General features: G+C 36.5%; 1 protein-coding gene across 14 annotated transcripts; it reads right to left on the bottom strand.

Moving 5' to 3' along the window:
- Positions 1–62317: 62317 nt before the first annotated feature.
- On the bottom strand, positions 62318–364874 carry ADGRL2 (adhesion G protein-coupled receptor L2). Of its 14 annotated transcripts, XM_044944803.2 has the most exons (23): positions 259701–260126; positions 257884–258014; positions 225586–225758; positions 148992–149205; positions 121623–121732; positions 114888–115688; positions 106739–107032; positions 106097–106200; positions 105078–105263; positions 104216–104254; positions 101182–101365; positions 88548–88673; positions 88078–88283; positions 86568–86741; positions 85429–85638; positions 84321–84541; positions 82943–83009; positions 74846–74937; positions 72862–73030; positions 70122–70250; positions 69479–69575; positions 67676–67804; positions 62318–64357 (listed from the first exon to the last, which is right to left on the bottom strand). In XM_044944803.2, the coding sequence occupies exons 3-23, from the start codon at positions 225656–225658 to the stop codon at positions 63603–63605; spliced, it is 4380 nt and encodes a 1459-aa protein (XP_044800738.1). In that variant the 5' UTR covers positions 225659–225758; positions 257884–258014; positions 259701–260126; the 3' UTR covers positions 62318–63602. The 14 variants fall into 14 exon arrangements, with proteins under 14 accessions (XP_044800738.1, XP_044800729.1, XP_044800726.1 ...); XM_044944794.2 differs by lacking the exons at positions 104216–104254; positions 257884–258014; positions 259701–260126 and adding exons at positions 303502–303542; positions 364756–364874; XM_044944791.2 differs by lacking the exons at positions 104216–104254; positions 259701–260126 and adding an exon at positions 260900–260915.
- Positions 364875–576716: the final 211842 nt, after the last annotated feature.

Here is a 576716-nt window from a genome sequence, read left to right on the forward strand (position 1 = left end):
TGCCATGGCCTTCTCCAGAGGATCTTCCCAACCCAGGGATCGAACCCAGGCCTCTCACATTGCAGGCAGATTCTTTACCAGCTGAGCCATGAGGCAAGCCCAAGAATACTGGAGTAAGTAGCCTATCCATTCTCCAGTGGATCTTCCCAACCCAGGAATCGAACCGGGGTCTCCCTCACTGCAGGCAGATTCCCAAACCAGTAGTACAACCACCCTATTCTAGACTCATTCCTATAGGGGGGTTTCCCACCCATAACACACACTTTAATTCTTTACTTAATTCAGCATCATTTTTCCTGCACTCACTCACTATATGATACTTCGATCTACAGTGTTCAATTCACCTGTGTTCAAAGAAAACCTGTGCAAACTTTGTGGTCAAATGTTTATGGATCAGTTTTTTTCCCCCAGAAGTTGCTTTATCTGGGACTGTGATGCCACTATCAATTTTCAGAACTGAAAACATAATGTCATATTAAAACCCTCTGCATTTAGGAGCTCAGTTCCTGCCCTGGTACAGTTATTTTCAAACTTTAGTTACAATTTTCCCGGAGGTGACTGAGTTTTCCTCAGTCCCTGGGGGAAGCTGGTGTGAATGATTTCCCAAAAAGCTTTAAGAGTCATGGAGTTCACTTTTTGCAACCTAAGTGTTATAGGCTTAAATGCTTGCCAGGGGCATTCACATTGAAGGAATGAATGAAAATTCCAAATGGAAAGTTTTAAAATGAATACAGAAACAGGGAAGGCTTAATTTAGAGCGGTAATAAAGTAGAAACAAAGCTTAGAGTTCCAATTTCACCCTGAGCAGCAGGACCCCAGTCGAGCTACTCTGGTTTTCCATTCAATAGCCTGGACATCAGGACATTCTTTCAGACATGAAATGAATTAACAAATGTAATTCACTTCTTGCCTTTAGCTTTTCTGATATCTAACTAGCCGGCATGATAAGACAAGGAGTAACTCATGTTCTGTTTTTTCAATAATCTAATGGAGATTCATTGATTTATGCAGCCAATTATAAATGTGGGCAACAGCCAAATAGGCAAGTTACTTGAAGGGAAAAAGAAAAAAATCCTCAGGTCACTGAAGCAACAATTAGCAAGTATTATGGGGAAAAGGAGGGGAAGAGAGAAAAGGAGGAGGAAAAAGGCCTGATGAGGCAAATTGCTTTTAATTATCCTTAAACATTTTCTCATCTTCTTTTGATGCCATAAGACCCCCTGCAGTTGCAAAATAAAATAAACCTGAGTTTTGTTTTGCTCTTTTAAATAGGAACATAATAGCCACTGTGGAAATGTGTTCTTAATCAAAGGTATTAAACTCCTGACTGCTCTCCTTCATTTGAAATTGCCTGGGTTCATTATTATCAAGGGGAAGAGAAGTCTATTCACCATTTAGCTCCCTTCTTAGTAAATTAAAATATTAATTACAAAATATGTTATTTTTATCTTATATCTTACGCTATTAGTTACTGCGGCTGGAAAAAAAAAAAAAAAAAAGAGGACTCATTTTGTGTTGAAGTAATTTTCCTAACAGAGCATTCATCATTACTTCTAGTTCTTGTAAATCAAATCCATACATGAAATGCTGTATTTCGAGGGCCATCTGAATAAATTAGATAGCAACTTCATTTATTTTTTTGTCTCAGAGATAAGTGTGCAATTATAGTTGCTGTGTCCACGTGTTTGGGACATGAGACCACTCAGACAAGGCTGTTTGCTGCAGCCAAAGCCAGGCAGAGCCAGAGAGGAAAGAAAGAATGTTTCCTTTTCATTTCTGCTGCACAATGCAGTAATCGATCTTATGCCCATAGACACAAATGCCCAATCTCTGGGAAAGAGACAAATAAAGCCACAGAATAGACATCAGAGCCAAATAAAACCCTTACGGTCCACCTCTTCAAAGACTCAAATTACCAGTAAGGTATTGAGGTGACAGGAGAAAGTCTTAAAAACACACACACACACACACACACACACAGACCAATGGCCAGCAAACCCACTGAGCATATGCAAATTACCTGAGCCTGTGGTGCCACATATCAACACAAAATAAACCAAAGTTGGGGTCTCTTTTACAGTTGAGAACTATATGCAGTAATCATGCACTTAAGGGGGTTATTTGGAGACAGTCTAAAAGCCACCATGCCCTTTCCTCCTTCTCCTACTACCTGCATGGTGCCTGAAATGAGATATTTTCCCCCTTACATTGGGAGAATATTCTGTTTAAGGAGTCATACTTAATTTCAGGAACAACTAGAGAGATAAGACTTAACAGCCAACACTGTTTATTATGTGCCCACTCCTTACTAAGTACTCTACATATATTATATTCATGAGTCATTACAATAATCTTGTGATGTAGACATTTTTTATAGCACCATGTAACTCAAATGAAAACCAAGGCTTAGAAAGATGAAGCAACTTAACAATTGGCAAGTGATACAGGGAAGATCTCAGTCCAGGTGTCTGATTGCAAAGCCCTGGTTCTTAATGTATCTGTTGGCTAATATCTGATAGTATGTGTTGGAGTGCAAGGGACAGAGTACTGGACATGACAAAATGGAAAAGGGTGCAAAACCAGGAGGAGAAGGGGCATCAGAGAGAACTGAGAGTCAGCCCTTGGTGTGGTGAGTCTCAGAGGGAGACCCCAGACCTCCAGACAAAAGCATTAATGCTCAGCCTCTCCTCCCTCCCACTAAGCTTTATCCAAGCCAGCATCCTTTTCAGGTCTTTGTACATATGTCTTACTGAATTGCACAATACCCACAATCCCTGTGGAAGTGCAAGGCAGCTTTAATGTGTTCACATATACTTTTCTGTGTTCTTGGTGAATTTTAGTCATATATCCCTTGCTCTCTGAAAGAGGCAGCCTCACTGATTTCAACACATTAAAAACACGGGAGGCAGGAGAGTACAAATCATAGGGCAGGGCATGGTCTTGCTGTCCATCTGTGCAGCTTAGGGCAAGTTACTTAATGCCACCTCAGATTTCTCATCTGAAAAATAGGATCATTAATAGTGCATTACAGTGAATAGAAGATAGAAAGCATTGAACATATGTTAGCTATTGCTTGTAGTAATATACCACCAATTGATTTAATTGGGTAGGATAGCATTCCTAAAGGAGTACTGTAAAACAATTCCAAAGCCTAGGAAGTTTAGAAAACATAACTACTTGTCCTGTTCTTGCAAATGCAAAATACACCTTAACATACAAAAGAATCTTCCAAACTACAAAAAAAAAAAAAAACTATTTTAATATATTTGACATGTACAATCCCTGAAGTACACCTGAGGGATTCATGTTCCAAAGAATTCTCTAGGGAACATGAACTAGGACAAAGTAATGTGAACACTAGTACATGTAATTGTGCTGGTTTCAGATTCATATTTTGTATGAAGACTCATTTTTTTTTTTTTTTTGGATTCAAAACTCAGCTGGTCACTTAGGAAAACCGTCTTGAACAAATTGCTCATATTTAAATTTCTTGGTGTTCAGGATGTTTGTAGATGACAGAATGAAGGCTCAGCTTAGAAGCTGATAATGTGAAATGATTGATCCGATGGAAAACTTGTCACCCACTTGATTCAATCCCGTAAAGTTTCGCTGAGTCCATGCAAATCCTTCTGGAAGCAGACACTCAAACTTCATTAGGATTGAAAGAGGTTAAGTGGAAGGTATGTCTATGAAAGACATAGGAGGAGGATGTAGGATTGGACAGGAGAGTCTCAACTGCAAATGTGTATCTGATACTCAGCCAACCTAATGAGGAGCTCCAGAGCAAATATTGCCCTTAAGAGGTATCTTGCAAACAGCAGAAATGGTCAAGCCCTGGTCTCCCATACCATGTACCTTCAACATGCTCAGTTGATTGGGATTGCCCAGAAGAGTCTGGCTTTGGCTAAAATGGTGCAATGATGGCAGATCCCTAAATCACTGCAACTAGGGTCTACCAGTTAACTGCTTCCTCACACCTGAAAGCAAGTATCTTTATTGAAGGGAGATTCAGCAGTGCAGCTCTGTCATCACCCAATGGGCCCCTTCTAGGTGCCTAACTCAGGAGGTTCAGAGATAAACATGGCTTAGCTTTTATACTAACTGTAGTGTAATAGGAAAATAAACCAAGTACTTATAATTAACTTAAAAAGCAGTACATAGGTTAGTTCTCTAAGGACACCAAAGTCTGCTCTTCAGCGGTTGATTAACAATGTCTGCAGCGACAAAGGAGAAGACAGCAAGCACACAGACACATGGACTTGCTATCACTACCCCATCTCCTGGGCCAACTGAAATCTTACTCAAGATTCAGCTGAAGTACCTTATTTTTCAGAATTCTCTTGACTATTTCTAGACATGACTGAGTGACTGAGTATGTGCACATACGCAACCCTTACACTGTAGAGAAAATAGTAGCTGGTCAGTTTGGTTATATGGATCAACTGAAAAACCTTGTTACAGAAATGTATTCTTTATTTCCTTCAGCATTAATGTTTAAAAAAAATAGTGGACATCATTCTTAGTTGGGATGTGTCTGTGTGTGTAACTGTTGCTTATATTCCTTTTATTGGTCCCAGTACACACTGGCAGCTTGTCGGGTATCTAAGAGGGAAACTGGAAGCTATAGAAACATTTCTATAACCTCTGTCAAACTGAAGCGTCAAACTGCTCACCATCCTCTAAAGTATCTAATTTTAATTTTGATGTAAATTTCTTTGTGAGCAAAACTTGAAGCATCCTTGCCACCAGTACCCCGTCCATTGATACTACCATCACTGAAATGCACAAACAGAAATTCTGGAGTTTCTTCTATTGCTTTCCTCTGAAATTCATGCAGATAATAGAATGTAGCCTCTAGTTCTATTTTCTCCAACAAAATCCTCCAGGGACTGGTGTAGTCAACTCTACTTCCCTTAACTCTTCACTTCTGCTACTTTGGTTCCCATCCAGCCTCTCTCCTAGGATCAACTTTCCAGTTAATTCTAAATAGAAAGAAATGAGATGTACCAAGTGGGAAAAAAAAAAAAAAAAACAAGGTTAAGAAGAACATTTTTTTCCTATAAAGCAGTTTGTCTTCTATATATCTGGCTTTATTTACCAGAGGAAAAAAGACATTTGCTTCTAAACTTACTGAAGTTGAATCTACTTTTTCAAATGAGTTTACCTTTTTTTTCGGTCTTAGTTAAGACCAGTTTGCCAATTCATAACCCTCACAACATTTAAAGTAAGTAAGAGATTTCAAGAAAATCTCTTTAAACTCTATCCTAAAAATTAATCCCCATCACATTCCACATGTTAACATGCTCATAATTGCCATCCTTACTTTAAAGCTCACTTAAAAGAGCGTCAGAAAGTAAATGATTTGCCGGAGGTCACGGTGAATCTGGACTGAGTCGGGAATAGAAGCCAACTGTTTGGATTAGTTGCCCCATGCTCTAATCACCTCAAGAGCATTCATTCCCACACACCCCATTATTAGAGACACTTGTCCCAGACTCCTACCAGACTCACCTTCTGTAAAAGGGACTGTGAACATGTTCAATTCTCTCAATTCTCTCCAACCCTTCTCAGTTCTCACATTTGATTCTGATTCATTGCAAAGTCTCATGACTAAAGAAGCCATTTGGTAACCATTTGGTCATTTTTAGGGCAAATAATCTATTTAGTTAATTGAGAGGATATATTCTTAATTAATATAAAACTTCACTGCAAATACTAAACATTTTGCAAAACCAAAGGTGTGGAATTTTTTCCCACTTCGTATCTTGCTGATGTGAGTTCATTAAGTGCTCTTGGTGTGCCAGACACTGTGCTAACTAATAGTGATACAAAACACAGTCCTTGGCAACTTACCACTTATTGTAAGCTTACCGGAAACAATTAAGCAGGTGACACAGTATATTAAGCCCATTATAGGGGGAAATTCCAAGTACATAAAAAGGATATTTCAGCTCAGCTTGGGGATCACAAAGACTGCTCGAAGTTGAGTTCTCAGAGAAGATACTTGCCAGGAGTTATGAGTTGAATTCTGCCCTCCTAAAAAAAGACATGTTGAAATCCCAGCTCACAATATTTCAGAATTTGACCTTAGTTGGTAGTACAGTCTTCACAGAGATACTCAAGTTAAAATGAGGTCATTAGAGTGGACCCTTATGCATTGTGACTGGAGTCCTTATCAAAAGGGGAATTTGGGGGCACAGAGACAGTCAGGCACAGAGGGGAGATGATATAAAGACGCAGAGAGAAAACACCAAATGAAGTGAGGAATCTATAAGCCAAGGAGCACCAAAGATTGACAACAAACCACCATAAGCTAGGAAGAGACAAAGACTTCCCCCACAGGTTTCAGCAGGAGCAGAGCCCTGCCAAAACCTTGATACCAGACTTCTAGCCTCAAGACTGTGAGACAATCTATTTCTGTTGTTTTAAGCCACCCAATTTGCAGCACTTTGTTAAAGCAGCCTATGGAAACTAATACACCAGTAAAAGAAAAAAAAAAAAAAAACAAAAAAAAACAAAGGAGAATTCAAGGCAAGGAAGATCAAAGGCAGAAATGCCTTGAGACTAAATGTTTCCCTATGGCTGATGGTTTGAGTTCACTTACAGTGAAAACCTGCGAGTGGGGCCAGAAACCGAAGGAAGCTAGGGCATGGCAGGAGTCAGACATCAGTTCTTGAATGCTCTGTGTAATATATTTAGTCTGTCCTGTGCTATCATGGAAGCTGTGGAATCCCCAGTATTTCTACTGTGTGGGGAAAAGTTTCTGGATGTTGTATGTTCTGTACATCTGCTGATAATCTGTAAAACCCTGTGTTTCCTCTGCAGTCAGCAGCTTGAAGATTCAGTGTTTGTTTCAGCACCACATCAAAACTCAGGAAGCTTTAAAGTTCATCCAAACACCCAGCTCTTGTTGAAAGAAGGCATTGGGACTCTGGAGACAACCAATGAACTGTCTCAAGGATCCCTTTGAAATATATCCAATAAATGGATCTTTATTATGCCAGTATTCGTGACTGGGAAATCCCAAGGACAGAGGAGCCTGACGGGCTACAGTCCATGGAGTTGCAAAGAGTCAGACACGACAGCAACTAAACAACAACAATATTTACATCCTGGAATATCCTTTCCTGGTCCAGGTCTACTCCAGCCAGAAATACCAAACACTATGTCAATTTCATCTAAGGGAGAGCAGAACCCATGGCAGCCACAGGATGGGGTTTGGGGGAGGCGCCTGACCATCAGCCCACAGACAAGCCCCACTGCCTTCTGTTTTGTAAAGAGACATGTGAGGCCATCAACCCAGACCATGCACACATGTTCTCTTGGAAATGGGCTAAAATTAGCAGCTTCTATTCTTCTTTGAAATATCCCCACACTAAAGAAGATATTTTTAGCAGACTTCCCATAAAGTCCAGTTTCCTGCATTTCCTGCTAGACACTTGAATGGAGAAAAGCCGCTGTGATCTACCAAATGAGGAAGCCTGGTAAGTGAGGCAAGGCTTCAAAGTGCCATAGCTCAACAAAACTGAGAAAGGGATTGGAAAGGAGGAGACGCCCTTCATGAAGGTGTATGAACATTCAAGGGCTTGCTTTTTTCCTTTGATGTGGGAATGTCACCTTAATGAGAGGAGCTGCCTTGTGAAAACACAACATGCCAATAAAGAATCAAATGCCTGCACTGTTTCGCTTTATAGTTTGGTGACAGTCTGTTCAGAGTGAAAGTGTCATGTTTCAACTTTATTCAGATTAAACTCCCACTTGAGACAATGAAGCCTGGAGGAGAAAGGAATGGGGACAGAAAACTGAATGTGTCCCCTTCCTTTACACACGCTCTCAGTCGTGTCTGACTCTTTACAACCCTATGGACTGTAGCCCTCCAGACTCCTCTGTCCAAGGGATTATTGAAACAAGAATACTGGAATGGGTTGCCATTATTTCCTCCGGGGGATCTTCCTGACCCAGGGATCGAACCCTCATCTCCTGTGTCTCCTGCATAGTAGGTGGATTCTTTACTGTTTGAGCCATTGGGAAGCCCATCTACATACATAAGAGGTTTGAATTTTCACAGGTTTTGGTTGTAGTTGTTTTTCTTGCTTTGTTATCTCTGAATTGAAGCTAAGAAACAAATATGAGTGAGTGCTGTGTGCAGCATCCAACTGCACAGCATCTTACCAGCAGTGAACTTTATTTTATTTTAGTTTTACAGTCATTTTTACTCATAGTTATCTGTATTCACTTTCCCTAATATTCATGATTAGACTTTTCCCGTGAGTCTTTGTCCATAGTTTAGTGAAGAGCTCACCACACTTTATTGTAACTTGTTGTCATATTTCTCCCAAGGCAACAACAGCATCTTAATCATTTTGAATCTCCAGCTGCCAAGACAGAATAGATATACCATTAACTCTTTCTAGATTAATAAATAGTACACATCTTGGACAACCACAACACTGCCAAGATAAATTCGCTATTTCAGCTCATCACTGCTTGGCCTGACGGTTGCACTGATATTCCTGCATGTGATTGCTGATAACACAAAGGGGAACAGGTGTGGCCACCCAGAGAATGCTCTGTCACTCAATCCCAGTCTTTCTCAAACTATTCCTTAGTACACAGAAAATAGCTAATTATAGCTAATTAGGTAAGCAGCTTAGAAGAGGTTATTTTAAAACACAGAAGCTGCAACCTTATAGTATTTTATATTATACAGTTGTTCATATACACATAGTTTAATGCCTCATTTATATAAACTGCATGTTAAACATAATTTCTACTCCTTATTTAAATATGTTTTTTGCAAAATGCAATAAACTTCTCAATAATCATAGTAGCTTAACTTAGAATAGTTTGTCTTAGGAAGTCAAGACACTTAATTGGCTTTTCCATCTACTCACTTAATACTCTCATCATCAAAGGACATGAGCGGCAAGGCATTGTCCTCATTTGCCTGAGGGGAAAAAGAGTCTGAGTCAAGGACTGAGTTTAAAAAGCAGTGATCTGGAAGCCCTCTGGAGTGAATATAGTAGATTTCAGTACAAGGCTGGTCCATCTTGGATTTCATCCAAAGGGGTTTTGTTAGGAAGTAGAGTGAATACATCTATTAGCATATTTTACTGTCAGAAACTTTACTACCAGAGTTCAATGTATATGAGGCATTAGGGAAATATTCTGTACATCAGTAAAGGAGACAATTATGGTCTGATTATATCATCAACATTAACTGAAATAATATCATCTATTTCAAAAAATAAAATTATAATTCAGAGACTCTTATGGAAAAAAGGAAGGGCAAAATTTGGGTTTGGAGAGTCTGAAAACAGAACAGTTATTGGATAGGCTTCTAGATGTTGGAAGAAATATATGTAAGAAGTAAGTATGTATAGGGCCCAATATCTCCATCTTAAGACATCCAGTTTCCATCCAGAATCTGAAAATAAGTCACCCAGAAACACAGCTATAACTAACCTTCTCATTTTCTCCCATAAAGTTATTAGTCATCCAAGAAAAAAGGTCATGAAGCAGTTTTTAAGTCCAGCCACTAAACAGAAAGACTATGGGAAGGAGAAAACAGGTTTTGTGACCAAACAGACATAGTAGACTCCCAATAACTTCAAATTTGGCTAAATTACCTCACCCACTGGAGCCTCAGTCTTCCTCATCAATAAATTAAAGGCAATAGTATTTACCTTATAGGATGTTTTTTTGAGATTATGTAGATAAAGCACTTAGCATGGTGCCTAATAAATACCAAGTTTTCAACAGAAGAGAGCTATTAATACAGCTAAAATATTAAATTACATTTACCATCAGCACAGACTTGAAGGAAAATGAAATTCAGTAGAATTTATGCCCCTAAGTGATTGGTCCTGTATTAAAAGGATTTCAAATGTTAGCCAACAATAGGGGAGGAAAATATTCTTTCTCTATAATAGAAAACCAGAAAATGATATGTAAAAAATAACTGACTGAAAGACTAAAACTACATTAAAATGTAATAAATCAATCTTTCATCAAGTGTAAATCATTGATACTAGACTCTTTTCAATTTTTATTTTACCAAGGAAGAGAAAGGACAGTTAAAAGCAGGGAAATAGAAGGAAGGAAAAAAGGAAAAACAACCTGAAGAACAAAAGGTACCAGAAATAGGAAAATGAGGATGCTTAAATTAAGTTTAAATGATTTAAAGGATTTGAAGATAAGTTTAGAGGGGAAAATGGGAGGCAACATTGCAACATTAAAAGGACTATATTTCTGTTTCTTAAATTTTCCTGATTGAAACTATTAAGATGCTAGATAAAATATAAAATAATTTTTAAATGTATTAAAAGCTAGTCTGATTATATTAAATTCATAGGACTAAAAACAAAGTAACAAGATCCTGGAGTGAAGTGGATTCCAAATCTGGATTTTGCACCTAGAGTTTCTTCCAGCTTTGGAAATCTTGGGCTTCATCCTTGACAGATACAGTGTGAGCAGCAGACAGAAGATAAAATCAATTGAGAGATTCAATATGTAGGATCTAATAGAAGATGTCTGCATTGAATCAAATCTCAAAGGGATCTATTCTCAATGTAAGAGTAAACTTGAAATAAAATATTCCATTCTCTAGTCATTAGCATGGAGAATTTCTTGCCTAGTTTTCATTCATGGTGGAGGAAATTGAAAAAAAAAAAAGTCTAATAGATTGTCAATGCAACTGGGCCACATAAAGATTACTGATCCAAATTTGTGTCACTTAAATGATCATAAAATAAAGAAGTGGGTAATTCGTACAATATAAAGTGATTCAGAGTTGGTAGTGCCAACAGAAACAGATAACTGCCAGAAGGAAATATAAATCTTCTTTAAAATAATTAAAATTCACCTGGTTCTCAGAGAAGAGCATGGAATATATCAGGATTAAGGAAAATAGACACTCACAGGGAAAAAAAAGGAAAGAGAAAAAAAAAAACCAACAACAAAAACTACAAACAAATCTGTAGAGAAGGAACTATGAACAAGAATCAGGAGAAACAACAGAGAGAAGATATAAGCCTCTAAGGACTTCAGAAATTGACAGTAATGTAAAGAATATAAAATAAGTAACATTGATCTGTTTACATTTTAAAGTAAAGCATGAAAATCGACCAGTGAATGAGAAATTTAAAAGAATGCCCAAATATATTTGAAAAAGAATCAAAACAGAACTCATATAACTGAAAAAAATATAATGATTTAAGTTAAAGGAACCATTGAATGCTTTACAAAATAGACAGCACTGGAGACAGAATTAGTGAACTAGAAGATAAGAAACACACAGAATGTACTCTAGAAAAACAAAGAAATCTAAAGTGGACACAGGTTGACAGAAGTAAAAAGGAGACAACCTAACCAAAGCTCCAGTTGGAATTATTAGAGAAAATAGGAAAGAGGCAATATTCAAAGGAATAATGCCTGAGAAATTCCCAGGATTAATGAAATAACTCTAATGATCATTAACTGGAAGCCCAAAAAATCCCCAACAAGCAGTTATAAGGACAGCATACCTAGGTAAAACAGAAAGAAATTGTACGGCACACACACACACACACACACACACACACACAAACAGAGAAAAACAACATCTCCTCTACAAAAGAACAAGGCAGTTAAAATGTTGGCTGGCTTCTCCATACCACCAACAGAGGCAGAGACAGTGAAGCAATATCTTCATCATTTTGAAAGAAAATAACTTTCAGCATAGACTTCTATTTATTTAAAGCCTGGAAGAAATTTTCTCAAAAACTGGGAAAGATGGAAGAAATAAATATTCTTAATAAAAAAAGTATATTTTTACCGTAAAAAACATCTTCACTGAGGGAAACTACAAAGAATAATTTTTTCTAGCAGAAGGAAAGGATCCAAGAAGCAAGAAGAAAAATGTTGAATTGCATATTTCTTCTGTTGTTCAGTCACCCAGTTGTGTCCAACTCTTTGCAAACTCGTGGACTGCAGTGCCTCTTCAAATCCTCCTTGGCCATACCTTTGATCCAGCTATAGCTGCACCAGCCAGGTCTACATACAGACTTCAATCAACTTCACACAGCTACAGCCTGGCAGCACTGTACCTTTCTCTACCTACCCTAGCAATTCTCACACCTGCTCAACAGAAGACTGCTGCTGCTGCTAAGTCACTTCAGTCGTGTCCGACTCTGTGCGACCCCAGAGACGGAAGCCCACCAGGCTCCCCCGACCCTGGGATTCTCCAGGCAAGAACACTGGAGTGGGTTGCCATTTCCTTCTCCAGTGCATGAAAGTGAAAAGTGAAAGTGAAGTTGCTCAGTCGTGTCCGACTCTTAGAGACCCCATAGGGGTCTGCAGCCTACCAGGCTCCTGCATCCATGGGATTTTCCAGGCAAGAGTACTGGAATGGGGTGCCATTGCCTTGTCCACAACCTAAGACTAGCAAGTAATTAATGTCTCAAAGAATAACCAGAGCTTTTGACCAATAGAAACTGGGAGCCAATGAATAATGCCCCCTATTTCTTCCCCAAAGTGAACAGTCTGAGATTCATTTAGTAAGGTTCATCTTATGGTCTAAAAGACTGCACACTCAGTTACCTCTAACCATGGTTAACTCAATAAGTCATCTTTGTATTGGCTCTCCTGCCTTCTCTATTTCACTCCACTATCCTTCAGTTGGGGCTTCCCTGATAGCTCAGTTGGTAAAGAATCTGCCTGCAATGCAGGAGACCCAATTCTCTTCCTGGGTCAGGAAGATCTTCTGGAGAAGGGACAGGCTACCCACTCCAGTATTCTTGGGCTTACTTTGTGGCTCAGCTGGTAAAGAATCCACCTGCAATGTGGGAGACCTGGGTTCGATCCCTGGATTGGGAAGATCCCCTGGGGAAGGGAAAGGCTACCCACTCCAGTATTCTGGCCTGGAGAATTCCATGGACTGTATGGGGTCACAAAGAGTCAGATATGACCAAGTGAATAGACATAGACATCCTTCAGTTAACATACTCTCAGATAAACTACTTACTTGTAAACTCTGTCTGAGGCTCTGCTTTCCAGGTTAATGCAAAGCTATGTAGAACAATGATAATAACTAATTTGCTTAAGGTGGGGGCATCAAAGAACAAACTAGGTTGAAAATATTTCAAAACAAATAATGCCCTCTGAAGTCCTTCTATTTTTTGAACAATGGGAAAAACATTGAACAACTTTAGATTTGGTTAGGTATGCACTTTACAGTAGGTATGATATCACTAAAGGAAAAGACATAAAGCTTAAAAATTCCAATGAAGGGAGAGAGAAGGAAGATTGCAGGAGGGGTGAGCAGAGCAGGCTGGAAACTAATCCAATACAAAATAAGGCAACAAAGGAGTAGGAAAAGTGTAATAGACTGACACGTGGCATTATATATTTGTCCAAACTCATAGAATCTACAACAGTCAGAGCGAATAATAATGTAAACCGTGGACTTTGCGTGATTATAATGTGTCAGTGAAATTTCATCAACTGTAATAAATAAACCACTCTGTTAGGGAATATTGATCAAGGAAAAGACTATGCCTGTGTGGGAACTGGAGTTGTACGGAAAATCTCTGTCTTTCCCTGAATTTTGCTGTGAACCTAAAACTGCTCTTAAAAAAGTAGTCTTAATTTTTTAAAAAAAAGGACAAATGGCACAAAATAAGGAAAAGAAAAAAATTTAAATATACCAATATCATATACATACCTAAACTCCCAAATAAAACTAAAATACATGAATTAAAATACAGAGATATGCAGTTTACATGAGGCATTCCTAAAACATACATAGACAAGAAGCAAACATTTAAGAAATAAATAAGAAAACCAAGTCTGAGATAAACTAAATAATGTGCCGAAGGTTTCAGGTTTCTAGTGTTCTTTTTTTTCTGACCCCAGCACCAATTGTTTTCCATTATGCCATGCCATTTACTGAGGCTAGAGCCATGATTTTATTCATCTTTATTTATCTATCATTCAGCACAGCAACAAAGCAATATCTACTGAATTCATGAAATCAAAATTGTACAAGTGCACAATCCATCAGAAACATGTTGAGCATTCTCACAAAGAGCAACAATGTTTCTTATAATTAATGAAGATTGATGTCTTCTGATATTTCTAACATAATAAATGAGCTTTATTTCTCCCTAGAGGATAAAATAAAGGCATAGCTCAACCTAGGAAATGTCCACATGTGTGGTCATTTTATAAGGTGACAGGCATGACCATGAACGATGACTTTCATTCATTCATTTATTCTACTTATATTTATTCACCTAATTTGTGCCAGGCACCATGTAAGCATGTGGATACAATGATAAATGAGAGGAACAGGATTCTTAACATTTTGGAGACTGCAGACTAGTTATTATATAGCAAAATTCTAAAGTATTTTAAATTTCAATCAGTTTAAAAAGTTTAAATGTTATTTTAAATAGGAAATTCCTTAACTGCAGTGTAAAATAATTTCAGCTAATCTTAATTTATTAAATAAGTAATCTTGAACTCATCATTCAGTCAGTTAGATGATTTGCTGCTCTGAGGCTCAAGTTTTTTATCTCAAAGTCTGAAAATAATCTCCATGTCTCATTGCAGCAATTATCTGAGATGATGTGCCAGGCATATTGATGTTCAATAAATGCCAATTCTCTTTAGAACCAAATTGTTACTACCATGTCCAAATTTAATATATACCATATCCCATGTGTAAACATTGAACATTATGCAGTCCAGGAATCAGGTTTCAGAAAAAAGGAGCCATCAAGATGCAGCAAGTTTGCTATTTATTAGAAACAGGTTTATTGAGGTTCAAACAGGAATGTAATGTATGTATATTTATTCATACTTTGTATCTATTACATAGATGGTTGACCAGCCACTCTGATTTGAATAATGTACTGGCATTTACTTGTAATAATGATCCTATTATATGCTGTATTGTTAACACACATAATTTAGGGTTTTGCCTCCATCCCCCTACACCAACCAAAAGGATAGGACCTAATGAAAATTTGCAAAGCACTGTTTTGACCATTATTTCCAAGCTTGTTCTTAAGCAGATGGAGAAAAGTATTATCGGATATGCTGCATACAGCTAAAGACTTTGAAATTAATAGAGACCTGTTTGCCACAGGATGCGACTATACCTAATAGGCTATTAAAAAAATGATTAATATATGTCCCAGTGGGCCAACAAAGAGAAGGGCCATGATTGTGCATAAAAGTGAATTAATTTGACTTATCACAGCCATGAAAAGGGCTAGTCCAAGTTGCAGAGCACTGACTGTGGGAAGAGGCTAAAAGCTTTGGCTGGTTTTCTTAGCTTTGTAAAAAACAAAAATTTTTTAGGAAAAAATAGCAGAGTTCCCTGGAATGAACTGCATCGGGCCTTGCTGTTGGGGCTCAGAGTTCCCTGGAATGAGCTGCGTCGGGCCTTGCTGTTGGGGCTCAGTCTTTCAGAGTTGAGCGGTGTTTTGCCTTTGATTCGCTATGCCGGTGTGTTGTAAGTCAATTGCATGAGAGGAGCATTAAATGGTGCTTTTGGGAAAAATACTAGTTGGGATGAAAGATGCTTTGTAATTGCAAGAATTTATTATTAATTATTATTATTCAGACTCTCGTTTTCCAATATTTCCCATTATAGTGAACAGTATAAGGTTCCATCTCTGACTTCCAGAATGCAAACTAAAGATGACTGAATTATTACAAAGCTTTGTGGCTTTACTATTCTGTATTCAGGGCCACATATGAATAGATTATCTGTTCCTTCTCAGCAGCTATAAGGTGAGCCGTTAAATCCCTCACATAGTTTGGATGCTTTCACTGTAGAATGAAACATTTTAAAAATTGATTCATTTTATTGTTTATTTTAAAACACTTCCTCTCTAGCTTCATCTCAAGTATTACTGATTATTATTATTATTACTTTATAAATATTGTTAGTCAAATAATGAACATTTCCAGAAGCCACACATGATAGACTTCACCTAGAGCCGGACATCCTGACATCCAGAATGTGAAGTCAGGAGGCCCTTAGGAAGCATCACTATGAACAAAGCTAGTCGAGGTGAAGGAATTCCAGATGAGCTATTTCAAATCCTAAAATATGATAATGTGAAAGTGCTACACTCAATATTTCAGCAAATTTGAAAAACTCAGCAGTGGCCACAAGACTGGAAAATGTCATTTTTCACTCCAGTCCCAAAGAAAGGCAATGCCAAAGAATGCTCAAGCTACTGCATAATTGCACTCATCTCACATCAGAGAAGGCAATGGCACCCCACTCCAGTACTCCTGCCTGGAGAATCCCATGGACGGAGGAGCCTGGTAGGCTGCAGTCCATAGGGTTGCTGAGGGTCGGACACGACTGAGCGACTTCACTTTCACTTTTCACTTTCATGCACTGGAGAAGGCAATAGCAACCCACTCCAGTGTTCTTGCCTGGAGAATCCCAGGGACAGGGGAGCCTGGTGGGCTGCTGTCTATGGGGTCACACAGAGTCGGACATGACTGAAGTGACTTAGCAGTAGCAGCAGCACATGCTAGTAAAGTAATGCTCAAAATTCTCCAAGCTAGGCTTCAGCAATACATGAACCATGAATTTCCAGGTGTTCAAGCTGATTTTAGAAAAGGCAGAGAAACCAGAGATCAACCAACATCTGCCGGATTATCGAAAAAGCAAGAGAGTTCCAGAAAAACATCTATTTCTGCTTTATTGACTATGCCAAAGCCATTGACTGTGTGGATCACAATAAACTATGGAAAATTCTGAAAGAGGTGGGCATACCAGACCACCTGATCTGCCTCTTGAGAAACCCATATGCATGTCAGGAAGCAACAGTTAGAACTAGACATGGAACAACAGACTGGTTCCAAATAGGAAAAGGAGTACATCAAGGCTGTATATTGTCACCCTACTTATTTAACTTATATGCAGTGTACATCATGAGAAATGCTGGGCTGTAGGAAGCACAAGCTGAAATCAAGATTACCAGGAGAAATATCAATAACCTCAGATATGCAGATGATACCACTCTTATGGCAGAAGTGAAGAAGAACTAAAGAGCCTCTTGATGAAAGTGAAAGAGGAGAGTGAAAAAGTTGGCTTAAAGCTCAACATTCAGAAAACGAAGATCATGGCATATGGTCCCATCACTTCATGGAAAATAGATGGGGAAACAGTGGAAACAGTGGCTGACTTTCTTTTGGGGGGCTCCAAAATCACTGCAGATGGTGATTGCAGCCATAAAATTAAAAGACGCTTACTCCTTGGAAGGAAAGCTTTGATCAACCTAGACAGCATATTAAAAAGCAGAGACATTACTTTGTCAACAAAGGTCCATCTAGTCAAGGATATGGTTTTTCCAGTGGTCTTGTATGGATGTGGACTATAAAGAAAGCTGAGCGCTAAAGAATTGATGCTTTTGAACTGTGGTGTTGGAGAAGACTTGGATTGCATGGAGATCCAACCAGTCCATCCTCAAGATCAGTCCTGGGTATTGATTGGAAGGACTGATGTTGAAGCTGGAACTCCAATACTTTGGCTCCCTGATGAGAAGAGCTGACTCATTTGAAAAGACCCTGATACTGGGAAAGATTGAGGGTGGGAGGAGAAGGGCACAATGGAGGATAAGATGGTTGGATGGCATCACTGACATAATGGACATGGGTTTGGGCGGACTCTGGGGTTGGTGATGGACAGGGAAGCCTGGCATGCTGCAGTTCATGGGGTTGCAAAGAGTCGGACACGACTGAGTGACTGAGCTGAACTGAACTGAACATGGGAAGTTGGAGCAGATCAACTTTCTCATAGTGAAATTGGATCCACTGATCCTGTGCACAGTTTGAGCACATACTTTTAGCACCAGTGTACCCTGAGATTTTAGCAAGGGCTGAATTGGCTTTGAGGCAGTCACTCGAGATATATGAACACATTACTGGAAATAGGGAAGACCCATGAAGGTTGTATAGTGTTGCATTCCTATTTGTAGGCTCTCAACAGAATGGGAAAGACTAGGGATCTCTTCAAGAAAATCAGAGATACCAAAGGAACATTTCATGCAAAGATGGGCTCGATAAAGGACAGAAATGGTATGGACCTAACAGAAGCAGAAGATATTAAGAAGAGATGCCAAGAATACACAGAAGAACAGTACAAAAAAGATCTTCATGACCCAGATAATCACAATGGTGTGATCACTGACCTAGAGCCAGACATCCTGGAATGTGACGTCAAGTGGGCCTTAGAAAGCATCACTACGAACAAAGCTAGTGGAGGTGATGGAATTCCAGTTGAACTATTCCAAATCCTGAAAGATGATGCTGTGAAAGTGCTACACTCAATATGCCAGCACATTTGGAAAACTCAGCAGTGGCCACAGGACTGGAAAAGGTCAGTTTTCATTCCAATCCCAAAGAAAGGCAATGCCAAAGAATGCTCAAACTACTGCACAATTGCACCATCTCACACACTAGTAAAGTAATGCTCAAAATTCTCCAAGCCAGGCTTCAGCAATATGTGAACCGTGAACTTCCAGATGTTCAAGCTGGTTTTAGAAAAGGCAGAGGAACCAGAGATCAAATTGCCAACATCCACTGGATCATCGAAAAAGCAAGGGAGTTCCAGAAAAACATCTATTTCTGCTTTATTGACTATGCCAAAGCCTTTGACTGTGTGGATCACAATAAACTGTGGAAAATTCTGAAAGAGATGGGAATACCAGACCACCTGATCTGCCTCTTGAGAAACCCATATGCAGGTCAGGAAGCAACAGTTAGAACTAGACATGGAACAACAGACTGGTTCCAAATAGGAAAAGGAGTTCGTCAAGGCTGTATATTGTCATCCTGTTTATTTAATTTATATGCAGAGTACATCATGAGAAATGCTGGACTGGAAGAAACACAAACTGGAATCAAGATTACCAGGAGAAATATCAATAACCTCTGATATGCAGATGACACCACCCTCATGGCAGAAAGTGAAGAGGAACTAAAAAGCCTCTTGATGAAAGTGAAATTGGAGAGTGAAAAAGTTGGCTTAAAGCTCAACATTCAGAAAACGAAGATCATGGCATCTGGTCCCACCACTTCATGGGAAATAGATGGGGAAACTGTGGAAACAGTGTCAGACTTTATTTTTCTGGGCTTCAAAATCACTACAGATGGTGACTGCAGCCATGAAATTAAAAGACGCTTACTCCTTGGAAGGAAAGTTATGACCAACCTAGACAGCATATTCAAAAGCACAGACATTACTTTGCCAACAAAGGTTCCTCTAGTCAAGGCTATGGTTTTTCCTGTGGTCATGTATGGATGTGAGAGTTGGACTGTGAAGAAGGCTGAGCACCGAAGAATTGATGCTTTTGAACTGTGGTGTTGGAGAAGACTCTTGAGAGTCCCTTGGACTGCAAGGAGATCCAACCAGTCCATTCTGAAGGAGATCAGCCCTGGGATTTCTTTGGAAGGAATGATGCTAAAGCTGAAAGTCCAGTACTTTGGCCACCTCATGCGAAGAGTTGACTCATTGGAAAAGACTCTGATGCTGGGAGGGATTGGGGGCAGGAGGAAAAGGGGACGACAGAGGATGAGATGGCTGGATGGCATCGCTGACAGGATGGACGTGAGTCTGAGTGAACTCTGGGAGTTGGTGATGGACAGGGAGGCCTGGTGTGCTGCGATTCATGGGGTCGCAAAGAGTCAGACACGACTGAGTGACTGATCTGATCTGAACCATCCCCTCTAAAGTGGGCAAAGAGTCACTCCACCCTAGCATGACGCTAGCTACACTTCCGTGTGCCTTACAGATCCATAAGAGACTGTCCATAAAGCCTGTGAGGCTTCCCTGGTGACTCTAACAGTAAAGAATCCACTGCAATGCAGGAGACCCAGGTTGGATCCCTGGGTTGGGAAGATCCCCTGGATAAGGGCATAGCAACCCACTCCAGTAATCTTGCCTGGAGGATCCCCATGGACAGAGGAACCTAGCGGGCTACAGTTCATGGCGTCACAAAGAGTTAGATACCACTGAGTGACTCAGCACACACACACGGGGTAGCCTATGGGACTCCCTCTTGGTCTTTTAGCTTAATCTATGCAGTGGTGATAGGAGGAAAGAATGAGTTGATGTATCCTGATTAGGATGCTCTGAATGGAACTCCAGATTGGAGAAACCACTGACAGATTGCTTCAAATTTGACTCCATGGGATCCTTACCAGAAGCTGCTGCAATATTCTCTTCAAATGCCATGATTCCCAAGCTCTGATGAGATTCCCCAGGCCAGCCTGCGTGAGTCAAGCATTAGCTGGATTTCACATTGGTGAGCTGCAGCCTTTGGGTTTTAGGTAAACCACTGAGGTTCTTTTTCACTTTTCATTTATTTTTCAAATCTTCTGTGCAGATGAATCCAAAGATGAAGAGTGGTGAACAGACTGACATAACAAATTGTCCAAATATATATGCTTAATCATATAATAACCAGAAATGGGAATCAGGCCACCAATCACATTCAATTTATGCTAACTTGGCAAGGATTGTTCAATTTATCTTCAGAGCAAAAATCAGTCTCTCAGAAGCTTACAAGTAAGATTTTTTTTCCACTCCCTCTCTCTCTCCATCTCCCTCTCACTATCTCCCTTGCCCCTCTCTCCTTTTTTCCCGCTCTCTGCTTTTGTTTTCTCTCCATCACTCTTCCTTGGCCTGTTTCTCTTTCCTTCTCTCTATGTTCAATTTCTCCAGAATTCAGCTATAATCCTTTAAGATGTATCTAGGTTTATAACATTAGAGCAGCAGATTCATTTGATAGTAAGATGCCAGTAGATTCTTGACCCAAGTAGGATACACACTTTCAGAATTCAACTATTTCTAGCAATAAAATGAGCTTCAAACATAAATTCTTCTTATGGCTCTTTAAAAATTAAGGGAAATAAACAATCTCTGACAATGACTTTTTGTGTCAAAAGATAAAGATGTTGATCAAACAATGTCACAGAACCTTCCCATTTCTTTCAAGCAGTATTTCTTTGTGCCAGATTCTCTTTTGCTTTTTTTGGAAAGGTGGATGTTAGCAAGCTGCCAAGCGCAAACATTGTTTCCCACACATGGGAAAGAACTTTCTTGAGCTGCACACATGCCATATTAAAAAAAAAATTAAAAAAAACTTTTAAACTTGCCTCTTAAACTTTATGAATGAACCCATTATACACCTAATTCTGTACCTTCTTAAAAACAGTTTTGTAATAAGTTATTTTATGCCCCTTAAATAATTTAAATTCCCATTGATGCAGTTTTCAGCAAAGCTTTAACATTCACATCGGTGCTTGCTGCATATATTTGATTGCACTTATTTTGCACATTCAGTCACAGGTACATTTCAGTATTTTGATATTCTCTGCATTGGTTGAAAGAGCTATTTATTATCACAGAGTCATCTCACAGTAAATATTTATAGGCATCTTTATTTCTAGTTTAGGGTTTGAGTATTGTATCTTACAATACGTAAAATAGGTATTGTTGATTTGCTATTTTAGCTTTTGATAGAGAGTGTGTTAATGGCATGGCTGTGAGAGGTTTTTTCTTTAATAATTTACAAAATTACCTGCAGTAAAATCTTCACCTGTTCTTTGTTTTCTTAGCACCACAAAATTGGAATTACATATAAAATCTTTCCTCCAGCAGATTTATGTCTACCCCAGCAAGAAAATCTCCACTTAAATTTTTATGAAACATCAAAATTACGGTCTGCTTTAGCAAAACAATACAAAGGAGGCTTTTGTTGCATGAGGAGTATTTCCAACTTTCGAGGACATCATTCTTTATCTCCCATTTAATTTTTATTTTCTTGTGGCAGTTTCCTTTCAGTTTCTTTGATTCCCCTGTTTGTATGTGCAGTGTGCTAATTTGTCTTTCATTATAGAAAGTTCCAGTGCCAACCACAGAGGCTAACTCTAGCCAGAGAATAGGTCTCACAGACAGTAATGCTTTTCACAGTTTAATTTGAAGTTGTTACATAAAAGAACGGATGACTGCTTGCTTCTCTCGTTTCCCCGGGAGTGGTCACCCAATCCTTGGAGAGGGTAATGGTCCCTACCTGGTGGCCCCAGTTTGGCTGCACATGGAAGAAAAGAGGCCAAATGCTGTCCTTCACTTGATTTGAACTTAAATCTCTCTTTATTGAATTATGTGTTTTAATAAAGGGTTTATATAACATCCATAGAGCAGTTATCAATTAATTGCCCATGGAAATTTAGGGGATGTTACACAGTGGTAGTTATTACACCCAGGGCATTAGACATATGTTACATAAAAGATGTAGTCACCTTGAAATTATATTGGCAAGACTGCCTTTTTTTTTCCTAGAGAATATCATACATTCTAATGCAAAAAATTGACTTTAAAAAGCTATTAGGAAATGGGAACGGTATGTTCCAAATGGCTTAAGTCAGACTTATACACATTTCAGTAAGCGCAATAGAAATGTAGGAAATTATACCTGCTGTCTAAGAACTTTATAATTGTTTAGGACATTCTTGCCTCCCATGGATTGGGCTTTGTTATTTGAAAATAGGCAGCTCACTTAGAGGGCTTCCCTGGTGGCTCAGATAGTAAAGAATCTGCCTGCAATGCAGGAGACCTGGTTTCGATCCCTGGGTCAGGAAGATGCCCTGGAGAAGAATATGGCACTTCAGTTCCATGTATTCTCACTCCAGTATTCTCGCCTAGAAAAATCTAATGGACAGAGGAGCCTGGTGGGCTATAGTCCATGGGGTCACAAAAGAGCTGGACATGACTTAGCAACTAAACAATAACAATAACAAGCTCACTTAGAACCTTGGCTTCATCTGATTGCACCCGTAGATTCATCCAGAGAAACCGCTTAGGAGCAGGAGAAACTGTGTGGCCCTCTTGGTAGGTACAGTCCTAAGTCTGAAAACGTCGACTTTACGCACCAGCATGTGCATGCAGGGGTCAGAAAGGACAGAGAACAGTGAGTGACGGGGGAAGGCAGATGAACAGCGACAGGGACCCAGGATGTGAGGACAGAGAAGGGAAGAAAAGAGACCTTTCCGGTCTCAGCAAAGTGGGAGCAACCATGAGTCAGTCAGGGGTACAGGGGAAGGGAGGCAGACAGGAGCCCCAGTTGGCCCTCAAGTCAGAGAGAAAACTGCCAACAGGTTTAAAAGGATTATCCTACTCTATATCTGCCTAAGGACAACTGAGATGCTCAGCATCCATCCAATTTTCTCTATGTCTGGGATAAAAGCTTATCTCCTTTGGGAACATAGGCTGTTGCTGTTTGTTTGTGTTTTTATCAGGGCTGAAAATTATCTTCCTTCTTGACTGAAGAAGTTAAGAATTTGCACTATTTCTGAAGCTCTACTTTAAGATATCACAAATGCAAAGTCATTGTTTTGGGGCATCGTACTACACTGATTTTTAGAAGAATTATCTCCATAGTTACAGTTTAATTAAAATATTAGAAGCCAGTAAAATATTTTCATTTAGCTATTCACTGAATGTATTTAAATAAAAGTGAAATCAAAGATTTACCCTAATACATTGTTACTATAAAAGTAGAAGCAATCCATTCATGCATTCCCACATTCAGTTTGGAGTTCATCCCTCGAGAGTCATTGTCTGGAAACAAAAGCAAAGGACACAACCCCTGGGCTCAAGAGTAAGGAGAGAGGCAGGATGAAAAGGAATGATTATAATCAAGCTGACGAGTGACCCACCGTACACATGGGTTCCTAATTCCACAAGGCAGATGAATGGTGACAGGGATCCAGGATGTGTGAGGAAGAGGCATGGGAACCTAATTCCACAAGCAAAAGCTGCTCAAGGAACAAGGAATCACAGCTGAGCTCAACAGACTGACAATTCAGAAGGTGGAAGAGGAGGTAGATGACACCCCATAAGAGGATACACAAGTCACATAACCCACACCCCTGAGTGCATTCTCCCTTCCTAAACCATGCTGTGAAAGGCACCTGCAGTGACGATAGGGCTCATCTCCTCTGGCTCATGTTTCCGAGGATGGCTAGAATATTGAAGAAGCCCAGACTTTTCTGGGGGCCAAAACTTTCTCTGAAAAATCCACAAACTCTCATTTGAGGGTGAATATTAAAGGTACTGGGGAATACCATAGATTTTGGCAAAAAATCTTTTCATCCAAGGCCTAATTTGTTCTACTGAAATTTTAGTTACTCGCTGATGTCAAAAGCGCTTAAATGAAAACTCAACTAGGTACTTGTTGTTTCTAAGTGAACTACAATTGACATTAAATAAAGAAGATCATCACACTGAGAATGAAATAAGTCTGAGCGGAGAGTGTTCTGAAGGGCAAGTACAACTGCAATCTTGTTACACAGGCAGATTAGCTGTCAATCCCTAATATTCAATAGGGCTGTCACATCCGTTGCGCTCTTAGTATCTTAAAAAAATTCTTGGAAGCTAGGAAGACAGTACTATCACTGCCGGTTAACAATGCAAAAAGGTTTGATGCTTTGCCTAAAGCAACCTTGATTATCAATGGCAAAATTACCAAAAGGTCTGGACTCCTAAATCTGACATTTGAACCTCTATTCTGAGGTACATCCATCATACAAAAAGCTGTGCCAAGCTTTTCCAAATGCAAAATTTTAAATTTGGAACTGTTTCACATATAATTCCATATTACATGAAATTGAAGATTATCCCCTAACTTAATCGACTTTTCTTCTGCATACAAATTTGATGTTTTCTTGTCAGTTCTATAGCATGGAATGATCTGAAATTTTTAATATAACTCAGAGCATGAAGACATTGTGAGGGTGCCCTAGAAAGAAGCTGATAAACTCTTATCTATAATATTTAACAGAGATTTGGAAGATGGAAGGAAATTACTGCTTATGTTAAAATGGAAAAACAATTGATATATAAAATTAGAAAAAGTCAGGAAAGAAGTATAGCTCAAGTAGATAATAAATTTTAATAATTTGGATTACCAAAATAACCCATATATTCTTGGCAGCATTAATTATTCAGATTTCTCTTTTATTTTGTGTTTATTAAATAATTGTCAAAATTGTACTTATTTTTGGTTCATATATTTATGGTTGATATTAATTGTGAATTTTAAACTTTCATCTTTAACAAGTTTTAAATATTACTTTTGGTTCCAAGGTTGAAATGTAAATACATTACCAATATTTAAATAACCCCTGATCCTTATTCCACATTTAAAAAACACTTATTTGAGAATTCAAAGACACTAACGATGTTTTTAAAGCTCTAAGATATTACAAAGGTAACATTTTGTGTAGTACTAAGTAAACGATAGACTTACTCTTCTTGTCTTATTGTTCTGGCTTTTTATTTTTGATAGCACATTGTATTCTTTGTGCTGGCATTAAAACAATAAGCTGAAGAGTTAGTATCTAGGGCTGGAGGGACAACTGCGCCAGAAATCTGTGAAAGCAAATGTATTAATACATTTGATAGTATAAGGGGATATGTAAAAGATGACTTATCTTCATTGATATGGTCCCTGCATTAGTTTCTAGGGCTGCCATAACAAAGTAGCACAATCTTAGTAACTTAAAAAAACAGAAATTTATTTTCCCACATTTCTAGAGGGCAGAAGCTTCAAATCAAGGTGCCAGCAGGGCTCTGCTCCCTTCAAAGCCTCCAGAGAAAAAGACTTCCTTGCCTCTTTCAGTTTCAGTGATAAGTATTAGTCACTTCAGTTGTGTCCAGGTCTTTGCGATCCCGTGGACTGTAGCCCACCAGGCTCCTCCGTCCATGGGATTCTCCAGGCACGAATCCCAGAGTGGGTAGCCATTTCCTTCTCCAGGGAATCTTTCCCACTCAGGGATCGAACTCATGTCTCCTACATTGCAGACATAATCTTTACTGTCTGAGCCACCTGGAAAGCCCTCCAGCCTAGGTGGCTCCAAGCATTCCTTGACTTATAGCTGCAGCACTCCAATCTTTGCCCCAGTCTTCACATGGCCTTCATCTCTCTGTTCATCTCTCTTCTGTGGGTCTCTTACAAGGACACTTGTCATTGGACATAAGGCCCACCCAGATAATCTAGGGGCTTCCCTGGTGGCTCAGTTGGCAAAGAATCTGCCTGCAATGCAGGAGACCAGGGTTCAGTCCCCAGGTCAAGCAGACCCCCTGGAGAAGGGACTGGCAACCCACTCCAGTATTCTTGCCTGGAGAATTCCATGGACAGAGGAGCCTGATTGGGCTGTCATCCATGGGGCTGCAGAAGCAGACACAACTGAGCAGCTAACAAAGATATACTAGGACAGTCTCAAGATCCTTTATATTAACTACATCTGCAAAGACCCCTTTTCGAAATAAGATCACATTAACAGATTCCAAGAGTTAGACTACAGATATAACTTTTGAGAGACCACCATTCAACCTGTTACAGTCACCTTCCCAAGATTTCTGGGAAATGTATTTTCATCCAATGGTTATTCTGTACAATTACTGGAGGGATAGATAGAAGCGAAAATACACTGAGTCACTGATCCTATGACAAAGTCCAGTCACAGTGACCATGTAAGGGGAAGAAAGAGTTCCATGAAGAGTAACCTGAAATTCACATTTGTCACAGTCTAATTGAGGAACACCTATGTCAGACTGCTGATGTCCTGGGGCGTTAATCACCTCTGATTTCTTTGGCACAAGTTTTATCAAGGAATTTTATCAACTCTTTCAGCCTCTTATTATGGGATCCTTCAGATCAACTATTAAAATCATGTCCCCTCTTACTTGTTCCTTCCTTGAAAATATCTCTTTCCTATTAGGTTAGTTTGAGAGGTTTGTTTGTTTGTTTTTTTCAGTTTGAGGTTGTTAATTCCACCACCGTACCCCACCCCCACAAGTCTGGGCTTCAGTCAGATATCAGGAAGCCCTTACTATTCTGGGACTTTTTTCCCTGCTCATAAATCCTTTAAAAGTACTGTTACCTCTTCTTCAAATAAAGAACTCACAGTGGAAAAAATCTATAGCATTTGTTCAAATTTAAGGATATTTCCTAAGCCTAAAGCAGATAAGGTTTTTCTAAAAAAAATATGAGAGGATTCAACATTTTTCACTACAGTTTTGCTACTACATACTAGTATGTAGTTTACTACTATAAGATTTTATATCATTTTATATGTCAGGACACTTTCAATGAAGGGATTCATCTCTAAGGACTGATACATAAGACAGAGAGCAGGTAAGGGTGGGCCTACCTACTCATGTCATAGCTCCCCAAGATTTAACTGTTCATCTATTTCCTTCTGAACTTTTTGCCAATCTGAGCCAAGACTGGAAGATCAGTGCACTCTCCAACTCCAAAATTAACCTTGCTGCCATAAATCAAGTTAATTGTTTGTTTGCTTTTTAAAAAATTATTTATGTGGCTGTTCTGGGTCAGTTGCAGCACACAGGATCTTTTAACTGTGCATGTGAACCCTCAGTTGCAATACGTGGATCTAGTTCCCTGACCAAAGATTGAACTCGGGCCTCCTGACCAGCAGGGCAGAGTCTAGGTCACTGGACCACCAGGGAAGTCCTTAAATCAAGCTTCAGTATTCCTGAGATAGACACAACATCACTCATCTGAAATACTGTGCTAGACCCCAGGGGCACAGCATTTATCTCATGTCCATGTTGACATAGGCTTGGTATTTCAGGAGTAATTTTAGGCAAAGTTCCTTTGTAATAAAGAATGTGGCTGGCTTATGTCCCTGGTTCCTGATAGGAACAGAATTCTTAGAATTTTCTGAGTTACTCCTGGTAAACTTGACCACACCTGAGTTTATGCTAATGAGATGGCTCATGGTGGGCTGGTGAGCCCCTAGATAGTTCCTGCTAACAAGATGACTCAGAATGGGGGCTGGCCACACCAGAAAGAGCAACCATGTGATTAGAGGATTGAGGCTTTGAACCATATGATATTAGTCCAACCTCTGAGGCAACTGAGGGTTGAGTTTAACCACACAGCCAGTGATGCAATCAATTGTGCCTGACCCTGATGCTGAGAGGGATTGGGGGCAGGAGGAGAAGGGGACTACAGAGGATGGCTGGTTGGCATCACCGACTCAATGGACATGAGTTTGAGTGAACTCCAGGACTTGGTAATGGACAGGGAGACCTGGCATGCTGCAATTCATGGGTTGCAAAGACACAACTGAATGACTGAACTGAACTGAACTGAAGGAGGATCCAACAGACACCCTGGACACTGAAGTGTGGGTGAGTTTCCCTGGTTGGTGATGCTTTGCTATTGTCCCACATCGATGTGCTTGAGGTGATGCACCCTGGCTCCAGGAGGAGAAGAGGGTAGCCTTCTCACATTTTGGGCCCTCTCACACTTCACCTTGTACATATTTTCCTTTCAGTTCAGTCAGTTCAGTTGCTCAGTCGTGTCCAACTCTTTGTGACCTCATGGACAGCAGCACGCCAGAACTCCCTGTCCATCACCAACTCCCGGAGTTCACTCAAACTCATGTCCATTGAGTCAGTGATGCCATCCAACCACCTCATTCTCTGTTGTTCCCTTCTCCTCCTGCCTTCAATCTTTCCTAGCATCAAGGTCTTTTCCAATGAGTCAGCTCTTCACATCAGGTGGCCAAAGTATTGGAGTTTCAGCTTCAACATCAGTCCTTCCAATGAACACTCAGGACTGATCTCCTTTAGGACAGACTGGTTGGATCTCCTTGCAGTCCAAGGGACTCTCAAGAGTCTTCTCCAACACCACAGTTCAAAAGCATCAATTCTTCAGTGCTCAGCTTTCTTTATAGTCCAACTCTCACATCCATATGTGACTACTGGAAAAATCATAGCCTTGACTAGAGGGACCTTTGTTGGCAAAGTAATGTCTCTGCTTTTTAATATGCTGTCTAGGTTGTTCATAACTTTCTTTTCAAGGAGTAAGCGTCCTTAATTTCATGGCTGCAGTCACCATCTGAAGTGATTTTGCAGCCCCCCAAAATAAAGTCTGACACAGTTTCCCCTGTTTCCCCATCTATTTGCCATGAAGTGATGGGACCAGATGCCATGATCTTCGTTTTCTGAATGTTGAGCTTTAAGCCAACTTTTTCACTCTCCTCTTTCACTTTCATCAAGAGGCTTTTTAGTTCTTCTTCACTTTCTGCCATAAGGGTGGTGTCATCAGCATATCTGAGGTTATTGAGATTTCTCCTGGCAATCTTGATTTCAGCTTGTGCTTCATCCAGCCCAGTGTTTCTCATGATGTACTCTGCATAGAAGTTAAATAGGCAGGGTGACAAGATACAGCCTTGATGTACTCCTTTTCCTATTTTGAACCAGTCTGTTGTTCCATGTCCAGTTCTAACTGTTGCTTCCTGACCTGCATACAGATTTCTGAAGAGGCAGGTCTTTCCCTTTTATCAGTTCTAATTTGTGTCTTTTTGTATCTCTAATAAAATTGTAAATGTTCAGTGGTGTCCAACTCTTTGTGACCCCATGGACTGTATTCTGCCAGGCTCCTCTGTCCATGGAATTCTCTAGGCAAGAATACTGGAGTGAGTTTCATTCCCTTCTACAGGGGATCTTCCTGGCCCAGCGATGGAACCTGAGTTTCCTACATTGCAGGCAAATTCTTTACCATTTGAGCCACCAGGGAAGCCCAGTCATATATATAATACTTTTCTGAGTTCCATGAGATTTTTCAGCAAATGATCAAAACAGAAATTACTGAGAACTCCTTAATTTGTCATCAGTTGATCAGATAATATTGATCTCATACTAGATCAGGGGCGGTAACCGAGAGTGCCAGGCTGCAATGGCACAGGAGCGGCCTAGAGAAGCTACTCCACATCCGAGCTCACAGGCTCCGAGAGGAGCAGCCCAACATCCAAGGAGGGGCAGCTGCATGGGTGTTCAAGGTCAGGAGGGGCAGCCGTGAAGAGATACTCCTCGTCCAAGGTAAGGAGCAGTAGCTGCGCTTTGCTGGAGGAGCTATGAAGAGATACACCACGTCCAAGGTAAGAGAAACCCAAGTAAGATGGTAGGTGTTGCAAGAGGGCATCAGAGGGCAGACACACTGAAACCATAATCACAGAAAACTAGCCAATCTGATCACATGGACCACAGCCTTGTCTAACTCAATGAAACTAAGCCATGCCCTGTGGGGCCACCCAAGATGGGCGGGTCATGGTGGAGAGATCTGACAGAATGTGGTCCATTGGAGAAGGGAATGGCAAACTACTTCAGTATTCTTGCCTTGAGAACCCCATGAACAGTATGAAAAGGCAAAATGATAGGATACTGAAAGGAACTCCCCAGGTTGGTAGGTGCCCAATATGCTCCTGGATATCAGTGGAGAAATAACTCAAGAAAGAGTGAAGGGATGCAGCCAAAGCAAAAACAATACCCAGCTGTGGATGTGACTGGTGATAGAAGCAAGGTCTGAGGCTATAAACAGCAATACTGCATAGGAACCTGGAATGTTCGGTCCATGAATCAAGGCAAATGGAAAGTGGTCAAAGAGGAGATGGCAAGAGTGAATGTCAACATTCTAGGAATCAGTGAACTAAAATGGACTGGAATGAGTGAATTTAACTCAGATGACCATTATATCTACTACTGTGGGCAGGAAACCCTTAGAAGAAATGGAGTAGCCATCACGGTCAACAAAAGAGTCCGAAATGCAGTACTTGGATGCAATCTCAAAAACAACAGAATGATCTCTGTTCATTTCCAAGGCAAACCATTCAATATCACGGTAATCCAAGTCTATGCCCCAACCAGTAATGCTGAAGAAGCTGAAGTTGAATGGTTCTATGAAGACCTACAAGACCTTTTAGAACTAAAACCCAAAAAAGAGGTCCTCTTCATTATAGAGAACTGGAATGCAAAAGTAGGAAGTCAAGAAACACCTGGAGTAACAGACAAATTGGCCTTGGAGTACAGAATGAAGCAGGGCAAAGGCTAATAGAGTTTTGCCAAGAGAACGCACTGGTCATATCAAACTCCCTCTTCCAACAACACAAGAGAAGACTCTACACATGGACATCACCAGATGGTCAACACCGAAATCAGACTATTTATATTCCTTGCAGCCAAAGATGGAGAAGCTCTATATAGTCAGCAAAAACAAGACGGGCAGCAGACTGTGGCTCAGATCATGAACTCCTTATTGCCAAATTCAGACTTAAATTGAAGAAAGTAGGGAAAACCACTAGACCATTCAGGTATGACCTAAATCAAATCCCTTATGATTATACAGTGGAAGTGAGAAATAGATTTAAGGGATTAGATCTGATAGACAGAGTGCCTGATGAACTATGGAGGGAGATTTGGTTCCTGACATTGTACAGGAGACAGGGATCAAGACCATCCCCATGGAAAATAAATGCAAAAAAGCAAAATGGTTGTCTGCGGAGGCCTTACAAATAGCTATGAAAAGAAGAGAAGCAAAAGCAAAGGAGAAAAGGAAAGATATAAGCATCTGAATGCAGAGTTCCAAAGAATAGCAAGGAGAGATAAGAAAACCTTCCTCAGGGATCAATGCAAAGAAATAGAGGAAAACAACAGAATGGGAAAGACTAGAGATCTCTTCTAGAAAATTAGAGATACCAAGGGAACATTTCATGCAAATATGGGTTCGATAAAGGACAGAAATGGTATGGACCTAACAGAAGCAGAAGATATTAAGAAGAGGTGGCAAGAATACACAGAAGAACTGTACAAAAAAGATCTTCCCGACCAAGATAATCACGATGGTGTGATCACTGACCTAGAGCCAGACATCCTGGAATGTGAAGGCAAGTGGGCCTTAGAAAGCATCACCACAAAAACAGCTAGTGGAGGTGATGGAATTCCAGTTCAGCTATTTAAAATCCTGAAAGATGATGCTGTGAAAGTGCTGCACTCAATATGCCAGCACATCTGGAAAACTCAGCAGTGGCCACAGGACTGGAAAAGATCAGTTTTCATTCCAATCCCAAAGAAAGGCAATGCCAAAGAATGCTCAAACTACTGCACAATTGCATTCATCTCACACACTAGTAAAGTAATGCTCAAAATTCTTCAAGCCAGGCTTCAGTAATACGTGAACCGTGAACTTCCAGATGTTCAAGCTGGTTTTAGAAAAGGCAGAGGAACCAGAGATCAAATTGCCAACTTCTGCTGGATCTACAAAAAAGCAAAAGAATTCCAGAAAAACATCTATTTCTGCTTTACTGACTATGCCAAAGCTGTTCACTGTGTAGATCACAATAAACTGTGGAAAATTCTGAAAGAATAGGGAATACCAGACCACCTGACCTGCCTCTTGAGAAACCTGTATGCAAGTCAGGAAGCAACAGTTAGAACTGGGCATGTAACACAGACTGGTTCCAAATAGGAAAAGTAGTACATCAAGGCTGCATATTGTCACCCTGATTATTTAACTTATATGCAGAGTACATCATGAGAAATGCTGGGCTGGATGAAGCACAAGCTGGAATCAAGATTGCTGGGAAAAATATCAATAATCTCAGATATGCAGATGATACCACTTTTATGGCAGAAAGTGAAGAGGAACTAAAAACCACTTTATGAAATTGAAAGAGAAAAGTGAAAAAGTTGGCTTAAAGCTCAACATTCAGACAACAAAGATCATGGCATCTGGTCCCATCGCTTCATGGGAAATAGATGGGGAAACAGTGGAAACAGTGTCAGACTTTATTTTGGGGGGCTCCAAAACCACTGCAGATGTTGATTGCAGCCATGAAATTAAAAGATGCTTACTCCGCAAAGCAAATTTATAAACAACCTATTAGCATATTAAAAAGCAGAGACATTACTTTGCCAACAAAGGTCCATCTAGTCAAGGCTATGATTTTTCCAGTGGTCATGTATGGATGTGAGAGTTGGACTGTGAAGAAAGCTGAGCACCAAAGAATTGATACTTTTGAACTGTGGTGTTGGAGAAGACTCTTGAGAGTCCCTTGGACTGCAAGGAGGTCCAACCAGTCAATCCTAAAGGTGATCCATCCTGGGTGTTCATTGGAAGGACTGATGCTGAAGCTGAAACTCCAATACTTTGGCCACCTGATGGGAAGAGTTGACTCATTGGAAAAGACCCTGATGCTGGGAGGGATTGGGGGCAGGAGGAGAAGGGGAGGACAGAGGATGAGATGGCTGGATGGCATCATTGACTCGATGGACATGAGTTTGAGTGAACTCTGGGAGTTGATGATGGACAGGGAGGCCTGGTGTGCTGTGATTCATGGGGTCACAAAGAGTCGGACATGACTGAGTGGCTGAACTGAACTGAACTGATCAGATGCAAGAACAGCCTGTGAACCCCAAGCTTTCAGCTGAAGTGAGGGAAATCCTCTAGAAGACCGTAACCTTAACTGTGAAGTTTGGTCCAACTCCTGGTAGTCAGTGTCAGAAATCACTGAGCCCTGAAGTCACTACTTATACTAGGTATTTCATATAATGGTTTTCTTTTGTCACTGTCACCAATCACCAGAAACTAAATGTCTAAAAGCAACACAATTTTATTAACTTATAGTTCTGAAACTTAGAAGTCTAAAGTGAGTTGGCAAGTGCTGCCTTCCTTCTAGAGGCTTTAGGGGAGAAGCCATTTCCTTGTCTGATGCAGCTCTTAGAGGTGGCTTGCAATCCTCAGCTCAGTGTACTTAATGTCATATCTCCTTCATTCCTTCTTTGTTGGTTGGAAAACTGGCCCACATACACAAAGGACAGAGAGATCAAAGAAAGAGGTAGACCACTCCAGATTGGTAGGTGGCAGAGTTAACAGTCAAGGGAACTTACAAGGCTTATCTTGGTCAGCCACAAGACGAGTGGATCTCTGTCCATGCCTGCCAAATTATAAAAGTTTACATAGAGGCCTTAACCAGGTACAGGCTCTCTGCAACATATTACTATGCTATTTCAAGGCTGTGTTCCTGGAGCAACTTCCAGCCTGGGGTAGGTGAGTGGGAAGACAGAGGGGTTCAGGAGTCACCTAATGCCCAGGTCCAGCTTGTGGGTCACCTGGTGGTCGCATCATCTCGAAGACATTATACAACACTCTGCTTCTATTGCCACATCACCTTCTCTGATTTTGACCCTTCTGAAACCTTGTCATAAAAACTCTTGCAGTGGCTTTGAGCCTATTCGGATAATACAGGATAATCTCCCATCTCAAAAGCCTTACCTTAATCATGTCTGCAAAGTCTCCTTTGCCATGGAAGTTAACAAATTAACTTATGTTTTGGGGATTAGGACATAGGCATATTTTGAGCCATTACTCTATCTGCCATAAATGGCTTTTGCCAGGGAAAGTGACACACAGGCAGTAGTCTCCACTAGGTTTGTGTTCAGAGCCAAAGCAATACTTTGAAATCATTTCAAAAGGCCCAAGTATATTTTGCTAAATGTAATTGGTTTCTGTCTACATAGACCTTTCTTGTTAAAATTTAATTATTACTATCCTTAGGGTTGTCTTTCCTTAATTTTTCTTTTTATTTCCTCCTACATACCTATTATTATTAACCCAGATCTCTCACAACAAAAGTTTATATCTGAGAACAGAGAATAGGATTCTAAATCTATTGTACATTCATTATATTTATTCTTAAAATGGCTTCTGATCCTAACACCCTCATTTTCTCAATAGCAATATAACAGAAAAGCAATAGCGGGTAAGACAATGAGCAGAGGAATTAATTGCATGTGAGTTATAAATTTGACTCCCCTTTTTGTTAGTTGTATGTTCTTGGAGAAACCACTGAATATCTGTAAGGTTCGGTTTCTTCATCTACGTAATGGAAATAATAGTTTTGTTGTAATCATGTTAATATCTAGATTGCTTTCAGAATGAGATTCGGCACAGGGCCTTGCACCTAGGTCCAAAAAGCCCCCTTCTTTCCTTCACCTTCACTTACCATTGCACACCGAAGTAGGGCCTATCTGCTCTTAACCAAGTCACATAATATCATGACATCATATATTCCATCCTAAGCCTTTCCGTCTACATACACACATTATTGAACCTGGGCAAGGTAGGTCTGACCCCAAGTTAACACTAACAGGCTTTTATAAACCATTTAGGCATGCCTTGTGTGACTGTGGATGGGGGGATGAAACATGAGAGGACCTGACCTTCACTGCATTCTTCTACCATCATCTCATTCTACTCTGCAGTCAGCATGACTTTGTCAAGGTTACCTGAAATCTCCACGATAAAGGAAACCATGTCTGTCCTGACTCTTCAGCAGAATGTGGGGCACGTAGGTACACCTCGTTCCACAAATATCTGCTGAATTGAGTAAACTAACAAATGCCCTGTTCCCTCTTGTTTTTTCATTTGACCTTTTTCTCTGCCCTCCACAATCCACTGTTACTTCTCCTCCCTGAAATATGATCATAATTTAAGGACTATGGTCAGTGATTTAAGTCCAAATTATGATAAGTATTTAAGCCCAAATACTACTCAGATCTCAGTCTTTGCCCAGTCCACACTGTCTCTTCTGCTTCAAAGTTCCTCCTCATGAAATACAATCATGATCGTGGTTATATCACAACTAGTTTGATCCTTTTGACTGAATGACAAAATTGCTTAATGAAATTGCTTTTTTTGAACAATGTGACTGGTTGATATACTGAATTGACTATACAAAATCCAATCGCAATTCACATTTGTAGTTTGAAACTATAAAGTGATATCCAGCGGGGGCCACCAAAAATGTTGCTGGGCTACTAATGACACTCCAAGGTCACATTTTATAGAATTTTTGTCTCAAGTTTTAGGGTTTCTCATTGTTTCTTTCATAAAGTAATCATGCCAAGGTACGGGCAGGGACTGGGTGGTTATAGCAAATGGCAAACTGTGTTAATGGGAGCCAGGGAAGAACTTAATTATTCTCCCAATTTCCAAAGGCAATGATGTATCACATTAATACTTTTCCTTTGCTTTTCCTGCATACGAATGGCTGAAAGTGAAATGATGTCCCAGTCCCCAAGGTGTTTGCAAAGGTGTCATAAATTGCACCTCTGTACCTTTTCAATGGAAGAGCTGTTTTCTCCTGATGCTGCTTGTCTGCATAGACCATGAACTAATGGTATGGGCTATGAAAATAATGTAGACAATGTGTTATTCCAAATTTATTTTAGAAGCCTTTTTTAAAAAGATTTTTCCTGAATGATTTCCATTAGGCAGTGCTGATGGCTGTCTTCTAAGGGCGTGATTTCTTATTAGCAAATCTGTCAATTTTACTAGGATTCTTTTTTAAAAAAAATTTAACGGATTATAGTTGCTTTTTAGGGGGGACTTCCCTGGTGGCTCAGACAGTAAAGAGTCTACCTGCAGTGTAAGAGACCTGGGTTTGATCCTTGGGTCAGGAAGATCCTCTGGAGAAGGGAATGGCTATCCACTCCAGTACTCTTGCCTGGAGAATTCCATGGACAGAAGAGCCTGGCAAGCTACATAGAGTTGGACATGACTAAGTAACTAACACACACACACAGACAGAGTTGCTTTACAATGTTTTGTTAGTTTCTGCTGTACAACAAAGTGAATCAGCTATATGTATACATATTTCCCCCCTTTTTTGCATTTCTCTCCCATGTAAGTCATCACAAAACATTGAGTAGAGTTCCCTGTGCTATACAGTAGGTTCTCATTAGCTATCCATTTTATACATAGTACTGTATATATGGGGCTTCCCTGGTGGCTTAGATGGTAAAGAATCTGCCTGCAATGCAGGAGTGTGTGTTAGTTACTCAGTCGTGTCCAACTCTGTGACACCATGGACTGTAGCCCACCAGGCTCCTCTGTCCATGGAATTCTCCAGGCAAGAATGTTGGAGTGGGTTGCCATTTTCTTCTCCAGCAATGCAGGAGACCGGGTTCAATCCCTAGGTCAAGAAGATCCCCTGCAGAAGGGAATGGCTGTCCACTCCAGTATTCTTGCCTGGGAAATCCCATGGACAGAGGAGCCTATTGGGCTATAGTCCATGGGGCCCCTAAGAGTTGGAACGACTAAATGACTAATCCCACCCCCTCAGCCACCCTCCACACACACACTGTAAATATGTCAGTCCCAATCTCCCAATTCATCCGATCCCCTCTTTGCCACTTGGTGTCCACACGTTTGTTCTCTACTTCTGTGTCTCTGTTTCTGCTTTGCAAATAGGTTCATCTGTGTTGAGGTCCTTTAATGGACTGGAACCTGGTGGTCCAGAGTCGACGATAAGAAAGTAAAGGAGAGAAAGGGCTGATATTCCTTGGTTTACTCAGAAAGCCAATAAAGCCCCTGGCATGGGGCTTGCTCTGTTCACGGAGGCCTGAGGCACCCTCTCAATGGGGTGAAGGCACAGAGCACCTTCTTGAGAGGGTCTTAGAAGCCCAGGCAGGAAAGTGAACTCAGAGGGCCTCTGCGCTCCAAAGAAATAAATAGCCTGAGAGAGAGAGAGAAAAAAAAAGAGAAAAAAAGACACGGGGACCAGAGCTCTGATGGAGCAAAGGTGTTTTAATCAACATGGTATGGGCATATATACTGTAGTTATTTTCAGCAAAGATAAAGATTAAAATTCCAGACTTACAAAACATAGGCGATCCATATGAAAGAGAGAGAGAGTTGTAAATAATCACTTTTACCATATGGTTCACAAGAAGGAAGAAGGCACTTATCACAGTATAGAAAAACTAACAAAGGAAATGCCTGGATCCCTCAGCCCTGGGAGAGACTTGCCTCTCCTCTTAATTCCTGAATATTCAGGAATTAATAAGGAACAGAGGATTCCTGACAGATCCAAAACAGCACACAGGAAGCCTCCTGTTAAATGCTTTCTGACATATCTGTACCATTTTTATAGATTTCACATATATGCATTAATACGTTTTTCTCTTTCTGACTTACTTCACTCTGTATGACAGTCTCTAAGTCCATCCACATCTCTGCTTCACCTCGCTCATTCCAAATGGTACAGCTTCATTCCTAGGAGCATTCTTGAAATCTCTGAAATTTCAAAAAGGATACATCTGCAACTACAACACTGTGATTGGGCAACTCAACATTTCATCATGAAGAATGTAAATTCCCAGGGCAATGCCTAATGATGTGTGACAAGGGCCAGCACCTCTGTGTGTCACTGCACGGTGCACATGGGGAAGGGGGAGTCAAGTGAACTTAGGATTCTCACTGAATCTCAGCTGAGTCCTTAGGATATCAGACTATATCGCCTTTGGGAAAATAAGCCCTGCGAGCAGGTTGTACAACTGTCAGGTGGAATCCTCCAATTGGAAATGTTCTGAGAAAGACTGGTAAAATTGCCAAGCAATAGAAATTTGTAGAAAGTAAATTTTCCTTTGAATTCCAAATTTTATTTGAGACTATAATGTTTAATATAAAATGCCAGTTACGGGGGCTTCCCCAGTGGCTCAGACAGTAAAGAGTCTGCTTGCAGTGCAGGATACCCAGGTTCGATCCCTGAGTTGGGGAGATCCCCTGGAGAAGGAAACAGCAACCCACTCCAGTATTCTTACCTGTAAAATCCCATGGATGGAGGAGCCTGGCAGGGTACAGTCCATGGGGTCGAAAAGGGTCGGACATGGCTGCGTGACTTTCACTTTCAGAAACAAAATAGTTTGTATGGGAAAGAGAAAAAAAGGGAAAGAAGCAAGGATGGAGGGAGAGCTTGAGGGGGAAGAAGAAGACAGGAAAAGAAAAGGAGGAAGGGAGGGAGAGTGGAAAAAAAATTGATTTTGAGATAGATAAAATTAATTCTCACTATTGAGACTGTCAGTTTCTTTTCTTTTTGCTTATATTTTGAATATCTTATAACCAAAACAGTTATATTTTATGAACATTTTTATTTAGAAATGTCCACAGTGCCAGACATCTCATTACCTATTTTGCCAGACAACCAAGATTTCTATCTGTTTACTTGTTCAAAACAATAGTTCTTGATTTCTTTAGTTTTTTTTTTTTTTCATGAAAAAGTGAATCAAAAATAAATCTGAATTTTACTCTTTTACACTATTTATTGTTTTAATCTCTCCAAATGCTTCAGCCTTATATATCAGATATAAATCTATGGTTCACCTATTCTTCAGTTATTAAAGGAATAAAGGAATTCTTTCTTTTTAGGAAAGTTCAGCTCATGATGGCTACCAAAAGTCAGGTAAAAGATGAAACGCTAGCTTAATAGTCATGCTGGTCTTCTGTTGCTTGCCTCGCTCTTTCAGTTCTCAACTAAAATGTTAATACTGGAAAAAATCATCATGACTTAAGAATGAAGGTAGTGTAAAATAAAGAGAACCAGACATATTGGTCTTGGGAAATTTGGCTTCTGCTCTTGGGTGTCCCAGCTCTACCATCCAATCCTGCCTGTTGTCTCTATTTCCCCAAAAGTACGATAGGAATGAGAGCTACCCTTTCTACTGCTCAGCAATCTAATAAAAGGATGATGGATAATAAGTATGCATAAGTCTTATACATTTTTAGCAAGCTATATTATTACCACATTTATTTTTAACCTCCAACTATCAGTTAGTTTGTGCCAGGCCCTATGCTAGGGACATTATATACAAAATGTGCCTCTTTGCAACCCCATGGACTGTATCCCGTCAGCCTCCTCTGTCCATGATATTTCCCAAGCAAGAATACTGTGGGTGGGTTGCAAGAACAGACCATCCTAAAATCTCAGTTCCTTAAAACAGCTTTTTTCATCTTTAGACAATTCTCCAGAGTAGCTAATAACCCACATGGTGACTAAAGAATCCCAGTTGCTTCAGTCCTGTGGCTCAGCCACCTCAACTCACTGCCTCCCCTTAGACAATGAGGGAGAGAGAGTGTGTGTGATAGAAAAACCATGCACATGTTCACTGCCTGACTTCAGAAGAGACACACAGGACTTTTTGTTTCACTCAACTGCAAGAAGGGTACTATTCAGTGGTCTTTGGAAGAGAAGAGAATTTCATATTCAAAAACACTGGTAATGTCTAATCTATTCTAATTTGCACATATGAAGTAGCTACTGATTGTCAACATTTTATGTGGCAAAAAAAGTGTGTATAGGGATAAAATAAATCAAAACCTGAAATGTTTATTGGAGTTCACTGATGCTCCTTAACCCAGCAATCTAGCACAGAAGTCAGTTACTCAATTCCCATTTTTACTCAATTTCCAAAGTCACTTGGGCAAGCCACATCTACTCAAGGGCCTTGGTTCCTTAAACTATAAACAAGGCCCTGAAGTAGTTGCCCTTGGTAAGTGTCCCTTCCAGATCTTCATTTCATAGTATTTGCCTTGGTTGCACTGTGGACTACGGAAGTGCTACAGAAGAGACGGTCCAAGGAGTTTTGGTTGGACCTCTACTGCCATCTCGCAGGCAGTGCTGCAGGCGCTGCAAGTGCAGTTTGAACTGTAAGATCCTGCCGATTCCTATTTCAAGACTGAGGATGCTGAGGTCCCACCTGCGTGAGTTTCTCGCTGTGCTACCATAAGTGACTGAATGTCAGAGAAAAAGTTAGTACATGACTCCCAACACTGAAAATGGCGCACTAAATTTTGTCATTTTTCCCACTGTTTTATTATCCTTACCTGTTGAGAGAAAAGTGATTAAGCAGCGAGTGTTAGTTTTACTTGCAGAGAGAGAAGAAACAGTGCATGCGGGTGGAACAACTCCTGCTCTATGATTAGCTAATGAAGCGGAGGGGGAGTGAATGAGAAGAAATAATAGCAGCAGTCCAAGCCAGGGTGTATTTTGGCCACCTGATGTGAAGAACTAACTCATTGGAAAAGACCCCAATGCTGGGGAAGATTGAAGGCAGGAGGAGAAGGTGACAGAGGATGAGATGGTTGGATGGCATCACCAACTCAATGGACATGAGTTTGAGCAACCTCTCGGAGTTGGTGATGGACAGGGAAGCCTGGCGTGCTGCAGTCCATGGGGAGGCAAAGAGTCAGACATGACTGAGTTGACTGAACTGAACTGAAGCCAGGGTGTAGGGGAACTAATACATTTCCATCGGGATAGAAACCAGACTGACTTACTGTAAGGAGTTTCATAAAATACACATGATTTTCATCTTGTTTTTTTTCTTTTTTCTTGTCCCCTAATCCTTGAATTCAAGAGAATCATTACGCCATTGGTCCAAACCTTACACCATGAAACACAAATATACATAGTCAGAACATGGCCATTCAGCTTATAGTCTTCATCTGATTCTTAGTAGTAGTGTTACAAATGGTATTCACTGCCATACTTAAATATATATAATGTCTGGAGAAGGAAATGGCAACCCACTCCAGTATCCTTGCCTAGAGAATTCAATGCACAAAGGAGCCTAGCAGGCTATCACCTGTGGGGTTGAAAAGAGTCATGTATGACTGAGTAACTAACACACACATATATATGTAGTAGTTTGCTTCTTTAAATCCTCACTCCTATCTTTCCTCACCCCTCTCTCCCTGCAATGGAAACCACTAGTTTGTTCTCTATATCTGCGAGTCTGCTTCTCTCTTTTACATTCACTAGTTTGTTTCATTTTTCATATTCCATGGATAAGTGATAGCACACTGTATTTGCCTTTCTCTGTCTGACATTTCACTAAGCCCCACAGCCTCCAAGTCCATCCACTGCAGCATTTATTAATAGTGCATTTAGTCTCATTGTTCTGTGCATATGCTTTTCTAAGCAAATTAAATAGAATCGATTCCTCTTGTCTACATGCCTGCATTTCAGACCACACGATATTAATGTTGTCAAAATAGAATTATCCAACCTGGGTGATATTAGAGCAAAAGCATACCCATTCTAAATAAGTATTACATTATGTTTTGAGTTCAGCAGTTGTGGTTTTTGTGGAGTGAGTGGCACAGTAGAATAAAAGAGAGATTCAATATCACACACAAGTTATTGTTGCAATGGGCTACAAGGAGGAAGGAAAATGAAAGAGATCTTTGAAGGCTGTAAGGGAAGTGTTTGGCAGATCAAGCAGGGGAAACACTCTAGACACAGGGAGGGAAAGGCAAAAAAGGTGTGCAATTAGAAGAAAATTGAGATGTCTCCAGAATGAAGGAGAGCAGGAACTGAAGGAAGGGTGAAAAACTGAATTGAGTGGTAAGAAGATTAGTATGGGAGGAGAGAGAAGAGTGCATGAGGGTGCCAAGAACAACTAGAATGAATGAAAGAAGTTGAGAGTTTTATTGCTTTGCTCACACCACCTATTTGTATGGTGCTGTTTCCTTGAGTGCATAATTGGAAGTACTGATTCTCCAATTTCTTCTCTTCTTCAAATTTCTTGACAGTTATAAGCACAGTACACACACTATGACTAGTGTTTTTGTTGTCTGAACTTTTGATTAAGCTCAAAAATTTGCCAAGAAGTCCTCAGCTTTAGAGGAATTCACAATAGTCTGGAAGAGATAGCTTACCTGCTTAACCCGCTCATTTGAGGATCATTTATTGAGCTACTGTATTTGATTAACTGCCCGAGTCTATTTGAATCTTTGTCATTTAGTCACAAATTCAAGAATATGCTTGGCTTTGGTTTTTATGTTTGAAGAGATGGGTTTTTGACAAGATCTTAAAATCTAAACAAACATTAAAATTACAAAAGTTAATAACGTGTATAACCAATTCACTTCAGAACTTATGGTCAAGTATGTGTGGATACTATTCATGAAAATTTCTACTTAAAAATATATATTAATGAAGACAAACTTAGTCTCAACTTCCCTTTGCTTCTCCAGGACATAAAATTAGTGATCCAGTCCTGTGAATCTCATTCCCACTCATCTGTCTCCTACCTAATATCTAAACCACTTTAACCTTTCTAGACTGAAGTTCTCTCCTCTGCCACCTTTTACCACTGGAATAAGAACTACACACAAGGCTCTACGAACACCTGTGGTTGGTCATTCCTCACCTCAGAAACACACAAAGTCCTTTGTAGAATAAAAAACAAATTTTCTTACAGCATCCTAAATCCCCCACAATTTGTCTTCAGAATGTTTTCCAACAGGATCATCCCCCTCTTCTATTCACAGTCCACATTGCTTATAATCTTCCTGTGCCTTAGTTTCTACTTGGTACTGGATAATAATGGCGCCTCCCTTACAGCAACACTGAAGGAGTAAATAAGTGTCCAGCACATAATTAGCATTATCTGAATTAAAGCTCTAAATATTTTTATTTGTAATACTAATGTGGGGGCTTTCCAGGTGGCACAGTGGTAAAGAATCTATGTGCCAATGCAGGAGACACAGGAGATGGGAGTTGGATCCCTGGGCTGGGAAGATCCCTCGGTGGAAGAAATGGCAACCCACTCAGTATTCTTGCTGGGAAATGGTATGGACAGAGGAACCTGGAGGGTTACAGTCCCTAGTGTCACAAAGAGTGGGACATGACTGAACGACTGAGGATTCACAAACAGTGCTATGTAAGCCCAACTTTGAATACTTGAATGTAAGAGTATATATTTCCCAGTTCTCAACTATATGTTCTGCTTATATAACGAGTTTTATTTGCTGAGATGTCCCCCATGATCAGGCCCTGGGTTAGGCACTGTTATGCAGTCCATGGGGTCGCACAGAGTCGGACACGACTGAAGCGACTTGGCAGCAGCATATATATATATATAATATATATATTATATATATATTAGTTATAACAATAACTAACATTGTTATTTCATTTAATCTAATTTATATGAGCATACATAAGAACTCTGAGAGAAAACTTAATTTTCATACCCCAGAGAGTTCTTTTGGTGGAGAGAATAACTTGCTCCATTTGCTTGATCTTGTAACAAATCAAGTCCCATGTGTAAGTGGACTCTGCAACATTACAGGACTATTTCAGCATAGAGCATGAGACCTGGTTTCATCAAGCTGCTGCTGCTGCTGCTAAATCGCTTCAGTCATATCCAACTCTGTGTGACCCCACAGACAGCAGCCCACCAGGCTCCCCCATCCCTGGGATTCTCCAGGCAAGAACACTGGAGTCGGTTGTCATTTCCTTCTCCAATGCATGAAAGTGAAAAGTGAAAGTGAAGTCACTCAGTTGTGTCTGTGACCCCATGGACTGCAGCCCACCAGACTCCTCCGTACATGGGATTTTCCAGGCAAGAGTATTGGAGTGGGGTGCTATTGCCTTCTCCTGCTAGCGTGTGAGATGAGTGCAATTGTGCAGTAGTTTGAACATTCTTTGGCATTGTCTTTCTTTGGGATTGGAATGAAAACTGACCTTTTCCAGTCCTGCAGCCACTGCTGCTGGCATATTGAGTGCAGCACTTTCACAGTATCATCTTTCAGGATTTGAAATAGCTCAGCTGGAATGTCATCAGCTCCACTACCTTTGTTCATAGTGATGATTCCTTAGGCCCATTTGACTTTGCATTCCAGGATGTCTGGCTCTAGGTGAGTGATCACACCATCCTGGTTATATGGATCACGAAGATCTTTTTTTTATAGTTCTTCTGTGTATTCTTGGCACCTCTTCTTAATATCTTCTGCTTCTGTTAGGTCCATACCATTTCTAACCTTTACTGTGCCCATCTTGGCATGAAATGTTCCCTTATTATCTCTAATTTTCTTGAAGAGCTCTCTAGTCTTTCCCATTCTATTGTTTTCCTCTATTTCTTTGCATTGATCACTGAGGAAGGCTTTCCTATCTCTCCTTGCTATTCTTTGGAACTCTGAATTCAAATGCGTATATCTTTTCTTTTCTCCTTTGCCTTTTGCATCTTTTCTTTTCTCAGCTATAAGTGATCTTAGCTGCTACATAACCATGCAAAGTCATTGTTTACAGGTTTGAGGTAAGAGGGTGTGAAAGCGTGGGGCAAGAGAGCCTGACTGATGCCAAGGGTATTTCCCATACCCTTATAAGGTCTTTCTATATCTGAACCTCTTTATCTACATTTTTAAACTTAAAAAATCCTAATTTTTATACTTAACTCTTTTATGTTCAGTCTTTTGTTTTGTGCATGTCACCCCAGATGAGATGCTATCCATTTTTCCCCCAAAGGTAAAAATATTTCCTACAGTTTTTTGATTTTTTTTTACACATTAAAGTACTATATAGACCAAGAGTCTGCTTTAGGAAAAACTCTTTCAATTGGTCTCTGAGTCTATTTTATATCATCTGTAGATAGGTTAGGTAAATGTTTAATTAAATAATTGATATTTTATAATAAATGGGGAATTAAACATGGGACAATAGTCCAGAGAACTTCTGAAAATTATGGTAAAATATACATGACATAAATTTTATCATTTTCACCATTTTGAAGTATACAGTTCAGTGGCATTAAGTAGATTCACATTGTTGAACAATCATCACCACCGTCCATCTCCAGAACTTTTCTCATCTTCCAAAACTGAAAATAAGGGGCTTCCCTGGTAGCACAGTGGTAAAGAATCCATCTGTCAATGCAGCAGACATGGGTTCTATCCCTGGGTCAGGAAGATCTCACATGAAGTGGAGCATCTAAGCTCATGGGCTATAACTGTTAGCTTATGCTCTAGAGCCAGGGAGCCACAATTATTGAGACCATGTGCCACAGCTACTTAAGCCTGTGCACCCTAGAGCCCATTCTCTGCCACAAATGTAGCCATGGCAATGAGAAGCCCATGTACCACAACTGGAGGGTAGCCCCTCTTGCCACAACTAGAGAAAAGCCTGAGCAGCCACAAAGACCCAGTACAGCCAAGATAAATTATTTTTTTTAAAAAACCTGAAAATAAGAGAGAAGCCGTTTTTTGGGGTGTTTTTTTTTTCCTTTTGCTTTAACATTTTATCATAGTGCCACATTATTCTTCTCATATGCTAACTGGCATGTATGACTGCCAACCACTATCATTTGCCTTTCTAGAAGCCATTTCTTGAGCTCCTCAATTGGTGGGCAGGTTGATACAAATAATTCCTAGCCCAAATCCCAATGATTACATGTATTCTTGAGAAACAACTCTCCCAAGTTGAGGCAAGATTAGGTACTACCAGGACCTTTTTTGTTTCAGCTTGGTGCATGCATGCTAAACACACTTCAGTTGTGTTCAACTCTGTGACCCCATGGACTGTAGCCCACCAGGCTTCTCTGTCTATGGGATTCTCCAGGCAAGAATATTGGAGTGGGTTGCCATGCCCTCCTCCAGGAGATCTTCCTGATCCACGAATCGAAGCCATGTCTCTTACATCTCCCGCCACCTAGGAAGCCAGTGCAATTCATGAAAAGCAACTGCTTCCAGGATGTACTGATATGGTTCTTCCTGTCTCTGGCTATAAAAAGTGCATAACTTATATACATATGCATTGTACCTCCCAGAATGCAATGTACTGGTCATTTCAATATTCTCTTTGCTATTTGCTTTCTTTGATGGATTTGGAAAGAGAAACAATTGTGCATTTAGTTCTCAAGCCGCATGCAAAAGCAAGGCCCAAACAGTATACGATAAGCCCATTGGTGTTCTGAGTGGTTTAGGGATGCATATTTAAAGAGTATTAACTTTTCATTATTTTATATACTCACACCCATTCTAAAATAATTTCAGACTTGAGATTTCCCAATAAAAGCTTGAGGTGCAAACCTACATAAGATCAAACTTGCAGGCATTCGTTCTAAGGAGAGGCCTTTGGGTATTGCCTCTGATGCCTGTCCTCAGTGTACCATGACAACTGAATGGCCCAGGTTCAGTATTAGCCCATGTTTTAAGCATTCAGCTTGGATTAGTTTATCTCTATAGATTCTTTCTCTTAGTTTTTTGCTTTACTTTCTGGCTAGCTCATTCATGCATTTTTAAATATTTTGTTTAGTGTTTTGAACTATGTTCAGTGAGATAACATCTTAGGATATCTAGACCTCCACTGCAAGAGACCAAAGTTTATTAATATATATGTTCCATAGATGGGGTTTCCTCAATTGCTCAACTGGTATAGAATCTGCCTGCAATTCAGGAGACACAGGAAACACAGTTCAATCCCTGGGTTGGGAAGATCCCTTAGAGGAGGAAATGGCAACCCACTCCAGTATTCTTGCCTGAAAAAAAATTTCATGGACAGAGGATCCTGGCAGGCTACAATCCAAAGGGTTGCAAAAAGTTGGACATGACTGAGTGACTAAGCACGCATGTTCCTTATATACAAATATTTAATGTGTGTTCAGTTTGCAGCAAGAACTTTGCTAGAAACTTGGATACCAGGAAGGAAAGGTAGGCAAGATACTTGCTCTAATGGAAATCATATTCTATTGGAGTTAAAAATCACAAATAAGAAATACAGATATTAAAGTGTTTAATTTTCACTTATACTGAAACAAAATCCCTGGCACAGATAATAGTAGGTTGGAGGGTTCATTAAACTGTAGATCATGGTGTCTGGAAGTCAGAGAACCTTCTGAAGTAGGATGGTGGGCAGGATTTAGGGTGAGGCAGCATTCTGGGCTCGGGATGAGACACTGAGTAACTTAATTAGAAACTAGTGGGAGGCAGGCACGGAGCTCATGTCAACAGTTTGTCTGGGGCGAGTGGGGTCAGACCATGAGACCTTTGAATGTTAACCCTCAAATTTTATTTTGCTGTTACTGAGAAGTAAGGGAAGTGGGCTCTATCCACGTCAGCTGAAGGTGCAAACAGAGCAAAAAATGGACCTCTCTGGAACAAGAGGGAATTTTTGAGCCTGATGACCTTCTGACTTAAAGTGCAGCATCAGCTTTCCCCTGGGTCTCCTGGTTGCCTGCCCACCCTGTTGATTTTGGATTTTCCAGCCTCCACAATCATATGAGCTAATCCCTTAAAATAAATATCTTCCTATGTATATTATATACACATCCTATTGGTTCTATTTCTCTGGAGAGGCTTGCCTAATACAACAAATATCAAAGCATTCATTTTAGTTAGAAAAAAATCTTTCCTTACCTGGACAGTTTGTTTAGGGAAAAGTATACACCAGTTTTCTGATAATCAAAAGCTCAACTCTATGATAAAACAGTCTTCTCTAAGATTTAGTGGGTGTTAAAAATCCTCAAGGATATTCTATGTCATTTCAAACATCTTTCATTTCATGAAAGTCTTTCTTACAAAATTCTGTTAAAGCTGGGTTGAGGAACATTTACAGTGCATCAACTTGTTACCGTTAAATATTCATACTTGCACTGCCAAGCAATATTATATTTTAATACCAATTGCATTTTCAGGAAGAAAAGAGTTTGAACTCCATGAAACAGATTGCATTCTTGAAACTTCCAAACTTCCATCAAACTCCTCTCAGCTGTTTTATTTTTCTTCAGCATACATTCTCACTTTTCCGCTTTCATTGGCACCGTTTGTATATTAGTCGATGTATGTTGAGGCGATGATAATTAAATTTCACTTGAAGTTAAGAGACGGAGTGATTAAATTTGAACTTAAATCTTTCTGAAATAGGTAGCTCTCTTGTATTTCACAGAGGGAAAATTCTACTTGAATATTGGGAAGAATATAATTATCTTGTTCAAGATACTAGGTCTTTCAAGAAACAATATGGTATTATCTTGAGTAGAAAGAGGATAATCAGAAATTCAAAGGAGGTTTTCTGTAGTTATTTTCAGGAAGAAATTGTACTTCCCTCTTACCCAGACATTTGCCACAAAAGATAAGAGAAATGCCAAGGAAGGCTCTGCTTGCTTCCCCAAGTGTAAAAGAAAAAAGGGAGAACATGTGATGTCTCTGTGTGGCAGGTGGAAAGATAAGGAAGCAATCTATGCAGCAAAAGCTGCTCCAGTGATGGCCACGATTCCCTTTCTTCAGAAGCTGCAAGCAACAGCAAAGGCTCACAGCAGAGTTCCCCAGTGGCACTGGGCCCGCTGGGGGTCTAGTCACGTGCAGTTGGGTTAGACTGTGGGGAGAGGAAGAGCTACCCAGAATTGGGCCTGGTAGATAAGGATTGTAAAATTTTTACAACCTGGATTGTAAAATTCAGCTTTGCCTATCAGGAATCTAGTTCACCCCCTAAATAGAAGGGCTAGTGAGTTTCCCTATTGCACTGGGACTTTAATTCAGCAGTTTCCCTTATCCTACATCCCACATTGATTAAAGAATCTGAATGCAAAAGTCAAAGCTGCATTACAAGCTCAGGCTGTACTTCAGTGCCGGATTGACAATCATCCCTATTCTCGGTGTGAACTGGGAGCAAGCACTAATTAAAATTATAAGCTAGAGAGAACATGCATTGAAAAAAAGAAACCATCCCTAACCAATAATTCCAGGGATAAATCACACTTGATTTGCTAACTTACAGAAGTGTCCAGGAACTATGATCTACAAATGTCTTGAATATGATTCTAATCAACCTGCCGAACAACAATCAAGGAAGCATATAATTAGAACAGGTTCACCCAACGAACAGCACATAACATTGTCTCACCTTGAAACAGTGCATCCTGTCTCAAAAGTAAGAACTCCCAAACAGAGGCAGTATTCTCCTTTGAAATACCCAGACAGATTCCTAGCAATTTGGGGCTGCAGACCTGTCCTGGTAAAGATTCACTGGGCCTCCTGCTCTTTCTGTCCTCCTCTCCTGCTTTCTGACCCTTGTCACATCTGCTACCTGAAGGCGGAAAGGATTCTGAACTGAGATGCCCTTTGTGATGATGCAAATCCAAGTTGGTGCTTTGCAATCAGTAATGACAAAGAGCAGGCAGGGAATTCCTAGAAAATATGAGTCAGTCACATTCTTTCACAAGCTATTGACACGTCCAGCAGTTCTTGGTTGCACATCTCTGTAGGTGTAGAAATGGCTGTTCTTGTTTTCCATGGGAGAGCAAGGACAAGAAAAAACAAAGTTTTGAACACTTACTACTTGTCTTGTCAGACTTCTAAGTTTTTATATTATGGTTCAACATTTACCTCATCAAAGATATTCTTTCTTGATAATTCCAGGTAATTCTATAGCAAATAGCAGAGAATCCATGACTATGACTTGTTTTATCAAAGGTTTTAATAATTGATGGGTCATTGGATTGCTTTAAGCAAATGACTGATTGAGATTAAATATAAGAACCTGCCTTTCCTATTTGTGTCTTACTACTGCGGGGCAGGAGCACGCCGGCTGTGACAGACCATGCAGAGCCGTGGCCGAGAGGAGTTACCACTTGCCCAAGGTCAGGGGCAGCAGCCGTGAGGAGTTACCCCATGCCCGAGGTCAGGGGTGGCGGCAGTGAGGCGATACCCCTCATCCAAGGTAAGGAGTAGCGGCTGCGCTTTCCTGGAGCAGCCGAGAAGAGATACCCCACATCCAAGGTCAGAGAAACCTAAGTAAGATGGTAGGTGTTGCAAGAGGCATCAGATGGCAGACACACAAACCATAATCACAGAAAACTAGTCAATCTAATCACACGGACCACAGCCTTGTCTAACTCAATGAAACTAAGCCATGCCCTGTGGGGCCACCCAAGACGGGCGGGTCATGATGGAGAGGTCTGACAGAATGTGGTCCAATGGAGAAGGGAATGGCAAACCATTTTATTATTCTTGCCTTGAGAACCCCATGAACAGTATGAAAAGGCAAAATGATAGGATACTGAAAGAGGAACTCCACAGGTTGGTAGGTGCCCAATATGCTACTGGAGATCAGTGGAGAAATAACTCCAGAAAGAATGAAGGGATGGGGCCAAAGCAAAAACAATACCCAGTTGTGGATGTGACTGGTGATAGAAGCAAGGTCTGATACTGTAAAGAGCAATATTGCATAGGAACCTGGAATGTTAGGTCCGTGAATCAAGGCAAATTGGAAGTGGTCAAACAGGAGATGGCAAGAGTGAATGCCGACATTCTAGGAATCAGTGAACTAAAATGGACTGGAATGAGTGAATTTAACTCAGATGACCATTATATCTACTACTGCAGGCAGGAATCCCTTAGAAGAAATGGAGTAGCCATCATGGCCAACAAAAGAGTCCGAAATGCAGTACTTGGATGCAATCTCAAAAATGACAGAATGGTCTCTGTTCGTTTCCAAAGCAAACCATTCAATATCACGGTAATCCAAGCCTATGCCCCAACCAGTAATGCTGAAGAAGCTGAAGCTGAACGGTTCTATGAAGACCTACAAGACCTTTTAGAACTAACACCCAAAAAAGATGTCTTTTTCATTATAGGGGACTGGAATGCAAAAGTAGGAAGTCAAGAAACACCTGGCGTAACAGGCAAATTTGGCCTTGGAATACGGAATGAAGCAGGGCAAAGCCTAATAGAGTTTTGCCAAGAGAATGTAATGGTCATAGCAAACATCCTCTTACAACAACACAAGAGAACACTACACATGGACATCACCAGATGGCCAACACCGAAATCAGACTGATTATATTCTTTGCAGCCAAAGATGGAGAAGCTCTATACAGTCAGCAAAAACAAGACCGGGAGCTGACTGTGGCTCAGATCATAAACTTCTTATTGCCAAATTCAGACTTAAATTGAAGAAAGTAGGGAAAACTACTAGAACATTCAGATATGACCTAAATCAAATTTCTTATGATTATACATTAAAAGTCAGAAATAGATTTAAGATATAGTGCCTGATGAACTATGGATGGAGGTTTGGTTCGTGATACTGTACAGGAGACAGGGATCAAGACCATCCCCATGGAAAAGAAATGCAAAAAAGCAAAATGGTTGTCTGTGGAGGCCTTACAAATAGCTATGAAAAGAAGACAACCAAAAAGCAAGGGAGAAAAGAAAGGATATAAGCATCTGAATGCAGAGTTCCAAAGAATATCAAGGAGAGATAAGAAAACCTTCCTCAGGGATCAATGCAAAGAAATAGAGGAAAACAACAGAATGGGAAAGACTAGAGATCTCTTCAAGAAAATTAGAGATACCAAGGGAACATTTCATGCAAAGCTGGGCTCAATAAAGGACAGAAATGGAATGGACCTAACAGAAGCAGAAGATATTAAGAAGAGGTGGAAAGAATACACAGAAGAACTGTACAAAAAAGATCTTCACGAAGACATCCTGGAATGTGAAGTCAAGTGGGCCTTAGAAAGCATCACTACGAACAAAGCTAGTGGAGGTGATGGAATTCCAGTTCAGCTATTTCAAATCCTGAAAGATGATGTTGTGAAAGTGCTGCACTCAATATGCCAGCAAATTTGGAAAACTCAGCAGTGGCCACAGGACTGGAAAAGGTCAGTTTTCATTCCAATCCCAAAGAAAGGCAATGCCAAAGAATGCTCAAACTACTGCACAATTGCACCATCTCACACACTAGTAAAGTAATGCTCAAAATTCTCCAAGCCAGGCTTCAGCAATACATGAACCATGAACTTCCAGATGTTCAAGCTGGATTTAGAAAAGGCAGAGCAACCAGAGATCAAATTGCCAACATCTGCTGGATCATCAAAAAAGCAAGAGAGTTCCAGAAAAAGATTTATTTCTGCTTTATTGACTATGTCAAAGCCTTTGACTGTGTGGATCACGACAAACTGTGGAAAATTCTGAAAGAGATGGGAATACCAGACCACCTGACCTGCCTCTTGAGAAACCTATATGCAGGTCAGGAAGCAACAGTTAGAACTAGACATTGAACAACAGACTGGTTCCAAATAGGAAAAGGAGTACATCAAGACTGTATATTGTCACCGTGCTTATTTAACTTATATGCAGTGTACATCATGAGAAACGCTGGGCTGGAAGAGGCACAAGCTGGAATCAAGATTGCCGGGAGAAATATCAATAACCTCAGATATGCAGATGCCACCACCCTTATGGCAGTAAGTGAAGAGGAACTAAAAAGCCTCTTGATGAAAGTGAAAGAGGAGAGTGAAAAAGTTGGCTTAAAGCTCAACATTCAGAATACTAAGATCATGGCATCTGGTCCCATCACTTCATGGGAAATAGATGGGGAAACAGTGGAAACCGTGTCAGACTTTATTTTGGGGGTTCCAAAATCACTGCAGATGGTGATTGCAGCCATGAAATTAAAGACGCTTACTCCTTGGAAGGAAAGTTATGACCAACCTAGATAGCATATTAAAAAGCAGAGATACTACTTTGCCAAAAAAGGTCCGTCTAGTTAAGGCTATGGTTTTTCCAGTGGTCATGTATGGATGTGAGAGTTGGGCTGTGAAGAAAGCTGAACGCTGAAGAATTGATGCTTTTGAACTGTGGTGTTGGAGAAGACTCTTGAGAGTCCCTTGGACTGCAAGGAGGTCCAACCAGTCCATCCTCAAGGAGATCAGTTCTGGGTGTTCATTGGAAGAACTGATGTTGAAGCTGAAACTCCAGTACTTTGGCCACCTCATGCGAAGAGTTGACTCATTGGAAAATACCCTGATGCTGGGAGGGATTGGGGGCAGGAGGAGAAGGGGAGGACAGAGGATGAGATGGCTGGATGGCATCACTGACTCTATGGACATGAGTTTGGGTGAACTCCAAGAGTTGGTGATGAACAGGGAGGCCTGGTGTGCTGTAATTCATGGGGTCGCAAAGAGTCAGACATGACTGAGTGACTGAACTGAACTCACTAGATTTATTCTTCAGGAGAGACCAATGCAGTTGATTAGGAAACAGCAACATAGAAAAACAACACCTACAAAAATGTGAAGGTGATATTTCAACCCACGTCTCCATAGTTCCCAGCCTGGAATTGGCCAGGATCTCAGTTCTCTTCATTCCTCCTTTTTGAACTTAAACACTCCACGCTCATCCCTCATTCTGAACCTTTTGACTTGCTGCTCCTATGTGTGAGATCATCTCTCTCAAGATCTTCAACCGAATACCTCTCCTCACCAGCCAGGTCTTCATATTGGGAGGGCCTTCACAGGGAGCCTTTCCCAGCACCCTCCCTCTCCCCGCCTTCTTGCTGTAGAGTTCTCTGTCATTCACCCCTCAGATCACTGTGTTATGTGCACAAGCTCTGGAGCCAAACTGTCTGGATTTGAACCCTGATTTCTCTGTTTACTGTTGGGTACAGACAGGGTAATTGGTCTCTCCATGCTTCAGCATTGTTGTTGTTTAGTTGCTAAGTCATGTCTGATCTTTTTGTGACCTCATGGACTATAGCCTTCCAGGCTTCTTTGTCCATGGGATTTCCCAGACAAGAATACTGGAATGGGTTGCCATGCCCTCCTCCAGGGGATTTTCCGGACCCAGGGATGGAACCCATGTCTCCTGTATTGACAGGAGGATTCTTTACTACAGAGCCACTGGGAAGCCCATGCTTCAGCATCCTCATCTGTAAAATTAGGGTCATGAGAACACCTATGGTACCTAACTCTTGAATGTATTTTGAAATTGCATGAAGTAATACAGGCAAAATGCCTAGTACAGGGACTGCTATACAGACACTCAGCATGCTATATTTGTTTATCTTCTTCATAGTACTTTTTGGTAGCTGATGTATGTTCTGCTCTAAAAGTTTATTAGGATGGAGTCTGCTCTGCTCCTTACTATGCCCTCACCAGCTAGAAAAGCACCTGGAAAATGATAAATTGTGTAATGCACTCAATCAATTATTGTCGCCTAGAGATTGGATGTTTCAAATTCCATATTTCATTGCCTTTTGGGCTTTAGAATAAGATGATACTGGATCCAGTTCTTAGTTCTGGAACTTTCTAGCTCCGTGATTTAAAACTCATTACTTAACTTTCCAAGTTTTATCATTTGTGAAAGACAGATAAAAATAACTACTCTTAAGCTGGATGAATAATTTATGATACAGTCATCAAGGGAACATTATGCAGCAATGAAAAGGAATGGACTACAGCTGCATGAATGTACTTCACAAGCATTGTGTTGAACAAAGGAAACCACATAAAATATTATATATTGCAATATTCCACTTTATAACATTTAAAAACTGTCCAGGTTAATCGATGGTGTGAGAAGTCAGGTAGCATTACTCTTGGGGGGTTAATGCCTGGAAGAGGAAACAAGGCAGCTTCTGCTCTTCCATACTGTTTTCTGTTCTGGGCATTAATTACATTGGTGTGCTCATTTTGTGAAAATTTGGAAAGAGCTACCATTGTAATTTGTATATTTTAGGTAAAGATGATGATGGTAACAATGGACTACTTCCTTGTATGATTGTGAAAATTAAGTGAAATACCGTATAATAAATAAGGCATGAAATAATACAATAAAGCACATAGGAGAACTCACTGTACACTAGTACTAATCCCCGTTCCCTCTTTCAACATGGGCATAAAATAGCAGACTTCAGGTTCAGCACCCACAGGGTACTCCAGGCCCCTCTCAATCTGGCCTTAATCTATCACCCCAGACTTTTGGTACACAGCGTTATACTTTTCCAGCCTCACTGGACTTCTCACTCCAATCATCTCCTGCCTTTTCAAACCTGTTTGCCTTTCATAATTTTCCATCCATCTAGAACACTTTCTCCTATGTTCTCTTAGCAAACTCTACTTAACCTTCTAAACACACCTCCAGTACTATCTCTTCAACAAAGCTTTTCTCAGTACACAATAGTTATATCTTTATCTTACAGTGTTGTAATTATCCTTTTAAATATCCCTTTAATTTTCAAGTATGTTACTTCATTGTACTAAGCCTCACTTTATTCACTTATAAAATGTAGACAATAATAGTTTTTATGTCATGGAATTATTATAAAAATTATAATTTTAAATGAAATAATATTCATGAAGGGTTTAAATTCAGAACTTTGCAAACAGTAGGTACAGATCAATACATACTAGTTATCAACATCATTAATTTAAGGGCAGGGACATCCTTCACTTCTGTGTTCTACCACTTGCTTTTATGCATGAACATGTAGTAAATACTTAATCAGTATTTATTAAGGAAAAGCAAGAGACTTGTCTATGACTTTGTAAGAAAGAATGACAATACAAAAGAGAAAGTGGAGAAGTATAAAAACTGAATGATTAACTTCTTTGCATAAGATAAATATTTCTTAATTAACTAAAATATAATAATATTCCAAGAGACTCATTCCCTTGGCTCTCATCAACCTGGATCCCTGCAGCCCGAGTGCTCCTTACAGTCATTCATCCCCTAGAGCAGGAAGCCTGGTGGCTGTATCTGCATTGTTCATGAAAGTGTTACTGATACATCCTGTCCACATGGCTTGAGGCAGATAATGACAATCCAGTTGAAGTCCTGATAACTGATTACTTTTACAAAACTCAAAGTCAGGAGATGTTTATGCTACTCACAGTATCTTCTGAAAGAAAAAAAAAAAAAGCTACTATCTATTGAGTGCCTATCACACGCCAGGAGCTGTGCTAAGGCACTTTACATACATTACTTCTAATCCGCACAGCAACCCTTGGCAAGGTAGGCTGATTCCAATTTTACGGAGGAGGAAACAATTTGAGAGAGGTTAAGTAACTTGCCCAAGAGAGAGCAAAGGCTTAAACCTATGTCTGTGTGAATCCAAAGTTTCCATAACCGTTAATACCTCTACTTCATTAAATTATTTATATGAACATCTTACCATATAAAATGAATACTAAAATTGGGATAAATATATGAGTAACAAGTAAGACTGAAATACTGGAGAATTTTTCAGTGCTACTATCTTTGTGGTTATAACTCTTGCTAACTATTAAAAAAGAAAAAAGGAAAGAAAAATTAAAAAGAAAGATTTTCAAAATTTTTAAAGAATGTGAAGTGTAAGAGGAAAACTAGAAGGAAACTGAAAAGTAAAATTGAGGAGAAATTTGAATGTAAACGACCTTATATTCCAATAAAGAGTAATGGTTAAGACTAAAAAATAATATAAAACACATGGGATATTTTTAAAAAGCTAGATTTTTAAAAGAACCAGAAGACAAGGTGATGAAAGAGGAAATCCAGACTAAAATACATTCTAGTAAGAAAAACAGCTAAAATCTACGAAATGACGTTAAATAAAAGTAGATAAAATGTTTTTAAATCAAGTAAATAACACACACTCACAAAGCAAGGGAAAATTAAAAATAAAAACCTTGAGGAAAGAAACAGAGGAGAGAAAAAAATAAAGGGGGACAGGAAGGAGCCAGGGACAGGAGTAAGGCCTAGCAAGGCTGTGCAGACAGACAGTCCTCAGCTGCAGCGGTGAGGGCAAGGGGTAGAAACCCACAGCACAAGGTCTCCTGTCCCCCGTGCTGCCTCCCTTATCACTGTCCCCCAGAGCCAGCTAGGTAATGAGCAGTTCCTTAGAAAGTGGGAACACACACCTTTGTGGCCCCGACTGTTGGAGAGCCCCAGGGAACTTGGGTGGGCCAGGTGCTCCCCAGACGCAGAATCCAGAAGAGCCTGGCTTGGGCACCCAGCTAAGGTCCAATTCTCACCCACAGCTGTGCAGTTGGTTAAGGTGACGTACGTAGGGGCTCAGCTTCCTCACTTGTAAAAACACTTACCCTCCATAGCTGGGAGAACAAATGCAATAAATCATAAAGCTCAGTATAATGACTGTCTTTAAAGGACAGTGGACAACTTAACTCACAGAGAATCCCTAATCTGCTTGTCCTTCTGAGCTCGAAACACTTAATTCCAAGGCTCTGCAGAACACTTTTTTGGAAAAAAAAAAAAAACAGAAAAAAAAAATATCTATATATATACTATTTTAGTCCAAACACTTCACTGTTCACAAGAAAGGTCTCTGGCCAAATGTTAAAGACAAAGTTAGACTATGAACTTGAAACGTCCTGTTTGAAATGCACACATACGCATCCTCTCTCTCTCAAACATACACACGATTTAACACAACTATTAATTTTTAAAAGAATTGAAGAGAAATCAAATATTGTGATTTTCATATGCCTTTTCCATTATAGTTATGGCTCAGTTGTGAAATAAATAAAAAGCATGTAGATGAATAAATTGTTTCTCATTTTTTGTGGTTATTGATCAGATTGGGTAATCAGTATTATTTTATTGGTCAGGTAAGGATTAAAAATGTAACATCCTGACTCAAAATCTTGTGATTTTTTTTTTTCCCCTACTACAACTGCTTCATGACTGTCTAAGTTAGTTCCACAGGGAGCAAATCAGTAACTAATAAACTACATCTGACTACCACCCAGCTAACAGCCCCACTTCTAAAATCTGAGGTAAATAATTATCTTTTAGCCGGGGTATCTTCCTCTGAAACTCTTTGACCTATTTAAACTTTTTTTTTTTTTTTTACTGCACTTCTTTTATAACTCTATGGATTCAAAACAAACAAACTTCTCTACCAGCAGAGAAACAGTCCACGAGGTGCAAGAGATATGCTTGGGACCCTGAGTGAAACCAGAGGTGGTACAGGTTGGTTAAATGCTCAAACTCTGGAGCCAAACAGATGCTAGTGCAGGTCGGCAAGGCCTTGAGCAAATTACTTTTCTTTTGCAAAAGTGGATAATGAGCACCCTTCTCAGAGGATTGTTAAGAGGATTAACTGCAATAAAGTATTTAGTATTTAAAGTATTTAGTTCAGAGTGTGGCATGTATGAAGCATTTATTAAATGGTAGGTGCTAGAACTTTTAACCTTGTTGCAATATTATGAAAAGTATTAAATGGAACAAAATCATTGCGTCTGAGATATCTTTAAAAATTAGGCAGCGATTTTGTTTTGTAGCTTCTTTATTACAGTGTTAAAAGGCTTTACTATGTACTACTGCTATGTTTTGGTTAAAAGCCATCTGTTTATTAAGATTGATATTTCAGGAGAGAAACATAAATGAGTCTTTCATCTAATCAATCTCTGATACCTATCATTGTTCCTGGGTGTTCTATACAGTAGCTGTCAGTTTTCCAAGAAAAGAACAAAAGATTAGTCATTTTTTGCCTAATAAAATCAAACAAAAAAAGCCATGTTGCTGCAACTGCCAAAATGCTTTTTAAAAGCTTAGTTCTGACATACAATATAAAAATGCTTATGAAAAACATATTCAGTAAACCACTCAAAAATTGATCGTTCATCACTAGTCTCTTATTCTCACCCAACATTGGTTTACTTAATTATGCCTTTTAAACATTTCTAAGAGCTTTAATAAACACGTAGTAGAAAAATGTGTGAAAGACTCATGGGGCAATTTTTTTTCCCATAGTAAAGGGTTTGGTTAGCTCTGTTATACTGAGTTACCTGTTTTGTTGTTTCGTATTTCATAGAGTGATTTATAATGTTAGTGCCAGCATACCTAACAGCATTTCACAATGCATGAATTCAGAAAAAAAATATACAAGTTAAAACAATAGGCTTTAAAAGTCAAACTGACATCTGAAGGCTTCTTTCTGAGAAACTTCACACTCAGTAAACAGTAACGCCACCAGGAGAAGGATGGAGACTAAAAAAAAAAGCCTTATTAAGAGATGAGGGGTGGTCTATTGCCAATATTTGAGAAACACTTACAGTATATTTAATTAGTCTAATTACATGGTGCACTTACAGCTTCTTATTAATGCCCTCTGATAGAGATATATGGCCTTGAAAGCTCAGTGCCCATAGCGCCTTGAAATGAACTTGGATAATGTCCAGGAATTTCCATTAGTCCCCATACATTTCGGAACAAAGTACTAGTAAAGTACTTTGGCCACCTCATGCGAAGCAGTTGACTCATTGGAAAAGACTCTGATGCTGGGAGGGATTGGGGGCAGGAGGAGAAGGGGATGACAGAGGATGAGATGGCTGGATGGCATCACTGACTTGATGGACCTGAGTCTGAGTGAACTCCGGGAGTTGGTGATGGACAGGGAGGCCTGGCGTGCTGTGATTCATGGGGTCGCAGAGAGTCGGACACAACTGAGTGACTGAACTGAACTGAACTGAACTAGTAAAGTACACAAAACACATGGTGGTCAAAAATGTGGTATCTTTAAACATTCAAGTTTTTCTGTTTGATGCATTTAGCTAACATAATATGTCTCTACGATCGTTTGGAGAAAGACTAAGAGTGACATGACAGAAAATTTGTATTTTATACCTTCAAATGATAATTAGGATGGTCATAAGTTAACTTCCAAACCCACTAGTATTCACTCATCCTTGGGCACTAATGCTCCAGGCTGCCAACACATGCTATCAAAGGACTATTCACAATCAACGTGATACTCACTAGCAGGAAGCATGTGATTTTCACCAAAAAGCATACTGATTGTATTACCCAGTGAAGCAATGTTCATCTATATTCAACCTTCCATACTGTTTGAGATTTAACACAACAATTTCATGGAAAGAGAAATATGTGGAACGCAGAACCATGTGAAATCTTGGTACTAAGTTTTATTTTTAAAACACTGCAGGGATTATTGCCTTTAAAGAAAATTTCAGTATCAATAAAATATGAAGAGCTGTTTCATTTCAGAAATTCAACTTGTATGCATTCTTTTAAGTTTTTCTACTTAGAAGGGTATAACTGCAATAAAAATTTTACTAAGTTGAAGTTTTTTACAAAACACTCTATCCCACAAGAACATCTTAAAGGTCAGCCTTAAGCGTGAGGTTCAAAATTGAATTGATGGAAAATTACATTTTCTCATTTATCATTTAAATACATACATAAATCAGGCATCCTGAATACACCCATATAACAAGTGCACACGAATTTTTCTCTTAATATTGGGCAGTGAACTTGTATCTGATGCTTCTTCCAAGGGGAAAGCATATTGACAGTGACTTTCTGTCAAATAATTGTTGCTTCTGTTATTCTGGTTAATATATATAATTACGCTCAAATGAATGTGGATGAGTTAAGCTGCTGACATATTTAACTAATTTATGGGCTTTTAAGGGATTGTCTTCCACATAAATAATTTTGAAAGCCTATAAGATGAATATATACTGATATATAAGCAATAATTTTTGTCTATTGGTGAAGAGAACAAACACAAGCCTATATTTTAAAATAAAAGCGATCAATCTGGACTAACATTTATTATGCCAAATCTAGAATAAATAAAAACCATTCCTTATTATTAATAGGCCAGTTGAGTAACTGTCCCTGAGATAAGGTATAATAATGTAACTTTATAAAAATTCACGGTTTTTACTACCACAAAGAGAAACAAGAATGTGGAAATTATATATCCAGGTTAAGTCTGGACAGACCCAAAGAAACTACTGGGTTGATAATACATCAGTCAACAGATTAATAATTTTAAACCTAAGAAATTAATCTGTACGGGGGAATCCTGGATAGAATTTAAGGCAACATTTATACATTTTTAAAAGAAAATTCATTTTAAAGAGATTCTTTCAGTAGGAAAGATGAATGATAGCTTCCAAATTGTATTCTCTAATATGAAAACTTGTAAATTACCTATGCTGAAGAGAACATTAACCATTTAGGTACCAAGTACTTCTGCACTAGTTCACGTCATACCAGTTTTAAAACAGCCTCAAGAGAAATACTATGAATTGAATATCAGTGCTGCCTTTTTTTTTGGCAACTCATCACTGAACCAACCTAACCATAGTTGGCCTGTATACTAGGAAGTACAGATCATATTACATTGTAAAATTTCACTTGCACAGGATAATATATAACAAAGCAGAAAATTAAAATGCTTGATTATATAATGTTCTCTTCTAGCAGATAAAGGTTTATAAATTCCTGCAAAATTTTACCCAAGGAACTATGAATACCCTTCTCAGAGGACTGTTAAATCTGTTTGAATATTAATATAATTTTTATGGTCAATTTCCAACTTGTTAGGAATTAACCATATGTGAATACACTCCTCCATTGTGACCCTACTAAATACTGATAATATTTTATTACATAGTATCTACCTTAACTACATTCACATTTAGATAAGTATACTTTAAAATGTTTTTCTTATTACTCTTTTTAAATAGGCATGACTAAGCGTGTCCACATGAAATAAAGTGATTTCTAAGTTGGTGGAAGCACTTGAGAGAACCAATAAGGTTTAGAAGAATTTGGTATAAACGCTGATGATGTAGACAGGAAAAATCTATTTGATGAGATTCAATTATATGATTTTTGAACCTTCCCACGATAAAAAACATCGTCATCTGTAGCTGCCTATAGGAATACTTATAATCTTCAAACTCTAAAAGTACGTTTTAGAATTTTCCTCTCAATACTGCTGAAAAGTTTTTCTTTTGTTTTTTTTAAAGATTTGGAGAATTTCCAAAGCATCTTTTTTCATTTGTTTTGGCTCTGTTGCAATGCAACAAACACAAGTACTTTCAGTATACTTCCCTATTGAAATCTATCTGCCAGATTTTGTGCATTGGTAATTGGTAATTAGAATACAAATATATTCTTTTCAGCATATAGAGCCATCAGGCAGCTGAAGTATATTCTTTTGCATATTTGTGGGTTATACTGTGAAAGGACCTAGTATACCCAAGGTGAGCTGGGTGGCAAAGTATTCATATATTAAAGCCAATTATATGTCATACATAAAAGGGCACATTAGCTACTTGAAAAAATTCACATTTATTTACTGTCAAACCGTGTTAAACTTTACACTGGATATTAGTGATGGGCTCATTATTAACAGGTTTACACAAAGGGATGAAAAGAAAGGCAGAATTTTGCTGAAACAATTTACATTTCATTAGAACTTTATCATAAAATAAATTAATTACTAAATATAGGCAGAAGGAATATGGAAGAGTAATATTTATGTTTTATTTCATTTTTTAAAAAAGAATAGGCACCTTTTGTTCACTAGAAAGTTTGTGAGAAGTGCCCAGTGCCCTCGCTGCCCCCTGTTCAAGAACAAACAGAGGGGTGACACACCACTTTTTCTAGATTTCACCACATTTGTGCAAGGCATGGCATAACTGGCTTCAAAGAGTTTTTTCCCCCATAAAACACGCTCTTTTGGCAATAAGAAATTTAAATGTAAGAATAAGGACTAACATGTCAAAGCAGAACACTGTATACAGTGGAAAATAAGTGAAAATGGGAAGAACTTACCATGACAAAGTGTAAGGAAAAACATTTCATAACATATGTGCAACCAAGAGCTTTTCACAATATTTTCTTCAAACTCTTTAAAATTATTTTTAATGACAATTCTATTTCAGTTGGACACAAATGTATTTATTTTACCCTAGCAATAGAACAAAATATAATTTCTTTAGCCATTTTTGAAGAGTTCATTGTACAGTTGAGGAAACATATGAAATAAGGCCTGTGGCTTGATTGCTAGTGGTTAAACATGTTTTCAATCTTTGCCTTAATGTAAAAGGTTTGCAGTCAACTGCAAACTGCTGCAGAATATCTCTCCTGCTTTTCCAAGTCTTGTCAGGAACAGTAAGGTACAGTAAATTTGTCCCACAGGATTTTAAAGCCTACGTCTTGTATATAATACAATGCAGGCCTACAAAAATGGTGCAGCCATATTTACAAATTTAGTTCACAAACTGCTGCAGTAAAATGGCTGGAAAGTTCTGTTTTGCTTGTTTCACAATTTCTCTAAACAGCAGCAGAATCTTAAAATACCTGGTTGGCATCTCTTTTCTTTGTAACAAATAATTCATTTTAGTATACTCTGTGTATATACAAAGTTTTTTTATGTTTTATAAAAATTCACAGAACTGCAAGGTTCAGTCATCTTTTTTTTTTTTACACTGGAGAACCACAGGTCAACAGGGCCATCTTTTCAAGCGGAGTTTGAGGGAGCTGCATAGGGCCAATGGAGTCTGTCTGTATTCACTACTTGCACGTGGCCTCTGGAATTCCTTAGTGGCACTATTAGAGACTTGTCACCAGCTGCATTTGTCCTTCTCTGACGTCTCCTTCTGGAATACACCCTTCTTTGTTAATGGGGATTATGTAACCATCGCTATTGCCCCTGCTGATCTGGTAGCACATCTGAAGCTGGTGGCCAGCTCCAAGGTTTGGCATGCTCTTATAGTAGATGTCCTCATTCTCACTCCTCCGGGACGGAGACAGGTCTTCTTCCATGTCGGGGCTGCTCTCCTGATAGGGAGAGTCCCTAAGGTTGGGCATACTTGTGTACAGAGAGTCTCTGTTGGGGGACTGGAGATGGTCCTCGGCCTCGGCTGTCAGCTGGGATACGTAGCTGTCAGTCCCCTCAGGCTTCGCTTTCTTCTGGGGTTGGTACAGAAGGGAGTGAGTCCTCTGAGGGATGAGCGGGGCCTCGAGTTCTTTGTGATGGAGCTCCAGTCCAGGATTGTCACCATGCATTAGAGATGAAGCATCTGCCACAATAGCATCATCTTCGCTGCTGCTCCCTCCAATCACAGGCTTGACTGGCAGTGTGAGCTCGAGGTTGTGAGCCTTGCTGCTGCCCCGTAGGTTGTTGTGCACTAATTCTGAAATGATCATCTTCTCAAAAGCGGTATCATTCAGACTTAGTCCACAGTCCACAACCTGCACGCTGTCATTATAGTCCCCCTTGCGCAGTGAGTAGCTGTTGTTAAAATTACCATTTAGCGGTAGAGTATCCATGGCACTTGTATCCCTGGCATTGTTCAGTGAATGTCCTAAAACAGAAAAGGAAGGGATCCCATTACTGTCTCTGTTCCTGATGAGAGGATCGTTACTTCTTTAGAACAAAACTTTTTAATGTCGTTCAGGACAAAGTTGTATTCGAAAGCTAACACTTGGGAAGTGTCAGGCTTTCTCGCGTTCCCAACTGTAAACAGTTGCAACCCCTTAGATAACAGGAACAAGTGTGAAAAAATAATACTGTTTTCTGGGGAGGGAAGAGGGCATACAGAATATTGGTTTATCAATTTTGAGGAGACAGTATTTATCAATTGATTTTTGGTCAAATCTCTGACACTCTTACAAAGAAGACTTCACTCCATGCCCTTGCATAGTTAATGCAAAGCAATTCATTAGTGACATTTACATTTTAAAGTACGAGACTATGGTTTATAAAAATAAAATTAACAGAATTTGTCCTAAACAACACTAAATTAAAAGGGAATAAGTCACATACAAAAACTGAAGGCAAATGTACAACATAAACCCACAAAACTGGCAAGCAACTCTTTAAACAACATTCTAACATTTCCTTTTTCTGGAGATGAAGTAAAAAAAAAAAAAAATAATGAAAAAATGGACAGACACAAAGATTTCGTGTTAAACAAAGATAGCCATCTCTCACACTGACTGGACCAGGGGCCCACAAGCACCATCCAACAACATGATAGACAGCAGGTGGAATGACTCACTTTGGACAACTCACATCATGTCTGTCTGCTCAGGCTATCTGGCCTAAGAGTAGCTGATATACAAAAAAAAGTAAAATGATTTATTGTAACATGATGAAGAATTTCTGAGCTTCTCAGCAACTTAGTCAGAGCAAGGGTTCAACAAATTAGATTACCAGCAATAGCAGCCTTTTGCTTTTTCATTGAATATTTCTTATGATTTTGAACTTTTGTTTTGGTACTAATACTCTAATAGCAATGGCCCCAGGCTTCTAATAGTCAAAGTTTGCCTGCAGCCCTGCAGTCTGCATCAGTCACAGTGACAGCTTCTAATGAACCAGCAGAGTCTACTGTACGAGACTGGCCCACAGACACCATGGGCATGGAGGTTAAACGCAGAAATGTTAGGAGATTTCTTAAATATGGGTCACAGAAATTAAACCAAGAGTAAGTATTAACTGTGGAATGGGAAAAGGGTGTCAGCCTTGGCTAATATATTTTTATCTCTAAAGGAATGAAAGATTGGATACATCTGCTGAAGATATGAAAAGAGGTTTAGGAGGAAAAAAAATATGATAACATGCTCTCTTTGTATTTTTCTAGACACATAAACATGTAAACTAAGACATCACAGTGCTTCTCAGGCAGATGAAAAAAAAAAGTTTAAGAGAAAATGAAATGGTCTGTACCATGGAAAGTTAGGTTATTCATTCTCAAAATCCTAGAGAAAAAAATCACTTGTCTACAGATAGGTCTGAAAAAAAAAAGAATGAAATGATGTTACTGAAATGAAACTGACCACTGTGAGGCTGCTGCATTGTATGCAAGGCTTGGAGGAGTTTAGGAAAAAAAAAATAATTCTTGGAAAAAATAGGAAATTTCCCTTTTTAGTGCTCACTCCACTTATGAAGCTGCAGATTATCCTAGAAAACTCATTGTCACAACCAATAAATAATTCATAATTGCTCAATTAATTATTAGCAGAAAATAAGAAAATAGGAGGGATCATATTGTTGACTCATGCGATTTTAAAAATTCTGATCCAACTTCTACATTTGAGAAATTGACAGTTCGGTTCGTATTATGCTCCGTGGCACATATAACAAAATGAAGTAATGACAATTCTTTGCAAGGCTTCCTTCAGCCTGGCTGACATGATTCACTAGCTTTATAAATTCATATATGTGCCACAAATTTTAGAAGATCTATTACTAGGAAACATCTGATGTTTTAAATTACAGTGACACAGGATCGGTCACTAGCATTTGTTTCCTCCATAGAGTGTCATTTTTCTTTCTTTGTATTGTTGTTTAATAAATATAAGAATATATACTGGATAATCCAAAAGGTGTTTTCTATGATATACTGCAGATCTAAGCACATCTTTGGCTGGTTTTGAAGAGGCAACTTTTTCTGCCCAAGTTCAGGTAATTCACTGGAAGACTTTCCACAGCCTGTAGCAAGATTACTGTGGGAATGCAGAAATGATAAGTCAATTATTCAGCATTTGGGTTGACAGTACCTCAGGCTTTAAGAAGCAAATTATTTCAGCATTGCATGTACTTAAGTATGAACAGCATTTGCTACAGACCTCTATTACTGACAAAAGGCAGTACATGTAAATGTACTGTTTCAATTTGGAAACATGTGAGTTGCAAATTGTGAACCACTTGCCCGCTGAGTCTACTTCATGACTGCTACTTATGTTTTAATTGTGCCGGTTAAAAATCATGCTGAAAAAATTTACATTTGATAGGCAAAGTTAAGTTTTACTCCCATACTTGTCTCTCTGTAGGTTGCTAGAGGAAAGCATAAGGAAAGTAAGAAAAACAAGAGAATGAAAAGAGAAGCTGCAGTTACGTTAAAAAAGAATTTCAAGAAAAAAAATGGAAACGAAGTTCTGTGTTTAATTTAGTGACAAATATCAATTGCAAATAAAAATTTTATGCTAATAGTAATTATGTAATAACTTTCCCCCAAATCTTGCAAATTCTGTTAATATTAAATATATTTTTAAAATAAATAAGCTATTAAAAAACATAATAAAATACAGGATGGGTTAGTGACAATCTCTCCTCCTCCCCCCCAAAATAACTACAGATAGAAACTAACTAATATTAACTTTATTCTCAGAGTTTTTTAAGAAAAAAAGAAAAACTACCATAAAGCTGCACTATACTATAGTTTGGTTAGATTGATAATGCTGGATGCAGTTTTCTATACCTAGGCATCCAAATTATCTTTATTAGCTAAGTCATGCCAGAAACAAACTCTCTCAGCAAGCTTTAGAGTCAACTGAATAGTATATTACATAGATAGGATACCTCTAAATGATATAAATCTTGAAGATGGGCTCTCGGACCATGTGATGTCAGTCCTGTAATAATATATTAAGATTTATGCCACCTGTGTCAAAAACATGGATAATTATTTGTAAATACTATCACGACTGAATTTTTACTATACTATAATATAGTGCAGTTTTAGAAGCCTGGCATGGGCAATACCATAATTCTTTTTAATTGAGAAATTAAGGATATAATAATAAATATATGGCAACTTGAGTATTCTAGAAAAAGGGTAAAGATCAGAGCTCTGTTTAGCAGCAAAGAAAGGTAGTTGTAGTCGTAAGTATAAGCACACCTGGTGAGTTAAACACAGGAGCTGAAGGGGCATTACATACAACTGTTTCAGCGAGCAATGTGTTATAGGGGTTGTTAGTGCCGTGGGGTCGAAGAAGAGGGTTTGTTAGTAGGTAATTGCCAGTCATTCCTAAAGCAAAGAAACAGAAAAAAATACATCAGTTCTCTTGTTTTAGTGTTACAGTTGCAGTAAAGTACTTTTTGTATTCATCAAGGGTAGTGGATAAGTTGGCAAAGGAAAATCTGCTGAAATTCTCTGACTGTATTTGAACTACTAATTTGAAGGAGAAAGGGGAGAGGAAAGTTAAATTTCAATAATTCACAGGTGCTTTGTAAGTCCCCCAAGTAAACACCTGCTGAGGATGACATTTACTAATTTATACAAAATCACTGTTAAACAAAAATGGCAATTAAATGCACAGAGATCAACATTATGTTTCGACATGTTACTGCTTAATATTAAAAACCTAACCACTGAAGCCCAGAAGAGGGAATCTCAAACTTTCAGGATTTACAGGTGTGGGATTATCCCTCATGAAAACATCTGTGTTAATACCAACTTTGACACAAGCAGGAGGAAAAACAACTTTCACAAACATGTAAAAAGTATGACGCATTGCACCAAGCTTCTCTTAGTAAATGCAAGAGCACACATGCTGAGGGGAAAAAAAGAGACTGCGTATAATGAATTATTAGACCGTTCACCGATTCTATGTAACAAGACTTTGCCTTCTATGATCTTATTTGCCAGGTTTCAAAAATGAATCATTGAATAATTCATTTCCTTTTTGATAGTCATCTTAACAGAATTAGGTAAAACATCAGAGCAATGGAATAAACACACATTTCACTCATTCTAATTGACAAATTACAAACCTTTCAATACTTATCAAACATATGTTTTGCATAGCTAATGTAATTTAGCTAAAAATATTTTAAAATTCAAGTTGGCTTTGATGCCATACATATGCTTTTTTCATTTTAAAACAGAATCTCATCAGAATAATGCCAACAATGAAAAACGTCTTTAATATTTCATTGTGATAAAATATATTAAATTATAACAGTACATCAAAACTGAAATTACTTGATAAGTTACCTCTAAGAACATATAAAATTTTTTTCATAATACATTAAAATTTACTAAGCTTGTACTCAGGAATATGTGTCTGTAGATGCACTTGTGTCCTTATCTTGCTAAGTTATTTTATTTGCCATATTAATTTAAGTTAGAATTATACTGATTATGTGATAAGGCTATAATTGTAGACACATTAAAAATAACAATTCAAATGTAAAAATTACTTCATAAGTTCTCATGTATTTTAATTATTTATGAAGAGTTGCTATGTTTTAACATTTACTTTTTGAAAGAAACATAAAACAGAAGAATTTTACAAGTAAGATTTTTTACTACAAAACTGGCACTGTTTAATGTGAGCAGTATTCTAATTATATTAATTTTTTAAGAAGAAAATTTTCATAAATGTACATTTAGAAAGGAATAATTTGTATCCCTAGGAACATATTTTAATCTGTGGCAAAGTATGTTCTCAGAAATTACATTTTCCAGCCTTATTCTATTAACGTGGAGTTTGAAATTATACTTTTTGCATTACATTACTGAATAAAAAGAATTTATATGTACTTTAATAAAGGATAAAAGATGACTCAGCAGGTTTAAGAAAGAGCTTATGATATAAACTCATTTGAGAGAAAAAGTCAGTGTTTCCTCTAGAATTATTGTAAATTGGCAAAAGGCACAAAATTTATATAGTAAACTCAAATTTTCCTAGTAACTGACCTTGATTAAGTGTTGAAGTGCTATTGATGTCACCTGAGATAAAAGAAGATTCAGATTGTTTTCTCACAGTGTCATTCCACATCCTTCTTATACGACTCTATTAACATAAAATAGCAAGACACATGTTATGTTAGCTTTCCCAAGCTTACCTTACATTAAAGAAACACAAAGATTTACCTTAAACAATCTGTGCAGGATTATCTTTTGACTTAAAAAAAAAATGTGTATTGATTCTGTTCTTAAACTAAGGAAGTCTATACTGCTGTGTTTCTTTATTAAGGAGTATTTAATTTTCTAATCTTAAAGAAATTTTCAATTATTGTCTTTGTTTAAAGTGGAGATGATGGTTGACTAACAAATGTTTATTGAATGTTCCCTGAGTCCTGTATTATGTGAGCTTAGGATATCAAACTATTGTGATGTACTTCTTAAAGAAGTATACCTCTCGAAAAAGGATGTTTATACCTAAAGAAACATCTTGCAGAAATACTTAAGAAGATATTAAAACCAAAAAACTAAGAGGGCAAGTATTTTCTACCTAGATATTATACTGAGAAGACAATTAGTGCATCTGAACAGAACATGTCTCAGAAGGCATTCTATAAAGAAGGTTAATTAAAGATGCTGTCAAAGTCTTTGTTACCTGTGTGCCAGAGGAATAGCGAGCACTGGTTCTGGTGGTGGATGCCTTCACTGAGCTGTGGGGACTCTCAGTCGGGAGGCCGCCGCAGCAGTATGAATGTCTGAAGCACTTGCCATATTCTTTTCGTACCTGCATGGAATAACCGCGAGACCAAGGGATTAATATAAACATACTTGCTCCTCTTGCTCTCTAATTAAATGAGCAGAGGAGATGAAAAGTTCCACTAACCCTTTTCCGTGGAGATTACAAAATCAAATTCAATTGAATTGGTAATCGGAAAAACACCTCTGTCCACTAGACAGTCCAAGAGGATTTTAAAGTGTGATATAATATGTAGATATATGCTTTCTACCCCGTTATTATAGTGCAAATGTTATTAATTAATACAGTGGTAATATTTTAAAAGCCTTATTCTAGCAATAGCCTTAGTCAACCCAATTTTCTATCTCATGCCAAGAAAATAGGATAAAAATTTAGTATTTTCCTTGCTTAATTACATTTAACCACTCGTAATTCAGTCATTTAAGTTTCATATGCTTTATGTCCTCTTAGGTAGGTCAATACATAAACTTTAACTGGACTGCACAGCGTTGTGGGTAACTTCTTTATAATGAAAGACTACATTGGCATAAGAGTAAAGGGGAAATAATGTCCTTTGATACATATGCCGTTAATTAGGATGGAATGTTTTCCTCATTTTCTGATGTGTCTAGCTGTTATAACACTTAGTGTAGAGAGTCTAAGATGCTTATTCACTTCATTAGCACATAAGGGAACTATTTATGCAATTTCCACTCACATTAACGAGTTACCCACGTAATTTCCCTTTTCCCCTGAAGCCTGGATATATGAATAGATAGAAAAGTTCTTAGGCCTAAATGAAAGATTACACTTTAAAAAGTGGAGTCCAAGCAATACTAAATAATAGGGCCCCACTTAGGTGGTCAAGAATTGGGAGAAGTGGGGGATATTTCTGGATTCTGTGCAGCTATATTTTGGCATACAAATATGCTTCATGTAGCTAAGAGCCAGACTTTGAAATTATAAGAAGGAAGGATGAAAGGCTGCACATGAAATTATTTTTTTCTGGTAGGTTTCAAAAAACACTCAAAGCCCCCTGACAACCCTCCACACCCCCTCCCTGCAGATCATAGTTCTATGAGCACTATCACTGCAAAGACCAAAACTCTTGACACTTATTACTTGGGAAATTAGAGAATTAAAGTCACTAATGACCCTTTAGATCTAAGTGCACTTGCATTTTCATTCTCTTAGCTTTATTTAATTATAGCTATTAGAACAAATAACAATGTGGTTGAACTTTTAGACAAAGTATTTCCTTTGTCTAAATATATTCACTCAAGCAGTCAGAACCATGATTTTAACTAAATCATCTTATATTATGTTCTAACAACTCATCATGGCAATATCCAATACAACGTATCCAAGACTAAGTAGAACTTGTTCAAATGAAGTGTAACACAATAACTTAAAGAGATAATTGTTAATTAACAAGCACAGCAAAATCTCTGCAAAATTAATATGCAAACCCTATGAGGAAATAATGACAATGTCCTTCTTTTTCTGCTAAGTTTATGCTTTATCAGAAACATCTGACAGAAGTTATGAATATGTGATCATCTGCATGTATATAACCTGTTCATCTATGTAGAAAATATATAAAAGCCAAAGTAATTACAAGGTCATACCTGTATAATGTTTAGCAAGTTAAAGTTCAGTGTTATTAAATAAGACATGATACATCAAAAAAATTTTTGCACCTTTAATGGCTATTAACTGCTCTGAAATGCTATATAACCAAGACAATGGCAATCACAATGGTATTTTATCCAAATAATATACCCTCTGGTGTTGGTTTTGCCTAATGCCTATACTGCTATGAATGTATATTATCTGTCAGTATTGCACATTCCACTGTCATTATCTCAAAATTATAGCTTATTCAGAACTGATGGAAGTAACAACACTATCATCTTGTCAGGACTGAAAACTTAATAGTTTTCACTTTCACAATTCTATTTCTCTGTTCAATTTAGTGACCAACTAATAATAACAGAATAAAAAGACTACATTAGATATGCAGACAGGGAAAGGATGATACCTAGTGAAAGGCATGGAAATTTTAAACTTAAATGGCAGCTAGTTTATTCTCTTAGGTTTACATCTTACAATAGATTAAAAATTTTCACCTGCAACTTTAATTTTTGAATCATTTTGGAGGACTCCACTTAACATTAAATCAGGACAAAATAATAAGATGTGAAATATGAAATTATTGGGTTTTAAATTCTTTCAAAATTACTCAAAAGGCAACATTAATATTCATATTTATATATCTTATGCTTTTAAAATTTACACCACTTAACCTTATACTCAAATTTTGTTCTGAACTACTGCATTCCTTATATTGAGAAAGAACAAGATTATTTAAATTCATTTTTATCTTGTATACCCTCTGCACAAAGCATTTTTGTAGACTTTGAAGAAAAAATCTTACAAGTATCTAGTTTATAATATTGCCAAATTGAGATTCAAGAGATGACTGGTGTTGACATATCTTATATGTGAAGCCTGAACCTCCTGACTTGCATTACAATTAATTTATGAGTAAAATATGATGCTATTCATAATATGCCAGTGGTAACTTAAAATCTCTATTAAATGTATTATTTTCAAATCAAAGAACAAGTAAGCAGAGCCTCCAAGTGTTTTCACTTACTTTCTTTTGGAGAGCACAGTGGAAGATGAAAATGAACACTCCCTGGAAAGCATTAAAGATGGTGAAGAGATATGCCATCACAACAGTCTCCTCATTAATAAAAAGCAACCCGAATGACCAGGTTAGGCCAAGAAGACAGAGAAGAGCGAATGCGCCAAGCACCCAAGACCTGAAAAAATAAAGTGAGTTTTATTAACAGATTCAATGAGAGAACAACACATATCACACTTAAATATTAGCACATCATTAGTAGCAGTTGACTTTCTCTATGTTCATATTCAAATTCAACAGCATTTTGGCTTTACCCTTCCATTGATTAAAGAAAGAACAATAGCATTTAGTACTGCAGTCTCCAGTGAAAACAGCAACAGCAGGTATGACCTTTTCTTATTCAGAATAAATAAGTATGAAAACTATATTAAAATACAAGGTGTAAATTAACCCCCATGACTTTATTGTCTTTTATGTGCATTGTGGTAAAAGAAATTAAGGAGTCCTTAATTAGTTTACTCCTGTATTTTTATTCCTGTGGTGCACTCATGACACTGAATAATGTGATACATACAGAAAGGTTAAATGGCAGATAATCACTTAACACCTGAACTTCAGATTCTAGGAAACTAATCTTAGGTGAACCTAAGGTTTTATAACTAAAGCATGAAGAAGCCTAGCTGAAATGGGACAAAAACATGAGAACAACTTCAAAATAAAATAATTTTGGAGAGATTTCATCATGAATAGCTTAAGGAGAAAAGAACTGTAGAAAATAGGACGGAATGAGAGGATTTAAAGTCAGTGCATTCCATGTCTAACTAATGATCTTACTTGATAAATGGCTTATTATCTTCATAGCTAGAAAGCATTATAAGCAGAAAAGAGAAACAAAATTATTAGACAGAATTAAAATAGAAAGTAATAAGAAAGCATTTATATATTTTATAAAATTAGTCAAAATTAAGAAAGTCAAAATGCAGAGGCAAGCAATTAAAAAATAAAGGCATATTATAGTTTAAAATACTCTAGCAAATAAGATATTCCAAAATAATTATAGAAATTAAGGGCAATTCATGATATTGACAGATTTGTAAAAATATAAATCATGCCATATATTTGTTAATGTAGGATTCTACCTTACCCAGGTAAGTCCGTATTATAGTAGCCATCACAAACACGGTAATTACTGGTGTAGATGAGAAGACAGAAAGAGGAAAAGGAAGAAAAGAGAGAGATGCTAAAGATTAGCTCTCTCTCTTACCATGCAACATGCAATGAAGCTGGCACTAACCTATCTAAAACATCTAATTTAAAACAATTACCTTTACTATAAGATCTGCCATTTTTAACATTTAAAATATTTTCTACACCCCATTGTAACCAACGTGAACAATATCTCCTCAGATTTTAAATTAACTCATATTTTAAAAAATAACTCTGAAAATGCTATCAATTTTTTTCAACAGCTATCGATTTTTTCTCATTAGACAGCACTTTTTCCATTGATATTTCCATTTTTTCAATCCTGAATTAAAGTAAACATTTATTTAATTATCATGAAAGCAACAGATAATCTCCAAGTTAACAATAGTAATGGAGCAAATTCTCTTAGGAAAACAGGATTAGAAGTAGAAACTGCTCAGAATCCTTAAATCAAAAAGTCATTTAACAAAACAAACTTAATATAATCATATCAGTCATGCAAACAGGAACATCATTTTGAACTGCATTTTAAATTTAAATGAGATTGCTAGTTTATGGAATTTCCATAAAGGCACTAAAACAGTTTTTTGGCTCTAGATCATGACAGAAATTATTATCTAATTTCTGACCAATGTCTGTGACATGGTAACAGTGAGGTTCAACCTTGATAAGTAAAATTTCATTCTGAATAATTTCTACAGTTGAAAGATGGTATTCATGAATTTGCTGTGGGGAATATCTTTCACTCAGTTTGTCAAGCACTAAAATTAAAATACAAAATACTTACTTAATGTTTTCCAACCTGCTAGAATCTGGTTTTAATGTGTTCGAGTGCTTCACCATTTTGCATAATGTGATCACCAGAAAGATAATATTTAGCTGTTACAACAAATAAAGAAGGAATTAGATAACTATGAGAAAAAGTTAAATACATCATTACAATATACTTAATGGGTTGATGCAATTAAATATCAAAAACATGAGTATGTGGTAGAAACTGACTCAATTTTAGTTTACTTATCATTACTTATGCAATAATCAAGTTGAGTCTACATGAAAAATTTTCTGGCCATGTATGACTGATTTTTTAATAGATCATTTGACATGAAATTGCAACCTCATTAAATAAGTATCATGTGGTGATGATTAAATAAATTAGAAAGCCTAGTGTCTTTAGCTAGAGGTACCCCAGGGCCTAAAAACCACCTAATGAAAATATGAAGTCAGTTCTTTAGAAGGGGCATTTATATTATGCAGTTTATAATGGAAATATCTCTGAATTTGGGACCCTAAATCTTAGTTAAGAGTCTAGTTCTTGATTTTGACTGATAAAATGAGGAAAATAACATTTGAACAATCCTTTTGTAAGGTAATGGTTAAGAATCAAATGAGATAACATATGAAGTATGGTCCCTGGTTATATAAACTAAGATAGACTTTTAAAAAATATAAATGTATTTGCTATTTTAGTGTTAAAGGACATCATTTCTTTTTTTCCTGATGTCTCTACACTGAATGGAAGTAGGTAAATTCTAAAGAAAGGCTGTTTCGAGTCCCTCTAAACACTCAGTTATGCAACAAATAGTAACTAGGGAAGATGGAACCTGACATGGAAGAACAGTCTGGGGAGGCAACTTGAATGAACTTCAGAAGAAAAAGGGGTGTGTTCTGACTGAGAAGAGTTAGAGATCTGTAATTTGCATTTGCTTCTACGGAAGCCTGGCAGAATGCTACATTGAGTGAAGGCAGTTCCACTTTTATGCTCCAAAAATAAAACTATGCTAAATTGCTCTTGGATTTTTTTTTTTTTTGACATTTTATTTCTTGAGAATACTACTTTAAAAAAGACAAAATGAAGTTATTTTGTGAGCATTGTAATTAAGTGCAAGCACAAATGGTATATTTAGAAGTATGTTAAGACAAAAGCAATTCCTTAGTTTTAAATAATCCACATAACTCTGTTATAGTAACATAATTTTTACTGAGTCACAAACCATCTGATAAAGTGATAAGACTATTTTACTCATACATCACTACTTCCGATTTTATAATTAGGAAAAATGATGTAAGGCGATAAAGAAAATTTCCAAGTCCTTCCTAATGAATTTAGGAACAGAGCAAAAGCTTTAATTTAAGCTGTATATCAGTCATTTTGCCTACTGTGCCTTGTTATTTCTCTTAGATGTAGAATTTCCTCTTAAGGACTAAAATGAGGTTAATGGGAATAATTTGCAAGTGCTGGCAGATTGCATTCCATTGTTTGATGTTAATTACTTGAAGACAAAAGAAGCTCTTTGCTTAAAAAAGCACTTAAAAATTAATTTCTTAAAATATTGGTCTAGAGAAAAAAGTAAATAATTTTGTAAAAAAAGAAATTTCTAGCTTTGTATTCTGGAGGTTATAAAGTCCAGTTAGTCATATATAAATAAAAGCTTACATTTTCAGGGATATTACAGTATCATGCATTTCATTCAACTAATTATTTATTGACCTTACTGCTCTACACAAGAACATGCTTATTGTATTGTGGGTAAGACACAATTTTTTGCCTTTGAGAAATTAGGGACATCTTTCTGATAGTACAATAAATATTTAATTTGGTTTTTAAGGAGTCATGGTACAGTTTACCTCTATAATTTTTGTAAAGGCAAAATCAGCAATGTTTTTATTTTTTATTTTATGTAACAGTAAGCCTTAACCAGGACAATTTAGGAATGATTAAAAACAAGTACTCTACATATCCTAAAAACAAACAAACCAAAACCCATTTAAAGAAACAAACTGATTACAACTCTTAGGTAAGAATGGCTGCCTTAACAGCTTCAAAGTTAAAATCATTTAAACGTTTTGACCCTTCTTTTTGAAGGTCCTGATGAAACCATTTATTTATTACCAACTTACAGACTTAGGGTTGCCCCTCCACTCTAACACTTTTTCTTAAATAATTTTCCAAAGCACAAAGGGCCACAGTTTGGAGCTAATTATTTTCTAAGCATATTAATTATCCCCTCAGGAATAAAATAGTAGTACATTTAAGGAAAGAAAAGATATTATCCACTGTCATGTCAAAACTACTAATACAAGGAAAGAAAAGAATGTGAATGTGAAAAAATATGGATGTATCAAGTATTATGCCATAAAAAGAAAATGAGTAGAAAATGTGAAATTGTGGGGGTGAATCCATCCAAACATATTTTTCAATGAAGAAAAACCAAGCAAAAAAATCAGTTATTTAAGAACTAGCTCATTTTCTAATAAAATTGAAATAAAAATGAAGTGTACCTATGTAAAATTAGAGCTTAAGTATGATACAAGGACATTTTTTTCTTGTTAAGATAGAACTAACCAATTTGGAACTGCCACAGAAAACATATTTCATTTAATCCTTAAAAAATATCTCCCCTTCTTTTCCCTTACCCTACTGAGGGTTTCTTAATATATATATGTTCAGTGTTTCGTCCTAGCTGCAAACATGCGCAAAACATAAAGTTCAGACAATACAGAAAATTACAGGGAAAAAGAAACAGCACCATGAACCTATAATCCTATTCCAGAAGTGCGTGCGTGCTAAGTCGTTTCAGTTGTGTCCACCTCTGTGAGACCCTATGGACTGTAGCCCACCAGGCTCCTCTGTCTATGGGATTCTCCAGACAAGAATATTGGAGTGGATTGCCATGCCCTCCTCCAGGGGATCTTCCTGACCCAAAGATTGAACCTGCATCTCTTAGGTCTCCCGCACTGGCAGGTGGGTTCTTTACCACTAGTGCCACCTGGGAAACCCATTGAATTGATTATTTTACAAATTTGTGATGTTGAGTATATGACCAAAGACTACTTGGCTGCAATTAATATAGCGTCAATGCTGAGATTCAATATACTATCTTCTAGCTCCATGGCCCAATCTTGTCAATAAAATAAACCAGTTTATTCTGGTTGAGAAAATTAGGAATCTCTAGCAAAACAAAGATAAACTATACAAAGAGTTTTGTAAATTTTTTAAAAAGGTTCCACTTCTCTATAGAGTAATCTAATTTACAAATCAATAAGAGATGATAAATGAAGATATAATATTAATATATAAAATTAATACATAAAATCCTGCATGAATGACATAAGAAGGTGTGCTCTTCAAATGATTCCCACTTGATGGACTTGCCCTAATAACCAATTCTCCATTCCCTTTGCAAAATACAACCATCCATAATCAGCAAATGGCTAAAATGCCCACATGCTATTCCTACTAGCCAAACTGTACACCGAATAGTTAGTTTTGTTTTCTTAAACCTGATTGTGCTAGTTATATGCACACACAGATAAATATCACACAAACCAATAAAATCCTGGTGGGGAAAAAAGCTGTTGTTTCTAACTTATTTAAAATTGCTTCCAAAAGGTGTTTTTAAAGTGAGTCTATTTAAAAAAGAAAATCTAAAATCCTAGAAAAATAATCATAAAACCACAGTAGAATTCTTGTATCAAATTCTTTCACAAGTACCTGTGAATTCTCCAATTTACAGAAACTGAAAATAAAAATTTAACCAAGGCACTAGCAGTCAGGTTGCTAAGAAATTTAGTTAAATCTGAAACTCATTTAGTCTATGAATTATGATGATACACAATTAATGAGACAATGGTATCTTTATTAGGATATATTATCATTATTTTAAGACAAATTATGAAAAAAGACATGCAGGAATTATTGTGAATCATATAAGTAAAAATGCCAAGTGTGAAATATTTTTCTTCAACACCACATTAAAAATCACTAATATATATTATTTCTGAAAAAATATGTCTACTGTCGAAGAATTGAACATTTTAATACATTATCACCAAATACATGAGTGAAATATTTTCTGAAATTAAACAAAATATTTACTGAAGTATAAACAAATTTTTTAAATTTTGGTTTAAAGTTCTTGTATTTTCTCCAGTGTCTAAAACTGTAAATGCTAATTTTTAGTGTCATTGATAAAAATTGTTCCTATGATCTTTCTCAAGAGACAATGCATTCAAATAAGTCATAATTTTGTATAATAATACATTTCAATAGATTTTTTTTCCTTTTCTACTCTTGTTCTTTTAAAATATAACTATGCGAATCAAAACAAGAAACAGAGCAGCAAAAAGAAACATCTTTGACAAAATCTATTGTTCAAAATAGTCACTTGAAGACTGATAACCTTAGCTTCAAATGACATACTGAGTGTTTTCGTCTTAGCATTTTGCCTATGACATAAATGGCTCTTTCCAGCCATATACCTTTGTGCCTTTTATTTTTCTATTTAGAGTAAGTGATTTCTTTCTCCTCGCTTTTTTCTTTCTGACTTATTTTCCTGCCTTTCGTATGCATTTAACAAATAAAAGAAATCACAACCATCAATGAGGATTTCCCTACTGGAAGGCAGGCAAAAAAGATGAGAAGAATTGTCTTCACCATCCAACCACTATTCTTATCTCTTCAAGTCCAATGAAACCATTTTTTGACCTCATGTTCTTTTTCTTTCCAACATAAATGCCACTAAGTTTAAACATAGTATTTTGGGATAAGTTGAAAGGTGTTATGCATCAGTGAGAAACGAAAAAGATGGAGTTACAACTATGTACATAAAGATTTGTCTATAGCTGGTATATATGTCAGTAATCATTCATGTAGAAGCCTCTAGTAAGTACAAAGCAAAAGAGTTGTGTTACATGTTTTATGTTAATTCACCAGCCTAAATGTCCATAATGAAGATTAAGTTTGGAGATGAAGCAACTCATCCAGGAATTAATCAGATTTTAATTCTGCTCTCTCTATCTGTGTGTACACAGGTAAATAGATAGGTATCTCTTAATAGAATTCTATGTGAAAGAGTGAAAGCAAATTGAAAAGAATTTCAGCTAAAAAGTGTTAAATCACTAAACAGGGCATTTTCTCTACTAATAACAAATAATACTCTCCTCCCTATCCCCCCAAAATATTTCATAAATTACTGCTAAAACACTCTGCCAGTGTAATTTGCTGATAGAATTCATCACTACTTGATGATATAGCCTAGCTAATTCTCACTCACACTGATGATCATGAAAATACAAAGAAGTTTAAAGAAAGAAAAAGGTACCATAGATTACAGAAGTGCACGGTTTGTTTTATAGCCATCCACCTGCTCAACTGAATCATATCCGTCTGAGCTTAGCAGCTTAAAATTCATTCCACAGCTTGCAGTGCTGACATGGATATGATAAGACAGAAGAACAGAAACACCACTCTGAAGTAACCTAACTGAACTGCACATGTTCTGACCCTTTTTGTCCTCCCTAGAGCTTTTGCTACCTAGCAAATGCAACTCTAAAACTGCACTTGTATCTCCAGATCTTTGCTGTTAGCCAAGCAGAAACCTATTTCTCCCTGGGACTAGCAGCCAGAGAGGTGTTCTCGGAGGAAGACTTCTAAATCAGTGTGTGAGCTGAACTCTTACTGAACTGAATTAATTATTAATGATGCAGATGGAGCTGTCCAAATGATAAGAACAGCTCCTGATGTGTCATGATCCAAGCTTTCATTAAACTATTTCAGGCATACTAATGGTTTCCCACTGCTCATTACTTACAAGCACTTTTCTCATAGATATAATAACTCTAGTGCCTGTAGGCAAGACATCCTATAGAAATACAGAAGTAGCAAGCTTTATCTCCTATAACATGGTTTTTTTTTCCCTTCATTGAAAATGATTAAAAATGTACACTTATTTAATACTACTAAAGTTACATAATTTCAATTCAGAAAGCTGGAAGTACAAAACTATGCTTTCTAGGAATATCAATATGTAATTTTTGTTACTCCTTAAAAGGGTAGTGTACAGTATAATTTATTTTGTGTAATTTGCTAAACTGTGTCTGAACTGATTTTCAAATGACCTATATATCCCTATAAGGAGATATATATATATATATATATATATATATATAAATACATTAATACTAAACAAACGTGCTGAAAAATCATATATCTCACTTTAGGTTACATTTGAGATAATGTTTTACACTTCAATACAATTCTTTGTCTTTCTATGTTGGGACGATTAGAGGGCAAAGAAATTGAAGGAGAATTACTCCAAGGATCTGTACTGTGATTGCAACCTGCTGTTTTGTTTTGTTTTTTAAGTTGAGAACACTGTTCCCCAAAGCCCTTCACATCTCAATATAAATAATTTGGTAGAGGATAATAAGGACAAGGCTATAAAATAATAGTAGGCTCTCACTATAAATGGGCAACATAATAAAACATCCTTTATTTCTTTTCTTGCTGGAAGCTGAGGATAAATGAACATTAACTCCTTTTGCCAAGTGAAAGGTTTTTTAACATTCTAAAGTCAGTATTTATCTTCTGATATAAAAAAAAGAAAAATAAAGAAAAACTGCAGTAAGACAGACATATAGATCAAATATCCCTACAATGGTCTTTACAATTTTCACGGTATCAATGTTTGGCCAACAGTTCAGGGAAAAAAGAAGCTTGTGTTTTTGAGAACCATACCTTTTTAACTCAGCTGTTTGTCATTTAAATTAAGACAGGCTCAGGCTGTGTTAACTTAAGTAAACCAAGAACAAACACTGGGGCAATCATCTCGATTGAATAACTCTGATGAGAAATCAACTTTCCAAGGAACACTTAGGAGTGTTTTACTGGTGTGCTTCCTACAGGCATTCATCTCAAATTTTCATTTTACTTTTATAAGTAACTGTATAAAATAATTCATTTTAATGACAAAAGTATATACACTTGAGATAGTTTTAAGTGTCCTTGAACTACTAAAATTTTTTCTTAATTTTATTAAAATACTAGTAACTATAATTATAATACTACTAACCATAGGAAATATCTTAATAAGCTTACTGTGTCATTTTTTTATAGAAAAAAAATCTTAATAGAAATAAAAAGACATAGGTGATATGTAAAGTTGATTATGCTTCATTTTCAATCTTACAATAGTCAGAAACCATTATTTGTAACAGCATGATGTTAAAACTGAGTGAACAGCTTTGAAATGCTGAAATCCAAATATTTTAGCTTTTATAAAAATTTCAAATATATTTCAAATATTTGATTAGCAATAATTTAAGTAAAGAAATTTTAATGTCTTTTACTTAAGTTGTATTAAGTTTATTTTAAAACTAAGTTTCTTAGAAATCAATATGTGCATTTGGTATTTTAAGTCTCAGAAAAATAATTTTATTTCTGATGAATTTAAAATTTATTTAATATTATTTTATTACTCTAAGCTTAAAAAAAACTGTTTCGTCCCTTAAAAAGAATCTGGGTGTGGAATTTATTTAAAAGTACTAAATTACTATGTAGAAATTATGATACTAAACATTAACTTAATTTTCTTTTACTTCTATAAAACATTTATTTAATTCATAAATGCTATACAGGCTTGGTGCAGAGCTAATACTATAGATTCTGAAGACATAACTACCTAAACTAAACCTCTTAGTAAAAAACTCCACTAGTCAAAAACAGAATATGCTACACATATTATCCCTTTCTAATTCTCAAACTACTTTCAAATCATACAATCTTAACATGGCTTTTATATATACACTTACATATATACATAGATTAGATTATGACATCACATTTCTGCAAACTAAATTACAAATGAAGAAAAAAGTACTTCTTAAAAGAAAGAGGGTTTTCAGAAATAGTACCAATTAGCATGTATATAAACTCTCAATAACTATATCATAGGTAAAATATACTACATTATTTTGTAAGCTAGACATGTTGATAAAATCTTTGCATGTATAGATAAATAAACAGTAAAACAAATTATCCCTACTTCCATTGTACAGCTAAAAAGGCAAGAATAAAAAGGAAAGCAAAGCAGAGTCTGCTTACCAGAATAATGAAGGCAACAGGTCCAATGAAACTCCATATAAAATAGTTATCAACATGAAGCCAGCAACTATTATGAAAAGAAAAGAACATTAAGTGGATCCTCAAATCACAAATAAGACAGAATTTTAAAAATCTAACAAGCAAAACTATCTTTACAGTTGCCTTTAAAAATTAATTTATCATGGACAAGAACAATTTAATAACTGAGTTGCCTCTGACTTAAAGAGTAGTAATTATTTACCTCAAACTACTGTTCTTCATTTCAGGTTTTAAATTTGATAAAGACATATTAATTGTGTTGGGAAAACAATAACTCCCACCCCAATCCTGAAATGTTAAAACCTCTAAGTTTACTAAGAAAAACTTGAAACTCAGCGTTCCAAATTGTCTCATTGTTCTACAGTTCTTATCTTCAAAATTTGCCTTTCGGATCTACATCTGAGCTAAAATGTTTCACCCTATGGCACACAAAGGATAAAAAAAATAAAATAAGTGTTCAGATGTAATGTTTGTTGTAAAACAGTATATCACAAATATAACACCTCAATTGGGAATGGATGAATACTAGGGGAAAAAATTCCAAGCACAGAATTCATACATCATTAGAGTAAATGATGCATAAACTTATTAAGACAGACTTTACTTAGTAGTTCATTCTTCATACAACATTGAATCCCCAACGAATTTCTTTTGTCTTTCATCGTCTGTGTAGTCAAAAAGCTTTCTTTAGTCCAAAGAATCTTTATATAACTAATTTTATCAAAGGAAAAAATAAACAATTGGAAGGCAAATTCATGCCTCTAGCAAACAAAATCCTTAGAAACATGGCTATGTCTACCTTCTGTCACTTTCCATAAATATCTGTATTTTTTTTTATAAATGAATGACAGTCACTTATTTTAATCCTTTCAAACTGCCTGATAAAATATTATCAAAGTAAAACATATGGGATGGAATGTGGTACTGTCACAATTCAAAACGAGAGTTAGCTAGAGGGTCGGCTGCACAAAGAGAGCTAATGAAGCATTAGCTTAAAAACTCAGTAGTTAAACCTGTCAGATGCTTTAAGTTCACAAGAATTTTTTGCTTAATATCTTTCTAAGGCTAAAAAGTTATTTACTTTTTCAATTTGTTTCAGGTCAATCTTTTGTGTTAAAAAGAAAGTCCATAATTTAGAATCTGCCTCACCAGAGTACAAATCCTCTGAACCTAGAAAATTACAAAAGACTTGATTGTAATTTGTGCACGGCATGCCCATTCTCTTACCAATAAAGCTTTCAGATGCTATTTTAGTCTGTCAGGGACCCTCACTGACAGCTAACAGGCTTTAAAAAAATTATTCACTTGAAAAACACTCAGGTCACTTGCAATTACTTACGCTTTTTCTGTTCCATAGCTCTTATAGTCAATAGCAGCTGAAACTCCAACCACTGTGGCAGGAAACAAGTAACCGGCAACATAGTAGTATTTCTTTCTTGAATATTCACTTTCAAAGACTTCAACTAACATTAGATAGAGCTGTACACCTTCTAGACACATCCAAGCAAAAGCAGCCAAAAAGAAAAAGTGTAATAGTCCTGCAAATATTGGGCATGCAATCTATAAAGGAAAGAAGCAAAATCCCAAAAGGGAACATGTGAATACAAACAACCCACTCCAAAACTATACAGTATTCACTGATAATGTCTATAAGATACATCATTATTTAAATGACTGCTTCTTAAAAACCTTTTAATAAGTGAAAATACTGCTAAATATGACTCAATGCTTTTGAAGGGTAATGGTAGGTGCGCTAAAAATCTCATCACTATAAGATATTTATATTTTTAGTAAAACTAAATGCAAATAAGAAAACATTAATTTCTCTTCTAGAATTACATATTTTAAAATCTGATTCTATTTGTAGATAATTTGTTTTAAAAATCTTTAGAAAAATTGTTTCCAAAAACATAAGTTCTATTTTTTTCTATTATAGAATTTTAAAAATTTTGCTTTAATGGTAAATATACTAGCTCTAATTAGTTAACATCATTTTCCTGTCATATGTGGAGCATTCTCAAATTCATTCTATAGTGTAAAGCATTAACTAAGTTATCTTTCTTACATTGAGACCTCACGATAAAGAATAAATTGCTCAGGTTATGAGGAAATGATCACTGGTCAGAATGACTAGGTAAACAAAATGAAAAATTTAATATTATCTTTTCATTTTAGTGTCCCCAGCATTCTTCGACTCAAACTACGTGTTTTATTAAAACCCAGAAAAATGCAACTGTACCTTAACATAAGAAATGAATTAATCCACAATATTACTTAATGATTGGGTTGTCTTTTATTACAAATTATCCTTTAGTATTGCCATGTCAACTATAAGTTATAAGTTATTATAAGTTATAAGGTCAAATATTAATAGCAGCATACGTGGATAACTTGTTATAATATTAATTTTCAGAGATCCAAGGTCAACAAATGGAAGGGGTACTTACCATGTATTTTGTCTTATCAATGCCTATTAGGAAAATAAATTCAGCAATAAAAAGGTTGATACAAAGGTTCTTGTGAATGGTATTACGGTCACTCTGTAGACCACGGAAAAAGCAGAAAGTGAAGATGCAGATAGCCAGACAAACAAGGGAAATGACAATTCCCACCCAGGTGATGACTGTAAGGAGTAATTCGTGAACTCCATCTTTGTACTGAAAATAAAAAAAATAAATATGAGGGACTTTAGTATTCCTATGTTACATTAAATAAATATAAGATGAGTTACACATGTGAGAGTTCATCTTTTACCTAAACTCTGAATATTTATGTGTGTTCAAATGGGGCTCAATGCTAAAACAAATTTTTTCAATCATGTAATAGTTCCAATATTATCTTATTGATTTTTATATTCAAAGAATGATCTATGAAAGTAGAAGATTCTACTTAGAAAATGACTGAAATTATTACTTACATAAACACAGAAAACATTTTATAATAAAGACCACTTAGTTATTTAAAAATAATTGGCATTTTATTGAATTTCCAGACTAAAAAGTCAAATTTTAAGTTTTAATTTTCTCCTTGAGATTTTAATTACTAAGAGTTAAGTATATAGTAGATCTGAGAGTTTTCATGCTGTAGTTCTTAAAATATTTTTATCTTCTGGCTATTGTTCTCTTAATCAGAAGAAGAAATGAATTATAAAATATCCCAGAAATCTTTCTGATCTTTCGAAATCTGCAGTCTTACAAAGTGTGCAAAGTGCTTGGGAACTTATAGAAAAGTTTTGAAATGAGATTCAAACATTTAAGATGGGGAGGGCAGGTTAATATTTAGAACCCTCTGTCTCTTTTTTATAATCTATTGTTGCTGTTAGCTTTTTAAATCCCTGACGCCTCTGCTTAACACCTGACCACAGGAGAAAAACTGAGAACAAGTCTATGAAGTACATGATTTTGAGAAGTAACAATACAGTGTCGAAACTGCTTAAAATATATGGACAGTGGAGAAACAATTAGAAATCCACATTACTTTGTTTGCTTTTTAGTTACGATAAGCACCCAAAGAAGGGACAATTACACAAGCTGTTTTGAATCTCTGAGGTTTTTCTCTGCTACTAATTAGAAGTGCAAATACTCACTGCAATTTCCCTGTGGGCCATGAGAATTGCAAAATTGGTTAGGTGGCTGCATGCACACGTTGTACGCGTTTTATTAGTGTCAACCAGCTTGCAGCCCTGGGTAGACCAATATCCCATCATAGTTCTCTCTGAGTAGTTCCAGAAGGAGCAGTTTGCATTGAAATAATTGTCAGGCTGGGAAATAAAATGACAAGATAAAATTAGGATTTTATACTCTAAGATGGCAATAGCAATTGTTTAATATGTGTAAAAGGTAATTTAGATTAAACTTTGCATGTTTCGGACTATAAAGTTTTTCATCAGCAAAATTGTAGACTATGTTATACAAGGCAGATACCTAACTTAAAAGGGGCTTTATAGTCCGAAACACTCTAAAATGTACTCTAAATTACCAAAGACCCATTTTACACAATTACAATTTCCATCTTCTGATTTTACATACTGATGGTAATCAGAATCATTTTTTCTTTTCTGACAAAAGTTGCTCTGATAAATTCTATAAGGACCAAGTGTTTAAAAATCCATCTTGTTTTGGGCCCATTTTTGTTCTAAGGGACACAATAGAGATGACTCAAATCCTATAGTTAGTATGTCAAGGCTCTAAAGAGAGTGAAGCAAACTACAGAAAATATGAGAACAAAAGGAGAGGGAGAGGGTGGGAAGATTTGGGAGAATGGCATTGAAACATGTAAAATACCATGTATGAAACGAGTTGCCAGTCGAGGTTCGATGCACGATACTGGATGCTTGGGGCTGGTGCACTGGGACGACCCAGAGGGATGGAATGGGGAGGGAGGAGGGAGGAGGGTTCAGGATGGGGAACACATGTATACCTGTGGCGGATTCATTTTGATATTTGGCAAAACTAATACAATTACGTAAAGTTTAAAAATAAAATAAAATTAAAAAAAAAAAAAGCCACACAAATGTATTGAACTTTGCCAGTTCTGGAGATTTACATGGCTATCTATGCCCACTTATTCACTCTACTATAACTACAGCCAAATTCCAACACAGTGCAATTATTTACTAACTTACGTTCTAAGGTATAGCAGAGGAATCACATCTCTTCAATTCTATATTGTTAAAAACACAATGCTTGATAATGATTCTGTTAATATGATCAGTAAAACAAACCAAAAAGATCTGCCACATGAAAAAGGCAGAGTCCTGGAACTCTGTTATCATGCTGGTAAGGTAAGGGTTAATTTTCATTCTAAAACAAATTACAGGCATTTACATTTTCCTGTTGATTACTGAATTAGCTTTCATTAAGAATACACTTAAATTCTAATAATCATTGAACCAGCCTCATTTAATTTTATGTTCTCAGACGTAAATAAACTTGTGTCTCTGACCTGTCCAACATTTGAAATTCAAATAGGAAGTCTTTTCTTTCCTCTCTGCCACTTCTCCATTCCTCCTCTCTCAATCCACAGCATGTCAGTTTTGCTTGCCTTCCTCACTGGTTTTATAACCTTCCACTACTTCATTAGCATACATAACTTACATCAATGTGTGGTAGGGTAAAAAGCACAGGATCTGTCAAGTATACTCGGCTGGATTCTTTATTGATTGAAACCGAAATGACGTGAGAATTCACTGCAATGGTGCTATTTCGACCAATAAAGTCAGCACCCAGTTTTATGGTTGCATTTTCGGTACTAAGGAACTGTCCCAAACTCCGGTAAATGATGAACACCAACTTTGCAAGACCTAGGAAGGTAAAAACAGTCATATGTCTTTACAGAAAATATGCTTATGAATAAGATAAGACACAGTAAATAACAAAATGAAATCCTTATGAAATCTTTATTCAGATTAAGTTTACTGGGAAAGAGTAGATGTTATTTTAAATCTGCTTTTAAATGTTAAGCCGTATTTGTTATATTAGGAGTCAAGTACTCAGCACTTTAGAATTAACAGGTTTAACTGAACAAAAAAACCTATCAATTTTTAAAAGACTTTGCTCCATCTTACCATTCCTGCTGTTCTGTTTAACAGTATTTGCAGAGAGTTGGATTGAGCTGCCTGCTCCTTTGATGCCCAGAGGAAATTTAAAGTCTTGGACCTGTCCTTCTGTACTGAGTACTGCAACTTCCAGAACTGGATGAGGTAAAAGATAAAGGAGGGGAACAAAGGGGCATTCTTTATCTTCACCGACAAAAAGGCAAATTGCACATAAACCATTATTCTATTTTTACTATTCTAAAAACTTTAGTGTTCAATTACAACAAAATTATGAACAAACAACTAAATTATTCTAAGAGGTCTTAAACTTTACTACTTTAAAAATTTTGGTATAATAGTTTTAAAATTTTCTTTAGAGTTTTACATATCTTTTGTCAACTAATTCTAGTCTTTTGGCCTATGAATATGAAGTGTCTGATTTATAGCACACAACTATCAAAATTTCAATTCCAGCAACGAAATTAAAAGACGCTTACTCCTTGGAAGGAAAGTTATGAACAACCTAGATAGCATGTTCAAAAGCAGAGACGTTACTTTGTCAACAAAGGTCCATCTAGTCAAGGCTATGGTTTTTCCAGTGGTCATGTATGGATGTGAGAGTTGGACTATAAAGAAAGCTAAGTGCAGAAGAATTGATGCTTTTGAACTGTGGTGTTGGAGAAGACTCTTGAGAGTCCCTTGGACTGCAAGGAGATCCAAGCAGTCCATCCTAAAGGAAATCAGTCCTGGGTGTTCACTGGAAGGACTGATGTTGAGGCTGAAACTCCAATACTTTGGGCACCTGATGCGAAAAGCTGACTCATTGGAAAAGACCCTGATGCTGGGAAGGATTGAGGGCAGGAGGAGAAGGGGATGACAGAGGATGAGATGGTTGGATGGCATCATCAACTTGATGGACATGAGTTTGAGTGAACTCTGGGAGTTGGTGATGGACAGGGAGGCCTGGTGTGCTGCTGTTCATGGGGTCGCAAAGAGTCAGACATGCCTGAGTGACTGAACTGAACTAAACTGAATTGATCAAAGTTTCACTGAAATCATGTTAAACAAAAATATTTCAAAATTATTTTTTGGCTCTATGGTTAAAGTAATTTTCAATGACCATTACTTGGTAATGGTAAAACACAATATGAAGTATAAAATTTGAATACCTCTACTGCATGTAGGTATCTATTTCTATGTATTGCTACATAATGTATTTTAATACATAAGATTACATAGGTCAATTTTGCAGTAATAAGTTTTTGATAATTTCTAAAAGTAGTTGCCCAGCATAGCATTAGTTATGAGAAAACGTCTACGTCTGGCATTATGTTCAAACTTCCCATTAATTCTCACTAGTACTGATCAATTTTTACATACTCAAGTCGGGCAATCTGGTCTGCCACTTGTTTGGGTAAATAATGTTTTACTGGGACACAGCCTCAATTATCTATTAACATATTATCTATGGCAGTTAAGTATTTGCAGCTTAGGCCACATGGCCTGCAAAGCTTAAAATGTGTACTACTTGGATTTTTATAAAAAAAGTTTGCAAACCATTGCAGTAGGATCCAAAGTTCACAAATTCTAATGAGGTAGGAACATAAGGAAACATGTTAGGAAATGAAGTCAAGTCAATAAAGAAACATTAAGAACATTTACATGATCAGCAAGACTCTGTTTAAAAAATAAAATAGTAATAGTCTCAACATAAATGTTGTCTACTATAAATCCAATAAAGATTATAATACTCTATATCAGCATACATTTATTAAAAAAGAATGAAAAAATATTATTGTTTCTACTAGAGTAAACTATTTCATATTAGTAATTAGAATGTGCCATTTACTGATGAAATGAGAGGAAGTGGATGGAAAAATTTTCATTTCAGGTATTTGAATTTTTAAAAGTAACACATAATTCAATAAATACAGTCCACATACTTTTCTCTAAATTTTACCCTCTCTGATAGCATATATCCTGAATAGCTATTTCTGTACTTAGATTACACGTATACATATGTTTGTATGTGCATACACAAGCACATGCACATACACACAGAGTTAATGTGTGCATGAATGTGAGTAATGAATTCACTCTTTGCCTTTTAGGAAAACAAACTCATACCATTATAGAATAACTCTTGGATGCTATTTTTTTAAATCTTTCTCAACTTTCGTTTGTAAAATATTTATAGATTCAACTATAAATATGAAATCATAACATTACAGAGATTTTTATAAGCTATGAGGCCACATGTCAAGCACCTGAAATATAAGTTTATAATGACAGACCTGTATCTCTTAGAATTCTACCTGCTGCAGAAGCTGGTTGAGATACTTTGCTTAGAAAGATTAAGCAGGTGGGTATGTAGATGATCACTTCCATGTGTGTGGGTAATGATTTGAAGGAGACAAGATGAATGATAAAAATATACATCGAAGATATACCTCCCTCTTCTTCACACTGAAAGGGGCTCTCAATTATTAATTATTCTTAAAACAAGATAAGACAGAGTAGACGGAAATCTTTTAAGCTTTCATGAAATATCCCAAATATATATGAACAAAGAGTTAATTTCATTTAACATATAATAATGCTTAAAATAATGTTGATAGTAAAAATAATTTGTTTGAATTTTCAAAAACAGGATCATTACTATAGATCTTAGTAGAGATGCAATAATCAACTTTATACTACAAATAAAGATAGACAAAGGGGAAATTTCCTAGAAACAAAACTGACTAAAACAAAAATTCAAGTTTATGATCACTTAAGAAAATGAACTCATGGTTAAATATACACTGAATCTTTAACAAACTGATCTAGTGTGTGTTAAAAAAATGTTTTTCAACTCATTTCATAAGATATATATAATCTTGATGCATAAAACAGTAAAAAGAAAAATTATAGAATATTCTGACTTATTTAAAGTATGTAAAATATTTAATTATATATACATGTTAAGTATATCCTAAACAAATTGAGTTTAACTGAAAAAGGCATACATAAATTAATGCATTAGAAAACATATTAATGTCTTTAGCCAAACGAAGAAACAAGAAAAATATTAAAGAAAGAATTCAACAAATTTCAATATTCATGTAGTATAAAAAGTCTTTATAAAACAAGAAGGATAAAACAAAAATTCCTTGCCCAGATAAAGGCTTAATTATCAGTTAAGGGTTAGTATCCAAACCTATAGAAAAAAATGATGAAAAACTAGAAGCATATTTTTAAAAGTCAGGTTGATCCCTATCACTAAGTTTTACTTAGCACTGTATAAAAGACCTAGCTAAGATAGTAATTTAAGGATAATAAAAAGGTACAAAGACTAGGAGGAAAAAGCAATTTGTTAATCATTTACAGAAAATATAGTCAACTACACAGTAATGTGAGGAAGACTATACTATCAGAAGGAACATAATTTAGCAAGCTGCAATCAGCAAAATCAACTGTATACTAATAAATAATCAGAATATATAACTTTTTAAAATACTATTTACAATAGAAATAGTGTCATTTCCTAGAAATAAGACTAGATATCCCAAGACATTTTTGGGAGAAATATATAACTTTCCTAGGAAACCTAACAACAGATGGAGAATTCTATCCTTCTCCAATCTGGGAGAACTCAAGAGATAAATCTGTGACACTTCTTTCAAAGTCTATCTACAAACTCAGTATAATTCTAATAAAAACTCCAACAAAAAATTTTTGAGTATGTGGAACTTGACAGGCTGGTTTTAAAATGCACATGGAAGAGACAGGCCAAAAAGCAGCTAAGAGGAATTCGATTCCTCAAGGAGCAGGGTTGAAAGAACTCACCAGATATTAATATTACTAAAAAAAAAAAAAAAAGCAAGAACGTAAAACAGACACTCCCAACATGTACAGAAACTTGATATATGACAGAGATATCTTGACAAACCATTGGGGAAAGGAATGGATTATGTTTTGGAAGTGCTGAAACAACTGATTATCCATACAGAAAAAAATAAAATTAGTTCCCTCACTAGTATCATAAATAAAATAAACTTCAGGTTGGATTAAAAACATAAATGCAAAAAGGCAAAGCTTTTTCATTTCTAAATAAAGTATAAAATCTTTATCACAACAAAGCAGAGAAAAATTTCTTGGTCAGGAGACCAAAAGAAAAAACACACTGTATTTTTAATTAAGCAAGATTTCAAAAGTGTCAATAAATTAAAGGAGGTGGGAGGGGGGTTCAGGATGGGGAACACATGTACACCCGTGGTGGATGCATGTTGATGTATGGCAAAACCAATACAATATTGTAAAGTAAAAAAATAATAATAATTAAAAAATTTTAAAAAATGTATCAATCTTAAAAGAAGAAACTCATAATTTGATTTTATTATTCTGTAAAACAAAATATTAATATACAAAGTAAAAAACAGAAGACACAGATAAAATAAACATTTGCAAAGTAATCTTCAAAGAATTAGTTTCCAGAATGTTCCAGAATGCATTACCTAGAGAGAAAGAAATAAACAGGAAAAAATGTGGAGAACATATTCACAGGAGAAAAAATTAAAATATAGTACACTAACGCATATATATGGAATTTAGAAAGATGGTAACAACAACCCTGTGTACGACACAGCAAAAGAGACACTGATGTATAGAACAGTCTTATGGACTCTGCGGGAGAGGGAGAGGGTGGGGAGATTTGGGAGAATGGCATTGAAACATGTATAATATCATGTGTGAAACGAGTCGCCAGTCCAGGTTCGATGCACTATACTGGATGCTTGGGGCTGGTGCACTGGGATGACCCAGGGGGAGGGTGTGGGGAGGGGGGAGGGAGAGGGGTTCAGGATGGGGGACACGGGTGTACCTGTGGCGGATTCATTTCGATGTTTGGCGGAGCTAATACAATATTGTAAAGTTTAAAAATAAAATAAAATTAAAATAAAATAAAATACCCAAATAAATGCATTAAGTAATCAGGGAACTGCAAATTAAAATATGTGATCAATTCAGGTCTATTAGAATGACAAAATTTATATCAATAATAGAACTTTGGCAGAGAGTGATAGGGAACAGTGATATTACTGATGAGAGTGTAAAATTGGTAAAGCAGTAGAAAGCAATTTGGCAGTAAAGTTAAACATGGGTATGCTCTATCACTCCAAAGCTATTTCCAGGTTTGTGTGTGTGCGTGTATGTGTATGTGTGCATATGTATCTAGAAAGGTATAAAGTATGAGCAAGAGACATAAAAAAACTTTCCCCTCAGTTTTTCTAATATCATCAAGAAGCATAAGCTACTAAAATATCTAGTTAAATAACTATGCATTCTTAGGACAAATGAATGAACAAGAGATGTACATATCAATGGGCATAAATATGAAAAATGTACAGTTATATTTAGTGTGAAATCATTAATGTTAAAATATGAAAGTGAAGTGAAAGTCACTCAGTTGTCTCTGACTGTTTGCGACCCCTTGGCATTCTCCAGGCCAGAATACTGGAGTGGGTAGCCTTTCCCTTCTCCAGGGGATCTTCCCAACCCAGGAATTAAACCAGGGTCTCCTGCATTACAGGTGGATTATTTACCAACGGAGCTAACAGGGAAGCCCTAAAATATGAAAAGTAGTTGCTAAACACACATACCTGTAAAGCTAAAGTAGATAAATAAAAATTTACTAATGCTTACAAGAATGATGGCTACCCCCTTCTTAATCTGATTAGGAAGGAGGGGCCCAGAGGATTTCTAGATTATATATACCTATTTCTTTCCCCCAAACTTTAAGTAAATATGGTGAAATGCTATAATGTGGCTCAGTGGGTGGCTGGTACACAGATGTTTATGATCTTCTCTATACTCTTGTATACTTCAAATAATATATGCTTTGTTCAACATATTTCCTAAAAGTGAATACACTTGATCCATAGGAGAACTACTTGGAGCCAGTGTGTTGATGGGATTTTAATATAGTTATCTCTCCTTATATTTGTCAAATTCATTTCTGAGTAGTGGCTGCAGTGAGTGGAAAGGGGAAGAAAAGTAAGAGAGTGTATAGGAAAATCTAGGACCTCTGGCAGCCGACCAGCATTGTACCAAGTTCCACTAGCTTGAGTCCCAGGGTAAAAACAACATGGAATAGATGGTACGGAGCAGAGCAAAGTCGAGGGTCAGGTGACATGGACTTAAGAAGTTATAAACTTTATTGTTTAGAGCTGCTGTGACTCGGGGTTTTTGTTACCACAATATAACTAAGCTTAAATTGATATATACAATCAAGTTGGCTGCTAAGCACATTGAGAAAATAAACTACAGGAAATTTTATAATGCTGGAGTAGGCTGATAATAACGAAACCACCTAATCAATCTTAAGATTATAAAGAAAGACAATCAAGTATGTGTTTCTTTTCTTAAGAGGCAACTAAAATTACTGGTGGGGGGGACAGGTAGAGTGGAATTTAAATTGGAGGTTATTAGATAAGCCAAAGAACCTAGAAGGTAGAAGGAAAATTGTTTTCTCTCCTGTAGGAGCAATGCATCAGTCAGATGTAGATGAACTTGTTTGTGTACTGGTTAAACAAACTGCTGCTGCTGCTAAGACACTTCAGTCATGTCTGACTCTGTGTGATCCAACAGACGGAAGCCCACCAGGCTCCCCTGTCCTTGGGATTCTCCAGGCAAGAACACTGGAGTGGGTGGCCATTTCCTTCTCCAATGCATGAAAGTGAAAAGTTAAAGTGAAGTCGCTCAGTCGTGTCTGACTCTTACCGACCCCATGGACTACAGCCTACCAGGCTCTGCCGTCCATGGGATTTTCCAGGCAAGAGTACTAAAGTGGGGTGCCATTGCCTTCTCTGTAAACAAACTAGGCACTAACAAATTTCCAAAAATTAAATAATTGAAATCTCCTTTTTATCATGTGAATCAATTTTTTTTTAATTTTTTAAAGTATGGGCAATGGCTTGTGTTCTTTTTTCTTAAAGTCTAAGATACATATTAAATAATTTATAGTAATAATGTAATATTAGGGTTTGCTTTAATAATACAATGGTGAGGGAATAAGTGAAACCAGATTAGCTAGATGTTGTTGAAGCTGGGTAATGAGGACTTTTTATCAAAATTAAAAACTTTTCCTTCTCTCAGGATATCATTAAGAAAATAGAACTGAAAGTCACAAACTAAGGGAAATCACTCAGCATATACATAGACTGACAAAAAATTTGTATCAGAAATATATAAATAATCCTAACAGTAAAGCATCTGCCTACAATGTGGGAGAATTGGGTTTGATCCCTGGGTTGGGAAGATCCCCTGTGAAAGGAAATGGGAACCCACTCCAGTACTCTTGCCTGGAAAATCTCATGGATGGAGGATCCTGGTAGGCTATAGTCTATGGGGTCGCAAAGAGTCGGACACAACTGAGCGATTTCACTTTCTTTCACTTTCACTTTCTATAATCCAATAATAAGACAAATAACTAAAATGGGCAAAATATATAAGCAGATACTTTACAAAAAGATATATGAATAGCCAAAAAGCACAAGAAAAGTTGGAACAGTTTTCGGCAAAATGTAACTTAGCAACCATACATATGAAAAGTAAAACCAAAATGAGATTCCATTACAAACCACTAAAATGGCTAAAATGAAAATGACATTTGAAAACACAATTGTAAATGCTGGTGAGAACGTGAAGCAACTAAAACTCTAATTGTTACTAGGAATATAAAAGGGTACAACCACTTGGGAAAATAACAACTTGACTAGTAATAGTCAAAAACTGGGAACAATCTAAATGTATGACCAACCAAGTGAGTAGATACAAAAATAGGGTTGTGTCCTTAAAATGGAAATTCAGCAATAAGAATGATTTAATTACTGATGCTGGCACCAAAACAGATGAATCTCAATAACATTATACTGTGTAAAAGAAGCAAGATCAAAAGGAGCATATAGTTTATGATTCCATCAACTGAAGGTCTAGAGAAAGCAAAATTATAGTGACATAAAACAGATCAGTGGTTGCTTGGGGCTGGGAATATGAAAAAAAACTATCCAAGACTATAAAGGACCCTTTTGAGGTAGTTGAAATATTGACCAAGCAGTTGGTTAAACGGGTGTACATTTGTCAACATTCATCAAAAAGTACACTTAAAACTTTATTGTATATAAAGTATACCAAAAAGTGGATTTAAAAAAGCTATACTCAGATATAATTATAACATATAATTTTACCATTTTATGAGGTCATGTATAAGGGTAAATCATATAATCAAGTGAAAATAGGGATTCAAGGAAAAACCACTAAGGAGGAGAATCAAATTGTCTTAATAAACAAAGATACTGTAGCCACACTATAAATTTAGATAAGAACACAGAATGAAGACATAAAAGGATAATGGGATATTTTAGTCCTCATATCTAAAAATAGAACAACTCCTAGGAAAAAGTTGAATCTTGAATGTCATTAAATTATGGATGATATTTTTCAAAAAATGTGAAATAAAAGATATAGGAATATATTGGAATATGTAAAATGATCTTCATAGCATTAATTCTTGGGTAATCAATAGATGAATACATTAAGATCAGGACCTTATTTTTTTGTATTGAGGTATAGCTGATTAACAATGTTGTGATGGTTTTGGATGAACAGATAAGGGACTCAGCCGTACACATACAAGCATCTATTTCACCTAAATCAAATCCCTTATGACTATACAGTGGAAGTGAGAAATAGATTTAAGGAACTAGATCTGATAGACAGTGCCTGATGAACTATGGACGGAGGTTCATGACACTGTACAGGAGACAGGAATCAAGACCATCCCCAAGAAATGCAAAAAAAGCAAAATGGCTGTCTGAGGACACCTTACAAATAGCTGTGAAAGAAGAGAAGTGAAAAGCAAAGTAGAAAAGGAAAGATATACCCATTTGAATGCAGAGTTCCAAAGAATAGCAAGGAGAGATAAGAAAGCCTACCTCAGCAATCAATGCAAAGAAATAGAGGAAAACAATAGAATGGGAAGGATTAGAGATCTCTTTAAGAAAATCAGATACCAAGGGAATATTTCATGCAAAGATGGGCTCAATAAAGGACAGAAATGGTAGGGACCTAACAGAAGCAGAAGAGGTGGCAAGAATATAAAGAACTGTACAAAAAAGATCTTCACAACCCAAATAATCACGATGTTGTGATCACTCACACTCACCTAAAGCCAGACATCCTGGAATGTGAAGTCAAGTGGGCCTTAGGAAGCATCACTACCAACAAAGCTAGTGGGGGTGATGGAATTCCAGTTGAGCTATTTCAAATCCTAAAAGATGATGTTGTGAAAGTGCTGCACTCAATATGCCAGCAAATTTGGAAAACTCAGTAGTGGCCACAGGACTGGAAAAGGTCAGTTTTCTTTCCAATCCCAAAGAAAGGCAATGCCAAAGAATGCTCAAACTACCGACAATTGCACTCATCTCAATGGCACCCCACTCCAGTACTCTTGCCTGGAAAATCCCATGGACGGAGGAGCCTGGTAGGCTGCAGTCCATGGGGTCGCTAAGAGTCAGACACGACTAAGCGACTTCACTTTCATGCACTGGAGAAGGAAATGGCAACCCACTCCAGTGTTCTTGCCTGGAGAATCCCAGGGTCGGGGGAGCCTGGTGGGCTGCCGTCTATGGGGTCGCACAGAGTCAGACACGACTGAAGCGACTTAGCAGCAGCAGCAGCACATTCTAGTAAAGTAATGCTCAAAATTCTCTAAGCCAAGTTTCAGCAATACGTGAAATGTGAACATCCGGATGTTCAAGCTGGTTTTAGAAAAGGCAGAGGAACCAGAGATCAAATTGCCAAAACCCACTGGATCATCGAAAAAGCAAGCAAGAGAGTTCCAGAAAAACATCTATTTCTGCTTTATTGACTATGCCAAAGCCTTTGACTGTGTGGATCACAATAAACTGTGGAAAATTCTGAAAGAGATGGGAATATCAGACCACCTGATCTGCCTCTTGAGAAATTTGTATGCAGGTCAGGAAGCAACAGTTAGAACTGGACATGGAACAACAGACTGGTTCCAAATAGGAAAAGGAGTATGTCAAGGCTGTATATTGTCACCCTGTTTATTTAACTTATATGCAGAGTACATCATGAGAAACACTGGGCTGGAAGAAACACAAGCTGGAATCAAGATTGCTGGGAGAAATATCAATAACCTCAGATATGCAGATGACACCACCCTTATGGTAGAAAGTGAAGAAGAACTAAAGAGCCTCTGGATGAAAATGAAAGAGGAGAGTGAAAAAGTTGGTTTAAAACTCAACATTCAAAAAACTAAGATCATGGCATCCGGTTCCATCACTTCATGGCAAATAGATGGAGAGACAGTGGAAACAGTGGCTGACTTATTTTTTTGAGCTCTAAAATCACTGTAGATGGTGATTGCAGCCATGAAATTAAAAGACGCTTACTCCTTGGAAGGAAAGTTATGACCAACCTAGATATCATATTATAAAGCAGAGACATTACTTTGTCAGCCAAGTTCTGTCTAGTCAAGGCTATGGTTTTTCCAGTGGTCATCTATGGATGTGAGACTTGGACTATAAAAAAAGCTGAGTGCCGAAGAATTGATGCTTCTGAACTGTGGTGGTGGAAAAGACTCTTGAGAGTCCCTTGGACTGCAAGGAGATCCACCCAGTCCATCCTAAAGGAGATCAGTCCTGGGTGTTCATTGGAAGGACTGATGTTGAAGCTGAAACTCCAATACTATGGCCACCTGATGTGAAGAGCTGACTCATTGGAAAAGACCCTGGTGCTGGGAAGGATTGAGGGCAGAAGGAGAAGGGGACGACAGAAGATGAGTGGTTGGATGGCATCACCAACTCGATGGATTGGGTAGATTCTGGGAGTTGGTGATGGATAGGGAGGCCCGGCGTGCTGCAGTTTATGGGGTTGCAAAGAGTCAGACACAACTGTGCAACTGAACTGAACTGATTTTCCCTCAAAATTCCCTCTCGGGGCATTATTTTTCAGAAGTCGGTAAAACATGTACTATATACACTATGAGAAATCTATGCATAACGTTCTTTCTTTAATTAAAAAATTAACCTGGCCTATCAAAACTTCTTGCACTCTTGGAAGCAGCTTAAGTGGGAAATTTTAGGGTTTTTTTTTTTTTTTTTTTTGCGGGGGGTGGGGGGCATTGCTTTTAAAATAGTCTTCAAAAGATTTAAAAAACAAATGGAGGTCCCAACACAACACTTCAAATACTTTTTATGATTTATCTTCTGAGATAATCAAGTCTACAGTCCTTTAACCTTATAGGCACATCCCTGAAAACATCTGAGAAGAATTGTTTAATGTGTATCTTAGGAAATTCATTAGACTACTAAATAAATTAAACTCAGAAATAACAGCTCTAGACAGAAAAGAGAACCTTTATTTTCTATTTCTACTAAGCAATGGTAGACTATCACTTTCCTTGTGCTGCTCTCCCAAAGCAAGCCATATTATTCTGACTTAAAATGAAGTTATTTATCACTTCAAAACCTCATAAATAAAAATATGATTTTAATAATACCCTCTTTCTAAAAACTCAGTTATTTAAAATTTTGTATCTAAATCCATGTATCGTAATTAGATTTATCTGTATTTTTCCCATACAACTTGCTTTTCTGCATTTTTAAATATAAAGTCCCATGTTTCAGTAGGTACGTTAAGGCAATAAGATATGGCATCCTAGATAGCAGAACTTCATTCAATATCTGCTGCTCCAATACATTCTTTCAATGACAGAGCAGTCTGTGTTCCCTTCTGGTTTTTTTTCACATTTATGCTTTGGAAATTTCTTTACTTTACTAAGGGATACTATAAATTTTATCTGAGCCCAACCACACTGAATAACAATTCTAAATCAGTCAAGCCTATACTGACTGACAAGTCAATATAGAATTGACAAGTCAATTCTATACTGGTTATAATCATTATATATTTAGTATATATACTTTATATATTATAGTATAATCAGTATAGAATTATACTAATTCATTAGTATAATTTCACTGAACTTATGGTACTTCTTTCAAATATCATCAAAAGTGAATTCTTGCTTCTCACTGCCAGCATTTAAATTCTAAACGACCCCCCAAAACTATCTGCAGCTATTTTGCAATCTGTAAAGCATGAATATTCTGCTGTATGGGGGATGTACATCACTGACCACATTTTCACCTGAAAGCAGTTGTGTTTAATATCAACATTTGGCTCACATATCTGTGTGCCTAAAATATTTGACTGGGAGAACACATTCCAGAAAGTAATTTAAATTCATTAGGAACATATCATATAAATGGAAAAGCATTTGCCCTAGTTCCATAGCAAGCATTATCACTACTTAAGCAATCCATATTCTGGCATTTAAGTACTCTAAACCCTTCTTTCCTTTAATGATTTTTTAGTTGGGAAAAAGTACATCAAACCAACTTTCATAAGACATAGATTTTTGGCTTTTGCATTAATTTGATAATGTGATCAGTTATATTTCTTATTAAGGGACAAACATAACTTGACAAAAGAAAAGCTTAGCACTTGGAAATAACTCAAAAGATTCACAATGGAATCATAATTCTCTTAAACATCTATCTTCTAAATAAAAATTAAACTTGACAATAGATTCACTCACCAATATTTTCTGTGGGCATTGACACCCTGGTTGGTTCTACGAGATTGTCAGCCAGGACAAACGCTCCTTCTTCCAATGTATCCAGCAACATCGTTGCAGTATGTGCTTGTTCAGAAGAATTCATGTGTTTCCATGATTCCAAAGCTTCAGGTCTCAGAAGATTGTCCACTGTATCAACAATTGCCTGCATCCATTAGAAGACCATCATTAGTATTGACTGCTTCTAGTACACCAAGGTGATTTTCAATCACTGACTAGTGAAATTGTAGTATTTATCTATCTTGTAATATTTATCATATTACACATACTTTATTATATCAAGATAAAAATATGATGATTTACTCTTATGGAAAAATACCTGGACAACACATTATCTGGCCAACTTGATCTCTGACCCTTTCAAAATAGAACTAACTGAAGATTAGTAAACTACTATTTTATTATAAAGACTAAGTATAAAGAGACAGCCCATTTCTGTTTATCTAATCATATCTCAATCATTGAAAAGAAAGAAAAGCAGTGTCAGCTCTTAATCTGAGGTATTACACATACATGCATGGTCACTCCTACATATAACCTCAAGACTTAAATGTTCTAAATAGAAAACATTGGTATCTCTAGAGTAGCCTAATATATTTGCTTGATAATTAAATCATGTTGGTTTTGGGAACCTGAACTAAAATAGTGTCCAAAATTGTGCCTTATAACATTGTCTACTATTATCATTGAGAAAAAACCAAGATGACTTCACAGTTTATAAATTATTTGTGAACATTTCCACTCTTCCAATTCCCTGGCTAGCTAAAAACCAGAGAGTATACCATCATGTGTAAACAATGATCTGTTTTTAAGGGGATCAGGAAAACAGTCAAAATATTTAAAGCCTGACTAATAATTTAATAAAAACAGAAAGGCAAAATAAAGTCTTTATAAATATGTTATAAATATTCATATATATAGGTTTAGTGTATTACCATGCAAAACAATATAAAATAAAAATGTAACCCAGTCAGTTATGAAATTGAAAGTTGGCTTTTGCACTGATACTTACTGTAGCTGTACACTGACTATGGCTTAATAACTGAAATCACTAAGTTTATTTCTCCATGTACCAAGTCATAGTGCATCATTAAGCCCAAATATAACCTGCTCTGATCTACTGGCAATCATTGAGAAAAAAGAACATACATTGTACAAACACAACAAAAATGGCCTGTTTGAGGTATTGTATTGAAATGAGTAGGTGGAAAAGTTGTTTGAGGCTACTGTTAGAGTGAGATTAATTAGCTTAATCCATCTTAATATCCTTGTTTTGTCTGCCATATGAGTCACCAAGACCTTCCTGGCAGGTAGAAGATACTTGCAAGTGGAGTCAAAGGCTTTTCTCTACTCTACTGGGAGATAAAATTGTCAAAATGCTCACATTGATACTGTTGCATCCATTAACTGGAGTGGAACAGAAAGTGGTCTGCTGAGGCCAGATTCAATAGTTACCAAGAAATACAGACTGGAGCCTCTAATATAAGCTACAAATGAATCCTTTGTCATAAAGCAGGAATTTGTTTCATTTGCATAGTGTAAGTCAGCTTCTAATTTGTAATTTAAGGTGTTTTATTAGTCTTATCTGAACAGAGAAGCTCATTTGAGACATACTGAAAACGACACTGGTCAGAAATTAAGGTCATGCTGAAATTTACTACCTATACACATAACTCGCTGATGGCATGCTTTCATTAATTTGAATTGCTCCTTATTTATTATCATTTGTATTTTTCTAGTGGAATGAAAATGATCATTACGCTAATCATATTCCTGAAGTAGTCTCCCTGCCAAAGAAAAAAAGCTGTTCTACTCCCACTGAGATATACATTCTGGGCAACATACCAATTATTACATTTCACACGTTAACTAATACCTTAAAGGTGAGCTGAAAATTTCAGTATGACAAATTCTATAAATTTCAGCATGTAATTCTTTGACCCCATTAAACAGTCTAATAAGGGACTTTCAAAATATTAATACCTAAAAAAAGACTTTCCCACTGCTTTTTCTTTTAAAGTTCTCAGATCCAACAATTTCTATTACTAGGTAGTGAAATGCTATTATTTCTCCAGATCTTGCCAACCAAAAGTGGTGAAGTCATAGCTTCTGACTAATCTCTATTCTACAAAATTTACAAAGTTCTTTTGTTTTGTTTTCATTCGTATATAAACAAGTTCTTCAAAGTTTGATTGACTAGGAATATGGTCCCCAGATGAGTAAAGTTAGAAAGTAAATATACCCAGCAAAAGGAACTTCTAAACTTCATAGAATAAAACAAAATGCAATGTAGTATTATTATTTTGATCTATCATACAGTTAGCTTGGCATAATTCTATGGTTAGCTTCACCATGTTTCCTATTTTACTTGCATATACCAGTGAGGAAAATTGGCTTCAGTAGAAAAAGATTCTGAGGCAAACAGTGGCTTTCTGTTCCTATTATCCTTCACAAAAACATATATATCTATAGTACAGTCACATTACTTATGTTTCATTCCTAGTAGCCCCTCCCAATATCAACCTGATTCTAGTAATGACATCTAAAATTTTCAAAACAAAGCCTATTTTATTTAAGATTACACCAGAGAGATAAGAAAGCAGTGACTTTTTCATGCACATACATTATGACTACACAGTCTTTGATATGATAAACTGCCAAGAATATATCATAGCTGTTTTACTGAAGTTGTTTTTAATCCACAGAGACGACAACAGGGGATAACAAGACTTTATGATTACTTTCCAATTCAGAGGATATTTCATTTAAATTCCTGTATGTTTGGATGAATGCAAAAACAGCAAAAAATATAAAAATAAGCTATTTGCTTATTCTGAGAGTAATATACCTGGGAAAAGAAACATTTGTACAGCTGATATGGGGCACATTATATAATTATCAAAGACTGAAATACATTGGTTCATGCAGCAAGATGATAAAGCGTAGCAGGAAGCTGAAGAAGGGAGAAAGCAGGGTGACAGCACAGGAGAGATACCTTAAGGTAAGCCCTGCATGTCTTCTCTCGTTTTTGGAGCTTTTTAGTAAAAGAAAAGAAAATCAGAGGTTAGATTTTCATCTGTTGCATATGGGGAAAGAAGAAGAAATCCTACAAAAATTAAATTGGTGGTCCTGAGCTCAGTATTTATTATGTACTGTAGTCCTCTGGATTTCTGTGAGTCTATACTGACTGCCAAGACCGTGTATTCACAGCTTTTAGCTTTATTTTATTAAATATAATAATGCAGAGTATCTTGATAGAACTAGAGACAAAATATGTGATAAAAGCAAGAAAAAACCTATAAAGTCGTTTTAGCCACAGATTTCAGATTCATATGAATTTCATATAAACACTTTATAGTATGGTTAAAATAACTATCAAATTTTTGACAAGGTAAGAAAAATTAGTAGCACTAACACACTATATTTCTACCAAAAAAAACTTGTCCTTCTCCCCAAACCTAATATTGAACACAACTTTTTAGTATCTAACACTCCTATATGCATTACAATTTTGTTACAATCACATGAGTTGCCTGTATTAGTATATGAGTTGTTTAACACAATCTCTCCAATTGCAGATAATGCCTTCCAAAGTGAGAGTACAGACAACAACCAGGTAGATGAAGTTTACCACCGACTAAATTTCCCTCAGGTAATTAGCATCCTCTGGGGGGCAGCAAGGGGAGAGCATGTTGCTCCTTTCACAACTACAATTATTTCTTGAGATATGAACCAAATTAGAAGTTTTGTTTCTATTTGTATGTCATGGAGACCAAAAGTTAGGCAGTCAACTGCCGAAGAATCCAGAGCAGACATACAAAACATCTAATTTAAAATAACAGAAAGCTTCTACCTACCTTGTTATAACTCCGTCCAGCTGAATCCTTTTCACTAGGTTTCAGTTCCTGCAGCTGTGCATCAAGAATGTCCACCAACTGCTCCATCAATCTCACTGAAGAACTCACATCACCAGCAAACACTGGCCCTTTGGTATGTTTAGCCAGTTCATTGGCAAGGCTAGCAGCATTTTCTCCACTTCTAATCTGAAATGAGAGTTTATATTATCTCAGTAAAGATTTCTTATTGTTTGTGGCTTCTTGCTCTTTTCCCTAGGATCTTTGTTGTGGTGAGAAAAATATACACAAACATGTCAAAATCTGCAACTAACTGAGACCAATAACTTTCTCTTTATTTCAGATGACTAAAGGTTCTTAGATCCTCAAAAAGAAATTCTTAGGCAGGCATTTAAAGGAAACAAAAGAGAAAAAAAGTCCTTTTAAAAATTTTTGAGACAACTCTCTCATTTCACTGCAACCATTTTAAACTGCTGCTTAAAAATCTTATTACTTTATTCCAATGATCCAGAAATTTCAGTCAGACTGTAATCAGTATAACACTGAGGGTTATTATCTACTGCTTGCCTTTCAGAAAGGTGGTAAAACTAAAATGTCACTACATCACACTGTATTAAAGTTACTAATGCCTTTAAAGTCATTTTTACTTATTCTGTCATAATCAGCTGTGATATGAACATCTGCTTGCATTCTGTGGGTTCAGTTGCAAACTTAATGATATTTGATTTATTAGGCCAGTGCACTATTTGTCTTACGAACATCAAAAGAAAGAGAACAAACTAAATATGAATGAAATTAAGCAAGTATGTATTCATTAAAAAGCTTCACATAGAAAACAGCATGCCCTAAAACATATGTAACTTTGAATAAATAGTTTACAGACAAAACTATGCATAATTTTTTACTTTCATACTGAACAAAGAACATCGAAGCTGGTCTTAACATACAAAGCTAAATTATTTATGTTAGAAGTTAAAGCCCTTAATCACCAATGTGTATCATATTAAAAGGTTCCAACCAACCTTCTGAGCCAGCTGATTTACCCAGTGTGAGGTACAGTTGCTAAGATCAGGGCCCTTAGGGTTCCATGTTCCAGTGGAAAGCACACAGAGATACGAGGCAGTTCCTACAACAGATGCAGAAAACAACAGTGAAATTGAAACCATTTTTCCTGCATGCATTCGGGAAATCCACTATGATGATCCTACTCCATGTGTTAAATTTTGAATAAACGCTAATGGAAGTAGTTGACAATAACTGACAAAAAGCAGAATATAAACAGTAAATATAAAGTCGGCACAGAAATATCAGACATTTACAGCAAACAAACAAAAAGCCCTTTTTCTTGGGACTCATCCAAAATGATACTTTGCAATGAGAAACACAGCTGTTAGGCAGTCTCACTAGAGAATCCATGGGCCTAAATCTCAGGCTTGACCTAGGACTTGAAGAAGGAGCGGGAATTCAAAGCCTGATCTTAAAAGACTTTTATAGTTTCAAAACTTTTAAGTTGTCTACACATGCTATATTACCAAAGTAACAAAATAACAATTAAGTTAGCTATTGTAAATATCTTTTTCCTCAAATAAAATCACTTCAGTGTAATTCAGAACCTCCTTAAAGTTTTAATAGTATATGTAGTATCAATATTTGACAGGAAATACCTCTCGTTCCCTTGGGACACGGTCGTTCAACCATCATTCCCCTTTGTGTCTGAGGCCACCTTATCCCCCTCGCGTCTAATGCTTCGCAGAATCTCTCTGGCAGGGGAAAAATATTTGTTACAGGAGGAATTTTGGTTGTAGAAACTGCTGGAGGTGCTTTTGTCCCTTTGCTTCCTTCCTGCGATCCAGCTACAGTTGTGCTCATGGGGCCTTTCTGTGAAGTAGTGCTTGTGGTTGATACTGTGGTTTTGAACATCTCAGCTGAAGAAGTTATTGTCACAGCTGTGGTAGGCACTATGGAAAAGAGATGAGTATGTTAATCTCAAACACACATCATATTCATGTGAACGTCTGCACAGGCACACACACACACACGTACACACACAAAAAACACAACCATCCCAAACCAACAAAATGGGGATCACTGAGAATATCCACAGGGTAGGAAGAAGAATGAATCTCTTCATTTATTCCAACTCACTCACATTGCTGGCTAAGCGACTGGCAGTTTGGGTTCTACCCTAGATTTTGCTCTCTGACTGTGTTTTAGGCTTACTTCTTAATGAAATATTTGATAATACAGTTTATGTACAATTTCAACATATATCATCTAACAGGAAATGTGGATAGTTTAATATAAAGTTTCAATATACATATCAAATATAGCATCATATCAGATACATAATTTAGAAAAAGCCATTTATTATATAAGTTCATACTCTGAAACAATAAAATTCAAAGTATCAACAAAAGTCTGACCATTACATATAATTAGGACAATAGAAAATTTCAAGTCACCCACTCTACATCTTACAGGGAAACAAATACTGTGACATCTTTCCACCCAGCAGCCATTCTTGCTTGAAAGATTTTTGAGCATGGCTGATTAGATCCAAACAGAAGATAAGCTTGGCATGCTTGTTCTGTTTTAGCAAGGAAACATCTGAGGCTTTGACATCTTTACTTTTGAAAACGTAGATATGAAAAGAAACTAGTTCTGATCAGAGGTTATATGTAATCTCATCAAGATAACGAGTTGGACCAAATTATGCCTAATTCAAAACCAACTCTACATATTAACAGAGAGTTTAAAAGGACTTACAATTAACTCACTTAAAAGCAGAAATTTAAAAAGAAAAAAAATTTAAGGTTATTCTGGACTTCCAACATTATTTTTAAACTGTTAAATCCATTAGGTTAAAATAATAATGGAGTTTAATGTTTTCCTTCATTAATGACCACTTAGTTTAAAAAACAAAAAAATTCTCTGAGTAAAACTTTAATGGCATCATTTAAAATCTATTAGGTGATCACACTAAAGTTTTATCAACATTTAGATTACCGAATCTTAAGACTTTATAATTTTGAGGCTTTAAATTTAAATCAAGTAGAGCAAATTAAAAGTAACTATTTTTAATGATAATCTTATAAAACATTAAGTTATTTTATGGTTTTGCTACACATAAGAACCAGACTAGAACATTAAAACTTCTTAGAAAACAAGTTCATATTATCATTGACATAATTAGTATTTTAAGCTCTGGTCCCTAGATAGTTTGCATAATTCTGACTCTATGACAGAGTATGCTAAGTTTATCAGAAAAAGCAGTGTACACCTATTTCTAGTTCTTTAGTTGTGAGAAACTTCTTGTTACCAATAAGTGCAAGATACATTTTTGACAGTCTCTTTTCACTAGAGAAACTTCTTAACCAACTGGTTTATTTCCAAGGCATTGGTTACTAATCATATGAGAGAATCCTGTGTATTAGTCAAGCATCATGCCTAGCCAGCTGTTGCAGAAACCTATTCAAACCTGTTTATCTTTTTTCTGTAAAGCACTTGCCTGACATCTTGTTAAACCTCATAATTTTCTTTTGATTACAATGCAGCCAAGCTTTCAGTGCTTTCTCAATTAACATTTGTCAAAAGCATCACAATCTTTTGAAGAAGTGTTAAATGAATGTTGTTGAATCAAATCTTAAAGGGGGTGGGAAATCGGAGCAAAGAGCAAAGGGCAGAGCAGAATGGTTTAGTGCTACCCATCTGATGTATCCCTTGACACTGTACTAATTAGTACATATTTAATGACTGAAATATGTATTAACAATATACAATTAGTGATCTGTTAGCTAAGCATCAGTAAAGATTCAAATAAATGAGTGAAGGTAGGCAATAAAATGACCTCTATTAAATGCACAAAACTTCCTGAAATATTCTGTAGCCCATTTCCATGTGTCACTGATAATATATTTTCATATCTTTTATCTTTTGTTCATTAAAAGAAGTTAAACTTCTTTAAGCAACACATTCTTCACTTGTGAATCAATGAAATATTGGGGTATCATGAAAATAAACATGAACATCAACTTTAAGTGGCAAAATGTAACCCTTTAGGAGGACAACTACAAAACTGTGCAAGGACAAGATTTAAGAACTTCAAGAGAAAGCAATTTTCTAATACTGAAGCTAGAGATGAGGAGGTATTTATAAAAATTAATGTTTCTTTCCTTAGATGAAGACAGGTCACAACAGGGCACCCCATGATGATAAAAGCTTTCATTTACTCAGCATTTATGTACCAGATGCTGTGCTAATCATCACTCATGGATCATCAGATCATCTTATTTAATCCTTACCACAACCCCATGAAGTAGGCACTATGATTATCTTTCTTTTATAGAACAGAAAACTAAGCATTGGAGGAGGTTAAGCAGTTTGTTTAAGGTCACTTGTCCATAACGCTCTTAAATGTTATGATCTTACTTTTCTAGACAAAAGATTTTAATAGACTCTGAGAAAGTACGACACCCCACAAAGCAATATGTCCTTATTTTGGAGCATTTAATTGACATTGTACTCTGTGTAAATCTCTAAAAGAAGAAAAAATGTGGGAATATAAGGTACTAAAACAGTAATAATAAAAAGTTTCACAATGAAATGTTTGTGGCAAAAGGCTCAAAACTCAAGAACTTCCTGTAAATGGTAATAGGAAACATGACAAGTCACAATAGAATTATACTGTAAATCTAAACCCTACTGTACACAGCCTTCCCAGAGTTATCAGGTGCCGTATCAACACACAGATTAAATGACTTAGCATTCTACCTACAATATATCATTTAAGTACAGAGACCTAGAAACAGTGACATTAATGCTAATAAACATATATATTAATAAGTACCCATGAAAACCTCAACAAACACAGTCAGACTGGTTAAATTTACTATGCCAGTTATTTATTAAGAACTTGCTAATTATTATCAGCTTTTTCCTATGTGAAAACATTTTGAGGATAATACGTATTTATGATAAATGAGATGGTAGTTATTTCCCTCTTCCAAGTCCCCAAATTCATCCATTATTACAAGCTAGAGTGATAATATAGTCTAGTAAGGCAAAAGCTGCAGCAGATTTATTAAATTTACCCTTATCAACATCTAAAAACACCAATCATCTTTTAATTACCATTCATTATCAGCGGGAAGATGTTTTAAGAAATATTCTATATTAAACACTTCTTAAATAATAAATCTAACTGGCTCTCTTAAAAAAATGTCCCTCATGTTGTTTGCCATGCTTCATTATTACTCTAAGTCAGATATTCAGAAACCATCAGAACTCAAGACAATATTTTTCAATAATGTTTGGGATATCAAATCTGCAGACAGATTAAGTATAAATCAATTCAGATTAAGACACAGAAAACAGTTAATATATGACCAAAATGGCTTTTTTCCCCTAAGCCAACATTATAGAGGAAGAAAGCAAAAGAGAAAAAACAGATCTAGTTTAGGATAATGGAGCAAATTAACTAAGCAGAGAAGACAGAAAGCTAAAAATTTAAAGAAAACAGGAAGATGTATTTGAAAGCACTATGAAGGCAAAGTAATAACATACTTGTACTGTTAGGAATGGAAGGCATGGATTTATATAGGGAAAAATACTGCAGCTAATACAATGTGAAACAGTCCATAATTAAAATTATCCATTTTACAACACAATATGTATCTTGGCTACATACATGATAGCAAAGCCAGTACATAGTCTTGCTAGCAGTGGCTTATTGGTTTGACCTAAATGTATGGGCCAGAATAGTTCTGCAAGGCCCCATTTACATGCAGTTAGACATCAGCATACATCTTGGATGAGCAAGGCAGGAGTCTCTCTAAAAGCATCTGAAGATGAGTTATGAAGAGCAAGCAAATAAGAGAATATACTTCAAACATCAGCAAGAAAAATTTAGGTCAGATAAAATTTTTTACCACTGAGGGTTTAAGAAGAAGTCAGTATGGACTTTCACCTTCTGAGAATATATGAGAATGGCTATTTTGAATAACACAACACTGCTGTAGGAATAAAGCTACTACATATGGCAAAGTTTCTCATTTTCAAAGCTAGTAACTGTTCTTTCCAAAAAGCACCCAAAATTATCAAAGATTCTTTCATCTGAAATGGGTCAAATTATTTACTAGAACATATGCCACACGTGGAAAGTGACATTATTACTCATCTTGTATTCCATAAAGTGCTCTGTGACAAGGAGGCGGGCAATGATTCCTTATTGAGCTCAATCAACCTGTACTCAACTTTAGGAGTTATTTAATTATCAGATCAATCGCTCAGTCATGTCCAACTCTTTGCGACCCCATGAATTGCAGCACACCAGGCCTCCCTGTCCATCACTAACTCCCGGAATTCACTCAGACTCACATCCATCGAGTCAGTGATGCCATCAAGCCATCTCATCCTCTGTTGTCCCCTTCTCCTCCTGCCCCCAATCCCTCCCAGCATCAGGGTCTTTTCCAATGAGTCAACTCTTCGCATGAGGTGGCCAAAGTACTGGACTTTCAGCTTTAGCATCATTCCTTCCAAAGAAATCCCAGGGCTGATCTCCTTTAGAATGGACTGGTTGGATCTCCTTGCAGTCCAAGGGACTCTCAAGAGTCTTCTCCAACACCACAGTTCAAAAGCATCAATTCTTTAGCGCTCAGCTTCTTCACAGTCCAACTCTCACATCCATACATGGCCACAGGAAAAACCATAGCCTTGACTAGACCAACAACCTTTGTTGGCAAAGTAATGTCTCTGCTTTTGAATATGCTATCTAGGTTGGTCAAACTTTCCTTCCAAGGAGTAAGCGTCTTTTAATTTCATGGCTGCAGTCACCATCTGTAGTGATTTTGGAGCCCAGAAAAATAAAGTCTGACACTGTTTCCCCATCTATTTCCCATGAAGTGGTGGGACAGGATGCCATGATCTTCGTTTTCTGAATGTTGAGCTTTAAGCCAACTTTTTCACTCTCCACTTTCACTTTCATCAAGAGGCTTTTGAGTTCCTCTTCACTTTCTGCCATAAAGGTGGTGTCATCTGCATATCTGAGGTTATTGATATTTCTCCCGGCAATCTTGATTCTAGCTTGTGTTTCTTCCAGTCCAGTGTTTCTCATGATGTACTCTGCATATAAGTTAAATAAACAGGATGACAATATACAGCCTTGATGAACTCCTTTTCCTATTTGGAACCAGACTGTTGTTCCATGTCCAGTTCGAACTGTTGCTCCCTGACCTGCATACAAATTTCTCAAGAGGCAGATCGGGTGTTCTGGTATTCCCATCTCTTTCAGAATTTTCCACAGTTTATTGTGATCCACACAGTCAAAGGCTTTGGCATAGTCAATAAAGCAGAAATAGATGTTTTTCTGGAACTCCCTTACTTTTTTGATGATCCAGCGGGTTTTGGCAATTTGATCTCTGGTTCCTCTGCCTTTTCTAAAACAAGCTTGAACATCAGGAAGTTCCCGGTTCACATATTGCTGAAGCCTGGCTTGGAGAATTTTGAGCATTACTTTACTAGCGTGTGAGATGAGTGCAATTGTGCAGTAGTTTGAGCATTCTTTGGCATTGCCTTTCTTTGCGATTGGAATGAAAACTGACCTTTTCCAGTCCTGTGGCCACTGCTGAGTTTTCCAAATGTGCTGGCATATTGAGTGCAGCACTTTCACAGCATCATCTTTCAGGATTTGGAATAGCTCCACTGGAATTCCATCACCTCCACTAGCTTTGTTCATAGTGATGCTTTCTAAGGCCCACTTGACTTCACATTCCAGGATGCCTGGCTCTAGGTCAGTGATCACACCATCATGATTATAATCGGCATTAATTTTTTTTTTTTTTTTACTTTTTTTTTTCTAATGGAGGGGAAGAGATTTACTGCTACCCAAGAAACATTTAACAACTGTGAGGGCAATACAGGTTACAAAAAATGATTAATACATATTCTCCAGGCAAGAATACTGGAGTGGGTTGCTATTTCCTTCTCCAGGGCATCTTCCAGACCCAGGGATTGAACCCAGGACTCCTGCATTGCAGGCAAACTCTTTACCGACTCGGCCACCAGGGAAGACCCTTTTACAATGTCAAGTTCTGTCAATTACTGAACTTTGCCTTTTACAAAACTATAGGATAAGAGAGTACCATGGTACTAACTTTTAGGAAAACAGCTGAGACATAGGAACTATCCCTTGCTGGCCTCAAGAGAAAAAGATATGTCTGAATTTAAAAATAAAGGATACTAAAATAATATCAGTAAAGATTTTCATGACCTAATGGAAGATTTCATTGTTGAAAGTTTATCAATGGTACATTACTAAAATTTTTAACCAACAAATTCTAGATATTCATGAATTAAACAAAAAGAGGGCTTGCACTGGTAGCTCAGACGATAAAGAATCTGCCTGCCATGCAGGAGACCTGGGTGTGATCCCTGGGTTGAGAAGATTCCCTGGAAGAGGGCATGGCAACCCACTCCAGTATTCTTGCCTGGAGAGTTGCCATAGACAGAGGAGCCTGGCGGGCTACAGTCCATGGGGTCACAAAGAGTCAAACATGACTGGTGACTAAGCACAGCACTAAGGCATGTCATTACTACCCATATGGTATGAAGAAAAATCACACATTTCATATTCTATAACTCAAATTAGAATTCAACTACAAAGGCTCATGCTTTTGCAGTCTTAACCCTATGACAATATTTAGGACTTAGTGACTTACTAAGTCACTTACTTACTAACTGACTTAATAAGTTACATTATTCCTTAAAATATGTATATGTATATGTAGCTGTGTTTAAACATGTGGTTATATACTGCTTTAACAGAGGAAAAAGATATTAATTCCTGTTCCACCTTGTTGAAGAGATTGATTTAGTTACTCCAAGGACATTCTGGTTCCTACAATTCTGAAATAACTCAATAACGTGAAAATTTCAATTAACTCAGAAAATTGAAAAAATAATTCAGATCTTTTAAACACAAATATTATTGTTCAACTAGAAAAGACTTATAATTAGGTAAACTCCAATATATTAAGAGATCATTCTTTTATCATGAGTATGAGGTAATCTTATTTTAATGAAAATTCAAAACTTAATTTACCCTCAAAACTTATTTACTGCAGAACTGAAGTAACTTGACAAACTAAAATATATTTCCAAAGATTTATAAAGTAATGATCCTTTATAAAGATACTTAAAGAGAACACAAATTTTAAAAATGCTAGCAGAACTGTCTTCATAAAGCAATACTTGGGATCATCTAGTGCTTAGTCCATGTGTAACAGTTAAAATCCAGAAATATTGACCTAATACCATCACAAATTTATGGGGAAATAAAAGCATGTAATTTTACATGATGATCTAGAAACAGCAGACACCAAAACTTTAGAACGCGTATGCCTGGCACTGTGCATCAAGCCTAGCAATTCTCCTGGGACTTCCTAACACACATTTCCTTTAACCACTGGCGCCAAGAAGTTAAGAGGTCTGCACACAGATTCTAATCAATTCAGAAGTCAGGTAGGAAAAAAACACACAAAGCTAACAGGTTTGTAGTTGGCAATACATTTTTAGCAATGGAAATCTAAACTGACGAAGGATGTGACAATTTTTTGAAACCAACATTTAAATGCAATTCAGAAAAAGAAAATGGACCAAAATAAGGCTAAAATGTACACACTATATGACAATTTGAAATGCCACAATATTATCACTTGCCCTTTAACTACAAAAAGGGGAAGAAAATAAAGAGGGATAAATTAAGTCTTAAAAATAAAGTTTATAAAAGATATAAGCATTAGCAAGTAAAATTCTTACCTTGGGCAGGATCAGGTGGACCAAACTCCAGAGAATATCGTAAAATGAAGTTATTGTTCCACACATAGAGTTGGTTATCTCTTGGATTGTAATCCACTGCAGCAATATACTGGTACTGGTTGGGGAAGGGAACATCTACATATTCTCCTCGGTTTAATCGGGTATTGTAAATATAATCAATTGCATTCTTGCCTGTTTCACTCTCATTGTCTTGATAAACTGACCTGACCACATAAAGGACTCCACAGATCATAAAAGCATTTGAGGCAGCTCGTTTGTCATATACCGTCTCCCACGTTGCTTCAAATCGAAGAGTGTATGGATTCAGTTGGCTAATAACTATCATTCCATTGTTCTGCTCAGTGGCATAAATGACCCATAAGCCGTTTTCATCAACTGCTAGGTCAATATCAGTTTTTCCTCCCCATCTATATGGTGAAGTATCATGATAGTTAGCGTAGTTAATTATGGCCTCTCCACTCTTAATTCTAGTCCTCAAGTCAAATTTCACAATATTCCTTGTTCTTTCTTTGTTAAAGAAGACAGCACCATCATATACCACAAATCCAGTACCATCTACTCGATTTGGAAGTTTATAGGTTGTTGTTTGGCGACTGTTTTGGAAATCTTCTAAAGATGCATATTCTATTAAAGTATCAGTACGATAGGGAGTCCAGGGCATGAAATAAATTTTATCTGCAGCCTGAAGAGGGTCCTTGCACCAAGCACCTGCCTTTTGTTCAGCTTCATATATACATGGTGAGTCCACAATTGCTTTCAAGGTCCCAGGGCACACAAAAACTAACATTCATAGAGAAAAAAAACAAGAATTAAGCAAAGTTAAAAGATTATACAAGCAAGCATAAGTTTCAATGATTATAGATCAAAAAAGAAATTCACCTTATTAACATTTAATTTTACCAAAATTTATACTTAAGACAAATACTACCTTTCTTTCTTCAAGTTGCCATAATCAATGCACAAGTTTATTTTCACAAATACAAACCAAAGTTTAAGATCATTCATAATCGAGCTAACAATTTATACTTTTGCTATGTGTTTTATCTTACAGTTCTTTTATGCTTTAAAACTTTGTGCTTTGTGCATAAAAGTGAACAAAGTACTTTTAGACCAAACTTTGTACCCTCCCTCCCTTAGCCCACTTATAACCCCCAAAAGCAAAACACCAAAATAAAGCAAATAAAACAAAAAGTCCAGTGTGAAGGCTTATTTAGAACTTCTACGGAAGTTAGACTGAAAACAAAAGTACTTCAGTTGAAGGAACATAAATATTCAGAAAATGCAATTAGAAGCAGAGAAAAGTAAATACAAGGAAAGCAGTGATGAAACGACCAGGAGACCCTGTAACCATGGCATGCTATGGAGAGGGTTCTGGAAGCCAGGCAAGATGACACTTTAATACTAAAATATCCAAGGGGGTCAGAAAAAGAGATAAAGGGTGAAAAGAAACAGAGAAAGGACAGCTCCCCCTCGCCGACTTCAGAAATTTTACCCCATCACCAGATTTAGCAGTCATATAATTTCAATGTAAACAGTTGACTTCTTTATGAGGTGCATTTATGAGATCCTGCTGATTGTATTTAAATGTCAGGAATGTTGTGGAGGAAGGGAAGGGAGGAGGTAACATCCATAAGGCACATAACAAGGAGCTGGGGTTCAAACTGTATACGTTATTTACCTTTTTGCTCCACTTCTATTTTAAGCATCGGAAGAAAAAAAAAAGTGCAAGGAAAAAAGAAAAAAGATTAAAATAAATTGACTATTAGTCTAAGACTGAATTTGTAATAGATGCTAAATATAGGAAGAATAAGAGCTGCACTACTTTGGATAAAGAGAAACACACAACAGGAAAACCTAGCAGGAGAAAGATACTAAAGTTACATAAAAGAACATGGATCAATCATTTTAGTAGATTAAGGAGGCAATACAAATATGTTGGCATGTTGTTTCACTTAGTGTACCTGAATAAATAATGAGACTCTTCACTAATGTGTGGTATACAGACTCTTGCCTTTCCAGCATTCTTAATAAGTTTTACTTTAAATAGGTATGCTACAGACACAACTGCATGCATAGGCGTGTTATTTCCATTTATCTTATCATGTGAACTCATTATTAAGCTGACTAAAATTAGGTAAACATAACAACAAGGATATATGTTTACAAAATGGCAATTCGATTTTGAAGCTCAGGTTAAATGTAATGAATACTGGTATTTTTACATTTTTCAAAATTACGTATGTAAGAAGAAATATATAATTATGCAGCTCAGTATGTTTCAATTTTTTCTATTAAATTCTGCTTCTAGAAAAAACCATCTTAACTATAAAAAATTAGCCTCCTTTTCAGGAATATATAAGCCTCCCCCTTTATCCCAATAGTTATATTGAAGGGTGGGGTAAGATAATATACTTTTCCTCCCCACTATAATGAGTAACTTTACTTATTTACACATATATTTACTTTATATTATAAAATTCTCATTAAATTCTCTACATCACATTTCCCAAACTTGTAATACAAAATCTATTTTTAAAAAAAGTAAGCAAAATACATACAAGGAAAAAGCAAGCACAGTAGGCAAGGAGAAAAAGGAAGAAAGAATTATGGTTAGCTTATTATGACATTGTCTACCATCATCAATTTACACAAAAGCAAGCTAGCATGCAACAATCATACTGAGCATTCAAAGCAAATACCTCGATTTCCACAGACCCCATGAAAGGTAAATGCTTTCATAAAACAAACCTGATCAGTAGAGTTACAGGAGAAAAAATCCTCCCTTCAAGATATTTAAAGAAATAGATTATAAAGTTACGAAGTATGCTATAGAATATCCTTGCTGGTAAACAATATTTAAATAATTATGAACTATAAAATATTATTTTAGATTGTATGTAGGCTTCGAAGTATGTTGCCTGAATTTCAAAAAGTGATCAGATTAATGTCTGTGATTCCCCCTCTTCCCTTATTAAAATGCATTAGGGTGTGCCAATACTGTAACTCCAAATGGGTACTCAAAGATACTGTAGTTGCACATTTCATTAAATGCCTTAGCTTGATTAATTTTTCTTAAATTGCAATAATTCATCAAGATTAAATACTGACCTCCTGAAATACCTTAGGGAAAAATGAGTTTTGTCATAGGAAACCTTCCACATTAAGAGACCCTGCCCCAATCCAACTTGGTCTATTTAACCACTTTCAGGAAACATACTTGCTTCATTAATGAGTAAATCTGACTACATCCAGTAAAAATGAAATTCAGTGTTACTGATGTGGAACAATTCTTTTCTTTATTAACCACTAGTCCTAAAATTACTGCTCAGTGAAGAGCAATATTATACCTGCATAGAATCAATAATGGAAGGGGCGTGGTGGGAAAATAAGGATAAAAGAAATCATTAGTGGTGAGTTTGCTGAGACTAACTCTATATACAGCTATATTCTTTCCTTTTAGGAAAGGATGATTTTACTCAAATACATCAATTAAATGCAAAGAATGGAAATAATTAATTTAAAAATGTTATGCATTTAAAACAAATTAAAACAAGTTCAATAAAGGATGTAGAAAGTATATTTTGTTTTCTATTAATTGAAAATGGCTGAGTTAGTTTTATTACTTGATACACTAAATCGACAGTGCAGTTACTATGCAAAATATTAAATAGGTAAGACTTCATTTATGATTTAACTGGTATCATTTATATAAAAAATAAAATGGATATATATTATATATAAAATTTACAATTTTAATGAAAACTGAGAAGTAACATCCAAATGTAAAAGTAAAAATAAATTAAAACCTTTGATGATTGATAAAGTGTATAAAATATAGATATTTAAAACAAAAGGCCTCACATTATGATTTTTATGACAACCTAAAAGATATATAGCTCTGTCAAATTAGTCAAAATTTCATCAACCCAGAAAAATACAATAAAGTTAATGAAATTAGTATTTTTATCACAAATATATGCTGTAAGTTGTCTTAAGAGGCTGTACGAATTAATTCATAACAATACATTTACTATGCTATAGAACAAACATAAACACATGACTCACTAACAACAGTGGAGGACATAGTTTTGAAGACAAGAAGTCGACCCAAACAAGACCTACATACTCTGTATCTGAAGTGACACACTATTTCAGTCTGAATAATCTTATGTTTATTCATTAATAATGACACATCAATAGTAAAAGGTTTTTTTTACTCATCAACTAACACATAGCTAAATTTATGGTATAATTTTAAAAACTTAATTTGAAATAAGAGGGTTCAAAAATAAAAAACAAATCATGCCTATGGGACATGGAAATTCTGATTTGATTATTCTCCTTTATCCATAGGATCCTTATGACTTGTTTTAAACACATATTCATTCAATTACTAATCAAATATAATACATGTGTCTGTCTATAAACATACAAAGTAAAACAAACTACAGCATGTGTAATGGACTCTGTTGCATAAATTTACTATAAAATTTTCAGAGATCATGGAAAATTTCTGAATTTTTGTTTTTAAACTAAGAGAAAATAGTTTGGGTTGGATATGTTTCTGAGGCATTTGCTCAGGATAGACAGTGGCATAAAACCGGATGATAACAGACACATAATAAATGCTATTTGTTGGTGACAGTTTTTATCAACTAAGCAAAGGATAAAAGGAGTATGCAAACATTACAACCTACTAAAACACTATTAAAACAAGGGAAAAGTGAAAGCTAGGAGATTAAAATTAAACCAAGTATGAGAGATGATTATAACAGAAGCATGAGGAAAAGAGATTGAGGAGATAACACAGACCCAAAATAAGATCAAAACTATCTAAAAGGATCACTGGCAGTGAAAGTCCTGGAATCCATAGTGTGTCACCCCTGTACGGTATATAGGAAGTATAATTACTTCTATTCTTTAGCAAGGAGTAGTTTCTACAAAGCCACAGACTTATTTCTGCTTCGTGCAAATATCTAGAAAGGTAACAGCAAATTTATTACTGTCTTTTTTTTTTTTAAAGGACACACACTAAAAAGAACAAATACTTCTCTTGAGAATAGCTATTTGCAAGTTTGGTGCACAATGTACAACACTTCTGGAGAACTGAAAAAGTAAAATTTTGAAAGTTAGATGTTCCAGAAGATATCCACACTTTCCTTTCTTTAAAAGCACATGAAATAACTTAAAAGTCTGAAAATAATATTATCTTAACACTGTTCTTGATCTTTAGACTAGGTTACAGGAACTGGCTCCAGAGAGACAATTCTTGGCAGCTCTGACTGATTCCACTGTGTGGGAATGGATGCTGTATTCCTTTTCTAACTTGAGGACAGAGACCATGCTAAATTCACGCAAAAGTGACTTTACGGAACAAAATTTTGGTTAGCTCCAAAGAATACAATGTTCCTCTAGTGGCACAGGAGAATGATTATGTGAGCCACCAACACTACACACAAGAGAAATGATACAAAGATCAGTGCACTCAGTAGGCTTCCAATCCTACAAATGGTATAGAAAATACTGAAAACATAAAAAGCATCCATTTCACGGTAACACAGGAACACAGAGCAGGAATGAAAAGAAAAGATAATCTGTGTTTGGCCTTTAACTGATTCCCCACACAAAGGCAATTTATCAAAACTGCGGGCAGAGAAGAGAGACAGCGCCTTCACGGGATGTGTAAGAATGTATCACTACCATATTGGACATAGTATAGTTATCTAAAATTGGCCCTTTGTTTTCAGAAATGATAGTTAAAGCATAGAAACCTAGTTTTTAAGGTTCTGGAAAAAAACTATTACACATCGTTTTTTTAAGGAGGGAAGTCCTCCTAAAGCAAATCAATAAAATTTCTGCTAAAGAATTCTTAACTCAAATGCCTATGAATTAAGGTGACATGACACATATATATATATTTTTTTAATTTAAAAAGTAAAGGTGATAAGAACAATACCAAACAAAATATACTTAATCTTTTTAATCATCTAAAGTGCTTTTTCCTACTGAAAATGCAGAATACAATTCTAAGTATGAATTCTGAGGTTAGAAGGAAAACTACACAAAATTACACTATTAGCTGAAGCCTAATTATGAAGTTTCCAATTAAATTTTAAATATCCTGCTAAAGGATATTACTAAAAATGGATGTTGAGAAATTAAAAATATGTGTTACATACTTGTTACATCTATTTTTTTTTTTGGTTAAGATTTTATCACCGAATCTGGTAAAGGACTGCTCCCTTAAGAACAAGGAACAAAAAGGAAAGCACTTGCCTCAGTTAACTGCGGTGGTAGCTTTCACCAGGCATTAAAGTTACCACAACAGCAGGTAGCCATTCGAGTAGCTTACTATTAAAACTGAAGTCAGTTTCTTCTTTAGAAAACTGTGAGCCAAACCAATTTGTCAGCAACTGGTATTGGGCAAAAGTACAGATTTCTATCAGCCCTATTGAATAGCTAATTCAAGTTTGTTTTCTGGAAAAACACTAGCCTTAAAAGCCAAACACTTAAGAACACAGACAGACACTTGGCCAGCTTCACACTGTGGCTTCCTTCCACACTTCATGAAGCTAATTGGAGGCCCAAGTCTGTTAGTGCTCTGCATGCATAATAGTTTTGTAGGCCATAAACATATGCTTCTTTCACATGGGTCCTCTTTCAGCATCAATGAGAAATGCTGTAGAAAGTGAAAAATATAAACTTCATACTTACTGTAAGGGACACATTCATATTGGACCTCAAGATATTTGTATGTTCCAGGACATGGATCAGGAAATACATCTGACCCAGTAACTACTATACACTGTGTTCGATTGTTGCACCTGGAAAACAAAACAAATCAAACTTGTGTAATAACAATGTATTTGTTTATTCTTAATAAAAAATATAATAGATAACTGATCCATATTGTCTTTAAGCAACTAGTACCATAACTTTTAAAAATTCAACTGATAATAGCTTACTGTAAAGAGATACAAAAAGTCCTATTTTATTTATGTTGTCATACCTCTGTATCATGGGTCACAATGAATTTTTAACTGGAAATAAAAAGAAAATCACTGATAGTTTTCTGTTATTTTAGTATACATTTTAATTGAAGTTTTTGACATGTTCAACATGTACTGAAAATAAAACGTACTTGGTTTCCTACTATATTTAAGAATTAATATTGCACCTAGAAGAATGGAACTGAACAAAAGATGGAGTCATAAATTGAACAGCGTGGAAATAAATTTTGAAAACATATTAAAACAAAAGAAGAGCCAGGTTGTTAAGTTTATTCTCTAAATCAGGTTTTTGTGTTGTGTTCTATTACAGATATTATACACTCTTGAATACCAGATACCAAGCCAATGGATTACACCTTCCATGCTTTTGGCCTGTCTATATGATAGAATGCATTGAAAGCATTTAGCATAGTGTCTGGTACATACTGAGTGTCTAAGCATTGCATTACATTCACTATTTTCACAGATCAATATACTTATATTTTCAACATGATTATACAGTCACTTTTTCTAAATTAACACTCCCTGAAATACAACATTAAAAAGAATGTCACTAACATGAGACCTGGAATGCCCTATTTATTCCTATTGGCAATATTTTCTTATTTTGTGTTGTCAATGATTCATTGTCATTGAGACTATTAGAATTAAGTTAGAATTCTAGGCAAGATGATTATTTATTTAAGTTCTATGAATTTGTCCCAATGATCTTGTTATAAGCTATATAAAGGCAAGAACTATTTCTTTTAAATTAACTTTCTTTTAAATTTAATTTTAATTTAATTTCTTTTAAATTTGACTTGATTACAACCCAATGGAATGTTTGCAGGGTTCTTATTATATTTTCTGTCAGTATATAAATTAGGAAGACAAAGCAAGCAGAACAATAGCATTTTAACAAAATTTACTTAATAATTTGAGTGTGAGACATTCCATAGTGCATTACTAGACTATAGAATGGCAAATAAAGAACGAAAGCCTAGTTTTTAGCACAACTAAGTCAAGTAAGGGGAAGGAGAACTGTGTCAGAGAGGAGTAGGTATGTAAGTCATGAACCTTAGAGCCACTTCAGCTCAAACCAGGTTGATTTTCCCTGCAGAGCAGCAAGACCTAAAAACTTCTATAGGATCAATTATGCAAATTTTATAGGTCAAGGTATAATAAAATGAACTTCAAGTGGATGCTTTAACTATTAAGTAAATTATAACTAAAATTGCTTATACAAATATTAAACTAATGCACAAATCCCTTTATTCAGTACTTCTCTTAAATGGTTCAATCATTTAAAGAAATTTGCCAGTGCTTCTCCATTTAGTGTAAATGAATTATTTTAACGTGACTCATGGAAAATTTTGATATCCTAAAATTTTAAATCACAAATGGATTTAAGATTTCTCAATAGATCAATGTCTATTATTTCAACCAGTTCATTTTCTCCTTAATTTCATAAGAGCTCATCACTTCTTTTAAAGTTTCTTGATCTCAAGAATTCTCAACCACTAACCTAGCCCCCATCAAAAATTAAAATCGTTAATTTCCTTGCTTGTACTTATTCATACCAACAAAGATCCTCCCTTTATCTCACCCTCAGACTTCTCAAAAACAAAGAAATCTAAACTCCTGTGGGTTAGATACCCCTTTTATATACCCCATCTATATACATATTATAGCCACTCAACAAAGCTCTTGCATGTTTTAATATTTATAAAAACGATCTTAATATTTATTCAAAATATCCTCATGATAGAAACCTGATAAAATAACAATCAATGTCACAATATGTTTGCAGAAAGTATATAAAAGATAAGTAGTCTTGCTTCCATTAATTTGTTTAAAAGAAGATAAACACCATAAAATGAAAAATAATTGCTCATATTTACTTTTTCTGAATAACTCTACATTAGTCATTTGACCACAATTACAAGTTCAAATTAATGTCACAAGCAATTATAATAATTTATATCACATAATTTTTATTTCACTTAATAATCACATTGCATAAGACAGCAAGAAGTACTAATTTTAGAGCTAAGTGTTTAAGTAAAATTGAAAAGGTTAAGAAACTTAATGGAGTTCCTACAAATACAGTTATATAGATTTATAGAATTCACAGCCTCCTAAGATGTCAAAAAGGTTTATTTTACATATCAGAAGTGCAAGAAAATAATCTTGAGGGGAAAAAAAAAGGAATATGGGTACTAAAATAGTAAAGGGTCAGCAAGAAGAGGAACACAATGGTGCAAGAATATCAGATTTGCATATCAGGATCTTGATTGATGGGAAAGAAAACCTAAAATCTTAGAGAACCAAATGATGGAAATAAAACTACAGACTATGTACATTCTTTTATGAATGAAGCAAGTAGTCTTAAGTTTCCAAATACAGAAAGTGTAAGAGAACAAGGAAAAAGGAAATACCCTATGTGAGCTGTTAGTACTAAGAAAAATCCGAAAATTCCTTCACCATTATGCTGTTAGTGAGGCTGTAAAACTACAAACTGCTATTATTTAAGAAGACAGGGAAAAAGAAAGCAATTAGTTAGCCACAGAGGCAAAGTAAATTCCCACCAACTGCTCAGCTTCAAGTTTTCATTCTAATGAAAATAAAAAGTCACAACTAAGCCCAGAAAGGAAAGGCATTCAGCCGTTTGCATTCTCAGCCCTAAGAACATTTGCAGGCTTGAGCTTCTCTCTCTTCCTCCAGAGAAAAAGATTTATCATAAAGGTATGGCTATATGAACAATGAAAGTATCAGTATATTTAGTAATACCATGTGGACTCATTCTGTTAAAAATTTATACTTTTCTTAAATGTGAAACATAAAAATTCAGTATGAATAAGAACAAGGCAGAAGAGGATAAACTGGGTTTTTTAAATAGGTGGACTTTAATTATGACTTGAAGGAAATGGAATTACTGTTCTCATAAAGAAACACTTCAGCTTTTAAATAATTGAACTTATTTTATTAGATGTTTGTAAGGATACACAATGAGTTAGGATAGTTAAAGCACTGGTTCTCAAAATGTGGTTGTTAGACAAGGAGCATCAACTGGGATCTTGTTAGAAATTCATTCTCATGTCCCACTAAAGACTAACAGCCTCAGAAACTCTGGAGGCTAGTACCCAGCAATCTGCTTGAACTAGCTCCACTGATATCTGATTTATGGGGACCACTGGGTTAGAGGCAGGTTTAGGTACCTTAGTAAAGACTAGATTATATATGGGAACACATGCTTTTGCTCTGTAAGTCTTAATAAAATACAAGTGACATAGAAAAGCCTTTAGTGATGAATATGATTTATGCAGCAAGTACATGCTACAGTTTACAATGTTAACGTATCTTCTATTGCTAATTTTGATCATAAGAATCAAGGATCCCTTGATTCCTAACCTGAGAGGTCTCAGTAAGTACAAATTCTAAGTACATGTATATATCATATGTTGAGCCCATTTTCAACAACAGAGGGAAAGTGTAATCTTTTCCTAGCTAATGAAAATATATAACACTAAATACACCTGGAAATAAAATTTTTGGTAATCTGTAAAAATATGTTATGTTTCCTAGACACAAGATGTCATTAAAAGTAACAGAAATCAAATCAAAACCCAATGAAACCACTGCAAATTTTTCTACATTTAACCTTTGACTTATCTATTCAAACACATTTTAATAAAGTAGCTCAACTACGGGAAAACATACTATTTATTGTTTTTAGAAAGAACTCAAGGGACGTAAAGGCAGTCCTTACAAAAATTTACCTTTAAGCAATTTCTTGGATATAATATATGATTTAACATCATCAAATAAGTAAATGTAAAACTACATATGTACTCAAATCTCAAATTTTAAGCATATAGTCATGTTTAATGTTCTAATGACATTCTAAAAATTTCACAAAGTTGGCACGTTTAGGTAAAAGGCTACGCATTATTTCACATCACTGGTTTAAAAGCACCATTAAAAAAATCACCTATGTATTATTTCTATACATTATTTTAGGTTACAACTTTCTATCATATTAAATATTTCTTCCTCTAATTTTCAAACCTAAAATATATAAATAAGGTAACACTCATCCTTAGAATTCCATATGTAAAGTAAAATAAATCTAATAATAAATACTTGGTAACATGATCGAGTTGAGATACCAGAATATAGTTATTTCTGATACTAATATTCATAAAATTTACATTTTAATCATAAAACCCACCACACGGAAAATCCAAAATCCTGCTTTAATGGCCAGAGAGCTGCTTTAAATGGAGCAAAAACATCTGAATTTAAAAAATTATTTAGAAAATCATTCCTGTCTTTCTACTCTAGTGGGAAAAATTATATTCAAAAATAAAGCTAAATGTACATCTCAAAAGCTGAAGAAAATAAACAAAAAGTTTTGGAGATTAATGGTCTATTAGAATACTTTCCATGTACAATGGAGTACCAGTATACCTGCTTATTAGCAAAACTTAGAGTATGATATTTGAAGTCCGTGATATTGTCTAGGTTTGTGCAGAGTATGTAAGAGAAAAATACTTTCAGGAATATCTAGAGTATCTTTTAACCATCACAATTAGCAGATGGTAAGAAGTTCAAAGTATTATAAGTCTATTTTATTTTTTAGAGATAGTCAATGTAATCAGGTTTCAAAATTAAATTCTAAGATATCTACAGTATTTTTTGAAATTAAGATAAATGTTGCCAAGAAAAATGTGTAATTGATAAAAATGTCTTTTATAAATATATATTATCATTAATTTACATACTAGTATATGGAAATTACTTAGAAATTATCAGCACAGATTAACAGTGGTATTTTAAAGAAACATTATCTTTTTATTTTGTGGACAGTAGTGCTTCATCTCTAATGAAACATCAATAATGCAAATAAACTATTAATATGCTGCTTTCCTTAATCTTTTAAAACTGTAAATGAAAGAAGGAACAGTGACACATTACTTATTATAATCTGAGAATAAAGTATATAAAAATCATCAGTATACCATATCATTTGACTCTGTTCAGAAGCAAAATTATTTGCTAATTGGGGAGATTAGTGCTTAAAAGCAGAGGCTTTAGAATAAAACAGAATTGAGGTTTTAGTTCCAGCCCTCTGCTTACTTAACTGTGAGTCCATAAGCAATGTACTAAACCTTTCAACCTTAGCTTTCTTATCTGTAAACCATAATACCTCCTTTAGAAGTTTGTCATTAAGGTTAAATAGGATAATGTAAGTAAACCCTTTGCAGAATCCCTCAACAAATATGAATTACCAATAACAACAAAAGTATCAATAAAAGTACTCCTTTATATAAACTGGACATAGATTTGCGAACCTTAAAGGTGCAGAACATCTTTTGTTCTTCCAGAGCATCCCCTGTATTTCCCATATGATTTCCTGTGTATGGCTTTAAAAACAGGCTGAAGTAGTCAGCAAATTTGTTTCCTTTCCAACTCTAATTTTGAATTGTACAATGCCCAACAAATTGCTTTTACTCTTCTTTTGATTATCTTCTGCTCATTATTACACTTTACCAAGTGCAAAGTATGGAGATGAGATTCCATGTGTAATCTATTGTGAGAGGTGTTTTAATCAATAGTCTTGTTCTGCTGATTAAGCAGGGGTTTCTGTTTTGGCAAGATAACATTAGTCTCTCCAGTCATGCTCCAAAAACCATTGGGAATCTTTCCCAGATCATTAGATATGCTACAAAAAAGCTTTGGTACATTCTCTTTTCTTCCTTAAATTACTTCTTCACTGTCCCATCACTCCCGTTTCGATGGCACTGCATTATTATTGCATCTCCCCTGAAACTTGCTCTAGAGCTATGTCTCCAGGCCATAGGATGCCATTTTCCATTGAAGCTTCTGCTTGAAAATATAAATTAAGAAAATTTCATTATCTCCTGCCAGGGGCTATTATTCACCACAGTTCTGAGGAAGATTAAAAATGCAAAATCTACCGACTTGAACAAATACTCCAGCATTCACTAGAAAAGCTCAGTGTATCATGACAGAAACTAAAAATTAGTGTTTGCTGAAATTTGGAGTCACCCTCTAGAATTAGACCAATTCTTTATTGAGAATGTATGTGTAGTGTAGATTGCTCCAATAATTTCAATTTCTTAGTGGCATCTGTTATTTTTTAAATTCAATTATAAAATACGAGTAATAACAAGTCTCTTTCTTTCTTGGGATACCTTCTGGAGATGAAATAAATGCTTTCAAGGAACAAGGGTAACATGTGATGATATTCCTTTCCAAAGGGCCAAATGTAAACACCACATTCACAGGGGTACTTTGGAAGAGTTTAAACCACATCCAAATGGGGAATCTGCACTTTTCTAACTGGACAGAATGCCTACAGTTGATACTATAAACCCATCCCCTAATTAACAGACTAGAAATGATATTCATTCTTGAGTCTCAATTACCAAAAAATTATCATATGTCAAAAAGTAGATTTTATTATCTTCAAGCACACAAATAATTTTTAAAATTTACAAACATTACTAGAGAGGACAGAAAAATACAATGAAAATAAAGAAAAAAGGTCACTGTCAAGCTATACATTTTTATTGGAGGTGATTATATGCCTGGTACATAATAACAATTCAGTAGTTGCTTTTGAATGAATAATGATGAATGGTTAATCTGATTACTGCTGCTTGTAAATAAAGTTATTAGAAAATAAATATCAAACATGTAATTCTGCTTCAATCAGCTGTACTTGATTCTCAGAGAATTCTGTCAATTTGGATAGAGTTTTGTATCACAAAAGCCAATAATACAACACTAGGGAGACAGATCTAATTTAAAGGATGGAGGAAAAAGTACCTTTTATCTTCCAAATAACTTTTGCATGCACTAACAATTCCAAATGATCAAGGAATGCAGTACTCTAGGCACTGGGACCCTGTCTTTCTGAGTCCATACTTACTGTATATTTTCTACACACATAGCAGCTAACCTTAAAACATGAATAGTTAAGTTCCCAAATAAATTTTCTCAAACAAAGCAATCAAATAAAGTGAGGGGATAAAAAGAAGTTATGATCCAAAATATAAAATTACAACGATCCTCACAGATAAAAGAGGGAACTGAGTTGAACGTTAAATCAAGCCTTTTTTTTAAACTGTATAATGAAATGCTCTTTTATCACCTAAACTTCCATTCTGAACAGCTAAGGAAAGTGGGTCCTGCTTTCTTTAAATATTTATTAATGATGATTTGTGAGCCTAACTAATTGCTATATAAACATAACATCAGGAAGCTAAATGATGTGTAATTAATATGATAAAAAAGAGGTCTCCTAAAGTAATGTTCCCATTTGTCACATAACTATGTTCTCATAATTTATTTAATAATTTGTGTATTGTAGAAGATTTCTATCCATCATATAGTATTTAATTCTTTAGGCATGTTAGGATGTTACACTCATATATTGTGCTTTCTAAAGTGTTCTAAAATCCTTGAAATGAAACTGAATTATTGAAATGAAGTTGCTACCCTAATTTCTAGGAAAATATATTTGAATACTGATACATGCATGGACACATAATTTGGAAAAATAATATATAATTTTATTGCATTCCTTTTCCTATATACTGGTATTTTCAAAAAATTGAAATATAGTCCTAATTTTTTAAAAATTGTGACTGTGATTTAATCTTTGCAATTGTATTTGAAAAAAACATATAGAAAAAGTCAATTTATTATTTAAATAACTATATGCAAAACTACAAATTATTTTTCTGGCCTATCGATTTTAAATATAAACCTATTTGACTGAAAAAATGTATCATATGTAACAAATATGTAATAATAGAAAATGAAAAAAAAAAGTATCAGGTAACCTACAGAAAATCAACAAAAGCTTGATATAAAATCCTGTGTAGGCTTTTATCCAGAAGGTTGTCATTCTAGTTTTTACTGTGTTGAAAACAGGGATAACATGAAACTGATACCTTCCATAATCATTCTGTATTAGGAATTAAAACCACAAAGTATGCATTCTTTAATATTTATAGTTAAATTTGCATCTCCGAAACTCAAAAACAACCCCTCAAAAATTCCACATTAATTACTAAAATAAGGTTTTTGAAATGGCAATGCTGATTTTCTAAAAACAACTCTCTATGTTTTAGGAACCTTTGAAATTCCTTGCAGTTTTTACTGGACCTTGGGGTCAGTTTAATGCAAATTAGGCTGGACTCAGAGCCTTATTAATCCAGTATAAAATCTCTTGTTTGTTGAAATGCATATTCAACAAAAATGCACTTGCTTTTAATAGCAAAATAAGAAATATTTATTTACAAAGCATGCCACTGAGACTGGTTCATTCACAGGGTCATCAGGTCTAACTACTTAATGAAAAGAACAAGATAATTTAAGTGAGGATAAAAACTATAAATATTTGAAGTACTTTAAAAATACTGCTTCTGAGTCCAAATTTTCAAGACCTCTGCTTTTAATAATTCAAAAAATTATGACCTGTATCAATTAAGAACAATTATTTATAAAAATGTTAACCTACTATAGTTTGTACTTGCAGAAGCTATCACATTTTTTTAACAAGGGAAATGGGAAATCACTATGGGATGACCTAGTTAGATTAAATTAGCAAGAAACTTGTTACCAGACCATATAAAAGACACAGCATAATAAGACATGACCTTGCAGAGCCTTGGAGCCAATCTATGATGTTTTTCCTTTCTATAACCCTTGCTAATTATCTGCAAAGTTACAGACCCTTTTGTCATGGGTTATTTTTCCTCAAATTGTGAGGGGATTTTTGGTTCCTAAATATTTAATTAGTCTTGTTATGATATGAGAATTGTTGTATATTTCAAGCATTTTGATTTTCATACTCTATTCCTTCTAATTATCCTCAGATTTAGACTGGTCATCCAAAATCTTTGCCTTCTGTAATTATTTACTTCTTAAAGATCATTCCGTGAAGAAATATTTTCACCCTTATGGCTCTTCTTTTCCACAAATGGCTTTTCTGGTCTGTTAATTGCCCGCTCAGAGGATTAGAGTTTGAAATAATGCAAAAGAACATGCAACTAAAAGGAGTTTTAGAGGGCAAAATTGCGTAAACTAGATTTTTGTTGTTCCTATTTTAAATTCACCTTAAAGATAACACCCTTGGTTTAGATGTGATTTTGACAAAGAGGAAAATTATGCCATAAATATTTTTTTCTGCCTCCTAAGATGTTTCATGAGATGTCATTTATTCAGTATTATAAATCTCTGCATATAAAAGAAATTCATCTCTAGTCTAATTGACAGCTAATAAATTTCTTCTTTTACAGACCTCACTTTGATTACAGCACAGCAGCTAATGTTCACACAACTTCCTATGTAATCAAAATGAAAGCACAGAAACAAATTCATAAGACTTTTGGTGATGTGGCTTTAAAAAATCTACTATCTATGCAAAAGTAATGTCAAAAAATACAATTTTTGTTAAAGTATTTAAAATTGACTCAGGAAATTTTTTTTTGTTTTTTATTAAAATGACTACATTCTGTAAGTGCTCATTTTTTTTTTTTTAATCAAGAGGCAAGAAAGCACTGCTGTTCTTTACCCAAAATGAATTCTTTCAGTAAGAAATCTTTCACAACTTTTAGTACATTCTTTCCTCATCAAACTTGTTTTTCAGTTAAATGCACTTTTTATTACTTTTATTTTACAGTAATTTATTTTCCTCATGCAACTTATAAAGCTTATAAAAAGTATATAGAAATGTATTGTGTAAAAGGGGGATGAAAAAGCAAAAGTGAGCAGTATCTTAATAATATGAACTGAACTGATACATTAATGCTGGAGGACAGGGAAATACATTGTGTTAATGGTCAACAAAGGGATAACTCTCGGAAAACAAAATGCTATGCAATTATTCTGCAAGTCATGAATCTTTTTTATTAATTATGTGGTCTAACTTTGTGCCTGATAAAAAACATAATCTTGTTATCCTTATGTTATTCTAATTTAAAAAGATGCATCTGAACTGAATTCTCACAGAAAACACTGTCTATACACTTCTTGAGCTATTTTTCCTTTATGGAAGAACCATTTGAAGAATCTTTTCTCTGAGGGTAGAGCATTTTTTGAACTGAGGACACCAGACTAATAGTCTGAGCATCTCCTATATTCCAACTCACAGTGATGCACTTAATGCAAGCCAAAGAAGAAACATACATTTGCAAGAAGCATCTGCTAAGGAAGAGGAAGAAAAGGCTAGCACATCAACTATTCTGGCCAAACAGTATTCAATTCTTCCCCATTTACGCGAACCTGAAGTGATCTTTCTCTCCTTTCCCTATGGCAGTAACTGTCTATATAATTAATTTGGCAATTAATCATATTCTGCTTTGTGGCTCTATTCTATATTTTGTATAAAATTGTTATTTAACTCACCAGTATTTTCCATGTTTAAAATTAAGCTGTAAACTCCTTATGTTTTTGTTTATATTCTTTTTCAAATACCCCCAAAGAGTGTTAGGCACTTCATTGTATCAGTTCTCATACCATGAATGCCTTCAGCTGTTTCTAGGACCCTAGTCTTATCTCCTCAGTTAGATGTTGTTAGGCTTCTTTTAAATTCCTTGGAATGCCTAGTCCTATTTAGGGCAAAAAGTGCTCACTCAGTAACTACTTCCTAAATTGGAATTCTCATCCCTCTATGTTTTACTGAGGGTTTTTTAATTGAAGGAACAACTGAATATCTCCTGTTGGTACATACTAATGTCATTTACATTAATAAAAACTGCAGAAATTTTGTAGAGATGTTTACCTAAGTATTCTGTAAGACAAGAGATGAAAAACAATAAAAACAAAAGCCTGGAACCACAGATTCATGGGATACTCAGCAGTAGAGCAGGTGCAGAAGGCTAAAAACAATCTTTAATACCCATAATCTGAATATAAACAATCAAATTCATCAGAGAATTATAAAGAGGTGGATACTCTGTGGTTCATACACTCTCAAAATTAATGGAGTCTCACCTAACTGATAAATATATGGCAAATTTCACTGGCTTACTTCTGATAAATCAGAACTAATCTTTAATCATGACAAAATATTCATAATCTAATCCTTTTATCAAATTGACTATCACTGCAGGAGTCTCCTGTGTTTGCACAATTAAAAACCCCATGTTAGCTGTATATAATAAGGCATTACATTTGATGCAAATCCTTTTCTATTGAAAGAAGTGCCAAGCTGACAGCAGGAAGTAGCTGATAAGAAAGCAACAAGGCATTGCTGATGGCATTCTCGATAACCGAACACCTACCCATAAGCATTCAGTCTACAGTGTATTACCAAAAGTGCTCATTTTTTAAAAAAGCACAGATCAAGGCAAGTGCCCTCTGCTACATCTCAGTCACAAAGGCAAAAAATTACCTAAAATCAGATAGATAAATGATAGATACCTAAACTGATAGAAAGAAAGAAAGGATGGAAGGAAGGAAAAGATAATTTTATATCCACTGGTGGTTCCAGTACTAGAAACAGTAATACAAGACATTATCTGCTGCTATACCCCAGTTACAGAATTACCTACAATTTTGAAAGCACAGTTATACACTTATTATACCACATCCAAACAAAATCTAAGAAGCAGAAAATAAACATATGGATATGAAATTATGTTTTACCATTCTCTGTAAGTGAAACTTTGTTGTTCTCAGAGTCCATATGAAGGGCTTAAAACCCTAGTGCTATTTTTCTATATTACAGAGTTTAAAATTTTAAATATAATATTTTATGTAACTATTTAATTTTGAGAAATATATAAAGAACCCAATCTTTGAAAAATCCTTTCCTCTGTAGTCTAATTGCAAGAAGAGAATTTAGAATACCCCAAAGGAAGGAGAACATTAATAAGATGCGGTGTGAGAAAGTTTAAAAAAGTGAGGACAGAAGTTGTATAACTCCTTTAATAGACCTACTCAGTACTCCCTCAACATTTTCCTACCTCACTACATTGCACATCACTTTCCTTTCTCTATCAGTTTTTAGAAATCTACTGTGCTATCTGAGGTATCAGAGTGATTTCTGTATGTATCTCATCTTCTTTACAGATTACAATATCTTGGAAGGGGGAGCATATGCTTTAAGCATCTTTGAACCACATGGCTAGCACTGTGCTTTATTCTAAAATGTACTGACTTCAGAAACGCCAGTGTGTACACTTAAAAATATATATATTCTTACCAATTGTTCCCAAATATCTTAGCGTGTTTGACACATTAGTTTGCCCACCACACAACTCAGTAATTATTTGGAAGCATAAATCAATGAATGAAAGATAATTTTCAGAAGTGAAGCATAGTTCTATAACCATGTAAAACTCTGATTTACATGGTTTGCTTAAGTTTCTAACAGTTGAAGGCAGAAGGCTTCCATTCCATGTAACATTCCTAGCCTAAATTAGCTTCATATCAGTAACTAAGCTCAGTTCATCGTGAAAGCTCAGTTCATCATGAAAGCTCAGATTATCATGAAAGCTCAGATCATCATGACCTATAAAATGTTAGACTCAAGAGTTTTAAATACCACTAACACCATGTAAAGGCTTTGGGAGTACAGGGCTGTGTGCTGTGAAACAGCAACACTGCTCTTCTGAAAGCTACATGCCCTCTTAGGCCACAGATATAAACAGGGTAAGCATACTCAACAATGAATGACCAGGAAAACACCTTTATCACTGCAGATTAAAGATAAAATATCTACCTAATTATATTGTACACATTAAAATGAGGTGGATGAAACTGGAGCCTATTATACAGAGTGAGGTAAGCCAGAAAGAAAAATACCAATACAGTATACTAACGCATATATATGGAATTTAGAAAATGGTAATGATAACCCTGTATGCGAGACAGCAAAAGAGACACAGATATATAGAACAGTCTTTTGGACTCTGTGGGAGAGGGAAAGGGTGGGATGATTGGGAGAATGGCATTGAAACATGTATAATATCATGTAAGAAAGGAATTGCCAGTCCAGGTTCGACAGGATGCTTGGGGCTGGTGCACTGGGATGACCCAGAGGGATGGTACGGGGAGGGAGGTGGGAGGGGGGGCTCAGGATGGGGAACATGTGTATACCCGTGGCGGATTTATGTTGATGTATGGCAAAACCAATACAATACTGTAAAGTAATTAGCCTCCAATTAAAATAAATAAATTTAAATTAAAAAAAATAAAATCTACTGCTATTTTTGGATTTTAATGTCTTACAAAAAATACAGCTAAATACAAGATTATCTGTAAATCTGTATCTGAAGCTGCACATTTTATAGCCAGTTTTAGAATTATTTTTATTTACAAAAAGTAGTCTAATACTTAAAATAGTACATTCACACATAACACTACATATTTTGTTGGAAGTAATAGTTTATTAAATATACTTGATGTCATTATTATGAAAAAGAAACACTGGAAGATCTTGCTACTGCTCTTATCTTTGACCCTTTAGCTCTTCCATTTTAGCACCTTCATTACTGTCAAGATACCATTAGAATGTCTGCCCACTTTTACATCCCTACATCCTGGACAACAAAAAAATCTTCTGGGTTCAATCAGTAATACTTTCCTTTTGTATTCAACTAAAACGCAGAATAGCATCACATAGGTCAGAATATTATCTTTATTAAAAAAAAAGGACAAGATGACAAAAGATAAACTTTAGAATGTAAAATGTCATGTTTTAGACATGAATTGGGCATTTTTAAAATGTGGTTTAAACTGTTTTAGTTTTTAACTGTCAGACTTCTTTAATATCTGTAACCAATACCACTAATAGGACTTGTTTTTAATAATTACTATTACTACCTTTCTTAGGTTGGGTAACACGGGAAGCAAAATTTGAGCCACAGTCTCTGAGATGCTTATCATGTCCTTAGAACTATCAGTGAAGCCTTAAGTGAAGCAGGATTAGGTAGTCTGAGAAGTACAATTTGGCTGCAAATAAAGGCCTAGCAAATTCCTCAGGGTGGGAGCTCTGAGGTTGGGAGAGCTCTTCAGGAATGTGTTAAAATGCAGCAAAAATGAGGAGGCCAACCTTTGGCACTCTGGCATTCAGTGGACTTCCTCTAGGGAGAAGGATTTATATCCCTTTAGCCCATGGCAGTTCCTGGGCAGGGACTCACTTTGAGCCCCTCTGCAGGCAACTCCCTTGGCAGCTGAGGGGGAAAATGGCCTGGTCTGAAGCGGGAATCTAGGGGGCATACCATAATATCCACTGCAATGCTGTAACTGTAAAGAGTTTAATGGACTGTTTGCAAAAACAGTTCTTTTACTACCACTTCTCATTTTCATGGTTTTTATTGTATTTTATCTTCTTGTACACACTGACATGTCAATCCTGTTTACTAAGCGATATTCAATGGGTTTCCTATGGAGCAATGAACCTTAACAGGCAGTTTTTAATTGGCCCACATAGGAAACCACATTACTATTAATTCCACAGCTATAGCATAAAATAAAACCAATGCTTCTCAAACTCTAGAGCAATTACACCTCTCGGCTATTTGGCTAACTCTGCTTCATGATACCCAATGCAGTTAATTATATTTTTTGATGTTAACAGTCTCTGTCAGTCTCAAGCATAACTTCTCTTTGATGAATATTTAAATTATATTTGAATAAAAATAATCTTGGTTACATTTCATATTCAGTAATCATCACAGCTTAATAAAGGTCTACTTGTCAAGGGTTGAAAGAAACTGAAATGCACATATAAAGGTTCTAAACCAAAGCATCAGATAATATATTTGCAACGACCATAATCTATATCTCGACCCAACATACCTGATTATATACAGTTTTAAAAGGTATAGACTCACCCACACAATAACTTGCAGCTAGACTTCAAAAGTTACTTATAAACAGTCTTTCAGATTATATACACAGAATTCCATTAATTAACAATGATAACATCTTAGGACTGTGTCATAAAATAATTTAATGTGTGGAATAAAATGAGAAAATTTTTAAATGTGATAGAAAATTCAGAATTCATTCTCTTCCATCCTCTTGTTGTATTGTTTTGAAAAGTTCTGAGAGTAAAACTAAAAACAAACCTTGGATTTATCAAAAGATTTTTGATGATGTTATAGAAATCCACTGAAATCATTATTAATCATTTAATGATTACTATGAAATCATCATAATTTAAAAATTATGTTTTCTGTTACATAAAGGTTTTAATAGGGGTCGGAAGTGGGGGTGAAGGAAATTTCCGAAACTGGGAAACTGGACAGTGGAAAGAAAATATAAAAACAAAGCCCATTAGTATAATTTCTTGAGTGCTTGTTTAAACCTCATATAGCTTAAAAGTCCCTTAGTTTATATTATAATAGAAATGCTTCAAACCAAGCATTTAACAAAAAATGTAAAAATGTTAATGTTTTCCTATCTCAGCCCTTTTATTGAATGAATACATATTTTGCTATCTACTTAATTAAATTAATAAACTGATTTGTTAAAATTGTAACTTTTCAATTTCTCCTTTCAAACCCTAAATCTTTGGAATATAAAGGAGACAAAATAAAATACAATTAAAAAGAAAGAAATATCCTGAAATGCACACATTAACCTAAGACTGTATAGTGGAAAAGTGTGCCAATTTCTAGTAACACATTATAAATAAAAATAGGAGTGGATTCTAGTTTATATATAAGGTCTACATCTTATAAAACAGGGTTACCACTTTAAGAAAAAAATTACAAGTAGAAAATACAGTACCAAAGTGAATAATTATTTAGGAAAAAAAGGGAAAGCACAACAAACATCACTAATTTTTAAAAGCCTACAAGTATCACAGTAACAAACCACAGAAAACTAAAATAACATTTTAATAATTTAATTGCTTTCCATTCATTTAAAATACTTTCCTTAATATTTTTTTCACCAAATATCTCAAGAATGTCTCTTCACAATTTCATAGTATTACTTTCTATAATTTTTCTTTTCCATCTAAACTGCGGATCAAAATTTATTTTTCATTATTAATGGTTTGGATACATTAAGTAAACACCTACAATGTGCTCATATTCATTGAAATGCTAATAGTCTGTGCTCCACAAACACAGGTATTCTGATAGATTTTGTTTTATATGATAGTCATTAAAAAAAGAGAACAGTATGGTGCATTTATAATTGTACATACTACCTTTGATCTGTTCTCTATGTTCTGTATATAATCCAGGAAAAATATACAGAAAAGAACTTCAGTTTTGATTAGTTAGCAATAAGAACCAAATCTCCCGCTTGCAGTTTTACACATTTAATGACTAAAAGAATTTTATATTCTAGCTTTCGATTCCATACATTTTAAACATTATTCCTCTACCACCTGACATATATTACATGTCCCATAGGACACATTCAAATTGTAATATGATATCTGACCTTCCACCAAAGAGCCTCTTGATGAAAGTGAAAGAGGAGAGTGAAAAACTTGACTTAAAACTCAACATTCAGAAAACTAAGATCATGGCATCCAGTTCTATCACTTCATGACAAACAGATGGGGAAACAATGGAAACAGTGACAGACTTTATCTTTTTGGGCTCCAAAATCACTGTAGATGGTGACTGCAGCCATGAAATTAAGATGCTTGCTTCCTGGAAGAAAAGACATTACTTTACCGACAAAGGTCAGTCTAGTCAAAGCTTGGTTTTTCCAGTAGTCATGTATGGATGTGAGAGCTGGACTATATAGACAGCTGAGCGCCAAAGAACTTTTGAACTGTGGTGTTGGAGAAGACTCTTGAGAAGTCCCTTGGACTGCAAGGAGATCCAACCAGTCCATTCTGAAGGAGATCAGCCCTGGGATTTCTTTGGAAGGAATGATGCTAAAGCTGAAACTCCAGTACTTTGGCCACCTCATGCGAAGAGTTGACTCATTGGAAAAGACTCTGATGCTGGGAGGGATTGGGGGCAGGAGGAGAAGGGGACGACAGAGGATGAGAAGGCTGGATGGCATCACCGACTCGATAGACGGGAGTTTGAGTGAACTCTGGGAGTTGGTGATGGACAGGGAGGCCTGGCGTGCTGCGATTCATGGGGTCGTAAAGAATTGGACACGACTGAGCAGCTGAACTGAACTGAAGTGACATGCAAAGAATGTGTTCAATTAGATATATCAGTAACAGCTTTAATGGTTATTTACTGTACTAAGGTTCAAGAGTTTGTATTGTAACCTCCCAATCTTTGGACAAAGAGAGGTGTTTGTAATTCCATTTAGATGTCTTAAAACAAACTAAGCCAAGAGAGAAAGAATTAGCGCAAATCCATCACTCAACAGAAAATAACCTAAATACATCACATAGATGATGAGTTAGTAGTATTAATTTATTTTTCCCCACATGCATTTTATCTTAATGTAAAACGGTTGATAAACTTGACACCACAGATAAAAACACTTAGGATAAACAGCATAAAGGTAAGACTGCAGTTTCTCAGAAATGCAGGCTTAAACCCTATGAGAATGAATAGGTTCACTGAATAAATATACTAAGCAAGAGAAAGCCATGAAATTAAAAGACGCTTACTCCTTGGAAGGAAAGTTATGACCAACCTAGATAGCATATTCAAAAGCAGAGACATTACTTTGCCAACAAAGGTTCGTCTAGTCAAGGCTATGGTTTTTCCTGTGGTCATGTATAGATGTGAGAGTTGGACTGTGAAGAAGGCTGAGCACCGAAGAATTGATGCTTTGGAACTGTGGTGTTGGAGAAGACTCTTGAGAGTCCCCTGGACTGCAAGGAGATCCAACCAGTCCATTCTGAAGGAGATCAGCCCTGGGATTTCTTTGGAAGGAATGATGCTAAAGCTGAAACTACAGTACTTTGGCCACCTCATGCGAAGAGTTGACTCATTGGAAAAGACTCTGATGCTGGGAGGGATTGGGGGCAAGAGGAGAAGGGGACGACAGAGGATGAGATGGCTGGATGGCTTCACTGACTCGATGGACATGAGTCTGTGTGAACTCCGGTAGTTGGTGATGGACAGGGAGGCCTGGCGTGCTGCGATTCATGGGGTCGCAAAGAGTCGGACACCACTGAGCGACTGATCTGATCTGAAGCAAGAGAAGGGTACCCCTGACTAGCAAGTATGGATAATAATACAAAAATAAAATATGCCAACCCCTAAAATATTATAAAACATCGAATTAGATAAGGCAGATTTAGCTAATTTTTCCCACTAAAAATTAATATGAAAGGGATATAAATATCTTAGACAGGTTTTAAGTTTATCAATACCTATAAAGAGATCAGGGAACAAAGAAATAAAACCTCCTTCATATAGCTCTGCCTTGCACATAAAGTTTCTTTAAAAAGACTGAACCATCAGTATAAAATTGGAAAGGGTTTTATGTCAAGGAGAGCATGCCTACACTGAAATCTATAATCATGAAGTTAGCCAGAGAACACTTGTAGAACTGCAACTGGAATTTAATGAATTTTCTTGTTTAACTTCTGACAATCTTCTAACATCCATCAGTTGTCATACAAGGGTTTTGTGTGGAACTGTGTGTGCATTTAAGTATCTCCTTTCTTTAAATATTTTATACACAGTATCTGTTAGTATACTTGAAAATAATAGAAGTATATATACAAATCCTAGATAACAGAATTATTTTAAAATGATTATTAAATATTATTTAAAATCAATTTTCATGCAACTAGGATATTAATGAGGTTCCAGGTATAGATAGATACTTTGAGGTTTTAGCCTCTGAGATGAATAATTCAACCTTTTTCAAGGTTCACAAAGTAAAAAGAGGGTATCATATTGCCCATTTCTTCCCAAAGATATTTTAAAAATAAGTGAGGAGAATATATGTGCTACAAATGTGAATGAGTGCTTTGACTACAATGACAGTTGACTTTTCAGTGTGAAATGAGAGAACTACAGTATGATGAGTCCCAAATTTCTCAGCAGTTCCAACAATCTGTTATTCAATAACTCTCTTAAAATAGAAGCAATGGGCTACGTTTTTTCCTTCATAAAAAGGGTCCCTAGTTGTCTGTCCTGCTTCATAGCAAGAAGAGAGGTGAAAAAGTCAATGTGCGCATTTTTTCAGTCTCATTCTATGACCTACTATAACTAAAGAATCATGGAACAGAAAACAAAAAAGTAATGCACATATATATAAAATGACACCTTTTATCAAATGCACATGCACACAAGAAATCATCACCGTTTGAATTGCTATTGTATTAACAATGTTAAAATGCAATTATCATATTTAAAGATAATAGGTTGGGGCATTGAAAAGTTTAAAAGAAGAAAATTCAAGGATACAGAAGTTATTGAAAGGAGTACAGGATGGGAATACATTAATCTGGTCCCTACTCATCAAGCTTACTTTCATCATCCCAAACTTTTTAGACAAGATCTAGGCTCTGAAATCAGTTTTGTCTCTTACTTAATTTATTAAATTGTTCCCATGTTCAAAAAGTTAGACTTTTTTCCCTTAAGTTAAGAATCTCTGAACTGTACTCCTACTTCATTAATCTAGTGTTTATTCCTTTCTTGGATGCCTGTGACTGTAGAGTAGTACCTAATTCTTCTGGTCTATGCAAGGCTGAATGCTGCTTTGCCGATTTCCATGCTGAAACTCTCCTATCCTGAAAATCCTAATATGTTCTTTTATTTAAGTAGAATAAAATTCTTCAGCATCAACAGGGGAAAAAATGAATCTCTCTTACACTTTAGTGCTGTCTTGTGGCTTAGATGGTAAAGCGTCTACCTGCAATGCAGGAGACCCAGATTCGATCCCTGCGTCGGGAAGATCCCCTAGAGAAGGAAATGGCAACCCACTCCAGTGCTCTTACCTGAAAAACTCCATGGACTGTCACCTGAGGAGCCTGGTAGGCAACAGTCCATGGAGTCACGAAGAGTTGGACACAACTGAGCGACTTCACTTCACTTCACTATGAGACATTACCCTCCTGTTCTCATTCTGGTTTCCTAGATGGTATCTTTACCTTTTCCCCTTAAGTGTAGGGGTTCTCTAGGGCTTTTGCACATACCAACTGCATAACCTCTGTACTGTCATCTATTCAGCTAAAACTACCAACCTTACATTTATGTTTGCTTCATATGTATGTTCTTCTTTCAACACTCTTTTGAGTGCCAGATCTGTATTAACAATGGATCGCTTAACTACTTATTTATATTCCACCAGGTTTCCCAACTTAGAGGAATTTAAATTGGTAGTTTAACAACCAAAAATATAATCAATTTTATTTAATAAGAAACCTACTGAAGTTGTTCTATGAGATTCTATCCAGTTGGTATCCATAAGTGGGCTTAAAAAAATTGGCTAAAATCTTAAAAAGAATCAGGCTAGTTCCCTAAGCCTAGGGCACTATTTTACTTTCCTTGGGTAATTTCCACACAAACAAAAGGACTTATCTTGGAATCAGTTACCCAAAATATACCTTTCCCACCACAGGGAAAAACTGAGGAATATTTTTACCATATTCTCAAGGGCGGTACAGATGACTTTTAGAACCTCTCTGCAATGAGAAGGGTACACTGATGTACATCTAATAGTATGAGTTCAGATTCTGAAAAACTGAACCTACCTATGCCCATCTGGAGAAGGCAATGGCACCCCACTCCAGTACTCTGGCCTGGAAAATCCCATGGACGGAGGAGCCTGGTAGGCTGCAGTCCATGAGGTCGCTAAGAGTCAGACATGACTGAACGACTTCACTTTCACTTTTCACTTTCATACATTGGAGAAGAAAATGGCAACACACTCCAGTGTTCTTGCCTGGAGAATCCCAGGGACAAGGGAGCCTGGTGGGCTGCCGTCTATGGGGTAGCACAGAGTTGGACACGACTGAAGCAACTTAGCAGCAGCAGCAGCATGCCCATTAACCCAATATTTATTGTTTTTTTTAAATGCAGTAAACATTTACATGCTTTCTCACTTTCCGATCTCTTGACCAGAGTGCTAAAACAAACGTTAAGGGCAACTGCAAACCATAATCTAAGGCAACAGACTACCTGGATGAGAACTGGCAAATTCTTAGAGTGAAGAAATGAACAGAGACAGTTATAAAAAAATTAACAAAAGAGTAACTTAGAAACAAATTTAGCACATCGCTTTAACTAGATTGTACCCAATGCTACAAACAAACACTATTTTTAGCAAAATTCTAATTTACTTATTCACCAAATGCTTTCGAGTATTTGATGAGTAGCAAGAGGGTTTTTGTTTTATTTGCCTTAATGAATTCAAAGTGTTGAAACTATTTCATATTTAAGTGAACTCACAACAATTATCTTCACAGTGCTAAAATTATCTCTAATGGTGATTATTTTATAGAGTATTAAAACACTTATCATTTAAGAAAGAGTTTTATTTCTTACTTTTCAGGATAAGCCATTCAATATACTTAAAAGATAACAGAATTAGTTACTAAAAAAGCCTTGGTTGCATAGTTTTAAATAAGCAGGAAATATAAAATGGAGAATAAATAACAATTATTAATACTTTTACCACAAAGAATTACAAGTGTATTTATTTAGTTGACTCTTAACTGGTGAAGTGATGACAGTGAGGAAGGCAGGTAGGAAAGCCTTGAAGTAAAATATAAACATATTTACATGGCATTGAAATTCCTGTGTTATCTATTATTATATGCAAAAAGTGGGGAGTTTCAAATACAATAGAAAAAAAAAATCTTTCCAAAAAGGAATTTCCTACATTAAAGAAAAAAAGTCTGATTTTAAAAATTATTAACATATCTTTTGATGATTATAAGTGGAAAATTTTTGCCAAATTATTAGGATTTGGTGAAAAAGCTCTTACTTTATTTGTAAATACTGAAAGAATATCTTTAAAAAGGGACAAGTATTCTACATAGTCAATACTTATTCTGTAATATTTCAGTTGCAAAAATATTGTCTACCTATTTTTCTCACAGTTATTGAAACTATGTAACAATCAGATATGGTAGACTTCCTTTAGGGTTTTTAATCTAACATACACAGAATGGAGTACAGATAAATTATCACTGTGAAACTCATTATTTAAGTCATCTTAACACTGTATTCCTTGTCAATAAAATGTTAACATTTTAATCGTCACTGTGTTGATTACATAGTTATAAAGCCACTAATTGGAGAAGGCAATGGCAACCCACTCCAGTACTCTTGCCTGGAAAGTCCCATAGAAGGAGGAGCCTAGTAGGCTGCAGTCCATGGGGTCGTGAAGAGTCGGACATGACTGCGCGACTTCACTTTCACTTTTCACTTTCATGCATTGGAGAAGGAAATGGCAACCCACTCCAGTGTTCTTGCCTGGAGAATCCCAGGGATGGGGAGCCTGGTGGGCTGCCGTCTATGGGGTCGCACAGAGTCGGACACGACTGAAGCGACTTAGCAGCAGCAGCAGCAAAGCCACAAATATAATAAAACAAATTAAAAATAGAGTTTCTATAGGCAGTGTTAGAACTCTTTATTTTCACTAATATACCATAAATTGATTAGAAATTTTCCTAACAAGGAGACAGCAGTACCCTTTCACAGGATTTAAATATGCACAAATTTTAGTTTCATTAAAATGTGTCATCAGGGTTTCCCTGGTGGCTTAGTGGTAAACAATTTGCCTGCTAATGCAGGAGACATGGGTTCGATCTCTGTTCCAGGGAGATTCCACAGGCCATGGGGCAACTAAATCCATGTGCCACAACTACTGAGCCCATGCTCTAGAGCCTGTTCTCTGCAACAAGAGCAGCCACTGAAATGAGAGGCCCATGCACTGCAACTAAAGAGTAGCTCCTGCTTGCCACAACCAGAGAAAAAAGTTCAACCAGCAACAAAGACCCAGCTCAGTGAAAATTTAAAAAAAAAAAAAAAAAAAAGTACTGTAAAAAAGTAGCCCTGCTTTTATAATATAATAAAACAATGAAAATTACTTGCTATCTTATTTTGTACATTTACTATAACATGTCATTATATTTATATTTAGAAGTAGGATAAGGCTTATGTGTTGTGATAGATACTCAACCATGTATTTAAATGTATAAACTCATAAACAAAAGTTACCTACAATGTACAATTCCTCAGAGCCAGGTCTTTCAGATTCTCTTTGTACTAACTCCCACTGCTTTTTGCCTGCCAGGCTAATAAAAACATGTAATTATACATAATCATTTTTCACTTCCTATTTCTCTCTGGCATAATTTTAGATGTTCATCTCATATCACTACCACTGAACAGTAGAATCAACATGTAAATGTCCACCTAATATAGGCGGTTCCCAATTTTTGAAATGCTATGTGCAAATTGTTCTATTACTATCTTATTGGAGCACAGAATTCATTCCTCCAAAGAAGGTAAATTATGTTTTGCAGTTTGTTTCACAAGCTAGATTTCAAATCTAACATAGTCTATAAAGGACTTTTGTGCAAAAAAAAAAGCAACATTTATGCAGTGCCATTTCTGCAAATAAGATTTTACCTTTTTTTAATAACTACTGTTTTCAAACTAATAATAAAAACATTTTGATGGAAATCTTTCAGAAGTATTATATATTCTCTTGTTTATTAAAAATATCTTGATCAGTATCAACATTAACAAAAAAACCTACTTACTAAAATGTGCTATCAATAAAAATATGTTAATATGTATTCTGTATGAAATTAGAGATTTTACAACAATTTGTACCCATATTCTTAGGGACTGGATTTTTTAAAAAATAGTTTTTCCGTTATTTCCTTCATTGCTCTTATCACATTTGGATGTTTTCATTGTGCCTACACTGATCAGACCCCAAAAATCTACTGTTCTACTTTAAGATAGACTATGACAACCTACTTCAGTACTCTTGTCTGGAAAATCCCATGGGCGGAGGAGCCTAGTAGGCTGCAGTCTATGGGATCGCTCGAGTTCAGACACAACTGAGTGACTCCACTTTCACTTTTCACTTTCATGCATTGGAGAAGGAAATGGAAACATACTCCAGTGTTCTTGCCTGGAGAAGCCCAGGGATGGGGGAGCCTGGTGGGCTGCCGTCTATGGGGTCACACAGAGTCGGACATGACTGAGGCGACTTAGCACAGCAGCAGCAGCAGCAGCATATAAGCTATAAAACTGGACAAAAGATTGTTTTCAGTGGAGGAAGAGTCAGGAGGAGAGAGTGAAGGCTTTGAACAGAAAGATAAAGGGCTTTCCTAGTATTTTTTCTTAAAAAATCCAAAATCAATAATGTATAATAAACTCTGTCAAACTTGTTTTCCGCCAGTTTTTATGTTCTGCTGCTGCTGCTAAGTCACTTCAGTCGTATCTGACTCTGTGCAACCCCATAGACGGCAGCCCACCAGGCTCCCCTGTCCCTGGGATTTTCCAGGCAAGAGCACTGAAGTGGGTTGCCATTTCCTTCTCCAATGCATAAGAGTGAAAGTGAAAGTGAAGTTGCTCAGTCGTGTCCGACTCCTAGAGACCCCATGGACTGCAGCCCATCAGGCTCCTCTGTCCATGGGGTTTGCCAGGCAAGAGCACTGGAGTGGGTTGCCATTGCCTTCTCCTTTTATGTTCTAAATAACAGGAAATGCTGGATATTACTGTCTTAGTTCAATCATAACTAAATCTTCTTTTAATATCTTACATATAAGAAAACTCTAATTAAGATGCCACGAGTACTAAACAAAACAAAAAAAGATGCCAAGAATTAGGTAATCTGTGTTACGGCAGAGAAAGTCCATAAACATTGGCAGCAGTTTTTCATATTCCATTTACTTGTAGGAAGGTAACTCTCCAGTTAAGAGATACCATTCATATGTTTTATAGTTTATAATACTTTCCAGTACATCAATCTTAAAACACAAAATTAACCAATTGTATATTACCCAAATGTCTTTCTGTCTTCTTTCCTTCTCTTTTTCCATCTATCTTCCTTCCTTCCTTCTTTCCATTCTCTCTCTATCTCTATCTATTTTCTCTCTTGGCTTTCCTGGTGGCCCAGTCAGTATAGAATCCACCTGCAACATACAAGACCCAGGTTCAATCCATGGGTCAGGAAGATCTCCTGAAGAAGGAAATGGCTACCCACTCCCGTATTCTTGCCTGGGACAGAGGGGCTTAGCAGGCTATAGTCCATGGAGTCACAAAGAGCCAGATAAGACCTGACGACTAAACTATCACCATTTTCTATCTATCTGTCTATCAATCAAGAGAGAGAGAGAGAATGAGCACTACTGAGTTTTCTTAGCTTTCATAATGTGTTGTTTTTATCTTGTTTGCTTTTTTTAAAACTGAGCATTAATACAAGTCATCGGTTGAGAGGAAATATTTGCAAAAGACATATGTAATAAAGGATTCTTATCCAAAATATATTTATTAAAAAAAAACTCTTAAAGGGAATTCTCTGCTGGTCCAGCGGTTGGCACTCCATGCTTCCATAGCAGAATGCATGGATTCGATTCCTGGTTGGGGAACTGTGGTCCTGCAGGCCTTGCAGCACAGCCAAAAAAAATTAAAAGTAAAAATAAAAAATCTCTTAAAGCTAAACAATAAGAAAACAACCCAATTAAAAAAGTGGAAAGGACCAGAACAGACACTTCACTAATAAACATAAATAAATGGCGAGTATGTATATTCAGAGATGTTCAACATGATATGTCATTGCATGCATATGTGCTAAGTGGCTTCAGTTATGTCTGACTCTTTGCGAGCCCATGGACTACAGCCTGCCAGGCTCATCTGTCCATGGAATATCAGGCAAGAATACTAAGAGTGAGTTGCCATTTCTTCCTCCAGATTATCTTCCTGACCCAGGCATAGAACCTATGTCTCCTGTGTCTCCAACATTGGCAGGTGTATTCTTTACTGCTGAGCCACCTGGGAAGCACTCACTGCATGCAAAACATTAACAACAATAAGTGTTGGTGAAGCTACGGCGCACCCTTCATTCATTGTCAACGGGAATGAAAAACGGTACAGCGACTTTAAAAGACATTTTGGCAGTTTCTTACAAAACTAAATACACTCCTACCATAAGACCCAACAAATGATGCTTCTTGGTACTTGCCCAAATGAACAGAAAACTTATGTCCACACAAAAACCTGAACAGATGTTCATAGAAGCTTTATTCCTAATTGCCAAAACTTGGAAGCAATCAACAAGTCCTTCAGTAAGTGAATGGATAAACGGAGTACATCCAGACTATGGAATATTATTTAACACTTTAAAAAAATGAGCTTTTAAGCCATGAAAAGACATGGAGCAAACTTAAGTGCATATTACTATGTGAAAGAAACCAATCTGAAAAGGTTACATACTGCATGATTCCAACTATATATACGACATTCTAGAAGAGGCAAAACTTTAAGAAAATAGTAAGATCAGAGGTTGCTAGGGGCAGATGGAGGGAGGAATGAGTAGATGGGACACAGGATTTTTAGATCAAAATGTTCTGTATGATATTATAGTGGTAGATAAGGGTCACTATAAATTTTTCAAAACCCACAGAATGTACAACAGCAAGAGTGAACCCTAATGCAAACGGAGGATTTGGGGTGATAATGATGTGTCAATGTGAGCTCATCTATTGTAACAAATGTAACACTGTGGTAAGGGATGTCGGGATGTAAATGGTTAAGGAAGTTGCACATGTGTGCAAATGGAATATGATAATTCTGTGTACCTTCTGCTAATTTTTGCTGAAAAATGAAGTTTACTCATTAAAAAAATTAAGCAGCAATTACTGCTAAAGATCGAGACACTGAAACATTCTTGATATTATAAAATATTTCAAAATTTTGAAGTCTTAAAAAACAAGACTATATTTTGATTACTCTTTATTGTATGATATATAAAAATGTATAATAATTGAGTCTATGTCATTATCTATGTCGATGTATAAATATGTCAATCTATATAATATGGAAATCAACATTAGTAGGGAAACCCTAACTCAGTTTAATGAATAGGCTGAGATATGGACAGTATCCATCCAGTATGGAATTATGATAACACTTTCACTAATTTGGATGTTGTAGCTAAAATTGGATATTAACACATGAACGTTTACCTTTGAGTCATAATTTTGAAGGCATCTGGGAGGTAGCAGTCTGTATTCTCCATCTGAAATGGGTCAGCATCACAAATCTTGTCATCTGTCCGACCATAATTAGCACTCTCAATCATTATAACATCACTGCCTGGACATCGCAGATCTATAGAATAACCTTCACAGGATAATTCTCGACGAACTAACCCAAATGGTAAAGCTGCTCTGCTGAAACCTTAAAAAAGAAAAAAAAAGTTAAAATGAACTAATGTATGAAGTATATTATTTTAATAAATTATATTCAAGAAATATTAGTCACATCTATATCTGAGAGGTATCAAAGTATGTTTTTCAAACCATCCATTCATACATTAATTAATTAATTGCTGGGATCTTAACTATGAATCAGCAATTTATTACTAGATTTTTAAAATATATCTTTAGCTAGAGTATTCATTTTATAAGAATTTTAAATTACTTTAATAAAGTATTTTCTTATTAGCCTAGTCACATTTGGAAACTAAGTGGCTCTTTCTGAGTAAATCCAAAGAAAAACAACACATTTGATCAATCAATTTAAAAAGAATGACAAGATTAACAAATACAGAATGCAATATTTAATAAAGGAACACAGATTTATAAATGAAATCAAAGCTGTGTTACAAAGGACAATGGTGTATATTATGTTGCTAATGTACACATATTAATTGCTGTTATGTTGATTATCTTAAAATACATTTGTCTTCAGTTCAGTTCAGTCACTCAGTCATGTCTAACTCTTTGCGACCCCATGAACTGCAGCACGCCAGGCCTCCCTGTCCATCACGAACTCCTGGAGTTAACCCAAACTCATGTCCATTGAGTCCGTGATGCCATCTAACCACCTCATTCTCTGTCGTTCCCTTCTCCTCCTGCCTTCAAACTTTCCCAACATCAGGGTCTTTTCAGGTGAGTCAGCTCTTTGCATCAGGTGGCCAAAGTCTTCCATTTAAGAACACATTTTAATCATTCTTCAGTTCACACCAAAAACTTCTGCTAAGCTGCTAAGTCACTTCAGTCGTGTCTGACTCTGTGCGACCCCATAGACGGCAGCCCAGCAGGCTCCCCCATCCCTGGGATTCTCCAGGCAAGAACACTGGAGTGGGTTGCCATTTCCTTCTCCAATGCATGAAAGTGAAAAGTAAAAGTGAAGTCGCTCAGTCATGTCTGACCCTCAGCGACCCCATGGACTGCAGCCTACCAGGCTCCTCCATCCATGGGATTTTCCAGGCAAGAGTACTGGAGTGGGGTGCCATAACTTCTACATTGACCCAATTTCTTATTTCAGTTCTCTAACTTGTTGCCATCTATAGCATTCCTGTTATAAAAGATAAGCATTAATTTTAGTATTTTTTCTTATCTCTATAAATTATTTTACATCACATAAGCCTTCCCTCACATCCCTTTTTACTAGAAAAAAAATTAAAATGATATTAAGAAGTAAAGTGTTCCAAAACATAAACCTTCAAGTTGAAAAACTAGGTTCTGCCCAGGTCAATCCAATTCAAAAATCTGTTCGCTTTAACTACTGTACAACACCTCTCACTAAATGAACAAAACTAAGTGTCCTGGATAAACAAACATGCATCTTCTTTCTAAGATGCAAATAATCCTGCAAAAGGATTACTGGGTCACACGTTGGTATCATTTAGGAAATGAGCAATTCTGAAACCTGACTGAGTTCTCAGTTCTAATGAGAAAACAAAATGTAATTGAAATGGAGAGACATGAAAAGGACACAGTTTAGAGCACAAAAGTCTTCAGAGGATTGAGGCAAACATCAACCTTGGTAGGTTTTTACTAAGAAGATTTATGGTCTTATGACACTTCGCCTTAAATCTTAAGTGTTCTCTTTCCTAAAGTCTTGCTCAAAATCAGGTGGGAGAGCAAGAATTTAGGAAAGCGAACACTTATGATTTAAGACAATGAACATCATAGTATTCAATACTATGAAGAAGCTGACAGAAGCTGACACTTATTTGTGTGACGAAAAATGCTGTGTGAAAATTCAAACAAGTGACATCATATAAAATTTGGGAGCAGAGCATATTTTAAAAGCAGAGATGATTTGTAATTGTAATTCCTGTAGATCATATTTTTAGAGAATATTACAAATGAGAACGTGTTATTTTAAGAACGTGTTATTCTGGCTTGGAGTCAAAATTCATAAGTTGTAGTATTTGTCAAAAATATAGAACTCATTCTGAAGCACTGTGGTTCAGCTTTAATTTTTGTTGATGATAGTTTGCAGGATTATAGTCATGATTCTAAGTGAATTTTATTCTGCTTTTGAAAGATATTTGAAAAATGGCAGAAGTCTGGCTGTTAGTTCAGATAAAAGATTTTTAAGCCTTAATATTAGTCATCCAAAAAGGTAAAGTATGAAAAAGAAAAGGAAAAAAATTGAAAGATGTAAACAATTTACTAATGTAGATTTCCAATACAGAGTCTTCTGAAAAAAAAAGATAATGGTACTTATACTTTCACTGCATAGAACGGAATGAATTCTTCATGGTGAATCTTGATTTATTTAATACTACAATGTTAATTGTCCTAAATCGTTAAGTGTTCTCTTTCCTAAAATCTTGCTCAAAAACAGGTGAACAATGATTTAAGACATCATAATATTAAATACTTGTTATTTAGTTACTTGTTATTAAAATAGTATTAACGTAACATGTTATTAATATTATAGTATTAAACACTTTTTATTCATAGTATTAAATACTTTTTACCACATGGTGCTGCTTTACGTTCATTTTTAATGTATGTCTTCCTTGCTAGACTGTGATGATAGTTATAATTCCAGTGCCTAGATTGGTACATGATACATAATTCCAATAAATTCTGTCAAAACAAATTGCTAAACTTAACAACTAGTATTTGTCTAAAACAATATAAATTACAATGTGTTTTCTATTTTTTAAATTACAGTGTGTAATCTATTTTCTTTGGCAGTGAAAACAGAATGTGCATTGAGAAAAAATAAACTATAATCAATAAAATTATCTGTATCCTCAAAACAAGAAAAATATTTAAATTCTGCCAATTTATTATTTTCTAGGTACTACTGGGGTTCATTAGTATTTCTCAAAAGAGAGATGTCTATGAAGATTATCTTATTTAACTTGATTTAAATCCTATGGATAAACACTTATATTCATAAAAAACAAATCTGAAGAAATATATTTAGTGGCTAACATTTATATAGCAATTACAATGTTTAGATACTGCCCTAAATGTTTTTTATGGATCACCCTTTTTTATGCTCACCAACATCATCAACAATTACAACAATAAAAGAAATGGAGTAGTTACTATAATAATACCAATTTACAGAGTATGAAACTAAGGCATCAAATAGGAGGCCATTCAAGGTTTCAAGGATTTACTGTGAGTTAGATTTTAACACAGGTGAGGTTCTCAGAGTCCAGAGCCCATGCTCTTAGTAACAGCCATGAACAGAAAGGGATTCTGTGACTTTTCAAGCCTCCATGTCGATAATATAAACAAGATTTATTTTATAATTTTTCATACCATCTGAAATTCATCAAAAATGTTAGTGAACTGACAGGAAACAATTATTTTAAAGGTTCACACAACATATAGATAATGATGAAAACTATATTTATGGAAATGCAGTGATGTGTGCCATAAACTTATCAAGAGAGCAAAATCTACATTGCTCAAGTATAGACATATATATAGTTCAGTTCAGTTCAGTTCAGTCACTCAGGTGTGTCTGAGTAGGCGACACCATCGACTGCAGCACGCCAGGCTTCCCTGTCCATCGCCAACACCCAGGGCCTGCTCAAACTCATGTCCATTGAGTCTGTGATGGCATCCAACCTTCTCATCTCCATTGCCCCTTCTCCTCCACCTTCAATCTTTCCCAGCATCAGGGTCTTTTCAAATGAGTCAGCTCTCCACATCAGGTGGCCAAAGTATTAAGAGTTTCAGCTTCAACATCAGTCCTTCCAATGAATATTCAGGACTGATTTCCTTTAGGATGGACTGGTTGGATCTCCGTGCAATTCAAGGGACTGTCAAGAGTCTTCTCCAACATCACAGTTCAAAAGCATCAATCCTTTGGCACTCAGCTTTCTTTATAGTCCAACTGTCATATTCATACATGACTACTGGAACCAGTGTCTGGGTCAGACTTGTGAACCTGGCTGAGTCATTTTATTTTTATGAGTTTTAATTTCTTTTTCTGAAGAATGAAAGTCATTTCAAAGTCCTATCAAATTTCACCAATCTATGATTCAAAACAAGCAAACACCTTTTAATCAAGTATACATGCTAATGTATAAATTTGTTGCTCATAAACATATATGAGAATGTTAGCTAGGATGGACAATGGCAAATAATGTAGATTGTATGTACTGCCATGAAAACTCTCAAAAGCTCCTGAGATGAATTAGCCAAGGTAGCTCAAATGCTAAAGAATCTGCCTGCAATGTGGGAAGACACAGGTTCAATCCCTGGGTTGGGAAGATCCCCTGGAGAAGGAAATGACAACCCACTCCAGTATTCTTGCCTGGAGAATTCCATGTACATAGGAGCCTGGCTGGCCCCAGTCCATGGAGTCACAAAGAGTCAGACATGAACGTGCAACTAACACACATACACACATAAACCACAAGCAGAGATCTTTCTGGATTAACTATTTTAATCAAAAATTTATTGGAAGAGAGAAAATAAACATGGCCAATTATGAAATGAAAAGAAAAATGTACATAAATTTTTTGGGGGGTTCCTAAATTTTATTCAGGAACTCATAAAAATATTCCAGATAAATGAGTGTTAATTCTCATCTTCCTCCTCTAAATAATCTAAAAAGTAATGCAAATTTTACTTTTTAATGCAAAAGTAAAATTAATCTAAAAGTAAAGCAATTCATAACTTTGTTGTTAGCAACTACACATAACCAAAAGGCACCTTGGAAGTTACAGTGAACTTGCTTTCCTTTTTTCTATTGTTATAATACCTCCACCAAGATTCCCAGCTTTTCCATTCACTTTGATTCTCTCCTGACGAAATTGCTCGAAATTGGCAGCATCCATGCTTCCATCTTCTATAAGATGGGTACATCAAGAATAAACTTCAAGACCTGCTTCCTGCTTCACCACATGCTTTTTTACAGGCACCATGGTGGCAGAGGACGGCAGAAAGCATATATTTTTTAAGAAAAATGTAAATTGTTACTCTTTCTTTGGCCTTTTCTCCCTATTGTCCTGTACACTTCAAGGGGTATGGCTTAAAACTTAAAACTCTTTCAACCAGCAAAGAACTTCAAAGAAGTTTGGAAAGTCTTAAATAAAACTATTGCAATTAACATTAATTTTTAAAATTCAGTATTTTCACTAAGTAAAGCTTGTGAAAAGGCAGAACAAAACTTACTCCTAAAAACATGTATCTACATTGCTATTTATATCACATTAATGACTTAGAGGGGCACGTCCCTCATAGCTCAGTTGGTAAAGAATCTGCCTGCAATGCAGGAGACCCTGGTTCGATTCCTGGGTCAGGAAGATCTCCTGGAGAAGGAATAGGCTACCCAGTTCAGTATTCTTGGGCTTCCCTTGTGGTTCAGCTGGTAAAGAATCTGCCTGCAATGTGGGAGACCTGGGTTCAATCCCTGAGTTGGGAAAATCCCCCGGAAAAGGGAAAGGCTACCCACTCCAGTATTCTGGCCTGGAGAATTCCAGGGACTGCATAGTCCATGTGGTTGCAAAGAATCGCACATGACTGAGTGACTTTCACTCTCCAAAGACTTAGTGAGTCAAAAGAAGAAATCACCAGAGTTGTAACCACCTTATCTTAATTGCACTTTCTTTGAGTTCAGAGTTGTTTTGGAGCCTCCCTGGTGCCTCAGATGGTAAAGAATCTATCTGCTTGCAATGCAGAAGACCTGGGTTTGATCCCTGAGTTGATAAGGTCCCCCTGGAGATGGGAATGGCTACCTGGTCCAGTATTATTGCAGAATTCCATAGACAGAGGAGCCTGGAAGTTTAAAGCCTGGCTTTAAACTTCAACTGTGTGTACTGCAAGTTCCATCAGCTTTTCATAAAGAAATCCTTCCTGATTTCTTATTTGGCTCTGGTTAATTTCTAAAGCCCTAAAATGTGGTTGTTGACAATTTTGTTCAGTCCATGGGGTTGCAAAGAGCTGGATATGACTGAGCCACTAATACTTTCTTTTACTTTTTTATATTGAGCATTTTTCAGAACAATTTTTAAAATAACTGGCTAGGAGTATATGACTGACTCCCAAATATGAATTTGCATCAGAGTCACCTGGAAAGTATATTTTTTTTTAAAGACAGATCTTCAAGCCCTAATCCAGTCCTACTGAATCTGAATCTCTGGGTTCAGATGAAGATAGGATATCTGTATTTGGTGAAAATGTATTTATTTGCAACACACTGATATAATAACTAAGATGTGTTAAGAATTTCTCCAAGGCTTTTTAAAAATAGGTTTTCTTTATTACATATTTGTTAGGTCATCATCATATTTCCTCTTAACTCTCTAATATAGTTTTCCTTTGATCTGTGAAAATATTCATAATAGCCACTATGAAATGTTTATCTTCTAAATCTAACGTGTGGGCCCACATCAGAGGTAGTAGTTTGTATTGAATGTTTTTTTTCTGCAGTATGGGTCAACTTCCCTGTTTCTCCTGTCTTGTAAATTTTGTTGGGTTTCTTGAAAACTAAACATGTTAAATAATACACTGTTAACAACTCTAAATTTCTTTCCCCTGAGAATTGATGTTGTTAATATTACTTTCCTTTTAGTGTTCTGACAGAATTTAATCTGCTGTCTTCTCCTGTCTTCCCGGTGACTCAGCAGTAAAGACCCACCTGCCAATGCAGGAAACACGGATTCGATCCCCTTCAATCTCCGGGCTGGAAGATCCTCTGGAGGAGGACATGGCAACCCACTCCAGTTTTCTTGCCTGGAGAATCCCATGGTGGGCTACAGTCCATAAAGTAGCAAAGAGCTGGACATGACTGAAGTGACTGAGCACACACACACGCACACTTCTCCTGTAGCTAGAAGGTGCTGTGTCTATGTTCATTGTTGTTATTGCTGTCATTGTTATTTTAACTTATTTTTATTTTCTAGCCTGAGTTCCTATGGATTACACCTGTCCCTGAATAGCTTAGTGATCAGCCAATGATTGAGCAAAGACTTCCGCACAAAATCGATGAACCCATAATAAGGTCGCCACCCTCTGATGATTGATCTGTGTGTTAGGCAGACTGTTCAAAGTTCAAGCGCTTTTCAAGTCGGCCTTGGTTCTTTCCTTTCTGCAACATCCCCTCACATCTCCTCTGCTATGTGTATAGCTTTCTAGTCAGTCAAGAATGCACAGAACCTGTTTGGCTCTTTCATTTCCAAGGTTTCCTGGTTATGCTTCAGACTGACCCTCAGTTTCCCCAACGGGGACCCCAACCTCAGGTTAGCAGAGCTAGGGGGTTTCCCTATCTGTTTTCCACAGTGTTTACTACTTTTACCCCTAGGCATGGGTTTCCACCCTCTACTCTAAATCAAGCCAACTCTTCCAGGCAGTTCAGTCAGATTTTCAAGACCTGCCCTCTCTGATGAAACTAACCACAATGAGGTAGCCAAAGAATGTGGCAGCGGGTGGGAGGGGGAAGGGGTGTAAGGACAGCCCAAGGCTAGAAGGCTTTAAACTTCAACTGTGTATACTGCAAGTTCTATCAGCTTTTCATAAAGAAATCCTTCCTGATTTCTTATTTGGCTCTGGTTAATTTCTAAAACCCTAAAATGCGGTTGTTGACAATTTCGTTCAGGTTTATATTTGTTTGCAGGAAGAGGAACTGCTACTCTCTTCATCCCATCATCACTAGAAGTCCCTTTAAGGACTTTACAAATATTTACTGACTACAAATCCTCAAAACAACCAAACAAGATAGGTATTATTATTACTATTTTACAAAGGAGGAAATTATGGCACCAAAAAATCATGTTTTCCAAAATCACACATCAGTAAGAATGGAATCAAGGTTTGAAACCCCAGTACTACAGCTCCCAAATTCATGTTCTTCAATGTAATTTTAATGAGCATCCAAATGATAATGGCAATTAGCAGCAGGTTTGGGGACCACCATTGGAAAGAACATAGTTAGGATACGCTGGGTGCCTCCTAGTGCAAGCAGGGCAAGAAAGGAAATTGTTCTCTGATGGTCAAGTAGTCAACGAATTTGCTTAATCAACATCAACAGCATAAAGAAATGTCCAAATTAAAGCTCTTTAATCACACTATGACATTTATTCTTTAATCACACTATGACATTTATTCTAAGCTGTATTTCAATCTATTTCTATTTCAACAAAGAAAAAAGTAAGCATCCCAACAAACAAAATATAATCCAATCCATCTTACAATTCTGACAATTTAAGAAAAAACTTATGGGAGGCCCTGTGAACAAAACATCAATATTGCTGCTGCTCTGTGCTGTGCAAATGTGAACAGTGGCAAATAGTGGTACTTGGAGTAAAATAAACTGTTTTGCTCCATTTTCTCTACTATAAACAAATGATTTTGAAAAGACAGTCCCCCCTCCCCAAGCTATAAAACGTCAAGCGTAACTCTCTGTGATTTAGGCCAGTGATTGGAATAAATACCTCCTGGCAACAGGTGCAGTGACTTAGGACTGAAATCATTCACATTCGGGGTAACTCCTAATAAACAGATGTACTGCTATGAGATGGGAATTTGTAAGACCAGAATTGGAATTCTAACACTGGATTTCACATCATTTATGAGCATTTTTGCATGAAAAATATGTTACTCTGGCAATAAATAGTATGCTGTGATAAGCTTGGACTTCAAGATCTTGATTAGGAACATTTTGCTTTTCTAACATTGTCTCCATCAGTCCGGTCTTTGGACATTTCTGTAAAATCATACATTTCTAAAAAGACTTCTTATTAAGCTATAAAACCAAAACTTCAACTTTGCTGGTTTTACTTTGAACTAAACCTTGTCATGGATGCTCCTGCTCATGGCAGCTAGGGTCCCCGTTCAGTTCTGACTCTTTGTGACCCCATGGACTGTAGTATGCCAGGCCTCCCTGTCCATCACCAACTCCCGTAGTTTACCCAAACTCATGTCCATTGAGTTGGTGACGCCCTCCAATTATCTTATCCTCTGTCGTCCCCTTCTCCGCCTACCTTCAATCATCCCCCGTAAGCACCACTAATTTGATTATCAGGGTCCTCTATGGGACTGAGGCTGTGACTTCAAGCCCTACAGACATTAACGCAGACCACAGTCTATTACCAGTATTGCCATATGAAATCCTTGATTTATTCTGTTTATATATGTTAATGAGTTTCATTCCTACAATGGAAATAAGAAAAATACTTGATGAAGAGGGAGCATGATTTCTACGAGGCTAAACTCTAGTTTAGAAGCTTCCAGAAAATTTATTTCCATTTCATTTTAATTTGGTGAAAAGAGAATGTTGAAAGTAAACCTAAAAGGTAAATTATTTCACTTTGCTCAACTTTTTCGTTTATAACTGCATATTAATGAGATTATTATAAGTAAATTTTAAAAATAAAAGATTTGTAATAAAACCTGCCTTTGTATGAAAATCTTTCAAATTGCCAACATCCGTTGGATCATCGAGAAAGCAAGATAGTTCCGGAAAAAAATCTACTTCTGCATTATTGACTACGCCAGAGCCTTTGTGTGGATCACAACAAACTGCAGAAAATTCTTAAAGAGACTGGAATACCAGACCACCTGACCTACCTCTTGAGAAATCTGTGCAGGTCAGAAGCAACAGTTAGAACTGGACATGGAACAACAGACTTGTTCCCAATCAGAAAAGGAGTACGTCAAGGCTGTGTATTGTCACCCTGCTTATTTACTTATATGCAGAGTACATCATGCCAAATGCTGGGCTGGATGAAGCACAAGCTAGAATCAAGACTGCTGGGAGAAATATCAATAATCTCAGATATGCAGACAACACCACCCTTATGGCAGAAATTGAAGAAGAACTAAAGAGCCTTTTGATGAAAGTGAAAGAGGAGACTGAAAAAGTTGGCTTAAAATTCAACATTCAGAAAAGATGATGGCATCTGGTCCCATCACCTCATGGCAAAAAAGATGAGGAAACTATGGAAAGAGTGACAGACTTTATCTTTTTGGGCTCCAAAATCACTGCAGATGGTGACAGCGGCCATGAAATTAAAAGACACTTGCTCTTGGGAAGAAAAGCTTTGACCAACCTAGACAGCATATTAAAAAGCAGAGACATTCCTTTACCAACAAAGGTCCGTTTAGTCAAAGCTATGGTTTTTCCAGTAGTCATGTATGCATCTGAGATCTGGATTATAAAGAAAGCTAAGCACCAAAGAATTGATGTTTTTTAACTCCGGTATTGGAAAAGACTCTTGAGATTCCCTTGGATAGCAAGGAGATCCAATCAGTCAATCCTAAAGGAATCAGTCCTGGATATTCATTGAAAGGACTGATACTGAAACTGAAGCTCCAATAATTTGGCCCCCTGATGTGGAGAACTGACTCACTAGAAAAGACCTTGATGCTGGGAAAGTTGAAGGTGGGAGGAGAATGGATGACAGAGAATGAGAAGGTTGGATGGCATCACCGACTCAATGGACATGAGTTTGAGCAGGCTTCGGGAGTTGGTGATGGACAGGGAAGTCTGGCATGCTGCAGTCCGTGGGGTCACAAAGAGTCGGACATGACTAAGTGACTAAATTGAACTGAACTGAACTGAATCTTTATATACTAAAGGCAATGTGTTAAAAACTCATTCCATGTAACTTTGCATAATGTCACTCTATTGTTTTACTCTGTTAGTTCAATTTAAGAAGTAACTTTTATCAATCAAACCCTAAAATAACTAATTTTTGTGTTCATTAACATATAGTTCTTTAACCTGTTACTATTATGTGAAGAGTCTAAACCACGACTTATGTAGAATTTAAAACAATAACAAACACTACTTTCACCTCTGAACTTGTGTTCATGCCAAGAATAGAGAAGATAAAGTAATGCAATGTCATTTTCCGGCATCCTGGCCTTGTAAATGTTGCAATTTGTGTGTTAATAAGCTTAGTTAGCATGAAACACTAATCCTTATAAATATTTAAATTTCTTGTAAAACAAAGTGTTCAAAATATTTAAGATCATGAAACCACAAAACTGGGCTTCCTGGGTGGCTGAGACAGTAAAGAATCTCCTTGCAATTCAGGAGACCTGGGTTCAATTCCTGGGTGGGGAAGATTCCCTCCACTCCAGTATTCTTTGATGGGAAATCCCATGGATAGATGAGCCCTGTGAGCTACAGTTCAACAGGTCGCAGAGTCAGACACGACTGAGCAACTTTCACTGACTCAACCACAAAATAGTCAACTCACTATATATAAGCAATATGACTTAACTTCTTATGTTGTTCTGGTTTCCAATTGTTTTTCTTTTGGATATATTTTAAATTATAAGGTACTTTGAACAAGGATTTTTTAAGATGAATGTTTACAGTTTCAAGTAAAACCAATTTATATGCAAAATACTAAGATTTACATAGGAATACACAAACATTCCTAATAAATATATGATAAAAAATAATGCATAATTAACTCCAATTACATAAATAGCAAGAAAAAAACTTTGTTTGATTTGCTAAAATAACAAAATTCTGGACACTGTAGACACTTAAAAGGTAAAAATATACTGTCAGATGCTATCAGCTTCTAGGTTCAAATATGACTACTCCAGAAAAGGCTTTCAATATTTAAGGAGAAAGTATGCATTTCAAAACATTTGAACATTAAATTCCTTATTAGAAAGAAATCATTCTCTCCCACTTAAATCTTGTAAATTATCCAGCATTAATAATTCACAAGTGCTATTAATACAAAGCAATTTAAAAGTTATACAATACTATCAGTTTAATACTGAACTTTAAAAGAAAAATCCCTTATAAGTGTGTCTAATAAGAATAATATATGCTACAGATAGATGCTTTTAATAGCCTCAGCATACATTGATAGCTACAACTTCTGGAAAGTTCATAAACATACAATACTTTCATTCTGATCTACTTTGAAATACTAGTGAAGATTGTATTAAGCCTCAATATTATCCTTACCACCTAGGGCCTAAGCCCTCTGCACAGGATGTTCTAGTCATTTTTCTCTTAGGAAACAATTATTCTCCAAAATCCAGTTCAAGGATTCCCAAACAAAAGGGAAAGAAGAACCTGAGCTCAGGTTTGGGTCATCCGTTTTCTTTCTTCCAATAAATATTTATGAACACCTAGTCTGTGCCTAAGCACTCTTACAAACACTTGGGATATAACAGTGAAAAAAATAACAATGATCCCTGTGTCTGGGCAGCTTCCATAGAGAGTGAGTTCTCCTTGAGGAGTTATCTTACATATTTGGTTCACCGATATAATGCCAAGCCTAAAAAAGAGTCAGCTTACAGTGGTCTCTTTATAGTGGATATAAAATAAAGACATGTTAAACAAATAGGTGTAGGAATGAAATGAGAGAATGAAAAATTATGAGCTCCGCTATCAGAGCACTCAACATGTTCTTTACTTTTATTCCTCTCCTACTAAACTCTGAGCTGATGAATAGAAAAAAGTGAAGCCTATTTATTTTTGTATCCTTAGTTTCCAAAACAGTGCATGGCACATAATATTCAACTTTTGCTTAATTTTATTTTATGCATTATTTTATTCATAATTTGAAGAAATTAAACATACTTTAATTTCTTGTACAGTTTAATATGTCAAATATACCCAAGAATATAAAATGAAGATGTTTTTATAGAGGGGGAGAAAACACACAAACCACAATTGTTTTTTTTTATATATGTTAAAGTTCCTAGTTTGGAAGTTTAAGCTAAGTACATTATCAGAAAATGTTTTATTTAGAAATCCAGATGTCAGGAAATAAATACATACATACATATATATATATATAAATGTAACTAAGATGACATCCTCACCAGAGTCCCCAAATTATAGGACTCAACTATGAAATGCACCCTTACATGACTGATCACCTGCTAGAGTTCAAAATCACCCAGGAGTTGTGGTCACTGGTCACGTAAAATCATCAAAGAAACCAGAAGAACAACTTTACCACTCCCTCTTTTCTTCCCTCAGTAAACAATCTTCATATTTATTATTTTTATAACTACTAGTTAAAACCAGTTTAACATTAAAAAGTTATTATAAGAAATGCAATTTCTCAAGTCGAATGACTAGAACTATCAAATCAAAATTCGTAATTCTGTATGAATTATTCACTGACAACAGCAAAAAAACTAGAGAATAATCACAGAAAGTAAGAAAAGAACAATTTTATCATCTCTTTTGATACAACTTATTTCTACTTTCACATTGATTATTTACTAAAAGTTTTCTAACAGTTCTATTATTTTTTGTTACTCTTCCTATTATCAGAAATTCCTTTAGCTTGCCTCACCCCACCCAACTTCAGAATATACATTCTTAAAAGCACTTGAACAAAGCAAAAATATGAGTCTTGTTCCTTCATCCAGTGACTCACCCCAAGCCAACCAGCTAAAGGACCCTATTCCTTTCCCATCACTGTATTAGTCTGATGAATACAACTACCAAGGGATGAAGACCTTATTTAAAGTATTCCCCAGGAAGTTCTCCCATATCAGAGAATCAAAATCAGATTTTAAGTCTTTTTGTTAATATCTTCTATTTAAACATAAACAATATTTAAAAGCCCCACACCAACAAAAAACTATTAACCGTAATTTCATTTTTGAAAAGGTACACTTTAGTTGAATCACAAGAAGGACAACAATGTGTCTAAGACTTTCATGTCAACTAACTTTTATTTGGTAACAATAAACTCTAAAGCTGTGAAGAAGTTACCAGCGTTACAACTGGCTTCCTCACTAAAGGCATCTATAACAGGGGCAATTAATACCAATTCTGAGTTAACTACACTGAAACTGTACTGAAACCACCCACTCATCTCTCTCTCTCTCAGACAGGGATTCAAAGGTAATCACATTCACTACTGCTGACTCAAACAAGTATCCTAGAAGGGAAAGGCATTGTATCTCCACAAACATTCATATGAGGTATTTATTTCTCACTTCATGTAGGAAAGATAACACAGCCTGAAACTAGTCTGAACTCTTATCTTGACTTTTTCACAAACTGTTAGCCACACTAACACTTTGATCATTAAAAAAAAAAAAAAAAAAAAAGTTTCAAGCATTTAACCTTTTCCTCACTGAAAAAGGGAAAAATTTTGTGTCTTTCTTCCAACATGCCATAAAAGACTCTTTCCCTAAAACATAATTTATTTAATAAAAAGAAACCTCTTGAGATCAAAGTTGACATTTAATTTCCTCCCCTTTCCCCAAAACAATGCTTAAAATTTTATTATGAATTATATTGCAGCACTTCCCTGGTGGTACAGTGGTTAAGAATCCACCTGCCAACGCAGGGGACAGAGGTTGCATCTCAGGTCTGCTGTGTGTACTCAGTCACTTCAGCCGTGTCCAACTCTATGACCCTATGGACTGTAGCCTGCCAGGCTTCTCTGTCCATGGGATTCTCCAGACAAGAATATTGGAGTGGGTTGCCATGCCCTCCTGCAGGGGATCTTTTTGACCCAGGGATCGAACCCACATCGCCTTGGTCTCCTGCATTGCAGGTAGTCTCTACTGCTGAGTGGGCTTGAAAAGATCTCAAATGCCAAAATGCCAAGAGGCAATGAAGCCCATGCTCCACAACTACTGAGGCTATGTGCCACAAAAAAAAATCTTCCATGTCTTTAAAAATAAATACATAAATAAGTTATAGTACATATATGGAACTTCTTAAGCCCCAAACTAGACAGCTATTACTAACATGTAACTCTCCCTTATAAACAAAGGCTATATTTTATCTCATGAACAAGTTGTAAAGTTAAATTTATACAAGATATACAGAGCAACTGGAATAACTAACCAAGTTTTTTGAGATATATAAAACAAACGTTTTTTAAAAAGTTAATCCAGTGAACATCGTAGTAGTGTGCCATGATATTTTTCAATGCTCCTGGACCAGTTAAAAGCTATAAAATGAATGAAACCAAACCCAGTCCTCAGCCCATTTTGTGAACTTCATTTGAAAATGCAAACTTAAATAATCAAAACCACCTCCAAACGGGAATCATCATTTCTGAAGTTATCTTTTACTAACATCTTTGGCACCTCCACCTAAACACATTTATTGCTCAGTCATTCATTCACGTGTATTTGTGTTGTCAGGATATTCTAATTTCTCCACCAGACTATTCTTCTGATATGAGCCACAGAAACTAACAATTCTCAAAAGCAAAAAAAAAAAAAAAAAAAAAAAAAGGAAAGAAGAAACGAAATTCCCAAGTTGGAGTCAACTCGACCACTTCCACAAACCACACAAAGCCCATGCAGCGATAAAATTTATCTCTGACAAAGAGACAACTTACACAAGTATTCTACTGTGCTACTCTTAGTGAAAACAGAAACCACTTCCCAAAATGAAGGTATGAAGCTTATCATATAATTCCTTAATTGACAATATAAAGACTTTGAATTCACGGTTGGTTTCCGTGTTACTATTTATGTTGTGATGTTGAGCTCTGTTCAATTTTTAACGGAAAGATGAGGTTTTAAAGAACACACTCAAACTATACTCAAATCTGTGTCACCAGAGCAGTCAGGGAGGGAGGGGGGGATGGGAAGAATAAATTTAAACTGACATCGTACAGTGAAAATGCTGCCTTAAAAAACAAATACTACTACTTTTCTGCAGTTAAAATTATGTCCTTTCTTGTAGTTAACTGCTAAACGGAACATAAAGAGAACAACAAAAGCACGGTGGCAGATCCAACTGTGTATAGACCCTGCCCTTACATACACAGCCTGGTGTCATCTTTCATACTTGTGCCCTATATGAACCAACAGCACAGAGGCAACACAGTAGTTCCAACTTCTATATTCAGACATTTTAATGAATTAAAAGGAATTGTAGGGAGAAAAAGCTCTTAGGAATCCTGTTTCAGCCTATATTGCTGTGACTCAGTATATTATTCTAATGTCCCTTCCCTGGTAGTTTAAATGTTTATTTCCCTTTAAAACTTCGAATACTTTTAAATTTCACCCTTATGAAGCTGAATATTGCCAGATAAAGAAAGCTCCCTTACTATTAAAAAAAGAAAAAGAAGAAAGGCTTGATAAAGGTCTTAGAAACAAGCACTTCTTATCAGAAAATGAGAGCAAGTTTGGGTGAATCTGACTTATAATGACAACAGGCATGTTTTAGAAAATTACAACTCCCAAGATAAACTGTTTAAACAAATACCACAAGGTTTAAATACTTTACATAAGAAGTGCTTACAAATCATGAGAATCAATTTAAAAGCAGGTGAAGGAAAACAAAGGAAAATGAAATAAACGTAACAAATAAACATATACAATGATCAATTTAATTGGTAAGAACAAGGAGGCAGAAAATTAAAATCTGATGAAATCTTCTATCAAATTACCAAAAATCTATTTGTTTGAGTATTGTAAAACATATAGCCTCATGTATTTCTGAGATTACAAACTGATACAATCTTTCTGAAAACAGTCTAATGAATTTCTTTTGCAAAAAATACATTCTGGAAAGAACCCAAAATTTGACACTGATTTGGATAAAACAATGCTCGTAACAATGAAAAAGTTACGCAAACTAAGGAATCAAAATAGTAAAATGGCTCAAAAGTACATTGATAAAATAGAATGATGCAATCCTAATAAACAATTTTATAATTAATAAGTGATAATAAATACTAATTACTATAAATAAGAATTTATTAAGAAATATTTATTGATTTGGGAATGTGTTTTCAGAGAATTATGTAAAATAATAATACACATAAACATGTAGGAAGAAAAAGAAACCCAGAAAGCAGACATCCTTTTTTGGGATAAGAATGACCAACTATTCAAGACCAACTGGGCTCAGCTGTCAAGGAGGTGATGAAAACCAACAAACAAGAAGTGCCAAGAAGCAGAACTTGGGTTAAAGTGAATGGGTGAACAAAATGGCACTGTGCCGAGTAGGATAATGAAAATCCTATTCCCCTTCTGGAGAATGATCTGAAAATATACCATCTCTCACCCTGAGAATTAAATGTTTCCAAGACCTTTCTTGTTCTTAGCTACCAGACTTTGTACCCCAGATGCCTATACAGACAAGATGGTTTTTCCAAAGACTGAATATGCCCCTGCTCCTTACATCGTAATTCCCTCATTGCGTCAGATATACATTTTTCTTGGGTGGTCTGTGCCCAAGCATATTGATTCAATAAGGAAAGAAGTATTTTGCTAAAGCAAGGCCTGCCTCCTATAGATTACATGAGTTTTTCCTACTCCCCACGCCTTCCAGCTCATAATGACCCTGTTTGTTTCAAATTTCCCCAACCCAATCTAGGCTTCTTCCCAGTACATACCCTGGATGCCACTCTGTTGTTCATGTTAACCCTTACATGCGGAAAGGTGAGTGAGTGCTCTATTTTTATGGAATTAACTATTTATAAAAAAGAAAGAAGAAAAGGATACCCGTGGCACCAAGGTGTTATGTAAGAAAGTCCAGTAATTTATTTTTTCATACAATTTATTAAAATGTACAGTTAACCTACTTGTATATGGAACTGACTCAGTAATATATTCATAATCTAAAAACATAGTTTGTGTATGACTGCTTTTGTAAGTTTCTGCATACAGAATTTTCTACTGCATGTATGTTAATTTTCCAGGCTTCTTTCTTATTTAAGGGCTCAAAATCTCCCTTCTCTTAAAGCTCTCCCTAGCAGAAGACACAGCATACAATTATCATGAAACTAACAAAAAATCAGAGACAGAATGATATTTTTGAACTTACAAAAATTATGTACACAAGACTCTCCAAGTCATGTTAACAAATGTTTATAAGTTTTTCAAAGAGAGGTAAGGTATTCACAAAGGAAAAGAGCAGTAAAGAAGGTTCCCTGGTTATCGTAGTGCCCTGCATGCACCATTCTTCTACTCTGAGTCCTAAAAAGGCAAACAGTAAGAGCCAGCACATCCAGATTCCTCAGGATGCTGTAAGAATGCAGAGACAAAGAACCACTCCTGCCCTTTAGTGAGAGGCTCTTTCCATCTCCCTGGTGATGTGGACTTCTGACATCCAGAGTCTGCTCTGCTCTGCAACAGTATTCTATAAGCTTGTCAATCACAATCACTTGTAGAAAAGGATCCACTTATATCGCATAAGCTGGCTAATTGCTTCCTTCCTGTATGCTTTAAAGCCTAGTTGTTGGCTCCATGTATATCTTAAAAGTCTTAATATTCCAGAAAGAGAAGATTTATTTCTAGGAACTTTTTAACTATATTCAATTATGTGTATGTACACTGTTTAGCACAGAACATCTAGATTTGAACCTAGCTCCTGTTTACTAGATGTGTGATATTGCTCAGAAGTAAAAATCTGTACTTCAGATTTCCTTCTCTATAAAATTGGGATAATAATTCCTAAAGGAAATCAACCTGATTATTCACTGGAAGGACTGATGCTGAAGCTGAAGCTCCAATACTTTGGCCACCTTATGCGAAGAGCCAACTTACTGGAAAAGACCCCGACTCTAGGAAAAACTGAAAACAGGAGAAGAAGCGGGCGAGAGAGGATGAGATGATTGGATGACATCACTGACTCAATGGACATGAGTTTGAGCAAATTCCAGGAGACAGTGAAGGACAGGGAAGCCTGGCATGCTGCAGCCCATGGGATTCACCAAGGGCCGGACATGACTAAGTGACTGAATAACAACAAAAAATAGTTCCTACATCTCATAGGGTTTTGTGAGGATTAAATAAGTAACTATATGTAAAGTATTCAAAAGTGTTTGACAAATATAAAATACTCAATTCAGTCAATATACTTTCCTTAAAAAGTGGTGCACTTGATACCTGGTATAAGCTCTCAGTTTCATCTCCAGTAAACTAAGGAAACAGCCTAAATGGTTAAATTATAACTCAGATAAAACTGAATAACTCATTATATGTAGACAATTTGAAGATTATGAAATCGTAATTACAGGTAATGAGAAATAAGGTAGTCTCTGTTGTTTCCATCTGTCTCTCATATACTTTCTTTAAGGGCAGAAAGTTCATTTGCCAACTCTGTGTGTGTGTGTGTGTGTGTGTGTATACACGTGCACATGCAAGCATAGTACACTAGCAGATACGTAAGGAAAAGGGGTTATGACACACAAAGATTTAGAATATTCTAGACACAGCGTACATTATCTCACCTCATTATCAGTATGACTTGGCTGAATCCACAGAATTCTGGCTTTTAGCGAATTCTTACTCATCCTTTTTTAAGATTAGAAACAGGATGAGTTTTCTCTGACCATAACCTAAGCTATCCCACCTCACTCCCTAAACTATGTCATAATGTTGACAATACATCAATGGACACTCTCTGCACTATTACAAGGCTTTACACTTATCTATTTATGTCTCTCCTTTTAAAACTAAAAATTCCTTGAAGACAGAAATGGATACTTATTCCTGTTTTTATCCCAAGCATCTATCAGAGTGTCTGGTTATATTATTAATAATAGTAAGCACTTAGTACACATGTGGCATTAATTTTACAGCTCAGAAAAGGGAGGTTTTGGGTTATTTATCCAAGGTCAATTTACTACAGAAGGAATGTGAAGACTGGCTGTATTGCTCCTCTAATTAGACCATGGTACGTTGTAAAGTAGTAGTTATTTTTGCGCTTTGAGGCCACTTCACATCAGCACCTGGACAGCAGATTTTACCATGGACATCACTGCAATTCTAAGAAGTCCTTCACAACTTTTCCTAGGCGTTTAAAATACATCCATCAGATTCACATTAAAATGAAACATAATAAATTTTTCATAGACTTTCCAGAGGTTACATTAAACTTGTTTTGTAAACTATATGTTTGAGTATATGATTTCCTTACCTAGTAACATTTTTGTGTGATAACACAAGCCAAAATTTTATTTGGAAATCTGATGAGCAAAATTTCAAAGTCATTCAAAGGTTAGCAACAAAGATTTTAATGATGAAAACTTCATTACATTATTATAATTTTTTCTGAGCATTCAGAGGCCAACATCTTTTATTATCCAAACTAAATGATCAAGCACTTGTAAAAAAAAAAAAAAAAAGAAAAACCTCTGCAGGATTCAAAAGAAATAGACTAAAAAGGTTCTATATTCTGCTCTATTGCCTTGTTCACCTTTGCTTTCGGTGTCCAGCGCAAAGTCAGCTTGTTGAATAAATTAACCTCTTAATAAAATTTAACTTCATTATGTCTGAGAAACACGCTTGCCCACACATCCTTTTGTAATAAGTGTCTACTGGAAGTTTGTATGGGTATGCCCTCTGGAAACTGTAAAGAAAGAGATCATTCTACATGGGGAACTAAAGGTTGTTTTCCTAAGCGATACAGCTCGCACAGACTGTGCTTCCTGGAGCTGGAAAACTATTGCTTATATTTTTAGGTAGGGTTGTCATCTTTCCTAGACCCTTATATCTTAATCTCCTATATTTCACTAACAATTTCATCAAAACCAAAATAATCACATATTTGTTTCCCACTGTTGGCAAATATTCTTACCATTCACTTTTTCCCATGTTATATGATCTGCAAGAATGAGAGATACCATAATGTCAAAAATCTAATGCTAGTAACTTCAGTAACAGAAATTACATAACTAACAGCAACTCCACTACCTTTTTACCTAGAGCCAGACATCCTGGAGTGTGAAGTCAAGTGGGCCTTAGGAAGCATCACTAGTGGAGGTGATGGAACTCCAGCTGAGCTATTTTAAATCCTAAAAGATGATGTTGTGAAAAGATGATGTGATGGACTGCACTCAATATGCCAGCAAATCTGGAAAACTCAGCAGTGGCCACAGACCTGGAAAAGGTCAGTTACCCTCCAAAGAAGGGAAATGCCAAAGAATGTTCAAACTACCACACAACTGTACTTATTTTCATTTGCTAGTAAAGTAATGTCAAAAATCCTTCAACCCAGGCTTCACCAGTATGTGAACCAAGAACCAATGTTGAAGCTGGATTAAGAAAAGGCAGAAGAACCAGAGACCAAACTGCCAACATCTGCTGGATCATACAAAAAGCAAGAGAACTCCAGAAAAACATCTACTTTAGCTTCATTGACTATGCTAAAGCCTCTGAGTGTGTAGATCACAACAAATTCTGGAAATTTCTTAAAGAGATGGGAATACCAGACCACCTTACCTGCCTACTGTGAAACCTGTATGAAGATCAAGAAGCAACAGTTAGAACCAGACACAAAACAACAGACTGGTTCACAATTGGGAAAGGAGTACATCAAGGCTTTATATTGCCACCCTGTCTATTTAACTTATATGCAAAGTACATCATGCAAAATGCCAGGCTGGATGAATCACAAGCTAGAATCAAGATTGTGGGGAGAAACATCAATAACCTCAGATATGCAGATGACACCACCCTTATGGCAGAAAGCGAAGAGGAATTAAAGAGGCTCTTGATGAACCTGAAAGAGGAGAGTGAAAAAGTTGGCTTAAAACTCAACATTCAAAAAACAAAGATCATGGCATCCAGTCCCATCACTTCCTGCTAAATAGATGGGGAAACAATAGCAACAGTGACAGATTTTATTTTCTTGGGCTCCAGAATCACTGTGGATGGTGACTGCAAACATGAAATAAAAAGATGCTGGCTCCTTGGAAGAAAAACAATGACAAACCTAGACAGCATATTAAAAAACAGAGACATTACTCTGCCAACAAAGGTCCATCTAGTCAAAGCTATGGCTTTTCCTGTAGTCACGTATGGATGTGAGTGCAGGACAATAAAACGTGCTGAGCACCAAAGAACTGATGGTTTTGAACTGTGTTGCTGGAGAAGGCTCTCGAGAGTCACATAGACAGCAAGGAGATCAAACCTGTCAATCCTAAAGCAAGTCAACCCTGAATATTCATTGGAAAGACTGATGCCAAAGCTGCAGCTCCAGTATTTTGGCTACCTGATGCAAAGAGCAGACTCACCAGAAAAGAATCTAATGCTGGGAAAGACTGAAGACAGGAGGAGAAGAGGACAACAGAGGATGAGATGGTTGGATAGCATCACTGACTCAATGGACATGAGTTTGAGTAAATGCCTGGAGATGGTGAAGGACAGGGAACCTGGCGTGCTGCAGTTCATGGAGGGGGAGGGAGGGTCACAAAGAGTCAGCTAACGACTGAGCGACTGAACAACAACCACTGCCTTTTCAAGTATAATTAGGAATTTCTTTATGATATCTTCCCAGCAGCCATCATACTATAATGTGAATTTATATACTTTCAAGATTAAAGATGGAAAAGTCTGTATGATGGTATAGATTCTATTCTGTTCACAACATAATGACAGCACCCAACAAGGTGAGTACTTAATAAATATATATTAACATGCCAATATAACCTATCATATGTCTAAATGCTATCAGATCAAATTTTAATTTCTTGCAATAATTCCATTTTTAACCTTTTAAATTCCATTTTCTATGAATACCCCTATTCTTACTGTATATTTTGTTTTTTTGGTCATTTGGGCATCATTGAAACATTTATGAGTGACCACCATGTGCTAAATAAGCAAGACAATATACTAAAAATAAAATTTTCAGTTTCTACCTTTAAGCAGTTCAATCTTAAAAGTATGACACAGAGCACCTCATACAATGAGATAAAGGTGGATGATAGAAAACTATGTCAACAGGAGAGTGTCCAGGAAGGTTCCTTAGGAAAGATAATGTTTTAAAATTGCCAGTATCAAGAAACAGGTAAGGCTCTGCTCATAAATGAAATGACATAAAGACCACATCAAGGTCACTTATTAACCTATTACTATTTTTAATTGTAAGAACATTCATTAAAAAAAAAAAAACTACAATATATGGAATGCACAGTTGAAAGTGTCCCATCAAAACATTTCTTCTCACTATAGCTTTTGTTTAATCAAGAAAGCTAGCCTCATTTCAGTGATTCAACATTTCATATATGTTTGCTTGGTTATTTTGAAGTTATCAAATAATTCTTGGTATTTCTAAAATATAAAAATAAAACTCAGTGTACTAAGAAACTCAATAAAATTCAATTAGTGTGTGTGTATAAAGACTGTAAAACTGATTTTTATTTCATTATTTATCAAGAGGTCTTTCTGACTCACTGTTTACACCCCCACCCTCATCATTTCATGAATGGCTCTTCTGAAATTCTCTCATAACTCATCATCTCTGTGCTTTTAGTCATTCTCTACTTCAGTTCAACAACCAGTCTGCTACCTTTATCCTTCTAAAAGCCAATCTAATTCCAGCAGGTTTAATAGATTTGACAGCACTTCCAGGTCTTCTTGATAAACTCCAAAAGCCCAAGTATGGCATGCCAGACCTCTTGACTTTCTAGTCACATTCAAAGTATCTAGGCCCCTTTCAATTCTCTACCCCAACTAAGTAAAATGGTACTCATCTTTCAATGACATACACTAACATCACAGGGTATTTTCTGAACTTGACTACCTGAAATAATCACTTGTTCTGTATGCTCTCAGAGATTTTAGAAAGACCTACATTATCACATTTAGTAATTAGGAATAATTATATTTTTTATAGGTACTATCTTAGAATATCAATTGTTGCATCTTCCTTACTTGTCTTTTTATTCCTAAAAGTATCTGCAAGTGATAAGTTCCATTTTTTTTTTTAATTTCAATCTAAGAAAAATTTAAACATCTAAAATTTCCTTTGGGGATGTTGGAACTTGGAGAGCCTTTTAGGATTATCCATCCAATTATTTCTTTACACACACTCACACATAAACTATACCCATACTATACCCACATGTATGATACTATATATCAAAACAATATTCTTATTGGGTTCACATATAATTAACACAAATTTCAAAAATGGACTCATTACAATGTCATCCATGTGCTATTTTAAGTGCTGATCATAACCCACTAAATACTATCTTCACAATTGTTAATCGGTGGCGGTGGTCTTTTACAATTCAAAAAGCACCAATCTAGTCCAAATCCTTAAATAAAGAAATAAGATCCCAGGATCTTTATGTGAATTCACAGAAACTCCTGAACTAATGTTAGACACAATATTCTAAGAGACTGGTTACACTGCCTAGGCAACTGTTCTGCACATTCTCAATATGTACTTTGTGTTTTATCAATTGGTTCGGTAAGAAATCTGAAGCTTCCAATGGACACAAAGTTTTATTCAAGATAAAGTAATGATCCTCTTCGCATCACATTTAATATCTATTTGAATATACACTTAATAATCCCTATTAAACATACAAAACATATGATCCGAATGTCTATCTTTGGTTAATTACACTAGGGGGCACTTTTCACGTCACGAGACTTCAGGACTAAGTGCATCTTTCTGAGAAAGTATGTCACATTCCTGGAATTTCAGAGCTATGGTCTTTTAATCCATTACCAGTTTTCTATCAAGGGATTACTGTCTTGTTTTTCTTACAGTAATTATATATAGAATCCTCAGGCAGAAATTCTGACAGAAAGAATGTAAACGAGCTAAGCAGATGCCATTTTAATTAAAAAGAATACATACAAATATTTCATTTTGAATAGGAATTCAATAAAGGCTTAAAATTATCCTTATTTGGCAGGTTTTGTTGTTTAAGTAAGAACACATTTAAAAGCCTATCACATTGATTATTAATAATGTAGAATAACTAGTCAACTTAGAGCTTCGTTGGCCAAGGCAGTGAATATCTGAGGAATACATAGGAAGAGAAGACAGGGGAAATACAAAAGCTGATGTTTAACTTGCTCTAAGAATCTGAACTTTCGCTTTCTAGCAACGAATTATCTGATTACTGCCAGATTTAAAAGTCTGTAGTTTGGGCAATATAAAAGGTATGTAATTATGCAAGTAACTGCAAAGAAATTACATGTATATTTTACATCTAAAATGATACACGAAATACAAATCATGTACAAACTATTTTAAACTGCTTTCAACAAAAAAAGGTAAAATTTACTTGTTGCAAACATGCTTCTTTGAAGATCCCAGGGGCATTGTTAAATGTTAAGTTTTTAATTAGTGTTGATTAACAAACATTCCAACATAAGATCCTTTTAGTTTAAGTAACTGCTAAGTGACCTGCCTAGAAATTCACAAAGTAACAAGGCATGCTTAATTTGTCCCTGTCTTCAAGTAACATCAGTTCGGGACTGTTTCAGTGTACACTTTTACAACAGTAATAGGGTATTCAAATTAGGGGGGCAGGGGGCAGAATTTATGGAAATTCCAGTGCTTAACTAAATCACAGAATGAGGTTTTGAAATAGTAAATAATAAATCACAATGAATCCTCAATCGGGTTGTCAAGGAAACTACTTTGCCTTTGCCATAATTGCTGCGATCCCCATCTTGCCCCCTTTGACACCAATCCTTATCATACATTCTGGTCAGAGACTGAGAAAGTAGCTTTTCTATTCCTCTCAGGCAATCATGTAACATGCATTGAGCTTGACTGAACAGGGCCGTGCGACCATACAAACGCTGAATTCAAGGCCTTTCCTTTTCTATATAGAGACAGTAATTAACTAGTAAGCAGCAGTATATTTCTACCAAGCTTTAGATAACAATAACATGTCTCCATGGCATGTTTTAGTAGCTGTGTGTGCAGAAACTTTGTACTAACTGATTTACTGTCACAAGATCTGTTTGTGAACCAGCAATCATTAATGTCTTAGAGGTAAACACAAATTTTTAATCCCTTTGAAAATAAAGATCAAATATTACATTTAATAAGACAAATATTTACATTTAAGCATTAATATTTATAAACCAAATATTATAAATAAAACAGTAAAAGCAGTGCCAAATATGTATTATCAGCTCAAATGGGTTACTTAACTTTCTCCTCCTTCTGTCTATTTTCATTTATCGGTCATTTTTAGTAACTATTATAAAATAAAATCCTGAAGTAAATGGGCAGTTTTATGTCTCTAATTCTATATGCTGCTTCTATTGCTTTCTATTAATTATTTTGACTTCCTTAACTGTATTTTATTATCACCATTTGTTTTTTAATATAATTCTCATGTGCTTTCAAATATATTTCTTGAATTCAAATTGCTATGTATTCTGGAATGCTCAATTAGATCACTCAATTTTGAAGCTTTCTCTACTCACTTCAACCATTAAATGGTATAAAAGTAAAATTACCTGTGTACTTTTTAATGCTATCAGTCTACACTGAAATGAAAATTATCTTCCTTATCAGCAGGAAAACTTCCAAAATTCAATGTACACATTCATTCTTTTCTCTTTTATTTATTTAAACTCAATAGTGGCTCACAAACCATGTTTCTCTAGAGCTTATCACACTTAACTAGCAATAAAGATAGTAACACTGACTATACAGTATTATATAAAAGAATGCATATATAATGTTTAGCTCTGGTCAATAACTGTTAACTCAGAAAGCATTTAATTAAATTTTAGCTTTCAACAATATTAACGATTTTTCCATTTTCCATTTAAAATTAAAATATCAGGCAAGTAAATTGTACAATTTGGAAGAACAGGTCAGAATGTTTGCTAAAACATAAAAGAAAATTCTGCAGTAGCCTTTACGAAACTATATTCTCTCAACATATATTGCCAGAAAGAAAAAGGTGTCAGAATTCTTTAACAAATCATTCACACAGGGTTGCTTAATTCGGATAAGCGATGGAGAAAATAGTTTCATTTGAAACCAGACAAAAAGTGTAACAATCAAAACACTTGTGAGTACAAAAAAATAGCAACTAAAAACTTTTTCTTTTAATCTTTGTACTGTGTCACTACTACTGTGGTTATAATTTTTATCTCAAAAATACCATGTACCTAAGTTTTTAAAAAACAAAGAAAACTGTCTTGAATAAGCATCTAAGCAAAGAAAGTAACTAGTTTAAACTAATGAAAAAAAGTGTAATAATTATGGAAATTCAGGTAGAGTATCAGAAATGGAAAAATAATGAAACTAAATTGTCTGACACCTGGAAAAGGAAGATCTAGGATCAAAGTTTGGTACAAATATTAGTAGAAAACCAGTAAGTTGCCAGGACATATTAATCTTATACTATGAAATTTATTACTTAAATATTTTCTCTCCATTTCTTGTTTCAATTAAATGGACTTATTTATTAACTACAAACTATCCTTGAAAATAGAGGGAGATATTTGTTTCTTCAAAAACTTCCATCAAAGCAATATAGTCAAACCTTAATTATTAATGCAAATAGATGTGAAAAGAACATGTCCCCAAATGTTCCTACTGGCTCAACTACAGTTATGACTGATCTGATCTGATCTGATCTGATTTTCTTGATTGAGCTGTTAACTTAAAAACAAAATTAAAGTACTTTTGTAGTATACTTAATACTCAGGTTATATTAGAATGTAATACATTTTTTTAAATTCTCTGCTTAAGTTCTCTTCTAATTATGCTGAAAATAAACTGCATAACTTCTCAGACTAAAGCAGCATGCCCCATAAAAGCCTTACTCTCCAATGAAACACACCATACCTTAACTGGGGAAGTTAATTATGTGCTTTGGTTTCACAAACCAACTGCTGTTGCCAGCTGCATTCTAAATAAAAGTAAATAGAGACAGTTTGAGCTGCCAACAAAAGACATAATTAAGTAGAAAAAATGCTGTCAATAAAACATGGCTACAACATTTTAAACTTTGAAATGGGCCAACCAGATTTGGACTACATGGTATAGTCAATACATCTTAACCACTAACCATTTGGGTCAAATAATAATGTAGAAGGGGAAAGCTCATAAAAACATATTTGTGGGGAAATAAAGTTTTATATAAATGAAAGTTAAATCAGATGGTTATTTATTTGTTTGTTTGTTTATTTTAGCTTTTCTCAAGAATTCCACAAAAGAATAAAGCTCATAAAATGATCCAGGGTCTATTTTTCTAACTCTGCTCTTCTAGCTACATTGGAGAGAAACTGATTCATTACATTCCATGGATATGTAAGTTCTAAATTATACCCTGGAACTAGCTGAAAGGGGCTAGTAAAGCATCTTATGAGAACTGGCTTCAGTTTAAAAGATGTCATGAATACAAATGGCATTTAATGTCTCCCTCAGGGTTATCTTCTAACCAGAAAGTTAACTTGTATATTTACAATGTTTCTAAGTTTTCAAAGTGCTTTCACATTTGCTATGTCATTATCCACATAAACAGCTCTGGTTGTTTGGACATACTTTGCAGAAAGCATGACTTTTTTTTTTAACTGCAAAATAAAAAAGGGTTGTTTCTTTTTTTTTTTTTAATTGTAATATTTGAGATAAAAATGACTTTTACCCTGATGAATACCAAAAGAGCTTAGAATCTATGAGTAATTATGAGCAGTATATGTGGATGACAAAGTCTTTGAATAAGTTTGCTAGAAAGCAGTGTCTCTTAGTGATAATAGAAATCAGTGCCTCTTAGTGATAACAGAAGTCAGTAAACCTTGCAAGCCACAAGGATTATGTGAAAAAACCACCTCTGACTACTGAGCACCAACCTGACGTTTGGATGTTTAACCAACTTTCCCATGGCTAGCTCAAATGTCTAGATCAAATATCATGAATCATCATTTCTCTTATCTTCCCAATTCTCCCCAGATACCTAAAATCAGAAAATAAATTGTACAAATGGTATATAAATCTAAAGGTTTCCAAAGTACATCTATGTTGGCATAGCAGAAAATCAGGGAGATCAGTTGAAATGGTGGACCCAGCAAAATGGCGGTGTTGATCATCAGGAAATTTTCATCGTCAATGAAAGAAAATGGATAAAGAGAAGAAAGAACAAACTGATGAATCAATCAATATTTACCAACCACCACTTGGTGCTTTAGCATAGTCCAAGGCAGCTTTAGGGCAAGATGAAAACAATCTCTTGTGTCTGCATAAACAACTCCATCCAAGGAAATACATATAAGTAAATAATTAGGGGGCACAAACCGTGTGGTGTAAAAACTGGGATAAAGGCAGATTCATAAGAACTGGAACTGGGAAAGATGATGTTATGTAGGAGAGATTTCAGCTTAACCCTGAAGGATGAACAAGATAGATAACAAAGGAGGATGGACAACCAGGAAGAAAAAAAATTTCAAAGATGGCTGGCTTGCTTGCTTATTACTAACTGCTATTTGTAACACTTCAAAATAACAGAAGTAATTTGAGAAAGAAATATAAATGTTAACATGGTTATTTTCTAAGCAAAGCACACAGAATTAAGGCTTTACACCCCCCACCCAAAGTTCTACCACATCATTTTGCGGCCTGGATCCATTAATCCCCATACCATTTCATAACGATATATAGTTTCACAGTAGCATATAAACCTATGTATCCATAATATGCAGTTTGAGTATATTTCACACAAATGTAGAAAGAAATGAGGTTGGTTCCCGGGGGTAAGTAACGCCACCACAATGTTAAAGACTGAGAGATGCTCTTGTAATTAAAGGCAGAATTTGAAGAGGCAGGGCTAAGAGATTTTAAACTTTCCAGAGAAACCGCTATTAAGAACTTATGCTGACTTAATTGTGCATCTCTGTAAAAATCAGATTAGGTTGTTTTATCTCTTTTACTTTTCAGAAGACAAAGAACATCCAACTACTTGAGAAATAAATCCTCCAACATTATCTAAGGCTCAAGTAAAATGCTAGAAAGCATTCCAACAAGGGCACTTGTAAGGATATACATATAGTCACTCTTGGAAAAGGGCAAAACATCAGGATATCTCTTCAGACACAGTGAAGAACTCAAAGTATTATTATTACCACTGTTCAGAGGAGAGACCAAATCTAAACATATTTAAAGGACTTGTTCTATGTTAGTAATTAGAGCCCCAAATCAAATTTATTTGTTTGATGTTTTACTTTCTGTAACACTTGATTTTTTTTTACTAGAAGTATGAAGAACAGTCATTGTAAGAAATTTACATTTCATTACAGATATACCTGGCTCACTTGTCAAATGCATTTCAAAACTTTCATTCTGAATTGAGAAATTCATCTCCCATCAATTAGTTACAAAGCTTAAAAAATGGCCTTAAGATTTGTCTAATCCAACTGGCTAATGTTCTAGGTGAAGAAATGATAGCCCAGTTCTAAGTCTCTTGCCCTCGGATACATATTTAGTGGCCATTTAGTGGCAGAGAAAAGTCAAAGCAAAAAATTTACCTGCAACTGTAATGATTCTAGTTTTTCAAACATTTACTCCTAAGTATCCTTAATTCTCCCAAGTTTTTTCAATAATGACTCTGTGTTTTAAGAATAGTTCATTTTCTCCAGGAATTTCCTAATCATACTTGACTCCAAATCTATTCATCTATATGTTGAATTTCTAACCCTATAATGCTATCTTCAGTCTGGTACTACACTGGAGATAATTCAAGTCTCAAAGCCAATCAGAGGTACAGATCATATCTTGAGTGGGTTGAGGTGTGTGTAAAAGGAAGAGGCAGGTAAGTTATTTATTATTTGTGATTTCATTGATTCGATTTAATTAAATGGTTTTAGGGAGAGGTTCCTTCTTTCAGAATGTATTAAGCTTTAAAACTGCAAACTTTTGATATGAACTAATTGTACTAGAATCCAGTAGAACCAAAATACACATAGTATATGATGTGTATCCTTTTAAGAAAATCATAATTTCTAGTGTTTTCAAGAATAAGACAATAAGACAAGTTGAAAAGAATAACCTCTTAATTTTAAAGGGACACATTATAACATTTCTCTCTGGTATGATACTATTTTAATTCCGTTTGTGAAGACATTCAAGTTGGAAAATAACCATCTGTAGTGCGGTTGCATTATTTGGACAAAGTAATGAATAAATGTCCTTCTTCACTCCAAGAAGACCATTAAATGACAGAAATTCAGAAAAAGAAAAATGAATCAGACTGATTCAGTGCCATGAAAAAAGCATTCTTCATTTATTATTTACAACTTTCAAACAAAAGAATAATCTTTAAACACATGCTTTTTTTAAAGTATAAATAAATTTTTGAAAATCTAGCTTTTACACTAAGTCAAAAAGTATGTTAGCAAACAAAGCAGACGACTAGAATTCAAACTTCCTATCAATTCTTCTCGTGATGTCTTCAAATTTATTCATACATATAGACAGGCTATGTCCCAAACCTTAATATCTTATAAATGTATAATTTAAAAAACATATACACAGTAACTTAAATTTCATAGATTGTTAAATTTTCATCTATTTTGAAACATTTTCCAAAAATACAAGTTGTCCATATTCACTGACTTGGGAAAAGAGATAAATGTTTATTTATAAATATGTCAAATCAAATAATAGATTTCTGACCTATACTGTTAGTAATTATTAAAGTAATTTCTATGTATGTGTAATATGGAACCTATAGCAAGTGCTTAAACTGTATACCTAGTGAGAAACCATCATCCTAGGTTATGTTACAGAAGAAGGGCAAAGAAGGCTACCATGACAGTCTTCTAGTCTTCCTGCAAGTAAAGGATGGGCTTTGAACAGACGAGATTTACTCACATGGAAAACTATGGCTTCCTTGAATCCCTTGATGCTTACCAAAGGAGAATAAAACTCCCATCCAAATTATAGTACAATTTTAGAACCAGGAACTATAAATGCCTATTCATTGAAATTACACAGTATTTTAATACAGTAAACAAATGGCAAAGTATAGTTCTTCTAAATATTCCTAGTCTGTTTTTAAATTTGTAAATATGATTTATGGGATTTTTTTTTCTTTCAAACACAGTTAAACTACCTTTGTCAAGCCTGACTCATGACTAACACCTGGCAAACATTTTAAAGAGTTTTGATTAATACTAAGCAGATAAGCCAGCCATACACAACAACCTCTAAGGGCAAGGTCCCTGGTTTGGGATCCTCCTAGAAATACTATTATATCCTCATTTTAAAGATAAGTAAAACAATGCAAAAGAGGTTAACTGGCCAAAGTCACCAACAGTTGAGCACTCCTATTAAAGGCTGAACAGGTTGAGATTCATATTCAACCACTCTGGCCCCTATGCTCTCAAGCACTATGGGATGCCATCTTAGTCATGTCAATTGCAGCAAGCCATTTTCATGCAGAGATAAAAGCAAAAATTTTTTAGTTTTTAAGTGAATGCTGAGAACCATCCCATTTTATGTCATCTTAACGTGAGAATACCTATCTTAACAAAACATTGTTACTTCACTGGCACTCAAAAAATTATTATAAAGGGTGATGACTATGGAGACAGAAATAGGAATTAAGACTCAACATTATAGGATGAGGTGTAGAACAGGAGTGGTTAAGATGAGCACCCACAGAATCCTGTCTCAGGAAAAGAATTAATTGCACTTTTGACTCTGCTACATAAGAGACTGGTTGTGGTAATACATATCCCACTTGTCCATAGCTTGGAAACTACAGCTGAGAATTTATCAATCAGTGAAAAGTAGATTAGCTGTATAAACCAAGGGCAGGAAGTAACACTGTAAGTTCAGAATTTTTAACAACTTTTCTCTCTGTTTGAGTTATCTCGATTCTCCCATTAACTTACTATGTTAACCTGAATAAACATCAAGTCATGAACCAGTTTTCAAACCAAAAATGAAGGGGCTGGATCAAATTATCTCCAAAGTCCCTTTTAAACTTCTACAGACTTTAACTTAGTCACTCAAGGTAAACAAGAATTTATTGACAGTCAAGTAACTCTACTTGTTATTATTACATAAAAGCTGTGTTAAGAATAAATCAGGGATTTCTCTCATGATGTAAAATGGCCTAAGCAATGGAAAAAGTAATTTTATAGCACTTTGAATGAGTGTAAAAGATCACATATTACCCACTTTAGTATTATTAAGAGCTTTATAAGAAAATAATATATATAAGTACAGCCTTAAAAACAGGTTGAGATTTTTAAATATTTCACAGTAGACTACATACAATGCTCTGAGAAGTAATTGAGACAAGAGATCAATATACAAGTATCTTCATTAAAAAATATTTCAGGAACATATTCAAAGCATATGATAAAATCAACTTGAAGTCCACTTTAAGGAAGCACTAAAACCTTTTCATAAATGTGAATGCAGTTATATAAAGTCACATGTGGAAAGCATTTTGATAGGCTTTTCTCAATATTCTAAAAATTAGCTCAAATATGCTAATTTATTTTAGAAATGTCAATTTTGTGGAGTATCTTAACCGTTCCTCAAAGACATAAAAATGTGAAAATTCTCAAGGTCTAGATTCTTACTCAAATGAATAAGGGTTTATTCCACAAGCACTTGATATATAGTATTCTCCTTTATGCACTTTAAAAAGTTGAACTACTACAGCAAATGAATAATTGATTTATGGGGGAAAAAGTTCAAGTGAAGGACATATTATTAACTGTGCAATAAAGAGGCTGGTTGGAAGAAAATGTACCTCTCTGGAACATTTTAAAAGCAATATTTAAAAAATGCAGATGCCGGATAAGGGCAATGTTCTTCATTTCACATCAGCACATAAGTCACATAGTAAACCCTAAGTCCCCCTCCAAAAACAATAACAAAAGGGCAAATTACATATCAAGCTGAAAATAAAATGCAAATCTTTTTCCATGTGAACACATAAAGAGAGTACTGCACTCAATTACTATTTTAAAGAAGATTTAACTGTTATTCCAATTTTCCCAAAGTACATCAATAATCTAATCAAAATATGGTACAAATACTACCTAACAGTGAATAGTAATAGTATAATTAAAAGTCTATAGGAAGTAATGTTATTCACAATGTTTTGGTTACTCAAAAGCTAGGTGCTTTAATTTTACTTGGGCTTCCCCTGTGGCTCAGTGGGTAAAGAAACCGCCTGCAATAGGGGAGACCTGGGTTCGATCCCTGGGTTGGGAAGATGCCCTGGAGAAGGGATATTCTGGCCTGGAGAAGTCCATGGACTGTACAGTCCATGGGGTTGAAGAGAGTCGGACACGACTGAGCGACTTTCATTTTCACTTCATTGTACTTAATAACTCTGTAATTTTAATGATAAAAATGTATCTTTATTTTTTTATACAATTTTGCCCATATCCTGAGAAATACCTAGTCAGTCAATTTTTCAACCAAACAGCAGAAGATAAGTATTTTTAGGGAAGTGGGCTGGCAGCTGGACAGTGTTCACTCTGCCCGCCATATTCCATTAATGAAACTCTGATTTGCCTTTGTTCTGACAGTAGCCAACAGCTGCTTGTAAATAAGCCACCTTTCCTAGGCTGCCTCCCATTAGTCCCCACTTCTATTTGACAAGGTCACTTGCTGCAGAGATTTGTAGAAGAAAGTGTGTGCAGCCCATAGAATTAAGACTTCAGAACACAGGCAAGCAAGCATTTTTCTTTTGATAGCTTGAGCAAATCAAGACTGAAAGTTTTCTCTCAGTATTTTAAACATTTTTCCTTTAAAACTAACTGGCAAATGACTTTTCCATTAAATCTTCTTTACTTTACATCTACATGACATAGTATAAAATACAGATTTAATCACAAAATGGTATTTACAAGCACATATTAATAAATACTAGGGCTTTTGCAGGTGGCTCAGATGCCAAAGAATCCGCCTGCAATATGGGAGACCTGGGTTCAATCCCTGGGTTGGGGAGATGCCCTGGAGGAGGGCATGGCAACCCACTCCAGTATTCTTGTCCAGAGAATTACCATGGACAGAGGAGCCTGGAGGGCTACAGTCCATGGGGTCTCAAAGAGTAGAACATGACTGAGCGACTAAGCACGTTAATTAATTCTAAGATGTTGCTTCTCTGTTGTTTCACAATGAGAAACTTCAGATCTAATTGATACTATAAAGCAAGGCGCACCTTTAATTTTCAGCTTGACCTATGATCTTCAGAAGGGCTTAAGTTACATTATGACAATATCATACAATTAAGCTGTTTCCAAACAGAGGCATGCAGAAAGGGTGGAATGGCCAGTTTTCAATGCCACAGATGAAAACAAAGAAGGCATGTTGGAACAGTCGTCATACAAGATGAATCATGACTTTGTGGTTTTGAAAGTTTATGAGTAGGAAAAGATCTAGGAAACTCTTTATACATTCTTAAGATTAAACAACTCAAACATCTAATAACAGTACTTTGGAATTAAATAAGTATTCAAATATAATTTTCACTATCATATCTTTCTAGTCATATTTAAAATTACAGAGTTTTAATGTTAGTCTTATCTTGACATACAACCATTACAAGTAAGGTGAACCCATAGTAAACTTTATTAAAGGATAACTAAAACAAAACTGAAGTTCTTTTTAGAAACACTGGCACTTTGGATGTGAACACTGTCGAGAATTAGATATTGCCATTTTGAGGGGGGCACTAAGAATCATGTGACCATTTCTAGTTCCCTCATTCTCTCCTCAGAGATTACAATACCATCCATAGAATATATAATCCATGTTTTTAAAAATTTCCAGCTTCATGCTATCTAATTACACTTGGCAAGTTTTACCAGTATTAGGTCATGTGGAAAGCATCTGAATTCTAAAAACGCTTTTACTACTTTACCTAAGTTGACTTTCTACTTAAAGGCTACTCCATTTTCTTTCTAATATTTAGTCATAACCTTGATCTACTATTTATAATTTTCAAATAAAATAGGTTTTTCTACATTTCAATCAGTATGTGTCAAAGCATTTTCACCACTATTAATTATAGAGAAATATTAATGATTATATAAGTATTTATTTTAATGGAATTATATTTAATCATCTAATATTAAGAAGTATTCACATAATAAATAATTAAAATACACTAATAGTAATCCCTTAAAACATCCTTTACTTTTTACACAAAGGTTTGAACACTCTAGTAGTTCACTATTAAAAGCACAGGACAGATTTTCAGCTTCATTTATATTCAGAGGCAGGCAAATCACCAAAACTCATTTACATCCCTTCATTTTCCTTAAAGCATGTTAACAGCAGGTGTCTATCCATCCCACCTTTGAAATAGGTAGGTGGCTGAAAATGCCTCTACTTTTCAGTCAAGACCCTGAATTAAAAATAAACTTGAGCTCTAACTTCATCATTTTCTCTACAAGATGCAGTAATACAGAATAAATATAGTACTTAGTTTGTTCTTATTTTAATCCATACTCCACATACTGTTTTCACACCACAAATTTGCTTATTTTAACCCTGCATGTTCTCTGAAAACTTGAGCATTCAAGCTAATAAAGCTGACAAATGATCTAGCAAGGAACTATAAATGTTCCTTATATTCTTATTTTATTTTTGCACACCATAGACTTGTCAGCATTCCTTTACACTAATGAATGCTAAAATATTTTTTAAACCATTACAATGGGAAAGTCATTATTATATTAGCTGTATACTAGCCCCACATTGTACAAAATATATCTATGTAGATATACATATAAAAATATCTTCGCATCTTCTGTTGGCAATTTTCCAGAAATAAAAATACTTAATATTTAATATAATTTCCAGAGACATATACCTCCTTCAACCTAACTTGACATAAGTATTGCAAGAACCAGACTGAAACACAAAACTCAGTCAGAATGAATACTTAATACAATGTGAATAAATTAAGTCTTTGTGAGAGTCTTTGTCAACAGAAAAGAATACAGAAAATATTCAATAAATCATCAGCATCACAAGCATTTTCAAAATAAAAATACTAAATACTAACCTAACATGTTTTATAAGTTGATAAAAATCTTTTCAGGGAGACGAGGTGATTCTACCACTTGAAAATTTTCAGACGAAATCAGCCTTTTAAAAAACACTGTCTCCATATCCATGAAAACCTAAAATTCAGCAGGGTGTGATCTGACTTACCTTTTTCTTTACCCCTGTGGCCACCTGCATTTCCTCTGAAGTTACAAAACAGATAGGAAGGAAACAAACCAATCTACATTCTAATCTTAAAAATAGATGTTACATATCTAAACAATTCTAACTTCTCTGGGTATCAGTGTCCAGGGACAAATTAATATTTAAAGTTAATGGGAAATAAAGTAAGATCTATTGAAATGTAACTTGAAAAGTACAGTTTTATTTATTTTTCAATCTCCATCAACAACATACTCATTTGTTATTTATCATTCACCTGATCAGACAATAAAAACAATGCCTTCTAAAAAGATTAAGAAGATTATCATTTACTAATGCTCTAACTAGTTAAGGGGTAATAAGTTTTCTGAAAGGTAGTTTTACATAAATGCCAACCAATATAAACATAAAAATTTTCATGAGTAGAAAAAGGAAAAACACCACCTCCCCAAATTTAAGTATGTTTTTGGTTGTTTTACCTCTGCTAACAAGGAAAGGGCAACCCACTCCAATATTTTTGCCTGAGAAATTCCATGGACAGAGTAGTCTGGTGGGCTACAATCCATGGGGTCTCAAGAGTCCAACATGGTTTAGCAACTAAACCACCACCACCACCACCACAACAACAAAAAAAAACAGCAGTAAAAACCCAAACCTTGATCATTTAATAACATTCTTTGTCTGCATATAAAAGCAAAAATGTCTTCATTGGAACTAGTTCTGGCAACTTGAAATGCAGTTTATATTCTTGTATCTTGAAAATAACCTCATAGTCCATAATTTTCAAATAAGCTAAAACTAGATTATCATTATGGTACTTTCTAAAATATAAAACTATTATTTGAAATGACTAAGAAAAACCCATTTGCACCTTTCTTTTACTTGAAGACTGATTCTTACAATTAGAAATATTATTTTATAAAGTCACTTGTTCATATACCAAAATGTTTCAAGAAAGGATAAATAGGAGTGTTCAGTTTTTCTCTTAGAACATTTCAAGTACAAATGGAAAAGGAACACTAGTTATTCCTTGTTTATGGATTAAGTACGTATGCTAAAAAAGATCTAAGGAATCCAAATACTCCAAATTTAGATAATTAGGAGTAAATATAAGTTTTTGTACAAGCCTTCCATTTGAACAACTGTTAGGTTACCAAAATGTATTTTTAATAAATTAACCTCATTTTATTCTCCTCTTATAAAAACTCTCATGAATGTGGATAAAAAGTTTTATGTGGAGATACACACACCAATATGTATGACATTAACTCTGAATAATTGTCTGGCACAAGCCAAGTCATTAATTTCATACAAATCTCATAATGAACGCCACAAATTTTTTGCTATCATTTCATAAAGGAAAATATACATTTCCTACTTGTCCAATTTGGACATGGTAGAGTCATTATACATAGATATCTAATATTAATAATAGGGGTAGCCAACCATAATTGGATTTTGTTAAGAAAGCAATAGCAAGATTAGTCTTCATTAAAAAAAAAAAACTGATCTGTGTATCTTTATATTGTATTTTAAAGTAATGTAACTCAAAGATATCAAGGGTTTTAATTGGGCAGGTAATTTCTCTGAAATAAGAACATTTAAATTTTAAAATAGAAGAAAAAAAAAAAAGCAGTTGTGAGCAAGGGAGAGACGAATGATTCAGAGTAAACAAACTACAGTGTAAAAGCTCTCAGGTGTTCGCAGAAACTATATGACGTCTAGCATGCCTAAAGTCAAGGAACCCTACTGAAGACTGGCTCCATGCCAGTTGGAGAGAGAATCATAAGTTAGATCACTTAGGGGTTTATACTAATTGAGGCCACCAAAACTTTCTTAATAGAGAAAGAAAAGGACCCAATTTACTTTTTACTGAGTTCACTTTTGCCAAACTGTGGAGAATAAATGAAGAAAGTGGGGGACAAGGATAGAAGTGTATAACCACTGCACCAAGAACCGTAACTGTAAAACAAACCCCATTTATCATTTTTTTAGTTAATGCAGGTCTCCCCCACATTTTAACTAAGTGCAAATTAAAACCTGTCTAGTTTTTCTTCAACAATATCACCAGTTTAAAATATTTTTTTAAGGAAGAATAAGTTCCTACTTTGCTTATGGTTTCTAGGGCAATAAAAGGAACTCACACTAAACAACTTCTTTATGCTAGGGTAGGTGCTTTAAGAATAGCTTATATTTAATGTTTCATTAACCCCGCATGGTAGATATTATTACTCTGATTTTGCAGATGCAGAAATTGAACCTCAGAGACAGTGACTTGTCCTAGGTTATAAATACTGAGATTTGGGATTTCATTTTAGCATTTTCTGATTTCTGACTCTTTATCCTTTTTAAAAACTTAATTGTGCTATTCTCTTATATATGCAACAGTTGAGAGTAAGTTGCAGACATGAATAAATAATTTTGTGCATTTTCTAAAAACAAGGATGTTCTCCAACATAAGAACAGTACAATTCTAAGAGAATGAGAAAAACAAATGTGGTAAAATGTTGACAATTGGGACGTCTTGGTTAACGCTATAAGGGAAACATTTGTACTATTCTGCAACTTTTCTGTACACCTGAAATTCTTTCCACATAAAAGTTCACTAAAATAAAAAAATTAAATTATGAAAAAGAAAATCACCAGTTTCTCAGATATAGCAGTGGCAGAGATCAATATTACCAAGGAAACCCTTAAAGAGTAAAACAAAGAAGTTGGTAATTTTTATAACACACACATACTCACACTCCTATCCAAAGCTGAACCTTATTATTAAGTAGATTTCACAAATACACTGTGTCTATGCAAACCTTCACATTTATCTGGGACTTGTTTCCCAGCTTTTACCAGGTTCTCTACGAAGTCTCCAAAGTTCGTTTGGAGTCTCCAAGCTCCAAAATTTTAAGAACCACTAAAGCCTCCATCTCACAATAAATCTTGAAGGTAGGGTGGTCACAAAACAGAGAGAGATAACAATCTATAATAAACAGTAAATGAAATAGAATCTTGGTTCTTTATAGATAATAAATTAATTCCTGACATTCACTCAAATGAAGTGCAAATATCATATGGATTAAAAATTTTTTAAAGCATTGCTTATTCTTTACTTTTCAATTAAATATTTGAACTTTATAATTGTATTTCATTTGAATACTTAGTATTCTAGTCCCAGTTCCAGTTCAGTTGCTCAGTTGTGTCCAACTCTTTGTGACCCCATGAACTGCAGCACGCCAGGCCTCCCTGTCCATCACCAACTCCCGGAGTCCACCCAAACCTATGTCCATTGTGTCCATAACACCTTCCAACCATCTCATCCTCTGTCATCCCCTTCTCCTCCTGCCCTCAATCTTTCCCAGCATCAGGGTCTTTTCAAATGAGTCAGCTCTCCACATCAGGTGGCCAAAGTACTGGAGTTTCAGCTTCAGCATCAGTCCCTCCAATGAACACCCAGGACTGATCTCCTTTAGGATGGACTGGTTGGATCTCCTTGCAGTCCAAGGGACTCTTCAAGAGTCTTCTCCAACACCACAATTCAAAAGCATCAATTCCTCGGTACTCAGCTTTCTTTATAGTCCAACTCTCACATCCATACATGACTACTGGAAAAACCATAGCCTTGACTAGATGGACCTTTGCTGGATATTAGCAATTCCAAATAAGGAAAAGCAGAGTACAATCATACCTTTCAAAAAGTGTCTGTGGATAAAAATTAATCTGTATATAAACAGAAAATTTTTACAAACTAGTTACTTTCCAATGTAGATTTTTTTTTTTCCTCTCTTATACATGAATAAAACTGCCTCTGCCTCTGACTTTTTTAATACAGATCTAAAAAGGGATACATGGCACTGGCCCACATGCACAAAGAAAGGGAAGTCAGAACCCCCAGGGAAGAAGTTTGGTTTGTTTTTAGAGACCCCAAAAGAGAGCTCCCCTCTCCCCAAGGGCTCAGCAACAATGCTACCGTGTCCACTATTATAACGAAACACTATTACATCCAGGCTATTTTTTGTTATTTTTAGAAAGTAGACATTTTAAAACACTGTGCTTTTAGTAATCATCAAACACTAATAATAATAGTTATTTATTGCCAAGACAAATTAGGATTCTGACAGTAAATACTGTAATTGTTAAAGCAGAATCAATTGGCTACTACTAGATCACTAGAAATATTTTACTAGGTTTATTTTCTCTCATCTATCCTTTCAAACAACAGATAGAGAGTCTAAAAGGGAGAAAGTTCCCACTTAAAATTACTTAAGAAAAACTACTTAAATTAGTGGAATATTTTTCTGCTTCTCAAAGTTTAAAATGTAATCACTATTTTATATAAAATAGATCTCAAATTCTTCTATCTGGAAGCATAATTCAGTTCTTAAATAACTTTGTATATTTATAGCCACAGATAGCATTTTGTATTCTAGCAATGAAAGCATTTTGTTGCCACTAACAATTCTGTACTTTAACTTCACCCTTGGTTAATGTTAACATATGTATTATTCCAATGCATACTATACACAGTCCTCAGAACCTATTTCATGCAAAAACTAAAATCATATAAATTCTCCAAATCAGTGAGAGATTACCATGTTTTTGCGTAAGGTACAATCTACGTAATAATTCAATCATTAAGATATGCTTGCAAAAGTGGGTCTTGTGTGGGAAATGAATGTAAGAATTACAGAAATGACTAGTATCAGTAAACCAATTTCAATTAAGAACTCCCAATGATTTTCATGGAAATTTATATATAACTTATTATTTCTTTAAAATAACTTTTGACTGCCACTGTAACAACTGGAAATTAAAACCTAAGTGCAGTTTTAATTATTTCTTTAAGAAAATTTTTGAGGAAATAGTACTTGTTAAGTTTATGTCTAGATATTTACAAGGAAGCCAAATATATAAAGAGTTGTATTCATTCACTAAACAAACAGCTATTAATTATGCCAACACCCAACGTGTGTCAAGTACTAATCTGTAAAACAGAATTTGAGGAAACAAAACACACAAATAAAGTATTTACAGGTACTAGAACTATTAAGAAAGAAAATAAATAGGATGATGTAACTTGGAAGTTGCTTCCCATAAAATGACTATGAAAAGCCTCTCTCAGGGTTGATATTAATTAGAGCTAAGGCCTGAAGAATGAGAAAATACTCAATAATGTGACAAGTTCAGGAATGACTTTCAAGCAAAAGAGAAAGTCTAGTATGTTCCATGTTCTTCTCTAGAAAGAAGGCAAATGCATGCAATGTTAACATTTCTTTCCTATTTCTCTAAGATTAGCATGACTTAGTAAGAACATGGACTCGGCAAAAAAATAAGTTTAGATCTGAATCATGGCTGTACTAGTTTAATAACTGTATGCTCTTGGACAGTAAGTTACTGAAACATTTTAATCCCCTTTTCCCTAATCCACATGTTGTAGAAAATAAGATCCATACTTTGACTCTTGACAAAAGTATCTTCAATAAACAAATAACACCCAATAAAATTTCCTTGTTTCTTCCAAAATTGATGTCCTTTTCATCTTTTATGAACTTTAAACAAATACCATTTTCACTTGACATTCTACAATCTATGTAGAACATTTTAAATAAAATTATTTCAAATGTCCCTTAAAACAAAATTTTCAGTGTTCCTTAACATAATCAAGATTTCATGGTTAGTGATGATGTAAGCCCTCTCTCCCCTTCCCTTAGGGTGATGAATTCTTTTCTCAGTACTGTCTGTGGGGCATATAACAAAGGTTACTTAAATAATATAAAGCCTTCCTCACATCTGTGGGTATCTCTCAGGAGAAATGAATCATTAGCTCAAGATTAGTAGCAAAAACTACTAATCGCACATTTGAGAAAAATGGAAGAAATTATGAAGGATCAGCGATTAATTCCTAGAACAAGTAGATTCTAAATAATCATGCTCAGAGGAAAGTGATCTCTTCATATAGGAAGGAAAAGTATGAAGGAAAGACTCTTCAGTGTTCCCTCAACTGCAAGAAGATCAAAGAAAAAGAAAATCAATTGTGAATATTCATTGGAAGAACTGATGTTGAAGCTGAAGCTCCAATACTTTATCTGAAACAGAGAGCTGATTTATTGGAAAAGACACTGAGGCTGGGAAAGATTGAAGGCACAAGGAGAAGGGGTGGCAGAGGATGAAATGGTTAGATAGCATCACAGACTCAATGGACATGAATCTGAGCAAACTCTGGGAGATAGCGGAGAACAGAGAAGCCTGGAGAGCTACATTCCATGAGGTCACAGAGCTGAACACAACTTAGCGACTATAACAACAATGAATCATACACGACTCTCATCAATTCTCAATATTTCAACATATTTTAGCTAGTAAAGCATTAGAACTGAATGATGGCATGGAAAAAAAAAATTTTGCCAAGTGTCACAACTGTTTTTTTTTAATTTAAAATTACATTAAATTTTAGAAAACCATTAATTCAAGGTTATAGTTTCAGAAATATAGATAGGAAATTGAAAGAAAGAGCACTTTAGTGAACTTAATGTCTCTCTTAAATACATTTGTTTAGAACAAATAGTGAATAGAGAAAGGGGGTAGAGATGCTAACATATGGAGAATCAGCCACCTGTAAAGAAATATGTGGGAGCTCTCATATGTTTTAGAAATAAGGTAAAATAGACAATCAAATCCAAGGAGATGCAAAATTCTCATTTTTCTACTTCTCTATACATTTATAGTAATTTAAAATTTTGTTTTAACAAAGATGTAAATAAAGCTAAATGTAAAATTAAACAGTAACAGTGTAATAACCATACAACTTTATTTTTTTAAAGTTTACCCTTAATAGAGAAGCTACAGGTCAATTCATTTGTCTATGCATTCTCTGGTGCAATATCCTACATATGTCAATGACCACTATTTGGAGAAAAAAGAAAAAGAATTGTTTTATGCCCTTTATCAGTGTAATAGGAATCATATTCAATTTCCTCTGAATCAGGTCCTCACTAAATACGTACACATTTGCCAAATGATACGCTGCCTTCAAACACGTTACTTAGCAATTAATTTTGCATACAACAAAGCCTTCATGCTTGACAGTTCTTGGGCTCACACCTTGTTGTTAGAAGGATATATGAAATTAAACCATGAAATATATTCAATAACTTACTATTCAGCAAGCTTATGATTGTGGTTAAATTACCACTGACCCCTATGTATGATAAATACGTGCATGCTGCTGCTAAGTCACTTCAGTCGTGTCCGACTCTGTGCGACCTCATAGACGGCAGCCCACCAGGCTCCCCCATCCCTGGGATTCTCCAGGCAAGAACAGTGGAGTGGGTTGCCATTTCCTTCTCCAATGCATGAAAGTGAAAAGTGAAAGTGAATTCGCTCAGTTGTGTCTGTCCAACTCTTAGCAACCCCATGGACTGCAGCCTTCTAGGCTCCTCTATCCGTGGGATTTTCCAGGCAAGAGTACTAGAGTGTGGTGCCACTGCCTTCTCAAAATAAGTGCATAGTAAAATATAATATTAAAAGATCTGAAATGCTGAAAATGTAACACTGTTTTCATAGTTTTAGTAACTTATGATAAAGAAAAATTGAATTCTAGCATTTTTAGCTCTTCCTCCACAACAGACTGCTACTTCTATCAGAAAATTGTAATTATTTTTAGGTTGTTCTTATAAATACTTAAAATCGTTGAAAAACAAAGTATCTGCTGCTATTCAGATAAATTTAATTCCTGGTACTAAGGAACTACAAGAGTCTAGAGGTGATTTAACACTTGTGACATGTAATTCAATAAGTTTGGGTTATATGTATTGACTTCTAATCTTTTCAGACAACTTCATTATTTTTTTTGCAACTAATGTATATAACTCAACTACCAATCTTTTGGTATGGGATAACATGCTCCTTTATCCTCTTGTAGGCTCTCAACATATGATAGCTGGTTTCCTGGGGTTTCCCCCCTTAATTAGTCCTAATGTAAACAATTAAATCTCACTTTACACTAAATCAAATTTAAATAACAGCAAAGGACTGAGGCATTCCTCCTCATCTTGCCATCTCTTAATCTACTCACTTACAACTCATTCACAGCAACCTGAAAAATCATCACAGGAGAGAGTCACTGGTGTTTACAGCAAAATTTCACATTGCTCACATTGTAGGATTGGAGAAGGGAGGACACACATACTTTCAGATTCTTTTTCCTTATGACTGCGAGCTTAGTTGCACACGTTACTACAAAATACTAGGTATACTTCTGGGTGCTATACAGTAGGGAGTTGTTGATTATCTATTTTATAGGTAGTAGTGTGTGTATCGGAGAAGGCAATGGCACCCCACTCCAGTACTCTTGTCTGGAAAATCCCATGGACAGAGGAGCCTGGTAGGCTGCAGTCCATGGGGTCGCTGGGAGTCGGACACGACTGAGTGAATTCACTTTCACTTTTCACTTTCATGCATTGGAGAAGGAAATGACAACCCACTCCAGTGTTCTTGCCTGGAGAATCCCAGGGACAGGGGAGCCTGGTGGGCTGCCGTCTATGGGGTCGCACAGAGTCGGCCATGACTGAAGCGACTTAGCAGCAGCAGCAGCAGTGTGTGTATGTTAATCCCAAATTCATGTTCTGACACAGCTAACCCTACCTGTACATCATAAATAAATCATCTAAATTCACTGCTGCTGCTGCTGCTGCTGCTAAGTGGCTTCAGTCGTGTCCAACTCTGTGCAACCCCATAGACGGCAACCCATCAGGCTCCCCCGTCCCTGGGATTCTCCAGGCAAGAACACTGGAGTGGGTTGCCATTTCCTTCTCAAATTCACTGCTAGACCCTCCATAAAATGAAGAAACCCCAGACTTTGTAAAATCTATTCTCTATATGAGAAAGTACATGACATTAAAAACCATATAGCCATCCTTCCAGTGTTTCCACACTTTACTTTGGGATTTAAGTATTTAGAAACAAGCATGGTTTTTATGTTATTTGGTTTCATGGGTACTTTTTTTTGTTTTGTTTTCTAAACAAGGGCTAGTAATTTCTTTACAATAATTATCAATATAAAAAGGATAATTTGTATGTTCACTTCTCCAACAAATATCTATTTAGCATTTCCTCTCGGAGAAGGCAATGGCACCCCACTCCAGTACTCTTGCCTGGAAAATCCCATGAATGGAGGAGCCTGGTAGGCCGTAGTCCGTGGGGTTACCAAGAGGCGGACACAACTAAGCGACTTCCCTTTCACTTTTCACTTTCATGCATTGGAGGAGGAAATGGCAACCCACTCCAGTGTTCTTGCCTGGAGAATCCCAGGGATGGGGGAGCCTGGTGGGCTTCCGTCTATGGGGTCACACAGAGTTGGACATGACTGAAGCAACTTAGCAGTATCAGCAGCAGCATTTCCTCTGGCCAACATCCACTGGATCATAGAGAAAGCAAGAGAATTCCAGAAAAATATCTACTTCTGCTTCACTGACTACGCTAAAGCCTTTGACTGTGTGGATCACAACAAATTATGGAAAGTTCTTGAAGAGATGGGAATAACAGAACACCTTACCTGCCTCTAGAGAAACCTGTATGCAGATCAACAACGTTAGAACCAAACATGAAACAACTGACTGTTTCAATATTGGGAAAGGAGTATGTCAAGGCTGTATACTGTCACCCTGCTTATTTAACTTAAGCAGGGTGCTGGGCTGGATGAATCATGTAAAATGCCAGGCAGCAAAATCATGCAAAATGCCTGGCTAGATGAATCAGAAACTGGAATCAAGATTGCCCAGAGAAATATCAATAATCTCAGATATGCACATGAGAGCACACTTATGGCAGAAAGTGAAGAGGAACTAAAGAAACTCTTAATGAAGGTGAATGAGGACAGTGGGAAAGCTTGCTTAAAACCCAATATTTAGAAAACTAAGATCATGGCATCTGGTCCCAACACTTCATGGCAAATAGATGGGGAAACAATGGCAACAGTGGAAGACTTCATTTTCTTGAGCTCCAAAAACACAGGGACAATGACCGCAGCCATGAAATTAAAAGACACTTGCTCCTTGGAAACTTCCCTGGTGGCTCAAATGGTAAAGCATCTCCTGCAGTGCGGGAGGCCTGGGTTCAATCTCTGAGTCAGGAAGGTTCCCCTGGAGAAGGAAATGGCAACCCACTCCACTATTCTTGCTTGGAATATCCCCATGGACAGAGGAGCTTGGTCGGGCTACAGTCTATGGTTTGGCAAAGAGTCAGACATGACCGAGCGACTTCACTTTCTTCATTTCTTTCTTTACTCCTTGGAAGAAAAGGTATGACAAAGCTAAACAGTGTATTAAAAAGCAGAGACATTACTTTGTCTACAAAAGTCCATCTAGTCAGAGCTATGGTTTTTCCAGTAGTCATGTATGGATGTGAGAGTTGGACCATAAAGAAAGCTGAGCACTGAAGAATTGATGCTTTTGAACTGTGGTGTTGGAGAAGATGGTTGAGAGTCCCTTGGACTGCAAGGAGATCAAAACAGCTAATCCTAAAGGAAATCAACCCTGAATATTCACTGAAAAGACTCATGCTAAAGCTCCAATACTTGGGCCACCTGATGTGAAGACCTGACTCAGAAAAGACCTGATGTTGGGAAAGATTGAAGGCAGGAGGAGAAGGGGATGACAAAGGATGAGATGGTTGGATGGCATCACCAATGCAATGGACATGAGTTTGTGTAGGTTCTGGGGGTTGGTGATGGACAGGGAAGCCTGGCGTGCTGCAGTCCATGGGGTCGCAAAGAGTCAGACACAACTGAGCAACTGAACAACAACTATGTATACTCAGTTCTGCTTGCATTGGAGACACCAATAGAAGAAAGAAGAAACAGGTCCTGGTTGGTCAAAAATAAAAACTGCTATGAAAAATTTAATATTCTCTTCTTTCTACAGTTTATAAAAAACAATCCAGCTTTGTATAAAAGGCTTACTCATGTTCTATTAATATAGTCATCTACTGGAAAATTCATTTGTTCATTAATCTATCCATTCATCAAATATTTATTCATTTAAAAATATGTACTGTGTCTTGCATTTTACTTAATTCTAAGAATACAAACTATCAGAAGGCATGGTCCCTCCCCTTGGGAAGCTACAATAAACACTCAAAAAACTAGCTTTGAATCAAGATCTATTTTGTACATGAAAGGAACAGTTATCTAGTAACTGTCAGATAAGAATAGTGAAGTCTACAGGAAGACAAAGAGTCTAAAATATAGCTCAAAAATTAGTGACAGCAAACTAAAAAGGAAACAAAAGTTACTAAAAGGAGTATTAATTAGCTCATTATTAGTCAGTTGATTTTTTTTTCTGGCAAATTTACCAATAGGGATAATGTGAAAATATAATGACTAATCTATTTCTTTTTTACATACTTACTTTTCAAACTTTAAAAAGTTTTTCTCTCATCTATTTCTGTTTTCGTTTTAAATTTAAATTTCTTGGTATTTAACATAATATGATCAATACACATAATTTTCTTTTCTCTTAATGTACAAACATTGCTAGTTTTAACTTTAGCATGTGAAATAAAATTCCAGCTTAAAAATAAATTTTTTCTATAAATTACTTCCTCTGATACTCTATGACAAAGGTTTTAACTTTAGCCATGTGAAATAAAAGTACAGCTTAAATATAAAATTTCTTCTATAAATTACTTCCCGCTATATTCTATGACATAAGACTGATGTAGGGCAAAAACACTAAGTCTAAATTCTTTTACAACAAAATAACTCATGATAGAAAATCTTTAAGATGTAAACGATATATTCATTTATTTGATTAAAAAATATAAAATGTTAAAATACAGTTTAAAATATTGACAGAATTAATAAAATGTAAATTTTTCTGGGTATAACACTGCATAGCAACACCTTTAGTCAAACATGTGGAACATTACTGAAAACATTAAATTCTATGCAAAATTAGCTACAGTATAATACTTTGATACTTTATCATCCTATTAAAATGTCAGTGAAATGTGCATATGTTCTAAAATTAATGAAGGCAACTGGAAGTTGCTTTCAACTGGAAAGCAATCATGCATTTAACAATCACATGTTGAAAGCAGTACTGTTACGACAAAATTTAAAAAAAGAGTAAGAAGTACACTAAAAGCAAGCAGACTTTTTAAGTTGCAAACATATACTTTGTTCCAAGTAAGCACCTTTACTTCATAGTTTAGATATTTCATAGATATTCAGCTCCTTCCATCTAACAATTTCCCAAATTATTAAGATAAGGAAATTGAACCAGGAAAATTAACTAATAGACACTGATACAAGATCAAAAATCTTGGATTCCTAGAAATCATTTTTGATGATACACACAAAGTACCTCTTCTGTCATGTTACCACAGAACATTTTTTCATATAAAGATCCTAGTGATTAAAGCCATACAATATATGATTGTAAAACGTGCCAGATATATTGCACATTTAACACTTTGTACTTAGAGAAAGAATTCAGAGTAATGGCATATCATTTGCTCTTTAAAATACAGAAAACGAAGTATTTTTTTTTACTTTATAAAAAAAAAATAAGTAAGAGATATTCCAAGAAAATGTTGGCGTCTGGATGTCAAGATTTCAAATCCTTTTTATTTTTTCTTTATTGTATTCTATGTTTGAATTTCTTAGAATTCAATAAAGACATTAAACTACTTTTATATTTTTAAAAGCTTCTCACAGTATTACAGACCAAAAATCAACTACCAAAATAATTAGCCTCAATTAAATATCATTAAGTGTTGTTTATGCTATCACTTTTACTAATAAGAGAATTTCTAATCACATAGAGTAGAAAGATGAAATACTTCAAAAATTCTATACAACAGAAACAAAAATAATACTGTTCAATGGACACAAATGATTAAAACACAGTATCTTTTCAAAAAATAAAAGAACTGTTATATACAATATTGTCAGAATTGAAGTGGCAAATGTTAATAATTTGATGCTTGATTTATTAAAATATCCTAAAACTAAGTCATTATATTTTACTTTATTTTCTTAACCTGTGTCCATTATTTACAGTTCCTTTGGTAACCTCATCTCTGTTCTTACTAACTTCCAAAATGTGAATGTTCAAACATAATTAATAAACCCTAGACAATTAATTTCATAGAGGTGTGTATCAAAACTATATTCCAACATGTAGAAAATAAATAATGGCATGAATATGTGACTATAAACTGCATGTCATATTAAAATAAAAGCTTCATAGCAGACTGAAAATAAGTCATATCCAATTAAAGAGTAAGCACTCTTATTCAGGGAAAAATGTTAAATGTGTCTACAGTTTATTTCTTCTTTTTGTTGTTAAATTTTGTAAGTGTTTTTTTTTTTTCCAGATCTTTGTACACTTGCTATCATTTTTAAAGGTACTAAAATTTCACTAGCCCTGATGTAAGTAATCATCCCCATTTCTGACAATTTTCAGAAATAAAACACTAAGTCAAATACTGGCCTTGAATCAATCTATTGAAGCTGAATCTCAAAAGGCATGAGGATGCACCGTGCTTTGAAAGGCAGCGAAGATAAGAGTAAGGAATATATAGCCTTAAGTCTTATCTCTAAGTATTTTTTTTTCTAAGTATTTTTATAATATATTTGTTCTTGCTCTAAGAGGACATTTATAAAAACAGGAAAAATGATGTTTATTCTTAGCTTCAGTTCCTCACACCAACTACAAAAGTACATTGCACATAGTAAGAACTCAACAAATACAGAATTTGCTGAAAGAAATAAAAAATGATTTTATGAATAAATCAAGTCAAGGAGTAGTAGTACTATTATTAGCTCAATGGTATTTGTTATATGTCCTAAGACAGGTTGGTCTAGTCAAAGCTATGGTTTTTCCAGTAGTCATGTATGGATGTGAGAGTTGGACTATAAAGAAAACAGCGCCGAAAAACTGATGCTTCCAAACTGTGGTGTTGGAGAAGACTCGAGAGTCCCTTGGACTGCAAGGAGATCCATTCAGTCCATCCTAAAGGAAATCAGTCCCAAATATTCGTTGGAAGGACTGATGCTGAAGCTGAAACTCCAATACTTTGGCCACCTGATGCAAAGAACTGACTCATTGGAAAAGGTCCTGATGCTAAGAAAGATTGAAGGTGGGAAGAGAAGGGGACGACAGAGGATGAGATGGTTGGATGGCATCACTGACTCAGTGGACATGAGTTTGAGGAAACCCCAGGAGCTGGGGATGGACAGAGAGGCCTGGCATGCTGCAGTACATGGGGATGCAAAGAATCAGACATGACTGAGCGAGTGAACTGAACTGAAGTATAATTAGATCTGGTTTTCTCCATTCTGACATGTCATATATAGAATTTAAAAATTCTTATATGCAGCCTCATTTAAACCAACATTGCTATTAACTGAGTAAAATAATAATGTTTCAGTGGCTAGAATAACTGCTTATACCTCAGAGAGTTAGAGTATTAGAATATTCAACTTCCATCCTCCCTGATTTCCAGTTTCATCTCCTTAAGTCTAAACATAGTCATCTTGATCATTACATTTCCTTATTTCCCTCTTCCAAACTAACCATTAATTTTACCATTCCAATGCATTATCAACAATCAGTCTCAAAATCCCAATGCAACAGTAAAGATTTAGACAACAGCAGTGAGACTGGAAAAGATTGATTGCTGTATAAACATAAGAAAAGTCCTCCTAAGGGGTCCACAGATGGTTATACCAATGGCATATTTGGCCACTGATATTCTCTCTAAATATGTCACAAAATGGGTTTTTTAATTTTAATTTCTTTATTCAATAACTATTTAAATATGCTCATATATCCAGAGGGCAAATATTAAAATTAAAAAATAACAGTATCTTCCACTCAAATATAATCTTTCACTTTCTATTTATTGATTAGGAACAAAAGCACAGTGCAGAAGCTGTCAATGGATAGTGAATCTGAGTTAAGAAAGTTGCCACCAGAAGGAAGCATCTGTGGACTGATAGAGGCTCTTCTATTGACATAATGCCTGAATATGCAGTCAATGCAGTGAAAAATAGAGCTCAGTAAGATGTCTGGCACCAGAGACAGAAAGCATATGGTGAATGCCAACATCATCCACGTTCTCAATAGACTGTCAGGCATCAAAACACACATAGCCTGAGTGTGAATAGTGTGTGTTCATTTATAAACCTTTTTAAAAGCCATTTCCTTTTTACACATATGCACTGCTTAAATTATGGATGGCTAAATTGTAGGCACCATGCTATATACATCTAGAAATATTCCAAAACTGCAGTTTATCCCCTGGAGGAGAAAATGGCAACCCACTCCAGTATTCCTGACTGGGAAATTCCATAACTAAAGTCCATGGGGTTGCAAGAGTCGGACATGACACTGCAACTAAACAAGAAGTGATTTTTCATTATTACACAAATTAAAGAGCATCAAGGATGTTCTATCAATCATAGGGATGAATGAATCTCACCTCTGCCTTTACTACTGATTTAATGCTATTGATTTAATACACATAAGTTTCCTCAGGTACAAAATTGAGAAAATAATACTGACTCCACACAGCTGCTGGAAGTATTACCCAGGACAATCATGAGAAAACACCTATCATAGTCCTTGATATCTAGTATAGGTCCAACAAAGGGCAGCCATTTTTTTTAGTTTTAAGTTACAAGTACAAGTTAAGGACAGAGATTCAATACTATTTGTCTGTATATCTATAATAATAGCTTTCCAAACTTTATCCGTGTCTTCAGTTCAGTTCAGTTCAGTTCAGTCACTTAGTCGTGTCCAACTCTTTGCGACCCCATGAACCGGAGCACGCCAGGCCTCCCTGTCCATCACCAACTCCCGGAGTCTACCCAAACCCATGTCCATTGTGTCAGTGATACCATCCAACCATCTCATCCTCTGTTGTCCCCTTCTCCTCCTGCCCTCAATCTTTCCCAGCATCAGGGTCTTTTCAAATGAGTCAGCTCTTCGCATCAGGTGGCCAAAGTACTGGAGTTTCAGCTTCAACATCAGTCCTGCCAATGAACACCCAGGACTGATCTCCTTTAGGACAGACAGGGTGAATACCCTTGCAGTCCAAGGGACTCTCAACAGTCTTCTCTAAAACCACAGTTCAAAAGCATCAATTCTTCTGTGCTCAGCTTTCTTTATAGTTCAACTCTCTAGTCCATACATGACCACTGGAAAAACCACAACCTTGACTAGACGGACCTTTGTTGACAAAGTAGTGTCTGTGCTTTTTAATAAGCTATGTAGGTTGGTCATAACTTCCCTTCCAAGGAGTAAGCATCTTTTAATTTCATGGCTGCAATCACCATCTGCAGGAATTCTGGAGCCCAAAAGAATAAAGTCTGCCACTGTTTCCACTGTTTTTCCATCTATTTGCCATGAAGTGATGGAACCAGATGCCAGGATCTTAGTTTTCTGAATGTTGAGCTTTAAGCCAACTTCTTCACTCTCCTCTTTCACTTTCATCAAGAGGCTCTTTAGCTCTTCTTCGCTTTCTGCCATAAGGGTGGTGTCATCTGCATATCTGAGGTGGTTGATATTTCTCCCGGCAATCTTGATTCCAGCTTGTGCTTCCTCCAGCCCAGCGTTTCTCATGATGTACTCTGCATATAAGTTAAATAAGCAGGGTGACAATATACAGGCTTGACATACTCCTTTTCCTATTTGGAACCAGTCTGTTGTTCCATGTCCAGTTCTAACTGTTGCTTCCTGACCTGCATATAGGTTTCTCAAGAGGCAGGTAAGGTGGTCTGGTATATCCATCTCTTTCGGAATTTTCCAGTTTATTGTGATCCACACAGTCAAAGGCTTTGGCATAGTCAATAAAGCAGAAAAAGACATTTTGCTGGAACTTTCTTCCTTTTTCGATGATCCAGCAGATGTTAGATTTTGATCTCTGGTTCCTCTGCGTTTTCTAATACAAGCTCGAACACCTGGAAGTTCACGGTTCACGTATTGCTGAAGCCTGGCTTGGAGAATTTTGAGCATTACTTTACTAGCATGTGAGATGAGTGCAATTGTGCAGTAGTTTGAGTATTATTGGGAATTGCCTTTCTTTGGGATTGGAATGAAAACTGACCTTTTCCAGTCCTGTGGCCACTGCTGAGTTTTCCAAATTTGCTGGCATATTGAGTGCAGCACTTTCACAGCATCATTTTCCAGGATTTGGAATAGCTCAACTGGAATTCCATCAGCTCCACTAGCCCTGTTCTTAGTGATGCTTTCTAAGGTCCACTTGACTTCACATTCCAGGATGTCTGGCTCTAGGTGAGTGAACACACCATTGTGATTATCTGGGTCGTGAAGATCTTTTTTGTACAGTTCTTCTGCGTATTCTTGCCACCTCTTCTTAATACCTTCTGCTTCTGTTAGGTCCCTACCATTTCTGTCCTTTATTGAGCCCATCTTTGCATGAAATGTTCCCTTGGTATCTCTAAGTTTCTTGAAGAGATCTCTAATCATTTCCATTCTATTGTTTTCCTCTATTTCATTGCACTGATTGCTAAGGAAGGCTTTCTTATCTCTCCTTGGTATTCTTTGTAACTCTGCATTCATATGGGAATATCTTTCCTTTTCTCCTTTGCTTTTTGCTTCTCTTCTTTTCACAGTTATTTTAAGGCCTCCTCAGACAGCCATTTTGCTTTTTTACATTTCTTTTTCTTGGGGACAGTCTTGATTCCTGTCTCCTGTACAGTGTCATGAACCTCCATCCATAGCTCATCAGTCACTCTATCAGATCTAGTTCCTGAAATCGATTTCTCACTTCCACTGTATAGTCATAAGGGATTTGAGTTAGGTCATACCTGAATGGTCTAGTGGTTTTCCCTACTTTCTTCAATTTAAGTCTGAATTTGGCAATAAGGAGTTCATGATCTGAGCCAGTCAGCTCCTGGTCTTGTTTTTGCTGACTATACAGTCAGCAAGACTATACAGAGCTTTTCCATCTTTGGCTGCAAAGAATATAATCAATCTGATTTCAGTGTTGACCATCTGGGGGTGTCCATGGGTAGAGTCTTCTCTAGTGTTGTTGGAAGAGGGTGTTTGCTAAGACCAGTGCCTTCTCTTGGCAGAACTCTATTAGCCTTTGCCCTGCTTCATTCTGTACTCCAAGGCCAGATCTGCCTGTTATCCAGGTGTTTCCTGACTTTCTACTTTTGCATTCCAGTCCCCTATAATGAAAAGGACATCTTTTGGGGGTGTTAGTTCTAGAAGGTCTTGTAGGTTTTCATAGAACTGTTAACTTCAGCTTCTTCAGCATTACTGGTCAGGGCATAGACTTGGATTATCCATGTTTATTATTTTATAATTAAAGCAATCTTCATATAGTAGGCTTATGGAATATTAAGACCACATGTGTGTTTAGTAGCTGTGTCCAACTCTTTGTGACCCCATGGACTATAGTCCACCAGGCCCCTCAGCCCATGCGATTTCCAAGGCAAGAATACTGGAGTGGGCTGCCATTTCCTTCTCCAGGGGATCTTCCCAATCCAGAGACCAAACCTACCTCTCCTGCATTGTAGGCGGATTCTTTACCACTGGGCCACCAGGGAAGCCCATTAACAAGACCACTGTTGATCAGTCGCTCAGTCATGTCCAACTCTTTGTGACCCCATAGACTGTAGCAGGCCAGGCTTCCCTCTCCTTCACCATCTCCCAGAGCTTGCTCAAATTTATGTCCATTGAGTCCATGATGCCATCTAAACATCTCGTCCTCTGTCATCCCCTTCTCTTCCTGCCTCCAATCTTTCCCAGCATCAAGTTCTTTTCTGATGAGTCAGCTGTTCCCATCAGGTGGCCAAAGTACTGATGTGAAGAGCCGACTCATAAGACCATATGAAAGGTTAATTGTAAATTTCTAATTATTATATGTTTTAAATTCTGTATTTATGCCCCACTGATAAGTTTGTCAAGGTCTGAGCCCACTATTATTGCTAACATTTTTAATGGTGGTAACTTCATTAAACTGACTATATAAATTGTCCATCAAATCTATCTCTCTTTATATATTTCCTATCTTGATGAATTCTGAATGCAACTAGACTCCCCACATTTATCTCTCATCATTCCTTAATATAAACAGCTATTTCTGTGAGCACTGAGTTTGCTCTAACTGAAAACAGTCTGGTGCATAGGCACTGGTGAGAAGGCACACCAACCCAACTCTGAGATCATACCAACAACCCGACACAATTGATCAAGATGTGGGTCTTCAACTCAAGGGCAGCCAGACATGATCCCAAGAACAGTGTATGATATGGCTCCATGAATAGATAGGAGTGAGGCCAATGAGTTTCCCTCTTTTTCAAGAATTGAATTTGGAAACAAGAGGCAATTTCAGGATTAATGAAAAAGCTGAAGATGCATGATGGATCAAGGCTGAATGGATTACACAAGATACCATCCTCAGATAAAATGTGAGGGAACAGAAACTATGAGTAAGACAAAGAGAAAAAAGATAAGGAAAAGAATGAGCAGAGGGAAAGAAATCCCATGGGTAGTTATGAGAAGAGCAGGCAGTACAAAGGAAACCTATTGCAAATGAGCAGACTGCCACAGACTCCTGCTACACCACATCTTGGATCTGTGCTGGATATGATGACCAGTTTTCTTCCATCTTCTAAATCCCACAGGGCAAGCCAGACAGGCAGTCTCCCTGAATTCAGTCCAGTTTATTTTATTCCCACACACCCATTATTCTCCATTCTTTACTACCAGCAAACTTGAAGAGATAACTCTTTTCCTCATCAGTGATTTACCAAATCTCATCAATTCTCCTTCTGAAATCTCAATTCATTCCTTTTTATTGAATTCCACTGGAAATTTTGCCACTGTCTCATTCTTTCTCACCTAAATCACTGTCATCTAAATGATCATAAGACAAAGGATACAAATGGGCAGACCATAGGATGAATCTAGTTCACAGGTACATTTCATTTACCCCCTCAGAGTCTGAATTAACTGTCAACAATTCAAAGTTGTACTGCCAACAATACATCAATACATAGATGTAACATGTAAAACCAACCTGAGTTTTCTTCGGGGAAAAAAAAAGTTCAACTGACATACTCACTTTGACAAAATACCGAATAATAACAAATTAATCACCTGAAGCTGAGTAGCCTCTGTCTACTTTAGACAAGTATGCATTTTCCAGTTTTATTTCATTTGTTTATACTCTACCTACTTCACTTTTCAAGTTAATTGCATGACTCTATAGGAACTTATTCAAAGTTTTCTCTGCTTTTCAGCAGTCAACCCATTCAACCTAAATACTTCTAAAACAAAAATCTATTACCTTTCAAATTATCTGTTACCTATATGACAAAATCACCTTTGAAATTATCTGTTACCTATCTGATAAAATCCTAACTCTTTCACATGATCTGACCCATATCCCATATTCTTCATCCAATGCTATCTCCTGTCACCTCTCAGCTTGGAAACACATTGAACCACTTTCAGTGGCAATGTTTTACACATGCTAGTCCCTCTCCCAGAATGCTTCATTCTTCAGCAGGTCAGTTCTTATGTGTTCAAGTGTCTCTGCCAGAAAACCTTTAGTTCTCTCTAGTTCCCTTATAGGTATCATAAGGTACTACAGTTTTTTGTAAGGTTTATTAACAGCAAGAGCCATGCCTCACACACAGCATAGTCCTGGCATGTGGCAGGTGTTCAATAGTTACTAATGAATACATGATTTTTAAACATCACTTTTGTAAGTGTCAACAGTTATAAAAAGCAGGTATTTCTCTAATTTTATAATTAATGAAAATGTAAACTCAAGTGAAATAATTCACACAAATTCACATAGCTAATAAAAGTCAGAATTTGAACAAATGACCAAAATGTTCTGCTTTTGAATATATACCCTTTCTCACTTCTATGGGAAACTCTGGTATAAATGTAATTTCACTATGGGATGTCAGTGAAAGGAAAAACAGAGACAAAGTCAATACAAAAGACAGTAATATCTAATCCTAAATCAAAGCTGACAGGATAAATCCTGTGAATTGTTCAGCAGTATCACTGAAATGTGACTGGCTGTCAAAAAGCCATGATAACTTTCACAGTTCTAGGCAAACTAGAAGAAATTTCATAAAAATCTTCACATTTTGAGTACTTAGTACTTCATTATCTTACCATAATGGGAAAATGATTAGAAAAAAGAAAATGAAAAAGCAATCTACAATGGAAAATGTATTAAGAAAATTCAATGCCCAAAGGATAGATAGATCATAAACTCTTTTTAGAAATTATTTATGACAATCAAAAACACAATTAACAGAACTAATTTAAGAATAATTTTGTGATCCAAGTTATTAAATTTCAAGAAAAGTAACACTATTGTAAATGCTTCAAGCACAAATTAATTTGAGCAGTACTTAGCAATAGCTTGTGATATAAATTCATAAAGCATGAAAAATTCTCTATTTTGCTTTCAACATTAGAATACTATACAAGATTTTTTTCTAAATAAATAAAATAAAACAAGTATTATATCATGTAATAGTAAATCTTCCAGTAAGATCAAAACGTCTGAAGAAACAAAAATATTTTTAGTATTTCTTTAACACTTGATTTTATTTCATTTTTTTACAATCTTGGAAAACTTCACTGTTTAGTTATTTTCAGAGACTCAAACACAAAGTCTCATTAAATGTTCTAACCTAAAACCACCCCCAGTTTTTTGCCTTAGCCTTTATCTCCGGGCCAACAAAATACTGACAAGTATTGCTTTCACTGCTTTAGGGAGTAAAACCCTGGACAGCAATAATCTTCTTCACAGACGTGGATATAGATGTTTTCAGTGTTCTGTAAGGCATCTCCTTGCCACATAAGCACCTGCAGCCTTGCATTGTCCTGCTAGGCATTCCTAAAACACCTGGGCAAGCTGTTTACCAAAAACATGAGACATTGGAAGAGATGAGGGATAATTAGCAAATAAAACTATTCCTGGCACTCCCTCGACATGAGTGTAGAACTGAGCTCCAAATCGGCACCTGGTGAAGGGAACTGCTATATGTGATAATTCCAATTTACACATTCAGCACAACATTCTGTCTGCCTGTCAATTTGAAACAGTTTCCTATTCAGTGATAACAGATACCCCAAAAGAATGCAGTGTCGAAATGCTGACATGAATTTTTTATGCACCAACTAGACCCTCTATCCTCTGGACCAGCTACATCTGCTTTCCACACATTTGCAATGGACTGACAGTTGGGCACTTTTTTCAACTCCACCAACAGAAAAACTGAAGTAAGTAGTAGATCTTCCTGCAGAACAAACACCAATAAAGTTTTCTTATGTACCATTAAGAAAAGTAATTTAATGAAGTGGTTAAAAAAAAAAAAACAAAAATTCACTGTGTCAGTGTATCTTAATGTATATAGTGTGATACTTTTCAGCTGGAAAATCATAAAAGTACACCTTTCTACTATATATATAGAGTTTACTAACTTTTTCTCTAAATTAACAGAGACAAAGCAAGAGAGGGAGAGAGACACAGAGACAGCAGAGTAAACCAGCAAATGCTAAATGAAAAAGAAAGAGAAATTTAACTTAAATCTAGGCAAGTTTATTTTCCAGATGCTTTCATCCGACCATATTTTGACAAACTATTGATACCATACACAGGTAATTAAGTTAAATGTTATATTTTAATTACCTTCATATTTAAATGAGAAATATATGAACTGTGCTTATAAAGTACTATGGTTTTGGGTGTTTTTTTTTTCTCCTACATATATACTAGGTTATATATGTAAGTATCTCTTCCCTTAACAATCTATACCTTTTTCCTTCCACGTCATCACTTGGATGATTAATCACCTGTCCCAGTAATGAAGCCATGGTACAGCTCAACCATTTCTGGAACTTTCCTATTACATCTACCATTGAAACGGCAACAAAATTCTTTTTTTTTTTTTTTTTAATTCCGAACTTACATCTTAAGAATGGAGTGACTTACTAATATAAATCAGTCAGGAATAAAGTTGATAAAATAATGTTTCAATTCAAGAGACATCTTTATCGTTATAAAACAAGAGGTGATAATCAACTACTAGATGTTAGCCTCAGAAACTAACATTTCTGAAACCAGAAATGAATGCTGAAAATATTAATGAAAATTCCTTAATTTTCTAGGCAAATCTTTTAATTACAAAGTATTTACAGCTACACCATTTAGTATAACTTCAGTGTTTTATAACTCCCAAGTCTAAGCCAAATGGTTTCTTTTCCAAAATTAATGAGTACAGAAAACACATTCAGTACCCTGTATGTTTACCACAATTTCTACTAAACAAAGATTTTGTCTTTTATTTTCCCCCAATGTTAGAAACAGACAGAGATAGCATGTTAAACCAGATATCTATTTGGTTACTAGAAGAAGAAATGCACAAGCCAAACTCACCAGAATGTTCTAAATGATGAGATATTCATCACTTATCACTTTTTAACTGATGCCTTCACAATTGTTGTTGTTGTTGAGTTGCTAAGTCATGCCCAGCTCTTTTGTCACCCTATGGATTGCAGTACACCAGGCTCCTCTGTCCATCAAAGTTTCCAAGCAAGATTACTGGAGTGAGTTGCCATTTCCTTCTCCAGGGGATCTTCCCAACCCAGGGATCAAACCCAAGTCTCCTGAATTGGCAGGTGGGTTCTTTACCAGTGAGTCATCAGGGCCACCAAGGGAACATTTCATGCAAAGATGGGCTCAATAAAGGACAGAAATGGTATGGACCTAACAGAAGCAGAAGACATTAAGTTGGCAAGAATACACAGAAGAACTGTACAAAAAAGATCTTCATGACCAAGATAATCACAGAGTGATCACTCACCTAGAGCCAGACATCATGGAATGTGAAGTCAAGTGCACCTTAGGAAGCATCACTATGAACAAAGCTAGTGGAGGAGACTGAATTCCAATTGAGCTATTTCAAATCCTAAAAGATGATGCAGTGAAAGTGTTGCACTCAATATGCCAGCAAATATGGTAAAGTCAGCAGTGGCCACAGGACTGGAAAAGGTCCGTTTTCATTCCAATCCCAAAGAATGCTCAAACTACCGCACAACTCCACTCATCTCACACACTAGTAAAGTAATGCTCAAAATTCTCCAAGCCAGGCTTCAATACGTGAATCGTGAACTTCCAGATGTTCAAGCTGGTTTTAGAAAAGGCAGAGGAACCAGAGATCAAATTCCCAACATCCGCTGGATCATCGAAAAAGCAAGAGAGTTCCAGCAAAACATCTATTTCTGCTTTATTGACTATGCCAAAGCCTTTGACTGTGTGGATCACAATAAACTGTGGAAAATTCTTAAGAGATGGGAATACCAGACCACCTGACCTGCATCTTGAGAAATTTGTATGCAGGTCAGGAAGCAACGGTTAGAACTGAACATGGAAACAGACTGGATCCAAATAGGAAAAGGAGTACATCAAGGCTGTATATTTTCACCCTGCTTATTTAACTTATATGCAGAGTACATCATGAGAAATGCTGAGCTGGAGGAAGCACAAGCTGGAGGAATCAAGATTGCTGAAATAATAATAACCTCAGATATGCAGATGACACCACCCTTATGGCAGAAAGCAAAGAAGAACTAAAGAGCCTCTTGATGAAAGTGAATGAGGAGAGTGAAGAAGTTGGCTTAAAGCTCAACATTCAGAAAACTAAGATCATGGCATCTGGTTCCATCACTTCATGGCAAATAGATGGGGAAATAGTGGCAGATTTTATTTTTTGGGGGCTCCAAAAATCACTGCAGATGGTGATTGCAGCCATGAAATTAAAAGACGTTTACTCCTTGGAAGCAAAGTTATGACCAACCTAGATAGCATATTAAGAAGCAGAGACATTACTTTGCCAACAAAGGTCCATCTAGTCAAGGCTGTGGTTTTTCCAGTAGTCATGTATGGATGTGAAAGTTGGGACTATAAAGAAAGCTGAGAGCTGAAGAATTGAGACTTTTGAACTGTGATGTTGGAGAAGACTTTTGAAAGTCCCTTGGACTTCAAGGAGATCCAACCAGTCTGTCCTAAAGGAGATCAGTCCTGGGTGTTCACTGGAAGGACTGATGTTGAAGCTGAAACTCCAGTACTTTGGCCACCTGATGCAAAGAACTGACTCATTGGAAAAGACCCTGATGCAGGGAAAGATTGAAGATGGGAAGAGAAGGGGACAACAAAGGATGAGATGGTTGGATGGCATCTCTGACTCAATGGACATGAGTAGAGTAAACTCTGGGAGTTGGTGACGCACACAGAGGCCTGGTGTGCTACAGTCCGTGGGGTCGCAAAGAGTTGTACATGACTGAGAGACTGAACTGAACTGAAAGCTCTCAAACCATAGAAAGCAAATGGCAATATTAGCTGGGTTCATCAATGGATTTTGAGAAGTGAAAGTGAAAAGTGAATGTGAAGTTGCTCAGTAATGTCCAACTCTGCGACCCCATGGTATGTAGCCTACCAGGCTCTACCATCCACGGGATCTTCTAGGCAAGAATACTGGAGTGGGCTGCCATTTCCTTCTGCAGGGGATCTTCCTGACCCAGGGATCAAACCCAGGTCTCCAACATTGCAGGCAAACTCTTTACCACCTGAGCTATCAAGGAATCCCCGGATTTTGAGAGGGATGCTCCATTTAGAGAAGAGAGGCCACCATGAGCTGACTTAGATGAAAGTTATTACTATCCAGATAATTTAAGAAGTATCAAAATCATCTAAGAACTGAGGGTTCTGTGAGCAACTAGGATTTATACTCAGCTGTTAATCCCAAAAACTTCATTCCTACAAGCCACATACTATGGGTACAGCTATGTAATTCTTTGCCATATTCACAAACTCACCACACTGGTTTCAGTGATAAATAGTAAAACTGCTATACCATGCATGAAGCATGTTTTTTAAATACTACTTTAGTACAAACATTCCCTGACTACTTCCCAACTAGCTGAAATATTTTTCCACTATGGAAAATAAGTAATACATAGGTAAAATATTGTCCTTGACTTCAAGGAATTCTCCAAAACATAAAAAATGTAAGAAATGACCCCCCCCCCCCCCGCCCCGCGCCCACCCAAAAAAAAACCCATATGTGAACAAAGAAAAGAACTATAAACTGTTCTGTGCAGTATAGTAGCCACTAGCCACTTGGGGCTATTTTAAATTAACAAATATTTAAATAAAATAAAAATGTATCTTTCCAGACACATTATTCATATTAATCATTCAGGGGCTCAATAACGACTTGTAACTAGTGACTTAGTCTACCGAACTGTGCTGCTATATAAATTCAGAGAATTCCTGTTTAAATTAGAAAAAGTCTCCTTTTAAAGGTACTAGCTTCCAAAAGTTCCCTAAAGAACAAATGAGAACGAATAGGCAGGAGGCTGGAATATCTTGGCATTGTTGTTAAGGAATTATTAGTAATATAGATTGGCTGAAGCTACAGGAGGAAAACTGCACTCTGAAGTCAAAGTCTAAATTATATGCTACACTTTTTAGATTTTAACTCCGTGAAAAACTGGTCATAGAATTGACAACTGAATAATACACATATAGCATGTAAAGACAACAACTAACATAGATGTTCAAAAACTGAAAGTGTTAGTTGCTCAATTGTGTCTGAATCTGCAGCCCTATGAACTGTAGCGGGCCAGGCTGCTCTGTCCATGGAATTCTCCAGGACAATGGTACTTCATAAGCACAGTTCCTATATTTCTTATGTAAATATGAAAATAATAATAATATAACATTTAACTTAATTGCCTATATATAGTATCAATAGTTCTTCAAAATATGGTCATATAAAAGTATATGGAAAATAACCTGCCTAGATTTAAATTTCTTTCTTTTTTATTTAGCATTTCCAAGTTTACTCTGCTGTCTCTGTGTGTCTCCCTCCCTCTCTTTCCTTTGCTTTCTCTTGTCAATTTAGAAAAACAAGTGAGTAAACTCTATATATAGTAGAAATGTGTGCTTTTATGGTTTTGGCAGCTGAAAAGTATCACACTATATACATTAAGATACACTGACAATGATTTATTTTTTTTTTTTTTTTACGGCAGCGGGTGCCATAAACTGAAAGAAAGGGTAAAGAAGGGGAGGAGAGACAGGATAAAGAGGAATTGAGGGCTTGGAGGATAAATGACACAGAGAACCTGAGAAGATAGAATGAGAACAGAGCTGCTGGTTCTAAACTCTCTTCACTATGCTAGACTAACATTAAACAGCTGAGACTAATGAAATGTTAATTGTTAAGCTTCAAAATTATCTTATTGATGCCAACAAACACTTTCTTAATACTTTGCTCTACAATATAGATTAGTAAGGATCCAAAGTATCATCTAGCATTAACAGTCATAAAGTGGTTTCAGTCTGGAAAAAGTGTTCAAAATTACTGTGAGCTCTGCAGTAAGGAATGTATTTAAAAAGAGAAGTTAAATATGGGTTGTATCTATAACTGCAGCACAATGTCAACTCTCCCTGAACCCTTGCACTTCTTGTATATAGCATTTCAAATTTATAAATGAGTCTCCGATCTGAAATGCATCTTGAAATGCATTCCAAGATACAGAAGAGGTGCTGGTCATTTAAGTTATTTATTTGTATTTTTTCTTCTAAATCTATGTATTTCAAGCTGTCGAACTACATGTCAAGGATTATAAAGCAAATAAACATTACTTAGGAATATTTCCATTGACATATCTGTCCATGTCTTCCATTCTTCACTACTTCATAAAACATGTAATCTTAAGACACATTAGTGTCTGTCTATATGTTTTACAATGAAGCCTATCTTCCCAAAAGACCAAAATATTATTTAAAATTAAAATTAGTTATTTTTTTTTAACAAATTTTCTAGAAACATTTGTTTGGACCTTGTCAGAAGGGTTTCAATTTTACATCATTACGTTTTAACCTGCCTAATCAGTTGAACAAAAGTACTTTATGTAAAATGATTCTTTTAGTTGCCTTAGCTACAAATCCCTATAGGATATTATAATTGAAATCTACTCACTTGTAAGTTAGGAATAATTATGGCCCCAAATTAAGCCAAACACAAAGTTAATTCAAATAGTCCGCTGCTGCCATTTAAATGGTTATGGAGTTTTATTGTTGCTTAACATTTCTGAATGCTTTTAAATGTACTTTGTTCTTTTAGTCTGTATTTAGTATTTTAGTACAAATAGAAATGGGATCAAGAAGCAAAGATTCACCAGCCTTTAGACTACAGTCACACCTATATCCAATCTTTTGTCACTAAAGGTTTTCCACTCAATCTTTGCTATCAGTCAATTAACAACACAATTTGAAAGAATGATGTGGCAGCTCTCAAAGGTAAGCTTTCTGGTAAATAACGCAGGATCCCAGAATCTACACTGAGTGCCATTACTGCAACAAAAGTAAGAGCTTTTGAAAGCTAACAGGGATAGTCTCTATTTGCCTAAACTCTAAAACAAAGCTAAGGATTAAATGAGCTTCCTGTCCTAAGGAAACAAAAGGGAAAAGATAAGGTCTAAAACCCATACCTGAAGGAGGGGCTACAAAGGCATGCCTCAGCTTTCCAAATGACTGCTAATCAGTGTCAAGTGATAAATACAACGAAAGTTTAAATTATTACTGTGCTTTTTCAGTTTTTCAGAGTTCTGGGTAGTTAATCATTTTCAATAATCATTTCTACTTTTAAACAGAAATAATGACATTTTTATAAGAAAAGTATGCCTGTGGCTGTATAACTTCTGAGGATTATCTAAAAGTTGCAGAGAGTTAGCAAGATTGGTCCTTCTGTAATATGTTATTTATATTTCAAAATAAAGTCAATCAGTACAGGTTTTAATGTGCAATAGTAACAATTTGAAGAACTCTGAAATAAGCGATTTTTTTTTAATCTTCATCAAGTTAAACAATGTTAGGCAATATACTTTCAGGTATTTCTGAAATATTCTGAATGACAACCTCATGAGTTAAAAAAATACACCAATGATCTGAGGCTAAATATTAAGTTCCACAAAAAGAAAAATGGACTGGCAATAACTAGAGTTTGGCAAAAGAACAATCTTGGCAGGATTGTTTCTTCATTAGCAAACTGAAAACATTTACACTACTAACTAATTTCCAAGTTGTGATTTTAAGTCTAAAATTCCTCAATTCCACCAAAAAATTTTATAAAACTATTTTGATCTCTAAAATCCTATATAGAATTCTCTTCGTTAAAAATTTGCTGTGCACTTACCTTTTATCTGGCTTTAAAAAGCTAATGAACCTAATGAACGTCATGAATAAATGTAATTTGTGATCTGTATTATCATAAAGCCAAAATAAATTAGATGAGTAACTTTATCTCTGACAGGAAAAGAAAATAAAATTATAATAAAGAAATAAAAGCTTTGATTATACATAATACTACAAAATGGAAAAACCATTAGATGATCTGAAATAGAGCTGTTTTTGATAACAGGTTTACATTCAATACTCTTTTCAATAGGTTTACATCCTTACTTTTGTGGTATTAACATGTCAAGGTAATAATATTGACGTGAAAATGACAATTCTTAGTTTTTGAAACATGTTGACTTTGAAAAGTTAGTAAAGTATAAAATTTTCCTAAATGAATTAATAATATACACTTTGTAATACATGACTTTATAATGCTACTTTAAGTAATAACAATTATAGTAAAATGCTATTAAAATGATGCTTCCATGTAACAGAATGAAAGTAGGCCAGATCAATGGGGAACAGAGAAAAATATGAGGGAGAAAGGGTCAAACTGCATTGTTACTCAGGGATTTTTCAATACAAATCATCAGATAAAAGGTCAGTAGAAAGCATACAAAATAGGTCTAAAAGTGTAACAAAATGCAGAAAAGTTCAGTAGAAAGTTCCAAGGTAGCTTAGTTCCTTTTTTAAATAAAATGAATTATAAAACTGAAAGTGATAATATTTTAATATTTCAACTGTGCTGTTAAGTAAGGTAAGAAACAAACTTCAATTTGCAAAGGTAGAAATCACTGTCATGCAAAACCTGATTCTCTAGACTAAATATTTTAATACCTAAAACTCCTTGATCCAGATGTCCTCTCACAGATCAGCAGCCTCAAGATCACCTGGGAGGTTATTAGAAATGCAGATTTCAAGGACCATTCCAGATTCCTGAATCAGAATCTACATATTAACAGTTTCTCCAAGTGAATTAAGGAATTTCCTGCTGGCTCAATGGTAAAGAATCAGCCTGCAATGTGGGAGACTTGGGTTCAACCCCTGCGTTGAGAAGATCCCCTAGACTAGAGAAGGGCATGGCAACCCACCCCATTATTCTTGCCTGGAGAATCCCCAGGGACAGAGGAGCCTGGTGGGCTATGGTTCATGGGGTGGTAAAGAGTTGGACACAACTGAGCAACTAAGACATCACACATAAATAATCAGACACAACTGATCAACAAAACAACAAAGTGAATTATATGTAGATTTAAATTTTGAGGAGCACTAGTATAAAGAAGATTAAAAACATCCAGCAAGACCTCCCTTACATTTCTTCTCCTGTACACATCCCTTCCTGAACCTTCCTCTCCCTGTATCAAAATATACATTCTCCTTTCCTAGATGAGTCTTCCTGTCCTAGCACTGAATCCCATTTCCCTTCTTTCTGCTAGGGAGATCTGGGTTCTATCCCTGGGTTGGGAAGATCCCCTTAAGGGAAAGGCTACCCACTCCAGGATTCTAGCTAGAGAATTCCATGGACTGTGTATAGTCCACGGGGTTGCAAAGAGTCAGACACAATTGAGTGAATTGCACTTTCACTACAAACAGTCAAAAAAGAAAATTATAAAAAGTACTTTCTTTAAACAATAGAATGCACTTAACCTGCACCACATGTCTCTTTCACTTTACTTACAACTTTTGAATCAATCTGCCACCATCAACCACCTCACCACAGCATTCTGTCATATAAAAGTGGGTCGCTTAAAATCCAACAAAGAGCTCTCTCCCCACTACCAACAGCAATGCCCCATCAACCCTTTTTACTGTGTTTGACTAAGTTATTAAGTCCTGGACAATCTTACTAACATATTATATTGATTCTAATCAAAACCTAAATTTAATATCAGGCATATGTACTGCCTGGTTTAGATTTTAGTACTACAAAGAGAAAAAGAAAAATCAGTAAGTGGAGAGAGAACTAATGATTAACACAGACACACACACACATTAGATAGACAGGTATAAAGCGATATAAGAAATACTCTATAAATAGCCAGCAAAATAAAAGAGAATTTTACTTAATCTTTTTTGATTAAATCCTTATATGCAAAACAAAACTCTACTTTATCTGAATCCCTCTATTGTTTCCATAAAATTGTTGTGTTTCTTGATATTCTAAAATTCTCAAAATAAAGATTATCACTACAGGGCATTTCAAAAAGTATTTTAATTACTAATGTCCTATTTTTTGCTTGCCAGTCTCTCTTTCTCTCAATTTAACAGTAAAAATTCCTTAAAAACAAACTTTATTAAACAGACTATGCAAAAACAAATCATTTCAGTAGCATTATTATTGGAATCAGAATAGTAACATTTTCATCCATAGTACAATTCCCTTCTTTTTTAAAAAACTATTTTCCATTACCATTTTTTAATTTGGGTATGTCCCAAATTCATCTACTTTGTTAGTTAAAATCTGATTCATTTCAAATGATTTAATTTTAGTCTATTCCCTTCAAAATTAACTGAAACCTTAGCTCTCACCTTATAACAAAGTTATTTCCTAATGATTAAAATTTTAAATAAAAGCATTTAAGAAACACAGGGACATGCAAGTGAATAAACATTTAATCTCAAGATTTTTAAGTGGGAAAATTATGTAAGACTTCACAGAAGAAAAGAGCTAAACATCAAAAAGCTGGAAAAGGGGATAAATAAAGCAAATCAAGTAAAATATTGATAACTGTTAAATCTGTGGCTAGTGTTATTTTATAAAATTCTTCTATTTGAAATTTTCTTTTAAAATTAAGCAATATGAACTAAAAGGCAAATATAATTTTTATAATAAAAATGACAAAATGATATCATCAAAGAGTTTAAAAAATAAGAATACCTATAACAACATAAATAGAAAAATTGGTAAAGGTAATGAACAAAAAATTTACATCAAAATTATAATCGGTCAATAAGTAAATCCATATAAAAATGGAAAAAAACATATAAAATGTTTTTGTCCTCACAATTATCTCTCAAATTGCAAATTTAACTTACAATAAGATATTTCTTTTTTTTACATGACTGTTAATTCTTTTAAAAATGTGAAATCAATGCCAGTAAAGCACATAAACTGATATTTCATAGATTAGTAATCAAAGTGAACATGGGTATAACCTTTCCAAAAACTAGTTTGGAATATGTACACACGCCTGATATAATAATCAGAGTTCTAGAAATTCACTCCCAGAAAATGAGCAAATATGATGAAAAAGATTTATATAGATATTTAATTTACTTAAAAGAAATTTCATTCAAATGGCCAACAGATAGAGAGGGAGTATTAAACCTGTTTTGACATATACATGATAAATTACAACACAGCTGTTAAAATCTTTTATCTAAATATATAATGACAAGGTAATACAAATTATGATAATAAAGTAGAAAATCAGTATATGGAAAGGAAGAACCTAATTTTGTTTTATACATTGTAATTTTGTTTTATCATATGTGTTGGGGGAAACAAAGGGAAATGTATGGTGGTTAGTTATATTTAGGTCCTAGAATTATGAACAGTTTTAAATTCTTAATTTTCTTATTTTCTATCCTTTCTCAATGAGAATGTATTCAGGAGAAGGGGAAAACTTTTAAGAAAAATAAACCCTCAAAACAAGAATAATGGTGAACATAAAAGTCAAATTCAATAGAGTCCCATGCCGCTAAGGAAGGATTATAAATGTTGTTTTGGTTCCTAAAGCTCTAAAGCTCCGATATGGAATTCCCTTCTCAGCCTTACCAAAAGATCCCAGGGCCAAGGCTAGGTATTCTCCTGGAATCACTTCTCTCAAGTTGACAAAGGAGTTCAAGAAAAGGGTTGAAAGATGTCATGAGATATTCACTAATCCACATTGATGTCTAATAAATGTAGACTGCATGGCTGTCATATGTCATTCTCTGTCATTGTAGGAGGTGAAAAGAAAATAAAGAGTACCATAGGGTACCAAGCATATGTTTCAGTAAGACACTCCCTTAGTAACGTGTCAGATAAATAGTTCTTAGAGAAACAGTGGCTCTACATTAATACTCATATGTGCTCAATCATTTATATTATCTTATTCTCTAATACCACAGTACATAAAAAAGTGAAAAGGTGTATTAATTCCAAAAATGAGGCAAGAGATTCATCAAAACTGAAATTACTTCAGAGTAATGAACACAATTACCATTCAGCAAAATTAAGGTGCTCTATATGCCTCCTATGCTTTTAATTAAGCCGCCTTTAATATACTATTGATTATTTCAAACTATAACAATAACTGTGATAAATGTCTAATGTGAATATAAAATCAATATTACAAAAATTCACTTTTGTATGGACAAATTTATGACCACTTTACTTTAGCAAATTACTTCATAATACATTTATTAAATAAATTAAAGATTTATTAAATAAATTTAAAGATTTATTAACTAAATTAAACAAATAAATCTTTGATGCAGTCTTTCCAGTCGGAACACAAAAGTTTAAAAAAATTAAACAGCCAAGCAATAGAGTTTTATAGAGGTATGTTGCGTGGCTGTTGTGTGTAACACACTGACTTATAACACTTTTCCACCAGCAACAGACTTATTAGTGAATCAACAGAGATCATGGATAAACTAACCTTTTCCAAATACTGGAAAAAGAAGCAAGAGAGGATTAATCTTAAAGTGGAAAAAGAGAAGAAAATGTAAGAAGAAAAAAAATCAACAACTGAGCACTAGAACTTAATCTCCATGTATATTAAATATGCATATTTGGACACTGAACATTGGTATCTAAAATCGCCAAAGGATATTCCAAATTAACTTTCTTAAAGATGCTACTGTTTCCAACAAATAGATTAATCTTTTTTTTTTTTTTTTTTTTTAATTTTGAGTCACAATCAGAACTGGTAAAATCCTAGTAGGAGTACTCTGCAGCATTTGGTTTTTTAAAGATCGGAGGAACTTAATATAGTATGTAAGTGGCATTAATTATATTTATATTTTTGATACAGAATTATATCACTACTTATGTAGAAGAAATCTGCTGCAAATAAATTAACCCTGCACACATATAACACAATGAAGAATATTTAAAGTGTCCTAAGACCAATATACAATATAGCTAGATACTTTCTTAAAGAATAAAATCACATTCATCTGCACTAAAAATATAAATAAAATCATTTTAAAAAATGCTTTGTTTCAAATCAGTGTTAATTTACATAATTTGCAAATTAAAAAAATAAGATGATATTTGCCATGCAGTGAACAGAGATATGCTGTACAATTCCTATTAATTTAATGGGAGTTAGTTTAATAGGAGTGATACAGCCAAATCCCCATGTACCTTGCTGAAAATTTACCTCCTAGCTTTAAACTAATTATATATTCTGAAATGAACAAAAGTAGTCAATTTTGCTACACTGGGAAATCTAAAGTCCCTACAGTAAGTCAATTCAGTATTATCATGGCAATGGCTATGTAGTGAATCCCAACAACAACAAAAAAGAAAAAAGTTATAACAATGAGAAAAGACAAACTGAAGCAAGGGGTTAGAAATGTTGGAAATATAACATTCACCCTCAACAGAAAATATGTTCTATTTTTTTCAATCTCAAGTCAATTTTCCACTTGTTTTCTTTCTCAGTACAAAGTTTAAAAAGAGAGAAAAAAAAAAAAAAATCCCCTTTTGAAGCCTAAAATTATGCCCAAGGAGCCTGATCAGAGGGATAAAGAATCATATGAAAATGTATAGATAACTGGTTACCACTTCTGAATCACAGTGAATTAAATCATAACTTTTTCTGAAAAAACCTTTTAAAGTTAGTTTATATCCACACCCATGTTGCCATATACCTCACCTCAACCACCCATACACATATACTATCACAGTGGTTCTTAACTGTGATGCTGAGCAACATCAGCCTCATCCCAGAAATTTGTCAGAAGTGCAAATACGTGGGCCCCACCCAAGAACTTCTAGGTGATTCATCTGCTCCTCAAGTTTAAGCACCACTACAGTACTCTATTCCTCATCCATGCTATTCTCTATGTTGTTTTTCTCTACTGCCATGCTCACGACTGTCTTTACCAAGCTTGTTCAGCCCAAATTGAGATCCAGTTCGAGAATCAACATCACTTCAGGCTAGAAGCATTTCCAGACACATACATACTCACTCAACTACCCTTTATCCCAATGCTTCTGAAATATCACCATCATGGCACTTATCACTCTGTTATTACAACTGTTTAAAGCTTTCAACTATTTAGACTCTGACCCTCTTTAAAGATTTATGCTATTCATGTGATGGATATAGAGTGCTTACCGTAAGTCAGGCATTGTTCTAGTCACTTGCATGTCGATGAACAACAAAAAAGATCCTTGCCTTTGTGAAGGTGACTTTTCTGTGTGTGTGTAAATATAAATTCTGAACAGCTCATTATATGTATGTAGAAGGCAATGGCACCCCACTCCAGTACTCTTGCCTGGACAATCCCATGGACAGAGGAGCCTGGAAGGCTGCAGTCCATGGGGTCACTGAGGGTCGGACACCACTGAGTGACTTCACTTTCACTTTTCACTTTCATGCACTGGAGAAGGAAATGGCAACCCACTCCAGTGTTCTTGCCTGGAGAATCCCAGGGACGGGGAGCCTGTTGGGCTGCCCTCTATGGGGTCGCACAGAGTCAGACATGACTGAAGTGACTTAGCAGCAGCAACAACCAATAAAAGAATTAAAGATTAAAAGGAATAAATAAATAGAGGTCTGAAAAAATATTTATGGGCCAAAACAGGTTTTTAAAATTCATATGTGACCCCTAGATCAACTTTTTTCCTGCCACCTAACTACATCCTACAGCCAAACATTTTTTACTGAGGCATCATTAACACAAAAGTCACTGTAAAATGTTCTTAGAAAATTTAAAATATAAAAGCTTCTAAGATACTACTTCTACAGCTATGTTCTTAAATTTTCTTAATGTGTGTGTCTATATATACATACATATATGTATGTATATAAATATTTGAAGCTCTGTCTGGCATATCTGGCATTTATACCTGGCATAATAGTTTCTTTGAAATAAGGATAAGCAACAATTTAATCTGAGTTAATTAACTAAAATTTCAACTAATAAAATCTAATTACATACTCACTGCATAAAGAACTCAACCTGATATCCATATTGCCTACTTTGCTGAAGAACTGCTATTATTTGTAACTTGTCACTTTGGCACGCCTTCATATATCTTGACTTATACTTGCTAGGGCTCCATTATATAGCATAATTTAATTCTCCAGGACACAAAAATTCAATTTACTTTCCTACTTACTGATACATGATTCCACAGTGGGTTACTAGTCTTATAAAAACTGGCCAAAAGAACCAAAGCACAACAAAACTGATTTTTGAAAGGCTTGAGGTTAGTTCTCTGGGAGTAAAATAAATTCTAAAAAAAACTTAGAGTATTCTCTGTTTTTTTTTTAAATAATCATTTTTCTTGAAAATTTTAAACATAACTTTCAAAAATACACAGGAAAGACTTGCAAGGATAAACAATAAAATATTGTTCCTACTTTGCAAAAATCAGTAAATTTCAATGGATGAAACTTTATTCTATTAAATAGTAGCTTATAAAAAAATGGAGGCAGATAGCAATGTAAGATAAGCTAATTCTAACAATTAAACCTTTATACAATTAGCTTTTACCATGGTAAAACACACAAAAATAAGCTTAGTGATCTGTTCTTTAACATGCCCACAAAACATGACGTAACTATAATATACGCCTGGACTGAGAACAAATATGTAATTCCTTCTTGCATATGTGGAAATTAACCTTTCATATACAGACATGTAAAACAAATCTAAAAGTATGTTAAGTCTTTAAAATCAAATACTAAGGTAAAACACTTCTCTAAACAGAAGAAAAGAAAGCCTTGAAAAGGAAGGCATGGTCCCTGGCTGAACACAATACACAGGCTTTTTTTTTTTAGTCTAAATTAGTTGCTACTACTTAAAAATCTAATGTCTGGTTTCTACTGAAAAATCAGAAGATTGGCAAAAGCAGGCTAAATACTGGAAAGGCAATCATGGGTCCCCCGGCAAGCACTTTCCTGCCTGCTGCAGACCTCCAGTAGTTATTTGAGGTTTAGACCTCCGCACAAGACCACAAACTCCTCAAGAGAAGGGACCGTGCCTTGCACATGTCTGAACCCTAAACAACTGGCTCAGATTTAGTCATGCAATAAATGAGGAAGGAGGAAAGAAACCACCTAAAAGCCTTATCTGAGTTTATCAGCAAAGATTCAGGAGCTGACACAAAAAGTGCTCATTTCTGTAAGATCTAAAAGGTAACAATCACGTAAGGGACCCAAAGAAACTCAACGGCTAAAAGGTTAATTGTATATCTTCTTTCCTGTGCTTTCATACCTAACTTTGATAGGCTTTCTCTATCAAAGTGTTCATAGAGCATTATCTGCTGGCTGGCAATACAGGTCTATCACGTCACATAAAACTTTTTCTAAGACAAAACCATGTGACACCTGAACAATGTTATTAATGGTGTGGTGCGCAGTAACCGTGTGTACTCTCACAGCTAGCAGTGTGGGTTCCTCCCAGGTTCTTTTTACCTGTAGGAGGGAACTGCTTCAAAAGTAACACCCCCTGGCCTCATGTGCCAAAAAATGAAATTCTCTTAACAGCAGATATGAATCCTGACCTAATAGGTGACACTAGGAATAAAACTGCAGTATCTCATGAAAAAGTCACTAGTTTGCTAGCCCCCTGCTAAGTTAACCAACTGTGTCAGTAAAGTGGTCTCTATTTTGATTGGAAGTTTTTTTATTATGTGGACTAATGAGCCATTGATCCACACTTTTTAAATGTATAAAAACATTCAAATATAACAGCACGAATTCAGTTAGTCCCCCCCCCAAAAACAGATGCAAAATTATACACGACACACAAGATTTTCATAATTTCAAGCCAGAGATTGATATTAACTCAGTTTCTGCTCATTGTTTATCATTACAGTACTATTCATTCAGACACTACATTTTAATGTTAGATTTGATGTATCTTTCAATTCTGATGTAAAGAGCAATATCTTCTGAAAATAAAATACTAACCCATTTGCAACTTTCATGTGTGACTTAAACCCAGGTGAGCATTATTTACTTCCTGACCACAAAAGTTCTTATTTTAAAAATTTTCTCAACTTGTTATTTATCTAAATTATATTTTTAAGTTATATCTATATATTGAAAGCAGGGGCTAGAACAGAAAACTGGTAACATTTTGAAGCTTATTACAAAGACACTGGAATTATAATCTACTATCTATTAGTTGATAGTATGCCTCTTTTTTTCCCACCTACTATTTTGTTAATAGGTATAAATGGGATGGGACCATTAAGTATGTACTACATATAAAGCCAATTTTTAAATTCTAAGACATTTTCTTCAAGAATACTTAATTGTGACAAAAAATCCATTACATTTTACATACATTTCTCAGAGATTGTACATTTCTTTCACAGATTTTCCATACTGAATACAATGACTACCACTACCAACTAGCCATAAAATTAACATATTTTAGCGCCACATTAACTTCAGACCTACTCTGTAAAAAAGCACCTGAAAGAATGTCATTTTCACATGGAAATAATATGTAAGATTACAAAAATAATGGATACCAGAAAATCCATATAGTAACTATGGTTTCAATTAGTTAATTAACCCTCTAAGTGTATTCTTTTCTTCAAAAATCAAGTCTGTCTTCAAAAAGATAACATGAGAAAGGAAGAACTCATAAAAAACATCTTTTTCCAGAAAATTAAAAAAAAAATTATTTATAAGTTTTAGAACAATGACCACACACTTAAGAAGCAGACAGAACTAAAGATGAAATGAAAGAATTATCATGAAATATTTTCAATTTTACTGGAAAAATTTAGTCAATAAATGTAAAATATATACCAAAGCAAAGCTTTTGGTTACTTCTCTCAGGGCTATTTATAATGGTTATATTTATAAATATATGTAAAATATAAATTTAGACTTCTAGCACTTTCTATAATACACAGCTATGTAAAAAACTAATTCAATCATCAGAAAAAGAATATGATATTCAGGAAATCTATTTAATGCTTAATTCTAAAATAATAAAAAATATTCATTCTAGTCACTCCTATATATATAAAAAAAGATTGACTATTTTAAGTTCTCCTGAACTTAAAAAGTAAAAATTTAAACTGTATCTTACCTTCTGTATTCGGTAAGAAGCTGATTATAATGATAAACCACAGACTTCGCATTCTGCAACCAGAAGACACCATTATTGATCCCTTTAAATATTTTCTTTGTATTCCTTAATGAATCTAGTTATAAATGCCCAGCTTCATCGAACCCAGCAGTCTGCATCATTGATCCTCATATCTGAAAAACAAACAAATCCATCATTTACTCTATGGTCCTACAATGTCACAAAAAATGAAAAAACAATAGCCACAACTCCCCTCTTTCCAACCTTTCTTCCCTCCTTCTCTGAAGCATAAAAAAGCCATATATTTTGATTCTATATTCAACAGCATTCTGAAAACAAAGCCCCCCAAATCAAAGGTAATCAAAACATATGAATGCACATAGTAGTTATATAAATTCCCAAAGATGAACTTTTCTTGGAAAGATTAAAGTTATTCCAGAATAAATAACTGTCTTTCAATGTCATATAGTAGTCATTTTACCGGCTTTAATATATTAATACAATACCTGCAACAAAATTTCATAAATACATATACTTTGCTTCTAGTGATGGTAACAGCAGTATTATCTACTATTTTATCCTATTATCTAGTAAAGTAGATTACAGATATAATGAAACAGTTTATTTTTCTACTCAAGGGTATACAATTTTTAATATATGGTTGTAGCTTTTATAATTATGGCATTCCAAACACTACACTGCAGACTGTTATTTATCTGACTGCTATTCATAGAAATCATTTAATAATGTGATTGTCTCTTAAATATTTAAGGTTTTAGATTTTCATATATGAGTTTTTCTTACAGCAAAACTTAGTAAGGTCAAACCCATGTCCTTGAGTAGATTAACCCATTCACTGGACCCAAATAAAAATCTAGACCATAATGGTTATATATCTCCAAATTTGCATCACCATCACTAAAACGAAGAGCCAAGTCTAATTCTGACTAGCCTTTAAGTGCCCAGTTCTTCAACTGAAGAGGAAAAAACCAACTCAGGTGTGGTTTAGTCAGGTGTGATTTAATCAGCATGTCTACATTCCCAGGGTCACATGAAACCAGATTCTTTGCTAGGTTCTACTGCAGTGTTTTACTCCTTTCTAGCATAGCATGAAGAGTTGGACACGACTGAGCGACTTCACTTTCACTTTTCACTTTCACGCATTGGAGAAGGAAATGGCACCCCACTTCAGTGTTCTTGCCTGGAGAATCCCAGGGACGGGGGAGCCTGGTGGGCTGCCGTCTATGGGGTTGCACAGCGTCGGACACGACTGAAGTGACTTAGCAGTAGAAGTAGCAGCATAGCAAGAGGAGTCAGAGTAAATACCATAAATACCAGCCTTACAATATACACACTATGAAAGGCAGTTCCCAAACAGAGCCAGCCTCCTCATCTAGCGTCTGAGCGGAAAGAAATTACAAATTCTTTCTGTAAAGTCTTCCCAAGCTCTCCTTAACCTTTTGCAAATAGTTTTTTAAAGTGAAGCAGTGATGGGTATACCTACCCACATTATGAGGTCATGTCTATAACTCAAAATGAACTCTTAGATAATTTAGATGCTATCTCTAAAGCATAAAGAAAATGTAAAACACCAAATTTCCCCTAGATCATGTTGAGCTTTTTATTTCACAGCAGTTAAGATATTCTGAATTTGCTACATGCTTAATGCATCATGCTGCTGTGCTTAGTCGCTCAGTTGTGTCCAGCTCTTTGCAACCCCAAGGACTGCAGCCCTCCAGGCTCCTCTGGCCATGGGGATTCTCCAGGCAAGAATACTCAGTGGGTTGCCATGTCCTCCTCCAGCGTATCTTTCCAACCCAGGAATCTAACCCAGGTCTCCCGCATTACAGGTGGATTTTTTACCATCTGAGCCACCAGGGAAACCCAAGAATACTGGAGTGGGTTGCCTATCCCTTCTCCAAAGGAACTTCCCCACCCAGGAATCGAACCAGGGTCTCCTGAATTGCAGGGAGATTCTTTACCAGCTGAGCTACCTGGGAAACCCTTTAATGCACCATTTGTGATTCTATTATAGCAGGTCACTATATTATAGTATCAGTTTCCTACAATGTAACTTCAATGGAAAAAAAGTCAGATTCTAAATGGTTTGGAACACTGATCAAGCTATAAAGTCACTATCTTGCTTTGGCAACAAACATACCAGAAAGAACATAAAAAATTAATCTGAAGCTATTATCTAGTGTTTATATATGAAGATTCATAGAACTACAAAAGGAATTAGCAAGACAGTCTATAATGAGTTTATTTTATCATGCCTATAGTTTGAGATAAAGCTGTTTCCCTATATATACTCCATGATCCATAACCAACCTATTTTTTCAGCTCTCTCTAAAACCTGTGAAGACAAAATTAGGCATCATAATGAAAGGAATCAGAACTGGCTTACCTAGTTCTAAGAACACCTCAGATGTTCTTAGAAATAAAACAATAACAAAAGGAAAAGCAAGCTTCCTCCTCAATATGCCAAAAATACACAAAGAAAAAAGATACATCAAAAATTAATCTGATAGAGAACACATGGCATACAACCCTGCAAAACCGGCTGGCTCTCTATTCATTTTTCACTCTGAGCTCCCAAAGAATATTCAAAAGACAAAATCAAAAGTAAATGTTTCGTTTACAATTGCTGTACAAAGTACCTGCCTTAAAACTGCAAGCTATTTTATATAAAGCACAGAGAGAAGTCAGATAATTTCATGGCCTGTCACATTTAAAAGGCCAATCATGAACAGTTTCTTAAATCCCACAGACTCCTCAATGATTGTATCAAGCAATTAGAATAACATTAATATGTGGAAGAGGTGCATTAATGTTACTTGCAGTAATTAAGTCAGCCTTTGGAATGCTCCCAGTTCAAGCAAAGAATTCTGACTATCCAGATTTTGGCTGTAATAGGTACTTTTATCTCAATGAACTAATGCATATGGGCTGCTTTCCTACATGCACAACTCTTGAACAACTTTCCACTTTCTTCAAGCAACTCAAGATCAGTGTGTCTTTGGTCACTGGCTATTTGAAAGAGTCCTTGTTTGTGGGAAGAAACAGAAGGAAGAAATCAGGGACTGATGACTGCTTTGTAGGAAACAGCTGCCAAGATAGGAAAACCTCTGTTAGTTAAGGGAAAAGGTGGAGGAAACCACACAAGCCAGACCTCTTTTGTGGTCTCTGGCCAGGATAGAACATTTTATGAACTGATTTAACTATACTAAAACTTCAGTGTATATTTGAGGTTTAAATGTGAAACACAATTTTAAAAATACACTCTAGTGAATTATAAGACAGTATAAATGACTGTTTCTAATAGAAAGAGATTCCAAAATGTAACAAATTCATGGCTTTTTTTCCCCACACAAATAAAGCTTAAGTCCATCCGTCTGTCTGTTCAATGAGTAAAAGAATATCAAATTGATTATTCTCATTCTACTAAGTACAGCCACTTTCACATCAAATAAAATTATTTTCAAAAGTTCAAGCTTTAAATGCAATTTTGAAAACAATCAAAAGATTTTACTGCTGTGATTCAAATGAAAAACAACCTTCCATTTTAAAATGTTAATGAAAATTGAAATACTTAGCAGACCATAATTGGCTAAGGACAGAATGAATAATCAAACATTAGTTATATAATGTTTGTCAAATAATCAAACATAATGAAATTAGTCCCAAGAAAACACTGCTCCTAAATCAAACTGGAGCCACAAGATTCTTACTGGCATAGATGGAGCCAACAGACTTGTCCTTCAAACTCTATAATTACCTGCAAAAGGCAGCTCAGTGTCCCACAATGCAAAACAAAAACAAGGAACAAAACCAGGAAAAGGCTATTACACTTTGAACAAACAGAAAAGATTAAGGGATTCCTCACATTAAAAAAAAATTTTTTATTACCCTCTCCTAGAACTTCAGGGAAAAATTGGGAGTATGAAGGCACAGCGCACAGATGAAACCCCTCATAATGCTAAGCAGCAGTACATTTCTTAATAAAAACTGAAACAGAACATTTCTACTTAAATTATGAATGACTCTTTTCTTATCCTTATCCTTTCAAATTCAGATTCAAACAATTTCATCCTAACCCTGTTTCTATAACTACATGACACTGTCTAGCCAACCTCTGTCAAGATTTTTTTTATAAGTATCCTACTACTCTGTCATGTAAAAAGTCAATTAATGCATCATTACTACTAAACCTTCCAAAGCTCAACAACAACTTCCAGGAGCACACCTCAGCACTGTTTATATCCCAACAGTCCTCAATGTTTTATACACTACTTAAAATGTATAGTTAGCCATAGCCATGTAACAGTAACCTGCTTATATTTATTAGCTGCATTAAACCTCCTATGCCTTAAATTGTCAGCAAATTTAAGAAATCCTACTAATCAGTTTTAGTATCTCTGTATTTATGTTACATTACTAAAAAAATCATACTTAACTTTATATATGTTGACATCTATTTAGCAAAAATAGAACAAATAAAACCCATTTGTTGAAAAGCTCAATGACAGAAGCAGGATATAGCACACTTCAAATCAATGAGGAAAAAAAAGATAACTTAAATTTTTCTAAAAATGGTTAACTGAGGTTGATATCCTATTAAGTGCACAGCCACTATAAAGATTCATATCTAAAGCTTTATCTTTGATTTCTTCTCATGGACACTGAACTACTGTGAACACTGGATATTAAGCCCGAACAACCAAAAGCATGAGAACAGGAAAAAGAGCCATCTAAGCGGGAGACCTAACAAAGTTACCCATCCTTGATATCATGTACTAATGCTGTGTAAAATGAAACATTAATGCTTTGGGTAAGCATAAAATTCTAAGCACTAAATGTATGTCAACTCTAAATGAGAGCTAAAGATTTCTGCACAAAATCAGTCTTTCTGATCTAATTTGTGCTATAAAATTATAATCATTATGGGACAGAATTTACTAGCAAATAAAAGCTGCTCTTCTAAAAACTATAGTTACCAAAACAACAGGATGATACCAACCCCACTCTGCCCCCACTGAAAAGACTTAGAAAATGAAAAATAAATTACAGAAATTCCCCTTCTTCTGAATAGAGGAGAAAACATGGACACCCTTGGGAGTTTTCTTTCAGTAAGCTGTAGAAGTAAAACCCTGTTATCACTCATCAGAAAGTCTTTTTTTAACTCCAGACCTTTGACATTCTTTTCCATTTGAGTTTATTTTCTTTCCCTTCACAAGGATAGGGCTGGGCTGGAAATGCTAACAGGGATATAAAAACCATGTGGCCAAACACTAGTTGCCACCATCTTTCTCTGATTCATTTCTGCACATATTGGTATCAAATATACAGTACTTGCATTAAACTATTTATTTTAAAGTACCCTTAACATTCATTTTTGGTCTTTATTGAGTCTTCTGCATTGTGAAGACACAGATTCTCCTATGAGAGGACTCAAAGGAGCAGCAGAAAAGAGTTCAGGAATCCTCCAGTAAATTACACCTGCTATCTGCTATAATATCTAGGAGTCATGCTGAGCAGGCAAAAGAGGCTTGTACCTGAGGACACTTGGGAGGCACAAACCAGGGCAGTCTGCCATTCTCATTAAAATGCTTCCAGTTGAAATAATAAAAACAAATGGCTGTCATTTTCAAACCAATGCAGGGGACATTTTATGACTGAACATAAAATTGCAAATGAAGTTTCAAAAGAAGAGGGGAAAAAATGAAGCTACAAACCTAGTTCAAAATATTACCTTATATAACATGAAAGTTGATGGCTTCCCCCACCAAAAAAAAAAACTATAAATCCATTTGTTTAAAATATTTTGTATTTATTGTTAAATTATAGTATACCTACAATGTAGAATTTAGTGTTTTCCCCAATCTGGGGGAATGGGAAAGCTATTTTTAAACAGCAGTTCTCTCCAAAATTGACATTTTATTTTTTAACTTTCTTATTATCTGGAAATTTCATGCAACTTTTTTGAATTGAATATAAACTACAGGTACTATGGACAGAAATATTCTGTGAGCACATACTATGCTCATATGCAAAAGAAATACTGTACCAGACACATATCACTAACCCTTATATAAAGGTCAATATTTAAAGGTCAGAGTCAGAAGTCTGAGGCTCAGAAAAGAAATTCCATTACTGGAAGTCACTCAGCTAGCAAGTAGCAGAGCCTGAATTCCAATCAAGGCTAATTACAAGGACATTTTTCCTTAGGTGCTAAACTATTCACTCAGCAAACATTAACAGGATATACCACATGATAAGCGCTAAGAAACGAAAGAGACAAAACTCCTAACCCGAAGGGAGATTACATTTTAGCTCAATAATAACCTTTTCTAAATAAAATGCTACAATTGCCTGGCACATAGCTGCTGCTGCTAAGTCGCTTCAGTCGTGTCCGACTCTGTGAGACCCCAGAGACAGCAACAGCAGCCCACCAGGTTCCCCCGTCCCTGGGATTCTCCAGGCAAGAACACTGGAGTGAGTTGCCATTTCCTTCTCCAATGCATGAAAGTGAAAAGAACGTGAAGTCGCTCAGTCGTGTCCGACTCTTCTCGACCCCATGGACTGCAGCCTACCAGGCTCCTCCGTCCATGGGATTTTCCAGGCAAGAGTACTGCAGTGGGGTGCCATTGGCACATAGCTAGGTTCATCCAAAATGATAGACTACACAGATAAACTAAATAGTTTACTTACATTATTTCATGAAATCTTCACAACATCCTGAGGAAATACAAAGTATCATCCCCAATTTCCCTTAAAATGAGAATACTTAACCTGTTCAAGGACAGTAAATAGTAACAGGATTGGGATATAAGACCATGGTCTACAATCACTATTGTCACTAATTAAGTAGTTCAGATAAACCTACTCACTTTGTGTGTTTCATTATCTTTCCCTTTGGAATCAAAAATATAAACAGAACAAAGTCATTCTGGGATTATGAAAGTGAAGAAATACCAAAAGAATAATGAGTTGATTTTCAAAATGTTTACATAAGTAAAACTAACATCCCTCAGGTAATGATAGCTAAATGTTAATTTTTAGTATTTGCAGTGAGCCATCATAATTTTATTCATTTTTAGTGCTAGTTTAAGTACTCACAATATATGTTATAAATTAACAAATTATTCTGGACAGATGAATCTTATGAACCAAAATACCTGTGAAGTTGGTTATGAGTCAAATTACAAACCTAAGTATTTCATCAAATAGAATTAACAATGAATCATAATAGTCATGGAAAGAACGTTTTAATGTTAACATCTATGATATTATGGTCTCATCACTGTTCATGTAAACAGAAAATAAAAAATTCAATGTTGCTCATGAGATGCAATCTTATACTCAGCTAACTATACCGGATCCTTTGTTCATAAATCATTGTTACTAGCCATTCTCTGAATCAATATTCAGATTCCCTCTTGGTCTATATATATAACCACTAAATGAAATAATAATGACCCAGGATCTGCCATATATTAGATCATCAATATCACCATCAGGGGTTTCTTAAATGTAATGAGGTAATCTGAGTAAAGTACGTCAAATGAACTTAAAAATGAAAAATTAACTATAGAGAATACGTGATGAGAAGCTGAAGAAAATTTTGTGAAGTATATAGCACATTGCCTTTTGTAATCAATAAATGATAAAATTCAGCTGGAAGCTATGTCAGTATATATAGTGTCATCTCAACTTGCAATTCTAAAATAAAATAAATAATGTTAACAATAAAATTGCATGTATGTCAATTTAAGCCAATGATTAGTGATTACATTCTAGATATTTTTGATACTGAAGTGAGTGTTACCTATTAATTATTATATTTATGTATTGGTCCTATGTTAGGTTCTAAAAGGATTATGAAACAGATGAAGATATGATTGCCACTTTCAAAAAATTAAGTCTTCTAAGGATAATTAAATACATTAGAAAATGATTAAGACCCCAAATATGCATTAATAACTGCTAAACTCCCCAAAATTTAATGGTAATAAAGATACTTTACACTAAAATTATGAAAGAGAAGAGAAATAAAATTTATGAACTTGTGTTTCCCTTGAAAACCTTGTGTACCTTGCAGACTTAGGTCAACCAATATCATCGCCTTTGCGGGAAAACTACACATGATCAAACAGCAAGATGACATAAGGGACTTCCTCCAAAAGAGGCAAGTTCCTGTGCCTTAACCAAGGTCATTCTTCATGAAACCCCGCATTCCATACTCTATGTTCTGTGTCTACAAGCAAAACTCAAAATAACAGTATTTTATTGCTGCTAAGTCATTTCAGTCGTGTCCAACTCTGTGCGACCCCATAGACGGCAGCCTACCAGGCTCCTCCATCCACGGGATTTTCCAGGCAGGAGTACTGGAGTGGGTTGCCATTGCCTTCTCCATCACTACTTTTGAAAACTAACTTCATTAACAACATTAGAAATAAAGCTGTAGCTTAAGTTAATGAACAGAACAGACTCTTACTTTCAGTGTTAGACTGAGATTCTATGTGGTCTACAGGTTTGATTCTTTAAAGACCATTCAAAGACTTGTAGGGGAAGGAAAGAAAAATATTTATAGACACGATTAAGAAACAGCATGGACTGAATTATTTTGAATGACTGTTAAATATTTTAAAAAATTAAAAACATAAACTGTAGTTCATTATAAAATTAAAATACAACTTTATGTTTCAGTGCTTCTTAATTACTAAACTCATGGAGTGAGGGAGGTATGTGGTTTTTAGAAGAAGGATTTTCAACTTTAAAATATAATTTTATAATCTCTATTAAAATTTCAGGTAACATTAAAGTGGGAACAAAACTATTTAATAAAAAGAAATATTGCTTATAAAAGGCTGAGAAAAACTGACTAGAAGCTTGAATTACCTGTCAAGACTCTTATCTGGTAAAACATGCATTTCTGCAGCATTTCAGCAATTTTTAAATAAATCTTCCTAATCAGAATACTAATATTTGCGAAAAATATACCCCCTGTCACTCCTCCACATAAAAATCAAAACACTGTCCTTAATAATTACCAAAGATAACAAGTAATTCTTCAAATCTCTTTATCTAAAAATTATCAATAATATCCCATTATGTTTAGAAAGATTAAAAGCAAGAAATTATACAGACTGATATTATAGAGATCAGGAAAAGTTTTTCTGTAGAGGAATAGAGAAGTAAATATTTTAGGCTTCAAGGACACAGCATCTCCATCACAACTATACAATTCTGCCTCTATAGTACAAAGCTGCCATAGACAATGCGTAATGAATAGGCATGGCTGAGTGCCAATAAACTTTACTATAAAAACTGCCAGCCAGTTTACCAACTCTTGCTCCCATACAAGACGGGGACAACTGAATGCACTTCAGTCAAATAATGAACTGATCAATATCAATGTCTACCAAAATATTCAAACCGACTTCAGTCTATTATTTGAAGAAATATTTAAATGTTAAAGATAAATTAACCATGTTGGAACAAGAAAAACAAAATAAAGCAGCATTATATTGACCATAACAAATTAGTGTTTCAGTGTGTGTGTAACAGAGCCAGATGGACAGCATACAGTGATTGGGGAAACTCCAGAAAAGAAAATAAAAGGCATTACCACAGAAGCTATATCTTACTACTTTGGCAGGGTAGAAGGTAAAACCAATCAAAACAGTAAGTAATGGGAGGCTGAAAAATAATGAGGTTTAGACAAGGACCCTTGAGGTATTCTACCACTAGTATGATGGTTTCAAATAGCTGTCAGTAAAAGTGGATTCAAACTTGTGAAATTTCTGTCAGCACTGTTATTCACTCATATGAAATACTGAATATATCTCAGTCCCACATACTGTATTCAAAAGGAAACTACTAAATTCTAGTTTCTTCAATTTCTGCTATAAAGCTAAAAATTCTACAAAACCAAAATCACCAATATTACTCCAAAAAATTATGATGTCACAATAAATACATACATTTCTTTTAGAACAAAAGTATTTTTAGAATTTTCCAATTCCTTATATCTAGTCTCTTCCCAGTCAATATTTGACTGCTACTATTATAGTAAATACTTTTATTTTCTGCAATCTAATATTTCTTGAAATTGAACAGCCACACTGTAACATACCACAAGAATAATATTTCTAAGCTACAATTAATAGGTATCACATTTAAAATACACGAAGGCTAAACTTTTCTATCAATATTATATATAAGACAAAAGAGCGGAAAAGGTTACAAATTTTTAATAAGAGCATTATATTATGGTAGTAATAATCTAGGTGTTTTACTGGAAGTGAAGTGGATTACTGTAAATGAAATTTCAGTCCTGAAAATGTCCTTTCAGTTTTACAGATAACACAAAATGACTTTTTTTCATGTCTCTAGCGATAAGGATAAATTTGCCACACATTTAAATGGTGCCTTCACACTTCCCACCCTGACTCATGAATTAATAATTTAGTGACATTAATACAAGAAGATAAATGATAAAAAGGTTAAGGCTCATGGGTCAGCTATATATCATACTTCTTTTAGCACAGCTAATACTTCTCTGCCAATTATAGCTAAAACTTTTTAACAGTTTTCGATAGCATTTTTACAATCTAAGTAGCAGCTTATGCACACACAATTTCACACAATTCAGGCTTAATAAATCTCCTGCTGGTACCAAACAATCATTCTAGGGGATTAAAGTGCAACATCTGTTAACATTAATAATGTTTTATATAGTCACATGTATTAAAGAGGACTCTACACCATTATTAGTCTCCTAAAAATCCTTCTAGACCAATATACTGATTTAGCATGAATTATGCATTTATGCTTCACAGTAACAAAGAAACACATTAATGTGAAATGGTAAAATTAAAAAAAAAAAATCACACCCACTATGGAGTAACAGATTTCCTTTGACCTAAGCTTACTAAGTATACCAGTACATGCACAGATACATACACACACAAAATTAGCTCAGTCTCTAAAAGTTTTTAAAACCAAAAAAGTCCTCTGAAGAATTAATTGTAAGTTTGGATAAAATACACTGCTGTGAAGATGAAAGTTACTTCATTTTCAGGTAGTACGCATTCACTCACAGTTTCATTGATTCTTTCCCTGAGATGTCATAATCCCCTTTCATTCCTTTCATTCCCTCTGCCCTTACTTCTTTATCAACTTGTATAAAATTTCTTGGCTAATTTCTGGCCCTCCAACCAACTTGCCGACTTCTATTAGATTAATCTTCCTAATTTCACTCTAAACCATAAAAATGTGTAAAACTGGAACTAATCCTAGAAATCACTTTATACATAAGACAAAAACGCTTAGGGTTGTGACTTAACAAAGGCAGATCTCAGAAGTGCTGATTTGCAAATTCTCTCTTAGTAATAATAATATATTATTATCTCACTGTAATTTAAGTATCACAACAAACCTAGTATCTCAGTTTTAACAATAGAGGGACTGGAGGGGCAGTGGTAAAAGGAAAATGTTTTTTAAAAAATTGGCAAAAAGTAAAAAACAGGAATAGAGCCCAAAGAGATCTAACTTCAAAAATAATTCAACCCTCCATTTCTGTCGAACTTGATTTTGAATATGCCCTTCAAATTCTAGTTAAGATTTATTTTTACCCATATAGAAGACATTCCCCCTCCTTTCCACCTAAGGAAATTCTTTACAAACTTCCACCTATGCCATAAAGCCAACAAGATCCCCTCCAACTGAAAAAAAAGAAAAAAAAAACCTCTTTCCTAAAATTCCTTCAATCACTATGTGTACCATTTGTATAACTGTGATTGGGATGATTAGCTTATAACTCCTCTTCAATTAAGCTTTTAAACTATCATAAAAACCTCTTTTGTAAACATTTTCAATATTTATTTTTCTTCAATGTCTCTTCAAACCAAACAAAAAAAAAAAAGAAAAATGTCCAGGATACATACTCTGTTCAAGGCATTGAATCTGGTACTGTACAATACAATGATGTGGAAGATTATTATAACTTTTAATGGATGTTAATTACTATAATTTTTAATGGATTTCTTTTTAGGCTAACAACTAAACCTAAGAACAAACATCCTTTATTTCCTACTCTTCCTCTTTAACAATTAAAGTAATTCAATTTTTGGAGCATGGGAGGCTTATCCTCTCCTCTGCACCTTTCTTGGCATATTTCTGCTATTCCCTCTGTCTAGAATCCCTTCTGCTAACTGCTCTTCCTCTTCCAAGACTCATTTTAAGCCGATCACTTAACTATCTTACTCTGTCCTTCCCTCAGCCTCCATGTCACATAACAGAGGAGTATGGCCATTTGTGTACAAAATACAATATGCCTACCACTAACACAGGATTCTGAAGTTTTTTCAAAATCGTGCATTAAATGAAAACAGAACACATGGCTTTCACATCTATAACCTCAGTTCGGGTACCCTTGAGTAATGCCTGGCAAATAGCATATAATAAATATTTTCAACAAAAAAAGAAGTAAAGAAATTAGGTAAATAGAAAGGAGAGAGGAAGGAAGGGGTGAATGAATAAACTGAATGTTCAGGAATCAATTTGAAAAAGACAAAGAAAAGTAAATGAACTCAGAAACTGAAGTATCAAGTTGAAAAACAACATTTTTAAATGAGAAACAAATTTAGAGATCTCCTAAAATAGGGAATTTTAAGCATTTTTTGAAATACTTTAATATTGAAGAACTGCCAATTTAAGACACAAAAAAATAAAAATAGCTTTTTTTCAGAAGTTGAATTTATCACTGTTTGGCATAAAATAAGTTTCTGTTATCATTTATAGAAGTCAAATAAACTCCCTCAAGGAAGTTTTAAAAACCACCAAGCCTCCTCACTGTAAGAGAGAGGTAGCAAAAAGGTCCACTATTAGTCAGGAAACTAAACCTACAACTTAGGCCCAACCAAACTCAAGTAGAATAATCCCCTGATGAAGTTTTTCTTTAAAACTTCAGATTTCCTTCAACTTATGGTGGGGTTACTTAAATCTCTATAAACACATATGAGTTGAAAATATCTAAGTCAAAAATACATTTAATGCATCTAACCTACCAAGCATCATATATTAGCCTAGTCTAAACTAGCTTCCTTGGTAGCTCGCATGGCAAAGAATCTGTCTGCAGTGCAGAAGACCTGGGGTTCAATGCCTGTATCGGGAAGATCCTCTGGAGAAGGGAATGGCTACCCACTCGAGTATTCTTGTTTGAAGAATTCCATGGACAGAGTCCAGTAGTCTTGCCTGGGAAATCCCATGGACAGAGGTGCCTGGCAGGCTACACAACTGAGCGACAAACACACAAAAACCTAGCTTATCTAAAATGTGCTCAGAACACTCACTGTAGTCCACAGTTGGGCAAAATCATGTAACACAAATACTATTTCATAATAAAATGTCGAATATCTCATATAATTTATTAAATACTGTACTGAAGGTGAAAAACAGAATGATTGCATAGGAACAGATATTTGTCATTGTGGTTAAGAGCTGCAAATCGCTGCCATGGCCCACCATCAAGAAAATATTGTAGGGCCTACAGCTAGCCAGTAAAGAGTCACAATTCAAAAATTTGAAGTACGGCTTCTGGTGAACACATACCACTTTCACACCATGGTAAAGTCGAAAAATCTTAAGTCAAACCATTGTAAAGGTTAAGTCGAAAAATCTTAAGTCAAACCATCGTAAAGGTAAAGTCAAAAAATCTTAAGTTAAACCACTGTAAATTAAGGACCATCTGTATTTGAAAATTCAGTAATTAAAATACTGAAAATAACTTAAAACTTTAAAAAGTACTACAAAATGCGCAATTACATAAAACTATATTAAGTATATCTGAGAGATCTGCTTTTAAATAAAACAGTACAGGGTAAATAAACAAATCTGACATTTATTTTCAAAGTACGCTAAAAACAGGCAAGATAATTTTCTCTGGCAAAAATTTTTGACAAAATGGGCTTCCACATCTACATATTCTCCCAGCAATGTTTTGAATGAGAAAACACTGTTTCCAAAGTGAAATCCTCTTACAAGTCCATTTTTTTAAAAATAAAGATCAATATAAAGGTACAATAATATACTTAATCACCATTCAGAACAAAGAATGAAAAAATTAAAACCCACACCTCGTTTCTGCTCCAAAATTACAGGACTGATATTAGCATTCTAATCCAACACCAATCTTGGGCTTATATCTCACCTCTATATGAAAAAACAGTAAATTTCACACTGGGAATTAAACTTCAGCCTTAGTTTGCAATTAAGGTATCTGACATTGCCTATAATGCACACAGGTCGGCACTGCAGATTTCTTTCTTTTTAGTATTTTTGATTTACTGCAGCTGTTGAAAAACCATGGCTACTTCTAAATCCTAACTTTCTACCCTTCCACAGAACAGCATTTGCAATTAAATTGACTAATATACAAGTCAAACAACGTTGACAATAAATCTAAGCAGCTTCTTTGCAGAAAGATGTCTGAATGTCAAATATGAAATTTAACAAGTTTTAATAATTAGACTCTGTAAATGGTACTATATATACGTCTGTCCTAATTTGGGAAGATGAGCTTCTCACATAATACTAATCACACTAAATATAAAAACACATTCTGGCGTTTCACTAACTTAAATCTTGAAACCCTACAGCTACAATTTACAAATTTAATTTTATTAATATTTTTAATCAAACCATAGTTATTATTCAGCTTCATATAATGCAATTTAGAGTAGTTTTCTGCTGTGAATACCAGAACACAATGAGATTTTAATCAGATTTTAGTATTAGTCACTAGAAAACATTTTGGAAAGCAGACAACCACTACCACCCCCTAAAAACCTATCACTTCAAATTAAAGGTAAAGATAATCCACCTATGATATCTAATTACCCACTGAAGAAAGAAATTGCAGAAGAATGACTCTTTGAATACTACAAAATATCTGATGCCAAAATTTGGGCCACCTCTGCTAAAAGATTATATAAAATATTAAATGCTATTATTCACAGGTTACTAAGTGAGTAGATGGTTACACCATGGATTTGTTAGAATATTTTGTTAAAATTTCTTACATATCTTATGACCATTAAAAATGTCTTTTAAAAAAATTCTTTTAAAGATGTCTTTTTAAACATTTCTATTTTATCTTAAAATTCACAATACAGTATCAATAACCACATTTAGTTAACCTCCCTTTATTTCAGGTTGATTACCTTAATGTGAATCTGTTTTCAGCATAACTGATCCAGCAGTAGAAAAAGGGTTAGAAGCCAGCCTTCATACCAGGATACAATTCTGACAAATACCCTCCACTGACTTCCTTTTAAAACTGTGAATACATGGGAGGAACCTAATCTTTAGGATGATTGGGGGGCAGGGATTTTGAAGCTATGATTATAGGTCAGGAAGAACTACCAAAAAAACCTTACTTGGGATGGTTTTCATATGGTAATTCAATCAGGCATCTTTACTGTAAGAGTAAAATGAGAAAGACAATTTATATTCACAGGTGGACGGATGGGTATACATCAATACTTCCTGTTTTCAGTATGAGAACATCAATTATGATAAAAGTCAGGTCAGTTAGTGACATACCAGATTCAGGAAGATAGCAAGAATAATAGAATACCAATCATAAAAAATATTCAAAACCTCTGGGCAGATTTAAGAAAAAGAGTAAGAGGGAACATACCAAAGAAAAGTGAGAGAAAAAATAAAATTTAAAGAATGATAATAGATGTCAAAAGACCAAGCCTATACTTAATACATTTATTATTATCCTTATAATTCCTATATTTAAGAGGAATCAGAAACTGGTTAAGTTCTAGTGCAATTTATTGTGATCTTCATTATCATCCATGATAAATGTTTATTCAAAAATATATTGAAGGCTACTCCAAGTTAATTGCTAATAATTGGGGCTGATAGGTGGTTCTGGTTGTTGTTCAGCCTTGTCACCCATAATTAACAAGATATAAAGGATCAGCTACAAAACCTGAATGTTACTGCTGGGTCTAAATAACAGAAAGCTACTGAGGAAATGATTTCATTCTTCTTATAATGAACAAGACGTAGCTGGGAAATTTCCTATGTACCAACAGAATAAATATCTAAGTTCATGATTTAGAAAAAGAGAAAGCTAAAATAAAGATAAATTGCAATGAATTAAAAAGGGGGGAGGCAGGCTGATAGCTAAGGAAACCTAAGAGTATCGAATTAGTTGGTTAAGGAGGTACTAAGAATGTTACTAAAATGCAATGAAACAAAGAGTATCTCAACAAGTCTAATCATGACAAAAGAGCTCTTTCACTATTAAATGAAGACTTCTCCCTAACCAAATTATAATTGCTGAATTTTATAATCTTCACTATCTTGAAGGCACCTCATAAAAACACAAATATACACCTAAACTAACATGACGTTAATCAACTATACTCCCATATAAAACAAAAATAATTTTTAAAAAATCTGAAGGAAACTACAAACCTAAGTAGAACACAAATTAACCAAAAACCTAAACCAATAGTTTCAAATCCACATAGTAAGTTCTCACTTTAATCAGCACTTGATAAAACATGAATATCTCTTAAAGATATGCAGGTATATACTCAAGAATATTTTTAGAGACATCTAAAGGAAGCAAAATAATAATATTTCACAAATCATATTAAAAATATACATATCAACTTGAAGCAATTTTTGCACAGCTGATATTCTTTAGGCATAATACACACACCTCAAAATAATGTCAGAAAAATGGGTTCGTTCCTCCTCTCTCGCTCTCAATAGGCTAATGGCAGGAATGAACGACTCGTATAGAACCTAGGTTTTGATTCCTAGCTCTACCTCTACCCCGAATTCAACCAGTGGCCAAATTCTATCCCATCATTTAAAAACTTTTCCAGTTTGTCTATTGCCATTGCCTCTCATCTGGACTGTCATCTACACCTTCTAACTAGGTTTCTGTTTACTCCAGTATTTCTGTACTCTAGTTCATTAGTTACACCATGATGACAGCAATTAAATATAACACTTGCTTAACTGAAAATATTAACAGCTTTTTATGGCCTTCATGATAATGTCTAACCTGAGCATATAAGACTCTTTGTAAACATGCCCCTAAGATCCCAGTGTCATCTCCCTCTACTTTCTGGGCAATCCATATCTTCCATACTTCCTTAAGGCACCTTACTAAGGTACCATCAGCCTTTTTTTCGCCCTGATCTGTCTCTGACTTCTCCTCCTCCTCAAAAAGCCTTCATCTGCAAAAACCCTCCTCTGTCTTCAGATCTGTTTAAATGGATTCTCTTTTTTCCATGTTATTCATTTTAAATTCACTCCTGCTACCCTGTATTTCCACAGCCCTTCCTCTACGCTTCAGGTTGGAATATTACAGTATAATTATAGTTATTTGCGGAAATATCTGTTTCTCTGATGAGATTTTAAGCACCTAGAGAGCACAGTCCTTATACAGTACATTTTTTCAGGCAGGGCCTCAATAAATGGCTGTTGGTTTAATATAAAAACAATTAAAGCTCTGAAGTTAATGGATAAGTAGATGAAATGTGCTAGTAGGAAAAACTGCACTTGTAAACAGTAAAAACAAACAATATTTTAAAATACAGACTTTAAGACCAATGAAAGTGAGTGCATACTTTTGGTACGGCAATTTGGACAAATTCGATACTGTAAGTACAGTCACATTTTTAAAACCACATGTGCAGCCATAATAACCTCTGTGGCAATTGTAGGAAACCAAAAATAACACCCTGAAAGTAAAATCCAAAGCATTACAAATACTGTGAATTATTAAAGTAAATCCACGTCGTTAACTGTCATTTATACATATACAACATTGCCTGGAAAGGTTACTGTGAACTACAGAAGAGTTAACTGTACTTTGAGAACATACCCGCATATGAAACATCCTACTTTTCAAAAGACAATTTAGGTATGACTTTTACTTTAATTAAACTCTCAAAAATTATTTATTATAGTAAAAATTGGCCACTACTGTGTATCGTAATACAATTTAACTTATCAAAATTGGGAGTAAGTTGTAGGATAATCGCCAAAGATGGATGGCACTGGATAAGTGACATCTTCTGACTTTGAGAAACCTATAAATTGCACAACACAGAATGGTGACAAGGTTGACCTAAAAATTAAGATTTCTTTCTTTCAAATTTACCTTTATGACCTTATTTGTACCCTACAAATGTCCCTTTACATTAAAAGTTCGTGTAAGGAGTTTTAATTAGATTAACAGTCTGAAATATAAGCTAATTTCAAAAATGGAAACATCGGCCTTTCAGCTAAACAACCAAATACACCACTAGGTGTTTGTATCATACGGTGAAAGACAAAGACAAGTTTATGATTATTATGTCACAAACAGGTACACACACACACTAGAACAATTTTCAATTTTTTACAATTTCTAGTAAATTATATACACATTAAACCAAAAGCTCTGCTGTTCTAGATTTATTATTATTCAACTTCTTCACCCGTTGTGCTTGCATAGAATCAATAAAACTCAAAGTACATATAAAGGAATTTCACTACTGAAGATAGGGAGCTTCTAATTTCCACTGAATTGTTTGTAAAAATAATTTTCAATCTATTCATAATTGTTGCAATAGAGGCAAAAAAGTCAACGGTTTCTATACCATCGTAATAGGTGATTTTAACCTAGATGTCAAACACTTAAATTTCATCAATTTTTGATTGTGTGTTAAAATGATGTAAAATATTAAAGCTTTAATAAGAGTTCAGCATTAAAAAGTCAATTTGGTAAGTAAGGAATGAATGCTCAAACAGATAAGTGGAGCTTTAAAAATTCTGAATGGTCTAGTTGTGATACTGTCCAAAAGTTAATTTTCATTAGCAGTGTTAATGAAAAATTTAACTACGTAGCTAAAACTACATACTGTTTCCTGGAATTCTTTCTAATAGTTTTAGTTTGATTTTCTAATTATTGATCCTGTTATAGCTCCCTATCTTAAAGCCTATCCTTATACAGGGCTGCATAAACTTTCTACTCTTTTTAGATCTCTTTCACGCAATAAATACAAATTAATGTCAACAAGTTAAAACAGTAAAAGTGCCACAAAGTTTAGCTAAGTCATAAATTCTAAGAGAAAAGATAAGAGAAAATCAGCAGAAACTTGTCTTATGCATAATGCAATAATTTATAAGTTTAGATAATACAGCCTAATTTTCAGCCAAAAAATAAGATTAAAACAATGGTAAATCCTGGCAAAGATATGATAGTATATAATACATACACTTTCCTTACCATATTTTGGCTGAAACAAATCTAAATAAAGTAGGATGGCAGGCCAATCAAAGGCATCGACTGTGCAATGTAGCTGCCCATATCAATCCTTTTTATACACAAACTACTTTTTTTTTCTTTTAAATAATTTTATTCATAACACAAATTTAATTATAGGATGGAAGTACACATGCACTCCTCAGTCATTTATGATGCTTCAATGAAAAACTTATTTTCTATGAGAAAAAAATATATGCAACAGAGTTTTTATTTTGTAGGTTGAATAAAAGTATGCAAAGTATAAAAAGATCCCTCTTATGTTACAATGAATTGTCAGAACTAACATTAAAAGAATGTTTTACAAGAGTTGAATGACAAGCATGAAAGTATAACAAATTATGGGGACTCAATATATACTAAGTCATATGGAAAAACTTTGAAGGTCACCAACAAATAATGAGATTTCATATTAAATAAAACAAAAACTATTTCACATTAAATAAAACAAAAAACATTGATTACTAATCACTCAGTTTTTATCTTAGCTCTCTTTAGGAGGTCAAACTGCAGCTTCTTTGGGAAGTCAAATGAAAAACATGATTTAAGTTTTTTAAAGGAGAAATAAGGCCCTCAGCCATAAATTCAGAAATGAATGATATCAAATTATTTAAAAAATGCCTGAAGAAAACACTCTATCAGAGGGAATGCCAAAAATACAAAAGCAATACACAAAATACCAAAATGACATTCTTAAGAAGAATACAAGAAATACCTGATATTATCATCAATTTTTTGAATATAAATAAGATCTGTGATAACTTACTTTTTAAAAAAACAGGCAAAATAAGCTTTAATAAAGTAAGCTAACAAATTAAAACTATATTTTAGCTTATTTCCAACTAAAACTTAACATCTTGGTGAGCTAACTGCAACCCTCTTGATAGGCTCTTCTTGGTTTTCACAGAATTAGCAGGCAATATAGAGAATGAAGCTATTAGTGTATGATTCTCAATATTCTTAAAATACTTAGGCAATAGTTGTAGTATAGTTTTCAATTTAGTACTGTTTTAAACAGCTCTAATTCTTGTTCTCTAATTTCTTTATAGGATATTCTTATACTATTAAAAAACAATCTATATGTTTTTGAAAAATTGAACTCTAGAAAATGTGAATTTGAAGATACTAAAGATTTGTTCTTGTGTTTTTTAATCATATATTATTAACTGAATAATAACTGTCTTAAAAGATATCTATTCTCATTTAATGAAATCAATTATAGGTTTCCAGGCTGAAATATCTAAAGAACTTAAGTACTTAATATATTAGTAACACAACACAAAAAAAAAATTTTTTTTTTTAAATGGGAGACGCGGCAGAGGGAGAGCAACTGCATTATTAAAACAGCCAAGTATAAAAGTTATGATTGACCATCAAGTTTATTGTAATTCTACATCACCACAATTCTGCAAAATATTTTATAAGCACTATTCAACCATAAACTCCTAAACACATTATAAAGATAGAAAAGTGCTTTGAGAACTGTGTTCTTAAATACATTAGTGTGTTGCAGCTGTTAAGCGAATCCCACATAGCAAAGAGTTAAAACAAAGACTTTTTTGAAGTGTAATTTAATTTCAAAGATCCAGTATTTATTTTTATATCAGGTATTGTGGACCTGATTAATTAATTACTCTAAGAGATAACAAAGCATTTGTTATGATGCTCTAACAAGGAGTAAAATGCATGGCTAAACCTTTTCCTTGAACCTAAATCAACTCTTACTTAGGGCCTCTCAAATGAGTAATAATAACTACCTTGCTTTGACTTACATTTGGTCAAAACAAAAATGCCTTCTGAATCCATAAACTGGCTAAAAGAGCATTAAATAAAAAGTTTTTTTTTAATTACACAAAAATTCATTGATTCAATGGGTTTTCCTTTCCTTCTTATAACTGATTTAATTAAATGACAATAGATACCTTTTAAGACAAGATATCTTTAAAAAAAAAGTATCTATTAAACAGAAATATAAATCTCAAAATATAAATCATTTGTATGATTAATGATCACATTTACATTGAAATACGAAAACCAAATTTAAGAGACAAAATTGTCCATAAGTAAAAATCATAAGTATTTTTAAATTTCAGGTATTTGCTTTGGTGTTGGATGTTTATAAGGTAAATCAATTATGTCTAAATTACTGGTAATTTGTAATATCTTCGTTGATAAAAATAGCATACTTTTTATTAAAAATACCTAATATCTTAAAATTTAATATTTTTTAAAATGAATAGAAATTTGATATTCTAAGGTCTTAAACATTTTCACTTTAATATAGCTTTGAATTAGCAATATTAGAATGTCACAAAATCATACCATACAAAGTGTACATAATAAAATGTAATCTTTTTAAACTTCTGTTAGATTTCAATTTGAATAAATCTACCAAATAGATAATCAGAAATGCCTTTGAAACGTGAAGGCAAAAAGACACTGTTCATTTTTACAATTAAAATGAAAGGTATAGTTTTTAAATTCTGGTAATAAGGCAATTTAAAATATATTTTTAAATTATTTTCTGATATAGTTACTAAAACATACAGTTCACAGTTTTGCATTTCCAGACTCTTCAAATAGATATATATAAAATTCTGGATAAATACTATTTAGAGTTTACTTTGAGTTTATTATTTAGATATAGTTTTGTTAATGTGTTTAAGATGTTGAACATTAAAATATTTACCTCTGAGTTCAAACAGTTAGAATTTCTATTTTTATTATTTCAAATATATATTCGTAACAGTATTACCCTTATCTGGAGAATTTTTCTTTATATTGTAGTCTATTCATAATATTTAAAAAAGCAATCTGCTCATATAGATGCAGAAACAATTAATACATACCCAACATTAATACAAATGACATGATGTCTTATCATAATTCATATTCTTTTTTACTGTTCATTCCTGAATGTTTAATAGAAATTTTTTGGTTATTTACTAAGAATGCCAGGGTTATTTTAAATGGAAAAGCAGATGCCAATTAACTTTCTCATCATAAACATCCTCAATATAATAAAATAACAATAATCTTTCTACAGCAATAATTTAACTTTTCACTAGCACATTTTCTTCACAATTAATTCAAATTTCATTATTTTAAAAGTTGCTCAGTAGTCTACCTTTAGATTAAAGACAAAACAGGTAGAACTTACCCTAGCTGTGCCTTTCGATAACCTCACAGAAGTTATGTACTCTGTGACAGTTACTGTTCCTCATGTAATAATTTTCCTGGAATGAATTCTCTCTAGTAACCCTTAGCTCACTGTGAAGAGAGGTGTGGCATTTAAGGGAAAAGAGTAATGAACTATAATATCAGATTCCATATTCCAATCCCTATCATATTTAGCACCAACTATGACATGGTATGATAAGAAATCTCTTTGTATATTATTTAAGGCAATGAAGCAAAGTTGGCAGTACAGGATATCTATCGATAATTTTATGGAAAGGAACATGTGGATATGTTTGTAAAACATAGCATGTAATCCTATTGAAACATAATTGCTGTTGCTAATATTCTTACCCTGATATGAATATGTTCTGCATCAATGTAGCACAGACTTGTTAAGATAATACATGACCATGCTGAGAAGGTAATACTTATACAAAAGCCCATGCCACTACCATAAATCTCCTTATTAGACAACAGTTTTCATACTTAGAGAGGCATTCAGTGTAATAGTGAATAACTCAACTTTTCACATTAGTAAAGATTAGCTAATAATATAATAAACCCACAAGAGCAAATTTCATCAAGAAACAGTCTTTTAAAATACAAAATAAATATTTTTGTCATCTCATCCCTTGGTAAACTAAGGAAAAAATGAACTATTGTATCTCTTTTCAAGTATTCTTAAGTAGATAACCTTTCTTCCTCCTAACGGGCAAATTCTTATAATGCTACCATACCAAAATGTAAAAATTAAAATAAAATGATTCATTTTTAGTAGAATTTAACATGATATCCTATCCTTAAATTTCCTGTCACAATTAAATATACACAGGTAATTTGAAAAATCTGCTCACTAAAAATTTGATCCAAATGCTCCTACAGGCTTTACATTTAGATTATCAAAACACCTGCTTGCAAAACTCTATTATTTCTGAGTATCTGGTTAAAAATTTTTTAGAAATTAGTTGACTCGGAGTTCACAAACAAAATTCTGTTTCTAATCAAGCAGTCTTTCATATCTGCATTCATTTTTTACCAAGCTAGAAAGCAGTTTTCTAACCTACTTAATAAAAGGTCCTTATTAGTAGTTTACCCGTTTTAAGTGTCACTGCACAAATCAATCCATCTTTGCAAGTAAAAATCACTAGTCCACGTGATTGTTTTTGTTTTTAGAAAAGAACACATGCAACAAATCTAATCTGATCTACTAATTAAATGTAGAGGAATGCAATTTAGTCCTTATCATTAACTGATTGTTTTATATTTTGCATAATCCGGAAAATTATCTAAAATTTTTGAATCTTTTAACAATTAAGTATTAAAGCAGAAGATGTCTGCAGCCATCCTCCCAGAGCTTTGGCCAATCATTTAAAAAAAGCAGAATCTCAAGATGAACCTGATTCACTATCTTCATTGTCTTTCTAGGAAATTTTACTAATTAAGAAAAAGTAAAAAGTATATCTGTAATCTGTAAATACAGAAAATCATAAAAACCTGGCATTTATTACTGTAAACTTCACTAGAATTTGCCTAATCTCAAAATGCTTTATTTTCCTTAGAATAATTTTTCTCAAACAAAAACAATGTTAATAAAATACCATTTTCAAAAGGGAAATGATCAATTTATACTGCCTTGATTATTTTATCTCATATGCAAGCTCCCTCTACAGGTAATAACAAAGGTTGGCAAAAATATTTGAAACATGTAGGCAATTGTGTGGTAAAGATGCAGAACATAATTGTATAAAAATACTATTATCTAGCATTGTTCCTCCTCCTTACCAATTACTTGATAAATAACTGCTCCTGAAAATCTGTGGTTCAGCATGATTACTCTTGCCCAACATCTTGGTTAAGAACACAGCTAGAGCAGTCAGGATACACAAACTTTTCATATTTCACCCAGAGGTACTCGCACAGTGTATTTCAAGGAAAAGAAAGCATTACCTTGCTTACACAGCACCAGCGTGAAACTGGCAATTCACCCAAACCAAAGCTGCCCAAGACATTTACCTGGTGCGTCTACTAAACGCAAAGAAAGCAATCCAAAGTGGCTTCTTAGGACTGACTCACAGTCAAAGATAAAAAGTCATATTTAAACGACTCCAGTTACAACCACATTTTATTTTTATTTAGAATAACTCATAAATTTAACCCAGTGAATATCTTCTTTTGAAAACTAAATGTATTTTCATTAATTCAATAGAAAGAAAAAGAAATTCAATTGCTTTCCAAAAATTTTCTTTATCTCTCCATAATATTTTTTTTAGAATCTGTTTTAGATTTCTGTTTACACATTCTCCTTTTTTGCCACGTTCCTTTGCCCAGGTATACGGAGATAAGACAGATCCTTGTCAATGAAGAAAAAAAAAAACCAGGTTAAAAACCATTTCAAATTCTTGGGACAAGGTGTTGCCAAAAAAATGTTTCGTTTTGATTCCTCTCTCCTTTAAGATTTTTGGCATACCCCACCTTTATAAGGTATAAGCAGTGTTTGTAAATTTGATGCAAATTGTTTGACTTACCTATAAATGAATTGACAAGCTTATCAAAAGTGATTTTTTTAAAAACTAAGATTATTAAACTATTATGAAAGATATGCTAACTTTCATGCTAAAACATACAGAAATATAGATATCAATTATATTTTTTTCCAATTAAAAAAGAAAATAAGGTTAATAGGAAAAGCAACTTATAATAAGCAGAGTTTTTAGTGAGATTTTTGCTTAACAGAAAGAAATAAAATTGTTTCACTTATATTTTTAAATATTCAGACTGCAGACCTAGTTTAAAATCAAAGGCAATATAAAAAGTGGGTTCCAAAGGCTATGGGTGACAAAGCATTTGCAGCAGAAAAAAACAAAGGAGGGGCCTTCCCCATATTATACCTCATCGAGAGCACTATCAAGAGAAAGCACCTAAATAGTAAAAATCTTTCACACAGCAGGCAGAACTTGGAAAAGGACAAAAACAACTGTGTCCTTAGTAAAGGTGAAAATATCAAGGATATTATAATTTTAGTATAATTTTTATTTGCTGGTGCATATGAAGCAAAATCAAGTGTTTTAGGATTACGCCCATCTTTTTCAAAATGGAACAAGATATGTAAAATGGATCAATTCTTCATTCAATACACTACACCTTTATCAAATTCTATGAAAATATGTGCAGTCACTGGGATATAGGTACATAAGCTTACCTCATCAAAATTAATGATTCCCAAGCTGTCTTGAACATTTTAAACCATAGAAAAGTCAAGAATTTTAAGATTTAAAATACACCGTAAGCATCCTGAGACTAAAAAGATGAGTGAAGAAAATGTTATATAAAAAATGCATTCTGTAATACCTAATCAATAACAACAACAGTAAACAGTAAAAAATGGTAAGCTTTTAAAGCACAGGAATAAAATTTCTATTCTTACAGTAGAATAAAAAAATTAAAATTCCAAGAAGAAATCCTTGCTTCTAAGTAAAGACACAGGGAAAATAGTTTTCAACATGATTTTTTTTATGTAGTAACTTGTAGTTGACAGCTAAGTAAATATAATCTACATAAAACAGAAATAATCTATCAACTAAAGACCTTGTCAAAAATCTTGTAAACTTACCCATTACGTGAAGAAATGATGTCACAGTATTTAATTTTAAGAATAAATGATTAAAATTAAAGCTCACTTTATAAACAAACCAGAAAGAATTCTCTTTTTCCTCTCTACAGATATACCCTACTTACTATCCTCTACTAGAGAAAGCATGAGTCAAATGCAAGGTCACGCAGACCGCCCCCGACGGCCAAGAACCATCTTTGACAGTATGGGGGTTAGATTATTCTCTCACCTAAATCCAGTGCAATAATCTGTTTGGGGTGTGGACTGATGTAAAAACACCTACAAAATGAGGCAAAGTGTGCATAGCACAAGAATTTAATGGTCCAAAGGCAGGAAATATCTTTGAGAACAAAACACAGATCAAGTAAAGTCATATCATTTTCAAAGTCAGTTTAAAAACAGATATCTTAATCATTTTACATTTTAAACTTGCCTCTGTGCTAATTTTTAGCCAATAACTGTCAATTAACACTGATGTATACAAAGGAACAAAATGGAAAATGTATGCTTATGTACCTACATGTTTGTATATATTTGACCAAGAAAGGATTTAGAGTATTATCTAGTAACTGAAAGAACAAAATTAAATCCTTCCTCTTTTATTATATATCTCACAATGCATTCTTCTTTGCTACTACAATGGCTAATGTTTTTGTTATTCATCCAGAAAAAGATACAGGGTTGTACCTGGTTTTGTTCTAACAAAGTAATATGTGACCGAATTGATCTGAGTCTAAAGTTAACCATTTTTTCAACTTCTTCTCTCTCTCACATTCAAACCTGTTTTTATCCATGTTTCTTTTCACAGCTACCTGATGAAAAAAATTTCAAAGTTACTTCATGCATCTTAAAACAGAATTAAGATCTGATTATTTCAGGAAGTTAACTTCTGTTCAACCTGCCTGCTTTTTAATCTTGCATTTCTATGTTTATTAAAGTCCTGAATCTATCCATTAAAAAGTCTCCCAAAGAATTTTCAGCTTTAAGTAAGCTTCTTTTAAGGAACTCATTTTGAAATATTGAAATTCAAAGATTAAGGTGTAATCTCTGGGTGTGAATTTTAATGTTTATAATGGGCTCCTCACAGATTGGAAAAAATCAATGGCAAGACCAACAGGGGCCCGTTTTGCTCAGCATACGTTTTCTTGTCAGGTCGTGATTAATGCTGTGCTCTGTAGAGGGAGACATTACATCCGGGCTAAAACAGTCCTAAATTTTACCCTCAGGCAGAATTCTGATTTAAACATCTCTATTTAAAGTGACATTTGTCCTCCCTTTTCAACTGGTTTCCCCAGAAATTCCAGGAAGTTGACTTCATGACCTAAAAACCACCGGGTGGCTGTGAAGAGCAGTTGTGCCTGTCCTTGCACTTCAGTAAATCTGGGCGCCAGAATGAATCCAGGTGGTAATAAAACAGGTGCCCAGCTACTGCACAGATGAATCCCATCCCACTTTACTGCTACAAGAATTTAAGACTTAGACTTCAGTGGAATTCTGGAGTCACTAAATATTTTGAATATGTGTTTCTTTGGCTGATAATAACCTAGCTATTACTACTGATGGACTAGTGTCTTTTGATTCATAAAATTACATCTGATTTTTCACTACAATGATTTGAAATATCAACGGATTACAAATTCTGGAAATCCAGAAAAGCAACAATGTCATGGAATAGCTTCCATTAAAAAAAAAAAAAAAAAAAAAAAAAAAGGAAAGCAAACAGAAAAAATGTTCCCATAACAAAAGTCCCCAAGTAAACAAGATGTATGTGTATATAAACAGGCGCCAATATTCTTACACTGTGAAACATGGTAACTTTTGATATTATTAAGCAATTTAGACACTGCTGGCAAGTTCCTACTAACCAAGGTAATCTAATTTCTGTTGCTTTTCAAAGTAAATTGATTTTTTCTTTTAGCCGTCTGGTAATTGAACAAATTTATACAACTGTGATGGGATTTTACTTACCACCACACAATGCATAAAATCCTTTACAAAGACAAACTATATTACTTTATAAAACTGCATTTTTGTTGTAATTAAACAAATTGTATTTAAACTTGCTCTGTGCTTCCAAAGCAAGCAATAGCATTTTGCTATAAGCTACACTTTACTTGCAGGTGTTAAGTGGTTTCTTCATTTGCTCTACCTTTTTTGAAAGATAATCTTTACAAAATCCAAGAATTTTTCTGGTAAAAATAGCTTTTAAAAAACTGTTGGTAAGAATCTATTGGAAAGTGTAAATTATTGCCTACATTTAACACATCAGATAAATGACCTAAAATTTGTTTTAATAATTTTTATCATTTAGGACTTTTTCTTACATTACACCAGGATCCACTTAAAAAATACCTACTTACATCAAAACAGCATTTAAGGGATTTTCATAATTTATGAGTATGTGCCTACTCAGTCGCCCGTTTGTGTCTGAGCCTGTGACCCCATGGGCGCCCCATCAACTATAACCAGCAGGCTTCTCTGTCCATGGAATTCTCCAGCCAAGAATACTGCAGTGGGTAAGCTATTCCCTTCTCCAGGGGATCTTCTCAACCCAGGGATGGAACTCAGGTTTCCTGCACTGCAGGTGGATTCTTTACCATCTGAACCATCAGGGAAGCCCTCATACTTTATAACATATAATTAACAAAACCTATATATTAAACTTAATAGACCACCCTGAAGTCTTGAATAAAATTTACGAATCAGATCCTAGTTGTAGTTACTCTTTTAAAAGTTATAACATCAGGTCAAGAAAAATGATATTATTTTAATATTCTAATTCCATAATTCTAATAAGTAGTAACTATCTCTAAATTAATAAATGTCCTTTTTTCTGAAAGCATTAAAAAATAATAATAACCACTACTTTACCCATCTTAGGTAGCAAAAAGATTTTAATAACAGTTTCAATTTTTCTGATAACATTAAGCCTAATTATAATAATCCAGATGATCAAATACTTTTCAATCTTCCCTGATTCAAATAATTCAATCAAGAATTATTTGAAGAGATGAATATTTGGGTGGGCCTATAGACTATTTAGTGTTATATAAGAAGGAATTTAACGAAGCTACGATTTTAGTCTATCTTTAAAATAGAAATGCTTTCTTCTTTCTTGTAAATAGTTACAAAACCTAAACCTGTACCTGTTAAGGTAATGTGAACTAATACTTAAACAAATTACCTTAGTAACTGATATGACCAAAACAGGATTTTAAGTCCTTTCCAGGTCTAGCAGCTAAAGTTATTGTTTTTAAATAGCAATCCTATAGGATACTAAATTCTTCAAATTTCCAAAACTAAATCTATATGCAGTTTATCTGTGCGAGTGGTATGGCTTCTATTAATATGAGAACAGATTTCTACCAGGTAGGGTTCGGCTCATTCCTTGAAAAATAGACTGTAAAACTCTCTTCATTTCATACTACACTTGTCAGTAAACTCAGTGTTATTGAGTATTTATTCACAAAAGTTAGGTCAAATAAATATTTTGATAGAAAACAGAGCAATAACATTTTATCACTATGGTGTGCTTCTAGTGATCTTCTGACCTTTCCAACATTTGTCTTAACTCACATATTCCTATATTACTTAAGACATTAAAATATTATTTTAAAAATTTTAATAAAACACACAAAGCTCAAATAAAGATCAAACAAAGTTCTAACCTTAAGTAAACCTGGCTTTTAAAGCGATCCTCTTGCTAATTTTAAGAAAGGAAACGCCCAGAAGCTTGGTGTTAATGTTTCTGCTCATTTTGAAAAGTGTAGCAATAAAAACCCCAACTGTTTGTCTTAAATTAAGACTTGAGTACTCCATGTGAGATCTGTATATTTATACTAGTTTTTATAACATCTGTAAGTTTTGTTGTCTGTTTTTGATATTAGTCCACTAATAAAGCAGAGAATCAAAAGCCTGGAAAAATTATATTTATTGGAAATCTTCAAGTCCAAACCTCAAGTAATTGGTTTGTTCTACCCCACATGATTCAATATTCTGATTTCCCCAACTACCTGCTCCCAGAGCTATCTGCATTTCTAAATTTGTTTTGTTGCCAACACATAGTAACTCAGTGATTGAAAATGGCAGCTGAAGTGCTTCTACAACACATTAATTTTTCTCTAAGTAGTCCAATTTTGTCATCTAAATGTTGAAAAATCTTTTCACTGCATTTTACACCTTTAGATTTTTGTTGAATTCAGGCTCACCATCATATAAAATGAAGAGCAATGTTTTCAAGACAATTTTTAGATTATCACTAATAGCTTTAAAGGATAATGTGTTTTCTTTATAGCACTCTGCATTCAAAGCAGACTAGTTAACAGCAACTTAAGTGCAATAATAGCAATTACATCAATGTGGGCTTTTTTACCTCAAAAGTACTTCCCAGACAACTGAAGAGATCAGATAAATAAACTATCATAAAATGATTTCAGGGTAATAATATACAATTTGAATGCCACTAAAAAAAATTTCATCTTAATCTGAAAAAAAATTATCCTATTTCACTTTAGACTTACAGTATTAGGTGATTAATGGTTATTTTTCTCTCCAAAACTTGTTATTAATTTTCACTTTTAAAAGGAAAACAAGGACTTCTGAATGTGTCCTTTTTTAAAAAAAAAAAAGCCCCCTCTAATGAAGGGGTATCAGTTCATGTTCAAAATCAACCAACCATCAAAGGTAGAACTATAAGAGATATGTGCTTACAAATCTCCAAACCATCCCTGAGATTTATTTTCATCCTAAAACTAGGTTTTAGAAAATCTAAAGCTAAATAAATAAAACCAATATTTCCCCAGAAGTTGAAGGTAGTATTTCTCCCTTGGCCCATCTGCTTGCCATAAAATAATCCAAATGACCTAAGTACCTGTTATTTATTTCTTTATTCATGGATATTGAGTTGTTTAAAAAATTCAGAGAACATATTTCTCTGCAAGTGCAAAAAAAAGCCATTAGTATATGCTATATACATATGAAGAAAAATCTCTAAGCTGACTTCCAGAGTTCACTATTCAATAAAATACAAAAATTTGAGACAAAACAAATCAATATTTAAGCAATTATCTCCATATACAATTCATGTAAAATCTGAGTATCACTTCGAAATCTTTTTCAAACTTATACTTGCAACAGAAGTTGCATTAACCAGGTTTATGTTGCTTTTAATACTCAAAACTCTCCACGGACTTTTTTAACCTATAAATTTAGCAAGTCTATTAAAGTTTCCTGAGTATACAAATGAGTGTCCTTTCATCACAAGATTCTACTGCTTTATACATTAATTAAAAGACTTTCTCAGCCATTTTACTAATATAACAAAGTGCAGACCTTAGAAAAATATTAAGTTAACAGGAAAAGCTTTCTCATTCTCTCTTCCACTGAAGGGACCCCAAAAGACAGGCAACAGTGACTCTCATAAAATAAAAGGTCACTCTTTTTCTAGGAACAAACCATTTATCAATAGAAAATAATTGTCTTTCCATTTGCAAGGACTCCACAGCAACAGACAATGTTTTTAGCTCACACAATTACAAAACAGTAAAAGTTCAGAAACACAGCCTGAATCCACCTCCCTATTTTTACCCTTTACAATTCTCATTGCCCTTTGGGCCTCCACTTGGAAGCAAATGGAAGACAGGCTGAAGTTTTCTCAATTGAGCTGAAGCTAAGAAACCTTTGATATGCTAATAGTCCCCTTCAAACGGTAAGAATTCACACTTGCATTAATTCAAACAATTTGTGCAGAATGATGTGAAATGGCACCTCTTTTAGAAGCAAGCAACAAAAGGAGAGAATCGGAATGTCTGAAGAAACTAAACAACACAACATTTGTTCTGCAGCATTCTATCATGCATAAACGTACTGGAGGATGGAGGCGAGGGACTACAAAAAGTTCCACAACACACCTGAACAGAAGTATATTTGCTTATAAAGGGTTTCTCAAGTATTACAAAGATACTAAATTTAAGTTACAAAGTTACCCTTTACCTAGGTCAAGAGTTCCATCACAACTGGGAATGTTGCCAAAGACACCACACAAACCATTCTATTTTTCGGCTATGGAGGCAGATTGCCTCCTTGGTGCCCATCTTTTAAGGTCTGCCCAAGAGCAAACTTGATTTAATAAACGACATCCCAACAGGCAATTATTTACCAAACGGATGTGACTTTTCTTCATTGTGTAACTCTTGAGTTGAGCAAAGAACAAACTCGGTGGGGCCCGTTCCAGACACAAACATTGACAGGAAAATGAATGGACCAACCATGTTCGTGAAATGTACGTCTCTGAAAGAGAGAAGTACACATCGTGTAAAGAACGCAGAAGAAAATTTAAGAATTGGGGGCGGGGCGCGGAGGAGAGTGCCTAAGAACCTGGCCTTTGTAACGGCAACCATATGGTTGGTGGCTGCGGCTCAGACGCTCCCAGGCTGCTTGGAGAAGCTGCTAAGCAGCCTGACACCTTTCAAGAAACAGGAGGAAAACATTTCCTCGGTCTGAATCTGAGACAAAACAGTTTGCATCGGGAAGAACGGAATGAGGGGGCCAGCGAAGGGGGAAAGGATGGGGGGGGGGGGGCGGGGGAGGAGTCCATAGAAGGTGGGGAAAGGAGATGGACACCGCAGGACTTGTCCCTCCAACCATGCTTTCAGAGGACAGACTGAGTAGGGGATAAAAAAATATTTAGGGATAAAGAAAACCGTGCCTTAGCAGCCGCTCATTGCCGCTTTGGCACAGAATAAAGCTTCCAACGATTTCTCCTAACCCAAGCCCCGTAGTTTGGCGAAAGGAACAAACTTTCTAGATTCCTAGCGAAAGAGTCTTACAGGAGTGCCTCCCACTGCTGAGGCGCTTCTGTCGCTCCCCTCGCCCTCGCCTCTCCACAGGAGAGCCGGGTGGCCCCAGCCAAGCAAGGAGCCCACGCTCGTTTAAGGGAGCGGGGAGTCAGGGACGGGGGGGTGGGGGGGGGTCTCCCTTGCCTCGCGCCCCTCCCACGCCTTTTCCCCCTCAGCTCCCCACCCGGCACCCTGGTCCCACAAGCCAGGTTTCCAGAAGTTCGCAGCCCCAGCGCCAAGCCCAGAAGCCCACACCCCGTAACTTCGCCCTCAGGCCCAGCGCAGCCCGCTGCTGCCCTCTCACTGCCGGTGCGGGAGGCACTTGGCCTTCCTGGGGCCCGCTGGGTGCTCGGCCCCGCCGCCCGCCCGGCCCCGCCGCCCTTAATCGTTGCCAGCCCCCGTGCCGGCCTGGCCACATCTGGCTGCGCTTTGCTGTCATCCTCGCCTCTCCACACCACCTAACCACCGACAAAAAGAAACAACCACCCACAACAACTCATCCCATCGGCCCCTCACCCCCCGCCCACTTGCCCCGAACTCGCTCCCAGCGTTCGGCCTCCCGGCTCCACTCACAGCCCCGGACAGATCTGCAAGTAGGAGGGGCGTGGGGGACAGGGGCGAGCTCCCCTCCGGGGCCTCCCGGCTGCACTCACAGCCCCGGACGGATCTGCAAGTAGGAGGGGCGGGGGGGACAGGGAAGAGCTCCCCGCCGGGGCTCCGGCGGGGGCGCGCCCCACTTTCTGCCTCCCCAGACAGGCTGTGAAAAAGCGAACGGCACCTTCTGACCCAGGCTCTCAGTAAATCAAAAAACACTCCCCTACCCCCCCCCCCCCGGAGTCCCCTTCAACTAGGCTGTAACCAAGAGGACTTCACGACACTGGCAGGGCGAAGCAGCAGCAGGCTGGACAGGAAGGGGAGTTCTGCGGATCGATTTCCGAGGAGGGGGAGGTGGGGGTGGGGGCGAGTACCCCGAGCCCGCGCTGTTCTCCCTCTTGCCCCCGCCGAACTTTAACAGCGGAGTGCCAACTCACCCTCGGCTCCCTACACCTTCAGCATCCACCCCTGTGCGGGAGGAGCAAAGCAAACAGGTTTCCAAAGCCCGGCACAGAGGCACATTGTTCGCTCCCGCGGCTCTTACCTCGGTCTGCGAGCGCGCCCCGGGGGCGGGCCGTCTGGCGCAGGGGCCGCGCGGGGAGAGGCGCAGAGGGCTGCGGCCACTCGGGCCGGCGAGGGCCGAGGCCGGCCGCCGAGTCCGCGCGGGAGGCAGCGCCGCGACTCGCCGGCCGGACACAGCGCCGCGGCTCGGCTCGGCTCGTCCTCCTGCTTGGCCGCCGCCGCCGCCTCCTCCTCCTCCAGCCAAGCAGCCAGCGCCGGGCGGCTCCTGGGGTTAGGTCAACATTTTCCTGCAGTTTCCCACACACCACTCAGCGAGAGGGGTCTTTGGCACACGCGCGCGCGCCCCCAGACCGCACGCTCCTTCAGAAAGATCAGAAATTCGGGAAGCGGAGGGAAAGGGGTGACGGAGGAAAGAACCGACAGAGGTGCGCAGACTTGAGTGTCCCCTCCGAGCGGCAGACGCGGGAGGGGCGAGCAGACGCCGGCGGCGCGAGGCCAACTCAGTTCGTCAGGCGAAGCCACTCAGCCCGCCGTCCGCGCCGGCCGGGCTGGCATCCTCGAGCCGACCCTGCGGCCTGGGGAGGGAAACGGCAGCGGCCCCTCCTCACATTTCGGGTCCCTAGGCCGAGGTGGAACGGTGACCGCTGCCCCCCCAAGACTGGGTGAAGGCGAGGGCTGGGGCTTGGGGAAGCGGAGAGGTGTAGGGACGAGTCACGCCAGCAACGGAGGGGAGGTTTCCCCCCCCCCGCCTCCCGACTCCGACGATCCCGAGGAATTCTCCGGTAAGCTCCCGATTTCGCTCCGGTACCTCTGCGTGTGTGTGTGAGAGAAGAGAGAGAGGGAGAGAGAAGGAGCGAGACGGGGGAGCGCGAAGTCCTGACACAGACTCTCCGCGAGGTCTGAACTGGAGTCACCTCCAGCCTCCTCCTCCTCCTCGGCCTCCTCCTCCTCCACCCCAAATCCCCACCTCCCCAGCCCCGCGAGTTCGGCTAATCATATAAACATATTAGCGTGTACAGCGACAAAGGATAAATCTCTCCCTCCTGATTTTTCCAGCAAAGGGCTCAGGCAAACTCAAAAGATTACAGGCTGCTAAGTACAAAACGTGGAGCAGATAATCTATAACTCATTGCTGCCCAATAGCCATTTTCCACTCCATTTGAGCAGCTGCAGCGGTGGTGCACCCGAGCAAGGGGGAGGGGAGCGAAAGGGGACACTTACGGGCTCGAGAGGTTCGGGTGGCGGCGGCGGTGGCCCAGCAGCCGCCAGAGAACTGGCCGGCCCCTGCTCCGCCGGCCCGGCGGCCGCAGGGCTGTCCGGGCGGCGGCGGCGGCGGCGAGGGACGCGCGCGCACGGACGCGGAACGCGCCCCGGAGGCGGCCAGTGGTGGCTAGCGCCCCTCCTTTCCCCTCCCCGTCGACTCGCCCTCCCCTCGGTCCCGGGGCTCCGCATTCAGTCCACCCCCCACCGCCCCTCTGCATCAACACACCCATTCCATGCTGATCCCCCCACCTCTCCAAACTCCACTCACTGCGCGCTCGATCCTCCGCGCGCTCCTGCAGCGCGCGCTGTCCATCCTGTCTACACACACGCACTTTAAAAACATTTATTTTATTTCTGGAACGGGGTGAAAGGTATTTGGGAGACCGCGAAACTCCGGCCTCCGAGGCGGGGCGCTGGGGGCTGGCCTGCAGCTCGGGGGTCCCCTCCCCGCTTCCCTCCAGGCTCGGGAGCTCTCTCCTTGCCTGCACTTCTGAGAGGCGCCCAGGATGCGTCTTTTACCCACCCCGTCTCCAGGTTTTCTCTTTTCTCCGCGCAGCGAGCCGGAGGCCCCGAAACTTTTAGTTTCCGCGGCCCTTCTTTTGTGTGACTGTTCGGAGGAGAAAGAACGTCTGTTCGCCTCGGCTGCCTCCGTCCGGCTGCGGCGCGCGGGGGACGCTCCAGGGTTAATGCGTCTTTGATACCTGAGATTTCCGGCGGGCTTGTTAATGAAAGTTACATTTTTTTTTAATTGCGATGACTTTTTCTTTGTAGTTACAGAGAGCTAGCCAAAGTTTGACTTTATTGACTGTATTTCACAAGAGCGTTTTGTTTGTTTTTGATTAAATCCACCAGGATAAGCAAAGGAAGGAAAGGAGACTACAAGGCTCTTTTCTCGCAAGTGCATTCATCGCGCTATTTAGGTCTGTTTCCCTCATTTCCTTACATTGAAACTGCGTTTGCTCTTGTCCTCTGACCACACTTCCTTGCACCTCTCTGTTGGTAGTGTCAGCAAACAGCCAGGCAGCGCCTACGATGGACCCAAACTGAAGATAACAGACCACGACGGAGAAAATCGTGCTTGAAAAATGTTTGAAACCCAGTTGTGTCCTTTGCATATGAATAAAATCAAACCTGGATTTTTTTTTTTAATTACAAAATTTCTGAACTGAAAGTGACTACATTTTCAGATGTATTTCGAAATCCCTGTTTATGCTAATGAATGCAGACATCAATTAAAGAAGCATGTTTGCATTGGTTTTCAGGAAAAACTGATATTCCAAGATTTAAAACCTCTAGAAAATAGAATGAAACGAGATTCTTTGCTTTCAGAAACAATATATACTGTTTGTTGCTGTGGGTATGCTGCAGTCATCATACTTCAGAAATCATTTCAAATAACAGTGTTATTAAAATGTCAACAGCAGATTTTTCTAAAGACATGAAGACTCTAAATACCTATATTTTGTCACAAAGCCAGATATTTGTAGTACTAAAGTAAATACAACTATTGGTCAAGTTTTCTCTCAACTTGTAAAAAATCAAGTTAAAAGTACATATGTGTAAATAACTGAAACATGCTCTTTTGGTTGATTCATTTTAATTTTCTCAGATTCAAACAAGAATCCTTGATGATCAATTTTTTTTCTACTCACTGTGTTGATGTTTTAATATTCTCACCAATATTAAAGATAAGAGGAGCCACTTAAAGCATTGGTGCTTTAAACTACATAAACACTTCCATTTGCATAACATAATTCAAATATTGTTGATGCAGGATATAAACAAGTTTAGGAACAAAACACAGTTATGCAGAACTAGTGTGAAACCATATTTCATTCTTACATCTGTCACAATTTAGTCAAAAAGAAGGTAAACTTACAGAACTCTCAGACCTCAGAGGTCATTTATATCATGGTCTCCTTTTGGAACTTAAAATTATTTTATTCACGATTATAAACCAAAATTTTTCAAACAGATAAAAATTTGCATTTACTGAAAAATTTTAGCCCTTTCTTTTGTTCATCTTTGAAGATTTTTCATTTATCCAGGAATGATTCCCAGTGAATGCATAGATCAGTCTAATCCTATTTTCTTTGGGCAGGCAAAACTTGGGCTGAAGTTTTTATTTAGTAAGGTTAGTAAGTAATCAGTAGAAATTTTTGCCTAATTTAAGCTGCCCATGTTGTTGCCCATTTACTTATTTATTTAACTCTCTCAGAAAGAATCTCAGGAAGAACTCACTGTCTACATTTCTTAGGTCTGACGTACTTTGATGTTCAAGACATAAGTGAGTCACTCTCCACTATGTTCCTGAAGAGACTATAAAAAAAAGGAGGATGCATGGGAGGGGGAAGACATTGTCAGAAGTGGGTTAAAACTATAGGGAGTGGGAAATGCCTCACACAGGTTTTTAATTTTAATTCAATAGGATATGTATTTTATAGAGTTCAAAGGGTTCAGTGCTTTTTTTCCTAAGAATATAATAAGCTTGGTGTTTTTAAAATTATATCTAAATGTATTCATTCTCTAGGAGGTAATGTTTTAAATATTAAGGAATTTTTAATTCTTTCCTTACACTTCAAACATAATAATGCTTCATCCTTCTCTGTATTCACAAAGGACTGAAACAGAGCTTTTTAATTGCATTGATATATTCAAGATTAAGCTGTTAGCCACAAACCTGCATTACAAAGGAACACTTAAATGACACACACACATATCCAGACAACATAATTTGCCTGACACTTCATGACAATTCAAAACATAATTTATAACAATACAGGTGTTATGGTAAGAAAAAAATGAAATGAGAAGCTTAATAATGTCTGCAGATGTTAGCAAGCTAAGGAGAGTTGGAGTATGTTATGCATTCTCTGCAATCCAATCAATTTAACTACTCAATCTATATTATTCTTTAAGTAATGGCAAAATCATTGACTTATTCATAATACTTGCTAATTGTTTTTAAAAATAAATCCTACAAAGGACAAAGGAAACACCCATTCCCATTTGTTTTATGTTAAATCAACATCTAACCACTCATGGTGATTTCATTCAAAGAAAACAGAAGGAACTCATTAGTTTATGTGGTTTGAGAGATTGATGGGCTTCAAACATTTTAACCATACATGTTTTTTCCAACTGTAGAAACTCGTGTTTTTAATTTAAACATCTTTAAGAAACTAAAGATTATTTTATTCAATGGGTTCACATATTTCTGATACAGAAATTATGCTAACTTTTAAAGCTATTTACCATCCAGGCATCTTTCTTTAGAGCAAAGTGATGAGGTACATGTCAAAATACAAGTGTGAATACTAATAATATAGGTACCAATTTAAAGAATCTGAAAAAGTAGGAAAATGAGCAGGGTTGCAAAATATTGTGGTTAGTCTAAGCCAGCAGAACACTGGGAGTAACCTGTTCAACACCCAACTCCAGCAAAATTGGATATAGGTAAGCCAATTCTAAAAGGGGACACAGAGGAAGACTAGGGTGGTACAGGGAGAAGATCCAGATCTTGATAGTGGGCCAAAAATTATATGAAGTTTGAGCTACACTCTGTAGAGACCAATGAGACTAGATTGTATTCATTATTTTTGCCTGTGATGAGAGAGCTCTGTGAGAGTTCTAAAATTAAGCAAAAAACAGGTGAAACTGGTCTGGTTTCTAACATAGAAATAGAAATAAAATTAGCTAGATTTCATCCTGAACTCTGTGTTCCCTTTTCTTCATTGTCACTGCTCAATGATGCTTAGTGCTGAAACTAGTTTTCCCTACTCTAGAAAATAAATCTTTTAAAGCTCTAGAGCAAATCAAAGCCATATATAAATACCCAAACTAAACTAGAGCTGGTTGAAAGTTCCTAGCTTTGTTTTTCATCTTAACTTTGCCATGCATGTAGGCTGAAAAGAAATCAAAACTCATTTTCCATGAAAGCAGAAACATATGAAAGCACTTGCCAAAGCCAATAAGCTTTTAACTCTTCTCCCGGTTCTCTCCAGGCTGAGTAAATCTTGGTCCAAGAAGGACAAACCCTATCTAAAATGTAGAGATGCAGTCTCCAAAACTAATGATAGTTTCAACTGTATTATAAATGTGATTCTGGTGTACTGTGCTTAATGATATTATTTAGAAGTATATAATCACATCCTTTATTAAATACATATTATTTTGTAACTGTTATTGTTGCTTAGTTGCTAAGTGATGTCTGACTCTGCTACCCCATGAACTGTAGCCCTCTAAGTTCTTCTGTTCATGAGATTTCCCAGGCAAGAATCCTGGAGTGGGTTACCATTTCCTTTTCCAGGGGATCTTCCTGACCCAAGTATCGAACCCATGTCTCCTACATTGCAGGCAGATTCTTTACGAGCCACCAGGGAAACCCCATCTTTAAATATCTACCAAAATAACCGGTAGCTTGACTCTTTCTGTGCACCTAAAGTATTTATATTTGTCTAACTGTGTACAAAAGATTATACCTTTTTTTTTTTTTACCATTATGATACTCAAAAGTAAGCAAGTTAAAAAAGATACCCCTCATAATCATTGCTCCACTGAGTCTTACCAAACTCAAAGTTAATCTTTCTTTCCATAGATTATTCTCATAACTGTTGGGTAATCTCTGCACCTTGAGGATTTTTTGTAATCATGTCCTAAAGATCTTCTATAAATGTGTCTGTCGAACCAGGAAGTGTAAGTATAAGAACACTCTCTTTATAGAAAGCTGCCTATGACGTCTTATAATATTTTTTATCATAAATTCTCATCTCTTTTCTATATATGCAAACCTCTATCAACAATACAGATGAAACTTCTTTAAATTTTTTGAAAAATTCTAAAACTAAAAGTAACCTAAAATCACAACTCTGTTTTAAATATAAAGCATATAAAGTGGGCAGTTCTTAGTAAAGCAGTATGCATTGGATGAGAACAAGAGCAAGGCAGTGGTTAATAGTAGAGGCAACTCCACTTTGATTGAATCTAAACCCTCAAAGATAACCAAATAGCAATTCACAGAAGTCTAAATTGAATTTTTAGTGCCTCTGAGAATATGACTTTGATTATTCATGTCATAGTTCATTGTATTGTATATGGCAAAACTTGCAAAATGCTTTTAAGAGTCAGGAAACAAACTCACAAATGCCCTCTTTGCATTTCAGAGAGTGAGTCAAAAATATAATTATATAAAACTTATAATATTTCATATTAGAACACATTAAAGGTATCTTAATGATACAGCATAAAATAATAATTTAATATGTCATTTTAGTATTTTTTAAACACAAAATTGTTTCAGTTTTGAAAATATTTGATCATCTACAATTATGTAACAGGAAATGTTTGACCTGGACTTTTTGATTTTTCTGATCATATATATTAGCTGTTACTAACATTATTTATTATTTTGTTCTCTAATTAATATGGTGGTTATTTTTTTAACTCATCTTTTTTATTTTAAAAAGACCTTTATTTGTTGTATATATTTTAATAAAAATAAGTTTGAGCATATGGAAACTAGAACAGCAATTTGCAAAGGTTTTTATTCTCAACCTAGTTCTCATCATAGTTTCTTGATAAGATAATTCAATGTTGCCATCTCTATTTTCAAGAATAATTTAAATCTTTATAATTAGGTTTTCAACTTATTGTAACTCTTTTACAATGCATTCTTAAAGTCACTATGAAATCCATCACTTAGGTCCTAGACCAAACAATGATGTAATAGGCATATGTTTTTGTGATAAGTAAAGTGCATTAGAAAAGAATCTTTTTTTTTTAATCAGTATCCAAATTTAGAATCACATTAAAATGTAGTCTGCATCTCAAAGAAGTACTGAATGATTTGGTAATGATAAGGTTTTGTTGCGTGATATTTAATGAAGAAATTTTGGTTTAGGTGAAACAATAAAAATATATAAATAATCTCTCCAGCTGTTCTACATTAAAAAGTTGTCAAACCATCAGGTGGATAATATATTCTTTGAATGATTTTGATTCAGTGATAGGGATGTGCTGTACTGAACACATCTCTTATCCAACTGTACTGGTTACCAAAAATCACATATCTACAATATAACTTAAGAGGAGTATTATTGCATTAAAAGAGTGTTCCCCCTCATTATGGGAATGTAATTTATGACACCAATTTAATTAGTACTGTGTCTTTACTACCTGAATTTAATGACCCAAATTCAAACCACATATATTTCTTGTTCAGACAATGTGGACTACACTGCAAGAAAAGCTAATTTCCTGTTTATTATATAATGATAATTGAAACGCAATAATTTATGCAAATATGCTGTTACTGCTATATATGAAGTGGCATATCTCAAGGAAGATGTCATGGAAATAACATGAAAAATATTTATAGTTTGTTAAAATCAGAGAAAATAATTGAATTTGTTAAAATAAAATCAGAGAAAAGACTTCCAGCTATAAAATGTAAATATTCCAGAAATCAAAGAATGTAACCTATTTTTAAATAATATGGATCCCCAGAAGACTATCGTTTATCATGTTAAAATAAGCTTATGGATAATCAAATAAGGAATCTGAAAAATATTTTTAAAAATTATTTTTGACATTTCATATGATTGCTCAATATTTACTTTCTCTCCGGTGCCCTATAACAAAATGATTTTAAATATGATTTATATAAATCAAAAAAATTTATGCAGATGTAGATTTGAGATGATAATGCTGACCAGTTTGTTTATGTTGAATATTTCTATACAGGAGGAAATCATGTGATGTCAAAATAGACACTAAATTCAATCTTTAGAGAACTCTTTAACTGTTTAGGTAAATTTATAGCTTATCAAAATTTGGAGGTAACTTGTTACCCCTTATCACTGAGGGAAATCTATCTTTGACTCAGTTTTCCAGTTAATGAAAGAAGTGTTTAAATACTCTGTAGTTAGATTATTAACTTCTACAAAACTGAAACAGATGTGTGTCTTAGTATGCCATTAAATTTATGATTTACATAGAACCCTTACATAGAGCTGAGCAGAGGCCAGGGATTCTAATTTGCTCTAGATTTACAATAACCTGATCTGGTTTTTGTAAGTACTGAAACACTTTAAACAAAATTAGAAAGCAGTTGTGCTTTGTGTGATTAAAGATGCAATTCCCTTTGGAATAATGAGAAAAGTTAGAACATGTTTCTTTCTTTATGGATGTTTCTATTATAAACACGAGTGCTATACATTATATATTTTTGTTACTATGATTTCCTTGTTTTTAATTATAAAATAAACCAATTGAATTTCACTGGAGTCTCAATTGAAACTATGCCAAAATTTAGCTGAAGAATGTGTACTGAGATTCATAAAAATCCTTAAAAATTTTCCCAGGGTCTTAAGGTCTTGTTATACAAATACTAGTTCACCATAATTTTCTAGAGCAAAATATATTTCTGATTAAGACCTACACAGCAAAAAGACTTAAGTGCCAAACACATTTCAAGCCCTAGAAAACGGCATATATAAAATTGCTCAAAACAAATGATTACTGGATTCATTTGGTTACAAATAGAAAGAGGTTTATTTTATCTCATTCCACAAATAATAACATGTATAGCACTGTTATTTAAATTTCCTTCTACTTTGTTTTGTGAATTATAATCCATCAGTTTCTAAAAATCAAATCTATAAAAATACATTATTTTTAACACTGTGGATACTGGTTCCTTAAAAATCAGTCAAAGAGGTTGATATATCATTGTAAGCATTTGTGTGTATATTTGTGTTTATAAAAAATAACTACATGCAAGAATATTAATTCATTAAAAGTTTATCTCTCATAAAACCTTTATTAGCCCCTGAAGTCTTTGCCACTTCATATAAAATGATTTATCTTTTGAATAGGAAGGTTCCATTAATCTGTTTGACAAAAGAATTTTTAAATCATTTAAATAATTTATTTGAGTGAATTATTTAAATTCTGTAAAATATATATATATATGAGCGCATATATGTATATATCTGTGTCTATATATTTGTGTTCTGGCACAACATCACAGAAGAAATACAAAATAGAATTCAGAATACATTGTCCTTGACATGGCCAGTGTCACTGAGTGTAGCTGCCCATGTGTTCTTTGATCATCCACTATTCGCACAGGACATCCCCCTGCCCCGCCCTTTAAGGGCCATTTGTGCTGCATTTGGTACAAAAGGGTGATTTAATGTCAGAGAAACATGCATGTTATTTTCTATATTCATTTTTAATTTTGCATTTTTACTGAGATATTAGGCTGACATATTTTTCAAACTGTAAGGATAATAAAAGCAATTATTCAACGCTAAGAAAATCTGCTTTCCCCCATTCGGTGCTCTAGGTGCTACTATACTCCCTCCCCAGAGAAATATATCATCTGTGGAAACAAAGGGCAAATTCACATGGAAAATAAATAAGAATATACATAAAAATTTATAAGCAAATACACAAAACTAATTAGGACATAAAGATTTAAATAATATGTTTAATATGCATGGCATTCAGGAATTTTAACTATATACTATTTCTTCAGACTGGTACTTCACAACATTTTCTCTCAAATAGATCTTATTATTATTTTTTTCCTTTGAATATGCATTTTTACTTATAAAAAATAATGGAACCACTGGATTTTCCCCCAACTTTAGTGAAGTTATGGAATAAATTTGCCACAAGTTATCTTCAATTTTATTTTTAAACATGCCAGAAAATAAGTTTCAGTTGCTTATCTCCTGCACACAACAGAACAAGTTTTCTATCATATATATATGTTGTTTTTATCTAAGTCAATTTTTTATTGGACTTCATCCAGTTTATTCTTTGCAGCAGTGTTCTCCTCTCTGTTAGGTTTTTGTGGGTTCATTTGGGTTTTATTTTAATTTTGTGACCCATCTTTTCAACAAATTTCATATAACTTTAATTTACCAGGACGGTACTAACTTTACACAAGTGAAAATCTCAATCTGTGCTCATGACGTGTAGTAAAATGTAAAGCCTTGGTCTTCTCCAGATTCTCCCACTTGTCCAACCATCCATATATATCACCATACCATCTTGTACCCATGGAATTCTCTAGGCCAGAATACTGGAGTGGGTAGCCTATCACTTCTTCGGTGGATCTTCCCAACCCAGGAATTGAACCGGTGTCTCCTGCCGTGCAGGTGAATTCTTTACCAACTGAGCTATCAGAGAAACCTATTGTATGCCCCTTACAATACTCAAACCTTAGTAAGTGAAGTGAAGTCGCTCAGTCCTGTCCGACTCTTTGCGACCTGTGGACTGTAGCCCACCAGGCTCCTCCGTCCATGGGATTCTCCAGGCAAGAATACTGGAGTGGGTTGCCATTTCCTTCTCCAGGGGATCTTCCCAACCCAGGGATTGAACTCAGGTCTCCCATATTGCAGGCAGACACTTTAACCTCTGAGCCACCAGGGAAGCAAAACCTTAGTAAAGAGGATAGAATCCCTCAGCACTCTCATACAACTTTTATAAAGTCCCTGATATACCAAAGTAGCACCATGAACTCTTGGGGAGACAGTAGTCTTTTAAATGTTCTGTGTAAAACTGCTTTCTGAATTTCTCTGGAAGCACTTTCTTCCCTACCCATGTTCTTGTATCTAGAAAATGTAAATATTCCCCCAAATACCTCCAAGTTGTAGGATTCAGTAAGTGATATCATACTGCTTAGAAGTGTATGTACCAATCGAAGCAGTTTTGTTTTTTTTTTTTAATCATTTCTCCAACTCTCAATTTTTTAAGAATAGTGTCTTTTTTACTGTTTAACAAAGAGCCTGAGCTATAATTGGTTGTTGGAAAGCATTTATGGAATAAATGAGTTAGAATCCTATAATCATAAATACTGTTATAATATTTAGTTTAATAAGGCAGCTGCTTGTTGTACAAACATTAAAGCACTGCTTTGCTGATACAGATATTATAAGTCAAACAATCTAGAAATCTTGTACAAATGTACTTATCACAAGTGTACATATAAACAATATGCACATAAATCTTAACAAATGTGTTTAGCCAATTTATTGAAATATTTTTATAGATCATATGTAAATATTTTAATATCTACACAAATTAGTGATTAAAATGAAATTTAAATGTTTTCCAAAAATTAATTTGATAATAATGTTTGTGTGTATGTGTGCTTTTAAGTAAAGAGAAACACAAATATAGATTAAATGTTCAAGGAGTTTCTAGCACCATAGATTATCTTTGTGTGTGTTTGTGTCTATGTATATTGGGGAGATAGGAAGTATATCAAGAAAGACAAAAAAATAATTATTGCACTTGAGTTTTTAAATTCAGAGAAGTTGTAAAGTTGATTGTTCCATTTTACCTAGAACACCTCTTCTCCCTTCAAATGCTTCTGTCTCAACAACTTATATAAGGTAAAGATGTTTCTAGGGAACCTCATAAATTTGAATCAAAAGGCTTACATGGAACTTTTCAAGGGTTATATTTTGCACCCTGGCACTTTGGTCTTATTTAAAAGCAAAATCCCTGACATCTTCTACATTATGGTAAAAGGTACCATACTTCCATTTTAGTTCACTTATGATTCACTAAGCAAACACTGGAACCCTATATTCAAGAGCCAAAAAGAATTTTTATCAATTTTTTCCTTCATCACCAGCAATTTAAGAGTATATTAATTAATCAAAATTATCAAGTAAGATGTTCTGACTTCCCACTGATACTTTAAATATTGTTTCTTTTTGTTTACATTCCATTTTCTTTTTTGACCTTTCCAAAATATATTAGGATAGTACTTTTTTATCTAAGAAAATCATATTGAATATTATTTTATCTTTCTTTGATGACATAGAATTTTTCAGTGTTGAAGAACCATCAATTGACCATTGATTATCATAGCACTTATTACACACATCACTGTATTTATTGATTTATTCCTCCCCTACCAAATAGTAAGCTCCTTAAAATCACACTAAAGTTTATATGCCCAGCTCTTAGCACAGCACATAATAGAGGTCATATATTATATAAAATCTTTTAAATAAATCTATTTATATAACCGATTTTATGTAAAATCTAACCACAAAAGTAATTTATTAGCCCCATAGGTGTTGGGCCACACAGGGTTTTATTTTTAATCTACTTTTTGTCAACTTTTAAAAATTGAAAGGCTTCAGTTAAAGTTGCATTTTCAGCTTGTGTGGGCTGGGGGAGGGTGGTTGGGAAGGGCATGAGGGGAGCAGGGGTAGGTCCAGCAACTTTTGACATAGAATTGTTGTTCAGTCACTCAGTTGTGTCAACTCTTTGTGACTCCATGGACTGCAGCACACCAGGTTTCCCAGACCTTCACTATCTCCTGGAGTTTGCTCAAGCTCAGGTCCATTGAGTTGGTGATGCCATCCAGCCATCTCTTCCTTGATCATCCCCTTCTCCTCCTGCTTTCAGTTTTTCCCAGCATCAAGGTCTTTTCCAATGAGTCGGCTCTTCCCATCAGGTGGCCAAAGTATTGGAGCTTCAGCTTCAGCATCAGTCCTTCCAATGAGTATTCAGGGTTGATTTCCTTTCAGATGGACTCGTTGGATCTCCTTGCAGTCCAAGGCACTCTCAAGAGTCTTCTCCAACACCACAGTTTGAAAGCATCAATTCTTTGGTGTTCAGCCTTCGTTATGGTCCAGCTCTCACATCTGTACATGACTACTGGAAAAACCATAGCTTTGACTAGACGGACCTTTGTCAGCAAAGTAATGTCTCTGCTTTTTCATATGCTGTCGAGGTTTGTCATAGGTTTCCTTGCAAGGAGAAAGCATCTTTTAATTTCATGGCTGCAGTCGCCATCCACTGTGATTTTGGAGCCTAAGAAAATAAAGTCTTTCACTGTTTTCATTGTTTTCCCATCTATTTACCGTGAAGTGATGGGGCCAGATGCCATGATCTTAGTTTTTTGAATGTTGAGTTTTAAGCCAGCTTTTTTACTCTCCTCTTGATATAGAATACCTCATAGCAACCCTCAGCAGGAGAAGCGTTCTCTTTCAAACAAAAGGTTCACTCTTGGACTCACCACACTGTCCACTATTCCTTATTACCTTCTTAGAACCAAGGCAGTATCTTGTGCCATAAGTCAACCAATGTGTGATTTTTTTTGTTTTTTTATGTTCTCCTTTAACAGTGGCATTCAAAAAAAAGTTAAATGTATCTTCACCTATTATCTCTGTTAAGTGGGAAATGGAATCATAGATAAAGAGGACTATATATTTCACCCAACTGCCCTTCACTTACTAACATTTTTTTTATTGACTCACGTTAAATATTTTAATTTTTGAGCTGCAGTGACCAGTAATTTATATGTAAACAAATGTGTGATATGCATATACTGTTAATATGCATTTTAAGTTATGAGGAAATGTATTAAATAGTAGTCATAGTCCTTTTTTGTGAGGTTTTGCATGTACACTAACTCATCTGTGCACTTACTACATAGCTCAATAATAAAGTTATAGTGCCCTCCTTATTCTTACTGATTGGCTTAATCCTCTCTACTTATGTTTACATGTAATAATTTTCTCTTTTACTCATCACTTGAAACCACTTTCCACCACTCTTCCACTGATGTTTACTCTTGCATTTTATTTTCTTTCTGAGACCAGTCTAGTTTCCCTACATGAGATGAAACCTTGGCATTACCAAATGATGGTTTTGATTCTTCTGTATTACCTAATATCCCATAAGTATAGTTCACCAATGGAGAAAAAAATGAAAGGAACCACTCTTTTTCAACCAAAACAATGAAAATAAACACCCTTTTAAGGACTAATACATATAGTTCAGAAGACTTGCTAGTTAAACAAATAATTAAGACATGCTAATTTAGCAGAAACCATTAAGTATGAAATGTTTTAAAGCAAACAAGCTAAGCTTTTACTAAAAATTATTAAAAGTAATTGATGGCCTCAATATATTCAAAAAATATTCTTCCTTAAAGTTATACTTTTCAAAGGAGACTATTTATTTAGAATTGAGATTATCTATTGAACCTGAGTTAGGATCTCTTTTTTTTTTTTTCACTATTGCAAATGTATGTTTCTTATTTTTAGTATTACTTGTATTATCATTATTTTTATTTTATTTTGTATTTTTATTTATGAATTATGATTATAGGTCAAAACATTTTCCCATGGAATATAACTTATATAAGTATGCAAACCAGAAAATGTGATCATAATAAATTATTCCACAAAGTGAAAATCACTTGCATTAAACATGCTTGTATTTAAAAATTCCTAAAAATGATATTATTTGCATAATATCCTTTGTATCAGTTAAAAATCCCAGGTAATATATCCATTCTAAAAAGACTTTTGTGCTCAAGTCATAACAGCTTTATAAAATTTTTAACTAACTGTTCTTTTCTTAAAGTGCACAAACACCTGCCTAGCATTTTATTTTATTAAAGAACTATCTAGGCAGCTTCACCATTAAGACTATTAGAACAGTTAGATCAGTCAGTTGTTAGAATAGACACCATTTAAAGGAAAATTATCACAAATCATTTCCTGTACCTAGAAACAGATATTGGCATATATGATTGAATCTCCTTCATATTAGAAGTGTTCTTTTGTTTTTCACTACACAATGTGCTTCTAAATGATGAAAAGAAAATTGATTTCCAGTAATTTCAGCATTTCTTTTTTAAAAAAATTTTATCTTTCCTTCCTTTTCACTTTTCCTTCCAAATTATAAAATAAAAGATATATTTAATTCATAAAATTGAATAATTAATTTGGCCAATTAATTTAGTCTGTGTCCATGTTAAAAAGTATGAAATAGTTTTACTGTTATCTTTGACTCTTAATAACATACATACATTAAGAAGTGAGATTTCTTTTATGGATGCTTAATAAACATCGCATGAGGCTATTCCTAGGTGAAATTATTTATATTCACTTCTTAAAATTCTACAAGTTGGTATAGTCAAGTATTTGGTAAATACCATTTTCAATCACTTTGCAAAAGTTTTTGAAACATCGCCACGGAAGTGCTTGACCTATCCTTTCAAAAAAAAGCCACAGATGTTACTTTTGAAAAATAAGACTATTTTGAAGATTAACCTTTTCTTCTCCCTCACCTTGAAAAAGATCAGCTGAAAAAGATCTGAAAAGGGCCTTATAAAGTATAAATTCCATTAACTTTCAGCTCAGTTCAATTCAGTCGCTCAGTCATGTCTGACTCTTTGCAACCCCATGAACCGCAGCACTCCAGGCCTCCCTGTCCATCACCAACTCCGGGAGTCCACCCAAACTCATGTCCACTGAGTCAGTGATACCATCCAACCATCTCATCCTCCGTCGTCCCCTTCTCCTCCTGCCCTCAATCTTTCCCAGCATCAGGGTCTTTTCAAATGAGTCAGCTCTTCGCATCAGGTGGCCAAAGTATTAGAGTTTCAGCTTCAACATCAGTCCTTCCAATGAACACCCAGGACTGATCTCCTTTAGAAGGGACTGGTTGGATCTCCTTGCAGTCCAAGGGACTCGCAAGAGTCTTCTCCAAGACCACAGTTCCAAAGCATCAATTCTTAGGCTCTCAGCTTTCTTCACAGTCCAACTCTCACATCCATACATGACCATTGGAAAAACCATAGCCTTGACTAGACAGACCTTTGTTGGCAAAGTAATGTCTCTGCTTTTGAATATGCTATCTAGGTTGGTCATAACTTTCCTTCCAAGGAGTAGGCGTCTTTTAATTTCATGGCTGCAGTCACCATCTGCAGTGATTTTAGAGCCCAGAAAAATAAAGTCAGCCACTGTTTCCGCTGTTTCCGCATCTATTGCCATGAAGTGATGGGACCAGATGCAGTAATCTTAGTTTTCTGAATGTTGAGCTTTAAGCCAACTTTTTCACTCTCCTCTTTCGCTTTCATCAAGAGGCTCTTTAGGTTCTTCACTTTCTGCCATAAGGGTGGTGTCTTTTACACATCTGAGGTTATTAATATTTCTCCCAGCAATCTTGATTCCAGCTTGTGCTTCATCTAGCCCAGTGTTTCTTATGATGTACTCTGCATATAAGTTAAATAAGCAGAGTGACAATATACAGCCTTAACGTACTCCTTTTCCTATTTGGAACCAGTCTGTTGTTCCATATCCAGTTTTAACTGTTCACTTTGGTTAATGCTAACTTTAAGATGGTCTTTTAAAAATGATTTTTTTGTTTTTTGTTTTCACAAAAGCAAAGTAACTTAAAAGTTTAAAATTTGGTCCAGGCCACCTGGGTTCAGATCCCAGCTCCACCACTTTCAAGCTGTCTATCCTTGCATAAGTTATAGAAGCTCATCTTTAACCATTATTTTCTTTCCTTATTTATAAAATGGGAATAATAATTACATGTACTTAGTAGTATTGTGTTATATGAACTAAAACAGTCAGTACCTGGCACATAGTAAGTCCTTAAATATTTGCTATTATTTTTATATAATCAATACCATAAGACTGCTAAGTCTGCTAAGTCGCTTCAGTCGTGTCCGACTCTGTACGACCCCATAGATGGCAGCCGACCAGGCTCCCCCGTCCCTGGGATTCTCAAGGCAAGAACACTGGAGTGGGTTGCCATTTCCTTCTTTGACAATTATTCAAAATGCTGCTACATCAATGCCTAAAATTGTATGAGCTGATGAGGAACAATTTTGAACAGTCTTACATCTTTTTCCACATGGATTATATTAAAACAAAGAATTTCAGAAGTATATTTTGAAATATACAGCTTTATATTGACTACGTAGAAACGTATTATGATATGTATGTCAGTGTTCTTGTTGGTACTTTGGTTTATTTTGTTAGCAATTTGAAGAGTCCACTTGCTGTTAGTTATGTTCATAGCTTAAGATTTCCATTCTTTTTTTTGTTATTAGTATAAATGGTTTGTTTTTCCTTAAATCCATAAGAAGATAATCTGGTTAAACTTATACTTTATAAGAGTTAAATACAATTAAAGATTGTCTTATAAAAATCCTAATTCATATTTGTTGACTTATAACCCTTCACAGTCCAAAAATAATGTACAAAGATTTATAGGCAAATAATAACTATAACTAAGGCCATGATATGGAAGCAACCTAAGTGTCCATCAACAGCTGAAATGACAAAGAAGATATGGTACATATATACAATAGAATACTCTTCAGGCATAAAAAAGAATAAAATTTTGCCATTTGTAACAGTATGGATGGACTTAGAGGTTATTATGCTAAAGTGAAACCAGTCAGACAGAGAAAGACAAATACTGTATGATACCACATATATGTGGAATCTAAAAAATAAAACAAGTTACTCACTTATATTAACTCAATATAACAAAAAAGAAAAAGACTCACACATAAAGAACAAACTAGTAGTTACCAATGAGGAGAGGGAAGAAGGGAGAGACAAGATAGAGGTAAGGGATTAAGAGATACAAACTACTATGTATAAATAAGCCATGAGGATACATTGTACAACACAGAATATAAAAAAATATAACTACACATGGAATATAACCTTTAAAAATTGTGAATCAGTGTGTTATACACATGAAACATATATAATATTTATATCAACTATACCTCCATTAGGGCTTCCCTTGTGGCTCAGCTGGTAAAGAACAACCTGAAATGAGGAGACCTGGGTCCAATCCCTGTGTTGGGAAGATCCCCTGGAGAAAGGAAAGGCTATCCACTCCAGTATTCTGGCCGGAAGAATTCCATGGACTGTATAGACCATGGGATCTCAAAGAGTCAGACACAACTGAGTTACTTTCACTTTTCACTTTCATACCTCCATTAAAATAAAAAGTAACTAAGAATGGTAAGGCAAAGAGAAAATAAGGATTGGAAAGTAAAAGAGCAGGAAAAGTCAATAGAGGCAACATATGCCTTTATGTATGATAACCTTAGATTTGGGCTTCCGAAGTGGCACAGCAGTGAAGAATCTACTTGCCAATGCAAGAGATGCAGAGACATGGGTTCGATCCCTGGGTTGGCAAGATCCCCTGGAGTAGGAAATGGCAACCTACTCCTGTATTTTTGCCTGAAAAATTCCATAGACAGAGAAGCCTGGTGGGCTACAATCCACGAGGTTGCAGAGTTGGACATGACTGAGCACCTCCACCACTTAAATTTGTGTTTAGTCTTTTTAGCAGCCCCATGAAGAGAAGAACTGCTATAAGATTCCCAATGCTAAGCAAATGTTTGACCTGATGGGGAGACTAGAGAGAAGCCTGACTAAATGGTGAAGTTGGTCAATTACTTGTCCTTCCATCTCTTCTCTACTTCTGGTCCATGCCCCCTCGACCTGTCTTCTCCGCTGTTGAGTTCATACAGTTCATCTGCTCCATAGATGTCTTCTTTCTTTCCTCTTTTGCTCTAACAACAATAAGACATCTCCACCCCCTTACCTCTACCCTGCAAAGATTAGTTTTACTTTTTCCTGAGCCAAGTTACCTAGTGTATTGTATACACACTTCCAAAGGCTCATTCTGGCAGATTCTTAATAGGAAGAAAGGCACCAAAATCTTGGAAGGACTTGAGGGAGTGGAGAAAAAGGTTCAAGTGGCTTTGGGAAGGTGTTCCCCATTTCTACTGCCAACCCTGGGAAACATTGCCTTAAAGCAACTGACAGAATATAACTAAATTAAATGAATTAACTCTTCCTAGCAGGGACACTGATAAACTCAGAAGAGAGACAATGGCCCCACTGGGTATAACTAAGATATACTATACTATTATTTAACATGTGGGTTCTGATTCAGGGAATAGTTTACAATTAATTTTTCAATATACCCATTTTACTGTAGACCACAGAGTGAATTTCAGTGTTAGAAATTATCCCCTTATTCATATATTGTACTACTAAGATAATAAGCTAGACTTCTTGGGTTATTTGGGGATGTCTTCTTGGATTTACCATTTTGTTTAATTTTTACTGGATTTTGTTCAAGAGACAAGGGAAGCAGGATAGGAGATGAACATTAATCAAGAACCATCTTTGTGTCAGATATCATGAAGACATTTTAATATTGCTTCATTTTAGGTCTCTCATTCAGCTGGCAAGCCTTGGCGAGGCTTGCTGGTAGTTTATGGCCAGCATCTGTTCTGATCTATAGGTTCCCAAGCCCAACCATTTACACATTACTAAATATTATAGTTTTGCCCCTACTTTATTTAATTTTCCAAGTAAACTTCCAGGGAGATGTGAACACTGAAGCTGGAGGCAGACATACTATTCAGGGACTTTGCCATTTCCTCCCCATTCTGCCTACAGGAGGTTTTCTTGCTTGGGCTAGTTTGGTTCTAGAACTGGGAGAGCCTGATGTTTAAAAGCATTTTCGCACATAGAAGTACCCAGGCCATGAGTATAAATTCTTCTAGAGTGGCCAGTTTTGAGTTTTGGAAAACTGTGGTTTTCAACCCAGCAACAGTGTCCTTGGCAGTGGTGTGGTTCATAGGGAAACCAAAGAAGACAGAAGCCAAGCCATGGTACGCAATGCCTGCATGCACCTGCTCCTGATGTAAGTGGCCACCTGGAACCAGGTAGAACCACTTTGGTTTGGTTTGTTTTGGTTTTGGCTGCACCCTGTGGCTCGTGCAGTCTTAATTCTCCCACTAAGGACTGAACCTAGACCCAGGCAGTGAGCATGTGGAATCATAATCACTGGGATGCAGGGGAATTCCTTACTTTGGTATTCTTGGCTGAATACATTGGGAAATAACTGTTATGCATATGATATCTTCCTGCCCATCTATAACCAGCCTGAAATGCTGTAAGTCCTATGATAAATGAGGAAATTGTGACGAAGAAAGGTTAACTTGCCTAAGGTGCCTAATGGTAAAAGAAGTATTAGGAGATGTGATTTTTAAGACTCTAAAGCCTTGCTTCAATTTTCTTTTAGCTGAAAAACCTTTTCCTCTGAAAACAATCTTACATCGCAGCCCAATATATTAATAAGAAACAAATATTTCTGTTCTGATTAAAGCAAGATAAAGGCCAACAGTTCACTCTCAGTTATGCCCTCATTACTAATTTTAGCAGCTCCTGAAGTACCTCTACAAAACTCAGTGTTGTGCTGTTTAGAGTTGGAAAAACACTGACTTACAAAATGCTGCTACCCTCAGACCCACTCTGTGTTGTTCACCTTGGTAAATAATTCATTTAACAAACATACTGTGTAGCTCCTAAGAGCAAAACCATAGGAATACAAGGATAAATAAATTGTGTATGCCATCAAGAAGCTCAAAATCTGAGGAATAAGGAGAAAACCAAACAGGAAAAAAAAAATTATCAGTGATATTGAGGCTTTTTGTATCAATTTTCATAACAATAAAAGATAGGAATGTGTAGCCTTTAACAGGTGAGAAAACTAAAATTAAGGAAGTTAAAAGGATACATTATCATGTATCCCTTGAATAAGGAAATAAAGATTACCATCTTGGTCTCAGGCATGCCAGAACTCAGGCTCTTTCTTCTGTGGGAGGCAGCCTACAATTTGGTGTGAATCTTTAACAAAGTAAGCACATTTCACCACAGATTTAAATTTAAAAATGCAAATCACTTAAGAAGGGAAAAAAAGCCCCAGAGAAACCTACAGATTAAGTCATTAAAATCAGTATCATCATAATACCACCTTATACAGCCACTATTATTACACACCTATTATCTCCTTCCCTTCTGAGGTAGAAAGGGTGGCAGATATTATTATTTGGATTTCACAGAAGGAGAATAAGCCTCTGGGCTATAAATGGAGGCTAACATAGTAGGGCTGAAATTTACTGACTTAAGGAAGAAATCACCTTTTCTCACAGTAACTATCCCTAACAAACTGTGAGACTGTGGAAAAGTCAACTAACTTTTTATGCCACAATTGGTTCATCGTAAAAGCAGAGGGTCTAGATCTTTCATCTTTAAGTGAATGGCTCTTGATTCTGACATGTGATGAATCTGTTAGGGGAAGCACACTGATGGCAATAATTCATTTCCGAGTGTTAGACAAGAGCCCAGTTTCAGGCCCTGGGAGGGGTCTCCCTTCCTGCCACAAATGGCGACTCTGGTGGGACTCTTCTTCGCTGTAACTGACATCCTGACCACTCGGGGTACTCAGTGGAGTACCTGCCAATGGACCAGACCCAGCAGCCGCAACTGGGACCTTTTTGTTCCTGGTCTCTCCTGACGTGGACAACTGGCCAGAGTGCCCTGACTGGTAAGGAACGAGAGACTTTATTGACCTCTCTCCCCTTCCCTCTCTCTTTCCTCTCCTTAACCATTCCTATCCTTCCCCTTTTTCTCTAGTTCCCTGGTCCTGGACGCAGGAATCTGGTTGAAGGGCCTCAGCCTGAGCTGAAGATTGGAGACTGATCACCTCCTCTTGGTAGAAAACTCGAATTCTGATTCTGTATTGGTCTGATTTCTGGTAGGGCTGAGTTCCAGTCCTCCCTTCTCTGGAGGCCCAGGGTAAAGTCCCATAATGCCTGGGTATCTGCAGGTGGTAGGAGACATCTGTAAGGCTACCCCTTTCGCACCCCTTCTCCCGCCTCCTCCCTCTTCTTCTTTCAACCTGGCTTCCTTTCCTCCCTTTGAAATGTTTGAAGACCTGAGATATTTTCATTTACACTGTTAGTACTTGGATCTGAAGTTCTGTGTCTTTATAGGAGGTTTTCTGAGAGACTGTATTCTTGTATTTAAGGGAGTGTCTGATCAGGACTGCAGCTCTATATGTGTGTTTTAACTCCGTGTTCTGTGTTGTAATTTTTGATGGCCATTTTGTTTTGTTTGGCCACCATTTGGTTTGGACCTGCCGCCATTTTGTTAGAACTTGATTTTCTTTCCCTGTGCCTTGAGACCAGGGCTCTCAGGAACATTTATCTAAACCATCTCTAACACCTGAGACTGAGGGAAAATGGGGAAAAGACTTTAAATTTTTTATTTATTCCAACTGTTTTTTATAAACTAGTAGATTTTATATTGTAATATCTAATTCATGACTAAGCTTAGAAAATGAAGCTAGATCTTGCATTGTGTCTGCCTAATTATGTCTTGGTATGTCTTTGTCTCTGGGTAATATTTTTGAGGTTAATTTGTAAATGAGCTTTATTTAATTGGCTTAAAAAATGGTAAGTGCTTAAAAATCAAGTAATTATAAATTAAACAATACATTCCAGGTTCATGTAAACTGGTAAATATTCAGTATTAAATACCTGATATTAATGTTTGTTTGTTGACCTATCTGATATAGACATGTCTTAGAGTAATTAATATTAAATAAAATATTTTCATTGTACCTAGGTTTAATATAAGTCAAATATTATCATATCTGTTACAAGTTTGTCAACAAGGAAATTGCCTCGAGTGAAGAAACTTCTAAAAAAAAAGTAAATGAGATATGAGCTTTTAGATAAGCTCTATTATGAATAATTATGCTTTAGGAATATCTGTCTAAAATAGTCTCTCCAGATTGGCGTAACTTGAATTTCTAAGGGTTGTGCTAAACTAAATATTGGAAGTCTATTGAATAATTAGGTCATTTCCAAATAAAATAAGATTTTGAAACATTTACTACTAAACACTGATTTCCTTTTACAGAAAAATTAAAGAGATTTGGGACTATAAATGAATAATGTTTGGTACCATCCTAAAATATTTTAAGAAAGCAAGGATTTTAGAAATTATCACTGGTATTTCTGCCCACCAATCTGTAAAGTGCTAATATAAAAGTTAGCTCTTGTTTGCTAAAGAAAAGCAGGAAGTGTGCTTTCAGTAAAAAAAAAAAAAAAAAAAGGTATGAAAAAAATACTAAAAAGAGTTATGCATGATCAGGATTTTCTAAAATTGGATTACAATTAGTTAGATAAATGGATTTTGTTAGGAATGACACAGCCATAAGAAAACTGGTTAGAGCCAACTAGGTCCAAGATGGTGGAGCTGACTTTCACTAGACCTTGAGCCTTGGTATTTATACCCATTGTGACACATCAACAAGCTGAAGGATACACCCATCACCATTGACTAAATCTGATCAAATGTTCTAAACCCTTTTAATTGATCTTTTCAATAAAACTTCCTAAATTGAATTCTTTCGAAGTTTTTTTGACCTCTAGCTAACTTTGGGGTGCTTCAGAGGGCCCCTGAAACACCCCAAAGAGAGATATTAAACTGTGTTTATTTGGTTGGTTAAATTACATTAAAAAATTATCAAATGAGTAATAAATCTACTCATTATAATGTATGGTAAAATTACTAATACAAATATCCTATAAATTATATGGAGTTCTTAACATTCTGATATGTCCTGGTTCAGTTCAGTTCAGTTCAGTCGCTCAGTCGTTTCTGACTCTTTCCGACCCCATGAGTTGCAGCACGCCAGGCCTCCCTGTCCATATGTCCTGGTATTCTAATGGAAAACCTGATGACTTTACATAAGTTAACAAAAGGACTGAAGAGAACCAGCAAATATGCTTATAATTTTTATGGTTTCTCTCTGAAAAATTACAGGTTTGAATCTTATGTTTTCTGGGAGTAGGGAAAACCTTCCTCTCAAATTAATTATGACAATGCAGTGGAAACAGTGTCAGACTTTATTTTTTGGGGCTCCAAAATCACTGCAGATGGTGATTGCAGCCATGAAATTTAAAGACGCTTACTCCTTGGAAGAAAAGTTATGACCAACCTAGATAGCATATTCAAAAGCAGAGACATTACTTTGCCAACAAAGCTCCGTCTAGTCAAGGCTATGTGGTCATGTATGGATGTGAGAGTTGGACTGTGAAGAAAGCTGAGCGCCAAAGAATTGATGCTTTTGAACTGTGGTGTTGGAGAAGACTCTTGAGAGTCCCTTGGACTGCAAGGAGATCCAACCAGTCCATTCTAAAGGAGATCAGTCCTGGGTGTTCTTTGGAAGGGATGATGCTAAAGCTGAAACTCCAGTACTTTGGCCACCTCATGCGAAGAGTTGACTCACTGGAAAAGACTCTGATGCTGGGAGGGATTGGGGGCAGGAGGAGAAGGGGACGACAGAGGATGAGATGGCTGGATGGCATCACTGACTCGATGGACGTGAATTTGAGTGAACTCTGGGAGATGGTGATGGACAGGGAGGCCTGGCGTGCTGCAATTCATGGGGTTGCAAAGAGTCGGACACGACTGAGCAACTAAACTGAACTGAACTGAACTTGGTAAAATTATATGTTATAAACAAAACAATTATATTTTCTCTCTATTTGACTCCTCCAGAAATTGGAAATTCTTAGGTTTCCAGTAAGTTTAGCAAATGAGTTAAGAAGGTTATCTCACTAACAGGTACAAAAATCTCAAGGAATTTTTGAGACCTTAAAAAGGAAAGAATTCACCTAGATTTGTTAGGCAAAATCTGTGATAAGCCTTTGGTGTGAGTTTCCCAGCCCTGTTTTATTTTAAAAGTTCAGCCTGAGACTCTATAAATGTTTCAGCAAAATAAAAAGTCTATAATCAATTATGGTTATATAAATCATCAGATGAAAATTAGTGAGAACAGACCTATTTTGCAAACAAACTAGCCTTAATTTGATTATATTTGATAAAAATGAGGGTAACTTTAGGGAGAAAAAGATATTTCAAAAAAATGTTAAATCCCAGTTTTTTAATGGAGGTCTGCATCTAGTAAGACTCATTTCTTGGATAGTTCTTTGCTGTTATGTGATATTAATGTAAAATTTAATTGAATTCTTAAAGAACACCCTAAGTTTGTTTCTGAAGCTTATCTCAGTAATCTATCTTTGGATGAAAATCAGATGCCTCATGACCTGCAACCAGAACTGGAAAAAGACGTAATTTAAAGGACTGTCTCCAACCTGGATGGAAGGACTTTTTTATCAGGTACTCTTAACTAGCTCATGCATGAAACTGAAGGGAAATTAACTTTTAGATCAATTCCCACTTCCAAAGGCCCCTACACTGGATTGGTCTATAGAGAAGACAGCTGACCTGATCTCACCTTAAAATGATGCTCAAACAGAGGAGAAACTACACTACACCAGGATGAGAAGATGACATCAGAGGTAGACAGCTTGCCCAAGATGCTGGACCTGATTCGTATGATCACTTATAATGTTTTCTTGACTTCTTAGACCTTTGCATATAAATCAAATGCTTTTCTATCATAGGCCTGATCCTATGCAGGTTTTAGAAATCAATCCAATTGTTGGGTTTGTGGCCAATTACCTGTGTCTAGTTCTGGGTTAGCTTGGTAAATTTGTCTATTGCTGCTAAGTCACTTCAGTCGTGTCTGACTCTGTGCAACCCCATAGACGGCAGCCCACCAGGCTCCCCCTTCCCTGGGATTCTCCAGGCAAGAACACTGGAGTGGGTTGCCATTTCCTTCTCCAATGCATGAAAGTGAAAAGAGAAAGTGAAGTCGCTCAGTCGTGTCTGACCCTCAGCGACCCTGTGGACTGCAGCCCTCCAGGCTCCTCCATCCATGGATTTTCCAGGCAAGAGTACTGGAGTGGGGTGCCATTGCCTTCTACAAGGTTCTAACTGGTTGGCCCTGAGAAAATTTACTTAAAAAAAAAATTATAGTCATATTCAGGTCACTGTGATATTACTAGATGGGATCCTCTCACCAGGCCAATTAATAATGCCTGCTCTGACTCTGGCCATAAATTTGAGCTTTCTTCTATTACTCAAGCTCAATCAGAGCAACAAGCAAAGTTTCAACAAAGGAGAAAAAAATCTCCCACAATTAAGAGATGGATTTATATAGGTAACACCAGGCTATGGTAATTTAGGTTTAAAGTCTCCTCGATGTTGGAAACAATTAAATCATACTAAGGATAATCAGTCTAGTAACACTAGAAAACTGGGCTATGTGCCTTATAGACAGTGCCAATATATAATTTCCCTGGAAGATAAAGATTCGTACAGCGTAGACTAAGTCCAATGACCTATGATATACTGGGCTACATCTAATGGAAGCTCTTAAGTCTTACTTGTGACTTTATTAATGCTGCTGGCTTTGTTATTTGTATTTCACTTGTTTTACAGAATTGCTGTTTCTTACACTGCCAAATGTGTGACTGAGGCCTCTGATAGGATACTATATAGTTCCACATGAGATTGATGATGGTAACAGTGTAACACTACATATGGGAAGAAGCAACAAGAGGAAATGTTTTCCTGGACCAAGAGGCTAGTAAGACTGGTGGTCCAGAGAATTTTGGATACTGTGTTATGGCCTAGTCCAGTAACAGCACATTGAGTGGCCTGTGAACAAAATCTTTGCCAAACCTGAGAATGGACATTCTCAGCACCATGGGATAAAATGGTCATGAAATGCCCCCCTCAGAATCATGGTCAAGTTTATGAGCAAAAAGGGGCTCTGCCAACTGAAAACTGACACTTGCCATCTGACACTGGCAGAGCAGTTCTCCTGGGTTCCCTTACCCTACTGCTCTCCACCCGGGTGCCTCTCCCCAGTGAAATCTCTTGCTTTGTCAACACATGTGTCTCCTCGGACAATTCATTTCCAAGTGTTAGACAACAGCCTGGTTTCGGGCCCTGGAAGGGGTCCCCCTTCCTGCAACAAATCTGCAAGCTAGTATATGGCTTCATTAGAATAGAATCTACTTTCCATTCCAAAGTTTTCTAGGATTTCACTCTGCTTGTTAATATAACACAGTATGAAAACTTCCTGGTTTACTGGGTATAAAGTTCGGTCATATAAACCAGGTGTCCCCAGGGCTCTGGGCCTCATACTGGCACCTTCCATGAGATCAGTGGCAGCAACAGATTAGAAATAAAGTGTACAATAAATGTAATGCTCTTGGATTATCCTCCCCACTCCCAGTTCTGGAAAAATTGTTTTCCATGATTGGTCCCTGGTGCTACAAAGGTTGGGGATATAAACAATTTAATCTTTAATCCAGTTTATTTTAAATTCAATCACACTATTTAAAATGTAGGTGAATAATCTTTGCTGGTTAGAAGCAAGGAAACTACATGTAAATTCAAGTGGGTAGAGGAACACTGGAGAAAAATCTAGACGAACATAAAATGAGGAGACACAGAGAAGAAATAGCATTACATGACTGTGTTACAGACTTCTCAGCCAGAAGGATGCTTTTCTAGTACAGACCAGAAAATTATCAGGGCAGCAACACATCTTAGTGTTAGGGATATTAGTCTCAAAGTATCTATAGAAACCTTCATTCCTCTGAAGGTAAAACACTGACAATTTCTCGACCAGCCTTGCTGATAATTTCATTTCCCAGAAGGCAGAGTAAGTAGTAAGGGGAACTCTACTCTGGACCCAATTCTGACAGAAACCAGTAGGTAAAATGGAAAAGATTGGGACCTTGGGAAAAAGCAGCCATGCGCTCTTGGTGTTTGATGTAAGCAGTGTTCTGCATATACAAACACAAATGATTCTAATGAGCAAGAAAATGAGGAGGAAACTAGAGAAACCAGTATGCTGCACAGGGACCTACTGTCAGGCTCTGAATTTCAAACAGCATGTGCAAAAGGTGGTAAAAAGGGACATGAAATCAAGCACAAATATTAGAGAGTAGCATAGACCCATAAAAATAACATCAGCAAGACTAAAGCACAAAATAAGCTGGGGCTTGTGAAAAAGGCTAAAGAGAACCAAAAATGATCTCCTTGGCATGAAATGAGGTATAAAATTCATACAGGAGCAGGCCTATTTTCTAAAGTTGAAAAAGTAAAAATCATTCATGAACTAGAGAAAGCAAAATGTCTTTACTCCTTTATGTTTCTTCCCTGCTGGTTCATTCATATCTCTGCTTGTATGTCACTTCTTCAGAGAAGACCCAGATCACGCTTCCTAAAATAATTCCCTCTGACATTCTCTAACCCTTAAAATTTTCATTCCTCTAATCACTGGCTGCCATTATTTTACGTATTTCAGCTACTTCTTTCTCCTGTATTAGGATGTAAGCTCTATGAGTGCAAGGACTTTGATTTGTTCAGTACAGTATATCCAGGCCTTGTATGAACCAAGCCCTATTCAATAAATATTTTTTTAATGAATAAAATCAGACCACTAGACACTGGCTAAAACTGGAAAAACACAACAAGTAAAGGGATTACAACACAGGCAACATTTATTGAGTGCTGAAGTGCTTAAGTGCTTAAGTGCTATGAGGGATCATGCACTCAGTGTTTATATACATTCACTCATTTATTCATCATCAGTTCAGTTCAGTCGCTCCGTCATGTCCGACTCTTTGCAACCCCATGAATCGCAGCACACCAGGCCTCTCTGTCCATCACCATCTCCCAGAGTTCACTCAAACTCAGGTCCATCGAGTCGGTGATGCCATCCAGCCATCTCATCCTCTGTCGTCTCCTTCTCCTCCTGCCCCCAATCCCTCCCAGCATCAGGGTCTTTTCCAATGAGTCAACTCTTCGCATGAGGTGGCCAAAGTACTGGACTTTCAGCTTTAGCATCATTCCTTCCAAAGAAATCCCAGGGCTGATCTCCTTCAGAATGGACTGGTTGGATCTCCTTGCAGTCCAAGGGACTCTCAGGAGTCTTTTCCAACACCACAGTTCAAAAGCATCAATTCTTTGGCGCTCAGCTTTCTTCACAGTCCAACTCTCACATCCATACATGACCACTGGAAAAACCATAGCCTTGACTAGACAGATCTTTGTTAGCAAAGTAATGTCTCTGCTTTATCTAGGTTGGTCATAACTTTCCTTCCAAGGAGTAAGTGTCTTTTAATTTCATGGCTGCAATCACCATCTGCAGTGATTTTGGAGCCCCAAAAAATAAAGTCTGACACTGTTTCCACTGTTTCCCCATCTATTTCCCATGAAGTGATGGAACCAGATGCCATGATCTTAGTTTTCTGAATGTTGAGCTTTAAGCCAACTTTTTCACACTCCTCTTTCACTTTCAACAAGAGGCTCCTTAGTTCCTCTTTGCTTTATGCAATAAGAGTGGTGTCATCTGCATATCTCGGGCTATTGATATTTCTCCTGGAAATCTTGATTCCAGCTTGTGCTTCAGCCAGCTCGGCATTGCACATGACGTACTCTGCATATAAGTTAAATAAGCAGGGTGACAGTATACAGCCTTGATGTACTCCTTTCCCGATTTGGAACCAGTCTGTTGTTCCATGTCCAGTTCTAACTGTTGCTTCTTGACCTGCATACAAATTTCTCAGGAGACAGGTCAAGTGGTCTGGTATTACCATCTCTTGAAGAATTTTCCAGTTTGTTGTGATTCACACAGTCAAAGGCTTTGGCGTAGTCAATAAAGCAGGAGTAGATGTTTTTCTGGAACTCTCTGGCTTTTTTGATGATCCAGCGGATGTTAGCAATTTGATCTCTGGTTCCTCTGTCTTTTCTAAAACCAGCTTGAACATCTGGAAGTTCATAGTTCGTGTATTGTTGAAGCCTGGCTTGGAGAATTTTGAGCATTATTTTGCTAGTGTGTAAGATGAGTGCAAATGTGCAGTAGTTTGAACATTCTTTGGCATTGCCTTTCTTAGGGATTGGAATGAAAACTGACCTTTTACAGTCCTGTGGCCACTGCTGAGATTTCCAGATTTGCTGGCTCTTTGAGTGCATACCTTCATAACATCATCTTTTAGAATTTGAAATAACTCAACTTGAATTCCATCACCTCCACTAGCTTTGTTCATAGTGATGCTTCCTAAGGCCCACTTGTCTTCTCATTCTAGGATGTCTTGCTCTAGTCCAGCGATCACACCATCATGGTTATCTGGGTCATGAAGATCTTTTTTGTATAATTCTTCTGTGTATACTTGCCACCTCTTCTTAATATCTTCTTCTTCTGTTAGGTCCATACCATTTTTGTCCTTTATCATGCTCTTCTTTGCATGAAATGTTCCCTTGGTATCTCTAATTTTCTTGAAGAGATCTCTAGTCTTTCCCATTCTATTGTTTTCCTCTATTTCTTTGCATTGATCACTGAGGAAGTCTTTCTTATCTTTCCTTGCTATTCTTTGGAACTCTGCATTCAAATGGTTATATCTTTCCTTTTATCCTTTGCCTTTAGCTTCTCTTCTTTTCTCAGCTATTTGTAAGTCCTCCTCAAACAACCATTTTGCCTTTCTTTTTTGGGGGGATGGTCTTGATCCCTTCCTGCTGTACAATGTCATGAACCTCCATTCATAATTTTTCAGGCAGTCTGTGTATCAGATCTAACCCCTTGAACCTATTTGTCACTTCCACTGTATAATCATAAGGGTTTTGATTTAGGTCATACCTGAATGGTCTAGTGGTTTTCCCTACTTTCTTCAATTTAAGTCTGAATTTGGCAATAAAGAGTTCATTATCTCAGCCACAGTCAGCTCCCAGTCTTGTTTTTGCTGACTGTATAGAGCTTCTCCATCTTTGGCTGCAAAGAATATAATCAATCTGATTCAGTATTGACCATCCAGTGATGTTCATGTGTAGTTAGACACATAAACCAGGAAAAAATAAGTCAAGGACTAGGTAGTTGGTTAATATATCAGTTCATACTGAGGTCTTTAAGTCTGCTTAAATGGTCTAATTTTATAAATACTTTTAATAAAATATTTGTGTAATGAATACACAAATTATACATTTAGAACAGAGAAAGTAGACCATGGATAATATTATTTTTTGTACCAGGCTTTTTGCAAAGTATACACAGGTTGCAAAGATTCTACTGAAAAAGGTCATGCTCATTTGTTTGTTCAAGTTCCAAGGTACTCCTGGCTGTTGACATCTGAACAGAAAATAAGTGGTCCCTCTAGGAAGTTTGGTTTGGGTATGATCTCTTCTCATATACTTGACCTCACTGACTCCATTCCAGGCTCCTGTAAGTATCCCTCTTTTTTTTTTTTTTCTTTTAAACCAGTACATCTATTAACTGAAAACTTCAGAAAGTCAGGAATCATGTCTATTTTAATCTACTTATATGATGGTTGATATAATAGACACAAAACAAACATCAGTAGAATTAATCAATTTGGCTGATGTATTCAGCAAGTTTTTCTTTTGTTGTCTAAGGATGGTTAGAAAGAGTGCCTTTGATTTTAAGTATAGACTAATAGCAGAGTTTGTCTCTAAGAGTCTCAAAGAGTCGGACACGACTGAGCGACTGACCTGAACTGAACTGATTGCCATCATTTGTTATCTTTTTCTAGATTCATGTTTTCTGTCTGTGAGTAGATACAAAGAGTAGGTCTTGAAGCTGTTCTTTTTGTTTAAGTAAGAAAAGCAGTAGATTTTTCCATTCAGAGTACAAAGTTGTCAAGTTTTTCCATATGATAATGTGCTATGAGCTAGGTCACTTCAGATATTGTGTGATCCTACGGACTGTAGCCTGTCAGGCTGCTCTGTCCATGGAATTCTCCAGACAAGAATACTGGAGTAGGTTAACATTTCCCTCTCTAGGGGATCATTCCCACCCAGGGATCAAACCAGCATCTATTAGGTTTCCTGCATTGGCTAGTTCTTTACCACTAGCACACCACTTGCAGAGCCCTTCTGTATGATAGGTGTATAAATTAAGATTACAATATGGAGAACTAGGGACTTCCAGGTGGCGCTAGTGGTAAAGAACAATGCCAATGTAAGAGACGCAGGTTCCATCCCTGAGTCAGAAAAATCCCCAGGAGGCAGACAAGGCAACCCACTTCAGTATTGTTGCCTGGAGAATCTCATGGACAGAGAAACCTGGTGGGCTACAGTCCATGGGGTTGCAGAGTCAGACTCGACTGAAGCTACTGAGAACACATGGAGGACTAGAAAAGAATTTGAGACATTACTTCCTCCTTTTCCAGGGTGAACTCTAAACCCACTTTTCCTCTGTGTTCCTACCACACAATTTATATCAATATGAACAGAGCCAGGCCACAAAATAACTACAAGAGAAGTCAGCGTTTCTGCCAACTCTTTCATATAGTTGGAGGCAGTATTGAAAGGAACATCCTAGTGTTAAGACCTACTTAATCAGTTTCACAGTGAACAGATTAGAAAGGCTTCATTTATTTTTATTGTTATACATATTAAAGTATTTTCCTCACTTTTTCTGTAGCTTCTCAGGATATGGACACAACATACGATACATATAGGCCTTCAACAAGAAAATTCTTGAAATGCATCATCAATGTAAATGAATAACCATTTTACTTTAAAAAAGCGTAAGTAGATTTATTACTCAAAACATATCTTGATAATGGCAGGCACAGTGAGAAATATAGGAAAAAGGTCAAGGTAGAAAGTTTTGAGGGAGCTGTTATATGACTGTTAGTAAAAAGTGTGAATAAAAGTAATAATTGCCCATTACTTACATGATCAACTTAGGAACACAAAAAATACCAATTTCTAGCCTACAAGCCTGTAGATTCTGATTCAACAGATATAGTCTGAGACACCAGACTATTAAAACATGCCACCCAAGTTCTGATGCACAGCTGGGTTTAGGAACCATAAATTATATACAGCAGATAAGAAAAAAGTACAGAGCAGACTTCATTCTCAACAAATCCACAATCTAGTGACTTTGCTAGTGTGACTATGAATGTTTGAATTAGAAGATGAAGATGAGGAACTGATAGTTATTTGAATATTTCAAATAAGAAAAACATAGCCTTAATTAAGGTGGTAATAATGAAAACAAAGAGTAGAGCAACATTTGAAAGAAATTTTCTGGGTAGATTTGAGAGACAGGGTTATTTCTTCTGAGACCTCTCCCAGGTTTGTAGATGGCCATCTTCTCTCTGTGTCTTCATGTCATATTCCTCTGTGTGTCTGGAACTTAATCTCTTCTTAAAAGGACAGCAGTCTTATTGGTTTAGGGCTCACTCCCAATGATCTCATTTAACCTTAATAACTTATTTAAAGACTATCTGCAAATATATTCATGTTTTGAATCCCAAGGAGTTTGAACTTCAACACATGAATTTGGGAGGGACACATTGCAGCCCTTAACAACTAAAAATAAAACACACCAGCCAGGTCCTTAACATAGTATAAAATGCTCAGTAATTGTTATACTCATCCCTTAAATTTCAGTCCTTTCCTCTTCCATTCAGGCCATGTAAAATCTCAGGTAGAAAGTAACTGGAAAGTAACATTACAACCAGAAATGACTTCTTGATGGAAGCCCTCTAGATTCCAGAAGTTTGTATATATAGTAGTGGTCCCTAAACCTTGTCATAAGAAAAAATCTTAAAGGAGATCAGTCCTGGGTGTTCATTGGAAGGACTGATGCTAAAGCTGAAACTCCAATACTTTGGCCATCTGATGTGAAGAGTTGCCTCATTAAAAAAGACCCTGATGCTAGGAGGGATTGAGGGCAGGAGGAAAAGGGGACGACAGAGGATGAGATGGCTGGATGGCATCACCGACTTGATGGACATGACTTTGAGTGAACTCCAGGAGTTGGTGATGGACAGGGAGGCCTGGCATGCTGCAATTCATGGGGTCACAAAGAGTTGGACACAACTGAGCAACTGAACTGAACTGAACTGATCTTTACTTTGACCTGTGTTGGAATAAATCAGAGGAGAGAGGTATGTTCTGATCCAGGTAGGGCTTCAAAAAAATTCACTCAGGAACTCTTCCCAGTTCCCTTCCCTTATGATGAAAAAGGTATTAAAAGTATTATTCAATCATTGCCTCCTATGACTATCAGCATGCAGGAAAACCATCTCAGAATTTAATTTTCTTTATATAAGGGTATTAGGACTGTTTTGGTTGCAAGTTACAGAAACAACTCAAGCTTCAGCAAAGGTAATTTACTGGCTCATAGATCCCTAGAAAGTTTAATAAAGGAATTAAGGTGCAGAATCAGTCTTCCCTGGGATTCATCAAGTGATATATTCTCTCTTTGCCTAGGAGTCTGTTTTGTGATTCCAGTTCATAAAATTACAAGGACAGACAATGATTGGCTCAGCTTTGGCCAAGAGCCCAGCATGAGACCAATCAGTGGTGCAAGGTTAAGTGAGAAAACAAATCCTTTTTTAAAAATTTCAAAACCCAAATGTAAAGATATTTGAAGGTTGTTGAAAAAGAAACACTATATTTGGGGATTCTTTGGTGGGCCAGTACTTGGGAATCAGTGCTTTCACTGTGAAAGGCCCAGGTTCAATCCCTCATCAGGAAGTTAGGATTCTACTAGCCTCATGATGTTGTGGAAATATGCTGCACAAATAAAAGTTTATAATCTATCTATCAGTTTGAGTATTTAGCTAAAGGAAATCTATTTAAAAAACCTAAGACTGAAAAAATTTCTATATTATAGCCAGCAATATATTATTTTAACCTACTACAGTATTTACAATGATACTTGTTCATTTGACTAAAATATTCTTACTTCTACTCTTATTTATTTATTTATTCACTGCAGTTCTTATAGTTTGAAACATGAATGTCAAGACCAAATTCCATCTCAGTATAACTAGGTTTAGCTTAACAAGTTAAACTTAGTGATATTATTAATTTCTAAGTTTATAGGAGGGTGTACATGTTATTTTGCAGAAATTAAATTCTAAAAAAATTTGATTTTTGGAGGTAGTTTTATGGGCAACAGGGATGGGAATAAAAGAGAACAGGACAAGAAAGAATGAAAATGGCAATTTCAATACTTGAAGTCTTTGTGGGTCTGATTCTGCTTTTTATCTTTTTTTTTTTTAACCTGATTCCTGTTTGTTTATCTTTCACTGCTTTTGATTTTGGCTTTGATTTTGATTGTTTTGCAGTGTCTTTGTGATTTCTAATTGTGGGTTTGTACTTAAGGAATTTTTTTTCTGTAAAAATTCTCAGCAGCATGGAGTAAAGTTAGGCTCTCCAGAGGAGATTTTCTTTTGATTCTTATGGGCACAAAAGGCATAACTAGGGACAAGTTTAAACTTAATTTCTTATCTTTGAGTCTTTAGACAAGATTATAAACTTCTTACTGGGAACACAGTAATGTTAGTTTCTGATTATAAATTTTCAAGGGAGAATTCTTTTTTTTTTTTTTTTTTAACGCATTTAAGACTTGCAGTTTTCCTTGCAGCCCTCCATGGGATGGTTTTATTTGTAGATCAGGTTACTGATGAGGACATATCTATATTGCATTCTAGCACTGAATGCTGGGTTTCGTCACTTTTCCTTTGTGCCAGAAAAGACATGAAATTCATGTTCACCTCACTCAGCAAACAACCTTAGGGTGAGATATTTCAGGTCTCAGCAACCCTTTGTAATAAAACTCATATTTTCCTCTAAATTAATGTAAGAAATAACACGTGGTAAAATTAAATATCCTCAAAGATTTTTAAAAAAGGAAATTAAGAATAAAATTTCTTAACTTGATAGAGGATAACTATAAAAAACCTACAGTTTAATGTTGAAATGTTCAAAGTAGTCAAGGAACTGAAAGTGGTAGTGGTGGTTTAGTCACTAAGTCGTGTCCAACTCTTGTGACCCCATGGACTGTACCCTGCCAGACTCCTCTGTCCATGGGATTCTCCAGGCAAGAATACTGGAGTGGATTGCCATTTCCTTCTCCAGGAATTGAAAGTATGAGAATTTTTTATTTTTCCTTCACAAAAATCAATAAAATTTTTAAGTATCTGACTATATTAAGTGTTAAAAGGCAGATCTTTTGGAACATTGATCTTTATACTCTTGGTAGGAGTATAAAATGATACTTTGAACAACAGCAATTATCCAATAAATATGAAATTTTCCATAGTCTATGACTCAGCAATTTCATTTTCAAGAATATATTCTAGAGCAAAGTTTCTCAATCTTGTACTACTGGCATTTTAGTTCAGATAATTCTTTGTTGTGGGGGCTGTCTTGCACCTTATAGGATATTTAGAGCATCCTTGGTCTCTACCTACTAAAAAACAGTAGTATACCCCAAGTTGTTCAGTCACTAAGTTGTCTGACTCTTTGTGACCCTGTGGACTGCAGCATGCCTGGCTCCTCTGTCCTCCACTATCTCCCAGAGTTTGCTCAAACTCATATCCATTGAGTCGAGGATGCCATCCAACCATCTCATCCTCTGTTTCTCCCTTCTCCTCCTGCCCTCAATCTTTCCCAGTATCAGGGTCATTTCCAATGAGTTGGCTCTTCTTATCAGGTGGCCAAAGTATAGGAGCTTCAGCTTCAGCATTAGTCCTTCCAATAGGTATTCAGGGTTGATTTCCTTTAGGATTGACTGGTTTGATCTCCTTGCTGTCCAAGGGACTACTTAAGAGTTTTCCAGCACCACAGTTCAAAGGCATCAATTCTTCCATGCTCAGCCTTCTTTATGGTCCAACTCTAACATCCATACCTGACTACTGGAAAAACCATAGCTTTGACTATATGGAACTTGGTCGACAAAGTGCTGTCTCTGCTTTTTAGTGCACTGTCAAGGTTTGTCACAGTTTTTCTTTCCAGGAGCAAGTGTCTTTTAATTTCATGGCTCCAGTCACTGTTCACAGTAAATTTGGAGTCCAAGAAAGTAAAATCTGTCACTACTTCCACTATTTCCCCTTCTAATTGCCATGAAATGATGGGACCAGATGCCATGCTGTTAGTTTGAATGTTGAGTTTCAAGCCAGCTTGTTCATTCTCCTCTTTCACCCTCACAAGAGGCTCTTTTGTTTCTCTTCTTCACTTTCTGCCATTAGAGTGGTATCATTTCCATATCTGAGGTTGTTGATATTTCTCTTAGCAATCTTGATTCCAGCTTATGATTCATCCAGCACAGCATTTTACATGATGTACTCTGCATATAAGTTCAATAGGCAGGGTGAAAATATACAGCCTTGTCATACTCCTTTCCCAATTTGGAACCAGTCAGTTGTTCCATGTCTAGTTCTAACTGTTGCTTCTTGATCTGCATACAGGTTTCTCAGGAGATAGGTAAGATGATCTGGTACTCCTATCTCATTAACAATTTCCCACAGTTTGTTATGATCCATACCGTCCAAGGCTTTCACGTATTCAATGAAGCAGAAGTAGATCCTTTTCTGGAATTCCCTTGTTTTCTTCATGATCCAACAAATGTTGGCACAAAGACCTCTGTTTCCTAAGCTGCTTCAAAACCCAGCTTGTACATCTGGAACTTCTAGGCTCATGTACTGTTGAAAACTAGCTTGAAGATTTTGAGCATAAACTTGCTAGAATGTGAAATGAGCACAATTGTATGATAGTTTGAACATTCTTTGGTATTGTCCTTTGGGATTGGAATGAAAATTGACCTTTACTAATCCTGTGGCCACTGCAGAGTTTTCCAAATCTCAGGCAAGAATACTGAGGTGGTTTGCCATTTCCTTCTCTAGGGGATCTTCCTGGACCAGGGATCGAAGCCATGTCTCCTGCATTGGCAGGTGGATTCTTTAACACTTAGTCACCTAGACAGCCCATACCTCAAGTTATGATAAACCAGAATGTTCCCACACATTGCCAAATATTCCCTTGGGAAAAAATCATTCCAGGTTGAGAACTATATGACCTAGAGAAATTTTTGTACCTATCCATCTATGCATGGTGAAGAATGTTCATAGTGGCACTATGTATGATAGTAAAAAGCAAAAGCAAAGAACTGAAGCAATCCCACAATTTATCAGCATTAAAAAGGATAAACAAATTATGTCATAGGGTGGATACTATACAACAGTCTAAACTAATGAATTATACTTATGTGCAATAAATGGTTGAATCTCAAGACTTGCTTTTGAATGAAAAAGTCACTTTCATTTACATATTATTCAGTTCAGTTCAGTTCAGTCGCTCAGTCATGTCCGACTGTTTGTGACCCCATGAATCGCAGCCCGCCAGGCCTCCCTGTCCATCACCAACTCCCGGAGTTCACAGAGACTCATGTCCATCGAATCAGTGATGCCATCCAGCCATCTCATCCTCTGTCATCCCCTTCTCCTCTTGTCCCCAATCCCTCCCAGCATCAGAGTTTTTTCCAATGAATCAACTCTTTGCATGAGGTGGCCAAAGTATTGGAGTTTCAGCTTTAGCATCATTCCTTCCAAAGAACACCCAGGACTGATCTCCTTTAGGATGGACTGGTTGGATCTCCTTGCAGTCACAAGGACTCTCAAGAGTTTTCTCCAACACCACAGTTCAAAAGCATCAATTCTTCGGCACTCAGCTTTCTTCACAGTCCAACTCTCACATCCATACATGACCACTGGAAAAACCATAGCCTTGACTAGATGGACCTTTGTTGGCAAAGTAATGTCTCTGCTTTTGAATATGCTATCTAGGTTGGTCATAACTTTCCTTCCAAGGAGTAGGCGTCTTATAATTTCATGGCTGCAATCACCATCTGCAGTGATTTTGGAGCTCAGAAAAATAAAGTCTGACACTGTTTCCACTGTTTCCCCATCTATCTGCCGTGAAGTGATGGGACCAGATGCCATGATCTTCATTTTCTGAATGTTGAGCTTTAAGCCAACTTTTTCACTCTCCTCTTTCACTTTCATCAAGAGGCTTTTGAGTTCCTCTTCACTTTCTGCCTTGGGTGGTGTCATCTGCATATCTGAGGTTAGTGATATTTCTCCCGGCAATCTTGATTCTAGCTTGTGCTTCTTCTAGCCCAGTGTTTCTCATGATGTACTCTGCATATAAGTTAAATAAGCAGGGTGACAATATACAGTCTTGACATACTCCTTTTCCTATTTGGAACCAGACTGTTGTTCCATGTCCAGTTCTAACTGTTGCTTCCTGACCTGCATACACATTTCTCAAGAGGCAGGTCAGGTGGTCTGGTATTCCCATCTCTTGAAGAATTTTGCACAGTTTATTGTGATCCACACAGTCAAAGGCTTTGGCATAGTCAATAAAGCAGAAATAGGTGTTTTTCTGGAACTCTCTTGCTTTTTCGATGATCCAGCGGATGTTGGCATTTTGGTCTCTGGTTCCTCTGCCTTTTCTAAAACCAGCTTGAGCATCTGGAAGTTCACAGTTCATGTATTGCTGAAGCCTGGCTTGGAGAATTTTGAGCATTACTTTACTAGTGTGTGAGATGAGTGCAATTGTGCGGTAGTTTGAGCATTCTTTGGCATTGTCTTTCTTTGGGATTGGAATGAATACTGACCTTTTCCAGTCCTGTGGCATGTAAACCAAACAATGGTATGTTTAGGGATGCAAATGGCAACCCAATCCAGTGTTCTTGCCTAGAGAATCCCAGGGATAGAGGAGCCTGGTAGGAGGCCATCTATGGGATCGCACCGAGTCGGACACGACTGAAGCGACTTGGCAGCAGCAGGGATGCAAATACATGAGACAAAATCGCAAGGAAAAACAAGGGACAGAAAAAATTTCGAACCTTGTTTAACCTTGAATTGACATTAAGTAATTGTAGAAAAAAAGTCGAGAGCTTGAAAGGTCACAGGGTACTCAAGTATTTGTGGTTACTTCTCAAGTGTTTGTGTTACTTCTCATTATGTATTTGAAATTTTTTTTTAGTTATTGCATATCAAAAAATAATTTTTAAGTGAAGCAAGTGTATTTTTTTTAGTTTATTTATTTATTTTTTACTTTACAATATTGTATTGGTTTTGCCATATATCAACATGCATCCGCCATGGGTGTACACACGTTCGCCATCCTGAACCCCCCTCCGCAAGTGTTTTAACCTTATAACCTGTGTAAAACAATTCAGTAATATACCACACATGAGTTTGTTTATTTATTTAATAATTTTGGTTTATATATTTGATTGGTGTATTTACATATTTGAAAACATTTTAGAAGTCAATTTGGAATAGTGGTTAGGAAAATTTGGTGGTTAAAGCAAAATGGATTAACCATTCGTCAAGAAAAACATTCTGTCTTCAAAGACAATGGCTACTAATAGATAACATATTCAACTAACTGCTTAAAAGAAGGGCTTTTTTTCTCTTTAAACAGGATAATCTAGTGGTAGTAATCAGTGCACAGAGTGAACTCCCTCTTGTAAAAAGCCCATCAATTGTTTTTCCTAATTAAGATGAATATTATTCCTGTGAAATGAACCAAAAAGTTGTTTGAAACCGGAAATCCCAAAAGAGATCTATAGTCTTCAGGAATAATTGCATGCAATTTTAATTGAAAGAAAAGGAGAGGCCTATTTTCATCTTTCTCCTTTCAAAATGTTAAAAGTAATCAACCTATTGGTCAATTAACAATGCTTTAATATAACTATCAATCTGACCTAAAAATTGACATTAGATATTTTGGAAACTGTTGTGGAATTTTAAAAAATAAATGGCAAAATGACTACTGTCTATAGTTAAATCCATTATGGAACTTTTATCATTAATGAAATAAAGTTATGAATTTTTACTAATGTCCATAGAAATATAGTATGTTTTATTGTTAATTGAAGATTAGATGCTGTGACTATTCACAGAAATATGCACTCAATCTTTGTTCATTGAGAATGAGACAGGAGATCTATTTTTTTGAAATACAGATTAATTACACTGATAAATTTGCTTTATATAAATAGTTGGCATTTATCTCCAACCTATTAAAAATTTTTAATAACATTAAAGAGTTATTCTGTTTTAAAGTTCAGTTTTAACAGATACATGTCAACAAAGTATATGTTTACATTTCAAGTCGTTTTATACAGTAATTCAGAACTTTGGCTGTTTAAACTTGCACACTTAGAAATACTTTGAATTAGCAGATGTATTTATTTAATAGCTTCTCACATTGACTCTGCTTTTGAATATGGGCAAGAAGTTGATTTTGTTTATCATCTCTCTAAAATGTCATGTTAATTGTGCTAAAGATGTTAGAGTGGATTAAAAACATAAAATTATAAATTAAAATTTTTGATTCCCCCAGTATTTCAGGGCTTCCCAGGTGGCACTAGTGGTAAAGAAGCTGCCTGCCAGTGCAGGAGACGTAAGAGACGTGGGTTCAATCCCTGGGTTGAGAAGATTGCTCTGGAGAAGGAAATGGCAACCCACTCCAGTATTCTTGCCTGGAAAATCCCATGGACAGAGGAGCTTAGTGGGCTATATAGTCCATGGGTTTGCACAGAGTCAAACAAAACCGAAGGGATTTAGCACCAGTATTTCAGATTAGCATTCTGGCAGCATAAACCTATAGAAATCTATATTTCCATATACAAATAGGTATGAATTTGGCCCTCCATTCTTTAGAAGAAGCTGATGTTAGATTTTCTCTCACATACTATAATTCAAAGCAAAGTGAGAAAATTCAGGTTGAAATTTTAGATACATCTTAAAAATGGTATTATGGGAAAAATATCATCAAAATATTTAATCCCTCATTAACAGAATATAATTTAGAACAATATAAGTGAATTTTGCAGATGAATGAAATTTACCCTTTTAATCATTAAAACCTTTTTCTTTGTAACAACTTCAAAATCTCCCAGTATTATCTCATGTTCTGTGTAGTAAGTTTAAGGATATAATATTTTGTTGCAAAATTCCAGGGCTGGAAAAGAATTTAGATTTTATTAAAAATTTTCCAGTATGACTGTTTGATTTAACAGATCAGGAGTTTTAAACCCAAGTTTATGGTATATCTTACTCAATATCATACAACTAATCTTTGATTCCTCAATTCTTACTGGTGGTGGATAGATTTGAAAGTTCTTCTCTGGTCCCTCCCAACTTTGATAGTGTGCCTTCCAATTTGTGAGCTAGGCAATTAGAGAACTAGTTCTGTCATAATTTTATGTAAAATGAGAGCAAGTAGGATGAACGTGAAGACCTGGGAAGTGTTAATGTGAACTCTACTATATCCTTTCTGGAGTACCTCTCCCTCCCTCAACTGTCTTCTGAAATTATTGGCCTATTTCCAGATAAGTTGTGAGAAATAACGATGATATTTTAATGCTGACTTCACAATGGATAATAAAATACCCTTGAGAAGAAGTCTTTAATCTCAAAAATATTTGATTAGTTGCATTATTTACTATGTTTACTATTAACTTATGGTTTATTAACATTATTTAAGGTTAAAAGCAACACTTTTTGCTAACATACTTTATTTTGTTTTAATCTTGGACCTAAAATAAGTCTGCACTTACATGCAAAGACAATTGGTTGTAGGTGGGTAAATCACACTGTAGATTTTATATCAAAGTTTTCTGCTAATATTAACCAGTACGAACTACTGATTTAAAGTATGAGTTTAAAGTTGTACCTTCATGTTTTGGTCTTTTCCTACCTTAATCTTTTCTTCTTCTGAAAAAAGTTCATAAAACACCAAATTCTTATATGCTAAAAACTAATGTGAATCTGCAGATCTTTTTATTTCAGTTTAAAAATGACTATTTTTTTCATACATATGCCTGAATTCTAGGAGTATTTCTGTATTAGAGTAAAATTAATAAAGGTAATAGCTTCAACTTTATTTTAAATATTTAATTATTTTATTGTATACTTTTACCCAGTTAATCTTCATTTTATATTTTTACATCCTTATGGGATTAAATGGAAGGTTTTTATTTGTTTGTTTTTAATTGTATAAGATCATTTTGGCTATGAAATTGATGCAGAGGTATTTCCTCAACTTTATGTATATACATTTAATTAATAATAGTATACTATTTTGAACAGTCTCCTATTCAAATAATGCTCTTATTCTGATAAGAATAATATCTATTTATTATAGGAAACTCAGAAAATAAAGAAAAAATGAAGACTATTTAGCAGCAGCAGCAAACTACCCATATTCCCACTGTCTGTGTACCTTTTGTGTCCTTTTCCTAAGCCTATAGTATGATCCCAATTCTCTCTTCCCTCAATACATAAGCACAATATATAATGTATTTATAATGTGCTCTGCTTTTTCACTTAACATAGCACTTTTTGATGATTAGTTTATTTCAAGGTGTTTTTTTCTACAGTGAGAAATTCCTTCTTTTTATAGGTAATATGCAAGAACCACTGGGGGAAGAACTTTATAGGAGACAGAAATAGCTTACTAAGAAATATCATTTTATAGTAACCTTTCCCTTTTAATAAGATTGGTTTTATTGTTATCTAAATTATAAAGAGGTTATGATTAAGACTAAATATTACCATTTTAAGTCATAAAAAGAGAAAGACAACAACACTATGTGTTTAAACAAAATCATATAGTAGCTAGCTTGCCTAGGAGAAGTTATGATATATGCTCTTAGAAAACAAACATTTTTAAATTCACAGGTGCTGCAAAGCCCTGGTCAAACATAAATTACAATCAGTTTTTATGTAACAGTAAAAATTCCAAAGGACTCTTGCTCACCCACTCTCAATATGTATCTTTCTTCTCACAGAATGTAAGCCACTTTTATTTCTATATCTGTGTATATTTTAAAATAAATTACCCCAGAAAATTAACTATGGAATACACTATGTTCAAATGCAATCCAACAGAGAAAACAAAAACCTTAGATTCCCTCTGAAGAGCCCTGTAGCATATTTTGGTAAGTATTTTGGAATGCTTATAGAATTTGAATGTGGTATCCATTTATTTGAGGAGTATATGCTACCTTATAATTATCAGATAATTCAACACATTTAGCAAATGATACTCCACTTCTATTATAGCAATTCACTTTTTCTTGTTTGTGTTCAGTGTTATCAAATATAGAAAGAGCTCTTTACTTACCATTCTGGGAAAGATGAAATTTATCATTGTGCCATAAATACCTGAAAAGCAAAGAAATATTATTATTTATTATACCTCCATCCATAGGGATCCTAACTGCCAAATGTAATGCATCAGCAGCAAAATAAAATGAAGTAAATCTATTGCTACTGCTACTGCTAAGTCACTTCAGTCGTGTCCGACTCTGTGCGACCCCATAGACGGCAGCCCACCAGGCTCCCCCGTCCCTGGGATTCTCCAGGCAAGAACACTGGAGTGGGTTGCCATTTCCTTCTAAAATGCACGAAAGTGAAAAGTGAAAGTGAAGTCGCTCAGTCGTGTCCGACTCCTAGTGACCCCATGGACTGCAGCCTACCAGGCTCCTCCATCCGTGGGATTTTCCAGGCAAGAGTACTGGAGTGGGGTGCCATTGCCTAAGAAAACACAATTCAGTGTTCTAAGAATTTTTAAACATGTGTTACATGCCTTTGGACAGAACGGTGTGCTCAGTTGCTCAGTTGTGTCCACCTCTTTGCGACCCCATTGACTGTAGCCCGCCAGCCTTTTCTGTCCATGGAGTTTTCAAGCAAGAATACTGGAGCAGGTTGCCATTTCCTACTCCAGGGGATCTTCCTGGCCAAGGGATCGAACCAGCATCTCTTGAGGGATCGAACCTACGTTTCTTGTGTCTCCTGCATTGGCAGGTGAATTCCTTACCACTGTGCCACCTGGGAAGCCCCTTTGGATTAGGCAATTGTTGTGATAACTACTTTCAAAATCAGGGATAAAACATTTTATTTTTCCTAAACAAATATTCTTTGATTAAGAGAACATTGTCAAGCATTTTTTTTTGTTATTGTTGTTCTTTATCCCCTTTAGCTCGATTGAATTTTTCAATGAAACAGATGGGACAGCCATACTTAAAACTCTTTAAGGAAAAACTGAGGAGCATTTTACATTCTTGAAGTCAGCATTAATGACTGTTAGATCTATTTATATGTAAATTCATTTTCTTGGTGGAATCTTGAACTGAAAATCTGATACAGAAGCTGAAAAACAAAATTAGGAGCCCATGCTCCTATTTTTACACATTAAATAAGTGATAATAAAGAGATATATATTTTCTTATTGTTTTCTGTTCATTGAAAACAGGTTTTAATTGCATTGCTTGGTAAAGAATTACAATAAATTATATTATGAAAAAGCATATGTGTTCTTGAATTTATTGTGTCCTTTAAAATTTTTAAATTAACAGTGACTCTTACATTTAATAATTAGCACAAAATAATCTTTCTCAATGTCAATAGTTCTAAGATAAAGGAACATGTCAGCTGTAAGAAAATATGCTTTTCTCATATCCTGATATATATAGTCATTATATAGTTGTCATATTCTCTTTTATGTATCATAAACTTAATCTAAAGAAAAACACACAGTTCATCTCCCTCTGCCAAAACGGTGATAGCTTAAGAAATTTTTAGATAACATATATAGAAAAGGGGTTTACTTGACTATTTGGATAATGACATTTCAGATCTTTCAATGTTATTTTTGAATAAAGTAATCCTGAATAAAAATTATAATGTGTTAGTGTAGCTTGAAATCATTATTTCCAAGAAAGATGATGTTTCAGTAAATGAAAACTAGTGAAAATTTCAAATGATAAATATTGACAAAATTAATGACTTTTTGCTGGAGTATAAAATTAAGATTTTAAAGGTGTCCTACTTCGTTTTTTACATTTTTTAAAGATATTTTTAATATTAATGAAATATATGGCTTATGATTATGGATATCTGACATTCTGGAATGATTGAGAAGTTCTCCCATGACCATAGTTTAAGAAAACTGCTTTTTATATTAATCATAAATATCAATATTTTATTTCAATTTTTTGTATTTATTGATTTCAATGAAAGATTTTAATGGAAAGTTTTAGACTGAGAAATACTTTATTTTGTGTAGTGCTTATTTCTAAAGAATCATTAATAATTTTTGATGTTATAGCTTATATTTATAATTACTAAACTGCTAAAAAATTCAAAGTATTTTTGAGCATCAGTTCCTGAAGAGGGCAGCACGTTCTAGATATTATTGAATTTCAAACTCAAATATGACAGCTTTGGCTTTAGTATACTTTTTTTAGGAACTAGAGGGAAAAAATGTTTTTTTTTTTTAATAGATGTCTGCTCCCATGATACAATAAACCAGCCGAAATTCTAGGTAACTGCAGACCAAGGTCAAAACTGTATTTGATTATTACAAGGGAACATTCAAATTAGACACCTAAAGCAATGTATTTAGGAAGGGAACAACAAAATACTAGTAAGGAGACTTTCCATGAGGAATGTGTTTTATCTTAATACTGTAGATAACTTTTCCTATTGGCAGTGCATTGACTGTCAAAACTACTAAAGGGGTTAGATTTAATTATCTCACTTCTTGCACATTTCATCTCAATTGCTATGGCAACATTCAGTTGCCTCAGCAGCAATGCACACTTTAATCAGATATTTCCTCCTCATTTCTCTATGAGCCAAAACTGTGTAGTCAAATTTACAACCAAGTCCTGATAAATCTGATAACACTTCCCACAATTTAATGGGCAACTTGCCTCCACCCACACATATAAATATTTTCAGAGAGGTTTGTAACTATTGGACAAGTATAACACTTGATAAGAACATACACTTGGACTTCCCTACTTCATTGATTCTTCTTTGCTATTTCTATCACTATTCTTATTAGAAGTTTTTCACAAATTCAAAACTCACTCCAGCAAGTCACTAACATGGGTCACCTGATCTCACTAGGAGAGCCGATGAGTAAAGGAAACAACCTCCAACATTCAAATGTCAACCCTCCTCAAAAGGCTATTGAATTATTTACCTTTTATCCGAACACACTTTGAATTGTCACATCAAAGAGCCTTTTTCTATTTCTTGAAAGTAGGTTAAAGGAGGAAAGAAAATAATTCAAGACAAAGCAAAATTTGATATTGAAAGAAAACTGTAGGGTATCAGACTCAAATGGAAGGCCAAGCATGAAGAAAATTTGGTTAAGCTTCAGTAATAGAGCAATTTTAATGAGAAGTGAAAGCATGATGCATTGAACTGCTGTTGTCATCTGGGTGATTATTAGCCATCTACATTGTTGGACAAATCACTTTTGCATTTTGCAAAAGACTAGAAAAATTTTTGTGGGAAGATAAGGAACTCAAACTATCTTCAGGTCGAATTTAGAGTGCTAGCTTATGTTTTTATAAATAACTAAATAAATAATATAAATAAGTGGAATTTTGCAAATAGTAACTATTTTAATTTTATATTGTGTAATAAAAATTGTTTTAAAACATAATTAAGGAGCAAAGTGATCTAAGTTCTTCCTAACAATTTTAGTGGCTGCTAAAATTTGTATTTAGACAACAAACATTTTATTCTGAGGTTGTGATAGTTCTCTGGTGAGAAATTTTACACCAGTAGCTGACAGTAATATTTCAGCATGATTTTTTCAATCATCACTTAGTAGTGTCTAGTAAAAATTTCATTAATTGAGACAATCAAAAAATATGCTATCAGTACCTGGGTCTACTAGTCTAACATTTCAACAGTAATGGCTAGACTGCACCTCATGTATTACAGCTCACTAAATATGGGATTCAAATAAACCTTATACATAAAAATATTCTGTAAAATACAAGTCTATATTTTGAACTTTGAGTTGATTATTGGCAGCTTATGTTCAAAATATAGTTATTGAAAAGCTAATTTCTCATTAATGATGAAGTTCGGAAGCTATATAACCTTAGGAATAGGTACAGAAATAGGAGATGTTTAATCAAAAAGAGAAATCTAAACAGGAAGGCAAGCATGGACTATCAGATATTTGAAAGTTTTATTATAAAGGAGACAGTGAGTGTCTGAAAACTAAGAATAATGATACAAGTTCAGAAAAGCAGATTCCAGCTCTTTATAAAGAAAAACATAAAAACAATTAGAATTACTTAAACAATGGCACAAGCTGTGAAGCAGCAAATGCCTTGTTTAAGTATATTTCATGTACTGTTTGCATATGAATTCTTTATTTTCTGTTGCTTGAATTCTGAACAGCATTTTAAAAATGTGGTAGAACCACTCCAGAAATTTAGATCTGGGAGTTCAAATGACTCACTTCTTAATGAATTTTTCAAGTACCAGTGCTTTATATCCACATGGAAACCTAGCAATGGTCTGCAAACAGCATATTCAGCAGCAAATTTGCAACTCTTGCTCTGGAAAAATGGTCTAAATGAGATAAACAAACAGTTCTTACTGAAGAGTTATCTAAAATCTACAAGGAGACATATAAATTGGTCCTAATTGGCATTTCTTCAAGAACCTCAGTAGATACCAAGAAGTGACTAGAGGTGAAGAATGAGTTCCCTTTTCAGTCTTAACTTGGCTCTTCCACCTGAAGATGGGGTTTTGCCAGACAATGTGTACACCACTGCCTGTGTGAGACTTATTTCCTTGATGAAAGGAAGATTTGGCATTATCCTCAAACTCTATATTCACTAAGAAAATAATAATTGCTCAATTAAGGGTTCACAGCTTTTCTTCCATACCTACCCAGAGAATTTAAAACCTAAAAACAAAATTGCACACCATGTGGGAATGCTCATCTTTAGTATAATTCCTAAATAATATAAAGGAAAGCTGAAGCCAACTTGAAGGTTATAAATATAAGGAAATTGATGGTTCTTGAGTCAAAGTAATGTGTGTAATAGTTTTATTTGTGTAATACTAGGTTCTGTATATTTCTGGTTTATGTTAGTTGGAAATAGTCTTTTTACTTAGATTGGTTTTGAAATTTCCTTGTGTGATCATACTTGTGAATCACATTGAAAAAACCAAGGGTCTCAGAAAGACCTTGCATAGTGTTTAAACTTTATGTACTCTAGGGCTGTTGTTTGGAGCTTGAGATCTACTGAAGAAAGGCTGTCTACCAGAAGCATATGTGTCTACCTAAAGAGCTGATGAGATGTTTTGCAACAGCAAGAAATGCTAACTTGTATTTTTACTCTCAAAGAATATGGATACTATAAACTTCATCATGTCTTTTATCTCCTCTGACCCTTTAAGTTCAGTCGTGTCCAACTCTTTGCGACCCCATGAATCACAGCACACCAGGCCTCCCTGTCCATCACCAACTCTCACAGTTCACTCAGACTCATGTCCATTGAGTCGGTGATGCCATCCAGCCATCTCATCCTCTGTTGTCCCCTTCTTCTTCTGCCCCCAATCCCTCCCAGCATCAGTCTTTTCCAATGAGCCAACTCTTCTCATGAGGTGGCCAAAGTACTGGAGTTTCAGCTTTAGCATCATTCCTTCCAAAGAAATCCCAGGGCTGATCTTTAGAATGGACTGGTTGGATCTCCTTGCAGTCCAAGGGACTCTCAAGAGTCTTCTCCAACACCACACTTCAAAAGCATCAATTCTTCAGTGCTCAGCTTTCTTCACAGTCCAACTCTCACATCCATACATGACCACAGGAAAAACCATTGCCTTGACTAGACAGACCTTTGTTGGCAAAGTAATGTCTCTGCTTTTGAATATGCTATCTAGGTTGGACATAACTTTCCTTCCAAGGAGTAAGCGTCTTTTAATTTCATGGCTGCAATCATCATCTGCAGTGATTTTGGAGCCCCTCAAAATAAAGTCTGACGCTGTTTCCACTGTTTCCCCATCTATTTCCCATGAAGTGATGGGACCAGATGCCATGATCTTCGTTTTCTGAATGTTCAGCTTTAAGCCAACTTTTTCACTCTCCTCTTTCACTTTCATCAAGAGGCTTTTTAGTTCCTCTTCAATTTCTGCCATAAGAGTGGTGTCATCTGCCCCTTTAGGCCTCTGTAAATCAAATTTTACATTATGTTGTTTAAAATTCCACCTGCTGAGAGTTTGCTAGCAAATGGTCTTGAAACTTGTTTCCAAAATGCTCACCCACAAACACTTTTATTAGCCAATCCCATTTGGTTGGCTGTGCTCCAACAAGTCTCTGGTGAACACAAGCATAAGTTACAGAGAAACAGAAATTTCCATGGCACTCTGGAGGAACATTTTTGATCCTAAAGACACTAGTAATAAACTAAAATGTCATTGCAAATTCATGAGCATTTCCTTATGTCATGAGTAGCAGTAGGAGGAAGGGGCTGTATTTGTGCAATGGTTGTTCCATGTGTGTAAACCTTGTCCCCAACTTAAGATCAAAGACTGTCTTCAATCAACAAGTATTTATTTAGTGATTGCCATGCCTGAAACTTAAGGAGCCACAAAAGGACAAATAGGATCTACTTTTAAATTCTGGGATTTGTTGAATGAATGAAGAAAAACACATGGCTGGCCTAAGAAACCTTATAATAATCTATAGGGTTATGGATTTAACACAAAACAAAGCCCAGTATCTGTTTTGTCTTTGTCAGTTAAGATGTTCATCTATTTCATGACACAAAAGCTTTTAATATATTTCAACATTACTACCTTCATTTAAGATAATTTAACCAAGAAAAAAAACCAATCATGTATGGTCCTGTACCCCTACATCCTCCAGCTGGTACTTCTTGCCTGTGGAGTTTAAGGTATTTCTACTGAATCATTATTGTTCTGATTGTGACCTTAATGAGGGCAGGGAAAATCTAAATCTTTGTCAGCATTCTAGCCAGTGCAAAAGTGCTTGGTAAACAATAAACATTGAGAAAATGATTATTCAATGAATATTGTATGAATAGTAAGAGGGAATAAATGGTGTTGACTTAAATGCAAGAAGTATTCAGGAAGGTTAGTGTAGCTTAAAATGGTTTTAGTTTTCCAGAAGATATGAGATTTTTCCACTGGGCCTTCAGGAATGGATGGGATTTAAATAGTAGGTGGGAGGGAAATAAAGTATTTCTAGTGGAGTTTAGGAACATGAACAAAAAAATTGCTTTGGGGCTTCCCTTGTAGATCAGTGTATAGGAACCCACTTGCCAATGCCAGAGACGGGGGATCGATCCCTGATCTGGGAATATCTCACGTGGTGCAGAGCAACTAAACCCGTGGGCCACAACTGTTGAGCCTGTGCTCTAGAGCCCAGCAGCCAAAAGTACTGAATCCTGCATGATCTAGCATCTGTTCTCCACAAGAAGACAAACCACTGGGTTGAGAAGCCTGAGTACCACAACTAGAGAAAAGACCGTGCAGAAATGAAGACCCAGCACAGTCAAAATTAATTAATTAATTAATTTACAAAAAAAATTGCGTTGAAGGCAGAAATATTACAGAAAGGATTTAATTCTTCTTTATGGGACCATCAGTTATATTATGCATAAGTGATTTTGTTCTTTTTAGATTAACAGGTATTGTAGAGAAGTGCTTCTCAAATTTTAATTTCCATACCTGGGGATCTTGGTTAAACTGCAGATTTTAATTTGGTAGGTCTAAATTGAGGTATGAGATTCTTTAACAAATTCCCAGATGGTATTGGTGCTGGTGCTAGATCCTGAAGTGCAAAGCTGTAGAGGATCCTTGAAGCTAGACAGAGTCATTTGTGCTGCATACAGAAGGCATTTGAGAATGACTCCATGCTTCTTAGCAGTGATGGCATGATGAAAAGTGTATTCAGGAAGATTAGTATGTCAACCTCATGAAAAGTATGCTAACGAAGAGAGAATGTAGATATAGGAAAACCAGCTGGAAGTCTGTCTTACACTTTATCTGCATATTTCACAGATTTAATGCTCAATTACCTGTTGATTGATTAGTTTCTGTGGACATGGTTAATTCAAAAGCATTTTCTCAGTGGAATAACTGTAGGCCCACAGACATTTTGAAAACAAATCAAATTTAGGTTAAAAACACATGAGGAATCCATGAATATTCTTCCTCTCCTCTCCATCTGGAAAAAAAAAACAACTATTCTTCAAAAGACTTGAAGTATTAGCTCTTCTGTTCCTCTCATATTCTGCCCTCACATGTATCTCTCAAACTCTGGTCTTACTATATCATAATGATAATAATAATAAGAATAGTAGCAGAACTAATTTTTTTGAGTGCTTATTAATAGTGCCTGGCAACTTGCTAAGTTTAATAATTAAATCTGTGAGGAGTACTGATATTAACATTTCTAGTTTTACAAATTGGAAAAAAGTACTTGCATGCCATCATACAATGTCAGATATGTAACAATAAATATATTTGTTTAGACAGTGATTGATCAAAATGTGTTCTAAGAAATCATTGAGGGATTGATTTTTTTATTTGACTCTTCCAGGTCTTAGCTGCAGCATATGGAATTTAGATCCCTGACCAGGGACTGAATCTGGATCCCCTGCATTAGGAGTACGGAGTTGTAGCCACTAGATCACCAGGGAAGTCCCAAGAAATCACTGATTTTTTAAAGTAGCTTCTGATTTTGCATGTTACCTTTGTCTTTGTTCCCTGATCTCCAAAAATTATGATAATGGATAGAATTAGTGTTTCCTATATTCCAGATACTACTTTAAGCAATGAGATAACATGTGCTGTATCATTTAGTGCTCATAATAATCCTATAACTTGGGTGTTAGTATTCTCATTTTACATATAAGAAAATGAGGTATAAAGAGGTTAAATAATTTGTCTAAGTTTCCATAACTAAAGAGCAGATTTGTGTTTTGAACCCACTACACTATGCTGTTGACTTTAGTCTAACTTGTCCTAGTAACATGGAATTCTGAGTGTTTTCTTAAATGAACACCATAAATTTCTTCACATCACAATATTTGTGAAAAGTTAGTTTTCTCACAAACTAAGAAAGAGTCCATGAAGTCCAAGAAGGCTTGTTATTATTTCTTGGCTTCTGTTAGCATACCACCGTGCCTGACAAAAAGTGACTCCCTCAGGCTGGCAGCCTTTTAGACATGGGGCAAAATCTTTTGAATAAAATGGCATCGAGTCTCAAATAACCTGGGGCCCACATACTTCCTACCTCTCTAGTCATATTCTAACCGCTTACACCACAGACTAAAGAGTAGTCCTCCCAAAAGGAAAAGCTTTCTAAAGGTAATCTCCATTAAAATTTTTAACATTTGGGGAAAGTTAAACAACTTCTTGCTGTAATAGGAATAATAATGACAATCTTCCAGATAGTTTAAGTGTGCCAGATATGGTAACAATTATTACTTGGTTGATTAACTAAACTAGAGATTAAACACAAGTAAATCATTTCATTTCATTCTATTACATGAGTGAAATATTCTAATCTAAATATTTAATACTGATAAATTTAACTTTGTCAATATTAAATTGTCAATTGACAAATTTGATATTATAATATCATAGTTTTTGAAATTATGCACTTTTATATGTTACTTTAAAGAAAAGTAGTCAGTATTCCAGTAGTATCCTATCAGTTTGCACAATACTTGTTATGTTAATATTGAACCTATGGTTAAGGGGGTCATTGTAAAATTATTCTTTATTCCCTTTTTTAGTGATTATATTATTACAGTTGGCTGGTGACTGCAGCATGAAATTAGAAGACACTTGCCTCTTGGAAGAAAAGCTATGACAAACTTAGACAGTGTATTAAAAAGTAGAGACATCACTTTGCCGACAAAGGTCCATATAGTCCAAAGTATGGTTTTTCCAGTAGTCATGTACAGATGTGAGAGTTGGACCATAAAGAAGGCTGAGCCTGGAAGAATTGATGTTTTTTAACTGTGGTGTTGAAGGAGACTCGAGAGCAAGGAGATCAAACCAGTCAATCCTAAAGGAAATCAGCCCTCAGTATTCATTGGAAGGACTGATGCTGAAGCTGAAGTCCCAATACTTTGGCTACCTGATGCAAAGAGTTGATTCATTGGAAAAGACCCTGATGCTGGGAAAGACTGAAGGCAAAAGGAGAAGAGGGCGGCAGAGGATGAGATGGTTGGATAGCATCACCAATTCAACGGACATGAACTTGGGCACACTCTGGGAGTTAGTGAGGGATGGGGAAACCCGGGGTGCTGCAGTCCATGGAGTTGCAAAGAGTTAGGCATGCCTTAGCAACTAAAAGACAACAAATCCAATGTGCCAGTAGTATCCTATCAAGTTGGCAAATTACTTGTTATGTTAATATTGATCTTATGGTTAAGGGAATCATAAAATTGCTGTTTTCAAACCAGGGTCATTCATGAAGTCAATATGGATTTTACTGTAATTCCTATGTCATTCTATATGTTATACTATATAATAATAAATGATATTCAGAACTATGATCCTAAAAATAATATGAAGCTCAATCATAATTGAAATATTACCATGGTCACTGCAAAGATTTTAGAAATCTTTTTAACAAATATTGTTAGTTTTATTCAGTTAACTACAAAATTCCACAAACAACCAATTTGTAGTTTATTCACTCAAATATTTATGAAATATCTATATGTACCAGGCAGATTATAAACACACAAAAATCTATCAAACTTTCTGTTCTCATGGAATTTACTATCTAGCGAGGGGAAAAAAGACACCAACCCAATACCAACATATGTGGTATGCAGATTATTATAAATGCTAAGAAGAAAAATAAAGATGAGAAAATAGAGTATGAGTGAATGGAGGTAATGGGAGGTGGTTGTTTTAGACAACTGTCTTAGACAGATGGTTAGCTTTTTTGTCATCAGGTTGTCGTTTTATCCAATGAGATTATCTTTCTCAGGATGAGAAATAAATTATTCTCATATTTGCCTGCTGCTTTTATGTTTGGGTCAAATTAATAGTGAATTCTTCAGTTCAGTTCAGTTCAGTAGAATTGCTCAGTCATGTCCGACTCTTTGTGACCCCATGGACTGCAGCACGCCAGGCTTCCCTGTCCATCACCAACTCCCAGAGCCTACTCAAACTCATGTCCATTGATTTGGTGATGCCATCCAATCAACTCATCCTCTGTCATCCTTCTCCCCCCTGCCTTCAATCTTTCCCAGCATCAGGTTTTTTTCCAATGAGTTAGTTCTTCGCATCAGGTGGCCAAAGTATTGGAGTTTCAGCTTCACCATTAGTCCTTCCAATGAATACTCAGGACTGATTTCCTTTTGGATGGACTGGTTGGATCTCCTTGCAGTCCAAGAGACTCTCAAGAGTCTTCTCTAACATCACAGTTCAAAAACATCAATTCTTTGGTGCTCAACTTTATTTATAGACCAAATCTCACATCTGTACATGACTACTGGAAAAACCATAGCTTTGACTAGATGGACCTTTGTTGGTAAAATAATGTCTCTGTTTTTTAATATGCTATCTAGGCTGGTCATAATTTTTCTTCCAAGGAGCAAACATCTTTTAATTTCATGGCTGCAGTTACCATCTGCAGTGATTTTGGAACCCCCCCCAAAATAAAGTCTCTCACTGTTTGCATTGTTTCCCCATCTATTTGCCATGAAGTGATGGGACCAGATGCTGTGATCTTAGTTTTCTGAATGTTGAGTTTTAAGCCAGCTTTTTCACTCTCCTCTTCACTTTCATCAAGAGATTCTTTTGTTCTTCTTCACTTTCTGCCATAAGGGTGGTGTCATCTGCATATCTGAGGTTATTGATACTTCTCCTGGCAATCTTGATTCCAGCTTGTGCTTCCTCCAGCCCAGCGTTTTTCATGATGTACTCTGCATATAAGTTAAATAAGCAGGGTGACAATATACAGCCTTGATGTACTCCTTTCCTGATTTGGAGCCAGTCTGGTATTCCATGTCTAGTGCTAACTGTTGCTTCTTGACCTACATACAGATTTCTCAGGAGACAGGTCAGGTGGTCTGGTATTCCCATCTCTTGAAGAATTTTCCATATTTGTGGTGATCCACACAGTCAAAGATTTTAGCATAGTCAATAAAGCAAAAGTAGATGTTTTTCTGGAACTCTCTTGCTTTTTCTATGATCCAGCAGATGTTGGCAATTTGATCTCTGGTTCCTCTGCCTTTTCTAAATCCAGCTTGAACACCTGTAATTTCATGATTCACGTACTGTTGAAGCTTGGCTTGGAGAATTTTGAGCATTACTTTGCCTGCATGTGAAATGAGCACAATTGTGCAGTTGTTTGTACTACATCTAAGGGCAAAGGAGAAGCCCCAGCAAGACAATAGGAGGGGCAAAATCATGTTTAGAATCAAACCCCATACCCGCCAGAGATGCTCAGAGGGCTCAAACATACCTTGTGCACACCAGGACCCAGAGACCCCACAGAGACTGAGACATACCCGTGTTTGGGTATCTCCTGAGGAGCTGTGGGTCAGCAGTGGACCACTGCAGGGGCAGGGGCTCTGGATGCTGTAGAGCTGGGTATCACATAAGCCCTCTTGGAGAAGGTCACCATTATCCCCACCATAGAGATACCAGAACTTACACAGGACTGTGGAAACAGACTCTTGGAGGGCACAAACAACCTTGTACACACCAGGACCCAGGAGAAAGGAGCAGTGACCCCACAAGAGACTGACCCAGACTTGCCCGTGAGTGTCCAGGAGTGTCCAGTGGAGGCTGCTGCTCCGTCAGTGGTGGCCTGCTGCAGGGTTGGGGGCACTGAGTGTGGCAGAGCGTACGGTGCAGGGGACCTTTGGAAGTAGGTTGTCATTTTTTTTATTACTTCCACCATAGTTTGGCTTCAGGTCAAATAACAGGGAAGGAACACAGTCCCACCCTTCAACATTAAAGATTTACAGAGCATGGCCTGGCCTATCGGAACAAGACCCAGATTCCCCCTCAGTCAGTCTCTCCCATCAGGAAGCTTACATAAGCCTCTTATCCTTCTCCATCAGAGAGGACAGACTGAAAACCACAATCAAAGAAAACTAACCAATCTGATCACATAGACCACAGTCTTGTCTAACTCAATGAAACTACACCCAAACTAGGGTGTAGGGCCACCCAAGATGGACATGTCATGGTGGAGAGTCTGACAAAATGTGGTCCACTTCAGTATTCTTTCCTTGAGAACCCCATGAACAGTATGAAAAGTGAATTCTTAGTTGCATCTAAATCACTTTGCAAAAACATCAAACAAGATGGCAAATCGGGAAAGTAGAAGGAAAAGAAAGGCTTAGTTGGGAAAGCAGTTCATGTGGATTTTTAAATTGAAAAAGCAACTTTCTGGGAATTCCCTGGTGGTTGAATGGTTAGGATTTGCACTGCACTGTCCAGGGTCAGGGAACTAAGATCCCACAAGCTGCACAGCCAAAAAAAAATGGAAAAGAAACTTTCTTATATTGCTTAGATTTTCTAAACGAGTTACAATATCTTCATCATTCTTAAAAACTCTTCAGTCTGCTTATTTGAGTTCATTGTCCTTGAACAAGAATGAATGGAAATTGAAGCAACCAAGACAGACAAAATCTACAAATCTTCCTGTTGTTCATTAGCCACTTTCCAGATAAATATATTTCACTAATTCTTATCAATAGAGACCCTATTTTAATCCTTGAGATAGTGGCTATGACCCAAAAGTCTTCTATTAGTCACAAGCAAAAATTTGCATTTTATTTCTAAGCTCAATAGGTATACGTCTACTCTAACAATATCATTATAAATTTAGGAATTTTTATTATCAATTAAGAGGAAAGAAAATAAGAATATGGAATGGTTGAATTCTAAGATAGATTAGTAATCAGAAGTCAGTATGTAAAGGAAGAGCACTGGGACAAGGGAATTTGAATCCTGGATTAAACTCTTCCTAATTCTTGTATAACTTTGGGCAAATCACTCCTACTTTCTTATTCTGTCTTCTTGGGAAAATGAAGATGAAGTTAGCTAGTGTCTAAAGTCACCACTTAGAAATAAGATCCTAGAATGACACTCATGAACGTATTTGCAGGGCAGGAATAGAGGCAAAGACATAGAGAAAGGACTTGTGGACACAGTGGGGGAAGGATAGAGTGGGACAAATTGAGAGTAGCGTTGAAACATACATACTACCATGTGTTAAATAGATAGCTAATGGGAAATTGCTGTATAGCACAGGGAGCTCAGCTTTGTGCTCTGTGATGATCTAGAGGGGTGGGATGGTAGGGGTGGGAGGGAGGCTAAAGCGGGAGGGGATATATGTATATGTATAGCTGATTCATGCTGTTGTACAGCAGAAACTAACACAACACTGTAAAGCAGTTATACTCCAATTAAGAAATAAAGTGAAAAAATAATAACACCCTAGAATTAAAACAAACAGAAAATCTATATAAATTTATTCATCCTATGTAATTCTACATACACACTTTCTCTTTCACCACACACACATGTATGTTACTAAAGGAAAAAATTATTTTTCAGTCAAATAGGATAATATTTTGTATCCTCAATTATTAAAATTCCTTTTCACTAAGATTACTGCAGTTCCTTTCGATCTTTAAAAAAATTACAATAAAAAAATAAAAAAATAAAAAATTACAGTAATCCTCTCAAATGATTAAATTTGAGAAAAAAGAAAGGGTAGGAGCAAAAGCTACTGTATGTTTTTCTTTTGATCTTTATTTTTTATTGTGTTCACAAAATATGACTATATCGTAGTGATTTAGATTTCACATATGTCCAAAAATATTTTACAGGAAAAAATTCTTGTACATTTTTTCTTAAGTAAATAATATTCAAAGTACAAGTTAGAATTGGTTTACTTATTCTTGAAGAGTAGCCAAAAATAACCTCTATACTATTTAAATTATTGGTAAGATAATCCAATAATAAGACTTGTTAACTATAATAATATCTTAACTTTTATACAGTACATTTATTCACAGTAGAATATACTTTACCATAATATGCATATCATTTGTCTAGTTCATTCTCAAAGGCATTTTATAAAATATAGGTTAAATTGTTTTAAAAATATTTGTTTCTTTTACAGATTTTGCCTTCATCATATTTAGCATCCTATACTTTCAATTTAATAAATTATTCCTTTTTAATACACGCCAATTTTAATATACACATATATTTGCAAAGGCACAATGTCGACTGGCAAGGAGCCATACAACTGGCATTTTAAAAATCAAAATCAAAATGAAAAACTTTCCACAAAATAATCAGAATATACCAACAAATAACTCTGAACTCAGTTTATTTATCCCTGTGCATTATAATATTACATAATAAGTTGTATTTTATTTTATTTCTTTTTAACCAAGCATTACTAAATCCATTGAAAAACTTCCTCTGATATATTGGCATGCTTTTATATCCTTCTCTGAACTTATGAGTATAGGAATTCTTTTGGCCTCAAGCCATTTTATAAGGTAAACAAAGTCACATGAGGATTTATTAAAACCCCAAGTATGAAACTAGCCCATCCCCCCATGAATAGTAAATTTGAATGGGAGAGAGAGGCAGCTCAAAGACCTTGTAAACTGGCTTATCAGATAAGATCAGATCAGTCGCTAAGTCGAGTCCAACTCTTTGCGACCCCATGAATCGCAGCACGCCAGGCCTCCCTGTCCATCACCAACTCCGGAGTTCGCTCAGACTCACGTCCATCGAGTCAGTGATGCCATCCAGCCATCTCATCCTCTGTCGTCCCCTTCTCCCAGCATCAGAGTCTTTTCCAATGAGTCAACTCTTCGCATGAGGTGGCCAAAGTACTGGAGTTTCAGCTTTAGCATCATTCCTTCCAAAGAAATCCCAGGGCTGATCTCCTTCAGAATGGACTGGTTGGATCTCCTTGCATTCCAAGGGACTCTCAGGAGTCTTCTCCAACACCACACTTCAAAAGCATCAATTCTTCGGCCCTCAGCCTGCTTCACAGTCCAACTCTCACATCCATACATGACCACGGGAAAAACCATAGCCTTGACTAGACGAACCTTTGTTGGCAAAGTAATGTCTCTGCTTTTGAATATGCTATCTAGGTTGGTCATAACTTTCCTTCCAAGGAGTAAGTGTCTTTTAATTTCATGGCTGCAGTCACCATCTGCAGTGATTTTGGAGCCCAGAAAAATAAAGTGTGACACTGTTTCCACTGTTTCCCCATCTATTTCCCATGAAGTGGTGGGACCGGATGCCATGATCTTATACAATATATAAATATTGAGCAGCCTAGAAACCACAGGACAAAGCTACATTTTCTTTCATTATAAATCCATAAATACTATTTAAGTATTTTTACATGAATTTATATTCAAAAGTGGGAACCCTATTATCTTTCACAGGGCTATTATGAGGGTGAACTGAGATCATATTCACACAACTAATACTGAGTGTGTACTAAGAGCTGGGCTCTGTTTTAATTGTATCTATACATTCAATCTTTATAACAGTGCTGTAATCATTAGCATAAACCAGATGAAATTCACATTTCTGTAGGTGAAACACTGTTGAATTTCAACCTAATACTATTGTTTCTCTCATCTTACAAACTAAGGAAACAGAGGTTAAGTAACTTCCTTAAGGAGAATCGCTGTATTTTCTATCTCACAACTGAGGAAGCTGAAACTCAAGGAAGAATAAGTGATTTTCCCAAAGATACCTAGTATCTACTTCTCAGAGTTAGATCAAGAGAAACTATATCTGCCTATGCACTTTGTAAATTTTATATTGTTGAAAAAGTTAAACTACTTTTATTCTTAATATTATGAAGTCTCAGCTTCACAATGGGTCTTTCATAAGTCAAAGGGAATGCTGCATCTAGTTATCAAGACAAAAGGCTTTTGTGCTTATCTTCTGGGATGCTTCCCCTTTGAACTGACAGGGTGACTTGCAGTCACCCATCTCTGGCTTTTTCTGTTATCAAATCAATGTTTAACGATTAAGGTACTGGAGTACTTTCCTTTGCTCTCAAATTAATTCCTACGCTGTCCCTGAAAAAAAATGAGGTGCAAGGGTTATTGGGGATAATAGTAAAACATTTATGAAACATTACCATCCCTCAAGTAGCACACAAATAATCTTCAAACATTATTTCATGTGATATAATTTGAGCTGGAACCAGGGGAAGAGTATATACAACAGAAGAAAGAGGAACCTAAACAGGGACATCTGATTGTTCTATTTTTCAGTTCTGCTCTGTTTTTACCAATGTTTCAGACACTGCCTTGCCATCATTTAGGCACTTAGAGACATTATCTTTGAGGGGCATTTGGTTCAATGCCCATCAATAAGGCCAGGAGAGACCATCTTCAGCCCTGGAGCAGAGAACACTAAAATCTTTCTTAGCTCCTCAGCAAGTGCTGCCTTTTCAATGAAGTCCTTAAATACTATTGCTGGTTTTTTGGTAAGCATTTCACTTACAAGAGTAATATTTTATCTTTATGGTTCTCCTGGACACAGAGGGTACAGTGGTTACCAGGCCCTGGCTCAGCAGTCAACCTGTGTTTAAACCCAGACTTAAACTGTATTTGAAATTTCTGCCACTTAACTACCTGTGTGACTTTGGGCAAGCTGCTTCACAACTCTGTTCATCAGTTTCTCATTTATAAACTGGAGTTTTTGTTAGTTCCTACTTTATACAATTTAGAAATATTTTAAATGAGACAATGTGAGGAGTGTTTTGAACATTGCCAAACATGCTGAGTATTTTAATGGATATTGATTCCTCATGAAATTTTGAGCATTTAATGCTCAAATATTAATTTAAGCATGAAATCTTAATTTAACATTTAGAAACACATGCGCTTTCATGTGCTCATAGAATGCTTAAACATCCATCAGGAATTTAGGTTAATTTCCTTAAGAACTGATTCTTCACACTCCTTTCAATCTCTAACTTTCTGCTTTCCAACATTTACATACTATCTCAGTTTTCCCAGAATAAGTCCACTTCAGCACCAGTTACATCTATCCTTGTCCTTTTCTTTCCTTCAATGTTGTTATACATTTCATTGTTTCTCCTTGTCACTTATTGATAACTGTTATATTACCAAAATAGATACCAGTTGCTAACAGAGTAGCTATGGTTCATCACCTAAAATTAAAAGTGATGAGCTAGAGGAATATACAAAAACAAATTAAGGTCTTTTCATATACATGGCTACTACAACAAATATTGCATGTGGTATTACACATGGTAACAGGGATCTTTGTAATAGAAAAAAGTGAAATGTGAGTTCTAAGTCACAATAGGTTAATAGAAGACTGTTAGCTTTGATTTTTTTTCTTTTTCTTATAGAACCTTTTAATTGCTGCATTTCTAATGCACTTTCATTTGCCAGCAGTTCTCTTTTTTATTCTTGTAATAATCGTTCCTAAGGTACATCCTATAAAATACCCCTTTATTTTCCCTCTCCCTCTTCTCTTTAAAGAATTCTGAGAAAGAGAGAGAGAGAAAGGTGAACTATAATTTTAAGTAATTCCTTTGGATTAGTTCATGTGCTCTTTAAAAAAAAATCTCTAACTGTCATTAGCACTGTGCTTTCCTGCCCCCATTCTCAAACATGGCAATTTATCAGCTGCAGCCGCTGCTACTGGCCTGCCTTTTTCCTATTAAGGCATCAACCCTAGACAAACAAGCCCTCTCCATTCATTTCCTACATTCTTTACTTCTTTAACTTGTTCTAATTCCAGGTTTCTTCTAAGGACCCTCAATTTCAAAACCCTTCATTAGGCTGGTCAAAAGTACTTCAATTTTTGTGTTTCCTTTTATTTTGCAAAAGGCTGGCTTTCTCCCCAAACTCATTTGTTCAATTTTGTCTCTTTACTTCCTTACCTCTTACATCACTCTTTTGCAAGGCCAGTGGCTTTTTTAAAAACTTCTCTAAGCCCAGTTCCTCTTAAAGATGCTTCTGGAAACCTCACGTCTAGATTAAGTAGAAGAGATTAAATGTTGCTACTGAACTTGCCAAGCAACTGAAAAATGACTATAGGTCCTACATTTGACAAAACGGCAACAAATCAGAAATCCTGGGAAAAGCAATTAATTGGGGACAGAAAAAACTCATGGTAAGAGTGACTCCATGGCAAACAGTTAAGTATAATTAAGTATAAGTTTTTTCTTTATTGTAAATGTAAAGACACTCATTCATTTATTCATTCATACCATAAATATCCCTGATCCCCTGCTATGCTAGGGCTAGAATAATAAAAAGTGATTCTAACAGTAAAATATCCTCTTTCTGGAACATTGATTTATGAAATGTTATTTTTTGTTGCATTTTTTGCTTCCATTCTTAACTCTTTACTTGAAGCCATTCAAAGTCAAAAGCTACAAACAAGACATCAAACATTTGATTTTAAGTGTTGAATTCAATACCACCTCTCTCAAAATCTTCAACCAGGATGGTTTAAAGTATGATACTAAAGGGATGGAACTGAAATGGTTTCATCTTTCTTTTCCCTCTTCTACTTTTTCCACTAGTAGAAGAAAGTATAAGTGTTTGTCAATAAGAGGAGAGAGAGTCATATGTTGGATCAGTTCAGTTCGGTTCAGTGTCCGACTCTTTGCAACCCCATGAATCGCAGCACACCAGGCCTCCCTGTCCATCACCAACTCCTGGAGTGCACTCAGACGCACATCCATCGAGTCAGTGATGCCATCCAGCCATCTCATCCTCTGTCGTCCCCTTTTCCTCCTGCCCCCAATCCCTCCCAGCGTCAGTCTTTTCCAATGAGTCAACTCTTCGCATGAGGTGGCCAAAGTATTGGAGTTTCAGCTTTAGCATCATTCCTTCCGAAGAATATCCAGGGCTGATCTCCTTTAGAATGGACTGGTTGGATCTCCTTGCAGTCTAAGGGACTCTCAGGAGTCCTCTCCAACACCACAGTTCAAAAGCATCAATTCTTTGGCGTTCAGCTTTCTTCACAGTCCAACTCTCACATCCATACATGACCACTTGAAAAACCATAGCCTTGACTAGATGGACCTTTGTTGGCAAAGTAATAACAAACCTTTAAATGAGAAAGCTGTTTATAACTCCTAAGAAAACTGCATTTATATAACTAATTATGATTCATATGATTTTATAGATTTGGTTTGAAACCACCTTATTAATGTTCAATGAACTAAGTAGGGAACATATTATAACCATCTTTAAAGAGAAAAAAAAAAATGATGCAAGTTGCATAGCTAGGAGACAAAGAAGGGCAGGATTGAGGCTTAAACATAGGCTTCCCAAATTCTGACCCAATTATTTTTCCATTATTAAACACATGTCTGTCTTTAAAAAATGCAAATACTAATGTTAACCCATGGGAGTGAAATTTCAGTCTTTTGTCATGCAAATAGAAAATATATACCACATTCAGTTAGCTTATGTTTTATATATTTCATAGATAATAAGATATTTGAAAACAAATTAAATTTTTATCAAAATCCTTGGCAAAGTTTGCACTTTCCTTTTGTGTGTCCAATTTTTTGATAAAATTTTAATATATATATTTTATATTACAGTAGGAAGAGAGCATGTATACTTTGATTTCAAAGCAAAGTGAATTTTGAAATTCTGAGGCATGGCCCTGACATCAAAGATATTCAAATAATCACCACACTGATAACATTAACTTGATTGAATATTGCAGTCCTCTTGGTTCGAAATATTTTAAAGTTGTCTTCAGTTGATTTCTCTTAGAAAAATATAGCTTCTAAGGGGAATTCAGTCAGGGGCTATTAATGTGTTAACTTTTAGAGAAAAAGTAGATAGGTCTGTGTAAAATTCACATGTACATTTAAATTTTGAGTGCAAAAGATCACAGGTCATATAAGAAGTAAAGGTAGTACTTAATAATGTTTAACTGAATATATCTAATTATTATGTTCTGAATATGATGAATATAATCATTACTACGTTAAAGTTGATTTCAGGATACAAATCTTGAAATGTAATAATTACATCTCCCTAAACTAAGTGCCCCAATGCTTAGCACTCAAAATGCTAAAATATACTGTACAAAATGTCTATCTTTCAAAGGTAACATGAGTCTAAATTCAAAGGAAATCATAAGGTTGTTTTTTGTATGCTTTTTTCCCCCTTATCATATACCTTTCTTTATCACTGTGCTAAGTTGCTTCAGTTGGATCTGACCCCATGGACTGTAGCCCACCAGGCTCCTCTGTCCATGGGGTTCTCCAGGCAAGAATACTGGAGTGGATTGCCATGTCCTCCTCCAGGGGATCTTCTGATTGAGAGATTGAACCCATGTCACTTGAGTCTCCTGCTTAGGCGGGCAGGTTCTTTATCACTAGCACCACCTGGGAAGTCTATTTCCTGTATCTATTTTGACTTCATTCAACTTCTCCCTGATTTCTTTACCCTTATTCTAGAACCTGTCACTTAGGATTCTCTTGTCCCATCTTTGCCTCAAATTAGCCTCTGTTGTTAATACACAAAAGGATGTGAGACTATCAGTGTACTGAAAACATAACGCTCTGGCTTATAATACCTGTTTTTCCATATGACACCTTTCTTTTTGTGGTAATGAACACCTTTAACTGTGTCTTTTTCCACTCTATTCTGTAAAACCATCATTCTGCTTTTCTACATTCAACTTGTAGGTTTTGACCCTCCTTCTCTATTACTTTCTTTGAGATCTGAATCCCTTTCATCCCTTTTGCTGTGTTGCATGCCTTTCTCCTCTCAAAAGCCCCCTACTTCTGTTCATCACAGCTGATTCTCTAGATATTTCATCTAGGAAGGGGAGAATGCCTATCAGATGGTGAAACTTTCAACTCCTCAATGTGGAGTTGAAATGGCTGGAACTCCAAGTGGTAAGTCTGTGTAGTACAGAGAGTAAGCACTATGGGGGGCTCAAAAACTTTGAGTCTTGTCCCTCTGTTTGTCTGGACACTTTCTGTGTCTGAAAAACCATGCGCCTGTCTCAACGTTGTTAGGATCATTCGGTGCAGTCATTCAGGCCAGAAGTTATTCAAGTTGTAACAGAATTATTGTCAAACCTGGAGTTTGACTTGGCCTCACAAAAATGACAACAGAAAGTTGGTTTTAAGTTACACTGTGTCACTGGCTACTGCTCAGGGCTCAAAAAAACAATTTGTTGCTTCAGATATGGCTGCTAAATAGACTAGAAATCCCATTTAAAGATGCCAGAAACTCACTGTGCTTTGTCCGTAAAGTGAATGTGCAGCCAGTAGTGCTAAATACTCGGTAGGCATTTAATAAACCCTCGCTTAGTAGATGAAAAAAAAAAAAAAGAATTTTGTCAGAGAATTATTTGGAAGAAAAATGCATTGACTACACTCTTTTCTTTAAAGTAACTTCACCCGAAGTGTCCCCTTGTTTAGAAACATGGTAACCTGGTTGAGATTTGCTTGGTATCTCAAGTAGAGTGAATCTAAGCCTGATATTTCTAGGACTTCTGATGAGACTAATATCTCTGCTCTCTTTACCTGCTTTGTTTACCAATCATTAGTTATCAATCAGCTTTTACAGGTTAGGTTCATTTTCTACTTTAATCTGCCTACTATGGGGTAGGTCTGGGCCGGAGAAGAGATTAGTTCACAGTATGTCTTAATATAAACAGGTAATAAAACTTTACCCTGGTTCCTTCTCATTGCTTCAGGTCAGGGCATTTTTTGAGTGAGCTGATGGTTTTGTATCTAAGTTAGAGGCAATGGGTTGATGGATTCTATCAAACCATTAATAATCTACTGAGCATTTATGTACCAGCATTATTGTAGATGGTTACATGAATAACTTCATGTTTCCCTCCCAACACATCTATCCCCATTTTACAGACAAAGAACCTGAGTTAAACATTTTGCTTAAGGTCTTGCAGCAATTTGGAGAAGCCAGGGATGGATGTGCATCCTGCAATTCTACTGGAGAGTCTGCTCTCTCAAGAGCTAAGGTTGCCCTAGTATAACTGAGTTAATTAATTCAACTTGTTGTGTGATGTTGTGGTTTTGTTTCATTTTCTGTCTGCCAGGCTTGCTTCACTGGATTGGTTCATGCTGAATAGATTGCCTTGTCTTAACATTTGCCAGCACAAAAGGTCTTTTTGTGAAGCTCTTTCTCTTGGCCTGATTATTCCGAAGGCAAAAGCACCAGCATTATCAGGAGGGCACTAGGCCACTGGTGTCTGGGGCAGAAGGAATAGAGAAGCAGCTGGTAGAATGAGTGACAGCAGAAGTAGCCAAAGTCTTGCCAGTTGGAGCCCTACAACCAGTTTGATTGTTTAGAAGATAGAATCTAGAGAAATGATCATTTAGGTCACTAGGTTAAGAATCCCAGGTAAATAGCACAGAGTTGAGGGCGTAAAGAGAGGCCAGGACAACACAAAGAAAATTAGGTCAGAAACACACCTACATCCGGAAGACAGGGGTAGAAAAACCACAGCACAGTTTAGTTTTATTATATAGAATGAGGAAAGGTCAAACTGCTAGCTGAGTAATAGAAGAGTATCCCACTGCCCTTGGTGGGGGTCTCTTCTGTGGCTCACCCTAACTGCCTTGTGCCTACCTTGTCTATGCTTTCTGTAAGATCCTGACAGTGGACACCATGAGTATAATCAATGTCAGCTCTAGGTTTCTAAACTGGTGGAGCTACCATTGAATTTTTGTAGAAAGGTTTCTTTTTCCCCTCTGCTGTTTGATTAACCTTCCCTGTGTTGGGCTATCCCTGCTGATGGGGACTCAGAGTGAGACTGAAGAGCTTCTGTGATCTGTCTTAGAAGACTGTTTCAAATGTTGAATTCTAACCTGGGTTTCAGTTTGTTCTCAAGTCTTTAGTTATAGTCAGTGTAGCAAAAGATAGTTTGATCATTTCGACAATAGTGTTTTATGGGGTTGTGGAATTTGGACATCTTCTAGTTTTGCAACTGTAAATAAAGATAAACATCATTTAACTTTTATTTCTCTTCAGTTTTATTCAGATATAATTGACATATAGCACTAAGTTTAATATATTCAGCATAATGATTTGACTAACATGCATCATGAAATGATTATCACAGCAAGTTTACTACTACTACTACTAAGTCGCTTCAGTCGTGTCTGACTCTGTGCAACCCCACAGACGGCAGCCCACCAGGCTTCCTCGTCCCTGGGATTCTCCAGGCAAGAACCCTGGAGTGGGTTGCCATTTCCTTCTCCAATGCATGAAAGTGAAAAGTGAAAGTGAAGTCGCTCAGTTGTGTCTGACTCTTAGCGACCCCATGGACTGCAGCCTACCAGGCTCCTCCGTCCATGGGATTTTCTAGGCAAAAGTACTGGAGTGGGGTGCCATTGCCTTCTCCGACAGTAAGTTTAGTGAATATCAATCACTTCATATAATTATAAATTTAAAGAAAGAGAAAAGCTTTTTTTCTTGTGATGAGAAACTCAGAATTTACTCTAACAGTTTTCATATATAACATACTGCTGTGTTAATTATATTTATCATGTTATATGTTATATTCCTAGTCTGAGCCACCAGGGAAGCCCATATGTTATATACCTAGTAGTTATTTATCTTATAACTGGAAGTTTGTACCATTTGATTGCCCCTCCCCACCCCTCCCACACCCGCCCCCCCTGCCTCTGGTAACCAAAAATCTGATCTCTTTTTCTATGAGTTTGATTTTGGAGTATAGTAGACCTAAAACATTGTTAGTTCCTGGTACAAAACATAGTGATTTGGTACTTCCACACATTTCAAAATGAGCACCATGATATGCCCAGTTATGATATGTCACTATATAAAGTCATTACATAGTTATTGACTATATTCCCCAAATTGTTCATTTTATCCTGTGACTCATTATTTTGCAACTGGAAGCCTGTACCTCTTAACTGCCCTCAGTTTTTTCTTTCCTCTCCCCATGTCCTTCCCCTCTGGCAACTGCCTGGTTGTTCTCTATGTCTATACCTCTGTTTCTGTTTTGTTATGTTTGTTTTGTTTTTTTAGGTTCCACACATAAGTGAAATTACACAGTATTTGTTTTCCTCTATCTTATTTCACTTAGCAATAAGACCATCTAGATGCATCCAAATGTGTCAAAAGGTAAGATTTCATTCTTTTTTAATGGTTGAATAATATTCCATTGAATATATATCCCACATCTTCTTTATCCACTCATCTATTAATGGGCGCTTAGTTTGTTACTTCGCTATTATACATAATGCTGCAATAAGCAGAAAGGGGCATATATCTTTTCTAATTAGTGTCTTTATGTTCTTCATATAAAAACCCAGGAATGGGTATTTATATAACTATAAATAAATATAGATATATATTGCTTTAATTTTAAAGGCCAGATCCTAAAGGTTCTACTTGCCAGGATGGCTCTAGAAGTTCCATGGCTAATACCTCTGGGTGTTTAGTGGACTTCTACTTGTCCACTCAGATCATGCTGACAGTATTGTAGGCTCCTGAGGAGATTAGAAAATAAATGTACTTTCTGAGCTTGAAATACATAAATACATGAAAATATCTAAGCTACAGAAACATTTCTTCTCTCATGGTTTAGAGTTATATATTAGAAAATCTGGGCTCCATCAACACAACAAAAGTTTTCAGCTGGAACCTGGTAAGAAGTTGAGATTGAAGAAGTCTTTCTAGGGCAACTAATGGGGAAGAGGAAAACCTTATAAGTGGCAAGAATGCTCACATAGGGGCTTCCCAGGTGGCACTGGTGGTAAAGAACCTGCCTGCTGATGCATGAGACTTAAGAGGCAAGGGTTCGATCCCTGGGTCAGGAAGATCCCCTAGAGGAGGGCATAGCAACTCACTCCAGTATTCTTGCCTGGAGAACCCCATGGACAGAGGAGTCTGGTGGGCTACAGTCCATAGGGTCACAAAGAGTTGGACATGACTGAAGTGACTTAGCACAATGCTCACATAAAATTCCACTGGTGTCTCTATTCCTGATCTACTTGCCCTCAGTATCCACTTATTCTGTTTATGATACTCACAGTCCAGAACAATAAAGAAGCAACCAGGAATCAGATTGCAGTTACTAGGTAGAGAGAGCTGAAAAGTGAAAGTGAAAGTTGTTCAGTTGTGTCTGACTCTTTGTCACCTCATGGACTGTAGTCTGCCAGACTCCTCTGTCCATGGAATTCTCCAGGCCAGAATACTGGAGTGGGTATCCGTTCCCTTCTCCAGGGGATCTTCCTAACTCAGGGATCGAACTCAGGTCTCCAGCATTGCAGGTGGATTCTTTACAGTCTGAGTCAACAGAGAGCTGAATTGAAGGCAAATTACTGTAGGAGAGATTGGGCTTAGAAGAGCCTTGAGGGAAGAAATAAATCATAGGAAACCAGCTGATACAGGATAGAAGAGAAGGATGATCTTATCCCTCAGCCTCGGTGATGGGATGAAGTTGGGGCAAGGCATTCCCTATTAATATCAAGGGCAACTACCTCTTCTATCTGCCTCTTCTCTGTTAGTGCCTCCGTGAATCACTGCCTAAGCTCAATGAATTGAGCGCCTTCAGCACAAAATCTCTAATTCATTATTGCTTCAAGATACTCTTATCTACCAGTTCCAAGCAGCATAAAGGAATGATTACAAAAGGGAGTCAAAGTGATAGTTTGAATCCTGACTTTGACATTTACTAAGTGTGCCTACCAAGGAAGTTTAGTTAGACCCCTTTAGACCTCAATTTTTCAGAACAAAATGTGTCAAATGGTACCTATCTCCCATGGATGCCTAGAAGATTTCTGAGATAATAATACTTAGTGTATTACTTTGCACCTGGAATTCATCAGTGCATTGTAGCTATGTTTGTCATTTCCCTGTACGAATGTCTGTGTTCATTTCTTGAGGCTGCCTCAACAAATAATCACAAATGGGTGGCTTAAAACAACTGAAGTTTATTCTTTCACAGTTCTGGAGGCAAGAAGTCCAAAATTAAGCTGTTGGTAGAGTTGTTTTCTTCTAGAATTCAGGGAGAAAATCCACTCCATGCTGCTCTCCTCTATGCTTCTCTCTCCTAGCTTCCATAGTTGGGGCCAGTCTTTGGTGTTCCTTGACTTGCAGACACAGCATTTCAGTCTCTGCTCTGTCTTCCCATCACCTTGCCCTCTGTGTCTCTGAATGTCTTCTTTTTTCTGTTACTTAGAGGGACACTTATCATTAGATTTAGTGCCCACTCTAACACACGAAGATCTAATTCATATAGGGATCTTTTCCTTCTTTGTATCTGTAAAGATCCTTATTTCACAAAAGTTCACGTTCAGAGATTCCAAGTGGATATATCTTTTGGGGGATAGTGTTCAACTCACTACAAAACATGCTGGTAGCTGGATTGTTACCCCCTCAACATTAATGGGCTTTCCTGGTTGCTCAGACAATAAAGAATCTGTCTGAAATGCAGGAGATCCAGGTTCAGTCCCTGGGTTTGGAAGATCCCCTGGAGAAGGGAATGGCAACCCACTCCATTATTCTTGTCTGGAGAATTCCATGGACAGAGAAGCTTGGCAAGGAGAGAGACCTCAGAAGAAACGAAACCTGCTAATACCTTGATCTTGGACTTCCAGCCTCCAAAACTTTGAGGAAAAAAATTTCTGCTGTTTAAGTCACCCAGTCTGTGGTATTTGGCTATGGCCACACTAGTAAACGAATATAACACATAAAATTAATGATTAGCCTATTTTCTTTAGCTTTTTTCTTTTTAGGTGTCTAGCAGTTTATGCTTGGAATCTGACTGCTTACCGTGTGGTCATGAACCCTGTGTTTGACTTGGCCTTACAATGTGGAGGGAATTCACTTTGCCTCCTGCTCAGATACTACTTAGTACACCAGGAGTGTCACCTTACTGAAATTCTGTTGATTTTGTAGCTAAATTAAGTGCAATATAGTGAATATATTTACGTACCTGAAAACTGAAATTCTTTAGTATCTCAGACCATCATAATGAATATTATGGTTATTGTGAAATCAGTAGTCATATATGGATGTGAGAGATGGACTACTAAGAAAGCTGAGCACTAATGAATTGATGCTTTTGAACTGCGGTGTTGGAGAAGACTCTTGAGAGTCCCTTGGACTGCAAGGAGATCCAATCGGTCCATCCTAAAGGAGATCAGTTCTGGGTGTTCATTGTAAGGACTGATGCTGAAGCTGAAACTCCAATACTTTGGCCACCTCATGCGAAGAACTGACTCATTGGAAAAGACCCTGATGCTGGGAAAGACTGAAGGTAGGAGGAGAAGGGGATGACAGAGGATGAGATGGTTGGAATGCATCACTGACTCAGTGGACATGAGTTTAAGTAAACTCCAGGAGTTGGTGATGGACAGGGAGGCCTGGTGTGCTGCAGTCCATGGGGTTGCGAGAGTTGGACATGACTGAGCAACTGAACTGAACTGAACTGAACTGAAAAGGTATAAAGGATTTAGATCAAAGAGTACTAGAAATTTCTTTAAAATAAAAATCCACAGAATTCCCTGGTGGTCCAGTGGTCCCAGGTTCAATCCCTGGTCAGGGAACTAAGATTCCACAAACCACATAGCATAGCCAAAAAAAAAAAAAAAAAAAAAAAATCCATAGTAGAAGCTTGCTTTCTTGTAATCTACCTTTTCCTTTTGTAAGTTAAATAATAAAGAATCTGGTTAATTTAAAATTTTAGCTAATAAAGTAAAATAAAATTCCTAAGATACATACATGATATTCTACCCCATTTCAACTTAAGAGCCATTTTACTTGTATATTAAGTTGCCTATTTGATCATATTCATTAGCAAATTCTAAAAGTTAGCCTTCATTAGAATGAAGCATTTTATCTTTAATTTAGGAGCTTCTAAAAATCCTCGACTTCTATGTGTTATCTTTTTAAACTTCTATGTGTTATCTGTTATTTTAGTTCATTGTGTTATTGCTTTTATAAAAATCTCTGGAATTCTAATGAAGGTACTAAACTTATAGTATATTTTTAATCACCATCTCACTTATTATCTTTGTCATTAAAAACAGCACATCTGTAAGTCTATGCTGGCATTCAAATAATACACATAAATAATCAGCAGTAAATATTAGTGATGATATTGGCAAACTCTAAGGTAGAAAGCAAGAATAACAGAGTTAAGAATCATATAGTTCTCTCAAGCTTTTCCTTGATGAGTATAATTTCAAATATTTTTTATTGTTGAAGTATTATCAGGTATATTTCTTATGACTGACACTACTAGAGATTTTTAGGCAATACGTCAACTAGTGCTCAGGGAGGTGGATCTCCCATTGTTCTGTCTTAACAATAGTTGGCAGCAGGTAACATTCCTTTCCTCTGTGTCTTCTCTAACCTGCTCCAAGGTCAGGACAATAAATATATGATCTACCACTAGTTCCCTTTGAAAATATATGGATTTCTGACAGTTACTATAATCTACATGTTCCTTTATTATGCTAACAGCAATAAACAGGTTACAGAGAAAAGCAAGGGAAATAGGTATGAGTGATACTATAGTCTTTATGACTAATATGTGAACCTTGAAAGTGCTTGATAGTATCAAGATTCAACTGCTTTGAGTGTTTTCTTGATCTGAACCGCAAATTCTACAGGGCCAGAGTGTCTTCCTTATCCCAAATGCTTAGCACAGTGCCAGGCTCCCCAGGAGGTGATCAATAAGTAATTTTTAATAGAGTTTTGCCAAGAGAACGCACTGGTCATAGCAAGCACCCTATTACAGCAACACAAGAGAAGACTCTACACATGGACATTACCAGATGGTCAACACCGAAATCAGATTGATACTAATCTTTGCAGCCAAAGATGGAGAAGCTCTATACAGTCAGCAAAAACAAGACCGGGAGCTGACTATGGCTCAGATCATGAACTCCTCATTGCCAAATTCAGACTGAAACTGAAGAAAGTAGGGAAAACCACTAGACCATTCAGGTATGACCTAAATCAAATCCTTTGTGATTATACAGTGGAAGTGAGAAATAGATTCAAGGGATTAGATCTGATAGACAGAGTGCCTGATAAACTATGGATGGAGGTTCATGACATTGTACAGGAGATGGGGATCAAGAATATCCTTAAGAAAAAGAAATGCAAAAAAGCAAAATGGCTGTCTGAGGAGGCCTTACGAACAGCTGTGAAAAGAAGAGAAGCAAAAAGCAAGGAGAAAAGGAAAGATATATCCATCTGAGTGCAGAGTCCCAAAGAATAGCAAGGAGAGGTAATAAAGCCTTCCTCAGTGATCATGGCAAAGAAATAGAGGGAAACAATAGAATGGGAAAGACTAGAGATCTCTTCAAGAAAATTAGAGATACCAAGGGAATATTTCATGCAAAGATGGGCACAATAAAGGACAAAAGCAATATGGACCTAACAGAAGCAGAAGATATTAAGAAGTGGCAAGAATACACAGAACTATACAAAAAAGATCTTCATGAGCCAGATAGTCACGATGGTGTAATCACTCACCTAGAGCCAGACATCCTGGAGTGCAAAGTCAAGTGGGCCTTAGGAAGCATCACTATGAACAAAGCTAGTGGAGGTGACGAAATTCCAGTTGAGCTATTTCAAATGCTGAAAGATGATGCTGTGAAAGTGCTGCACTCAACATGCCAGCAAATTTGGAAAACTCAGCAGTGGCCACAGGACTGGAAAAGTCAGTTTTCATTGCAATCCCAAAGAAAGGCAATGCCAAAGAATGCTCAAGCTACTGTACAATTGCATTCATCTCACACGCTAGTAAAGTAATGCTCAAGATTCTCCAAGTCAGGCTTCAATAGTAAGTGAACAGTGAACTTCCAGATGTTCAAGCTGTTTTTAGAAAAGGCAGAGGAACCAGAGATCAAATTGCCAACATCCGTTGGATTATTGAAAAAGCAAGAGAGTTTCAGAAAAACATCTATTTTTGCTTTATTGACTATGCCAAAGCCTTTGACTGTGTGGATCGCCACAAACTGTGGAAAATTCTGAAAATAGATGGGAATACCAGACCACCTGACCTGCCTCTTGAGAAATCTGTATGCAGGGCAGGAAGCAACAGTTATTACTGGACACAGAACAACAGACTGGTTCCAAATCGGGAAAGGAGTACATCAAGACTGTATATTGTCACCATGCTTATTTAACTTATATGCAGAGTACATCTTGAGAAACACTGGGTTGGCTGAAGCACAAGCTGGAGTCAAGATTGCCGGGAGAAATATCAATAACCTCAGATATGCAGCTGACACCACCCTTATGACAGAAAGTGAAGAACTAAAGAGCCTCTTGATGAAAATGAAAGAGGAGAGTGAAAAAGTTGGCTTAAAATTCAACATTCAGAAAACTAAGATCATGTCATCTGGTCCCTCACATCATGGCAAATAGATGAGGAAACAGTGGCAGACACTATTTTTTGGGGCTCTGAAATCACTGCAGATGTTGACTGCAGCCATAAAAGTAAAAGAGGCTTACTCCTTGGAAGAAAAGTTATGATCAACCTAGACAGCATATTAAAAAGCAGAGACGTTACTTTGCCGCCAAAGGTCTGTCTAGTCAAGGCCCTGGTTTTTCCAGTAGTTATGTATGCATGTGATATTTGGACTATAAAGAAAGCTGTGCATGGGCAAATTGATGCTTTTGAACTGTGGTGTTGGACTCTTGAGAGTACCTTGGACTGCAAGAAGATCCAACCTGTCCATCCTAGAGGAAATCAGTCCTGAATATTCATTGGAAGGACTGACGCTGAAGTTGAAACTCTAATATTTTGGCCACCTGATGTGAAGAACTATCTCATTTGAAAAAGACCCTGATGCTGGGAAAGATTGAAGGCAGGAGGCGAAGGGGATGACAGAGGATGAGTTGCTACATGGCATCACTGACTCAGTGGATGTGATTTTGAGTTAACTCTGGGAGTTGGTGATGGACAGGGAGGCCTGCCATGCTGCAGTCCATTGTGTCACAAAGAGTCGGACATGACTGAGTGACTGAACTGAACTGAACTGAATATGTGAATTACTGAATAAGCAAACTGCAAAGTCTGTCATCACTATTCATTAGGAAAAATATATTACATAGTTGCTTAGTCAACACTAATAAATGGTACTGAACCCTGCCTGGTGAAGTGAAAACAAAAAGCAGAACCACATAAGCCAAGATGCCTCAGGCTCACGTCAAGCATTATCAAGATCGAGAGAGAGGAGCAAGCACACACACATCTTTGACATAAGGAAGTAACAGTAATTATACACACACACTGATTAATATATCACAAAGCATGAAGAAGTTCAAATTGAATATATAAGCACATTTGTACTGTTCAGTTCACTTCAATTGCTCAGTGGTGTCCGACTCTTTATGACCCCATTTTTGTTCATACTGTAACAAAAAGAAAATGATGATAGAACATTTGAAATCTTCCTTACAAAGCTTCTGGAGGAAATGCAAAATCAAATGGAGTTTACGGTGGAAAGTTCTTGGAGGAAATAAGTTTTGAATAAAATTTTGAAGGAAGTAAGAGTTCTGATTTGGTAAATAGAACTATAAAATTAATAGATTAGGAAGCCACTGCAGGAATGTGAAGGGCCTAATGGAATTAATATTTGGGAAGTTTTTCTAATGAACTCAAATAATATACAACCATTTAAACAGGAAATTTTGTACAGTATTTGTCCAAATGTTCTAAAAATATGTTAAACATAATACACTGGTTCATTTCTATAAATCATATCCTTGGGCCCTAGCAGGAGGGAGGCTAGCTCAGATAATGGCTTCCTGAAGTCAAATTGTTGTACTTGCCTACACAAGCCTAGTTAATATCTTTCAAAATCTAACCATCTGTGAGTGAGATGCTCAGGAAGTAGTAATAAATAAGCTATTTTACCACACCTCAGGGAAATATACTATAATTTTACCCTACCTGAATTGTGGGAAGGTAACTGTGATAACTTAGATGTAGTTTTCTATAACATCACAGGCCTTGTGTGTATGAAAAAAGTGAAAAGTGAAAGTGTTAGTCGCTCAGTCATGTCTGACTCTTTGTCATTAGGTGAAATAGAGAATCCAGTCGATCAATAATGTTGAGTAAAGAATAAAACAACAAAACAAAACTTTTTCTTTCACTGTCTGAATGATTAAGGTAAAGAGTGAATTTTATAAAGAGTAAAACTTTCAGACCAGTGGTTGTCATCTTTTTTGAAGTAAAATAAGCGCTATCTGTTGACCAAATAAATAGCATGTTTTGCAGTTATTTTTGAGTGTGTTATTAGGTTAGTTATAATATAGTATTATACTAAATTAGTAAATAAAAATTTCCATTACAATTTTTTTTTCTTAAATACAGCTCAGAATGCTGCTTCTGTGGATATGGTAGCAGTTCTTAAGCAACCAGAGGGTTGGTTAAGATAGTTCAAAATGTCCCAAAAGATGTTCCACATTTTGGCTATTGTGTGCTTTTTTTTCCTCAAACAAAACTAAAAGTGGAATCACGACTCTTCTAACTGGAAAATGCTAGGGACCACCAAGCTAGACAGCTGCTTGGATCTGTGCTGACAGTCGCGACTTTCTAGGATCACAGGATTAAAGAGCATCTCAGCAGATTTGACATCTTTGGCTGTCTCTGTGATTGATGCTCATCACAGTGGCCAGAACCATGATGAAACTATCCCCATCAGTCATTAAGGAAGGCTGTCATTTCACGCATATTGCCACAATTTGAGGACTTATCTGAATAGGGGAAGCAATGATATTGTAACATCGCCAATTGCACAGATTTAGCCATTTATCATATACTATATGATCTAGAGTGTTTGGCCAGAGTGAATGATATTAATGATAGAGATGGCTTCGTTTAAATAGTTTATTTTTTATAGGTATGATTTAAATCTAATTTGTTTTCTTAATCCTCAAAGTAACTATAGTTAGGACTAGGAAGATTGACTGTCAGAAATTACTTAAATAAGGAGAATATGATTTAGTTTATTCCATTATAGATTTAAATTACAATAGAATGCAAGGGAACAATATAAAAATTGAAAAATGCAAAGAAAATGAAAATAGGGAAGAAATACACACATCATTAAATCACTAGTGGAGATGAATCATCTTGCTTAGTATAGAGAGCACAGTTAATAATGGATTGTCTCCCAAAGACTTGAAATGTGGCATTGTAAGAGGTAGTTCTGTTTATTTATTTAGTTTTTGCAAAGTCAGATAATTTTGAGAGAAACAGTACTGTGGTTTAGTACTAAAATTGCTAGATACAGCACCTCAGTCAAAAATAACTACAAATGGGAAATTATACTTGGTAGAACAACAACAACAACAAAAAACTTTAAAAATTTTGCTTTTGTGGAATCAAGATCTCTGACACGGACAAGTGGAAAAATACTTAAGTTGAAAAACAGAAATTTAGTCATAGAATTAAAACTAGATTAGAAACACTTCTGAGTATCAAAAATGATTTTTAAATTGGTGATGATTGGAAGATTGTATTAGACTACATAGTCAGCTTAGCAAATTATTACATAATAGGGGCCACTTTTTACCTATATTTGTACCCTGGCATCTAATGGGAGCAGACACAATGTGACAAATGCCTTTTGGGATTTTTACCAATCCTAATCCTTTTCTTTGAAAAATAGTCCCATATCTATAGTAGCTAGTAGGTCCCATATTTGAACTACGTGGGTCCTTCCTTGGCATCATAGCAGGTTGGACTGGGGGCAGAGAGAAGAGAGATAAGATGGGTGGATGTGACTCTCTCTCTCTAGGGAATGTGGAACTGGAGTACAGTTAAGTGCTGGAATAGGAAAACATTGTAAAGTCATTGCAGAGCCATGTTTGAGCATGTGCGTGTGGTAAAGCAGAGGAAGTCACTTGGCTGACAGAGAGAGGGAGAGAGATTTAAGACAGAGAGACACTAAGGGAGACACTAAGGGACAAGAGAAAGGAAAGGGGTGAGAGCAAGAGAAAAGCAGATGCTCAGAGAAATACAATCCCTATGAATGTTCTTGTTCTGCATGACCTGTTATGGTTCCACATGAGGTTTGACTGGCGTGCATAACGTTGGTTTCTTTGAGCGGTCTTTTGTTTTCAAAATGAACTTCTACTCTGCTTAAGTATTGGGCTATGAGTTAAATTTAGGTCCCAGAGAAGAGACAAAGTTCTGCAAAAGTTAGGGGGAGAGCAAAATATGAGGCGGAGTCATAATATTTCTCTCTTTTTTTATTTTCTCTGTCTGGTGATGTATCAAAGTGCAATACCTGCACTTAGGTGCTCGTTATATGTTATAATATGAGGTATGCTTAGTAACTGCTCTAAGTCATATGGTTTCTTAGAAGACTGGAATATGATTTCTACACACACAGTCTTCCAACAGGATTTTGCTTGGTCAAAACTTTAAGATTTTGAGACATTCAGCCAAAATTAGGCTACATGTTTCTTACTCTATAGAATGTGTTTTTGCCTAAGTAAGCATGATTTGGGTGTTAGTTCTAAAAGATCTTGTAGGTCTTCATAGAACCATTCAACTTTAGCTTCTTCAGCGTTACTGGTTGGGGCATAGACTTGGCATACTGTGATATTGAATGGTTTGCCTTGGAAACGAACAGAGATCATTCTGTCATTTTTGAGATTGCATCCAAGTATTGCATTTCGGACTCTTTGGTTGACCATGATGGCTACTTCATTTCTTCTAAGGGATTCCTGCCCACAGTAGTAGATATAATGGTCATCTGAGTTAAATTCACCCATTTCAGTCCATTTTAATTTGCTGATTCCTAGAATGTCTACGTTCACTCTTGCCATCTCCTGTTTGACCGCTTCCAATTTGCCTTGATTCATGGACCTAACATTCCAGGTTCCTATGCAATATTACTCTTTACAGCGTTGGACCTTGCTTCTATCACCAGTCACATCCACAACTGGGTATTGTTTTTGCTTTGGCTTCATCCATCAATAACTTCAGATATATAGATGATACCACCCTTATGGCAGAAAGTAAAGAGGAACTCAAAAGCCTCTTGATGAATGAAAGAGGAGAGTGAAAAAGTTGGCTTAAAGCTCAACATTCAGAAAACGAAGATCGTGGCATCTGGTCCCATCACTTCATGGGAAATAGATGGGGAACAGTGGAAACAGTGTCAGACTTTATTTTTTTGGGCTCCAAAATCACTGCAGATGGTGATTGCAGCCATGAAATTAAAAGACACTTACTCCTTGGAAGGAAAGTTATGACCAACCTAGATAGCATATTCAAAAGCAGAGACATTACTTTGCCAACAAAGGTCCGTCTAGTCAAGGCTATGGTTTTTCCTGTGGTCATGTATGGATGTGAGAGTTGGACTGTGAAGAAGGCTGAGCGCCGAAGAATTGATGCTTTTGAACTGTGGTGTTGGAGAAGACTCTTGAGAGTCCCTTGGACTGCAAGGAGATCCAACCAGTCCATTCTAAAGGAGATCAGCCCTGGGATTTCTTTGGAAGGAATGATGCTAAAGCTGAAACTCCAGTACTTTGGCCACCTCATGTGAAGAGTTGACTCATTGGAAAAGACTTTGATGCTGGGAGGTATTGGGGGCAAGAGGAAAAGGGGACGACAGAGGATGAGATGGCTGGATGGCATCACCGACTCGATGGACGTGAGTTTGAGTGAACTCCGGGAGTTGGTAATAGACAGGGAGGCCTGGCGTGCTGCAATTGATGGGGTTGCAAAGAGTAGGACACGACTGAGCAGCTGAAATGAACTGAAGCATGATTTGATGCAATTTATACACTTGATAGAAATAAAGAAGTTAGAACGAAAACAGTAATGAGATGCCATCTTCTGTCTACAAAACTGAAAAAAAGGTTCCCAGAGTTTATGAGGGTATGGGAAATGGTCCATCTCTTACTTGGTTGCTAGAATTATAATAGGAAGTATATCAATACTCATTCATTCAAAAATATTTATTGAATGTATTCTAGATGTCAGATACACTACTCTAGTTGCTAAAATTCAGCAGTGAAAAAAACAGGCAAAGATTTCTGCCTACATGGAAATTATACTTTTCAAAATGATTTAAATACAGGTTAAACTGTAAAGGATTAATCTACAGTAGCAGCATTTTTCTTGAGAAAAATTGCATGAAGCAATCATACACATTACTTAAGTTGAAAGAAATATATATTAAAACATTAATGGTAGTTATCTGTGTATGATTGAATTATAGATGCTTTTTCTTTTTCTCTTATTGTGTTTTTATATTTCTAAATTTTCCATGACAAACCTGTATTAGCTTGATATCTTTTGCTGCAAACTTAAGGTGTATAATGTTTTACATTTTCACATATTTAATATTGAGAATTATAAACTCAGTGACAGAAGGAACTTGTGTGTCTTGGAAACTTAGTTGAATCAATAGATATGCTAGTGTCAAAAAGAACATGTTTATACTTCAGGCAAAGCAGTACCTTGTGTTCTAACTGTCACCGCGCCTGCTTGACATTAACATGCTTATAAGATGATTAATATTTTTGTCACTTCACTGAGGTATTTGTGCTGAAAAGGCCACATGAATTTTAACTTCAATTGGGATCCACACGCATAGTTTAAAATGTCCTTTAGGGAACTGGCCCACAGTCCAGTAGTTACGACTCCACTCTCTCACTGCCAAGAGGCAGGGTTTAAACCCTGGGTGGAGAACTAAGATCCCACAAGCTGTGAGGCGTGGCCAAAACAATAAAGCAAAACAAAACAAAATGTCTTTTGTAAAGGTAAGCACAGTGTACATAAAAGATAATTTAATTAAAGGTGGATTCATAGCAGTAGTTAGAAATAGGTTTTCATTGCAACCCACTGCAGTATTCTTGCCCAGAGAATCCCAGGGATAGGGGAGCCTGGTGGGCTGCCGTCCATGAGGTCGCACAGAGTCGGACACGACTGAAATGACTTAGCAGCAGCAGCAGTTATGTGTCCAAACTTTCTACTATATGCATTTTAATTAAGGAAACAAAAAACAATATAGAATAGAAAAACTAGAGGTAATATGACACAAACCATATAATGTGAATTTAAACTATCAGTCCAAAAAATGTTAATAAAAATTCAAGTTTAAGGGTAGTCACAGTGAACATCTGTTGTTTTTATCCCTGGCAATTGTATTTCTCATTTCTGGTAAACTAGGACCTACTTCCCCCCTCAAAACCCTTTTATTTGGGGAACTACTCCTCAGTCCGTGTGATCTAACTAGGTTTGACCCTCACACTGAATTCTAGAGTTGTGCTATAATAATAATATAATATAATTAATAATAATATTATTATAGTGACTATTTAATTTTAAATATACATTACTTAAAATTTAGTTCCTCAGTTGCATCGGGCACATTTCAAGTGATTAATAGCTACACATGACTGGTGGTTACCATACTGGGCAGTGCAGATTCTACATTTCCAACCTCACAGGAAGTTCTCTTGACTACTGCTGCAGGGTTTAGGCAGGCAGCTCAGCAAATCCCATGAGATGGGTTAAGGTGATGAGTCCAGGGAAGGGCACAATCAGGTTAGTGAGAGACAGGCCCGGACTTTGTAAGTGTTGAGGGAGAGAAGCTCTCTGGCTCTCTTGGAATAAAAGGGACCCACCCCATGAGATTGGAACTACTGCAATTTCCACAAGAGATAACACTGCTCAGTGTGGTGACTGCATGGAAGAGAAAGTACCTACTTATTGAGAGAAACCAGGCCACGGTAATGCTTTTTTGAGTCAATGAGCCAACAGTGCCTGAAGACTTTTAAGTCTTCAGATTAAGTCTGCAGATTTTTAAATTATAAAAGCCAATAATATTTCTTTTTGCTAAACATATTAATAATTTGGGTCTGTGCTGTCTAAATATGTAACTGAAGGAGTATTGACTGAGACAAAAAAAAAAAAAAAATATCCAAGCTGAATTAACTCAAGAGCAGTGTGGTTGCTTCTCCAGTGCCACCACAAAGGCTCAATAGTGACTCCTAGGATATTAAAAAATAAAAAGATTTTGTATAGAACAGTCTTATGGACTCTGTGAGAGAGGGAGAGGGTGGGAAGATTTGGGAGAATGGCATTGAAACATGTAAAATATCATGTATGAAACGAGTTGCCAGTCCAGGTTCGATGCACGATACTGGATGCTTGGGGCTGGTGCACTGGGAGGACCCAGAGGGATGGAATGGGGAGGGAGGAGGGAGGGGGGTTCAGGATGGGGAATACATGTATACCTGTGGCGGATTCATTTTGGTATTTGGCAAAACTAATACAGTTATGTAAAGTTTAAAAATAAAAAAAAAAGATAAAAAAAAAAAGATTTTGAATCAAACTTTGATTGTAATTTGGAGATGAGAGTGATGTGTACTAATGCAGACAAATGTATATGTTGCGTTGTGTGCTCTGCGGGCTTCCCAGGTGGTGCTAATGTAAAGAACCCACCTGCCAATGCAGGAGAAGTAAGAGAAGAGTCATTTAGCAAAAGAAATTGTGTGTGCAAATTTGATGTTTATTTTCCAAAAAGCTATAATCAAATCAGTGGGAGCTAGTCCTTATAATTGATAGCCACTTTGAATCTATGAATATGATATATATTTACATTAATATATCAAACTTAGGGAGGACAAAGTCCCATATTTATCTGCTCATACATTCTCCAGATTTACCTTATTGATGCATAGATGTTTTATGACCTTTTCTTATACAGTTTGAAGTGGCTTGTGGTTGAATTTGGTGTAGCCTTCTTCCACCTAATAAGTGTATATTATTGAGTAGTACTCCTTATGAGAAAAAAAAGTGTATAACTTAAATGTTACTAAAGTTTTGGTATATCACATTTAATTTTATATTTTTCTCTTGTTTCTCACCTCCAATTTCACACCTACCATGAACTGCTTTGACAACCAGAAAAGGTAGTTAAGATAATTGGAATGAATAGGTGAAGAAAATATAAACACCCGGCATGTTAACATTAAAGAAAGAATCCTTTAATTTTAGTGTGAGCCTTTGCAGTTTGTTTTTTTTAACATCTATACTACAGCTATGAGAATCATTCTGCCCTAAGTGGAGTTGAGTTCTCCACTTTCACTCCAATAGCCTTGGCAGCAATTTGTTTGCATATGCTTCCATTCCATTTTCATAGTAAAATATAATTAACAAAAATGAAAATGCGAAGAAAATAGATGTGTTTCTAAAAACAACAGAGAAGAGGGGGAGGGTGGTAACTGGACATGTTTTCTAACTCAATCCACACAATCATATTTTCTCTCCTATCACATTCCTTTACTAGACTAACCAGATAGAAGATAGCTGATTTCAGAAAGGCTCCCTCAGGAATCAGTGGGAGATGTTCAAAAAACACTCTTGAGTCAACATGCTGACAGTGATCAGGGGAAAAAAAAAGACAGACTCCCCTAGCATTTGGGCTTTATACAGAGAACCATCACATCCCAGACTTGGGAATGATATATGATGCACCTGGAAAAGTGCATTCAGTTAGGATAAACTCAATTCCAGAAATATGTGGAAGGTTGGAGAAAGTTAAGAGAAAATAAAAAAAATGATGAAGTGACTGGGGAGGTGAGGTTGGAAGGGGGCTTGCAAAGAAAGATGAAAGCAACTAAGTAACTTTTAAGATTTGACATGATAAGAGCCAAGAATTATTTTAAAATAGCAAATACTATGAAGACAGATAAGTTACTGGGAATGGTAGAAAGACCATAGGAAAAGAAGCAAAATTAAGAAAGCCAAAACTCTGGCTATGTATAGGGGAAAATGAAAAGCAACAATAACAAAAACAGTAACTATTGGAATATCCTTTTTAAGAGTCCATAGGAAGCTTTAACTCATGGCAAATTTACTGCTAAACGCAAAGGAAGTCATGGTGTTGGAAGATGATGATTGTAAAGGAACTACATAGTGGTGGACTACATGACTAGAGATGGTCTTTCCTATTGAACGTTATTATAAATCTACTATATGAAAAACCAATTTATGTTGAACAAGGGTATACTCCTAGCCAAGCAGCAAGGTTTAAAACAAACTTTTAAAGAACCAATTATTACACAGTTTGCCCTGGGATCTCTGACTATTATAGGGAAGAAAACTGTTTTTAATCTGCTGTTTTCCAAAAACAAGTCAATTAAAAATAATAAAAAATCTGGAATCCTGCCCACAAGGGTTAATAACTACAGAGGTGTCCAACAGATATTCAATCACAAAAACTTAAATGCTCTTTTCATTAAGCCTCTGTGTCTTTTAACATCGCTAAACCATGATAATTATTTTGAGGCTAATTTCTTAGGCTATTTAATAACACCTCCTGCTAGACTTCTCATGTAAACTCAGCAAGAGGAAGCATCCAGAGTAATAGCAAAATACTTGTGCTCATTTTGGAGCTCAAATTCATACTTTTCTGTATAAAAGAGACCCTGCTGTTGGAGTTTGACAACTACCTTACCAACTACATTGGGGAAGATTGGATTAGGAGGCAACGCTGACTATGCAGTAAAGTCCCCACTCTCTAGCAGGATTTTTATGTAAATTCCATTACAGTTCATACTTCTGCAGATAATGAAATGGATACAATACACTTCAAGGTTTCTAAGTCAGCAAAATAATGAACAGGATAGCCTGTAAACCGCTTTAATACATTTTTGATATTTGGTCACTCATAAAAATGGGCTGTGTATTTCTTCTCTAACACCAGTTTTCTTTTTAAATGCTATATAGATCTACAGGTTATTATATATTAACATGGACTACAAAGAGTTCATTACACTTTAAATGTCAGTAAGTGGCAATTTTTGCATTATATTTCCTTAAACTATGGACAGTTTTTTTTTTTTTTCCCTCCCAAAATGGCATTCCTTCAGATTGGAAAAAAAGAAGCACACATACTTTATAGACTAATGGCAGTGCCAAAGGGATATGCTTTTGTAATTAAGTAATCATAAAATTTTAAATATATAGATTGATCTACAATTATTCTGTTATATAATTTGTGATGACAAGTATGGGTAAAAGTGTGTTTTCAAAAGACTAACCTCTAGAGACAATGTTTTGGGTTTCCTAATGGATATTTCTTAGCCATAGTCAATGACTATAACAGAAACAGTCAAGAAAAATATTATGTAGCACAATGTATAAAATGTATTCTTTACCTTCTGCTATTGTCATTTTAGCTTCCTATACTGTCTTGCACTTGAAGGTGAAATTACCATTAGTGTCAATGGATAATCCAGGCATAGGCTAAAGGAAACACAAGACTTTGGCAACAATGACACAATTCTCCAAGTGAAGCAAGAATGTGAACAAAGTATGCATTTCACATTTAAAGTATTCTGGTGATCCATTATCCCCTTAGTATAGCTGAACTTTTCAGGAAAGTATGCTCATCTTTATTTTGGGATGACTAATACACATGCAATATTCCCTTTGGTATATTTTATAATTTTAGTCAGAATAGGAAGCCTATTGACATTTTAGCTCGTTGCCAAATCAAACAAGAGTAGTTACACTAACTGAGTCTCACTGATAGATGAATTTTGATAGTGAAATGTCAGAACATGATGCATGACCTTTGATGTGTCTTTGGACTTTTGGGAGCCATGCAGTGCTTCTCTCCAAAGAAGGAAAGTCTGGACTTAGATTCCTGTGGACCAGTGCAGAGAATCATATATGACTGATTCATGATTAATGGTTCAGAATACTTCGTTCTCATGGAGCTCTCAAATGCACTCAAGTGTTGAAGAAGCAAATGCTCCAAGCCTTTGTTTCGAGAAGTTCTGATGACTTAAGAGAAACAGGCAGAAGACAAGTGGAGACAATGTGACCAACCAATGCCAAATAGAGTCAAAAACCTCACATGCACTAATAACAATATTGAGTGTTACTCAAGTTTGTACTGATTATTTAAATGCCTTATCCCATATATGCTTCAGAACAATCCTATGAAATAGGGCTAAAATCTTCCCCATTTTATAGAGGGGAAGACAGAAAATCAAAAACACTCAGCACTGTTTTTCTGATGATGAAATGCTGTGTAGTATGTCCAGCATTCTTAACAACTTCAAATAGTCTCCTTCCCCCCAAAAGTTTACTTATTTAATAAGATGAAGAGAGAAAATGTTCTTGCATCTTACAAAATAATGTATTTAAAACTTGATAACATTAAAAAAATAAAACAAACCCCCAAATATTCACCTTTCCTTCAGTCTATGACAATGACCACCACCAACAAAAAAATGTAATTTGCCTTTTGTACATACTTTTGGGGATAGACATTGACACTTTTATTGAGACATAATTGAAATATAACATTAAAATAGTTTCAAGTACACACCATAGTGATTCTATATTTGTATATAGCATGAAATAATCACAATTTGTCACCATACATAGTTATGGAATTTTGTTTCTTGAGATGAGAAGTTTTAAGATTTTCTCTTAGCAACTTTAAAGTATTATTAACCATAGTTACCATGCTGTCCATTATGTTTCCATAACATTTATTTCATACTTGGAGGTTTCTCCCTTTTGACCCTCTTCACTCATTTTGCCCACTCCCACACCCATACATTGACTTTCTGTGATTTTATTCTTATGTGCACCCTTTTGTTGATTTTTAACCTGGCTTCATCTAGGTCTTAATTAAAAGACGCTTACTCCCTGGAAGGAAAGTTATGACCAACCTAGATAGCAGAGACATTACTTTGTCAACAAAGGTTCATCTAGTCAAGGCTATGGTTTTTCCTGTGGTCATGTATGGATGTGAGAGTTGGACTGAGAAGAAGGCTGAGTGCCAAAGAATTGATGCTTTTGAACTGTGGTGTTGGAGAAGACTCTTGAGAGTCCCTTGGACTGCAAGGAGATCCAACCAGTCCATTCTGAAGGACATCAGCCCTGGGATTTCTTTGGAAGGAATGATGCTGAAGCTGAAACTCCAGTACTTTTGGCCACCTCATGCGAAGAGTTGACTCATTGGAAAAGACTCTGATACTGGGAGGGATTGGGGGCAGGAGGAAAAGGGGATGACAGAGGATGAGATGGCTGGATGGCATCACTAACTCGATGGACGTGAGTTTGAGTGGACTCCGGGAGTTGGTGATGGACAGGGAGGCCTGGTGTGCTGCGATTCATGGGGTCGCAAAGAATCGGACACGACTGAGTGACTGAACTGAATCTAAGTCTTAGTTTCTGATTCTGTTGCTGGTGATGATAGAGTGCACCTTTTAGTCTGACCCAGACAAATCGCAGTTGGTTATACTGCTTTAATTTCCCTCTAAGAGATTTTTCTCAAAAAATGCTGATTATTTAGGGTAGAGAAGATAGAGATTGCTCAGGTTGTTGTTCCTCAATTTGTTATTCCTCAGCAAGGGTCTTATACAATTATAACAGTAACAAAATGCAGTTTCTAGGAACATAATTGTATTTTCAAAGACAACAACAATAGTCACACACTCATGTTAGACCCTGTGCTACATGCTTTGGGTTACAGGGACTCATTCAGCACTCATAATATTGTGCAGCAGGTACTTTTGCAACCGTTTTTTATAGATAACAAGATGGAGTTATCAAATAATCTAAGGAAATAAATAAATCAAGGAAATGGTTAAGGGTTATGCAAAGTCCATAGCAGAATTGACCCAACAGAGATTTTTCTTTTCCCAGGGACCTTGGTCTTCCCTTTATCAACTGCTTGCCGTATTCAGAAATATAAACTGTTTAAAGCTACTTTGTTTAAGGCTACTGTTTAAGGCCAGAAATAAACTTTTAAGATCTGACAAATTATGTTAGAGATGAGGAGTAAAGTTCATTGGTATAAGATACAATAGCATATATGCCTGTCTTTCTTCCCTTCTTATCATTAACATCTTTCTTCTTTCTTCTGTCATCCCTTTTCATATGAAAGTGAAAGTCACTCAGTCGTGTCTGACTCTTTGCGACCTCATGGGCTATACAGTCCATGGAATTCTCCAGGCCAGAATTACTGGAGTGGGTAGTGGTTCCCTTTTCCAGGGGATCTTCCCAACCCAGGGATTGAACCCAGGTCTCACGCATTGCAGGCTGATTCTTTACCAGCTGAGCCACAAGGGAAGCCCAAGAATACTGTAGTGGGTAGTCTATCCCTTCTCCAGGGGATCTTTCAGACCCAGGAGTCCAACCGGGGTCTTCTGCATTGCAGGCGAATTCTCGACCAACTGAGCTATCAGGGAATGTAACAGAATGGACCCTGAAAGCCAGGAGCAACTCGAAACATCTTCAGGGCTCACTGTCACATCAGCCCTGGAGTATGTTCTGGGCACAGTGCTTCCAGGTCAGATAGTGGCCACTGCAGGTGGGGCCTAAGCTGGTAGGGAGCTTGTTGACTGGGACACCAGCAGCCACATCTTGACTTGGAGTGCCTCCCCTGCTTTTTCTTTACCATATGAGTGATATTATTTATTTCAGTACCTTGAGCAACTATGAGGCTTTGGGGCTTTGGATGTGCTGGCATTGGTTGCCATAAGTGAAGTGAAGAAACACACCCTTAGCTTTAGAATTGCCAAGCCTCCTTGATCTGGTTGGTCTCAGAACCTCAGCTGTTAATTGTGATACTAATGTGCACAGTGGATCCAAAACTCTGCTTCTTTTGACTTCTGTTCCTCATTATGTTCTGGGCCTTCTGTCTCATAAAGAGACAATGAAAGAGAAAGCAGAGGGGAAAACAGATATTTCCCCCAGCACTTGGCAATTTGACATGTATGCAGGTCTATATCTGTCTCTGTCTCATGCTTTTGAAGGGAAACTTGTGGGGAGTACCATGCATGTCATATTGCATTAAGTGCTCAGCATACTCTTACTCAGCACTTAACATAATAACTCATACTCATTCAAGGGAAAAGTCTTATTTTTGTATGTCCAGCCAACTGAAAAGATTCATAAGGATGATTTAAAAGACTAAAAGGGGACTTTAAGCACAAAAGTGTACAAGATATACACACAGAGGGAGCAAAATCTCATAGTGGTAAAATGTACTTTTGAGTTGTTGCTCTTTCTCATGTTTAGACCTAATGTCTGAGTAAAATGTTTGTTCACTGCTACTGCATATTTTATTATTCAAGAATATACGTACTATATGCTTTAGAATTAAAAAAAGAAAAATTCATCTGTTTGTGAACGAATCTGTACTTTTGAGTGGCCTGTTTAGTAGAAAGTTTATCGTTCTTATTTTGCTAACAAAAAAGAAAGATTTTACTAGAATAGCTTCCTCTAGAAAATAAATCTGGATATGATCAGGAGCAGCCAAAGCAAAAAGCAGAAAAACCCCAAAATAATACTATAAACATCCTAAGTCACTTAACTTTATGTAAATCTACTGAGGTGGGAAAAAAATGAGAGCAGAATAAAAAAGACTGAACAAAGCAGGTTAAAAACTGGGAGGGAGAACGCTTGCATCAAAGAAAAAGAAACAAAAGCAATTATAAGCTATTATTCTTTTACTGGAAAGAAATTAAGACTTGCACCTATGATACATTGGAGTAGAAGCAACTATAAAGGGGGGGGGAAACACGCCCAAACCTGTACTTGGTTCAAGGTGGAGTAGCTACCTGCACAATTATATAGAACCATCTCAAGTTATTGCTATAGGATTATTTATGAAATAGGAAAATATTCAGGTATGCAACACACTTCTCAGAATTTTCTCCTCTCAGTCAGTAAGTTATACCATCCAGAACACAGCAAGTGCCACATTCATTAACTTCTAATACCGAATCCAAGTTTTCTAAATCTTCTTTATCCCCTTTAGAGTTTTATGCCTGACTGTTTCATTGTGTATAAAAATGTATTTAAAAGATGCATATTTTTTACTCGCCTCTCTCCTTGTACATTTTCTAAGCAAAACATTATTTCTCAAGTATTAAATATACAAAAAAGGTGTTTTTTCTGTAAAATATAAAAATTTCTTAAGGTAAAATGATCAGTAAATATTTTTAAGCAAAAATAATTTAAATGCATTTATTCTTAGGAAAGTTTGATACCAGATAGCCCCAATCTTTAATAATAAGGTAACCATTTATTTCTTGTTGTCTGGGGTTAATCTCAATTTATGTCTCTTGCTCTAGCACAGTTGATAATAGTATCCCTTTTTCTCTCAAAGGTATCCAAGTATAGACAAAAACCATATAATGTGTTCTACCTAATATCAAGGCAGCCTGACATGGAAAAATCTAAGGCTTTGGAGACAAGCCCATGGGGTCTGTGCATATTTCCATCATTTACTTACTATGTAAACTTGGGCAATTATTCACTCTGAGACCAATTTTGTTGTCAGCAGCATATGGATAATAATAATAACTCATAGACTTGTTGGGATAACATGAATGCAATAGTATTACGTCTGGGTACATACATGAATGGGAATAATAAGATCTCTGTATAAGATTGTCACACAGTTTAGTTAAGATGAATTCAAGCATAGTGTTTAGCACATGGTAGATATGTAAAAAATATACTTTCATCACACTCATTCTCATAATCATCATTATCATCTTCCATTAGTGGTTATTTAGTGAAGTTAATTGCTTCTCTCCTTCTAACTTCATTTTTTTTCTGGTACTCACTGATGTCATATATGTGGAAGATGTTTAGAAATTTGACTTATAGCAGTCAGGAAATATGAGCACTTTACTAGCATGTTTAGACTGAGACTGCTTTGAACACTACCTGGACATTGTTTTGGTCTGGTTACTGGAAAAAACATTGTTCTGTTTGTGATAAGAATGAATGTTACAGAGTAGATCTTAAAAGTCCCCTCAAGGTGGAAGAGTAAGAACTCTGACTCTTGGACAATCTGGGAAAATCACAGATTCTCCCCTCCTGAGAGTAAATGCCTTTAAAGTCTACATTTGATTCTTAAAAATTCAAGTAGCTTTCCTTTTATTTCATTATATGTTTGTTTTTGTTTTGACATTTTTTTCTAGTTTAATTTTATTTTATTTTTAAACTTTACAATATTGTATTAGTTTTGCCAAATATCGAAATGAATCTGCCACAGGTATACCTGTGTTCCCCATCCTGAACCCTCTTCCCTCCTCCCTCCCTATACCCTCCCTCTGAGTCGTTCCAGTGCACCAGCCCCAAGCATCCAGTATCGTGCATTGAACCTGGACTGGTGTTTTGAATTTTTAAATATCTTAAGAATCCTCAATCAAGGTAAACCTGTGCTTTAGGGCAATGTGCAGTGTGTGCTCTGGGGCTTATCTTCCTTCTGATCCATCTCTGTCTGCTCCCAGGTTACATGTATCCCAGTACGACAAAGAGCAGAGGCTTTTCAGTTAATTACATCTGGCTCAGAAGTCAGTTCTGTACTTTGTGGCCTTTGGCATATTACTTAATTTCTCTGAACCTCTGTCTCCTGGTCTTAAAAATTGGTATACTATAAATATCCATCAAATAGTTTGATAATTAAATGCAATAACGTCTATAAGTCCACAAAGTCACATATTAGGAATTCAATCCATGTCAGTTATTCTGCATTCTTTAGTGTTAGTTAAAATGGTTAGTGATATCTAGCCAGGTCACATTGATGAGGACCGATTTAAATTTATTTCTATTGGGACACAGAGCCCAAAAGCACATAAAATAGATGACATCTGGCTCACCACATAAAAATGTCTGTGCAATCCAACACAGAATATCATACAACTATCCAGGTTCTTTCTTTCAAATTCCCATGGTAACTCAACCTTGAGTAGTAATAGCTTATTAATGACCTTACTTGATTGGACATACATGCTTCTTGGAATCCAATTGTCATATAGGAACCATATGCTTGAGATCATTTTAGACTTTAGAAAGACCATTAATAAAATGAAAACAGAAATAATATTCCAAGGCACCAGATTAAATCAGCCAAAGGCTTCATTCTTTATTTAGCTGACACTTAGGTGTCCTTGGGGCTTCCTCAATGGCTCAGAAGTAAAGAAATACCTGCAATGCAAGAGATGCAGTAGGAACCACAGGTTTGATTCCTGGGTTTGGGAATATATCCTGGAGAAGGAAATGGCAACCCATGCCAGTATTCTTGCCTGGAAAATCCCATGGACAGCCCATGGTGTGGAAAAATGTTAGACACAACTTAGCGACTAAACAACAAAAACTAGGTGTCCTTTGGGGTCCCACTCACATTTATCCTCTTTTGGGAAATATTCCTAAAAGATCCTATGCTTTCCTCTATCACTATACTTATTACAAACTGCAGAAAATTCATGTGCATTTATCCATCTGCTCCCTTAAGCTTTAAATCTCTAGGGATTACCACTATTTTTAGTTGAATAAATATTTAACATTTTTGCATTTTAATTCTAATATGATAAATATTGAGAGATATAATTAACATAAACAAACACTTTGGGGAATCCTCAATAATATTTGAAAGTAGAACAGAGTCCTGAGACCAAATAGTTTAAGAACCACTGCTCTAGAGGATAACACCACTCAGCTTTGTATTCAGAGTCCCAGTATTCAATGGCTGTTTTGTACATGTTTATTTACTAGATGGGTTGGTGATGAATAACTGAATAGTGCCCATAGTGCCAGAAGCCTCTTACCCTATAATAGAAACTAACTTTATATGCAATACGTCAGGAATCAATTTAATTTTCCCCCTACCATTATTTCTTGCCTCCTAATGCCTATTTCCACAACTGAGATAAGGAAAGGGACACTTTGTTCATAATTAATCACTTAATTAAGTCACTCAAGAAACATCTATTGGGGAAATATTATTTGCCAGGCACTGGGTTAGGTATTGGTGGTAAGGAAGTAGACAGAGAAATAGGTCATTTCTCTTAAAGCTCATTCTCTGACACTGAAATCCAAGAATTTACTTGGTTGATTATCACATTATGGATTTTACAATGGTGTGTTTGGGACAGGATAGTTTTAATATCTTTTGAAGATTTTTTTACAAGTACTGATTGAATGTTTCTTATATTGCTTTTTAGCTTGTCAAGTGGCTCAGATGGTAAAGTGTCTGCCTGCAATGTGGGAGACCCAGGTTTGATCCCTGGTTCGGGAAGATCCCCTGGAGAAGGAAATGGCAACCCACTCCAGTACTCTTGCCTGGAAAATTCCATGTACGGAAGAGCCTTGTAGGCTCCAGTCCATGGGGTCGCAAAGAGTCTGACATGACTGAGTGACTTCACTTACATTGCTTTATCATAGTGTTTTACGGAATATTTAGGGCCCACCACTGTTTCAGTTTCCTGTAACAAAAGTTTGAATGCTTGCTGGTCCTGGAGCAGTATATAGGGGGAGTTTAGATGGGTGGAAAACAGACTTGAGGGGACAGAGTAACCGGGAAGCAGTCTCAGCTAGTTTAATCTATAGCCTAAAGTCTCACAGAAACAAGAATCAAGTCAGAAGATTTTTTAAAAAAAATTTCTAAAGCCTAAAATTCTAAAAAAAAAAATTCTTTTTTGTACCACTGTTTTGTTTCTTTCAACACAAAGTCAACTCTGCTCTCACCGAAACAAACGAATGTACATATGTGAGGTGACAGGGTATTGATTTGATGAGAGGAATCCTTTCACAAGTATATGTGTATCAAGTCATCACATTGCACACTTTAAATATCTTGCAGTTTCAACAATTATACCTTAATAAAACTAAAAAGAATAAAGTCAGTGTCTTAAAGGAGAGAATACCCTCTTGATAACTCCATGAATGAGAAAATGTAGAAACAGTTCGAAATCCATAGTACATTTTTTTTTTTGTCTCACTGAAAAAGATAATAAATCTTCTCTTGCCAGGGAAAGAGCACTTTTGAGTTGTGTTGATGTAGTTAACATACTATCTCCAAAAGCTAAACCTTTATAATTGTTCTATGTATACTATTTTAGTCACTGTAAATTGCTATTTCTCCCCTATTTTAACATTGCTTGAAATTGGGATAGACTGTTCAAATAATGAAACATCATAGTTTCATTGGCAGAGTTTTGCATTTTCTTTGTAGAATAGAAAATGTTGATGCATCTTATTATTGATAGTGTTTTAGATTGAATGAAATCTAGTAGCCCATAAAAACTAAATGAAACTTGATTCCACAATTATATGGTGACACCATATTCAGGAGAGTGGTCTCTAATGCCTTGAATTGCTCTTATTTCCCTTTCCTGCCTCCTCAAAAAGTAGTAGACTCATCTAATGAGCAAATAAGCTGGTTCGCTTCAAGGCAAGGTAAGCAAATTTGAATGACAAGATTTGATCCCTGATAGCTTCAGAGTTTGGTATTAAGTTTGCACAAGGGGAAAACATTCAGCCCACAGCCCAAAGGGGGGGAAAAATCCAGATGTTTTGTTAATATATAAATAAGATGTGATCACAAGACAGAGATTTCTGAGTGTACCCTTAAATGGCTTCAAAATATTAAACATTTCCTCAGCTTACAGTTGAGTATATATACTTTTAAATGAAAATAGCAGCATATGTAATTTTTTGTATTACCCTTCTCTTCTGAGGTGCCAAGAAAAATAGATGTGTGCAAAAACATTTATGGCCACATCACTATCTGTGCAGTGGTTAAACAATCAAAAGCTCTTCTGCAGATGCACATATGAAAATTAAGAGCATTCCCACTTCCTCAGTCAAGACAGTCATGCTGTTCTGGCTGCACATACGCATAATGGAAACAAAATTGCTTTAAATAATCAAAATACACAAAGGCATATTTTTCTGAGTGATTGGAAATAACCTTGACAAATGCTTGCATTTGGTAAATTATGAACTAGTCAAGTTACGTTTGCATAAATATAATGAAAAACATTTTTTAAAAATTTAGTAAGCATATAAAGCAAGGCTTTCTCTTGGTAATGAATTTCTTTGACAGATAAACCAACAACCATGCAGGGCAAGTTTATGAAGGTGCCTCCCTGAGTGTTTGAGAGAGTGAGAGAAGAAGAGAGAGAGAGAGTGAAGTGTGAGCATGTGCGCATGTGCATTTATATATACAGATACATACTTCAATGAATAAAAATTCTGCAGCATTATAAAAGAGGCAGAGATAGTCTTCCAACTAAAAATAAATATGGAAAAATCCTAGACACATCAAGTATCTACTTGTATTTTTAAAAGAAGAACACAAACCATGTGCAATTTAATGTTATGTTAATACAGTATACAAATAATTCATATTCCCCAGACATAACTCTTTGGTAATACAGAGATTACCTATTAGGTAAACATACAATTATATTTTCTGCCAACAGTCTAGATACTGCACCTCATATGCACACTTAGGCATCAATATGTAGTTGGGGAGGATTTGTGTGGGGCTTATTAAAAGAAAGCAGTCAATTAGGGCAAAAAATAATTTTCTACCCAGTGGTTGTATGGCACTACTTTTTATCAGATTTCTTTGGGTAGGTCCAGACATGGAGCACTACAACATGTGGATACATCAAAACAAAAACCAAGTAAAAATGTACATTTATTTGGGTTTTTCTAGATTAACCTACTTCTTATGCTAAGCATGATTAGGTAGGGAGACTGACTTTACTGAATTTGTTACATGAATAACAAAGCTCTTCTGAGAATTCTGTAGCCTTTAGAAATCACCAGTAGCTGAAGAACATATCTTACATGAAGGAAGGGTTATCAGGACTGTTTCAAATGGGCTTGCCACATAAGACAGGACACTTTCACACACGACCGTGATGGTAAACTGTGGTTAAAAAGATGAAATAGGCCAGGGACAGTGGGTGGGTGGATGACTTTCTTGGGGGAAATTCTATTAATTCCTAATCATAAATTGTAGGAAGAGTCCAATTGTCTTTTACAGCCTTAGTCATCTTTGAACATCATTAACTTTTCCCCATTAACTGCCACCCACCTTCACCTGACAACATGAAGTAAGAGCTTGAGAGAAACCAGAATTACAACAGGTCTCTGGTTTGGTAAAATGATGCAGCAAACCAGGTTGAACTGGTACCACTTGTTTCACTCTTGAAGTAGCCATTCTTCCTTATCTTCTCTTTTTCTAATTTAAGGGTAAACTCCTAGAAAGCTTAATGTGTTGCTTTAGTTCCAATATTCAAATATACTGGAGATATTTGATAAGAACTTATCACCTAGTAACATGATTTCTTTTCCCATCATTTTAATGAAACCTCTCTCCTGAAGGTCATCGATGACTAATTAATTGTGACATCCAACATTCTCATAATTCATCTCCCTTGTCGGAGTCTCTCCCTTGTCTCCTGCCCAGCCCTTCTTACAGACCTCTCCACCCTTTCTCTCTGTGGACATTCTCAGTTTCTTAACTGTGTGACTACAAATTTTGTCTCCTTCCTCTTCACGCTTTTCATATATGTGATTCAAAAGTTTGTTCCTCAGCCCTCCTCTCTTATTATTCTCTCTCTTCCTTGACAATTTCATATACTCTTTGGGGCTTTCCTGTAGATGACCCCCACACGTTTCTCTGAGGACCTGTCATCTCAGAGTGCTAGATACAGATTTCTGCCTGCACTCTTCTCTTTTCTACAATGATAGGCTCTGGGATCTCAAAAAGCTTATTAGGTCCAGACTGAATTCAATGTCTTCCTTCTCACATTTCATTTTCTCCTAATGCTTCCTATTTTTAAAACATCATCACCAAGTTTTGAAATCTCAAAGTCAAATACGAGAACTTTCCTTTTTCCACAATAATTGGCAAATCCCTGCCAGTATTTCCTCTGAGATATCTCTGCCTTTTTTATCTGCTTCTCTATCCTCTCTCTTCGATACAGTATCCCAACAGTCTCCTGAATGTTCTTTAGGCTTTTCTGCATCCAGTTTATATATTTGCTGCCAGAAAAAAATCTCTTTAAAACAGAGTTTGCTCATGTTTATGTGCATTTCCACAGCTAAATTCATTTGCTTCAACCACTTGCTTTGCCAATAATTTTCTTTTCCTACAGAAGAAATATCTCTTATACTGGTGCCTCTATATCATCAAGTATTCTAGGCTAACAGGTTTGTGCTCCCACTTAAAGATGACCTCCATAAGTAAAGCGTTTCACATTCGTGCATGCTTAGTCACTCAGTCATTGTCCAATTCTTTAAGACCCTATGGACTGTAGCCCGCCAGGCTCCTCTGTCCATGGGATTCTATAGGCAAGAGTATTGGAGTAGGTTTTTATTCCCTTCTCCAGGGGATCTTTGTGATCCAGGGATCAAAGCTAGATCTCCTGCATTGCAGGTGGATTATTTACCATTTAAGCCACCATGGAATCCCAAAGTGCTTCACATATTTATTCTCAAATCTCCTATGGATACTGCAGTGATTGACATAAAGTAGACCCTCAAGAAATCTTTGATTTTGAGTTGCCTTGAATATTGTTGCTTTGTTTAAAAACCTTCTATGTTTCCCATTTTTACAGGTTACAAACTCTTTTACCTTTTCAACAGGATCTTTAGATTTGGGACCTGGAAAAGTTTGGGAGGAGGATAAGCAAAAAGCAGGGAAAGAGACCCAAGCAAAAAGGACATTCGAGAAGCAACTGGGAGCAAGTGGCAGACTGGAAGTGTTTTGACAATTTTTGGGTTGTCCTTTGCCTACTGAGTGTTACCTGGTCTTTGGGGGTTCTGACATCCATATACTACAACCACTGATCTCTTTAGGGATCTCATTATGCACAATGTCCCAGTTATACCACACCCAGATCTGTGGCTTTCTGGGGTTGTTCTTTGTCCACTGGCAGGAACACAGTGACTTATGTCCACCTGTCTTCTGGCAGGAAAGCTGAAATAGCCAGGTAAGTCCATGAATACACCTTTTGTAAAGTGCTGATTGTAACTCCAGACATTTTATGCAAAGATTCAGGCCTTTGGGACCTTCTCTTTCTTTTCCAAGTGATACATGGGCACTATGCTTAACATTGGTTTTCAGGAAATGCTGCACTGCTTTTGGTGCCTAACCCAGGGGTATGAGCCAATAGGAATCTGGATTGTGTAGGGGAAAGTACTGTGACAAAGAAACAAGGCAACTCTATACAGCTTTCTCCTCTGTTGAATAAATAACATTTTCTGTCACCAGCATGGCCACAGGTGAGCAGAGGAAGGAGGAACCCAGAGGGATGGTTTTACCTAAAGGCTTATTGCCAAATTCAGACTTAAATTGAAGAAAGTAGGGAAAATCACTAGACCATTCAGGTATGACATAAATCAAATACCTTATGATTATACAGTGGAAGTGAGAAATAGATTCAAGGGATTAGATCTGATACAGAGTGCCTGAAGAACTATTGACGGAGGTTTGTGACATTTTAGAGGAGGCAGGGATCAAGACCATCCTCAAGAAAAAGAAATGCAAAAAGGCAAAATGGTTGTCTGAGGAGGCTTTACAAATAGCTGAGAAAAGAAGAGATGTGACAGGCAAAGGAGAAAAAGAAAGATATACCCATTTGAATGCAGAGTTCCAAAGAATAACAAGGAGAGATAAGAAAGCCTTCCTCAGCGATCAGTGCAAAGAAATAAAGGAAACAATAGAATGGGAAATATTAGAGATCTCTTCAAGAAAATTAGAGATACCAAAGGAACATTTCATGTAAAGATGAGCTCAATAAAGGCAGAAATGGTATGGACCTAACAGAAGAAGAAGATATTAAGAAGAGGTGGCAAGGATACACAGATGAACTATATAAAAAAGATCTTTATGACCCTGATAGTCATGATGATGTGATCACTCACCCAGAACCAGACATCCTGGAATGCAAAGTCAAGTGGACCTTAGGAAGCTTCACTATGAGCAAAACTAGTGGAGGTGATGGAATTCCAGTTGAGCTGGAATTTCAAATGCTGAAAGATGATGCTGTGAAAGTGCTGCACTCAATATGGCAGCACGTTTGGAAAACTCAGCAGTGGCCACAGGACTGGAAAAGGTCAGTTTTCATTCCAATCCCAAAGAAAGGCAATGCCAAAGAATGCTCAAACTACTGTACAATTGCACTTATCTCATACCCTAGCAAAGTAATGCTCAAGATTCTCCAAGCCAGGCTTCAACAATATGTGAACCATGAACTTCCAGATGTTCAAGCTGGTTTTGGAAAAGGCAGAGGAACCAGAGATCATATTGCCAACATCTGTTGGATCATTGAAAAAGCAAGAGAGTTCTGGAAAAACATCCACTTCTGCTTTATTGACTATGCCAAAGCCTTTGACTGTGTGGATCACAACAACTGTGGAACATTTTTCAAGAGATGGGAATACCAGGCCAACTGACCTGCCTCCTGAGAAATCTGTATGCAGGGCAGGAAGCAACAGTTATTACTGGACATGGAACAACAGACTGGTTCCAAATTGGGAAAGGAGTACATCAAGGCTGTATATTGTTACCCTGTTTATTTAACTTATATGCAGAGTACATCATGAGAAATGCTGGGCTGGATGAAGCACAGCTGGAATCAAGATTGCCAGGAGAATTATCAATAACCTAGATATGCAGATGACACCACCCTTATGGGAGAAAGCGAAGAACTAAAGAACCTCTTGATGAAAGTGAAAGAGGAGAGTGAATGTGTTGACTTAAAACTCAGCATTCAGAAAACTAAGATCATGTCATTTGGTCCCATCACTTTACAGCAAATAGATGGGGAAACAATGGAAACAGTGGCAAACACTATTTTGGGGGGCTCCAAAATCACTGCAGATGGTGATTGCAGCCATGAAATTAAAAGACGCTTTCCCCTTGGAAGAAAAGTTATGGCCAACCTAGACAGCATATTAAAAAGCAGAGACATGACTTTGCTGACAAAGGTCCATCTAGTCTAAGCTATGCTTTTTCCAGTAATCGTGTATGGATGTGGGAGTTGGACTAATAAGAAAGCTGAGCACTAAGAATTGATGCTTTTGAACTGTGGTGCTGGAGAAGACTCTTGAGAGTCCCTTGGACTGCACGGAGATCCAACTAGTACATCCTAAAGGAAATCAGACCTGAATATTCTGGTCTGAGGACTGAATTCAAGGACTGATGCTGAAGCTGAAGCTCCAATACTTTGGCCACCTGATGTGAAGAATTGACTCATTTGACAAGACCCTGATGCTGGAAAAGATTGAAGGCTGGAAGAGAAGGGGACGACTGAGGATGAGATGGTTGGATGGCATCACTGACTCAATGGACATGAAGTTGAGTAAACTCCAGGAGTTGGTGATGGACAGGGAGGCCTGGTTTGCTGCAGTCCATGTGGTTGCAAAGAGTTGGACTTGACTGAGTGACTGAACTGAACTGAAGCTCTTCTGTGCGTCGATTATCTCCCCACAGTTCCTTTCTCAGTGGAGAATGCCAGAGTGCTAAACCATAAACAACTACTTCAGGTGTACTGATATCAAAGAATGCAAACTTATAGACTGTTTTATAATTATGAGTCAAGTCCCATTGCTCACTTTACCTTGGCACCAGTTAATGTCTAAGTGAATTTTTCATAGGAATAATTTTGTTTCTCCGTTGTCCCTCATTCATTTATCTAAAATTGTAAATTATATTTGCTCTACCTTTGTTTAGTAAAATAAAGTCATTTCTATGTCCATGTCTTGTCCACTCTTTCCTATACCCTCCCAAGGAATGATTTCACCAATATCCTCCCTACATCACGGGCTTCCAACACATATTCTCAAGACTTTTCTCACCTCTCCCTCAGATTTTTTCTGTCACTACTCTCTTTTCCTCTTCTTCCTTTGAGTAATATGTTTTAAAATCTCTAAAGCTAGCACAGCTACCTGTACTCTCCCCAACTCCTGCCCCATTAATGACACACTTCTCCTTTAACCCTGACTGCTCCTGCTCCACTAGTCATTTTCTCTCCTGCAAACATGGTTAAGTCTCCACTGTTGCTTCACTTCTTCCTCTTCACTTAAAAAAAATAATAGTTTTGCTGTGTTGGGTCTTAGTTGTGGCACTCAGATTCAGTATTTGTGGTGTGAGAGCAGAGAGCATAGTTGCTCTGAGGCATGTGGGATCTTAGTACCCTGACCAGGGATCAAATCTGAGTCCCCTGCATTGGAAGGCAGATTCTTAACCAATGGACTGCCAGGGACATCCCCTCCCCTTCACTTTATGAATAGAGATTCCACACATTTCCTATTTCCAATTATTCACACTTTCATTTTTCTCATTCCCTTGAAATATGTATCCAGCACCCACAAATCTCTGGAGATGGTTCTTGTTGACCTAATTATTGCTGAATCATTAGCTGCTGTCAGCCTATGAGTTTCACTCTGCAACAATCAGCACACCTGTCTGTTCTGAATCAGCATGGTGTGTCGTGCTTTTACACTGGGTTACAGGCTTTCTTCAAGTCTGTGGCTAGAGTTTCCTCATGTTTCCTGAACACTCTCTCTCTCCAGATGAAATCCTCTTATTTCTTCTCTATAAACTTCTCTTTGCTCCCTACCTGTAATTGTTTCATGAAATTATTCACATCATCTGTGAATACATGTCATTTCATATATGGCACCACAACCTCACACTGGAAGTTGCTTCCTGTAGGTAAATTCTTCTGACTTTTTGCTCTCCTGGTAAAGTCACTAATATATCTGCATATAAAATATTTTTAAAATATTTTGATACCATGCAAGTGGAATTTTCTTAATACATACATATTTGGGGAATTTATTTTTGTTTCATTTTTGTCTGTGTTTTCTGATCATGGATGTCCAATTATGACCTAACCAAAAGGAAAAATCGTTTGAGCTCAGGGTACTTGGAATTCATAGTTTGTGAAAACCAGTCTTTCCATGTTACTGGGTTCTTACATCAGGAAGATACCCTTGAGTTCTTTTCACCATCCTGGATTTTCTCCTTCCTTCTTGCATATTTTTCATATGTAGGGTAAGAGTGTTATGACCATTCTGAGAATGAAGTGGGAGACTAGGTGGTATGTTTGAGTGTTTTCACTGCCACTTTTCCGTTTGTACATAGACATATCCCATACCTGTAGGAAGCCTTTGACAGTGGAATATTTGAACAGACATTTTAGGATGGGAAGCTCGTGCTTTCTAGTCCTGGTTCCTGAACTGATTGAAAACACTGTTGTTCAGACAAATGCTGTGAAGTGTCTGTCCTATATCATCTATAAGACGTGTCCAGATTTCCTCTTTGGGAAAGTACAGGTTATAGGCTTTCAGAGAAGAGTATTGACAGTCTTCTTCTTCAGTCTGTTCTTATAAAACTTTAGAGCTTGCTTGATAGACTGTTTCACATATCCTTCACAGTTTCCATTCAGACCTGGGGCTAGAAGCAGCGCCTTTCATCTTACACAAGAATGGGGTTGAAGAAACGTCAGAGAGGGAATTAGTCTCCCAAATAAGGTAGAAGAACTGGGTGTGTGGAAGGCCACAGATTCAAGTTTCTGCAATGTGGGTTTTTACAAGATGATCATTGCTAATAGCATGTATTTCCCAGAGAAACTGAATTAGTTTCCTTCATGCAACTCCTGAGAGAAAGGAGATGGCAAATGTAGGGTCTGTTGTCTATCTTGCTTACCATAGTATATCCTGTGCTTTGCAGTATCTAACAAAAATAGGAGCTTGACAAATATTTGTAGAATTGAAATGTATAAAAATGTATTAAATACATTGGCAAGGAACTAGTAGCATTGGTAGTAGTAGCAAATTTGGGGGACTTAATAAATTCCATGTATTCTTGTACTGTTTTCTGAAGAAAGTATCAGATGCTTTCTTCTGGTTGTGATTAAGGATCATGTTTTCCCTAGGGTATTGTCAAAGAAGCTGGGAACTTGGTTGAAACTGATCTCTGCTGAGAGATTTAGGGGTCGGAATGGAAAATCTCATGTCAGTACATTTTAGGATTAGGTGCTTTCTCAGATTAATCAATCTTTCTCCTGAAACTTCTGGTCAATGATGCTAGACACAAGATACTAGATTTGATAGACAAATAGGTAATTCAACTGTAGCCATTGCTTTATTCCTCTTTGGAATTGATATATAAATTTACCTTTTCTGAGTATAGTCTCACCAATTATGGAAAACAGCAATTTTGGATAACTACATAAAACGTCAAATAGAAATATCCTATAACTGGTATAAATGTCACTGACATCGAATTGGTGCTATTGCCATGCTTCGTGCACCCTCAACAGTTTTTTAAAAGCCCAAAACACTTTTGTTTTAATCAAGAGGAAAACAAGGTATGTCACAGATAAAAATGATGCACATATTTTTGTGCTTATTATTTAAAGAAAGGAAAAACATCTGAAATCTGTTTGCTAACTACAGTATAATACGAATTAGCCTGCAGGCACGGTGTGTGCTGTACCCTGTCTGCTTGCCAGCCCCGCTTAGTCCCAATGTATTAATGAGCAAGTGCAAGTATTTGAACAATCAGCATTTCCGCATTTGCATGCAAACTCTCATGCTGTGTAATTATACATAGAACTGGCACTCAAATTAATTAAAGCTGATTTCTCTGTGACTGCAAACTGGTCATATCCTCAGCTTTGCCTTCCTATGAAGTTATCACTCTCCATTCAATGTGACACGTCTGTCCCTGGCATTCTCAGTAATGCTAATATTTGACAATTGTGAATTTGGTAATATTTTAAATTGCAGCTGACAATGGCTGCATGTTCTTTTGCTTTTCCTTTCCTCCCTATTTTCCTCCTTCTTGTATAAAGATTAAAAAATAGATTTTGAATGTCTGCTTTGTAATTATCCCAAATAGTAATGCAAACAAATTGCATATATTGTTTCTTCCCCTATTTTATGACTCCACCCACTTGATTAGCACTTACAAACAATTCATCAAATTTAAAAAAATTGTTTATTTGATATTAGCAAACAATTATTTTGATGGTTTTGTTCTTAATTTTGAAAAGGCTTTAACAAATGCTGTTTTATTTTAATGGATAAGGATCTCATAATTCAGGATCAGGGAGATTAGGAGAGAAAGAAGCAGCAATAACTGCTAGATTTGATTAAGACTTTTTGAATCTTCATCAAACAGAGAAGTATTGCAATGGAGGCCACTATTTGCTAAAGAGCTCCGTAAACATTACCTTCTAGGGAAGAAGGCTTTCCTTGGCTCTTCCACAATAAAGCCATCTCCCTTTGGTTCTCAGTTCCTCTGAAGAAACTGTTTCTGTGACAATTTCTTTGAAAAGACATCCTTAGAGCAATTAAGATATTATCATGATTCTTTTTTCATAAATTTAAATCTCTGAGTACAGGTGGCTATGAAAATCATCTTCACGTAGAGCCCTGGAAGATGATCTGCTTTGACACATTCTTCTGAAATCAAGACTTACCCACCACTCAACCTCAGCTCACCATCTCCCCATTTCTCTATATCCTATTAGCCAGAAACAGCACAGACTATTACAGGGGCCAAATGTCTCTTTTCAGAGCAGGCACCAAATAATTCTATCCTTTGAGTTCAAGATCCTGAAATACACTGCCAAGAAGATGGTCTCAGTAATCTCCATTTGAAAGGGAAGATTGAGTTGGAACTCTCCTTATAATCTCTAGTGATCACAAGAGATATAATTGCCCTTACCTTATTTGTAGTACTTCTGGGTCCACATAGAACATCAGTTAGCAAGCTCCCTTCAAATTCCAATTGGCATACAAGTGAGAAAAGAGTATCTTTCCTGAAGAGGCTGTGGGGAGATCACAGTCACAAAACTGTCGTTGTGATCTGAAGTCTGCCCTTCTGTCTTGTCATGATTTCCTATGCAGACAGGTGTCCTATCGGCATGAATTTCATTGCCAATTACACTTTAAGAGTGGGTGTGGCTTGAGCATGTAGCCAGTTCCACCTGTCTCTAAACCCTCATAACCTTCATTGCTTTCAATATTTCGCTCAAGTACCCAGTGACTTCATGAGTTACCCACGCACTGGACCCGACTAACAGAGGTGTGGGAACAGTATCGAGTTAAGCAGCACCGTCATTGTAGTACACAATGCTCATTGCTACTGGCAAATACCTATTTGCTGACTCAGGATTGGATTGCGCTGAGCAGGACTAGGCAGTTCTACTGCTTTCTGTTTGTTTCCTCTTTAGAAACTATCCTCGTCTAACTAACCATTTAGCAAAACTAGATTTTTTTTATATTCATTCCTTAAAAATATAGTTTCTTTAAGCATAGAGAATTACTACTATATTTTAATCTTTTTTAAAAACAAGCACTTGCAAAACAAAAGACAAAATTGGAATTCCTCCAATAATTAAAATGAACATCACTATATATGCTGTCCATTTTGCTCTTAAATTTTCTGATAGCAAAACAGGTAGTTAACGTTTCTTTTACTTCTTAAAAGAAAAAGATAATATGTGAAATGCTTTGTAAACATCCTTAGGAAATGGGAAACTTTTACTCTTTATGGAGTATTAGATTAGCTGGCACTCACTGATGTTTTAATTGATGGTGGTATTTTTAAAAAGTTGATTGGCTACATATTTCTTTATAGGCATATGCATAAATGAAATTCAGTAATGGAAATAATAAGCATTTAAAAACATGCCAAAATTTTAAGTGTAACATGATCAGAACAAAGTCTAGAAAATATGGGTCTCAATATGTATAAACGGTATGTCTTTGACATACAGTTTCTACCCACTTTATCAACTTACTCTGGAAGTGGTGGGATATTAATTTTCTCGGGCCTCTCAGTTCCTTAGTGACATTTAAATCAAGCAAACTGGTTTTTTTGGAATTGATTTATTTTCAAATATCAAAGTTTGCTCCAATATCCTACCCAAAGCAGGAATTTCTATATAATATTGCTTTTTCTTCAACTTGCCCACCATCTAGCATAAAATGATGTGTAGTGATATTCAATAAATTTTTGCTGAGTAAATGTTTAGCTGTACATTTTAACTGTGATGTGAACATTGTAAATGATATAAATCAAGTAACCTGCAAACTCTTGAAGACTTTCTTTCTAAACAGACTTCATACAGGTTTGCACATAAATGTGAGTGGTGATCATTTGCTAAATAAATTGAAATTAAAGAACTTTGAAGAGAATACATTAAGTCTAAGACAATTCACCCTCACTTTAAATAGAGCGCTTCCTTATTTTTGACAAATATCTTCCTAAATTGTCTATTCGTTGGTATGAATTTTTTCTGAAGCTTCATGAGGTTTTGAGGATAAATTTAATCCCTATTCCACATGAAAGTTGTACAAATATTTGAAAAATGGCTATCATTTTCTCCTAAGTCTACTCTTTTTTCAAAGTGAACATTCCTTTAATCATTCTAATATGAAGTGGCTTTTAAGGCCTCTCACCATATTGGATGGATTCCAGTTTGTCCATGTCTGTTCTAAATGTGGCATCAGAACTGAATGCATGGCTTGAGATGCGGTCTAATTATGCAAAGTAAATGGGTGCTGATGCCTGCCTTGTTCTGGACTATGTTTATAACAATTTAGAATTTTATGAAGGCAGGAAATGTACTCTGAGGAAGGGTTAGTATCATTATCAAATTTTTAGTTGTTAAACTTTTATAAAACTAAAATTTCAAATATTTTTCATATCAAAATCTGCCTAATCAAATCTCTTGCAGCTTCCTGTTGCAATTGATGATTTGGATGGAAATCATTGCCTTTCTATCCATCCATACTAGAGCTCATTGGCCCATTGTTCTAATTATTTGTGGCAGTTTTGAATCTTGATTTTGCTAACCAGAGTCTTGATTTTTATATTTCATTTTGTGCCATTCTTTAAAAGGCATCTGAATGGCTATGATGAGTCAAGCACTAAGTCTGGCAGTGATGATACCAAAAGCAAGAAAGACATGGTCATTTTCCTGAAAGAGCCCACAGAATAGCAAGAAGACTGCCAATGTAATTATTTTTATTTCTTTCAAATAAGTAGGGAAAAAAGCGCTAATACACCTCTCAGAAATCTCTCTTCAGATTGAAAATTATCAATCAGTCTTTGCTAATGAGAATAAAGTACTGCACATGTCATTTTTTACTGAGTACTTATTTAAAATAGGTAAAAAAGCACTTCATGTACATTTTGCATTTAAGAAGCATGATGTTTTTGTGACGTAGTTTTAAACCCTCACTAGAGTTGAAGGGGTTAAGGTTCAGGCGTTTATGCAACTTATGCAAATTTGCATAGCCGATAAGTTGCAGGGCTTCAATTTGAACCCCCAAAACTATGTTACTCCAAAGTTCATACTTAGATACTCAAAGAGGTAATTCTGCCATTTGAAAAAAATTCCTAACCATATTATAAACTATCTCTAACTTATCTTCTAAGAATGTCTGAGTATTTTGATTGGAAGACTTGCCAAATTTAAACTTTCTTTGAATAGTAAAAGTAAATCAGTTTGCTTGGAATTGTTTTCTTAGAGGATTCATATCTTAATAGTCATTACCATCTTCTCAAAATGCCCACTTTTACTTAGATATTCCTGTCTAAATTTTGCTAGAGATTCAAACTCACTGGTTTGCAGTTCACAGAATCTTTCTTTCCTAAAAAATCAGGTCAGTGTCCACATAAAAATAACTGGCAAAGGTTCTATGGGTACATTTGAAGTTCTTTCTTTCCTGAAGACAGTAGGACATATTTATGTAGCTATCATCTTCACCTTCCTGGGATTCACTTCCTGTAATGGTACTTATTGAAAGTAAGTGAAGACTGAATTGTTCTGCACAAAGTCTTACACTTAGACACACTTCAAAAGTATTTGTTGAAAAAAATCTACATACTGGAGAGGAAAAAAGCTCCACAAACCTGTTTTATAAGAAAGAAAAAAGACCACTCTTTTTTGCCTTTTCAGGAGGAGCCATACTTATATCACACACGAATGATTCTTTTGTTAAAGAAAACAACTAGGCAAATCTGGACAAGGCACTCTGGTCGAGAAGGTTAAGTCTTCTGCGGTATAGCCCGACAGGCAGCACTGGATAGATAGAGCTAAATTTCTCCATAATGAATTATAAACAACTTGTCAGCCTGGGAAACAAGACTTGGACATGGGAAGAAGGGAAGAGATATGAAAAGTGTAGTGGTATGAGGTGTTGCCCAAGAACATGGCAGAAAGCCCAGAGTATAACACAGGACTACAGCCAGGGAGGAATTCTGAAACAGCTCACACTGAAACCTCAAAACATTGCTGCCTCAGAAGTGTGCTAACCCGAGAGGGGACACTGGAATGATAATGTAGAATAGGGCCTTTTCTCCAAGATCGAAATCCAGTGAATGATCTCAATTTTGTAAGATGAAAAATATCTTTAGAAGAGGAAATAGCTTGTGTGTTTTTTTAGCACTTTTATTATTTCAGTTTGAGTGGGTATTAGAAAATACTAAAACCCTGTTGTCTTATAATTTTCTATTAATATAACTTTTCCCTAATCGTACTTTTATTATAGCATATTTTCAAGAGCATATTAATTCTTTTATCTTTTATCTATTCTTTTATACAATAGATTTTTATTACATAGAAAGTCTTAAGGTTATTTCTGGTAGATAAGTGTAGAAGAAAGGAAGGTATGTTATCAAGAGAATGTTGAGCCCCCTAAATGTGAAAGATTTTTGAAAAGATTATTTCATTCTATCTAGAAAAGACTGAAGTATCAATTTTATATGAATTTCATACGAATAATAAAAAAAATTAGCAGGACATAAAAGACTTTGAGACAATATTTTTCCAGAGAACATTATGATATAATCTCAATATTTCTAAAATACTTTCATAAAATAAATTTCTGTTAATAAAAATAAATTTTGATGGATAAAATTAGCTTATATTATTAAAAGAGATATGCATATTTGTGTATATATAACAGAAAATTTAAGATTCACAATTTTAATCACTGTTTCAAAGTAAAAACTTTGTTGATGGGAATGTTCTCTTTGGTAATATGCAGTATTGGAGGCATCAGCAGAGTAGTAGTATGCTAATGCATTATGTCTGAAAGATGAACCTCACTGAAAAATTTAAGAAACTGAATACTGAACAGTTAGTTGAAGAAGGGCAATTATGGGATCTAGTCTAGTTTCATTATCTAAGATGAGTAAGAATAAAATGCAAAATTGAAACATAAATGATGCAGGGCATATTAGGTATGAGATTTCTTTTTTGTTTTAATTATCTAATTTTGCATTAATGTGCTGCTATTGTTAAGACAACACATTGTCTAATTTATTACCACCACAACTCTATGAAGTAGATAATATTATCATCACCCTTTAACAGAGGAGAAATTGAGACACAGAGTACTTAAGCAACTTGTCCAGGGTCACACTGTTAAGCAAATAATTGAACCAGGATTGAAATTCAGGCAGAATCTGCAGACTGTATATCTCTATTAACTTATTTTGCATCTACTGTGTGCTTTCTTTATGCACACAGTATAGTAAGTGTTTTTCATAAAATCTATACCCTCATGAAGGAGAAATTCACCTTTTAAATTTATTTTGTCAAGCTAAGTAGTCCTTAATATCCTACTCAAATTGAATACAAAATATACTTGTATCCATTAGGACTCAGCTCAAGGGTCAACTTATTTATGGAACTTTTGTTGATTTCTTTGGATAGAGGTGACAGCTGACTTCCCTATACACCCTGTAGTCTGCACAGATACTTATATACGCCTGTAATGGCCACTGCATATTTTTTGCATATCTACTTATCTCCTGGGCCTAGCTTGGTGTCAGAACACAGTAGGTTTAAAGAACATTTGTGGAATCAATCAATAACTGGGGCTAGTCCTTATCTTTCTGCATCATTTTTCGACACATAATTTTCCCTGCCAGGCACCAATTTGTCTCCTGCTGGGGGAAAGCAGAGTATTGCCTTCTCTAGACTTTCTATTAATGTTTCACTGTTTACTAAAGTGCTAAATAAACATGAGTTTTGCTGCTCAGGCAAGGAGCATTTTTGATAAGTAAATAAGTTAAAAATACCAAATCAGCAAGCTTTTGGTTGGATTACCTCAGAGAAGTTGCCCACAGTTTGCCCACGTTGCCTCTGACAGATGTGGCTCAATGCCATTCTCTCCAAAATTTTATTTATTAAGTGATCTGATCCATAGTTTAAACAGAAAAGGAAGCTGTAATGATTTTTTCATCCCAGCATAGACCTGGAGGGAAGAGTAAGTCGAGTGTAGACTCATGTGTTAGCATAGGACAACTCGTTCTTCCCTTCAATTCAGTCATCTGACATCTATTAAATGAATGAAAGAGTAACTAAATGATGGCCTGGGTAGGGGTGGGATGCTTCAGATGGGCTCTGAGATGGCTGTAGAGAGCAGGGGACCTTTGAATGGAGCACTGGGATTAAAGTTTAGTAAAGAAAAGGGAGACTGGCAAGTGGACAGTATGAAAAGTACCAGGAACAACTCCAATCCCCTGTGGACTGGGGGACAGGTGGCCTCTTGGGCAGCTGTGAGAAGCTCATTAGAGCAAAATGTTCTTGAAGGGGAGAAGAGATGAACATGCTAGCCATATATTCTGGTGTGAATATTTTATGATAAAAGCATATTACAGAACTACATTTAAGGCTTGCTTCTGTTATGACCTCAAAGCCTGGCCTTATGAGAATCCTTTTACACCAATGGTAAAGGAATCAAATGCCTAAAAAGGCCAGGCAAGTCAAGATTAAGGAGTGAGGAGACTGGGAATAAGGCAATAGGAGGTACTGTGTTGCTATGGGAATAGGGGCCTAATGTTATCCAGTGGTACCAGAAATTTCAACTTGCATATATAAATCAGATATCCAGTTTTTTTTAATGTGAAATCTCCAAATTTTAAAGTATTGACAAGTAATCTAATGTTTTATTAAATATTATACTGGGGGGAAAATCCCTGTTACCATGCTACAATCCCTTATTTTAACTTCCTATTCTACAAAGTGACTTGATAATACCTGCTCTATATTCCTCAGAAAGATTATTAGAAAGATCAAGTCATCTTGTAGATAAATTGAGAATTAGAATGTGCTATATAGCAACTGAACATCAACTCGGGCTGATGAAGATGAGAGATGTGACTTAAGGTGTAAGACTGGAGAATAGTTTCTAAGTGTTGTAATATTTGCTAGCAAGATTGAAATGGAAATTCCAAGTGAATTCATTTTCTCAACTCTGATAGAGCCGTCAAAAGTGATCAAGCCATTAACATATTTTGGGGGGAAGATCCCCTGGAGAAGGGAATGGCAACCCACTCCAGTATTGTTGCCCGGAGAATCCCATGGACAGAGGAGCCTGGCAGGCTACAGTCACGGGATCACAAAGAGTCAGACACGACTGAAGAAGGTAAATGTTCTAAATGTAAAATAGCAATTGAAATATCGTTTATATTATTATTAATGCCACCAATTCTTATTTTTTAACAAGCTGATTTTGTCTCATTTACTCTTCCCCATCTTTATTTTTATCTAAATCTGAAAAAGAACATAGCATAACATAGCATAGCATAACATTAAATGAATCAGTCCAATATCGTTTATTCTAAGTGAAGGTTGGTTGGTAACTCTGTGATCCCACCTGACTCAAGTTATTTGAGCACTGGCTCTTCCTTTGGTAGTAGTATAAGTATAAGCACTTTTAAAATACTTTATCTAATTTGATTTATATATATATATATATGAACATCTGTGAAGTCACTCAGTCGTGTCCGACTCTTTGCGATTCCATGGACTGTCGCCTATCAGGCTCCTCAGGAGACAGTCCATGGAGTTTTTCAGGCAAGAGTACTGGAGTGGGTGGTGTATATGTATATACACCATTTTTGCCTTAGCCTAAATGACTCTGGATAACCAAAAGCCTAAAAAGAAAATTAAGAGTAGACATAACCCAGACATATTGGTATGAGCTATCAAAATGCTATTTTTTAATTATTATTTCTTCTCTGAAAAGTAGAGATTCTCCTGTACTTACACAGATTTTGGCCAAAGTTTTGTTTCTCCATACCCAATCTGTAGGCTAAAAAAACAAGCAAAGTTGATACCAACACATACTAAAGACTGATCCCAGAACTAAAAATAACAATTAGATGTTGGCAGGGCTCCCCAACAGAATCGCAGAATCTCTTTCTTTAGCTTTTACACCAAACAGGATTTCTCTTCTTTGTCTGAGGTGGTTTTAGTGTGGTCCTGACACACACGGATTGCTCAAGTTTTCAGTGCATGTCCTTGCGCTGGTCGAGTTTTCATAGCGTGCGTTCAGATTCTCTGTGGCATGTGTGCTCTTTTAAGAAACCAAAAATCTCAAAAGCCTCCCATAAACTTTACCCTGCTGCTGATTGGAACGTCTTCAGAAGCAACACCAGAACATCCAGGTCTTCTTTAAGTGCGTCTATAAAGAGTTCATTTCAGCAGCTGTGGTTGAGGCATCCACTGCAGGCAGCCCAATAAGGTTTAGATTAAAAATGGAGGAAAAAAACCTCTTGAAGTAGAATTCTGAATGTACCTACCAGCAAGAGTGAAATGAATCACATGTTTCTTGTAAGTGACTTTTTACTCTATGACTTAAAGAATCTCAGCAGGAAAAGTATAGGTTTGCCTAGAGAGAAATGTAGGAAAATTTTACAAAGAAATGAAACAACCTAGAAATGAATAAAGCAGGTTGCCAATTCTGTGATTTTCAACTAGGAATATTCAAAAACTGAGCCCTGTATATAGATAGCCAATAAAACCTTTTACATACTTTCTGGAAATAGGGCTACACTCCATTTCATCCTCTCGAAGACAGTCCTGGATTTCAGGATGAATAGAAGTTGGGTACTAAATGTTACACTGTGAATGAGGTTAAAAGCAAACTGAATGTTGGGAAGATCAAATCTATGGCATCTGTTATTGGTAGTGTGGGTCACTGTGGGAGAGAATTGGAAGTACTACTCCATGTGGTCAATATCAACTCATTTCCCATTTTCTTTGTCCTTTTATTTTTGTATATATATGTATGTATTTTATTGTATATGTATATGTATGTATTGTTGTTTATGTATATGTATATATCCTGTGTGCTGTAGGTTAAGTCACTTCTGACTTTTTGTGACTCCATGAACTGTAGCCTGCTAGGCTCTTCTGTCCATGGAATCTTCCAGGCAAGAATACTAGAGTGGGTTGTCATTTCCTCCTCCAGGGGATCTTCCTGACCCAGAGACTGAACCCGTGTCACCTGCATTGCAGGTGAATTCTTTACCCACTGAACCATTGGGGAAGCCTCTTTGTCCTCTTATTTTTGTGAATAAGTGGGAGTCAAAGAAAAACTTGGGACAGTATTAGAAGAGCCTCAGATGTTGAGGGATGTAAGAAACAGTAACAAAGTCTGAGTTTCAGATATCTAAAAGAGAGAGATCTAATCTAAAGATTGGACTTATTGGGAAAACAAAAGGGCATTGTGTTTTGTAAAAACTCCAGTAGTACTATCCTTAAGAGAGTTGCAAGATCACAGTCTGGTGGAGCTTCAGGGAATGTGTAAGATCAAATCAGTCAAAAATACTTGCTTAGTCTACGCTTCAAACAAACTTGTTCCTTCTTGGCTTTTGATGACCTTTACTCTCATTCCACTCATGGGAGTCATTTCTGAGTTCTAACTCTCTATTTGTCACCTACAAGGCCCCTTCTCCAGACACATCCGGGGTGGGTGGAATGGAGTGGCAAAACAACAGGTTTCGGTATGGTATGGTTGTTGTCATATTATCCAAGGGTCTCAGTTATTTGTTTCTAATCTTTGTATTTCAAAACGAGAATGTGCAGCATGTTTTGAAAATCTCAAGGCCTCATGTAATATCTTCCCCTTTTGCAAACTGATCAATTGGTTGAGTGTCTTTTCCTAGTTGACTGTCATTGCCATAGGTCTGGGACCTTCTTAAAGAAAGAGACCGTGCTATATATTTTTGAAATCTGGAAGTACCTTTAGTATAGTAGCACTTAACAAATCTATGTTGAATAAAGAAACAAATCTTGAAAAATAATATCTTCTTAGATGCTCATTTGGCATAGTTACAGCTTAGAGATAGGGAATGAATTATTATCTCAGGAAAAGTAAGAAGGCATACTTATAATCTAAACTTAGTCCTAAATCAGGCTAAGATTCACTATATGAAGGAAACTGACAAATATATTTTAGCTATCGTTATTAGCCTAAGTAAACTATTGTATTTCCTTTTCATTAAAGGAAATATTTGAAAACAGTCTGTATAAGGCAATAATTGTTACGATTTATGGAGGTTATAAATCCTTTCTGATGGCTCAGATGGTAAAGAATCTGCCTGCAATGCAGGAGACCTGGATTCAATCCCTGGGTCAGGAAGATTCCCTGGAGAAGGGAATGGCAACCCACTCCAGTATTGTTGCCTGCAGAATTCCATGGACAGAGGAGCCTGGTGGGCTACAGTCCATGGGGTCACAATGAATTGGACACGACTGAGTGACTAACATTTTCGCTTTAAGTCCTTTTGGGAATTCAAGGTAAGCTATGGACTCTCTCATGAGAAAAAGTATAAATTCACATAAAGCAACAAACAAAACAAGAAAGTTTGCTCATGAATACCCTGAAGTCCATTCATGGATATACCTGTTTTACAGGTTAGGAATTTTCACAAGGGGTAAGCCCTTGATGACCTTCAAGGTCCAGAAGAGGGCTTTCAAGAAAAGGTTTATTGGAAGGTTTAGAACAGTAGACTTCTATACAGCATTATCACAAATTCCATCCATTCCAAGAGACTGAATTGAAAGGAACAAATATGCACAGGGAGCTGCCCCCTCTCTGTGGAGGTAATGAAATTTTCATGCACACCCCACAGGGTAGAGGTATTCAAAGGCACCTGTTTAAACCAGATGACACTCAGAAGTATTACGGCCATATCACACTGTCCTCGCATCCAGAGAGCACACACAGTAGGCTCACTGTGCTGAAATACATTAAACATACCAAAGGTTTGGGAATTCTGCCCTGGAAGCTCTGCATAAAGCTTGAGATATTTCCTAAACAAATTAAGTGAGAAATTATTGTCATTAATCACTCTCTGATTCTTTAAAATGTTTTCTCCTAGGACCTAAAATTTAAGCTGATTACCAGTCATTCCCAGAGATTCAAAGGCAAGGGAAGGACTTGCAAGAGAAAACAATCCGCATCTCAGTTGTCCTTTCTGACCCCTGTGCTCTTCTCTTCCCAGCAACTGCTTCCTTTCTCTAATAGTTTCTTCCTTGCAATGGCAGGGAAAAAAAAAAAAAAAAATATATATATATATATATATATATATATATATTGAACTTTCTAACTGAGCCAACTTCAAATTGCCAAACTAGAATCTGGAAGGTTGCTTTTTAAAATGCTTTTGTAGCCAAACAGATGTATTTCTAAATTTTACTTCACTTCATTCACTGGCTTCTCCTCCACTATATTTAGGATTCATTGCTCATTTTCTTATCATTTTCCATTTCGTTGCTTTTGTTTCACATTTGAGTAACTGTAGGTCAAATGTACTCCAGACTATTCTGTTAGAGACATGTTAAAATCAAATAGAAACTATAGGATTAACGATATGAATCATCTGTTTTTTAAAAGCAGGAGCGTAAACAAGTGCCTGGCAAAGCCCCACCTGCTTTGCTGCTGTTGCGATGCTGTGCGTATCATGAGGAGAACAATTCCCCCTTCTCAAAGTTGAACTAAAATTAGGCTCCACCTGCAAGATGTTAATGAAAACTTACACAGCTGCATTCCAGAAACAAGTTACCCAGATTGCTTTTGGAAAGCTCTGTGTGAAAGCAAACTTGGTAGCTCTTTGCCTAATTCCCAAAATGTACTATTAATTTTAATGGTGATTATTAGCACAATAACCAACTGATAAGTAATCTCAAAATAGATCCAGTATTATCAAATAGGAAATATACTGTAATTTTATCCACACATCCTGCTGGGTTTAACCCATTACTCACAAATGTATACTTCCTGTCTCTTTTTTGGCACTTGCCTTCAAACGGAAGACATGAGAACAAATGCAGTCACTAAAGTGACAAACAGATCCAGTTTGCAAGGGACTCCCCTTCTTTACATGCTGCTAGGTGGAAAGAAGAAAGGGAAGCACATACTTCCTTTGCCCTTGATTCCTTTTGCAGATTTTCAAGCTTTCTTTGGAAAGAAGCCAAATCAAAACCAAACTGCACTAGACTCACATCTACCCTTTTCTTGCAGATTTAAGACACAGTGGCAGTTCACGCATGCTCATCAGAGAAGGTGATCTTCCCCAGTACACTTTCAGATCAAGCCTTTACAGCGTTGTTCTACAGGCCAAAGGGCTCAATTTTGATCCCCATTAACTTTTCCAGATTCTGCTTATAGTGCTTACCCTTTGAGAGAAAAATGTGTTACAGTTTAATTATTTACTAAATTAAGTGTGTCAAAAAATTAAAGAAGCTGCCATTTGGGGATGGAAAATCTCTGCTTTTTAAAAATCTCAGCCTTGAAAAAAAAAAATCCCTCTTCATCATTTCCTTTGCTTGCAATTTAAGTCTTATCAAAGGAGAAGAAAATGCCGACAGTTGCTCTGATTTGATCTATGTTCCCAATGTTGTATGTGTCGTATAGATTCTAATGTTTTCAAAATTACACCTTCTTAAAGGCTCTTTGGAACAATTAAAAAAATGTTTCGAAGTCAAATAGGCTCAATTAGATCTCGAGCAGCAAATTCAGTTTCTGTTAGAGACTAAACAATGAAGAAAATAGCAATGCTAGATAGGAGGCTGCCTTTCATTAGCCTGGCTGATTTCATTAGCTTAATTCATGCTTATTAATTATTGGTCTGATGAGATCATCAATGTAAGTATGCCAGCCTCATGACGGTTGCATTTGGAGAATATTCAGTCTTTTTCAAGACTTCTACATGGCCCTCAGATGATATTCCCATTTCATTTTCATTTCAGGCTGCTGCCCTACTCAATAAATGTATCTGAACCTCCTGTGAAAGCAACGCTGCCAGAATAAACATTTTGTTTATTTACACAGCCCTGTTTTGCAACTGTCAACAAAGAAATATAAAAGGAGATTTAAGTTTTCATTCCTAGATAGTGAACTCCTGTGTGTTTCTACAATGCAGGTCATTACAGACTCTGCTGCCCCCTGAGATTGAGCAATTCTCCTACCGTTGTTACAAAGGACTGAGGATCTGGCAGTGAGGGAGTGGACTGGGCCACTTAGATAAGTTTCATTCACTGTAGGAACCCAAGGGAACAGTGCATCAAGGCAGCTGCACTGCCTCGGTTCATGGTGTAACTTTATACTATTTTCCCTTTAAGTCACTACTAATCTCTTGGGTTTACATATTTTTGGGGGGCTGCATCAGAGAAAAGCAGTGTGAAATTGCCTGAAAGCCTTCTTATAAATAAGACTTACAATACAGACCAGCTCTGTTGATGAAAAGACGGAGAGAAATGCCCTTGAGGCCCCGAAGAACCATTTTACAAGGCTCCCACTGTGATTTTTTTTGGTCTCTATCTAATGACTGCTAAAAAAAAAAAAAAAAAAAAAGAAGAAGAAGAAGAAAAAATACTAAGTTGAAAACTCACTGGCCCCCAATTCAGTTGGAAATGGAGCCTTAGTATTAACATAAATCCTGTCTATATATTTACCAATTAATTTTGCTCATCTAAACTTCATCTTCTTTTTCTAGAAAATATCTTACTCCTTTTGACAAAAAGAAGAAAGAGAAAGCAAAAAAAAGTAGGAAACATGGGACATCAGAGATTGGAAAAGGGGACAAAGATTCAGGGGCTCTGGGTGAGCTTCCTAAACTGTATGCAAGGTACCACTGCGGGCTATTTACATGCTTCATCTTCTTAGATCAATTCTTTGAAGTGTTATTGTTCCATTTTAAAGTTGAGGAAGCTGAGGCCAGTAGATGGCTAACCATTCATTTAACTTGTGAGTGTCTTACTTTAAAATAATCATGATTTTTCACTTATTGTCCATCAGAGAAGCCAGAGGAAGTGCCTGCTAGAAAAGAGGACATGGAGAGGTCATAGAAAAATACTCGTCCCTCTTTCTTTGCTTGGATTCTTCATTATCACCAACGGATCTCTCATATTCACTCCTCAGTTTTTGGGAATTGGCCTGACTACCAACCCTATTCCTTTTATGAAAACACTAACTCCTTATACCTCCCATTTCCTAGCACTCCTGTCCATCCCATCCTGCCACCCTTCAGTTTCCTTAGTCTCTGAATCCTCCTACAAACAGCCATTTGGAAACAATTTTGAGGTCCACCTACTTTCCTGTACATCTGTCTATTGTAATTTAGAGGTTAGGGACTGTGTGTTTTCTACTTGTCATGTTTATGCCTCATACTCTGTGGGTACCTAATAAATGCCAAATAATAGCAGCTTTATGACAGTGCAGAACTAGAAACACAGGTTCTTATATTTAGTATTTCATCACCAGCAAGCAACATTTATTCACTGTCAGCAGCACTACACTAGGCACTAAAAGAAGTTAATTACTGAAACTAGACTCCTACATTGTACACCAAGATATTTTACTTTTCTCTCTTATTTTTCTGACAAAAAACAAATAGGATCATCACTGAATCTTCTTATTAAATCCACAGCAGCCTGAAGATAGAAGCCAGTACATTTTTGAAAAGGGGGAACCAAGATGAAGAGTGTGTTGATGGGAACTTTCTGAGCATCAGTGCTGAAGCCTTTTGCAAAAGTCAGTTTGCTGCCGCATGCATCTCCTGCTCTCCTTTCTGCTTGCATGCTAAGAGGAAGAATAGATGATCTAAAGTTTGTATTTTCTGATAATAATAAAAATGCCTGTTTTCATGCTGTGTCTAAATAAGCAGAGTAAACTGAGACATTTAAACTTGATAATTTAGGCCAAAGATACATTGGCCTCTGGTATCAATATAATTGACTCAAAAGGGTTATTATTACCGGATTTTTTTTTTTTCCCTTAGACTTTCCTAAATAATGATCTCAATTTCATCTCTTTTGCTCCCCTGTGTGGACAGAGATTACAAATAGTCAGTGAAAAATAAAAGGCCAGTTGCAAATTTGGGACACATTAATTCATGAGCAGACCCATTGTTAACATCATTGATTTGTTGTTGTTGTTGTCCTCAATCATTAATTCAGTAAATATTTATCAAATACTACTGACCATATTCTTGGTTCCATGCTATACAGAGAAGCTCATAGTCTTGTGCAGAAACAGACATGTCAACAAGTAATTAATAAAATATGATGTGGTATAATGGAAATAAGTCCTGCAGGAATGATATAAGTCCTTGAGGAATGATAAATTCTTCCTATATGCTCGGAGAAGGCGACATGTGGGAGGTGACATTTCAGCTTTGTCTTTAAGATGAATAGTTGTTCACTGGCAGAGGGTGGGAAATAGATCATAGGCAAAGGGAATAGCAAGTGCAAAGACAGAAGTCCTGGGAAAAGGATGGTATAGTGCGTCTATTACATAGCATATATGATAAAAATAGAAGATGATGTCGAACTACCTGATGATAAGGCTCTTCTATATCACTCTAGGGTGATTAAATTCTGTTTTATGGGCATCAGGAAGTCATGAGGAGTTTCAAGGAAAATGATATTATGATTATGTTTATTCTCTAGAAACAGAATTCAGCATAAATAATGGGTTGGCAGTAATTGAATCTGTAAGATTGAATTACTTGGCGTTATTTTGGTCAAAGTTAAGGAAATGAGAGGCTTTATTTGGGAAGTGCAAGAGAAGATTAAAAAAATAAATGAGAGATATTTAAGAAGTAGAAATGATAGGACTTGAAAACTAATACAATGTGTAAGACAGACAACCTGAACAGTTGTTTAAATGGTGGTACTCCTACTGGGAAATGATACTAAAATTTTCTTGCACTCCAAATTTCTCAGGAGCTGCCCTGAGTCATTTGTATATGTTAATTTATTCAAATAACAATAACAATGTGACATAAACAATAGATATTTTTACCCTAATTTTATTTACAGCTCAGAAAGGGGGAGAAAATTGTCCTCTGTCATAACAAGAATATAATTGAGCCAGGACTGGAAACTTTTTATTACAGTTTTCTAAATAGTTATTGTGTTCTCCACAAATTGCCATAATCTTCAGGTGGTGTTAATAAACTTCTTCTGTTAAAACCCTAATACAGATTTTTGAATCAAAGTAAATCATAAGCTTGATTAGTGTTATGACAAATGTAAAATTTTCATTTTGAATGGTCTTTTTTTTTTAATTAAACTGTTTATAGGTTCTAGTTAAATGCCTAGACAATAGATTTTTTTTGGGTGGGGGCTGCTAAACAACAACCACAAAAACAGAAAACTTCTAATAACTGTTAACATTAGATAAAAAAGACGGACAACTTTTTGCTAAGGAAAAATTTTTGCCCTGAAGCAGTCTGCTAGAAATGAGGCCTAATACATGAGAGAGAGTAATGTAGATTTTCAAATAGGAGATTTGACTTTCAATTTTTCAATATTACTGATTCAAAATACTTCAGGAGATATATTACCAAAGAAAAATATTTCTAAATTTAGCTGAGCTAAAGTTGTTTTTTTTTTTCTCTGCAATCAGAACGAGTTTTATTAAGTAAAAAGTTTAGATGGAAAAAAAGTTGTGCTTTTTTTTTAATGTTGAGTTATTAACTGTTGAAAGTATTTAATTTTCCTCAGACAATTCTACTTCTCTGTTAGATCATCTCATTTTAGTATTGGTGGATTGTTCTGTTTCCCAGTAGCTTCTTATGCTTTTGTGCTGATTTGGGAAGGTATTCATTTGCATGAGCTACTGTACCTGGCCTGAATTCTGTGAAAAAAAGAATAGGAACAAAAAAAATTTTTTTTAAATGACATGGCTTCCAGCACTTTCTTCTTTCTTCCTTTTTTATTTTATTTTTTATTTTTCATATGAAGCATTTTCCTGCTAGGATCTTCTATATACTGTTGGAGGTTGCTTTTGATATGCAGATCAAGCAAAATGGTAAATACATAGCCCTCTCTTTTTTCTAACATTCCCTTATTCTACAGTGTGCCTGTAGTGTTACTTTCTTTGATTTCCATGGGGCCTGCCCTTGGGTTTGTATTATAACTTGGTATCTTTCCATTGTCCCCTACCACAAAAATTCCTTTTAAGAAAGTACACTCAAAATTCAGTCCATTATGCACTTTTTCCTCCTTCCTTCTGGAAGATTTAGTGACTAAGTCTTTCTTTGATTTTTTTTTCCTCTGACTTTAAGGGTTCTCTACTTTCACTCCTAATTGCTACAATCTGGTGTTCCCTTTTGCCAGAGAGTAAACAAAAACAGAAACAATTGGTGAAGAGACATACAGGCTCCTGAGACCGAGTGCCTGACTAGCTGATGGATGGCGGGGTCTGGCTCTTACGAATGAGATGCACCACATCACACAATCTTGGTTTCTGGATGGATTGTATGGCAGCCAGAGGGAAACACTTTACATCCATTAGACTTCTTCAACCACCCAGAAGGTAGACCATATTATCATTTCAATTGTTTCAGATTAGGGAAGCTAAAAAATCTAGAAGAATGAGGTAACTTTCTCCAAGTCATTCCTCTAGTAAGTGACAGAACCAGTTGGTAAACCCAAGTTTTGCTGAATTCAGTTCCTGAATTTAAACGGCTAATTAATATTTTTCCATCTGAAAGTCTCTCAATGCCACTGTAAAATAGTTCCCTGAATTGGAGGGGTAGGTTATCATTATACCATTGCTTGAATTCTGATGCTCCAGGGAGTATATTTCCTCTGATGCCTATGGACTTGCTAACCATTTTAAAAATAGGGAAACAGGAAAAGATGCCAAGGTTAGTGATTAAAGGAAAAAGGAGAGCAGAAAAGAAAATATATAAACCTATATATTTTATCGCAAAAAAAAAAAAAAAGAGTTGAGACGAGCCAGAGGATAACTACTGTTTAATGTTGGCTCTAATTTTTTATTGGCCTGTCTTATTTAATTTCCTATAATAGCAAACAGGATAGAGAAATAGTAATTAGGTGCATTCTTTATTATGTATTGGTTTGGCTAATACAGTATAGTACAAACATATCTGGATAAACCTGCAATACAAATTCTGTAACCTATCTATTATATTAAGTATGCATGGGGCTTCCATGGTGGCTCAGTGGGAGAGAATCTGCCTGCAATGCAGGAGCTGCAGGAAACACACAGTCGATCCCTGGGTCAGGAATATCCCTTGCAGAAGGGCGTGGCAACACTCCAGTACTCTTGTCTGGAGAATTCCTTGGGCAGAAGAGCCTGGCAGGCTACAGTCCATAGAGTCACAAAGAGTTGGACATGACTGAAGCAACTTAGCACGCACATACAAATTTATTTATTTTCAAGGCAAGAAAGGTAAATGCTGCATGAAATTTAAAAGTAAGAAAAATACCATTAAAATTTTTTAAATTTCTGTATTTTAAAAATACAGAAATAAAGTTCCACAAGATAGAAAACTTATTTAAATATGTGATTTTATTTCATTTAAATTATATTCAAATGTTAAATTCTGAAATGTTGTCAGGACCTTAATAATTTATAAAAATAATTTACCATGAGTCATTTCTTAAAAGGTTAATATGATGATTTGGTGACCTTAATGAATAAAGTGGCTCACCTCACAGTGCATGCATTCATCCACGGTCTTTGACAATTATAAAGGTTCAATTCAAACGTTATACACTACACCTCTATTATTAAAAAGCACTGGGTTAGGCTTTAAAAATAACAGTTGGACTTCCCTGGTGGTCCAGTTGTTAAGACTTTCTGCTTCTACTACAGGGGTTAAATGTTCGATCCCTGGTCAGCAAACTATGGCATTGCATAGAATAGCCAAAAAAAAAAATAAATAAATAAAAGCAATAGTAGATTTAGAAGGAAAAAAAAATAAAATCTATTTAAATAAATTTTAAATTTAAATAAATTAAATGAATAATAATGATTTTTCTTCCCTAAGAACTCACCTTCTCACAGTACACGTATCCACAAAGATTATACACAATACATATAGTTAGATGTTCATAAATTCTGTTGTCAGAGTACAGAAGAAGGGAAGAGTAATTCTGACTAGAGAACTAGAAATTTCCAGGAAGAGAAGGGTTTTTTTGGGTCATTAAAAATGGATAGGATATTGAGAGGTCAGTATGACTAGACAAATATTGTTACTTTAAGATCAATTAGAATTCTTCTGTTTAAGTATGTCTTCTGTCTCATTGAAAAATAAAATAGATACATTCTTTGAAAAAGGTGGGGATCTGTATCTTGAAATGAAATTTTAAATGGTGGATATTCTTTCTATAAATGCCAGAAATAAGATACTTATCTTTCTCATTATGTGAAATAAATAAGTCTAAAAGCTGGAAAATTATAAAAGTCACTTGACTAAATGAGGCAAGCAAATAAGTGCTTTCTAAAGGTCTCAACTCAGTGTGCTCTTTCCCTGAGGCTAGTTGGAACTAGTCCATAGTTACAATTGCTCCATCATATGGGTGGCCAGTCAATGTGGTGCCAGCAATAAAATGTGTAATCAACTTTCACATGTTTTTAGACATTCCCAAATCACTTTGATCATGACTAACAAGAAAACTGCCATTTCAGTTAATAATCTATAAATTCTCAGGGGGAGGTTTAGTCCAATACCCAGTAGACTATTTCACATTCTACTTTAAAAAATATAGAATAACATAATCTTGAAATATATTTATCCTTAAAACACTAGTCAATTTTCCATTATGTAATCTTTGTTTAATGCTAACATTTTATATTGTCTTTGTTTTTACATGTCCAGGGATCTCGATAATTGAGATTAAGTTGCTTTTGAAAACACATATGCTTTGGATTGCATTTCATCTAGGTAAAATGACAAGCAATAACTTTTATGACAGCTTTCAAAACTGCTTGTAGCAGTTCAGCCTGCAGCATCATTGTCCTTCTTCACGTAGTTGAATTTTGCTCAACATAAGGAAAAATAGTTATTATGGCAGAGAACATGGCAGAGTAAAATTTCTCTAAACCAAGTGCTTTTCTAGCTAATAAAGATATTGTTAAATATGTATTAATTCCATACCACAGGATATAGTTAACATGAATAGTTAGAAGGATACCAAGGGCAGCATGTATCCAAGAAAGCAACATATAAAGGCTTGTTGAAAGCAAGATGGTTTAGAGAGAAAAATTTCGGAGATGGCAGCTGTTTAAATCTAACAAAAATTTCTTTTCTATACCAGGTGACATTTAGTCTTCCATTGGCTCTACTGTGCATCTTAGAAGTCTGTAGGGTTTTAGCAGGCTGTTAAAGCAATTGAGAGCCCAGTTTAAAGATAAGGCATGGTGACATCACTGAGAACAAATAAATATGGAGGAAGAATAGGTGTGAAAGGTTGTTATCTGGGACATCATCTGAGAGAGAATTGTAAATAATGATACATCTAAAAATGATGCATTTTTAATGTATACTGCAACATGATTTTTCTTTTTATACACACTGTTCATATTCCCCGCCCCCCAGGGTAACAGCATGGATACACACAAACACTGAAACCAGTCATACTCACATCGACCTCAATACTCAAAGTATAGTCTACAGACAAACATCACCTGGGATCTTGTTGGAAACGCAGAATCCAGAGCCCCATCCCAGACTTACAGACTCAGAATCTGCATTCTAACAAGATCCCTAGATGATTCTAGTGCACATTGTTTGAGAAGTACTGATTTTAAAACAAGCTTAAAAAAATGCACAGTCCTCTCATCCTTAAAAATCCAGGCAACTTCTTTTGCAAACCATTATGAATTTCTCCATTATCTAAGTCAGGACAGTTTGGTGAATGGTTAGGAACAGATGTTTCCAGAAATTCCCTGTCTAGTGACCTGAAGCCCACTTCCAAGCCCACCTTGGGCCTCTTCCCTGGGTCAGTTCTCACAAGAGTGTGCCTGTCTGGGTCAGGGGAGCATTGGGAGATGGGGGCTAGGCAGATGTTTGGTAGGTCCCTTGTGATACAGAATAGAGTAAAAGGTGGAAGAGGGTAGGGTTTTTCTCAAGTTTGGGTCTCCATTTGTACTCATGCCCAGGTCTTGTATATGTTATGAGTTATGGTAATTATTAAAAATCAATCTGTGCCTATAAAGTTGATGATATTATGAAATAGGAAAAAAAATAACTGCAGTTCCTCTCACCCCTCCTTCTCCTGTGGGATTGACAGGATAAAGTGTGCTGGTCCTGATGCCATGCCCTTCCCTTTCATCTACTTTCTCTGCTTCCATTCACACTACAGCTAGTGTGGCGCTGCTGAGAGCTGTTTCCTTAGAAACTCACATCCACACTCAGGCTTCCAGGCTCTGTGCCAGAGGAGTCTGACAGTGACACAAAGGGCAGTGTACTTTCCTAGGTATACAAGCCCAGCTCTCACTGCCGTCAGTGGGAGTTCTACAATCAGCTTGAGAGCAGAGTCTAGTCTAGAATTGGAATTCATCTTCAAGGTAAAGCAGCATAAGTGGCCTGGTTATCAAAGAATTGCCCTGTACAATTAAATAGCAAATGCTCTGAGAATTTAGAGAAAAGTTCCCCCAAGTTCTAGAAGGAGAAGCAGGTAAAAATAGGTTAAACTATAGGATTAAAAAAATTTTTTTAATTGAAGTATTAGTTGATTTACAATGTGTTAATTTCTGCTATACAGCAAAATGATTCAGTTTTTTATATATATATATATACACATACACACACACACACATACTTTTACCTTCTTTTCTATTATGGTTTATCCCAGGATACTGAATATAGTTCCCTGTGCTATACAGTAGGACTTCATCGTTTATCCATCTTATATGTAATAGTTTGCATCTACTAACCCCAAACTCCTAGTCCATCCCTCCCTCACACCCTACCCACCCCCCTGCTCTTGTCAACCAGGAGCTTGAACTACAGAATTTCTAAATTTTTAAAATTCCTTAAGAAAAATTATGTAGTAAACTGTTGTTGTTTAGTCACTAAGTTGTGTCTAACTCTTTTGTGACCCCATGGACTGTAGCCTGCCAGGCTCCTCTGTCCATGGGATTTCCCAGGCAAGAATACTGGAGTGGGTTGCCCTTTCCTTCTCCAGGGGATCTTCCCTACCCAAGGACTGAACCCGCTTTTCCTGCTTGGCTGGTGAATTCTTTCCCACTGAGCCACCAGGAAAGCCTGTGTAGTAAACTTAAACTACCCTTTTATTACAAGAACTTTTAAATGACTCATCTCATCAAATTAGAAGATTCTAGAAATAAATTTTCTCTGAACTATGCACTTTCTTTATATGCTGTTTTCTTTATCTGGCCTCCTTAATTCTACCCCTCTACTATTAGCCTTCAGTGTAAATCAGAAGCCTCCCAGATTAATTTAGGTGCGGTCTTGTAAATGAGCTTACAGCATTCTGAATATCTTCTTCACAGCACTTCTCCTATCTAAGTATTGGGGTAATTTTTTTGTTTTATGTCTCTCTAGGTAGACAGTAAGCTTCATGAAGACAAGGGCTATGTCTATCTAATTATATGACTGAAGCACACAGACCACTCAATAAATACTTGCTCAATGAATTTACATTTAGAAGTCATATACAAGAACTTAGGATCCCTGGTGGCTCAGATGGTAAAGAGCCTGCCTGCCCTGTGGGGGACTTGGGTTTGATCCCTGGGTTGGGAAGATCCCCTGGAGAAGGAAATGGCAACCTGCTCCAGTATTCTCGCCTGGAAAATCCTGTGGACAGAGGAGCCTGGTGGGTTACAGTCCATGGGGTTGCAAAGAGTCAGACATGACTGAGCAACTGGCACAAACAAATACAAGAACTTATTGGATCCTCATTCAGACCTATTTACTGTTTAGATTCAATTCTAATGGATTTATTTATTTCCTTTCCCAAAGCACAGCAAACTCAAGTAGTAAACAAGAAAAAAAAAAAAAAAAAAAAAAGAAGGGAAGAGTATAAAGAAGGGATGAAAAGGCCAACAAAGGAAGAAGGCAGAGCACCACAGAGCACCACCTATGGGGAGCCATTATCAGGGGCAAGGTATTGCAGAGGGTACCTTTGTAAAATTTTGGAATCCTGTATTTAATATTGATAATTCTAAATTTCAGTTTAAAAAATACAAGTAATACTATATTCCAGACATGCTGCTTAAGGACAGTGAAAGAGTATATATTTTGGAAAGATTTTTAGAAATAAATTATCTAAAAGAGAGCTTATAGCATAATAAAAATAATAGCATCCAGTATAATGTGTTTTTAAGTGTATAAAGCACTTTTCTATACTTTATCTCATTTGATTTTCATAAAGTACAGGAGAGGGCAAGCCACTGTTATCAGGAAAATTTGCTTATGTGGAACACTTAAGTTGATGAATAAAGCTGATGAATTAGGCACTACTGTAATTTTCTCACTGAATATTATAAGTAGATGTTGATTTTTTTCAGAAATTGTTGGAGATTTAAATGTGATTTCAGAAATTTAAAAATCAAATGCTTTTTTTCAATAATGACTTACTGATAGTTAGACATTATATCTAAATTAAGTTACCTAAATCTTACAAAGGAGGTGCATAAATAATATAGAGTAGACCTTATAAATATGCAGCAGACGCAAATTTATAATTAATAATATTTTTAAAGTAGATGTGTCTTGGACATTAACTTATAATTTTACATTAATTATGCCCCTGAATTTTGACAGTGCTTTTTGTAGAAGGCTGAATTTTTACAAAACCCACACATACTCATATACAACCTCAAAATCATGCTTACTTTAAGGTATACTAGAAATGCAAAAATAGACATTAAGCTTCTAAATGTTGCTAGTATCTAGAATTGCATTTATTATTTTTTTTCATTGAAATAAAGAAAATTGGCAACAGTGTAAAAAGTACAAGGCATTTCAGAGATGATGAGAACTTGTTGACAGATGAAAGGCAGTCCCAGGAAAGTTGTTTAGTCAATAGCAGCTGTTACATCGCAATATAAAATCATCTTTATATAAAATGCTCATTTTATGCTTCCTTCTACAGGAGATCAAAATTTAAATATATGCAGGAACATAATTAGAGGATTAATGGCCAAAGCCAATGCACGAAGGGAGAGGAAAAAAGATTTCCAGGAGAAAAAAAAAAAGGGCTATAAGCAGTTTTTTAATTACTGGGCTTTAAAAACAAACCTGTATTATAACAACAATTGTTCTCTTATTGTGTGGGAAAGGTCACGTTAAATAATTCCTCTCTGATTTTATCCACCTGACAATATCCACCCAACCAGGGACAGGTTTTGCCTCTTTGAGTTGTCAGTGCTGTGATTATAGGGCAACCCTTTCTTTGGTTCTAAAGTTTTCTTGCTTTGAACAGGCAGTTAAATGCAAAGAATATCCAATCATTTCTTTGTAATATCATAAAAGCCAGGCAGGTAACTTTGCATTTTACACTATTAAATATAATAATGTGACTACTTTTTAGCTCTTTCACTTTGGTTTTTAGACTTCTCTTTCCAAATCTCACCTCATAAACATTTTCTTCTCTTTCCAAGGATTCAGTATGTACTTTCTATAAGCAGAGACTTGCTTTCTGCCACAATTAGAGGAGCATTCAAATACAATCCCTGTATTAGGTCCCGTTTAATGAGATATTATAGGGTGGTTGACTATAAAGCCAATAGCTAGCCACAGTCCTTGTGGGTTAGCTTGAACCAAGAGTGGGTTCAATGCTTCTGGTCTTAAGCATCCAACAGCTTCCAAATATTCTTTTTGGTCACAAATAGTGAAATGCTTCAACTCCAACCAGCTTATCATATGTATTATTCATGGGTCATCATAGGAGCCGCCAAACAGATTATCATGTTTACATCAGACCTCCTTAGAGAGAGAAATTCTTTAATAGTTGAACTAGCAGGGTCAGTCAATACAGAGATGCCTGAGGGTGACAATAATAAATAAATAAATAAAATAAAAGAAGAAGAAATGAAATCAAACACTGAGAGTTTAATGATGTCCTTCAGCAGTTACCAATCAATATGTTTCTATCTCTTGCCGAAAAGGTTATATTAAGGTTTCATCATTTCGACAGATTTATTTATTTATTTATTTATTTATTTATTTAAGAGTGAGGAGATGCAGCAGGCATGGAAAAGTGCAGCGTCCATAGAAACCATTTCACTGGGGTTGACAAACTTTACAAATGTCTCTTTGTGGTATTGCATCATTTTAGCAATTTGGTCTTTTTTGGTAAACTCAGTGCCACATGGAGTCATCCTGTTATTTCTGTTGGAAATAAATGCACTTAATCAGGTGTTGTGACATGCAGTAGCTTTTTCTTTCCTTAAGAGTCTCATTTCAAAATAAATTGACTAAAAAAGACACATTACATTTTACATACTTTTACATACACATTACATACTGCAAAGCAGTAGCATTACTGGGTTGTGCTTGCTTATTTGTTTAAGGATTTTTTTCACAACCTTGCCTTACTTAGCCCAGTCATTCAGCTTTAGGAAGGAAATTTTATTTTCTAGCTGGAAAGAAAAGCGAGTTAACAGGTGAGGTCATTATTCACAGGAACCCTTTTCATTTAGTTCAGCTAACTTTATTATGTGTCATAAGGAGAGTTACATAGAACCACTCAAGAGGATCACAGTGGTATCCTGGAGGTTACTGACATAAACTGGATTCTCTGCAGGTTCGTAAAGGAAAGAGTTAGTCATGGTATCCTAGAAAAGGAAGGTACCTTAACAGCTCCATGTAGAGGACTACCTGCATTGTTGTTAATATTGGGGGTTTCTAGATATGGTGTCTCATTCAGAGATTTATGATTTATAACATCTAGAGTTTCTCATACATAGATATTGTGACATTTATTTAATATACTTTTCAAAGGAAATATCAACCTCTATTTCTAGACTAAGACCCATAGAAGTGAAAGGACCAATGTTGACTCTGGCTAACTCATTCCAATGACAAACACAATTGTATGAAAAATGACATTTTAAAACTGGAGTTGGGATCAGTAATGCCTTCCTGAGAATGCATTGCTTATATTGCTTAATAAGCAATGAAGTGCATCTCAGTTTAGATATTAATTTATTTACAGAGAATTATCAAAAAATCAAATGTTTTATCATCTACATAGAAAACACATAAGTATCAAGTTTTCAAAAAATAGTACTTATATAGTTAGACATTTCCCCTATGATATCCAGGTACTTACAGTTTTCATATAATGCGTCTTTGCATGTCCTTTACCCAGAATGGTCTTCATGAACAATGAACTGTATTTACTTAGTAAAATCTACTTGTTATTGAAGATTCAGTTTATCCATCTATCTCTGAAGATTTTTCTTACAATCTCATACAGTCATTGTGAATCACTTTCTTCTCTGTGTCATCACTGAGACTTAATTACCCTTTCTTATTGTCTGAGCCACACAGTATTTATTTTAATTATTTCTTTACATTCCTCCCCTCTCTGACTATGATATCCTTCTGGGAGGTACAATGTCAGATTCATTTTTTATTATATTCTCAGCATCAAGTTGAGTACCTTGTACATCAGTGACTAAATAAATTTATACAAAACAAATGAATATGACCTAAACACCATGCTTATTGTATCAGTTTCAGTCTGAAATTCTACCCAAATAAACATCAGACAAATCAAATTAATTTAGGCAGAGACAGAATATTTATAGATACCCCAAGACAGTAGAGAGATAGAGACAAAATGATAATGAAATAATATCATTCATAGACTAAAATAAAGTACTTTCTTAAATTGTCTCAATTTTTGTGCCCTCAGAAAGCTTTTCAGATTTTGGAGACTTAGTGTATGTTCTTTTTCAATCACTCACTAGTAAGCAAGGCAATCACTGAGAAATTTCTTGAATCTATGCCTGGTTAGTGAAGCTCTTGAGAACTGAAAGAATTTGATTCACAAAAAGTTTTGGTACCATTCATGGAATGCATATTCTAATCACTACATGCTGTTTTTAAAAAAATGGGCACTGATTATTTCAGAAAAAAGCACATCAACATTATGTTAGTGAAATTGGAGTAGAATTATGGGTTTCTCTGCTTAGAAGTTTTTTTTTTATTGCTTTTCTGAAGGGGTACACACATATATGCAGATCTTAATATATTCTTAAGCTATAAGAATATGAGAACAATAGTTTAATTATAAATCTGAGATGTTACCTTACTCCATTCCTTACTATGTCATATATTTTATAAAATATATGTTAAAATATGAAGAGCAGTCATCCTTTCATTTGTTCACTTGATAAATATTTCCTTGAGGGTTAATTATAAGTCATCATGTTGGGCACTGTGGAGAATACCAAGACTTCCTAAATATGGAGAATTGAGAAATAAAAGTAAATAAGGAAAAGGGAATAAAAAGATCCTTAACAATACAATATTCTCCTTTGGCAATTGAGATATATTATAACCTGCATCATGCTTAAGGCAGGGTATAGAGTTTACCAATGATCCTTTTAGCTTTGTGAATATATGATAACTTCAATCAAAGGTGGGCATCCTTCTTTCCCCCTTCAAAAACCAAAACCATATTAAACAAAATTTATCCATCAAATTTATCTGCCATACTTAAAAATATCTGTAAGTCATATACAGAAAGTACCATGAAAATAATGAGTCAATTCTTAGAAAACATTTTCTCTTCCATCATCATGCTTCTAAACTTGACTTTTAATAGTATAGCCAGCAAATGTCTGAAGCCCACAAATGGGGTGTTTAACAACCAAATGCTACCACTTGCTCATGTCATCTTGCAATCAATCAGTCCTAACCTAACAAAATGACGAAATACAGTGATCAGTTACTAAATGACATGGAGGTGATTTTGCCATCAATACTTGAAGAATGTTTAACAGACTGTATTCCTTTTTTTCTTCTATATTTTATCACATTTAAGTAACGCTTATCTGTTAGCTATTCATATAGGTATTCATTATAAACAGATGATGAGAAGATACACAATGAGGAGTGGGGATGGGTAGGAAGGCGTTATCCTGTTGTTTTTAATCTACTAGACGAGTATATCATGATTATCTAGGGTGACCATGTAATTTATTATTAAAGCTCGGTGCTTCTCAAGTAAAACAGGATGCTATTTTTAATTATGCCAGGCTGAGATGTATGCTCAACCTATGTCTAATTTAGACATAATTAGACAAAGGAGTTTAGACAGATCAGAAAAGTCAGTTATAATTTCCTATGGAGGACATATGGAAATACTTAAAATATTTAAGCTTTAATATTGTATTTTCAAAATCTGTGTAGCAATTAAAAAAGTGAAAGAAAGAGCATTAAGAGTCTTAGAACATACAGAATTAAACAGTGTTTGAAACAGAACAAAGGAAAATACACTTAAGTAAAACAAAAGAAAAATGAATCTGAAAGAAAACTTTCAGCCCTTGAGGATTTGCTAACATTTTCGAAAATCCTCCCCAGAATCCTATAACTTTACTCTGAATGCCCCTATATACTTAATTGTAATTGTTTATCTGTGTTCTCTACTAGACTTCATGTCTTGAGAGATGCAACTTTATCTATCATTAAACTTCACAGTGTCTGACCCAAAGTAGATATTCAATAAATATATATATTAACCAATAAATATATTTTTTACCAAGCATTAATATTGATGAAAAACCTCGGGAAATGGAATAAGACATATGTTTTTCTTTTTTCAAAGATTGCTTTTCCACTAACAGTTGGGAAAAGAAGCTTATAAGAACTAAAAATTCTATAAATTTTCACCATAGGATACATCTCCACAGTGACACAGGAAGAACTGGTTTGGAAATTGAATGTGGATGTGGCTCTGTGCAAATCATCTACTTAACTGGAGAAGGCAATGACATCCCACTCCAGTACTCTTGCCTGGAAAATCCCATGGACGGAGGAGCCTGGTAGGCTGCAGTCCATAGGGTTGCTAAGAGTCAGACATGACTGAGCGACTTCATTTTCACTTTTCACTTTCATGCATTGGAGAAGGAAATGGCAACCTACTCCAGTGTTCTTGCCTGGAGAATCCCAGGGACGGGGGAGCCTGGTGGGCTGCCGTCTATGGGGTCGCACAGAGTTGGACATGACTGAAGTGACTTAGCATATTAGCATAGCTCAGTTGTGAGAAGACAGCATTAGTAAGGGTAAGGGTGCAGGCTTTATTAGCGTTATAGAGAGAAAAACTGCCCCAGAGTCACAGATGGTACCTCTAAGCTCAAGGAGTTTTCTTGGGTCACAAAAAGAGTGTGGATTACTCAGTACAACTTATTAACAGTTGGAAAAACAAGCAGCTGATGGTAGACCTAATATACAAAAGATAGCATGTTATTACTTTGCAGAGTGCTAAAACAAATTGAACCCATCAAACGACTGTAAACTTTGAAAGTGTACTTCTGTCATCTGTCCCCCTTCACACTGCAACTCTAAAATGACCATAGTTAGGAGAGAAAATAAATACAAATTCTTAGACTATATCCAATTCATTACTAGAATCTCTATGTGGGAGGAAGAAAATATGGCCATGTGGTATTGGTAATAGACTCTCAAAAGGGCAAAAATCAATCTGAAAATCATTGGTAGTGATCACATTAGACATTTGTAGGGTAATAGATTCTGAAAATATTTGTGTATTGAAATAATGGTTTTCTTTGCAGAAATGTGCTTTCCCACACACCAACAGCATTTCATTGTATGTGAAACTCTGCTTTTCCAATAAACATTGATTCATGGCTCACTACATAAATTAATACCAGAAAAATAAAGTAATTTAGAAATAATTTTGATACATTCTGTTAAATTCAGTTATGAGAATTTGATTAAAATGTTGTAAACCAGTCAGATGCACTGACAGAAAATGTAATGAAGAAGGTAGTGGTGATATGTAACAACCATCTACAAGTCACTTGGCAATCATGATAGCTATTGAGAGTCCTTCCACATGCGGCGATGTTCTAGTGTTACAGATGTTGCACATCTTATGGTAACTCATTTTCTAAATGAAGGTACTCTGAATAGGTTGATAAAAGGAGTGAATTATTTTGCCTGTGTTCTTGAATAAGAATGGACTCCAGATCTTAGAAATAGAAAACCTAGATAGGAAAAAAAACTTTATACTAAACTGCTTTACAGAATACTTCTCTTCTGAGTTCAAGATTTCCTTCTTTCATCATTGGTATGCTCTTTTGGGGAAAGATGCAGCAAATACTTATCACTACCTTCTCAAAACTGTAACTAGTAGGTGTTCAATAAGGCAAGTTTCATGTTCAGTTCAGTGCAGTCGCTCAGTAGCATCTGACTCTTTGCGACTCTATGGACTGCAGCACACCAGGTTTCCCTGTCCTTCACCAGCTCCTGGACTTTGCTCAAACTCAGGTCCATTGAGTAGGTGATGCCATCCAGCCATCTCATCCTCTGTCATCACCTTCTCCTACTGCCTTCAATCTTTCCCAGCATCAGGGTCTTTTCCAATGAGTCAGCTCTTTGTATCAGGTGGCCAAAGTATTGGAGCGTCAGCTTCAGTATCAGTCCTTCCAATAAATATTCAGGGTTGATTTCCTTTGGGATTGAATGGTTTGATCTCCTTGCAGTCCTAGGGACTCTTGAGTCTTTTCCAACACCACAGTTCAAAAGCATCAATTCTTTGGCACACGGCCTTCTTTAGGGTTTAGGTTGGAGCCTTGAATTTCTGTCTTTTTTCCTGATAAAAAGTGCATAGCTCTGTGAACATTTTAAAATCACATAGGTTATGTGGCAAAATGTCTCAGAATGCTACTCTTTAGTACCTATTGCCAAAGAAGATTCACAGGTTAATATAACTGGAGTTTCCTCAGAAAATGTTGTGAGAGATAGTGTAGTCAAAAGAACATCAGTTCACTTTGGTTGAAAGACAGAATTTCTGTCTGTATGCCAAATTCTGGCATACAAAATTGAATCCTAGGAACACTGTTTGGAGATATGGCTATGTCCATTACAAAGGTGAGATTCAGAAAGATGAAATATCTTTTCAAGGTCACAGAGCTAGTTAGTGAGAAAGAGGGATTTGCACTTTGGTTCATCAAATTCAGAATCGGAGCTAGCGAGATCTAGGTTTGAACTCTCCTCCTGTCACTCACTGGCTGTGAAACTGGGGTTGATTTCTTAACTTCAGCAAGGTAGGTCTCCACTCAAGTATCTTTAAAATGGAGAGAGTGCCTACCTGCCATACCATCCAAAGGTTAAATATTTGAGACAGGATATGTTAACATGCTGCACAGGAAGTTTTCCCTCTATGACCTGCCTTGAATGACCACTCTCCTGAGACCCTAAGCTAGCTCCTGCAGAAGACGCACTATTAGATTCTCTCCTCCCACAGTGTTGGGGATACAGTGGGAGACAGAAGACAGTAACTTATTAAGGGATGTTTTTAGACATTTACCCCAATATGTGAAACAAATAAAAAGGTGATACTCTGTTTAAAGAGGTGTGGGTGTGTGTAAAGAGGGAACCAGTCCACCTACTCAGCCTTTCCCAGCTGCCCCTGGCATCCTGGGCTGCTGCCTCCTTTGGCCCTGGGGCTCTGAAAACAGTCATTAGGCAAGATGGTCTCTGGAGGACTTTCAAACATAAAAGCCTAGTTTCTACTGTATGTCCACAAATATCTGTACTAAAAGGATAACTATAATAACCTTCATAACATACATGGCCATTCAACTCAGACAGATCACAGTTGCTTCAACCATGGTATCAGAGAAAAAGGTGGCCTTTCACAAGAATGGATAAGATCTTAATAGGCTGAGATCATCACTGAAGAGGAAGGAGAGGAATGAAATGCATTTTAATGGGGATGTATCAGGAGGAAAGGCAAAATAAGATAAGACAAAAGAAAGGAAAAAAAAATACAAAGCATCTTTGAAACGTGTGACTGACTGACTGAACCGGAGCTTCAGGTATAGGAAGTAGGAGAGGTGAGACTAGAAACTGGAGGAAATAAAGGACTATGTGAAGACATGGGTTTTGGAGCCAGACAGATGTGGGTTTGAGTTCCCGTTCTGACAGTCACTAGTTGAGTGAACAGGGGGAACTGATTTAACCTCTACAACCTTAGCGTCCTCTTCTGAAAAATGCAGCTGTATATATTATACTATTACTACTAAATAAAGGACTATGATAACACTTACTGAGCACTTACTCTGTGCCAAGCATGTTTCTAAGCATTTGAAAGGTGTGAACACAGTCTTCACAGCAACCCTGTGAGAAAGATAGTCACTGCCACAATTCTGCAGATGAGGAGACTGAGAGGAGACGGTGGCAAACCTGTCTAGCCGGTCACTTGTCATACAGTTAATAAGAAGGGGACTGGAATCCAGACATTCTTGTTCTGGAATTCATCTCATTATTAGAAGTTTAGCCCTCCATCTCATATAGTATGATGAGAATTAAATGAGATAACACTCACAATATGTCTGTAATGGAGTTCAGGACATGCTACCCCAAAATGTGGCACCTTGGGGTAGGAATGTCTTAAGCCACAGGAGCTTAAAAAATGGCAGAAGCAAGGAGGTCAGAATCCTCCCCTATCCCCTGTTTTTTTGAATAGACCATAAAACCTTCATGTGAGAGGTGCCCTCCTTGGGCCTAGAGGAAAGGAGCAGCCTTATCTCAGAAGAAAATGGAACACTAAGAACTCTACATTTAAGGCTTGCTAGGCTTCCCCTAGTTTACTACACTTACCTCAGTTTCATTAAACTCATATTTTTAGATGACCACTCTTCATCAAACTTAGAAAAAACTTACTCAGGTTTCTTTCGTTGGATCTTCATTGTTTCTATGTCATATAAAACTTATGTTAAATAAGTATCAGGAACGGAGTAAGGGTATAACTGAATAAATCTTAGCCTGGAAAAGGAGAGGAAGAGTTTGAAGCCAAGGCATATGAAGGCTCTTGAATTCCGTACTTAGGAGTAGTTTTGATGTTTCCCAATTTACAATTTTCAATTACATGTGGGGTTGCAATAAGCTTGTGGTATATCAGAAATGTGATTTAGAAAGTTTCAGCTTTTAGGATATACCAGCTTATAAAGCGAGAATTGTAGACTATTTACACTTTTATTTTGATAGTCATTAAATGGTCCCACAGAAAGGTGTTGGCAGTGAAGATGGAAAGGAGGAAACATAAATATTAAAGCTATTGCAGACACCGAGATGGAAGGTGGAGCAAACAAAAGATGACTCAGGGTTTCGAGGCTGGGTGACTGGGAGAAAGCTGCTGATGCCATTAACAGACACAGAAACCAGGGAAAGAAGCTGGACCTTGAATGAAAAAAAAATGATGATTGCATTTTTTACAGATTGAGTTTGAAGTGATGGCAAATCATTTAGATGGAGATACACAGTAGAGAGTCAGTTTTGAAGGAACTCAGCTCCATTTAACAAATAAACACAGCATCTAAACATTTATTCTTGGGACATCCTTTTTGATTAAACATTTTGAGCACGTTCTCATTTTACATATAAAAGTGTATATATATATGTGTGTGTGTGTGTGTTTATAAATTTCATACAAGTTTGTACATTATAAAATATACACTTAGAAAATAATAAATAGAAATAGAGATTCTAATTTTTTCCTGTGCCTCCATGGATGAGCACCCTCTGTTAGGCAGATACCCTATCTCAGAGATCACTGAAATATCTTAAATATTTCCTTCTCCAGTGTTGAGAAGGAACCTAAATGCTTTTGCACTGAATAAAATGATCTTCTATTGCTTTTTTTCCTATGAATGAAAATTTCCTCCTTTCAGATCTCTTAACATTGTGCACAGGAGGAGAGGAACTAAAGATTTCATTGTCCTGTAAGCTGTCACTTGTGTGCATTAAAGTCTACATATAAGGATGTTCAATGTAACATTGTTAATAAAGGTGAAAATAACCTAAAAGTCCATGAGAAAAGAGAAGATAATACAAATTATGATACATATTATTTTATGAAATAAAGAGTTCAGATAAACCTACAAGTACTGAGGAGGGATGGGATCTCAAAAACATATCGTTAAGGTAAAATATAAGTTTCTATAGAGACAATATCTTATAACGAATACCCATGATGTATGAAGTACTTTCAATATACTTTTAAGTGTATATGAAGGGGCTTCCCTGTTGGCTCAATGGTAAAGAATCCACCTGCTAAGCAGGAGATGTGGGTCTCAAGCAGGAGATGAGGGTCAGGAAGGGTCAGGGTCAGCATCAGAGTTAGGAAGATCTCCTGAAGAAGGAAATGGCAACTCATTCCAGTATTCTTGCCCGGGAAATCCCATGGACAGAGGAGCCTGGCAGGCTACAGTCCATGAGGCCGCAAAAGAATTGGACAAGACTTAGTGACTAAACAACTTATATGTATATATATTTCATTGAATGACACTGAATCTGAAGCAGTCTGTAGATCAAGTACTAATTTATATGAATTACAGAGACCAGAGAAATATGTTGGATAACACCAAAGGAATGCAATTAATAAAATCTAACCAAGGGGATCTATTTACTACAAATGATGAATTGATTCACTTTATTAAAACAAGTTACAATAATTTAATAAGTGAGAAAGAGCTGGATGGGCACTATGATTAAATAGACAAAAATTCAAAAGTGGAAAAGTTGAACTATTCAAGACTCTGATGCTGGGACGGATTGGAGACAGGAGGAGAAGGGGATGACAGAGGATGAGATGGCTGGATGGCATCACCGACTCTATGGATGTGAGCTTGAGTGAACTCCGGGAGTTGGTGATGGACAGGGAGGCCTGGTGTGCTGCGATTCATGGGGTTGCAAAGAGTCGGACACGACTGAGCGACTGAACTGAACTGAACTGAACTGAAACTATTCATGGATGTCCACTAGAGTAACAAATTATGTCCTCTCTGTTGCTTATTCTTTTTATGGTGATGTGTTCATATTACACATATGCTATTTGTGTAATTAAATATAATATTAAAGAGAAAAAATAGAAACATATTATGTATAGGGTGATATGGCAGAATGGAAGTTCTAGGTATGTTAGGATGAGAATCTCATTTGTTAACAAAGCTGAAGATGAATTCACATTTATAAGGATATTATGTTCAGAACTAATTATATATTTTCAGCTAGGAAACTAGAAATGTAGTTCATTTGCAGAATGAGTGAAATAAGTGTTTTTTCTAAGATTACTAAACACTCAACTTTTTTTTTTTCTGTTGGATTCTCAAATAGAAAAGACAATTTTTTGTTAATTGAGATCTCTGATCCTTGGGCTTAGATCCTTAGATACTATAAGAAAATTATGTTAGCCATGAATAGGAAAGTTATTAACCACTGAGATGAAAGTCTACTGTTCAATGGTAGGAGTATTCTGTTATTCAAACTGATGTCAAAACATAACAAACTGATGCCAAAATATAACAGACCTCCAGTTCTAAAGGATGAGTGAGCTCAAGAGTGGTGGAAACTTACAATTAAGTGGAAAATTAGTATTGTTTCCCCTGGTGGCTCAGACGATAAAGAATCTGCCAGCAATGCAAGAGACCTGGGTTTGATCTCTGGATCAGGAAGATCCCTGAGAGAATGGAATGGCTACCCACTCCAGAATTCTTACCTGGAGAATCCCATGGACAGGAGAGCCTGGTGTGCTGCAGGCCATGGGGTCACAAGGAGTTGGACACAACAAAGTGTGAGTGACTTTCACACACACACATAGTATTGTTTTGGTGTTCAATTCCGTTTAGTTCAGTTCAGTCGCTCAGTCGTGTCCAGCTCTTTGCGACTCCATGAATCGCAGCACGCCAGGCCTCCCTGTCCATCACCAACTCCCGGAGTTCACTCAGACTCACGTCCATCGAGTCAGTGATGCCATCCAGCCATCTCATCCTCTGTCGTCCCCTTCTTCTCCTGCCCCCAATCCCTCCCAGCATCAGAGTCTTTTCCAATGAGTTAACTCTTTGCATGAGGTGGCCAAAGGACTGGAGTTTCAGCTTCAGCATCATTCCTTCCAAAGAAATCCCAGGGCTGATCTCCTTCAATCCTCTATATTTGCTTCAGATCTTCTTTTCCAGAATCACATCTTTATTTGGTCACTTCATGTAAGTTTGCAGAAAATTTGCTTACTGAAACACCATTATAAATAAGTGCCATTATTTTATTAAACTTTTTTGCAGGAATAATATTTGCTTTGTGGGTAACAATCTGTGAATCTATTAGCAAGTCTTTGTCCCAATTCACTTTTTGAAGCTCTTTTCAACATATTCTTGGTTTCATGTTTAGATGTTAGTAGAGATTATAGGAACTGTGCACTTATTTTTTTTCCCTAATTCTTGTAACTAGTAGAGAACTGAAGTGAAGAAAGAAAAAAGAACCCAGTGTGCATCTTTCCTTTTCCACGACCAACAATTTCCAAGCTATTTTGCAAATATAGGACAGCTGCTTTATTGAGCTAAAAAAAACACTACAAAATGTAATGATAGCACTTTGGACTCTATTCTGATCTCCCTTAAACTCCACACAGCTTGGATTTTTCTGTAATTTTAATGAAAATGTGGCATGGCACATCTCTCTCATTTAAATTATGCACTGTCAGTATTTTCCTTCTTTGCAACTGAAGCGCTTCTTGGGAAACATGCCAGGTACAAGAGGGAAGGGTGAAAGCCAAAAATAGAAGATGAAGGGGAGGGGCGGGGAAAGGAACTGGACTAAACAAACACACTCTCCTCATAGCCATATTTTTAAAGACTTGCAAATCACGGGAAATAGGGTACAGAAGTTCAAGTAGGATTAAGGTAGCTTTAGCAAGGCTAAATGGGGCTAAATAGAGGTCAGAATAGGGCAACAAGTCAAACTTTATAAACTCATTTGATTTGTTAAAAACTAACACAAGATTTCGGAGAAGGCAATGGCACCCCACTCCGGTACTCTTCCCTGGAAAATCCCATGGATGGAGGAGCCTGGTAGGCTGCAGTCCATGGGGTCGCTAAGAGTCGGAAATGACTGAGCGACTTCACTTTCACTTTTCACTTTCATGCATTGGAGAAGGCAATGGCAACCCACTCCAGTGTTCTTGCCAGGAGAATCCCAGGGAAGGCAGAGCCTGGTGGGCTGCCACCTATGGGGTCACACAGAGTCGGACACGACTGAAGCGACTTAGCAGCAGCAGCAGCAACACAAGATTTCATTCATTTTAATAGGATATCAGAATACATCTTACTACTATTTATCTACTTAGGTTTTGATAGTCATGTGGAAAAGTCGACCATATTTCTTCATACCAGTGACAGTTTTTCAATTAATGAAGCCCTCTTCCTTTACCTGTCATGTTCCTCTTTTGTTTTACAAAGGTCAGTCATTTATTTATTTAGCAAGTATTTATTCAGAGCCAGAGTGAAGAACAAGACAGCTTACTGTCACCTATGTTACAAGTCCATCTTTTGTAGAATTCACATATACATAGACTTGAAATTCCCTTGGAAATAGGTGATTTAAAAAAAAATAGGCACCATATTTATGTGAGAGATACCCATATAGATTTGGTACCACTTTATATATCACTTTTCACATTCCCGGCACCGTAAGTATTATTATTTCCCTATTCTACAGTGGAGGACGGAGTTTCAGAAGGGTTAAGGGAATTGGTGCTCATCATCTTTTAGTGGTAGAGCCGTGACTTAGAGCTGGGCCTTCTGACTGGGAATTAGAACTTTCCTCATCATGGTGCAGAGGCTGGGAACGCTGTCTCTGGAATCCAAAGAATTTGGGTTTGACTCACAATCTACTCCTTACCATGACCTTAGGCAAGTTGTATTCTAAGCCCATTTTCCCTAAAATGGAGATCATTAAAAAACCTCTCTCCAAGGTTTGTGGTCATGTCTTCATTATTTATAATACAGACTTGTGTTTAACACCAAGTCCAGATCCAGAAATTGTTCGGTAGGATAGACTAACCCATTCTTTAAACAGGATCAGAAATTCTCTATTAATTTTCTAATGGAACTCTTTAAAAACAAAGTCTCTGTTAGTGGAGTAAAAGAAAGAAGATGCCCTGGGAGAACAGAATGGAAGTTAAATGTTAGAGTATCATATGGTCATGGCTAGTGCTGAGAGTAGGGAGTGTCTAAGGAAGTCTAGGTCCTCAATTCAAAAACACTTTTTTTTCACATAATAAGATTCCTTTAGGATAAGTCAACAGAAGTTTCAAAATACTAATCTTTGGGGTAGTAGGAACAAAATGATAGCTTTATCTGATAACCTTGTTATAAATTCTTTTAGTCAAATAATATCTTGTTTGAGATTTCCTGTACAGTAAGAAGGAAGAAGGAAATTTTGGTGCACTTTAGGGTTAGGTTGGGTTTAGAAGAGGAGATTAGGTAAGTGGTAGAATGCCTTTGGTCAGAATGGTGGAAGCCTGAGGGTGCTTGGGTAAGGAGAGGCAGGCTTTCCAAAAGTGGGGAGAAGAGTCTGGAAAATGTGGGAAAATTCCCAAATCAACTTCCTTTATTTTGTGAAGTAGGTTGGAATCGATAACTGCCTGATGTCAATAAAAGTCATCTTCTAGCTTGCCTTTGGCACTGCTGGCATGGTGCTGATGCCTGATCTGGGATACTTGGTTGGTGCAAACCCTGCAATATAGCACAGCATTCTGGTTCCAATTGTCCAAGGGGTTGTGCAGGCAGACACTTGTCCAGTGGGATGAATCAGAATCCCTGTGAGTGCACAGGTTATTTTCTCTCTGAAACCTGCTGGCATTCATTATTTAAATTATACCTTTAAAGGTCTTATCTGAAATATTTCCAGGTAAGAAAATCAGGAATTCCTCTTCCCCAGGAGCATACTTGGGCAGAGGTCCCTGAACTGAGCACCAGAGTTTTGAGTTTGAATCCCAGCTGTGTCTCTTGAATGGATTTCAGTTTCATGATCTATACAAAAGAGGAGTCAGATGTGTTTGTCTGTGACTGTCATCCCTTGAGTTGGCGTGAACCAGTCATTCTTGATACAAAGGTAGTTTTTAGTTTGGCTTTAAATTAGTAACCCCTTGTTTCTTATCTCACTGCTGGCTCTAGGATATAACAAATATTTGCTATAAAATCTCTCCCTTTCAGCCTCTATTTAGCAGCAGAAATTCCAAAAATACTGGCTTATCGACTGCTCCTATCATCTCAACATTTGGTCTCCTTTGCATTTTGCCACCCAGTGACCGACATCTAAATAGGTAGAGGTTGCATAAAAAGAAAAAAGGCAGAGTTAAGTCAGAGCTGAACTGCATATCAATTGCTTCAATTTTAACCCAAAGCGGGGCTGTGCTCCTGGAAAGACTAAGATTTATTGGTTTCAACACATGAGGATGTAAAATGTGCTGTTATCACATCTCCCCAGAATGTATACTGGCACCAGCCTGGGGAAGCTGCATGTAATAGCAACTTCCTAGTAGCTTTGTCAGTCCCACCATCCATTTTTGTGTGTCCAGATTTCAGTATGTTACCCAGGAATAGGTGCTGTCTTATTGGGAGTGAACCTTCAACTTTAAAGCATTTATGACTGATATTTCTGTGACTGATATTATGGTTTAGATACTGGGATATTTAAATGCAGTGAAACCTCATGATACTCAGAATTTTGCATTTAAACACAATGTAAACTTTCATATCTTCTGCTTCTATTAGCTCCATACCATTTCTGTCCTTTATCAAGCCCATCTTTGCATGAAATATTCCCTTGGTATCTCTAATTTTCTTGAAGAGATCTCTAGTCTTTCCCATTCTATTATTTTCCTCTATTTCTTTGCATTGATCCCTGAGGAAGGCTTTCTTATCTCTCCTTGCTATTCTTTGGAACTCTGCATTCAGATGCTTATATCTTTCCTTTTCTCCTTTGCTTTTCACTTCTCTTCTTTTCACAGCTATTTGTAAGTCCTCCCCAGACAACCATTTTGCTTTTTTGCATTTCTTTTCCATGGGGATGGTCTTGATCCCTGTCTCCTGTACAATGTCACGAACCTCAGTCCATAGTTCATCAGGCACTCTATCAGATCTAGTCCCTTAAATCTATTTCTCACTTCCACTGTATAATCATAAGGGATTTGATTTAGGTCATACCTGAATGGTCTAGTGGTTTTCCCCACTTTCTTAAGTCTGAATTTGGCAATAAGGAGTTCATGATCTGAGCCACAGTCAGCTCCCGGTCTTGTTTTCACTGACTGTATAGAGCTTCTCCATCTTTGGCTGCAAAGAACATAATCAATCTGATTTCGGTGTAGACCATCTGGTGATGTCCATGTGTAGAGTCTTCTCTTGTGTTGTTGGAAGAGGGTGTTTGCTATGACCAGTGCGTTCTCTTGGCAAAATTCTATTAGCCTTTGCCATGCTTCATTCTATATTCCAAGGCCAAATTTGCATTATTCCAGGTGTTTCTTGACTTCCTACTTTTGCATTCCAGTCCCCTATAATGAAAAGGACATCTTTCTTGGATGTTCGTTTTAAAAGGTCTTATCGGTCTTCATAGAACCATTCAACTTCAGCTTCTTCAGCGTTACTAGTTGGGGCATAGACTTGGATTACTGTGGTACTGAATGGTTTGCCTTGGAAATGAACAGAGATCATTCTGTCATTTTTGAGATTTCATCCAAGTACTGCATTTTGGACTCTTTTGTTGACCATGATGGCCACTCCATTTCTTCTGAGGGATCCCTGCCCTCAGTAGTAGATATAATGGTCATCTGAGTTAAATTCACCCATTCCAGTCCATTTCAGTTCGCTGATTCCTAGAATGTTGACGTTCACTCTTGCCATCTCCTATTTGACCACTTCTAATTTGCCTTGATTCGTGGACCTAACATTCCAGGTTCCTATGCAATAAAGATGGGCTCGATAAAGGACAGAAATGGTATGGACCTAACAGAAGCAGAAGATATTAAGAAGAGGTGGCAAGAATACACAGAAGAACTGTACAAAAAAGATCTTTATGACCAAGATAATCATGATGGTGTGATCACTGACCTAGAGCCAGACATCCTGGAATGTGAAGTTAAGTGGGCCTTAGAAAGCATCACAACGAACAAAGCTAGTAGAGGTGATGGAATTCCAGTTGAGCTATTTCAAATCCTAAAAGATGATGCTGTGAAAGTGCTGCAATCAATATGCCAGCAAATTTGGAAAACTCAGCAGTGACTACAGGACTGGAAAAGGTCAGTTTTCATTCCAATTGCCAAGAAAGGCAATGCCAAAGAATGCTCAAACTACTGCACAATTGCACTCATCTGACACACTAGTGAAGTAATGCTCAAAATTCTCCAAGCCAGGCTTCAGCAATGCGTGAACTGTGAACTTCCAGATGTTCAAGCTGGTTTTAGAAAAGGCAGAGAAACCAGAGATCAAATTGCCAACATCTGCTGGATCATGGAAAAAGCAAGAGAGTTCCAGAAAAACATCTATTTCTGCTTTATTGACTATGCCAAAGCCTTTGACTGTGTGGATCACAATAAACTGTGGAAAATTCTGAAAGAGATGGGAATACCAGACCACCTGACCTGCCTCTTGAGAAACCTATATGTGGGTCAGGAAGCAACAGTTAGAACTGGACATGAAACAACAGACTGGTTCCAAATAGGAAAAGGAGTACATCAAGGCTGTATATTGTCACCCTGCTTATTTAACTTCTATGCAGAGTATATCATGAGAAACGCTGGGCTGGAAGAAGCACAAGCTGGAATCAAGATTGCCGGGAGAAATATCAATCACCTCAGATATGCAGATGACACCACCCTTATGGCAGAAAGTGAAGAGGAACTAAAAACCTCTTGATGAAAGTGAAAGAGGAGAGTGAAAAAGTTGGCTTAAATCTCAATATTCAGAAAACTTAGATCGTGGCATCTGGTCCCATCACTTCATGTCAAATAGATGGGGAAACAGTGGAAACAGTGTCAGACTTTATTTTTCTGGGCTCCAAAATCACTGCAGATGGTGACTGCATCATGAAATTAAAAGACACTTACTACTTGGAAGAAAAGTTTGACCAACCTAGAAAGCATATTGAAAAGCAGAGACATTACTTTGCCAACAAAGGTCCGTCTAGTCAAGGCTATGGTTTTTGCAGTGGTCATGTATGGATGTGAGAGTTGGACTGTGAAGAAAGCTGGGCGCCAAAGAATTGATGCTTTTGAACTGTGGTGTTGGAGAAGACTCTTGAGAGTCCCTTGGACTGCAAGGAGATCCAACCAGTCCATTCTGAAGGAGATCAGCCCTGGGATTTCTTTGGAAGGAATGATGCTGAAGCTGAAACTCCAGTACTTTGGCCACCTCATGCGAAGAGTTGACTCATTGGAAAAGACTCTGATACTGGGAGGGATTGGGGGCAGGAGGAAAAGGGGACGACAGAGGATGAGATGGTTGGATGGCATCACTGACTCGATGGACATGAGTCTGAGTGAACTCCGGGAGTTGGTGATGGACAGGGAGGCCTGGAGTTCTGTGATTCATGGGGGTCGCAAAGAGTCAGACACGACTGAGCGACCGAACTGAAATGAACTGAAACTTTCATATATGTATATTCACTGCTAGGTGTTGCATACTTTAAAGTGAAGAGAGTAGATTATGTGCTGGAAAGAATCTGAATTTTAGACTCCAGAAGATTTTGTCTGAATTTAGCTGCTGGTGCTGTTTACTTTGAGCATGATATTCAATCTCTGAGTTTCTACTTTCTCTTGGGAATAATATATATCTCAGAAGATATTTGTGAGTATGAGTCTCAGATATGTGTGGGTATTCAAAAATATTGTTTTATTATTTACTTAATAATAATTACAGATCCATTTTAGAACCGAAGAAATTACTTTCATATATATACACAGTGTCTTAATCTCATGCCACATTCTGAGGCTGGTATAGCATTTTATCTTCAGTTAGGAGATAAGAAAATTGAGGTCCAGAGTGGTTGGGGTCAGACTTTTCATCAAACTGATTCCTAGACTCAAAGATCTTTCTCAGAGGAAGAATATTTACTAACTGGATAAAAGAAAAAAAAAAGAACAGAACTGTTTTATCAACCCAAGAAAGGACCTGCTGAATGTCTGAAATGTATGTCTCCTTTCATAAGCTTGGAGGAAATATTTCTGATTTTTAAATATACAATCATGCTGCTATGGGGTTCCTGTTAATATAAGTGAATTTTGTTGCAGATTTCTAGTATCTCATCTTTCCTCAACAACCATATCATACTACTTTTCAAAAGGGTTTAGCATATTTGCTATTTAAATTCTCTGATGTTGAGATGATCTGAGTAGCAGTCAGCATAAACACGTGTTTTCTAATGAGAAAATCATGATTGTCCAACACTTCAACAAGTCTTTCCTAGTGGTTCTTGGCCAAATCTTTAACAGTGTGATTTCTGAAGCTGTGAAATGTTCCTAGTCCAAGACATAATTCTCCTTCTATATAATTCTTTAAATTGCTCTACAGCCTTTTATTCTGCGTTTAGAGATGAGGCTTGAAGTGCAAATATCCACTAGAATAGCAGCTAATTGACTTACTTTTGTACTAAGGCAAGTGACATAGATTCTTTTTTAAGGTAACATTTACTGAAAAGGAAGGGCACTGGCCAAACCATCATTAGGGTATTAGGAGGGATAGAGACCAGAAACTGTGATGAAAAGGTCTATCACAAGAAAGAATGAGTAAAATCAAGGATAACATTTTCACCCCTTAGATTGAAGTTGTTCGGTAACATCAAATATTGGTGAGGTGTGGGGTTTTCTGCTGGTAGGAAGGATGAGTTGGTGTAGTGGTGTTGGAAAAATGTGCTGGTGGTATATTAAAACTCAATATCTAATCAATGAGAAATCGTACATATGACCAAAAGCAACATATAAGGTTGTCCAATGCATCATGCTTTATTATAGCATGATGGGAAAAACAGTCTAAAAGTCCAGCAAAGAAAGAATAGTTTCACAGAATAGAGTACATTTGTATCATGACATACTAGGTAGTAGCTGTAGAAAATGAAAACAATCAATGTGTACTGATAAAGAAAGATAGTTAATATGTGATGTGAGGTTTAAAAAAAATTAAATCTATCTCCTTTATTATATATTCATATATGTCCCTATATGTATGAAGATGCATAGAAAAATTCTGGAAAACATACTTAAAATGGATAAAGTGATGAACTCTAGGTCTGAAATCGGGAGGCAGAAGATGAAAGATTTTAGAACTGTCATGCTAGATTTTTTTTTCACTGGGATGCACTAAGGTATGTAAAAGGATAAAGGATGCACTGCACATGTATTAATATGTGATTGACAGGTATTCTGAAAATCTAAAGTGAATCATTGAATGTGAGAACTATTAGCTGCTCAAAATGTTTTAAGCACAAGCTGCTCCTTTCTTCTTAAGAGTGAAGAATTTACTGAAGATCACATTGCTTAGTTGTGTTTCAAATAGACTGCCATCTTTGACCTTCTGATTTTAGCTCTAGTATGTTTTCCACAATTCTGAGCCTCATCGTAGGAAGCCCATGCATCTTGCTAAAGGTCTTTGCTATGCAAATGTAAAGAAGTACTCTATAGGAATGTGGGATAAAAGCTTAGGGCAGGGACAACTGGCTGACTTTACCTAGTTCAAAAGGACAAAGGATTGAATTTATCTGGCTCATATACTACTTTGGTTCCGGTTAGAAGAGCCTATTTTATATCTTCTTTTTAAATTTTCAACTAGAAGAGCCTGAACACTGGAAAGTAGAGGAGAACAAGCCAAGAGGATGGTTCTTAAATGTGCTTTTTATGATTTTTAAACTTTAATAATATCAGCTGAAGCTCTAATAGCAACAAGAAGAAAATGGCTTTGCAAAGAAAATTTACTAAATTTTGTTTAATTGAACAACTAAAGGACATTCAATTGCAGTTTAGTGGAAAGTGCATTCCAGGTTAGGAGATCTGGGTTATATCCCTGTTTGCCCCATAAAAGTTGTGTGGAAAATCTGAATGTGTGGGAAGAGTGGTAACTTCTTACCTAGGTCTCTGGTAAAAATAAATATGATAAAATGTTTTACTGCTGCTGCTAAGTCGCTTCAGTCATGTCCGACTCTGTGCGACCCCATAGACGGCAGCCCACCAGGCTCCCCCGTTGCTGGGACTCTCCAGGCAAGAACACTGGAGTGGGTTGCCATTTCCTTCTCCAATGCATGAAAGTGAAAAGTGAAAGTGAAGTTAAGTTGCTCAGTCATGTCTGACTCTTAGTGGCCCCATGGACTGCAGCCTACTAGGCTCCTCTGTCCTTGGGATTTTCCAAGCAAAAGTACTGGAGTGGAGTGCCATTGCCTTCTCCAAAGTGTTTGACGACAGCTGCCAAATTGATAAAAGTGCAGAATAAGTTCTTATTGAATTGAACTCTACTATTCTTCAGTACTCTTATTTCAGAATTTGTATAAATTAAAAACAAAGAGGAAGATAAGATGTAGTGCTGGTAACAGAGACGATGTAGCACACTTTGGAACACTGATCATAGAATTTTGGAATTTGTAGGCGCTTAGACACAATTTTAGTTATCTCAACAGGCTCATTTTACAAATAAGGAAATTGAGAGCATGAGAGGTTAAATCACTTGCCTAAAATCACTTAGTGGGGCAGAGCCAGATCTTCACTGTTTCACTCAGTTAGTTTATTTTTCAGAAAGTTCAGTGACAGTTTCTTTTGAAAGAAAGAATGTAGCCAAACTATCTGCTTCCCTAAAGGATGCCAGAAAACAGTCAACTGTGGAATACTAGGTAAAGAGATGCTCAGTGAATGAGAGAATTTATTATTTACTTCAACAGTATGCTATCACCATCTCAACCATTTGTTACATCATCAAACTGACCTGCTGCTATTAACACTGGTGGGAGGGGGTTTGGGAAGTGGGCTGTTTACCTGCCTCCAGGTCTCCTGGTGCAAAATATGGAAGAAAAGTCAAAGACTAGGAAACAGGACCTTGGACTGGTTAAGTGATGTCACTCAGCTTATTTGATCAGCAGAAAACTGTTGTTTATCTTTTAAAAAATACCCATATTTTACAATTAGTTTTTCTAGTAAGATTGCCACATGTTTGATAGCTAGAGTGATGCAGTCCTGTATTTTACATCTCTGGTAAAATAAGAAATTAAAGAGAGCATGTAAAGGTTTAAAAAATTATTTAGACTTCATAAATATTTGTATTAAAAAATACATAACACTGTTATGTAGACAATTGTGGTACCTTTTATAAGATGCTTCCTCAGGCCCATAAACTAGACATTCACTAGTTATACTGTATGTTGAATTTTAAATTAATACTTTCATAATTACTTCAGAAATATACATGATTCCTCTCCTAAATGCTGCCATAGAAAACATTTTCAGTTTTCAATGTGTTGACTTGAGTGTGGACTGACTATATAGAATGAATTCAAACTGAAATTTTTGTGTTTTAATCAAAATTCCAAGCAATTGTTTAAAAATAATTGTTTCTAGGAATATAAAATAAATCAACATTTCACAGCCAATATAAATATAAAATACCAGCTGAAATAACCAATAATTTTAAAATATTAAATCTTTATTCCCAATCTCCTTTGCCAAGTCCCCTATTTTTGAGGAATACATCTGGAAATTCTGTATTTTAACATCAGTAGAAGCTTTTTCCAGTTTTTCCTTTTTTTCTTTTCCAGTGATGCTAAGTAGAAGAAAGGGTCTTTGGAACCAAACCAATTTGGTTTCAAATTCTTTCTCCACTACTCACTAGCTGTGGAACCAAGGTCAAATTATTTTACTTCTCACTGTTCTCTTCAAAAATTAAAAATTATAATTCCTACCTTGAAGGTTTTTTTTTTTTTTCCCTGCACATTTATTTATTCATTATTGCAATCTTAGTTCCATTTATAGGTTATTTCTGAGGGTCAGTGAAATGATTCATTATGATGACTACATCAATAAAGCCTCAAGTAGCAAATGGATCGGAGAAGGCGATGGCACCCAACTCCAGTACTCTTGCCTGGAGAATCCCAAGGACGGAGGAGCCTGGTGGGCTGCAGTGCATGGGGTCGCGAAGAGTCGGACATGACTGAGCGACTTCACTTTCACTTTTCACTTTCATGCATTGGAAAAGCAAGTGGCAACCCACTCCAGTGTTCTTGCCTAGAGAATCCCAGGGACGGGGAAGCCAGGTGGGCTGCCGTCTGTGGGGTCGCACAGAGTCGGACACGACTGAAGCGACACAGCAGCAGCAGCAGCAAATGTGATAAATATATTACTTGAGTTGATGAAGAAAAAATCAGCAAACTTGTAAATTCATAGAGTTTATGCCATCTGATAAGTGGAAAGAAAATTAAAATGATATATTAACAAAAAAATGAGAGAAATATAGGGCACCATTAAAAACAATAACATCTACATAAAGGGAGTCACAGATGGAGAAGGGAGGCAAAAGAGCAGGAAAAACACTTGAAGAAATTATAACTAAAAATGTCCAAATCCGATGAAAAATATTAATCTTCAAAACCAAAATGTTCAATGAACTTCAAGGATAATAAATGCAAAGAAATTCAGGGTTATGGGAAATAATCACTCCTTTACCATATGGGTATACAAATACCTATGAAAAGCACTTAGCATGATGCTTGACTTGGAATGTGCTCAGGTTTTGGACTGCCATCCTCTTCCTCTTGGGTCAGTTAGCATAGTGCTCCCCAATCTGTTTTTAAAAACCCCCAAAGGATTTCAGGGTCAAGTAAGTTTTTTTTGGCGGGGGGGTGTCTATACAAGTAGGGAGAAGGCAATGGCACCCCACTCCAGTACTCTTGCCTGGAGAATCCCATGGACGGAGGAGCCTGGTAGGCTGCAGTCCATGGGGTCGTGAAGAGTTGGACACGACTGCACGACTTCACTTGCACTTTTCACTTTCATGCATTGGAGAAGGAAATGGCAACCCACTCCAGTGTTCTTGCCTGGAGAATCCCAGGGACGGGGGAGCCTGGTGGGCTGCCGTCTATGGGGTTGCACAGAGTCGGACACGACTGAAGCAACTTAGCAGCAGCACACAAGTAGACCTTCTCTTTGATCTAAGAAAATGCACATTTACATATTGCAGGTTCTAAGGAGGCATAATCTGGTGTTTTTCAGTTTTATTTGAGCACAGATTCCTTAATCTCTAAAGACCATAAATTAATGGTTCTAGGGAACTCAGTTTGGGGAAAACTGGGCCAGAAAGTGGGGAAGTATGGGTAATGGTTTTAAGGCTCTTGAGAACAAGGAAAAAGCTTAGAAGAAAAAAATAAGGACAGCTTGTGTAGCATCCATTCCCATTAGAGTTTCCTCCCTTTTTCCAATTAGAGTATGGGTCCCTTAGAGGAAGGCTTTCAGACTTTCCCATCAAAGTACCCCTAAAGCAAGGGACACTGAACACTTATTTTATCAGGAAAGCCTGTGAGAATCTCCCATGTTACTCCATAAGACATCTGTTTGTTTAAATATAAAAATAGAAATTTTAATTATTGAGAAGTAAATGACTTGATACTTTCCTAGACACACACACACACACACACAATTTTCCTCTGATCAATTTTACTTTCGTGAAAGATGTATCAAATTTGGTGCCTATTGGGTACACAAATGCAAACTACCTGGGATAATACTGAGCAGGAGTACATATACTCCGGTATCAGAGGCAGGGCCTTGAGTCAGCCATTCTACAAATGCTGACTGTGTTCTCCAGCCTAGGAACTGTTTTAAGGGCTGAGTAACTAGGTAGAGAGATTTTGTGCTTTAAAGGAATTCTCATAAGTTATGTCCCAGGGCCTTGAGTCAGCCAGTCTACAAATGCTGACTGTGTTCTCCAGCCTAGGAACTGTTTTAAGGGCTGAGTAACTAGGTAGAGAGATTTTGTGCTTTAAAGGAATTCTCATAAGTTATGTCCCACTAATGAGAAATTTTTACAACTTGTGTCTCATGAATATGTGTGGGGGTTTGAATGCTGACCATGATGGGGGAAGAGTGAGACAACCAATAAACTTATGAAATGATATTTAAGGTAACTTTTAGCACCAGTTAACACTATGAAGAAGATACAACAGTGATGGAATGACTGGTGAAAGCTACTTGAACCCAGAGGGCCAGGAAGATTCTGTGAGGATGAAGTATTCTGGCTGAAGCCCATGCATAAGAAGGATGCCATACAAAGGGTTGAGCAAAGAAGTTTCTCAGCTGAAGGCTGAACACTCAGAAGAGCTCAAGGATTGGAAATGGCTTGTTATGTGTCTTAGGTTGGGTATTTCACAATAGACCCTGAGTTAAGGGCAAGGTGAGTGTGTGTGCATGTGCTGAGTTATGTCTAACTCTTTGTGACCTCATGGACCGTAGCCTCCCAGGCTCCTCTGGCTGTGGAATTTTCCAGGCAAGAATACTGGAGTGGATTGCCATTTCCTCTCCAGGGGATCTTCCAGACCCAGGGATCAAACCCTTGTCTCTTGTGTTTCCTGAATTGGCAGGCAGATTTTTGCTAATGCACCACCTAGCAAGGACAAGATACAGGTAATTCATCTGGGAGGTTATCTCAGGAAGCATCAGAGAGAAAATGGAGAAAGTGGACAAGGAGAGAGAAAAACCAAGAAAAACCTCTGTGTTGAGAGGGCTGCTGCTGTAGATAACAGGGACTTATTTCTTCTGGGGTGGAACCCCTGAGAGGGACTATAAGGATCTCACCTGACAGTCTTCCTAACAAGAGGGCGGGGAGCCTGGGCCATGTAACTGCCTTCTCCCATATCTCAGTGGCTGAGTATTACCCTCAGTGTTAACACTCCTGCACTTTCAGGTTGTACCTGTGGAGGGCGTGCTAAGTCACTTCAGTTGTTTCAGACTCTTCGTGACCCTATGGACTGTATCCCACCAGGCTTCTCTGTGGAGGTCAGGCAAATTCCTGAAAAATTCAAGAAAATCCTCAGGCAAATAAGAGAAACCTTAATGCTAAAGATAGGAAAAGGTCGGTATACTGAAAACTCTCCAGGGGCAGGGAGAATAATTGCAGGGTTTCAACAATATCTATCTTCCATGGAATAGAAACTCAAAGCTATCTTGCTTGAAGCATATTAGGGAAAACAAGGAAGAGATGAGTTCAGGGAGGTTGGTGGAAGCCAGATCATGTGTAACCTTGCTCATTTTAGGTCCATTTGCAGTAAGTAGCCACTGGAGGGCTTAAAGTGGGAAAATGATCTGATATAATTAAGTTTTAGAAAGAGAGCTGTGTGGATTTTTTTGTTTTGGTTGTTGCTATTTTTGGGTTTCTGTTTGTTTTGTTTTTTGTGGACAATTGCATGACAAGAAGGCAAGACAAGAGGTGGGAAGATTAAAATAAAGACTATTTCAGTAGTCCAGGCAAAAGATTAACGCTTGATTACTAGTCTTTGATTAAGTTTAACGCTTGATTACTATAGTCTTCATCTTAGTGCATAAGCAGTGTTTGACAAAACCGATCACTTCTTTTTGAAACGCTTTCTTGACTTGGCTTCCTGAAGCTTTTGTTGGTTCTCCTGCTACCCCTTTGGGACTCTTACTCAGTTTCCACTCTTAGAGTGCTCCTGGGCTTAGTTCTGGGACATTTTTCCTTATCTTTAGATACCACTTAGATGATCCACCCATAAATCTTTCAAATGTATATTTGTAGCTCAGACTTTCTCTCTCATTTATGTTACTACCAACTTCATTGTCTTTTGAGGGTCTAATTGACCTCTCAAACCTAAGATGTGAAAAACTGAACACTTGACTCCCCTCATGTCTGCAAATGGTGATGGGGATTAAAAGTGTAGTGGAGGAGGTGGTGAAAGTGATTGGTTCATGAAACATTTTGGAGGTAGAACCAAGAAGTATTAATGATGGATTAAATGTGAGGATGAGAAGGAATCCAAGACACCAAATCAGTTTTGATGATGGTGCTATTTACTGAAATGGAAGGTATAAATTTGACAGAGAAAATCAGTGGTTCTGTTCAGACTGTAATGTTTGATAAGTGTGTTAGGCATTCAGATAGGATGCATGAGGTAACTGAAAGCTCCATCTAAAGGAGAGATTCCTTCACTTGCATCCATATTTAAAAAGCCAAAAGAGGATCTTACAAAGATGTAGCCCAAATAAAAGCTCTCTGTTTCTCTCTGCATATTGGGACTGCAGAGTTGAAGAACAATTGCCTAACCATTAAACAATGAGGAAAGAGTAGATGATGATATAGACTAATAAATACTCTTCTGCAGTAGATCTTAAAATATTCTCGGGCAGGTTTGCAGCCTTAAACATTAGGCAAATATTATCAAATAGATTTTGATATAAAAAATCTATTATATCCAAGTCAGTCTTTTTAAAGGCCTCTGCTCAGATTCCTCCAAAGACTTCCATTTCACTTAGAATGAAAGTCCTGCCTATGTCTGACCTGGTTGTCACTAATCTCAGTCCCTGCCCACCTGTCCTCCTAACACATAACTCTTGCATACTCAGCTCCACCCACAATGGACACCTTACTCCACCATAAACACTCCCAACTGCCCACTAGTGGCCTTTGCCCTTGTTCCTTCTCTCTGCCTGGAGCCTCCTTCCTCTCAGCTATGTGTTTGGCTTCCTCTTTAGTCTCTTTCTCAAATGTTTCCTACACAGGAGACCCTCCTTAGACTGTCCTATGTGGAATAGCAGATTCTATTGTTAGTTATCCTTTTATTCTGATTATACTTCATAATTTTCACCACTACTTGAACTTAGTTTAAGTATTTATTTGCTTGCTATCTCTCTCTTTTATTGTTCCACTGACTGCAAGAAAAAATGTACTCGTGATCGGCACCACAGACTTGAAGATCACCTTCCACCTGAGGGCGAGTTACCAGAGTGTGCTCTGTTGGCATATGGGGCTGGGTGGAATGAAGTACGGCCAGAGGAGATTGCAGAAGAACTGGCAGAAGCCCTTCAAAAGTCTGTAGCCCACCAGGCTCCTCTGTCCATAGAATTCTCGAGGCAAGAATACTGGAGTGGGTATCCATTCTTTTCTCCAGGGGATCTTCCCACCCCAGGGATTGAACCTGGCTGTCCTACATCACAAGCAGACTCTTTACTATCTGAGCCACCAGGGAAGCCCTATTAGGATTTGGTGTCAATAGGCCAGGAGATTTACTTGGTCTGTTTTATTTAATGCTGTATCCCTAGATCCTAGAACACAGCCTGACACATAAGAGGTGCTTGGTAAGAATGTAATTGAATAAATGAACAAATTATTCTTTTTAAAAATGTATGTATTCAAATGTTTCTCATGTGGCTATTGGGCATTACAGAAAGCCAGGTAAGAAATATCTGATGGGCAGGAGAAATTTTCTGTGATAGGATATCTCAGCGTGAACAGTCTTAGAGCCTAGATTTTAAACGTCTAGGCTCACAAGCCCTACAATCAGTATCAAGGAAATTTCTCAAAATTTAGCTAGTCTCTTGCTATTTTGGGAAAGAGCCATTTCCCAGTCATTCAGAGAAGAAACTCCAATGTCTGATTCAGGGGTGGGAGTTGGGAGGAAGGAAGTTAGAATGACAGTAATCATATTGTGTAGATTACTGAGACTGGATTCCAGGTGAAACAGAATAATCAAGGGCGTAATGACAGAACTCGGGTATATCTTAGACCACTGTTTCTCCAACTTGTTGTAGATTAGAATTAATTGGGTGGGGAAGAGAGTTTAAAAACTCTCTTTCATGAGGTTTTCCCCTATTCAAATAAAGTGATTCCAAGCTACAGACAACTTTGAGAATCAGTGTACCAGGTGTTGCTCTTCAAAGTGTGGTCCCCAGAGCAGCACCTCTGGCATTACCGATAACTTGTTAGAAATGCAGAACTGCAGGCTCCATACCTACCCACCAATCAGACTATGCATTTTAATAAGATCTGGGTGATATGTTGAGAAATACTAATATAAACTGCAAGGTAAGAAGTAGGCAGGACAAAAAGTCATTAATCCTCAATTCTCTGAAGTGAATCAGAGATTCATAAATCTACCTACTTTCACAATGTATGCTTTCTGATTTGGGTCAGACCTAGATTCAGAACCTGGGAGCAGACGTGGGAGTAGAGGGCATTCAAATGAAGGGCAGATGGCCTTACCTCTTGGGAGAGTTCATTTAATGCACTAGGGAACCAGGCAGGGTTTAAATCCAGTACATCTTAAATAGTAGGAGATAGGATTGGAAAGATAGGTTGATTCTAGACTGTAAATAAGTCACAAATAATGATGGTGTTGGAGCAGGTGAATAACATGATAAAATCAATATTTTGGATGCAAATTGACCAGGTACTCCTGATGTACTCCTAAATAAAACAGTAATGAGGTGATAATAGTATAAGAATGAGAATAAATGGAATTTTTTCAGTTATTCAATATTAATGTATGTTTTCAAATCAAAATTAGGTTGCATAGCTTATTATTTTAATCATCCAAACATTAAAAATCATCTAAAATTAGGAGAACATGTAAAATCAAACAGTTGATTAGAAATTGCTTTGGTTGGTTAACTTTGTGAAGATTCTGCTAAACTCTTTTCTTTAGAAATATAGTTTTTTCCCCACACCAATGGCATAGTTGACTTCTTTTCTTTGCTACTTCTTGTAATTATTCTTACAATTGCAAACTTTAAAGTTGTAATACACTTTATATATTGTAAAAAAGTATTGGTATATTCAAAATTTCTCTAGGCTGCCAATCAAGCCCAATATATGCCTTCACATTTATGTCACCTCATTTTAAATGCATATTCTGGTTTCATTGTGAAGATTTAGGAAAATATAGGAAAACTAAGAAGTGAAAGAAAGTAAGGATCATCCAAGTAATCTGATTTGTGGTGGAAATGGCTCCCTTGCCTATTACAAATTATTCTATCATATGTATTTTATATTTTTAAAAATTGCAATTGGGCTTTGCCCTACTAAACTATAATTTCTATGAGCTAAGGTGAAATTCCTGGTGTCCCTGGTGGCTCAGAGGTTAAAGCATCTGCCTGGAATGTGGGAGACCCGGGTTCAATCCCTGGGTCAGGAAGACCCCCTGGAGAAGGAAATGGCAACCCACTCCAGTACTCTTGCCTGGAGAATCTCATGGAGGGAAGAGCCTGGTAGGCTACAGTCCATGGGGTCGCAAAGAGTCGAACACGACTGAATGACTTCACTAAAGGTGAAATTCCAGGGCTCAACAGTATTCTTGACATGGAGTGGGTGCTCAATATGTATGTCTTGAATAAAGGAATAAATATCAGCTTTTAGTCTGGCTTGCTACTGTCCCCTTCTCTGGAGGGGGATTGTCCTTAAGCGAGCTTCCTTCCTGGAGAAAGTGGGGAGTTTAGACTTCTGGAATTACAGCTTTGCCTTGCTTTCTCTGTGCTGTCTTATTCTGCTCGCTTCCCTTTCTATAAGTATCTCCTAAAAACACTCTCAATATATCATTTGCACTTGGACTCTACTTCCAGGAAATCTTGCCTAAGATGTTACATTGTATGTATAATTATTAAATATTATAATACATGTGCATGTGTATATATGTATGCATATGCATGTATGTACACACACAAAATTTTCTGAATTTTTTATCCTGTCCTATATAAAGAAGTTGCTGTTGTTGCTTAGTTGCTAAGTCAAGTCTGACTTTTTGTGACCCCATGCACTGTTGCCCTCCAGGCTCCTATGTCTATGGGATCTCCCAGGCATGAATACTGGAGTATTTTTCCAGGGGATCTTCCTGAACCAGGGATCAAACTCATGTCTCTTGCATTGCAGGGAAGTTTATCTTAAGTACATTTTACATTTTGATCTAATATAAAATATGAATGAAAATATACATACTTACACACATACACATCTTTATTCATTTGATGACAAATATCTATCTATTGCCAATTACATGCCAACCTATACTCTCTGTTCTATTTGATGGAGAAACAGCAGTGAATATTGGGCTTACATTCATAACACAAAACTGAACTTTACAACTATGCAGACTGATACATAGTATTCTATTCTAATATTTTCTTTTATAATCTATTGTATTCTATTTCTTTAAAAAAAATGCTGTTCATGACTCACTAAATTGATTTAACAGTGTACTTGAGAATTGTAACCATCAGTTGGAAAATACTGCCTCAGTGTAAGATCTTATTTTATGATATAAGGATGTTTTGTTAATACCTTCAGGCATTTAATATGATATAATATTTAATACCAAGGAAAAATATATAACTGGCATTTGCATGGTATTCTTATCTTCTTCCTTGAAGGCTTATATGAGTCAACTTTTATTTTTTTATTAATATTTCTTTTCAAAATACCCTTTTCATCTTCTTCAACTAGAAGTCAGTAAATTAAGCTTTTGCCCTATATCTAAACTGTCAAGGTCTCTAAGAGAAAATGTGCTTTAAAAAAGTAAGAGTTAATAGTCACTCTTGCACCATAAATTCTACTGGCAGATATTCTACTAGCTGGTTGATAAAAGGATGACTTTCTCCTTGAAAACTCTAATGAGACCTGGGAATAATATACAATCTGTGATTCAGGTACTATACTTAATGTAAGAGCTTTTAAACAATCTTAAAAGTTATCTAAAATAAATCACATCATTTCTTGTTATTTCTTAGAGAAGTAAAGATATCTAATATTGATACAAGTCATAAATATTTGTGAAGTAAAGCAACTTTAGTTTTTGAGCCTAAAAAAAAATTCATTTTCTTTTTGAGAAGAAGTTGTGACATATGTTTGCTATTTGATTGATTTACAAGTGAGGAAGTACTGTGTTATCTGCAAATATTCTTCCTAGAGAGAAGCTTGGAAAGGCCAGGGCTGAAGCAGTTGTGAGCGGTGGAAAGTAAACATTCACCCAAGCATGAACTGGTTTTAAATACTAATACTACAAATAGGTGGCAGAGGCCTTGCTTATGAATTTCAATTTCCTTTCTGTAAAATGGGATAATAACTCTAACTTCTCAGACTTGTTGTGAGAAAAAAATATGACAATACACTGACTATCTAGCTTATTATCACTCAGTAGCCACTCAATAAATGTTGATTTATTTCAATCAAGATTCATCAAGAGGGGACATTTAGCTAAGTGTCCTAGCCTGGTGAGAGAAGTTCATGTGAAAATTGTCTGATTGTTTAACACACTCATTGGGACTTACACATTCAAATGGTAGCTCTGAAAGGCCACATGGGAAGTGCAATGATGATGTCCTTATGCCCAGCACCTTTAAAACTCATCTTTGGAATTGCCCTCAGAATAAATCTTACTTTACAGTCACATTTTATGATTGATATTATTCAACATTTATCCAGCTGGATCTCTAACTTTCTTATCAGGGTTAGACCTCCATAAAACCACTTTGGTGGTTCTAAAAGTGCAATATGACTTTGAAAGTTTCAGATCAGATCAGTCGCTCAGTCATGTCCAACTCTTTGTGACCCCATGAATCGCAGCACGCCAGGCCTCCCTGTCCATCACCAACTCCCAGAGTTCACTCAGACTCATGTCCATCGAATCAGTGATGCCATCCGGCCATCTCATCCTCTGTCGTCCCCTTCTCCTCTTGCCCCCAATCCCTCCCAGCATCAGAGTCTTTTCCAATGAGTCAACTCTTCACATGAGGTGGCCAAAGTACTGGAGTTTCAGCTTTAGCATCATTCCTTCCAAAGAAATCCTAGGGCTGATCTCCTTCAGAATGGACTGGTTGGATCTCCTTGCAGTCCAAGGGACTCTCAAGAGTCTTCTCCAACACCACAGTTCAAAAGAATCAATTCTTCGGTGCTCAGCCTTCTTCACAGTCCAACTCGCACATCCATACATGACTACAGGAAAAACCATAGCCTTGACTAGACGGACCTTTGTTGGCAAAGTAATGTCTCTGCTTTTGAATATGCTGTCTAGGTTGGTCATAACTTTTCTTCCAAGGAGTAAGCGTCTTTTAATTTCATGGCTGCAGTCACCATCTGCAGTGATTTCGGAGCCCAGAAAAATAAAGTCTGACACTGTTTCCGCTGTTTCCCCATCAATTTCCCATGAAGTGATGGGACTGGATCCCATGATCTTCGTTTTATGAATGTTGAGCTTTAAGCCAACTTTTTCACTCTCCACTTTCACTTTCATCAAGAGGCTCTTTAGTTCTTCTTCACTTTCTGCCATAAGGGTGGTGTCATCAGCATATCTGAGGTTATTGATATTTCTCCCGGCAATCTTGATTCCAGCTTGTGCTTCTTCCAGCCCAGCATTTCTCATGATGTACTCTACATATAAGTTAAATAAGCAGGGTGACAATATACAGCCTTGATGTACTCCTTTTCCTATTTGGAACCAGTCTGTTGTTCCATGTCCAGTTCTAACTGTAGCTTCCTGACCTGCATACAAATTTCTCAAGAGGCAGACCAGGTGGTCTGGTATTCCAATCTCTTTCAGAATTTTCCACAGTTTATTGTGATCCGCACAGTCAAAGGCTTTGGCATAGTCAATAAAGCAGAAATAGATGTTTCTCTGGAACTCTCTTGCTTTTTCCATGATCCAGCAGATGTTGGCAATTTGATCTCTGGTTCCTCTGCCATTTCTAAAACCAGCTTGAACATCAGGAAGTTCATGGTTCACATATTGCTGAAGCCTAGCTTGGAGAATTTTGAGCATTACTTTACTAGCATGTGAGATGAGTGCAATTGTGCGGTAGTTTGAGTATTCTTTGGCATTGTCTTTCTTTGAGATTGGAATGAAAACTGACCTTTTCCAGTCCTGTGGCCACTGCTGAGTTTTCCAAATTTGCTGGCATATTGAGTGCAGCACTTTCACAGCATCATCTTTCAGGATTTGGAATAGCTCAACTGGAATTCTATCACTTCCGCTAGCTTTGTTGGTAGTGATGCTTTCTAAGGCCCACTTGACTTCACATTCCAGGATGTCTGGCTCTAGGTCAGTGATCACTCCATCATGATTATCTTGGTCATAAAGATCTTTTTTGTACAGTTCTTCTGTGTATTCTTGCCATCTCTTCTTAATATCGTCTGCTTCTGTTAGGTCCATACTATTTCTGTCCTTTATCGAGCCCATCTTTGCATGAAATGTTCCTTTGGTATCTCTGATTTTCTTGAAGAGATCTCTAGTCTTTTCCATTCTGTTGTTTTCCTCTATTTCTTTGCATAGATCGCTGAAGAAAGCTTTCTTATCTCTTCTTGCTGTTCTTTGGAACTCTGCATTCAGATCTTTATATCTTTCCTTTTCTCCTTTGCTTTTCACTTCTCTTCTTTCACAGCTATTTGTAAGGCCTCCCCAGACAGCCATTTTGCTTTTTTGCATTTCTTTTCCATGGGGATGTTCTTGATCCCTGTCTCCTGTACAATGTCACGAACCTCATTCCATAGTTCATCAGGCACTCTATCTATCAGATCTAGGTCAGTAGGTGCTCAATATGCTACTGGAGATCAGTGGAGAAATAACTCCAGAAAGAATGAAGGGATGGAGCCAAAGCAAAAACAATACCCAGCTGTGGATGTGACTGGTGATAGAAGCAAGGTCCAAAGCTGTAAAGAGCAATATTGCATAGGAACTTGGAATGTCAGGTCCATGAATCAAGGCAAATTGGAAGTGGTCAAACAAGAGATGGCAAGAGTGAATGTCTACATTCTAGGAATCAGCGAACTGAAATGGACTGGAATGGGTGAATTTAACTCAGATGACCATTATATGTACTACTGTGGGCAGGAATCCCTCAGAAGAAATGGAATGGCCATCATGGTCAACAAAGGAGTCCGAAATGCAGTACTTGGATGCAATCTCAAAAACGACAGAATGATCTCTGTTCATTTCCAAGGCAAACCATTCAATATCACAGTAATCCAAGTCTATGCCCCAACTAGTAACGCTGAAGAAGCTGAAGTTGAATGGTTCTATGAAGACCTACAAGACCTTTTAGAACGAACATCCAAAAAAGATGTCCTTTTCATTATAGGGGACTGGAATGCAAAAGTAGGAAGTCAAGAAACACCTGGAGTAACAGGCAAATTTGGCCTTGGAATACGGAATGAAGCAGGGCAAAGACTAATAGAGTTTTGCCAAGAAAATGCACTGGTCATAGCAAACACCCTCTTCCAACAACACAAGAGAAGACTCTATACATGGACATCACCAGATGGTCAACACCAAAATCAGATTGATTATATTCTTTGCAGCCGAAGATGGAGAAGCTCTATACAGTCAGCAAAAACAAGACCAGGAGCTGACTGTGGCTCAGATGATGAACTCCTTATTGCCAAATTCAGACTTAAGTTGAAGAAAGTAGGGAAAACCACTAGACCATTCAGGTATGACCTAAATCATATCCCTTATGGGGTTATACAGTGGAAGTGTGAAATAGATTTAAGGGCCTAGATCTGATAGATAGAGTGCCTGATGAACTATGGAATGAGATTCGTGACATTGAAAGCTTAAGCTATTTAAAAAATATGATGCAGGTCTTTAAGGCAACATTTAAAGAAAAACTCCAAAAATACTGTTATTCACTCCAAACAGTATGATTGTTAAATGATTGCCCTGACTTGCGAAGAAGCCAATAAGATACAAATTACTGACGATGAATCTCATCAACTAGCCAAGGATGACTTCTAGCTTCTCAAGGATCAGATCACATCTGTGGGCCAAAACCAGGACTGAGGAATCTCGTGGTTCACTAAGACTGAGAGATTGGAGTTGGAGGCTTGGGAGCTTGTGAAAATCTGGAGCTTCAGGGGATCTCCCAAGGCTCTGTGCCTTAGTTAGATCTAGCTGATCTTATAGTTCTGATCTGGTGCAATGTCTCTGTCTTATCATTTCAAGTTTGCTCTTACTTCTCAGAGTTTGCTTTTACTCAGAATAAGACAGTTCCACAATGATCACAGGAAAAGGTATTAAACCTTTCTGATTCTCAGATTCCTCATATGGAAAATGGAAGTAATAATAGTACATTCTAGTAGGTTGTTGTGACATTACATAAGATAATGAAAATAAAGAGTTTATTGGGTCATTTGACACATAGTAAACTTTCAGTTAGTTATAATAATAATTTATTAATATTACAGAGGATGAGATGGTTAGATGGCATCACCATCTATGGACATGAGTTTGAGAAAACTCTAGTGAAGGACAGGGAACCCATGCTGCAGTCCATGGGGTTGCAAAGAATCTGACATGACTGAGTGACTGAACAACGACATTACTTATAGCATCTGAATATAGCACAATCTACCTCTGTACCCAGTTCAATGGCTAGGAAACCCAGCACAGTTAAAAGCTTGTCCCTCTTGAGTGTACCTAGAAGGGGATATTAGACAACTGTTAGTATCAGTACAGTCACTCAGTCGTGTCCAACTCTTTGCGACCCCATGAGGCCTCCCTGTCCATCACCAACTCCCGGAGTCCACCCAAACCCATGTCCATCAAGTCAATGATGCCATCCAACCATCTCATCCTCTGTTGTCCCCTTTCTCCTCCTGCCCTCAATCTTTCCAGCATCAGGGTCTTTTCCAATGAGTAAGCTCTTCGCATCAGGTGGCCAAAGGACTGGAGTTTCAGCTTCAATATCAGTCCTTCAAATGAACACCGAGGACTTATCTCCTTTAGAATGGACTGGTTGGATCTCCTTGCAGTCCAAGGGACTCTCAAGAGTCTTCTCTAACACCACAGTTCAAAAGCGTCAATTCTTTGGTGCTCAGCTTTCTTTATAGTCCAACTCTCCTATCCATACATGACCACTGGAAAAACCATAGCCTTGACTAGACGGACCTTTGTTGGCAAAGTAATGTCTCTGCTTTTGAATGTGCTGTCTAGTTTGGTCATAACTTTCCTTCCAAGGAGTAAGCATCTTTTAATTTCATAGCTACAGTCACCATCTGCAGTGATTTTGGAGCCCAGAAAAATAAAGTCAGCCACTGTTTCCACTCTTTTCCCATCTATCTGCCATGAAGTGATGGGACCAGATGCCATGATCTTCGTTTTCTGAATGTTGAGCTTTAAGCCAACTTTTTCACTCTCCTCTTTCACTTTCATCAAGAGGCTCTTTAGTTCTTCTTCACCTTCTGCCATAAGGGTGGTGTCATCTACATATCTGAGGTTATTGATATTTCTCCCAGCAATCTTGATTCCAGCTTGTGCTTCTTCCAGCCCAGTGTTTCTCATGATGTACTCTGCATATAAGTTAAATAAACAGGGTGACAATATACAGCCTTGACGTACTCCTTTTCCTATTTGGAACCAGTCTGTCGTTCCATGTCCAGTTCTAACTGTTGCTTCCTGACCCGCATATAGGTTTCTCAAGAGGTGGGTCACGTGGTCTGGTATTCCCATCTCCTTCAGAATTTTCCACAGTTTATTGTGATCCACACAGTCAAAGGCTTTGGCATAGTCAATAAAGCAGAAATAGATGTTTTTCTGGAACTCTCTTGCTTTTTCCATGATCCAGCAGATGTTGGCAATTTGATCTCTGGTTTCTCTGCCATTTCTAAAACCAGCTTGAACATCAGGAAGTTTACGGTTCACATATTGCTGAAGCCTGGCTTGGAGAATTTAAGCATTACTTTACTAGCACGTGAGATGAATGCAATTGTGCGGTAGTTTGAGCATTTTTTGGCATTGCCTTTCTTTGGGATTGGAATGAAAACTGACCTTTTCCAATCCTGTGGCTACTGCTGAGTTTTCCAAATTTGGTAGCATCTTCATTGCAGCACTTTCACAGCATCATCTTTCAGCATTTGAAATAGTTCAACTGGAATTCCATCACCTCCACTAGCTTTGTTCATAGTGATGCTTCCTAAGGCCCACTTGACTTCACATTCCAGGATGTCTGGCCCTAGGTGAGTGATCACACTATCGTGATTATCTCTGTCGTGAAGATATTTTTTGTACAGTTCTTCTGTGTATTCTTGCCACCTCTTCTATTGGGAAATTTTTACAGAGTGTCTAGAGTTCAGATTCTGGGAGAATAGAAAGCCACTAACGCTGCCTAGCTGGTTAGATAAATTTGATTCACTTTCAAGTATGTTTTTGTTTTTAAATGGTCATGTGACTTTATAGTCACATTTGCTATGGATATTTGGATTGGTTTCATGGCCTCTGAACCTATTACCCATTTCTAGAATAATAATAATAGTAATAAGCTTAATAACATTCACTGATAATTATAAAGGGTGCTACAAAAACACTTTGATGTGGGATGTGTATCTGCTTTGACATCACTGTAATGAATAGAATATCAAAGCAGGTAGAGCAGGGCTCCTCGCTCCCCCCATCTTTAACTCAGCTCTCTTTATCTCCCCACCCACTGATTCTTTCTGCCATTTTGGTATTCACGAGTTGTTAAAGCTTCATTAAACTGTATAACTGCCAATTTTCTCTTCCTACTGGTAAAGTATAGGTACAAATGCTTCCACTGGCACCTCAGCAAACATTTATTAAATGCCTGCTTTGGAGCACTGGTTAAAGGACTGAAGTAGAACGTCCCTTCATAGGCCCTCCAATCCAGAGGCCTTGGAATGTCTCATAGGTCCACTCCCCTGACCAGTTCACTGTGTTACAGTTGAAGAATATTTTTAACTAAATTTTCCATGTGTCAGTATTTACATGTTTTAAATGATAACATTTGTCCTACTTTACAGGTTATGAGAGTATGAGTGAGTGAGTGTCAGTGACTCAGTCGTGTCCGGCTCTTTGTGACCCCATGGACTGTAGTCCACCACACTCCTATGTCCATGGGATTTCCCAGGCAAGAATACTGGAGTGGGTTGCCATTTCCTTCTCCAGGGGATCTTCCTGACCCAGGGATTTAACTTTCATCTCCTGCATTGGCAGGTGGATTCCTTACTACTGAGCCACCCAGGAAGCCCATATGAAAGTATAGCAGGTCATAAAAGCAATAGTTTATGGACTGGTAGCAATCCTACTGGTCTTTGGTGGTGTTAGTTGATCTTTGGTACTTACCAGTCAAGTGGTGGCAAAAAGGGAACACTTCTACGGAAATATCACTAGAAAATTCTACGAGAAAACCACCCTAATCATGGATGGTGCTTTGTGACAGAATGTTTAAGATACTGTGTTTTGGGTATCAAATTCTTATAGTCTAACCCAATTTCTAGTCTTTCAGGGGGTGTGTCACTTGGGATTGTTATTGTATCATAGTGGAAAAAATATAGCTGAGATTGCTGCAGGCTATTCACTCTTCAAAGGCAAATGAAAGAATGAAAATTCCTCTCTGACAGCTTTTTAAGCAAAGAACTTTTAACTATTAATATACATAGTCCGTGATTCAATTCAGGCAAAGTGTGCCAGTATTTTCATGTATGATTTGCTCTTAAGATGATTACTGCCAATTGGAAGTTATGGCTGCTGGAGAAATTTATGTTTTAATACAGACTATTTTGGTTGCTGTTTTCCAACTTTTGAGGTAATAGCACCCCAAAGAATGTAACTATAACACTAAAAAAGGGTACAATTTTAATACTTTGTTGAAGTGCACTGGGAAGGGGTAAGACTGCTTAAGAATTGGCTTTTTCTAAAGGACAAAAGGAGGCCCAACTCTCACAACATAGAATTGGCAGCTCTGTAGCTTCTTTCTGTAAGTAAAGTACCACTGATGGCTGTTCCAGTCCTTAAAGACTGGAGAAAACTGACAGCTTTACAGAAATGACAGAGTATCTAACATAGCTATTCTTTATTCATTAGCCCTAAGAAGGAAAACACTTGAAATAACAAGGAAGAAAAATACCTATTTTCCTCATCACCCAACATGTCAATTATTTCTCTTTTGTTGAGTATCAAATATTCTGTAACCAAAATGTATTTTTACAAATAGGGGCAAGGTAATTTAGAGGACAGAGGGAGGGAGGAGGAGAGAGAGGGAGGAGGGAAAAAAGGAGAGAGGAAAGAAAGGAGACTGTAAGAATGTGATGGGTCTCCCACCAGTATTTCTATGCTGTTTATTTTGTCATTAGTTTTTCTCCTGATAAGCATTCTGTCTCATTCAGGCAATATATTAAACTGAAGAATCTTTTTCATTTAACTCTCCTGTGTCTCGATTTCTTTATTCTTTAAATGATGATAATGCTTTTTCTGTTTCATAGTGAAGGTGCTAGGATTAATAGTATATATAGTTAAAAATATTTTGAACTCCCCAGAAAGACATAATATAAAGTATTCCTATTGTTATCATTATCACCAAAATGCTCTGCACTTTCCTCTTATTGTTTCTTAGCTTCCCAGCATCTAGCCAAAGAAGTAGCTTAATGATGGTTATAAAATCATAGAGCTGCAAAAGAACTCAAGATCATCGAATTCAGCCTTTTCTTTAACACAGAATTGGATTGTGGGGCTTAGAGACCTTAAATGACTTTTTGGGGTTACCATATTTCCCTGCCCAGTTTCCTCAACTATGAGTGATTTCTCAAGACTATACTGCCAACTCTTCTCTCTATCTTCTTATTTTCTCAGCAGCTTGAACTATTTAAACTTGAACTACAGTCTCTAAAGTTTCCAAAACTGGGATCTCTATCTTTGGCATATATGTTCTTCAATCTCATACATTTACTTGTTTTTCCAAGTTGAACAATTAAGTAATCGCACTGGTTTCCCAGAGTTGCCTGATATGTCACAAACTGCGTGATCAAGTGCTTAAAACAACAGAAATTTATTCTTTCATGGTTCCGTATGTGAAAAATCTGAAATCAAGGTGTCAGCAGGGCTTTTACTCTGAAGTCTCTGAGAAAGAATCTTTCTTTGCCTCTTCCTAGAGTCTGGTTGCTGCTGGCAATCTTTGGTGTTCCTTGACTTGCAGCTTTGTCAACTGCAGTCTTTGATTCTGTCATCACATGGTCTACTTCCCTGTGTTTGTTGTTATTTAGTTTTTAAGTCATTTCTGACTCTATGTGACCCCATGGACTGTAGTCCATCAGGCTCCTCTGCCCATGGGATTTCCCAGGCAAGAATACTGGAGTGGGTTGCCATTTCCTTCTCCATGTGTTTATCTCCATGTCTTCAGTTTCCTCTCCTTAGAAAGACAGCAGTCACTGAATTTAGGCCTTAATTCAGTATGACTTCCTGTTAATTTCATTTTTCTGCAAAGACCCTATTTCCAAATAAGAGCGATCTCTTTCACAGGTACCTGGGATTAGAACCTCAACATATCTTTATAAAAGACACAAGACAACCCACAACAATAACCTAGTAGTCTTACATTAAAATCAAAATAGCTGAACAACCTCATCAGAATCTTTGGAAATAAACTTCATTTCTGTCAATAACATTACTAATTTTGAAGTTTTTAGGAAACAGAAGATTTTCATTCTTCTACCACACTTATGCTCTACATTCAATGCGTCATGATGTTTTACTGTTTGTTCTTTTGAAATATCTGTCAACTTCCTCTAGTGTCCACTGCCTCTGCATCTATCCTGGGTCAGGCCTTTAATTCCCAAGGACTTTGCTGAATCTAGTCTCTCTCTTATATAGTCCCTTGCTTCTCAAAATCTAGTCCAAGGAATAGGAGCATCGGAGTCAGCTACAAGCTTGGTAGAAATAAGAAATTTGGGTCTCTATCCCAGAGACCTGATTGTGATTTTGAATTAGAATCTCCATTTTAACCTGATCACCAGGTGATACTCTTAAGTTTGACAACTCTGGTTTAGAGTAATACTGATGCCCATTAAAAGTGTTCCAAAGCCTAACTTGGAAAAATTTGTAAATCCCTTCAAATTCTAGCTCATCCAGATTGATTAAATAAATGAAATATATAAAATGGAATATTATATAAAAGAACCTGCCTACCAATGCAGAGGACATGAGAGACACAGATTTGATCCCTGGGTCAGGAAGATCCCCTAGAGGAAGGCATGGCAATTCGCTCCAATATTCTTGCCTGGAAAATCCCATGGACAAAAGAGCCTGGGTGTCTACAGTCCATAGAGTTGAAAACAGTCCAACATGACTGAAGCAACTTAGCATGCACATTATAAAACTAAAAATGATATCAAAAATCATTAAATAACTTTGGAAAAAGTGCTTGGTATATTGTTAATTCAGAAATGCTGATTCTGTCCAGTGGTTAAAACTTCATGCTACTACTGCAGTGGGCATGGGTTCAATCCTTGGTTAGGGGACTAAGATCCCACATGCTGTGCCGCACAACTGAAAAAAAAAATGCTGGTTCTAAAATATACATCGTGCCTATTTAGTTCTTTGGCCCATTTTCTGATTGGGTCATTTATTTTTCTAGAATTGAGCTGTAGGAAGACACATGTACCCCAGTGTTCATCGCAGCACTGTTTATAATAGCCAGGACATGGAAGCAACCTAGATGTCCATCAGCAGATGAATGGATAAGAAAGCTGTGGTACATGTACACAATGGAGTATTACTCAGCCATTAAAAAGAATACATTTGAATCAGTTCTGATGAGGTGGATGAAACTGGAGCCTATTATACAGAGTGAAGTAAGCCAGAAAGAAAAACACCAATACAGTATACTAATGCATATATATGGAATTTAGAAAGATGGTAACAATAACCCTGTATACAAGACAGCAAAAGAAACACTGATGTATAGAACAGTCTTATGGACTCTGTGGGAAAGGGAGAGGGTGGGATGATTTGGGAGAATGGCATTGAAATATGTAAAATATCATGTATGAAACGAGTTGCCAGTCCAGGTTCGATGCACGATACTGGATGCTTGGGGCTGGTGCACTGGGACGACCCAGAGGGATGGAATGGGGAGGGAGGAGGGAGGAGGGTTCAGGATGGGGAACACATGTATACCTGTGGCAGATTCATTTCGATATATGGCAAAACCAATACAATATTGTAAAGTTAAATAGAATAAAATTAAAAAAATAAAGTAAATCCTTAAATGTTAAAAAAATAAAATAAAATAAAATATACATGGTGCTCTCTCTCTCTCTCTCTCTATATATATATATATAGATCATAGACCAATGGTCATTTTTCGTGCTGTTGTTTTAGATGACTCCTCTCCTGTTGTTGTTTACTTCTTTCAATTAACACATTATTAGTTCTATAATTAGAAGAAAAAACTATCATTAAATTTTTTCATCTAAATTTGTGTCCCTCTACTTTTTTAAGTAGAAGTCTGGTGTGCTGCCATCCATGGGGTTGCAAAGAGTCAGACATGACTGAGCAACTGAACAACAACTTTTTAAAGAGTTATTTGCATATCTTAATGGGATGAGATTTAAAATATTAATTGAAGAAGGAGAGGCTTTTGACTTACAGTAGAACCACTCATTCTTGTAACCAGAGGAAAAAATGTAAATATACAGTAAACTATAACTAGTTGCAGAGGAAAAAGTGAGGGAGTCAAGCTGTGGCTTTGATCCAGACACCAGTGTCTTTCTGTCCTCCATTTATTTAGGCTAAAGTCAGATGATTAATTTCCCATTGCTGCATAACAAGTGCCAATAAACTTTGAGGCTTAATACAGACATCTATTATCCCCCAAGTCTGTAGATTATCTGTTGAGTAAGAGCCCAGGTGCAGCTTATTGGGTCCTCTTCCTAGCATCTCACAAGGCTATAACCATCTCTCACTAGCTGTTAGTGTGCTACTCTCAGGCCTTAGATGCCACCTACAGTTCCCTGTCACACGGCTTTTTCCAAAGGGAGTTTATGATACGACTGCTTCTTTGAGGTTAGCAGGAAATCTTTTTCTAGTCTGCTAAAACAGAATCTTAGGTAGGAGTGGCATGCTAAGAAGTTTATATATTCAATTTGCTAGTTGTTTTTCAGCATCCTATGCACACTCAAGGGCAGAGACAGTTCATAGAATCAGGGCATAAAGATCTTAGGATCATCTTGGAATTCTGCTTACCACACAAATCAGAGCACACTGAGATGTCTACAAGAAATAGACAAAGAGCAAGAAATGTGGTTCAGTTCAGTTTAGTTCCCCGGTAGCTCAGACGGTAAAGCATCTGCCTACAATGTGGGAGACCCGTGTTCGATCCCTGAGTTGGGAAGATCCTCTGGAGAAAGAAATGGCAACCCACTCCAGTACTCTTGCTAGAAAAATCTCATGGATGGGGAACCTGGTAGGCTACAGTCCATGGGGTTGCAGAGGCGGACATGACTGAGCGACTTCACTTCATTTCAGTTCAGTTCATTCAATTGGCCAGTCATGTCCAACTCTATGAGTGCATGGACTGCATGCAGCACACTGGGCTTCACTGTACATCACCAACTCCTGGAGCTTGCTCAGACTCACATCCTTTGAGTCAGTGATGCCACCCAGCCATCTCATCCTCTGTTTTCCTTTTCTTTTGCCTTCAATCTTTCCCAGCATAAGGGTCTTTCCAATGAGTCGGTTCTTCCCATCAGGTGGCCAAAGTATTGGAGCTTCAGCATCAGTCCTTCCAATGAATACTCAGGTCTGATTTCCTTTAGGATGGACTGGTTTGATCTCCTTGCAATCCAAGGGACTCTCGAGAGTCTTCTCCAACATCACAGTTCAAAAGCATCAATTCTTGGGCACTCAGCTTTCTTTATAGTCCAACTCTCACATCCATACATGACTACTGGAAAAACCAGCTTTGACTAGACAGACCTTTGTTGGCAAAGTAATGTCTCCACTTTTGAATATGCTTTCTAGGTTGGCCATAGCTTTTCTTCCAAGGAGTAAGCATCTTTTAATTTCATGGCTGCAGTCACCATCTGCAGCGATTTTGTATCCCAAGAAAATATAGTCTGTCGCTGTTTCCATTATTTCCCCTCCTACTTGCCTTGAAGTGATGGGACTGGATGCCATGATCTTAATTTTCTGAATGTTGAGCTTTAAGCTAACTTTTTCACTCTCCTCTTTCACTTTCATCAGGAGGCTCTTTAGTTCTTCTTCACTTTCTGCCATAAGGGTGGTGTCATATACATATCTGAGGTTATTGATATTTCTCCCAGCAATCTTGACCCCAACTTGTGCTTCCTCCAGCCCAGCATTTCTCATGATGTACTCTGCATATAAGTTAAATAAACAGGGTGACAATATACAGCCTTGACGTACTCCTTTTCCTATTTGGAACCAGTCTGTTTTTCCATGTCCAGTTCTAACTGTTGCTTCCTGACCCGCATATAGGTTTCTCAAGAGGTGGGTCACGTGGTCTGGTATTCCCATCTCCTTCAGAATTTTCCACAGTTTATTGTCATCCACAAAGTCAAAGGCTTTGGCATAGTCAATAAAGCAGAAATAGATGTTTTTCTGGAACTCTCTTGCTTTTTCGATGATCCAGCAGATGTCAGCAATTTGATCTCTGGTTCCTCTGCGTTTTCTAAAACAAGCTTGAACATATCGAAGTTCACAGTTCACATATTGCTGAAGCCTGGCTTAGAGAATTTTGAGCATTACTTTACTAGCGTGTCAGATGAGTGAAATTGTGTGCTAGTTTGAGCATTCTTTGGCATTGCCTTTCTTTGGGATTGGAATGAAAACTGACCTCTTTCAGTCCTGTGGCCACTGCTGAGTTTTCCAAATTTGCTGGCATATTGAGTGCAGCACTTTCACAGCATCATCTTTTAGGATTTGAAGCAGTTCATCTGGAATTCCATCACCTCCAATAGCTTTGTTCATATCCAACTCTTTGCCACCCCATGGACTGTAACCCACCAGGCTCCTCTGTCTATGGGGATTCTTTAGGCAAGAATACTGGAGTGGGTAGCCATTCCCTCCTCCAGGGGATCTTCCTGACTCAGGGATTAAACCCACATCTCCTGCATTACAGGCAGATTCTTTACCATCTGAGCCACCAGGGAATCCTGTTTTATACATACTCATTTATTAAATCTCCAAAAACAATCCCTTTTTTCAGACAAAGAAGTTAAGACACAGAGAAGTTATGTAATTTGCTTAAGGTCTTACACCTGGTAAGTGAGGCTCAGGGAGTTGAACCCATAAAGTCTGACTCTAAAATTAGCTCCCTTAACTACTTCATACACTGTTTCTGTGGTTTAATCTGATATGATGATGATTAAATGCAAAAAAAACACAGTATAACATACACATTCATCCCTCACCGAGCACCAGACCTGATTTACAGAAAGAGTCTGATATAATTTAATGATCTTTCTATAGGATATATTGGTATATTTTATTTAATCTTTTCATAGGGATCACAAAATAGTGTTATATCAAACTTTAAACCTCAAACCTGATAAGTCTGATGCTTTCTCACTGAGGCAACTAAGAAAGCTTCAGACAACTTTCCAATGGGATTAGAGAGCAAAAGTGCATCTGATTTGAGGAATTTTACATTGATCCCTGACACAACAAAGGTGGTTTAAATTGACCTTCCCAAAAGTTTGCAGGTCGTGAAGACCAATTAGTTGCTATGGCGTCAATAAGTGCAAATTGCTTTAGATTGTTGGTGAATAGGGAAATCTCCAATGGGTCAGTGCCCAGGGCAATGAGGTATTAAAGGCACTGCAGGTGGTTTGAAGGCAGACATTAAAAAAAAAAAAAAAAAAAAAAAAACCCACTACTGTGTTGGGCTTCAGTGGTCCACTCATAAATGGTGATGTGCTAGGGCTGTTTCTTCAGCCTGTGAAAGCAAATCAAGGTGCTGATCTCAGTCTACACTTCACCGTGTGGTCCAGATAATTTTATTTTGGGTATTACAGTCTCTTTAGACATGGTACAGCAAAAACAGAAAAGAGAGCTTGGACAGAATTGCATATATTGTGGGACTTTCAGTAAAACATCAAGATATAGCCAAGTAATAATCCTTCCTCCCTAGTCTTCATTTTAAAGATCTTCATTTAAAGTTAACAGAAAGGAAAATATAAAAATAAATGTCTAAGTTGACGTATGGAAACCAAATGTTCAACCTTTTTAGAAAACAAATTCAGAACTCAGACACGCCACTATGTTACAGTAACTGTTGAAGAAAATTCTCCAAATTAATGATTCATATACTGTCACAATAAACAGTGCTAGCTGAGATAATTAAAAGTATTTTTATTCAGTTAGTAAGATAAAGTGTCACAGTCAAGAATGATCACTGTGAACTTCTGCAGATAGCATAGAGCAGAACACCTTGTCTTTGTAAAAACATAACTATATCCAACAATTGCAAAATGTTTTATTCATATGGTGTTTATGTCTGGATATGTCCAAGCTATTTGCTAGGTGAACAGTCACACTTGATAGATCCAGGAGGGAATTTCTTGGTACAATGAACAAAAAGAGCTATTTTGTTCTTGTGCTCCAACCTCAGACCACGAGGAAAAAAAAAAAAAAACTGTCATAAAAATATGGTCACCTTTCTGCCTTTAAAACTGTGCTGGTGCCTGGGGAAGGATTCTCAGAATGAAAAAAAAATTGGTGACATTACATGGGAAACTTTCTGTTCTTCCCCTTGTGATAGTCAATCTTGTTTAGATAGTAGTCTCTGAGTGGACAGGGAACAGTGTATTATGAGTGATGGCAAGGGATTCAGGGCCAGGGGATCCACGGAACTATTATATGGTGACCAAGAACTGATTTTTGTACTAAAACTTCACTACTAAGCTTTGTTTCTGGATGCTTTGACATAGCCACATGTCTGTGCGTTAAGTGCCATAATGCAAACTACCAAAGATAAAAATAAATCACTTATATATTAAATCACTTAATATTCAATACTATTTTACTCTCTCCTTCCTTGTGCTGCAAAGACAAAGGTATATTCAGGATAACTGAAAGTGAAAACAATCAACATGGCTTTTAACAATAAAGCTTTTTGTTAAGCAGCTGTAAAAATTCAGCAATTGCAAATAAAAGAGGACTATAACCAAGGGGGAGTTCCATAACCAACTAAGGTTATGCCCTAGGGTGTCACTCCTTCCACATTTCAAGAGCAACATTAGGTCACTATCAGAAATAAGAGCAGGTAGAATTTTTTTGTTGCTCATTTTAGTTCCAATGACCCTGGCAAAGGGCTACTTACTGAAGTGTGTTTGTGTGTGGAGGTAACTCCATGGAGAATTGTTTAGATTGTGCTACAGGAATGGGGCTTGTAATGAAAAATATCACTTAAAGAAACATTGACAAAACATCTGAGCTTGGCTACCTTCCTTGTACAACCAAGAAGCCAAGTTTTTTCTTGAAAAGGGAAAGGTCTTTGGTGTGGATTGTGTGTCCTACATCAATGACATAATTGTAAATCCATGGTTGTTCAGATCCCAGATGGAGATAAAGTACTAAAAAAAAAAGAAAATGAAAAATTAGGACTCTTACCAACAGCCAGGAAAGATAAGTTGCTCTGATGGCATTTGATATATTTGGAATAGATAACCCAAGTGGCAAATTTGGCCTTGGAGTACAGAATGAAGCAGGGCAAAGGCTAATAGAGTTTTGCCAAGAAAACTCATTGGTCGTAGCAAACACCCTCTTCCAACAACACAAGAGAAGACTTGACACATGAACATCACCAGATGGTCAACACCAAAATCAGATTGACTATATTCTTTGTAGCTAAAGATGGAGAAGCTCTATACAGTCAGCAAAAACAAGACCAGGAGCTGACTGTGGCTCAGATGATGAACTCCTTATTGCCAAATTCAGACTTAAGTTGAAGAAAGTAGGGAAAACCACTAGGCCATTCAGGTATGACCTAAAACAAATCCCTTATGATTATACAGTGGAAGTGACAGATTCAAGGCATTAGACCAGATAGACAGAGTGCCTGAAGAACTATGGATGGAGGTTTGTGACATAGTACAGGAGACTACCAGACCGCCTGATCTGCCTCTTGAGAAACCTATATGCAGATCAGGAAGCAACAGTTAGAACTGGACATGGAACAACAGACTGGTTCCAAATAGGAAAAGAGTGCATTAAGGCTGTATATTGTCACCCTGCTTATTTAACTTACATGCAGAGTACATCATGAAAAATGCTGGGCTGCATGAAGCACAAGCTGGAATCAAGATTGCCAGGAGAAATATCAATCACCTCAGATATGCAGATGACATCACCCTTATGGCAGAAAGTGAAGAGGAACTAAAAAGCCTCTTGATGAAAGTGAAAGAGGAGAGTGAAAAAGTTGGCTTAAAGCTCAACATTCAGAAAATGAAGATCATGGCATCTGGTCCCATCACCTCATGGGAAATAGATGGGAAAACAGTGGAAACAGTGTCAGACTTTATTTTTTGGGACTCCAAAATTACTGCAGATGGTGATTGCAGCCATGAAATTGAAAGACACTTTCTCCTTGGAAGGAAAGTTATGACCAACCTAGAAAGCATATTGAAAAGCAGAGACATTACTTTGCCAACAAAGGTCCGTCTAGTCAAAGCTATGGTTTTTCCAGTGGTCATATATGGATGTGAGAGTTGGACTGTGAAGAAAGCTGAGCACTGAAGAATTGATGCTTTTGAACTGTGGTGTTGGAGAAGACTCTTGAGAGTCCCTTGGACTGCAAGGAGATCCAATCAGTCCATTCTAAATGAGATCAGTCCTGGGTGTTCTTTGGAAGGAATCATGCTAAAGCTGAAACTCCAGTCCTTTGGCCACCTCATGCGAAGAGTTGACTCATTGGAAAAGACTCAGATGCTGGGAGGGATTGGGGGTAGGAGGAAAAGGAGATGACAGAGGATGAGATGGCTGGATGGCATCACCGACTCGATGGACGTGAGTTTGAGTGAACTCCGGGAGTTGGTGATGGACAGGGAGGCCTGGCGTGCTGAGATTCTTGGGGTCGTAAAGAGTTGGACACGACTGAGAGACTGAACTGAACTGAACAGGAGGCAGAGATCAAGATCATCCCCAAGGAAAAGAAATGCTAAATGGCCAAATGGTTGTCTGAGGAGGCCTTACAAATAGCTGTAAATAGAAGAAAAGCAAAAGACAGAAGAGAAAAGGAAAGGTATATCCATTTGAATGCAGAATTCCAAAGAATAGCAAGGAGACACAAGACAGCCTTCTTCAGTGATCAATGCAAAGAAATAGAGGAAAACAATAGAATGGGAAAGACTAGATATCTCTTCAAGAAAATTAGAGATACCCAGGGAACATTTCATGCAAAGATGGGCACTATAAAGGACAGAAAGTATGGGCCTAACAGAAGAAGAAGATATTAAGAAAAGGTGGCAAGAATACACAGAAGAACTATACAAAAAAGATCTTCACAACCCAGATAATCACCGCGGTGTGATCACTCACCTAGAGCCAGATATCCTGGAATGGAAAGTCAAGTGGGCCTTAGGAAGCATCACTACGAACAAAGCTAGTGGAGGTGATGGAATTCCACTGGAGCTATTTCAAATCCTGAAAGATGATGCTGTGAAAGTGCTACACTCAACATGCCAGCTAATTTGGAAAACTCAGCAGTGGCCACAGGACTGGAAAAGTCAGTTTTCATTGCAATCCCAAAGAAAGGCAATGCCAAAGAGTGCTCAAACTACCACACAATTGTACTCATCTCGCACGCTAGTAATGTTCAAAATTCTCCAAGCCAGTCTTCAGCAATATGTGAATGGTGAACTTCCAGATGTTCAGGCTGGTTTTAGAAAAGGCAGAGGAACCAGAGATCAAATTGCCAACATCTGCTGGATCATCAAAAAAGCAAGAGCGTTCCAGAAAAACATCTACTTCTGTTTATTGACTATGCCAAAGCCTTTGACTGTGTGGCCCACACATACAATGGAAAATTCTTAAAGAGATGGGAATAGCAGACAACCTGACCTGTCTCCTGAGAAATCTGTGTGCAGGTGAGGAAGCAACAGTTAGAACTGAAAATGGAATAATGACTGGTTCCAAATAAGGAAAAGAGTGCTTTAAGACTGTATATTGTCTTATTTAACTTATAAGCAGAGTACATCATAAAAAATGCTGGGCTGCATGAAGCACAAGCTAGAATCAAGAATGCCAGGAAAAATACCAATAACTTCAGATATGCAGATGACACCACCCTTATGGTAGAAAGAGAGGAAGAACTAAAGAGCCTCTTGATGAAAGTGAAAGAGGAGAGTGAAAAAGTTGGCATAAATTTCACCATTCAAAAAACTAAGATCATGGGCATCAGAAAACTAAGTGATGGCATCCGGTCCCATCACTTCATGGTAAATAGATGGGGAAACAGTGGAAACTGTGACAGACACTATTTTTTGGGGCTCCAAAATCACTTCAGATGGTGACTGCAGCCATGAAATTAAAAGACACTTGCTTCTTGGAAGAAAAGTTATGACAACCTAGACAGCATATTAAAAAGCAGAGACATTACTTTGTCAACAAAGGTCCATCTAGTCAAAGCTATGGTTTTTCCAGTAGTCATGTATGGACGTGAGATTTGGACTATAAAGAAAGCTGAGCACCGAAGAATTGGTGCTTTTGAACTGTGGTGTTGGAGAAGGCTCTTGAGGATCCCTTGGACTGCAAGGAGATTGAACCAGTCCATCCTAAAGGAAATCAGTCCTGAATATTCATTGGAAGGACTGATGCTGAAACTGAATCTCCAATTCTTTGGCCACCTGATGCGAAGAACTGACTCATTTGAAAAAAACCATGATACTAGGAAAGATTCAAGGTGGGAGTAGAAGGGGAGGACAGAGGATGAGATGGATGGATGGCAGTACTGACTTGATGGACATGAGTTTGAGTAAACTCCTGGAGTTGGTGATTGACAGGGAGGCCTGTTGTGCTGCAGTCCATGGGGTGTCAAAGAGTCAGACACGGCTGAGTGACTTAACTGAATTGAATCCAAGTGGAGCATACCCATGATTGTGTTGCCTGCTACCTTTCCAACAGTCACATAGACTAATATTCAATGAACTTGTCCACAGAAGATAGTGCCTAACTGCTTTGTAAACTCACAATAGATACTATTGAGTACATGGCCTCAGACAGAAAGTGAAGAGCACACAGTGCTGAGGACTTGGAATTAGTGGCTTTATAAAATAGATCACTTAGGGAAAATTAGTCTTATGGAGTGAACAACTAGAAAAGAATAATTTTTCTGAAAACTCTATCCACACAGATCAGAACCTGAAGACATAGCACCTGAATTGAGAAATTGAGCCCAAATAGGTAACCAGTAACCAGAAACAGCCAGACTCTGCAAAATTCCAAATACAGTAGATGAACTCAGATAATTGCACCTCACTCTTGTTTAGGGCAATTGAGGCAGCTTCCCTAGGTCTTGTGTTTGTTGTCGGATGGAAAGGAGAGGGCAGGGGAGCATCTTGCCTATTCCTCTTTTCTAGACTTCATTAAAACTCAGTTCCAGATGTTTCTATCAGAGAGCCGTAGAAGTTGTCAATAGTACGGCTTTATTATATTTGGTGTTTTGAGGTAGGCCTGCCTTACTGGGTGAGAGGCCCAGGCTCCAAATGCATCTAGGGTTGTCTCTGCAGGCATGCACCAGCAAATAATGCCACATCTGTTTTAGGCCTTGACATTGGATGGTAGGAGGCCCCCCTTGTGGCTCAGAAGGTAAAGAATCTGCCTGCAATGGTGGAGACCTGAGTTTGATCCCTAGGTTGGGAAGATCCCCTGGGGAAGAGAATGGCAACCCACTCTAGTATTCTTGCCTGGAGGATTCCATGGACAGAGGAGCCTGGCGGGCTACTGTCCAAGGGGTCACAAACAGTTGGACATGACTGAGCCACTAACACACACACACACATACATTTTGTGGAACAGGGGAAGTGTGAGGTAGGTTATGAGTGAGATTAGGCATGGGTATGGTGAGATGATCTGTACATGCAATCTGAAGCTGTCTCCTCCCAACTCAGGTGAAGTCATGTTTATAATAGAACTACTGTTTGAGGTGCCATTTTGGATATGGGAAAAAAAAATTAAAGTTCAAGGAAACATATTCTCTGGGTTACTTCCCCTGAGTCATTTGTTCCAACTGGGTTTTAGCTTCCTAAAGAGAGGGCCTATTTATTTTTTTTTTTTAAATCATGATTTTTCAAATTTTTTTTTGCTATCTCTGTAGAGCCAAACACTTAGATGGGGCCTCAAAACATATCTGTTGAAGGAATGAATGGAAAGGCAAAACCTAGGAACCAAGTAAGATTTTATGTTTATATTTACTGTAGTTGGATTTACTGGTATCTGTTTTTAGAGTTGCCTTCTGCAATGGGAACAGCCTCTCTTCTTTTCTTACACATGGCATTTGAATGTGCCCAGGAATCTGGTTTGAGTTCCTGAAGAACTGGAATGTAGGAGTAGAACTGGAGGTGGAGTCGAGAAATACAGAGGCAGGGGTGACCTGAATGCTTAGGGCATCTGTGACTAATTTATACATTTCTAGATTTACATGAAAAATCTCCGGACTACTGGGAAGAGATCTGCCTTCTCTGTAAAATAGAGATTTTGATGCCATGAAACCTGGCTTCAGAAGCAACATCATATTCTCACACACACACACACACTCCAATCACTATACTATGGAATGAAGAGATTGATTAGGTCTAACCACTAGAATGTTTGTATTGAAAAGCACAGTGAGCAAGAAACTCATTGATTTACATGTACCTCATCAAGTAACATCCTTTTTAGACTCCGTATATATGCCCTTGTTTGGGATTAAATCAAGAAGGCCAAAGTTCACAAGTACAAGCTGGAAGGGCCCCATCTTACCTAGTTAAAAAGAAAATATTTGTCTATTTATCTTGTTCACAGATACGGACTAGAGTGTACTAAGTAAGTTTCAAGGAGTTTAGAGGTATTATGCCAATAACAATCAGCATATTGAACTAGGTGGAAGTGTTCAGGGAGGGAAGTGCCAGAGGCAGTGATGGGTCTGGTTTTATTTAGTGCATTTAATAATGATCTGAAAGAGGGAGAAAACACATTAAAATCACAGATTATTCTAAATTGACAGGTGGTGTAAGCACAAATGAGGGCAAATAAAAGGATATAAAGAATTTAGAACAGAAATGAGATTCCATCAGGAAAAAAAAAACATGCTTTCACATCTGTGCAAAGTGTCTTAAATCAGCATTGGAAATTGTTTTAAAAGTCATTTAGCTCAGAAAATGTTCATAGATATTGCTTATATTTATAAGTGCTAACCCCTTCCCACTCCTAGCTTTTTTTATTCCTAGATTATATTGCTTATTCTTATCTTTTAAGACTACAAATCTGGTCATGTTACTTCTCTGCTTAAAGCCTTTGAAAGGTTCTGAGTTTCCTACAGGATGGAGTCGAAACTCCTCAACCTTAGAGGAGGCCCTTACTTCACTATTTTTGTCCATCTCTCCAGCCTCTTTCATGCGTCTGTCTGCTCTGTGCTTCTCATTGCATCCAGGCAGAATTAACTGTAGCTCCCTGACTGCATCCCACCTTACTACTAACGTCACCATCTGCTCAGTACTCCATACCTTTCTCTTTTCTGGGTTATCTTCATATGACCTTCAAGATTCAGTTCTGGCCTTGGTTTCATCACAGGTTTTCATGTGCAGAAACCATCCCCACCCTGGAGCTTGGTTTTGTACCTTTCTTGGTACAGCCATCCACCCACTGCCCACTTCTAGCATAACAAGTTGACAATAATAAAAACTGGATTTATTGAGCATTTAATTATGTTCCAGACTCTGTGCTATGTATTTTTGTGTATTGTCTTTGTAACTATCACAAACACCTTAGGAGGCAAGCATAATGATCTCAGATTTACATATAAGGAAATTTCTTATTAGGTTAAGTAACTTGCCCAAGATTGCACAGTCGGTAAGTGACAGAGCTGGATTCAAACTGCTTCCAGAAGCCATACTTCTAAAAGGATATTACTATAGTAATGTGTTCCCTCTCTCCTCTACTTAGACAAATTTCTTGAGGACTGGGACCATGTCTTCTTCACTTAGCACTGACAGCACATCACACGGTACACACAGCTGAATAATACGGCAACCATAAGGATAATTATTATGATTATTTTTTTGGCTTCACTGAAAGGCCTGCAGGATTTTATTAATAGTTCTCACACCAGCGATTGTACATGCGCCCCCTACATTGGAAGTGCAGAGTCTAACCACTGGATCACAAGTGGGTCCTCTTTTTTAATGAGTGGTAATATGTGCTGGGCAATTTACATACATTTTTGTATGCCCTACTCACAAACATTGCAGAGTGGGTAAAATCACTTTTAGTTTGTGTTGGAAAACTTAAGGCTTAGAGGTTGAGAAACATTTTCAAGATTATATAGATCTGTCTCCAAGGCCCTCACTTTTTTGGTACATAATTCTCATCTCATCTGTCAGAAAATAGTTCTAAACTATCTGTAGGATTCCACAGCAAACTATTGCCAAAGAACCCCCACTCAAATATAGGGGAGATGCTAAGTATATGTATAAATGTAAGCTCTCTGTCTAATTTTTGTTAGGTCTGTTGATCTTCGCTTGAGCCCATTCTGATTCACTTTAAGTTTTAGTCTCATGAGTACTAGTTTGCTTATTTTTGTGGTTGCATTGAGCACATAGATCCATGTACTATTTTTGGCATCAAAGAGGCTTGGCTTTTACTATTGTTACCACTCAAAGATTTCTTATTTAGAAGGATCAGCGAGACCCAGGCCCTGGATGACACCCATGAGATACAAAGGAAGAAGGCTTGTTGATCTAGATTGGAAAAGACTCACAGTCTAGGGTCAGTCACTTTACTTCTCTGTATTTTAGTTTTCTCACCTATACACGGCATTCCCAAGTGTTACTCTGTGGGAAGCCAGTGTATGGGAAGCCAGTAGCATCACCTGGGAAATACTTGATAAATATTGATTTCTGGGCCCCACTCACAGGGATTTGGATTTTGCAGGTTTAGGACAAGTGTTAGTGAAAGTTCCCTAGGTGATTTTGCTGCGGTGACTCTTTGTATAGCACTGGACTAAATGATTTTAAGCTAAGAGATAATGCCATTTGTTACCTGGGCTCACTACTTGGAGGCTCAGGAGAATATATTTTTGTTAAAATTGGTACATTTTGCATATCAAAGGCTTGTCAAATGAGGGTCTTGCATGCAGGAGGCTCAATGAGTACGCTTCATATTTATTCCATTCACAAATGAGGCCTGTGTTATTTGGAATGTTTTTAAAGATTTGTTTGTTTTATTTTTTATTTTTGGCAATACTGGGTCTTCATTGCTGCACATGAGCTTTCTCTCGTTGTGGCGAGTGGGGACTACGCTTCATTGTGGTGAGCTGGCTTATTGTCTTGGCCTCTTGTTGCAGAGCACTGGCTCTAAGCACTCAGGATTCAGTAGCTGTGGTGAGTGGGTTCAGTACTTGCAATACATGGGCTCTAGAGCGAGGGCTCAGTAGTTGTGGCTCATGGACTTAGTTGCTCCGCTGCATGGGGGATCTTTCTGGAGCGATTGAACCCATGTCCCCTGCATTGAGAGGCAGATTTTTAACCACTGAATGACCAGGGAAGCCCTGAAGTGTCTTTTTTTAAAAATAGTAATAAAATAACAGCAAACCATACAGTATGGCAAACATCATACAATAGTTTTTATTATTTTTTTAATTTTATTTAATTTTTATTTTAAATTTTATTTTATTTTTAAACTTTACAAACTGTATTAGTTTTGCCAAATATCAAAATGAATCCGCCACAGGTATACATGTGTTCCCCATCCTGAACCCTCCTCCCTCCTCCCTCCCCATTCCATCCCTCTGGGTCGTCCCAGTGCACCAGCCCCAAGCATCCAGTATCCTGCATCGAACCTGGACTGGCAACTCGTTTCATACATGATATTATACATGTTTCAATGCCATTCTCCCAAACCTTCCCACCCTCTCCCTCTCCCACAGAGTCCATAAGACTGTTCTATACCTCAGTGTTTCTTTTGCTGTCTCGTACACAGGGTTATTGTTACCATCTTTCTAAATTCCATATATATGTGTTAGTATACTGTATTGGTGTTTTTCTTTCTGGCTTACTTCACTCTGTATAATAGGCTCCAGTTTCATCCACCTCATTAGAACTGATTCAAATGTATTCTTTTTAATGGTTGAGTAATACTCCATTGTGTATATGTACCACAGCTTTCTTATCCATTCATCTGCTGATGGACATCTAGGTTGCTTCCATGTCCTGGCTATTATAAACAGTGCTGCGATGAACACTGGGGTACACGTGTCTCTTTCCCTTCTGGTTTCCTCAGTGTGTATGCCCAGCAGTGGGATTGCTGGGTCATAAGGCAGTTCTATTTCCAGTTTTTTTTTTGTTTGTTTGTTTTGTTTGTTTTTATTTTTTATTTTTATATTTTTTTAAAATTTTATTTTATTTTCTCCACACTGTTCTCCATAGCGGCTGTACTAGTTTGCATTCCCACCAACAGTGTAAGAGGGTTCCCTTTTCTCCACACCCTCTCCAGCATTTATTGCTTGTAGACTTTTGGATCGCAGCCATTCTGACTGGTGTGAAATGGTACCTCATAGTGGTTTTGATTTGCATTTCTCTGATAATGAGTGATGTTGAGCATCTTTTCATGTGTTTGTTAGCCATCTGTATGTCTTCTTTGGGGAAATGTCTATTTAGTTCTTTGGCCCATTTTTTGATTGGGTCATTTATTTTTCTGGAGTTGAGCTGTAGGAGTTGCTTGTATATTTTTGAGATTAGTTGTTTGTCAGTTGCTTCATTTGCTATTATTTTCTCCCATTCTGAAGGCTGCCTTTTCACCTTGCTAATAGTTTCTTTTGATGTGCAGAAGCTTTTAAGTTTACAATAGTTTTACTAAGCTAAATTTTTTTTCACATACTGTAATTAGTATTCACTTTTACAAATGAGAACTGAGGCTTCCGGATTGTCCAGCATCATAGTGTCAATCAGGAGCATAGTCACACTTTGATCTCATATCTTCTGAATCTGAAGGCCATGTTATATTCAGTTCCTCAATAATTGCCTTGTAGCCTATGACTACTACAATAGGGCTTCTAGTCTTTATATGAAACAGAACCACATTTTATTTTCACAAAGCTTTTAGATTCTTAAGAAGGATAGGATTTTCTATTGTAAGGTCATTGAAAGGAGTAGATAGTATAATGCTGCTGAAGGCTTTAGTATGCCTTTAGCCATTTACACAAGCTCTAAAAAAATGTGCTAGGCTCAGTGGAAGAAACTGATTTGAGAATCACCGGTTTAAAATGTGTGACCTTACAGGTAGATCCTGATCTACATGTTGAGGATCTCATTCTATGCTACTGATTCCACTTCCCACACACTCCCTCAAAGATCCCATTTCCCCCTTGGTCTTCCCTATTTTAATACGTGGTACCACAAACAACCTAGTTGTGCAAGCCCCCAAACTAAGGATTTGATTCCTTTTACTCTCACCCTGCTTCCTAATTCTTATTCATCAATAAGTCCGATTGGTTTTATGTCCAAATTTAGCATAAAATTTTCCATTTTTCTCTTCTTCTCCCCTTCATCTTCCCTAATATCACTTTAAATTAGACTCCCCATAATCTCTTATAAACTGCCATAGCCTCCTAAGTGGTCTCACAGATTCTTCTCTTGCACCCCTGTAATCCATTCTTCTCACTCACCAGAGACCTCTTTTAAAATGTAAGTCCCATGTCACTCTCCTACTTAAAACTCTGCAAAGAATTCCCATTTCATTTGGAGTAAAATCCAAACTCAGTTAAGGCCTTTGCAATTGAATTTCTCCTTTTCCCTCTGACCTCATATCCTCTCCTTCCGGGTGCTGTCTCACTGCACTAGCCACTCTGGACTTGCATTGGCTCCTTGAACATGTAAGTTTATTATATATGAGAACCTCAGCCACCTCCGTTTACCTCTGCCTAGAATATACTGTCCCAATATGCTCTTAAGTCTAGCTGCTCTTTTCACTCTGATATTAGTCTGAATATCTTTAGGTATCACCTGTCTTCCTCCCAGAGACCCTCTCAAATAAATTCCAAGTCACTAACCTGTTTGTTTTCTTTTAAGACTTAGAGAAGCCACACTGTAATTTACATAAAATATTTTAGAATAGATCTTGAGATTCAAGGATAAGTTAGTTGAAGTTGCACCCCAGGTGCAGATAGCATTGTAATCAAGAATTCAGTCTCCCAGAGGAGGATGGGAGGTTGTTAGCTAACGCTGTACAGAAAGGGCACACTCCAGAGGGGGCTACTGCAAGCACTTCAGCTATCTTTATCTCTGATAAAGATATTGTGCTAATTAGCATTGTGAGTGTCAAAAGTGGATTTTTATTGGTGAAATTAGCACCTCGTTAATTAGCACAATGGATGCTAGAAATGGATTCTTGATGGTAAAATTAAAGATGAATATGTCAAAAATATTTTGGCTGTATCCCCCAGTCTGGCATGAATAATGTTTAGAAAACTAGAAATACTTTCTAGGATTGGAATACAACACTTGATTTTGAAATCTTCCAGGTCCAGCCATTGATTTAGAAGACTTCTGATTGCCTGTTGCTGACAGTGAGGGCATCAGAATCCTCACTCTGGAATAGTGTCAAATCCATCTTGAGGAAAACATCGTGTAAGAAGTTGGTGGGAATACATACAAGAACAGAGAGGTGGCATCCCACCAAGCCACAGGACAGATTTTATTAATTGTGAAATGCCTGTTTGCTAATAAATTTTATTGAGTAAAGCCTTTATGTGTGGTAGAATCTGTTTTGAGACTTGCTTTCATCTATAACCTAACGGCAGAGTTATAGAGGGAGTAGTTTACCCTCATTCATCTCCAAAGCTTGTTATAGTAACTTATTTACAAAAAAAAAAAAATGCCGTGTATATACCAAATGAGCTTTGGTTTAGTTTGCAAGAATTAGAAGATGTAGAGCTTCCCTGGTAGCTCATTGGTAAAGAATCCACCTGTCAACACAGGGTTCAGTTCAGTTCAGTCACTCAGTCGTGTCCGACTCTTCACGACCCCATGAATCACAGCACACCAGGCCTACCTGTCCATCACCAACTCCTGGAGTTCACTCAAACCCACGTCCATCGAGTCAGTGATGCCATCTGGCCATCTCATCCTCTGTCGTCCCCTTCTCCTCCTGCCCCCAATCCCTCCCAGCATCATAGTGTTCAATTCCTTGTCCAGGAAGATTCCTAATGCTGAGGAGCAACTAAATGCCAAATGCCACAACAACCGAAGGCTGCACATTCTTGAGTCAGGGCTCTGCAACAAGAGAAGCTGATGCAAGGAGAAACCCATGCACTAAAAAAATTAAGAGTAACCCCCACTTGCTGCAACTGAAGAAAAGCCCAAGGAGCAACAAAGACTCAGAACTGCCAAAAATAAATAAATGAATAAAATTATATATAAAACAGAATTAGTAAATATAATTCACTTGTGTATATATTTACCTGTACCCCTCCAGCCAATGTAAATCTCTCAAGCACAGGGGTCTTAGGCAATCTCTTTCCAGAGCCTTGACCAGAGCCTGTGACCAATGAGGCATTTCTGTAGTCACTCAACAGCTATCTTAAATTCTGAAAAGAGAATAAAGGAGGGGAAGGAAAAATGGTGAAAGGAATAGAACAGGAGTAACAGGAACTTGGGAGAAAGATGAAGAATTAGGTACATAGACAGGAAGTCAACAGAGCAGTCCTTAGTCTTAAATAGGCAATGGAGAGAAGTTGCAGAGTTATATTTTTTCTTGGAATACTGGCCCTGTGAGATGCTATGAAGAAAAACATATTTAGTGGCTAAATGAGATTGGTAAGGACTGAATACCCACAATGCACATGAGCATATTAAAGGCTCCAAGAGGCTTTAAGGGAACACACAAATACACACACCCCAAAGTACCTTGTTAATTTTGTTTTACCCAGTATTTTCCAAACTTATTTGAACATGGGGCTCTTTTTTCTCTGTGACATTTATTAACAAACATTGAAAAAAGCTTTAGAAAAGCATAAGGGATGTGGCTAGGAAACTGACAAAGAAAATAGCAATGCTGTCATTATCCACTAAAGCTAATTCTGGGGCAAGAGTCTAACCTTCCCTTCCTGTGCACCTCATGCATGGCGAGCACCAGCAACCGGATTGTGAGGCAACCAGGGAAACAATGCCCCATCTACTTCTACCTTCTGACCCACCCTTCTCCCAGAGAAAGGAAGAGGGACTGAATAGCTGAACCCTCCTGAAGCAGGAATACTGCGAGATAACTAGGAGCAATCATGCACTGAAAATCAGATATGAACGTGCTACCCAGTGTAGCGGAAAAAATGAACCCATGAGAGTTGCCAGTACAGTGAAACCCACTTACTACATCCTTTTAAAGATCAGCCTAATGCTCACACATGCTCAGTGCTTCCTTTTCTTGGCCCTGGGAGAAATATTAGGAAGGTGTTTCACTTTAGTAAGGTTCATGAGTTTATGGCCTTGAGAATGCCCTTGAGAATAAACTCAAGGGACTAAGAGAAAGGAAAAGAAAAGCTGCTTTAATGGATTTGTCTCTATCTCTTTTCCATATTACTGCAACTAAAACATTTGAATTAGCTAAATTTTCTCAACTCAGTTACAGCCAAAGAGAGATGACTATTTTCCTTCTTTCATTTTCTTTAGTCAACTAAAACTCAAATCATGTTAGAGAGTTAGGCAAATACATTTTGGGAGAGATTCCTAAAATATAAACACTCCAAAATGCATACAACTACATTGCTAAATGTTTGACTAACACAAGGGTCACATGAATCTTTGCAAAGGAGAAAAATTACAAAGGGAGAATGCTCTTTTTTGCCCCTTGAACTTCATCTGTGCTTTCTTTCAACTCAAAATTCTTTGATATCAGTTTTGCCATTCATCCTTCAGTCCTCAGTTTCGATGACATTTACTTTGGAGAGTGTTTCCTGAGCCACCTACTAGTCTAAAAGGACCTGATCAGATGCCCTCATTATAACTTCCTTTATCACTCCTGGTCATGTATTTAATTGCTCTTTTACCACTAGATTATAAACTCCAAGATGACAGGGATCACATGTATCACAACTCATTCACTGGTTAGTCTTGAGAGTTTAATGAATTGTCTGGAAGGAAATACATGCCTAATATGTATGTGTGTGTGTGTGTATATATATATATATATATATATATATATATATGCATGTAGGAGAAGGCAATGGCACCCCACTCCAGTACTTTTGCCTAGAAAATCCCATCGATGGAGGAGCCTGGTAGGCTGCAGTCCATGGGGTTGTTAGAGTCGGACACGACTGAACGACTTCATTTTCACTTTTCACTTTCATGCATTGGAGTGTCAATTGCCTGGAGAATCACAGGGACGGGGAAGCCTGGTGGGCTGCCGTCTATGGGGTCGCACAGAGCTGGACACAACTGAAGTGACTTAGCAGCAGCATATATGCATGTCACGATGTATGCATGTCACGATGCAACTTGAGGGATCACAGTTTCCCAACCAGGGATTGAACCTGGGCCCTTGGCAGTGAAGGTGCAGAGTCCTAACCACAGGACCTCAGGGGAATTCCCCAGTTAAAATAGTTTCAGTTCAACTAGAATATGGACTTCCCTGGTGGCTCAGACAGTAACGAATTTGCCTGGAATGCAGAGACCCGGGCTCAATCCCTGGCTGGGGAAGATTCCCTGGAGGAAGGCATGGCAACTCACTCCCAGTATTCTTGCCTGGAGACTTATGGACAGAGGAGCTTAGTGGGCTACTGTCCATTGGGTCATAAAGAGTTGAACATGACTGAACTACTAACGATTAACTAGATTATAACCTACATTTTGATATCCAAAGCTGTATTTGGGGAAACTTACATCAATGTACGGAGAAGGAAATGGCACCCCACTCCAGTACTCTTGCTTGGAGAATCCCATTGATGAAGGAGCCTGGTAGGCTGCAGTCCATGGGGTCACTAAGAGTCGGACACGACTGAACGACTTCACTTTCTCTTTTCACTTTCATGCATTGGAGAAGGAAATGGCAACCCACTCCAGTGTTCTTGCCTGGAGAATCCCAGGGACGGGGAAGCCTGATGGGCTGCCGTCTATGGGGTCACACAGAGTTGGACACAACTGAAGTGACTTAGCATAGCATACATCAATGTAAATATGAATTCCTTGTTCATGTATATATACTAACAATCATAGTCACTCAGAGAAAGATATCAATATACTCCTGGGATTGGCTCCAGGGTAATTCAACCAGAATTCAAAGAAAAGCTCAGCTTAAAGACTTAAAAGATGAAGTTTCTGAAGTAATTTTGTGTTTTGCAAGTTCATCAAAATGATTCACTTTATGAAAGTATTGCTTTTGGGTATTAAGTCAAAGTTAGATAATTGAGAGGCAAGTCATTGTTTAAGAAGTCTAATTCATCAAAATGGACAAGAGTTTGCTTTGAGATTTTCTACTTACATGATTGTAGAGGTCAAGTACTTATATGAAAGCCATAGATGAATAAGCAAATAGATGAAAGACAGATTATACACACAAAACTGAACACCTCCTCTCTCCCCTCTGCATCCACACCAAATTGGTTTTCTTCAGACATTCATTTGCATGTGTGTTTGCATGGCTGTGAAGGTGTATGTGTATGCGAAAACAGGAAGAAAGAAAAGAAAGGGGGAAGGAAGGAAGAGATGGAGGGAAGGAGAGAAGGAGGAAGGAAGGAAAAAAGAAAGAAAACAAAAGAAGGAAGGAAAATAAAGACATAGGATGAGGGAAAAATAATTGAGTTTATAGCCAAATTCTTGTGTTGCTGGTATAAATAAACTAGCAAAACAAGACAGATCTTGAATGGATATAAGCTAAGCTGAAGCCTGTGCGTGTGTGTGCACACGTGTGTGTGCTTGTGTATGCTGGTGCAGGGGTCATTTCTTGGTAGTCTACTGTATTCACTGACTTTTATGAAAGTTATATCAGGTGTCTATAATCTCTGTACAAATAAAATAATGCCACAGCAATTTGTCGATGAGCAAATTTGGTCACACCTTACAGAAAGACCAAATAAAATGGAATCATTTAGAATTTTGAGTGTAATTGGTTCCTAGGTGACAAATAAATCTATACCGGCCAATCAAGATTATACAGAAAGATTTCAAAATAACAAAAAACAAAACTAAGGATGCATAGAGTAAGAATTTTGAAAGAAGGAGTAGGCTCATACAGAATATGGATGATGCTGGAACAGGAGAGGAGTAATACTATATGAGGGAGAGAACAGAATTAAGGGAATAGGGGACAATGCAAATATTTGAAGTCAAGTCTCAGAATGCTCAGTTTGAGTTCAGTACAAACTATCTTCACTTTATTCTAAAAAAAGCTGCTTGAGCATGTGGAGAGGTACAAAGAAGGAACAGAAAGATAGAGGCGCTCATGACAAGCTATAAATCTTGAAGCTTAAATTGAGTGGGGGGTGTTGAGACAGTACAGTACAGCACTTGTTGAAAAAAAGGTGACAAATGGTGTTTCCATTTGCGAAAGTCATTTACAATCGGCCATTAATAAAGGAGTTGGGAGAAGGGGAGCCTCTTGAAGAAATTTTAAAATTTCAGTCATCAGATTTAGCCTATTTCATTTAATTCCATTTAACAGCCTAGAGTTGATGTTATTCAAATATGTATAAGGTCTCAAATGGAAAGCATTTTGGTAATTTGCATTTTGTCACAGACAATAGAACCAGGCTATCGGCAATGGAAATAAGGGACAAAAATGACTGATGTAAATCAGCCCTTGAGAAGTTAGGTTTCTCCCAAGATAACCCAGATTAATGCAGTGTCCTTGCTCACAATGTTGATGTTCACAGAAGCAGCTAGAGAAACTCCAAGTCATGCCTGGGGCCATGGGGCCATGGTCTATACACCACACACTATTCCTTTGGTGCTGTCTTTTCACAGTGAGCAAATCAACCTTTTCATCTTGATGAGGAAGAGTCTCAACTTGTTTTATTACTTGGGGCTTAGTTTAAACTCCTTTTCCTTTCAATGTCTGTGGGGTGACTGTTAGATTCCTTGCTCTCTTGATACCCTGGAGATCCACTGGGTACTATAATTATTATAATTGTGGGCCATAACTGTCTTGTTTAGGGGCCATCTGCTCTTCTCACTTGAATAATATAATTTGTCATTGGGCACACATAAATCACAGACAGGATAGTTTTCTCTCTTCCTGACTTGACAAACACCAAGCACATTTAGAATTCAGCCTTGTAATTAAGCAGGGCCTGATCTCCACCGGTAGGGTTGATATACGAGGATTTGCAGCCTGGGGAAGGGCTCTTTGTGTTGACCTTGGATGGCAGGCATGGCAGCATCTGAGGGAGTTGCTACCCCTATGCTGCCCACCTGTATGACTCTAAATCATGTATGTTGTGTGTTCACTCAGATGTTTCCAACTCTTTGCAATCCCATGGACTGTAGCCCGCCAGGCTCCTCTGTCCATGGAATTTTCCAGGTAAGAATACCAGAGTGGGTTGCCATTTCATTCTCCATGGATTCTTCCGAACCCAAGGATGGAAGTTGCATCTCTTGTGTCTCCTGCATTGGCAGGTGGATTCTTTACCACTAGCGCCACCTGGGAAGCGATATACACAAGGGATACATGGTCAGTGGGACACTGGGGACTAAATTTGGACTGAAAAAACCTGAAGCTCAGTTTCATCTATAAAATTTCCTGTGTTGGAGGCTGGAATGATATTACATGCAAGTGCTTTGTTATTCTCTCTAAGGAAGAACCAATTGGTGATAAAAATTAATACACTGTGTTTTTCAAAGTAGGCAGTGTGCATTTGTACACCTGCCCTCTGTGTTGTGGTTTATAAAAGGGGTACTTTTTCATTGTTTATCCAACTTTCCTCTATCAAAGAATCTAGAGCTCTCCAATGCCAACCACACATGGCCCAGCTGACTCCTAATAAGCAATTTTCTCTACCTGAAGACGTTGCCATCATCACTGTCTCAGCATTGAAAGATGAAATTTGACTTGTCACATCAATAGGTTGACCGACTATCCTGATTTGTCCAGGACTGTCCCAAAGTTTTAATGAAAAAATTTCATCCCCAAACTCCTTCATCCTGGGATTGATTGCTTTTCAGTTCTCCATACTCAGGAAAAATCGACAATGTGAGATGGCTGCTTGTAGTTGACACTGTCACCTGTTGTTCTGACAATTTGCTCTGATTGTAACTATTTAATTCTGTTAGGATGCAACTTGTGCTTCCCTTTATGCTATGCTCTAACCCAAGAGTTTTTAAGCTGTATGTCACTGAACTCCCGTAGTTCACAGAAAGTCCTGCATGGGAAGTTGAGCACACGGTGTTCCAGCTCTCCTCTCACTATTTCAACAAAGTAGTTCCTCCACATTCTGTTTCAGACATTGGGTTCTATGTAAGATTGACCACTAAAAAGATGAGCCATAAATCTACCAAGTAACTAACTTTGCTGCTACTAAGTCACTTCAGTCGTGTCTGACTCTGTGCGACCGCATAGACGGCAGCCCACCAGGCTCCCCCGTCCCTGGGAGTCTCCAGGCAAGAACACTGGAGTGGGTTGCCATTTCCTTCTCCAATGCATGAAAGTGAAAAGGGAAAGTGAAGTCGCTCAGTCGTGTCTGACCCTCAGCGACCCCATGGACTGCAGCCTACCAGGCTCCTCCGTCCATGGGAGTTTCCAGGCAAGAGTACTGGAGTGGGGTGCCAGGGCCTTCTCCGAACTAACTTTATTTAAACTTAAATAAGTAAGTCAGACTGCATTTAAGAAAAGGGGAGGAATAGAAATACCCTTTGATAGCTATTGCCTTTTGCTTTTTCTTTTCTTTTGTTGGGGATAAAAAAAAGTAATGTTAGTAGCAGTGGACTACTGACTAGTAGCCAAATGTTGATAAAAACAAAAATCTTTCCCAATTGTCCTTTCTTCCTGAGCATCTTTCCCATTCTCTGATAGCACAAATTATCATGTAATAGTCCACATGTGAGCATTACTCAGAATGCTGGAGGTTGATTAGTGGATGGGATTGTGAAACACAAGAAAACAATTAAAAAGGCTTGCAATTTCAAAGTTTTTCTTAGTATGTCAGCCATATATGGTATCCTGTGTGTTTGGGTTATTGGAACCCTAAATTCAGGTGAAGTTTGGAGAGAGATATTGATATTACAGGTCATAGGAAAATTATTTTAATGAAAATTCAAAGTAAGAATAGCCATTTGAAAGATAAAAGAGCAAAGCAGACCTAGGGTTAAGTCTTTAAATCTGTTTATTTTTCTATTAACCTCCTTCAATCATGTGCTAATCTAGTAATATCAGCCTTCTTCATTTTACCACTATTGATTCCTGCACTGTCTCATTCTGCTGGTTTCTGTCTGTGATGGTCATTTCATTTTTAATCTCTCAAATTTACTGTTTTTTAAATTTAAGAATTAAAAAACTGTATATTGAGAGATATTGGTTTGAAATACATGAAAAAGGCAGGTCTTATATATACATGAGGATTCTAGATTAAAGTTAAAATTTAGGAAAGATGTCTTGCTGATGCTCTAATTCTCTGCAGACCTGTCACCCTGGCACTATCTTTTCTCATAGCATCATCTCTTCCACTGTTCCTCTTTCCTTTTCTCTCCTTCTTCTTCTTTTATTTTACCTGCATATAATTATAAATGGCTCTGATGCTCACTAAGTGTTATATGGCTTTTTCCTTCTAGAGTGGAAACATAGGCAGGGCATTGAGAAACCATTTCTAAAATCTGAGAGGGTCACTCCTGTCACACACATTTGTGGAATGATGGGGGAACATCTGAGGGAATCTGTGAAGGACGTTATTAACTGGGAAGAGATTGGCCACTTTCCCAGATGAATCTAGAATATTTAGGTAGCTTTCCTGGTGTTATATTCTGTTAACTTTTAAATTTTCTCTTTCATCTATTTTTCCCCCCTAGAAAAACCTGAGAAGTTGTCCTGGACAGAAATAAAATGGACTTTGTCAGGTTATGCTTCCCACAAGGACATGGGGAAAAGGGGTTGTATGTGAATGTGTTAATATGCTTCTAAGTGCTTTCCAACTGTTCTGTTTAATTCTCTCTGTGGTGTGTAACTCCTGAGGGACATGCACCAAATTGATAAGCTCAGTGCTAAAGTGAACTGTCTCATCTAGTCCCCAGGAGCCTCTGAGAGAAGTGTCAAAATACAATTGTGCTCCAGCGGTATTGCTGTCCTGTAGAAGGAACCCTTCAGCACACTATTGACATCACAAGCAAATTAAAAGACTCACTAAAGTTAATATTCTCATATTATAACAACATCTCCTATAAATTATTAAAGCCCACACAATTTATTACCCATGTTAGGAGGGAGGAAAAAAAAGCAGGTTGAATCATGAGCCATGCTACTTAATGATTTATTTTTTTGGTCTTCAATGTGCTGAGGTTTATAAATCATCCTGCTCAACTCTACACCACACCAAGGAAAAAGCTGTTGCTAGTCATGCCCTTCTCTCACCGATGATCACCTATGCACAAGGTGGAAGCATACTCATTATTTTAGCATCTATCAGCAGCCCCTGCGTTTCAGGCTGGCTGTTCCTTTTCATTACCGTAATGCGTAAGTGCGGCATTGGATGGATATGATTTAAGGCTTTAGATGACAGATCGAAGCCTTTTTAGAAATAAATATTAACCTCATTATTTAAGCAAGGAGGCCAACCTGACTTGTTTTCTGTCTCAAGGCTTCTAAGTAAATCAAGATTTACTTTGAGATCTTGTGCTGTAAAGTTGGTTCGCCAGGCTCACCACTAGTCTATCTTGATTATATTTTATGTTTTTAAACAAAGAGATATATTTTATTCTACTCTGAGTGGTTTTATCTCTAGCTTTGCAATTGACTCAGGCAAATCATTCAGATTCTAAGAGACTGTTTTCTATTCAATGACTATATTGTATTAAATAATCTTTAAATTATCTTTCAGATTCAAAATTCTGGAAGTCATAGCATATAACTGCAAATCAGGCAGTGATTTCCACTGCTGGTGGAGTTCCTGAGAGCCCTGTAAATATTTGCCTAGGGCATCGCTCTGCCTTTGCCCTAAATCAGCTCTAAGAAGCCTGGGGTCTATGCTAGGCATGTCTGCCCCTTTCTACTGGCCACAGAGAACGAGAAAGATTGCAAGAGGAAATGAGCTACTTTTGAAAAGAATAATAAGTTAGAGATGGGTTAGAACCAATGAGAGTCTTTTGGAAATGGTGGGTAAATGTTGTAAAAATTCTAAAAAGATCCTCTGGGGTTAGTTTATAACTCAGGTCTTTGGTGACCATTTGGTCTGACTTCTTTGCTTGTTTACCCATGAACTTTAATGAGAAGCCTCTAGTCTTGGTACATTCCCATCCCAGACTGGAAATCCCTGGTGTACAAGCACTGATCTGTGCTCCAGAACAGTCATCAGCATGTCAGAGTTTGAAAATAGTGTCACATTATATCACTGTCCTAAAGTTAGTGGTAAAATAAACACAGATATGTAAGCTAAAATGGCATGTAAATACAAGTTGTTTTAATATTTGTCTTGTGAAGGCAATTTGATACACATATTTCTTAGGAATTAAAATAATAGACATTAATAATTGCATGGACTACACATTTAATTTGCTTTGCAGAAGTAAACAAACATGCCTGTATGTTTTGTATGGAGTCACAAAACTTGGGAAATGTAGTCTGAACTTTTAAAATGTATTATTTTAGAGTACATTTCATAAATTTGCACTAGTATCCTAGCCTCTGATGTCACCTCAATGGAATGCTGTTTTTTCTTTCACTGATATACAACTTTAAGGACATTACTTAAGCTTTATCATTCAGTTTTCTCATCTGTAAAATGGAGACAGTAATCCTCAGTCATTTCATAGGGCTGATTGGAGACTAAAAAGAGTTAATGTATTTGTGAAAGTTTTTTTTTTTTTAAACAATCTTGATAGAAAAAAGAATTACTGTTTTGATTTGAACTAATATGAATAATGACTAAACTTGGTGAAATTGTCTGTTTCTAATCTAAGTATAAATATGGAGTTTCACGCATCTAGTATGAACATCTTTCTGAGATAATATTTACACATTCATCTCCCTATTTGAAGAGATTATGGGGGAGGGTTGGGGATGGTGAGTATACTTTTACCTTTCAGAGACTATACCATGCTACAGAAATGTTACAACACAGAATAGTCAAGGCTGATAATTTCACAACTTGCTTTCTGATTAAAGTCATTTATTGGGCTCCAACTATGTGCTAGGCCCCTGTTCACACAGTCAGATGGATAAGTGTACTAAGGATTTACTACACATAGGAAATCATTTTCCTGTGTAGGTATCTTTCCTCACAAATGTTTGAGTGTTGGGATGTGGTAAGGGTGGGGTATACTTGGAAAAGTTAATTTCAAGCTTTTGGTGCCTGAGACTTTTGTACAATCAGACATTTGACTTATTGTAGAAGTTCTAGGATAATACCCCATAGCAGAACAAAGGTTTCAGCAGGCTTTGCTAAAATGTAAGGGCCCCTCTGCTGATTAGATAGAATCATTGAACCTTATGCTTACTCAATATATACAATGGAATCCATAAGCAACCTCCTAAGAGGGGAGCCATTTAGATGAGACCTTTAAGATTTAGGTATTGTGTTCCATGAATGAACATGAAAGGCTGGTTGGCATAAATAGCCATTCATTCTGTCAACAACATTAATTGAAAACTCAGGGGTGCATAAATCCCCATTCTCATTTATTGAGTAAGCCAAAAGAATACCTTCACATCTGTATGCAAATATTTCACAATTGTGAAAACCTGCTACTACTGATAAGTGAGTGACATGATGTGAAGAGGCTGTCAAGTGGTGACACGTACACATTGGCTGTGACTTTTCTACATAATGTTTGCTTAACCACTTGTGTGTCATAATTTTCTGCAATATACATGTCCTCTAAATGTATTATGGCACTTGCAAATGCTAAAATTTGTTCCAGTGTCCTTGGCAAAATGGTCCCAATTGGACTGAAAACTTTGGCAATGTATTTTGGCAGGGTATTAGTGTGTTTGCTAGGTAAAAGATCATGTGTTGATATCTCTTTGAATTCTATAAAAGCTTCAGGATTTGCATAATTTAATTATATATATATATATGGTGAATAAATCTTTTCAGCTGCTGTTGAGAACCTTTTCTTCCCTCTTCTCTCCTTCCTAACCTAAACTTTGAGCAGAAGCAATGACATCAATTTTACTGTATCAGCAAATCTATAGAACGATCAAAGGGCCCAGTTCTCTTCCTGGACTGAATAGCACTGGATTAATAAATTTCTAACTTTGCTGAGCTGTCCTGACCCACCCCTGTTCCCTCAGCGCTCACCTCTGCACCCTGAACACAACACTGCTGACAGTGGACACACGTGCTGCTGGGATTGAGAACTTTTATTCTGGCTCTGATAATGTGTTCAATTTACAGATAAAGCAAGGTGGAAATACCCTAGAGTTGTTATCGCTAGAGGCCAACTTTAACCAAAGATGGATGGGGAGTTGGTAGATAAACATTCCAGTTTTGCCCCTTAGTTGGGCTAATACTTAGTTGTATTCTACACCATCTTTCAGAGTTCCCCAACAGGACTGAGATCCTCTTGCCAAATTGGAAACTGTTTTGAAAATGCACTTTTTATTGGCTTCCTTCCATTTGCTATCTCATTCTTCACTGGCCAACAGTGTTTCCTGGGATCAACTCCCAAATAAATTAGTTGCACTTGAATCCTTGTCTTAGAGTGAGCTTCTGGGGGAGCCCAATCAAAGTAGCTAAGTTTCTCATATGTAAAATGAAAACAATAATACCTGCCTACCTATCTACATGGTTTTTGTAAGGGTCAAATGAGATAATATTTGTACAAATACTTTGAAAATGGTGAAACACTAAATAAATTCACATCTTTTAATTATTGTTATTGCTATTGTCTTTCAAACTTTAATTTAAATGTACAAAATGCCTGCAAATATAATTCTTACCTGTGAGCTAAGGAGAAAAATATCTGAAATTTAGAATATAAGATAGGAAGTTACTAACAAGGATAGAGCATTCGTACCACAGGAGGAAGAGAACTTTTCAACTACCACTGTGATAGCATCCAACACCCACATAAACCTCTCCCCAAAATGACAGATGTCAAAGACAAAGGATCAGAAAAGAGACAACTGGTTTTCACTATTGTCATTTACATTTCTAGGAAAGGATATCTTTCCATCTTTTCTTTGTTTGGAAGGTGCCTTTTCATTATATTAAATTCATAGGGCAGGGACTGAATTTAAATCTTCATTTCTTAGAGTGCTTTAAAAGATTAATCATGTTACTCAAATATTCAGAAGGATAAGACAAAACTCTTACTGACCAAAACCAGACAAGTTGGGGACAGACAGAAGAAAGAATTTAAATAACAGCAGTTTTGCATAATAGTGTCTGCTCACCATCTAAAGGGCAAATTACAAACTGAGGCAGAGAATTAACTCTACCTCTTACCCCCCAAATAAAAGCAAATGTATGTGAAATTTTTCAGGGCAAAAATCGTCAAGTCAGAAGGTTTTGTTGCTTGATACATTTTTACTGCCTTACCCAGAAAACTGTCCAGAAAGAAAAATAAAACTATGTATTCTGGAAGCAAAACGGGGGAGAAGATGAAAACTCAGATAAAGAACTGTGGTTGGCAATATATTTAATGGCCTAAAGAGATATGAAAGCAAATGCCAAAGCAATATATTCATATCTCAGGTTCATGTAATTATATTTTGCCGACTCAACGAGTTTTATTAACTGAATGAAGAGCTGAACACTTCACTTCATGTTTTTGTCACACCATAATTTTCTTAGATATTAATTGATTGTGACCACATTTGCCCCTGAACTGAATATACCACAATGCAAATTTAGTTTTAGTGTGTGGTTGACTGCCATGTTGAAATGATGATCTTTCGTAATTGTTAACAACTTTTGTGAAATTTACCACATCATAGCAGTTACAGAGGTACCACTGCACACACTGAGGTCTGTCATTAGAAACACAACTTAGGCTGTGTCAAAACATCCTTGAGATGTTAAAAAAGGCGTATTGCTTGAAATAGTGTGGCTGTCTAAATGCTTTTACTCCCAATTTTCCTGGGAGGTTATAGTTAAGAATTTTCCTCTATATTTGCTCCCACAGAAGCTGTTGCTAATCTTCTTTCATAAACTGACTGACTCTTTGTGATCCTTAGTTCTTAAAAAGTTCTTACTGCATTTCTCATTTTTAAACCACATTTGGGCAGTCACTTTTCCCCCCTGCTCCCATAATATGTGGCCATTGCTGCAAGAACAGTGCTTGTCATCCTGGATTATAGATAACTGTTGAAGTGGCCGGCCCTTGCATTAGACTATGAGTTCCCTGAAGGCAGTAACCACCATTTCATTTTTGCATTCTTAGCACCTGTCACTGTCCTTGGCATTTAGTTAGTGCTCAAAAAGTGTTTGGTGATTGAATCAAATGGACACAGTGCAGTGTGTATATATTTAATGTGTTTGCTGGCTCACATGACACCAGTCGTTCCTTACTATATTCTACTTAAGTCCTATTGAAAGAATGAGTTGATTTTTTTGTTTTGTTTTGTTCTTTCTTTACAGTGAGTTTTTAAACCAGAAATGCATAATCATATTTGGGTTAAAAATAATTTAGTTCTCCAATTTATCTTCCAAAAGTTGTTTGTTGTTCAATGACTTATTGATTTTAAATATTTTTTTTTCCCGAAGAGCAGGATTTCAAAAGATTTCCAATTTTTTAAAACAGATTTTTACATTGCTTAGGAAAGGACAGAATAGGCAACGCCAATCTTTTGCCTGGTAACTGTGAAGATTTCTACCACTTTGTGATTTGTTCAATTCAAGCCACTGATTTTAAATAGGAAAAGGAATTGAATACATGTTTTTAAAAAATCCCAACTGTTGAAAAGCTCTGTAATATAATCTAAAATAAATATACCAACTTAACTTTTTCTTATAAAATGGAAATTAGTAGGTTTAAAAACCATCTGCAGGATAAATATTTATGGAGCAGAATGACAACTTGACTTATCCAAAGCAGTGGCATACATTTTCGTAGTTAAATTTTGATGAAGCACTTCCACTTATAATTCTTCTGTGAACTAAAGAAGAGTTTCATTAACTATTTTTGAAAGATAATGAGGCCATGATCCCTTTCCAGATGTTTCACTTGTCAAATAATTGTGCTCTTTCTTCCAAATCTCCCTAGTTGCTTCATTCCTATTTCCTTGTTTATTGAGCAGTGAGTCATAAAGATGAAGAGAAGAAGCAGACTATGGGAATCAGATGTACAAATTCTTACTCTATGAGCATTATTATGAATTCAAAGATATTTTTATTTGTCTAAAATTTGGAAACTTGTAATGTCTTGAAGAATTATGTATAAATATACAATAAACAATATTCTTTATATGTTTCTGTATACATAGTTGCAAATCTATGTATGATAATACTTTCAAACTCTCTAAAAGTTCTTGTTTATAGTTGGCCAAGCCAAGAACATTCACAAAATTAAGGCATAATTTTACCTTACCAAAGATTGAAGATTCTTGAAATTTTGTTACTGAAAGATAATTATCTCAGGTGTGGACAAAGAAAAAAAAATTCATGGTTTTGCTTTTATAGTTATAGATACACTTCCAATTCATTCTCTACAGAAGAAGCTCAAGAATATGGCTCTTTGCAAAATTTCCTTTGAGATCAAGGAAGGAGACCTGGATTTTTGCTTAAGAGCAGACTAACCTAATTCTATATTCTAGCATTCCAAGGTACAGGATTAAGAGGAAATAGAGTTTATAACACACAATGCAATTAGGTGCATATTAAAAAGTACACATTTAAATGTAACAGTGGATAAATGTAACAGCAACAGTAATATTAATAAAGATGCCATTTACTAAAAGTATATTTTATGTACCAAGTACTATAGTAAGTACTTCACTTTATTAACTCAGTTTTTCCCCCCATGATGACCTTATGAGTTAGATGGTAGTATTAGTTCCATTTCACAGATAGGAAAATAAACCACAAAATTTTAGGTGACCTGCTCAAGTTTACACAGTTAATATGAGATAGATCGGGAGAGACTGAAGCAGTTGGGCTCTGTGGTGACTGCTATTATACCATGGAATAGTAAACACCAGATGATATGAGAACTTAGTTGCTCAGTCATGTTTGACTCTTTGCAACCCCATGGACTATATCTCACCAAGCTCCTCTGTTCATGGAATTCTCTAGGCAATAATACTGGAGTGAATTGCCTTTCCCTTCGCTGGGGGACTTCCTGACCCAGGGATCTAACCCAGGTCTCCTGCATTGCAGGCAGATTCTTTACTGTCTGAGCCACCAACCTACTTGTTTTGCATCTTGGTACTGCCAGTGTTTCCCTTGATGCTCCCCAAACTGTCCTTCAATTTCACCCACTTTGACTCTGTTGGTTCTAGTTAAGACAAATGGGCTAAAGAAAGTGATAACAATACCTATAAAGTATACAACAAAAATTAACAAATTATTTTGCATCCTTTAGACATCATTAATGGACTTCCCAGGTGGCTTAGTGGTAAGGAATCCACAGGAGATATGGGTTCAAACCCTGGATTGGGAAGGTCCCCTGGAGAAGAAAATGCTAATCTACTCTGGTATTCTTGCCTGGAGAATTCTATGGATGGAGGAGCCTGGCGGGCTACAGTCCAGGGGGTCACAAAAGAGTCAGACACTGACTTATTGACTAAACAACAACAAGGACATAGACATCATTAACATTTCTTGTATTTTAATCACCCCATTTCTACTTCTTAGAAATTAATGAAAATGCTTCCAGGCTACTGATAATATTTAATCGGGGTGAAAGGGCTGCCCTAAAGATGGAGTAGGTTAAGTACCCCTTCCCCAGTTTCTTTGAGGGATGGTCACTCACAGCTAACAGCTGACCTGTCTTCTGAGAAGAGAAGTTGCTTTCCTTGGAATATTCCCACTGGGGCAACCAGTGGTTAACAGATACAAAAGCAGAATAAAAGGTCATGCTTCCAGGCCCCTTGTTCCAAGAATGTATTGAACTCTGGTGCTCCAGAGCTTCCCTTGGGACAAGGCTCTCATAGTTTTCAGCTGAACACACAGCTTTGCTTAACTTCTTCCCTTGCCCTCTTTAGGCTCCTCCCTTCCACTTCTCCTAAGAGAACTCTCTCAGTAAATCAAGTCTATAAGAATCTTTTTCTTAGGTTCTGTTTTTAGGAAACTCAGACCAAGATGGATGATTCTGGAAGTGGTCCTAGGGAGCAGAGTCTAAGATGAGATGCTAGAATTAGATAGCAATCTGGCCCTTGTGTCACTGGTGGTAGGTAGCCTATTGGCATGTTGCCAGACCTGGCATTCTGTAGCAGTGTGATTGTTAGTATCAGAGGTCAGCAAACTAGGACCTGTGGGCCAAAATCAGTTCTTTGCTTTTTGTACATAAATTTTTACTGGAGCACATTCATTATGCATTGTGAGACAGAACTGAGCATTTGAGACAGATACTACATGACCTGAAAAGCCTTAAATACTTTCTCTTAGGTCCACTCCAGAAAATGTTTGCCAACTCTAGGCTAAAAATTTCATCCGCGGTGGTAAAATGGGTTGACATACTGGTAGAATGCAATGCCATAGCTAGTGCAATATCTCTAGCTTTGGGAGATATGGGGAAATTGGAAGTATCAGAACTATGGATTTGGGTGGCTGTTATTAAGTATCACTGATCATTGAAGGGAGAAAAAAAATGCTCTATTAGCTACTACTGCTGTGTAACAAAGGATCATAAATTTAGCAGTCCAAACAACACATATTTATTATCTTCCTTTAGCTGTAAGTTAGAAGTTCAGGGATGCCCTTCTGGGTCCTCTGCTGTGGGGTCAATAAAATACTATAATCAAGGTATCATCCACGTGAAGGTTTGACTGGGAAAGTAACCACTTTCAAGCTCATATGATTTTTGATAGGCTTCAGTTCCTTGTGACCAACTTGCTTCAGGCCATCCTCAGTTCCTTGCCACATGGGCCTCTCCAAAATGGCAGATTAATTAATCAAAGCCAGAAAGAGAGAGATTCTGCTATCAAGAATGAAGTAAAAACCTTATGTAGCCTAATCACAGAATGACATCTCATCACTTTTGCTATATTCTGCTGGTTAAAAGCAAGTCCAAAGGCAGGCTCATACTCAAGAAAGTGGATGATACCATGGTGTAAATGCTAGGAGGCATGGCTCACTGGGAGCCTTCTAAGAGCCTATCTGCCACACAGGCTCAGATCCATTATTCAGAATTTAAAGAAAACTGTGGGAGTCAGAAAATTAGCAGCATTTAAAGAGACACTCATATCTCGTAGCTAGAGGGCAAACAGATTTGAAGATCACTCTCATATCATAATTGTAAATTGGCAGAACATTAAAGAAAGCTAAATTCTCAGCCTAGGCAAGTCACTTAGGCCAAAGTCAGGGTTCTGAAACAAAAGGAGTAGGATCCTGAGGTCTGAGATTAGGCATATCTGTGTAGTTGAGAGCCTTAAATCTGTACATTCTCTCAAATACTTTCGGCTTGCAGCAGTGGCTAGTAAGCCCCATCTCTCTTAATGAAGAAGAAAACCTCATTCTTGAAAACTATAAAGAAGCCTCAAATGAGGCAGGTTCATTTCAAGACAGTTCTCGGGTCTATACTTTCCGTTATGGACATCAGACTGATAATTTGAGCTGCATTTGGCCTATCTTAACTAGGAAAGTAATGGCCTTTCCAGAGAGGAGATGAGTTTATATACTGAGTGCCAGATGTTGGCTGATAGGCACAACAAAGAGTATGCCTGAGAGTGAACCTAGAGTAGATCCAGTGAACCTGGATCAAGGTGGCAGAATATCAAGCTATATGGACTGCTTGCCAACATGGGATTGCTCTGTTGTGAAAGAATTTAACACGCAAGCAAGGCCCTGGGTAAAAGGTCTAATATGAGGCTGGGATACATCTGATTGCTTAGAAAAAGTGATGGCCCATGTGAAATTAAGTAGATATTCCAACACTCTAGCAATAGACTGTGGAGGAAGGAAAAAACAGATAGAAAATGGGAACACAAAAATGGGTTGATTAAGTAACACTGAAGGACCCATTTTTGTCTACGTGCCTCAGCGGGGTTGGAAGAACATTCTGTTTATTAACAGAATGAAGAATGTGTTGTTAAGGAAGATTCCAACAGTGCAGAAGCAGAGTTCTTCTTAGGCCAGGGATAGTAGGAGACCCTGTTATAGGACTGTGGTCCACTCTAGCAACGGAGATGGTTGAATTCCAGATTAGCAGAGGCTACAGGGAGCATTTAATTGTCAGAAGCAAAGTGGGTACAATCACTATAAAGGGAAGTCAGGTTGGAATGGCTCTCTTGCAGGTGGGATGGAGGCTGTTCTTAAGTATCTATGGCAATGTCTACCTTGTATAAGGGCAAGACAGATGGGCAGCCAACAAATGTATTGCTTAATACATAATCAAAATATAAGCAAATATTGAGGTTGGATAACTGACTGGAAAATCTTAAATCTCCTGCTCTCTTTTCAGATCTGAGCCAGTTCTGAGCCAGAACTCATTGACTGAAGGAGATGCTGTGGCCCCAAGAGAAAGGAAATGCAACATTAAAGCAATTGTGATTCTTTTTAGGCCTTCCCCAAAAGGACAAGAGCTATTTACTCAGAAAACTGTACACTAGGGAAAAGGGAATACTCAGGTCATTCTGGGACTTTGAGATGCAAAGTATGATTTGGTGGTAATAGCACCATCATGAGCTCTCTACTAGAGTGGCTATTTATACTTTTCAGGAAGTAAATGAAGGAGTCCTGACCCTGGTTTATTTCATGGTGGGTCCACATACTTACCCAGTGGTCATTTCTATACTTAGTTCTTGAATGTATAATTGGATATATTATAAGTTGGTAGAATTCTATCATTGATTGGCTATCATAAAATATGAGCAAAAGTCAAGTGGACCTCCTTGAAATTATCTCCTCTGCCAAGTTAGTACATCAAAATCAATGATCATATCCTGAGGAAAGTTGTACAGAGTAGTACCCTTCTCAGAGATTTAAAAGATAAGGGATTATGATCTCCATCATGCATGTGTGAGTGCTCAGTCATGTCCAACTCTTTGTAATCCCACAGACTGTAGCCCGTCAGGCTCCTCTGTTCATGGGATTTTTCAGGCAAGAATACAGGAATAGGTTGCCATTTCCTTTTCCAGGGATCTTCCTGACCCAGAGATTGAACCTGCATCTCCTGTGTCTCCTGCCCTGTAGTGGATTCTTTACCTGCTAAGCCATCGGGGAAGCCTGATTTCCATCATATCCTCATGTAATTCACCAGTCTAGATGATACATAAACTAATAGATGGTTAGGATGGATGACAATTGACGACTCTTAGTTTAACCAAGGTGTAGTTTCAATAGCTGTGGTTATGCTGTGTGTAATAGATGCACTAGGGCAAATTAACTGGATACAAAATTTTGGTTATTATTCTGGCAAATATATTATTTTCAATACCCATTGACAAGGAGGATTGGAAGCAATTTACATTCATATGGATGAACAACAGCAGCCATATTCTTTACTTCAGTTCAGTTCAGTTCAGTTGCTCCTTTGTGTCCGACTCTTTGCGACCCCATGAATCGCAGCACGCCAGGCCTCCCTGTCCATCACCAACTCCTGGAGTTCACTCAGACTCACGTCCATCGAGTTGGTGATGCCATCCAGCCATCTCATCCTCTGCTGTCCGCTTCTCCTGCCCCCAATCCCTCCCAGCATCAAGAGTCTTTTCCAATGAGTCAACTCTTCGCATGAGGTGGCCAAAGTACTGGAGTTTCAGCTTTGCATCATTCCTTCCAAAGAACACCCAGGGCTGATCTCCTTTAGAACGGACTGGTTGGATCTCCTTGCAGTCCAAGGGACTCTCAAATGTCTTCTCCAACACCACACTTCAAAAGCATCAATTCTTCAGTGCTCAGCCTTCTTCACAGTCCAACTCTCACATCCATACATGACCACTGGAAAAACCATAGCCTTGACTAGACGGACCTTTGTTGGTACTTAGTGTTATGTTAATTCTCCACCTCAGGCAAAATATAGTCTGAAGGGACAGAGTCTATCTGGATATTCTGCAGAGTATTGTACTTGTGCACTCTATGAATTACATCATGTTAACTGGACCAAGGCACTCACTTTATGGCAAAGAAAATATGTCAGTGGGCATTTTACCATAGCTTTCACTGGTCCTACTACACTCTGACACAACTAAGGCACCAGCTTAGAGATGATGATCTGTGAGGATGGGTACCATTTGTTCAGGGAGTTGTATTCATTGTAACCATGGATATATGGTGCTCTGTCCTGATTAGGTAGAATACATGATTGTAGGTATCAATTGGTGAACATAAGACAGACACTTTTTACTGTCACTTTGAGTGATCTATCCTTGTAACTTTAGGTTTTGTGAGTTTAGAGATCCTGGGTCCAATGAAGGGAAACCTCCACTGGGGGAAACTTCAAGAGTCTCAGTAAACTTAAAGCTATTGTCACATTACCTTGGGACTCCTTGTATCAGTAGACTTGCTGTTGTTTAGTTACTAAGTCGTGTCCAACTCTTGTGACCTCATGGACTGTAGCGTTGCAGGCTCCTCTGTCCATGGGATTTTCCAGACAAGAACACTGGAGTGGGTTGCCATTTCCTTCTCCAGGGACATGGGGATCTTCCCAGCCCAGGACTGAACCTGTGTCTCCTGCATTGGCAGGTGAATTCTTTACCATTGAGCCATTCAGGAAGCCCACCAGCTGGCACAAAAAAGTTACTATGTTGGTAAGAAAACTGACCTTATTATCAATGAAGGCGGAGCAATAATGCCACATGTCAGAGATAGGGAGCAATATGTTTGCCATTCAGATGATCTTTGGGGTATATTTTGGAATTATCATGCCTTGTTTATCTGTAATGGGCAAGTACAGCAACCATACCCTGATTAGGGCAGGTAACCCGGTATTTGACATCTTAGAGAAGCTCATTTGATTTACCCCCTCATCGCCCCCCAGCAATCTACTTAGATCTGCAGAAGTATTAGGCCATAAGGAAGAGCATCTAGAAGGGTGATGAAGGAGGGAGCTGGTGACTATGTTATGGCCTTAGGACAAACTGCAGCAGGAGAAGCTGTAGCTTGTTCTGCCATCCATTCTCTTTCACATTAGTCTGGAAAACACTGTACTGTACTAAGTCCTATGCTAACCAGAATGCTGAAGCAGCTGTGCCTGGGAAGAGAGAACCTAAGAAAGAAGCAAGTGGGTCTGAGCAGTGCAGGGCGTGGACTGTTGTGCTGCTGGCATTTCTCCTACCCATCGGCTGCTGTGAGTCCTTGGCCAGTCAGAGCTCATGGCTGCACTCTTCCCAGAGATTGGCCCTCCATTGAATAGTGCCAACTCAGCTGAAAATTACTCTCCCTGGGAATAAGAGGTGTTAATCCTGTGGTACAATTTCTGTTCAATAGTTCGTCAAGGCACCAGACTAAACTAAAGCTAGTTTCCATCCAAGGCTATGTCCTTCTTGGCTATCTTCTTCTGCCTATTATGCTTTTTTTTGTCCTCTTTTTCCTAAGAGTATTCCCTTAATAAATCATTTTCAGAAGAATTTCAATCCTGGGCTCTACTTCTAGGGATTCTAACAAGATACCATCTTCTACTGTTAACTATACTGGAAAAATCTTTTATCCACCTGTATCGCTCTGACCCAGACATAGTAGTATGCACATGAAAAGTTGAATAGACTAAGGTTTGCAATTAAAAAAAAAAATCCTAAAATCTCTCCTCAATTTATTACTGTGGCAAAGGCTCTTATGCATTTTCAATTCTCAACTTTACTATAACTGATGACCATTATCCTATTCTTGTTACTCTCCAAACCTTCCTCTCTACTGATGTCAACTATTTTTTAAAAATAATTTTATTGATTGATTTTTGGCTGAGCTGGGTCTTCATTGCCGAGTGGGCTTTTCTCTAGTTGCAGCAAGCAGGGGCTATTCTCTAGCGGCAGTGCGCAGGCTCTAGGGCATGTGGGCTTCAGTAGTTGCTGCACGTGGGTTCAGTAGTTGCGGCTCGCAGGCTCCAGAGCACAGGCTCAATAGTTGTGGCACATGGGCTTAGTTGCTCAGCAGCATATGGGATCTTCCCAGATCAGGGATCAAATCCATCTCTACTGCATTGGCAGGCAGATTCTTTTAACACTGAGCAACCAGGAAAGTCCCTCAACTACTTTTTAAAATATTCTGATCATGTTACTACCTTGCTTAAACATTTTGGTGACTTTTCACCATTGCCTGGATATAATCTTGACTATCTAGCATAACATACAAGGCTTTGTTTATTGGTCAGCAGTTTGGAAGTGAATTCTAATAGACTCTTCCCCTTATATATAGCCTGCACACCATGTGCTGCATACAGTCAGACTCAACTATTTATTCCATCAATAAGACTTGCTCTGGTTTGAATCCATGCTATTTCTTCTGCTTTGGATTGCCTCTTTTCCTCTTCTGCTCGAATGTATCTGCTTATACTTATACTTTACAGCTTATTTATCAACTTCTCTGTGAAACTGTTATTGACCAACCCAGCACTTCTTTCCAAATTCCAGGAAGAATTAATAACTTCCTTCTTTTTACTCTTCTATGCCTGTGTTATGATGCTTGTCATATTTTTGTTTTGTGATTGTTTATTAACATGTCTATCTCCCTCACACAAATTTGAATTTTTCAAGGGTCATGTGATTTGTTTTTGTATCTGTAATAGTTTTCACGTGGCTTAGCATTGTATTCTTAAAATATTTATATATATTTATATAAAAATAAAAAATATGTACACATTTGTAAAGAGAATGCTATGCTAGGCCATGTGATAATTATTATCACGTGTGTATATGTATAACTAAATGAAGAGATTGGCTTGCTTTTAGATAGCCTCTCAGCCTGACAAGTTGACCTGTTCTAGTTCCTGCCTTTAATCCTTTGCTCTTGTTGGAGATTTGGAAATCAAAGGAAGTCTTTGGACAACTGTTTGTTCACCTAAATCAAATGGCTGTCCACACACCTTCAGTCCATCATTGCATGAATCTATATAACTTTACTTCCCATGCATTACACCTGTGATTTGTAACAAATGGGGCAAAGAAATAAATGGCCAAGTGGCAATAGCAAGCCTGAAATTTAGCTAGGAAACCTAAATGCAAGCCTACATTTTGTCTCTCCTTGAAAGTGAATGACAGGGAGAACAAAAGAAAACTGTTTTACAAGTAGCCAGCTCCCACCTCCTTTTTAACTTGTCTGCACTGTAGTCTCTCTGGAGGTCAGTTTAATTGGCAGTGTTTCCGATTCACCTAGACATTCAAGTAAGCAGAAGTAATGCTAAGTTTTCAGCTTTTCTAAAAATATTATTTCTCTATATTTTTGGGAGGTTAGGATGTAGATGTAGCCTTAGGAAGTTCAAATAAATACGCTTGAAAAAAATCCCCAGCATATTATTAGAAATTATATTAGATCTTAGAATAATTCTGAAGGTAAAAACGATAATAAAAGATACTTCATTATAGGAAACTCAATGGTTAATGTGGCATAAAGCCTGGTTATGAGAATCTGACCTGATAATATTCACTCTTTTCCTCCAGCTACATTCTCAGCTTCAGCTCCTCTAGCTCCCTCTGACTTCAAAGGAAACTGCATGAAGAGGGAGGGTACACAATAGAAGAATTGGTCTGATTATCTTCATGTTTGGGAATGACTAAAGATTATAGATATGTCTTCTTTTTTCTGTGCTTTGGACTACACAACACCAATTACCTCAAGCAAAACCCCCTATCCAGGCTAAGGCATAGATTTGGATTATACCAAAATTGCATAAAACTGGAAATAAGATATTAATAATAATCCATAATAGGGTGACATAATGGAATACACGTTTATTTTCATTGGATTTAGCTGGTACAACAAACAAAGTAAATTAGTTTAGAGATTTAAATTTTATATTTATTATACCCTGACCTTTCTTGCTCTTCCCTCACCACTTTATATTATGAATGAGGTAATTAAAAAGAGTCTACTTCTTTCTTGTTCTACTATAGCACGTATTTGCCCCTCTAAATGTGTTTGTGTGCTTGTGAATGTGTATGTGTGTGTGCATTGATTATTTTAACCAATGTTTGAAAATGAATTTGGAATGCTAAAGGTCAAAGGAATGAATTAGTCTGACTTGGTAATTAAAAGACCATGCATGAAGTATTAGCCAGGAACCACCATTAGATTTTTCGTTCTCAATCGAAAATGAAAAGGCAAGCATAATAATCTCACATCACCTCTGAAAATTATGTCAGGAAATGTTTTCTCAGAGTCAGCTACTGGTCAAGACTTACATCAAGTTAAACAAAATAATGCAGGATCAGGGAATCTGAAAGGGCCAAAAGTTCGAACAGGAGGACTGTTAGCCCTTCTGCCTGAAATGCATAATCATACTTCCTGTTTGTATGGGAGGTGCTTACCATTACCTGCAAGCATAAGCATGTATAACTTACATGTAGGGACTAAAAGCTTAGGTCCCACTCATCCTGTTTAGAACTATTTTCTATAGAGGTTAATCTATGCAATTTGAACTACCAAATGAAAACAACAACAGCAGCAATAACAACACAATCCCCAGTGGACCAATCTACTTAAAGTTGTGTTTTACCAAGTTTCCAGAGTATTGGGGGTTATCTAAACTACAAAAGAAGTAGGTTAACTATTGATGAATTGTATCAAGTATTGGCTTTCTCTTTCTTTACTTTGTTTGGCCACACATGTGGGTTGTGGGATCTTAGTTCCCTGACCAGAGATTGAACCCAGGACCCATGTCAGTGAAAATGCTGAGTCCTAAACACTGGGCTGCCTGGGAATTCCCTAGGTTGCTATTTAAAAGTCTTTAATAGAGACTGCACTTCCTTTATAAGAGTCTGTATTAGTCAACCAAAGCTGATGGCAATAATAATAGCTGGAGGTTTGACTTCAAAATGCTTTAGTCTGAGCTGTTTTTGTTCATAAATATAGAAGATTGTAGATATATAATATGAAGGTAGTGATGTCACTACTAAAATAGTTTAGAAATATATCAAATGTAAAGGAGTTTTTTATGAATTGATTGATGTAGTAAGCTCCCAGCTATAGTGATTTGTCATTTTTCACCCAGCTTTCAGGCTTGACTTACCAATGCCCCAAGAAACCACAAAAGAAACTTGAACACAAACCTTTCAACCAGGTAACTCCATAGTTTATAAGTGGCAATGAATGACATTTCCTCAGGAAAATCTTGGAAATGACCAATGTTGCACATTTTATTAATCTATGTTTAACCTGAAACCTAGAGACTAGCTCCCCTCTCTTCCTGTCTTCAAAATTTCTATTACCAACTGTACTATGTTGAAGTTTACATGACAGGCCATTTCAACACTTTTGTTTAGTTAGATGGAAGTGCATCACTTTTAAAGAAAAGCCCTATTGCCAAAAAATATAAACAGCTCTAACTTTGATTAATATAAATATTTAAAAACCAGAACATTCTGTTACATCTTACAAAAACAATTCTGATGTAGCTGATGGGAAAGAAAAAGTGCTTTCATACATTAGACAAATTCAACAAAATGCAGCTGCAGAACAAAATTTTAAGTAAATATGAATTGTTTGTCTTTTCACAGGCCTACAGTATTTACTTAAATGGAGTTATTTTAGAACACTTTATGCTTCATTAGAAAAACAAAGTTTTTTTATTTCATTTCTGAAGTATTTAAATTTTAAAGTCCTTTAATTAAAAAACACCATTAAAATTATTCCTCCTGCCCAGTTTAGGGTTTGCTAATAAGCCACTGCACAAGAGATGTGTGAAATGAATAGATGAAGAAAAATGTTGACAGCAAAAGCGAGGTCTGAAGGGTGAAGTTAGTTTATTAGGCCCTGTTTGTCACGAATGGCCTTGCAGCACATATAAAAGCAAGCCCCTCTACCTTCGAAGATTAATTCTGAAGGAGGCACTCTTGGGTCAAAGTATACATAAGCGTGTGCCTAATCTCAGAGAAATCAGGCTATTTTCTCACAGCAATTAAGCAGAGGTCTGGGGTTTCACCCACAGTGTATTTAAACACAGGATACAATTAAACCCCAAAGTATTAATATCTTTGCTCTGCAAAATTGCCCAGGAAATAGATTTTGTCCTTTTTCAAATGAAAAGCAAGGCAAATTAAGAGAATAACTTGATTCTTAGCTTAGTTGCTTGAAATAAAGAGTGTTGTATTTTCTTCTAATTGCAAATGTCTTATGTACATAAGGACAGTTCTTTACAAAAGATTAAGAGTTACACGGTTTCTTACTTCTTTAATCCAAGTAACGAATCTAAGAAGTTTGCAATAAAATGTATTGTTTTAAACTATAATTAAATTTCTTATCCAGGTTATGTTAAAAATCAGCTCCTTATAAAAATCGAAGAAGTCACTATTTACCACAAACTAAATGTCACAGCTGGGAAGCTTTGCGACCTATGTAAAAAGGAAAGAAGTAAACGCAAATCTTAAGCAATCAAGTGTTCAGAGAGATTGCTTTCTGCAGAGATTTTTCTTAAATTTTTTTTTCATATACGCCTCTCAGGTCGAAATCTTATCTTCTAGAGAAAATTACTGCTAGCTTAAAACACTGCTTCAAAAATGCTAAACAACAAAATAGCTTCTATTTGCTGTGTATCAGTTCCCTATGGGCAACCTTTTTCATAGTAATAAACCACTACCTTTATTCAGGTCTTAAAAAAACACCCTTCTGTATTAAAAAATTTTTGCCCATATTATTATTGTTGTTATTTCTCTTTTTTCACATATCAGGTTAATATTCTATTTTATTGTTAAACTGAATTTTTTTTTTTTTTTTTTGCTTTTGGAGGGAAACGCCATGGAGGGAAATTGCTCTTGGAATAGAAAAGGATAGAAATAAATAGTGTTTCATTTATGTAGCTGAATCAATAGTTATTTCATTCCTGTAAGAGTTTCTAGAAACACACTTTTGGGATATGATCCAGTGAGAAATCTTGTAACCCATGACATGTTCTTAGAAATTAATAACATTTAAAGAATGAATCAGATGTGGGATGGCATGCATGTGTGTACTAATGTTTTCCTCCCTAAAGCTCCACTGTTGCTTTTAGGAGGAGCTGAGTGCTTAACCATGCTATAAATGATCTGGGCACGTTTTCATGTGTGCTGTGCTATGTGAGAAGGCATGCAATCTGAATTTTAAGAAGGATAGTTTTACTAGGACCAATGACTTTAATAGTACTTCTTGCTGACATCACTCGCAAATTGGTCTACTCTGTAACCTTTAAAAGTGCAGCATATCCCAAAATGAGTTACTTATTAAACAAGTGTTCTTTTTTTGAGTGCAACTGACCTTTAAATGATTATTTCTCAGCACTTGCAACAAAGACTCTCACCTATCACCTTTATACTTTTGATGCTACAGTGAGTAGATTCATAACCTTTTCACAACACTTAACATGCCACACAACACGGATTATAAACACTAATGAACACTTTAAAGGGAAGTCCTATTTCTTTATTAAATTGTTGCAGCACACAGAAGCCATGGAGAAGTATAACAATAAATTATTATTTTGATCAATCAGCAACCATTTTAGAAAATACTTATAACTCCAAAGCCCCAGAGAGTTCAGTTATTGCTAAGGAGTTTCTCCTGAAGTTTTCTCCCCTCAACTTCCAAGGGATATACATGTATGTAGAGGGTTGGGAGTACGAGTTAAATAGTTGTATTTGATAGAAAAAAATATTGTCTTTAGGTTCAGGAACTTGTACAATATTTGTAGTCAATTTAAACTAAAGCTACAGGTAACTAGCACACTACCACTTTTTACTAAGTAGAAGGAAAGCTTTTGAAACACCAAAAGTATTGATGGAACATATACATATACTCTGTAATGTTAAAGATTTTAAGATTCTACTTTCCTCAGAAATAGACACCTTTGTAAAGATATAATAGGTATAATCAAGTCATGGTTTTCCTTAATTAAGTGAAGATGGTAATTATAAATTTATTCTTCAGGAATCAAATCAAATCTCCACAAATTTTCAAGAGCTCATGTTTTCTGGGAGCTCTCTATGAGTGTTAGGAGATCCATGTTACTTCAAGTCCCAGATGAGCTTTTTTTGAGCAGATAACCTATTTACTCCTTAATAGAGCTGCTGAATCTGTTGAAGATCTCATTAGCCCTAAATATTTTCCCTTTTACAGAGGAACAATATTCCAATTTTGAAAAATTTCAAAAAAAATTTCTTAATCCAAAAGATTCAAGCCCTGGATCAGGGTAGTAAGTTCATATTTTACACACATTTTACTGTAACAGTAAGATCCAGTTGCCTGCTCATGTTCAATAATGAACTTATTTCTTGCAAATTTGACCTTATTTATAAAATGCTGTTTTAGAAAGGTGTTGGACTCTTAAAATTTTAAAATAGCAACTCCTCACCTAATAAAAGGGTATTTTTCACTTGTGTGTTCTCTCTCTTTCTTCTTTTCCCACGTCTCTTACAAAGTGAACAAATTAGAATGAATTACAGAGAAATCTGAGAAAACGTTCCCAAACAATGAAAAATAACTGATTTGAAATAATGTTCACTTACAGTTTTCTTTTCGGCTCTGACTTGGTAATATTTTGAAAAGCATGAGGGGCAGCCACAAACCTTGATCTGAGAAATCAAACTTAATGTCCTTTGGAATCATTGGGCTCTAAAAGAAAAGAATAGCAGAGATATGACTGATTTGGCTTCCTTTAATTTACAAAAAGGCAAATGAGTTATTTTATTGGCATGTAATCACAAAGAAAAATACACAGACTTAAGATTAAACTGACTCATTGTCAAGACTTACAGGGTCTTATTCATTAATTATGGTAGCTGCTGACAAACAACAGAAGAAAACCAATAATGCTGGATAAAAGAACCATCAAGGGTTTCTATGTCTGGAAACTATTTAAATTCTTGAAATTGAATATTTATGATGAGTGATACTCCTCTCATGTATACCATATTCTTGCCCGTTCTCAGCTCTGACTGCTTTCAGAAACCCTAGATGCTCCTATCCTTTTTTCACACCCACTTTTCTCTTGGCTTCGTCACAGCCTTCTCTGCTAACATCATGTGTACTAGAGAAGTGAACACCCAGTGTCACCGGCAGATTCTCAAGTGCCCCCTCATCTTGTGATACTCAACTCCATCCTAAAAAAAATAGTTCAGCTTCAACATCCTTCCTGCCTTTTCACAGGCAGCCCCCGTGAAAGACCTGTGAAGTTTGCTTTGCACTTACCAATAAAATGTAAACCAGCATGGGCTGACCTCCTTGGGGTTAGTGAACCCACGTTGTCTTTGAGCATAGACAACACTTTGGCCACAGATGTGACTGGTTAACTGTACAAGCAAGGAGGATAAATCCACATAACAATACTTCATTCACCAAGGAAATCTGCAGTGGATTACAGCGTCTCTATGGTTAAGTCTGGTCTTAATTTACTGCTTTTATTCAGTTTTCAACCACAAACGAGCCCCTTATGAGGCATTCACTGTGCAGAATTGACAACTCTTTTTATCTACTTGAAAAATATTTTTGGATAATAATTTATGGTTACAAAATATTTTAAGCAGTTTGAACAGTTATATTATATTCTTTCAGTGTTTAATGAAGCAGTATCCCCTATAAAAGTGGAATGACAAGAAATTTGGTAATTTTACATATAGTATTTATAACAACAGAGCAATTTGGCTATATAGAAACACAAATCACACACACACACAAAAACTCTACATATTTCATAGAAATTTTTAAAAATACATTTTTGAAAGCTTTTAAATTGTATCTCAGGAGAAAATCAGCATCCAGAACAACATCTAAAGGTGATTTTTTCACATCTATATGTGAAAAAATAATTTTGGCAAGCACTGTATTTTATTTATGGATTATTATATTTAAAATAGCATATTTTGAACATCCTTCAGAAGGAAAAATATAAAAAGGCAGGAGAGTTCATACACTGTTTATGTTACATGAAACCAAAATGTGTGGGTAGGTTTGTACTCTCTTACCATCAAACTTATTTTTTTAATCTATGTCCTGAATTAATGCTATCTTTTAAAAAAATTCATCTGAATGTGCTCATTATTATTGGGCGTACAGTGTTGTTGAAAACTGATTGCTAGTAACCGGAACTATTGTGAAAATCTCAAGTGGGCTGAAAACATCATATACCTTTAATAAGTGGCAAGTGCCTGTATCAGAGTTTGTCATTTAAATGCTCATGTTGTAGTATTGCCAATCAGTGACATTTATATCTGGAAATGGGACTTATGTAAATGGAATGCATTTTATAAATGAAGACAATAGAAGCAGTGTGGTTGATGTTCTTTGAGATGAGTTACTTTTGCATTGCTTTAGATTAATTTAAACCATGGGTACACAAAGCTTCATAACTTTCCTCTTGGCAGAATTTGAGCACTTTTAGACTATTTGATACTAAGGGATTTTTCCCACTGCAGGATGAACTCCATGAATATAAACAAAGGAAAATGTTTGACTGAGGTACTTGCCGTGTTTTGCTCATTAGTAGCTACACTGTCTTGAGCAGGGAATGAGTGCTTAGGGAAAAGCAGTCTTGGCAATAACAAAAAAGGACATTGCTTTTACAAGGAATAACAATTTAAGGTTTCCTAAAACATCTCTCCTCAAGTGCCAGATGTAAATCATATTTAAAAAAAACCCAAATTATGTGTGTGCTTCAGAGGGGAAAACTACATAAATGAGCAATAGAAAAATAATGAACTGTGTCACATTGGTTAGTTAAGCAATTATTGCTTCTTTGTAGACTCAAATGCTGTTTGGGTTTTTCATCATAAAATCAGGATGGGGAACACATGTATACCTGTGGCGGATTCATTTTGATATTTGGCAAAACTAATACAGTTATGTAAAGTCTAAAAATAAAATAAAATTTAAAATAAAAAAAAAAACAAAACAGGTGGGGCTTGTTTTTTTTTTTTTTTTTATTGTTGTTGCTGGCTTGTAATTTTGCTTAGAATAATTCTTCTTGTTATAGTTCTTGTTATTTTAAACTTGTTATGTCCTGCCTCTGGTCTGAAAGTTAGGTTTCATTACTTTCCTAGATGTTCTAAATGAAGGTGTAAAAGGAAAGGTTAGAAAGATCATAAATTAGACAACAGAAGCATCAGATTCAAGTGCCACTTAATGCAATCCTCAAATCATTCGTATTAGAATAGTTTCATTAAAATATTACAGCTACTTTCTGTTGTTTATGGCAAACATATTAACATATAGATAAGAGCAACTTTGTCATAGAATATAGAATTTGGGAATTATGACAGCAGCAATGAGCTAACCTCGTTAGTATGGGCAAAATACTTTCTAATCACCAGCTGTGAGTCAACTAGCACAAGATTTCAGGGAAGATTTGGTGCCTTCTCTGCAATCCACTTGGCACACAGACCCCTAATGTTCCTACATCATTTACATTATATCCTGAGTGCCCGGATGCTGGTCTCATTTCTCCTTCCTCTTCCTGCCAAGCATTATATGTGAAGAGTGGGAGGGTCATTTAACAATGAATTTCCCCATTGTATAACCATTACAAAGCTATCCAGGCTAAATAACTTGTTGTTTTTTAAGTCACTGTGCAATTTCAAGGTTTTAATGGTCCTTAAAATATAATACCCTATGTCATTTATTTCCTGAAGTGAAAGCTAGTGCCAACCTTTGGAATTCATGTAAAACAAGTGGTTCAATATGTTTTGAAGAGAGAATGAAAACGATAAGCAATTAATCTACCCTAAATGCTTTCCTAATGGCTTGCGCCTTTTCTTACTGATTTTTGTAATATGGATTTATTCAAAAGAAAAATCAAAGAAAACAAACATCCAAATCTTCTATAGTGCCTTTGCTAGAGTGAAACCCACACACGGTGAGGCAGGAAAGACTGAACATCTAAATAATCTTAAAACAATTTAAAAATGAAGGTGTTTCTGGTTGAATAGTAGCAACTTGATTTTTTTCCCCCTGTGCCTTGAGGCTATGCGAGAAGGGAAAGATTTGAGACAGGAAACTGGGTAAATGAGCATAGAGAACAGGCTAATTTCCTAACAGGATAATCTTGCAAATGACACCCGGTTTGGGAAGTGAAGTTGTCTTAGTCTGACCACTAATTCTCAGAGGCAAGGGTTTTAGAATTAGCACAGGTGAGAGACAACACTGAGGCTCAAGACCCCACTCACTACAAAGCAGAGCTAAGTCTGGCTGATGTGTCTGCCTGCCAGGATATCTCCAAGACACCTGGCGAGAACAGAGAAGACCTGCTAAAAAAATCATATTGTTCAAGAAACATGTATGGGCTGAGGAAACCCTTGTTGGAGGACCACGTGGAACATCCAGATTGAAGACCAGGGAGTTCAAGAGTAGAAGGGACTGAACTTCAATGGTTAGTGGGGCCAAGAGAACTTAGAGCCTGGCACAGATTCATGCAGAGTGTTAATAGCTGAGGACTACAGATGAAAATATGATTTTTCCAACTCAACAGAGATTATATCTTCTTTTGGCAGTAGTGCAGGACAGAAATGGTAGATCCAAAGTTACAGAAATCAGTAGAAGGTTGGACTTAAAAGAGTAGAATTAACAGGCACAATGCAAAAGACAGAGATCTTGCTCTTGAGTAAATGCCAAATGACTCTCAAGAGCTTTTGCACGCTAGGATACTTCAAGAGACATGCCTTGTAGGGAAATGATAACCATGTCTGAAAGGAAAAGCATGGGATCCAAAAAGCTGATGTATATATAGAAGACTGGGACTGAGACTGAGATCATGCCTTCCTATTTCTTAGTGAGAAAGTACTGATGATGAAATAATTTTATAATATCACACTTATTACAAAATAATGACAGTTTCATGTACTTGTATATATATATATATATATATATATATATATATATATGAAAAGTGAAAGTGTTAGTTGATCAGTTATATCCGACTCTTTGTGACCCCATGGACTGTAGCCCACCAGGCTCCCCTGTCTATGGAATTCTCCAGGCAAGGATGTTTGGAGTGGGTAGCCATTTCCTTCTCCAGGGGATCTTCCTGACCTAGAGACTAACACGCGTCTTCTGCATTTCAGGCAGATTCTTCACCATCTCAGCCACCAGAGAAGCCCTATATGTGTGTGTGTGTGTGTGTGTGTGTGTGTGTGTGTGTGTGTATATATATATATATATATATACTTAAATTAATTCTTTGGTAAAGATATATAGCAATTACAAGAAGTCTAGTTGCCAGAGTCCCAAGGTGTAGAACACCAATTCAGCCGTCACATAAAAACACACACTTAGTGGGTATGCCAAATTAAACATTTCATCATATTTTTGGCACCCAACAAAAACTGGCCTCAATTGAATCTGCTGTACACTCTGCAACTCGGATAATCACTACATGCCTGTCAACTGAATGGGGTTACTCTCTGATTGGCATATTGCCAAGTAACCCAATTGTAGAATAGCACAAATTTTAATTATATGTTTCATTTAACTGACACTTGTCCTTGGAGGCTGTCATTAAATGTTACAAGCTATCATGTGGAAACTATTATTACCTATTATTTATAGACAGGCAAAAATAAGAGAGAGAAAGAAAGGCTGAGAGTTTTAGAGGAATAGATAGATTTGTAAGAGTAGAGATTACTCCGGGCTTACCAGGTGGCTCAGTGGTAAAGAACTCACCTGCCAATGCAGGGGATACAGGAGATTTGGCTTTTATCCCTGGGTCGAGAAGATCCCCTAGAGTAGGAAATGGCAACCCAATCCAGTATTCTTGCTTAGAAAATTCCATGGACAGAGGAGCCTGGCGGGCTACAGTCCATGGGGTCACAAAGAGTCACACACAACTGAGTGACTGAACACACGTGCATGAAGAAATTACACTGGCAAACCAGAGCACTATATTGCTTCCCTAGAAAATTTAGAGAAAGTGAAAACCCAGATTGAAGTGTTAGGTATGGTTTCACTAAATATCCACCTTGTCCATAATTTCATGTTGTGGGTATACTATACCACTCTTTTCCTGAGTAAAGTGGGGAAAAAATACCTCTGAAGTAAAATGTTTGACCTTGAGAAGGCATCAGTCCTGTGGCGGATTCATTTTGATATTTGGCAAAACTAATACAATTTTGTAAAGTTTAAAAATAAAATAAAATTTAAAAAAAAAGGAAAAAAAATAAATAAAAATAAGTTGTTTCAATTTAAAAATTTCATACTATTTTCTTCTACATTAGTCTGCTCAAGAGAAAAAGTGTAATGAGGGAAGGTGTTCAGGTACAGATGAAACTAGATAGATAATGGGTCAATGATCATTGAATTTGGATAGCAGGTACATTAGGTTTTGTTATACTATTGTTTATTTTAGTGTAAATTCAGAATTTTCTGTAATAAGAAGTTAAAAGAAATTCAATTTAGAGAAGCATTTAGATACTTGTCCAAATTTATTGGGGCAAGTTAGCTCATTTTATACTGCAAAATTTGGCCATAAACAGGAGAATGGAAAGCTTATATTAATTATATTATATTACTATACTTATGTTAATGATCCCACTGTAACTATACCAAGTTCTCCTAAAATTGGAAAACAAAAAAATCCGTATATATTTTTCTAGCTTCTGCATTCACAGGCAGTCTTTTTATAACAGCCATGGGTTTCTATACTGAGTGCCAAATATGCTTGCCGTTTAGATCAAATTTAGATTTAACTAAAATAATTAGCCCTCCATTCTAATTCTAATGGAAATGTAAGACTCCTCACTATTCAGAGATAGTAGCACTATTAAATACTGCTGGTAACAGTGATTTATATGAAATAATTAGCAGACTGTTTCTGTTGTAGATACATGCAGAATTTGTCCTAAACCAAAGGCGAAATAATAATAAAAACTACTGCCTTTTAACCTTTCCTTGAATTTAAATAAAAAATGTGTACTGGAACTGCACATTAATAAAGCCTGTTAAGCTTGGAAGAATATTTTACATTCATCTGTAGTTCATCAGACAGGTTCATGACCTCAGTAGAATTGCTCTAGCTCCTGCAGTTCTTAAGCCGGCATGGGGGATGACACAAAATATTATTTTATGATTAGAAAATTTTACTAAAATTGACAAAAACAAAGAAACAATTTCCAATATTGAGTACATGCTCTGAAATTAGCACATATAAAACTAAAGATATTGAATGAATTGACTTTTCTTCTTCGAGGTACCTTAGAAAGAAGTAACTAAAGAGAACTAAATATAACACAGTGGCTTTATCCTTAATGTAGGGAATTTAAGGGTCAGCCTCTACTTTTTGCCTGGAGGTACACACAAAGAGGGGCTACATCTTGTTTCACAATTTTTCTGAGTTATATGGTAATGAAAAAAATATGTAATATTTTTCATTTAAAATATTTTTCCTCAGAAAATGCTGTTTTGGAAGTATCCTAGTATTCATTTTTTATAGAACTTATCCCCAAATTTCCTGTTGAATGACACTGTATGAGAGTCATTACCATTCAGGGTATTGCTGCTAGCAGGTCCCACTCAAGTGGTAAGTTCTGTTGCATCTCTATCACTCGGCCTGAGAAAATTCCATCCACAGAGCTGATTCATGCTACTTCTTTGGATCTGCTACTGGCAGCACAATAAGGGATGAATGAAATAAGCACTCGGCAGCTGAATGCCCTTAAAGACCACTTGGGAACTTTATTTGGTGCCAAATGAAGTGACCTGCCAGTGTCAGCTGTGGGAAGCATATTGTACTGGGCTCTGCAGTCTGTCCTGGTTGCCTATTCATTTCTAAGGAAATTTTCAGGTATTGAATTTTAATCCATGATGCCCAATTATAATTTGGGACCCTTTTACATTAGAGACTGGGCTTCACACCATTTGGCAATTAAGTCAGAGCCACCTAATACGTGATTTTAATTTCCGGAAAAGCAGGTGCTTCCTTTGGTAAGTCACCAGTCTCTGATTTTCCTTCCTTCTTTTCCTTAAACCATTTTCATTTTCATACCTCCTTACCCCGCTTCTGTAAGTATTCACTGCATGTTAGATGATTTTCCTATTTAAGCCTGTAGGGCTTCCCATAGACTTCTTTTAAAAGTGCTTATAACTTAAAATAAAACCATTCTGTAGATATCTGTTTGATCTCCACTTTGTAATAACTTACTACATTGCTTTTGAAAGCAATCTGAATAAAAACTTGTTTACAACATTATCTAACACTTGCAATTATGAAGTGTGACTCCCAAGAAATAATTATTGTCTGCATTAACTTTGTCTTCTATTTTCACCAATTCAATAAAAGACTTCTTAACAATTAAAAAACTAACCTATAGCTGATTCATATTGATGTTTGGTAGAAACCAAAACAATACTATAAAATGATTATAATTCAATTAAAAAATAAATTAATTAAAAAAACTATTGTTTGAATTTCTTTAAGGCTGTATGTCTGCTGCAAACCTACTTAGTTGTTTAAAATACGTATTTGAGACGGCACCTTATAATTTGAAATACTCAAATAATACGGTGCCTGATTTGGAGACAAATAGTATATAAATCAAGGGGCTTTCCAGATGGCCCAGTGGTGAAGAATCCACCTGTTAATGCAGAAGAAGCAGGAGATGCAGGTTCAATATACAGATCTGGAAGATCCTCTGGAGGAGGAAATGGCAACCCCATTCCAGTATTCTTGCCTGGAAAATCCCACAAACAGAGGAGCCTTGCGGGCTACAGTCCATGGGGTCGCAATGAGTCAGACACGACTGAACGACTGAGCACGCATGCACTGTGTAAATCGAACTCTACCTAAAAAGAGGTTCCCCTTCCATACACATGCACTAAGCTGGTGTGGTCATACCTTCTAAAACTACTTTGTGCAAGATTGAGCCATTGCCAGTAGGGTCAATAAAGAGGAGATTGGGAAAAGAAATGTCAGTGTGCTGATGATGACGGTTTTGTTATTCCTTCTATCATGATGAATGAGCTGCCTACTTCACTTTTGCCATTACCAGACATGAATTATAAAACACTGTTTGATATTTGGCAAAACTAATACAGTTATGTAAAGTCTAAAAATAAAATAAAATTTAAAAAAAAAAAAAAAGAAATATTCTTGCTATGATGGTCACCAGTAGGGTTAAATTTAAGTCTTTGAGTATAGATAGACCTAAGTCATTGGAAAGGGAAGTAGGTAAAAGGGAGAGGAAGCCAAAAATAAATAAATAAATAAACAGAGTAGGAAAGGGTAAAAAGGAGTTTTGAAGAAATAGAAAGAGGAAGGTGTTGAAGGAATGGAAAGAAAAAAGGGTGCTTAAGTTGGGGACACTACTGAGTGTTACCATCAATTGGCATAATCCAGTCAGCCTCTTGCTGTGCTCTGCAGGCTGCGACTACAGATGTCTCTGTTACCTTGCTGGGCTCCCTGCAATACTATTGTATGATCATCTGAGGATCAGTAAAACCTGATAGTCTTTAATGGGACCATGGGCAAATGCTTATTTTAAAAAGAGCAAAGCAACCAAATTTTGGATTTGAAAAATGAAAAATTGGAGAGCTCTGTAAAAACACTGTTGCTTATAAAAGTTATTTAATATTTCACTTAAAGAACTAGCTCTCCTAGAATATAATTCATTTGATTTGACTAAAACATACAGAATTGTATGCAGTAGTGTTTCACAAACTACATTCTGAAAAACATTCATATCCTGTTTCCTTAAAAAAGAGCACACCCTCATCAAATACATTTCAAGACACTAAACCATATTTGCTCTCTGGGCGAGTTGCAATGTTTATTACTATATTATAGGCACTGAGAAGTCCTGCAATGAAAAAAAAAGCTGTTTATTTTTGAACCCAGCATTTTACAAAAAATTTGGCTTTGAAATTTTTCCCTTTAAAACACCATTAAATAATTTGCATTCTCTGGAACACAGTTATAAAGCAGTATTAGTGTTTATGATTTTGTTGTTGTAGCTTTTGTTTTGAAAAGTAGAAATAGCTGAAATGCTATTTCTTATCTTTTGGACTAAATATTAAAGTTTACTACACCTGATTAATGTTTACTTTGTTAAGTTGGATATGAAACTTATATCTTATGACATGTTCATTTTTACCATGCCTGTTTATTTTATTTTATTCTTTTGTATCCCCCATCAGTCTCTAAGAGGGCTTCCCAGGTGGCTTAGTAATAAAGAATCTGCCTGCCTAATTCAGGGGATGAAGGAGACACGGTTTTGATACCTGGGTCCGAAATATCCTCTGGAGAAGGAAATGGCAAACCACTCCAGTATTCTTGCCTGTTCTTGCCTGGGGAATCATTAAACAGAAGAGTCTGGCAGGCTACAGTCCATGGGGTTGCAAAAGAGTAGGACACGACTTAACAATTTAACAACAATATCAGCCTCTAAGTAGATTAGGGGCAAGGTCCATGTTTTGTTTTTCAAACACAAAAACTTGCACAGTGCTTGACATTTATAAATATTCAATAAATATTTGAATGAATGAGCAAACACTTGAGTAGATATCTTTAAGATACAGATATAACCACATTATAAGTTTCAAAAAAATAACTTCTGGCCTCAAAGTAAAAATAATAGAAATGAAGGTGAGAAAGACTAAATTGAACTGGTCTTTAATAACTTTGTCAGAGGCCAATAAATTCCTCACCAATTATTCCGTTGTCTGATGCTTCATTGCTCCTGTTTTCTGCTCTATTTGAAGTCAATGTTCATTCTATTCTATAATCTTCCAATTTGTTTTTAAATCTTTATATCTTCAATTATCTTTCAATAGCTATTTCTTACATGCCCTTTGCTTTTTCTAGAATGACTTCTTAAAAGCAAAACTAACAGTGAACTTCATATATCACAGTATTTTCTGACAAACTTATTGAAGAGACAAGAAAATGCAGTGAAGGCCTAACGGTGAGAAAAGTGTGATACAGAATAGGTGAAATGTTTAATTCATTCAACAAATATTTATCGAGTACCTATTCTATGCTGGCCGCAGTGCATAAAGTCTAGACAATTCAAGGTCAGCTGAAAATATGAAATATTCATCAGATAGATATCAACAGAATTAAGAATTATCTGAATTTCATCCCCACTAAATCAGTTTATACTCTAGAATGACTTGATATTTTTAGAACAATGATTTGATGGGTAAATTGTTTGTCTTATCTATTATGTTCTGTTTTTACTGAGGTTCATCTTTTCTATCTTGACAGTTCTGCCAACTTTCCCAAAATTGTACAATATTTTATGGGCAGGACAAAACCACTTAATAAGATTCTGTCACATAAAATTTAAAGTAATTTTTGTTACCTTACATCAAAGTAATAACTGTTCAAAAGTCTACATAAAGAATGATTTTTACCAAGGATTGACAAACTATTTCCCATTGGCCAAATCTGATCTACCATATGTTTTTACAAATAAAGTTTTATTGTGAGACACACATGCCTAATAACTTAAATATGGTCTGTGACTGCTTTCATGCTCCAACAGCAAAGCTGAATAGTTGCAACAGGGACTGTATGACCTGCAAAGCTGAAAATGTATTTACTATTTGGCTCTTTACAGAAGTAGCATGCATAACCTTTGGAAATTTAGATTAGAGCATAATGGTAATTTGGGTGAGAGAAAAATGATGGATTACTAAAAAACGTTCAGCATCTCCTTTTGGATATAAAGTTGTTCCAACTTTGAATACGATGTGAATAGTATTCTGGAAATTCTTAAGCAATAAAAATAATAACCTTGTCATTAAAGATCTAAATCAGTAGCAGTAGGTATCTCTTTCAGTGCTGTTCTTTTGTTCAATACAGTTATCTCTAAGTACAGACATGAAAAGCTAGAATGCCCAAGTTTTGTAGTAATACACTCTATGCTGGGAATATAGAGCTTGCCTTGGGAGGTAGTGTACTCTAACAGATACCATAGATGAACTCCAAGATGGTCTGTTTCCTGATATCCACTTACTTGTGTAGTTCCATCCTATGCAGAATAGGGCTGATTTGTGTAATCAGTAGGATATTGCTGAAATTATGGAGTATGACTTCTGAGTCTAGGCTACAAAGGACATTGTGATTTCGGTTTAATTTTGGAAGAGCCAGCTACTATATCAAGAAAACACTCAAGCAGCTCTTCAGAGAGGTCCCAGTGGCAAGGAACTAAGTCATTTGCCAACAGCAGAAGAGGACCTGAGGCATCTGACCAACACATACGTGAGTGAGCCACCTTAGAAACAGACCCTCAAGCCCCAGTTAAGCCTTAAGATGACTGCAGCTCTTGCTGACATCCTGACTACAACCTCCTGAGAGTCAGGGATCCAGAATCACCCGGATAAATCACTTTTGAATTCCTGATCCTCAGAACCTATGAGATAATGCTGTTTTAAGTCACTAATTTTAGTGACTTAACAATAAATAATCAATCTTGTGTCTGAGAGTGTGGGATCTGATGTCATATAGCTTCCATTTGAGCTTGCATCTACCACTTGCTAGATGTGTGACCTTCGGGAGATTACTTAACTATGTTATTTACTTTTCTCATCTGTAAAAATGGGGATATAATTGCTCCAATCTTACAGAACTGTTGTGAGGAATTCAATGAGATAATGAATGAAGACTTTCTGGCATGTAGTAATTGCTAAGTAAAGGTTAACAACTATTTGCTTTTAATTATTATGAGAACTAACTCCAAGTATTCACCTAAGAATGAGTTCAATGAGTTCACTTTTTTAGGACAACTAAGTGAATACATAGTAGAATAAAAAAGAAAAAAATACAAAAAGCTTTATCCCACATCCTAGAGTTTATTTATTTTAGGATACCTAAAGTAAATGTAGTAGATCAGTATAGAAAGCAATTAAGAGAAGACACCTATTATTAAGATACCTGAAAACAAAATACATATATACTATTGCATAATATTACATGCAAACAGTAGAGAACGAGAACAAACTACTACCTCAAAATGTAAGTAAAACTATATAGTCTAACACTAGCTACAAATTTTAAAAAACAAAATGACACATGCAATTTTTAGTCTAATTTGCTGAAGCCTAAACCATAAATACCGTTTTTTGGTAAAAGTAAAAGATAAATAGCAAAATAATACTACTCTTCGCAGATTGTTTGAGTTATCTAACCCTTCTTTAATCCAAGGGATTATTGAACAAAACCAATGTTCATTCAAAAACACTTACAAAATCTGTTGTGGATTACCAACATCATCAGTTAAACCTGTTTCAGATTTATTGCTTTCATTCAGGTTAAATAATAAAAGGGTCCATTTGTCCCACCACATGTATATACACGAATTTAGCTTTCATCATTCTCTACAAGTTTAATCCAGTGATTTATGTTTTTTAACGCATATTCAGGGAATCTCTTGAAGAAACTCATCTAGACAGACAGAAAACCTAGATGGGATTAATAGGATGTGTGCAGGATTTAAAGCTGGTTGATTCAGTTCAGAGAAAGTTAAAAAGAGAAAAAGAACATAATATTGTAACCCTGCTTGAGGTTCTAATCATTTTAATGACTTTAGCAAAAGAGAACAGGATAAGGTCAAGAAAGTTCAGAGACAATGATCCCTGTTTCTAGAAATATGTTACATGGAAGAAAAGCCATTGCTTCAACTTCTCTTTGTTAACAGAGGGAAACACAACTCTGTTTTTCTTAGAGAAAAATCTACCTTCTATTTAAGTCATCATTTTAATGGTTAAATTTAAGATTTCAGAATTCTTGATTTTCTTTGTGAAGTCTTTGTATTTCATCAATACCACAGCCAGTGAAGAAACTGAGCAGGCTGACTTTTTTTTAAATGGTTTACAGCAAAGCAATATATTACTTTGAGATCCTCAGATAGCAAGTTCTCAGATACCAAAAAAATAAAAAAAAATACTATGACTTATCTTATTATTAATGGCTTTGCACATTTAAACACATTCAGTTTAAGTCTCCCAAGAACAAATTGGAATATGAAGAGAAAAATCTTTTTCTCCTGGCAGAGTGAAGCCCATTAAGTGTTTTGTTTCAATGACATTCTAATCTTTACACACATTAAGAACTTCCTTTCATAATATTGTTTTGCTTAGTGAAGAGCATTTTAACAACTACGTTCTTTTCATTAACTTCTTTCCAAACACAGAGGACAAATGGAGACTTGATAAGCATATTTTAGAGCTTCATTGGACCTGATATGTAATTCTAAGTATATTCAACCTTCATTTTCTTATAACTTCCGTAATTTAGTGGAACACCTTGGCATGAAATATTTTGTGTTCATTAACTTTTAGAGAAAAAGAGAATTACTGTCTAATTGTCAGTATTTTTGACAGTGTATCAATTGCTCTACATATTTTTCTGATTAAACAGGTGACAAAGACCATACATAAGGACATGGCAAATGGGAGATAAATTCAGTGCTGTGCAGCAGAACTTTGTGTGTGTGTGTGTGTGTGTGTGTGCATGTGTGTTTAGTTGCTCAGTCATGTGCAACTCTTTGTGACCCCATAGACTGTAGCCCGGCAGGCTCCACTGTCCATGGGATTCTCCAGGCAAGAATACTGGAGTGGGCTGCCATGGGGGATGATGGGAAGTCTATTATACCTGTGCTGTCTATAGCACAGCTATGTAAGGCTACATATGGCTGTGGAACACTTGAAATATAGTTAGTGCAACTAAGGTACTGAATTTTAAATTTTACTTATTTTAATTTGTGGCTAACATATCAACAATAAAGAACTAGACAATTTATGACCAGATTTAAAAAAAAAAAAAAAAAACAGCTAATTCTACAACTGATTATCCTTATATTTAGCTCCTGACACTCTTATTCCAACCTTGATAATGTTTAAAGTGATCGATCTTTGGGTTGTTTTTAAATATTATAAATTTAAATTTGCTAGAGAATGTCTGCCTTTTGAAATATTTTGCATATACAGACAAAATGAGGTTTATTTAACTATTTTTTGAAAAAAGTTGAGCTGCTCAGATGAAATTTAATTTAAATTTAGTTGTTTTCAACTTATGATTTATTAGTATAACTGAATATCTTTGCTTTAAAATCATGAATAGTTTGAAATTTCCTCAAACAAGTATGAAGAATTATTTTTAGAATAAATAAAATACTGTCATATCATAATTTCCTACTTAAATGAGAAAGTATTTGTCTCAGGCAAAATATACTTTCAGATACCTAGGCTGGAAGAAGCCCAAGCTGGAATCAAGATTGCTGGGAGAAATATCAATAACCTCAGATATACAGATGACACCACCCTTATGGCAGAAAGTGAAGAGGAACTAAAAAGCGTCTTGATGAAAGTGAAAGAGGAGAGTGAAAAAGTTGGCTTAAAGCTCAACATTCAGAAAACTAAGATCATGGCATCTGGTCCCATCACTTCATGGGAAATAGATGGGGAAACAGTGGAAACAGTGTCAGACTTTATTTTTTTGGGCTCCAAAATCACTGCAGATGGTGACTGCAGCTATGAAATTAAAAGACGCTTACTCCTTGGAAGGAAAGTTATGACCAACCTAGATAGCATATTCAAAAGCAGAGACATTACTTTGCCAACAAAGGTCCATCTAGTCAATGCTATGGTTTTTCCTGTGGTCATGTATGGATGTGAGAGTTGGACTGTGAAGAAAGCTGAGTGCCAAAAATTGATGCTTTTGAACTGTGGTGTTGGAGAAGACTCTTGAGAATTCCTTGGACTGAAAGGAGATCCAACCAGTCCATCCTGAAGGAAATCAGTCCTTGGTGTTCATTGGAAGGACTGATGCTAAAGCTGAAACTCCCAATACTTTGGCCACCCAATGCAAAGAGCTGACTCATTTGAAAAGACCCTGCTGCTGGGAGGGACTGGGGGCAGAAGGAGAAGGAGACGAGAGAGGATGAGATGCCTGGATGGCATCATCAAGTCAATGGACGTGAGTCTGGGTGAACTCTGGGAGTTGGTGATGGACAGGGAGGCCTGGCGTGCTGCAATTCATGGGGTTGCAAAGAGTTGGACACGACTGAGCAACTGAACTGAACTGAATATCAGATTATTTGCTTAAATGATGACTTGAGTTCTAATAAACCTGTGGAGTGAAAGGACATAAAAAGTTTATACAATTTTCAATAGACTCTTGCATTTTCATAACTGGCTGGGGTTTCAATTATTTTGTTAATATATATTGTACCTTTGTTACTCCAGTTGTGAAACTCTTGGGCCATCATTTCATCCTTTTCTAATCTCTTCCATGATTATTACACGATTATGGGCAAGCCATTAAGATTTGGGCTTTTTGTTTGTTTGACTCCAGTTTAATGGGTAATACCATTATTATCTGCTGCTAAGTTATTTTAAAACTATATGATTGAACAAAAGTGATCAGGATCATCTTATGACAACAAACAATACTTGTGAGGATAGGAATAGTTTCAAATTTCATGGAAACACCCTGGAATTCCTTTTCTTCTATAACTCTCTGTATGTAAAATTCTTGTTTTGTTTGAACTTATATATGCTACCACGACCATGGAATATGTGTATTTCAGTACTCTAAATTCCTTACTTTTCATTCTCAAATTTTGTTTTCCACAGCTCAGCTCTGCTGTGTACTTTATAAAGAGCTGTAATATCCTAACAATTCCAGCCCCAAATCTATTCTGCACTGCTTGTCAATCACATCATCTTCCAAGGTACTTCACTGCACACAAATCAAGTTTGAGTCATCTACTTCTAATCAATAGATCCTTATAGATTATTTTTAGTACACCTAAATAACTTCCCAGAAAATATCTCGCCATCTCATTTCTAATGGGAAAATGTTAGATGAGATTTCAAGCTGGGCCACTAAAGAAGAAAGGCTAATGTTTTCTTCTGGTCCACTGGGGGCCTAAACTCCATGTACTTCTCACATGAAATGGGAAAATGCTTTCTCTCAAGTCAAATATACCCACAACAGAACTTTTCAACTGAGGACTCTGGAATGAAAAATGGCTGAAGGAAGTTCACATCGCCAGATGGTTTCAACACTGCTGAAGCTTAAGTCTTTTATTGTAGACGAGGCAAGCAAGTTCTGAAATCACAAGTGCCTCTTTGAAACAAAACTGACTGGAAATAATTTTTTTCTTTCCTCTCTCTTTTGTAAATCAACAGCAAATGTGGCTACTAATGGTACTCTGAATGCCATAAAAACACATTCCACTTATTATTCATAATCCAAAGATATTTATTGCTCTAATAAGATAGTTAAATAGTAAGCAAAGGAGCTGTTCTTAACAATCTATCCTGTTCTGTGGCTAAAGGGAGTATTGACAAAATTCATATTTGTATGTTGCATTTTGCAGTTAACAAAATACTCTCCTATAGGTCATCTTATTTAATCTTCATAGCTCCCTTGTAAGAGTTAGTGCATCCTTGAACCACAGTCAAGAAACTGAGGTTCTGATCAATAAGAAGTTGTCTGTGTTCATCAAACAGCTGGCATCTTTGAGATGCATCTTTTAAACACAGCAGAACATTCCAGAAGCTGCCTTCTTTCCATTACACAAAAGAGGATTACTTAGGTCTACCATTTTATTTTCTGATTTTGAAAATGAAAATGTAATTTTGAAAAGCAATGGATTTTCATCTAGGTTACTGCCAGGCAGAATTATACTGTTTCTCAGGTCATGCTGCAGGCATGCTTCACTCTGCATAATGTTAAACTCTGCCTGAATTAGAATGGAGACTGCTGAAGGCTTAAAGCTCAACATTCAGAAAACTAAGATCATGGCATCTGGTCCCATCACTTCATGGGAAATAGATGGGGAAACAGTGGAAACAGTGTTAGACTTTATTTTTTGGGGCTCCAAAATTACTGCAGATGGTGATTGCAGCCATGAAATTAAAAGACGCTTACTCCTTGGAAGGAAAGTTATGACCAACCTAGATGGCATATTCAAAAGCAGAGACATTACTTTGTCAACAAAGGTCCGTCTAGTCAAGGCTATGGTTTTTCCAGTAGTCATTAATGGATGTGAGAGTTGGACTACACAGAAAGCTGAGCACAGAAGAATTGATGCTTTTGAACTGTGGTGTTGAAGAAGATTCTTGAGAGTCTCTTGGGCTGCACGGAGATCCAACCAGTCCATTCTAAAGGAGATCAGTCCTAAAAGTGTTCATTGGAAGGACTGATGCTAAAGCTGAAACTCCAATACTTTGGCCACCTCATGTGAAGAGTTGACTCATTGGAAAAGACTCTGATGCTGGGAGGGATTAGGGGCAGGAGGAGAAGGGGACAACAGAGGATGAGATGGCTGGATGGCATCACCGACTCAATGAACATGAGTTTGGGTGAACTCCGGGGGTTGGTGATGGACAGGGAGGCCTGGTGTGCTGCAATTCATGGGGTCGCAAAGAGTCGGACACGACTGAGTGACTGGACTGAACTGAACTGAACTGAAGGACATGTATTTCAGGGGTTTGGCTAGAACCAGAGGTAGGCTAAGGTCAACTGAGCTTTTAATTCTCAATATCCTCTGAGAATACTTTCTTGACTGTGATGGGTCCCTCTAAAATGACTCTTGGTAATTCCCTTCCTCCTAGTATTCACATAGGATCCCCTCCCCTGGAGTATGGGATGAACCTATGAAGTATGGCAAGTGAGATAGTGTGTCACTTCTGAGGTCAGGTTACCAAAAGACTCTGGCTCCTGCCCTGCCCACTCTCTCTGTTGCTTTCCTGCTTGTACATCCTGATAGAAGACCAGTTGCCATTGTCTTAGCTGCCCTGTAGAGAGGTCCACAGGGTCAGGAACAGAGAAATTTTCTAGGCAACAGCCAATGAGGAACTGAGGCCTTTTGTCCAACAACCTATGAGGAACTGAATCTTGTCCACAACCATCTGAGTGAGCTTGGAAGTGGGTCCTCTTCTGGTCTCACCTTGAGGTGACTGTGGCTCTGGTGGTCACCTTGACAGCTGTCTTATGAGGACCTGATCCAGAGGACCCAGTTAAGCTGTGCCCAAATTTCTGAACCACTTAAACTGTAAGGCAAAATTTGTGTTGCCTTAAACTGCTGAGTTTTGGGGAGTAATTTGTTACACTGAATTATATAAATAATAATTGACTTAGAATTCCATTAACCTACCCTTTATGTACAAAAGGCCCTTCTCACATTCTGGAAATAATCCTGGAAAAGGATTTAACCTCAGTAACATGAAATCTGTACAATGGATAAGTTCATTGCTTTGGAGTTAGAAACTTCTGGGTTGTGTCTGGATTTGCCATTTACAGGCTCTGATACAATGGAGAAGTTATTTAATACCTCTAAATCTCCTTTTCTTCATCTGTGAAGTGATCTATCTACATTATAGATAGGTGGTTTTTTCCTTTCAAGTGAGGTCATAAAAGTAAAACAAAAATGTTTAACTTCTAGTAGCCACTCAGAGGATTTCCCCAGTGGCTCAGTGGTAAAGAATTTTCCAGAAATGCAGGAGTTGCAGGAGAAGCAGTTTCGATCCCTGATTTGGGAAAATCCCCTGGAGGAGGGCATGACAACCCATTCCAGTATTCTTGCCTGGAAAATCCCAGGGACAGAGGAGCCTGGAAGGCTACAGTCCATGGGGTTGCAAAAAGTTGGACATGACTGAAGCAATTAAGCAGCATGCATAGAAGCACTCAGAAAGTGCTATTTCTATGACAATTATTCTTTAATTTGAATTTTATTCTATTAAATATATCTGCATATTTTGGTTTTGCATTCCTAAAAGCCTTATTCCTATGGAAAGGGTTAATAATTAATCACATCTTATGAATACCAATGAACTGATATAAGCCAGTCCTTGGAATAAGAGGAGTTTAGGGAACACACAGTGTGTGGGTGATTGCTTCCCTTATTTTTATATTGCTTACTGACAAGGCATGGTCATGTTAGGTGGCAGGAAAAAACTATATTATTTCTCATACCTTAAACTCTACTTTCTCTGTATATTTGGGTGTAACTGCCATATTTTTGCATATATAAATACTTCATCAGGAAGAGGAAATTTGGTACTTATATATGATGTTTCTCTCTTGAGATTAAGCTTCTTATAGGCAGGATGGAGATTTACTAGATGAAATAGTGGAAATAGTAGCTTTAGAGTTAAGAGACTTGAATTTTATTTTCACTTTAGGTTGTAGATTTCTCCTTGAAAAAAAAGGGGGGTTAACTGTAAAGTTCTGTTATAGTCTGTATGCACTGTAACTGACCCAAGTATGTATAAAACGATGCGATCAGTGCCATGGGCTTCCCTGGTAGCTCTGGCGGTTAAGAATCTGCCTCCAGTACAGGAGACCCGGGTTCGATCCCTGGGTCCAGAAGATCCCCTGGAGAAGGAAATGGCAACCCACTCCAGTATTCTTGCCTGGAAAATCCTATGGACAGAGGAGTGTGGTGGGATACAGTCCATGAGGTCTCAAGAGTCAGACATAACTTAGTGACTAAACAAGGACAATCAGTGCCATGTATGCCACTAATATGACAAACAAAACAAGTCAATTGTGTATCGATTATTCTTTCAGTGTCTCTTTTCTTTATCTCCTCTTTCTTCCTCTTTTTAGGTAGTGTTTTGGAGAAGGCAATGGCACCCCACTCCAGTACTCTTGCCTGGAAAATCCCATGGACGGAGGAGCCTGGTAGGCTGCAGTCCATGGGGGTCGCTAAGAGTCGGACACGACTGAGCGACTCCACTTTCACTTTTCTCTTTTCATGCACTGGAGAAGGAAATGGCAACCCACTCCAGTATTCTTGCCTGGAGAATCCCAGGGATGACGGAGCCTGGTGGGCTGCAGTCTATGGGGTCGCACAGAGTCGGACGCGACTGAAGCGACTTAGCATAGCATAGCGTAGGTAGTGTTTAAAAAAGAAAAAGAAAGAGAAAGGTAATGAACCCCAAATGATTTTATTCTATTCCCTAAGTAATCAAAAACTTCCCTTTAAAAATGGAAATTATAGTGACCTGAATGCAAGGAGTTTGTCAGGGAAGAGCAATAAAAATCATTCTAAAATATTTTGCAAGACACAAAAATACTCTAAGTGCATGATAATAATTGGTGTGTAATGTCTTAAAATAGAAGCCAAGTTACAATGATTTTCATTAGAGGCTTCTCAAATCCTATGGGTGACATGAGCCCATTTCCTCTGTCACATTTCTGAAGAGATAATTACAGGAAACACTGTACATAGTTTAACATTCACAGGTCATATTGAGAAATGTTTATAGATATTGACAGCTAAACACCACGTATCACATTACCCGGCACAATGTGGCATCCACCTAACAATGAGTTCTGCAAATCAAAGGCAAAAAGTCAAGCTTTGCTTTTGTTATGAAGGAAACAAAAATATCCATGCAATGAGTGAATGAGTGAATGAATGAATGCATGAATGAAGGAATAAAATGCTTTCCAGAATTACAGATTTGTATGATATTATCTAAACATCATTAATGAAAACATTAATATTTCTTTTATACTATTTAAGTTTCTGGGCGTTAACACCTTGGATTTAGAAATTAAACAACAGTCAACCCAAAATAGGGAAAGCAATTCTCTGAAGACTTTACTAGAGAGAGAGTTACTGGAGAAGGCAGTGGCCACCCACTCCAGTACTCTTGCCTGGAAAATTCTATGGACAGAGGGGCCTGGTGGGCTCCAGTCCATGGGGTCGCAAAGAGTTGGACACGACTGAGCGACTTCACTTTCACTTTTCCCTTTCCTGCTTTGGAGAAGGAAATGGCAACCCATTCCAGTGTTCTTGCCTGGAGAATCCCAGGGACAGGGGAGCCTGGTGGGCTGCTGTCTATGGGGTCACACAGAATCGGACATGACTGAAGTGACTTAGCAGCAGAGAGAGAGTAAATATTAAAATTTAATAATATTCACAGAATGTGGTCAAATATTTTTTAAAAAATTGAAAGAATTCATGTAGTTTACAAAAATATTAAAATTAAATTTACTAAAATCCTAAATAATAGAAATATCTACTAGAAAACAGCAGTAAATAAAACAAGTCTTTATATAAATTATATTTTACAGATGACAAAGTATAATTTAATATTTAGGGCTAAGTGGAAACAAATAAAATTTATTTAAATTTTATTGGACATAAGAAAATTTTGATTGGACATAAAAATTTAAATGTGGATATAAACAAAAGTTGGCATTAAAAAAAGGTTAATTTTTTGATATCTGTTAGTTACATTAAATATGTGCATTAACTGTGTCAGTACATTAAACATATAGAGTCTGGCTGTAACTATTTCCTAGTCTTTAAATGAAAATATATGTGGATGGAGTAGATATATGTACACATACTTGAGAATTTGCATATAGAAAAAGTTACTACTGTTTATAAGTAAACTATGTTTCTTACCTAAGAATCTCAAGGAAAATTTAACTACTGTATATTTTATCTTTGCACTTCCTTCTTAAATGGCCTCTTTTAGCACAATTTGGTTTCCCCTTTCTACTTGTATTACCTCTGCCTTCTATTTATTATTTATTGCATCATACTTTACAACTAAAAATACATATTAATGATTGTGAATGTTGATTGCATTCCTTACAAAACCATATATGCACTTGTTTATGTACCTTAAAAATTATATTTTTAGAGACAGAAATAAGTGGAAGGGTGGTTGCCAAGGGCTGCAGGAGGTGGGTGGAGTGGGAGGTGGCATGGAAGGTTGTTGTTTGATGGGTACAGAATTTTCGTTTTACAAAATGCAAAGAGTTCTGAAAATTGATCACACAACAATGTGAATGTACTTAATGCTATTGAAATGTAAATCTAAAAAGATGGTTAAAATGATAATATTGTGTTATTTCTTTCCCAATACAAAATAAAATAAGAAGAGCATAAAATATTTTGATGTATAAATATTTTAGCCTCTTCAAGAGTCAGGAGTGTTTTTATATAAGGAATGCAAACTTCTATATTTTGTAATTTGCCCAGAAAGGCACAAAGTTTTGGCTGAACATAACTAAACAAAACTAAGCAAAATCTTGCTTTTCTAAGCTCAGTATGATCTTTGCTCATATTAGAGCTAGGCCAAGATAGAGAATGTTAATTGTTTTATGGAAATCCTATAACTAAAGTAATATCAATACAAATTGAACATTTTTTGTTGGATTTAAACAGAAAGAAAAAAAACAATGACAAGAGAGGAAAGGATTAAAAAATAAGAAATCTTACAACTAATATTTATTTAGTACCTATTATGGTTCAGGTTCTATTTCAGGTCCTTGGGCTATATTAATGAAATAAATGAACAGAAACCTCCACTCTCTTTAGGCTTACTTACATTCTTGTGGGGGGCAGAGCACTTGGGTAAAGGGAGTGAAGTGAAGTGAAGTGAAGTCGCTCAGTCATGTCTGACTCTTTGCGACCCCATGGACTGTAGCCTACCAGGCTCCTCCCTCCATGGGATTCTCCAGGCAAGCGTACTGGAGTGGGTTGCCATTCCCTTCTCCAGGGGATCTTCCTGACCCAGGGATCGAACCTGGGTCTCCTGCATTCCAGGCAGACGCTTTAACCTCTGAGCCACCAGCTGTACAGTATGTTAGAAGATTATATGTGCCAGGGTAAGAAAAACTGAGAGTGTGTATGCAGGCAGGTGAGGGGAGATGTGACGCAAGTGGTATTATATAGGGGACAATGGCAGGCTAAGTTTTGTGGAGAAAGTGACATTTGACCAAACACTTAAACTAAGGAAAATATCCCAGCAAATATCTGAAGGTAAAGCATTTGAGGCTTAGAAAATAAATTCAATGAAAGCCGTAACATAGGAGTGTGTCTAGTACAATCAAGAAACTTCACAAAGATAAATGTGGCTGGAACAGAGGCAGCAAAGGGGTGAGGGAGGTGGGCTGGAGAAGAATGTGGCTGGGACTGGGGTGGTAGGGAAGATCATTTGGAGACCTGGAAGCCACTGTTAAGACTGACTCCTGACTGACCAAGCTTTCATCCTTGTAAGCACCTCCTCCTCTTCCTTTCCCCCCACTTCTTCCTTCTCCTTCTTCTTCCCCATTATCACCTTCATCTCCAAGACATTTACTGAACACATCTTAATTTGAATAATAATAAGAGTCTATAAGTTTGTGAGTATATTTTCAAAATTTTCTTACTCTCATCAATCATTTTCAGTCCAAAAATATGTCTTGAATTTCTAATATGTACAAAACTGTGTATTAGGCACAGTTTTATATTAAACTTTTATATTAAAAAAATAGAGGCTGTAGTAGTCTATTGGACACTTACTATAGAATATGATTGTCTAGACTGCTGTTGAACAGGGCACAATACTAAGTGTTTTATATGTACTAACTCATTTCATCCTTCCAGGAACCCTGTAAAATGGATGCTACTATTTTTCCATTTTATAAACGGGGAAAATGAAGCACAGAAAGATTAAATAACTCATCCAAGATACACAACAGAATAGAATTAAAACTTGAGTCCAGGTAATTTTGACTTTAGAGTCTGTGTTCTTCGCCATTCACAATATTGCCTTCTGTTGTTACAATCCTTCACAATACCCAGGCTCTTTGAAATGTTTTGCTGTGTCACTTGGTCATTCATCAAGTATTTATTAACATTCTACTGTTTGCTCAGCCTGGTTAGTTACAGGCATTGTAGAGACAGGGAGTGGCAAGCCTCAGGTAAGTGTCCTTGTATAAATTAGAAAAAGGTGTCTCTTCTTCTTGGTACTTAAATTTCTTCTGTCTAAAAACTACAGTAATGTTCTGATCTTTTAAGAGCATGATATTTAATTGTCATTACTGATTCTTGTCAGTTCTGTTCAGTTAAAAAATACACTTTGAATTCTAAACAAATGCAAAATGGTGAGGTAGGCACATTTAAAAAAACATGGGCCATAGCCTGTTGGGCACAGGCCACATACTGTGACACTCAAGAGCACTACTGAACTGCACATGATACCAATTCTTCATAGTATTTACATCCTTCATGACTGACATGAATCAGTTATCTACTTAAAAGAGTTTTTTTCTCTCCTGAAGATCAGAGCATACCTATGCCATTAATTTTATATTAATTAGCACTTATCCTCAATAGATTTTAAACTATGACTGGTTATTATTAATTCCATCTTCACAAATAAAAAAAAAAGGAGGTTCAAGGCTGCTAATGATAGGGCTGGTTTCAAATGCAAGAAGTTTTTACTCCAAAGCCTATCAGGCTACATTGTCTCTCTGCATGCGGTGGGAGGATGACTAACCCCCAACGTCTCCTGCAGGCTGATGGAAAATTGAAGGTGAACATTATGGAAGTAAGAGGGAACAGACGGCCAGAATGACAGCCTAGTGAAGATCCCACCTGTGGCAGATTCCAGCTTGCTTACGCCTACCCAGACCAGGCACAATGTCTATTGTTTAGCAGCCAACTCAAATGGCTGAACTCTGAACTATAATTTTAAATGTATGAAATAGTTCCAGAATTTGCTGCAACGTTTATTATATCACTTTTCTTCTGCATCTGTACTTGCTTTTAGGCTTAGATATAGTGCTTTTGAAAGGGAAGTTTGAAGATATCAGGGCTATGAGATAAGAATAACAAACACAATCGGTAGTTAACCGGGTGCCAGGGACTATTATAAGTGCTTTATTGTATTAACTTTCTTAGGAAATGAGAATCAGGCCTTTTACCTCCCCCCTGTCCCCCCCACCCAAGAATGAATTTTAAGACCCCAGGCCAAACTTGGAAATATACTGGAGCTGAAATGCTGGGTAAAGGAATGAATATAAAGGAGTCTTTGCACTTCAAACTCTTCAATGTGGCAATGTGACTCTGAAGGCATTGTCAACAAACCAGTGGGTGAGACGTTTCAGTTATAGGAATAAGTGAAACTATGTTTTAAAGGTATTATGACTTCATATAGGGCTTCCCTGGTGGCTCAGATGATAAAGAATCTGCCTGCAATGCTGGAGACCTGGGTCAGGAAGATCCCCTGGAGAAGGGAATGGCTACCCACTCTAGTATTCTTGCCTGGACAACTCCATGGACAGAGGAGAATAATGGACTATAGTCCATTAGGTCACAAAGAGTCGGACGTGACTGAGGAACTTTCATTCACACATACGACTTCAAATAATTCCTTCATTAAAATGATCATTTGTTTTTTACTTTTTCATGTAGTCTATAAATGACTAATTTGAGAAATAATCAATTGAAGGTGTTATCACAAAGAAAGTAAGACTTTCCTGTAACTGATGAAAATAAGTTTTATGTTTTCTTAGTGAGTGCTTTTTTAAAATTATTTTCCTTCTTAGAAAAACTCAAAACACCATGTCTATACCGTTTTACTTACCTTATTGTAAGCCCTCAAGAACAAGAGCTAAGATTAATAACTGAGATTTTTAGAATTTACCATTCTACTTTGCACATAGAAGATTTCATTCATTTATGCATTAATGGCTTCTTGAGCACCTGTTATGTTCCAGCCATTGGGTTAGGCAAGGAGGTATGATAGTAACTAACACACAGTCCCTACTGAGACTGTCATTGTTATCAAGAAACTGGACAATAGATAGGCAATTTCATTAAGTAAAAAGACAATGAAGGGCAATATAAGGGTGTTCAATAAATACAGAAGTACTACTCAATCTAAGGTGATCAGGGAGGACTTCCCAGAGAAGATTACAAATATTCTGAGGTCATAAAGATAGTAATAGTTGAAATGAGAAAGGGCAGGACCTTGGACAAGATTCAAGGTCTTGAACCTGATAGCAAGAGTTCAGTCTGTTCTGGTCACTTTAAATAGTTTTTATGTTTAGAAGGATAGTGAAGTCTTGACTGGTGAGACTAGAGACATAAGCAGGAGACAGTACGTAAAGGGAACTCTGTCAACATTTGTTTTTGATGCTGATGAGGCCCTTGGTAAGTTCATGATTACAGCTAGAATCCCTACAGGTGTGGCTGAAAAGGTGTCCACACAGACTAGTCATTATGGCAATCACCAAATGCCTCTCACAGAGGGCAGAACAAAAGGCATCAGGGTGTTCTCATTACAAGTTAATCCAGGGAGCAGTGTAAAATGGGTGAGGAATTCAGGAATCATCTGTGTCTGAATCTGCCTGATATAATTGTCAGTATTAAAGGTGGAATCTGATCAATAGGTGGGAATTTTTCATATGTTCCAAACTTGTTTGGATATCATCTATGTGACCTTTAGATAAAAGAAACCTGATTTTTATAAACTACCTACCCATACCTAAGCAAAATAGCTTTTGTTCTATTTGCATTTTGCAAATTAAGCATCACCTGAAGGTATATATCCCACTGCAAGCAGCTTTTGCTTCTCTCAACCTTTCCTGGCTCTAAAAGCGTTTCTCCAATATGAGCTAGGTACTGAACTTTGAAGAAGAGTCCACTGTAATAACAGTAAAGTTTAATGATGCATAACTTTGAGAGACTGACAAATTTCCAGCCAAAGTATTGATTCTTACAGAATTTATGAAGCACATGCTGTATTCTGTGTCATTATGGTCCATTTTTGGCTGAAAGAATCATGTAAAATAGATTTTTAAATGAGTGGTAATAGTCAGACATAAAGAAGGTATTGATGTGTGTCATGAAGGGTGAAATAGCATGCCAGATTAAAGCATATAACAAATCAAAAACAATAGTCCCCTCTACTACTACAAATATAAATTTGCTTTTCCTTTTAATCACCCCTCCTATTTACTACTTTGCTCATTTATAATTTCCTTTCTTACAGACCTCTTCTGCAGAACATTAAATATGTGTAAAATTTTTGCATAGTTGCATAGACTGCTTTGGGGGATACTAAAAGTTCAGAAACTGGTTTCTTAACTTTGGCAAATTAATTTGCTCCTCTATGTAAATAATGCCCTTTGTAAATAATGCTAAAAGCTTAAAATCTAATCTTTATCACATGCATATAAATGACATATTTAGTGAATTAATATTTAAATATTTTTATGAATTCAACACCTTTAAAGTACTACTGTAAATTTTAATTTGTTTTCAAGAAGCATAAAAATTTATTCTTCTTTCATGACTCACAGCTAAGGTTTTTTTTTATCCTGTCCCTAAATGATCTCATGGAAGACATCCTTACATCTAATTTGTTTTGAAAAAGTACAGAGTCTACAGCCATACCACCCTGAACATGCCTGATCTTGTCTGAAAAAGTATAGAATTTATTTCTCTGGTCCTCTGCTGCCTGTTTTACCCTATTCATCTTAATGCCTATTATGAATTATTTTCTCAAGAAACGATTGAAATGCAAGTTTTTTTTTCCTCCCCAGTCGACATTTTGTTTTGATACACTGGGCTTTCAAATATAGTAATTTAAATTTTGATTTTACACTTCACTTTGGAATACATGTTTATTAAATGCGTATCTCCCCCACAGAGTAATCAATACAGATTGTGTAGTACATTATAAGGAAACCATGTCTGAGATTATTAGAAAAATTAAATGCCTTTAGTTTTGCTTACTTGAGCAATATGTGAAAATTAACAGTTTAAACCCTTTCAGGCATCTGATCAGACTTTCGCCTTAGTCAGACTGCATGGTATCATGACTTTGCTTTTTTCTTCTTTCTTTTCCTCTTCCTCCCTCCTCTCTCCTTCCCTCCCCTTTCCTGTCCTTCCGTTCCCTTCTCTTCTCTTTCTTCTCTTCATTTTTACCTTATCTAGCTAGCATTTACCTGGTGAACATCAAGGATTTCCCCAGTGACTCAGTGGTAAAGAATCTGCCTGCAATGCAGGAGATCCAGATTCAATTCCTGGGTTGGGAAAACCTCCTGGAAAAGGAAATGGTAACCTATTCCAGTGTTCTTCCCTGGTAAATCCCATAGACAGAGGAGCCTAGAGGCCTACAGTCCGTGGGTTTGCAAAAGAGTTGGATATGACTTAGCAACCGAACAACAACAACACAATGAACATCAAATTACCTGAAATCTTAATTTTAAAGACTAAAATTTACAGAGAGATATCTGGATTGGGAGGGGAATTAGAGGGCAAAGGGTACTGAATGGCAACAGGATTCTCTGAAAAGTAGTCCAGTGTTTCCATCACATTCCAGCAACCTTTTTAGAACTAGAAACAGAAGTTAACAAGGTCTACTGTGCTAGAGACTGATTAATCCTAGGCCCAAATACATTTCCCCTACATCTAGAAACCCTGAGAGAATATGTTAAATCCCTTTCAAACAACTGCTTTTGAATAATTTAGGAGTTTATCAGCCTAACAGAAAAAAAGAACTTAGCAGGAAGAAAAAGGTTGAGACTCGCAATAGACTCTTCTAGGACCTGGTAGAGCCTCAAGAACTCTTCAAGATCTTAGTCAACAATTAAAGAGGAGTTTAAACTAGTGCATTCATCTATACCACAAAAAAGAGAGGTCTGTCTTTACATAAACATTTTTCCCAGGCCAACTGCAGGCAAATTCAAGTAAAATAGGCCATGTCCTGGATGGAAGATTAGAGCAAAAAATCAGGGAACAGGAAAGTGAATCCCCCTCCAGTTCCGTATCTCATGAGCAGTCCTATTTACACACTACCATTCACTTGTGTGTGTTTCAATTCATGGTGTTATATTCAGAGGTTTTTCAATTTGAGGTTTTTTTTTTAAGAACAACTTTTAAATCGCTGACATGTCAGAAGGACTAAAGTTTTAGAAAAGTATGAATTTCAGGAGATTAAAAAAATATATAGCCACACTCAAAGATATTTGAAATACAGAGGCTGTTATTCATATTTGGGCCTTCATTTCCTGGTTTTTTCAAATCAGACTGAGGTTTTAGAAGGCAATGGCACCCCACTCCAGTACTCTTGCCTGGAGAATCCCATGGACAGAGGAGCCTGGTAGGCTATGGTCCATGGGGTCGCTAAGAGTTGGGCACGTTGAGCAACCTCACTTTCACTTTTCACTTTCACGCATTGGAGAAGAAAATGGCAACCCACTCCAGTGTTCTTGCCTGGAGAATCCCAGGGACGGGGGAGCCTGGTGGGCTGCCATCTGTGGGGTCGCACAGAGTCAGACATGACTGAAGTGACTTAGCAGCAGTAGCAGCATAGGCAGCCTATACACATAGAATGTGAACATAAATATACCTAATTGTAGTATTTGGTTGTGACAAATTAGTTTTACTAACATGGAGGATTTAATAGATGAAATGAGAAAATATGTCAATGTAATAGCATATTAGATTTTGCAAATGAGCTATTCCTAAGGCAACATGAATTGCTTTGCTTTTATATTTCCACAATCGTTTGTTCATTTGACAACTAACATTCAGAATCCATCTTTGATCTTGGAGGACTTGTTCAAATCAAAGTATAATAAATCCTTACACTTGGGAACTTAAAGTGACACAAACAAAAGATGTCTTCTGATAGAGTCCTTGGCCTTGGCATATGTAGACCCACAATAAGATCTGGTCAGATCTGGCTGTGGCAGGCTTGGGAAAAAGGCCAAACTTTTCTTCAGGGCTTTCAACATTGCTCTGTGCTACATTTCCCACCAAGCCATCAGAGACCCCAAATTCCAGTTACCATTTACTGAGGATTTATTATGCATCATACATTTGCATGTATTATTTCTGATCATTACATCAATTTTCAGGCTCAGTATTTTATCAGTATTTCACAAATATGAAAAAGGACTCAATAAGTCTAAGAACTTCTAAGGGGCAGAGCTGGGTTTCCACGTGTTTCTGAATTCAAAACCCTTCTCAAGCTCATAACATCACTGTGTCTCACCTTGAGACCTGAGGCCTCTGGCTGGAGTTCACACCCAAACCTGTTCTTCCTGTTGTGACTCCAGATTTCCTTTGGCTTTGGGGCTTTGAAATATCAATATTTGAACTAAATGAATTTTGTTAAGGGATGGGGAGGGCCAGGTGGAAGGAAGGCAAGCATGATTCTACTTCTATTAACTTCTATTCCTAGAATTCTGTTTACTTTCTGACAGGGACCTCTTAGAAATGATACTTTCACCAAAGAGAGCTGTATGGAGATAAATTTTAAGCAGCGTGGCATATTGTTGATCAGGCAGATGACATGACCTGACTGCAAATTTAGCGTCCTGTTAAGATTAGCCATTTGTGTTGGCTCGACAATGTTGTGAAAACTCCAGTTAGCTTTTTGGAACTACAAAGCATGTGATGAGAAATTCTCCTTATTTAGCTTTGTGACTATCTGCCATTTGATTTTCACTTTAAAATATAAACTGACCCTCTTGGACTGGTAACAGAATTTTCCCATTGTGAATAAGTCCCTCCAAACATACTTGGTATGTAGAGCAGCATAATGACCTATTAAAAACTACTAGAAATGAATATTTTCATTAAAAATCCCTCTCTGAAATTTATTGTGTGTCTTTAGGCAAACCATTTAACCTCCATAAGCCTTCAAATATAAAATGGTCATCATGAAGAGTAAATTAGATAATATCTATACAAAAGGGCTTTAGAAACTGTTAAGTTTATACAAAGGTAAGTGCATTCTGGACATCATTCTTAATCCAATTCATTCCTTCCTGCAAAATAAGGCATTGACTTGAGTCTTCCATCTGTGATCTCCTTTTGACTCTACCCTATAAAGGAATAACTAAGCTTCCTTTCAGCAATTTACAACAGTTCTGCCAATAATCAATGTCATGAACTCTGAAGATTTCTCCTTGGATTTCCTAATCCTGACTAAACAGTAAATCCTGGAGTTATTAGGTGGCAAAGGTTCATTTATCAAATCTGTAGAGAGAAGCTTCTTTTTTGCAATATTTTTCCCTCTCCTATCCTAGTTTATCTTTTATAATCACTGATTGCTGTCTAGGCTATCTACATGAGAGTGAAAGCAGCAAGTAGCAGAACCATATGATGAATGATAAATGAAGACATCTATTCCTTTCTTCACATTTGCTTCCTTACATTTGGGGTAACAGGTACCTTTCATGCCCAGTCATCTGATCCTTTCTCTAAAAGTACCTTAGTGCCCCCTGCAGGTTGTATGAGTTTCTCCTCCCACAATCTTGTTTATACATTTTTTTTTTTTTAACCCTATCCTGAAAACCCAAGTGCTAGTTTTTTCTCAGTGGGAATAGAATCTAGAAACAATATTATTTACAGTATTCTCTGAAGTGCTGAGGATAATGATTCTAAAAAGTGATTTTTGATCTCATGCAATTTGAGGGTAATAATGAATATTTGATATAATAGTAGCTATGAAACAGTTGACAGATGATAAGCTACAGGAAATATTTATAGGTGAGATCTCTGAGTTTAACTAGGCTAAATAACTTTGCAAGGCTTCTAAAACTAATTTATGGTGATGTTGGTTGTGGCATTAGAACTCAGGTCTCCTAGCATTTACTCAAGTACACTTTTCTTTGCCATGTTTTGAATCGTTTTTTCCCTTGTTTTCAAAAGCATCTGGTTTGGCCTCCAGTTGTACATCTTGAAAACCTAACCCTGACTAAGAGGTACTAATGTCATCTATTTGGCTTCAATAGGTACCTGATGGATTAGTGCTTCCAGCACACCAAAAGTATCTGCCTGGTAATACTAATCTGATTTATAACCACATCCTGGTATATTGCAAATGCTTCAGAAGTCAAAGGTATAATTTAGTGAGAACTAGAAAATAAACACGGGAGAAGGCCCATTTCTTAATTTGCTTGAAATTTGCCTAAAGCAAGGTACACCAGCACACAATCTTGTAATGGTTCTAGAGCTGAAAAGGCAGAAATTTGTTGACTTTTATTAGGTTTTAAGACCTTGCAATCTTTGAACATTTTCTTTGCTTTCTGTTTCCTGATATGTCACTCATTGATTCCAAAATTATTAATTGGTGTTATCAACCCTAGGTTTATCTTGCATATTCTAAGTGCAGAATGTCCACTGACAAATCCTTTATCATCCAAGAGTTTGGATCTCAGGAAAGCCTTTCTTTTTTGAAACTAGAGATTTGGAATACAATTTTGAAGGAATCAATGCTGCATTTTAATCTAAATCCTTGGGAAAAAAATTAAAATCCTGAGATATAATGAAGTCTACAGATCAAAATGGAGGGTGAAAATATCTAGATATAAGTTCTGAGAGGCCAAATTTAAAAAGATGACTTTGTAAAATGATAAGTGTTTAAACCACTAATCTCTGTTTATTCAGCTTCTGGATTTTCTTTTGCTAAGGAGTTTTACAGCTAATTCTCAACAGTAAAGTAATTTTACTCACTATTTTACTTGCTTCAAGTCTTTCATACTTGAGCTCTCCCAGTTACAACATGTACACAAAAAATAACCTTAGTCTGACTTCCAAATAGCTATATTGTGTGCTCAGTCGTTTCAGTTGTGTCTGACTCCTTGTGACCCCATGAACTACAGCCCCCTGCCAGGCTCCCCTGTCCATGGAATTCTCCAGGCAAGAATGTTAGAGTGGGTTGCCATGCCATCCTCCAGGGGATCTTCCTGTACCAAGGATTGAGTCTGCGTCTCCTGCATTACAGGCAGATTCTTTACCCACTGAGCTACCTGGGAAGCCCAAATGGCTAAATAGTTTGAAGTAATTTCTATTAGAATTCAGTAGTATTGATACCATAGGTGCTGGAGCAGCATTTTTCAACTGTCAATTATGACCCTTTAGTAGGTTGTGAAGTTTATTTAGCTGGTTGTGGCCAGGATTAAAAAAAAAAAAAAAAAAAGGAACAGATTGCATAAAATATAAGAAAATGAGTAGAAATCAAAATTGTTATAGGGATATGTTGTTTTTTTAATTTGTATATTTGGATTGTGACATAAATTGTATTTCTTCTGGGAGTTGTGGGCTTCCCTGGTGGCTCAGATGGCAAAGAATCTGCCTGCAATTCAGGAGACCTGGGTTTGGTCCCTGGGTCAGGAAGATCCCCTGGAGAAGGGAATGACAATCCACTCCAATATTTTTGCCTGGAGAATCGCATGGACCGAAGAACCTGGTAGGCTACAGTCCTTGGGATCGCAAAGAGTCGGACACGACTGAGAGACTCTTTCTTTTACTTTCACTGTGATTTGTAGTCATACTCAGAAACACTATTCTAGACTATAGAAGATAAGAGCAAGAACTCCTTACCAACTGTGTGAACCATTCTGAGCCTTGGTCTTCTTCTCTGAAAATAGGTGTAATAAGTCTTTCACAATAGGTTTATTATAAGAGTTAAGTAAAAAAATACAATAATATTGAAGCATAGAATCTGATGTAGTCAGACCTAATGTTGTTATTTTAGTGGGAGTTATAATGAGAATTATTTGAAATCATATTTGAATCATTTGAAATAATAAATCAAAGTACTTATATTCTCCTTTAAATTCACTTCCTTGCAAATCAAGTCCCCTTCTACTTCCTGAGCATATAGCCCCAGGGAAGGTGCTGGGCATTCCCAGGGCAGAACAAAGAAGCCGTTGATCAGTTTTGGATCTCATAAGCTTACTCTTTTGAGACAATAGTCATGAAATTTTGGTTGCTTGAAAGAAAAGGATTTTATAAATTCCTTTATTTCTTTTTTAATGAATCAAGAAGCTGGCCAGAAAATACTAGAGAGTCTTAAATGTGAGGTGAATGGGACAGGTTAGGAAGAAGGCAGGACATGCCTGGCTTCTCTGTTCCTATTGGATCTTGGGTAGAAAAAGATAGAAAGGTAGGTGAGCACTACTCCAGCTTTTCTTCTCTCCACTAATCCCTAGGGGTGGGAAGGTTTTCAGTGGGAGAGGAGAACTGAAGGGATCTTATAGAGAGGTTAGGGGGAATAACTGAAGAGTGATTTCTGCCCTCCACAAGGATATTGGAAGCTATTACCTCACAAACTTCTGCTTAAATGGGGGTGGGGGGCAGGGTGGCCTGTAACATCAAATTAAATTTAATGACTTAATATAGTTTTGCACACAAAGGTCTGAATTTAAGTGCCTCAGAGACCCCCTCAGCTCCTGTATGGTATGGTATCTATCCATAAGTTTCTGAGCATCCTATGGAATGAACCAGAAAGAGCTGACTGAAAGTAGTTGAAGGACCTGCCTAGCAACTTTGCTGAAGGAGGGTGCCTAAAGGGAATGAAGTCATCCAATGTAGGCTAAAGTCCTATTGGGATCACAGTCACATAGCAGGGAATACATTTCATCATCAAAAGTGGAGAAGGGTTCCAATCAGCAATGATAAATAGTGCCCCAGGGCACTGTCGGAATTTAGTAAATAAGAGTGATCATCACTAAAGACAGTTTCTAGTAATGGGGGCATTGGATTTCCCAGAGTATGGACAAGTCACTCTGGGATGTTACCAGTTCTGGGAGTAGGCCAAACCAGAAGCTTAGAAGACACCTCATATACTCAAAGAGTATTCTCCTATAAGGTTACAGATACCTCATCCATCCTTTGTATATCTAGGTGGAGAGGGCAGAACTCTGACAAGCATTTCCCTGACTCATCTAGGCAGAAACTAGGTTACAGAAAGAGATGGAAAGAATTACCAAATAAGACTGAACCAAAAATTTGAATTTAACTAAAATGTTTTTTTCTAAACTACCTGGTAGGTGTGGGATTGTGAATAAAGCCTGAATCTTAAAGTAACCCCATTTCCTTCACATCTGACCATAGTGTAAATACATTTGTGATACTTCTGGTTTTTCTTTTTTATTGTGTCTTATCATCACATCTATGGGAATTAAAATTTTCTAAGTCTTTATTTGTGCCAATCTTTCTCTTATATAGAGTGTTTTGAGTAATAACTCCTTTGATACAAAGAGACAAAGTACACAACAACTATTAATAATTTAGATATCTATATCCTGAACCTCAATTATCAAAAACCAACCAAAAACAAGTATGAAAGAAAAAAAGGAGAAGCCAGTTCCTGGGTGTCCAAATGAAATGCTGCTGAGCCTCCATGTAACCCACAGTCCTGAGCAGAAAAATAAGGGTAAATGTTTAAAATTTATATAGGACATTTTTGCTTTGACAGTTGAAATTTAACTGTAATTTTGTATTTTATCCTTTAAAGCTTTGTCTTTCCCAACGATTGTAGGAGAGGGTTGTAGAGGCAGTGGTGGAGGGGATATAAATTATTAAAATGAAATAGGAAAAGACATGGTAAAAAGGATTTTCAGTTTTCAGGGCACAGATCTGTCCAGGGTGGTCCCTTCCCCTCTACAAACACTGGCAGGATAGATGGCTACTGCTGGTATGTTCACAGCAGAGGGGGAGCAGAGGGCTCACTGATACCAAGGCTTACAGACCAGCATGCAGTGATGGTCAGGGCAGGGCCAATATGTCTTCTTGTCTACACCATAGGAAGCAAGATGGCATGGTGGAAAACACTGGAGTTTACTGATGATATGGGAGTTGGGGTATCTTACTTCAATTAGATAAAATGGGCTCTACTCCTAGAACCATCATTTCATAGCAGTGTAAATTTAGACAGTTTACTTTATCTTTTTAACTTTAGTCTCCTGATCTGTAAAATGGGGATAAGAAATATAGCTTTTCTTAAGGCTTTTGGAATTTAAATGTAATAATTCATGTAATGTATACATTGTACCCTTTAGGATGAGTTCATTCAAAGTCAGTCAGTTTTATACATTTATTATTTTGGGATGCTTTAGGCTTGAACCTCACCACCTATGTGAAATTCAGTAAAATTACTTATTTTTTTCTTTGGCTGTGCCACAAGACTTGTGGGACTGTAGTTCCCCAAAGAGGTATTGTGCCTGGGCCTGGGCCTGGAGTGAAAGCACTGACGCCCAACCCCTGGACTGCCAGGCAATGCCCAAATCCTTAATTTTTTTGAACTGAAGTTCCTTCATTTGCAAAATAGTATTATTCATATTATAGAGAATTTTTGGAGATTATAATAGGAAATATATGTCATACCCCCATTCCCTTTGACCCTTTTCATTTTTTTTTGTTGTTTTATTTTATTTTTATTTTTTAACTTTACAATATTGTATTGGTTTTGCCATATATCAACATGAATCTGCCACAGGTATACACGTGTTCCCCATCCTGAATCCTCCTCCCTCCTCCCTCCCCGTACCCTTCCTCTGGGTCGTCCCAATGTACCAGCCCCAAGCATCCAGTATCATGCACCGAACCTGGACTGGTGATTCGTTTCATATATGATATTATACGTTTCAATGTCATTCTCCCAAATCATCCCACCCTCTCCCTCTCCCACAGAGTCCAAAAGACTGTTCTATACATCAGTGTCTCTTTTGCTGTCTCATATACAGGGTTATTGTTACCATCTTTCTAAATTCCATATATATGCATTAGTATACTGTATTGGTGTTCTTCTTTCCAGCTTACTTCACTCTGTATAATAGGCTCCAGTTTCATCCACTTCATTAGGACTGATTCAAATGTATTCTTTTTAATGGCTGAGTAATAATCCATTGTGTATATGTACCACAGCTTTCTTATCCATTCATCTGCTGATGGACATCTAGGTTGCTTCCATGTCCTGGCTATTATAAACAGTGCTGCGATGAACATTGGGGTACATGTGTCTCTTTCAATTCTGGTTTCCTCGGTGTGTATGCCCAGCAGTGGGATTGCTGGGTCATAAGGCAGTTCTATTTCCAGTTTTTTAAGGAATCTCCACACTGTTCTCCATAGTGGCTGTACTAGTTTGCATTCCCACCAACAGTGTAAGAGGGTTCCCTTTTCTCCACACTCTCTTCAGCATTTATTGCTTGTAGACTTTTGGATCGCAGCCATTCTGACTGGTGTGAAATGATACCTCATAGTGGTTTTGATTTGCATTTCTCTGATAATGAGTGATGTTGAGCATCTTTTCATGTGTTTGTTAGCCATCTGTTCTTCTTTGGAGAAATGTCTATTTAGTTCTTTGGCCCATTTTATGATTGGGTCATTTATTTTTCTGGAGTTGAGCTGTAGGAGTTGCTTGTATATTTTTGAGATTAGTTGTTTGTCAGTTGCTTCATTTGCTATTATTTTCTCCCATTCTGAAGGCTGTCTTTTCACCTTGGTTATAGTTTCCTTTGTTGTGCAGAAGCTTTTAAGGTTAATTAGGTCCCATTTGTTTATTTTTGCTTTTATTTTCAATATTCTGGGAGGTGGGTCATAGAGGAACCTGCTGTTATGTATGTCGGAGAGAGTTTTGCCTATGTTCTCCTCTAGGAGTTTTATAGTTTCTGGTCTTACGTTTAGATCTTTAATCCATTTTGAGTTTATTTTTGTGTATGGTGTTAGAAAGTGTTCTAGTTTCATTCTTTTACAAGTGGTTGACCAGTTTTCCCAGCACCACTTGTTAAATTCTGGTCAGTCTACGCATGGAGGCTGCAAGATCTCAGAGGAGACGGGATACAGATATCATTGAGCCTGTGTTGCGTTGCATATCTAGACTCTTGGAAAATTAGCAGCTCTGAGATGTGAGCCAGTGACCAAAGAGAGAACTCATGAAAAACTGATGGAAAGATCATCACAAGAAGGGAAATCAAGAGTTAGTGTAGAATTAGAAATGAGGATCACGCTGATGTCCTGGCCATTTGATACATCACTGTCAGAGATTACTTTCTAAAAATTCTAATCTTGTTTAAACCAATGCAGTGGCTCACTATTGCTTCCCACAGAAAGTCTAATTGCATTGAAGGCCACCTCTGATAAGGTTCTGGCCTCCTCCCCAGGATTATTGCCAGCTATACTCCCCAAATGTTCTCTTCCTAGTGGGAGAGGAGACAAGGATATTAATGAGGAAGTTATTATTGAAATGGAGTTGGCAGGGCTTGGCAACTTGGCAAAAATTTAATTTCAGGTGGAGGAAGGTGAGTGATGAAAATTAGAGAAAGAAAAGTCATGAATGACATTAAATTCTTTCTTTCCTAACACATGCTAAATTAACTCTGGCAGCAATGAGTTCCAAAAAAATGCAAGTGTTCCCCGATAATATTTGCTAGATTCTAAGACATAACTGATCATAATACACATCATAAGTTCCACAACAGGAGAAAAGGAAACATTATTTACATGCCACATCTTGATTTTAAAAATATTTGAAAACCATTCCCTTTTCTTCTTCATTCAACAAATATTTATTGAGAACATAATATATGCTAGACCTTGTTCTAACAACTGGACATGCAGCAAAGTAAGAAAAGTAAAAATTCCTGCCTTCTTGAAGCTCTCTTTCTAATGGAAGAAATCAGAATACAAACATAATAAGTTACTTAATGATGTAGATGATAAATGCAGTGGATAACAGGTAAAACATATAAGGTAAATCAGGATTGCCAAATGGATAAGTGTAGAGATTGACATTTTAAACAGGTTAGTGAGAGTGGGTCCCACTGAAAAGGTGCCATTTGGGCAAATGACTTGAAGGAAGTGAAAGAGCAAGATCCTTAAGGCCAGTAGAGAGAATAACCAGTGTAAAAACATACCATATAATAGTACATGTTCCAGGGTTCTTATAGTCACATGCCTTGGGAAAATACAGTTCCACATATGTTGGAGTTCAAAATAAGAATTAGCATATTATTAAGGCATTGTGAAAAAATAAAATGTTTTTAACTTTATTCAACTCAGTATATTCCAAACTTGTTAGATAACAGAAACTGTTATTGGTGGACTTCTGTTAAGCTCTCCAAGGACACCAGTTTTTTGTAGAACAATGGAAGAAATGTTGAAATAGAGGAATATGATTTCTTTAACCAGTATTATTTGCTGAGACATATCTATTATAAAATCTGATTAATTCATTGCTGAGTTATGAATATCCTTTATTTTTTTGAGCTTTGGAATGTTATTATATATTTATTAACTAGATATTCATGCTAGGCAATAATACCAAACTTCTATTTATTGAATTGATAATCAAAATAGTAGAGCACTATATTCTTGGATGTTATGCCTCTCCTAGGAGTGAAAATGTTGTTGTTCAGTCACTCAGTCCTTTTTGACTCTTTGCAACCCCATGGACTGCAGCAAGCCAGAATTCATTGTCCTTCACTATCTCCAGGAGCTTGCTCAAACTCATGTCCATTGAGCCAGTGATTCCATCTAACCATCTCATCCTCTGTCATCCCCTTCTCCTCCCATCTTCAACCTTTTCCAGCATCAGGGTCTTTTCTAATGAGACAGCTGTTTGCATCAAGTAGCCAAAGTATTGGAGCTTCAGCTTCAGCATCAGTCCTTCCAATGAATAATCAAGATTGATTTCCTTTAGAATTGACTGGTTTGATATCCTTGAAATCGAAGGGACTCTCAAGAATCTTCTCCAACACCACAGTTCAAAAAGATCAGTTCTTCGGTGCTCAGCTTTCTTTATGGCGCAACTTGCTTCTATTGTGCCTCAGCTGGTAAGGATTCTGCCTAAAATGCAGGAGACCTGGGTTCGATCCCTGGGCTGGGAAGAGTCCCTGGAGAAGGAAAGGCTACCCACTTCAGTATTCTGGCCTGGAGAATTCCATGGACTGTATAGTCCATGGGGTCGCAGAGAGTCGAACATGACTGAGCGACTTTCAGTTTCACTTCACTCACATCCATACATGACTACTGGAAAACCGTAGCATTGAATATACAGACCATTGTTGGCAAAAAGTATTGTGTCTGCTTTTTAATATGCTGTCTAGGTTTGTTATTGCTCTTCTTCCAAGGAGCAAGCATCTTTTGATTTCATGGCTGCAGTCAACATCCACAGTGATTTTGCAGCCAAAGAAAATAAAGTCTGTCACTGTTTTCCCATTCATTAGCCATGAACTGTTGGGACTGGATGCCATGATCTTAGTTTTTTTAATGTTGAGTTTTAAGCCAGCCTTTTCACTATTCTCTTTCACTTTCATCAAGAGGCTCTTTAGTTTCTCTTTGCTTTCTCCCATAAGGGTGGTGTCATCTGCATATCTGAGGTTATTGATATTTCTCTCAGCAATCTTGATTCCAGCTTGTGGTTCATACAACCTAGCGTTTCACTTGATGTATTCTGCATGTAAGTTAAATAACTAGGATGACAATATATGCCTTGACATACTCCTTTCCCAATTTAGAACCAGTCTGTTGTTCCATGTCCAGATATAACTGTTGCTTCTTGACCTAGATACAGGTTTCACAGGAGGCAGGTAAGACGGTCTGGTATTCCCATCTCTTGAAGAATTTTCCACAGTTTATTGCGATCCACACAGTCAAAGCTTGAGCATAGGTAAATAAAGCAGAAGTAGATGTTTTTTCTGGAATTCTCTTGCTTTTTCTATGATCCAATGGATGTTGACAATTTGATCTCTGGTTCCTCTGCCTTTCTAAGTCCAGACTGAACATCTGGAAGTTCTCAGTTCACGTACTATTGAAGGCTGGCTTGGAAAATTTTGAGCATTACTTTGCTAGCATGTGAAATGAGTGCAATTGTGCAGTAGTTTGAACATTCTTTGACATTGCCTTTCTTTGGGATTGGAATGAAAACTGACCTTTTCCAGTCCTGTGGCCACTTCTGAGTTTTCCAAATTTGCTGGCATATTGAGTGCAGCACTTTCACAGCATCATCTTTTAGGATTTGCAATAGCTCAACTGGAATAACCTCCACTAGCTTTGTTCTTAGTGATATTCCCTAAGGCCCACTTGATTTCACACTCCAGGATGTCTGGCTCTAGGAAAGTGATCACACCATTATGGTTATCTGGGTCGTGAAGATTTATTTTTTATAGTTCTTTGTGTATTCTTGCCACCTCTTCTTAATATTTTCTGCTTCTGTTAGGTCCATACTGTTTCTGTCTTTTATTGTGCCCATGTTCCATGGTGGCTCAGATGGTAAAGCGTCTGCCTATAATGCGAGAGACCCAGGTTCAATCCCTGAGTCAGGAAGATCTCCTGGAAAAGGAAATGGCAACCCACTCCAGTATTCTTATCTGGAAAATCCCATGGATGGAGAAGCCTGGTAGGCTACAGTCCATGGGGTCACAAAGAGTTGGACACGACTGAGCCACTTCATTTCACATGAAATGTTATAAAAGTGTTATTGACCCTAGTGTTCAGAAAACATTTGCAAGTTAGGGCCCATATAATCTATTTTTAATTGAGGTATAATTGACAAGCAGCATTATGTTGATTTCAGATGTATAACATAATGACTTGATATTTGTGTAAATTGCAAAATGATCATAACAAGTTTAGTTAACATTTGTCAACATATGCAGTTACAGTGGGCTTCCCAAGTAGCGTTAGTCATAAAGAATCCACCTGCTGATGCAGGAGGTAGGCAAGAGAATCGAGTTCAATCCCTCGTTTGGGAAAACCCCCTGGGGGAGGGCTTGGCAATCCACTCCAATATTCTTGCTTGGAGAATCTCATGAACAGAGGAGCTTGGTGGACTACCATCCATAGGGTCACAAAGAGTCGGACATGACTGAAGCAACTCAGCACGCATGCACTCACACACACAAGCAGTTACAAAATTTTTTTTCATGGGTACTTTTCCGATTTAGTCTCCTAGCAGCTTTCAGTTACAAAATGCAGTATTAATAACTGTAACTATATTGTACATTATAAATGTTTCAGTTATATCCTTACTCTTGCGCAGGTCTGAAAAGTTGGTTCTAGATGAGAATACCCTTTTATTCACCACTGAAACAATGCATGCTGGCTGTAACCTGCCTTACCTAATAGCCAAATCATGTTCAGAAGCATGCTCAGCTAATTGAAACTACAAGGTGCATTTAAGTAGGCAATGTGTTATTACTCAGTTTAAATTGTGTCCAGGATATCAGAATTACCATTGCCTACTCCTGAAAAAAGCATTATGGGAATGGTAATGGCCACAAGTATTAGGTCTCCAGCTTCTTTTAATTTTCCTTATCCCTGTTGTTCTTGACAAACTCAGAGAGCCATTCACATTACCATCCACAAAAACTGAGGTTATTATTATGAATGTGAAAGTGTGGTAATTTTTGACTTGTGGTAGTGAGTACAAACCCTATGCCATGAGGCTATCCTAAGAAGTTCTCCAATGTCAATATTTTTTGAAAATTTGCCTCAAAGTGTAATTTAAGCACCAAAAGTATTGTGCTTTTCATCCAGGGCTTCTAAGTCTGAGGCAAGTTACTGTCAGTTTATTCCAAGATATTGCTTTGAAAAGATATTCCTAATATAGTACATTTTAAATGAGATTGTTTGCTGCAATTGGTCTCTTTTCTTGCTTGAAATTAAATCAGTTTCTTATAATTTATAGAAAGCAAATACCGTATGTTGGTTATCTGTGAGTTTTTCTCTTATTTAGGCAAAAGTAGTTTAAAGAGTAGACCTGTGAAGAGTTAGAATAAATAGTCCTAAAATTTATAGGGAACCATGAAAAGGGAAAAATAACAAAGCTGGAGGCATAATCTTTTAGACTTTAGATAATAATACAAAGCTATGGTAATCAAAGCAGTGTGGTATTGACACAAAAACAGATATATAGATCAATGGAACAGGATTGAAAGCTCAGAGATAAATTTATACCCTTCAGTTAATAAAGGGCTTGATTTCTAAAATATACAGATTAGCTCATACAACTCAATATCAAAAAATCAACCTAATCAAAAAACAGGCAGAAGATCTAAATACAAATTTCTCCAAAGAAGACACATAGATGGCCAACAGGCATGTGGAAAGCTGTTCAATTTTACTAATTATTAGAGAAATGCAAATCAAAACTACAATGAAGTATCACTTCACTGCTAGTCAGAATGGCCACCAGGGAACTGTCTACAAATAATAAACACTGAAGAAAGTGTGGAGAAAAGGGAATGCTTCTACACTGTTGGTGGGAATGTAAATTGTTGAAGACACTATGGGAAACAGTATGGAGGTTTCTTAAAAAACTAATAATAGAGTTACCATATGATCCGGTAATGTCATTCCTAGACATATATCCAGGAAAGATTTGAAGAGATACATGCACTCCATTATTCATAGAAGTACTGTTTATAATAACCAAGACTTGGAAGCAACCTAGGTGTCCATCGACTGATGAATGGATAAAGAAGATGTGATATATATATATACATATGTATATGTATAGAATATTACTCATAGAAAATAATTAATATTTTCATCACAGTAATATGGATTGATCTAGATATTCTCACACTAAGTGAAGTAAGCCAGAGAAAGGCAAATATAATATGATATCACTTTTATGTGAAGTCTAAACAAATAATACATATCAGCTTTTTTACAGAAACAGATTCACAGACATATAAAACAAACTTATAGTTACCAAAGAGGAAAGGGGAATGTGAGGGATAAATTAGGAGTATGAAATTAGCAGATATATATAATTTAAATAAGATAAACAAGTATTTACTATAAAGCACAGGGAATTATATTCAATATTTTGTAAGAACTTATAATGGAAAAGAAGTTGAAGCTGAACATTTGAAACTAACACAATATTGAAAATCAACTACAGTTAAATTAAGAAAAGAGTGGGTCCATGAGAGGCCAGAGTTCAGGATCTCTGTAGGCAGGTATGTGCGTGAGAGCTTGGTATGGTGGTAACATCTAACTTGAGTGTTCTTTTAATCTTCCCACCACCTGCTTCAATCTGGTATCTACCCCATGTTCAAGATCTGGCCTAAATAAAGAAAAATCTATATGTGGAAATCAATGAAGTACCTCTTTGAACTTTATTCACATTCTGGTTACTAGCACAAGAAAATCAGACTATAAATACAATAAGCCATAACAATTGTATTTATAAGGCAGAAATATTATTTTCAGTTTCCTTCATATTTTCCCTGTTAAGAGAAAAAAATGACTTTTTATAAGGTGTCAGGGGAGGTTCTATATGATTATTGATATTTTTATATGTTAATTATTCCTTTAATAAATTAAAAGTTCTCAGTGGGTAGGGACAACCATGTATCTTTATACTCCCATGTAGGACATAATGTAGGACCTCAAAATGTGACTGGTTCTTGGTTCTATGATATTAGGTATAATTAAACCTCTTAAATTGTACTTTGTAAATATTTTTTTTCTCTCTCTATTGCCACCCCTCTGTCTTTGATATCACTTCTCCTTGGATTACTGGCTTCTCATATTTCTCTTTTATTTCCTTTCACCAAAAGCAGAAATGACATTAAACTGAAAATTGATTTATGCAGTTCCCCTCTTTGAACTCCTTCAGTGTCTTAACCCTTCCTAGAAAATAAACTGGTGCACATTCAAATTCATTCTCAGGGCCTATCAATATCTGTACGATCTCATCTCTTTTATTTTTTATTTTTTTATTTTTCCACTCTCTTCTTGGGGCCTATTCCCTTTCCCTCATCTCTCAGCCCTCATTATTCTCTAGCTACCCTGGTACACTTTCCACTCAAATTCCCTAACTGCCACCCCCCGCAACCCCCGCCTCCATTGCATAGCCAGTACATTCTCTCTTAAAAGTCTGTTTGGTCTTTTTTGATAGCCCTATCTAAAGTTGGTCACTTCTGTTTGTCCCTTTTCCAGACACTTATACAGTTCTTTCATAGCACATGCTATAATCTACAATTACTTTCTGTCTCTGTATCTATTCAAGGGAAGAAATTGTGCCTATCTTGTTCACCATTATATCTTGTGTCTATTTCAGTGTCTTACATGTGATGTGTGTTGAGTACCTATTTGTCTAAAAGAATTATTATAAAGACATAAAGTAAAATATTTTTGTTAAATTCTGCATTTTTAATGTACTTAGTAACACTGGAAGGACTTCTAGAAATAACAATCAATCTCTTACACTGAGTAGACTGAAGAGACTGGGTAAAAATAATTTTTTAGGAAAATGTAAAAGGGTTTAAGATTGAGTCTAGTCATAAGATCTGGCATTATAGTATAATCTGAATTTTGGAAATTTGAAATAAGCTATTAAACATCCCTTTTCTTACATATGGAGAAAGAGAATCATGGAAGTAAAATGATCTTCCTAGGATGTAGCAGCTAGTTAGCAGCATAGTCAGAATTAGAATTTCTAGCTTGTGGTTCATTTTACTATGCCATTTGTCTGGTAGAACAATGTCTACTAGATGTTTGGAGTTACCAACTCCAGCTTTAGAATCTCAAAAATAAAAATACTAAGTTCTGGAGAAAGAGATGCAAGCAAAAGTTGTCTGTGTAGCTTTTAAGATTTTCCTTGAAAAGGAAAGATTATAGCTTTAAAAAAATCTTTACAGAGTTGGAATACAAATACAGTAGTTAGGGCTAGAGCAGCTATAGTAGATGCATGGAATGAAAACATATTGGAGAATGGTAGAGCAAAATGAAAGATGTACAGAAGGTCCCCAAATTATAAGTCTGTGCATATCAGTCCTGGAGTGCCTAGGAAAACATTTACATAAAAAGGAAGTAAACTTCTGGCCAGTTTAGGGTTCCTTTATATAGCAGTTTAAGCTCACAACTGCATAATTTGGTACTGGTAAGTGGTGTGTTTTCCTAAAAGAATCCTTGACATGCAGCAGCGGGTGATGGGTGGCAATGGTATATATATATATACACTAATGGTTAGAAATCTTATGACCCTTCATTACACCATAGCAAAATATATGGTTAAATTGTTATCTATGACACACTGGAAATTAGAGTAGGTGCCAACATACCTTGTAGCTCTAGAGCTATCTATATGAATTGTATTGTCCCTGGGTCCCTGGGGTGGGGGGCACATTTTGGAAATTTGTGGAGTTGTTTTGGTTGTTACAGTAAGTAGAGGGGGGAATTTCATGGTGCCAGGGATGGTAAATGTCCCATAAAGTAAGGGAAAGTCCCATACAATATTAATTGATCCATATCCCATGACTTTCAAACATCCTGCTAGACATTTTTGCAGGTGAAGAACCTGCTTATAATTATCCAAGCCTAGAACCTAATTTGATTTCACATCCAACAGTAAGTTTTTTATGTTTATTTTGTACCATTTTAGCAAACTTTTTTTTCAAAAATGCAAAAAGTATGTAAATTGAGGGAGGCTTTTATATTGTCTCTTCCAAACTTTACTAAGAGTTGTATGTATGTCATTTTAGAAAATTACTTAAAATAATGCTGCCTCAACATAACCCAGGATCCTGGTATGAAGCTGCATTTATGACTATTATATTTACAGTGATTCTGTGTATAAGGGCAATCATCTCAGTACTTCATTATGTCTTCTGTTATGCTATGAATCATTTCAGAAATTATGTGCAAAAATTTCAGATTATGCCCTCAAAAGAAAGAAGGATGGGTTCCTCTACCCCTTTCTCTATTCCTGCTAACTGAAGGTAAAATCCCATGAAGAGAGTAGCCTGGCAGGCTACAGTCCATGGGGTTGCAGAGTCGGACATGACTGAGTGACTGAGTATGCATGCATGAAAGTAAAGGTGATGGTTGGAGCTAGAGCAGCCACATTGGAGCAGGAGATGGAAGCCACAGTTGAGGATGGCAGAGCAATTAAACAGAGGGAACCTGCATCCCTGATATTGTGCAGCTGCTGTATACCAGTGGTTCTGTCCACCTAAACTGTTATGTGAAAGAATAAACATATATTGTTTGAGCCTCTGTGTTTCAGAATTTCTTTTTTATATAATAGCTTTACTAGATTTCTATCTAATATAGATGTGAAGAGAAAAATATAAATAAAAGCTAGAAGAAGTCACATTTCTTGTTAAATATTCAATCCTGTAAAGCATTTGTGATGATAGATGAAAAAAAGAAACAGCAAGAATGGCAACCAACAAGTTGAAAAGGACAGTGTATGTATTTTTTAATCTTTCAATGTAACCAAGAAGGCAGAACTGGCATAAAAAACTTGAGGACAGAATGAATAGCAGGTTCATTCTTAACGGGGCTAAAATAATTTTAATTAGTAATAGTGCTGCTGTGAGTCCTAATTAATATATGTGTTAAGGTGCAGTATCCCTGGTGGCTCAGAGGTTAAAGCGTCTGCCTGCAATTCTGGAGACCCAGGTTCAATCCCTGGGTTGGGAAGATCCACTGGAGAAAGAAATGGCAACCCACTCCAGTATGATGGAGGAGCCTGGTAGGCTACAGTCCATGGAGTCACAAAGGGTCGGACACGGCTGAGCAACTTCACTTACTTTCACTTTCAAGGTACAGATATATATATTGAATGGATATATTCCACAAATTTAAAAACAGTAATTTGAAAGCAATAAAAACAGTTAAAGGGATTTGAAATTTTTGTGTTTAACAGTATTTTTTCAAAAACAAAGGATTTTTTTGTATTTTAAATGCACAGCAATCTTTTTTTTTTTTAAATTATTATCCTTAATTCATTCAGTATTGACCTACTGGGAAGTTTATGTTTTCAGAGAACAATAGTTTTATCAGTATATTTTGATTTAAGGACCAAATATATTTTTGCAGTGCCTAGCTCATTGCCTGGCATACAGTAGGCTCCCACTAAACATATGGCTACCTGAATGGTGAATGACTATATTCCTAAATGGCTTCTGTTTCATCAATATATTGTTATAATGTGTGCATGTGTGCTAAGTTGTGTCTATTTGCAATCCCATGGAATGTAGCCCACTAAGCTTCTTTATCCATGGGATGATCCTGGCAAGAATACTGGAGTGGGTTGTCATTTTCTTCTCCAGGAGATCTTCCCAACCCAGGGATCCAACCTGTGTCTCTGGCAGCTCCTGCATTGGCAGGCAGTCTCTACCACTGAGCCACCTGGGAAGCCCCCTTATTGTTTTTATAGACCAGACCAATTAAAATATTCTAATGAAAGAACTCAAAGAATTTTTATCTGTAAGTCTGATTGTGTCAATTATAAAAATAAAATAACCATGAGGGGAAAAAAAACAACAAAAACCTGGGATCACAGTAATCAAGTGAGTTTGTAAGAATCTAAGAAAATTCTGAAGATAAAGATGAGAATAGAAGTTGAGGCTGCTGATTCCCCATTTCAATGCTTTGTTTTAGCTGACCACACTTCCTCCCTTCTTAGAGAAAATCAATGCACAATGAAATTATATGTACTCATCTCTGGTAAATAAATAGCAGAACTATTTCTTGTTTTGAGACATCAACATGAGACAGTTGTTCACATGAAGAGTTTGGTTTGCTTTTCTCCATGGCTCTTCAATTATCCATTTTGCCAATTAAAAAAAAATAAAATGTTTTCATAAAGTAAAAAAACAGCAACTACAGAGATGAAACACAAAATTTAAAAATTATTTAGAGGGAATTTTACCCAAATATATATTTAACACACATTAGTCAGAAACAACAAATGTTTGTATGTTTAGTCAAACTTGTAATTTCAAAAGGAATTAGAAAGAACTTAAAATGTAAGGGAGATGAGCAGAAAGATAGCAATTTTCAGGTGGATGCCTGTATTTAGCAGCTAAGTGTATCACTCTTAAATTGCACATCTGATGTCCACATTTTAACATCTGTATATATATCAAATATGGGTAAATGCGACTCTATTTATAATGCTTATATGTGCAGTTAAAAAATTTTGCAAATTATGTCTGAAATTACACTTAGAAAGCCCACGATGACAGTTTTTACATGTGTAGAATGTTAGGTGTTTTATTCTCTGACTCTCTAATTTATATTTAGATTTCAAACCTACTTTGCAAGAACCATATCTAATTCAGCGTTCTGTGCACCATCGGGCATCCTACCTGTACTAAATAACTGTTTATCATCATCGAGAGCCTTAAAGTAAACACAACACAATTTCTTCTACCAAATTTTTGCTATGCATTTATATGTTGCTTTTAAAAACACATAACCCCAAGTAAATTGCTTAAATGTGGTCTGCTGTACAATTTAGTCTCCTGTCTCTTTCTTCTCTCACTATTCTTCCATTGTTACTTTATTTCCATGTCCTCTTCATCTTTATTTCTAGATCAAATCTTTTTTTTTTACTACAAATTCAACTGTTTGAAAATATAAGAAGTTTTTAGTCTCTGATAAACCTTTGCCATTCAGAGAAAAAGCTGAAAGAAAGAAAAAGAAAAGAAAAAAAAAAGGAACTCACACATAGACTCAACACACACATATAAAGAAGAATCATAATTTCAGAGTAAAATTCTAAGATAGAGGCATTCAACTGTGGAATGGTTAACAAGATAACTTTAATTTGAAACAGATTTGCAAACCAAAGATATTTAAAATATTTTAAAATCACTCTCACATCTTCCTTTATTGATTCTTTTCAGTTCTTTCAAAGAAACTTGACAGCTCTTGGAAAACAAAACTCTTCAGCTTTCCTTGAAGCTTAGCGTCTCAGTCCCTAGAAAGAACCCTTTCTATATTGTATACACTTAGCGTAGACTTGTATTAAAGTGCTCAGCAACAGCTCAGTAGCAGCCATTTCAAATCACAGAGATTCATTCAGAAATGCCAAAAAACATAGAATCAGCAAGCCCACAATCAATATGTTAAAGAAAGAAAGGTGAGAGAAAATATAAAGCTTCTTAAATATATGCTTTTGTCATCAAAATTTTAAAAAATCAAAATTTTCAGCCAGTATCTGAATTAGTAAAAAATCTTTTAAAATAACTTGCATTTGATTCTGTGACATTTGAAAAAACTTTAAAAAATAGTGGTATTTTCTGCTCTTACCAGACACCAAAGAATCTCAGGCATAAACCATGTAAAATGTCTCTAAGATGGGACATGTCTTAGAATCTTAGATTTGCAGAAAGTCAATGGGGTATAGTCAGAAATCTAATTCAAGAATCAGAAGACTTTCCTAGGCATATGCCTCAAACACTAATTAAGTCTAACTTGATGAAGTATTTAATCTATGTCTCAATTCTATTATCTGTAAAATGGGAATAGTAGGAGTAGTAGTATTTGTCTTAGCTCAAAAGTTGTTGTGTAGATGTATGTGAAAGTGCTTTGATGCTGGTAAAGCATGCTGCAGATAAAAAGTATTATCTTCTAATACAATTCTAATGGGCAGACAAGGTAAATGAAGCCCATTTCGGAGAAGGCAATGGCACCCCACTCCAGTACTCTTGCCTGGAAAATCCCATGGACAGAGGAGCCTGGTAGGCTGCAGTCCATGTGGTTGCTAAGAGTCGGATACGACTGTGCGACTTCACTTTTACTTTTCACTTTCATGCATTGGAGAAGGAAATGGCAACCGACTCCAGTGTTCTTGCCTGGAGAATCCCAGGGACAGGGTAGCCTGGTGGGCTGCCGTCTATGGGGTCGCACAGAGTGGGACACGACTGAAGCGACTTAGCAGCAGCAGCAGCAGCATGGTTAGCTGACACCCAATTTTAATGGATGGCAGAACCAGAATTAGAATTTAGGTTTATCATAGTCTGTAAAAGGAGATTCTCTTTAGATTTTCATGGTGAGGCTTTGCATGAAAAGCCCATAATCTGAAAGTGGCCTCATATATATCCCTTCTTTTCGTAATTCACATGATGATTTTCTCTTATATTGGAAAGGAATTAAGACTCAGAATGAGCAACAATATTCTGCCAACTGACTCTGAAATGCCTGAAACAATAATTCTCAGTTGGTGTTGCTTAGACTCCTAGGATGAAATTGCAGAAGGGAGCAGATAAGGAGTTACTCTTAAAAGAATGTATACCAATCTCTGTATTAAAATATTCTCTACAGCTTATACACATTTGCATTGCTATGCTTACACTGTATATAGCTGTTACTGGGATTATTCAGCTAAAATTCATCTGAAAGCATTATGGAATTCAGAGTTGCTTTTGGTATTTTATAATTTTTAAGCATACATATGACTACTATAAAAAGGACTTCTCAGACTTTAAAAATCTGGGAAATTTTGGCCTAATTCATTTAATCCAATTCTGGAGGGTTATAGTGAGTAGGTAAGTTGGGGAACAAATTCAGGGTAACAGATTCAAGGGCAAAAGTATGTAAGAGACCCTTTCCCCTCAAAAAAAAAAATAATAAGAATTCACTTTTATTTAAAAGATAATCATTAGAATAATAAAAATTCTAATTACATCCTATTTGGTGACTTTTATAATACAAATTATGCTTTTATTTATTGATTTCCATGGCATTTTTAGGGGTTTCCAATACTAAGGATGCCCACTAAGTTACTTTTTGAATTTTTGTTGTTGTTGTTCAGCCTGACAAAATTCCTTGGAATAATTTGGTGAGAAGGTAATCTCTGCAGGGAAAAGCATTACTCATAAAATTTTAGTGCTCAATTTTAGACTTATACTCAATGGATGTTGAGATTGCAGAAATTTTTAAAAGGAAAATGTATGTTCTGAATTTGGTACGTAACTCTTGTAAATTAGCATATCCAGGAATTCTCTTAGCATGATGACATGAAAAATAAAGGAAAAGTTATGATAAACTTATTTAATAGGTTTCTGAATATTTATAACAAAATATCAATTATGTATATTTTAAATACAAAATGGGAAAAATGAATGATTAGTCCAGAATCACTGGACTAATTAGTGATAATAATGAAACTCAAATTTGTTGAACTCATGCACAGTTAAACTGTGTAATAATTCTGAAGGATAGTTATTATTAGTCCCATTTTGAGATGAAGAAATTGAAAATAGTGGACCAAAGCCATGGAGCTTGTAAATAGCATAATTGAAATTTAGTTCTAACTCAACCCAAAGTCTAGGATCCAAACTTCAGTTATCTGGCATGATGAAATGACAACAAGAAATTCAAATATTTCTTTATTTTTTGTTCCAGCTGGACCTAATGTATGTCTAGTGGTTCAGAGGTGGGTCCAGGTTTTGTGGGGCCTGAAACTTATAACAATTTAAGATATTAAGGAAAAATTGATAATGAGGCCCATGCAGGTGAGAGGTCCATTCCCTTCCTGGTAAATAAATCTATCTTGGAGGTGATTTTAGGAACCCAGCCAATATAAAACCCAGATCCTCTATGGTAGACACGAGCCTAGCTCTAACCCTAAATCCAGAATATCGCTAGGCATGTGTGTTAGTGTGTGTGTATTTCTCACTCTAACTTATTAAAGGACATTACAAAATCCCTTCCAGAATAGTTCATTAAACCATGGATCCTTAGCGGTAAATGTCATCACTCTGAATTGAGACTCATTGCTTCAGGATATGAGAGTTTGGTTTTCTTCTTAAAATGAACGTGTTACTCAATGCCTTAGTTATTTACTGTATACCTACTATTTATTTAGTATGCTGCTAATTTCTGGACTCACTGGAAAAGACTCTGATGCTGGGAGGGATTGGGGGCAGGAGGAAAAGGGGACGACAGAGGATGAGATGGCTGGATGGCATCACCGACTCTATGGACATGAGTTTGAGTGAACTCTGGGAGTTGGTGATGGACAGGGAGGCCTGGCGTGCTGCAATTCATGGGGTCGCAAAGAGTCGGACATGACTGAGTGACTGAACTGAACTGAACTGAATTTCTGGATTACAACAGAGAACCAGAGAGATAATTCTTATGATAACAAAACTTCTAGTTATTGGAATTTCTCAGTTACCTTTGTCAAATACATAGCTTCAAAAACTTGGTATTGGCCATAAGTTTTTTCTCTCCTTTCCCACATACTCAATTTATTATGTTGATTATTTTCCTGTGAAATGTCTTTTGATTCATTTGTAGTTCTCCTATTCTACTAACACAAGTCCTTCTTGACTCAAACTTGAAATATTAGAATACCTTCTTTAACATTTCTTTCTTCTTTCAGCAAATACTTATTGCATATGAGGTATCACATAGAGTGCTAGGTACTTATCTTTCTAAACTCTGTTCTTTTTCCTCTCCAGTCTACTATGTATACTAAAATATTCCTCTCCTCCTGTCACACAGAGCCTGTAGGGGTTTTGTGCCAGCGTAACAAGATGGAACATGGTGAAACTGAGTGTAATGAAGATCACAGACATTTTTTGAGTCTGTGCCCTCCTGAGGAAAGATCAGCTTGAATTGAACTGGAATAAGTGCTTCAGGGAACTCTACTCAATACTCTGTAGCAGCCTATATGGGAAAAGAATATAAAAAAGAGTGGATACATGTATATGTATAACTAATTCATTTTGATGTATATCTGAAACTAAGGCAACATAGTAAAGTGACTATACTGCAGTACATTTTTTAAAAAATGAAGTGTTTGCCTGGATGAATTGCATTCTAGGCCTGTACTGGTATGAAAACTAAGATGACACCTGGTAAATGGGAGAGGACGATTCATTTATCCTGAACTCCAGGGTTTGCCACTACTGAAAAATGATTGGTGATCAATAAATATTTATTCATGGATTGATTGCAGTATGCACTGATTCTCAACTCTGTTCCAGGCCCTCAGCCCTGTAGCCATCATCTGGCCCAGATTATGCCTTCAACGCTTTCCCTATCAATGCTCCTTCTCATGCAGCCATGAGGCTGATCTCGCCAATGTTGCTGGGTACATTATGCCATTCCTTTCTGTGTAGTTGCTTATACAACTTCTCTTGTAGACCCTATTTCTCTTCTTCCTGCTCTAAAACAAAATTCATGATACCACAGGTGTTGTTCCTCAATAACATTTAGTCTTATGTCATCCATTAATGACTTCATATATGTTAGTCATGTACAGTCTGGTGGTGACACTGTATGCTTTGGGATCAGACTGGTGGGACTTTATTCTTGAATCTATTCACTGGCTTTGTTATACTGAGATCAGTTAATTAACCACCATAGCGCTCAACTTTCTATGAAAGCAAATTGAGCACAAATTATAGTACTTGCCTCATAAATTTATTGTGAGGATTAAATAAGACAGTCTGTTTAATGTGCCTGAGACATTCTATGTGCTTGATACACACTGTGCTTAATATTCGTAATATTCATCTTAATCAGTATCTTGAAAGTATGTATGTTACTGACTTATTTCCTCTCTTGTTTCCTATAGCACCTAGCACAGACTGCATAAAGAGTAAGGATTCCATCCATACTTAATTTTTCCCAGTATATATTGGACAGTTCATTGTAACAAACCATGTAGTTATTCTCAGAAGAATGCCACAAGGCCCATCTGAAACCTAGTTTATTCTTGTGAAAATTCGCTGTTAGCACCAACTTTATCCTACTCTCCTGACCCCTCATCTTCATGCTTCATATTAAAAGTCACTAAATGCTCTGGATTCTTACTTTAGCATCTCTCCCAAATCTGTTCCTCCCTTGTTGTTTTCGCTGCCCTTCACCTCTACACCAGCTGCTTTGCTGCATGTCCACCTCCCCTTGTGGGGCTGAAGCTCAAACTTCCTTCCTTGGAATCTATCCCCCCTTCACTGCCAGGTTAACTCCCTTAAACAGCATTTTTCATCATGTCTTTCCTCCACTGCTCATTTACTTACCTAATAAAGTCCACACTCCTCCACTTGGATTTTAAGGCTCTTCATAAATCTCTTTTCACCTTTCCTGGTAACATTTAGATTTAACTTTTGGTTTTATGTGCTCTTAGTTCTGGTCTGGAAATCTTATTCATTGTCCTCTTAAAACACTCTTCTCATTTCCTCTCCAGAGTTTGGCTTCTGCTATTTTTCCCATTTATGATATCTTTTCCTAGTCTCCTCATCAATACAAATCCTGCCCATTCTTCAAGATGTTGTTAAAATTCTATTATATTAATAAAGTTTTCCTTCTATAACAGCTAACAAAGAACTATTGATCACTCTAATTCTGCAACAGACGTTGACTGAGTGTTCACTTTTTACCAGGCACTATACTAGGTGTTTAGATTGCCAATATGAACAAGGGTTGCTTTCTATTCCGAAGCATTTAATTTCCCCCCTTTTTAACTCTATAGTACTCATGGGATTACTAATTTTGACACCCAATGCATATTGCTTATTTTATGCAACTAACATCACTTTGAGTTGAGGAAACTACAATTTAGGGAAGCTAATTTGACTTGCTCAAATTCATACAACTGATGAATAATCTGCACTGGTTCTGAAATTTCTAAAGGGAGATAGGTTTGAGTTGGTTTTGTGCGTGTGTGTGATGCTCACCCATGATTAAATGCTCAGTTTGAATTAAATGCTCAATTTGATTTATTGAATGAAACATTCTTATTTTCATATATTGATTTTATTTTTTGCTTTTGTTATTTTATAGTTAGAGGTGATTTAGAGGTCATTGACTTTTGATTTTTAATACCATCAAAATATATCCATTAACCTGATAGCCAGAGAAATGTTGAAGCCAGAAGTATATCAAAATGGTCAATGCAACATTTTCAAATAAAGAAAATATATGCATTAGAATGGTACAGTTAGGTATGCCTATATGAACTCTATCCTTGGGCAAACTTAACCTAGAATTTTAATAACAAACAAATAAGTAAAAATATCTGATTTAATTTCTATTTCCCAAATATGGAGAGTTTGTATATTTGAAATACACTTCCCTTTGGGAAATACTGACACAGGTAATGACAAGGAGAGTGTATTTACATAAGCAGAAGCTGTTTTCTTTTTTTTTTTTTTTTTAATTTTTTAATTTTTATTTATTTATTTATTTATTTTAAATTTTATTTTATTTTTAGACTTTACATAACTGTATTAGTTTTGCCAACTATCAAAATGAATCCGACACAGGTGAAGCAGGAAAAATACAAACACTTCTGATAAAAGTTCTTCTTGAACATATACTCACTTTAGAGGAAAAATTCTGTAGAAGGGAGCCCTAATTTGGGCTTATAAAAGTTTAACACAGAATGATTTCAAAAATTGCAGTTCTTTTTTTTAAAACACAAAGTAATTTTCCTTTGAAGATGTATATAACATTCTGTTTTTTTTTCTTTCATCATATTTATTAAATAAAGTTAAATTTGCTTTAAGGCCATACATGTATTTATAAGAAGTTTGCTGCTTATAAGACTATAATACCTAGATGTATTTGTCATGCAAATTCCACGTGAAGGGGGTATACTAGTAAGGAAACAATCTACAGCACATAAAGTGCAAAATAGCTGACTAGGATTTTTTTGATCACAACATGTATCATCTATGGATCACTGTCACTAGATATTAATTCCCATAGGGTGAAAAGCATTCTTATATGTTGCAAAGTTGCTTTCAATTATTAATAAAACAAGCAAATATTAAATGAGATGCACTGTATGATACAAAGAAACAAAACAAGCTTGCAAAACTGCTTAATTCTATTCATCTAGTATTTGTGTAATTGTCTAAAAATGAGACAGACAATTCTCTGTACATTTAAACTGGGAAAATACAGTGAGTGGTGTCTCCATGCTCTCATTCCTCTTATTAGGTGCCACTGATTGTGCATCAAGATGACATATTTTTAATTGTTAGCACTCCACTTGCAATATGCTTAATCTCTCTTACCACGCATCTCTCATCAGCTTCACTGTCATTTAATATCAACCTATGTTTTAGGGAAAAAATGTCAAGTAATTTGAGGGTCTCAAAGAAAATCATGGTTTAAGAAACATTTGAGCCAGTGCTGTGCTGGGCAATGTCTAACCACTGGGTCTCCTTCTTCCCAACTCTAATTAAACCCTGATTCGCAGTGTTGGCTAGTATCCTTGGGGTAAATACTGCCACCAGAGTCGATTACAGGCTGCCAATGCAATATCACTGAATGCAGAGTTGGGAAGATACTTTACAAACTATGTCAGAAAGTACATTCAGGATGTCCATTTTGACATTTTGATGGGCTTCCCTGGTGGCTCAGAAGGTAAAGAATTGGCCTGCAATGCAGGAGACCTGGGTTCAACCCTGGGGTGGGAAGATCCCCTGGAGAAGGGAATGATAACTGACCCCAGTGTTCTTGCCTGGGAAATCCCATGGACAGAGGAGCCTGGCAGGCTATAGTCCAAGGGGTCGCAAAGATCTGGACACAACTGAGTGGACTTTCACTCACACTCAAAGAATATTATGTTCTTATTTGGATGCTTTTATTCACTCTGCCTCTCTGATTGTACTTAGATTTGAAGCCTACTTGTTTAAAGGGAACTGGCTTCAACACTCTCCCTTTAAATAGAAAATAGGTGTCTGAAACCAGTCATGCTTACAGAATACAACTGTTACAAACTGAGGTGATCAAAGTTTGCTGCATTTTAATTTATTCTTTGAATATTAATACACTCAAAATATTTTAAAAGATAAAATATATTATTTTAAAATATATTTAAATATAAAATAAATTTAGATAAATATATTTAAATAAGCATATTGTTTATTTAATAATATGTTTAATCAATTAAATATATTTATATAATATATTAGAAAAGGCAGAGGAACTAGAGATCAAATTGCCAACATCCACTGGATCATCGAAAAAGCAAGAGAGTTCCAGAAAAACATCTATTTCTGCTTTATTGACTATGCCAAAGCCTTTGACTGTGTGGATCACAATAAACTGTGGAAAATTCTGAAAGAGATGGGAATACCAGACCACCTGACCTGTCTCTTGAGAAATCTGTATGCAGGTCAGGAAGCAACAGTTAGAACTGGACATGAAACAACAGACTGGTTCCAAATAGGAAAAGGAGTTCGTCAAGGCTGTATATTGTCACCCTGCTTATTTAACTTCTATGCAGAGTACATCATGAGAAACTCTGGGCTGGAAGAAGCACAAGCTGGAATCAAGATTGCTGGGAGAAATATCAATATATGCAGATGACACCACCCTTATGGCAGAAAGTGAAGAGGAACTAAAAAGCCTCTTGATGAAAGTGAAAGTGGAGAGTGAAAAAGTTGGCTTAAAGCTCAGCATTCAGAAAACGAGGATCATGGCATCCGGTCCCATCACTTTATGGGAAATAGATGGGGAAACAGTGGAAACAGTGTCAGACTTTATTTTTTTGGGCTCCAAAATCACTGCAGATGATGACTGCAGCCATGAAATTAAAAGACGCTTACTCCTTGGAAGGAAGGTTATGACCAACCTAGATAGCATATTGAAAACCAGAGATGTTACTTTGCCAACAAAGGTCCATCTAGTCAAGGCTATGGTTTTTCCAGTAGTCATGTATGGATGTGAGAGTTGGACTGTGAAGAAAGCTGAGCGCCGAAGAACTGATGCTTTTGAACTGTGGTGTTGGAGAAGACTCTTGAGAGTCCCTTGGATTGCAAGAAGATCCAACCAGTCCATTCTGAAGGAGATCAGCCCTGGGATTTCTTTGGAAGGAATGATGCTGAAGCTGATGCAAAGAGTTGACTCATTGGAAAAGACTCTGATGCTGGGAGGGATTGGGGGCAGGAGGAGAAGGGGATGACAGAGGATGAGATGGCTGGATGGCCTCACTGACTTGATGGATGTGAGTCTGAGTGAACTCCAGGAGTTGGTGATGGATAGGGAGGCCTGGCATGCTGCGATTCATGGGGTCACAAAGAGTCGGACACGACTGAGCTGAATATTAATATAACATATATTTAATTAATAATGTAATACTAAATATATTTAAATTTAAATATATTAAATATATATTTAAAGATAAACAATATTTATAATAAAATTTTAAAAGATTAAAAATAATTTAAAAGTTAAAAATGTGTGTGAGAGGTTTTTATCACTACCGTATCCTAGCCACCAAGTTTTCCTCCCTGGAGATAAACAACACTGTCAGTTTCTCATGTATAAATACAAAAATATTCTATGCAAATGTGTGTATCCCATCCCTTCCTTTTAAAAACATAAATGGTGACATGCTTTACAAACTGTTTTATGTTTTGTTTTTTGAGTTAAAATATATAGCAAATATTTTATGGTTTTATATGAAGAGCTTCTTTATTCTTTTTTACCCATACATAAATAGTATATTGTATGGTTGTTCCATTATATCTATTAACTGTTTTCTGTTGATGTAGATGTTTTCAGGTTATTTTCTGTCTTTTGCTTTTACACACTTAGACACACACAAAGCTCCTAGTATGGCATTACATGTAGGTGTGGTTTTACACATGTATATGTATAGAGGTGCAATTTCAATTTCAAAAGGTTTTTATGTTTGTATTCTTTCCTTTTCTTTTCTTTAGCTTTTGCAAAATTGCCTTCCATTTAAGTGGAAGAAATTCAGTTTCTTCACACCTTCATCAACACAGTGTATTATCAACACTTTGGGTCTTTGCCAGTCATACACATGAAAACAAAAATCTCCAGGTGATATTGATTTGTATTTCCCCAAATCATGAGTGAGTTTGATATTTATTTAAAAGTATTTGCTTTTCTTTGTGATTTTTGTACATTTCCTTTACCCATGTTTTATTGGGTAACTTTTTATCTTAATGTATGCTTTGGATATTTTATGGATCAAAATAATTTTTTCCACATAACTATCCTATTTTTCAATATTCTTTATTAACTAATTAATGCCTTCTCTACTTATCTGATATGCTCTCTTTACATATTAAATTCCCCTATGTTTTTGTACTTTCTGGACTGTTAAAATGATTCTGTTTGTGCGTGTCTGTGTGTGTGTATATATATGCATGCATGCCAATATTATAAGGTTTTTTAAATTATTGACGATTTATAGGACGTTTTAATAACCGGAAGGTAGTTTCCCCTCTTGACTTTTTTTTTAATATTTGCATTCTCTTCTTTTTTTATTATTTGATTAATTTATTCTTTTGGCTGTGCTAGGTCTTCATTGCTTTGTGAGGGTTTTGCTTAGTTGTGGTAAGCAGAGGCTACTCTGCAGTATGTGAGTTTCTCATTGTGGTGACTTCTCTAGTTGCAGAGCATAGGCTCTAGGCACTCGGGCTTCAGAAAATGTAGAACATGGGTTTGGCAGTTGTGGCCTGTGGGCTCTAGAGTGCAGGCTCAGTAGTTGTGGCTCATGGCCTTAATTGCTCCATGGCATGTGGAATCTTCACAGACCCTGAATCGAACCTGTGTCCCCTGCACTGGCAGGCAGATGCCTATCCGCTATGCCCACAGAGAAGTCCTGTCTCAACACTTCTTAAGGTTTCCATGGCTCTACTTGATTGTTTTCTCATATGAATGTTGGTATCAGCTTATCTCTTTCCAAATATACTTGGATTGATATTTTATGTAGGATCACATAGTTTTTATAGATGATCTTAGGATAATAGACAACTTTATGATGTGTGTCTTCTGGTTAAAGAACATTGTATGGATTAAAGACAATCTTTTTAACAAGTGGTGCTGGGAACTCTGGTCAACCACTTGTAAAAGAATGAAACTAGAACACTTTCTAACACCATACACAAAAATAAACTCAAAATGGATTAAAGATCTAAACGTAAGACCAGAAACTATAAAACTCCTAGAGGAGAACATAGGCAAAACACTCTCTGACACACATCACAGCAGGATCCTCTATGACCCACCTCCCAGAATATTGGAAATAAAAGCAAAAATAAACAAATGGGACCTAATTAACCTTAAAAGCTTCTGCACATCAAAGGAAACTATTAGCAAGGTGAAAAGACAGCCTTCAGAATGGGAGAAGATAATAGCAAATGAAGCAACTGACAAACAACTAATCTCGAGAATATACAAGCAACTCCTACAGCTCAACTCCAGAAAAATAAATGACCCAATCAAAAAATGGGCCAAAGAACTAAACAGACATTTCTCCAAAGAAGACATACAGATGGCTAACAAACACATGAAAAGATGCTCAACATCACTCATTATCAGAGAAATGCAAATCAAAACCACTATGAGGTACCATTTCACACCAGTCAGAATGGCTGCGATCCAAAAGTCTACAAGTCATAAATGCTGGAGAGGGTGTGGAGAAAAGGGAACCCTCTTACACTGTTGGTGGGAATGCAAACTAGTACAGCCACTATGGAGAACAGTGTGGAGATTCCTTAAAAAACTGGAAATAGACATGCCTTATGATCCAGCAATCCCACTGCTGGGCATACACACTGAGAAAACCAGAAGGGAAAGAGACACGTGTACCCCAATGTTCATCGCAGCACTGTTTATAATAGCCAGGACATGGAAGCAACCTAGATGTCCATCAGCAGATGAATGGATAAGAAAGCTGTGGTACATATACACAATGGAGTATTATTCAGCCATTAAAAAGAATACATTTGAATCAGTTCTAATGAGGTGGATGAAACTGGAGCCTATTATACAGAGTGAAGTAAGCCAGAAAGAAAAACACCAATACAGTATACTAACGCATATATATGGAATTTAGAAAGATGGTAACAATAACCCTGTGTACGAGACAGCAAAAGAGACACTGATGTATAGAACAGTCTTATGGACTCTGTGGGAGAGGGAGAGGGTGGGAAGATTTGGGAGAATGGCATTGAAACATGTAAAATATCATGTATGAAATGAGTTGTCAGTCCAGGTTCGATGCACGATACTGGATGCTTGGGGCTGGTGCACTGGGACGACCCAGAGGGATGGAATGTGGAGGGAGGAGGGAGGAGGGTTCAGGATGGGGAACACATGTATACCTGTGGCGGATTCATTTTGATATTTGGCAAATCTAATACAGTTATGTAAAGTTTAAAAATAAAATAAAATTAAAAAAATAATAATAAAAAAAAAAAAAAAAAGAACATTGTATGTCTCTTTAGTCGTTTCTGTTCTTCAGTAGATTTTCAAGTTTCTTCATATGGTGTTTGCTAACCTTTTGGTTAATTTTTTTCCATATTTTTTCTGCTGCTATTAAAAAGCCAAACTTCTATTGTACTTCAATTTACAGTACTTGAATGACATAGGAAATAGTGGGTAGGACATCTTCTTGAGAACATATTCAGAGATGAAATTTCTACTGAACCTTTGAATGTAAATAAATTACTAGAAATGAACCATAGACTTCTTGCTGAATAAGAATAAGCTTTGTTATATTCACTTTATGGGACTAGAATATGTATATAAACTAAACAAGAGTTAGCTTTATCACTCTTTTATATGGTAAAGATAGCTCTCTACCTTTAAGAGATAAAAGGTAAATTTTATCAATTTTATTATATATTAGCTCACTGGTTTAAATAAATATAAATGCTAAGGTTTTGTTCCTTTTCCCCTTAAAATGTCAGCAAGCAAGTATACATGAAAGACAGCAGTAAGTACAGAATTCCATAGACAGAGGAGCCTGGCAGGTGACAGTCCAAGGGGTCATAAAGAGTCGGGCACGAATTTGTGGCTAAACAACAACAACAACAAATTATATATGCCTAAAATTTTTGCAGGTATATATCACAGGACAATCCTGGGATTTATTTCTCCTTGGCACGTGCCACTGACCACTCCTTCTACCGCTAAAGCGACATCTGCAAGTGCTATCACTAAACAGTGCTGAAGCTCTCTTGAACTGACATCTTATATTCATAATGTTCCTCCAAGAACATTTCTTCCTAATCCTATCTCAACATACAACTTAATCACAATGAACCAGCAATTTTTTTCTCAAGTTTCTTGGCCCTTACCATTCCACCAATTCTTAGCGTTGATTTTATAAAATCAGTACATAATTTACTTTAAACAAAATATGAATCTCATTTGAATGCCAAGGATAATGTCTTAATACTGCCCACAACAGACAGAGGTTCAAACACACAGGGGAAGAACTGCTAAATCAAGCTGCATGCTTTGTATACTCAGCCAAAAGAAAAGCAGAATTTAATTCCTCCACATCATCTTTTCCCACGTCTCAGTAGCCTGACACCTTCCTCAATCACCTAACTAATGTGCGGAAAGAATGAAAACTCTTTGAGAAATCAGTGACCCACAAAGTTACAAACCAAAAATTATGAAGCATCAAATGACATGCTATTTATCATTTTTCTTCTTCATAAAATCCACTACTTATAGACTCTGCTAGTGGCTATATGTAAAAAGCTTCTCTGTGTGGTTCAGAAATCGTGGTTATTTATAAGTGTAAGATATTTTATTATAAAATTATTACTTGCTTATTAAAAAAGCCTTTAAAAATAGAGAAATATAGTAACAAATCCCTTATTCATTTACATTCCTAAATTCAAATGCATCCTGTCCTTCAAATATTTTGAAAGCATAATTTTACCCATATTCATCTGTAAATAATTTTATCCTACATAACATAGTAAAAACTCCTTTTTATACTTAAATTGTGAACGTTTAAAAATAAAGTACAGAAAATAGTGTAAAAGGTTACTCCCATCATATAGTCTAATTAGCTACCAGAGACAGTGGAATACAACAGTAAGTGCAGGGCTTTGGAGTGAGACAGATGTGGGTTCATCTACGTTATATGTCTTCCTCTATGTTCTTTACTTTCTGTAATGGATTGGATTGCTGATTTTCAGCTTAGCGTACGACCTCGGAGAATAAAAATGACATTTCCTTGCCTTCTTGCAGCTAGCAGTTCTATCTAATGTGATGTGAGTGAAATGGTGCATGAAACCTGCTAGCCTGAACTTAAAAGGTGGAGGAATATTATTTCTTTCACCCCTTTCTCCTTTCTGCTATCTGGAATGCATATATGAAGGCTGGAGTTCAAGCAGCCATCTTGATTCCAGCAATAGGAACACACTTCTGCAGCAGCAGAAACCTGAAAATGTTTTGGTCTCTGAGGACTTTGTGGAATGCCATATCTGTCTCAGACTACATCATGGGCTTTAATGAGAGAGACTTTTATATGTTTTTAAGTCTTAGTTTGGTTGGAGAAATTCTAAATCACTCACAGCTTTATCTAATTCCAACTAATACAATTGCTTTCGGTACCAAACTGATAGGTGAACAGTGGTTTACACCAAAAGGATGTGTTTTGTTTCTGTAAAAAAGCAAACAAATAAAAGCCTTCAAATGCAGGCAATACCAGGGTGGCTTGGCAGTTTGCTGAAAATGTCAGGGACCTAGATTATTTTTCTTGTTTGCCTCATCATTCTCATTATTTTAGTCTTATCCGTTTGTGATCCCCAAATGGTTGCTTCAGCTCCAAGTCTGCTTTCATAAACATGTTCAAAGGTACGAAAAAAGGGAGCAGAAAAAGAAAGGTTGGAGGAAGCTATTTATTTATTTAAATTTTATTTTATTTTAAACTTTACAATATTGTATTGGTTTTGCTAAATATCGAAATGAATCTGCCACAGGTATACATGTGTTCCCCATCCTGAACCCTCCTCCTTCCTCCCTCCCCATACCATCCCTCTGGGTTGTCCCAGTGCACCAGCCCCAAGCATCCAGTATCGTGCATCGAACCTGGACTGGCGACTCGTTCCATATATGATATTATACGTATTTCAATGCCATTCTCCCAAATCATCCCACCCTCTCCCTGTCCCACAGAGTCCAAGAAGACTCCTCCCACAAGTTTATTCTTAAGTCTTGTTGACCAGAATTATATTGCTTGCCCAATCCCTGAATTTAACTACTTACAAAGGAGACTGGGACTACTTTAATCATTTTAGAGTATTCTCAATTCATCTCTTGGGGCTGTTTACTTTTCTTCTCAAGCAAAATCAGGGTTCCATTAGCAATAAAGAAACAAGAATGGCCAAAGGATGAATCATATGGCCATATCAACCATACTACTTGGCTTTGTGTCATTGCTATGTAATGGGGTGACGATGATGCCCAACTCTCAGAAAATTTAAAAAAATAATGCTATTTGAAAGGAGCTAATAAATGCAGGGCTTGTACTGAATGAGCAATACCTGGTAGTTATTATGACTACCATTATCTCTTTGAGTTGATGAATCTTAGTTTATGTAACTGATCCCATCCCAAAGATATTAGGTCATTTTTTTTGCTTCTTTGTTTGGCTATTGTATACAATTCTAAATTCTCCATACTTTTTTTTTCTCTCTCTGCCTAGCATTCTTTTCTCGGGTATATTACTGGAAGTATAATTACTGGGTTATTCAATATTAGTGGAACAGGTTGTGGCTGTTCTGAGATAGTACAAAATTATATAGAAGTCAGGAAGTAAAATACTTCCTTCCTAGAAAAGTATACCAGACTACACTTAAAGGAACGCACAACTTTTGGGGATCATGAGTACATGAAAAAAGAATCAATCCTGAGATATATTCACTTTGCTGTGATTACAATCTTTGTCTTCTAAACAGAAATCAGTGACCTAATAGAAAGTTCATTAAACATGTCTTCAAATTTCTGGGTTGAAATTTATGCTTTATCACCATCTGTGTGACCTTGGGTATGACTCTCTGACTCCATTTACTCATCTATAAAATGGGGATGATAAACATGGTCTACCTCCCTGGAACAAGTAAACAGGCAAGGCTACACCTTAGAAACTGTAAAAGACTGTAGGCGTAGAGATCATTATTAATGTTTAATGAAACATCTGAGATATGAAAAAGGGAATGTTTTCAATTCAATATAACAAATATTTCTGTATCCTAGATATGGCAATGGCACCCCACTCCAGTACTCTTGCCTGGAAAATCCCATGGATGGAGGAGCCTAGTAGGCTGCAGTCCATGGGGTCGCGAAGAGTCAGACACGACTGAGCGACTTCACTTTCACTTTTCACTTTCCTGCATTAGAGAAGGAAATGGCAACCCACTCCAGTGTTCTTGCCTGGAGAATCCCAGGGATGGGGGAGCCTGGAGGGCTGCCGTCTATGGGGTCACACAGAGTCGGACACGACTGAAGTGACTTAGCAGCAGCAGCAGATATTGTTCTTAGAACTAAAATTATATTATCTCATTTAATCTTCCTAGTAAACAGAAAAGATAAATACAATATTATGACCATTTTACAGATGCATAAACTGAGGCACAGAGATGTTAAATACCTTTTCCATAGTATAGGGCTTCCCAGGTGGAGCTAGTGGTAAAAACCTTGCCTGTCAATGCAGATGTTGCAAGAGCTGCAGGTTCGATATATGTGTCAGGAAGATCCCCTAGAGAAAGAAATGGCAACCCACTCCACTATTGCCTGGAGAACCCCATGGACAGAGGAGCCTGGTGGGCTATAGTCCATGGGGTCACAAAGAATCAGACACAACTGCAGAAACTTAGCATGGGTATACTTTTTGTATACTTGAAGCCAGGAAGTTTGATTCTTTTTTTAATGAGGTTTCTGTTGTGTTAAAAAAAAATGTTCAGATTAATGCCTCTTTCCCAAGGTTTTAACAGTAAACCAGCCTAGAGAATCCCAGGGATGGGGGAGCCTGGTGGGCCGCTGTCTATGGGGTCGCACAGAGTTGGACACGACTGAAGCGACTTAGCAGCAGCAGCAGCAGACTTCCACTTGAGTGGCAGCCTGTGCAGTGAACTCTCCTCATTCCTCTGGATAGTGTGTCCTCGGTGTAGCCACATCTGGCTTCACCTAATGTGGAAACTGAAGCAGGATCTAATAGACATAGGTTGGGCTAGTTTTCTTTTTTGTGGTTTCCTGTGTTGAGATGTGTATCAATATAAAGTTCTACGTGTGATCAGATATATTTACTAGTATTGAGTTCTAAAGAGAAAAGAGCAAACAAAATATTCCTAGGACAAACTGTGAAGAAGGTGAATTTGTTTTTGATGTGCTTACCTACTATTTGATAATAGCTCCTGCTCCCTCTCAGTGTCTTCATGTCGCCCTCTGCTCTTCATTTCCTCTCATCCATTTCTGTGCCTGCTTGGCTAGTGTCTGTTACTCAGAATTCAGCTCTCCATCTTTCCTAGCTGAAAACCTACTTTCAATTAGCTTCCTCTGTAAAGGAATCTAATCAACTAACATTGATTACATAAGGTTGATAACAGAAATGAAGCAAGTGCTAGCTTTCTTTCCAAAGCTAAATGCATTTTAATATAAAATGGGTGGTAACTTAGCTTGCTGATCATCAAATTTTAGGCATTAACAGAAACTGGTGTTGAGGAAGAATTTCGGGGTGGCCTTTTCAGCACTGTCCATCCAAATCGTATCAACTGAGTCTACGATGTCTCAGACAGGAAGCACGGAAGAGAAAGAGGTATAGTTAAGAAAAGGAGAAAGCCATTTTTGGCAGGCAGGCAATTACTCTGGCGTTCTTAGAAAAGCAAATGCCAGCTCTCCAAACCTCATTTGCAGTGAGAAGTGGCAATGACCAATGAGATGGTCACAGTATATTCTGAATTTCTCATATGGGTGCTTTACCTCTTTCTTGTCACTTTCTTCTTTTTTTCTGAAATGAGGACATGTGGCTGAAGCAGCAAAAGCAGCCATATGTTGATGGAGGAGGGAAACTGCCAGGTTAATCACAAGAGCTTGGTTCTAACATACTTAAACCACTAATCAACACCAACAAGGCCTACCTCGGGGTGTGGAATTATGTGGGAATATAAAAGCTTCCTTATTTGATTAAAGTTACTCTTCCTGGTTACTTGTTCAGTTCAGTTCAGTTCAGTTCAGTTGCTTAGTCGTATCCAACTCTTTGCGACCCCATGAATTGCAGCAGGCCAGGCCTCCCTGTCCATAACCAACTCCCGGAGTTCACCCAGGCTCACGTCCATCGAGTCAGTGATGCCATCCAGCCATCTCATCCTCTGTCATCCCCTTCTCCTCCTGCCCCCAATCCCTCCCAGCATCAGAGTCTTTTCCAATGAGTCAACTCTTTGCATGAGGTGGCCAAAGTACTGGAGTTTCAGCTTCAGCATCATTCCTTCCAAAGAAATCCCAGGGCTTATCTCCTTCAGAATGGACTGGTTGGATCTCCTTGCAGTCCAAGGGACTCTCAAGAGTCTTCTCCAACACCACAGTTCAAAAGCATCAGTTCTTCGGCGCTCAGCTTTCTTCACAGTCCAACTCTCACATCCATACATGACCACTGGAAAAACCATAGCCTTGACTAGACGGACCTTTGTTGACAAAGTAACGTCTCTGCTTTTGAATATGCTATCTAGGTTGATCATAACTTTTCTTCCAAAGAGTAAGCGTCTTTTAATTTCATGGCTGCAGTCACCATCTGCAGTGATTTTGGAGCCCCAAAAAATAAAGTCTGACACTGTTTCCACTGTTTCCCCATCTATTTCCCATGAAGTGATGGGACCAGATGCCATGACCTTTGTTTTCTGAATGTTGAGCTTTAAGCCAACGTTTTCACTCTCCACTTTCACTTTCATCAAGAGGCTTTTGAGTTCCTCTTCACTTTCTGCCATAAGGGTGGTGTCATCTGCATATCTGAGGTTATTGATATTTCTCCCAGCAATCTTGATTCCAGCTTGTGCTTCTTCCAGCCCAGCGTTTCTCATGATGTACTCTGGTTACTTGTGGCAGAACACAATTTTTGATCGATATGACATCTTGCTGAAATGGGCTAAAGGCATTTAGAATGGCCTTCAATCAGTACCTTGCACCTTCCTTGTCTACATATGTCTAAAATAGAATCATAAGCTGGAATCAAGATTGCTGGGAGAAATATCACAACCTCAGATATGCAGATGATACCACACTCATGGCAGAAAATGAAGAGGAACTAAAGAGCCTCTTGATGAAGTAAAAAAGAGACTGAAAAAAGTGGCTTAAAATTCAACATTCAAAAAACAAAGATCATGGCATCTGGTCCCATCACTTCATGACAAATAGATGGGGAAACAGTGGAAACAGTGACAGACCTTATTTTCTTGGTCTCCAAAATCACTGCAGATAATGATTGCAGCCATGAAATGAAAAGATGATTGTTCCTTGGAAGAAAAGCTATGACAACCTTGGACAGCAAATTAAAAAGCAAAGACATCACTTTACCAGCAAAGGTCCATGTAGTCAAAGCTATGCTTTTTCCAGTAGTCATGTATGGATATGAGAGCTGGACATAAAGAAGTCTAAGTACCTAAGAATTGATGCTTTCAAATTGTGTTGCTGGAGAAGACTCTTGAGAGACCCTTGAACTGGAAGAAGATCCAACCAGTCCATCCTAAAGGAAATCACTCCTGAATATTCATTGGAAGGACTGATGCTGAAGCTGAAGCTTCAGTACTTTGGCCACCTGATATAAAGAGTTGACTCATTGGAAAAAACCCTTATGCTAGGAAAGATTGTGGGGAGGAGGGAAAGGGGATGACAGAGGACGAGATGTTTGGATGGCAACATTGACTCAATGGAAATGAGTTTAAGCAAACTCGGAGATAGTGAAGGATAGGGAAGCATGGTGTGCTGCAGTCCATGGGGTCACAAAGAGTTGGACATAACTGAGCAACTGAACGACAACAGAATTTACTATTTATTAAGCACCCACTGCACCACTGTCTTCTATATGATGGCACAAAGATGAATATCAGTGTCTGACAGAGGACATTGACGTCCAGAGAGTTTGATCCATTTGCTTAAAGTCACACAGTGAATAAGTGAATGATTTGGTATAGAACTGGGCCTTTTGCTAAAGGGTATATATACATGTATATTTCCACTCAGTTTTGTCTTTTCTCTCAAGCAAGAATAGAGGATTATGCCCCCAAATGGAAGTTGGTCAATACTGAATTTATAAGAATTTTCATTCATTAAATATTTCTAACTTTAAATATTAATTTATCAAACAGAGTTTATTATAAAAATGACCTATGCACAGGGAAAACACATGGGGCTCACAGGTAGACTTAAAATAGACCTTAAAATTCAGGTCTTTAGAGGGGTGAAACTCAGGAGGGTTGATAAGGGTCTTGAAAAAGGTACAGAAAAATAACAATGCAGGAAGAAAATATAGGAATCTAAATATCAAGAAGAAATCCTGGAATAACGCATGCATTTTAATCCCTTTGGACATGTCAGCTTACTTTTCTTTCATGGTTACCACCACATTATATTGGGTTGGCCAAAAGTTCATTTGGGTTTTGTTTATTTTGTGAAAAACCCTGAACAAACTTTTTGGTCTACCCTATGTATTCCCAACCTACCAGGCCTTTTGCAAAGGTGAGTGATTGGTCCTGACAAGGATTCTTTAAAGTCATGGAGACAGAGCCATACATCCATTGTCATTTTGAAAGAAAAAGTAAAGTGCATGCTGTTCTTTTAATATGACTGTAAAGACATTTTGACTAATCATTTCATTTCTAGACACTTACCCTAAGGAAGCAATTATTAACATGGAAAAATGTTTAAAAGAAATATATTATTTGTAGTATTGTTTATGTAGTCAATATATTGAAAAAACTTGAAAATTAAAATTCTGAATTTATAAATTTGAAAGGTTATATGTTAGTATTTGGATGAGAAAATATTTCATTCCAACAGTGGAATGACATACAGCCATTTAAAATACGGCATAATCTTCTGTTGCTCTTCACTGAATAAGGTAGTATGTGCTGTATGATCTCATCTTTTTTGGTAAAAAATATACTACATGCCTGCTTATGAATAGAAAATACAGTAGAGAGACATATATATGACAAATGTAAATGACAGTTATCTTTGGAAAGGGAGGTTACAGGAATTTTTTATTTTCTCCTGGTTACATACATTTTCTTATTTTTCTACGTTGCAATGTTATTTTTACATATCATTTTTGTTCTAAATAAGAGACATTGAAAGCAAAAATAGTGAAAATGACACAAGAGGCTGCAACATGCAAATCACATAACAAAGTAAATGGCCCACTCTTACACTGTCTGCAGACATTGCCACAAACAAATGCTAGAACATTGTTAGTTATTTTGTGCTAAGAGAAAATATTTTTTCCCCCCAAGGTGCTTGGTTCCTTGGAAAAGCAATGCCTCTCTCTGAACAGATTCTGGTAGGAAGACACCACTGTCATGTTCTAAGAAGGGGCAGAACCACATTATTAGCCACGAATAAAGGGAAATAGTCATTTTATAGCCCCTTAAGATAGCACTAACAGAAACAAATGAATATCATCTTATACTTCCACCCCTAAGACACTAATGCTGCAATTGAAATTATTTGATTCCTGCTGTTCTTCCTAGTGTTATCTGTCTGGGTTGTGATGAGAAGGGACACCATTGATCTGAAAATGTATCATCTGCTGCTCACTGGAAGGAGATGAGCTCAAATGCCAATCAGAGACTGAACTGAGATTGTTGAAGGATGGAAAAAAAATTAAATATAGGCTGTCACTGCACATGTCTTTTGTATTGAATTATAAACAATATACTGTTAACATTTAAATCAGGAAGGAGTCCCAGAATTTAAAAAAAAATTGACACTGTTTCTTTTCATTGTCCCATTTTCTCTTCACCATGTAAATATATATAAAAAATCCATATCTATGTATTCCATATTGCCAGGAATATGCATGTCTTCAAGTATACAACATTGTAGACATGGCAAGACAAATGCTTTATCAAATTTTATGCCTGATGCAGAATTTTAAGTTTGTTGTTTTCAACCCAAATTTAATATTTTGGGGTTTTGGTACATATAAGCTTGACAAATCAACTTTCTGTTCTTGAGTTAAAGGAAAATAAAAAGCGTTCAGAAAACTTCATGAACATCAAATGTCAATTGCAACACAAGATTCTGATACAATTCTAAGTAAATCTGAAACATATGGATTGAATTTTCCTAGCAATATTCTAGTGTTTGGAAGGAAAATCTGTGCAAAAATGTGTGTGGGTTTTCTGAAACCCCCAAAGTTGGAAAAACATTTTGATTTATTTAGATTTAGAAATGAGATAACCATTTTGCTCCCCAGGAAATGTAATTTATGTATGAATTTGAGTTCAGCACTGCATGCATAGGGGCCTGAGAGAGTGAATCCCTTTTTTAGTTGTATTAAAATATTTTATTACATTGTAAGTATAGAATCTAATCAGTGAAGTAGCCAAGAGGTTTCTAACTACCCTATATAAACTACATCAGCTTCCCCTCAAGTCATCTCCAAAAAACATGCAATAAATAAACAATAAGCAAACACAATAGGTAAACTCTTATTGTATACCCTTTGCCCTTTAGCTTCATTTGACTGGACTACTTCCCAACCTTCATTAAAGGTCCATTCAGGAACTCTTTGCTCCAGCAGTTCACACCTGTCCTTTACTCTGCTGGATTGTGGGGGTTTATGAAAGATGACAGGAAGGAGGAGAAATGGGCTAAAACACCTTTTAGAGAAAGGTTTCATTGTTATGGACTACTCTACTTTTATCAGACTATGCTAACTTAGTCGCTTCAGTTGTGTCCCACTCTTTGTGACCCTATGAACTATAGCCCACCAGGCTCTCCATGGGATTTCCCAGGCAAGAATACTGGAGTGGGTTGCCATTTCCTTCTCCTATCAGACTATGGTTGATAGCCTACTGGATGGTTCCTTGAAGACATTCCTTCACAATTTCATTTTAGGAACATTTCCTCTTCCATGTTAGAAGTCTTTTCCAAATTAGAGATTCAATAAGTGGAATTGGTTTAGGACTTCCTTTTCTTGCCTTTCAAAAAATGTAAAATCATTACTTAGAAACAAAAAAGTGTAAGCTTTCTATTCAGGCAGACTTTGTATTATATTTTGATTAGTGGATATATAAACTGGAGTCAGTACTTTAAATTTTGAAATTCATTTTCCTCTTCTGTAAATATGGAGACATTAGTACCTCCCTCATTGCACCATTTCAAGAATTAGTGAAATAAAATAAACAGTTTGCTTGGCAAAGTGTTTTGTACATACTAAATAATGGTACTTTCTCCTCCTCATTTCTTTAATATCCTAACAAGTACATTGCTTGGTATTTTGGTTCAAATAATCAAACAAAGCATCAAAAGCAAACTAAATAAAAACAAATTATCAAAAAGAGCACCCTTTGTCTGTTATAAAATTGTCTAATTTCTGACGTACAGAAATGCAGAGATATTATAGAGGATCCACTCTAAAACCATGACTAATTGTTTAGGTTCGTCCTCAACAAATTAAGAAACTGTTGGGGAATAATTAAAAAATGAATAATCGCTCTTTTCTTTTCTAAAATCAACAAGCATTAAAAAAAAGAAAAAACATATAAATACAATTAGAAAACATTAAGGAACATAGACATCTTAATTTTCATTCACTATATATAAAAGTATATTTTCCAAGACCACAGAGACATTACAAAACTTGAAGATTCATGTTTTTTTTTTTTTTTTCTCTATCAGGTATTAAACACTGGCTTGAAAGATATATGCTATTAGCAGGCATTGGGGACTATGTTAAAAAAAAAATTAGCCAAGAGAAAGCAATGATTCTGATTAAGTAAATTCCATTGAACTCTTTCTAGTAAGCATTATTCAGGTCATGAATGCTAATTTGTCCTGCAGGGGGCTGTGGGTAATAACCCAGAAAAACTATCAGCTTTATTGAGTTGCTACAAAACAGTATTACCGAATGGTACACTGAAAAGGAAGGCAACCTTGATATGTACTCACATTTTTTTCCTTAGTGGGAGGATCTTATAGCCTAGATAGAGATGATAATAAATGGCATTTTGCTTAGAAAAATAAAGCCACATCAGTGTTTCCTATTTAATAGTCAAATAAAATTCCTGACGTGAGAAGACATGTATCTGAGGAGTGCCACCAAAATACAAGAGCAATTTCAGCTTTCTACATATTTAAAGTTGTGTAGAATCAGAACCGTCGTAAAAATGAAGCAAATATGGCACATTGGCTGCATTCCAGCAACTACACAGAACTGCTGATGTTACTAAAATCTAGATAATTTAGTCCCATATGGGAATCCATACCACAATTCTATTGTCCCTGCTCTGACACAGCCCTGATTTTGCACTTCTTTCAGCCTGGCTTTTTATAATTTTAATTCCCTTCACCAATAAAGCAATTTGCATTCACATAGTCTTCCTGGCTAAGAAAGAAAGAAGAAGAAATCTGTTACATGACCTTGGTCTCTTTACAGTTGATTACTAGGAAACAAACTCTTCAAGTAACCCATTCTCTCATCTCTTTAATTGATGTGGAAACATCACACTATAAAGCATTGAAGACTACACACAGCAAGCTGTGGGCTCATGAATTACAATGTAGATGTTTTTAAAAATCACTTGGTTTGCTCATTTAGCATGATGAAGCAAAACCCACACTAAGTTCACATAGGCTTATATCATGAACAAACACCTGCATATTAAAGAGATAGTATTCACCTATGATAAAATGGAAAAAGCTATTAGAAAATGTTGCATGATACTGGATGCTTGGGGCTGGTGCACTAGGACGACCCAGAGGGATGGAGTGGGGAGGGAGGAGGGAGGAGGGTTCAGGATGGGGAGCGTATGTATACCTGTGGCGGATTCGTTTTGATGTTTGGCAAAACTAATAGTGTTTCAGGTTTAAAAATAAAATAAAATTAAAAAAAAAAAAAGAAAATGTTGAGATCTAAAAAGCAGTTTTCCCAACTCCTTATCCTTTCCTGAAATGATTTGAAAAGTATGATTGCTTGATTCACTAAAGTCTATCCTGGCACTTCATAATTTTAACAAAAATAGCCATTTCCAGGACATCTTTTTCTCTATAATTTGGCCCAAATATTGTCAAAGTCAAATAATCACATAACGTATGTTTTCGTTTTGGCTCACCTTGCCTATCTTACAATACAAAGCAGCATAGAAGAAACATATGGAAAGTATAATCATATTAAATAACTAAATTTTGGTGGGAAAAGTGAGATTATTAATTTTTATAAAACCCTCTGTTCACCTCCTTTTCCCTAAAAGAAAATAAAGGTGCTCAGTCCAGTTCACTTCAGTTCAGTCGCTCAGTTGTGTCTGACTCTTTGTGACCCCATGAATTGCAGCACGCCAGGCCTCCCTGTCCATCACCAACTCCTGGAGTTCACCCAGACTCATGTCCATCGAGTCGGTGATGCCATCCAGCCATCTCATCCTCTGTCGTCCCCTTCTCCTCCTGCCCCCAATCCCTCCCAGCATCAGAGTCTTTTCCAATGAGTCAACTCTTCGCATGAGGTGGCCAAAGTACTGGAGTTTCAGCTTTAGCATTATTCCTTCAAAGAAATCCCAGGGCTGATCTCCTTCAGAATGGACTGGTTGGATCTCCTTGCAGTCCAAGGGACTCTCAAGAGTCTTCTCCAACACCACAGTTCAAAAGCATCAATTCTTCAGCACTCAGCCTTCTTCACAGTCCAACTCTCACATTTGTACATGACCACTGGAAAAACCATTGCCTTGACTAGAAGGACATTTGTTGGCAAAGTAATGTCTCTGCTTTTCAACATGCTATCTAGTTTGGTCATAACTTTTCTTCCAAGGAGTAAGCGTCTTTTAATTTCATGGCTGCAGTCACCATCTGCAGTGATTTTGGAGCCCCCCAAAATAAAATCTGACACTGTTTCCACTGTTTCCCCGAATAAAGGTGCTAGCTACCTATAATTATTAACAGCAATAATTTTAGAGAACTGAAATATTAAAGAAACAATCCTAAAGCTCCTGAATCATCTGTGTATTAAAAAGTCTGTGGTCTTCTTTTGTTGTGGTCTTGGTTGAAAAGAGAGACAGTATCTTCAAGGTATGGTAGCATTTTGATTGCCTATAACTACGTATTTCAGGAGGGTTTTATTCTATGTTCAAAATGGTCTAGTGATAGTATCTGGCTGTAGCTGAGATGTTTAATATTTTTTTTAGATACAATATAAATTTACCTTGAGGGGTAGGGATAGATTTTTATTTACTAAAAAATTTTGTTCAAGATCAAGAAGTATCTCCAGATAGTCTTTGTATACCATTCACATTTAGCACTAATATACAGTCAAAATTTGAAGCTCTGATTATATTCAGAGTTAATATGATTAAGCTTGCAGGGCATGCTCTTCATTTACTTTCTTCTGAAACTTGTGTGAACTTCTATATACTCACATATCAAACCAAGAAAGCTATTTTTTCCTTGTCAAATAGTTTTTTGAAAGGAGGCTGAAAAAGGCATTGACTATGAAAAAAGACAATCCAATAATGGAGAGTTCAAACTGTTCATGTGTACTAATAATGAAATACACCAAAGTATTTTTCATTCTTTCTACACCTTGACAATGACAAAAAGGAGCCAACATAACTTTTCCCCCCAGGGGATTAAAAGCAACTCTCAGTTTTCACTGTAACTATAACCTATGTCTAATAATGGCCTTTCAGTAGAATTTTTTAAAAAATCAATATTATCACCAATGCATATCTTCTCTTATTCTAGCCTTGAGAATATAAAATTGTGTTTTATCATGGCTCATTTTAAGGGAAAATGAGTACTATATGTACTCCATATATAGTATTAAAGAGTTTGAATGAGTGTGTTCGTCAGGTTAACACTTTTGGTTCTAATAAGGAATTTTGTTTTTCACCCCTCTTTTCATTACTCACCTAGGACCTAATCTACCATCCTTACTCTGAAAAAATTTGCTTCAGTCTTCAAAATTAGGCTGCTGGGTTACTTGCATGTTTCTGTTGAATCTGCTTTAAATGGGAAGATATGCACCTGAGAAATATCATATTCAGTTCTCACATGATCATTATAACTCCTAACACAGCTAGCTCTGTAAGTAATAATTATTAATATGAATGTTAGTTCAGTCTGATTTAGTTCATTAGCAGGATAACTCCTTTGATTTCTAAAGAGGAATCATGACACTTTAATCAGTGGGTAGTACTAGCCTGTTTATTACCATCATTCATTGAACTTTTTCTCCTAACAGCGATGTTTGTTGGGTGAGAAGAAAGTGAATATAGAACAAAGCTCCACAAACTTTTTTTTCCTGGACTTGACTGTATGCAATGAAAGACTCAGAGGCTTCCTTCATCTGTTCCCCGGGAATTCCCTCTGTTGGACAGACTTGCAAGGATTAAGAAAGCTGCCCTAAGCATGTATTTCACTAAATCCTCACATACCATTCAGAGTGGCTGCTGCCTGAACAAGTTCCTCCTGTTTGCACACAAGAAATGGCTGGTGCAGACAATTCAATAGAGAGCTTGCCTGGCACAGAGAGTCAGGGTGTCAGTTCAGCTTCGTGCCAGTTGTTAATCCATTTGCTTTACATAAAAGATGGAAAATAGGGTTTTGTTGCTTGAACTAGTTCTTCGGGCTCTGTGTAAAGGGGTCTTTTTTCATTCATGTTTTTTAACACTTTCTAGCATCATAATGCTTCTTGTTAGGCATTTTGTAATACGATTTCTCGTACAATGCAGGCAGGCACCAGGTTTACAGTACACTTACATGATCTGTCTGTCAAAATGCTGCATATTCCACATCAGTTACAAAGCATGTATCTGAATAGGGCAGAAAGTCAAAGAAATAAGTAGGGTGGTAAAAGGAATGTGCTGGAAGCAACTTTTTTTGGTGTGTGTACTGCTATAGGCAGCATCGTTTTTGCCATGTTACTAACAATTTTTTTTTTCTAAGTGATTTTGCACTAAAGGAAAACAATACACCTTGAGCAGAACAAGGACTATATTGGCTACAAGAAATTATGTAGGGGTAACTGGACCCTAAGATACAGCTAATGGGGTGTCAGAATTACTAGTAGACTTGTTGGCTTTGTGCATTTTTGTGCATTAGTTTTCAATTGATTTTGGCAGTCAAGGTACTCCATTACTCTAGATTTTAATCTTTCTGAAAGACAAGGATTTGATACACAAAGAATGTGGCAGCAGTTGAAAGAAAGAAGGCAACAAAGAATGACTTGAATCCAAATGTGATTTCAGCGTGAGAAGGAGGAAGAGGAGCTATGATACTGCATGCATTAAAAGATGAATGAACTGTTCCATTAATGGATCAAAAGTTTCTAGCATTGAGCCTAAAGAAAAAGACAGATGGGCTGAGAACATTTTTAGCTCAGTTGTTTAAACGAAGTCCTGAAGCTATTTTCAAGCTAATATTTAGTATATATTCTTGGTGAGTATTTCACATGCTAAAGGTGATGTCAGAGGTACATCTGAAGAATAAATGAAGGAACAGCATTTGTAACATTTCTTGTGAGATGGCAATACCCTCATTTGTGTTTCCCACTTTGCTTCTTGGTGTGCTCTATTTAAAGTCATCATGGGTGTACAACTCATGCACAGAGGCCTCAGATCAGTAGTGCCTGGCACTTTCTTTAATGCTCTACTTTCATAGGCTTGGAATTCCTTTTTTTCTCTCATAGGGTATGCTTTATTATGTACAGCATAATCAGATTTATAGACTATGGCATCAGCCAGTGACCGTTTTGTTTTTAAACAACTTGTAAGAATAGATTTTTATTCCTTTATTTAATCCCAATTTGATGCTGTTAACTAATTCATGGTTTAAACTGACTATTAATATTGGAATCAGTTTGATTTATCGGAATGTTTTTTCTATTAATGAGATTTTCTTTTTAGCCTCCTTTTTTAAATTTCATTTTTCCCAGATTTTTTGAGATATAATTGACATAAAACATTGTATAAATTTTCTATATACAGTGTGGTGCTTTAATACATATATACATTGCAAAATGATTACCACTATAAGGTTAGTTAACACATCCATCACCTCATAATTACACTTTTTTGTGGTGAGAAAATTTAAGATCTACTCTCTCAGCAACTTTCAAATATACAATATCATTAACTGTAGTCACCATGCTGAATATTAGATACCTAGAGGCAACCTAGATAGCATATTGAAAAGCAGAGACATTACTTTGCCAACAAAGGTCCATCTAGTCAAGGCTATGGTTTTTCCTGTGGTCATGTATGGGTGTGAGAGTTGGACTGTGAAGAAGGCTGAGTGCCGAAGAATTGATGCTTTTGAACTGTAGTGTTGGAGAAGACTCTTGAGAATCCCTTGGACTGCAAGGAGATCCAACAAGTCCACCCTAAAGGAGATCAGTCCTGGGATTTCTTTGGAAGGAATGATGCTGAAGCTGAAACTCCAGTACTTTGGCCACCTCATGCGAAGAGCTGACTCATTGGAAAAGACCCTGATGCTGGGAAAGATTGAGGGCAGGAGGAGAAGGGGATGAGGGGATGAGAGGATGAGATGGTTGGATGGCATCACCAACTCAATAGATAGGAGTTTGAGTAAACTCCGGGAGTTGGTGATAGACAGGGAGGCCTGGTGTTTTGCAGTCCATGGAGTCACAAAGAGTTGGACACGACTGAGCAAATGAACTGAACTGATTCCAACATTTGTGAGATAACATCTCTTGTGGTTTTAATTTCCATTTTCCTGATCATTAGTAATATTGAGCACTTTATCATCTACCTGTTGGCCATTTGTATATCTTCTTTGGAAAATTGTCTGGTCAGGTCCTCTATTCATTTTTTAAGTCAAATGTTGATGATGATTTACTATTGAGTTATATGAATTCCTTATATATTTTTTATATTAGCCCCTTATCTGATATATGGTTTGCAAATACTTTCTCCCATTCTGCAAGTTGTCTCCTCATTCTGTGAAATTATTTCTTTTGCTGTGCAGAAGCACTTTAGTTTGATATAAGAAATTCTTAATAATTTTACCTTTGAACTTGTATAAGGAAGTCTAATGGGACAATGAAACATGCACATGCATTCAATGTATGTGTCTATTGTTTCTGGCCTCCTTGTTCATATAGAACATCAGTGATGTCTCATGAGCAAAAAATTGTGGTGGATCCACAATTTTGGGACAATAATGGGACAATCCACAATAACGTGTGGGAGTTCAGCAAGTCTCAAAATGAGTATAAGGTAAGCATGATATGTCTGTTATGAAGTGGTGGTGATTATTAACACATAGAAGGAACTAAAATATAGGGCAACACATAGGCTTTTTCCTTTCAATCCTTCCTTATCCTTCACTAAGGTAGAGAGTGATGATAGCACATGCATGTGTTGAGAGGTGAAATGAAAATATTTGAATTAGTTTCATGTAGCAATTTCACTGTTCAGGTAAGAATAAAATGCAAATACATCTCCAAGTTATAGAACATGAGTTGTGCAATTTCAGCAATTCCATGTAACTTAAACACTCTTATATTTGCATTTAAAATGGGCTTGTTCAATACAAAATTGAATAATAATATTCATGCTAATAATTTAAAATTTTACTCTACTTACAAATGACATTAAGTAGCAAATAAACAATAGCACAAGTCAAGAGAAAAAGACCTTGGAGGAAAAGAAAAGAAAACTGTGTATTTTAGAACTTTTAACAGCATTTTTTTTGATACAACAGGCCCCATATTTTAATTTTGTACTGAACTCTGCAAATATGTAGCTGGCTCTAAAAGTAGGAAATATTTCTACCAGAGAAATAGAAAATGTGCTGTGTCCCCAGATAGCATAAGGTAAACTTTCCACCTTTCTAAACTAGTTTATCTTTGTGTGCGCTTAGTCATTTGGTTATGTCTGACTCTTTGTGATCCCATGGATGGTACCCCGCCAGGCTCCTCTGTTCATGAGATTCTCCAGGCAAGGACACTGAAGTGGGTAGCCATTCTCTTCTCCAGGGATCTTCCCGACCCAGGGATTGAATCTGGGTCTCCTGTGTTGCAGGTGGATTCTTTACCATCTGAGCCACTGGGGAAGTTTTTGATGGAGTGTTATTCCATCTAGATTACAATAGGAAATGGAACCCCTTCCTGTGGTATCAAAAATAAACTCAGGCAGCAACCATGTCAGTCTCCTGTCATTGTTCCACTCAACACAGCTCAGCAATGTGATAGCTACCTTTCTGGTTATGACAAATGGTAAATGACCAGTTGCTTCCATGTGCTGCAACCTCCGGAGGAACAAGGTAAATGGCTGCCACATAATGTGCAATGGAGGACTTGAGAGTAACACACTTTCATAACATGTGGTCAACAAGGAGAATGTCACTAATTGGAAGCCAAGGAACAAACCATTTGCAAATGAATTAGTAAATGAACCATACCCTAGGGACCCAAAAGACTTCATTTGCTTTTAGAAGATGAACAATCAATCCCTTCTTTGAACTGTTTAATGCCCATGCCTCCATGTAGAAGTCTCCTGTCACAATGAGACTGCCAAGGGGTCCCTTATCAGACAGTGTTGGTCTCCCGTTGGGTCCCCTCAGTCCTCCAGCAACTGTTCAACTCAATGTACCTTATCTGTGACTCAAGTGTCATCTTATCCCTGACCACCCACTCTTCCCTTCACTATTATTTTTAAAAGTTTTTTTTTTTTTTCCATTTCTGACACGTTATGTGCAGCACTTGATTTATTTACTATCTGTCTCCTAATTATATAGTCTATCCAGGCAAAGTCTTTATTTTTTCACTGCTATATCCCCAGAGCCTAGAATAGTTCTTGAGTTGGAGTAGGCCCTCTATGAACATTTGTTAGATGGATGAATGTAGGAGAGTCAGGGAAAGAAGGATGGTTGAAGGTCAAACAAGTTTGGGAAACACTGGGTTAAATAAAACCGAACTATCTTTATTTCAAGACTTAACAGGGTCTTTGATATTCATTGTCCATCTCTAATAGAGATATGGTGTACAAGCCAGTTGAACTGTGGGAAATTTTTTTTCCATTTAGAACAAGTATTCTTTGGAACACATTTTGGGAATGTCATCTTAAGTGGTAATTTATTGATCTCAAGATTTTTAAATTAACCTTTTACCATAGTAAATCCACTCCTTTCTTTCAGGTTTTTAATATTTTATGAGGCAGCTTTTTTTGGGCTAATTAGAAAGGTACTACCAACTCAGGTTCTACTCTTTTAGTCTCATCATATTCTTGGGTTTCACATTAAAATAATTTTACTCTTGACCTGTGTTTGAAGAAAACGCCACCGTTTTGGTTACTCTGCTCTTTTGTTCTCTGCATTTCTTTAATTCTGCATACTCACCAGTCTGTCTTTCTCAGAATAAGTACAGAAACTCCTCCAGGAAGAATGAATGGACTGGATCTACAAGTAATAATCTTTGCAGAATATTTAGGCCCAACTGATATATAGCATGGTGATTTCTAAAGGAATTTAATTAAAATGATATAATGACATTCATCCAATTTTAAAGAACAAAAAACTGACATAAATATAAAGTGCCACAAAACAAAGTTATAAACTCATTTACTCAGAACTTCCCCAGTGGTCCAGGATTCCAGTTGGGAGTCCACCTGCCAATGCAAGGGATATGTGCTCAATCCCTGGTCTGGGAGGATCCCACGTGCCATGGAGCAGCTAAGGCGTGTGTCACAAATACTGAGCTGAGTGCTGCAACTACTGAAGCTCATGCATCTACAGCCCTTGTTCCACAACCTGAGAAAGCCACTGCAATGAGAACCACAACAAAGAGTAACCCTCTGCACGCAGCAACTAGAGAAAACGTGAGCTCAGCAGCAAAGATCCAGAGCAGACAAAACTAAACATATACATATATATAATAATAATATATATGTATCAGTTCAGTTGTTCAGTCATGTCTGACTCTTTGAGACCCCATGAATTGCAGCACGCCAGGCCTCCCTGTCCATCACCAACTCCCAGAGTTCATTGAGACCCACGTCTATCGAGTCAGTGATGCCATCCAGCCATCTCATCCTCTGTCGTCCCCTTCTCCTCCTGCCCCCAATCCCTCCCAGCATCAGAGTCTTTTCCAATGAGTCAACTCTTCACATGAGGTGGCCAAAGTACTTGAGTTTCAGCTTTAGCATTATTCCTTCCAAAGAAATCCCAGGGCTGATCTCCTTCAGAATGGACTGGTTGGATCTCCTTGCAGTCCAAGGGACTCTCAAGAGTCTTCTCCAACACCACAGTTCAAAAGCATCAATTTTTCAGCGCTCAGCCTTCTTCACAGTCCAACTCTCACATCCATACATGACCACAGGAAAAACCATAGCCTTGACTAGACGGACCTTTGTTGGCAAAGTAATGTCTCTGCTTTTGAATATGCTATCTAGGTTGGTCAAAACTTTCCTTCCAAGGAGTAAGCGTCTTTTAATTTCATGGCTGCAGTCACCATCTGCAGTGATTTTGGAGCCCGAAAAAATAAAGTCTGACACTGTTTCCACTGTTTCCCCATCTATTTCCCATCAAGTGATGGGACCAGATGCCATGATCTTCGTTTTCTGAATGTTGAGGTTTTTTTTTTTTTTTAATTTTATTTTATTTTTTAAACTTTACATAACTGTATTAGTTTTGCCAAATATCAAAATGAATCCGCCACAGGTATACATGTGTTCCCCATCCTGAACCCTCCTCCCTCCTCCCTCCCCATTCCATCCCTCTGGGTCGTCCCAGTGCACTAGCCCCAAGCATCCAGTATCGTGCATCGAACCTGGACTGGCAACTCATTTCATACATGATATTTTACATGTTTCAATGCCATTCTCCCAAATCTTCCCACCCTCTCCCTCTCCCACAGAGTCCATAAGACTGTTTTATACATCAGTGTCTCTTTTGCTGTCTCATACACAGGGTTATTGTTATCATCTTTCTAAATTCCATATATATGCGTTAGTATACTGTATTGGTGTTTTTCTTTCTGGCTTACTTCACTCTGTATAATAGGCTCCAGTTTCATCCACCTCATTAGAACTGATTGAATGTTGAGTTTTAAGCCAAGTTTTTCAGTGCTTTCACTTTCATCAAGAGGCTTTTTAGTTCCTCTTCACTTTCTGCCATAAGGGTGGTGTCATCTGCATATCTGAGGTTATTGATATTTCTCCCAGCAATCTTGATTCCAGCTTGTGTTTCTTCCAGTCCAGCGTTTCTCAGGATGTACTCAGGATGTGCATTTAAGTTAAATAAGCAGGATGATAATACACAGCCTTGACATACTCCTTTTCCGATTTGGAACCAGTCTGCTGTTCCATGTCCAGTTCCAACTGTTGCTTCCTGACCTGCATACAGGTTTCTCAAGAGGCAGATCAGGTGTTCTGGTATTCCCATCTCTTTCAGAATTTTCCACAGTTTATTGTGATCCACACAGTCAAAGGCTTTGGCGTAGTCAATAAAGCAGAAATAGATGTTTTTCTAGAACTCTCTTGCTTTTTCCATGATCCAGTGGATGTTGGCAATTTGATCTCTGGTTCCTCTGCCTTTTCTAAAACCAGCTTGAACATCAGGAAGTTCATGGTTCACGTATTACTGAAACCTGGCCTGGAGAATTTTGAGCATTACTTTACTAGCATGTGAGATGAGTGCAATTGTGTGGTAGCTTGAGCATTCTTTGGCATTTCCTTTCTTTGGGAGTCAACAAAAACAAGACCAGGAGCTGACTGTGGCTCAGATCATGAACTCCTTAATACCAAATTCAGACTGAAATTGAAGAAAGTAGGGAAAACCACTAGACCATTCAGGTATGACCTAAATCAAATCCCTTATGATTATACAGTGGAAGTGAAAATAGATTTAAGGGCCTAGATCTGATAGATAGAGTGCCTGATGAACTATGGAATGAGGTTCATGACATTGTACAGGAGACAGGGATCAAGACCATCCCCATGGAAAAGAAATGCAAAAAAGGAAAATGGCTGTCTGGGGAGGCCTTACAAATAGCTGTGAAAAGAAGAGAAGCAAAAAGCAAAGGAGAAAAGGAAAGATATAAGCATTTGAATGCAGAGTTCCAAAGAATAGCAAGAAGAGATAAGAAAGCCTTCCTCAGTGATCAATGCAAAGAAATAGAGGAAAACAACAGAATGGGAAAGACTAGAGATCTCTTCAAGAAAATTAGAGATACCAAGGGAACATTTCATGCAAAGATGGGCTCGATAAAGGACAGAAATGGTATGGACCTAACAGAAGCAGAAGATATGAAGAAGAGATGGCAAGAATACACAGAAGAACTGTACAAAAAAGATCTTCATGATCCAGATAATCACGATGATGTGATCACTGACCTAGAGCCAGACATCCTGGAATGTGAAGTCAAGTGGGCCTTAGAAAGCATCACTACGAACAAAGCTAGTGGAGGTGATGGAATTCCAGTTGAGCTATTTCAAATCCTGAAAGATGATGCTGTGAAAGTGTTGCACTCAATATGCCAGCAAATGTGGAAAACTCAGCAGTGGCCACAGGACTGGAAAAGGTCAGTTTTCATTCCAATATATATGTATACATATATATAATTAATTAATCAACTAAGCAACACTCATTTTCTCAATTCCAGGCTTTAGGGTCCTATTGTTGTGGCTGACATTAACATAGAAAGGAAGGAAGACTCTGTACCTTGACGAGGGAGCCAAAATACAAACATTATAAAGTGTACAGTACACTTACAAAACAGAGTGTAAGCTATTACTGAAACAAGATTTCAAGTTACAGCAGCTCTGAGCAGAAAGAACTTGCATTGAACTCTCAACACACACAAGGGCTAACCCAGAGATCTAGCAAATTCACATAGCAGAAATATTGCAGAATAGTATACCAATAAGTTATTGAGAGGTTATTTCAAGATAAATCTTTAGATGTCCTCAGTAAAACTTATAAAAATTTACTCATAATTTGAGGGTTAAAATGCTAGGTTGTGTAGAAAAGTGAATTGAGTGAATTGTATAGATAAAAATACTTTCAATCATGTATTTGTCTAACACAGGTATCAAATTTATCCTTAAGCAATCCACAGTGCAGCAGTGGACATTTCCCCTAAAACTGTAATCTTAAGGATACCAATGAGCACCTCTAGTGTCTAGGACAAAGGGTTAGGTATCCAACACATAATAACGTGACCTAGCTGGAACATATTATCACCAATTTGATTTCCACAACTCTAGATTTTATCCTAATTGAAGTTTCTAACTTTATATTTGTTCCCTTTTGTTAAGTAATTAGTGCTACATAGCAAACATATATATATGTATATATATATTTATAGTAAGATAGATAGATATATTTGGGGGTGAGGGGACCTATATTTTTTTCCTTAAGAAACTTTTTCTTGTCTGGTAAAACACATATAACAGGGCTTTCCAGTTGGTTCCCTGGTAAAGAATCCACCTGCCAAAGCAGGAGATGCAGGAGACACAGGAGTCATGTGTTTGATCTCTAGGTTCAGAAGATGCCCTGGAGAAAGAAATGCAACTCACTCCAGTATTCTTGCCCAGGAAATCCTATGAAGGGAGGGGTCTGCAGGCTACAGTCCATGGGGTCACAAAGAGTCAGACATGACTTAACAACTAAACAACAACAAAACACTGTAACATAAATTTTACCATTTTAGAGATTTTCATTCATTCATGTTGTATTTTTTCTTTTCTTTTTTTTGGGCTGCATGGCATGAAGGATCTTAGTTCTTCAACCAGAGAAGCATGGAGTCTTAACCACTGGACTTCCAGGGTAGTCCATTCATGTTGTTTTACAACCATTGCCACTAACTTGGGCTTCCCTGGTGACTCAGCTGGTAAAGAATCTGCATGCAATGTGGAAGATCTGGGTTCAATCCCTGGGGAAGATTCCCTGTAGAAGGGAATGACTACCCGCTCCAGTATTCTGGCCTGTAGAATTCCATGGACTATATAGTCGGACATGATTGGTTGACTTTCACTTTCACCACTAATAGCCTCCAGAACTTTTTCATCATCCCAAACTGAAGCTCTGTAGCTATTAAACAATAATTCCTCATTCACCCCTTTCCCTAGTCCCCAGTAACCACTATTCTACTTTCTGTTTCTATGAATTTGACTATTTCAGGTACTTTGTATAAGTGGAATCATACAAAACTGTCTTTTTTTTTTTTTTGGTATACCTTATTTCACTAGCATAGTATCTTTAAGGTTTATCTATATAGTAGCATATGTCAAAATTTTACTATTTTTGAAGGCTAAATAATCCTTTGTTTTATGTATATACCACATCTTATTCATCCATGTATCCATATATGAACATATGGGCTGTTTCTACATTTTGGCTATCGTGAATACTACTACTATAAACATTGATATATAAATATCTGTTCAAATTGAAAGCTTTCTCTGCTTTTAATTATTTTGTGTATATACCAAGAAGTGGAACTACTGGCTCCTATAATAATCCTATGTTTACTTTTTTAAGAACCACTATACTGCTTCCACGTGGGCTTGCCAGGTGGCGCTAGTGGTAAAGAACCCGCTTGCTAATGCAAGTAGAAGTAAGAGACTCGGGTTCAATCCCGGGGTTGGGAAGATCCCATATGGAGAAGGGAATGACAACCCACTCCAGTATTCTTGGCTGGAGAATCCCCATGGACAGAGGAACCTGGCGGGCTACAGGCCATAGGGTCGCTAAGAGTTGGACAGTACTGAAGTGACTTATCATGCACGTATGCACACTATTTCCATGGTGGCTGTCCCATTTTATATTCTCACTAGAAATGTGCAAGAATTCCAACGTCTCCACATCCTCAGCACTATTTTGCATTTTTAAAAAATAATAGCTATCCTAGTGGGAAATTTTGCTTTATTTTTTTATGTTTCATTAATATTTTTTCTTCCCTATTTTGCGTAAAACTCTGGTGATATGATTTCTAAGCTACTGATATTGAGTTGAGATTATTTTCAATGCAAGAATATATTACTGGTTTTTATCAGATTCAGTAGATTTTTCAAGAAAGCACAGTAATTACTCTGCAAGTAATACTTGCAGATTATTTGTATATGTATGTGTATGTATATATATATATATATCTGTTATAATCATTCTATTTGTTTTTGGTATATTATCAATACCTGCTGCCATAAGCATACTGAAAAGGCAGGTCAGATATTTTTTTTGACATATTTTGTATGTATTTACAGAAGTGATAGGTTTTTGTTTTGGGGTTTGCTAGCGGAGAAGGCAATGGCACCCCACTCCAGTACTCTTGCCTGGAAAATCCCATGGACGGAGGAACCTGGTAGGCTGCAGTCCATGGAGTTGCTAAGAGTTGGACACGACTGAGCTACTTCACTTTCACTTTTCGCTTTCATGCATTGGAGAAGGAAATGGCAACCCACTCCAGTGTTCTCGCCTGGAGAATTCCAGGGACGGGGGAGACTGGTGGGCTGCTGTCTATGGGGTCGCACAGAGTCGGACACAACTGAAGTGACTTAGCAGCAGCAGCAGTGATGGAATCAATATATCTCTTTTTAACTTTTTGCACTGAGGTTATGCTGCCTTGCATAAGCTTCATAAATACAGATGCTTTCTGCCTGTGAGGTTCTCACAAGGGCATAGATTCAAGGCTTCAGTGATGAAACATTACCTTTGTTAAATCAACAACAGCAAGATGTTCCTATTAAATAAGAGAAACAAGTGGCTCAATGTTTTGTGTTAATTTTAGCAATCAAGCTCAAGTCCCATTCCCTCTTCTAAGTTAAGGGTGAGGAGATCTATCACCCTGGCCAATAACCTCCCTGGCAGTTTGTGTGGACCTCACCATACAGGCTCCAGTGATCATGTGCATGAATCATCGCATTTATGCTGCCTCAGGTAGTGGCATATGAAAGCACAGCCTAGACCCAGCTGATTAAGCTGTGGCATAAAACAACACTTCAGTAGTCAGGACCATGACAGCCCACAATGGTTTATTGGACCAAAGAGTATAACATTGTAATTTACTTCTCTAATACATGTCATGTTCTCTCTTATTGTTTCCCCTTATGGAGTGAAATATGTAGGTAAGAGATTGCAGTACAAGCTTCATGTGTTATGCCCCTCCAAAATTAGAGGGTAACAAACTGTCTTTATTATCCTGTGCCTTTGGTAAGCTGCCACAAATCACAGAAACCACTGCAGGTGAGCATCTAGTGGTTTAAAAAGTCAAGGCAAACTAAAAGACTTCATGTCTCTGCCTGAAGCTATTTTTGAACTACAGTACAGCTAGACACAATTATTATACTTCCTGGCCTTTCCTTTTTATTGTACATTCCTAATCATTTTTTCTTTCTTATTGGCAGGAAACCAGGATTTATAAAGTCTGGTTTAATGCAAATATTTAAAGACTTAATTTTTTCCCTTCCCCAAAATGTAGCAATATAAGTTGAATAGTGTTTTGGTGAGTTTATTTTTCTTTTTAAACTGGAATTCATGGCTGTTCTCCAACTGAAAACAGCACTAGTCACAGATAATTTAAAGAGAATAGCTTGCTTGTTTGTCAAGCAAACATGTGTAATCTGATGAAATTATTAATGTCACAGTGTTAACTCTCTTCTCATAAATACAGTTACCAGTGCTGACACTGCAATTATACTCAAATGTTCCAGCTCTTTGCTTATTCGCTCAATCTGTCAGTCCAGTATGGGGGAGACAAATTGTGGTGGGCACTTGACAATGCACAATGCACAAAAGAGATATAAACCTCTTCTGAATAAACCTCGATGAAAGATTAAATGGTTCTGAATGCTTGCCAGATTCTTATGATATGACATTTTTAACCAGTGGTAATAAAAAGTTCTATTCAATAGAAGTCTTTAAAAAAAGATTATAAAGATGACATATATACACATACACAATATGTGCATAGGCATGTGTCAGAGTGAAAAAGAGCACAGGAACCTCTTATCTTGGATTTAAACTTTGTAAACAGTATCAGTTTTTATACTGGCTAGATTTTTGTAGTCATTTTTTCCAGCTGAGAAAAAAACAACACATATTGAACACTACCGCTGTTATTGTCCTCTGTTATCTTCAGTCTCTCACAGTATCCCATTCATAATGAGCGGATCCTACTTTCGTTTTGCAGAACTCTTCCTGGAATTTTTACCATATCTTTTCTGTCAGTAGTCAGGGAGGAGTACAGATTTAGTGTATGCATTAATCTTTGGATTGTTAAGCTTAGCTCTCAATTTTTTTTTAATTTTTGGCTTTAGAGCAAATAAAAATAGACACATTTATAATAATTGGAAACCATTACTAGCACTTACTATGCCCCAGTAGTGTTTTAGGCACTTTTAAATATCCTTTAAATTACTTAATTCTTATATGAAGTAACTACTAGTATTTTTCTCCTGTTGTAGATGAGGAAAGTGAGGCACAGAAAGGTTAAACAGTCTGCTGTTTAAACACACAGCTGTTTAAACACACAGCTAATAAAAACTGGAGTTAAATTTGAATATTGTAGATATAAAACAAAATTAATTTGTAATAAACCTGCACTTTATTCTTATTTTTTTGGATGTATAGATTATTATAAAGTTGTTTTGCTCTTTAAGATGAGAACTACTCCTCAAATTTCCCACCCTGAATAAAGAAATCCTTGAATTAATTTTATGAAATAATTATAGTATATATTTAAAAACTTATAGCACGATGGACTAGTAATTATTTGTGTTCCTATTAAGAAGTACACTAAATTGAAAACTTTCTTAAAATAAAAAACCAAAGGACGCTCTTGCACTTCAACACTTGAATACCTGGAACTAATGCATCCATTAAATGTGAAAAAAAAAAAAAATGGGGAATCCAGACCAGGGCACCCTGGCTACCTAGACCTTTTTGTTGACTTACTTTGAGAAGATAAATTGAAATAATAAAGAAAATCAACAGTTTACACAATGTTGTTGCTAAAACCTTGTTGCAAATTCAGAAGGAACCTATACAAGTCACTCCTGCCCCTTTTATTCTTTTTACGTTTGATGAAAAAAAAATTATGTAGTTGTACTTTTTTTTTCTATCATGTGTAACATTGCAAAACTTGTGTGAGGAAAGCTCATATTAAGAGGGTCGAAAGGGTTTTAACAATAGTTAATAGAAGGAAAAAACTGATCAGGTAGGAAGGCGAGGACAAAGCAAATTTGCCAAAGGGGAAACAAAAATGCTTTCTTTTTATATTGTGTTAAACAGTTGTTTCCCACTCTGAAAGTTCATTATATTTATTTGTCATCAGGGTAATTGATCTACACTTGTTGCTAAGTCTGTTTCTTGTCTTCTGATGAACGGATTCATTAAGTTCATTTCTAATCTCTGTCTTCTAAATTCAATAAGCACTATAAAATTTCTTTCCTTGTATGGGAATTCTAAGGTCTTTTTTTTTTTTTTTTTCCCTCAACAGCTTGAATTCCTGTATTCTGATTAAGATAGATGAAGTATTTGCATTCTATCCATATTCATAATCCTCTTTCAGAGTCAACCTAAAATAACACATTTGTTGCCCAGGCAGACACAGGCAATGTGTTCGGATTGCTCTGTAGCTTTTTGTTTAGATGGATAAGGACCTATCCCTTTTCAAATTCAACAGAAGAGGTGGTCATTAGGTGAATTCAGGCTGTTAAGAAACCAGAATAATCACTGTGCCTTTTGTGTGTGACAGAAACTGTAATTAATGACCCCCCTCTTCTTTTGCTAAAGAAACACCGAGATGTGCAGTTGACAGACATTTTATTAATAGTTTCTGCCAACTTGCCATGCATAAAAGGTTTTATTGGTTGCAATGCCAGTGTAAGAAAAAGTTCTTTTTGATGAAATGTTCAAGATGGTTGTTTTATGGATGAGAAATGAAGGCAATCTGTCTACCACCATGGAAAGTTTGGGTTTCAATAATAAAACTATTGTGACATTTCTCATTGTGTTATTTAACCATCTGCCTCCTACTGGTCCAATCAGTGATAACTTTACCTAGGTCCTCTCTACTTAACAAGAAAACTGCCAATATTGTATCTCATGGTTAACTTATGAGGGAGATTTATTATTGAGAAAGGTGTTTGCATATTTGAGGGCTGCTGTTCTTTCTATAAGAGGGAAGTTCTCAGTTCTCTATTCTCATATTTTAAATTAAATATTCAGCTTGACAAAAACAGTGGATTTTTTTATCCCCTCAATAACTAGAAATCTAGAAAGTATACAAGGAAGCAATGAGAAACATATATAATGACAAACTCATCAAAAGTATGACATATGACTTTCAGTGATTTACTTGCTTATCATTTACTAAAAAGCCCATTTCCCAAAATATTTTCTCAAAATGTGCACATTAAATCCATAGTTACCTGAATTAGAAATTTTCCCCTATGAAAATTGCTTCATGCACATTTTTCTTTAGAATAGATGTGTTATTTTAATGATTTCTACTCATCAATTAGGAAGAAAAAAACACATTTTACCACATGGATTCCTGATAAAGCAATGAAGGTGCTTTCTCACAACTTTCTTAATCCTCCATTACAAAGGGGTGAGAAGAAAAGGGGTATTCAATATTTTAATAAGTCTTTTGACTTGGTTACAGCCCAAATGGAGTTTAATTAAGAAATGTGAAACATGAGATGCTAAAGCATTCTAATCATTGACAAACTTGCAAATGTATCTGCTTTATTTTGCTTATAGTTACATCATTATTAATTTAAACAGCCTTCAGCATTTGTCTATATCTTTTACAAAGTTCAATTTTTAAGAGTCTTAAATATCTCACATTTTGGGAGAAGGCAGGCAGCTGGAAACGTACTCTTTGCACATTGATCTTCAAGCAGTCATTCATTTTCTCTGGGAATTTTATGTAAGCTCCCTTATTGGGAATATGCTAATGACATCCGCCATGATTACTGATTTTCTTTGAATCGTTATTCCTCTGTGGGCAAAGCAATCAGAAAGGGAGAACAGGAGATTTCCTTCTTGCTTGTGTGCCTTCTTCAACCATCTGCTCTCTCCTGATTTATTTGAATAAGATCTGCAGTTTTCAGATTCTTTACTCCTGACATTCTAAGGCATTTGAAAGCTTTTAAAAGGAGTTAATCGTTATCTATGTCACATATGTTGTTCTTGGTACATTCTAGGTGCAAACTTACCTACCCAGGGTTTACATGGGCAAATTAATTTTGTTAAGTAAAAAATGTAGGTTAGCAGCTTCATTATATGGAATGTGTCAGCTCTGAGCACTTTAGCTATCAATGTCCTTGGGCACAGAAATTGCAAAAAAAAAAAAAAAGCGATATATTAAAACAAAGTATTCCAAGAAAAGAATTGTGGATTCTAAATCCCTCAAGGTGAAGAAAAAAGTAAAACTGCAGCTCTGTAGAGAGAGACCGAGATAGAGACAGAGCAAGACAGAGAAAGACTGTGTAAATGAAAGTGTTGATGTACCCTTTTTAGAGTAACATTTCCAGGCATTTTGACAGGAATCTAATCTTGGACTAAGAATCAAGACTTCTGGGTGCCAGCCCATACCCTGCCACCAAAATATTGTATACTCTTGGAAAAATTACTTAATTTCTCTGAGCTTCTGTTTCCTCTGTAGTGACAGGAAATGAATGCCACAGGTGATATTTAAGGTTTTCTCCACCAGCAAAATTGCGTGATTGTATTATTTATTTCATGAAGCACATTGTAGTTGTTGGGAAAGTTACTTTATCATTTGGTTTTGGCATGGGCATTTGATTGTGCCCAGGGAAAAGCCATTTAGAAACAGCTATTTACCTTCAGAAAAGGGACTCTGAGTCTTCTGATTATACTTTTAAAAATGATGAGTACAGTTGAAATTTTAAAAATGGGACACCATATCTTGTTTCAGTTTACATGGAACAGATAAATTGCTAAGGATGTTCCTGATTGATAGCAGCAAGTCTTCCACTTCAGTGAGTGAGAATCGGTAAGATTCTGACACCACTAGAAAGGCAGAGCTAACTTAATATGCAGAACTGGCATTTAGGCAAGAGAGTTTGCAAAACTTGGTGCTATTAGGTCAGTGAACATTGTCAAAACATGAAGGAGATGCTAGTTTGGGAATTTTGACACTCTTGGTATTCAGCTCATTTAAAAGTGAACAGAGTTGTTAACGTAAAATTGTTTCAGAAAGTGCCTGGATCTTGTCCTATTCACTTAACAACTTCTCTTCTTTCATCTATGTCAAGAATCAGATTGAGAACAACACAGCTGCCCCCATGTTTTAAATAGTTATGGGAATTTCAAGTAAGTATATAGCATCTATTGACACAAACTTCTTACGAGACTGCTGGCTCCTGCTATGAATGACTACTGACCACTCCCTTCACCTTACAGATGTAAATTTTCTGATTCTGTGCACTTTCTCTGCCAACCATTACTGATTTGTGTCCTGTTTACTATTTTGATAGTTCTGGCTTATTACAAACTCAGTGGCAAAGCCAAAACTTAAATAGAAATTACTTCACTGATGTGTTTCAGCTGACCAGAGACAAACTTGTGCTCAAAATAACCTCCACTCCCTTCCTTCCACATATCTCAACAAAGGGAAGAAACATACAGGCATTCTGTCTTCTTTTTTGATATATTATACAAATAAAACATTTTTGAGAAATAGAACTAAAAATAGGACAGCACAAGTATATCTTAATATTTCATGAGATAAATTTCAAGGACCTGAAATTAAAGATAGGCAGGTAGCCAATGATATATGGAGAAAAATATTTATTGTAATCATTGGCCTATGTTTGATGAATAACAAATATATTTTCACTAGGAGTTCAGCATTTGTCTACTGTAATACATTTTCTTGTAATAGTGAATTGTAGGGCAACTTGACATTGTATCTGCTCAGCTATCATGCTATCGCATTTGGTTTTTTAGGATTTTGTTTGTTTGCTTCTGATATATATTTCACAGATCTCCTTGAGACAGAATGGCTTTGCCTCTTGTGATAGTTAGAGCTGTATAGCATTTGGATGAGGGTATTATTTCTCAATACTACTAGGATACTATATTTTTTTAAAAAAGGATTTTGTAATATCTTTTTTTTCAGCTTTTGTCTATCCCTTGACACTTACATGTACTTGTATATTTTTTCTAGATAAAAAATATATGTTATATATTTGATGTCAGAAGAGGTCATAATTCAAGTCATTATATATTACTCACATACTCTTCTATTCCTGATACATAAGACTTTCCTGTTCTGTTTCTGGATGAGGAAGAAATCCAGAAGGGAAATAGATTCATCAATCTCTACATCAGCACATTTCTGTTCAACGTCAGTAGTCCACCCTGAATCAGCACATCAGAAGGGTATCTGGATGGCAGTACTGTCTTACTGTTTAAAGTGTCTTTCTGAACTCAGAATATTGAATGTTATATCCAATTTTGAGTATGATCTTATTCATATGTAATCAATTTTTCCAAGTTTAGAAATGAAGCGTTTTTAGTCTAGATTTAAAAATTGCACAGAGATGATTTTCAATGATTAGAAACACATTTGTACCACAGAATTTCTAGGCCCACATATTTCTCACAATCCATTTTTTTTTCCTAGCAATAATCTCAGTACTTTTTGGTTTTATTACATTTCCTGTTCCCATATGATCTTGGTCAATAGACTGTCGTAATCACAATAAAGTTCTTTACATTAACTGAATTTTAAACTTATGAAACATACACAAATCTACTTGAAAATTAGTATTAAAAAAGTTAATAGAATTTAAAGTACTCTTCATTTCTCTGTTCATACAACTTGTTTGTATGGTTAATATTTACCATTTGTTTTTCCTTCATTTTTATTAATTTAAAGCAAATATGCAGAGTCACAAGAGTTTTAAATATATTATTTAAAGACAATAAAAATAAATTGGAAGCAGGATGCAAGAAATATCATTGAAGATCAGTAGTTTTATTTTCTATTAGAAACAAACAAAATATAATTAATGCATATTCTTAAAATATTTCACTGAGTTTAAAAATATTACTATGTGTAGCTAAGAAACCAGCACCTTCTAAGTGTTTGTGTGGAAAATGTACTTTAGTACATATGTATACATATGTGTACATTTTTCTACACCCTCTCTTCATCCTATCCATTTTTCAAGTAAGTAAGAAGTTATCTGAATGTAACTTTAGAGTATTTACTTGAAATGGTTATGTGGGTTCACAGTATTATTGGATATACAACTTTAGCTCTTTTATACTTCAGCAATATTGCCCATTTACAAATGTATCTTTAAATGTTTTTATACTGCTTGAACTTCAAGCATAACAAGGCCCCTTTCATATTTCTTTTCTTTTAAAGTCATGCAATTAGCCTGTCGGTTATTGGTATCTGGTCCTCTCATCACTTCTGCTACATTTCTAAGGTCTTAAACACTGTCAAGGCCTCCCTGAGGGCTCAATGGGTAAAGAATCTGCCTGCAATGAAAGAGATGCAGGGGACACAGGGGATATGAGCTTGATCCCTGGATCGGGAAGATCTCCTAGAGGAGGAAATTGCAAGCCACTCCAGTATTCTTGCCTGAAAATTCCCATTGATAGAGGAGTCTGGCAGGCTACAGCCCTGAGGGTCACAAAGCACTGGACACGAGTGACTAAACACAGACACACAAACACTGTCAAACACTTACACATTTTGTTGAAGTAACTTTTTCCCTGTTCAATCAATAGGCACAAATTAGAGATTAAAGATTAGAATTAGAGATTAAAGTATTCAGTCATTTAGAAATCTACCAAACATGAGATAGGTTTTCTAACTCCTCATATATCCAAAGCATGAGAAATAAATCTCCAAGTGCAGTCCAAATGAAAAAAGGGCATGGGGGAAATATCTATAACTCTGGAAGCAAGAGATAAATTCAGAACCTGTATGTTTTCTGGGAGAAAAACTGAAATAATAATGTATAACTTGATATTCATTTCAATAATTCCCTTCTATTTATTAGCACTATACATTTTACTGGTTTTATCCATTTGTAGTAAATATTCATCATTAATCTATTAATAATTGGATTTAGCTTTTAAAATCTCAGAATGTGCGTATTTTTTCTACCAAATAGTTAACCTTTGACAAAAATGTTGATGTTATGACTTCCTTCTGGATTGCCTTCAGAGACTACTTTTGAACTACACAAAAGTGTCAGATCTTTTCAACCAATGGGCAAGGTGTCAGGAGTTGAGACAGAAAGAGGACAGTATCTTGGTTCCTGATCTTCAACATCAGCCTTATAGACAGATGATGTAAATAAAGTGTGGAAGGGCCAGTGAGAAGGATGCACACATAGAGGTTCTGACCACATGTGCATTGTCAGACTTGTTTACTCATCTGACACACGAAATACGACTACAAATATCTTATTTCTGTTTTCAAAACCAAACTCCTCTCAGAAATTACAATCTCCTCCTGCTGAGGATGTTTAAGGAAAGATTTAGGTCTGTTTTCACAAGAAAGCTAGCACTGTGGCTTGTATGTGGAAGGCATCAGAAAGATTATTGCACATAAAGCATGAGGAGAGTGTTGTACATAAGGCAGAGGTGCTGGCTCTGTTGATGTCTAATCTCTTGTGGAGGTTAACTCTGAGTCTTGTCTTTTACGTGCTGATTGTCTTTGATCTTCAGTCCACTTGACTCATCATTTATGCATGATTCATTGATAGGTGAATCAGGCTGGACTGCTAATCAATGTTTACTTGAGTATATTTGGTATTCTCTTTCCCAAATGCTTATTTACTCTCCGTGGAATCAGGAGCCGTGTTCTTCAGCAAACTTTCTAATGTAGAAAGGTTACACAACTCTTTGATATTTGTTGATATTTGTGTGTACTTTACAGCAGTGCTAAGAAATTATTAGCACTGCCGTGTAGGGCCACCCAAGACGGATGGCTCACGATGGAAAGTTCTGATAAAATGTGCTCCACTGGCAAGGGAATGGCAAACCACTTCAGTATTCTTGCCTTGAGAACCCCATGAACAGTATGAAAAGGCAAAAAGACAGGACACTCAAAGATGAACTCCCCAGATTGGTAGGTGCCCAATATGCTACTGGAGATCAGTGGAGAACTAACTCCAGAAAGAATGAAGAGATGTAGCCAAAAAAACACCCCGTTGTGGATGTGACTGGTGATGGAAGCAAGGTCCAATGCTGTAAAGAGCAATATTGCATAGGAACCTGGAATGTTAAGTCCATGAATCAAGGCGAATTGGAAGTGGTCAAACAGGAGATAGCAAGAGTGAACGTTGGCATTTTAGCAATCAGCGAACTAAAATGGACTGGAATGGGTGAATTTGACTCAGATGACCATTATATTTACTAATGTAGGCAAGAATCTGTTAGAAGAAATGGAGTAGCCATCATAATCAACAAAAGAATCTGAACGCAATACTTGGATGCAATCTCAAAAATGACAGAATGATCTACGTTCATTTCCAAGGGAAACAATTCAATATCATGGTAATCCAAGTCTATGCTCTGACCAGTAATGCTGAAGAAGCTGAAGTTGAATAGTTCTATGAAGACCTACAAAACCTTCTAGAACTAACACCCAAGAAAGATGTCCTTTTCATTACAGGGGACTGGAATGCAAAAGTAGGAAGTCAAGAAACACCTGGAGTAATAGGCAAATTTGGCCTTGGAATACAGAATGAAGCAAGGCAAAGGATAATAGACTCATGCCAAGAGAATGCACAGGTCATAACAAACACCCTCTTCTAACAACACGAGAGAAGACTCTACACTTGGAAATTACCAGATAGTCAACACCAAAATCAGATTGATTATATTCTTTGCAGCCAAAGATGGAGAAGCTCTATACAGTCATAAAAAACAAGATCGGGAGCTGACTGTGGTTCAGATCATGAGCTCCTTATTGCCAAATTCAGACTTGAATAGAAGAAAGTAGGGAAAAGCATTAGACCACTCAGGTATGACCTAAATCAAATCCCTTATGATTGTACAGTGGAAAGGAGAAATAGATTTAAGGGACCAGATCTGATAGAGTGCCTGAAGAACTATGGATGCAGGTTCATGATATTGGACAGGAGACAGGGATCAAGACCATCCCCAAGAAAAATAAATGCAAAAAAGCAAAATGGCTGTCTGAGGAGGCCTTATAAGTAACTATGAAAAGAAGAGAAGTGAAAAGCAAAGAAGAAAAGGAAAAACACACCCATTTGAATGCAGAGATTCAAAGAATAGCAAGGAGAGATACGAAAGCCTTCCTCAGTGATCAGTGCAAAGAAATAGAGGAAAACAATAGAATGGGAAAGACTAGAGATCTCTTCAAGAAAATTAGAGATACCAAGGGAACATTTTATGCAAAGATGGGCACAATAAAGGACAGAAATCATATGGACCTAATAGAAGCAGAAAATATTAAGAAGAGGTGGCAAGAATACACAAAACAACTATACAAAAAAGATCTTCATGACCCAGATAATCATGATGGTATGATCACTCACCTAGAGCCAGACATCCTGGAATGCAGTCAAGTGGGCCTTAGGAAGCATCAGTACAAACAAAACTAGTGGAGGTGATGGAATTCCAGTTGAGCTATTTCAAATCCTAAAGATGATGCTGTGAAAGTGCTGCACTCAATATGCCAGCACATTTGGAAAACTCAGCAGTGGCCACAGGACTGGAAAAGATCAGTTTTCATTTCAACCCCAAAGAAAGGCAATGCCTAAAAATGCTCAAACTACCGCACATTGCACTCATCTCACATGCTAGTAAAGTAATGCTCAAAATTCTCCAAGCCAGGCTTCAACAGTACATGAACTGTGAACTTCCAGATGTTCAAACTGGTTTTAGAAAAGGCAGGGGAACCAGAGATCAAATTGCCAACATCCTCTGGATCACTAAAAAAGCAAGAGAGTTCCAGAAAAACATGTATTTCTGCTTTATCGACTATGCCAAAGCCTTTGACTGTGTGGATAGCAACAAACTGTGGCAAATTCTGAAAGAGATGACCTGACCTGCCTTTTGAGAAATCTGTATGCAGGTCAGGAAGCAACAGTTAGAACTGGACATGGAACAACAACCTGGTTCCATATCAGGAAAGAAGTACATCAAGGCTGTATATTGTCACC

The sequence above is a fragment of the Bubalus bubalis genome, chromosome 6 (genome assembly GCF_019923935.1).
Source record: "Bubalus bubalis isolate 160015118507 breed Murrah chromosome 6, NDDB_SH_1, whole genome shotgun sequence".
Classification (NCBI taxonomy): domain Eukaryota; kingdom Metazoa; phylum Chordata; class Mammalia; order Artiodactyla; family Bovidae; genus Bubalus; species Bubalus bubalis.

What these genes read in the sequence shown, in the direction of transcription:
- ADGRL2 (XM_044944803.2), bottom strand. Translation starts at nt 225,658, where the DNA reads ATGGTGTCTTCTGGTTGCAGAATGCGAAGTCTGTGGTTTATCATTATA. An exon ending in TAAATCAGCTGGCTCAGAAG is followed by an intron (nt 105,264 to 106,096) that starts GTTGGTTGGAAC and finishes CTCTCATTTCAG; the next exon opens with ATTAGAAGTGGAGAAAATGC. An exon ending in TAAACAGAACAGCAGGAATG is followed by an intron (nt 88,284 to 88,547) that starts GTAAGATGGAGC and finishes TTACCTTCCTAG; the next exon opens with GTCTTGCAAAGTTGGTGTTC.